The 576,716-nt window shown below is 40.4% G+C and overlaps 7 protein-coding genes and 1 long non-coding RNA gene across 30 annotated transcripts; 3 read left to right on the top strand and 5 right to left on the bottom strand.

The window, feature by feature from the left end:
- Nucleotides 1-38,711: 38,711 nt before the first annotated feature.
- Nucleotides 38,712-62,651, bottom strand: USP38 (ubiquitin specific peptidase 38). The gene is made up of 10 exons (XM_071452490.1): nt 61,734-62,651; nt 60,341-60,476; nt 55,945-56,074; nt 55,591-55,692; nt 52,742-52,900; nt 52,171-52,364; nt 51,528-51,621; nt 50,574-50,680; nt 48,171-49,509; nt 38,712-45,403 (listed from the first exon to the last, which is right to left on the bottom strand). The coding sequence occupies exons 1-10, from the start codon at nt 62,416-62,418 to the stop codon at nt 45,242-45,244; spliced, it is 3,108 nt and encodes a 1,035-aa protein (XP_071308591.1). The 5' UTR covers nt 62,419-62,651; the 3' UTR covers nt 38,712-45,241.
- Nucleotides 62,652-62,689: 38 nt separating this feature from the next.
- Nucleotides 62,690-69,262, top strand: LOC139602562 (uncharacterized). 2 transcript variants are annotated; one of them, XR_011683299.1, is made up of 2 exons: nt 62,690-62,802; nt 64,412-69,262. It is a non-coding gene; the product is annotated as an uncharacterized lncRNA (long non-coding RNA). The 2 variants fall into 2 exon arrangements; XR_011683301.1 differs by lacking the exon at nt 62,690-62,802 and adding an exon at nt 62,838-63,031.
- Nucleotides 69,263-128,686: 59,424 nt separating this feature from the next.
- Nucleotides 128,687-418,090, top strand: INPP4B (inositol polyphosphate-4-phosphatase type II B). Of its 6 annotated transcripts, XM_071452335.1 has the most exons (25): nt 128,687-129,078; nt 228,674-228,766; nt 229,477-229,686; nt 231,320-231,364; nt 252,897-253,015; nt 254,883-254,999; nt 298,801-298,851; nt 302,153-302,232; nt 311,096-311,207; nt 313,221-313,293; nt 319,106-319,253; nt 329,731-329,861; nt 332,786-332,890; nt 337,187-337,295; nt 346,048-346,225; nt 351,439-351,651; nt 357,192-357,336; nt 367,754-367,926; nt 369,462-369,585; nt 370,471-370,588; nt 376,921-377,061; nt 378,477-378,574; nt 382,269-382,381; nt 385,115-385,269; nt 411,392-412,754. In XM_071452335.1, the coding sequence occupies exons 3-25, from the start codon at nt 229,596-229,598 to the stop codon at nt 411,564-411,566; spliced, it is 2,814 nt and encodes a 937-aa protein (XP_071308436.1). In that variant the 5' UTR covers nt 128,687-129,078; nt 228,674-228,766; nt 229,477-229,595; the 3' UTR covers nt 411,567-412,754. The 6 variants fall into 6 exon arrangements, with proteins under 6 accessions (XP_071308436.1, XP_071308439.1, XP_071308438.1 ...); XM_071452338.1 differs by lacking the exons at nt 228,674-228,766; nt 411,392-412,754 and adding an exon at nt 412,792-418,090; XM_071452337.1 differs by lacking the exon at nt 228,674-228,766 and having other exon boundaries at nt 357,192-357,333.
- A 6,351-nt stretch (nt 418,091-424,441) lies between these two features.
- On the top strand, nt 424,442-433,097 carry LOC139602463 (uncharacterized). The gene is made up of 7 exons (XM_071452331.1): nt 424,442-424,454; nt 424,489-424,656; nt 427,870-427,994; nt 430,076-430,351; nt 430,704-430,858; nt 431,963-432,088; nt 432,426-433,097. The coding sequence occupies exons 1-7, from the start codon at nt 424,442-424,444 to the stop codon at nt 432,676-432,678; spliced, it is 1,116 nt and encodes a 371-aa protein (XP_071308432.1). The 3' UTR covers nt 432,679-433,097.
- An 11,635-nt stretch (nt 433,098-444,732) lies between these two features.
- On the bottom strand, nt 444,733-450,496 carry LOC139602584 (GTPase-activating Rap/Ran-GAP domain-like protein 3). 8 transcript variants are annotated; one of them, XR_011683316.1, is made up of 6 exons: nt 450,480-450,496; nt 449,068-449,132; nt 448,385-448,448; nt 447,606-447,681; nt 446,722-446,843; nt 445,685-446,313 (listed from the first exon to the last, which is right to left on the bottom strand). XR_011683316.1 is itself a non-coding variant. In XM_071452527.1 (4 exons), the coding sequence occupies exons 1-4, from the start codon at nt 449,710-449,712 to the stop codon at nt 445,581-445,583; spliced, it is 255 nt and encodes an 84-aa protein (XP_071308628.1). In that variant the 5' UTR covers nt 449,713-450,087; the 3' UTR covers nt 444,733-445,580. The 8 variants fall into 8 exon arrangements, 4 of the variants coding, with proteins under 4 accessions (XP_071308628.1, XP_071308627.1, XP_071308624.1 ...); XR_011683315.1 differs by lacking the exon at nt 450,480-450,496 and adding an exon at nt 449,655-450,087; XR_011683313.1 differs by lacking the exon at nt 450,480-450,496 and having other exon boundaries at nt 449,068-449,645.
- A 10,106-nt stretch (nt 450,497-460,602) lies between these two features.
- LOC139602583 (GTPase-activating Rap/Ran-GAP domain-like protein 3) lies at nt 460,603-466,009 on the bottom strand. Of its 7 annotated transcripts, XM_071452520.1 has the most exons (7): nt 465,515-466,009; nt 464,926-464,989; nt 464,243-464,306; nt 463,921-463,947; nt 463,467-463,542; nt 462,583-463,371; nt 461,558-462,185 (listed from the first exon to the last, which is right to left on the bottom strand). In XM_071452520.1, exons 1-6 carry the CDS (start codon nt 465,570-465,572, stop codon nt 463,139-463,141), a joined length of 522 nt encoding a protein of 173 aa, XP_071308621.1. In that variant the 5' UTR covers nt 465,573-466,009; the 3' UTR covers nt 461,558-462,185; nt 462,583-463,138. The 7 variants fall into 7 exon arrangements, with proteins under 7 accessions (XP_071308620.1, XP_071308621.1, XP_071308622.1 ...); XM_071452521.1 differs by lacking the exon at nt 463,921-463,947; XM_071452519.1 differs by lacking the exons at nt 461,558-462,185; nt 464,926-464,989; nt 465,515-466,009 and adding an exon at nt 460,603-461,464 and having other exon boundaries at nt 464,243-464,919.
- Nucleotides 466,010-485,661: 19,652 nt separating this feature from the next.
- IL15 (interleukin 15) lies at nt 485,662-512,533 on the bottom strand. Of its 2 annotated transcripts, XM_071452392.1 has the most exons (7): nt 512,351-512,520; nt 503,554-503,683; nt 488,061-488,161; nt 487,553-487,634; nt 487,358-487,399; nt 486,389-486,532; nt 485,662-485,865 (listed from the first exon to the last, which is right to left on the bottom strand). In XM_071452392.1, the coding sequence occupies exons 2-7, from the start codon at nt 503,614-503,616 to the stop codon at nt 485,713-485,715; spliced, it is 585 nt and encodes a 194-aa protein (XP_071308493.1). In that variant the 5' UTR covers nt 503,617-503,683; nt 512,351-512,520; the 3' UTR covers nt 485,662-485,712. The 2 variants fall into 2 exon arrangements, with proteins under 2 accessions (XP_071308493.1, XP_071308494.1); XM_071452393.1 differs by lacking the exon at nt 487,358-487,399 and having other exon boundaries at nt 512,351-512,533.
- A 43,431-nt stretch (nt 512,534-555,964) lies between these two features.
- On the bottom strand, nt 555,965-567,836 carry ZNF330 (zinc finger protein 330). Of its 3 annotated transcripts, none has more exons than XM_071452366.1 (10): nt 567,675-567,836; nt 565,036-565,165; nt 564,756-564,775; nt 564,560-564,630; nt 562,985-563,064; nt 561,532-561,658; nt 560,689-560,793; nt 558,221-558,267; nt 557,015-557,132; nt 555,965-556,676 (listed from the first exon to the last, which is right to left on the bottom strand). In XM_071452366.1, exons 2-10 carry the CDS (start codon nt 565,153-565,155, stop codon nt 556,399-556,401), a joined length of 966 nt encoding a protein of 321 aa, XP_071308467.1. In that variant the 5' UTR covers nt 565,156-565,165; nt 567,675-567,836; the 3' UTR covers nt 555,965-556,398. The 3 variants fall into 3 exon arrangements, with proteins under 3 accessions (XP_071308467.1, XP_071308466.1, XP_071308468.1); XM_071452365.1 differs by lacking the exon at nt 567,675-567,836 and adding an exon at nt 567,438-567,659; XM_071452367.1 differs by lacking the exon at nt 567,675-567,836 and adding an exon at nt 567,142-567,407.
- Nucleotides 567,837-576,716: the final 8,880 nt, after the last annotated feature.

The following is a 576,716-nucleotide window of genomic DNA, read 5'->3' as shown; positions in this document are numbered from 1 at the left end:
CAACTCCAGTATTGATAAGTGAAGAGTCAACATGAACATTTCATAGCAAAATTGCCACAATTAGTAAAAAAAAAAGAATGAAACTGCTCACAGGAAACTTCTGATTTAGTGTAAGAGCTACATTTGACCCCCAAATAAATGTTTTCTACTTATTGATTCATTGATTCATCTACCTCTACTAAAGACTATTACATTATATTTTAAAGGATTTTAGCATCACCATTTTGTTTAGAATATAAATCTCGTAAGCTATCCATATTTGCTGCAGACTTTCACAGACAGCTCTTTGTGGGTTTTGAGATATAAGGCAAAGGATTTGGTATGTTAGGGATGAAATATTTATTCTTATGGACTTTTAAAGCATAGCTGTAGCTTGAATCAGTTGCTATGAGCTGGAACCAGTTCCAGAACAGTGGAACTGGTTCTTGCAGGCAGACAGGAACAGGCATTCCTGCCACCCAGTGTCTTATTACACAGGTGCTGTAGGGAAAAGGCACTCGGTTCTGAGGTTCATCCTAGGGCTCTTGGTATAGGCCTCAGGGATCATTAAGGTTTTTTCATTGCATTCACTGAATGTCTCACAAAATGTTCCTCTGGTGTGTTTTGGTTGTTTTTTGTTTGTTTGTTTGGGTTTTGTTTTTGGGTTTTTTTTTGTTGTTGTTGTTGTTTTCCCTGAGGAAAAAAACCATTTAGAGTTAGCATGTGAAAAAAGCAATTAAAATAACAATTTTGCTAAGTAGTGATAAACACTGCTTTTTAAGGGTAGCACCTACTAGAATTCTCTATAAATGTTATTGTAAGTTTTCTTAATGCTCCTTCTTCCTGGTGTTTTTAGATTGCTTAAATTTTCCTCTGGGTATTCCTGTTCCTCTAGAAGCTGGATGTGTTGCCAGTGTCTTTCTAAATCAGTGGTGCAAACAAAATCCTCACGCAAAACAGAGAGAAAGGTGCAACCAGAAGGTGAGTTGTGGTTAATTCACCTCCCCAGGAAATGGGAAAACTCATTTATACTTTATTGCTTCTTAATATTTCTAATCTGTTAATTGCCTAATTTCTATCTTAATATTTCCAAGGTGTGATTTTTCTACATAGAGGCAGCAGAAGGCTTTTCAGTGATGTAGACTAACTCACAGACTAACTGCCTTCCCACATCTAAGGACAAGAATGACTTAAGACAGTTTTTATCCTCAGGAGCAGCATCCTCCAGTTCCGCAGGAGATGCAGACTGCGTGCCCAGAATGCAGAAGACTCAGTGGAAATTTCAGGAATCAGGGAAACAGCTTGGGGGAGAGCGAAAGAACCTTGGGACAGAAACAGTCTTCAAGAGACTAAACATTTTTCTTTTTTTTTTTCTTTCCTTCATTTTTGCTGGTGAGTGCACAACTTTTGTTCCACCAAGACTCTAGGAAAGGAGCAGCTTTGGTGTGCCTTTCCTAGCTCCTGTAGCATCCTCCCGTGTGCTGTGGGGTGGAGGTGCCTTGTCACACACAATGGTGCCATTTCTCTCTTCCTGGCCCAGGTCTTGGTGCATTTACAGCTGTAAAAAAGGAGGTGCTTAATTCCATTTGAGAAGTGCCCAACACACCTAAAGGAGCAAAGGCAGATAGAGTAATGGTGATAATAAGCTAAAGTCTAATTTGTTTCACACATGTGCAGCCTTGATAAAGACCTATTTATGACGTGAGAAAAGGTTAAAAGTGACTTGAAATCACTTAGTGTGAGAAGGTGAAAATTATTATAACCTCACTTGCATCTTATGATATTGATTACCTTTATGTGTGTCCATGATTATACATCTCCATCTCCATGGAGGAATCAGGCTCTTTACTGCCAAACACTGAAATCTGCACCACCACGTTTTGTTCAACAATGGTTTTGTTTGCAAGGATATGTTCTGTTCTGCATAAACAACTAAATTCTTCCATACTCTGGTCCATTATAGCACATACTTCCCTTTGAAAATGATCAGCATCTACGCTAAAAATTTCTGGCTGAAAATTGAAGATCATACAAACTCTTTGCAGTTCATATTTTCTTATGAATGTATAATTAGAGGTTCCCATAAAACAGGTTTATGAAATGTGAACTGTTCCTGATTAGTAATGTCAAAGTTGTTCCAATGGCTTATTTTCATTAGTTGCAACATCCTGTAATCTTAATAAGAACAGTGCCTTAAATATCTAATAAAAATAGAGCATGAAACCATGAAAGAAAATTATTTAAGAGTCTGCTGATATTAATGGTTGGCAGTGATTTTGTTTTAACTTTATTCTGTAACAACCTAGATGCAGCATTCCCAAAGCCACGTTGCATGCAAGTAAGGAACATGGGGTTTTTTGAGGGCAGGTGGATGCTGTAATTAGTCAAGCAAAGAGAAAGACAAGGCAAAAATCAGAAATAAGGATGGGAGAAAGTAAATAGAGCTTTAAGCTGAAGTGGAGAGCAGTACTTGTATTGTGCATGAGATTTTTTTGTCTTAGGTCATAAGTTTTTTGAGGTGGGGAATATCTTTCTGCCCTGCATTTGCATAAGCAACCAGAAGAGATACACTTGCAAATACACATATTTATTCTACTTAACACACTGAAAAGCCCAAATGCAAGAGGACTGTAAATGTAAACCACTAAAGGGTTCATGCACAACTATGAATCTGCTCTTACATGACCATATGTCTGTACTGCTGTTTCCACACAGCCCCTGCCAGAATAGCAGCATATAAGAAGAAATGCCCTGGTTGTTGCAGCTAGTGCGAACTGAAGTTATTTTGCATTATACTAAACCTAGGGGGAAAAGCACGTGGCATGTTTCTCAAAGCTGCGTGAAGAGAAAGTGTAAATTGAAATAAGAGACCATATCATGGTGGAAAGTTTGGTCTTTTGGTCTAAATAAGCTGTAACTCACCTTCTAACAATTGCAATTTGCTAAGCTTCTCAAAGAGAAAACAGCAAAATGAGAAAGAAAGATGGCTGTGTTTGCTGTTTCCTGGTTGAAGTGCCTAGACAGCACCAAAAAAGGTGAAGTGAAATTGCTTGGGATAGATGGATCACACATTAAAAATACTTCAGAATGTGGTTGAAATGCCTTGGATCACCGTCTTCCAGTTAGATACCCAGCTATTGTTTGGTGTACCTGAGTCTATTTGCAGACACAAACACAGGCTTGTACCATGTTGTGAGCAAACTTTTTTGCAATTTGTGACCTTCAGCTCCAAAAATGTGACTTGGTAAGGTAAGAAGCTCCTCCAGCTTGCCTGTAGAGAGGGAACCAATAAACACCACGTAGTTTGGGATAGACACTTCCTGCAGAGTGCAGGGCTCTGCATCCATGTGACATAATTACAGTGCAACTTCTCACACCATCACTGAGCAAGGCAGACCTCCCACATCAGGAAAGCCCATATGTCATGGGAATCAGCAACACAACTTTGGAAAATCAACATGGCGCATGTAGAACATCAGCAGCTTTGTAAGAGATCTACTAGAGCGAGCATCACTTTGATTTATGAATCATTGCAGTTGTGTTGTGGTGTGATGTAACAGCCTGTCCATCCTGGTTCTTTGGTTCTTTCCCCAGGTGTGCCAATCACCTCTCCCTTCCCCTCCCCTTGCCCCCTTGCTGAGTGCTAGCCATGAATCTTGGCATTCCAGAAAGGGCACAGTGTGATTGGCAGGGTTCAAAAGATGCCTCTCAGCTCTGGGGACACTGGGCCATCCAGGTGTCATTTGTCCCCTGAGATTTCCCCCCCTTACCTGGCTGGTGGGACCCCTACCCCTTCCCTCCCCCTCTCCCTGGGGTTAAAATATGCAGCAACCACGATCTTTTAACCCCAGGTTTTCCCTGTTCTGTTGGAACTGGTGCTGGACTCAGAGGCCTGTGCGCCAGGAATAAAGCTCTGGATCCAAACCCTCCAGCAGAACCCGACTCCTTTTCCTTTACCTCACCTTAAAGCCCCTCCACCAGAGGTAAACCTGAGCTCCTGCAAGCCTGGACTTGAACCAAGTGCCCAGCTGCAGCATCCAGCCGGCCAAAGGTGTCTCTGAGGTGAAACCACCACACATCCAGCTTAGCCAAAGGTGTCTGTGAGGGGAAACCACCATACATCCAGCTTAGCCAAAGGTGTCTCTGAGGTGAAACCATCACACATCCAGCTTAGGCCAAAGGTGTCTCTGAGGGGAAACCACCACACATCCAGCTTAGCCAAAGGTGTCTCTGAGGGGAAACCACCACACATCCAGCTTAGCCAAAGGTGTCTCTGAGGGGAAACCATCACACATCCAGCTTAGGCCAAAGGTGTCTCTGAGGGGAAACCACCACACATCCAGCTTAGCCAAAGGTGTCTGTGAGGTGAAACCACCACACATCCAGCTTAGGCCAAAGGTGTCTCTGAGGGGAAACCACCACACATCCAGCTTAGCCAAAGGTGTCTCTGAGGGGAAACCACCACACATCCAGCTTAGGCCAAAGGTGTCACTGAGGTGAAACCATCACACATCCAGCTTAGCCAAAGGTGTCTGTGGGGTGAAACCACCACAGCTGCCGCCCTGGTCAAGCAGCAAGGGCCAGATGAGCCCAGGCACATTCCATCCGGCAATATTGGGATTTAATTCCAATAAAATTGCATGGAACACCACTAAGGTACATGTGTGAGTATGTCTATAACTATATTCCTGTAATCTTCTGAAGCATTACAGAAGGAACTTTGCCCTGTGTAATCTCCTGGGCCTAAATGCCTTTTCAGTATCCACAGGTATAATGAGCTTAGAAGACTGAAATAATCAATACTATTTATTTATGGCATTTTCCTATGCTGAAACAATTAATGAAGGTTTGCAAAACCTTTGTGGTTGTATTGTTATGGACATGGAGACCTGCTAGTGCTGATGCAGGTATGTATCCATGTAATGATACATAATCCACATTTCCTTGGTGGTAGGGAATATCCTGTGGAATAATCAAAATTGTAACTGTACATGGTGCCAAAATGAGACCCAAACAATTATGTGCTATTGCAGCACATCAGTACCAAGAGTAGTAGATTTATGTGATGTTGTACATTGCTTTTTACCATCTATGAATCTTTCCACACAAGGTAAGGCAGTGGTAACTATGTAGCCTTTTTCCTCATTCAGGGCCAAGAGAAATTGTGCTGCCTTTGCATCCAGATTTTCAGGACTCCACCTTCTGTCCCACTGAATTCCCTGTACCCCGAGGTCTGCTGTGGCATATAGGGGAATTGATGTAAGAAGATGTAAGATGATATAAGAAGACAGAGAGGTGGCTTCTGAAGAGGCTGTCAGAGCTGGAGGAGCTCCAGCACAGCTTTGTGCAACAGCTTTCCCTAGAAGGTGAAAAGTAGGTCCCAGGAGGGATTGACCCAACCCAAAGAGAACAGGAAGCAAAGGCAGACGAACCCAAAGAGAACAGGAAGCAAAGGCAGACAATCCCTCACAGACAATCCCTCACAGGACCTTTGAACCCCAGTGAGGCCCTGTCACAGTGGTACCATGTGTGTTAACAATGCCATAATAGCTTTTGATTTAATATCAACTCAGAGACTGGCACAGGTTGCCCAGGGAAGTTGTGGGTGCCCCCTCTCTGGAAGTATTCAAGGCCTGTCGAATGGGGCTCTGAGCAGCCTGGTCAAGTGGAAGGTCTGATGGGGGGATTAGAACCAGGTGACCTTTAAGGTTCCTTCCCATTCAAATGATTCTGTGACTTTACCATTCTCTCCATACAAGAATTACCACTGTATCAGACACAGTTTCACCCACAGAAGGCTTAAAAATTAATACTCCTATTACCACCATTTATATGGTACGGCTTTGGAGCGCACACTGGCAGTGCATTCACACACACTGCAAACACCTGGAGGGTTTTACAAGTGAAGGCTCAAATCTGGGGAAAATGCCAGAGGAAGAACATCTTTTTGAAGAAGGAGACAGCTCCAGGAAGCAGCAGATCTCTCCTCTGAGCTTTGAAGTGGGTAAAACATGCCAGAAACCTGTGAATATCCAGGGGCCAAGATTGCACCTGACTTGAACAGGGATAAAGCACTAAGTGCTGTACCCACAAAATGGATGCATTGCTCCCTGCTAGGATGGATTTGCTCTTTATTTTCTCATTCAAGTTATTGCAGCTTGAATGGCTGCTAGTAAAGTCCAGGGTAAAGAAGCCAAAAAAGCTTTTGCATAATATCCATAGATGTTTAATTCAGCCATGCAGTGAGATGTTCTCTCCGACACAAACTCCCCCCAGGGTCCTGCTCTCTCCCCCAGGGGCCTCCCGGCTGACCTTGGTCTCCAGGCAGTATCAGGGTGAGGCCCAACCAGGGAAAAGGGAGGGAGAGCCTCAGGAGCACCTGTGTTCAGGCATAGGAACAGGGGAAGGAGCCAGTGGGGTGTAACTTAGGAGGTGCCCCTCTAGGGCCTCCACACAAGTCATCTGTTCTTTTAGGTGAAAGAAGTCAGCACTGGGCTTTTTGGAATTGACTCATAATAGCAAAAATCTGACATAATACGGATTTTCCAATGATAATCACATCAATAATGAATAAGCACTTCTATACCATTTTGGAGAAGTGCCGTCATTAGGAAGTCAGTTTGCTTCAGAAGAAAGACTATTCACTGGGAAAGGAAATGTCAAAGGCAATTAGTTTGCCTAAAGGATCATGACAGTTTCTTTTGACAAGCACTATAGCAATTTCTGGCGTGGTCCTTGAACAGAGTGAAAACTGTCCTGGAATGTCACTGAATGTTTGGAGTATAATTTTCTATCCTGAGTTTTCATTTTAGACCACTGTTGGAATTGAAAAAATAGTGCTGTCTTGTTTCTTCCTTAAATGTACTAGCCAGGATCTCAGAGCTTCCCAGTGCCTTTCTTCTCCTATTACCACCTGGAGAAAACTTTGGAGGAGTTTATTTACTGTGAGGGAGAGACTAATTTTCAGGCCCTTTTGACGTGGAAATTTCTGCTTAGTACAGCCATGCAAAGTAATTAGCAAATATTTCTGATGGAAGAGCATTTCAGACTATCTCACACTATATGCAGGAGAGACTTCATTAGCAGCAGCACATTTAGGACACACATTAACTATGTGTATTTAAAACACACAACTGAAGAAGCAGGGACACCTTTTAAAGCCCTACCTGACATTTCTCTGTGAGGAGCCCCCTCCTCTCGCTTTAAAAATTGCACAAGACTTTTATCAGCTTTTTAGGTAAATTCTTCTAATGTAAATTCACTGAAACACAATGAATCATGTTCCCTTTTTACCTGAGGAACAGAAGCAGATCAATCTATCATCTACATCCAAGTGAATCTATCATCTGCATCCAAGGCTGCATTTATGGTGAGCAGTGTTGGGCCTGCCTGGACATCCCTGCACTTCTGGATGTCCCCAAGAAGAAAAAAGGGCACAGGAGAGCACAGAGAAATGGGCCCTTGAGACTTCTGTGCACAAGACCAAGTGACGGCAGTGACAAGCAATGAAGCAACGTTGTTGCAAAGGAAATCTCAGCAGAAAATACTGTAATAATAAAAATAATAATAGGTTTCTACAGTCAAACAACTTAAGATTCTGCAGTGACCACAAAAACTGTGTCTGCTGCAGTTTTCTTCTCCCAATGTTTTTTCTGCTTGTCCCATCAGCTGTTGATAGATGAATGCTTTGCTGCAAGAAGCCGAGGGAGGAAGGGAACCTTCAGTGACCTGTGCATTAGGTGAGAGCCAGAGCAGTCATGTGCAACAGTGCATCTCAGCAGACATCTTCTTTGGGGCATGATAAACTTTTTGAATCCTATTTCTTGACTAGAAGTGGGAAGAGGCAGGACAGATTCTGCTGTAGGAAGATTTGCAAAGCAACCAACTACTTTGTCATTTGCTTCCCACCCTCTTCCTTCTGCTCAGCATCCCCAGTCCCTGTGAAAGTGTACCTAACCACAACAGTAATGACAAAACCAACAATAAATAGAAACTCCTTCACACACAACCCTGTGAAATTATATAAAGCAAGCCAAAGCTGTAGAGGACAGAAAAGAACAAGGCAAGAATAAAAAGCAGATGGGAATGCAGTTAATGGATTCATATGTTTCTGATATGGAAAGGCAGCCTTGCTAAATTTTTGATCAGACATATCTGCACTTTCAATAGAAGCCAGATTTAAGCTGTGAACTGTGAGGCAATCTGTCATATAAAAAACCATATTTGGCTCAGGTGGTTCCCAAAAGTTATTTACCTTGAACGATCAGTGCTGATCACTGATCACTCTCTGCAGTTGCTTCTGCACCTCTAATATGATTGCCTGAAGGAAACATTTGTAACAACATATCTGAGTTTTAATCTCCATTAAGGAAACAATAAATCATCTCATAGGTTTCTGAATTCATGTGCATAGGAAAGGAATGGCTTTTCTGGGACAGGATGATTTTCTATTTCTTTCCCTACATATGCAAGTCTATCCAGTTCCAGTAATGAGTGTGGAGCTGAAAAACAGTGCTCATTGCCTAATCTTATACTTACTTCTATGTTCTTCCAGAGACATGTCAGCATGAGGAATTTGATTGCCCCAACTTCCACTCTTCTCCAAAAACATCTGATATTTTTGGTTGTGGACAACAGTTTAGAAAGATGACTCCTTGTGGGAGGATAGAAAGTAAAAGAATAGAGATAGTGCAAAAGGCAGCCTCACCCCTGAGGAGTTGCAGCTATACTAATTACCAAAGATAGGAACAGGCTTGCCCTTGATAGGCCACAGCTGTGTCCAATAAGGATGAGTGCTATGAAAGAGTGGGGTAGATGCTTGAGAAGAGCTGGAGTTGGTTGGCTGTGCAGGGCTGCCTGTGAGACGTCACTGAGAAGGTACTGAAGATCTGCAATAAGATGACAACAACTCCCAAGCTCCATATGGATATATAATTTATTATTCAATCGGCCTTTCAGAATACTTTAAGTTAGCAAAGTTATTTTCTCACACACTTCTTTGCCTCCTCTTTCATAATTAGGATGGGAAGGAGAAAAGGGAGGAAGGCACAGTCTGACATTTCATTTCACTTCTGTGTGAGCCATGCAAATGGAAAGGCTGGTAATGGAGACTCCTTCCTAATTGCCTTCACAAGTATAAGGGCCAGGTTTGGCACCCAGGCAGAATCAATCATGGTAACGATTTACTGAAAAATACAATGAAATGAGATCCTTAGATCTGATAGGCCCTGATGCCTGCAATTAATTAAAATATATTTTAGTTTGTAAAATAGCTGGCACTAGATTTCTCTGCCTCCTAAAAAAAAACCCAAAAAAAACCCCAAAACTAGGAGGCAGCTCCCCATCACCCAGAGCAAAAGATGCTTTTTATCTTTAGACCTCGGTTCCAGGCACCAGCACATTCCAATTTCTACTGGCTTTTTGGCCCGTGGTATATGGACTCTGTACTGCTTTGAGTTAATCTACTGATTGATTTAAAACCCTGTTTTTAAATCTGGGAGCAAAATGGACAAAGGGAAATCCAAGAAGAAATTGAGCAAAACATGACATGGAGGTGAAATCTTGTTTTCCATATATAGGGCCAAATGTGAAGTCAGTGGAGAAGATTTGAACATCCAGAGGTGGAGCTGAAGGCAGGATTTGGCCCTTGAAGCTGTGGATTACTAGGTTTGGAAGAGAATTCTGGTCACTCCATTGCAGCTTGGCTCTGACAAAATATGACTTCTGGACCTCATCCCAACAAGACAGGCACTGTTTCAAACAATAATTGTTCTGTTTGCATAGCTTAGGATTTCAGTCAGTTATAAATACATCTTTTAAATTAAATTTCCCTTGGAAAACAATGATTAAAGAAATGAATTATTTGTTAAACTTGGGGTATTCTTGGTGAGATCTATAACTTAGGGTGGTGTCTATTGGGCCCAAACCACTGCTTAGTTTTTGCCATGACCGCAACAATAGAATGCTCAATCTCAAGCAGAGAATGAGTTGGCCTCACGGTTTCCTTTGCCTTTCCTGTAACAAGGCCAAAAATTCACAGGCAGCAATGGCACAAAGTCTGTTGTTTTTCTCTCTCTCCCTGCTCAGTGAGGACACAGAAACCATGGCTTTCAAAACACTTCACCAGTGGACCACACACAGCCTGAGGTTAAAGCTATTATTGCTGCTTTGTCAGGCCTTGCTTGTCCGCTCTGCCAAATGAATTGCTTGTTCCTTTATTAAATAGGATTCTTTTCCAGTAGCTATCTCCCTTAACCTCAAAATTATCTCCTTCCCTAGTGAAGAAAGATCAGCTGTGTACTCTTGTCCCTTGGCGAAATGGCAGAGACAACATTTCACCAATGGATGTTATAGAATGTTCCCTGAACCTCTTAGAGAAAAGGCAAACAACAAAAAAAGGCAAAATCTCATATTTTTCCTCCCTTTGGGGCCGGAGAGTAAGTGTATGGTACTCAGGTTTCCCCCAACCTCTTTAACTGACCCTTCAGAAAGTAAAGCCTGGCTTTTTTCTTACAAAATATTAACTTTTCTCTTAGATTTATACCTATCTATGAGACATAAGAAATGTCTAGAAAGCCTTTCTGCTTTCTGTGATTTTCCAAGGGATGAGCAAGATGATTTTCTAAAAGAAAATCAGAGTGCAGAGTGCCTGTCACTTAATGTATCTTTGGTCGTTGTCAGCATCTCAAAGACTTCAGAAGATTCCCTAAAATATCTACAGGACTATCATTATCTTCCCTTGTTCAGTTTCCAGTTCACTGCTCCCATGTTCATACTGCCTCTCCTCATTTTCCTAGGACTGTGAGAAGAAGCCCCAGAGTCCAACTTTAACTTTTTATTCCCTTGTCCAAATTTAGGGCAGATTTGAGAGAAAACCTCCAAAGGGGTTCCTCTAGAAAGCAGATTCAAGCAGCCCCTCCCCCAGTTGATTAGGGAAAAGATTTCCTTGGAGAAAAGTGGAAAAAAACCCTGTTTATCTAACAGGCAAAGCAGCACTCACTGGCACAAAAAAATGAGCAATATGAAACAATAAAACTTGTTGCCACTCTGAAGAGATGAGGAGCTCAGGAGGTGCCCTTGGTGGGCTGTAGCTCAGCTCACTCACTCTGTTATCAGTTTGTTATCAGTCCCTCAGGGCTGGAAATGCTGTGATGGCCACAGGTGCAGCTGCCCGTGCTCTGCTGGGTGTTCAGTCCAGAGCAGGGTTAAACAGGTCCAAGGAAAAGGAAAACTGCAGTCCAGGGAACCTCTCTGTCTCAGCTAGCTAAAAATTAACTAAAAGCAAAGGAGAGATCCGTCCTGCTGTCTGTCCATCCACAGACAGCACAGCCCAGTAGAGGGACTGTGGAAGAGCGAGTGCAGCTTCTGAAAACAAACTGCGCACTTCTCCTCTCCCACGCTTCCTTCTCAGAACCAGTCTTGAAGGTGCAAAACTTATTTTTGGGCTAAACAGACAAATGGGGATACAATTCAGCATCATAAAGTCACACCAGGACAGTACAGTAAATTTTCTTCTGGTGCAGCCTTTTTTATTTTACCCTTCCCTTTGACTTCCTCTTTTCTGTCACCAGTTTTGTTTTCCTAACTGTTTATCAAGGCCTCACTTGGTAGCTTGGCACAGAAGGTCTGTGTTAAAAAATGTACAACCATGGTCTAATCAGGTTTAGATGTGATTTCTTCCTTTTGTTGACTGGCAGGTGACAGTTAAATCTTTCAGGCTCTCTCAAGGAGGTGGCAAATATTTTGATATTTTTCATCTGGGATTTTCCTTATATGAAAAAGATAATACCCTAAAGGGTTTGCCATCTGAAAGCATGGCACATACCCAAGCAAGGTTATTTTTGCTGTGTTTTTCCCCCCAGAAAGCACAACCAACATGGCAAAACTGGTTGGAAATGCTCAGATCACAGCCAAACTAAGTGGATTAATCTGTTTATTCTGGTTAATGATGCTGTAGTCTGAAGCCTGCTCTGTTCTGGGAAGAGGGGAAGCAAGGGCAGGTCTGGAGTCAATCTGCTGACTCCATAGCAAGGGCCACACCCCACTCCACCCTCTTCTTGCTCCTGTACCACCTCCTGCACTGTCTGTTCCTTGCAGAGCATGAGCATTCCATGGCCATGCTGGTTTGGGGGGCACTGGGGAGGCTCAACACCTTGCTACAAGGGATGGAGATGGACAGTTCAGCACCTCTGCCCTTGCCTCAGAGCAAACACTCCCAGAATGAGCCACAAGGGAATGGCAAGGGAGGTTCATATCTCTGCTCCTGCACTGGAGAAAGCAGACATGCAGGGCCCACAGAGACACAGGAATCTTCCTTGGCATGCCTTAAACTGGGGTCACTCAGCACCTCCTGCTAGAAACCCATGAAAATAGCCAGAGGAAGATTTTTGTTGCTTCTGAGTAACAGTCAGCATTTCAAACATATATGATTCAAATGATACAATATTTCAGATAAGGTCTGTATTTAAATAGCAAACCTCAGCATAAAAATGTGCATGCAAAAAAAGCTGTTTAAAACTGACATCTGCGTTTTGCATGGGCGTGTGGCTACACACTATTTTTAAGTCAGTTTTCCAGAGAAAAAATTGAACAGGAAAATGTGCGTTTATTTAAGTTTCCCAAGTGGTCAAATCAACTGGCTGTCATGCTGAGGGGATGACACTTCCTCAAGCAGCATCCAGCAGAAGAGGACCTAAAGAAATTGTCCCTTGTCTCCCATGCAGGAGCATGCACTGCTGAAGCAAAGCACTCTTAACACACTGAGATCTACAAAGTTGGGTTTTTTCCCCCCACTGGGACAAAACAAACCGAAGCAGACTCCTAAGAACAAAATAATCCATGGGTGATGGGACTTTCCCCTGAAAGACAAATGCATGACAAATGGTACTGGGGAAGGCACACAGCCAGGCTGGAGGCTGTGCTATGACTGTGCTGAACCAAACATGTGGGGAAGGAAATTTTTGGGGACATCTGCACCAAAATATGGACTCTTCTGAACTTCTGCAAGCAAATAATTAATGCCATAGTATTTGATATGAAGTTTCTATGTGAGGGAAGCTTACATTTATAGGTGTTCTATGGATAGATGTACAGATGTAGAACAGAAGACTTGCATGGAATAGTGGGATTTTCTTCTTCTCAATTAGTTGATATGCAGAGGACCACTACAAGAACAACAGAGCAGAGAGCTTGTTTTTGTCACACTCACCTGAAAACGAACCCAGTTAGTGTTAAAATCCTATTGGAGAGTTGGAAATGCTGCAGAGAAGTCACTTTGATGGCCTCAGCAGAAACCTTCATGATATAGGAAGGCAGAAGAAAAAGTTTGGATGTGGAGGGCAGACAGCTGTTCCTTGAAGGAGGAAGGAAGTTGTGAGGGCATTGGGCCTGCTGTTCCCTGATGGAAACTGCACACTGGATCACAGGGACAGCTTGTGGTTGCTCAGTTCCCAACAGGAGCACCTCTCAAGCCAGCCTCCAGAGCCTCCAAACAGGCTCTTCTCCTCTGAGAAGCGAGCCTGGAAAAGCACCAGGCAGAGAGAACATAGCAGAAAGTTTGCTGTGAACTGTAAATAAAAAATTGCTCCTGGTCCTGTGCAGCTGTGTAGGTGTCTGGGGACTGGCAAACCTGTTGGATGAGAGAAGATGCTCTCCCTGAGGAGATATGAGCAGAGGAGTTGTAGAAATTGCATGAATTCTTTGATACTGCGTGCAAATTTCTGTACCCAGGATGAAGCGGAGTGAAGAACAGAACCCAAACTACCATCCCTGAGTATAAGCAAATTACTGCTCTAGAACAGCAAATGTATCACCACAAGGGGTAGGGAGCACCACTGAGGGGTCTGAAGCAAGGGGTGTTCAGCATTGCCCTCAGAAAACACAATGCCCAAGAGTCTCCCTGAGCTCATCCCTTCTCTGCTATCAGTAGCTGACAAGGGGACCAGTTATGACAATAAAACACCATGCTCCTTGATTTTCACTGGAAAACACAACAGACACTTGAGTCAATAAAATCAGATAGCAAGGAGCCATGTCTGAACCCAGTAAAACCAAAATTCAAATGAGTTATTCTAAACAGAGGTAGAAGGCAAGCAAAAAATCACTGTCAATAGCAGATTCAGCTGCTTTGGAATCATATATGGCCAGCCAAGGATGATGTTCCAAAGAAACTGCAGAAAAACAACATGTTCAGCTAGTTCCCCTTACAAAAATTAAAGTTAAAATAAAAACATGACATCTCAAAATCCCTGACAAAAGGCTTGCTTTTTCCACAGAGCCTGATGAATGTGAATTACAAGAAGCTATTGCCTTTTCTTCAAAGGAAGAAAATTGGATAACCTAAAATGTGGTGCAGACAAACACCCTTGTGTGCCTTCTGGTTAGTAAAATAAAGATCACTAATGTTAGCAACAGTGCTAGAAAAAAGTAGACCATTTCAAACCTGAGCAGCCACGGACAGATACTTGGGTTGTTTTAGATGTGGCAATAACTACATAACTCTAAGAAATTTGTCATAGCAAGGTGGGAGGGGGCAACTGGAGGAGAAGTGAAAGCAGTTTGTTTGATAATGCTTATAACCAGAAATCTTTGTGCAGCTGACATAGCAGAGTACTTCAGAAGGGCATAAGGGAAATCTGAGGGACCTGAAGGGAAAAACAAACACTTATGGAAAATATATCTGAATGTGAATGTAGAGAATATGAACTACCAGTTATTACAAAGGAAGCTACTATGTGATTGATGTCTTAAGTTTCAGCTTTCCTATTTGGCAGGTTTTGTACTGCATTAGTATCTAACTCTGAACTTCATATAAAGTGTTAGCAAGTTCTTTTCACAGTTAAGTTAGACAAAACAATCCTTTTCCAGCCAAGAAGGGACAGAGAACCCAGGGCCCCCAAAAAATATAAACAACAATGAATTGAGGAGAGCAATCTGGGAGGATGGGACTTCATAACCTGAAGCTGTAATTGGACAATTAACCCCAATATTTAAATGGACCAAAACAGAAAAGTGTGAAAACTCTTAAAGATGGACCTGTTGCCCATCTTGGATGTAGCCTAGGCCAGGCTCTTGCACTGCCCAAGGTGTATCCTTTGAAGGCCTTTTAATGAATACCTACTTTATTCCTTTAACACTGTCTAGCATCTGTTCTAGGTAGCCTCTCAAGGCATCATTTCCACAATATTTCATCTCCAGACTCATCTCAGTTTGACATCTAAGCAAGGGACCCACCATAAAGAGAAGAAGAGAAGCAATGGAGTATGTGCTGTCAAATTCACATGCAGTAGCCTAAATTAATTTTTATTACTTTAGAAATGTTTTGATTCCCCCCCTCCCCTTGCTCAGTAGCCACTTAATCTAATAAAGTTTGCTTGATAATATGTTTCCTTCCATTTACACGCGTGGTCATGTAGGAGAGTCATTCTGTAGGCACCTGTGGGGAATCTCAAAATGTACAGATCTGTGTAAGCAAACTGAGCCTGTGTGTCTATATTCTGAATGGATATAAGCTCTTGGCAACCATTCAGCAAAGGTAAGTGTTCTGGATGTAAACATTGATGAGGCCAGCATTTTTTAATGTCTCACTTCTTAAGAGATCTTTTGCAAAGGACAAAATACTTCTCTTACAAGCAGTGGAATGCAGCCTAAAATGTAGCATTGTGATAAGCATCTATCTAGTCTGGGAAAACAGGTTATGTTTTTAGACTTATTAGCAAAAATTGTATTAAGACGTTTTTAAATACTGTTTAGGCTCCTGCATGAATAATGACAGGAACAAATTTAAAATATTAGTCTTATGAATAGCTAACATATGTTCTAAAAGCTTGACTGTAAGGGGAGCTGAATCTTCCTTTAAAACCGATTATAAAAATATGGAGTTTTTAATATGAAAGACAAAACAGATAAGCCAGGATACAATGAAGGAATACTTAGAAAAATTCCAAGTTCGTGTTTCTCCCTCCTCCCTTCCTTTGGTTGATGGTGGTCTGCAATCCTCTGAGCCCATATCTCCTGCTGATGCAAATGCAGTGGGGACTGACTCCTCCCATCCTGTCACAGAATCGACCTCAAACGGCTTCTTCCAGTTTGCCCCTTGTAGTGGCTTTGTCACTGTGGAAAGATGAGCTTACTGGAAGGCAAAATCCCAAAATAAATAAAAACTAATGCTTGTGATTAAGAAACCCTGGCATAGCATTTACATTGCAGAAGTAAATGAAACACATCTGCAAAGCGCCTCTGTTTTTCCAGGAAGAGACACTGGAATGTGAATGTGGACTAGGCTGGGCCCTTATAAACATGAAGAATGTAGGTCAGGTGCATTGCAAATCTGTTATCACATCTTTTTCCAGAAACAAGATGAGAACATTTAAATAATAGAAGCCAAACAAATCCTTTTGGTGAATGACTGAGGTTATACTGTGGCTGAATTTTGACTCCAAGATCAAGGCCATCTTTACAATAATTGATCTTTTACTTATGTAGTGAGATGTTGATCAGCATTTCATATCTGATGTCTTTATCAGCACTTGCTTATTTCCATAAATCCTCTCCCTTCTGCACTGCACCTGAAGAAACTACTTTCTAAAATAATCTGCTATTTTCTCTGAGTGTCACATAGGTTGAAAGTAGAGATGTGGAGGATGATGCTGTGACAGTGTCTAGGAACAAAAGCTTTTAGGTAGCAACTTGTAATGGTATTTCCATGGTTCATTGCCTTTTTTTTTTTATGAGTTTGTGGTTCCTTGAACAGGACCCTCCTTGCTGTCTGAAGCCAGGCCCACTCCCAGCACATTACAATTCTTTGCTACCCAGAGCACAGGTAATTTTCTTCCTAGCACTGATCTCTGAAGATGTTAGGCAGATGAGAAAGGACCTTTCAGGGATCTTTTGATAATTATATCATAGCTGTATAATTATAGCTTGCTTCTTGCCCTCCAGTGGGTATGCCTAGGAGTGGGGAAATTAGACTACAAACTGTTGTTGTTCTATTGCTAGAGGTCCCATAATGCTGTTATCAGATTTCCAAAGTCCATACCTCCTTGGTGTGTTCTGATGGCTGCAGATCTTCACAGCACAGACTCCAGCTCCTGCATGTTGCTCTCTGTCAGTTCAGAGCACATTCAAGGCTCCCCCTGACAGGCCAACCCACCCCCTTTTATCCCAATCATCTTCATTGGTCACAGCTGCAGCCCAATGAAGGACATGGCAGCTGCAGCCCATCAAGGACAACCAGGACCTCTGGGGCAAAGCCTCTGTACAGATATTCAGGTACAATACATGCATTTTTCCATGACTCAAAGGCCACCTCTACTATAACAAACCTGTGAGACAGAGACACATTTTACTGATTCTTCCATTCACGGCACTGCTGCTCAGGTCTCTCATACCAACACTGTCAATGTTTTCAGCATTACCTCTCTCAGAGCAGAAGCCCTAAGAATGAGGGCTTCTAAGAGAGGTGTGAGTGACAACAGCCCCTGAGAGATGTCAGTTCTTCAGAACAGATTTTTGAGGCCTAAATCACCAAAAGTCAGGATGTTTTTGCAGATTGAAGGAACAGGTTTCTTCTCAAACATCAACCAGTTACACCCAAGTGTTCTGAGCCAAGAGGTTATGTACCCCCAAATTTCTGCAGGCTCCAGAGCAGCAGGAATTAAAGTTTTGCAAGCCTAATTCCTCATGTTCCCTATTAAAAGCTTGACTTTCGTGTTGTGCAGAAATGTATAAAGAGGTGTAATTTGAGTTTAGTGAAAATTTTGTCTGCTGATAGCTTTAATCCAGTATTTTTTCTTTTCCGACCAGTGGTAAACATTGGATGTAATTACAGCAGCAGAGTGGATATTAGTCTTGTCTGCAAAGTCTTAAAGTACTGAAAAATATACCTGAGATATTAGGAAGTAAAAGAGGGTGTAGTCTATTTTAAAAGGCAGTTATCCAGTTCCAGGTGGTTGGAGGGCAAGATCAGAGTGTTCATTCATGATGTGGGTGGTCTGGACTGAGAGCTGAACTCGGTGCAAGGGAGTGGACTGCACAGTGGGAGAAAGAGAGAAAGAAAGCTTGAATTTATTGCCTTTATTACTTTATTACTTTAAGTAGAAGTTATTAAAGGAATATGTGCAAAGGGAAAGTTGCTGGTGGAGCAGGCAATGCATAGTTTAAAATTACTAAAGACATTTAAGACAACGTTGGGAGAAAAAAAACACATAGGAGAAAAATTTCCAAATTAGAAGTAGCTGTGGGGTAAGCACTCAGCTCTGAAACAATTCTGAATTTTAGAAAATCTGGATCCAAATCTATTGGGCTGTGGCAAGCCATATTTCTTGTTTAATATATTTATTTTACATGCTCAGGGGCCTTCCTGTTTTTGTTTAGTTTATAGAGCACTAAGGATTATTTAGGAGGAGCAGGGCAGGCATCTTCCTCTGGTGATGGCATAACAGGACCCTCACCATAAAAGGGGTGTTGGGAGTGCTACAGTGGTGTAATTTAGCAAAATGAACTTTATGGCTAATAAGTATGTGTTCCAATTCAATGCTCATAGGCAAAATATTCCATAACCATATTACTGCTTTTACAAGCAAAGTTTTTCAATCACATTTTAATCTGGGAGGCACTTTTCTGTCTGTGGCATTCACATTTTCTGAAAAATGCCTTTGCCCAGGATTTTTCTCCTGGGAAGCTGAGAAGCCTCAAAGAAAAAGGAAAACAATTCTTATCTCATTTGCTTCTCCTGTGTTGTGCTTATGTGGAATGTGTTTGGAGATTGTTCACCCACAGGTGATTGTTCCATTGGATTCTGCTGTGAGCTGTTTTCACTCATTGGCCAATCAGGGCCAAGCTGTGTCGGGACTCTGGAGAGAGTCACAAGTTTTCATTATTATCTTTTTAGCATTCTGTAAGTATCCTTCCTGTATTCTTTAGTGTAGTTTAGTATTCTTTAATATAATATAGTATCATAAACTAATAAATTAGCCTTCTGATAACATGGAGTCAGATTCATCATTCCTCCCTTCATCGGGGCCCCCCGCCAATACAATATCTGTCAAAGAGAAGAAATGCTTTTTTTGCTTTGATTTAAAAAGTAATAATAGTTGTATTTTTGCTCTCCATGGAACATTTATACCTGAGTTTGTGATGCACCAGAGATGGAAGCAGGTGCATGACTTGTGCAGTACTGCTGGGAAACTGGACCAAAGCCCCTGTGAAGATCACTGAAAAAAGACCTAATTTTAGTGACACCAATCATTCATGACAGAACAGAGTTGGAGCCATTACACTTTAAAGGTCAGTGAAGATAGAAATAGAGAAAATGAAGAACAAAATATTCTAGAGCAGCTCGATTAGAGCAAGTGAATAAGACAACAACATTTTACATGTAATGTATGCTTTCAAAGTCGGCTATAATTAGTCTAAAAGGTTTCATCTACTGAAAGCAAGTTTAAGGTGGGAATTTTGTTTAGAAAAATAGAAAGCAATGTTACCTAAATTTCTGGGGGGAAAAGCATGTTCAAGTATGTTATATCTAGTATTCCCAAATTTTTAATGAAAACTATTTCCAGCCAAAATTATAGATGGACCAGGGATCACGTGGAGTCTCCATCCTTGAAGATATCAGCTCCACTCATCCCCTTACTCACCTCTCCCCAGGTGGGACAGGATGGAATGGGAAGGGCAAAAGTTGGAAAACCTGTGTTTTTTGATAAAGACAAATTAACAGGGAAAACAAAAGCTGTGTGAGTTCATAGAGCAAAAATATGGAACTCAAATTTACCACTTCCTGTGGACAAGCAGGTGTGCAGCTACCACAGGGGCTCCATCAGGGGCAGTTGTTACTCGGGAAGGCCAACACCTCATCCCCAAAGTTCTGCCTTGCTCCTCCTTCCCCCTAGGTGTTATTGTTGGGCACACCATGTGTCCCAGCTGAGTCCCCTCCCAGCTCCCAGTCGCCTGCAGTCACTGGTGGGGCAGCATGAAAAACAGAAACCCTCCACACTGTGCAAGCTCTGCTCAGTGATAGCTGAAACATGGGGCTATTATCAACACTGTTTAGGCCACAAATCCAAAAGACAGTTCTAGCAAGCTGCCACAAAGAAGATTAACTCCATCCCAGCCAATTCAGTATATTGGTTCTTTTTATGACCATAGTGCTTATCTTCCTCAACTATCTCCTAATGTTATTTTACATTCAGTCAGCAAAATCAGTATTTTATAGTTATTCTAGCATTTTAATTTTGCTTAAACAACAATTCCAATGAGCTAGTTGTGCGATTTTTTTTTTTTAGTGATTTCTTTCAGTGAATTGGATATATCCAGCAACTCTGCAGTTGTAAAAGTCTCTGCCAAAAGAAGCCCTGTAGCCGACTGGTGTCACACATCACAGCTCCAGCAAGGGGAGCTCTCGGCTACTGGCTCGTTGCCATTCTCCATTGCATCCCTATAAATCAGCAGTCAGTTGTGTCCCATTCAAAAGGTCTAAGTGGGAACTGAAACTGGGTTTAGGGTGGTTCCTTCCAATCTGACCCATCCCGTGAGTCTGTTACTTGTTGTGCTAGCTAGAAGTAGCATTGCTTTAAAAAAAAAAAAAAAAGAAAAAAGGAAAGAAAATGAGAAGGCACTTCAGTGAAAACAGAGAAAAGGTAATTGGGACAGATAAGGGAAAACCAAACATTAACACAAGAGAATATTTAGCTATGGTTTGTAGCAGTGGAAGGCTGTTGGGTGGCAGAAAGCAACTGGAACACCTCAGAGAGAAAACCCTAGTGATTGCAGCTTTCTCCTTTGGTTTATTGCCTGATATATAATGTCCTGAATACATTAGATATTGCAGGCTCATTCATCAAAAATGCGCTTTAATGGAGCCAAGGGTCAAGGGCAAAATGAATGCTGAAGAGAAGGGATGGCCTAAGAGTGGAAGGGGGGAGATGGTTATTTCTATTTCAGCTTAGGTTAAAAGGTTAAAAGGTTGCTATGTGTCTGTGTATGCACAGCTTTGCACAGCACAGGATTTCTGGGTTTGTGAACATAGGGTTATTATAAAGCTTCATGAAAAAATTCTAGATATGCTAGGTAAACACTAAAAAATGGTTTTAAACTAACAAAACAAAAGGAAAAAATGATGCTAAAAGGCACAATTTATCCCTCTTGAGAGAAGGTTGTAATACTTTGCCACAGAAAGAGGGAACTTAAGCATACAATAGGAGGTTTATCCCAAGCTATTTAATTTTATGCTGTCAATTTAATTGAGATTTTTAATGTACAATGTTTCTGACAATCTTGAGAAGATTGCATGTAGAATGGTTAGCAAGAGACTTTTTGCATTTGGGACTTCATGAGATGTCAGAGAAATAAATGTGACGAAGCCACCAGAGATCACTGGGGTCTCCAGCTGAGTCACTAAAAGAACTGTGAGCAAATACTATGGGAACCACTAAGTCCCCTTAGAGGCTGTGTGCACATTGCTAACTTGCTTTGCATGAAAAAGGAGCTCAAATAAAAAATTCCATATTTATGAAATTTGAATTCACTTCAGAATATTTTAATAACAATAATAGCTTGATTAAGATCTAAGTGAAAATATGAAGCTCTAAAATGAGCTACTTTAATAGTACATAATTTTCCTTTTGAAGCTGTGCCTGGAAAGGAGTTAATCCTCATGGACTAAAGAACACAACATGCATGGGAAAGGTCTTTTGAATGCTTATTCATTTCTGCAATGTTAATGACACACAAGCAATTGTGCAGGGCCCACCCAGAGAATGAAGACAACAAATATCAAACTCTCTCAAACCCCATTATTGCCAAAACTTAGATTGCCTGTACAACTGCTGTTCAGCCCTCTTCCATGCAGGCTTTGGGGTAAATTTATTCGTTTTGTGGATATAAATTATTCTTTTACAGCTGAGTCTGCCACTTGGTCCAGAATTGCCTGTTCAGGGAGCTCAATAGCTGTAAGATATTTAGCCTTCCCAATTTTGCCAGTGACTTACTTATTACCCAGCACCTGAAGCCTCCACAGAACCTCTGATTCCTTCATATGAAGGAAAGCTGCAGGTAGGGCAATAATCATGCCCCTGAAGAAGGTACCATAATGTGCACAACACAAGAGGACTTATTAGGGATGCTCACAACAACCTCAAGAGTGTTTTAGCATTTCAGCACTTCCTAAATATATTTCATCTAATGCTCTAGTTTTTGCATGTTATTTCCTGGGTTTTTTTTTGGTCTGAAGACCCAGTCACAAGCCAGCATAAAGAACAGGGCTGAATTCTGACATGCACTGCTCACATAGAAATGAACCAGTATATTAATAAGAGAAGATTTACAATGGGGGTTATCATTTCCACATACATCCTGTGTCAAAGTGAGGAAGTAGAAATTGCCAAGCATCATCAGCCCAAATTTCTCCCCCCACATCCCTTGAGAAGAGGTGTGTTCACATAGGTCTGAGCTGACTAAATGCTGTTCTTTAGGTCTGGTCGGGTATCACAGCTTCCCACAAGACCTAAGCTGAACCAAAATTTCACAGCCACTGAAAAAGAGAATTTGCTCTCTCCTCCATCCCCACCCCTTCTCCCCCATCTTCCAGCTTGCACAATGCAGTTTGTATTTCTATACATCTTTGGACCTCAGGCAATGACTTGTGCAAGGCATCTCATCACTGGTGTCACAAAATCTCATATTTACAGGGATTTATTCCTTGGCCACCTCAGAAGGAAATGATCTAATTACAGACTAATACAGTAGGATCATTATTAGGTTAGCTGCCTAAGCCTTCTTGTTAAAAACTCCACTTTGTATTGTCTGTAATTTGTTGGTTTTGACTCTGTGAGCAGATTTCCTTCATCTCATTATGCTTCTTCAGTTGTTTTTTTTTTTTTCCTTAAATAAAATTTTCTGCCAAAACCCATGCCAATTTCCAAGAATACAGCTGAAAAGAGAGATGCTATTTTCCTGACACTAAATCTTCCACAGGAAAATAGTGGCCAACACATAGCTCTGAGCAGAGAACAGCGATTTGGGGTGAATGGGGGATTAAGGGACTGCTGTTTGAAAATCAAAAGCAAAAAAGGGATGCAAAACAGTCTGGAAAAACAGTCATTTGCACATGTTCAGTAGAGACTGTCCAGAACTTTGGAACATCACTCTTCAGAGATGCTGCCTGCAATGAGCACTCTGGACTTCACAAGGTTTTCTGTGGCAGGAAGGTTTCCAACCCAAAACCATGAATCATTGTTCCTCCAGACTGGGTTGTATGTGTATGCAGCTGATTTAAAGTCTCAAGCCTGCTGATAAATCCTCTTGCTGTCAGTACAATTACACAGTTGAATTTTACTTGTTTGAACTTTTCACAAGCTTAAGAAATTTGGCATAAAAACTCTCATTTGAAAAAACCTCAACAGTATAAAACCTATGCAAAGTGAGTATTATTATCCCATTATACAGATTTGCATTGGAGATATGTGAAGTTTAAAGCCAAATGCATCTCCTGGTTTTTGGGCATCCAGCCAAGAAGCAAGATTTAATTTTTCACTTGATTTTTTAGTTTTTCTGAGCATGTGGCTTGACACAGCTGTAGCTGTGTGTTCTCTGACTCCTGCAAACCTGTGTCAGGTCTCAGAGTCGGGTATTCAAAGAATGGGGAATGTACAAGGTAAAGACTGCCTGTGAAAATCAGGGTGAAACAAAAGTGATGAGCCACAGCCCCTGTGTGAGCTTGCATTACATGGAGGACTGCAGCTAGGATGGGAAAGGGACTTCCTGACCAAGGACTGACTGTAATGTGCTTTTAGCACAGTATTTCTATCAAGTTACCCACCGAGATTAAATGAGGCAAATAGGCATACTCATTTCCCAAAAAGGCTTTGATCAGACCTATTTCAATACCAGTTTGGTCTGAGATTTTTCTCTTGTTTGTTTGGATGAAAAAAATATTATGAAATTATTTGTATGTCTTATCTTGAAAAAGTATAAGCACTGCACAGTATATAGGGCAGATATTTGTATAGCAAAGATGCTATATAGATACAATGACAATCATGATTTCATTAGATCAAAGCTTTCATTGGGATGTATTATGGAGCAATTAATACCTTTTATTTTGCAAGTTAGCTACAGAGATCATTATTATACTGGGAACTTGGGCACTGGAAAAAGTTGATGACAACTACACGTAATATTAATCACACAGTATTAAAAAACAAGCAGAGGAAATAAAACAATATTTTCTTTAAAACTGTTGAGGCGTTATGACGAACACACAGAACCACTTGTAATTAAGATAAACACAACATCCTCTGAGTACTGCTGTGCTTACAGCTCTTGCAAATAACACATATGATTTGTGCTTTTATCAAGTGTGCTTAGACCTATCTCTCCTAATGAGGGATTCTATGTGTAGTAGCTGGGAGCAAAACAAGACTAAGTTAAATACACTCTGGCTGTCCTAACTCAGAATTTCCTTGTATTTATGGATTTATATTAAATCCCTAAGATTATTTTAAAAATTTTTTAGTGTTATTTTATCATTACTCTTATTATAATCCAAAAAATCAACTGCAAATGATTGCTTTGAGGATTGGCAAACACATTAGTGCAGCTTGAAACAATTTATTGAAAACATGTTGCTTACTTAGAGAACATGCTGTCTTTAAATGTTGTTGGTAAGAAATGTTCATTGCTTGGATTTCCATTCTTTTTATGGACTCTGAAGACAGGAGAAATACATTTTAAAGTGCATTTAAAGGCTGCATATGTTTTTAGGATAATTTTATTTTAATCTCAAGAGATCTTCCTTGTCCATAAGGCTCCACAGTGCACAGCACACAAGCCAAGGTAACACGCCTTTGCAAAACATTTGATGTCTTCTCCAAAGGAGAAACACGTAACCAATCCTGTTGTAAACTGGTGAACTGTGGTTTAATAATGAGAAGATTCTAGTTTCAGATCAACAGAACAATCAATTTTAGCCAAATTATTTCTGTGAACGTACTACATACAAGAAACATTGGTTTATGGTAATGCATTTCCTTATTTTTCACCTTTATCACCCTGATATCTCTGAATCCCTACAATACTTCAATGATTTGTACATTTACATAACTCCCTAAGATGGAGTCTCTTGTAACATGAAAAATCTTTGCTATTTTATAGCTGGTGAAAAGGAGGTGCAGCCTGAGTTACTCAGAGCATACCAAGTACAACAGAACCATGAACCCCCCAAATGGTGAGTCCCAGCGAAATTTCCTCTTTACTGTGTGACATGGAAGCTCCAGGGGCTGGATCTGCTCGCTGGCCATTGCAAGCAGGAGAGCTCCCTGCTCTCCATGCTGGATACTCTGCTCCCTGCTGGGTGTCCTGCCAGCACGACCCGGGGGGACAGTCTGGGACTATCCCTGATTAACAGCTAAGGAAGCAAAACAAAACACAACACTCTGTTCATTCCGGATTTTTTGAAAAATAAACCTTCGCCTTCCAGAAAAACAGCTTATTTCAATGTCATTTTAATTGAGGTCTAATCCTCACTAGTCTATGTTGCCTTATATGAAGGTTTTGAGACAGTTCTGTGATTTTCTTCTGCAGCTGCAAATCCTGATACATCTGCCATCTATGCAAGCAGCAAACACATCTCTTCCTTCTTTCCTGGCCTTCCACAACATCATCTGCATTTCCCTAGAACACAAAAGCCCAGAGTCTTTCACTATGAATGGTTTTTTATCCTTTCCTTAACTTGGGAAGGGGAAGAAAGGTAGGATAGAAAATTCTGTAGTTTTCAGTATGTGCAAAAATTGGAAGCTTTTAACTGAAGTTCAGCCCCCAGAGCATCTTCTAGAAGGATGGAAGAAATTTATTAACTTGCATTGGGAAAATTTTGCTACAGCACTTTCAAGCCAAATTAAAAAAAAAAAAAAAAAAGAAAAAAAAGAAAAGTAATATAAAATTCTGTATATTCATCTACCTGGTTAGATGTGAAATTCTGCCTGTATATCTGTCTGCCCTCAAATGTCATAGAGGAACAAATACAAATCCTTTCTCCTGACTGAAGAAAAGAGGGAGCAGGCTCACTCAGAACCTCAGCTAGAATCCCACATTTCTAGCTTGCTTTCCCATTTGGTCCCTTGTTTTAAATTAACAAAGGCAGAATCCAAAACTCCAGCAGTCCAAGTTGACTCTCCTATATTAATACAAATTTTTTAATATCCAGTTTAAATTAGGAGGCTAACATAGGTGCTTAGGCATTTAGAACATCTTCCTTTTAAAATTAAATATAGCTGCCTTGTAAAAAATTGAACTTTGGAAACTCAATAGATAGAAAGAATCCCCCAACCACAAGTATGCATAACTTACAATCACAGCCAGACTTCAAAGCTCCTGCCTTTACACCCACACCAGGGTCTTTTTTTATTGCAATTCTTTTCCAAATAATTAATTTCTTGCTAAGTGGTAAATAAGCAATTTACACTTTCCCCCTTTATCCTTTATGGGGTAGCTGATGTAATGTTGAGAGCACACCTACCAACTTAAGCATCAGCAATACAGTTCTGGCCAGGCCCCTCCATCCCAGTTTCCCAGGAATGAGAGTAATGACTTCTTTCCTGTGTCATTGTAACATTTGCCATGTTCTACTTAAGATCTGATTCAGCATCTCCTGCCAAGAATCTATTTCTTGCTCAGATTGATCACAGAGAGTTTAGCCATGTTTTTGTCACTGCTGTGCCTCCAGAAAGCTGGGATTTTGACAAGAAACTGGCAAAAACTCTGCAGCACGACTTGCATTTCTGTGCCACTGGTGGGTCCCCAGTAGGACCCGAGAACCTGGATGTTTGCCTGAGTGCTTGAAAATGAAAGTCAGAATTTTTGAGTTTTATCTGTACTCTGCTAGAGTCTCCTTGCTTCCATCCTAAGCAGCATGCCTCTCTCCAGAGGTCCTGCCAGGGGAGGGGACCCTGCTGTCCCCAGGTGCTGAAGCCACGCCAAGTTAAACGTTGTGAGTGCACAGATCAGCCTGCAGATGGATCCAGGTAAGAGATTCCTCAAAGACAACACCAGCTTTGTGGTGGGAGGGGGCTCCTTGTCTTTTATCCTCAGTCCATGCAGGTCCTTGTGGGTTTGGGTTCCAGCTAGCTGGATTGGAGCCACACAAAGCCCAGAGAACCACAGATTATTGCATATCAGTCCAACCATGAGTAAGCAATCTGAGTGTTTCCATTAGCTAGGTCGGGGTCAGGCAGGCAGAACCAAGTGTTCAAGGAAAGGAAGCACCTTAAATAGACTGACATGCCCCAGTATTTTTGCTGAATGGTGCCTGAAAGACACCATTCTCACTAGCAGCTCTGGCTTGGCTTTGGTTACCATATAAAAAATCTCCCAGAGCTCAGGAGGGTTTCAGGAACTCACATGCTATATAAACTCGCACTCTTCTTCCCTGAAGCCACATCTCCAGGCACTAAAGATGAGCAGCCCAAAAATAATATTTTGGAAAGAGCACTCCAGTCCACCCTTCATGTGAACAGCTTTCTCACTGGCTTGCCTTGAGGTATTAAAAGTTATGATATGAAAGCCCTCCAGGCAATCTTTCCTTCCTAGTATTGTTAGCTTGTACTTTTACTAATTCTGGTCTGCTGTGAGGGCCTTCATCACTTTGCAGACAGTTCTGGTTTCAATTAGTGCATTTAGACCTCTTATGCTCGGGCTACAGCTTTTTCTAAATCTGCAGTTTTCTTCTTAAACCCATTCAGAACTGGCCATTCTATTTCCTCTACTCACTTTTCTCCCCCAAAAATGTAACTGCTTGGCAAAAAAGTATTTCCCTTCCCTGTGTCGATAATTTCTAACTGGGTGCTTCCTCTTTTGTTTGTTGTTTCCACAAGGCACAGTCCAGAGAAGAAATTCTGTTTTCTGGTCACAAAAAAAAAAAAAAAAAAAAATCAACAATACCCAATGCAAAGCCACTGTTCATCCCCCTCTCCTCAGGATCTGCAAGCCACCAGACCATGAGGCCCTTTCCCATGGCCCTGTGTGTAAGCATGGAATGTGCCTCCTTGGGCTCCTACTCCAGAGGCAAATCCTGCACTAGGTGTGTGGACATGCCTGGAGCAGGAATTGCACATCCATGTGGGAAAGCTGAGGCTGAGAGCACTAGTGGGGCCGTGTGGTACTTTTTGAAAAGGAGGAGAAAAAAAGCACAGACCTGATGATGGGTTAGCAAAGAAAGCCCTGAGAAACACATTAAACATCAGACCTGGCTGGGTAGGTGAAAATACAGGTGAAAAATGAAGGCTGCAGCTTCAGGCAGGTGACCTGGAACAGGAACGTGGAGGAAGGCGTGTGACAGCAGCTGAACTAAAATAATCCCCAGCTCACAGCTACCTGGTAAAAAGAAAACTGCTGGGACACCAAATGCAAAGTGAGGTAACAGAGTCACATTAGACAGACAAGTTTTCACCTTTAAGCTGCAGAATTCCCTTACTCTGGAACTAGTGAGAAAAACCTTGATCCACCACCATTTTGAACAATAGTACTCAAGTGCCCCAGGATGCCAGGCTTTCCCAGAGCGCCTGAGACTACCCAAAAAATGGCCTTTTAATGCTTTATGGGCACCACAAACCCATGGTTTCAAACTAATACTATTGTATTTATGAATCTGGTATATCCTTAATCTTAAAAAAAAAAATACCCCCACCCCAAAATACTGTAAGAGGAAGAGGGAAAAAGAGCTTTATTACATGTGAATGCAGATCAAAACAATTTCCTGTGCCTATAGGTGTTTGAGAAAAAAATACAACAAAACATAACTTTCCATGAGATGTTGTTAATGAATTATTTATGGGCCATTTGCATAGAAGTACTAAGTCTCATCTTGATAAATAGGCTCAAATTCCACTAGTGCTATTAATACTGTAAATCAAGAGCAGGTGAGCTCCATTCTTAATGTTATTATTATGGCTTCTGTTTGCTAATACAAGTTTTGACATCTTCTTCACACCTTAGTATGAGACAAAGATACATGTATCTCCTCAGTTAATTAATTAGCAGGATTTTGTATCCCACCACTCTCTTCCTCGCACTCCTTCAGCTTGCTAAAGGGGACATCTGTAACATATCAAGGGTGAGGATACAGCACTAGGATAAAACTGAGTCAAATGAACAAACAGCTCTTCTAGAAAGGGAAGACTTCCTTCTCCCCTTCTTCAATATCCTCTTCTCAGCCTTTCCCTTTGCTCTCCAGGTCACCCAGGGTGCTGACACCAGCACTTGTCCAAGTGGAAAGTAAGTTGATGCAATTTACTATCCCAGCAGAACTCAAGAAACCCCAACAAAAAATAACAACAGGAAAACCCAACACCCCACTGTTTTGAGAACAAGCCAGAATATTTGTGGGAACATTCAGCAAAACAGAAAGAAGTTTAAGTGCTTTAAATTTATTTAAATGCAGTTGCAAATGCCAAAGCCAGCTCAAGGTGAGAGGAGGGGAGAGGATAGTATCTCTTCCTTCTGGTAGCTGCCAGTTGCTAATTTGGCTCATCCACTTATGAAGCTTTATCTTAAGACTCCAGGACACATTAGTGGGCTTAAGAATCATTAAACTACCAGTTAGTCTAATTTTAACTCGAGTTGGTGTGGGAATTGGCCCAGCTGTGACTTGGAGTCAGCCAGATTTCATGCTGAAAGACCCAGACATCAATTTCAAGCCCTGGGAATCATTTGTTTAACTCAAGGTGAGCCTCAGAGTTCCCCCATAAGCCTTTAGTGTTATTATGTTAAATTGTCCAAGTTCTGCTTGGACATATAATTTCTCCTATATGGTTTATTGCCTTTTTTGCCATTGTGTTTTTAAAACACAGGCCCAAGTCCCATAACTGATTTGGGGTGTTCTGGTGGCGGTTCCCCCAAAGGTGGAGAGAGAGAAAAATGGATGGTCAGATGGCCAAAGGAGAAAGAAGCATATATGGACGCTTTGATTCTCACTGATCATGACAAAAAATTTTCAAAGAATGAATTAAAATCAATTGTGAGGTGGATCATGAAAAATTTTCCAGACTCTTCTGCTGACGAAATCCATACAAACAGAAAGGGGGAGTAGAGACCTTGGCCACCATGGAAAGACTAAGCAACACACTGTATGTTTTTAATTTTTTAAATAATTAATTTATGGAGCCCAACCCTCCTGTCATTCAACATTTTTGAAACACTTCACAGACTCAATTTAAAGAAAGGCCACCAGCATTGGTAAAAGACCCTGAAATGAGCCAGATCCTGGGGCCATTTCCATTAATGACCTGGGGGAGGGGATACACTTGTGTCTCCACAGGTAGAGAACCTTGGTGGTTCACAAACACAATTCATAGCTAGAGAAACAGAGCAAAAAGACCTATGCACTACTTCGAATCTAATTGCAAAGATATTGTTATGTATTGGAGTAGAAACAAGAGAATTGCAGCCTCCATCTTGCTTCCTTCGGTGGCTGCAGGTAAAACTTGAGGACAATCAGACCATCTTGGGTGCTACCTCGCTCCCATTGAGTGGTCTGCTCTCAGCCATAGAGACCATCAGACACACCACCTTGCAGAACAGGGCAGCGATGGACTTGCTGCTTTTGGCACATGGGCACGGCTGTGAGGAGCTTGAAGGAACGTGTTGGACGAACCACTCTAGCCCCAGTGAGTCTACAAGAGCATTCAAGTGCTAAAGGAAGGGTTTAAGAAGCTTCAAAAGGAAAACAAAGACTGATTTAATCAACTCTTCCAATCCTGGGGACCAAAGGGTTGGATGATGTCTCTAGCCAAAACAGGACTGTTGATTCTTTGGGTTGCTGTTGTTGTATTACTGGTTGTTCCATGTTTGTTTGGATGTTTTTATAGAGTTTTGCAGAGTTCTCTCTGCTCTATCTTTATTGTAAAACAAAATGGAGGAGATGTGGGAATTGGCCCAGCTGTGACTTCAAGTCAGTCAGATTTCACCCTGAAAGATCCAGGCATCAATTTGAAGCCCGGGGAATTCTTTGTTTAACTTAGGGTGAGCCTGAGAGCTCCCCCAAAAGCCTTTACTGTTATTAAGTTGTCCAAGTTCTGCTCCCCTATTGGTTACTTGTTTCCCCTATATGGTTATAGTTCTGGCACATTCTACCCCCAAGTATATATATTGTTGCTTCCCCTTTGTTTCGGGTCTTCGGATCCTGCCCCTGGTATTGTTCTTGACTTCTCCATGTTTGTTGTTTTTTACCCCTTTATTTAAGTTCCTCTCAGGCAGCTCCATTGAGCCCCTCCTTTTCATTTTTGCTGTCCTCGTCCTGAAGTCAGGGAACCAGAGAGATTTGTCACAGCCACCCTCACTGTGACAACTTGGTCTAATTAGTTCTTACACACAAGTAACAGTAATTCTCCATACCTTCACTGTGCTGGTTAATACCCAGCAGCAGAAAGGGCTGGTCATTGTATTACATCTAGCATTTATTATGCATCTTACAAATAGTAAACTTCTACTTGTAATATAAAACATGCTTAAGATGACACAAAAATTAATTTTTTTTCATATTGTATTGATGAACTTACACCTCCTGAAACACAAGCAGGTTCTGGTTGGTGTGAGAACTTACACTTACTTACTACTCCTTACAGATTAATTTTAAGGATGTGTGACACAGAAAGAGAAAGAGAGAACAGAAAAAGCATGAGAAGAAATAGTTTCTACAGATTCTTAGAGATCATTTCAAAGAGAAGGGGAACTGAAGAACATATTGAAAGATACACCAGAATTTAGAAATCTTAATATAAGTACTGGCACGCCAATCTGAGGGCCTTTTGCTGTTTACAAAAAAAAACCCACAGTAGCTTCAAACAAAAAAAAAAAAATTAAAAATTTCTACAAGGCTGTGCACTAATTTTGCCAGCAGCACCATTTTATACATACAAAACTAAGACCTAAAAGCTACACATAAAGGTGTATTGGCCAGACACTGCCACACATGTGGTCCCTGCTCTGCAGAGTTTACCAAGTGCTCACAAGGCACACGCCCAAAACCAAATGGCTTTATGGAAACTGCATATTTCAGCCACAAAATTTAAAGTGCTTATTAAACTAAACATTCAGCAGCTTCCTATCTCTGCATTAATCAAGTATTAAATAGACTCAGGAATGAGATGATGTGGTACAAAGCTTTATTCCCACGTGTTGAATGTTGCCTGAAAAGTCACAAATGGTTGAGGCATGACCAAGATTTGCAGGTGTTTAAAGGCTTAAAGTTAATGTTACAGAGCAGGCAAGTTATCTCAAGCACACTCCTCTTATTCAGCAAGAAACTGAGTTCAGCTTTTGTCCTGTTATTATATCAGGAGCTCCCAGCTAAACAGCAATAGTATTTAACCAGTTTTTGTCTTTGTTGGGAAGACATGAGGAGAAAAGAGTATTATCTTATTCTGACTGATTTGTTTCCTTACTATTACTGCTCATAAAAAATGTTTTGTGACACAAAACAATATGCAGCTTTGTCTTGTAACAACATACATTATATATATATATATACATATTTATATATATATATATGTATGAGAGAGTTGGACATGCTAGTAATTACCTCTGGCAGCCTTCCTCCGTCATTTACTGCTCCTCCCCAAAACAGATTCATAAGAGGCAAGATCTTTCTTATTTTATATCTGAACATGGGATAAAATGCTCATCAACTGCTTTAAGTAAAGAAAGATCAAATCCTTAGATTACTTTATCATATAGGCTACACATTCTTCAATGGCTGTAGAAATCACTTAATGCTTCTTTACTCAAGTATAAAGAGCAATAATCTCTCACTCTTGCAAAGATTCCTGTTATTATTGAATGGAAGCTATCAGTAAAAACAATGCAATGGGAAAATACCAGGCTCAGTAGGAGCTGGCAAGCACCAGACATAACTGTGGGAGTGAGTCCCACAGTGGGCTCTGGCTAAGATATGCCAGCTATGCATTCTTATTTTATCTTCTTTGTAAACTGGGGTTCTGACAAACACCTTTCCACCATTATTGAAATAATGAAACCCAGTGTCATTTTGCAGCTGCAAACCAAAATTACTGGCAAGGGAGGTTTTTCTTACTGTTAATCAAAGCTAACCAGTAATTGTTGGTTTTATTTTGTACCTTTAGACCAATATTTCTCCTGGAAAATGTGAACTCAAATGCTTTGTATGTATAAAAAGGTACTGTCCCTCATCCCAGATACTTAGGTGGTGGTTCCATGCCTGGGAGAGATGATGATGTGGAGAAGGAAGAGATCCCATCAGCAGCTGATGAGGAAGCTCAGCAGAGCCCGCTGCCCCCAGTCCTTGAGTCTTGCCTCTGCTCACACCCTGCCCAGCTCTGGCCCTGCAGCAGCATTGGCTTGGGCACCTTTCTCATCACAGCAGCAGGAGTAATACATCACAAAACAGTCAGGGCTCCAAGAGACCCCTGGAGGTCACCTACTCCAACCCCTTATTCAGTTGATTGCTGCATTGCAAAAATCCAGCATGATGTTTCTGACCTGCCAGAAACTCTAATTTCTCCAAGCACCTCACGTGAACAAAATCACACCTGTGACCAAGCTGGCCTCACTTTTTCACTTGCTTTAGGAGAGATGGATTGAAATGAACAAGTTTAGCTCCTTAACATCTGCTCAGCAAATGCTCACATAAATCAAGATGCAGAATATAGAGTATTTGCCACACCCTGAATAGCAGTAGTCATGCAAGATGAAGAGCAGAGTGAAATCCTGGACTTGCTGAAGTCCATGGCAAGACTCCCATTTAATTTCAGGCAGGCCAGGGTTTTAATGCAGATTGTTACCATATGGTAGATTTTAAGACCAACTGACAAATGCAATTAAAGCTGAAAAGAATTTACTGTTATAATAGCTACATGAATTAACTGCATTCATATTACCAAAACCCAATACACAAAATACATGTATCTGCCAGCAACACCTATGACTACCCTCTTAAAAGTATCCATTTCACTTAGAAGAACTGAAATTCCTCTAATCCAGAAACATCCTCCCCCAATGAAGCAGATTTTCTATATCAGCTTGACTTTTAAGCACAGAAAGATGCCATTATTAATGTTAACATAATTTATTTAAATATACTATCTTATTCATGACTCAGACCTTTTCCCCTTTTTTTCCCATTAATTCTAATAGAAAAGATTCTGTTCCAATAGCAAGGATAAAAACTGGGAGTTGTTCTTGAGGTAATACAGTGGTCTCCTAAATTCAAACCAAACATCAGCTAATGCAAAAGGCCTAAAGGTAATACTACAAGTTCATGCTCAGCATCATAGTGTGGCTGTTGGATTTTTTTCCTTAACTCCTTACAAATAATTTAATAAAGGCATTGCCTCCAGACAGATATTCTTAAATTCATGCAAGACTGAGATGAATTACTATAACTCATGCTTCTCTCAGTATGATTGTTTCAGATTGCTTGTGTACTCAGGAAGATTAATATACACTAGACACATTATTAAAATTCTTTTGTTATCCTGAGGGAGAATTGAAACACCTTTTGCTCCCATAGGCAGCATCTTCATGCTGCAGATGTAAGGTTAACAGTTCTGTGAGCTACTAAGAATGAACAGAGTTGGGCAAAATGTTTTTCACCATGCTGCCCAGCAGTCCAGGACATAAATTTGAGATATGTTTGTTTATTTTGAAACATATTAGTGGGTCTGTTTTTATTTTCTTCTTGGCTCCATCTAATTTTGTCACAAAGTGTTTAAAGGGACTTTCAAGCTGCTGGTCACAAACTCCATTTAACATCTCAAGGTCTTCCTTTCTAATGCAGGAGAGTCACCCATGGTGACTCTACAATTCCAGCTTCAGTAAATTATCTCATGTCCAGCTTGGCTCTGAAGCAAAGGCAGACCCTAAAAGATGATTAATAAGAATGCTTTTTTAGCCACTGCTGACAAGATTCTGGCTACATAAGAAGAGGCAGGAACCACCTTGATAATACCATACCATAGAGATATTTAAGACACTTGTAGCATCAGCACTCAGTGATTTGTGCTGACAGTCCTGGCACCAGCTTCTCCAAGAGGGATGTTGATCAACCTGCACATTAAAGGCCTTCTCTCAACTCTGTAGTGCAAAGGAGACACCACAGTACTGCTGTGCCTCCCAGCTGTGGGTTCATGTTAGTTTAGCATTTCCTGCAGCCTCCTGCTTTACATGCTTTCCCCCAAAACTATTTATAGCAGAGTTTCAGCCACACAGTGACTTAGAAATAACTCTACATTCCAAAGCCCAGCCCAATTCTCTATAGCACAAAACTTTAAGAAAACCCCCAATAATTTGATGGGACTGTCAACTAATGGATAGCAGCGTCATTAGTGCTCTCTACTGGATAAACATATAATTACTCAAAAAAAAAAAAAAATTGGACATCAGGAACCTCAGTAACTAAGCAGAGTAAAACTACTTGCATTTAAATGATAATGCTTGGAATATATTTATAAAATCTTATTCCACTCAAAGGAAGTTAAAACCTGACATAAGGATACAAGAAAGGACGTACAGAAGTCCTTGAAAACAAGACACAGCTGAAGTTGCAACTCTGATCTCTGGAGCAGGGCAATTAAAAAAAAAAAAAACAGGCAAGACAGAACAAGAATACTTGAGTCAGGGCAGTTTTAATCAAAAATATTTCTTACTGTTTTTCTCATTCTATATCCATATGCACAGATTAATTTATAGCTAACAACTGTGAAATTCAATTTCAGAAATTCCTCTGCCCTCAAAAGCAGTAATGTCTCTGGAAGTCACAACAATTTGCTTCATCACTGTTCCTACCCTGCTAACACAGGGCAAGCTTCTACTTGGCAATCAGACTAAGTGGTTCACTGACTTAGTGAACTTAGTTCACTGACTCCCACATGAACAAAGCCAAGTTAAGGTTTCTGTTACACCTCACCATCACCACCAGTGTCCATGGCTCCATCTGAATGGAGCCTGCTGTAATTTACCATTCCCTCCAGCCAACACAGAACCACCAAGCCCCGCCACCAGCAGAATGGCTGTGCTGCCCTGGAGTTCAACATTATTCAGAGCCAAACACAAAATAACTAAATTGGCACTGAATCGTTAATAGTTTGAGCACCTGCAACCACAAACTGTTGCATAAAAATCAGCAGTGACTGCCCTTTGTGAGAACTTCTTAATATTGCAATTCCCTACAAGTACCTGAAGCAAACCTATCCCTACACTACCCCCTTCTACCAGTGGCCATACAGATTTCTTAGCAGTTCTTACAAGTGTGGAAGACACAGAAAACATTTTACTGTAATTGCTACTTGCCTGAATTTTTCAATGCAGAACTGAGACTTTACAAAAAGTCCCTTCTTTAAGTTTCCTAATGGCATTTTTCGCTACCCTATGTTTGATACATAATTTGGGAATGATGTTTATCACAGTAGCATTTAGAAGCTAACCAAGAAAGAAACAGTGTTAGGTGCAGCCCTGTACTTACCTGAATGCAGTGTAGAAGATACATCTGTGTCCTGGAGAGGTCATCAGTCAGCAAGGGACACGAACGAGGTGCAGGAGGGAGAGTGGGTGTGAAAAGGAAAAACACCACAACACTGCTGAAGCCATAGTAGGAAATATTCTGTAAGCATGATTTCCACCAAATTTGTTTAGGGGAGAGGAAGATAAAACAAAGCTCCCAAGAGGATAGGGCAAAATAGGTTAAAACCACTACTAAACACAGAACTGCTGAAAAAACTCACCAAATTACAATTTTCTCTTATTTGTGACACCAGTTTCTTTCAACCAGGCATATTTTTGGTTGCATCACTTCAGTTTTTCATGAGGCACTTAAAGTAGGAGGGCATTAAAGAGAATAGTCTTGCTGGGACCTAGTGGTTGAAGGATAATATGCATCCTAAAAAAGAATTTGGGGTTAAGGAGGTTTCAGGGACAAGACCATCTCCAACCTAAAATAATACATTTATCACACCAAATTAGTTTAGTTGTCATTACACACATCCACACCTCTTTATGTAAGAAATTGTGCATGATCCCTTAAAAAACTGGGGAGAATATGTAAGGCAGAAAACAGTTAAAAAAAATTAAACAGCTATTTCCAAAGGAGATTAAGTTAAAAAGACAAATCCCAAAATATTTAGTTTTGTGTAAAAAAAATTGCTTAAATAAAATGTAGAGAGATAGGCTGGGCATTATTATAGTTCAAATAATAAAAAGACAAATAGGTCAGAATTACCTTGACCAAGTGATTGCTATACTTTGTCCCACATCTTTTCCTTATGTATATGTGACACGCGAAGATGGTATGGTTTTGCTTAAACAAAGCAAACTGCTTTTGGTCCCCAAAAGAGTAGGAAATCCACAGCTTTGCATACCCACACACTCTGAAGCTCTTGCTTACATTTCTTTCCAGCTTCTCCTTCTTAAAAATCCTCTGCTTCTTTTCCTTTCATCAAATCCTCTCTGAAGCTGAGCATTCATGCCCATTCTCAGAACATGAGCTGGGGAATGTGAAGTTCATCCTGGTTTTTCCCACTCTGCAAATCCTTAGCACCAAAGAGGACCAAACGAGCTAGAGATGAGCTGACTCGAGCCCAACAGCAGCCTTGTCAAATAAGCAGTTCAAACCTTGCACTTGAAATGCCTCCCGCCCTGTGGCTCATTCTGTGCAATCACAGCTGCAGAAACATGGACCACAATGCACGAACTCCACACTGGAGTTGCTCCCAAGAAAATGAGATGCTGCAGAAATACTCTGCTTCTTGATACCCCCAATGAATGGAAATGGTCTTTATCTATGACAACACTTAAGCCTGTCATCTCCGAACAGAGGGTGCAGTCTAGTGGTCTAATTGCATTTTTGTCTTTCTTCCTTCCACTGTAACACACTCTGGGAGCAGCACTACTCTTGGAGGCTGCTATGCAAGATCACACTGACACTGCCTGGGATCCTGCTCCAGGAACTCATCCTTCTCCTGCAGAAACATCTGTAACTGCTTTAAAAAAAAAAGCACTCCTTACATGCTTCTTTCACATCAAATGCCCAAATGCAAAACACTGCAGACCAATCCAAATGATGACATCATCCACCTAGTTGCTTGTTTATACTGCAGCAGATTTCCTACCCCAAGGAATTGTGCATAGCTGCTGTTTTCATGGTCTCAGGCAGCAGGAAACACCTCTTGTAGACCTGGGATGTTTAAAGCACAGCACACAAAGAGTAGCTGCTACTGGAGCCAATGCACTCACTTAGGGAAAAAAATTAAAAATATTACATTAAAGCTTGATCTGTCTATTCCCTTGGCAGTCAGCAGATTCAAGTTACTTAATCAAAGGAAAATTGAAACAGTTCAGGTCAAGAATAATTCTTCAATTAGCCTGAATAGGACTTGGATGAAGGGGAAGTTCCCACGATTTTCTCCTCACAGGCAGTACCAAACTTAATCTGGAGACCACATAAAGGCAGCTGTTTCTAATGCCAGAGGGAGCTGTGGGCAGCCAACTCAAGGAGACAACTTCAAACTACATATTCTAAGGGCAACCCAAACCTTGCCCTTCCCTTTCACACAGTTCAGCACCCAGCAGTACTTCACAGATTATTAACTGGCCTGTTAATTGTTGGAGTTTCTTAGGTATTCCTGTAGTCAAGAAAAACAACCAAACCCAAAAGCTTCCTTTCAACTTTTAGTCTGGGGAAGCTTGAGGAAAAATATAGAAGAGTTGAAAACACCTTTTGAGAATCATGTCTTTATTTACAGGAGGCCTGAATGTTTCTGTGCCGTAACTTCCAAGTTCAGTGACAAAGGCTGCATTTTAACCAACTGTGATGTCCTTAATTATTTCAACAAATTGAAGTAATTTCCTCTTCTTTGAAGATTGAAGTATCACCAATTGGGAAGACAATTCAGATGAAACACTCAGATGAAATCACTGCATTGTAAACACACAGCAAATCCAGCTACTTCATTCTCCAGACACAGCTGGACCACCAAGAGTTCTCAGATGACTTATTCTCCATGCTTTTGTGTGAGATCCTTCAAGCTGAGATTTACAGGTAAAATATTAAAAAGTAAAAAACCCCAAATCACCACTGTTATATTTTACTAGAACATCTATCTTGCCTCTCCAGTCAAACACATGAAAACTTACATACTTTGAGACACTTTTTGAGATGTATATTTTGACTTCCTTATGCAGCCCAACACATGTACAAGTCATTTCTGCCCATCAATTTTAAAAAACTGATATGAAATACTATTAAAAATTTATGCCAGTTTACAAGATTCAAGCACAGGCATACTGCAAATATGGTTTCAACTGTAGTTCAGTAAAATAAACACCAGGAAAGATACAGCAAGAAAATTAATTACTTTCTTCTGGGAGGCTGAGCACTAAATATGGCAATTCTTTAGTGAACATTTGAGAAAGGGCAAGTCAGTTGAAAAATGGTAGTGATCTTTAAAGCCAAGTACTAACACATCCCTGTGTTTGACAAGGGATATGCCCTCCTCTCCAAACTGGAAAGGCTTTGCATTTCTGCAAACCACTTAAGGCTGACACCTCCTGTTTTGTCATTTAATGCACACTCTAGGAAAACAAACAGCAAAACAGTACACAGGCCTTGGACCAAATTTTGGAAGAACTCTGAATAAACAGAGATCCAAAACAGAGTCATGCAGTGTGGGAGTTTGCAGGCAGCCCCAGTCAGAAACATGGACCCAGTTTCTCATCTCCCCGGAAGAGATGAGAATCTGGGTCCATGTTTCTGAAGGCTGATTTATTATTTTATGATATATATTATATTAAAAGAAAACTATATACTAAAACTATACTGAAAGAATAGAAGAAAGGATTTCATCCCAAGGCTAGCAAAGAAAGGAAAAAGAATGGAATGATAACAAAAGCTCGTGACTCTCAGAGAGCCAGCTGACTGTGATTGGCCATTCATTAGAAACAACCACATGAGATCAATCAAAGATGCACCTATTACATTCCACAGCAGCAGATCATCATTGTTTACATTTTATTCCTGAGGCCTCTCAGCTTCTCAGGAGAAAAAAATCCTAAGGAAAGGAATTTTTTCATAAAACTTGTCTGTGACAATGCAGCACAAAGTTAAGGACAATGTTCTATATTCACAGAGTAAAAGAAACTGTGATTATAAACTGGTCAGTTTTGATGCATGTTCCCATCAAGTTAAAACTCTTTCCAAGACTACCTTAAAGTGGTCTCCAAAGTGAGGTGCATGCAACCCAAGACAATTCATTTGGGTGCAAGAAGTAAGTATATTTTGCAAAATTAACAAATGAAATTTTAAATAATTTAAAAATAGTCTTTATTTCACTTTTCTCTCATAGTTTTTCAATTTCTACTCCTGTGTATGTACATAATAAATTAGTATAGTAGTACATATATTATTTATAAATTAAAAAATATACATAGTGGGTGCACACTTAAGAGTTTTTAGTGATGTGGATGTGCAATCAGAAAGCTTGGAGACCACTGGCCTTGAGGATGCTGTATGATTCTACAGCTGCTTGCACAGTCACATATCCTGTTGCTGAATTCATTTTTTTAATGTCAACCTGAAATATGCTCCTCAGCAGCATATTTTGCATATGCCTACTGAGATATTTCTTCTTCAAAATATAAATGGATATTATGATACAGTAGAAACTTCTGAGGGATCAGGCTCAGATAACACAAGACATAATTGACAAAGTAGCCTTTGGTGGAATAAAGTTACAGCAGTGAAATTAAAACATGTGCAACTTTTAAATTAGAATAGAGCCATGCTGTCCTATCAGCATTTGTCCCATTTCAGTTCAGTACCAGCTCTTTTCCTTCACCACCTGCTGTCCCTCTTTCCTGTGTTGTCTCTTTTGACATGTCTATTTAAGCACTTTTACACCTGATTCCTAAAAATACTGCCTGCACCGGAAAAAATAACAGGAGAACAAGAAATGTGTATGCTGAATCCACATTCCTATCTAGAATCTTGCACATTAAGAAGATATTCCATTTTAAATAAGGAGGGTGCATATTGTATTAAAAAACATCAATCCTTGTTTCAGTCTGGGTAGTTTTGGTTGTTGTGCCTTTGATTTGGATGCTTCAATACAAGCAAAAGCAGATCCTCAGTGAATTGTGTGTGTGCACTGTAACACAAAAGCCTGGGTGCTGAGGCAGTGCTACACTACAACCCACAGGCAGAGCTTGTGCCAGGCACAACCCAGCCAGCACCACCCAATTCGCGGTTCTCTGTCACATGTGCCCCCACACCACTGGGATTTAACAACATACTACCCATAGCTCTCAATTCAGATTTAGGTAGACCTATGATGACTGGCTGCACAGAACATTAAAGCCTTCAAGATTGTCTATTCCAATCTCATTTACACCATAGATCATTGGCTCACCATTTGAAAGTGTCCAATAATTTCCTTTTAATTGCAGCCTACTGAAGATACCAAGTGCTACCACTCATTACATTGCAGGTTGTTGCCCAGGGAAATCACCCTTGTGTTAGAAACTGAGCACATTTCTTTAGATCACAACTCCTCCAAGCTTCCACTTGCCATGACTTAGTAATTTTTATGCTTCATTCCCCTATATCAGAGACCAACACCACCCCAAATTCAGCAGTTAACTTTTTTCATGTCACCTTTTAATATTCTATTTATTTACCCTCAAATACTTAGGCCTTAAAAACAAAACTGGTTATGAGGCAAGACAGGAAACACAACAAAAGAGCAAAACTCTAGGAAGGGACTGGAAGGGACCTCTGGTTTATCAGGTCTAGTTGCCCTACTATTCAGACACCACTTTGCATTTAATTTCTTTGATACACATAGTTTGCTCTTCCTTCAAAGCAAGGCTCTTCCCAGAAGGCTGTTCCAGAATTAGGAACTTGGTTTCTAATCTAAATTTTATTTACAGAAAGTTTATACCCACTTGATTTTGTTTGAACACTCTCATCTCCCAGAGCTTTTGCCCTTTGCCTGTCACTTGTACAAAAAAGCGTTCTGACTCAATGAACAAACTTATTGCTACAGATTAAAAAAAAGAAATTAAGGCTTACCCAAATTAAACTTCCAGAGCATAGAGAAGATAAAATATTGAACTTTCCAAAGAAAGGAACACAGAAAAGAAATAAAAAAAAGAAAAAATCTTGCCAGAAAGTACGATTGGTTCAGTTATTCAAAGAAGCTTCTCATCCTGGATAAATGGGCTCATAGACAATGCAATCACTTGTTACAGGGGAGACTGCTCACAGTAATCCACTGTGATGCTCCACATTAAAAACTGTAAAAAATTACCAGCACAAAAGAAAGTTAATACAACTCCAGTGACCATTAAAACAAAGACCAAATCACAGTCTGTCCTGGTAGAAGCAAATATGATTTTAAGACATAGCACCTTGGAGTGGTACAACTGTGTCTCTTTCAGGAAAGTAAACAACAAAAACCCTCAAGCTTCTGAAACAGTCTTATGCATTTTGTATCTTTCTATTGATTCAACTAAATAAACTTATTAAGAATGGAGCCAAAAGGTAAATAAATAAACCATCCAGCATTCATTCACAAGCAACAGAAATCAAACTACCATATCTACATTTTTCTCTCATGTCCAGAAGACAGCGGCATGCAACACCATAACTGTAAACAATAATAAAGGTGCACATTTCAAAGCATGAAATAATTCTTCACTTCCACTAGGTTTACTGAAACCTTCCAAGCTGGATATCTATGACTCACCAGCCTAGGACAGCTGTCATGTCAGCAAGCAGACTTACAAAAGGTATCCTGAATTTTAAAACCTACTTTTAAAACCCCTAGCAAATGCATTGACACAAGTCAACAGGGTGAAAGAAGTTATTTTCAATTTCAGACATCCATCATTTTGCACCTAAGCAGATCCAACCTGATTTGCATTATTCTCATTTAAATTTTCTATATTTAACCCCTAATTCAGAATAGGCAAAAAGGGTGTAGAAAGCCTTCTAAGAACTCATGAAATAGAGTTCAACAGGTGTACAAAAGACATACTGCATATTATTTTTAGGTAGGCTGCATAATTTGTATTTTTACTGTGAGAACATAAAAACAAAACTGACCTTTACAATATTATGATTTCATATAGAGTAAAACCACTCGCCCCTGCTTCTACTTACTAGTAGTTTAAAATGAGCAGTAAATAGATACAGAGACTAAATATTCCCAAGGTAATGCAATGAGTAGACAGCTTTTGAATGTGTCCTCAGTCTGGGAGAAAAGCCAAATTAACCTGTCTCATAAAACATTTTCAAACCAAAGCAAACTGGCAGAGAAGCCTAAAAGGAAACACAAAACCCTTTTAGACCAAGTTATAGAATTTCAAAGCAAAGTGAACTTTCAAAAACAACCTCATCCAAGTGCAATGAAATGAGAATGTTCCTCATGCTGGTCTCAAAACATTCCATGTTTCTGTGGCTGAACCCCTGGTTCAGAGACCTACCACTGAGATAGCAATGAAAAGAGTAGGCCAAAGCCAAGGTATCACAAACTGGTACAAGAAAGCTTGGAAAGTATTAAAAATAAAAATAAAATATCAAAGTCAGCTGCTCTAGCTTTCTTGAGTATAACATCTAAACCTATAGTAAATCACATCGTTTTAGTGATAATATAAAAATAACTTGCAAGCTAAATTACCTTTCAGACTAAACTTCATATATTTAATATCATATGAACAAGACTTAATTCTCTCAACATATCTTATGCTTTTTTTAAAGCATTTTTAAGAAATTTCCTTATTTCTATACAGTTATGCTAAAACCCGCCAGGTCTGCATGCTTTTTAAGGACACACTTTGTCACCTAATAGAATATAAAAACACAGCAAAAACAGTGTAGAATTTTGTAAAAATACTCTAAATAATTTACACTTCACTCTAAGATTACTCAAGAATTAATCACTGGGTTCAACAGTCTAAGTCCTTTACTTCTGTTATCCTCATTGCACATCAAAATCAAAGTTGCCATTTCTGTCAAGATTCAAAGGAGTGGATCCTCAGCCTCTGCTTGCCTAATGAGCAATCAAACAGTGCTCCTTAGGCAGAATAATTGTGGGCTTCTGCAGAGTAAAAAAAAAAAAAAAACACCCTGAACTCACCACAAAGTCCTCACTACCAGCAAAAGCCAAAGGCAAAGCTTCAAAAGACTTTTATAAGCAAAGATCCTCAGCAAAGACCAATAAAGGCAGATTTTCTGTGATTTCATGAACATAGCTCCATCTTTATGACCAGTTTTTTCTCAGCAGTACAGGCCATCAAAGTTATAGATCACGAGGTGTGTATATTTTGAAATCAAAATAAAGGGCAATACTTAGTGCATTTCAAACTAACAGATTTTAACTTCTGGAAACCTAAAAGCTTTCTATAAATGTCTTGATTTCTAATGCTGACAAAAAAAAAAGAAAGACTAAGACATTTTCTCATCTTCTGCAGCCTCAGAGAGTTTAAGTTACAGTACTGCAAGGCACATACAGAATCTCTTCCTTTCCAATACTCAGCAGATAGATCCCCTGAAATAATTTTAAAATCCTTAAAACAATTTAGAAATGCCACTGAGTTAACAATTGCTATTTAAAAACAGTGCTCCTACACAACATGCATTTTTTTTGGATAACAAGTTAGCAAATATGTATTTTTTTTTTCTTTTCATTTACACTGGAAATGGACTGAATAATTTTTAACCTGGAAAGTACTGTATCATGTCACATTTAAGTTATTGCCTTCATTACAAATTGCATCATCTCTGAAAACCCACACAGGTATTGTATTTGAAAATAAGCAGTGGGTGAGAGAGTACAGATGCAGTTTAGCCCATCTGAAAATGGCTTTCCACATAAAGCAATAGTATCAGCGTAAAAAATGAACTTTCTTCATTCAGTGGATGAGGACAAGAGAAACTGACATAAGTACATTTTTGTTCAGTTTAATGCAACATCATTAGCATTTACTTAAACAAAAAAATCTTCATTTTCTGGTTTTTGGGCAAGCATATCTTAATATGAAAGCAACTGAACTTTTAAGAGGTAGGTTTCTTTCCATTATGCGCTTATTTATTTCAAATAAAACATAACCAAAAACCCACTAGTATTTGCTTTTGGACAAGGACCAAGTCTCAAAGCCTTGATACAACTTTGCCAGAGTTGGGTATTTTATTTGTCCTCAGCAGTGCTAGGCTGCTTTGGAACCAGTGTACTCCAGGTTGTCTTCACAGTCAAAAGACCAATCTGCCAACAGTGCTGAACCCACCCCCTCCTCCTCCACCTGTGGGCCCACAGCTTCCCGGGGGATCGTTGTCATCAAATCCATTGGGTCGGAAAGAGCAAGAGGCCGAGGCAGCTTGAAGTGCTTGTGTTCGAGCACTAAGCTCTTGCTCCTGAAATGAAAGAACAAAGACAATTAAAGAAAACCCCAACCTACAATATCACACCCTTTCAAAATGGCTTTTAAAGCAGCATCACTGATTTCTAGGGAACAGCTAAGCTGAACTTTCAAGTTGATCATCCACAGCCAACCTAAGATGCACAACTTCACTGATTGTCAGCATGCATAAGCGAAACAAAATTAAATCCATCTGAGTTCATGCTAAAATGGTATTATAGCAACATGGGATGTCACTAAAAATGAGACTGCTGGTGAGAAGTTAACAAAACAGGTTTTGATATATATTTCACATAAATTTTCATCCTAGCAATTTTCATATGCTCTTCTTCTTGGTTGCAAAGTCAAAAGATAAAACCTTTATATCAATGTTCGTTACTTTAAAGACACTCCCTCATTCCACTCCATCAACTGCATAGAATATCAATGTACTCAGATAAAAGGCCAAAGGATGGACAAGCTATCTAGTTTCTATTCACTGCAGCCTTTCAGCTTTCAATTATGGTTATGATAACTGTAATAATGTAGCAAGCCTCTGCAAGTCTCAAGCACTTGATAAAAAGCAGAGTCAATTGCTGGAAAATGTACCTGCACAAGTGGAAGGAGCACAAAAGCTCTGCTGCCTGCCAGCTGCTTTTTCAGCTGAATGCTCCTGAGGCTTCTTAAGACATCTAAGAAGGGGATGAGCCACATGCTTTTCCTTCATTAGACGTATTATGCACTATTTTGTCTCTGGCCAACTAGTTCAATCAACCCTGCAGCAATTCTCTATCTTTAGTACACCTTCCTCAACTTGGCCAAGAGCTGCAAAAATTGAGGGAGAGAAGGCAGATGTTGGCTCTTGAAGGCTAAAGACAGTGGACCTGGCGGCAACAACCTGAAAGTATTCCAGCGCTAAGGCTCAGACTGATTGCTGCTTTCACATGACACTCCATCACCACACACCTCCCTAAAGGCAATGAGAGCCAACTTTAGAACAGGCTTCCAGTAACTACAGGGGTCACCCTTCAATTCTCCCTGACTGTATTATACTACCATGAAACCACTAAACTCAAGTCTTCTCCAAATACTTTCACAGGTGCTAAAAGCAGACTTGGTGAATTTGAATTATTTTGCCCTTGTCAAAAACACAGCCTAAGTTTGAAACTATTGTACACTACTAAGGACTGAAATGGATCCTCATTTTAAAAATTAAGATATTTGGAGGACACTGTCTACACAGATGTGCTAGCCACACTCCTGAAGACAGTATTATGCTATCGCCAGCAATATGTGGAGTCCTAAGTGTCTGGCCAACTCTATGATACACCAAAAACTATGTATGCTTACTAGGAATAACAAGGAAATACTAAAAACTTGTAGTACCAGAAATCAACCACAGATTTTGATTAAAATAGCAGACCTTGCCTAAATAGCCTGTTTAGCTAAAAAAACTACACTACCAACCTGTTTACCTTAGACCACTGGCGTTTTTACAAGCAATAGCCTTATTTCTAAAAACATTTAATATTTTCAGGTTGTTCTCTTTATCCCCACAAGTACTACATTAGGTAAGTGAAACTTGATAGTCAATACAGTTCTCTGGGCTCAGAATATGCAGAGCATCCCACCTTGCTTTCCATTTATTTGCAGTAAGGGTTTTAAAATTGATTTTAAATAGAGTGGGAGCAACCCATACTGCAGGTTTAGTTATTTATACTGAAAACAAGTTCATTTACCATGTGGTAAACAGATAGCCAATAGCAAAACAAAAGCAGTAAGATACAGAATTTTTTGCACATATCTTCTGAAAATTAAAGGCTTTCTCAGGACAGAAGAATATATTCTTAACTTAGCTGGAAAAATTAATTTAGAACTCTGAACCAACAGTGAAATACAGCATCTTAAAATTAGAATAATCTAATTCAGTGAATCACAGTATTAGTAATAATTTCAGAAAAACAATAACCAAGCACTTGTAATGAGCCTCAATTAAAATGAGAAAAGGTCAGGCGCTCAAAAACTCTGAGATAAATAAAACACTACAAAAAAGTTAAATTTACCTAGTTCATCTCATTTGAGTTAGTCTAGAGCCCTTACAAAAACAGCTTAACCCATCAAAGAGCACACAGTAAAACATACTTTTACTCCTAGAACATAAAAAAAAGGGCAGCAATGCTCTAAGAAAGAGGTATTGAAGTGTGGAGAGCACTGTTTTCTTTTAACAGCAAACAAAAAGGCTGCCACAGCTAGGAGAAGTTCCCAGAACACAGGGAGAGTGCTGCTGGAAGCACTGGTCCCACAGAGTATGGCATAGGCAGCAAAGGGAAAATGGAACCCAGTCACCTACAACTGGTCATCATTTCAGTTGTTCCAGCATCTGAGTAAGCACAGTTTTAGAAGTCAAACTTCACTACTAATGAAAATGCACTAGTAAGAACACCACTTAGAAGTGTTTAAGTAAAGTTAAGCCACTCTTGTAATTCCATCAAGGCAATGAAAGTTTGAACTGCTTGAGGCCTCTCCCATATGGAATGGCAAGTGGTTCAATGACCTATACAGGCACCTCCACTCAAACTTTAAACTGAAATGAGTTTATGCCATTTTGCTTGACATTTCCCATCTAACAGTGACAACCTTACTACAAAACCTGGCCAGCAACACCAAGATGAAGCCCGACTACTGATTTATGGCAGAATACTTAAAAGCTGCTGTGTTCTTTCCTGTAGACTGCCTCTTGTCAGGCTTAAGGAGACACGCTTTACACAAAATTTCCATCTTACCTGCAAGTACAGTTTGTTATCTTTTGTAATAGCATCCATGAGGTCTTTTTGTAGAGGAGGGTCTCCATTTACCCACAGGCCATTTGCTGGATTGGTGTTTAAGCCACAGGTGCTGTTCTGCTTTTTGTAAAACAGAACATAAGCAGTGTCCTTTGGAAATCTACTGGTGATTTTCTGGACTGACTGAAATGAGGTAAATGTCACTCTGCTGTCATTGAACAGAAACCATTCTCTTGGCATCTCAGTGTCCAGCTCATTCTCTACAACAGTACAAGGACTCTCCTCTGTAAACAGCTTATCCTGAGGAGAAACTAAAGAGAGAGCTGTAGACTGGTGGCAGAGCCCTGAAGGTCCTGATCCAGTAACATTTCTAGCATATGAATAGTAATGTCCACTTTCAGAGGATACCCCAGAATGCACCACCACAGAGCTCAACACATAGGGCACCAGTTGTGGGCAGGTCACTTCATCAGCACCAGAGGGCTTCAGTTTTTTAGCAAGGTTTTCTCCAGTGTCAGAAATCTCCACACCAACAGACCAGCCTCCTGAAACAACAGCTAAAGGGGATGTTGCTCTTTTCACTGGCAGTTCCAATACAAGCGGTAGAGAAACATTGTCCAAGATTTTGCGCCTTATGTGACATTTTGGATCATAGGAAAATCTCAAAAGAGTGAGAATGAGGTATTCAGGTTCCTCAATGATTTGCATAGTTTTTTCAGCATTCTGTAAAGAGGCACACTTTTCACAATAATATTTGTTGTCTCCACTAAGGATTTCAGGTGCCAGAAAATAATTGAGTAAGTCTGTAACTGACAGGGTATTTTTACCTACTAGACTCTGAGACATATCCCCATTATTTTCAACTTTGAGTTCAGAAATTGTGGTGTTCTCAGAGCTTGGCTCACTAGAAAAATCTATGGTTCCTTCATTCATTACTGTGTCACATCCACGATTTACTTCCAAATTACTGAGAGGTGTTTCTGCATCAGGACTGGTAGCTGAAGTATTACTTTGCACCATGTAGTCATCTTTCACTTCAGAATGTTCTATGCATTTTGGGTCAGCATTCTCTAGGGAAGTTGGGGGACAGAAAGCCAAAGAGAGATCTGTGAAAGCTTCTTCCTTTTGAGACATACTTTTGCAGTTCAAACAGCATATGTTAGTCTTCAATTTTCCTCCAAACATCTTCTCTATCAGAGTTCTTTCTTCACTTCCCATACAAGGTGCTTCAGTAAATGTTTTATGGGCAGTTTCTTGTGCCTGGGACTTGTCAGTCAGAATACTTTCAGAACTCTTCACTGAAGACAACGCTTTCAAAGTTCTCTCTTCTTCATGCAACCTGAAAACAAAGAAAAATAAATCCAAGTAACCATGCTATATTCCAAATACTGCCACACTATTTCAGATTTTTTTCCAGCTAAAAACCACAGATGGTTAAGTTGCTAAAGTATCTTACACTAAAAAATGTGGGTTTTTTTTTTATATAAGGAAGCTGAAGCATAGAGTTCCAAACCAGAGTACGAGTGGCACAAATACATTTATTGTGGGTCTCATTATACATAACAGAACACAATGGATATATTTAAGAATTGGCAAATATTAAAGAAACCTAACAATGTTTTTATTATTTACCATTACATTGTGTTAATAAATCAGCTCCCAAGTTGACTGGGCCTGTATGTCAGACTTGGTAAGAGGAAAACTAACTATGGCTTTATGGCCAGACTATTTCCAAAGAAAATGTCAGAATTCTGCAGCCAATAAAGTTCTGCAGCAAGAAAATCCAAACCAAAAGAGAAACCCAAAACACGGAGGAAAAAAAATTTTCACTATTGAGATCAATTTCTCCAAGAGCAGAATGTGTCTAAAAGTAATATTGCTTAAGCCCCCTTTAGCAAGCCAAAAATAAAGAGTGTTATTAATAAACGTAGGTATTACTGATTTATCTCTGCCACAGCTAATTTGCTTGCTTAATTAACTGGTTATAAAGACATGTACATCTCTTTGTGACTTGCATGCCTTCTATGAAACACAGCTGTCTCCACCAACATGAAATTCCAGAAGCACAACTAAACTGCTTCCACCAACTACTATTCATTTAGCAACAGGACCACGACTTGAACGTAACACCCATGTTTAGATTTATAAAAGTGGCACTTGGTTACCACCATAACATGTTCTCAATTATCTGGATTCAATATGGCATCCAGATTTCACTACAGACTAAACCCATGAAGAAAAGTAGTTTGTAGACTATACAGAAAACCAGAGAAAGACAGGAATGAGGTTGGAAATTGCTGATCCCTACTCATGCATTGGAACTGTTACACAACTGCTCCCAAGAGCTCAACACTACGTGGTAAGGCTATAGGTTCATTCCCATCAATGGCGCCATAACCGTACCTGTCTAGCAGGAACCTGAGATATTCTGAACAATCCTGCTGGGATCTAGGAGTGAACCATGGTGGTCTGGAAGCTTCAAAGAAAATTCTAGGAGCATATGCCTCCCTCTGTTCAAGTGAGAGAACAGAAAAGGTTACATAGTTGTAATATAATCAACTTAAAAAGTTGATTATATTATTTTAATATTAACAGCTGACCTATGGACTACATTATCACCGAGTAGCTGAATGAAACACAAGGTACACAAACATTTCAACAACTTAATCATACCAAGGGAGAGCCATGAATTTTGTAGCAATCACCTCTAGTACAAAGATACAAGTAGTTTATCCTGACAGCAAATATTAATGTGTAGTGAGTACAAGCCAGGTATTATAGCAGCTACCATTCTTGCTGGTGAATTAAAAAACCTGTTTGCTTTCTTCAGAACACCAGTACTTCTTCATAAGGACCCATTTATTTTGAAGCTGATCCAGCCTCATCCTCTCCAGAAGTGAATTGCTATTATTCAAGGAGAACAGAAGTGTCTTGTGCCTTTCCAGCACTAGCAAAGTGTTTTGAACAGCTAATAATGATCACATTAGAATTTGAACTAGAATAAAATTTAATGTAAAAATCAATGAACAAGGTCACAGTTTACCCTAGAAAGATAAATAAAATCAGCTTGTATATCAACTGAGGTCTTATTGGGATTTTTTCATTCTTGCTCCTCAAAGAAAACCTATCACTACCTATTAATAGAAATAACAAAACACCAACATATTCCACCTAGAGAAATGGGTATTTCCTAAGTCCATCCACACCATCTGAGCATTTGAAGGCAGACTGATTCCCATACAAAAATATAATATTTATACTTGAAATACTCAAGAGGATTCCCATGGTATCATGTTTGTTTCTCAATTTTGGTACATAGATCTAAGCTTAAAAAAAACAGATGAAAAACTGACATACCTGGGTATGGGCCAAAAATGCAAAAAGATGCTGTAGTTTTCTCATTAGGGAATTACAGCCATTTAGATTCAGAGATAAAACATGTCTTCTGAAACTGAAATGGAAGAGAGAGACAAATGAAAGAGTTTCCTAGCTAGACTTCTAACAATTCAGTTATCATTCCAGCTCAGATAATTCCTTCAAATTGAAAGAAAGCAAAACACCTAACACTTCCTTCAATACTGGAATTCTGCTCTAGTGCAGATATAAAATTACTGTATGGTAAGAATTAACACTGCAAAATACCCATGTCTTTAAACATTTTAATGTATAGGAATGGGATACAGACAGACTTTTTTTAATACCCTTCCAGATTATAACAAAAGTATCACCAAATTTTTTTACAATACAGCAGTGAGCAAGGACAGTGAGGGAAAAAGGACTTCTCTTTTGACACTGGGTGGAAGGATCAGGATTTTTAGTGGCTAAAATTGCAGTTTCCAGAGCTGAACTTGAACAAAGCAACCAGTAACTGAGTGCAAAACAACCCACTCAGCTCTAGCAAGGTGAGAGACCCCAGGACATGTTACTATTCTGTGAAAATCAAGAATGCAGTAACTGCAAGAATTATGTGCAATGAAAAAAGCTGTTAAGAAGCACTTACTCCGTAGCCATAAAAAGTGCTTGAATAACACTGTTCATGTAGCAAGTATTTCCTAGATTTATTAGGCCTGTCTTCCCAGTTTCAGATTTTCCAGAAAGTCTAGATAAACAAGATGGCAAAGAACTGGATTGAGAAGTCCAGGCACTCTGACTGAGGATCAACTTAATCTTCTCTTCAGTGGGTTTGGGCATGTCCTACAAGAGAAACATTTAACACTCAGCTTAACATTTAACACCTGGCTTAATAGGTTTATTTATTTGTTTCTGCTACAGGTCTTGCCATGCAGCAGTATTTTATCTCCCCCTGCTCCCCAGTTCTCCTCCAAGGTCTGGCTGCTGCCCCTGATAGCCTAGGAGATACAGACTGCCTGCCCTTGTTCTCTTCCCTCCCCCCAGCCTTCTTCTTCAAAGCTTTATGCTTATTTTATATTTCAAACACAAGATTGACATGAGATTATGTGGTTAGCTCTTTTCTCCATGTGGAAGCGCTAAAGAATTTGGATCTGTGGAACTAAAGCCTCACATCTGGGAAAACAAAATAACATTCCATGTTCTTAACATTCCTAATGTACCTTAATAGCTTCCAGAATGGGTTCATAGAGCTCTGGAAAACCTGAATAATGATACATCATACAGTGTATCAACTCTGTCAACTGCATCAAAAAGGCTGTACTGGAAGGCAAGCCATCTCTTTTGAAGGAGTGAACCAAACTGACCACATGTGGGACAATCTAAAAAATGGGAAAACAAAGAAACAAGCAAAAAGGTGTTAACTGCATTTTCTTATTGCTTTTTTTTTCTTCTACAAAACACTTAATTGAACTTCATTGGTTTATACATGCCAAATGACAGGAGATCTTTTGTTATTAAATAAGAAGTGGTTAAGAAACAATGACTTGAAAAACATACATTACTCTTCATACATAACAATTCTCAAGCAGCACAATAAATTATTCAACGCTCTCTTTAGCTCACGTCGGAGGTTTTAAAAGGAACTTCATGAACTTAAAAATGTGCATGCTAAGGTTTTAAACAGTCAAGTGTCCAAAAGTACTCATCTTATTAAGGATATTAACTGCAAACATTTTGCTTTTGTGCCACCACTAACAGTCTAGTATCTTGTTCTGATTTCACAGATATGGTTTTTAAAACAAAGCTCTAAATTTTCCTTCAACAGAATCTAATGCTTGAACTCACGAGCCAATGAATACATTCCTGCTATTCCTACAAGAAGGGAACTGGCCCATAGCTCCACCTAGTGAGGCAGCTCAGCTCCATAAACCACAACCATGTCATTTACTAGGAGCTGAAAGTTGACCACAGCTAAAGTAATCTATTTGAGACTTAGTTCAGAGATTCAGGACTGGCCAGATTAGAATCAAAAATGTTTACTTCTTCTCCTTCCTCCTCTTCAGCACAGCTCTACTTTTAAATGTGTGAGACATTAGCCTTAAGATATCAAGTAGAACCTTCAAAGCAGACACCTTTGTGAGTTCCCAAGCAATTAAGATTGATTAACTTTGAAAGAAGTTGATGGAATAATTTCTCATCATGAATTACTACCAAACAATTTGTAAGCTAAAGGCATAAAACACAGAAGGGGAATCATAAGAATACAGGAATCTGAGGAAGGCATACCAATTACAAGAACTGATATAGCTCAAAACAACAAAGTAAAAAAGTCTGGGAGCAAAATAGAGATTTGTCACTTTTTCAAATATTGGCTATTCTCTGGGTATAAAAAATATTTTTACATCTCTGATAAATAAACCCTGCTCTTTAGGTAAGCAAGATATTCACTGTTTAAAAATAAAAAGACAAAGATGAAGAGTTCACTGTACCACAAGTCAATACTGAAAGGTATTGCAATGAAAAAAGTTCACCTTCCACTTTATAAATGTGGTACACAGCAATGAGAAAGAACTCCTGAGCTCCAAGATGGAGCTTGGTATCAAGTAGATCTGAGTTAGGATAATTCTGAACAGACAAAGCACATGGGAAGAAGAGAAAAAGGATAGGCTCTCAGTTCTGCCAAAGAGAGTAGAATTCTGCAGGCTGGATAATACTGAAAGTCACACTTTGAATACACAGAATTGTCTCTTCTGGCTCGAGGTTGCATTACACTTCTATATATCAGTAGATTTTTGATGATCATAAGTTCTACATCATACATTTTAAGTACAAGACTGCTTCTGGTACAAAAATACCAAAATAATTTATGCTAATGATGCTCAAGTGTAAGGAGATGGAATGTAATCACAGATGCATTTCCAAGGAAATTAATTTCTATTTATCAAATGTGCATTTGACACTTTCATAATCAGGCCATTTGTTATTAAAAAAGTAAACAAGTACTTAAAGTGAAGGAAGATATTATATTACAGATTATTAAATGGTAGTAGCACAAATAAATCATAGTGAAGAAAATTGTTTAAAATGGTCATGAAATCTTGAAGGGAGATATTTATGCAAGACAGCATGCAGCCTCCAATAGAAATTTTCTTTGGTAAAGCAAATTCCTCTTTCTACAATAGGCTATCTGATATATTACATTTTTTCTAATGTTTTGTCTCTCTCAGGAAAAAAGAAAAGCAAGACAGAAAAATATATGAAACATTTATGTTTTGAACATATTCAAAGCTTTTAACTGTAACTCAAATTTCTATCCTAAGACAAGATCAGGACACTGGAGGAACTTCAGAGATCTCTGGGTAAAAGCCAACGTAACGGGCATAAATTACTCTGACATTAAACAGAGGGCTTTATACCCCTTCAGAGCCCTGGAAACAGTAAAGAGACAATGTGCCAGGCTGTTACTATTAAATCTCAGATGCTCTCCTAAACTTTAAGCTTAATGCCAAGCGTGGGAACACGTTGCTGTATTAACACAGTCACTCTCAGACCCTCCCATCTATGGCCTTAACTGATGGAATGCATTTTGAAAAGGGGTCATGAAAAATGGTTTAATTTGATGATGAACATTGACACAGACAGCACAGCCTTCTCCAAGTTAAGTACTTCTTGGTCTCATTCAGGGTGACCAGGTGACACAGAGCAGATGATCTCTGTTACCTGCTTTCCCAAAACAGCTGGCTTCAAAAACCTGCTTGCCCTCCAACTTGATCAGCAAATTTCACACACATGGAAATGGATTTGCAGAAGCATGCAGTCAAAATGTGATGCCCAGACACTCCTGCCAGAAATAGGTACATACAAGGAAGGACAATGCTTGTTTCCAGTTACAGATGAAGTGGCTGAATCTGGAATTGAAAACCCTTCCTATAACCACAGGAACCTGATTCTACAACCTTCCAACAGACAAAATCCAAGCACATCAATTCTGTTGCTCTTTACACCCATTTCAGAAACTACACAGTAGTGGCATTTCAAAGCACTCAAAAACAATTATTTAGTAACTCACCAAATGAAAAGCTTCTGGAGAATGCTGGAAACTAAGTAACATGTGGGAAAGGACAGCAAGGGCACCAGGCCTCACTAGAGGAAACCAAAGTCGATTAAAGACCTAAAAAAACCCACATTTATTTCAGTGAATCTGTAAAGTAAAAGTTCAGTTAACACAAAAAAAATCTTCAAACACACAGCCATTTGAAACAGACAAAATCATTACATGGAAGTGACAGCTATAAATGCATATACATCATATTAGCAGAATAAGAAGACCCTGTATGTTACAATAAAAAGGATGCTACACAATTGCATAGCTGGTAGCAATTCCTTTCCCTCTCCCTTTTTTGAATGCTTTTTTCTAACATACCAATTCGATCTTAAGCAGGGTGACGTCAATGAGGATGGTAAATTTCTGGACTGCAGCCAATCCTTTCAGCAGTGCAATCACCCACGTTTCCACGTGCTGAGCCAGAGGCCAGGACAGCCAATCAATCATTCTGCAAGACAATAGGAGAACAAAAAAGATAAAAAAACCTATATGCCACTAACTTGAACCTCAACAAAAAAGATGCTTGCAACATGCTTACACAATAAGACTCACAATAAGTAATGCAGCAATGTTGGGCAAGTGGTTAATTAATTTTCATTATATCTCAAGTAATTTAACTCTGAAATGAATAATGATTTATTTAATACATTTAAAGTAAATATGCATCGCCAAAAATACCTTAGCATAAAAAAGCCAATATTTTGTATTGCTTCTTGTTGGTCTAGAAAATGCACTCTGATGTCATAGACATTGAGCTAACATATGGCAAAAACTTACTGCTGAAAAAGTGCCTGTAGCTGATAACCTCCCCTCTAACACCTTTTACTCCAAAGCAGACCAAAAGTGACTACTAAGGAAGGCTCTTCAACTTACAGCTACACTCCCAAGAGCCAATCCAAACACTCTAAATTAATAGTAAAATCTAGTCATTTTAAATACATGGAGCAGTCTGAGGTCTGCATACATCTCAAAAGGGATCATTTCACTTGAACTAAGAAAAAAGGCAAGCGACCTCCTGTCCCTACAAAATACAGTGAAATATCAGGAACAGAAAACAGAGGTATTTTAAATTAATAGTTAGTTTATCCTGATCCTTAAGGCAGACAAGCAGATGAGCTGAAACAATTCTAAGACACAGACAATATTTTAAGCGAGTGCCAGCTAAAACATGACATCTAGGCTTTGTTCTTCTGAGACTTTACTTGGTAATATTTTGAATTTTCTTTAATTGTCCATAAGATTACTTTCTCCAAACAAGATGAGGCAGCACTAATTTGGCAGCACTAGGTGGAAGAAAAAACTTCCTACCACAAGAGCGGACAGATATTGAGACAAGTTATTATGTATATATCTTAGAATCTGCACTTACAAAGTTCATAGGCTTCTCTAAAATAACGGATCTTTAGAACTGCCTTTACAACACAGAAGTACAAATCTTACCAAGTTTCATCCATATTACTATAAAAAAAATTGGGAAAAAAACCATGGCAACATCATAATCAGTGCTCTGAATTTACACAAAGCTCTTATTTCCTCAAGATATTGAATTCAAACATGTTTATCCTGAGCAACCTTTCCATATATCCTCTGAAATAGAGAACCAAAAACACAGGCCCCAACTGTTTTTGTCTGTGAAGAAATAACCTTAAGCTAAAAAAAAGACCCCACAACTCACAAACCAATCATGTTCAAATCTTCCCCTTGATTTGTAGGCTTGGTATTTTCCAGCAGTCAGAAACATCTGCACACCTAACTTAAACCTAATGGCAATATATTGCTTTCTTAACTGTTTAGACAAGCATTCTGTAGAGTCCTACATTAGAACCACTACTCTAAAACACCTGACTGTTAACCTGAGAGTTGATGATTTTGAGAGCAGAAACAAAAGCCAGAAGAGACAGAAGTGAACCCACAGACCTGCTTGAGACTGTCCCAAAAAGCATCACATTTTACATCTGGTAAGTGAAGATCAAGTATTGTGGTTGCATTCACTTGGCTTACTGCTCTGTTGCAATCAATGAGTGCACATTTTTAGGCAGATACTAGCATGGGCCATGATGATCATGAATATGAACAGAGGATTGCTTTTTTGGGTTTGACTAGATTAAGAAAACCTTAAAAGCCTCAGGAGGACCTTCTTCTTCATACCACCCTAAAATCATTAGGTTTTTTACCCACATATGTGGCTAGTAAGGACAGTATTTTTGTCATCTTTGAAAAGAAAATTATTTGTGCAATCTCAGACAGTAACTTCTTCCACAAAATATCTTCTTCACCACATCAAAGAATCTGGCAGCTCAGGCATGAGTCCCTCAGATTAGGGGGAAAAAACTCAAAACAGCAACAGAAGATCCTCTGACTACCTGTCACCCCCAATAACTTACAAGGCTTTTACAGAATTTGACATTTTTTTCCAATAGGACAGAGCACCTGGTTATATCTGGAGCTTTTCTCAGCAAAATTTTGTTTCTCTTAACAAAGATACTTTGGTTGAAGTGCAAAGAAGCATTATACTAGTCAGGATCCTGAGTACAGCCAGTTCATTTCCTCACAGAGTTCTGAAGTAGAATCTTAAAGTACCCATATATCCTCAGTGAGATGGAACCATTTTCTGCTTTTCCTCATTGATGCTTCAGGTAAGGTTTCATGAGACAGCTCAAGCCAAATTCTAACATGATCTTGTGTCTAATGTACCACCCACTCTGAACAAACTCAACTTATGAGTCTGTTAAATATAAACTTCTGCTCTTCTGTGCTCAACTCAGAAAGACTCTGCAGTGCCACAGATGCTATGCTTAGGAAGTGAGCAACAAGGTCTCTAATATACAGTCAGCAAAGCTCTGCTAACTCTCGTCAGACCTTGTTGTGCCTGGAGTTCTGCACCTCCTGGGAATGCTGCAAGCCTGATGACAGCATAGTCATTTGGTGCTCAGACATTCCAGCTGCATTAACCTCTGAACAATTGCTTCACCAGGCCAGAAGAGAGTAATAACAGCAAAGACTTGCCAGAGGTGGAAAAAGAAACTGGATGCAGTGTTGGCATGAGGCTTCATGGAACCAACAAGGTTCCATGGAACAAAACTAGAGGCTCTCAGGAGAGAGCATTACCTCAAAGAATGAGCAAAGCAAGTAAGATTACCCTTCCCTTTCCAAAACAAGAGGGAAAACCTCACCCATTACCTGGTTGGTACCAAAAAAAAAAAAAAAAGCACTTATTTGATAATAACACCTCCTAGTGTAACCAAAGCTCAGTACTGCATTGCTTCCCTAAGCAGAGGCACACAGTGAAGGTGTTCTCAAGCTACAGCTATATGATTACACTGTCTTGAGGCAGCAATGCAACATAAATGTTAAATCTACACTAACTTGAAAATTAATCACCAGCACATTACTGTCAAATTATCAGCATGACCAAATCCTGAATTTCCCAGGTCTGACCTTTAGATTGGGAACACAGCTTGGTTGAAATCTCTTCAGTCAAGGAGATTCTAATTAAGTGCCTAAACAATATGTCCTACCCCAAATTGTATTACTAATGCTGCTTCTTTTCATTATGTTTTCAACTGAAATACAGCTCCTCAACTTACTGTCAACACAAGGAATGTTTTCAGTGTGAGAAAGCCCAACAAGATATTCAAGTGCTACACTACATGAATGCTTAAGTACTAGAGTACACTCAAATGGATGTACTTAATAATCTTGCAGACACTGAACTCTTATTTTAAGGCTTCTTAAAAATTATTTTTTAAGCAATACAGATTTCTAATAGTCCCCTGTTTAACTGCATTACCCATTTTCCTACCCTTCAGTACTCAGTAACAGCTTCTTCAATTGGATTTAAAAAAAAACCACCAACTTCAAGGTCTTCATCCTTCTACCACTGTCATTTTTCTGCATCACTAATGTTCACATATCTGAAGATACTAGCGACAATTGCAATCTGAATCCCAGTCTGTTTACATTGCTACTCACCTACACCACATTTACTCAAGGTTAGATCAGTGACAAACATAATATGCAATTGCTTTTACATAATTTCTATTTCTCTATCATTCAGAGAACGCCCAAAAAACCTATGAGGGTTTGAGTGAAAAGGGTAATAGAAGCTGTTCTCTGTGAATCCTTCCAAAAAAAACCCATTAAGACATCTAAGCAGAAAAAATCCCTCATAGCTAAGCAGTAAAACTCATTTTGAACTGGCTCCTTTCTTCTGAGCAGGAGATGATGGTTAATACCATCACATGAGTATGCTGTCCTGCTTCTTGGAAAAGCAGAAAGGTTCATCTTCTGAAAACAAGGCCTTGTTTCTCAGCTTGACTGTAAATCCTACAGAGTTTCCTACTTACACCATCTTCCATGAAGCAGAAGGCCTCACTTAAGACGTCATCTAAGAAGAACACAGGTGTTTCAGTTTCTATTTAACCCTCTTCATCCACCCCATCAGGGCTGGAGAATAAAGCCACAAAAGCAATGAAGGCAGCAACCTTAAACTGAAACCATGCCAGTAACAGCCACAGCATCATATATATTTGATATATACATACATATATAAATATTTTAACATGCCAAAAAGCATGACTTGGAATACCATTTTAAAAGTTCCTCTTCTTCACACTTTTGTTTTGTTGCTTTTTTTAATAAAACTTCAGTAACAGCTCCGAGAAAAGCAAGTTAAAGAAGAGACTCTTCTCTCCCTTCACAGTTAATACATTACCTGCACAGAGCTTGAGTCATACTGGTATCTTTCACGTTAGGATCTGTAGTAAGGCTCCTGATGAGTACTGTAATCATCTGCAATGGTATGTGCTGCACAAGACTTGCTAGTGCAACAGAAGGCTCAAATGAAGTATCTGTAACAATTGAATATGACAATGTAAGGAACTAAAAAGAAAACCCCACAGAAAAAGAGATAGGTTCTTGCTCTACCATGCAACCTGACCATAGTTTCAAGTGACAAGAAATCTATCCTATAGCTGGCATTCTATTATCACAAACCAAACCAAAATTAGAATATATTAATGAATTAATTGAGAGCAGTCAATTACAAATGCCATTAGTTCATTTCATTCCCATGCAATAAAGTGACAATCTGCCAACTGCTTCCTCCTTCACCCTAACTGGAATTGAGAAGAAGGTTTTGTATTTTTCTAAAAAAAAGCACCATAAGTTGTGTATTATACTTCATATTAAGCCTAGGAATTTAGTAGTAGTATTCTCCACATCCTATCTCAACAACTCTCTGCTAACCATTCCACTTATGGCAAGATGCAATGTCAAGTTTCCCAGGTGCCTCAACAGCAAAGGCACTTGGCAATGGGAATTATTATAGTACTTCACAGATTTCAGAAGTCAGAAGGGACCTATTTACAGTCACATTTCCATTACTGAGGCACTGGATGCTTCCTAAAGTTTTATACATATTTATAAATCCCATTTATTAAACAGTTCCAGGGAACAAGAAGAAAAAGTAGCTCTTCATCAAGTCACACAACTGTGTTGGGAGGCACCTCTGGAGACCATGGAGCCCCACCCCTGTGCCAAGGCAGGGTCACCTGGAGCAGGTAACACAGGGACACACACAACAACGCACACGACCTCCATGGGCAGCCTGTTCCTGTGCTCCACCACCCTCAATCTAAACAAGTTCTTCCCAGTGTTCAGGTGAAATTTGTGTTTTAGTTTTTGGCCTTTGCTCCTTGTTATGTTGCTGGGCACCACAAAGAGTCTGACACCAACTTCTTGGCAAGAGCCTTTGAGATTTTTATATGTGTTTTACTATTGATAGTTTTACATCTTCCTTAATAGGGCACCCAAAACCTCGTTTTGGTACACGATTTAAAGCACTGTATCAGGAGTTTTTACAAACACAATCCTGCCCCGCAGCAAAATAAATTAAAAAAAAAAAACAGTATTCTCTAGCTTTTGGGGGGTGGGCAGGAAATAAAAAGGCTTTGCTTTCTCGACAGTCAAAAAGTTGCATTTGAGTATGCGGGTGAGAAAGCAGTGGTTACCAGGTGATGCCTGCAGAGCGCCCACTGCATGCGCTACGGCTTTTCCTCTTCTCTGAATAACCTACGCCCCCGTTACTCCGCGCCGCTCCCGCTCACCCGCGGCGGAGATGACAGCGAAGAGCTCCTGAAGGGAGGGCAGCAGCGTGTCGGGCTCGGCCTTCCAGACGCTCCTGAGCAGCGCGCTGACCTGGGTCACCTGTGACACGTACAGGCGCAGCTCGGCCTCGCGGGTGCCCTGGCTCTGGAAGTGGGCGATGCTGCGCACCAGCTGCTGGCAGAAGGCGAGTGAGAGCTTCCTGCCGCGGGGCAGGCACTGCGGGAAGTCGCCCAGCAGCTGGCAGAGGCGGGCGCAGAGCGGCGGCGCCGGCCGCTCGCACACCAGGCGCAGCGCCTCCACCTGCAGCAGCTCGAAGAGCTCCAGCACCGAGGGGCAGCTCATGATGAGGCGCAGCCCCGCCTGGATGTAGTCGAGGATGGCGGGGTCGCGGTTGCTCAGCTCGCCGTAGCCGCGCTGCAGGAGGCCGAGGACAAGCCCGCGGTTGAAGAAAGCCTCAAACTCGGCGCGGTGGAAGCGGCCGTAGGCGTCCAGCACCTGCCGCCCCACCTGCCGCTGGAAGGGGTCGGGACCCTGCAGCACCAGCCGGGTGCCGAGCGCAAACATGGCGCGGCACTGCGCCTGGCTCAGCGGCGTCTCCGCCGACTCCACCACGCGCCGCACGATCACCCGCTTCAGCGGCAGCGGGTGCGAAGAGCTCACCAGCCCCTCCAGGATCTTGTCCATGGCTCCGGGCGCATCGGCCGAGCGGCGGCGGCGGCGGGCCAGACCAGGCCTCAGCGGGGGCCGCCGCCGCCGCCGCCGCCTCCCCGCGGCCCTCTCGCCGCCCTGCCGCGCAATGCCGCCGCTCCCCCCGCGGCCCTCGCAGTTCCGGCCCGCCCCTCGCCCGGGCGGCGGCGGCGGCGGCCCCGGCCCCGCTCACCGGCGACCCCGACGGAACTCCCGACCTGACCCGGAAGCGGAGCCCCGCGAGCGGGAAGCTAGTCTGAACGGGGGTGGGGGGAAGACGGCGCAGGCGCCCGCTCTTCCGCGGCACGCTCCGCCCCCCGCGCTGTTGGCAGCCAATGGCGAGCGAGCGCGGGGCGGGGGCGGATCCGGCCGTGAGGGGATGTTAAGGAGCGCCGCGGCGGGAAAGGCTTATGAGGGCCGTATGGGGAGGGGGCTGGACTGCCGGGAGAGGCTCCGAGAGCCCGGAGAATTTAGAGCTGCCGCGGGTTGTTCCCTTCTCGCCTGCTTCCCGGTGTACACAAGGTCTTGTTGGCCTGCTCTGTGTTCTCCCACCGAGACACTCAGGCGCATCAGGCGATGGTCGCCCTCCTTCGACCTGCGTGTGTAGTCCGTAAGCTTCTCCTGGCATGTATATTTATTGCTTCAGTTATCGATCATCCTTGCTTAAGTTATTGCTCGTTTTTAGATGCTAGTTACGAGTGTGTTGATGACCAGCAGCACTTTTTCAGAGAAGCTTTTGCTCTTTAGCGGCGCTCTAGCAGAATAGGAGTTAATGCCGACACACAACATGCTTGTTATGAGGGTGTCCCCACCTTTATTTAAGCCTGGTAATATTTCATTTCTGACGCGGTTTAGTTCCGGTTTCCAACAATCTAATCTTGTTAACGTACTTTTCGTTTTTATACCACTTTTTGAGAATAAGTGAGTAAGAGTTCTGCAAATTACAAAGACTGAATGTTATCATACACTCATGGAACCAGGGAATAGTTCGGCTTGGAAGGGATCTTAAAGGTCATCTAGTTCCAGTTCCTCCTACCGTGGGCAGGCATGGCACTCAGTGCATCGCCTTTCTCAGAGCTCCATCCACCTTGTTCATGTAAGCTCTTTGAGAACTAGCTAACAAGAAAGGTCACAGATTGAATTAAAACCCTCATTGCCAGTAAACAAAGTGGAGACCAAACTCCACTCAAATAAAATCCTTTAGGCTAGCTCGCTGGTGACATAAGCTGGGCAACGCCTTCTTGGTTTGCTGTTGCTCAGTAAATCTTCATGCTATGTGGTTTAGCAATACCTGCAATTCAACATCAGGAGAGTATGGGAAATGAGCCTAATTAATCCCTGCTAGTGTTTGAAGTGGAACAGGTGCAGAATCTGAGCTGGAGCTTAAGCTGATAACAGATACCATTTATTTTAGAGTAAGAAACAAGACTCACAAACTCTCCAGGGAGAGCTGTGAGATACTACAGCTGTCGAACAGCAAAACACAAAACCAAGAAGTTCAGAGATGACCTGAACATTGAGCCCTCTGTTGATAGATTATTTCAGTTGCTCAGTTAAACAGCTTAGATGACTTGAATTTTGCTCCTCTGTCCTTCACTTTTCTGTTTGCTCCTCACAGATATAAAGTCTGCTTCTAGAAACCACTGTGCAATTTACTAAGTTATTACAGTCCAGTAGAAAGTGCGTTGATCAAGGGCTTTTTTACAAGAAGTTTTCAAAGGCCAGATGCTGTTACTACCAACATCTTAACTACCTAAATTGTGTTTGTACAGTGTTCTCTATGGGAATGATATCTAAATTAACTAATTTTTTTCAGAAGGACTTTGTTGTAAACATACATTAAAAAAATTAACCTTAAAGAAGGTGCTGGATTGTGTGGCTTGTACACCTGTGGAACTTAATGCTTTGCCTTCTGCGATCTTGACTAGGAGTATTTTAATTTTCTTATGTTTACTAGTATGAACTTTTTTTTTTGTTTGTTTTTTCCTAGCCTTGTTTATGGTGAGTTCTGAAGCCAGAAGAGGAGAGGAGTTCCCTCAGGATCCAAAACAGAACTCTGAAAGAAAGAAGCACTGAAATCAACTTGCCACTGACACATGCATGTAAAGGAGGGATAAAGTGAGACCTTATCTGGGCAGAGAGTCACGGAGAATGGAAGGAGGAACAAAGTTTGGAAGTATGTGGAGCTGAAAAGGTGCTCAGGTATAGTGATGTGAAAGAGAGTAAATGAGAAGAAAGGGAGAAAGACAGGTCATGTGGCAGGCTTGTGGAACATATTATGGAGTAGGAAAAACAGAGGGAGGGATAATGAGTGAAGCAGTTGCTGCAAATAGAGAAGAAAATGTGGAAGAGCTAGAACAGTAATTGGAAAAGCTGGAGACTTATGGATGATTTTCAGGAGCATGGAGATATGGGCAATGCTGAAAGCATGAGCAGCTGCAGGTTAGCAGGATCAGAGGTTCCTGTGAGCCAGGAAATCAGAGGTCTCAGCAGGTTTGTAGTGCTTTGCCCTTTGTTTACATAGCAGTGTGCATGGGAGGGGAGGCAGTACCCACTGCTTGGGATAGGGGAACAGTTTTCCTGACAGCCTTGGAACTGTTCTATCCAAGCAGCCCAGTCACAGAAGTCACTGTGTAGATGAAGCAGGTTCTTCCCCAAAGCCCCAGCAAGGTCTGAAAATCTATAGCCCCCATAAACATTAAAATGGATAACTGGAGATGAGTAGTTGCAAAGAGGCCAAGGTAATTCTAACAGAGAAGCTTGAAAATAGTCATCTTGTTTGCAGACAGATGACGAAGTAGGCACAGTCCTTATTTAATGATTGTATTTCAAGTATTAGAGCCAGCAATGAAAAACAAGTGGTGAAGTGTAAGGATGTTTGGTTGAGTCACTGAATTGCCTGTGACCTCAGTGCTAAGGCTGACCTGAACTGTGGGGATGATCCTAATTACAGCCTTACTATTAGATATGCGATTACCAATCTATAATTATGAGCTAAATTGTAGAACACTGACTGTTCCTCTGTTTACAGTGAAATCTGACTCCTGTATATAGGAGCATTACTAAATGTGACAAAATTAAAAATAATTTCATCCTTTACTGAACAGAATATATCTTTAAATACTTACTCTGAAAAAATAAGTAAACACCCAGTCATGTTTCATGAAAAGTAATGAATATTATTAAATACTAATTATTCTTACTGTGAAAAATCACAAATAGCAGAAGGTTAACCATGGTGGTATCTCTGTGATAACTCAATGTCACAGACATCTTTTATGAGAAATCCTTTCCTTAGGGTTTTTCCTCCTGAGAAGCTGAGAGGCCTCAGGAACAAAATGTAAACAATGATTATCTGCTGCTGTGGAATGCAACAGGGATTGGTCTCATGTGATTGTTTCTAATTCATGGCCAATCACATCCAGCTGGCTCAGACTCACTGTCTGAGACACAAGCCTTTGTGAAATGATTCTTTCTTTTTCTATTCTTAGCCAGCCTTCTGATGAAATCCTTTCTTCTATTCTTTTAGTGTACTTTTGATGTAGTATATATCATAAAATAATAAATCAAGCCTTCTGAAACATGGAGTCAGATCCTCGTCTCTTCCCTCATCCTCAAACCCCTGTGGACCCGGTCACACCTCAGCAATCTGAAAGACAGGAATGCAAAAAGGAAACTTTTTACTAATAATCCTGGATTAAAGCTATCCTGTCAGCCTTATGCATGAGATAAGTTCTTTCTAGCAGAATATTTCATAGCTAAGGGGGCCATCCTAAAGGCTCATGAGGCCCTGGATGCAGCATCTGCCCATGCCTTATGCCACCAGAGTGAAGCAGTCTGACATGCTGGGCGTCCTGCTGCAGTGCAGAGCTATCAGCTCCTTATGTCCAGTGAGGTCAGTCCTGGGGAGAGGTGGGATCCCGCACATCTGTAGCAGGTTCAGGGCCCCTGACAGAGGCATCATGGGGCTTGGCTGTGTGCTTGCATGACCCCTAAATGTAGACAGGCAACAGGAGACCGGGGGGGGGGGAGAGGAGGAGGAGCAGGCTTCTCTTCTCAGTCACAGCTTGCTCTTTGAAGTGTCATGGTGACATGAACTGCACCATGAATCAGGAGCTCCTGAGCACTCTTTGTGGTCTCCATATCTACTTCAGTGGTGTCTGCAAGCAGCTGAATTAACTGCAGGGTTGATACCTGCCAGGTACAAAGAGGGGTAGCTAGGTGCTTGTGAGCACTGCAAGGTTCAATTAATAATGTTTGCTAACTATTAATTAAGTGTTTTAAGTTCAGAAGTGTTGATTAGCAATGCCTGAACATTGAATCACTGTGTTCTAGTTGTGCACTGTTGCGTGTCCCAAAGGTTCATTAAACTGATAAACAACAGGGCCAGAGGTTTATTTATCCAAAAATCAAGACAGTACAGCATGTGGCCCCAGTGTCTTACTGAAACCTGTTAGCATGATGCAATTATTTATTTTTTGAGGAGAGAATCTTTGATTTGACAGAGCTGTTTTGCCTCCTGCAGATACAATCTGTCATGATTCAGTTTTGCATATAATAACTATATTTGCCATGTCGAGGAGCAACATCTGACTGAATGTGGCTTTATTTCTATTTTTATTTCTGTATTATTTTTTCTCAGTTGTAAAAGAGAAATACTCCAGGGCTTGCATTTGGTGTTCTAGACCTGTGCAGTGATTGCTTTGAAAGCATCCATAGCTTCAGACAAGCAACTGACTATTAACAGCTGAGATTGAAGGCTGCAGTCCAGCAATGGTGGGAGACCTAGGTAGCTCCTTAACATTTATGTGGCAGTCCTCTGCCACAGTGTTAGGCTGAGGCATGAAGCAAGTTTAAGCAGACTCAGGCTTTAAACATACACAGAGTGGATTGTGGGGCCAGAAAGGGGGTGTTTCAAAAGGCAAGCAAAAAAAAAACTGTGTCTCAATTCAGGCATCTTTGCCAGATAGATCCACCTTCTTCACTAAGTATTCTTCTTCACTTAGTACTTCACTAAGAACTCAGTAAGGAGTTCACTCACTGGTCCACTGTGGTGTGTTTTGTATTTCTTCCTTTTACTCAAAAGGAAGACTGGCAAATCTTTACACAACATCTTTCTCTCAAATCTCCCTTACAGGAATAAACAATACTGCTTGTTAGCAAATCTACTTTTCTCTCTGATGTCTATCTCAATGCACACCCTAAAGAAAGTGAATGTACTAGCCATGGTGAAACAATGGTGGTTAGATTGATATTTGGGCAGTTGGAAACCCAGCTGTGCATTAGACTCTCCTGGTTATTCTTCACTTTGTGAGATTCAGAATTACATCAGTGAAGTCTCACAGTGGTCAGGAAGGTTTAAGGTCCCTAGACATTGTCAACTATACCCCAGGGACAATCTACATGCCAGCTTTGTGTTTCAGCAGTATGAAGTGCATAACTCTTCCAAGACCTGACCACATAAGAAGTGAACTTGTGGTGGCTCCATCTCTCCTTTCTCTTGCATTGCAGAAAATGTTCACGATGAACGTCCCAGATTTTAAATTGACATAAACTCCTTTATGTTTGGGATGTGTGAACCTAGATGTTTAAATATACAGAATCAGACTAAGTTGTGCCAAAACCCCTTGAATTTGTGAAATGTTTTGTGTATTTTACTTGTGCAAATGCTTACTTTGCATGCATAAATTTGCAATACAAATGAGACTGGAGTGTGTTGGTATGAAAATTTGGCATTATGTAGGAATTTATGTGCAATGATACATACTGTTTTCAGGGCAAAATTTGTAATGGTGATCGTCTCTTTCAAGTACAGACTGCTCTTAAACCCAGAAGAGTGAGCCTCTATGAAGAGCTTAATTTGATAAATGATACATTTGGTAAAATTCAGATATCTGCTGAGGAAATGGCCTGTTTATAGAAATAGAGTTATACATCAACCCAGCTATCTGACAGAAAATAATAAAAGTTGATTGCCTGCGAGGTCATCTGTGACTCAGAAATTAGACAGAATGTGGACTGTGGAAATCAGCTGTGAGGCTGTGGCAGAGAACAATGCATACTTGAATGAATCCTCCCCAAAAGATGTGTCAAATATCTCACCTTTCTCAAGAAAGAAGAGATTCAGTAGGTGAAGAAAATAGGAAGCATTCTACTTCCTTGCATAGCATGCACAACTGACTTAACAGGTTCTTTATGATGTGATAGTTCTAAAATGTTTGTGAAATGTTCGGTAGTTGCACAGGCATCCAAATAGATACATATTGTAATTTGTAAAAATGTGGCAGCATGCTTCACAGTAGCAGGAAAAGTAGCAGGTTTAGCTTAAGTTGGACTGCTGGTTCTTTTATCAGTTTTTAATGAGACACTTGGCAGAACCAATACTGAAATCCTTTTAGCTGTTGGCTGACACACACAATGTCTACTACTTAATGAAGGAGTAAATTGTATCATAAATCTCCTATTTTTATTGCTGTTTCTTTGTATGAGGAGTGGAAATTGCCTTTCAAACTTAGAGATTTCTGCCGTCTTCTTCTTCGTATATTATCAATGTGTATTGTAAAGGATACCATAAAAGGATGTAGTTTGTCCAAGGCCAAATATCCAAGATGCTTTCACATCTTCTGGTTATATATGTTATATTTTTATTTTATAAGAAGTTTAAATATAAACTATAATATTTTAATTTTTTTTATATTTTATGGATGAAATTTCATGGAATAATTGAGGACTAAATGCATATTATCATTAAAAACAAGTCCAAAAATAGATTGGGAATTCAGAAAAAAAAGAAAAAAGTAGGAAGTAAAGTTCCACGGAATAAAAAGTTTTATTCCTGAGAGATTTGCCCATGGCTTGATTTGCATCTATTTTAAAAGATTCACCTTACTGGAGTCCATAGATTTTCCAGTATTACCATATCTATGCATCCTGTGATGATCTCTGTGTACCTTTGCTAGTTATTACTTTACATTTATAGCACTTCTCTCACTAATCCAGCATTTTTGCATGTATAGAACCCTTTGCCCTGAGCTAATGAAACAAAATGTTTCAGTACATGCCTGATAATGCAGCACAAAAGAAATCTCATTCTTTTCAGTGGGACTTCTGTAAGGCTAACTGGTCATCATTGCCTGCCCCTTTGCTGTCCTACTGATGTGTGCAGACTCCTCCAAAGTGGAGTAATCTACATAAAGTCTATATTTTCTCTTACTACCATAGTGCTGTTACAACCACTGGTCAGACTTCATTCATTTCACTGGCTGTACAACTTAATTTGTTCTGATAATTTTGCCAAAGATTAAGCATTGGCTATCCCAGCTTCTGGGAATTTTGTTCCAGGTAATAACCATGATTTTCCTTTCCACTTAAGCCATCAATAGATTTGTTGGTTGTACATCAGTCACAAATATCTCTTGGCATCTTTTTTTTTTTTTTTTTTTTAATACTGCTTGGTTATGCTCATGATATTCTGACTTATTCAGGAAACACTTTGTGTTAAAAATGTCAGACAGAGATCCCTTTTATCCTCAGTCATCCTTGTGACTGCATCTGACCAACACTGAGTGACAGAGACTCCCAGTTTAGTCCCAGCCTGAGCAGGTGTGTCTGGACCCTGCCACAAATAATAAGTAATGCAATAATAAGTAAAGCAATTGATGGAGGCACAGCTGAATTGCTGCTGCTTCTGGCACTGGAATTCAGCTGCCATCAGTTCAAGTATCTCTGCAGTATCCTTTGTTGGGAGGTAGGTAGGTCCTTCACTGCCCAGAGAGTCTTTCATCAGGCAACTCATTGGCTTTCAGAGTCCACCATCAGGGTCAAAGCACTACACCTCTGAAATCTGTGCCTCTTGACAAATCCAAGTGAAATCAGTATTTTTATCCTAATGCTTATGATGAGGAAGAGGAGGTCAGACACAGGGATGTGACAACATATGTATTCTTTCCTTGTAAATCTAAGAAAAAGAGTCTGGCTTCCAGCTTGAGGAATCCCAAAGCATTAGAGAGATCCTATGCTGAATAAATTCACCTAGCAAGTGAACAGCTCTGGAATGAGCAATACAGCAGATCTAGACAATAATGAGGGAAAGACAATAAAGAGTATTTTCAGCAAATGTGCAAGCATGTTTAATGAAACAGAAGTCAGATGTAGATCCACTAGCAAATATCCTCCAAGACTAGGGCAGCATTAGTGCATTGTGTTGGCTTTGTACAGGCATCCTGAAAGATTTCACACTTAAGTGAGCAGATCACAAGGAGTAATTTAGCCCTAAGACACGGGGTAGTCACACTGGTAATTAGAATGTACAATTAGTTTCTATCTTCTGCCAGAAATGTCAATGCAGTTTAGTGAATTTTTTGAAGAGTTTGCACAGCTGCAGTTTGATTTACCTAGTAGATTGTGGATTTTTTTTGATTTTTAAATTCAGCTCCAAAATTCAAGTCCCCTGAAGACTTCTTAGTAACAAAGCCATGTATCTTAATTCAAAATATTTTGATTTGGAATCTGTGATAATCTTCAAAAGTCAGCCAGCCTGTCTGTATTTTGATACCTTGTGTGTGGTATTGGATGCACTGAGATGCATAACAACAAAAGGAATAGTAACCATCATTTGGGTTGAATAGCTGAATTCTTTGTTAAAATTTGGATCACTAAGAAAGTTTTGTAGGCCTCAAGCCTACTTAAGATCCATGAAAATAACTTATGGGGTACAGAAAAGCAGTGCAGGGTCAAAAGTATACTTTGAAATGGGAAATTTTGTAAATACATTTTTTTTTATTTTGATTTCATTTTCAATTTCACTTTTTAAATGGAGCTTGTGATGGTTCAATAGTGGTGGTATTTTGTCACCATCTGAATCCAGGATCTGATGTGTTCTTCTCTTACAGTAGCTGCTCAGGGGAGCTTAGGTTAATGTGTGAAATAATTGGTTCTCTGAACAGTTGGGCACAGTCTCAAAGAGTTCCAGTTTCAGTATCAGATTTCTTTTAACCAGAGAGAAGTATAGTCTTTTTCTGATGCTCTGTACGCATTGAAATTGGTTGGACAGAAAATGCTTTGAGCAGTGCAGTGTAGAAGCAAAGGTTCAGTGTTATAAATAACATGTGATTATACACATATACTAAACTTATAGAGCTTCTTTATGCTGAATCAGGTGTCAGGGTATACTATGGACTTTTCTGTCCTGATTTTAGTGATCAATGATCTCATTCTTCTGGGAGATGACCTATTTAAAGTAAATTTCATGCAAAACATAAATACATATAGTCAAATAATTATTTTCTTTTATTGAAGACAAAATTCTCTACTACATATTATCTACAATACTAAAAAATGAAAACTTATTACTTGTGGCCAAAACAGTTAAAAAAAAAATGAGGCAGATCCAGCCCCATCTTTTTAAAAATTACCTGGTCTATGCTGACAGCTTGATATAACTTAGCCAAATTAAAAGAAGACAGACACTTTTTTCTCATGTAGTTGTTACATATGTTTGAGTATCTTCATTTTCCTAGAAAGATTTAAAGCAATGTGGAGATCACAGAAAGTTTATAGTGCCATAAATGACTGTAGGAAAATGTGGATAACAGAGAGGAAAATAATTTTTATTTAAGTGGCTATAAATTGCTCTTGGTTCGTTATTGTTCATTTAGCTTAATGTAAATCAGAGGCCTAACGTATGCATGGAATGTTCTTTCTAAAAAAGCATTACCATTCTAGCTTTTCAAGAAAGATCTGCCTTAAGCTGATCCTCTGGGGAGGGCTCAGAGATACTTGTTACTGTTTTTTTCCAGTCCTTCCTGAGCTGCAAGTGCCCTTTGCTGGGTCATGTCCAACCCCTCACCCACTGGCACCCTCAAGTCCTTCTGGGCAGGGCTGTTCTCGATCTGTTCATTCCCCAGTCTGGACTGATACTGGGGATTGCACCACGCCCCATATAAAACCTTGCACTTGGTCTTGTTGCACTTGTTGAGATTCCCATGAGCCACTGCTTCAGCTTGTCCGGGTCCCTCTGGATTCATCCCATCCTTCAGGCATGCCAGCAGCAGCACTCAGCTTGGTGTCATCTGCAGGTGTGCTGGGGATGCCCTCGATCCCTCTGTCCGTGTCATTAATGAAGACTTAAATGCCACTGGTGCACTACAAACCCCTGAGGGACAGAGCTTGTCACTGATACCTTCTGGGACTCTGGGGCCTTGACCACGACCCTCTGGATGCGACCGTCCGACCAATTCCTGATCCACCTAACAGTCCACCCATTCAATCCAGCTTTCTCCAGTTTGGAGAAGAGGATGTTGAGGGGGACCCTGTCATAGGCTTTACAGAAGTCCAGACAAATGACATCTTCCTTTGTCCACTGTAACCCTCCATTTGTCCACTGACGTAGTCACCCCATCATAGAAGGCCTCTGGGCTGGTCAGGTAGGACTTGCCCATGGTGAAGCCGTGGTGGCTGTCCTGAATCACCTCCCTGTCCTCCCTGTGCTTTAGTAGAACATCTGGGAGGGTCTGCTCTGTGATCTTCCCAGGCACAGAGGGGAGGCTAACAGGCCCATAGTTCTGTATCCTTTCTTCCCTATTAAAAGATGGGTGCAATATTTCCCTTTTGCAGTCACTTGTGATTGCCATGACTTTCCAAATATGATGGAGAGTGGCTTGGCAACTACATCCACCAATTCCTTTAGGACTGGGATGTCTCTCATCAGGTCCCTTAGACTTATGTGCATTCAGGTTCCTGGGGTGGTCATGAACTTTATTTACAGTGGGAGAGATTTTGCTCTCTCATCCCCATCCTTCTATCCATCCATTTGAGAGGTGTGGGGAAAAGCCTTGTAGAGAGAGAGACACAGCTCCATTTTTTAGTTTGTTAGAGTGAGGTGCTTTATAACTCACAGTTTGTGAGACTGTAATATAGATAAAAACTAATAAACATCTGAGTCCAAACACGAAATGCTGTCTCGTGAATTTAATTCCAACCCTGGCAAAAACAAGTTAAAACTCGACAGTTTGCTTTGTGTGATCATTCCTTGTTTTTACTGAATAATCACAGTCACCTTCATGCTCCATCTATTTGTTATCTCTCCTCTCTTGGCCCATATTTACATCAGCAATGCTCAGGAACTGGACTGCTCTTCCCATTTTGTGATTTTCCAGCATGTGCTAGGGCATAGCTTGCTTCACAGTGAACATTTCCAGCAATCCCAAAGCAATAATACCAACTTTACATGCCAGGGAAAGAGCAAGTGAGTATTGCATGAACAGAGATGCCTCTGCCCAACTCTAAGTAGGGAACCCCATCTACTGTTTGCCACTGCAGTACTGAGGAGAGCTTCAAAATGAAGTGGAAATTACCAAAATCTTATTCATAATTTTGCCTTCGTATGCATGCTTATATCCTGACAGGACATGCCATGAAAAGATGTTTCATTACAGAGGAATAGTGTAGAATTGGAAATATAAATAGGGACTGTATAATACAAATACAGATGCTTAAATAAAAGCATTTGGGAATCATCTGGAAAGAATGAAATGAAACTGATTTTTACTTCATTTGGATAGTTTAAATAGAAAAAAGACCATTATAGTGCCAGTGACACACTTGCTAGCACAATAGAAATAATCAGGATTCCAGTTTAATGAGATATTGTAGAAGGTGAGAATATTTTGAAGTGCTAATGAAAAAGAAAGAAGTGTTATAAGTGTTAGAAAATGGTAATTGGTAGATAGTAGCACTTTTAAAGAATAATGACAGTTTCATATGAAAAAGCATTGTAAGAATGTTGATTAGCTTAACTGGAACAGGAAAGATTTACAGAAAGAAGGGGATCCAAGAGAAGAGCAGCTTTACTTCTGTCCTTGCAAAGCACTGAGTAGTGTTAATTAAACCTGAGACAGGACAAAGCTTAGGGCATGCACAATAGCACAAGTATCCTCTGAATGGCATTGACCAACAGAGGTGAGTGTAATAATGCAAAACTTGGGAGAGTTACTGATTGCAGAGCTTATTGCCTTGTACCTGAGAGTTTCCATGGGTAAAGCATTCCTATTCCAACTTCTGGTTTGCATTGCCCTCCCTGTGTTCCTGGTTACCTGTGGCAGGAGCTCACTGCCCACAGGCCATGGACATTCTGGTCTCATTTGTGTAACCAGCAGCTAAGTATTGAAGCCCTCAGTACCTTAGCTTTTTACATGGAATTGAGAATTAGGGATTATGATGCTTCTGGCATGGCTTTGTGCATGCTGGTTTTAGATGCAAAACAGGGAAACAGCAAGTAATAACCTGAGCTTCTATCTGGTTTTATTTATTTAGGTCTGCCTTTTTCACACTACTCACTGACACAACAAATGCAATGAAAACTTTGATTTTTATTTTATGTTACTGATGGTACTGCAAATGGTTTAAAAATATGGTTTTAAAAATACATTTAACATAAAATGGAGGGTTTTTTAATTCAGAGCTGTCTGATGCCGTTGTCAAATATCTTATCTTACTTGATGTTAACATAATTCATTTCTTACAACTGAAGTAAATTACCATCTAATCATTATTCTCTGGTTTGTCAGCCGAAGTTAGACCACATTTAATGGTAATGCTATGTACAATCTGATATGCTGGGAATATATAACATGTTTCTGAAGGGCATGATGATAATCAGATTTGTCTAGACATGTAAAACACATTTGTGATGCTGTGAACTCCTCCAATTAATTTCCTGAGTTTCTGAGACTCATAATAATTTAACTCAGATGTAGTGTGGGAATTAGAAATTGTAGCAGCCACAAAGTTTTTAGTGGAAAAGCCACAGATTTCTTAAAATATCAAGGCCATGTCCCCATGTGTTCTAAGTACTATTGCTGTGTTATTTCCAGTATTTAATGTATTCACTAAGATTTTTACTTGATGCAGGTACTTGCCTGTCTGAAAAAGGGTAAATTTAGACACTGGGCAGTGTAGTGTATCCCCTGGTTAGTTAATGGCATGCTGTCTTCTGCTGCAGCCATGCAGCTGTGAGCTTTTCCAGTTCATCCTGCTTCTCTCATGCTTATCCAGCACATGCTGCTTGCAGCAATCCCTCTCCAGAGTGGCTGGGGAGTAGTGGAACAGGTCAGGGTATCCATGATTTTCCATTGCAGCTCTGCTTGGTAGGGATATAACCTTCTCCAAAACAGTACCAGTAAGCTGGTTGCACGTTTTAAAGTTGCAGAATGAGAGGTGCAACAATTCCAGTTTTAAGCAGGTCAGTGGTACGGTTGCCACTGGCCAGCTCAAGTGCTGCATGTTGCCAGCACTTCAAAGCCTTGGAACACCCACTGCTTCTCATATTTCTCTTTCAGTTCCCCTTGCTTTCCCCCAAAGTCTGGTGTACAGCCAGCATGCCTCTGCTGATTCATGTGTTCATTTAAAGCACTGATGACATATCATTTGTCAAGCTGAGTCTTTTCCCATCTCAGTCTGCTTTTGGCGTGGGTATTCTCCATACTTCATTCCCCCATGTGGAAAGAAAGGTTTGTCTTCCTCTCTTTGTTTTCCATCCCTGCAGACTGCCCACAGACACTGTAACACAATGTGAGCTGGCACAGGAGACCTGGCTGTGGGGGGGCTGAGGGCAGTCTGTCTCTCTGTCTACCTGTCTGTATCCATCAGGTGATTTTTCTTCCCTGTCAGGCTGCACCACAGGAGCAGTGGATGACTGAGGAGGATGGGCTGTTCCAGGGAAAGGACAGCCCCTGCCCCAGCAATGCCTCCCACAGCTGTACCAGGCCCTGGGACAAACCCCTCTGGCTTCCCCTCACTGCCCCCAGCTCCCATTCCTAAGGCAGCTGACAACTCTTGCTGGACTCAAAAAGACTTGCCCAGAGAATAAAGGCTTGAAAATCACAGTGACATATAAAAAACAAATATCCATCACTGAAAGGTAGACTCATGTCCTTTTTTTTTTCTCCCAGAGAAACCTTATAACAACCTGTTTATTCAGCTTGATTGCATTAATGTAACTGTTCTTTGCTGCTAATAATAATTACAGGGAAACATTACACAAAGAAAATAAAATTTGTCTTCCTTTAAAAGGTGTGTCTTGAAAAGTTTTGATGTGTGAAATCCACTTCTAGCTGGAAGCTATCTGAATTTCCCAAGTAAAATATTACCAATGGGGGTATGTGTTTCAGAATCAGGAACAAAATGTGTGACCTAGAAGCCATAGGGGAGACCAGGAATTAACTGGAGAAAGCTCCAAAAGGACCTGCTGGGGGGAACCACAGGAAGGATTTCCAGGAGGCTCATCTGCTTGGCAGTGTTGTCACCTAGACAGCTCTGTAGGGCTCTCAATGCCAGCCAGAGTGCATGAACAGCAAAGACAAGAGTGCAAGAGTAAACTATACAAAGAGGGCAGTTAATTCCCTGTACAAAGGTGTAGGAGAAAGAAGGAGAAAATCTTTTAGGGAAAACTGGGATGATTATTTTTTGAAGAACAGGTGAAAATACTAAAGAATGATGCAAAACAGAATTTGAGGCTTTGACAGTCTGGGCTTGAGCACTTGGTAGAGTGCATTGTGGGAGCAAATGAGTCTCCACTCTGTGGACATTCTCCAAGTGTCTGTAAGAGAAGGAGCGTTCCCTCTGCCTCTGGGTTTATCAGCATAGGTTCTGGCTGTACCTCTGGAAGCTTTTGGAAGAACTGACATTGCCAAAGCCAAGGCACACAACTTCCCCTTGCACCCTGTGTCCACAAATAGGCTGTCAGTGTTGCTGCACCTGAGGAAAAACAGCCTGACTATAAACTTGCATTTGCCAGCTGTCTTCTTGTAGCAGTACCTTGGTTTGTTCATCTACTTGGCTTCTTTTGTGTGGGTTGCTGCTAACTCTCCTCTGATGCATGTTTCAGCACAGAAGCTTTGAACACAGGTGTTTTCATTGTGAGCTAACATCTCCCAGCTTGAATGCATGGTGCCAAAATAGCAGTTCCCCACAGCAAACACCACACATGAGCCTTATTCTAAGAGTGGAGCTTAGAGGGGAGTGCAAACAGTTTTTCCTTGGTTAACAGGAAAACTGTGAGGTAGCTCCCCAGAGAAGCTGAATCTTTCTCTCTTTGAGGGATGCCAAATTGTCTTTGAGGGATGCCCAAGTGTCTGGGGAATACTGGTGAGCCTTAGCATCATCATCACATTCATTAGAAGTTGTTCTTCCTCTCTTGAAGTTAATCAGAAATGTGGGATTTAGCAGAGGACTGAAAAAGTTTTTTCTTTCCATAGAAGGTCCTGAGCTATGATATTCTTCATACTTGCTGGAAGTGACCACCTCTGAAGTATTAAAAAAAATTAGGTTCCTTTTCCTTCAGTTATATTGTTCTAATGTCTTATTCCAGTATCCATCCTGGAATATGTTAGTAATTACTAATAGTATAATACAATTAGAAGATCTCTTGAGTAGGTGCATGAATAAAGCCATCAAATAAGACAAAGTGCTAATAAAATCTAACACTGGGGAAATAAAATCTAGCTGGGGGAATATTACTATAATAACACTTAATGAAGAAAGAGTCATACATAACAAAAATACAGTAGTACAATGAAAACAATACAACTATAGTTAAGGGTTATTAATTAAAGTACTTTGCATTAATGTAATTTAACTATAGTCCTATTGCACTAGGGGTCAAACTCATCCCTGGTGTTACTTGGAGGGAGTGTATTCAAGAGATGGATTTTTGCCTTTGGTTCAGGCTACTTAGAATTGTGTGTCATGCTGCTTCTGAAGAAGTTCTGAACACCTTCTTCTGGCATTTGTGTAAACCTGAGCTACAGTTTTTCAGGTTTCTTAGCATTGTGTCCCTGCACGCCCCTGCTCCTTGTGCTCTGTCCTTGAATGCCTTCTAGTGATACCAGCACTCTCCTGAGCCAGAAATGTTTGCTTAAACCCAGGCAGCAGAGCTGTCCTGTGACTTGGGGAATACTTGCATCGGTAGGTAGATCTGTACAGGACAGCAGGAGCTCCCTTGGATGCTCTGTGTTTCACCCCCATTGGCGCAGGCATTGTGTTGGTACAGGGCAGGGCAGCGCGTTTGGAGAGAGCTTGGCAGCTGGCCCTGACACGCTGGCACAGAGCAGAGTGGGTGATCCTGGCCGGACGGGCCTTGGCCATCAGCAGAGCAGAGCCCTGCATTAGGGAGGCTCTAGCATAAAACTGTTTGCTGAGTGTTCTTGTGACAACGCTGAGGAGTGTATGATCAGAAATCACGAAACCCTTCTTTTTCTAAATGCTGCCTTTGTCACATACTAATCAGCTTGCTGACTATTTCATAACGATGAAACTGAGCGCTTTCAGTGCTGCCCCGGGATGTATCGCCTACAGTCAGAGGTCTGTATATGCAGATTACTTTTTCATTAGGTGTGTTTTCTGCCTTCTCACCAAAGTAAACAAACCATCACTTGCAGTAGCTGAATTCATTTTGTGTTTTTTTGGGTTATTTGGTAATTTATCCTGTATGACTGCTGGTGTTTCAGTGGAATAGCTGTCTGAGTTCATTAGTCAAACCATGAGAGGGCTTCCTGAAGCTATCTCTCCATGCTTGTAAACGTCTTGCTAGTATTAAAACTTTATTTCAATCAGTTTTGTTATAAGCAAAAAAACTGCCAATTTTTTTTTTTTTTTTTTTTTTTTTTGTGAAAAAAGAGTTGCAAAACCAGTTAAACCAGTTGCTGCTAAAGCGGAGTTCTAGCTGTTTGTTATTGTAATCACAGGTGGTTTGAGCTAATTGCTCCTTTTGTATCAGGATAGCCCTGCCCGGGGCTAAGATGGCCCTTCTCTCCAAACAGTGAGAGGAGGGGACATGTGGCGGGGGAATCAGAAGATGCAAAACAGCCTCGAGACCAGCATCCCATGGGAAGAAACCCTATCAAACTTACCGATAAGACACCCCCCAAAACAACGAGCCAATACAGAATTAAGAAATTAGAGTGATGTCTGGGCGTGAGGAACAGAGTGCTGAGCCTGCAGAGACGCTGAGAACCTTTGTTGCCCCTCACCCTGAGCTGAGACCTCATCTGGAACCAAGGCCACGAGCCTGGAGCCGATGGAAATCAGCAGCCAGGCCCACTATTTTAGTGCGGATGGAATTTCACAGCTCTGCTCCCTAGTGGGCAAAACTGCACGTTTATTTTCCTCTTCCTCTGGGTCACCCTGGGAGCAGCCACGGCGCACCGCGGACCCCCCGAGCTTCCCAACCTCGAACTGATCACTTTTCATAAAGGCACCACTAGGAGAAATGTCTCCTGCTCTGTTTATTCCAAGTTTTACTAGTCCTTCCACAATTTGCAGTTCTGTTAGGCCACACTGCAGTCTTCTTTTTGTGTACATCTCATGCTCCACAGAAATTGTCTTATGCTGTTGAGGCTGGATATTGTTTTTATTGTTTTAGGAGCTCTCAAAAACCATGGTGCCCCACAAAGCAGGCACTGGAACGAATACAGTAGTGCATCCTGCAAGCTCTCCTGTTTTAATTCTGATCAACACAGCAGAACATGGACAAAAATAGTATTTCATTTGCCTCCTTTTTTGCATTTATGTATTGGACAGATGGATGTTTCCATGATTCTTTCACTGTAACTACAAAATCCTTTTTCTGTTCACTTTGCTGGGTGATTGCTCCATTTAGCACATTCCTGACCTTGATTCTTCACTTCCAGGCTAATTATTTCACAAGGTGCAATGACTAATCTAAACTGCTATGTCAAGCTGTCAATACCTGTAATCCGTTTTTCACTTACAGCTACACCCAACCAAACATTCAGTAGAAAAAAAATAATGTGAAGGACATCTCTGATTCAGCTGTCAATCATAGTGCTGTGTAAACCAGGTGGCAAACATCAATGAAGTAGCAATCACATTTCTACGAGTTTGTCCTTAACTTTTTCAGTTATCTCAGTACTTCTTTGCCACAGTAAGATCTGAGAAGACCTACACTCTACCCACTTATAACTATAATCTCAGTTATACGAAATACTGCTTCAGCAACGTTTTCTTTCAAAAACAGCCATCCCCTTTTTCTGCCATCCCATATTCTCCCTTGGGCTATTGTTGTAGTGTGTTTTTTATTTGGCATGTGTTTGTTTGATTTGTGGTTTTGTAGTCCCTCGGTGTTTTTCTCCCCCTGTTTTTAGAGTGACACAGACCTGCTTTTGTTATTCAGGTGAGCCAGGTGTCAGTTTATTTGTTTGTTACTCAGCTACTTCCCTGCCAAGTTTCCAACCCCTTCCCCCCATCCAGTTGTTAACCCCTCCTATCCCAAGTTGTTCCCCTCCCTTGAAATCCTTCACTGGTTTACACACTGTATTCCCTGCCTTGTGTTCCACCCCCAGCTCTCCCGATTAGCCAGAGATTGTATCCTTCCCTGAGACCTCCCCACCGTTTATAAGCTGTCATTCGCCCCCAGTTCACGGCCTGGGACCCTGAACTTGGGGAGTTTTACCATCCAATAAAGTTACCCCAGTGCCACTCCAGGACGCTGCTGCTGCTGCCTTTTGTTTCTGCACCAAACCTCCAGTGGTAGCTGGGAGTCAGCAGAGCTGGAGAAAGCGGGGTCCTGTCACGCCCCCCTTTATCATCCAGCCGGGACTCAGTTTATGAGCTTTACACAGAAGACAATTTGGCATCCCTCAAACAGTGTTTTTTCTCCTTTTTCTCTGAGAGAAGCATTAATTTATTTCAGGAACTTTGCAGGGACTTCATACTGACTAAGATACCTTTATCTTGCCTTTGCTAAAAAAACCAGGCTAAATGATGTAGATCTCAGTATTGGCAATGAGAACTTGTTTCTCTGCCAACCAGGTATGTATCTTGCAGTAGGCTGATCAAAGATTCCAACATGCCATCACCAAGTCCATGTCAGCAAAGCCTCAGCTGACTTACAGCCCTAAATTAGTGTGTGTACTTGAAAAATGCATTCTGGAAGAAAGTCTGAACGCAAACAGCAAGGATTATTGCAACACCATGGTTGTCTAAAGCAACACAAGTGGTCATGTTGTACCCAGATTTTGCCTCCATCACTGTTGAGAAGAACTGAAAGGGGAGTGGACTTAGAGAAGGCACCACTTACAGCAAAGAAAATAGCTGATAAACTCTAAGAAAACATTTAGGTTGGACAATCATTCTATCAGGCTGCCCAGGAAGGTTGTGCAATCTCTATCCTTCGAGATATTCAGCATTGCACTGGCCTCAGAAATCTCTTCTAGTTTGGAAGCTGGATCCGACTTAGAATTGGAGATACTTAGTGCAATGGACCAAATGACCTCCAGAGGTCCCTTGTAACCCACGTCTCTCTGATGCTGTGGTTATAAAAGAGCTGATAAGTTGGAGTGAGAAAGTATAAATGGGGAGGATGAAGGGGAAAAGACAATGCTAGTTTTGCCCTCTACTGTAAACAGTTTCCTTAGGTTCTTATTCTGTCTTGAGCTGTTACAGAATACTTAAGAAAATGCTGCTGTGTCCAAATGACTCAGATTCACAACGCTTACAGCAGTGCAATGGCAGCACCAAAGGAGGGTTTTTAAAAGCATTTATTCTTAGCATGTGTTTTCTTGAACCTTGTTCAGTTTAACACGGTTCAGAGCTAGATATATAGGAATACAATCTTGAAATGTAGCAGGAACACACATAAGAACAGACCATTTAAAATCTGTCTTCCAAACAGAGTTATCTGTAAAACAAGAGCAAAGGTGCTAATAACAATACCTGCTTTTGGCATGGTTGAATATTTTCTGTGGAAGAAAAACTACATGGAGTTTTTTAGTAACTTCAATAGTCAACTTCACCCTGGTGACTTATATCTGTTCCTATTGATTTTTCCATCCATTCATCAATCATTTGTTTTGTAACTGAATCTGCTAATTGTTTCTGGCTTAAAACTCTAAATTTTGGGATGCAATAATGCTAAAAATGGAAAACTACAGTTCAGAGCAGAAGAGAAAGTAAGGAAGTACTGTGGTGATTACGCTGGTTTCTCTTGTTTTATTATCTTGTTTGCTTATGAGTCTTTGAAAACAGTGCTTAAAATCCTTGGGCAAGGATGGTAGGATGGTGGTCAGTGAAGTAAAAATAGCACTGAAACATGCACACATTTAGCAGTGACACTGGTGATTCATGATTTATCTGATTCTTCCACTTCAAAAAATATTTTCTTGCATCTCTGCATGGCATCAACTTACATCTTCTCTCCAGGATCTGCTGCATTAAAAAAATCAGTAGAGCATAAAGTTTTTCCATTTTCAAAATAATAGCAACCCGGTATTTTCTGGATTTCATATTTTTAAGGACTCTGAATGAGATCTCTGCTTATATTGTACATTTTTACCTTTTCATTTTTCTTCCTAAAATATGCTGATCTAGGAGAGACTATGTGAAAAGACCTGTAAGCAGTAAAAATTGAAATGATTTATGCTCCAATCAGTATTTTTCCTTAAAAAGGCTGTGCAAACACAGCAGCACATTCCACCCTTTCACATTCAGGGCAGACAAAGAAAATATTGCCATTCAGTGATCATTGTAAGGGAAGCTCACTCAAGTGACATTTCAGTATAAGTTTATGATTTATTAAAACATTTGAAACGTTCTGCTAAATCACTTGCCTCTTGCCTTTCCCTTGTGCCTTCCCTACCTTATTCATGTATAGTTCCTTCCTTCCTTACAGGAGAAGTCTTTGTGCCATACAAACTGTGACAGCATTGCCATCCATAGGGTTATTACTTCCTTGATCCTGACTGAGGGATGATGACATTGAAAGCAATGGGAAATGACTATGAGAAACAATTTTAGAATCCATCTACTTAATTGAACACAGCCAAATGACAGTTACCAAAATGAACCTCCAGTGAAGTATTCCCAGCAGATATTTACGTGCATGGTTCTGTGTCTGTGTTTATGGTTTGGTCATTAACCAGTAGCTGGTGCCATCGCTGTAGAGGCAGTGGAACTGGGCCTCAGGGTGGTGTCCCAGGTCTGTTAGCCGCAGAAGAGCTCCTGAAAGGAAGGTGTACACTCATCCAGACCCCTGGGCTTGCGTCCTTTCTGTTGGATATAAAGCATATTTCAGGGCAGTCCCCCAGAAGGGCTGGGCTGGCCTGTGCATGCACACAAGGAAAAACTAAGAGTGTCAATGCAAAACATTTATTTCTGTGACTTGGAACAGAAACTGAGCTTTAACTTAATTTGCGTAAGGAAGGGTATCGGTGCCTGTTGTGGTTTGGGGCAAATTTGGGAGAAAACCTCCAAAAGGGGGCCCCTCCAAAAAGCAAACCCACACAGCCCCTCTCCCCAGCTGGTTTGGGAAGGATTCCTCAAAGAAAAGTGGAAATAACCTTTCATTTAACAGCACCCCCCAGCACACAGAATGAACAATACCAGATTGTTGTCATACATAGCACAAGAGCTCTACTACCATTACATTGCAAGAGTTGACATTACCTGAGTTCCATGCCTCCTTGATGTTCCTGGTAGGCAGCTCCTCTAGCGCTGACTCTTCCTTGACCTCACAGCAGCAAACTGACCCCAGATCCCCTCAAGCAACCAATCCACTCTTTTATAGCACTCTTCTTATTATTGGCTACAGCTGTGGCCTGTTAACATCAGGCCTGCTCCTAATCTCTAATAATTAACCCAGCTGCAACTCTTTAGGGGGTGAGATTACTTTCTATACTACCTTTATATATTTATATATTTATAAATATATTTATATTTACTTATATTCTATCCCCCTACACAGGATGACACCACTCTTTCGCCATTCTGAAAAAGATGACAACTTCAGAACGTCTCTCTTGGCTGTGGTTGCTCTGTTCTCAGTCCCTCCTGTGCTGGGGCAGTTGCTGCAGACATGAGTTGCAAACTCTCAGTGTTTCCCAGGTCCTAGTCCAGAGCAGGTTCAAGTTACTCCAACAAAGGGAAAGAAGTAACAGTCCAGGGAATATTTGGACTGCTTAGCTAAACTAACTAATGAGCAGAAGCAAAAAAGCAAGAGCAAAGCAGGAGCAAGCAAGAGCAAAGGGAAAAGCCAAGCAAAAAGCAAAAGCAGCACCATGTACTGCCCTGTCTGTGTGTCCCGCCAGCCGTGGGGCAGCGGCTGATAGCAAAACCCAAACAAAACATTTGGCTCTTCAGAGCCAGTGTGGAAGGCACAGAACATGATATCCAGCTTAAACAGAGCACAGGAATGGGGATACAAGCATCATAAGGTCACCCTAGGACAGTGCCCATCTCGTGATGACTCAAAAGCGAGTCAAGAGCTGTCCTGATTATTAGGCTTTCCAAGTTGTATGGCTGGCTCATCCTAAGACCAGATATTGAGATTTGTGGTCAAAACTTAACCCAGAGTGCATCAAAACCAGTGAGAGTTCTGCTGAGTATAGGTGGACTCAGACTTTACAGGTCATGGTGAATATTTTGTCTCACCTGACTAACCAACTGACAGGAGAATAAGGGGATTTGTGTCTAGGAGCAGGGAGATTGGCCATAGCTCTGTAACTTTTGTTTTTCTTCAGTGTGTAATTAAGGGAATTTTGGAGGCTAAGAAGCATTAAATGAAGAGGTCCTGTGGCCACTGTCCCTCCAGAGTTCCCTCTTGGTAGAGAGGGCTCCTTTCTCCCTCGCTGCTGTAGACTGTTTTAGGAAGGCCCTGCAGTCCTGTATTGTAATTGTTCTCTTATTAAGGGAAGTTCCTACATACTTTTTTTTAGAAGCTACTAAAATGCATGCACATTTAGCCCTGGAGCCCTGGTTCTCCTCTTTGCACAGATGGGAGCGGCTGTGTTTGATTAACAGCCATGACTGACAGCCAGAAAAATAGCACCAAAAATCAGCGGTAAGCAAGGAAACTTTGATGCTGTGTGGAGAAGTAGCCTTCACACCTCGTTAACAAAGTCTCAGCGTCACATATCTCTGCTTGATAACAAAGGACAGTCAAAGAGATAAGGTCTCCGAGTGACACCCTGCACCACTGGGCCCCTGCACTGCCACTGCCGTGGACTGGGCATGCAGGGATCTTGGCACCCTGCAGGCACCGTCCTTCACTGTTTCATTTAACAACGTGTCTGACTGCTGTCCTTGCATTCCTGAGCATGGGCTCTTACCTGTCACACTCTAGGGTCTGACAGGAAGAAAATTTGCTTTTATCCCTCAAATGTGACTCTGATCACGTTTCAAGAGCGGATTTGTTGCCGAAGTAGTGACTATTTTTGTAATCACATTTTCAGAGAACCAAGCCAGAAATTATTTAACATTGGCTAAGTAGACACATTTTCATAGTGGGAAAGAGTCATGTTTCTACAGTTCTTTGTGATAGCAAAGCAAAGATACTGGTTTTGTATGTCTAATATAAAAAATGAATTTCCTTGAGCATACCCCCACAAGTGAGTGCTGTACAAACAAAAGGGAGTGTATGCATTCTTATAATACATGAGTCAGTTTGCCTTGTGTCTTCTGTTAGAAGTAAATCAAATCCAGTGCTGCTCATGCCATTACATTTTGAAATGTACAAACAATCATATTATTTTGAACCTCAGCAGAGGAAAGTGCACTTGCTTCTCCCAGTTCTGTCAACTTTCCATACAAGATGTTTTGGCCTTCAGACCCCATATACTGGTCAAGGTGCATAAGGATTAACCTAACTAAAGGTTCATAGTCCTGTCCAGAGGATTCACCTGTAATTCAATTGGCAGGAGAAAAGGGGAGGTAAAAAATGACACATCTGTTATATATCTTTTTGAGACAATGAGGTTCATATTGAAATCAACTGGCTCTGCACATGTTTCAGAGACTCTTGTGGATAATTGCCATGTTGAAATAATCTCGAAGGTCTCTTTTATGTGACAGAGTAGCTGGGTGTTGGTAAATTTAACTTTTGGGGTGTCATTTGAAATGGTTCCTATTAACCTAGGCCCTAAAGGTGATGCTTTAAGATAGTGAGGTTCCCAAGTAAAAGATACAAGACAGAAGTAGAAAGTTTACAAAATTTTTTTTAATACAGCTAGTTTTTTCTTTAATGAACAGTAACTAAAGCCCTATTATTTAGCATATCCATATTCATGTATGTAATTAGAAGTGGAAAATACCTTGCTGACAGGAACCTTTCCTTTAACAGGAAAATCCTCACCCTGTGTCAGAAACCTCAAGGACTGACCCAGCAGCAAGGTTTTGGGTGAGACAGGGACTACTTTTTCTTCTGTAAATGCAGATATAAACATATAGCAGTTAAGTCCCTATCCTGCAGCAGTTTGATATTACCACACAGTGTTGATCAAGTGCTTAGTGGCAAATAACATCCATATAGAAAATACAATCTGTCATGTATTTCATTTTGCCACTGCAATTACTTTTGTGTGATGCAGTTTGGACTTTTGTATACAAAGGATCATTTTTATGATCTCTTGAGGTTTCAAAAATTTTGTTGCAACTCATTTTTTCCTTATAATTCACGATCAAATGCTGTATTAGTATTATATAAGCATTTTAAATGATAGTAATTTGGATGATTTTATTACAAACATCTTATGTAGTTTCCCTTGTTCTTTCTATTTGTGTCTGCTGAAAGACCGTAGTAGAAGAGTGATTTACTAAACCCATTTGAGAATTAAACAATACTTATTAGCCAATGTACTGTGAAACAGCCAATGTTGCTGTTGCACAGTAAAGTGTGAAGTACAAAAATCAGTGTAAGGAAATATTTTGAAATGCCCTTAAATCACATGGAACCTAGCTGTTCTAAGCATAATAGGTGATAGAACAGATGGGTGAAACAAAGTGAGTTTATCTGCCAGTAGCTGCAAGTCAATTAACCAAGAAAACGTGTTTACCATATTTCTATTTCTGCCAGAAATGAAAATCCCAGAAGGAAAAAAACCCACCATATCCAACAGGAAAATGCTTGCTTTTGTAGGCCTTTCCCCCCCATTTCATAAATCCTCTTCAATGGTGTGTGTAGGTGTTTTTAAACACTGTGAAGGAGCACCTCCTAGAAGAGCTTCTGGGAGCTGGGAGTTGGCTCCAGTGCACACAAAAATGTTCTCGGTGCTGTCAGTTTAACTGCAGTGCTTCATGCTTTCAGAGAGCAATATTCAAATCACTTGTCAGGATAAACTTTGTATTATGCATTAGCTGTTACAAAAGCTGGTGCTGGAGCAAGAATGCACAAATGCCCCTTTCTCCCTTTCCTGACCTCAAAAGAGTGAAGAACAATATTTGTGTTTTGCTCCACAGATTTCCAGGGATGAGAGACTGCAACAAAACCTCACTCTTTCTTCTTGTCCTTCTTATGTTTTTGAGTGTAGTGAACAGTGACTCTAAAATTCAAGTTTTATGAGTCAGTTTGTAAACCTTCAAGTATCACTCCATCAAATTTATTTTTGGACTCTGCCAATAATTCTTAGTCCCCTCATGACCCATTCAGTCCAGCTTATCTGCAGTTGCCTACAGTCAAATTTTCCTGCCTCCAATTCAGACAGCTAAACCCCTACTGAGTACTTCTCTGCCAAGCATCCTTTGCAAAGCCAGCTGCTGCTGCTGGGCCCACCTTTATGTGGTGCCTGGCACACACAGTACAGATCTGTGCCTACAGCCCCATCTTTTTGAGTGGTACAGCCAGATAAATTGGTCAATATTCACTTAGAAGTGTTACAGGATAAATATTATCCTTGTGGATGCAAAGGATGTCTGAGGACACAACTCAAGGGTGTCTCTAGAGTACAGTGACCTTCTGAGGACGTGGCAGGGTAGCTTCAGAGGGTATGAGCTGTCCTTTTCATCATAACTGGCTCCCTTTACTATGCTAAAGGAAGCTTGGGAACAGGCATATGTAATGGCCAGAGATGGAATTCTGCAGGAAGAAACATTTCACATATTCTATGCCCAGAATGAAATAATTTTTGCTCTGGAAACACTTTGAGTACAACGGAGACATTCTGGAAGAGACTTGCAGGCTATTGAGACAGAATTGGTGGACTGAGGGCTGGTAATGGAAGAAATAGCTGGAATAGTATGAAACCCCAACGTGCAGTAACAGGATGTATTTTCCAGTGTAAAACTTTTATGACTGCTGCTTTTTGGAGTAGGATTGAACCCCAGCTGAATTGCAATTGGCAGTTTGTTATAGCAGCTCGTCTTGAATTTCTCATGAGCTGAGACAGTTGTTTTGGTTGGGGGTAAACAGTCCCCCAAAGGGAAGAAGGGTACTAACTAAATCAGAAAGAACTGCCTCTTGTACTTATTTAACTGGAATCTTATTCTAATATCATTCAGTCCTTCTGACGTCCATCTTTTTTCTCCAGATAATTTTAAAGAAGTATGCATACTCAAAGCTAATAAAAAAATTATTTGTTTAGGCAGTTTTTGTAAAGAGAAAAAAATTCTGTCTGGTAGTTCTTTTCCCATCCCCATTTTATCTTCTACTTTGAAGAAACTTTCTTTTAAAGTGAGGAAAATTATTTTGGAAAACACTTAAATGTCTTGTTGAACAGCTGCAGAATGCAGTGCCTTGGGTTTTGCTCCTATTTAAAAAGTCTTTGCATAAATTAACAGAATGGAAACATTTATAATTTATTGACATGTTTTGACTGTGGACTTGTGTTACAAAAATTTTGATTAATTGAAAAAAATCACAATATACCTTTTTCTTCCAGCTTGGAGTTAAATCACCGCATTTTCCAGTCACCACTATTTCAGAAAGAAGAAATATGGAAATGCGTAGGCATAACAGCTACTGAAATTCTCTGGGATGCCTCTTTAAATTTATTTCCTTTCTTACAGTTTTGATCAGTTGTCATTACATTTGATTTTGCTGTGCTTTGGGACAAATGATGTACTTGATCAGGATAGCCCACTATTTTACAGCACCACTAGCAGGAAAATGTTGATTATCACAAACTTAAACCAAAGCCCACAACATTAAATGATAATAATCCCTGGTTTTTTGTCTGTCTGCTGCTCTGTGCACTCCCACCAGCCTGACTCTGGGGGGGAAAATTTTAATAGATTTGCCAGTATTCTGAATTCAGACTGAGTTGGCTGCAGTCCCAATGGTGAATTTGCTACCAGGAGCTTTCTGGGGGGCCTCTGCACTCTCTTGTGCTTGGCATTGCACAAGCACCCAGTAAGAGTTTGTGTCTGACCCAAAAAACTACCTCAAAGCTTGTGCAGGCAAACACATGAAGCAGAAACTGGAGCTGAGACTAATAAATCTAGTGTGCTGACTCCAAACATCAATTAGCTGATCTTAAAATGAAAAACAAGTTTTAATCCCTGCTTGGTCCAGGCATAGTTTCATTTGGTATGAAGAGGTGACAGGCTGTATCATTCATTTTCCACACTTTGTGCTCTGGGAAGAGGCTTGTTATAACGAGTCCTTACCTTTTTTGGATTTTGCACAGTCCCAATCACCTTGTTTCTGGGAATACAAGCGAAGCTGTCCAGTTCAAAGGGTGCTTGATGTTATTTCTTGATTGTAGTCACTTGTCACCTTTGCCAATAACAGCAGTAAGCACCCCAGTTTGTGTACTGGTGCAGATCATGCACCACTGAAGGACAAGCCTCAGCCTATCTGAGCAGCACAGTCCCAGTGAAGCTAGGGGGCTGCCACAGCTCCTCCTCAAGGAGCTGGATGGTTTCAGTCAAAGTGAAAAATGTACAGCAGTAAACATAGAGGAACACAAATCTTGAAGTGGTATATTAATTTAATACATAGGCATAAAATTATTCTAGAAGCAGCTGAATTGGCCTCTCAGTCTGTGCAGGAGCCCATGCTGGCTTGTGAGTCCTGATTTCAGTGCTGTCCAAATCACTTTTAGAAGACCTTTTTTCTGCAGAACTGGGGAATAATGGGTACTGTGCAATTTGATGTAATGTGTTGGGTTGTGAAGGGCAGAAAAATATTAACCACAGTTGGCAGAACAGCTGGGACTTGAACAATTAGCCTCTAGACACGTAGATAAAGCTCTCTTCCTCAAAGCCCTAAGACATTTTGAATGAGATTAGTTCCTCATTCTCATTTTGCTTTGCAAAAATTGTGTGAAAGTTGCAAGATTATACATAGCTACAAAACAGCCTATAGCAGTGACCAGAATTATGTTACCTGTGATTAATAAAAAATGACAACACTGTATGTATGTGGCCTATTTTAGCAGGAGGAATCCAGAAGTTACAAGCACAGGGGCTGCTCTCTGTGGTGAAAGAGCCATCACTTGAGCTAGTGCAAGAACAGGCCTTTTGCAGAACTTTGCAAGCTGCAAGTGTGGCACAATTAATCTCTAATACTGTAGCCACTCCATATTGGACACACTGTCAGATCCAGCAGTTCCACTTCATCACATCACTCCAAAATAAAGGGCAGTAGATGGTTGAAGACTTTGGGACAGATGCTTTCTCTTCCTTTGGTTACTGTCTGACCTACAGGGCCAGAGGATCCCTCTGCAAAAGCAATTTGGGGGCCATGAGCCCAAGCTCTGTGGCCTGCAGGTGCTTTCCCATCAGCACCTGCATGCTGAGAGAGTTCCAGGGACTGTAAAGGCTAAAAGTAAAGCCCTAGTGCATGGCTCTGCAGGGCTTCTAAGATTCTTGGTCTGCAGGTGGCCTATGAGATGATCTTCTGGAAGCTGTAGTAGTTGATAATTTACCCTCAGTTATTCTAGCTTTAATTTCTAGCCTCCAAAATGGCCTACACTCTGTAGTGTAAAAATAAAAGCAACCATTGGCCATACAAATTCCTGGGATTTGTTTTGTTTGGTTTTGTTAGATTTGTCTTTGGTTTTGGTTTTGGGTTTTTTTTTTGGGGGGTTAGCAGGTTGGTTTTGTTTGTTTGGTTGGTAGGTGGTTGTTGTTTCTAAGTTTGGGTTCGGTGGTTTTTTTTGGTTTTTTTCCCTTTCTGTGTCATTTTCAGCAAATAAAACAATTTCTACATTTCCATTAGTTGGTTTCTTTTGAAATCAGGCACCTTCAGCAAGTTGATGCACCTTTCTCATAGCACCGAGGAAGCGATTCATTACTGATTGAGAGAGACTCTGTGCAATCAGTATCTGTTATGATTTCATGCTGCTGTGCTGTTTTACTTGCCTTTTCTCTAAATAAGAAAAATTCCTGAGAAGTGGGGGTGGTGTCAGTTTTGTGATCAGATGCAGCCTGCAGCAATATAAACATGAAAATGGTAAGGAAGACCTTATATTTACTCTCTGAAGCTTTTTGTTCAGTGTAAGATAAAGATCACTTGAGAGAAACATGTCAAGAATTCTAGTGAAGCTGGCTGACATCTAACTTAACCAGAGAACCAGGAGGTTTGAAAAGGATTTGAAACAGCAAAGGGAAAAACGAAATATTCTAAAAATATTTTTTAGAAGTCTACAAGTTTGCTTTTTGAATGTAAGGACACTCAGTCTGGGTCATGTTTCTGAACTGCAGAAAGCTTCAGGTGTAAAATGATTTATGCTCTTGCTGTTTAGAGATGCAGCACAATGAACCCACTGCTTTCCTTTCCCTTGTGTTTTCCAGCCATGGTAAACTTGATAAAGTGGGATGGCACTTAGCAGATATTTATATGCTGAATTTCAAAAACAAACATACAGCTATAAAGAGCAAGCCTCAACAGGTACAAATAACAATACCAATTTATGAATCACTTCCTGAAGCCTCTGCTTCCTTTGGCAGGTCTCATTCCTGCTGAAATTGGAAGAGATGGAATGTAAGTTATTATAGAGGCTGCAGTAATCAGGATGTGTGAATTTAAAATGAGCCTTTTAAATATTGTTGGGAGTGTGTAAAACGTGCTTCCTTCTCCATCCTTTCTCTGATGCAGAATGACATTGATTTTCTTCTTTGATGGTCAAGGTTTTAGAGTTTGTGCCCTAACAGATCCACTAGGTATAAAGGCAGGGGAAGCTCTGATTTTTAAACTACTGGGCTCTTATCTGGTAGGTGTATCAAAAGTCCTCTGGTTCTGGAGAGCTAAATGGGTGAGGATTTGAGATGCAGCACCATTGTCAAGATACAGCACCATTTTCATCTGGTTGGCAGGGAATCTGGTGAAAAGTTGCCCTTGGCCACCTGCTTAAATCAAATGAACAGGGTAAGGGTCTCTTTCCTGTTCTGATAATATCACAAAGAGCACCTCCATGATGGTTGGCAGTAGTTGCTCTTTCTCCCTGAGCATAGGTGTACATTAATGTGACAGAGCAGGATGCCCTTTGGAGGAGCACTGGCCTGTCTGGGGCATTGGCTGAATTGTTACTTGCATTTACTGATCTTTTAAATACAGAAGTCAGCATAACCCACCTCTCCAGCTCCTTTAAAGGCCTTCCATGAACAAAGTGGATGAAGTACACGTAAGAATTTTACTTGGCACTCTCAGAGGACACCTGTGACTTATGACCCTGGATAATGAAGTTCAGAAACAATATTTACAAGCAGGTCGAGATACAGCTCAGATCAGTTTGGGACAGGCTAGCATTGCCCACCTCACAGCAGTTCATGCACTTATAATCTGACAAATGAATGATCAGTGAGTGAGTTAAATTCAAATATGCTTTTTAATCCTGCTGGAAAAACAGAGGCTTATGTTAGCCAATCATTTCCTCATGCAATGGGTACTCTGCACCCTGGCTATTGGGATGTGTCTTCCTTCCCCTAACAGCAAATTAAAATATTTCAAGTTTTAGTAATTTCTGATTGAAGAGCCAAAGCCACTGAGCTTTCCCAGCTAGCTTCCAGATCAACCTTGTCCCTCTTCCTTCCACTGGCATGTGCCCCCACCCCCAGCAAATTGGCCCTCCCCTGTCACCACAGTGCAACAAGTCTGAGAAGAGAGAATGAAACAGTCAGAAGTTACATGCAGGCACTGGGGGGCCAGAGTAAAAAAAAAATTGGGCCCAAAGAAAATTGGGGCCAGAGTACCTAAATGTGTCAGCAGGCACAGTGTTCATTTTCATGCTTTTTTCCATTTCAGATTGATAAACATTGTTCTCAGTCATTCACCAAAGTTAATAAAAGATGCTGGTAGCAGGCCTGGAGACTGAATTCCTTTATTCAGAGAAGATACTTCACAGAGGCAGTGAAAACATGCATGTCCCCTAGACAATTCTTTCCAAGTGCCTTTATGTTCAGTCACCATCTCTGAGATGTTAAGGGTCAGTTCAGTCCCAATGTTTATGGAATCCTTGCCCTTTCAACTTAAACAGCCTACAGGGAAGGCAACTAATTCTGGCTCGTTGGAATGTAAACAGTAAGGACTGCTTTTTGAGCACCAAACCTTCTAAGTATAATTTATAATAAGGTTTTTAATTTTATTTAAAACCTTCTCTACTACAGTAACTTCCATACTCTGCTGAAGTACAGATTGTCTTGACCAAATACTCTGATCTTTCACAGAAGTGTTTTGTATTAATAATAGCTCCTTAAGTGAGCCACAGGACTGCCTTCCTTGTAGAGAAGCAAGAAATGGGGAGCTTTTGCTTATTTCTCACCTTGCACCCATCATCCTCAGGCTCAGAATGAAGGAGAGTGGAGATCCATTCCTCCAATGCACTGACTCACTCCCCTCTTCTCACTTGGCACATAAGTCAGTAGCATTCACTTCCTCTGTGAAGCATAAAAATCCCTGGATTTTTATAGCTTGCAGGCAAAAATATTTCTCCTCCTGCAACTGGTCGTGTACCTAGAACATAATCACATTGTTAGCAGTTAATTTTAGGAAGGAGAATAAATAATGGGCTGTCAAGATTATCTGTATATTTAGCATCTTTGTATAGTCCAATTTTGTTGTCAAATCTTCATTATTTGCTAGTGGTAGATAAATGCTTCTTTCTGCCCTGTTAAGTAGCAAGACTTTTGTTTGAACAGCTGATTATTCTTAACAAAGTCACTGTAGGAAAAAAAAATCACTCAGAATTTAAGTAGGGCCAACCTGTTTCTGGTGAGATTTTACTTTCTGTGGTGGGCTTGTGTGTTTTATACAGTTAACCTGGGTCCAAGCAGCCACTAAGAAAAGGGATCTTCTCTTCTTTTATTATTTACTGAAATAACCTTGTGCAGAGAAGATTGTAAGGGGAGATGTGTGCCAAGTAGCGGCCTCCTATTCCATAAATGGTAGGATTTTAGGGAATGTGAAGAATAAATACAAACACAGAATGCTGAGGGTTTATATTAGCTGAAGTCTTTTGAGAGAGCTTAGGTAAATGGAGACTGTTTTGTTCACTGTAGTCTCTGTGGAGAAGAGAGATCTTGGTCACCATTGCCCAACTCTTGTTATTGACAGTGCAAACAGGGTATTAAAGGACACCATTAGTTTTTCATAGGTTTCTGTATTTGCTCAGCACCTGGGTACCATTAGTGCAAATGGATGTACTTATTTTCTGAAAGTACTATGAGCTGTGGCATTTTGTCTGCTTCCTCTTTGGTGTTGCTTTTCTTTTACTTTCAGAGCCACAGCTCAGGACAGATTTGATTTAATGCTAAGCCTTTAGCCAAGTTAACCAAAAGAAACCTCCCCACAGTGCATATGAGACAGAAGCCACCTTTCCACTGAGGGACATCAATGACTTGAGAAAAACCAGCAAAGCCAAGAGAGCACTGAGGCAGCGCTTAGGGGCTCACGGTAACCAACATCTGACACCACATGGGAACTTGTGCTGGTACTGGCCTAAACGTGCATGGCAACACCCACAACAAAGCTTCCTTATTCTTTGTGAAGAACTCTTCTAGGGCTCAAAGAAATCATCCCTCGTGCCACTCTGAACACCACACAGGACACCTGAAGCCTCAGACTGTCCCATTTCAGTGCTCTCTGCTGCTCACAGACTTTCTTTTGTGTTTCTTCCTCTGGCCACCAGACAGGGATCCCAACCAACTGCTCTCCCTGAAGTCCCTCCAGCATTCCTGCAACACTTGACTTGATGACCAGGCTTAGCACCTACCAGAAAAGGGATGTAAGGTAGTCTGCTCCCCACCTAGAGCTGTCCTTAAACATCCCATGCTCAGCCTGTTAATCCAGATAAACTTTTTTTTTTTTAAATTTATATTGTAGTGTCACATAGACTAACAATAATAATAAAAAAAACCCCAAACCAAACAAAAACCAGAAAAAAAAAATAATAAAATAAAAAAAGCTTTCTCTTGCTGCTTTGTGGTTCCTGATCAAGGAGTTGAAACCTTGTCTTTTGTTTCCAGTATTCTCTAAGCAAAGGACTAAGTCTGACTGACATTGAAATAAAGAAGAGTCTGCTTTCCAAGACTAAAATAATTTATCATCCTCTGCCTTTGTCAGTAAGTTCTAAGCTTTTAGCTGCTCTTGTAATGGTTGCTGTAATTGGTTTGTTGTTTTCAGGCAGAGATGTAACTGTCAGGCTTGTTAAGGGGTTCTGGTACTATATCCATTTTTTACCTATATTCCTGCTATCTCCTATTTCTTTTCCAAGATCTCTAATTGCCATTCCCAGCTTGTGCTGTCATTAGTTCCCTGTGCCTTTTACCTGGTGCTGCTGTGAATTCACCACAGTGGTGATTTAGGAGCTCTCCTACCTACCTAAAGTTTTGTGGATTAAATTCAATACATGTCCCCATCTGCAAGGCTTGGGAACTGCCATGCTCTCAGTTGCAAGAGAGAGAAGCAGGTTTTGACAAGCATCCAAAATACAAATGTCCCAGAAACTGATGGAAGAGACAACAGTTAGACTCTCAAATAATAGGAAAATAAAATTTTTGGTTCCAGACAAAAGACTTGATAAGACAAGAGCTCAATGAGTTTTGACCTCTGACTTGTCAGAGCTCAAAATGCCCTCAACAGAAGGGCATTTTTCCACTGATAGGGAGAAAAGAGAGATAGCAGAATAAAGAAAGAAGAAAGGATTAAAAGGTAAAAATTAAATGGAGAAAATGATCGTGTTTTCCTTTTGAACCTTCCGCCGAATCCTTTGATCTGTTTTTGGAGCTGTGCTCTTTCTGCTGAGGAAGATGAAGCAATGTCTCTTTCAAACCTTCACAGAGGCATCTGTTGTTTTGTTTGTTTATACCAGACAGTCCAATCCTTTATCTCCTTCTGCTCCATCAATATACCAGGCCAGGGGGAAGGGGGAAAGACCAGGAGTTGGTAATGCTAATACAGCTTGATTAGTGTGGGGAAATCAAGCTTAAACTGTATTTTTGAGAGCTGACCTAGCTATGGCCATGAAATCTTTTTCCTGCTCTACAGCATCACGCTAAAAAATATCATCAATTGCTTAGATTTTATGTGGTAGCTGTTAAACAATTTCATGAGATTTTTCAAGGACCAAATTTTGTGCAGAAGTAGTCCCACTGAGCTGGATTTCAGTTCAGAAATACAGGGGTAAATGCAGATTAGCTCCTTCAAAGGCACTGGAGTAAGTCCAGATTTGCTGTGGTGGTGGTTTATTATGACTATTTCCTTGGGAAAAAAAAAAAAAAAGACAAAAAAGACAAGCAGGCACTTGCTTGAACCCTGTTGAGATTGTCTGAAAGAAATTGTATTCAGGTTATCAGACATGGCCATTTGGGAGGGAGAAAAAACTGACTGTGAAGGTTTTGAACCAACAGTCCCTAGAGAAGTAAAATTTCCAGAGATGCCAACAGGGAGTTTGCTGAGGAGTGAAGGATCTCAGTACTGCACGTAGATCTCTCAGAACACCAGCAGAGTAATTGCACAGGGAAACAGGGTGGCTGCTGTGAGCAAATTCACAGGTTGCTTAGGAGAAACAGTACCTTTAATAGGTAGGAAAGGCTGACTTTAAAGCACAGGCTTTGACTCTGCATTTCAAGCTAGCTTATAGCCCAGCCTAGCATTTAGATCACAACACACCAGCCTGAGAAACTACTGTCTGGGAAGAGAGCCAGGAGCTAAGAAAATTAGCAAAGGGAGAAAAGGCTTGCTGTAAATGCTGAGCTTCAGCGAAGGTATGCTCCAGCCTGACATTTCTCCAGTTTTCTTGGGACTGATATTCATATCCTTAAAGCAGTCTGCTTTTATGTGAGCAACAGTCACTTTTTGATGAAAAATGAAAGGTTGTGCACCCCTGATTCTTTTTGCTTTAGTTCCCCCTGTGCTCACTTCTCTCCCCATCCCGGTAACAGTTTTACAGAAGTAGAAGAGTGCTGAATTCAAGTTAAGAGTGACAACTCCTTCCTTCTATTTTGTCACAGACTGCAGGTATACAAATGAAATGTACAGTGGGTGGTCTGCAGTACTGTTTATTACTAAACTGTTCTCTAACTGGAGATAATAATGTACAATTAGCGTAGTAATAAGCAGGATTGTAGTCCACTAAAATAGTAAAATTTAAAAATTCAAGAGATTTTAGCTCTGCACTTTATTCGTCTGCCAAGATGAATAGTTATATGAGTTTTTAAAATAACAACACATGCTATTACAAGAGTAGAGCTTGGACAGGAAAAATTCCCTTCAACTATATTGCACAAAAATGACTCAGAAAGGTGCAGTGTCCTCTAAAGATGCAATGATGTATTTCACAGAGCTTATGCATGTGCCTTCAGAAGAATTCCACTTTGGTTAACAAACATATTTTTAGGATGGAGTTACAGGATAAGGCATTGGGTGCTAGGTAATAACATTTGCATTGTTTAGTATCCTGTAATAAAACAGGGGAAATAAACTGGAAAAACGTGGCTGATCTAATTTGAATTTACTGCCCAAAGACACTCATAGGACTTCCCTGTAATGGAAATCAAATAATGCTATATATCAAGGATTCTAGAAGGTGGATAAAAGGAGCCTAGGTTACATACAGTCTTTTGTGGAGAGTATGAACTCCAAGTTGTATTTTAAGGAGAAACACCTGAAATATTATTTTGGTCAAATTAATTGAGAGTCTCCCCAAAGCAGTGTAGCATTAAATTTGTTTTTGCCTTGTGAAATTGTGGGGTTTGTGTATTAAGTTTGAGCACATCCCAAAGGTTTGATCAATAAAGTAGTTCTAGAGTATTAAGAAATTCAGAATTTTTTTCAGCTAAAGGAAGGAGAATGCAAAAAGCCTGAAACTGCAGAATGTAAAAGGAAAGAGAGAACACTTGCAAACTTATCAGAACCAACAAATTACCACTAAAAGATTGTGCTGGCATGACCAGTAATGAGTCAAGCTTTTTGAATTAAATATAGTAAAACCTATTCCCATTCCCGTATGGGTTGCAAGAAATTGAACACAGTAGAAGCTTAAACACAGCTGAATGTTGTCTTTTCTTAAATGATCAAATTCTTGGTGGTAAAGAAGCCTCACACAAAGTGATTTTATACTCCTATTTTCTATAAAATATGTGATTGTTTTTATCATTTTACTGTATTTTATTGCTATCGTACGGTTCTTGTAATGATTTTTCAGCCTTATTTTTACCAGTAGAGTAGTGAAAAATAAGAACAGATTTATATGGTTCTTTAAATGACTTATATTTGAATATATATGTACACACACATATATATATATATGTATATGTATGAAATATATAGTTTCCCACTCAAAATCCTAATTAATTTATTACCTCAGATAGGAGACAGGTGAAACTATAAATAGAACCCCTGTTTGAATGGCTTTACCACTTTTTAAAAAGCCCTGAACACAAAAATGAACAATCAAGGACATTAACAGAAACAGCTTTGTACAATGAAAAAAAATCAAGATAATGATAACAAAATACTGTTATTTCAAAGCTATAACTATAATAATTACTATAATATTTATTTTTTATGTAATTGCTGAAACAAATAACCCAGCAAAGATGAATCTAGAAGACGAGGCATTAGTATTTTTTCTGACTGGCCATATTTCTTTCTGCCCACAGGATGCAGGACTGGTTTCAGGTGTAAACCAGAAAAAGTTCTAATCATATTTGATGCCAGTGAGGCTTTCCAGGTGAGCAGCACAGCAGCATCCTGTTTTCCCAGCCTCAGGTACAGATGTTGTGCCATAGGTAAGCTACAGGACCTACTGCAAGCTTCCTGTGGTGAGACCCTTCTCCAGAAAAGTTGCTCCATTTTTCAGTGCCTGTTCTTTGCAGGAGCCCAAAGGGGATGGAGTAGGCCAGAGCCTGCACTGTGTTTTTAGACACTTAAATAACAAAGTGATACATAAAGTTGCTGCTATGATTTACAGCAGGGATGCCAGACTTAATTGTACAGATATTTTGAGCCCTGTGATAGATTACAATTAAAACCTAGTTCTTTTCCATATGCACAGCTTCAGAGGTCAGAGGGAATGACTGGGCTTTCCCCAGAAATGGTGCACAGTTAGGGAGGACCTAACTGTGGACCTTCCCTGGGCCTCTCTGCTGCTGGGGGTGGGTTTGGACTTCCTGCTCTCAGCACACACTTGTGAGCAGCTGCCTGGTTTTGCAAGCACTGCTAGAAATAAAGCTCTGCACAGCCCTACATCTAAGGTTTTCTACTGAGCAGTCCTTGTATGCAGCAACCCAATGGGAACAAAAATCAAGGCTGGGACGTGTAGGCTGCCTAGGTATATCCACACTGGTGTCATTGTCATGGACACAGCTGAGGAAAAGAAGCCTCTGTACTCAGTTTCTCCTCCTTCCCTTGCAGTTTCTGTGGCCAGAGGCCTTTGAGCTATCCTTGATGAAAACAATTTCAGGTTGTAGAACAGTGACTGGAAGAAGGAAGCACTGTGAACGGGATGTTCCATTACATTGTACAACAAGTTTGTTATAGAATTCCAAAGTTTCTTGCTAAGCAGAATCCTGGTTTTCTGTGTAAGAATGAGAGCAGAGAGGAGCCTGTAGCACACCACTGTGAGGGAGGGAGCTTGGATTTTTCACTACTTTTTGCCAGTGTGCCATGCCTATTGGACATGCTATCAGTCACATTTGACTTGAAAATCTTCCTCAGATAAATCTATCTTTCCTACAAAGGAAGGAGTTTGATGCCTTCAGACATTCAGGTTTTTAGTCTGTCACGGAAGACATTTAAGAATTCACAGCTTCAAATAATAGCCTGAGAGTCTACAGTGAGAGTCTGGTAGATATGATGATGTCTGCTTCTTGCCTTCAACCACTTTTTTTACATTGAAATGGAAACAGGATTACTATTGTACGGTCTTGCAATTTAATATTTTTCATTATGCTGTGCATTTTCCAGTCCCTGTAATAGTCAGAGCCCAGAAAATTAGCTGTTTCATGCTCAGGTAATCACTTTTGCAGTAGAAGTGGGTGTAAATAAAGAATTGTTTCTGAATCAAACACAATTTTACTCTCTTATTCTTGCATACTGGTCAAATTTCATTGCATTTACACTTAGTTGCTGATAATTATTGTCAGAACGGGCAGAACAAACCCTGTGGCTCCTGACACGTTCGAAAGCAGCATTCAGCACTGCTGTGCTGAGCTGGCTGGAGGAACCTTTGCTCTCTTACAGCAACTGAACTCCAGTGAGAGGAGAGCTACTCACCATAGAAAAGTGTAGAACATCTCCTACAAGGAGGTCATCATTATTTGTTTGTCTTTTGCACCTCAAGAGCTCAGGTCTGAAAGTATTCGCTTTTACTTTTCTTTATGAAATGAACCCAGTGGAAAAAAAGCACCTGCTTGTTTGCAAGCATGCCAGCTGTGCAGGTATCTGGTACTAACACACATGTCAGAACTTGTTAAACCATTTGGCTGCCTAATAGATAAAGGAAATCCCCTAAGGACAACATCTTAGTTTTTTCCTGTGATTTGAATTACCATTGATCTCAGTTCTATCGTCTTTTCCTTCTTTGCAGAGCAGAAACTCATGTTTAATTCTCACTTAATTTGATGGGCTTTTGGTCTGTTTAATTAATTAGAACAAAAAATAAAGAACTCCTAAAATCTATAAACTATTTTGAAAACAATTCCTTAGAATTGTTCTGTAGATATCAGAATAGACCAACTAGTATGATACTTTGAGCTTTTAGATACCAGTGGGTTTTCTTAGAGAAAGTAAGGGTTGGTGCATCAGAAGTAAAATGGTGCAAAGAAGCAGTGCTGTTCTTCCATAGCCTTGGTACAACTATTGCATTAGCAAACTTTCCAATTAACCTGTGATCCACAGCTTGACGATGCAGTGATCACTCAAAAGTGTTGCAGTTGTCCCGGAGGAATCTAAAGTGTCTAAAGTGCTGGATGTATTTCTCACAGAGTCTGCTTTCCAGTGTGCCAGATACCATTCCAAGTTCATTCTCCATCTGCATCAAAGGCTGCTTAAACCAAAATGCAAACTTAGGCTGAGTGGGCTCTACAAAACCTGACAAGAAGCAGAGCCAGCCTCCACAACGCAGGGTGCAAATGCACACAATTGCAGCTGCTTTTGTCTAGCAGTAGCTCAGGCAGAAATCAATATATAAGGCAGGCAGAAGGTAACTGTCAGACAATGAATAATTTTGGTCACCTGCCTGTACCCCAACCCAAAATCATTCACACATTTGGCTGCCAATCTTGCATCTGTTTTGAAAAGATTTGGATGCACCATTAAGCAATTCTCATATGTGAGCTACCAGCATAAATCAGCTTATGCTTGAAAGTAGGCTGCTGGGCTTCTCTTCAGTGTTTCTGTACTCCAGAGACTGCAGCAAACATGTGTAAAGCCCCATATTTGTACCTTAAATTCTAGTTTGCTCTGAAAGGAAGCTCAGTCTGAATGATGTACACTACAAGGAAATAGGATGTTACAGTTCCAGTGAAACAGATGAAACGCTTCTACACCAGATAGTCTTTGATATTGAATAACAGATATAATAGGTAGCAATATATGACTCATATAAAGAAATAAGCAGAGTTTTTTTCTTAAAGTCTTTACTGGTGTAACAGTACATAAGACTTGAGGTGTTCTCTTCTTGTTACATTTTTGTTTTATACTTACCTCCTGTGTAAACCATACAAGTAAAGACAGAAAAATTTGAATATTCAGGAGAGACTTGAAGTTTTTTTTGGCGATGAAGCAGTTTCTATCAGCCATTACTGAAACCTCCTGTTTCTCTCACCAGTCCTTGAATCATTTGGTCTGCCCAGGAAAATTCTCCCTGTATTTAAAATCTAACATTGCAGATGTTTCTGCAGGTCACACAGATAAGAGCAACCCTACCTAGAAATACATTTTGTATTATGTTTTTTAGTACAGATGAGATCATATCAGTTTCTTCAAAAGAAATTCAAATAGTATTTGTCTCAGACCACTAAGTTACATATTCAGTAACACAAATAATTTTGAAACAATATTGTATTGCTCAAGCCCATATGTTATTATCTACCCATATGCAGTGTTTCTGGATCTAAGAACCTAGAAACTGCAGAAAATAGTATGCTCCATTATCCATTATGCCATTCCATGGAAATAATAAGAATTGTATTGGAGATTAATTTGGAGCTAGTTTGGCTATCAGGTGTTTCTGCAGCAAAAGGTGACCTATCTGGATATTTTTAAACTATTGAAGTTACTACAGAGCATCTAGTAAAGATTCCTTTTTTACTATTATTAATATTATTATTATTTTCAAAATATTCAACATGCTGCTCTTTTTTCATTAACACACACAAGACTCAGGGAAGTAATGTCCACTGTGGATCTGCATTGAGAGAATTTTAAACCTTAAAGACAGAGCTTTTAAGAGATTGAGTGTTTCTATGACAATAAAGACATGAACTTTGAAGATTTAAAGCTAAAATAGCAAGATGATGATGAAACCATAATTGTCACCAAAAGGAAGAGCAAATTCAAAGCACTTTTTGCTTTCTTGAAATTTGGCATCTTTTTGTCAATGAAGCTACCAGAGGAAACTAAACAAGTATCTTGGGATGCACTGAGCAGTTTCAAGTCCATCAAGTTTCTCAAGAGAAAATGACTTCCTTACTCTGCTGGAGAGTTTACAAGCAGGTGAGAGGTAAATCCCTTTGAGCTGAACACCCAATCTCATAAGATGCTACAGAAAACAGAGAGACTTTGGTTAAGGAGTGAAAAAATTAATATTGCCTTTTCTGTTTTGAATTTGGTGACATTGTAGAAATGGCTTTAAACTAAAAGTTGTGGACACACATGGACATCATAGGGGCATGGACAAGGTACTGAGACCATGGCAGTTCTGATCAGTCTCTGTTCCACTAATTCTCGCTTAATGCTGTGCTGTTTAGTATTAAAGATGTGGAGGGAAGAGATGAAGTAGGACCCAGGGTAAGACAACATCTATAAGCACTGAAACTAATGCTGGTTGTCAATAAAAACTGGTTGATTTCAGCATAGGTTTTAGAAGGTGTAAATTTAATAGGATGTTTTCCAAATTGTCATGTAATTTCAAAGTGTCTCTGTGTATCTGTCCCCCTCTTCTTCATATAAATTCTGCAATGCCTAGTTATGTATGAGCATGGTTTCACTCACTGTAGGGCTTCCTTTCTTCTTGACTGTCTCTATTACCAGAACTTGTAGAAATCAAACAATTTGGGAGATTCTTTATTCCTATTAGATTAAATGTGACCAGAATTTGAAACCAGTATTGAAGAAATGGGATGGAAATAAACAGAGAAGTACATAGACAGAGCTGCAACTTGAAGGCCAGTTCCACATAAGCCAAATATAAATAAAAGATAAGTTTCTGTCTGTGGATTGGGTACAGGGGAAGGTACCAGGAAGCAAGGAAGATCAATGGGTGTACTTCGTGTACTGTGGTGTACAGAATTATATCCAAGACCTGCTGCATGTGGCAGGATGTTCTGACACAAACCTCAGCTTTATCAGGACTGCAAGAAGTTATGCACACTGAGAAATCCCTGTGGCTCAGGTGCACCTGCCTTAGGGACATAGCTAAAATATAACAGTTACAATAGTTCTTCCCTTTGCCTCAGGTACTTAAATTTCATTTCCCAAACCCCTGGATGCAGCAAGGAATTTAGATTTAGATGGTGTCAGATCCCAGCAAAGAGAAATCAGGAACTGGTTCAGACTCCTTCCTATTTTGAAGCAAAAAAATTATGGTCCAGAGCATTCAGAGGTTTGGGCTTCATTCAACTCCCTTATCAGAAACTCCTTAACTGTTTCTGCCATCTCTGAATGGGGAATAAAATGATCCTATTATTTGCTATTTCTAGGTCAATATCTGATTCTCTGATGGGAAAAACTGAAATCCATGGACACTTTATGCTAGCAGAGAGTTTTAATTTTTCTCCTTCAGCTACAAGGAAAAAGATAGGAAACCCCATAGGGGAAAAAAAGAAAAGTGAAGCTGGGCATGTGATTGGCAGAAAGGCTACTGGAGAGCCTGAGAAGTCACTGATTCCAGATGCCTTGCTCAGCTCTCTCTGTGTGCCAGCAGAAAGTGTAGGAGTACTTCAGACTAATCTGGACTACTGTGGGTTTTTTTTTTTCCCTTTGAAGTGTGTGGTTTCTCCCAGTCTGTTGTGCCAGCTGCCACAAGGGCTCTAGCTGGAGGAGAATGCCTCTGACACCACCCTGCCTTCAGCAGCAAACCCCTGCCTCTGTCCCTGTCCCTGCCCGTGGCAGCCACTCCCGGCAGCATCACAGTGCAAGGGCTGGCAGAGCCAGGAGAAACCCCCATGACAGCCCCTCTCAAGCATGAACTGCCTTAACTTCTACTCTTGCAAGTCAGCATGACGCCCATAATTTATTCATCCCAAGATGTATTCATCCATCCATTATTTATTTGCATTTGTTTTACTACTATCATTACAATTTCATAAACTGAAGAGTAGGGAAGGAGATGGGAAGTTAAAGGCAGAGGTAGCTGCTGGACAAAGACCCTGGGCTTGCTTCTCCTTGGCTTCTGACTGCCTTCAGGGTTTGTGTGAAGACATGGCACAGAGTAAGCAAAATTTCTCCTCTTTCTGTTCTCTTCAGCAGTTTGGTGGAAATCCTTTCTGCCACCTAAATTCCTCTCTGCAGTCATTTATATTCTGTTGATGTGATGAGGACACTGGAATGTAGCAACATGGTAGTCAATGCTGCCATGTATGAAAGCCAAGAGAAAGGCAGGGATAGATGGGGAAGGGATGCTGGTGCTGCAGGTGACCATCTTCCCTCCTTGGTGCATTCTGAGGGAGTAGGTTTCTGTTTATCTGAGTAGGAGCAATGAACTGGCTTAACAATAAAGATATTTAGGTTTACTATTTCTGCTTTCCAAGGGAAGTGGGAGATTGTGTTGAAAGGAGTGGGTGGAAAATCCTGTGTAAAACATTCCCTCCCTGGCACCCTTCTTCCACAGGCTTGGCTACCTGGGCTGGGGACGGATGGCTGGGAATTACTGGATTCCTGTGCTTTGGCCATGGCAGCTGCTGGCCCTGTGTGCTCATCACGAGACAGCTGCAAGGAAAGGAGGGCTGGCTTAAGCCACCTCCATGATCATTGTCTGGAGAGAGAAGTTCAAACACCAGCTACATTTAGGAACATGAATGAAGGCCACTTTCTTTCCCTTTAGGGAACTCGAGCCCTTCTGTAGCACAGGGCTTTTTGCAACGCATTATTGACTTTATAAAATACCATAAGTCTTCTTCTGACTAATACCCTCTAAACCTCCTTCTTTCAAAAAATATGCAGCAATCATATGGCAAATCAATGTCCAAAACCACTTCAGCAATACTACTTTTATCTGGAGGGACCATTTTGTAGGAAAAGGACATTTCTTAAAAAAAAAAAAGATATACAAAACTTCCCAAGGAATCATTTTAAGCCTTTTCAATCAGCCAGATATTCACTTCATGCTACAAAATCACAGATTTCTTATTCAATTTATAGTAGAACAAAAAATCAAAAAATAAAGTTAAAAAATTGGTGTTTCACTTCTATATAGGAGAAAAAAATAAATTGTCATAAAATTAGATGGTGGCATATAAACCTTTTATGTAAATCAGGATGAGAGGGTAAGTAAAAAAGTCCTTAGCATGAAAAGTAGACTGTTTCAGATTATATATATTCTGGATTTTTAAAAGGACAACTTATCTGTAGCTTTGAGTAAAACAACTGCAGATGTTGAAAAACACGAATCCAACAAAATCAAATCCAGGTCTTAGAGATGAAAATTTAATCAGGGAAAAAAAGCACTAAATAATACATGTCAATGTCATAGATATTTGAACATTTGTTGCGCAATATATGGTACATAGAGTTGTTTCTTACAACAGAAGGTTGTTTATTCTGAGGGGTTTTCTGCACATAAGCACAGATGAGAAGAACAGCTGTGAGGTGGAGGAGCAAGAGTTGGCATCCCCTGTTCTCTCCTCAATAACTGTAGGAAGTGTGCTTTGCTGATTGTCCTTGCTAGGCATGAATGAACACACAGGCTCCAGCTCCAGCAGATCTGGGGCATCATCTGTGTATTTAGATGTGTAACCAAGGAAGAAAATGAAATTTTACACACTATTCTCTTTCTTGGGTATCCTCACTGTATTATTTTTATAAGATGTTAAGGCTTCCCTGGTTAGCTCTGATTGCAATAATAACCTTATTTCCCCATTACTGTCAAACAAAAGTACTAATGTTATCTCTTAAACTGGGGTGAAAGCTATGGCCAGGGATGCACCATTAGAGATCAGAACTGTTAAGTGGCAACAGTTTCCTTATTCTGGACTTGAAGGATGCAGAGCAAATGTACCCAACTGCCATTTGGTTTGGAAATATTATCCCAAAATAATGCTCACTCTCTGGGTAGTATGCACATATTGGAACTTTATGGTATTTGTAAAGTACTTGCACCACATAATTCTGCACTAGAACAGTGTAAATTTGAGTCAGTTTCATGTGCATCATAACACAGAATGTAGAGGAACTTAAAATATTTATAGTATTGTGCTGTATGATATCTTAATGCCATCCCTGCATTTACATTTCATTTAATGTTATCCTGCCCTTAGGGAAATCTCTTTTGCCCAAGAATACACACTCTCTATAACAAATAGGATCAAAAAATCTCAAAAAAGAATTGAACAGCAGTAATATTTATAGAAGGAGAAATATGTGAATTCACCATTATCAAGAATATTGACCTAGAGAAGCATTTTTGCACTTGATTAAAACCATTATTAAGCACTTGGACTGTATATGGTAGCAAAGCTTTAAATGAAAAATGAGCAGAACATATATTGTATAGTGTGCTCCATTGTTAAAACTTCCTATACATTGAAAGTGTCTGATGTGTCCATAACAATATCTCAAGGCATCTGATCCCCTGTGGTTTAGATTCCTGTCAGAAGGTCTCTGACCATCTCCTGTGTTGGAAGACTCAAATAGTTAAGGGAACCTGGAGAATTTATAATTCTTCAGAATTCAGCTCAGAAGGTGAACACCATTTTCCAGTGATCTAGGAAAATAAACCAGAAGAAACTCTAGGGAAATAAGTTTCTGACAGACCAGAAGTGAAAAATGATGAGGCCTTTGTCTGAAATTGAAGTTGGACAGAAACTCCAAGCCACATGACTCGAAAGCAGATCAGAGGTGGGTGAAGAGCCCTTTGATCAAGGCACTGACCCGAGAGCAGGCCCATGTCCCTGGCTTTGCTCTGCTGCAGACCTCTCCATTTCCATCTGCTGCCTGTGGTTTTTTTCTGTGGACAGAGACTCAGAGCATCTAAACTGCTGGGGTGGGGGCTGGCTCTGTCTTCTGCAGGCAAGTGCCTCTTTTACATCCTTTGAAAGAAATTGGAGCCGTATCACCTCCAAGTATTTCACAGTATGTTGGTTTCTGGAAAACTGGGAGCTTTTTGGCATTTTTTTCCTGGACTTGTAATTAAAACAAATGTAAAAAAGCTACAGTTTTCCTCTCCAACATACATCCTACTTATCAACAAGCCTTGCTACGTAGTGTCCACCACGATCACCATTTTAATAGAAATGCCTTCAAAGCATTAATTCCACTGTTATTAATTCAAAAAGCCTCTCAGAAGTTCAGTATTCATGAAAGAAAAATCTTCTTTGGCTCACTAATGTATAAAAGTAATCCTTCTAATACAGCAGCACTGTATCAACAGGAACCAAATGCTACAGATATAATTACTGGGCATCACTGGCTCAGGAGTCATAAAAACCTTGACTCTGAATAAAAAAGCCAAACTTCTATTAATAAATTATAACAACTACTTCTTGTAGCAAACAAACCCCATCTCTTCTTATAATAAAGAAATGCATATTTATGAAAAGATTAAATAATCTGATTATGTAAGAGCATATTTGTGGCCTAAAAATGTCCAGCCATGCTGCTATCACTAATCTTTACACTGAATTATAATCAGGGTATGGTAACAGGAAAAGAAGAGTGCTGTCCCTCAATGAAATTTGAGAGACAGGGCTTGCTGACTTCCCTCTAGGCAAAGTAAATTTCAGAAATTTTATGCCCAGCTCCACCACTGTCTGTCTGAGACAAAGATGTGTTTTCAAAAGTGCTCATCAGCTGGCTGTATTCAGTAGACACAGCAGACTCAGTTCTTTCAGTGGGAACTGAGCTGAGACACTGACAAGAGCTTTTTGAAGTCCTTCCCTCCTCTGCTGTCCTAGGGAAAATCTCTGCTTTCCATGGCAGAGTGAAAAAAAAAAAAAAGACTCCTATAGAAAGGAAATCTCTAGACTGTTTCTTTGTGCTGTTTTTTTTTTGGTTGTTGTTTTTCAAATTATAACATGGTGGGAAAGAGTTTACATCATTAACCTAAAAAGCAAATGACTGAGGTTGTCTTTTCACTCAAAAGCAGTAGTGAAGGCTTCCCATCACACTGGGCATCCTTGTTCAGGTGCCTGGTTCCATAACTGTTCTTGAAATCCTCTGAGAAAGGATTCTTTCTAGCCTCCAAGGAACATGACAGGATAGATAAAGGACATTTGATCTTACTTCCTTTTTCTAAATGCATTCCTGAACTTTCACAAAGCCTACTATTGATTAATCAGGAGGTAGCGAGAAAATTGTGGGAATAGCTTGCTTTGAGGTGGTGCATGAAGCAATAGCTTTCCATGTCTGCACATTATTACTCATTCATGAGTAGAAGGGCATGAGCAGATTCTCTGTAAGTCCTTGGATTTTGTCATAGTATTCAAAGGAGTACCATTTACCTATTTCTGAGAGAAAGCTGTTTTCTTAATTATGTAGGTATCTGTCACTGAGAAATTAATAAAGGAAAGAAATCTACCTAGCAAAGAATGTAGTCATTTCCAGCTTGTTTGGTCTGGGAGTTTACAAACACTGGGTCTGTGCAGGCACAGGTTGTAATACAGGCACCCTTGAATCAGAGGACTGTAGACAGCAGAACAGAATGTCAGGCTGTGTTGGGGTGTTTCCATGAACAGGACAGAACTGCTGGGATACATTCCTTGAGCTTTTTTGCAGTATCAGCCTCATTGCATGGTTGGGACAATTGAAAGATGACAACGGCTCACGTACAGCCAGCAGCAGCCAAAGGTCTCTTTGTGACAGAGCATTTAAAAAACTTTCTAGCCAAGAGAATATTGCTAAAGCTTACAGAGAATTGTTCTAAGCAATCACTAAAACTACACGTACACCTGCTTCACACAAGGCTTGCTTGCATTAACAACACACAATACTATTATTAACAACACACAGTACTTCATTATTAAGCTTAAGACCTTCTACTCTCTTGCTAAGCATATTTTTCTGTAGTCTTAAGGTCTATCTTAGCCAAGCCTAAAACTCAAGCTATTGTTTCCTGTCCTTGCTTGCTGTACTATTGTAACTTTTTCTACTTTCAGACTTTGCACTTGCAGCTAGTTCTGAGTTTCGGGTTCTTTCTGTTTCTAAGGCCTGCTTTTACAGCTTTCTGGAAATCATCTTACCTTTACCATTTCCCCCTCTCAGTACAACTGAAAGGAACTTTCTTAACTTTTTCATTTATTAACTACTTTGTGTTACATAGCTGTACTATATTATGGGGTGGTTTTTGCTTGTTTGAGGAACTATCTTGTTTATTTTAAATGTTGTCATTTTACACTACAGCAATTTTTAATGTTGTAAAATATTTAGTCTGTTCAAAGGATATAAGTTAAATGTGATAGTAGTTACTGTTTACTATTCTAAGAAGTCTCATCTGTTCTAAGGTCTTAATTTAAAGCTTTTATCTATATCTCTACTTGCATCTACTATCTCTGTAAAATCTTGAGAACTTTCTGTGATTCTATTTTCTACATCTTTCTCTTGTATGATAAAAACTTCTTTGACAGTTTTGTATATCGTGTGTCGCATGTACTGAAGTATATAATGCACTATTACTAGTACTACTACTAAAACTACTAACACCTTCAACTAAGGTGTAAAGTTCTATCTTTTGAAAAAATCACCTAACTATGATCTACCATCTTTTTTGATTTGAGCTGTTAGATCTTTTAGTTTTTGCATGCTTTTGTGGATGGATTTAGAATGGTTAGAGAGATTCATATAACACAATCTTTCAAATTCTTCATAACTGTGTCTATGTGCCAGTAAAAGAAAATCAATTCAGTGAAAGAAAATCAAATAAAAGAAAATCAATTCCAGAAAGCTTTTACAGCTTTCTAGAAATCATCTTACCTTTTACTATTTCCCACATCAGGCTTGTAGCACACGCTGGTTTAAGTGGTGGAGCAGAGGGGAATGGAGCAAGCATAGAAGTGGTGGGATTGGATTCAGATGAACGAGGCCATGTATCAGGACTAGAGGAGATAAAACATCAGGAGTCGGTAAATTCAGCACATCTTAAACTGATGCTGTTTTCCATTCAGATTGAATGAATCCACTAGTGGCTGTACAAACCAATACAAATTATAATCTGGGGAAAAACATATAAAGAGCACTCAGCTTCTGTGATAATGAGGCAAGACTTCATTTACTCCTTCTTATGCCAGCTCAAGTGGCTGAGACTACCTTTCCTTCAATGGTGCTGAACTCAGTTCAATGTCATCAATAGATAGCTGTTACAACAGGATATTCAAAGGGTCCTAATCCTGTAGGCACATCTGAATAACCTACCATCACAGTAGAGGAGACTTACAAAACAAATAGGTAATAAAAGAGTAATAATTCAATCACAGCCATTCCATTGTATTTGTAATGGAAAAAGTTAAAACCTCCAGATTAGATTTGAGGAATTAGTGACCAGTAAGAAGGTATAAGAGAAAGGTTGGAGAAATATAGTACCCTGTTGAGGAGAGAAATCCCTCTTGTAAGGAGAAACCACGTCTCACAAGAGTTGTCTAAATATTGTTTAAAGTGATTGAGTCAATGTAGTCCTCCTGGATTTCCAGAGGATTTTGTGTTATGTATAAAGTTTCTTAATGAAACCTTGCAACAACGGCATGAGGAGAAAGATCTTTGCATGGATGAAAAAATGTTAAATGATTGTTATCAGAAGATACAAGAATCTGCAGGGAGGCTGTTGAGGGGATGGACCAGGCTCTTCTCAGTGGTGCCCAGCAATAGCACAAGAGGCAATGGGCAGAAAATGATGAACAGGAAGTTCCACCTGAACAAGAGGAAGAACTTTACTGTGCAGTGACCGAGCACTGGAACAGGCTGCCCAAAGAAGGTGTGGAGTCTCCCTCACTGGAGATATTCCAGAACTGTCTGGATGCAATCCCTTGCCATGTGCTCTGGGATGATGCTGCCTGAGCAAGAAGTTTGGATCAGATGACCCACTGTGGTCCCTTCCTGACCCATTCTGTGACTCTGTGATGGGACTGAATGAATAATATGAAAAAGAGATAGTGAAGAGTTCTGCAGGATCAGTGCTAGGATCTATGCTGTGCACTCTATCCATAAAAAATCTAGGAAAGCTGATGAGCAGTGACATGAAAAACTTTGCAAATAACACTAACTGATGTGAGACAGTAAGAAAGAAATATTGATCTAAGATCCCATAAGCTTGATAATAACTCAACAGCAACTGAAATTCAATGTAACTCAAATGCAAAAGGAAAAAATTGTTGCCTAAGTGTACACAAACTCTTTGTTTACTAGTGGTATTACAGAATAAGATTCCAATTTTGTAATATAGACAGTTTTCTGAAAGTTTCTTGTCAGTGCCCAAATGCAGTCAAAAAAAGTAAATTTAGAAATTGAATCTTAAACCGAGGCTCTTTCCCATTCAGACACTAGTAGCTGTGCAAAACATTAGAAATGGTGAGGAAAAGAACAGAGAACACAAGAGAGAACAACTTCCCACCTCTGAATACTGCATGCTATTCTGGTCTTTCCATTTTAAAGGATCTAGAAGAACTAGAAGGGTTCAGAAAATGGCAACAGGCTTGTCAAAATTATTGGACAACTTCACTTGAAGGCAGGATTAAACAGACAGGAATCCTTCAGACTGACAAAAGAAAAGCCTGAGGGATGTAGACCAGCAAGTGACATGACAGAATGCATAATGATAGATTGTTCACAGCTTCATCCACTACAAGAACAAATATACATGAAACAGAGATAACAGAATCTAAATTCAAAATTAAGGGTATGGTAACAGACCTGAGGAGCTCCCTTGTACATGCTGACTGTTTACAGGCCTTTGCATGAAGATTGCATGAATTTATATAAGGAAAATATGTGAAGGAATACTCAGTGCCCAGAAACCAACTCTGTTTCAGGAATTCCCTGAGCTGGCAAAGGTTGAATGGCAGGAGAGTCTCAGAGGAGAACCATGTTTTTCAGGCATCTGCATTTCACCATTGGTGGAAACAGAATTCTAGGTTATCTTTTTTATACTCCAGTGTGGTTTGCTTATGTTCTTTTGTAACATTCTTTCAGTACTTAAAGGGGCTTATAAAAGAGTGGGAGGATGACTTTTACACAGGCAGATAGTGAGAGGACACAGCAGGAACTAAATGATCATTAAGGTCCCTTCCAACCCAAACCATTCTAAGATTCTATGAGGGTCCATAACAGGGCAAAGCAATTTCTAGCTGCAGGCCATGCTATGTTTGCAGGTTCTCTGGCTTATAGTTCAAGGAATGCTATAGAGACTAGGCTGTAATTATTAAATTTTCCTATGTTCTTGGCAACAGGACCAAATATACCAAGTTATATATTTGTAGCAATACTGTGCATGCAACAAAATTTTAACTGTGAACATTTCAGTCTGGATTGTTGGTTACTCTGAACATACACCACTGGCAGTAAAACAGGGAACAAAAGTTCCCCTTTTACATTCTTTTCAGGTGCTTCTACGCTGCCAGAGCAATGTGAAATGGTCTTAAATTGGTCAACAGCAAGAGCTGTTCCAGCTTAAATCTGCCCTTGTTTGAGAGAGGCAGTCCCTGCCTATTCAATTTCTGACAGGAAAGAAGTATGAGGGAGATGGTAGGAAAGTAAACCAGTCACTGATGTGGTCCATAAATGTGTGCTGCAGAGCTGCTTTTTTGAGTTCAGGTGACAAAGAAGAACAAGTTGAAACAAATGAAAATGTTCTTTAGATTTGAGCTGTTTCAACAATAATTTGTTGTCCATCAGACTCACGAGGCTTAACTAATGCTTTGTGAACTATATCAACTATGATATCCTTTTTCTTCAAATATCTTTTCCAGCTCATTAGCCTGTAACTAAAATGTCTCTTGGGTAAGCCACAAATTCTAGAAACCCTAATAAACTGACTAACCTATAGCCTGTTCCCATCTCCACACTGCTTTGCCTTTTGTAATTCAGCAGGGTTATTTCTGTCAATATATTTTTTCCTATAAAAAGCGTTGATTATTTTCCACTAGCTCTGTACTTTACCTCACCCTTCCTGATGCAAACCTTAAAATTAATGGGATATTACATGTATCAGCTGAATTTTAAATTTAAAGCCAAGCCTCTTTTTAATGACTCCACCAGGCCAGTGTCATAGATGTAACTGGTAGAGTTGCTTTTTACAGATTTGTGGCTGGTTTTAACTTTTAGATATGTTTTGTTAAAAGATAACCATTAGCTGAGAAATATAAAATATATTTTTTTACCATGATATAGGTGTGCAGTACCATTTTTTGTGGGCTTGTGGGAAAGCAAATAACCAGAACTCACCTCTCATTACAGTAGACTGTCAACATAAAAATCAAGCCTTGCTTAGCTGCCTTTCATTGTGGCTTGGTGTACAACAACCTGCAAAGCTTTTGTCCTGCAAGGGCTAAGGGAGAAGTAATTCTAATATATATAAGGCACAGATGCTTTCATTACCATTATCAAGCATGCTAGATGCTTTCATTACCATTATCAAGCATGCTAGATTATTCATGAAAGTCCCACTTAGAGAGATAAGCAGGCATTTGCCACTTATTCCTTAGTGCAATTTAACTCAAAATGCCTCAACACTTTTCATGTTAACTTTGTGGAAGGTGTTTTGATCTTAATTGGGTTTTTTTCTTAACACATTACTAAAACTCCGTATCCATTTGCACCTCCCCATCCAGCGCTGGGTTGCAGAGCCATCCAACAGGGACCAAAATACAGACCTTTGGTATGGGAAGTCTTGCTAGGATTAGGTAAATGAGGGGTCTGGCTTTAGGTGGAAAAGTACAGAAATTATGGAGAAAAATTGTTTCCCTAGTTTTTTTATGCTAAAGAGGCAAAAATGTATGCACATTTGGCTACCTCTCCCAGTTATGAGTGAGGTTTATATTCATAGATGACATCACTGGCATCTCAGATTTTAAAAAAGCACTAAACTTTACACTGTTAAACTGAAAGTAATCAGCTTAGCACCTTCAACGGGTGTGTTCTTCAAGATGGTTGGCTGTGGGGTTTTTCCAGCTCTCTATTTCTAAAGAAATAAAATAAAACTTCCTAGAATTTGCTGTAACAAAAAATTTATTCCCACCTTATTTCTATGTGATTTTTTATGTGTATTGTGCATTACAATTCTCTATGAAACTATATAGTATGTACAAAAATAACATCCATTTTAAAAATAGTTTATTATTTCATGGCCATTCTCCATAAAATGATTTATTTTTTACAAACTTCCTCTCACCTCGCCTGTTTTTGGGTGTTCTGCCTGCTTCCATATCTCTTTACTATTCTAATAAATGATAGTCATATCAAAAAGCCAGATAAACCAATTAAATCATTGATTTAGAGAAGAAAAAATGATGGTGCTGTAGCAACACACCTCAAGGAGAGGCAGTGAAGGTCTGATTAGGTTGTTGCAAAGGGGAGAGCAGCTTCTTGGAGCTGGAGCTTCATCTATTAAGTAGAATGATCTCTGTGGAACAGCCTGATTTTCTTCAGTTCCCCTTCTTCCTTGTCTTGGCTCCTGTGATGAAACTGTTATTGTGACTGTAGCAGACATTTATGCTGTTTATGCTGTCCCCTAAATGTGAGCCATGATTTGTGTGCTTGCAACACCACAATATTGCAGAGCTGCTCATGGCAGCCACTGGCTGAGAAAGTGAATGCAAGGGAGGGACACCCTGCACTGCATTACAGCTCACACTGAAGCTCAACAAGTTGCTCTGTTCCTCCTTCATGGGGAACCAAATCAGTTGCTTTCTCTCTCAGCTTGCACCTCTCTGAGCTTGGATTTTGTTTGAAAGTCCAAGGAGGAGAAAACAAGGATTGTTGAAGTGGCATATGTAATTATTTCATTTCATTTTGAAATGAGAAATGCTGTCTGCTTGAATGTGAAACAATAAATACACTCAGGCTGAACATTATGATAAATTTTATTGCACAGTGATGCAGGGAAACCGAGGCAGATTTCTTGCTATTTCAAGTTTTTGAAAGGAATTATAGATATTTCCTATATCTGTTTTGCCATCATTTTGTATGGGCCAAAATTGGGTCCTTATCAGTGGTAGCGTTTCTGCTCAGCTGTGGGTATTTTGAATCCCTGGCAATACTTCTGAACATCTAAGAATAGAATTAAAATATGCATTTCAGCCCAGTCACTAGGTGCAGAAGAAAATTGGGTGGGGTTTTTTTTCCCTTCTGTACACCATCTTAATTTTAAAAAATAAAATTAAAATTGTCTTTCCTTACAAGCTCATCTTGCTTTAACACTGCACGTCAGAGATTTCAAGCCACTGTTTGTCTGGGAATGGTTTGTTTTTCTTTTGTCCTTAGCAGTTTTGCACGATCAGTAAATAAAGGAACTTCATGAATGTTCTTGTTTTATTGAAATGGACACCTAGAGATTGCATTATCTGTATAAAGTGCACCACAGAATGCAAGAAATATTTTTCCTATGCATACTGCCTGATCTCACAGACAGGAAAAGGGCTTAAACAAAATGTCAGCTGAGAAATATGCTCACTTCTGTGTAGCCAATGAGCAACTACATGCTGAATTTTAAAGAAGCATTTTGACATATTCCCTGACATTTTAACCTTTTTATTATGGCACTGTCACCTTTTTTAAAAGCACTGTAGTGGCAATACAGATTTATCCAAGCAGCATTTCCAAACAGCAGGCTGGTTTACTACTCTTCTCCACACTGTGTCTTGTAGAAATCCTAAAGTAAGGGGAATAAAGGCCTCAGTGCTGAGGAGAGTAGATTACATCTGTGCTGAAATGAATAAACTCTGTATCTAAATCAACTCTCCCCCATTTTGACAGTTTATGATAGCTTTTTGTGTTCTTTTTTTCCAACAACCATATTTACAGAAATTGTACTCTGAGATTTAAAGCATCCTGTTACATTTTATAGAAAGCATAACAGCACAGTAACTATCAGCCTGGAGTCTGAGGGAGCAATTCCTTGATATGACAATGGCTGTTGCTTTAATCTTCCATGTCCTTTGTTTATAACAAGTTGTGTCACAAGGAAAGCATCATGCACGACAATGCATCTGCCCAGAAAGCAAAGCTGCTACCTGCTGAGGTAATAAATGTCAATGCTAAATGAAGGACTGCAGCACCTTGAAGATCACTGGGTCACGTGCTTCTCAGTCCTTGCTCAGATTTTGTCTAGATTATCCCTGCAGTCATATCACTTTGCCAAATTTTTTAATGATTATCTTATTGTCAGCCACACAAATATACATTGAACTGTACAAGAAGAGTGAATGGCAAAAAGCCCTGATGTACTTCTACCTTCCTTCATGAAATCTGTAGTTTTGTACTTCAGCACTCCTTAGTTTCTAAGATTTAATCTGAAAATGAGCAAGAAAAGAAATCCATTTCCACAGGTAGAATCAGGAGAGATGACACTCAGCAGTTTCCTCAGAAAGTAAAGCTCCAGTGAAAGCACTTGAGAGACTCAAGCTCTTGGAGACTCATTACTAGTAGCAATACCCCAGGCTTTTCCCTTGTGTGCTGTCATCCTACTCTCACCTTGAACTCTGAAATGCTTCTTCATTGCCCATATTTTAACTCTTGCCCTTAAGGAGAGGAAAACTAATGGCTAGCATAGAAGCAGTGTTGTATAGTAGAGGAATTGTATTTGAATATCTGTGTACAGGCTTTGCCCCAGAGGTCCCGGTTGTCCTTGATGGGCTGCAGCTGTGATGCCCTTAATTGGGCTGCAGCTGTGACCAATGAAGATAACTGGGATAAAAGGGGGCGGGTTGGCCCGGCAGGGAGAGCCTTGGAGGTGCCCTCACCTGGCAGGGAGCAGCATGCAGCAGAAGGAGTCAATGAAGATCTCTGCCCATGAGAATACACAGAGGTATGCACATTACAAAGAGGTTTGAACGTTAGAAATCTGATAGCAACAATATGAGACTCTAGAGAAATAATAGAACAACAACAGTGTTGTGGTATGAATATTATCCAGTTTAGATGTTTCTTCTCTAGCCAGTTTCATGTGAAGGTTCATTTTGTTCTTCCAGCCACAAGAGATGTTTGTTCCACCTGTCCTTTGCAGGGCTCATGCTGCATGTCCACTGAGCATGGTGGAGGTGAAACAGCTCTATCTCAAGGACTCTGTTTAATCTACAGCTAAAATTTCTAATCTCCAATAAGTGCTCAGAAAAACCTTCCCCTCTGGGAGGGTTATTTCCACATAAAGGAGACCTTGCCTCCAAAAATGTAGTTTACAAATCCAGAATTTCGTAGTTCCTACATAGTTTTTCCTTTGCTGTTGTTTCTTCTCAGGTTTCTTTTCCTTTCTTCATTTTACGTACTTTGCAAGAAACCTCCTCAGGCAGATCACTGTCAGAATACAAAAGGTAGTTAGAATAAAACATATGTATATCCTGGAATCAGACTTTAGGGAAATCCTAAAGAAAATCAGTATTTGCCCTAATTTACCTTGCAGTAGAAATGTAATATTTGAATTATGCCCCAGATTCCCTTGGCAAAGGCTGCTGGACAATAACTCTGTGGAAGTCAGCGTTTGTTTCCTGTCATGAAAGGAAGACTTTCAAGACAGGAAACAAATGGTTTTAGTCTCATCATTTTTTTTTCCCCACCAAATGGTTTGAGGTTGACTTGGAGGGTTCAAGTCTCTCCACAAAGCATTTTGTGGAGCCATGTACAGCACAGGGAGGGGACAGGTAGCCACAGCACATGTGGTCACGCTGGCCTGAGGGTCAAGGAACGACGGAGCACAGCCACAGCATTTGCCTCTACCTTGCTGTCCACCCCCATACTTCCTTCTCAGCTCACCTCTCACTCACTTTCCAGCCCACACCACAGACTTTGGCTCTTTGGTTTGTGTTTCCTGAGGTTCTGTGGGGTAATTTTAAAAGAAATGTGCAAGGTCAGTTCCATCCTGGTTGGATGGAAGGCTGCTACAGGTGCATCTCTTGCAGGGTGGGCAAATCCTCTTCTTAGTGAGATGCTGCAGCTTCAGAACACTTTAGCTGGATCCAACAGAAATTCTCTGGGTTTGTCACGGGGGGAAAAATAAACAGACTAACACAATGGATCAAATGCAGCTAACTTAATACTTCTGCAAGAAGCTGTACTTTTAATTTTTTTTCCTGCTTGACTTACAAGTAATATATGTGTAAACCACTTGAGCCCACATTGTCCCTAAAAATAAAAGGGAGGAAGTGGTTAAAGAGTTATTAGCACCATCCACCTTTGCTAAAATGTTTTTATTACCCTGAGGTTAAGATCTTAGCAACTAATGCTGGCTAACTAGCAAAAGAGATCCTCCCCCATGCCAGAAAAGCCCCCAAACTCATGAATGCAAATGTTGTGTTGTAATGGGTTTATACTTGACCCAGGGAAATTGCCTTTTATTAACTAGACTCAACAAAACTAGTGCTAGTCACATAGGTCAATTTACCCTGGAATAGCTGCAGTAGTATTTATTCTGAAGACACTTATCTGTAGCCAGGGAGCCAAGCAAATTAACATGCTCTGGAGTGATGTACCTACCTTTTTTTTTTTTTTGAGGAGGATGAAGAAAAAATGTTTCTTTCTAACCAGATGTGCTCTATCAATTATAGCTATCTTCTCTGTGTGATTCTGCTGCAGGACACAGAATCCTAGATTTTTGTGGTAGTAGCAAATTATTAGAATGTTGGCAAACAAATACATAAAGCATAGAGCTAAATATTCTTACTGTCAAGCTGCAGAAAGAGGTCCTAAAGCTACATGAGAATAACTACATTAAATTCAGTGGAATATTTGCATATATTAAGATGACCTAGATAAAAGTGAGGAAGGAGCAGGGAATAGCTCTGGAAACCAACCTTCTGCTAACCAGAGCAACTGACAGATATTAATTCCCTGATAAAAATGGGCTTGACTTCTCATATGACCTTAAACATGACTTAAATTATCTTAAATGTGTTCCTCTTAAAATGAATAATAACATTTTACTCTGGTCTAGAGTCTGTTGGTTGAGGATTTGAACTTAACCACACAATTAAAGGCCCGACTGTCCTAGACATGGAGAGACAGGCAGTAGCCTGATGGAGACTCAAAGGAAATATGGTTCCTTCCTAAACCTTTATGGGCCAGCAATGTCACATGATTCTACATTCTCCCAGGATCTTTGAGGTAATCAATTGTGCAATGGTACACAAAGGAGAGTTTCCCTTGACACTTACCCAGACTTAATTAATTTTCCTTGATCAAAATAAGGCACATAGGACAAAAATCTTTTTTTATACACCGAAAGGCACACAAATGTTGAAAGGCTAATTATAGCCAGGACCCAAATTTAACTTACCTTGTGATGTCAGTGAAGGGTATTATAGCTATTTTACAAGTCGTTCTGATTCATGTAAGTTAAACTCTCAAGATTAAGTAAAAGATCAGTGACAAAGATGAAACTAACCCCACTGTCCTCACCATCAATCACCACATAGGCATTATTTCCATTTGTTTCTTTTGCTTTACGGTGAATGGCAGAAAATATTTTTAAACACAGTGGATAAAGCAGACCTCAGCCAGCAGAACAGAGAGCCCACTTTAGGAGTGAACATCCTTAGCCTTAGGTGGTTGATTCATGTTACACAGAAATTTTTACAGGACAGACAGGGTCAAAATCCAAAATATATTAAAGATCAGGAGATCAGAAGTGAGCAACATAATCAGCTAGGCATGTACTAAGCTCCCCAAAATTTTCTTTGTATCACTCTTTTAAATTGCAGTACAGGGAAAAAGATACACCATTAAGTGGTGATGATTTCAGATTAAGCATTTACCCTAAGACAGGCTGCAATATCATACACAGACCAGAGATTGCTATTTTTGAATGGCATCAAATTGTGAATTGAAGCACAGTGGGTAGGAAAATACTGCCAAAGGATTTGAAAATGATTGCTCATCTGTGTAGTAAAATATATCCTCTTTAAAGTCCTGCTGTGGCCAGTATAAAATGATCAGGGATGAGAGTCTGCATGTGGTCTGCCAATGTGTAGGAAACAGAAGGAGAATCATTGTCCAAGGTAGGGCTGTACATTACAGTTACATTAATAAGGCAATACCAAATGGTGGTAGAAAGTTATCCTACTAGCTAAACTTTTCTGAAATCAAGGTGGCTGTGATTTAAAGTTTTGTCTGATTAGAACAGGGGCTAGCAATTTTCAAACAAGGCGTGTCAGAACCGTAGTTTTCTTTTTCAAATTAGAAGACAAGTGTGACAGCAGAAACCTGGTAGAAGCTCAGCAAGAGCCAAGAGGGGTTTTTCCCTTGGAGAGGTTAGATGCTGCTAATTAGCTGAGTGCTGGTATCTTACCTCTGTGGCAGGCAGGCAGAGCTCTCTGCTTCTGCTGCTCCTGGTACCACAGGGAGCAGTGAGCCAGCCCCTTGCTGTCCCTTGGGGTGCAGCATCCTGCAGTACCTGCAACATCCCTCTATGCAGCATCCTGCAATACCTGCAACATCCCTCTACCTGCTACTCAAATGTGCTTGCTTGCTGACTTGAGTATTGCCTCATGAGTCCTTGGTTTCTACAGCCAATGTTTGACATGGTTCATCTGCTTGTGTTGTGCCATCCTCTTGATGTATGGATGACATAGAGTGAGAGGAAAAACACCTGCTAGAAGCTGTATGTTCGTTTCTCTGAGGGAGTTCCCCAGTGGTTGCTCTACATGGGCGTGAGAGGTTTGGAGAGTCATGGCACAGGGCACCAGGTTTGCCCCCAGCTTTAAGGTTTTTGTTAGCACCCATGTCAGGAATCCACCTAGGAACTGTGAAACTTAATATTCCAGGATATTTTTACATGAACTATGCCCTGAAAAATTTGTCAGGATCCAAGTTGAAGGCAAAAAATGCTGCTCTGCAGAGTAATAGACTTGCTGAGGAACAAGTGTTCCCTCAGTTGTCAACTGCACCTCTCCTATACCTGGACCCTGTTCAGGGCAAGAGGGAATAGCCTGTAAACAGAAAAGAATGTAACTTCCAAAGGTTATTTTTGTATTTATATGGAAGAGAATATCTGTTAAAGCTTCAGCTTAAATTATGTTCTTTAGTTTTCAAGTGTTTACTTTTCGTCAGACAAGTTTGGGATCTTCTTGGACTCCTCCTGCTGTGAATTCACAGGGTATACATAAAAGGGTACTTATGCAGCTGTAAAGGCAGATATATATTAAATAGGAATGGAGTTCTCATAATGATTTCATCAAGCTACCAATGAAAAGGTATCCTATCATCTTGCTACTTCAACCTGGCAGGCATTTGTGCAATTTCAGGTTTTTAGATGTTGCTTGTCTTCAACCAGGTGCCACAATTGAAGCCAAAATCTGTTTCAGAGGAGAGTGTGAATTACTGTGTGAACTACTTCAACAAAAGCACTGGACAGCTCTAAGGGCTTGATATTCTATTGCATCAAATCTTTTAATTTTCTCCATGTGAATTAAGAAAAAAAAAAGCTGTCACGGTTTGAGAGAAATTTGTTTCAATATAACATGATCTAAATAATTACACCAGTGGAGAGCAATGCAAATGTGAACTTGGCTACTTTCTGAAAAATTGTCCCTTTGAAAAACGACAGAATTGGGAACAGCTGGCCATTGGCAGGGACACCTGTTTTTGTAGGCTCTGCTGTCCCAGAGGGCTGCTTTGTCTCTGAATGCTGAGGCAAAGGGAATGTGGGATTAAGTTTAGCACAAGGCCAGATTTTCTTGAATTTTTGGCAGTATTATAAAGGGACAAGATCAATAATACTGTTTTTTTTTGTAGGTAGGTAATAGTTACAGTTCTAACTTCTGAGAATGACAGTAGAAGTCTGAACTATAATTTAAGGGGGTGGTTGTAGGGGAATAAAAAGTGCCATGAAATTGCATTCAAAGCTATAGGAATGGGGTGGGATTTGGGGATTTGAGGGCAGGAGTTTTTTTTTTTAAAGGAATGTTCTTGACAGGTGTTTTTGTTTTATTAGATTTTTGGGGGGGAGTTTTGGGTTTTGGGCTTTTTTGGTTATTTGTTTGTTTTGTTTTGGGTTTGTTTGGTTTGGTTTTTTTGTGGTTTTTTTTTTTTGTTTTTTTTTTGTTTGTTTTTTTGGTTTTGGGTTTTGGTTTTTTTGTTTTTTTTTTTTTGGTGGTTTTTTTTTTTCTGTGGTGGAGAGCAACAAAATACTTTAAAACAGGTCTGTTCTGGCAATGTACAACCCTTCCTTGAAATTGAGCCTACATAGAAAATGTGAAAAAAGTGCTGGGGAAATCTTGTCAGCAAGAAGGGAACCATGTATAGCATCCACTTCAGCCTGTCTGATGACTTTATTATTTTGGACAGTAAACTATCAGCTGGCTTGCCCTTTTGCCTTTTGTCCCAAACAAGTATTGCCCAAAGATATTGAAGTGTTTTTGCCTTGTGAGATAAAATCAAACAGTGTGATTTTTTGGCAGAGGTTAAGTGTCCAACATCAAGTAACAGGGCATTGGGGCTGAAAAATGGTGTCCAGTACTGGCAGACCTAATAAAAACTACGGCTTCTGCCCTAAGCATAGGTCAGTAAAAGACCCCTGAGGTCTACAGAGTTTGTACTAGTGGAACTGGTCCAATAATTTAACCATTTTTCTTGACTCTCTTAAATCTTGCATGCTATCTAGTCATTTATACTAGTGCAAAGGGAGCAGAAAATGAAATTAAAACTCCACCTCAGGGTTGGTTGGTTGGTTTTTATTTTTGTTTTGGAAGGGTTTTTTTTAAGCAGCAGCCCCACAGTATTTATTACAAGATCTGCGCGTGTCTGTCTTGCCTGGCAAATCTGATCCAGATCTGGCCTAGGCACACAGCTGCACTATTGTCCAAGTGGCCAGAGAACACGACCCAGTGGTTATACAAGCTCTAAGAGATGATGTCGCGTGTGGAGGCTACTGCAATAAAGTCTCTCCATTTAATGGTTCAAACAATAGAGAAGGCTTATGCTGTTTAGCATTTTGTGTCATATGAATGTGACATTTCCAAGTTCATATTAGTGATATAATCGTATTTTCTGTCCTTAGGAACTTTGCTTCTTGTCCCTTAGTTTTACGCAAAACTTTGCATGGCAACGAATGTTGAAACTGAGAGAAAATGCTATTGAAGAAAAGAACAATAATAGTGCAATAGAGCTTTGGGATTTGTGTGACTGCCTTTTTCCTGGCAGTGGGGCAAGAAGTGAAGTTATTGTTTAGATGGATGATAAATAGTTGCATGTTTTATCCAATGCACAGAAAAACATTAGGGTTACTGTGTTTCAATCGTTCCCTACTTGTACAACCAACATGGTAAATATTGCCAAAAGGTAAAGGAAGCAAATTCATCTACCTTTCTGCAGGAGGTACAATCTAGGCAGCATAAGACATCATTTTGGTTTGGGATTTTTTAGTATTTGCCCTACACCAACTCTTTTATTTAGTGCCCAGTGTGATACTCTCTCTGCAGTGCTTTCTCCAGCAGTTCTGTATTGGCTTTCCTCCAGGTATTTTGATGAAAAGTATGTGATAATTTCAGACAACTGAGTAAGTGTTTTCCTTTGACAGTGCTTTCTTCTGTATTTGGTAGTAAGGTGTTTTTCTCAGTTTCATTTTCACCTCGGTGTTACTAGTTACACAGCTCTTCCTCTGGTGGGTGTTGATCTTCCAAGTGGTTTGATGTTGACGCTGGCCTGCAGAGGCCTCAGTGGAGCCACTGGTACAGAATCACCTGCAAAGCTGAGGCTTTGATTTGTTCAGTAAGTCATGGTTTGCATTTCCCCTGCAGAACCTAGGTCGTCTTCTTGCTTCTTCTGCAGTGATTCTGTAGCTGCATTGCAGTACGTATGTTTGGTATAAATTGCAGTATTTAGGTTATCAAGGTAGCTTTTTGGCACATGTCCACCCTCAGCATAAGTAAGGTGTGAGGCACAGAGAGCTAAACTGAAGTTTACGGTCACCAATTCTGTTGAGAGCCTGACAGTGCAAGCATTTCAGTTTTGTGCAGTAATCTAGAGTGACACTGTTTTGCAGGAAGCCCTACCAGTCAACTTCAGTTCTGCTAGGATGTGGTTTTCGCTGATTTTCATTTAGTGCTTTAGGTTTATTTTCAGTATCAGAAGCATCCTTTGGTTTCAGGCAGGGTTGTTGGTTCCAGCAAGAGATGATGTTAAGGGGTGGAAGTGATCCTGCACTGATGGAAGAAAGGTTTATGCTTTCATTAGGATTTAATTTTTGATTCCCTAGTTTTTTGCAGTTAAAAAGCTGGTGAAAATTCAACAATATTTGCTGTACTGTGGGTAGTATGAAAAAGCAATGCAATTATCCCATGCAGTTATTCATATCAACTGTCCAGAGAGTGAGCAGCCTTCCATTTCTACCCTAACTCTGCCTTCAAAGATATTTCATTGCTTGGGAATACAGTATGCTTTAGATCCTCTTCAGTCCCTCTGATTCTGAGCCTAAATTTAACTTCTCTGCCTGACACAGCCCTGCTTCCTAACAAGGTTAGCATGACAGCCCCAATTGCATTTGGTGTACATTCAGTCCTTTCCCTTGGTAAACTGTTAGACTGAATGCCAATTGAAGATAACACAAAGAGAGCTTCTTGAAAACAAACCCTTTCTATCCATCAAAATGTACTCTGCCCAAAGACCTACAACAATAAATATTTGCATTTCTTCTTACTGAGACTTTTGCCTTTCCTTGAAGATTTAGTAAATTCCTCTCAACCTTGTTATTTCCCCCTGTGCACTGAGAGAGGTTGATTGCTAGTTAGAGCTTCTCCAGTAGAGAAGTTCTACTCTACCTGCTGATAGGCCTGCTTCTTTTCTTCACCCTGAAGTTCTTCAGTGATTTATTCTTGTCTTTGATCCCAGGCCTTGGCCTGGGTATAGCAAACCTTGCTAGCCAGATTACATCTGGTTAGATTGGATCTGCATAGCAGAGCAGGGATGTTCTCCGATAGCTCCACTCACTGTCCCCTCAGGAAGTCTTAAGTCTGTCATGATTTAATTTCTTCTTTTCTTCTCCTTACCCTTTTCCACTAAGTTAGAGACTCCTGATAACAATTTCATATTTATAAGGTGCAATATAGGATGTCACATGTAGGAGTAGGGGAGATAGAAGACAGGGCGACTTCAGAGCATTAAGCACATTGATTTGGAAAATATTGGGAACAGTGGAAAGATATCAATAATATCTGCCATAATATGGAGGTGGTTCATATTAATTTTTCTCTGCCTACTACAGATATCTGTTAAAAGCTGGGCTTCAGATGTTACTTTCCACTTACCAGAATGAGCTGATTTATGCAGTCAAGTACTTTCTTAGATTGGTGTCCTGTTTTCTAATGGCTGAGGTCTGTGTTGCTTTTTTGAGAATACTTTTATAGCTTGTCTGCAGCTTTTTGATACATTTATTATGAAGCACAGGTAGAGGTAGGCTAAAATTTTCAAGCCTGAGTGGATGCAGTTAGACACCCTAAATCCATATCTAGGCACTTTAGGAAATGTGATTTTCAGAGGTAGGGAGCATAGCAACACATTGAAAATAATTTTGAGGGTAGTATTTTTGAGCATTAGATACCATTTTTAATGTTTAAGTGTATTTTCAAGCTCTGAAAGTTTTGACTATATGACAAAAGAGAGCTTTAGACTATATATCCATTATAAAACATTTTGGAGCTGGATGAAACTCTGATTATCTAATGTATTTTTTTTCCATTCTGACTTGGGGCAGATTTCTGAACACCCGTTTTCCAGTAACATCTTGAGTCTTAACATAAGACTAATCTCAAAATTAGCCTTTTTCTTTCCTGTGGTCTGCAGTATGACTGGTTATACAACAAAGTCTTGCCCCAAGAAAAAGTGTTATTCAAGACAATATTTTTTGATAACTGCTCTTTTGACAACTGTTCAGTGCTATACAAAATCAAGTTTATTACTGAAAGAAGAAAGCAGGGGCTGTCATTGCATTTCCCGCCAAATCTAACAGAACACCTCTTTTACAGACTCAATACTCCATTCTGAACTTACATAGGAGTTGGGCATTGCTTTCATTTGAAAAGCAACCACAGACTAAACTCCCATAGTATTTGGCTCTTAAGGGAGCACAGAGAAAGGAACAACCTATGCAATTGAATTGCACATAGCCAAGTTGTTCAAGTTCCCTGTTCACCCTCTGGATTGTCATTGGTGGCAGCCTGAGTCTACTGCTTCCAATTTCTATGACAGCAGGATCTTTCCTGCCATGTGTTACACTATGGAACATTAAAAGTTTAACAAGGAAGATTGTGATGAAGCTGCTGTTGTGAGAAGCCTAATATTGTTCATGAGAGATGTTTGAAGACTAATCTCTGAATTGAAAAGGTAGTTTAGCTTCATTACAAGGATTTGTTCAATATGATCCTTATTCTGCAAACATTTATGCATGAGTATGCATTATGTGAGTGGGTAGTTCCATCAAGTTAGATTTTTTTCTGTATTACTTTGTTTAGGTGTTTGGATAAGGTCAAGTATCTCTTGTGCCTTCTCAGGATTTTCCTTTTAATTTTGTGTAGCTTATAATGCTGTTTGTTTAGTTCCCATCTCTGTGTCTCTGCCCCCAGCTTTATATCTCTGTATCTCTGTAATGACTTCAAGCTCTTGAAGCTGAATCAGTCTTGCTTTGCATGGGTCACTGTAAGGCTTTGTGCTGGTACTTTGTAGATGACTGCAGTTATTACAATACAGGAAACAGTAAATCTAACCCTGAAACAAATGATAGGGAGTAGGCTAATGTAGCTATCTAATCTGTATAACTTCAGTTGCTTGGAGAATGATGGTGTAGGAGTGAGTTATGCTGCTCAAATCCCAGACGGTGTCCTGCAATAATGCAGAAGTAGTCTCAAAAGGATTGATTGACGCTTCAAATACCAGAATGTATCTAACTACAAAAGAAGTAGAAAAAAAATGGATTAAAAAAAGATTATTACCAAGTGAGAAAAGTTACAAGTTATTTGTCTTAATTCCTCTGTTGCCATATAGACAAACGGAGTTTTCAGATGCCGTGAATCCAAGGCCGGGTGTGTGGATGCCACTAGTGTTTTCTGGAGCGGCAGCACCGGCCGGAGGCGAGGTGTAGCGCTCCCACCTTCCTCCCTGACACAACCAGGCATCCCTTATCGCCCACCCCGCGAAGTTTTGAAGCTGGGAGGCAGATCGCCCGGCGGCTCCGAGAAACCGCTTGCTTTCCTTCTAGGGAGATGGGGTTTCCAGCTCCGGGACAGGGAAGGGAGCGGCGTTTCCCACCACTCCTGCTGCCTTCCCCTGAGCCGCAGTGCCCCGGGAGGTGCCGATGCGGAGCTCCCCATCCCGGGTCGAGCTGGCGCCGGCCTCCTCGGGAGCGCCCCTCGCCCGCTCCGCCCGTCCCCTCGGGCCGGGCGAGCTCCCGCCGCCGCCTCCCAGCCCCCGGCCATCGGCAGAGGCGGCCGCGGCGGCCGGGCTCCCTCTGGGCGGCAGGAGGTGAATGGCAAGCGCCGGCGTCTCCCTCCCACACCCCAGCGTCGCTCTCGCCTCCTCCAGCAGCAGCAGCAGCACAGCAGCAGCAGCGGGTCACCTCTGCGCGGCTGAGCCGAGCCGCGCCGCGCTGCCTGCTGGCCGCAGGGCTCCCGGAGCGGAGGCTGGCGGCTCGCCTCGCTACCTGCGGGGCCGCCGCCGGCTTGCGGTGAGGAGGGCACTCCCGAAGGTGGCGCTGGGGGCCGGAGCGCCCGTGCCCGGAGGCAGCCGCACCTCTCCCTCACGGCGGGGAGCAGGGCGGAGAGCGGAGCGGCGGGCGGGCTCGGCTCCGGCTGCCCAGGCGCGCAGCTCCTCATTTCCTCTCGCCGTCCGCCGCGCTGTTGGAGGCTCCGGACTATAAATAGCCGCTCGCCCGCCACCCAGTGCCTCCCGCACCCACAGAGGCAAAGTGCCGCGCTGGCCGCCCCGCTGCCGGACAGGTACCGCCGCTTGCGAGGGGCGCGGGGGCTCTTGCTGCTAGCCGGGGTTGTGTTTCCTTGTTTTCCCCTCGGGCACCGGCGCGTCAGGAGCGATTAGAAGCCGAGAATCGGATCCGGCAAAGTCCCTCCCTTTTATTCCCTTACCAAGTTTCTTAAGGTCACAGCCCACCGGGCGCGCAGCCGTGGCGGCGGAAGGAGGCGCGTTTGCCGGGAGCCGCTGCGTGAGGGCTGATCCGGGCTGGAGTGCGCCCAGGGCGGCTGCCGCTCTCCTGCCCCCTCAGGGCCGGCGCTGAGGGAAGGGAAGGTGGCCCCAGCTGCCCCAGAGAGCCCTGCCCGGCCCACCCCACTCCCCCGTCCTCCGGGCATCACCGGGAGCGAGGAGAGACCCGAACCGCCAGGGCAGCCTCTAGCTAGGACGTGCCGGGGATCTCCCCTCGTTTGTCCCGACGGCGGCGGCGGCGTTGCCCGCTGGGAGCTTGGATGGCGCCTTGGCCGCGGCGCCGGCCCCCCCGTGCAGCTGCGATCTGATGGGGCCCTTCTGAGGCGGTGTCGGGGCTCGGGAGGATCTCGTCTGCAAAGGTTTTGTGTCGCGTTCGAAAGTTGGGGATATGCGGGTGAGGGTAGCGGCTTCTGTGGGTGACGCTAAGGGTTAATTTGATGGAGTGATTGGGCTGTAGGATCCCCATTTGCAAGGAGCAGCGTCTGCCGAGATGTAATGGAAACCACAAGAAAGGTATCACAGAGAATGAAATTGAGCAGAGTTGTAACTTGAAATTGTATCAGCCAGAAAAGGTGGGGGTGGGGGATGATGTTCAATTTCTGATCTACAGTCGAGTAGAGCTCTGTTTTCTTTTTCTGAAATGACACAGAGAATTTGAAGCGTGGATGGCAGAGCTTGGGAGTCCCATCTTGGTCCCCAAAACTAACCCGGAACCTTATCCAAAATAGAAATAATAGGATCAAGTCTTTGTGGAGCTGTGTTTTCATCTGATGCCTAATTATGTTTTCATTTATCTTCTTTGCCAGAAGAAATTTACTTGTTTATTTACTCATTAATGATGTGTTAAATAGGTAGACTAAAATCAGGCCGTACGTATGCCATTTAAATCTGACTTTCAATCTCAAAGATGAGAATATTTTTAGTTTTTATTGGCTTACCGGCACTCTCTGTATGTAAATGATGCCTACATAGCAAGAATAATGGGGAGAATGTCTCTTTCTTGTTCTGTATCAGAGAAAAAGTATGTAAATAATTAGTTACTAATGAAACTTCTCTTTGGATAAGTATTTGCAAATGCGATAGCAGTCTTTAAAAAGGCAGTTTTCTAGTCACTTGCTTATTTTCAATATTGTTTTTATTTTACTTGATTACATTTGAGCTGGCTTTAAAGCCCTGCAGTATCTCAGATTTTTTGTTCTATGAACCTGTATATTGAACGGGGTTTATGTAAGTAACTGTATCTATCCGTGCAGGACTGAATGCTGTTTACTTCACACAAATTGATAATTCCACCAAAATTAGGATACAAGTCACAAGGTTAATATGAGCAGTAATTAGTCCTGTGAGATTTTTACAGCCCTGATGGCATTAGTGGCAGCATGTGGCAGTGTTACTACTTCAGAGCCCTATTTTTGCCTTTTTTTTCCCCCCTTCTGCTTTCTGACAGTTTCTACAGCACTCAAGATAAGATTAAATCTTTCCTGAAAATACATCTTTTCTTTTACTGGCTTTCTTGGACTAACTGAAGCTTCAAGTTCCTGTTCACCACTGGCTCCCCAAACCTTGTGAGTGCAGCTGATCCTTCTTTTGCTTGGATTTCTCTTTCTCTGCAGAGACTTATCCCTGAGGCTGCCTTAGTTTTTTTTGATCAAAGAATTCTGTCTTCCTCAGCCTAAGGTATATCTGTTTGAGCAGGTGTATCCAAATGCCTCTTACATATCCTCCTTTATCATCTATAGTCTCCTTATCTTCTGATCTGACTGAAAGATTTCACATTAGGTGAAGGTTTTGTGAACCAAAAATGCAAGATTAATACTCTGCTTAGTGCCTGGAAGTCTACTGTACTGTAAGAAGGAAAAAAACCCAACCCAACACCCCCAAAAAGCCACAGGAGTGGAAGACCTGCCTGGAGCATTGAAGTCAGCCTGCAGAGGCCAGTACTGCTGGCTGCCTGTCATGAGTGGAGGCTGTGAGAGAGCCTGCAGGTCAAGTAATGGTTTGAATAGGCCTAAATTCTCTGTGCATTTTGGAGGCCAAGTAGTGGGATTGATAGGTATGCTGAATTATTAAGCTTGCTATGAATATATATTTTAGTATATGACTTCTGCAGAGAAATATGGAAGCAATACTTTTTGAATTTATGTAACAGGTTTACATGAGGAGGTAAGATCATTTACTGAGAGAAATCAGAAGGAGGACAGTTACTCCCAACACTGAAGTTTCTTCAAAACTTGTGATGAGGCTGCATGCTCAAACACTTGGAGAAATGGCTTAAACACTGTGTAGCTAACACAGTTAGCTGCATGTCTCTCCCTAACTTATATTTTCATAACTCTTCCTGTATGTCAAATGCTCTGACTGATGGGAAATTTTTAGGAAGGGCCAGTTTTGCTTGGCTTATTAAATACCTTGTATTACACTAATATTTTACTGTTATTATTGATGAATGGTGAATGTTATTTTTTGCACTTTTGAGAAAATATTCTTTCTTTGAAGTAATCTGGGCTGATATAATCCAAATTCTGTGAAATACCTTCCTCTGGATTTTTTAATTTACTTGTAAATCTCACTTTGATTGTCAAAACATGAGCTGGATGGAAGGCTGAAATGTTATTTGGGATGAGTTAGCAGTCCTGGCCTCGTCAGGCCTTGGATTTTATCTACTACTTACCCTGGGTTTAGGGGCCCTCCCCAAGCTTGCTGATTTCACCTGCAAACCTGGCAGTCTCACTACAAATTTGTCCTGAGTTCTCCATCTCTTTATCCAGCAGCAGTCACAGCTGATTTCACTCTGTTAAGTTGTTGTGGTTGTTTTTTTTTTTTTTTTAAGGGAATGCCTAATTCTTGCTTAGCTCCTCAGGCTCTCCTGTCTTGGATAGCTGATGTGTTGCAGAAAACCTGAGGCAAACTGTGAAAGGCGAGCTGGATTGCACAAGGTTTTAGTGTGGTGCTGGACTTCAGCTCCCAGATGTCCTCACAGTGATACAGGGTTTTCATTAAAAAGACTTGCTTGTCTTCATGCGAAATCCATGTTGACAATTCTAAAGAGGGCTCGAGGTTTGTGGATTTCAGTTTCCTGCTGTTTGGAGAGCTGTGCTTTTACTGCTTGCCAGGAGAGGAAAAATAAGTATGAGCTACTGATGTAGAATTCTCTAGTCCATTTTCTCCATCATCTACAAAGGGAGATCCAGTTGATTTGGCCAGGTCAGTAGCAGGTCTTTTTGGGGAAGAATTTTCCCCATTTTTTTGTCATCACAAATTAACTATGTATGGACTGAATCTCCAAGAGCCAATCAGATTTAAGCAATCCATTCTACTCTGAAAATTGCTGTTAGGAGACAGGATACCTTGTCTGTCTTCCAAGTCTTGTGTACCTTTTTGGCAAGGTATACTGAAATAACATAGTGAAAAGTGAAGTGAACATCTTATGCTGTACATGCTATGATTATTCATTTGTCTTGAGAGGGAGTGAATAGAACAAACTGTATCTGCTTATTCTGGAGGGTTTTCAAATTTACAATGATAAAAGTTTGCTTAGCTGTTTCAGTAATGGGTTTTGAATTGTTTGATGTCAGTATAGTTGGTGTGACCTTTAAGAAATGTAGAATTATTTCTGCTTCTCAAGTGTTATAGATCCAAGGTCTAAAGAACTTGCCACCATTCAGAATCCCAAGAGGCTGGGCTGGAGTGTCCTTTTTACACTTGTTCCAGCTCTGTCTCTGCACAGGAGGCTTAAAATTTGATTTGGATGTTAACACCCTTTTTGTCTCAGTCTGGCAAACTAAGTGTCTTCCTATTTGTCAGGAAATTTGCCCCACAGGTTCCTTTAGATGGTTTTTCATGTTGAACCAGGCTCTATTTAATAAAAATACGTAAGAAAACTCAAGCTGAAGGTGCTTACTTGACATAGTACCATGTCAAAATGTTAAGTGTGATGCTGTTTATCAAGGTCACTTTGGCAGGCTGAGTTTGTGCTCTGTTACTGGGTGCCATGGCATTAAAAATCAAATCTATCAAGGCTTTTTTGATGGATGTCTTGTTTTGTTTTCTGTTTTGTATTCTGTTTCTATGAAATTTCACCCAGTGAAAATTTATCCTGAGTATGGCAGTAAAGTCAGTCTGGGGGGGAACTTTCTCCTAAACTTAACATAGATAAATAACTAAACCACTTTCCTTTGTATCCATTTCTTTCATTTTGTTATCTGTACTCCTGCCAATTGGAGTTTCTTGCTGCAGAACCACTGTTTTGGCAAATACAGTGAAATCTCTTAGCATGAAGCACTATGAAGACCCTGTTTTTTAATGTGACTGTAAGAGTTGGATATGTAAAGGGCAATTAAGAGGAAGAAAGTCTTAGGGGGAATAAGCTTTTATTGTGTTTTGACAGCTGTTCATGTTCCAGCAAGTTTGTGTATTGTTTGTTGAGTTACCAAGTGTGATCGTAGTGTCTTACAGCAATGCTAGTGAGATGTACTAAACCTAGGGTGCATATTTCTGTTATGAACATGGCTCAGAAACATGCAGATGAGTGTAAAATCTAGGTGTGAAATGTGGCTTGTGCATTTGTGCAGATGGAGTGCTAAGCGGAATGCATCAGCTCTGGTGTTGTACAGTGTTTCTGTAGCAGCAGTAACAGGTTATGTGGTTATGTTTGCTCTGTGTTTGTGTAAGTGGCTAAAGAAAAGAGCTGTCAGTAAAATGAGTTTTCGAAGATGAAATAACTTTGTCTCCTGTAGAAATGTTATTTTGGAATAATATCTTTAGTGGGTTATTCCATGTTCTGTAAATGAGAACAGAGTTTGGTACACAGAGCAGGAGATACTGCATTTGATGTTCACAATAGCCTTAGTCTGCTATTTTTATAGTTTAAAAAATATAGCATAAATATAAAACATATTTTTAAAATATCTTTTCAAATGTTTTAAAATATAGTATTTTCAATTGATGATAATTGATTTTTCAAATTAATAATCGATAAGTTGTAGTGTCAGAAGTGCCTTTTTGCTTTAGCCAAGTAAGAGTGTGGGGTGCATATTATTTTTCCCCCTTCAAAAGGCAGCTATGGAGCTCTGCTTGTATCTGAAATTTCTGTATTACTGCCTGTCCTGACACAGGACGTGGTGGCTTTTGTAGGATGGCCGTGGGATGTAACCTCTCTGGGTTAGTTGGAAATGAGAATTCTGCAATGTTGCCTCTGTGTGGGAAGTGGATGGTAAAGCCAGATCCTCTGCTTTACCAAAGTCTGCTTTACCAAAGTCCTGCACAGCAGCTCTTTCCACAGGAGTGCTGTGACAAGGATCATCAGATGGTCATGCAGACACTGAACCTTGCAATAAAGACAGAGGATGTAAATGAGGAAGAAACACCTGGTGAAAAAACCAAGTAAACATTCAAGTTCATGTTCTGACCTGTAATTGAGAAATATTGTTCCATTTGTTCTGTAGTTTCGGTACAAGCACAGATGCTAACTTGCATTAATTTTCACTCAGTGAATCTACATTCAACATTTTCCCAAATGATTCCTATTTGATAATTGTTGCAATAATTAGGAATGACATGCTTTTAACTCTAGGAATTTTTGTTTTGCTTTCCTGCTGTCAATGTCAGATTACTTTAAGTTCAGCTGCCTAGCATTGATGTTTTCTACTAGGAACTGAGAATTTCCAGCTAAGACAAACAAAAGTGATGACTGCTGTTTTTATGGAAGTTTTTTTTCGTTCTGGATACCACAGGTGGCAATAGTTGGAAGCTTGGAATGTATCAGTACAGCCTACACTAGGTGGCAGTGTAAAATATGAAGAAGCATAAAAACATTTGGAATTCTTGATGAAGCCAGTAGAAGCTGCCACATTTACAGCTCATTTTGTAGATAAGACTATTTTTACTGCATAGTCTCCTCTTAGATATGTGATCACTTACTTTTCATGGTCCTAATTTTTCTTGACTTTACCTTGTTTGAGTCAGGGAATATGTTTGGACACCTACTCACTGTAAGGTAGCTGGTATACTGAAAATTCAGTCTACCCTTTTCTTGTGGTTAGCTGGCTTGTGTTTGTAGTTAGTTATTGGTTAGGAAAACCATACACAGTTGAAAATGTTAGGTGAGATGTATATTTTTAGCTGTAGGACAGAAGCTGTCATCTGATGAAACAAGGATGGGTGAGACTTCCTTTAAACCTTTTATAGCTGTATTATAGCCATTTATAATTTATCTAGGATGATCTGGTATGCATATATTATTTTTCTAACAAAAATATTGGAATTGTACATAATCTGATGTCAAATTGCATGTACTGTGAGAGTTTACTGTCTTTCACTTAGAGAATGTGTGTATGTGTGAACTGATATATATGTATATATGTATGCATAAATATAACATATATACGTAAAATAACATTTACAGAAACCTTTAAATCAGTTTCTGTGCCATCAAGATGTGATAGCCTAGAGATTGATCCCTCTTGCTTTTTATGTTTTAGTGAGGAAATCTGAGGACTCAGCCTTTAAAGGTTATGTGCAGAGTTCCTGACCTGCTTTGTTATGTGAAATGAGAAAGCAGTTTGATGTAACACCATGAAAGCTTTTTATTTTTATAAATTGGATTTTTCTCTCTGAGCAAAATAGAAAGCCTGGTCACAATAGCTTCTTTGGAGCTGTATACTGCAAAAAGCCAAGCTGTCCACATGCTGAGGTTATTAAATGAATTTAGACTGTCAAAATATGCCTGGGAATATATTTAGTACCTTGCACCAAAATTGATCAGTAATTAATCTGATGGTAAATGAAGAAGACTGTACTTATATAAGGTTAAATTCAGGATATGCTGAATATGTTTGAAGAATGAACATTTTATAAAATCGCAACTTTTGATAATGACTTCTTTGAAGCAGCAGACACAAAAATACTATGAAGCAGTGGGAGTATTTAGTGAGGAAACACTTTCCCCTCCTTGCTTTTTGTTCATAGTATTAAGCTTTTCACAGAAGAAAACGTTCAGTACTATTGATATCTGTCATATCAATATTTTGAAAATCATGTGAAAGGTTTACTAGCAGAAAATGTAGATAGTAAACCTGTGCTTCAGACTCACTGAATGTATGTAAGGATCCTGGAGGGGCACCATAAGTAGTGACCCTCTATGTTTGGCCTTAACTTTTATCATTCATAGTTTCAGCAAAGGAAACCTGGCGTAAATTCTCCTTGGCAGCTCTGAGTCTTGGTTGTTGCTTGAACTGCAACTGTAAATTGAGATGTGGTGTCTCAGCTTGGATTGTTTTGGTTCAGCATTCCTGGCTGTTTGTGTTTGTTTTGACTGGTCTCGATTGAATGGCAAACTGTGGTCATCTTGCACAAAAGTAAAAGCATGCTAGGCTCCAGTTTATCAAAAAAGGATTGTGGATGGCAATATTAATGTTAATAGGAGTTGTCCTACAATTTGTAGTTCAAGCTTGATCTAAAGATTTGTGGGAACCTGACAGAGCAGATCTCTGACTAAAGCAGGTTGTGGAAAGTCACTGACTGAGTCACAGGGTGAAAGAAATAGAGACACTGAAGCAACACTAAGTGGTAGCTTATTTTTAGACCTGTATAAAAATACAGGTCTGCTATGCACCTTTCCTATGAAGACAGAAATAAACTGTCTGATCTGTCCAAGATGTCACTGCCAACCGTGATTATAAGGAAAACTAAATCCTTTGGTCCAGTTTGGGCTGTGCTTTATAACCCATGGGTGAAAGCTGAAGGGATTACTGGTGCTGATCTGGGAAGCCAAGTGGTGAACCCTAGTCTAAGCCAAGCAAACCGTCTCCAGAGGTTCTGGGAACAAGTAAATTCTTACCTGAGCAGTGGGGAAAAAAAGGAAGTCAACCCATCTGAAATTTTCCACTTGTTTTGTTAACTAGAACCCAACCTTGGAGTCTTCTTCCAGGTGGTAGCACTTATTGGCTACTATATTTAAATGAATCTAATATTTCACTAAAAAACATGCTACAATTGTTTCCATGTTACTCTGAGAAGATACATTTATAGCAATCATTTTAAACAGATAATTGAGCACTTGGTCTACTTGTTGAACAGCATGTTAACGAGGTGTCCTGGAGTTATCTATGAATATTTATTAAGATTTATATCAAGAGTAAAATATAGAAAAACTGTACTCTTTTTCAAAACAAAAATGATGATTGCTCATTTTCAGTGCTCTGAAATTACCTTAACAATCAATTTTGGTATGTTAAAATAATTGCGTGCTTTTGAATTTTACCTGAAGCAGAGATCTGATGTTTATGGCTTCTCTTTGTTTTCGGGGGCTTTTTTTTATCACCCTTTTAGAAAAAGAAGAGCTACCTTTATCCTCATCCACTGTTCCAGATGGGGGGTACGGGGGAGGGCCAAAACACTTAAAACATAAACATAAAATATTTTGCCTATTTTAAATAAAATACTGATGAAGATCTAGCCCATCTCTGTGGGAATTTTTCTTGGCAGATGCTTCATAAGTTCGGAAAAACATCAGCTTTGAGAATCTATTTTTGTGTTCTGGAAGAGCAATGTGTCTCACTCAAGTTTGAAGGTTAAGGTAGAAATACTTTCTTGGAAATTGAACTATAAAGTGCAAAAAGATCTATTTTTAAGCAATTTTAAAAGACAATACCAGGCTGTCAGTTTTGACCCTAGTTTTTAATTTCTGTGTTTGGAAGAGTGCTGCAGCTTTACACCCAGATGATTTGTTAGTTCTGCTGTAGTAAATAATTCAAAAGAGCCTTTGTTGTGTAGTCAGCAATGCCACACATCTCTCACCTCCCATAAGTGATGGGAGCAGATTCTGACCCAATTTGCAGTGCTGTTGGTTTGCTGCAGCTCAAGGAAGCACTTTAGAAGATCTTGGCTTTTGGGGTTTTTTTCCCTAAAAATAAATACAATTTTGACTTAACAATGAAATTTTAAAACTTAGCAATAATTTAACCTCTCATATGTTGACTCTGAAAATGCATGGAAGGTAAGAGAAACCCAAGTATGCTGCTATGTTGGTAGGAAGTGTAGGATTCATCTTGGGAACACTTATTGGGCTAGAGTGTCAGACTGGAATTTGGAATCCTTTAACAGGCAAGGTGAGATCTGCCTCTGTTGAATGGCAGTGGGGAACTGGAGGAGAGCTGCTGTCTGCAGAGCAGGGCCCCTCTGGGAGGCCATGAAAACATCAGGGCTAAGAGACATTTGCCCACCAGCTGGGAAAAGGAGTGTGCCATAAGCAGTCTCAGGGCTGCAGCTTTCCTGCATCTTTAACAATGAACATAAGTCTTGGTGTGCTTGCCTACTTTACATCTTAGCTGAAAGTTGGTTTTGTTCCTGTTTGTGTTTAGAGAATGTCTCTGTCTATGAGGATATAAGCTGGCTGCCTCTTTTGAATACAGTAAATTCTATTCTTACATACTGTTGAGCAGTCTGGGTTTTGTTTTTTTTTATGAAAGGTGCATATAGTTGTTTTTTTGGAACTTAATGAGAAGTGTTAGTATCAAAAACTTGTCAAGTCTCTGTCATAGTACAGCCAACTTGCCGGGTTCTCCTTTTTCTTCATGGATGGCTACCTTCTAGCCTGTTCTATTTCTGTCAAATAGTGTTGCTCCCATTCTAGCCCAGTGAAGGCTATTCATAGCTTTCAGACCTAGTTCTCATCACAGCCAGACCACTGAAAGAATCAGACAGCGCTGAGGTGGGAGGTGCATGCAACTTGCCACGCTCTTCTCAGTGCCATTTTCTGCATCTGACAGGTGATGCAACCGAGCAAATAAACACAATTCAGATCCTGTAATGTCTGTGGGCAGCAGGTGTTTGTACAGGTCATGGACTGCAGTGGCTCAGGTACCTGAATAAATAAACAAAATTCATACTGTCTTGAAAATAGGAACTGCCTTAATCCATCAGCTTAAAAGTCATCATATGTGAAGGAAGAGGCAGTAACTAAGTTCATAAGATGGGACTGAGAGAGACAGATGATTCTTCTTGTCTGCTGTGCCACATTGAAAAAAAAAAGAAGAAAAAAAAGCTTAAAAGAATTACCAGGCAATGAGGAGATAATTATACCATCAAGCACAGGGAATTTCACAGCCATTGTGGGTAAACAACTCTGGCTGCTCCATCCAAGGGACCAACTTAATTAAAAACAATGACCAAAAAAAAGGACAAACCTAAAATTGTAATTTAGTTAACCCCTTTACCAAAGAAAAATATTGAAAGCCCGTTAGTTTTTTTACAGATACTAACATTTTCTTTATAAATTCAACATTTTAGCAACTTTCTAAACTTTATCTGGCTTTGCTTTAAAAATGTACAAACAGCATGAGTTCCAAAACGTGTGGGTTTAAAATATATTTTATGCCAATTTTCTGATCCTGTTTTTTCATCATGAAATATTTAATTTTTCACTTCTAAGTAAGGGGAAAGCTGAGGTCTATAGCAGGAATTATGGTTTTTTTTTTTACATTTATTGGAATATCCTTAGGGCAGAGAGAAGGGTGCAGAGGAAGCCATGCCCTGGCTGCATCCAGAGCCCTGTGGGCAGCAGGTCAAGGCAAGGGGTTCTGCCCATCTGCTCTGGGGAGACTCTGCCCACAGTGCTGCATTGGCTCTGGGGTCTCGGGAAAAGAAGGGTGTGGACCTGTTGGAACAGGTTCTGAGGAGGCCACCAAGATGATCAGAGGGCTGGAGCACGTCTCCTATGAAGACAGACTGAGAAAGGTGGGGTTGTTTAGCCTTGAGAAGAGAAGGCTTCCAAGGAGACCTCTAGAGCAGCCTAAAGGTGCTGCAAGAGAGCTGGAGTGGGACCCTTGGGGCATGGAGTGGTGGGACAAGGGGTAATTAATTAAGACTGAAAGTGGGCAAGTGTAGATTGGTTAATAGGAAAAAAATCGTTACTGTGAGGGTGGTGAGATGCTGGAATAGGTTGCTCAGAACATCTGTGGATGCCTCATCCCTGGAAGTTTTCAAGGCCAGATTGCATGGGACTTGGAGCCACCAGGTCTAAAGCAAGGTCTGCCCATGGCAGGCAGGTTGGAAAGAGGTGGCCTTTGAGGTCACTTCTACCCCAAACCTCACTGTGCTTCTGTGACCATCATGTGCAATGAAGCCGAGTCTGTTTGATCAGGCTGTGCAGCCTCTGGTAGTGTGGGGCTGTCCTGGCCTGTGAGCCTTGCCTCGTCTGTAGCTCTGAACCATTGTGGCTACAGCATTACCAGTTTAACATCTCCTTACATAGGAAGCATAGGGAGGTAGAAACCTTTGGGCTGGATTGCCCAGGGAAGCACTTAATGGCTCAAGTAAAGATGGGTGTTTGGGTGGGCTTGAGACTCTGTGGGACCTTTAGCTGCCAAATCTAAAACTTTAAAGTCAACATCAACCTAAAAACTCAGAATGAATCTATATAATACCTTCAACCTTCGGTTTTCAAGAACATTTTTATTTCTACTTGGTATGCTAAGTTGTTACAGAATGTGGTGTGGGAATGCAACCAGCTGGGATGAATAGTGGTTTAGGCTTAGTGATAGATACTGGAGGCATCAACCTGAGCCCATGGGAAGTGGGATACTGAAAGGGAGATGGCTGGTAAGGTCGTGGTGAGAAGAGTGTGGCCATGGGAGTTAATGGTATGTTAATGGGATTGCTCTATAATAGGTCATGTTTCTGGTTCTTGTTCTCTGTTGGTGACCTGTCACATGTAAGGTCATGTTCAATAGACACATATAAAATTGTGCCAAAAGGGCAGCAAGGGGGAAAACGTGTGGAAATCAAAAGGGAGAAATAAGGATTCTTATAGAAGTTTCTGCGGCTGTGCTTATAAAGAATGAACACTTTTCCTGTTGTGTCCAGTTGAGCTACCTTGTGCCTCCCTGACACATTTGGAAATGTCAAAGAGGGAAATATTTTTGAGTCAGAGTATGTGTATCCCTTCTAGCTCAGTGGGACAGTGATTCCTGGTAATAGAAACCGAATTTAACTTCAAAGTCATATCATTATAGGGCATAATTCTCTAACAGATTTTGCAAGTAATTTTCCAACCTTACTTTTAGTTGTGGATTTAATATTTAACATGCAAGGATTCTTAATATTAGGAGTAACATTAAGGAATATTAATATTTAATTTGATGTCACAAGAAATAGCTTACAGTCATTTTTGCAGATGAAATAGGTAAGATATCTCTCATCATTTCTTTCAAGTTTTGGTGCTTCTTAATCACTCTGCTTAAAGGATAAGGCATAAAATCTTCCTTTGTATGCGACTACCAGAAGTTAGATCACATTGGAACTGAATAAACACTGAGTTGGAAGGAATTTAGATTAACATTCGTATTTGTAGATCTTGAAATTACCTTAATCTGGAAAAACAGAGCTTGAAAGTTGTCATCTGTGTCAGCGCTACGTTAAGCTCTGCACGGGCACAGTTCTTACTTCGGTGCTGCTCTGAGCTGGAACTTGGTGTTTTGCGGCTCTATTTTTCCTTCATTGAAGTAGGATGTAGTGGAAGAGCTGTCCCCTTGGATGTGTGCTTTGAATTCACTCTGCAGGGAGTTCACTGGTCAGAGTTGGTGACTTCCCTGGAACAGAAGGTTCAGATCAGACCAAGAAATTAACCTCAGTTAAGATTAATGCTGAAAAGTATTAAATCTGCATTATTATTAAAACCAGAACATAATGCTGATTTTATTAAAAGTCTTGCTTTGAGTTATGGTTTGAATTTGAATTCTTCCTTTAAAAATTTTTGGCAGGATTTCTTCTGGTTCCCCTGTGCATCTGTCCCTGAGTGCAGAGGCACTTTTGTGTGCTGGTAGCTCCTCACCAGCCCAGTTTGCTATTCTTCAGCTTAGTTGTACTACCCTATCATTAACAATTACTTAATGACCTGGTTAGGACTATGTATTGCCATATACTGAAATATTTCTTCCTCTTCTTTTTTGTAGTGGTACTTTTCTGCTTTAATCTAAAATGCAGTGTTATTCTTCATACTGAGTGTAGCAGGAGCTTTAATTACTTTCTTTACAACTAAAAATATGGCGTTTCTGGCTGAAATAAGGTTGTTAGTGTTTGGGTTTCTTTGGGTTTGGTTTTTTGTTTGTTTGGTTTTTTAATAGTGGGATAGATTAAACGGTGTAAGAGTATTTTAGGTCATGTCTGCCTCAAACATTCTAAGGTGCTGAGAAACTGGGAAGGATTTGGGACAGAATGGTTTTGCTAGAGAATGCTAATGTTTGAAATGCTGGTAATGAATTTTGTGGGAAGAAGACTAGGTAGTTCCTGTAATGACAGCAAGGTATAACTGAAGTGGGAGGTAGGTATGAGGGATTAGGATGGGAATATTTCCTAAGGATTAGAAGGGTTGTCACTGGAGGTGAAGTGACAGTCTCTTGTTCATTTTGCTGTCTGCATGGATTTCTTCCTCAGTTTTTGAGGCTTTTCTGTTAACAAGTTCTATGCAATTTATTTTAGGTAGCCTACAAGTTAGTTGCATGGCTATCAAAAATCTTGTGCAAGTCATAGTAGAAAAAAAATAAATCCAGTCTCTCCTTTCCATGTGTCTGTAATTTTTCAGTCTAACACAGGAATAAATAATCTTAATTAAGAAGTGAGACAGAAAAAGACAGGCAGAAGAGCATGCATAGCCTGCAAGGTGGTATTGAGTTCCACCACATGAAAGGGAAGAATGATGAGTATTCTGTAATCAGCTGGTACAGGACAAGTGTTTATTCTACTGGATGACTTGTCATCCAATGAAGTTTGCTGAATGCTCTCACTGAAACACCTAATTTAGTATCAACAACAGAAGTCACCTTGCTCCCAGCGTGCTGAGCAGTGCTGAGCTGGAATCTGTGTCCATCTGCCAGCAGTCACTGCTGGGCTGGTGTTCTTCACCCCTGGAAGCACAACTCAGCCAGCCCAGCCAAGGAAGGGGCCAGAATTGGTACTATGGGATTGAGTCCTCTGATGACATAAAAAAAGGCAAATTAGACATTTCTAGCCAATCATCTAGGGGTCAGAACTTAGTGTTGTGTTTCCTTAATCACTTTTATTTTGCTTTCTTCTTCAGTTTAAAATGGAAATTTAAAGACAAATATATGAATTGTTTTCTCAGCGTCCATGTGATAAATGTGTTAAAATGGCAGAGACTGCAGCTGTCAGTGGGAGCTGTATGCATTTAATAACTGTGAAATTTGACCTCAAGCTAGGCCTCCTTGTATTTCCTTTCCTATGGATAAGGGATTTGATGGAAGTATTTTGGTATGGTAGCATTTCGAAGTTTTGACATATATTTAAGTAATGCTTGAATCTGTACTTAGCCTTTCACTTAACCTGAAGACTTATGAATGAAAGCAAAACAAATGAACAAAAGCATTTCCTAAAATCATCTTGAGGGATGCCTGCCATGTGAGGAGCTGTAGGTACCCAGAAGCCTTTTCTATCTTGGCACAGTGATGAGCTCCAAGAGAACTCTTGGACTGCTTGTGTTGTGTGTTTTTGATCTCCTTACTGCTGAGAATAAATAATGGACTACCCAATTCACTCCTCAGATTTTGCTCCAGCAGTGGACAAAATACTTAACTCACCATTGTAGCTTTAAATATCTTTTTCAAATGTATGTGAAATTGTCACTCAGCTCAACATTAATACTCTATTCAGAATGTTAATTCAGCTAGAAAATATTCTCAGAATTAAACATCCACTTTTTCTTCAGGATGATATTTTAAAATTAAATTTGGCTGGTTCCTCACAGTGTTTTTTTGTGTCCTCTATCTATAATACATTGATATGAGATTTTTTCTTTTTCTGAAGGAAATTTCATGAAGTTGATCAGTTGTTGCTTTCTGCACCTTCATCCATTCAGTTCAGCTTGATTTTTGTTGGTAGCAGCAGTGGAGTGTAAGGAGCAGGAAAATGAATTACTGCTGCTGACTGTCTCTTTACCAGAGGAGTGTTAGTTACCTACTCCATTCTTCATATCATTCCAGTCAGGACAACCTGTACAGAAATGGCTTTCTTCATCAAAGTGAGAGAACATACCACTTAGAGTACCATTTTCATCCTGGGAGTGGAGAATTACTTTCCTTCTGGGAGGCATGGGTACTCAGACACACTAATGTCTGTGCAACTGTAAAACCACCACAGAGCTCCTTAGGAAAATGAACAAGCTGTCAGGCCTCTAATCTGTATCCAAGAGTCTGAGTCTTCCAAGGCTCAACATCCAGCACCATAATTTTGTCCCTCTGAGATGAAAATCTTGTGAGTAAGGAGAGCTCCCTGTTTCACAATTCATTCAGTAAATCATTGCCCTTTCTGATATGTCTGAAATGTTTACTCTGCACATACACCATGCATTGGCTGATTCAACGCCAAGGCTCAGATAGGATTTGGGTGTTTTCTTTCTTTTCCTAGTTAACCAGAATGTTTGTGGCAGAGAATTAGAGTGTAAGAGAAGCAAAAGTGAAGCTGTGCAGTCTTTGATGGAGTGAGCAGTCATTGAAAGGAAAGCATTTGCAGGGTCCCAGCACTAACATCCATCTCTCTGTGATTTCCAGGCCTGTTTTATTTACCAAGGTTTGTAGGAATACAGAGCCTCCTTGAAAAAAGCTCTCTGAGGAATGATTTATTTTTTTGCCAACAGGATGACACCAGTCTATAGTAAGCTGTGTCTAGTCTGTAGTCAGACTCAGTGGGGCAGATTAGGTGTTGTCATCAAGTAAACATGGCTGGAGAAAATAACAACACAGGTACTGAAGCAGCTGGACTTAGGTAATCAGTACTCCAGGAGGCTGGAGAAATTTGGTTTTGAATGCTTTGCTTAAGTTTTAGCTTAAGAAAGAAGACCCTGCCACTCTCTAGACATAGCACCAAGTCCCTTCAGATTGTAGGGAATTGTTTATTTGCATACATTCATCTACTTATGTGGGTTTTGTATTTGTTTAATGATGGTGATCAGCTATGCTATTGCAAGAATTAATCCCATCAGGAGCAGTCTTTCAAGTATGGAAAACCATAACCTTCAGGGATGTTATGATTCATCTGTGTTTAAAAGGAACATACTGACATTAAATACGAGTTACATTACTGAGCTTGTCCCCTGGCTTGGTACAGCAGAATGGAAAGCAAGAGTAGAAGGCAGATGACAAGCTTTGCTGTGTGTTGCTGAAGTTGCTGGGGAAGTTACTCTTGCTGACTAGGTTTTGTGGTGTTAGTGCTGGGCAGCAGAAACCAATGAATATTCTGGCTGTTAGTGGTCCCAGCCAGGTGTTCTGCTTTGTGTGGATACCGGTGCTCATTTGTGTTGAACAGCAGATGTTGAGACTTAGCATATTGTTTTCTTTGTCCTCTTGCCGTGGGGCTGGTGCCTTCCCCAAGGAAGGAGGAGTGGCAACCAGAAGTACAGCAGTTTTAGAATGCTAAATTCAATGCTATCTGTTGGAGAGGGAGAGAGTAAGATTTGCAGAAAATTGAAAATTTCAGCGAAGAGGGGGAAAAAAATCAGAAGCAATGAACATGAGTTTTTTGAAGACAATGATCTGATACACTAAGCCTCAGGGTGAGGTAGTTGGGTTGTAATTGTTTTTCCTTTCGAAGTAATTCTTGACTGTGAAAAATGCTAATCACTTGTTTTTAAAATTTTAAAAGTTTAAAAGTAATTAAATGGTTATAAAAATAGTAATACAATTAGAGTAATAATAATTTGGACAGTTTCAATTGGGACAATATGAGACAATAAAGAGAAAGAGTTATGGACGTCCAAGTACCTTTTTCTGGGCAGCACAAGCCGGAAAAAGGACCCACATTAACAGAGGATTAACCCTTAAAAACAACAGCCTGTTGCGTATTCCTAGATCCCACACATGATGCATAAATTGCATTCCAACAAAGGATTGTCTGGTCATCATCATCCTCTTCTTCCTAATCCTAATGGTGTCTTGGATCCTAAGCAAGGCAGGAAGAAGTCGGTTTCTTCTAATAAGAGAAGAATAAATTCTTTTTCTCTGAAAGATTAAGGTGTCCTGTGGCTGCAATCTGGTGCGAGTACATCATTCCTTTCTTAAAAAAAAATATCCCACTTGCTTAGTTCCTCTTTTAACTACACAAGTTACCTTTCAATTACAAAACCACATCTGTCATACTATTAAGATGTTAACACAGCATTACTAATCAATACAACAAAGTTCATACAGTAAATATCTGCGTAGAGCCTCTTTTCACATTGACAATTATGTGTTACATATGTATGTATTGTTGTTGTTTCTGTGCTTAGCCTGGTCCTGGCTCACAAAGGTATCTGAAAGCTGTTTGACCTTATGGAATAAGCACTGTAATGTGGGCTTTATTTTGCATGTAGCAGCCCAAAGAGAATTATGACAAACAGATGTGGTCTCCTATAACATGGAAAAACTGCTCTTAGGCTGAAGCTAGGTCTAAAGAGACTGTTAATAGTGTTAATATTAGTTCTTCATGGAAACAAAACCTTTGGAAATAACTGTAGGTTTCTATTGCAGTGTTATGTCAGATTTATTTGTTAGCTGTTTTGGTAACACAGTGCTTGGTAGCTTAGAGTTTCTCCCATGATGTCTTCTTTTTCTTTTTTCTTTGCGTAAAACATAGAGCCCAACAAGAGTGAATCCCACAATAGTCAGGTTTTGGTCCTAACTGCATCTACAGAGATTTGCTGTGGAAGAAACTTAAGCTATCTGTGTCTTCTTGATGAGTTTCATAAGTTAGAAACTATGGATTTGTATTTTAGTAAATAAAAATTATGTTATTTCTGTTCTTTTTATTTCTCTTAGCAGCTTTTTGGTTTGGTGTCCATGTGAGAGCACTGCATTAATCTTTTCTTATCTGTTATTTTGCAACTAGCTTGCCTTTTTCTTTTCCTCCTCAATAGCAGAACTTGATGCCTCAGTATTTCCTGTCCTCTGAGTCTATACCATTCTCTTATCCTCTAGAGGCTGCTGTAGAAATTGCTGTAGTACATAAAAACATTGCTAATGTGATTAATAAATTTAAGAGTTGTACCAAATTTCCTTATTTGTTTCCATTTAAGAACGCACATCTAGACTCCCTATTTTCTCTATTTTGCCCAAGGGCCTTTTGCAGTTGAATAGGCTGTTCAGTGTTTTTTAAAATTTGTAAAAGTCATCATAAGCAAGTTGTACATTGTTACACGATGGTTCCTGTTGTGTCTGAAAAAATACAGATGCAGTGAGGCATACTGAGAGTTACCTGCTGTCTGATCCCAGGCTAAAACCAGAATTATGTTCTCAGTCATTTACCTAATGTTACCTTGAAGTTCTATCAGTGAGTTGGTCTCTTTATGCCAGATGGATTCATTTAAGATATATAACATGCGTTTATATATCCCACTTATCTTTTAAATAATCAATATTACTTCAGGTTTTCAGTAAGCATTTTCCCCTTTAATTGCATCAACTCATGCATGCAGCTTCTTTACAGGCTAGCACTTAGCTTGTACCTGCATAATGTCTATGTTGAACTTCCATCTTTTTATCATTTTTATGAAATACAAGTTGCCAGGTTTGTTGTCTTCAAAGTAATCTCAAAGTTGCAGCTAGGTTAAAAAAAGATACTTGAATATTAAATAAAAGGAATAAATAATAAAGGAAAGATAGTCAAAGATAGGCCAGAAGGTTGCTGACCTATGCATTATAAATATAGCCAGTATGTGGAATATCAAGCTGGATTAAAAATGACAAGAAGTAAGGTTGATAATACAGAGGGATGTGTGTGTGTGTTCAGGTGGATGTGCTAAGTTTGAGCTCTGACATTTGCTGAAAAATAATCTGGAAACTAATTGTACATTACTAGTAGGATTGTTATTTTGGCTTTTAATGAATGCAGTGTGTATCAAACCCGCTCTTCTTGTTTTACTGGATGTGTCTGAATATGTGTTATAGGCAAGTTACTAGTGGCTTACACTGTGCCTGAAATTAAATAGCAGCTGCTACGAAAGGGAGGTTGAGTAGGCAAGAAACAGGGTTAGGTTAATGCTTGCAAGGGGGCCAGACTTCCTTGGCAGAGTCACTTGCTGGCTATAAAATGGCCACAGAGATGATGGCTTTGTGAGAAGTGTTGTGCCCCTTGAGGAGATGTGCTAGAAGCCGTGTTCCCTCTTGTTTGTAGCAGTTACTGCATTTCTGTACTGCTCGTGGGAGAGATGGGGACAGTTGCATTTCAAACATGAGCATGTCTGGCCTTTGTGGTTCTCTACTGTAAAATTAGTCAAGTTCTGTTCTGTGAATCAATGGATAGCTCTTAGATGCTATGATATAGATGGAGATAATCAACACTGGCATTTTTTAGTATTTTAAAAGATAGACTTGTAACTTTGGGGTTAGAGTCTTCAGCTTCTGTGGTTTGGTCTGAGCTGAGAGAACAGGTTCAGTATTTGCAGTAGCTCAGTTTAAAGTTTTTTAGAAGAGAAAGGTATCTGTGTATATTAAGCTTTCTGGTGAAAATATGAAGCTTAGTCTTGTGTAAAGTAATTGTCTGCTAAAGTAATTGTGTCCATAGACTCTGGGTTCTGTAGAAAAAGACATTTGCTTTTGAATTCATGTAGCATTTTGATAGTGTTCTTGTTTGCATCTTCTCTGTAGAGAAGGTCTAGTGCTGATAAAAGACATGTTATGGTTGTATGCAACTGCTACTTTACTTGCCCTCCCCCCTTTTTTGAGTATGATATATTAGTAGAAAGAAGCAGAGTATAGCAGCTACTGCTCCATCTCTTTTCCATTATGAATAGGATAAGGTGCTCAATGGAAAAGAGAAAGATGCTGTGTTTCTTTAGGAGTCACACAATGTTACTACAAGCTATGTTAGGAAGACTGAGAGAGCATGTAAAATGAGTAAAAATATTTGTAGCTACTTAAGTATGTGTGAATAACAGTAGTGCTTAACAGTGAAAACAGGAAGACCAAATATCTTCAGAAAATACGTGTAAAAAGATTTGTTGTTCTTATAGAAGGAAAGACATAATTTCATACTTGTGCCAAATAGAATTAGTGTTCCATCATAACTTTCTCAACTCTAAGTCTAGCCTCTTGTAAATAGTTTAATCACAAGGGAATTTAAGTGTTACCTGAACTATTCAGAAACCTTTCTTAAGGATCCAGAACAGATTTGCTATATTAACCTTTTCTGTTCTATCACATGAGAAACTGAAACTTTGTGTCTTGGCTGCTTGTACTCTGAATGTGGTTTTTTTTCATTTCACCTTCTCTTTGAGAAAGCAGAGCTTGTTTCTCTGTCAGTATCTCCTAGTGACAGAGATAGTGCTACCTATTGTTTCTTATTCTAAATTACTTCTGACTTCATTTTACAATTGAAGAGGATGGAAATACCGATTTGTAGCTACTGCTTTCACGTTTTGTTGTTATTTTCTTTACTGTTGCTTAAGACAAGTGACAAGCCACCATTTGAGATTCAGGGCTTTCTTACTATGGTAGTACCCTTGAGTTCTGTCAGCTGAGACTTCACTGCTTTGCTGTGAGAACAAGTGTCACATCCTATTCTGTGGCTTTGAATGTTTACTGCCTTAAATTTCTAGTTGGATACTTGGATTTTTGGTATCTAGAGGAGTATGACTGCTGACTTTTAAAAAGAGAATATTCAGAAATCACCCCAATATTTTCCTGTGAGATTCTCCACCCCTCTTACTCATGGTTAGAAAATGAGTCACTAGAAGCTTCATGTAACCCATGCTGGTGACAGTCATACCCCATTTTACTTTGGGAGTGGGGGAAGGTGAAAGAAATGTTAAGTTGCAATGAACCTCATTTCCAAGACTGCTGGCCTCTTTTGTTTATTTTATTGTTTTGTCATGGAGAGACCAAAAGCTTACAGGCTTGAGGTGGCATAAGACTTTGGCATAGTGGTATGTATGTAGATGAAGGTGTGTAGATGTAGAGGTAGGCATGTGCAAAATTCCAAGTCTACAGACGAACTGGACAAAATGGTAACTCTGCTGGTAAATCAACATAATCTGTCTATTCAATAAGCCTGAGGTGAGAAAGGAAAATGCTGAAGAGAAATCTGGCTAATGGAGGGTAAGATGTTTGTGACTCTGCAGACAGCACAGATATTGAAGGTTTCTTTTGGAAGAGTGCAGTGGGCTTGGAAAAGCTGCATGGCACATGTGCAGGCTTACTTGGCATTGAACAGAGCTCTCCTAGGCCTTGGGGATAGCAGAGATGTAATGGGATAGCAGAGATGTATCACTTGAGACACTTCCCTACAGAGAGGATTTGGAAATTTTGACCATTTAAAATGCATTTATTGGAAGATGAGTCTTTGAAAAGATGAGATCAAACTGCATTCTCTGGAGAAATAGCTTGCTGGCATTGAGAATTTTTGCTGTTTCTGAAGAAGAACTTGAAATTGAGGACTGTGATAGATTTGCATAGTGCCTATTTTTTTTTTCTTTAGAGTGTGCATGAAAAGAGATAGAAACCCAAGGATACCATAGCAGATAAAGTGATGTAACTGTACAGAACAACAGACAGTTATTAGAATAAAAGTAAAGTGCAGTAAATATTTCTGAGAATAGCAGTCAGGTATGTAACTACCAGTTATGACTATACCAGCTTTCAGTGCAGTTAAGGTTGTGTATTAGCTGAAGTGCAAGCAAAGCTGAAACAGTTTTGTGCAAATACCAAGAGCTTGGGGTGTAAAAAGGAATAATTTGAATTGCAAAATACTAGACTGAATATTGAAGGCATAAGGTAATAGCATAGCAGGCATAGCAGAACATGAATATTGAAGGATACAACCGAAACCTAGAAATAGATGTTATTGAGTGGCATTATAGTGCATGATGTTACTAGAGTGTTGCTGTAAGAACTTAGAAGAAATGCTAGTGAAGCAAAAACCACTTGGACTGATGTCAGTTCAGTGAAAGGCGCTGTCTTCTGGGGCAGTGGTGGAGTTCTGCAGTGCTGAATCTGGAAATAGGTAATTGTAATGGAGTAAAGATCAAAATTACTGGGCACACCACAAGAGAAACCATCTTTGTGAATATCCACTGGAAAACAAGTGCTGCTGGTAATGGTAGGTTGGGCTGTGATAGTGTGGTTTAAACGCGTGACAGTTTTTGAAATTTGAAAACAAATCATGGGACCAAAACCAGGTGAGACTGGTTTTGAGTAATGTAGTTTCAACTCAGACTTGTATATCTTGAGGATTTATATGGGTTTGGTCTTATATGTTTTCCTGAGAGATGGGTTCAGGGAAGGATTATGAGAACTGGAAAGCATTTCCTGCAGAGGATGAATTAAGGAATGAAAACAACCCCAAACCTTGGCTTCCTTTATCACTTCCAGTAATGGAAAAAAAAGGATATACATGTAAGATAAAGGTCAGTGTTAGTATAATAATGTGGATAATTTGGACATTAAGACATTTACTTTGAAAATGAAAGAAGTTTCTTGATGTTAAACCAGTCAGCTTTTGGAACAACATTGCTCTGGGAATATAGAGACAAAGATATCTAGATACTTTTAGGCTTGAGCTAAATAATATGTTGTGGAAAGTATTCGATTTTGATGTTGCATGTTGTCTTAGGTCTTATAACTCAGAGGGCTCTTTGTGTTTTTTAGTGTGGTTGGACTAATCCTGTCCCCAGCATTTGATTTCTGGGTTCAATTTGCTTGGAGTCAATTTGTCTCTTTCTTTGCTGAGATAGTTCAGGCTTTACAAGGAGTAACTTTGTGTTAACAGTTTCTTCTGAGAATTATCTCCAATTAAATTGAAATGTTAGGTTTAGGGCATCACACAAAAAAAAAGTTGCCCTAAACCTTTCATTTCCACGTCAAGAGAAAGTAGTGAATGTGAAGTTTAAAGGACTTCATGTCTTTAAAACTGACACTGCTGTAGCTGACTGGTTTTGACCCTTGGTAATTTTTTTGTGCTTGAAAGGTAATCATAGGAACAGTCTTTCATTCCCACACATTTCAAAAGCAGCAGCACATAAAAACAAGATGACAATTCCCCTGCTTCACCTGCTACCCTTTTAGACTTCACACCTCTTCCATGCACGTGCACAAAGAATCTGACGTGAGTGGTCTTGACACTTCTGCTAATGGCAAGGGAGTTGTCTAGGCATCTCCATACATAGTGATTCTTAAATGAAGCTTAGACTCCTTTTCTAGAGCAAAATAAAGGTTGAATCTTCTTATTTTGGTAGAGAAGGGGAAATCAGATGATACATCCATAGACTAATATAGTAAAGCTGGATTTGAGGAAGAAAATAAACAAAAAGCAGCTAAACAAAGAAGATGGGTGTGTCTGTGTTACTGCTGGGAGATGGGGAAAAATATTTTAAAACAAAAGATAAATGTTGGGCAGAAGTTGCAACTTTGGCCATATTTACTGCGAGTGATTAAAGAAAGTGCCAACATAGTAGCATTTCAAGCAAAATGCCAGTCTTCCTTCGGTTTATTTATTTATTTGAAAATTTTATTTTAACAGTTTATTTAAAATATTGTTTTATAAGTGCTGGGAAAGGAAGGAGACAGGTAAGTTTAAGAAATAGCACAAAGCCAAGTTTCTTTGGTTGTATCTTCCAACTAACATATTCCTAATTGCCCAACTGCCTTAAGGCAATCAAGAAATCAGTTTTTGAATAATTTATGAAGGTTTTTTGTCACCCTTGTAAGGTGCTATTATGCCATAGTGAATTCAGGAGGGGGTGGGTAGCCACAACAGCCTGCAGTTGATTAAATGAGTGGAATGCTTTTATAAAATACTGTTTGTGGGCACATGTGTGTTCTTGCAGTCTGAAAATTTAAAGATGTTCTCAGAAGAATGCAAAAGCTACTTACCAGGAGAATTTAAGTTTCCTAAACTCGTTTGTATAAACTCCTGCACAAGTTGCTGTTCTGCGTTGAAGTAAGATGACTAACATTGTTTAGGCTAACATCTGGAAATTCAAGAACAGGAGGGGAAAATTGTCCTGAAGCCAATTGTATTCTATTTGGGATAAGACTTTTAAGGTTGCTATACCTCAGTTGCAAAATGTGTGCCCCTCTCCCAGCTGCACAAGAGCTGCTGGTCCCCAGAGCCAGCCACCTTAGCCTGGCTTGTTTGGAGAGCAGGAAGAAGCTGTGCAGCAATCTTAAAAACTGACTCCCTTCTGACCTGGACCCTGAAGTTTGAGTGTGCTGCCTTTTTACCTCTTTTTTTCCCTTCTAGGCCTACTAGCACTCTCACAGGGGGCTCTTTCCACAATCCCTCTCATATGCTTTCCATGTTCCCAGCAACTCTAATGACTCTTCCCAGGCCATGCTCAGGCACTATTTGTTATAGATGTCTCTCACCTTTAAACTGTGTTGTTATATTTGGTCCTTTCCTTTCTGTCCCCAGACTTTCCTTCTTTTTGTGGTGTCCTGTTTCAATTAACTCCCTGGTGGCTCTTTGCACAAAGTCTGCAGTCTTAAAGTTAACTTTGAGAAGTATGTCCCAGAACTGCATTTCTTTAAAAAATGCTTTCTTGAGAAGCACTTTCATTTCGTAAGTTAGGTAATATTCCTGATGATTCAATACGAAAGAAAGCATTCATTCTGAAAGATTTAGATCTTCAGAGATTCACATCTTTTAATGTATGCAAATGTAGTTAAGATCACAATAACTGCATGTCTGCAGCAGTGCAATGGCATTGTAATGGAATGATGGTATTATTCAAGTTTATTTTTGTGCTGAATTAATTGTACTTCATATAGTCGTTCTGTCTGAACGAGGTATGTTCTTCTTCAATATCTGGCTCTATGTCATTAGTGACGTTGATAATTATTCTAATGAGGACTGGGATGGAGTTTAGTCCAGCCACTATTTTTACTGGGAGGGCATCCTCCTCTGACTGTATTTACTGTGTGAAGCGCCTCTCCATGGGCTGTGAGATCTTACTACTCTATTTTTGCCCACTGCAAACACATCAGAGACTTCGTGATGCCCAGGCTGGTGGGAGAAGCTTGCTCCAAGCTCTGGCCAGGCTGTAGGTGCTCTGCTTTAAGACTGTGGTGGGATGACAGGAAAGCAAAGAACACAAGTAAGACCAAGGAACAGCCTGTTTGTAACCAGCACTGCAGAGTTTTGCGAGCTGAAGTTTTGAGAGATATTCATCTTTTTAGCCTTCTTAGAGTCAGATCTTTTGGTGCATGGGGTTTGTTGGTCCCCTTCTAAGCTCTGATTCTCTGCTTCAGGCTGGTTTCCCTGTTCATTCTTGCCCAGAGGGTCTTTTAGAAGCTGAGAATCCTTCAAAGCACCTAGGTCTGATTAGAATGTAGGTGATAATCCCTCAGCTAGATGTTGAACACTGGTCTAGGCCAGGCAATCAGATACAATTTTACTACGGATGAAAAAGAGGTTGTTGCCAACCATTCACATCCCGAGGCAAGCTCAGTTTCTCTGTCAGGGGATTTGGCTTGCACTACTGTGCACCTTCAGTTTTCATCACAGAAACATTCAGTCCTGGACTGCCTGTAGTAAAAATCATAGTTATGTTTCACATTTTGATATAAAGCCATTCATTTAATTCAGACATACCTGTTTTGCAATAATTCTATCATACCACTGCAGTCATGGCCTTTTTACCCAAATAAGTCTGTACCTGAGGAGGATGAATATCTTATGAAACCAGCTCTTGAATTTTGTTTGTAGTAAATAACTGTGATAGCCTTATATTTATTAAGTTGTTGTTGTGCGCTTTTTTTCTTTGCATGGCAGTTTAATCTGCAAAACATGTACTTTTAGCAGGTTTTATGTAGCTGGGCTATTTATCACTTTTAACTTTTTAGACTACTCAGGTTTAAAAAAAAAATTTATAAAAACATTTGCCCATGACCCTTTTAATTGAAGAGGGCAGGGTGCAATACAGAGTAGATAACTGTATGCCGAAATCCAGCTAAGTATTTGGCTCTATTGCCTAATTAATAACTTAATAAGACATAACTTATTTTTCAGGATTAGTTGTACTTCATCACTGTTTTTACGTAGTGAAAAGCTGCATATTAGTCAAAACAGGTAGTGTAGTAATGGATATACCTGAACAGGAAATTTAGGTTTATTGAGTGAAGTGTTACCCTTCCCAAGGTGCCTGTCTGCATGGAAAGGTGTTAGTAGGTTTTGACTCCCAACAGACAGTGTCTCTGTTCCTTACAGGTTGTGTTAGCAAGGAATTCTGCAGCCACAGAACCAGCAGACACACAGGTCGCTCTGGAATGAGCCATGGAAAAGAGCCTCAGTATGTGCACATATGCAGTTTGAGCTGTCATAATCTTAATTGAAACAGGTACTTGGGGGAGAGTTTGATCATCTTCTGAATCATCCTTTGACTAGGGGTTCAAGTTGGGGTTCAAAAGTATCACCTCTTAGTTTCTTCTGAAGTGTTTTTAGCTTTGGATGAATTTAGAGACATAGCATTAAAAAGGTTGTGAGGTTTATTACTCCGATTAGTACATCTTATTTATCCTTTAAAATACACAAGTTCTCTTCTTATCTTCTAATTGAGGATCTATTGTTCAATTTAAAGCAAATGGTCAATGAATGACCTGTAATTGCTGCCGCATAAAGCAGAAACATTCTCAGTAGTCTTCATGATTAATGAGATTTGTTGCTCTTTTTCCTGTATCTATTTTGCATCTCTTCCTGAATATTCCCTTCCCCCTTTGTAACTGAGACTTCTGTTGCACGTAGAATTGAATCATTATTATTGAGACACAGGCAAAATGATTTTTTGTTCTTTCTTAGATTAAAAGTACCAAGTCACTGTTCCCTAGGTTTATTTGTTCAATAAATAGGTTCTTAACAGTGATACTCTCTTTTTAACTTGAAATGGAGACAACCAGATAGTTGTCAGTGTTCAGCAGCAGTATATTTATCCACATCATATAATTATTTCCTCCCCCCCCGAGTATTTTAATTCAACCCCAGTTGAGATTTAATTATTCATATTAAATGTCATAAACAAATACTAACTCCCTTACTTTTCCATGCTTTCCTACTGTCAGTTTAGAGGTAAATAAAGGAAACCCAGTCATCTCCTTCCCATGGGAGGTGGAGGAACAGGAGACCTCATGGTGTCATGGTTTAACTACAGGCAGCCGCCAAGCCTCAGGCAGCAACTCTCTCCCTCCCCACCATCAGGATCAGCAAGAGAATCAGGAAGGTAAAAGCCTGGATACTTGTGGGTTGAGATAAAGACAGTTTAACAGGGAAAGCAGAAGCCACACACACAGGCAAAGCAAAAGGAGGAATGAATTCCCTGCTTTCCCATGGGCAGGCAGCTGTTGAGCCATCTCCAGGAGAGCAGGGCCCCATCACACGTGAAGACAAACACCATCACTCCGAATGTGCCCACTTAGCCTCTTCTCCTCACTTTATATACTGAGCATGATGCCACATGGTCTGGAGAATCCCTTTGGATCTCCAGTTGGGATCACCTGTCTGGGCTGTGCTTCCTCCCACCCTCCCAGGCACCGTCAGCTTCCTCACCTGCTCAGCAATAACAAAAACATCTCTGTGTTATCAACCCTGTGTTCAGCACAAATCCAAAATACAGCCCCATACCAGCCACTCTGAATAAAATCAACTCTAGCCTAGCACACATGGTTTCCCCCTAAATATGGAATAGTAAAATCAAAGCCTCTGATGGGTCTTTACAAGGGAGTTAGTTTCTGTGATAGTTCTGAAGGTAAAACACTCCTGTTATTTCCGTGAAGGTTGTATGGAGAAAGGACAACAAAAGCAGAATTAGTGCTGTTAAAGACAGTTGGAGGAGTTCCTCCTTCTTGTTATTACCAAAAGAAAAATGATGGTGAATTCCAGAACTGTCTGGAACTTAGCAAAGGGATTTTGTTCCAAGCACTTCATCTCTATAATCTCAAAAGATGATATTAAGTTGTATTTTGTTATGTGGGTGACTTGATTCAGTCACCTTTTAACTATAACGTTTTGGAGCTCAAATGAACCCCAAATCTCTCAAATAGGCTGTTATAACTTTTCAATATGTATAGTTTGGATGTTCCTCAGATATAAGTTTAGGAAAAGGGGGAAGTAGAGAGAAACTGTTTTCTCAGCCAAGTGGTGTATATATATGTGTGTGTGTGTGCTAAGTCTGATGATATTTTTTCCTTCTAGGATATGATGCAAACCACAATGATTGAGAAATTCAAAGGTGTTGGGGGCTGCAAACTTAAGATAAAATCCTGTATCTTAGAGAGTAAAAGCTGTAGTCTTAATACAGTAATTTGTCTGTTATAGTAGAAGTGTCCACTGAAACTGATGCTACAGCAATTTTGTGTTTTAAGTTTGCTTCTAGCTTTTGCATGGTTATAGATATTGGAGGAGAGAGGAAATAAATCTTGTAGAGGCAAAAGTTCCAGTTATTGCACTCAGATACTGTGTCTTGCAGAATGGAGGAATAAACTGCAATATTTTTTGAAACTGGTTCCTGTGTCCTACCTTCGTTCCTTTCTTTAAGGAACTGGTGTTCCCAGCAAACTACCTCCCTAGCCTGGCTTTACTACTGACTTGTGTATAGGAGCTCCATGTGAATTGAGCTGTGCCACTCAGTTACTTGGGGTTTTTGTTTTGTTTTGTTTTGTTTGAAATGACAGCTTACAGGTTCATGTGTTTTCATTCCTGGAGATTAGAGAAAGCAATCTGCTGTGTAAATAAATTTCTAAGTAAGTAGTGACTGATGCTAATGTCTAGCTGAGCTCCACTTGCTCAGAATCCATGGGGTCACAGTCGTGGCTGAATTTGTCCTCACAGTTGTTTGTGTGTAGCAGGTGTCTTGAAACACTAGCTGGTGCAGTCACTTCTGAATGTGATCTGGGAATGAATACTGGGAAACTACATGAATCATTTTGGAGTTTTCTTGACTGGGAAATCTCTCAGCTGAAGGGAAGACAAAACTGTTCTGCTTGGTTGCTATTTTTTTCAGCTGAAGGGAACACCTTCAAGGCAAGCCACCATTTAATTTTTCATTATCTGTCTCTAAATAGAATAGCTCACCTCTAAGTGCCTTTATTCTCAGGAGATACTTTACTTTTAAGGTCTTGTTTGGTACAAGGCTTTAAAAAGGGACCTGCAAATAGCAGTGATAGTGGATGAGGGTGTTGGTTAGTTTATGGGGAGCTCCATTACGCCGTTTTTACATCATGCATCCTTTGGAAGAAGTCTGGTTCTGGTTACAGATTGCTGTGTCAGCTGGAGCTCCTATGGTGTTTTTCAGGGTGAGGAAAGGGTGACTGAACTGAAAACTTACAGAGGATCAAGTTATTACAAAATGGTGTGTGTGATTCAGCATAAAATCAAACTGAAATAACACTGGTACTGTGGTGAAAATGGATGACTACTTAATGTTTCTGTTACCTTTCTTCTCTACAAACAAACAAATCAAAATTGTTTTCAATGCTCACTAAAGGGTATCCTAGGAAATGACTTATATAAATATAATAAGGACATGACTTATTAACTTGTTGAATATTGCAGGCCTGTAATTTTTTGATTTTAATTGTTTTTGAAAGGCGCAATGGTTGGTAAGTTGTAGGAAAAACATTTGAAGTAGTTAAAGATGATAATCTGTTCAAATAGATTGCTATGGTACTTTCAGCCTACCAAAGTCTAAGTGAAAACTACAAACATGATTTGATCAGCCTGAGCTTTGATTTTGCTGGAAGATAATAAGAGAGCCAGGAGACAAAAGGAGGAGACTGAGCAGCTAGAAAGAAAGTGAATTTTTCCCTGAATACAGTAAGTTAGCTTGACTGTGTTCAGCCAGCTGATAAGCATCTTGATATACAAAGGCATGAATAAGTTTGTAATGCCAATAGGCAAATTCTGTAGATAGCCTGGTACTTAGTGATACTTGGTATATAGGTCTTGCCTGTCTTTCTTCAGTGAGGAAAAAAGCAAAACCCTAACCTAAAGAGAAGATGATCTTGTAAGATAAATTTTTCTACTGCTTTCTACTGTTTTCCCCTTTTATGTTAAGGTTGCCTTTGCAGATCTCTGAAACCTTCTTTGGAAGGCAGTCCCTGAAAGTATATCAGCCAGGAGTTTTCTTCCCTGCTGATCAGCTGTTAATGATTTTCAAGGTAAAACTTAAATATAGATTTAAATACAGAATTTTGAAATTTTTACTTAGAAATATCCATATATCTGTCTATTTGAAACTCCTGCCATGCATTAATTCTTTTTGCTGGCTCTGCCTTGTACTCTTATTTCCTCAGTCCAAGGCAGAAAACCTAGTGTTTTGTTTGAATGTGCAGGGATCAGGAATAGAATGGAGACTTTTAATGAGGAAGCATCATGTGTTATTTATATTTTATGACCTAATAAAGAGACAGTATGAGAAATTAGCAGTATCTCTTTGCCTGAAAAGAATATAATTTGTGAAGACAAAATTATGGACTAATTTTGCAGCATTCCTTTTGAAGGCTGATTCATGTGCTGCGTGTTGCAAAGATTAGAGAAGTTCTTAATGCAAAATGATGTGAACTAAAAATATTGTTCCTTATCAAAGGAGGAGAATGGGAGTTTTGAATGTATTTGGTAGAGTCTCTGAGGACTTGAAGATGTGAGTGCTGGTATTTTTCTTTTTGAAACAGCTAAACTAGTGAAATTGGGCAGTCAATTTTATTGACTTTACATCAGAGGTTTAGGAGATGGCAATATTTAAAAGCTTGTATTTTAACACTTTACCGGAATATCCAGAATTATATGCAGTACTAATTAAAGCTGCAAGGTGTTGTGCAATGGTTTGATGTTGATCTGGGCTTATGATGTGTAAGAAAATTTGGAACCTAAGAGACTGTGCTGCAAGTGTTGTTTCAGGCAGTGGTGCATGCAGCCACGAAGGTGCTGACTCCATTTTGTACTTGCAGCAGTGACCTTCTGCACTCTCTGCTTTGGACAGGAACAGTGTGGTGGTTGTAATAATGAAAAACTAATAAAATATGCTTTAGTAGCTGTTCTGAGCGGTTTAAGAGTTGCAAGTTTTTCAATGGGCAGCTATTAATCATGCTAGCCTTTAAGTCCTGAAGTCAATTTTGCGCAGGTTTTAGATGCTAAAACTTGCTTGTAATTAAAATTTCCTCAAACATGCTACTGGGTTTTATGACTTACAGTATTTATATATGGGCTAAGAGGTGGGTTTGCATCTCTTCAAATGATCTAAAATGTGCTTTTTGTTGTTGTGCTAATCAGAGATGTGCCACTTCAAGGCTGGGGCTTACAGTTACTATAGGTTGCAGCTCTTTTTCTGTGTCACATATATCAAATAATTCTGTTTTTACCCTGTCCATAGAAAGTGATCATGAAAACTGTGATTTCAAATGCAGGGGGACAGGGAATGTCCAGCCGAGAACTTGATAAATTTTGTGGTCTATGAGCTGTCAAAATGGTCATCTCTTCTAAGATTATTGCCTCCAAGGACATAGACAACTCCACCTCTTTGTCTCCTTGCCACTCACAAAGTAATTGACTGGTCCAGTTTGTTTATAAATGATGGTTGTGGTGATGGTGTGTGGAACAATGTTGAGAAGGACTTTGGATTCAGCATGCCTCTGTCTCTTACCATGAGCATTAAATAATGCCTGTCTCTTGAACCGCTGGTGTTAAAAAACTGAAGATAATAGCTTTTCTATCTGAGTTCATGCTAGGAAAGAAATTATCTAGGACCAACTTTTGAAGGCACTATATGACTAAGTAGTTTCCCTGACTGACAGACAGAAGGGGAGTGGATTATTGAGCTAGAAAGTCTTTCTGGTCCTTCAGGGAGACCCAGTCCTGCTGCTGAAGACAGACATGTCCTTTGGGGTGGTTTACCTTTAATTTTATTCTTGTGATCACTGGTTGTGGTAGCCTTTGGATGGTCACTGAGTCTCTAAGTTAAACCAAAGTTTGGATCCTGGCATCTTTTACATGTCTTAAGTCTGAATAATATTCAGACACTGTCAGGTTAGTTTAGCTTCTCTGGCCAACTTCCAGGGAACAGGCACCTTGATTATTCCTGCTGTGGAACCACTGGCCCTGCTGCCTTGCATTTCCAGGTACTGGGTGATATGTACCAAAGGGTTTTACTGCTGTGTCCTGCTCTGACTGTCCCCCATGATTTACATGTTATGGCTCCTGTGCAGAGCCAGTGGTGCACAGATGTGACAAAAGGAATTCTAGGCTGTCACTTCTTTACTGATAGGTGAATGCAAGATATATACCATCTCCCCTGGAGGGGAAAATAACAAAATCGATATGCACATCTCCTCCTGGAACTTCTTTATTACTTCGAATAGCCTTTCCAGAAGCCTGGTGTCTTCTGTTTACCTGGCATTGTTTTTCCTTTGCTAGAAACCAAATGCTTTCCTAATAGCAGTTTACAACTTGTCTCATCTCCTGACCTTCTGTGTTTTGCAGTTCTATGTGGAGTACAGATGTCTGTGCATTACAATAATTACTGCAATTAAGCATAATTATTTTAGCCAGTAACCGTTAATTGCTTTGATAACTTAGGTTTTATTCCATTATTGGCAGTTTTCAAGGCTTTTCCATCTGGGAACAGACTCGTAGGTTCTGATTTTCTTTATGCTATTCAAAGAGATTGAAACAATCAAAAATAACTGTAAGTAGATGTAGACACAATTTAGGATAGATTTATAACATGTTGATAAAAAGGACTGGAACTAATTGGTTCACAAACCAGTAGGGAGGTTGGTTGCTGTTGGATTTCTGGAACATTGTTCTCTAAGACCAGAAGGGTACCAATGAGCGGTGTGAAAGGTGGGCAAGAGATCTGTCCAAGAGGGAACCAGCCAAACCAAAACAGTGCGCAGTTGGTGACCACAGAAATTGTTTAGCTGGCCAAACTTTGATGTTTTTCTTGAGAAATAGGCCTATTGCCAAGACTTTATTCTCTGTTTTTAAAAATACAGTCTGTGGCTATAAAACAAAATGAAGACTTAATTCTGTTCAGCATATGGAGACTCTTTGGAATTGGCAGTGCATACATTCCTCAGTTCCTTTTGCAAGGGTCTCTTGTGGCTGGGCTTTGTGTGTCATGTGGCCCAAGCAGTGTCGTTGGATAGATTTGGTCTTCAATGCTGAATATGCTCACAGTGTAGGATTACAGTGTAAAATAAATAGCATATTTGTGAGTGCTGTGTGAGTAATCTTCCCACAGCTGTAGTCTGTCAATTTACACAACATTGGCAGCCAGCTGCACCTGCCTGGTGGTGCACCTCTAGTAGTTCGTTTTGGGCACAGCAGCATCCTTGTGCAGGGAAATTGTAGGTCAGGTTTTGAGGTGATCGTGGAGTTGTAAGGTTATTTCAAGAAGATTATGAAGGTGGGATAAAAAGCATAGCTGTTGATGCTCAAGGGAAAGCAAGAAAGAAGGTGGATATGTGGGAATGAATGGAAAAATTGGAGCTGTGTACCTTCTATTGCTTAGATACCTGTTGGGACTGCTTGCACATGTTCTCTTCCTTGATGCCAAGGTATTTGACACTGGTTGCTTTTAGCTCTGTGCCAGTTCTGCAGAACCTCCCTAGAAAAGAAATCACTTGGAGATTTGCCTTCAGAACATGGTATTTTTGACTTGGCTATTTTTCACATGTAGAAAGTAACAGTTAAGTTTGGTTTGCTTTCACTGACATAGAGCTATTGGAATTGGCTGTGGTATGGCTGTTTTAAATTACAGGACACAGCAGTGACCATTGCTTGAGGGATAATTTCAAAAAGAAAATGAATGTAAAAGAAGGCATGTAAGGGCTCACAGAAAGATCCAGTGCAGAGGATGTATCTTCTCCTTCAGCTCAACAGTTGAGAGGAACTGTTGAGGAATTGTTGAGAGTTACAGTTCTCCATCAGAAAAAGACGTCAGTGTTCCTCTCTGAAGAATAAAAGCTCCTGATTTACAGACTGAAACTGGCTTCTGAAGCCCATCTACTGAGGATTAGGCAGCTTTTTTTTTTTTCCTTAGACTGCATAGGAGTATTAAAATCCATCTGACAGGCTTTACTTGCTTGATTGTATAAGGGTCATACCAAGAATTCTTTTTTTGAGAAAGGCCTTTACGTGAGTGTTAAAAGCATAGAATATTGTGGAGATTAAAAAGAAGATCTCTAGAACTACTTTTCTGGCCTTGTTTTTATACGTCTTTGCAGCAGTATGAAATGGTGCTGTGTTAACTGCAATTTGGACAAAAATATTTGTTTCCAAATATCCAGTGTTCAAGATTCCTAGGGAACTTAATGTTAAAATAGTTTCCAATAAACAGGGGAGAGGTTTTGAGAAAGAAACAGAACTGTCACAGACATCTTTTTATGAAAATCTTTTCTTAGGGTTTTTTTCCCTTCTGAGAAGCTGAGAGACCTCAGAAACAAAATGTAAACAATGATTGTCTGCTGTTGTGGAATGCAACAGGTGGATCTGGGATTGGTCTCATGTGGATGTGGGGATTTAGTGACCAGTCACGGCAGAGCTGGCTCTCGGGCCCTGTCCGAGACAGCTGCTTTTGTTATCCTTCTTTTCTATTCTATTCTTAGCTAGCCTTCTGAGGAAACCTTTCCTTCTATTTCTTTTTAGTGTAGTTACAATGTAATATATATCATAAAATAACAAATCAAGCCTTCTGAGCATGGAGTCAACGTTCTCGCCTTTTGCCTCATCCAAGAGCCCCTGTGAACACGCTCACAATGTCTTATATGTGCCAAGTATAATTTTTTCATTAAATTCAGTGTATGTATTTCCAAATAATAAAAGCTGCTGGGTTGTTTTTGGTTTGTTTTTTTCAGGAGTGGAGGAAGAAACACACAACTCATTTCCTGAAACCACAGAGGAAAATGTTCCAAAAGAACTGAAAACTGTTAGAACTGTGGACTTTTATAGTTAATGCTTGGTCTTTTCTTAGAGCTATTGTTCCTGTGAAGGAGATAGAAATAAAAGGAGAATAAAATCTACTCTCTTCCCCTTGCTTCTTAAATGCATCTTGGAGCTTTCTAGTTATTATATGTCGATAGCCAAGGTATATTTTTATTGGTATTAATTAACTGTGGAAATGCTGCATAAAAAGTACAGCTTCTGCATGAGATGCTAGAGCTACTGAAAAGAAACTAAATATTTAATTCTCAAGAAATGTTAGGGGTTACCTAAGTGACTTTGGGTTTTTTCTCCTGTTACTTGCACTGCTCACATGTTATGAAAAGAAAGTAGTGTTTGGAGTCCATCCAATAGATTGGAAACCACAATAAGCAATGGCATTTTCCATCTTTTTGAGTTTTTTGTTTTAACATTTTAGGTGACCTCCATATCTGTCTAGATTTTTCTCAGCTTCAACAGATGAAGTAGCACCATCATTGTCCCCCTCCAACTCTTAGTCATCTTCATCCTCTTCCCTGGCAGCCCTGTGAGATTCAAAGGCCAAGATCTGGCATTGCTGGCCACGTGCCCATCAGGTTGTTTTGACAAGGAAGGAAAACTGAACATTTGCAGGGATAAGGGAGGTTTGTGGTCAGGGATAAAAAGTGAGTAGGTATAAATGACTTGCACTGAAAACTACTGGTTGCTGTGCATGCTTTGAGCAGTTGTTGGCTTGGTTCCACTCATCACACACGCCTCACTTTTTTTGTTTTCTTCATTACTACTGCTTGACTGGAACTAAATACCTTTCTAATTAATGAAACTTCAAACTAGTTTGCTCGAGTTTCCTTTGCATATACCTGAGAAAGAGTACAAAGTCCTTAACGTGATTTTTTTTTTCCCCCTGTAAACAAAGACTGGTTTTTCTCTGCCAGTAACTAGTCACTGGTTGCCGTGTTCTAAAAATTAGATATCCAGTTCCTCAGAATTTACCCCTCCCATCTCTAAAGACTGTGTTCTTTTATCAGTATAGATTTTCCATTACTCACTTGACACCTCCTTTGCAAGTTTCTTCAGGCTTTTATGACCATATTTTAAATGTCTTTCAATTTCCAGTAAGCTTGAATAAATGTCTATTCCCTCAGTGGCTGTTAGAAAATAGCTCATGTTTAGTGGTAAAATCAGTCCTAATGCAGTAATTTTGGCAACAGCAAATGTTTTATCTGCACTTGTCCCAGCTGATCTTCATTGTGATTGTGTTTACTTTTATTCTGTTGGAAAAAGCCCCTAACAAGCTCAAACCCAGTACAGACTCAGTTATAAGGGGCAGAGCAAGTTCTGTGCCTCATCTTCAGAATATCTTATACATGTCCTGGTAAGACCACAACATGCATTTTCTAATGATAATTAGCCACAATTTCCTGTGAAGTGTGCAGCAACCTTGCTGGGCAGGAGGCTTTAGGAAGCATCCTACTTGTGCTCTGCCTTGAGGTTCCTCACCAGGTTTACTTACCCTGTGTACTTATTGCAGGCATCATATCAAGTCCTGCCTGATGCTTTGAGGAGGTTTTTGAATTTTCTGTTACTGATGGTTGAGTGCTCTTACTGCTAATACTGTTGAAAACCTTATATTTACCTGGAGACATACCAAACATGTCTGCTGCCCAGTATTGTGAGCTTATCTGTGCCATGGTCAGCAGTGGATTCTAGGAAAGTGTTTAAGGAGTTATGCATGATATTCTTATTACTGAGTGAATCCTTCTGGCTCCCAGCAATCATATTATGACCCTTTGAGGAGAAGGGCCCTTTCTGTCAGGGCCTGTTAGTCACTGTGTGTCCTGTTCACTGATCGGCTTGTCATTGTTAGTCTGACTAATCACTGGAGCTGCTTATTTGTCACAAGTACAAGGTAATGACTTTCCCAATCTTAGAGAAAAATATCTTTTATCTGAAAAAGCTGCAGTGTGCATGTGATTCCTTCTGGTGCCCACAGGCTTCTGGGGGATGGAGTTTAGTCTCTAGCAGCATCCTGTACTTGTACTCTAAAGCTACATACTTGGATCTGCTAACTTTAAGTTTTCAGTTGGTTGCTGTGTGTCAATTCATGTTACATTATTTGCTGTGTTGTCCTTGCACTAGTAGGTCTGAAAAGATGCAGGAAGTTCTAAGAACCACCCCCTCCCAGGTTATTACTGAACACAGTCACTCCAAGACCCAGTGCCTGTAAGTGTAAACCTCCCAGTTGTGGGGGAAAAGGTACTCTGCTCTTTCAGATGTTGCCTAATGAAGCCTCTGATTTGGCCTTATTATCATGCAGAGCAGTATAGAGACGGGTGCCTGAAGGCTAAGCTAGCTCAGGCCGGTAGCCACAGGCCCAACCCTGTGATTGGGCAAACTTGGTGATTATCAGCTCTTATAGTGATGGCAAGCTCTTAGGATTTCAGCTCTTGCTTGCTAGCTAAGTTTGCCCCATGCAGCAGATGGCAGAGAGAGGAGAAGGAGAGGCGCTGGCTGGTTCCACAGAGGTGGCTTTATTGGGGAGGTCTGTGAAGGGTCCCAGGGACAGCTCTTCTTCTGTCAGATGGGGTACAGTGTGCCCTTTTTATAGGGTTGGAGAGAATCCAAACTTAACCAATGGTAAAGATTCAGGGGAATCCAGATTTGCCCAATAGTAAGGTATAGTAGGGGAAATGTATTTAAATATCTGTTTTGAGGCTTTGCCCCAGAGCTCCCGGTTGCCCTTGATGGGCCGCAGCTGTGACCAGTGAAGATAGCTGGGATAAAAGGGGGTGGGTTGGCCAGGCAGGGAGAGCCTTGAAGGAGCCCTGCCCTGAGAGAGAACAGCATGCTGCAGAAGGAGTCAGTGAAGATGGGCAGCCATGAGAATACACCAAAGAGGTATGGACTTTAGAAATCTGAGAATATCATTATAGGACTCTAGAGAAATAATAGAATAGCAACAGTAAGGGTTAAAGTAACACTGCCTTATAGGGTTACAGAGATGGGCTATGGGGCGGGGGGTCAGGGAGACAGGAACTTATTTGCTGCCTCAGCATTCCTGTTTTTCAGATTCTCTGAGGTGCCCTTACTAAGTCCATGGGGTTTACTACAGTTGCCTATTGAAGCATCTTAATTGAAATGATCAAGAGAAAAAGAGGATGTTTCTATCCCTTAGCGAAAATCTTAACTTTTTAAAATCATGATTCATTAGTGTATTTATTCACTGAAACAAGACATCCTTCTGCTCAATATAATGATTTTAGTGGTGGCTAGCTTAGGAAAATGCAAGCATTTCTCAGATGCAGCTGTAGAATAGCAGGACCTTAAGGTACAGCTGTGCCTCCAGCTCTCTAGCAATTCCAGTCTGGCTGCTGTCTGGAGGCACAGGATTTCATGTGCCCCCTCAAAAATGTGGAAGAATGCATCTTGCTTAAAAAGACTCATGCCTCTGTTAAGAAGTGATCTCTAAAGAGATCACATTTGTCTCTGAGATTTATATCTGTGTATGTTTATAATAGATTTATCTATCTATATGTATCTACTCATGCATCTAAAAGCATGTTTTTAAAAAGAAAAATAATGAAATATTAAAAATAATCTGTTCATGGAAGAATAACTTTTCAAAGTTTTTTGACTGTGAAGTTGTGAAACATTCCCCATTCTCAAAAGTTTGTGTACATACCTGCATGTGTCTACAAACAAAAATCTGTTATTCCCACTGGTTAAGCACTTTTTAAAAGTGTAGCAAAAGAGTAAAGCAAAGTGGCTGTAAATATGTAGGCCTCATTTTACTCATTTTTTGATCTTCTGAAAATTGTAGATTCATATTAGCATGTTCTAATATAAGTGCAGTAGTGCATGTTTTTCTGTTTTAACATGGGTTAGTTTTGACCTCTTGAAATGATGGGAGCAAAAGGTGTTCCATGCTAAAATGCCTGTTTCTGCTCCCATGTGAGGAGGAGGGAGAAAAGCTGAGAAAACAGTGTTGACTGTGTGCTGCAGTCACCAATTCTCCCGGCTGCAGAGCAGAGGAAACCTTCTGGGAAGTTATTTGACATCTGACAAAGGCAGCCAGTGAGTTAGGATGTCTTGTTTTGGTTGATAATGATTTTCTTTTCTAACCTTATAAGTAATTCACCTTTTTGAGAAAGGTTTAGTGTGTGAAGACAAAAGGTTGATTTTATAAATCTCTTACCTGTTCGCATGCAGAACCAAGGGGTGAGGTGGTGCTGACTGAAAGGAAATCTGCTTTCTCTAATGAAAAATAAGATAATTCATTTTCCTACTGCTTTTCTGGATGTGCTAGTCTAATGTGAGAACTTGAGTAATCCTTTTTAATGATAGGTATTTTGTCTTTGTGCTTTTGGGGACAAAAATATAAATCACTATTATTAGAAGAGTAGAAATGAAAAAAATCCATCGTTGGCTGTCTGTAATGCTGGCTCTTCTTCATGATATCAACATCCTCTAGCTGACTCATAAATAGTCTATACACAGGGTCTGCTTAGAACATACACAGGTCTAAATCCAGAATTACTCCATCAACCCATGGAATAATGAAAACAGAATCTCGCAGCTAAATGAGGCATTGTGGGAATGCTCAAGATGCAATTGCAGACCCTGACTACAGTTTTTTCATTTCATTTGGTAACTAAATCTGTTATAAAGAATGCTGTTTTCTCTTCCTTTGTTGTAAAAGGCAATTACATGCCTAATATGAAGGACTTGTTCAAATGGGCTCTGACCTTGACATGCATTGGAAAGCCTTGCACAAGCTGCTGAGTGCCCTCATCTGTCATTGGCTTTATTAGGAGTTGAGGCCACTCATCTTCTGCAGTGAACAAGCACTAAGTGTGGAATTGCCCTTTTCCTTACCCTTTCTGTCTGGTACTATGGACATGCTTCCATAATTGCCTGAAAATAGCACTGGACTGGAAAGAATTGAGGATAGCATACAGCTTGAGATGCTCACCTGTTAACACTAAGTGCTTTGTAATTGGCTCCCAGGATTTTTTTGTACTGTATGGACCAGCAGTTGGATGGAAATGATGGCACTGCTGGGCAGACTGTGTGTTTTTTGTTGGAAGGATTTTTCGATATGATAGAGTGGCTTATGTTAATACAGCAATGAATTTGCATATAAGGTACATTTTTAAAGCAGTGTTCACTTTCAAAGCACTGTTCAGGAGCCTGAGAGATTTCTGTGTGTTTGCAAACAGAAGGAGACAGTAGGATGTAAGGGGTTCTGGGGCTGGAGTTTGATCCAGCTGCATTCCCCTGGGTGGTCTGACAACTTTAATGTGGGTGAGTTTTGTAGAAATCAACTGCTAGGTCCACTTAGGCTTTTGAAATTCAAAGCTGCTTCTTGAGGAACTTGGAGAGTGAGACACAAATTAATGGCTAGTTGCTGAAATGGTTTAGGCTTGCAGGAAATAAGTGTGAATTCCTCTTGAAACCAGTTAAACAGGTGGATGATTTTCACTCTACATCCAGGTCAGTGCTAGAAAACTGTATCTTATTCTGATTTGTTTAAACGAGTTTCCAAAATTTGCACAAGTCAAGGAAGGAACCAGGAGATTTGACAAAAAGTGATTTTATTAGGTACTTTCTCTAATTAGGGAGATGACAATAAGAGAGCAACTGGGGAAAGGAAGCCAGACAAATGAATCTGATCACTGACCCAACTGTGGTGAGATATAGCACATGCTTAGTTCTAAAATATCACAAGGTGCCAGACTCAGTACAGAGACCAGTGAGTGATTAAAGGGCAGTGTCTTAGGATGGATCAAACTAAATGATGTAGCACTTCCTAGTCAGCTTATATCCCAGGAATTTGTACAACAGTCACTTTGAGAGGCTTCATCTGTTGGGTGCTATAAAGGATAGCTTCATTGACAAAGACAAATCTCTCTTGAATCTCATAACCATGTTTCAAAAGATGTAATTTATAGACATACTATATAAAACCAAAGCATTTTGTGTGCTGTGAGGACAGAAGGGAGTGTATCCTGTATTTATTTTTCCTTCTTATATCATCCCTGAAATGAATAGGTTTCTCATCTGAAGCAGATTGTTGACATATGAAATCACAGTTTAAATTTTGAGAGCTAGTTTGCCAGTATAAAAAAAAAAAGTCTTATGATGAAATGTATTAAGCATCTTAATAAGCATGGTTGCCAGTTTTCTGCTCTTTGCTTGAATTAGCAAAGGTTTCAATAGGCTGCTCATGTGGTGTGTGAGAGATATGTCCCAAACAGCACTAATGAAGACATGTTCCTATTTTTGTTGTTGGAGTCTGACTTGGCTTGTGACTTGGCATGGGAGAAAAGTAACTTTGATGTTTTGGAAGATCATCTGAATGCTGAACAATTAACTCTGGAAGTCACTTCCATGAAGTAAAGACGGATTTGTTAGTGTTTGTTCACTGCTCTCAGGGGCATGTGCATGTCTGTATATACAAATCTTTATAGTTTAGTGGCAGACACTCATTTTAGTTCAGATGTTCATAAATTATACTACCTATAAAAGAAGAATCTTCCCTATGAAATTGCAAAGAATGCCTCCCAACCTATTTGTGCTCTAAATCTTAAGTAATTTAGGAATAAATTTTCAGCGTAGGGAGAAAATATGGTTCATTCTTCCACTTTTTCAAATTCAGATGCAGGATAATAAACCATTAGGCATCTTAAGGGCATTTATTTTCTTTGGTCTAGCAGTGTAGTTAGTTTTTCTGAACTGAGACGCAACCTGGCGTTTGCTGGTGTTAGTGAAAGAGTGAAAGTCTTTTCCTTGGTAGACTTTGGTGTGGTTTTGTGCAGTGTGGGTAGGTAGCTTGTTCTTTTGTTGTCCCCCTGCCCCCTGTTTTTTGCCCTACCATATTGCATTGGTTATAGATAGCCAAGTTGTAGCAGTCATGTGTTAGGAAGACGTCTTTAGGAAAGGTATTAGGAATGTGTTTTGCTCTTTGTTATAGCAAGATGTATTTAGCAAAGGGAGGTGTGAGAAACAAGCACTAAAGTCAGGGGAGAGGGTGTGCTCCAGGTGGAGGAGACTGTGCAGGGCATGCTGATATCCTCTGGTGTGAAGCTCGTGGCCAATCCATGGTGGAGCTGGTTCCTTTGAAAGGAGCTGTAGCCCATGGGTAGGATCCACCCTGGAGCAGGTCTTTGATATCTGTGCCCTGTAGGAGGGGCTCCATGCTGGAGCAGGGGCAGAAGCATGAGGAGGAAGGAGTGGCAGAGAGGAACTGTTACAGGCTGCTTATAACCCCATTTTCTACCTCCCTTGTCCCGCTTGAGAGGTGTGGACAAGGAGGTTAAGTAGTTGAGAATGAAGGAGTGTGAAACTGTACCTTGAGAAGAAGGAGATTGGAGGAAGCTCTTGTAGTTCTTGTCTTTGTTTCTTGTTGTCCGGCTCTATTTGCATTGGTGTAGACTTAAGTTCATTATCTCTGAGTTGAACCTGTTTTGCCTGTGATGGTTATTGGCAAGTAACATCCCTGTCTTCATCCTAACTCATTAACGTGTAAATTTTATTTATTTTCTCGCCCAGTCCTGCTAAGAGGAGGCCTGACCAGCCATAGATATGATCCCCTGTGGGAAGCATATTTTGCTAATAGTTCCATGTTTGAAGTCCTCAGACCTTGAGCTTGTGTGTGTGGGCCTTGTGTCCACTTTCCAGAAAGTGGCAGATGTGCCTTTGCATCCTGTGAACACACTGAGTGTAAGAGGTTGCTTTTGAAGGCAGAGTTGGGAAAGGGGCTCCATAAAGCTGCAGTCAGCAGTGTGGCTGGGCTGGGGAGCCTAGTGCATGACAGGGCTTCTAGAGAAAAACTTGGCATTGTGCTAATCCCGGTCCAAAATATTTCTTGTGGAATTTGGCGACTTTGTGACTCACCTAAAGTATCTGTAGAGTGGGTTATATACTTAGTTTCTACCCAATTTGAGCCTGGGAGGTACTTTCTTCCAGAAGATGAGTGGGGTTCTGGGAGAATGGTTACTCAGCATCAGTGATGAATGTGTATAAGAAGTATTAGAAATTTATGTACCTTTCTTCATTAGCATAGGAGGGGACTTTTGAATAGAAATTTTGGATCTCTTTGAGGATTGCAGTATTGTGTACTGATTTTTTTTTAATTGCAGATCACAATTTGTAGCAATGGTTTTCTTGAGGAAAACACCCCAACAAAAAACCAACAAAAAGCAAGAGAACAGAGTCTATTTTTATCATGCTGTTAAATGCTTTTTTTCTGTTCATAGGTTCTTCAGAATAATTTTGTGTTTTTCTTTTCACTAAAGGAATAAACATATAGCTTTGGCTTTTTTCAGTTTCTTAATGCTTATGCCAGTTCAGGGCTGGATTTCATCCTAAACTGTTGTTTGCTATATATATGTGTGAATTTGGATTAATTGCTAGTAATGTAAAGAAAGAAGGTACCAACCCACCTATGGTTCATTTCCCCATATCCTAATATTCCCCGATAGTAGTGTTGATACTTAAGCAGATTTGTAAATTACTTTGCAATCAAGTCATAAAAAAGATACACTAAGAAGCACAATTATGTTTTTGCATCCCAGTAGTAGTTCCAGTATATTCTGTTGAGCTAACATGTTGACATTGCTGCTTATTTTTGAATATGTGTAGGAATTTATTTAAAAATGGATTATTGATCAATGGTCTGTAGTGAATTCTCTAGGAGAATCATTAGTGTCTGTTGTGTAAATCTTGTGTAGCTTGTGGTGTAATGATCCTGTAGAGGTAACTGTTCTGGTCTGTTAGGTCAGTTCGTCCATGCAACACCTCAATAAACTCATTCTGCTTTTGTGTAGGAAAAGTTGCCTTTTAAGGTTGTTGTGATGAACTGATTTTTAAAAATGATTACATAGGAAAAAAACGAGTTTACACATGACAGCATTGAAAATTAAAGTAAAAGCTGCTATGAATGCTGAAAGTTTGTTGCATTAGAAGTCATATTTCATAAAATTATTAATATGTCCTTTTTTCCCCCTGTAATCTAAACAATGTTGTGGTAGCAAACTTGTATGGCACATTCATACTGTGGAAAATCCATATGCTTGTTTCATTCCCCGCCCTAGACCTCAAGGGATTTATATTGGCCAGAGCGAATCCATGGACTCAACTGCACAGATGTAAATTAGAATGCTGTAATAGACCTAATTCCTGAGAGAATTATGTAAAAGGTGGTGAATATTTTGAGACTCCTCTTGTAATGAATTAGATTTTGTTAAACCAAGTGCATTGTTGGTCTTGAGATTTTGTAGACGAGTTTAAAGAGCAAATCTGAATTGTTATGCTGTCAATAGAAACAAACTTTCCTGTAATGTATGTGGAAGCTTAACATAAATTAAGTTGTTGCAGCATTTATTGCAGTGTAATGTGTTACTAATAGTTGGAAAAAACAGCCTGAAAGTAGGATTTCAGATTGACTTATAAATCAATAATCAGAGAACACCATGGAAGGTAGAAATAATAGAATAATGACGTACTCCTGAATTTTGTGTATGAATTTAATTGTAATGCATCTGTGAAAATATTTGAGTTTTCATGGCGTAGTTGTATGTGAGTTTTGCCATATAAATGTGTGAATGTATCATAGAATCTTATCTGCATCAGGCAGGCATACACAATGTATTTTCACCATTTCATTGCTGTAGAGTTTTAGTATTTTTCTCTCCAGTTTCATATAAAAATATTCTTACAGAATGAGATTGCTTTATATGTGTTTAAGCTGCAGAGTCTTGTCTGATCTGTTAGAATATGAAGTTTCTGTGTGTGTGTGGTTCAGCATTCTGTAAGTCAGTGATCTCTCCAGGGCATCTTGAAATAAAAGTGTCTCTTCTAGCTAAGTATGTACTTATTGTAAACCATTTTTCAGCAGTCATTTTAATTTTCTAGAGCATGCTCTGTGTCAGTTTAAAGATGGAGCAACTGACTAAGTGCTGCTGCACAATGTAGCATAGCTTCAGGATTGAATGTCACTGCTCCAAGTGGGTTTTCTCTGGCTATAAACTACATGTATGATATTAGTGATGAACACATTCTGCAAGCTGAGGACCAGGTAAGTGAATCTATGGCCATTAAATATCAGTCAGTGTGTAGTGAAGAGCTCAATTTGGTTGTGTTGAGAGAAGAGATGTTGCCATGTAGGCTTTGAATCTGCATTTGTGTTGAATTATTTTCCCGTTGCTGCAGTCTTGCATTCAGGTCACTGAGACAATCTTACACATTTAAAGTCCCTTCCTTACCTTTGGTCTTTGTTTAAAGAACCAGTTTTGCTCCCCCTTATGTTATGCTGTGAAGGCATTTTGGAATTTGTGGTTGTTTTTGTTTGCTAATTTGAGATTTTTTAATTAATGCACTAATTAATGTGTTGTGTTTAGTGCTGGCTAAATGCTGGTGCACTTAGTAGAATGTACTTAATAATTTTCTGCTGTGAGATAGGATTAGGAGAAAGGCCAAGTGTCCTCAAAGTGGGCTCAACGTGTGTGTGTGTATATACATACATATATATATACATACATATATATATATTTAGTCCCTCATGGGATGTTCTAGATGTTCTAAACTTGAGAAGGGTCTAAGGAAAACTTTATTAATAGAAATTAAAAGAATGATAAGAATTGGAATAAAATTTTCATAGTACTTCTCTTTTTCCCCTATAGCTTTTTTTTTATTATTAACAATGTCTAGAAATAATTTAGTTAGTTGATTACTTTTAGAATAGTCTTTTTTTAGTTTACTTAGGGAGAGGAGTCTCTCTTGTCAATTTAGGGAGACTTCTCTGTAAGAAAACAGTTTTTTTGTAGCTTTTAATTTTTATGAATAGCAGCTGCCCAGAAATCTTGCAATTGTGAAGCTTCTCTTATTTTTTACAGCTTTTTTAAATAGCTGTGTTTATGGGCTGTGTTTATGGGGTATTATTTTAAGGATAAGCTGTTTAAAAGTAAAGGTTTTTTTTATTTATCTCTGAGATCATTATCTCTGGAAAAAGAGGTTTTTTTCTTTCCTTAGGGTAAAGGGTCTTGATCACTCTCTCTCTGTGTTCAAACTTCTAATGGGATCACAGATACTTTAATATCTTTTTGCTTTAGCATAGATACTTTGGTTCATATTTATAATTTGAATGCTTCATCTTTCATAAAAGTACAAGTCTGATGTATTAATTATGTATTTTTTATAGCTTTCTAAGAGGATTCTGGCTTAGAATTGAGGCATCTCTTTAAATCTTTCTTATTTGGGACTTTTTCTTCACTGACTTTAGTGTTTTCATGTTGTTCTTCTACATGTTCTTGCTCTGTCCTTTTCTCTCACCTAAGAAAAGATTGAAGTTTTGTGTTGAGTCTTATTTGTCTACTAAAAGAGTTAATATCTTGCCCAGGGCTTACAGATAGCCACGTGCCCCGGGCTGGGCTCAGCAGTTTGGAGCCAAAGCTGTGGCTGGGCCTGCCCAATGCCAGTGGGGTTCAGCTCTGTGGCAGAGCCTGCCTGGTCAGGCCAGCCTTGGTGCTTGTTCTTAGGCCAGAACACAAAAGGAAATGCCCAGAATTTTTCATTTTCAACGTGTGTGTTCACGGGAGGTTGTTTAGCTTTCCACTAGTTTAATGAAGTATCAATATTTAAAACGACTCGCTGATTAATTTTATTAGGCACAGAAAAAGCTCTTAACAGCTCCTCTTAAAAAAATGCTGTAAACTCTAGCCCTAGAATGCTGCTGAGCATCATACATATATATAATGCCAGTGCAAAGCCCTGTGTCAGCAGAAGCCCACCTCTCCTTGGGGTAGCAAGGGCACACTGGGATTTGGTTCCCAGGGGTCTGTGCAGGATCAGAAAGGTCTGGATGCTGACTGTTGCTGCAGTCTGCTTTCCAACAGTACTTGAAAATGCAATTTATAACCATTGAGGAGTAAGAATCATCAGTTGCTTCTGTCTTTACTATGAACTATATGACTTTACATCTCTTATTTCCCTTCTTGACAGGATCCAGGCAAGCCCTACTGCCCTTTTGCCATTTGATTACCTCCATTTTCTTGCTGCTGCTTCTTCCCTGCTCCAGATAGGACTGACTTTTTCTGCACACAGTTAAAGCCTGTTCTTCCCTTCCACTGCTGTTGGAGTCAGACATTTCTTGTAATGTGTTCTCAGATAATCTGTTCTATCTCCTGGTTTTCCTCTGTGTCTGCTTTCACCTCTTGCTTAATTTGTTCCATGCCTTCCTTTCCTTTAGTTTTTTCATGGTGTAAGCAGGCTCTACCCCTTCCTCTTTTGTGTCTGTTTGTCCTTGACCTGCCTGCTTCCTCAGCTGTGCCCACTACTTGGTTTGATATCTGAAGTATTGCTCTGTTTACAGCGTCCTCCAGTTGCATTTCCATCCCAGAATCCTCCCTGGGCCTGTTGCTGTTCCTTGCACTCTACAGAACAGGCTTTTATTAATCACTGAATAAACTCTTCTAAATGAGGGCTAAGAAGCATCTCTTGCTCATGTGACTGACTGGGGGAGAAAGGAGCCTCGGTCAGAGGGTGAGCTGGTGTTGGAAGCAACAGACATTTTCATCTTCTTCCATTGATTTTATTCTTTTGAGGGATTAATGCGGTGCTGTACCTACAGTCAAAGCATATATGAGAAAAATGTGACTTTAAACTGGATATTCTTCAGTGCTAAGTTGCATCTAGACTTGCCTCAGTACCTGTTTCTCCAAAGTGCACTTTCATCTTGCCTTTCAAAGACCTCTTCCTGTGCATTTAGCCATGAATTCAATTTCAGTGAGCATCAAACAGCTGCTTAATCTTTTATGTCAAATTCTTTCTCCCATTGCTTTTGATGGCTGAAGCAAACATCAGTTCTCTTCCTGTAGCTCATATAATTTTTAGCATTGCTTTCAACAGGGATGTGTTTATAAGTATTTGTGTTCTGGCTATCTTTGTGTTTTACAGATTCTTTTTAAGATAGACAACTCTTTCCCACCCTGTATCACCCGGAAGTTTGGACTGGAATAATCTAATTTTGCATTTTCATTTACTGAAATATCCTTCTCCTATTCTTGGTAAAGAAGGCATTTGGTTATATCCATTAGACCTCTTGCAAAACCAATTTTCTTCAGTTTTTATCTTTTTTTTGACCATCATGCTTTCCTTTGCATCAGATTGTTGTGTCCTTCCTTTTGTAAACTCTTTGTTTTTACTGTGAAGATTTTTCCCAGTCTCCAGTACCCTTCTTGTTCTTTCCTGAATTTTTCTTTAAAATTCTCATTCTGAGTTGTGTCCAGCATACAACAAATATGTTCATAGATCTGTCAAACCAGCAAGGAAGTATCAAAAGAAAACACTTAATAAGAAATGTAATCTCATTATCATACCCAAAGTTCTGCCTTTACAAATAATCTTTACTGTACTGCCTGCCAGAAATTCACAACGATAGTATTTTTTAATTTAATATTCATTGGTTTTTGTGTAGTTTGATGCAGGCTTGCCTGTCTGTGGTGTGTAAACTCTCCAGCTTTCTTGTTTTTCGTCTGTGTTCTGTACCAGTGGCTAATATCATAGGGTCCTGTGATCCCTGACCTGCATTTGTAACCCCTCGGGTGATAAATGTCAACTTGTAAACTGAGCAAATCCCTGAATTAGTGTTATCTAATAGAATTAGCTCTGTTTAAATTATAAAAGCTTGTTGAAGCAATTGCTGTATTATAATTGTGTAATAGATAGAATTGTATGTGTTACAGTTACATAATTGATGGTAATCAATTATTAGTCTCCTTTGCACTAGATAATTGTCTAGATAACTGTATTTAACAAAACTTTATTGAGCATCCCCATGTGGCTCTGTCTCAGTTGAGTGGCTCTTAGTGGATTTTGTGCTGCTCTGTGGTGTTTCTCAGAGTGTGGGGTCTGTCAGATGTTTTTGTTGAACAGCTTCTCACATGACTGCAGAGAGTCCTGGGAATGAGTGTGCATTCTTTATTTGAGAGAAATGTACAGCATCAGAACTTGATTAGCTTTCCATACTGTGCTGGTTTGGAGGACTTGGGTGGCAGTTCCTGAAATGCAAGCTGTGGTTTTTAGAGAGGACTCTAAGAGCTATCTGGTTTGGGTTAGAGAAGACCTCACAGCTATATTGGAGGCAGGAGAGGCTTTGAAATGCTGTGCACAAGTCCTGTAGTGGAACAGTCTATGGCTGAGTAGATGGCAAGTGCAACACCTGGTATTTATCTTAGTCAATATTAGCTTTTAACACATGAAAGAAACCTAGGGATAGAGGAAGGCTGAGAATACCAGTGTATGTACATGCTGCATTAAGAGATGGCTGCTGCTGCAGCCCATGAAGCTGCACTGAAGGGAATAATGGAAATGTTGTGCTTTGTGTTTTGAAGCTGGTGTTGACTGTAGCTCAAAAAGCTTCTCGGTCTCTGCAACTTTGTTGCTTCACAATACGTGCCAGTGAAGGACCTCTTAGGAAAACAAAACTGTGTCAAACCCAGCACAGAACTGGTCCTTTTGATTATGTTAATCTGAACTGCAATATTACTCGAAGAGAATATGCTGTCAAAGAGGTAGAGATTGATCTTGGCATTTCTTTATGGCTGAGTAATTAGTAATCAAAGAAAGTAGCCCCCACACTTTATTAAGAAAATTAAGCACCTCAAAAACTTATGGCTTGCATCAGGTTTCTTCTGTTTCAGGCAGTAAAGTAGTTTGTTAAGATACTGTTGCTAAACTCTTCCTTCACTGAGAGTGATCTTTGCCTGGTATGAAGTATTATTCATGTTTCATTATTCTGTTGTATGGAGAGTGTGGTCTGGCTGCCAGTCCGTGCATGCTGGGCTTTTCTATTGCACCAGTTTGTCTCACTTTAGACTCTAACCTCGGTTTAAGTTGCTTTAAATTTTGTTTATAAGGGAAGCTGTCAGTAGATGGCAGCAGCAATCTCCTCACCTAATAGTTTTAGGTTACCAGCCAAATGAACATCTTACATTAATGTTAACTAAGCTTAAGGAAAAACGCTCTACTCAAGTAATTCAGTGCGGGCAAAACTTGGTTTAGGCCAAGAATAAAAGTAGGATTTTGAAGCCAGGGGCTGCTGATTAACTTTGGTTTAGGCTTCCGTGAGCCGGCTGATGAGCGAGGCAGGGAAGCCGAAGGAGTCTTAAGTCCAGCTAGAGACATCTTGCAGCTGCCAAGTGATTGATGGCATCAGCCCGAGGAACTTGTGGGTGGAGCCCTTCAAGATCTGCGGGCTGGGCTGCTTTCCCCACCATGTACTCGTTATTGTAGGCTGTGTTTAGCACGAGTGGGAGAGGGGCTGAGCACATACATACACGTGCATTTCAGGGTGCTGCTCTTTAAATTGCATCAGTGATCCTCACTAGCTCCAGTGCTTGCACTGCAGTGGCTGCCAGGTCTGAGAGCAGGCTGGTCTCAAGGGCCACGGGGTCCAGCCTGCCATACCTCTGCCCCTTCAGGAGCTGAAGCATCAAGGGTTGTTTTGTTCTGTCCATATCCTTTCCTGAGAGGGGTTGACACAGCATGTGCTTTATGGCTGCTGGAAGGGGCCTCAGGGAGAGATTGTTTTACTCCTCTCAAGGGCCCAGCTGTATCACAGAAGCCATGGTCTGGGTGCTGTAGGGATGAAGGATCACCTCCTTGAGTTGTCTCGGCCCCAGCATGGGGATATTATCAAACAGAGGAGCTCAGCAGTGAAGAGCAGCCATGCTTCAGGCATCTGGCTGTGCCAAGAAGAAAAAGGCCAGGTTTTTTACCCATCTCTCGCTCTGAGATGAGATTTTCATTTTTCCCAAAGAAGCTGAATACCTCTGATTTATAAGAAAGGCTGTAGTGCTATCCTACCCTCACATTTGGGAAAAATGGTGCCCTCTCATTCAGTGTCTCCACTGAACACTATTTACTGTTCCCATTCTTTTTCTGACCAGCCCTGAGAGCTGAGCTGAGTTTTCCACAGTGCCACCTGAACTTATTTGTGAGTGGTGAGAGCTAATTTGAAGTGCAGTGTTATAAAAGTGGCTGTGCTTTGACAGATGCGTACAGTTTGCACTTACCAGCACTGAATTTCATTTAATATTTGAACTGGGTGGGGATATTGAGAGCTTTTAGCTCTGCCTTCACTTATCAGCTTGTGTCATGCTTTGATGCTGGCACCATACACATTGTTGTACCTGGGCATCTATTAATAGAAGATATTTGCCTTTTATGCCTTTGCAGTGCAGTTGTTGCAAGCAATTGGCCAAGGACTTTGTAAACATTTTTTTAAAAGGATGTTAATTAATGCTACAACAGTCCTTCTGATTACTCTGTGATGTGACTTCTAAAAAACCTCTTAACTCTTTACCTTTCTATTGTTTTATTTTTATTAATTTATCTTATTTAACTCTGTATTATAATTTCCACCCATTAGTACACCACAGTGGAGTTCCTCATTAGAAAGCTTTGAAATCTGCAATTATGTGCCTGCTTGTGGAAGTTTAGTAGTACTAGCCACAGGCAAGGATTGGCAAGGATTTGGCTAATATCCTATTAGCCAAAGTAGCTTTTTAGGGTAAGTTAAATACTCTTTTTGACATGGAATTTGTTATTTAGATTAATCAAAAACTGGCATACTTAGAGCCTTTTTCTAGCTATCTAATGGAAGTTCAGCAGGAGTGAAAGATGTGGGAAACCATGTGTAGCTGAAATCTAAATGTTCTATTTTCCTTTGTAGCAAGAAGGAGACAATGGCAGATTTTATACATCAGAACAACTGCTTGGTTTGGGAGAGTTTGGTTATGTGCTCTTGTGGGTGTTTTTGTTTTTTCTATTTTCTTGGCCTTTTTTTTTTAATTTAGTGTTAATATTTTAGTGGGGTTTTTTTGGTACTGTTTTCATTTTGTGTGGATTTTGGTTGCTGTCTTTGTGTGTGTGCTGGTTTGTTGTGGTTTTGGGTTTTTTTAATCGCATGCATCTGGCTTTTTGGCTTACTTGAGTTCTCAGACTTTGGCTCCCCTCACTGTTGGAAATGGCTGCCTGTTATTGAATGTATCTGTAGACTTTTGCCATTGACCTTTTCTTAAGGGCAATATTTATAAGAGTAGAACAAAAGTGGAACACAAAAGCTCCTGAAACAAAAAAGGATATCTATATACTGTTTCAGAAGGGTATAAAAGCCTTCCTAATATAAAAACATTCTCAAGTATTCCCATGAGGGAAGATATGCCTGAGCATTAGCCCTGATGTCTCCTTTTTTTCTCACAGCCTTACACTTGAGTGCTAATGGATCAGCTCTTTAGAGAATTGCAATTAATTCTATTTCTGTTAAGTGCATTGCAGATACCAGTGCAGTATGGCATGTGAGTGACAAGCTCTATATCCTACCCACCACAGGTGGTTTGGTTTCATTGGAGCAGAGATCATGGGATGCAGCAGTACTGCTGTTTTGGAGGAGTCATTTGGATGATGTAGGCTTATTGATGTGCTACACAGCTGAAGTAGAAGGAGAAAATAATAAATTAACATTTAAATAGCTAGGAACACACCACCATTTCAAAATTAGTTGGTGGAACTGCTTTTAGCTGACACAGCCTTTGATTTTTATGGATATGTCCTAGATACATAGAAAGCTTAAATAAACAATTAAACTGTAATGGGACATTTTGATGATTAATGTCAGTGTAGCCTAAGATAATAATGGGATTCAGTGAGATCAGCCTGTTTGGCACTTTAGAGAAATAGAGTGTATCGTCAGTTTTTACTGAGGAGGTTTTCTGTGTTTGAGGAGGAGTTTCTGATTAATTGTCTCGTGACTAATCAGTTGTCGCAGACATCTTTTCATTAAAAATCCTTTCCTTAGGATTTTTCCCTTCTGAGAAGCTGAGAGGCCTCAGGAACAAAATGTAATGAATGGTTATCTGCTGCTGTGGAATGCAACAGGTGCATCTGGGATTGGTCTCGTGTGGATGTTGGGAATTAATGGCCAATCACGGCAGAGCTGGCTCTCTCTCTCTGTCTGAGCCACAGACCTTTGTTGATTCTTTCTTTTCCATTCTTAGCCAGCCTTCTGATGAGAACTTGTTCTTCTGTTCTTTAGTATAGTTTTAATGTAATATATATCATAAAATAATAAATCAAGCCTTCTGAAACATGGAGTCGGATCCTTGTCTCTTCCCTCATCCTAAGACCCTGAGACCACCGTCACAATCAGTGTTACTTGGTCTGGGTTTGAACTAAGCTTTGGTAGCTTCAGCTTTGCTGAACATGGTTGTAATACCATGTGTCATCATCTTGAGTAAAGCCAACTTATAAACTGATGAATTCTTTGGGATACATGCAGCAACAAGGAAATGTAATTTTTTTTTTTAAGAAATGAAAATGGTTGAAGAGATAATAAGATGGGAAGAAGCAGTAGGGTGGTATAGGTTTTTTTGGATGCATCCTTCCTCTTTTTATATGTATTGACACTACTTTCCTTTGATTTAGGAAGCTTTATATAGATTTTAAGGAGTTAGTACTGATGAGACTTAGGTGTTTAGCCTATTTAAAAAGATGTGAATTGAAGGCAAAAGCATGTTTTCATATACATTACCATTAAAATCTTTAAATAATTCTTTTAAATGCTCAGTAATCTATATTGGAGACAATTGCATCTGGGAAGTGGTAGGATAAGAGAAAAGGCCTCAAGTTGTGCCAGGGAAGGTTTAGGTGGGATATTGGGGAAAACTTATTCATTTCAAGGGTTGCAGCATTGGAACAGGCTGCTCAGGGAAGTAGTGGAGCCACCATTCCTGGAGGCATTTAGAAGATGTGTCAATGTGGTGCTTAGGGACAGGTTTTAGTGGTGTGCTCAGTGGAGACTCTCACCACATTCCAGTATGTGGCTGCAGAGAAGGAGGAGACCCCTATTTTTCCAAGGAGCCGCATGGAAAAAAAGAAAACTAATGGGTAAGAGTTACTCCTGGGGAGTTTGCTACTAGGCTCAAGAGAAGAATTTTTCACAATGAGATCAATTAGTTGGAATAATCTCCTCAAGGAAGTGGTGGATTCTCCCAGTTTGGATGCTTTTAAAATTCAGCTGGACAGGTTGCTGAGCTGTCTTGCCTAGATGGTGCTTTTGCCGAGAAAGCTTGGACCTAATGGTCCTTGGAGTCCTTTGCAACCTGGAATTCTGTGGTTCTAACAAAGGCACTGTGAATTCCAAATTTCTGTTCCTTGCCTGTCACAGAAGACTCAGTGCTCTACCCTGTCTACTGTGACATAAGTTAGAGTGTGTTTGTTGAAGACAGACAGAAAAGCTTTGTATTTCACCTGAAACCATTTCCTTGTTCTGATGATACAGCTAGCTACCAACCTGCTTGCTTGCTTTAGGCTGTTACATGCATTGATCTAATGCTAAACTGCTGCGAGATTCCATATAATAACTCTAAAAGATGAGCAGATGGCCTGTTCTGTTCCACTAGTGTGTTGTGTTTTTCTCTGTATTGGTGGGTTTAATCTGACTCCATTTTCATTACAAGGGGTCACATGCTGGTGGGAATCCACTTTGAAGTAGATTCATATCTGAAATGTTCTGGATGTCTCTGTTGGGAAGACCACTTATTTTTACTGTGTGAAGCAGTAGGTCATGTTCGCTTGTACCTGCCCCTTTGTGCCCCTGATAAAATTGCAAACAAAAGGGGAGGATGGACTTTCATACCTTATTCGTTATTCTGCCCTGTGTTATTCAGTGATACATTATTTTCAGTGTTCCACCAGGTTGAACGAACCCTTAAAGTGACATGAGACCAGGATCAACAGTATCATTGACAGGAATGTGTTGTCTTTTAAATTTTATTTTATTCATGGAGGGTCTGATTTTTGAATCTGTCCTCCCCCATTCCCCAGTTTCATAGTTGACACAAATATTTTTTTCTATCATCTGTGAACTGCTTATGCTTTTAGCCTCTATGTCACTGTCTTCACGTTTCAGAATTTCATTCAGACTTAATTCTGTTTGTGGGGAAATGTTTCCAGTTTGTTTCTGCTTGGTGGTGGAAATAAGTTGGATAAATTTGACCTACTCATGATTTTGTCCTCTTCCAAAATTTGCAGGGAACTGGAAATATTCTTCCAAGATATCTCTTTAGCTGCCACATGAATAACAAGGAATCCAACAAGCAATCCAAGTCTTATTTGCATACGTGCAAGCTAATTTGAATGTTTTCAGCTCCATTCTACAGTATTTTAAATGTGATTTTTGGTGAATGAAGGAATCTTCTTCTAAATGTTTTTCAAAAGAGGTTTTTAATACATTATTTAAGTTATATAAAGTAGGTAAATTAGGAATGAGGAAAAACTACCATTACTTTGTTACTTGATTTCTTAATTGCATACTCAGTTATTTCTTAATTATATGTCCTATTCTCCACCTTCCTTTTAGAAGATGGTAACTTTTGAGTGTAAAGCTCAAAATTTAAAAGTGTCTTTAGAAGGATCATCTCAATGCTCAGCTGTATTCTTAAGCCAAGTATTTGTGGTTGCACATTTTAAAACATTGTTCCCTGCTCACTGTGTAGGGAAGCATAACCTGGGAGCGTGGCCTTGCTCCTATGAAGGAAGCAGCATGATTTGTACATAAACATTACAGGCTGAAAACCCTAATCAACAGGTGTGCCTATGCATGCTAGAAATTCTGGTTAAGGAGATGGGAACTGTGCTTCCATGATCTTCATCTCCCTCAGGTTGTCATGAATGAGGATTTTCTGGGTGACCCTGCTCTAACAGATTTATTGCCTCATGTGCCTCTGCTTTCTGGAAAAGATCACCAAAGACAAGGAAGTTTTTCCCTGAATTCTGCATTCCAGCACATTAATGTTGCTATTCCTATGTCTGTCCTTGTAGTCAGAAAGGAGTTCTCATCTCTGAAACAAGATGATAGTTGTTGTTGTTTTTGGTTTTTTTCCCCTGGTTTCCTGGTGCTAAACGTACCTAAATTGTGACTGCTGTCTTCTAGGGCAGTCCTGGAGATCTACACTGAAACCTCACATCAAGGTCAGAATACCTTTTTACTGGAATGGTGGAATCTTGCTGATGTCAGCTTAGGGTCTCTAAATTAGACTTTCTATGCCTCTTTCCATATGTATGGCAAAGTTAAAATGTCACTGTCCACCTTTCAGGTATATTAAGACTTGTCCTATTTGAAGTTGGGAGCCTAACCTTGTTAAAGTCAGAATTGACTTTTAGAATTGTGTGGCTAAAAGAAAAAAGGCCTAGTGTTGAGTCTTGTTTGTGGTTTTTGTTTATTGCTTTAAGTTTTCCCCAAGGGGAATTTCTACATTTTTTAGAACAAGCAGTGAAATATGGAACTGTGTGAAATATCTCCTTAACAAAGTATTGCTCTTAAATGTTGCTGACTCTTTCTCTTCTTTCCAGTCTTGCAGGAGTTCCAAAGCTTTAAATACTCAAATGTTCTACTTGTACAGGAATATATATTTTCTGATCCAAAGTGGATAGAAAACTGTTGAAGGAAGTCAGCTCTTGCCTATTAAGTAATATTTTCATGGCCTGTAAAATGGGAAAATGGAATATGTGAAACTGAAGTGTTCATTTTGATGTATTACTGGCTGTTACTCCTTTCAGAATAATAAAAGGCAAACTTAAGTGTGAATTGGAGAAGAATGTCAAGGGAAAAAATGTTACTTTTTGGCAATGGTTTAAAATAAATTGAACTTTAGAGACGTTCAGAGTCAGGTGTTTCCATTTTGATTCACCCCTTGCATTAATATATCCCTATTATTTTTTGTAGTAAATGACCTTTTCCATTTCAAATTAAAAAGACAAATTATGGGCCAAGATTTTCTTTCTTTCTTCTTCCACTCTGAAACAGAAACATCTTCAAGTTCAGTAAGTAATGAAATATTTACAAATGAGGCAAGGAGTAGAGATGTAGAGGGAGATGTTCCATAAAACTGGAGTAAACGCAGTACTTCCCATTAAATAGTAACAAAACAAAAAACATTGATAGAGTTGGCTTTTTCTTTGAAGATCGGGTATATGCATGCCTAGGTAGTGTTTGTGGTGTGGTTTGGGTTCTTCTGGGTGTGTTTGTTGATTTGCTTTTTGTCTTGGGTGCCTCTTTTTGCCTGTTTGTTGGCATGTGAGATCTGAATTCAGTGGATAGAGCTGCCCTTGGGCCGGGCCACCTTTCTGGAGCCACGGGGACCTTGGTTTCCAACTAGGGCCTGCCAGGCCATCCTAATGAGGTGTTTGACGTTCTCCAGACCAGCAGGTTGTCAGAGAGCCTCAATTCTGATCAGCTCTGTTGATGCATAGCACAGCTGTGCTTCTAGAAGGAGATGAAGGGGAGCTGCTTCTTAACAATTCCCAGGCTCTCAAACATAGCAGTACATGAAGGGAGCAGCATGACGGCCACTTCGCTGTTCATTTGTGTGCATCGGTTCAAACACTGATTAGAAATTGGAAGGAAGGTTCTCTCAACTACTCTTACAACAGTTCTACATAATTTGCCATCATGGTGACAACTTCTGCCTCTGGTTCCTCTATTAATTAAAGATAGAAAATGGTCTCAGTGAGAAGTCTCTAAGTGGGACATGACTTGTCAAGCACTATGTAGGATAGCTCAGTAAGGTCCCTTAAATTTCTTCAGATTCTCAGTGAAGACAATGACACATCGTTTGAGTTCCATAATCAATTTGAGATTTTATTAAGCTGTTGGTCTGGATGCCTCTAAAAGCTGGCTCAGAACAATATTTAGAAACTTCTCATTAGAGGTGAAACCTTGATGTTCTGAGACCTGGTGAAGTAAGATTTGAAAGTCCATAGGTAAAAGAAAATTTTCTGTATTATCTCAACATTGCTTAATTCAAAAAAATTTTCTTTTTTGAAGATTAAATATGTTTTTGGAATTCCATAATGCTGACTGTTTGGTAGGCAAAGGGATCCATTATATTCAAGTTAATATAAAGTAAGCATAGTTAGAGTTTTCTAAGTTTAGTTCAGTTTAACTTCCTATTAAGCAAATGTTTGTATTTGAGCACAGCTCTCAAAGGCATAATTTAGGCAACTTAATCTTGCAATCAGTGTCAATATACCTTTTTTTCTTTGAAAATTGTAAGAGGAATGGTGAATGCTGATGAAATTCTTTCAAATTATAGAGTTTAATAAGAACCAAGTTCAGCAAATGTAGCCCATTGACTTTACTATGATCTCTATTTGGATTAGTACATGGTGCCAAAAATAACATCCATTCCATTCCTTGATACCCATTACTGTATCCCACAGCTATCTTGTCATTTTTGTCCTTATTGGTGACATTAGATGGTGTGATTGAGATGTATATTAAATTGCAGCTTTGCTTGCATTTTTATTTAAGATGAAAGTTCTATAGTACAATTCACTCTGCTTTATTAGTTAAATTTTATGCCAAAGAATTTCTTTTTATTTAACAGCTTCATGTCAGCAATGCATCAGCTTTCGCTTTGTGTGCAATTCCTATTTCTCTACCAGTAATGTAGGTTAGAATAACTGAGAGGTATGTAAGTTATAAGGTGCCCCAAACTATTCCCAGATGCTCTTCTCTTTGACTTCTTTGAGAGTGCTGTGAACTCAAGGTTTTTAAGGTTATGCCCTTAGTATAGGACATATTTGAGATGAGAACTCAAATTTAAAGTCAACATTGCTCTGTGTTGCGTTGACTCCGTAGATGAGTGCGATGTGCACACACTGCATACAAACTAATTATATTAAGTATTCTCTTAATTGGAAAAAATGTCAAAATAGCACAAAACATGTTAAAATTAGAGAGCTAAGTGAATGAAAGATAGCTCTTCACATAATTAAACACTAGTTTTCAGATGTCATAAAACGGATAAAATGAAAGAATTGAGGTTATTTTTTCAAGGATAAGACTGAATATTCAAGCAGTGGAAGATGGAAAATAAATTGTGTTAAATATCTTTATGGAGATGGAAAATATATACGCAGAGATGAAATCAGTGTGTTTTATTATATCAAGTGTATTGAGGATAAATGAGAGAGATGATTAATCAAAATAAGCCAAGAAGAACATGAGTGTTGAAGTTGTTTAGAAGACAGGGTTTTGTGTTGAGCTAGGAATCTTGTATCTTTGCCTGCATAGGTTAGGAACTTGTTGGTGGACTATTTCTAGCTTTTCAGGATAGGTTTTTAGGCTTATTAGGGGTAAGTTTACTTGTGTTCTTTGTGGTTTTTTTGGTTGTGGGTTTGGGTTTGGCTTTTCTGTTTGGTTTTGGTTTTTTGTTTGTTTGGTGGGGGTTTAGGTTTTTTTGAGGGAAAAGCATATTTTAAAGCATTGAAATCCTAATTTTTGATCTCACTAGCTTGAAAAAAGCTTTTCAAGCTTTTCTTTCATTGCAATCTACCGATGGCAAGGTCGAGTAATATCCTTCAGGAAAAGAAACAAGTGTGAAATACAACTGAGCTACCTTAAAAGTGCGTAATTATGATGGTTACAACAATACTAATGAAAGCATTATTTCAGATACTTGCTCCTGCAGGGAGAGAGGTTGTGGATTAATTAAGGATTACTGCAGCACTGGAATGTGATACACTGTTCTTTACTGAATCTTGTTTTATCCCCTAGAGACCTCAGGAAGGCAGCAATTGGAGCCATTTCAGGTCCTGGAGTCTCTTTGTTCTTGCTTATTTATATTAGACTCACTTGTGCTGTGTGTACTTCTGCTTTGCTGGTGCAACTGACTGAGAGCTGAACAACACGACAGGTTTGTTATTCAGGAGCTGAGGGCTAATGCTCTTCCATGCTTTTCATAGGACACTACAAAGGCGTTAACTGGCACAGCTCCAGCACTTGATGGAGGTGCTTCTTCAGCAGCAGAGATGGCCAAATATGTGCTGAATTTACTGCTAAATCGTGCTCTAACAGCATGCCTGACTACGGGATACTTGGAAAATATTTTGTTTTGTTGGTAGGAACGTGAATGGAGTAGTGCTGGTTAATGTAAAACATAGGACAAGAGGATCAGTCAGGGTCATGGAAAAAAGGTGCCTAGAGACAAGAGCAGCTTGAAAAGGTGGTGAATATGAAAGAAAATATCTAAATCCTTTTTATGGATTCTTTGCTTGCTGAAGGTGGAATTGGAATAGACGTGCAATTATGTCTCAAAGGGTGATTTTTCAAATTGTACATCGTGTGCTGTACCTTCCATGGCTCTTTTCCCTCACTGGTAGCAGAGCACCTTCTGTCTCTTCCAACAGCATTGCCTGCCAGCATACTGACTTCTCTCAGGAAAAGTGAGTGACTGTTTCTACTTAAGCAACTGCAGAAACTGCAGCTGGTTTGGGTCTGATTTGGTGTAAGAATCATATGCTCTGCATCAGTTGGATTATGCTGTCCCAAATCTGGTATTCAGAGCTTTAGAGCAGTGAGTGTTGTAATTATTTCTTCATTGTAGCTTTCATTTAGGCTGGTCTTAAAAAAATTTTTGGTATTATGGCAGGTACTGTATATTGTTGTGTCTCAATCTCTTCCTGATTTCTCTAAGTGAGAGCTGGAAATGCAATTTGCCCTGTGTGGAGTTGCTTCGATTAAATGAGCAAGAGATGCTTATAAAGTATCACCATTCCAGACCCCTGTGTCCAAGGTGCCTGAGGAGCTCTGAAGGGAGTGTGTTTTCTGTTTGGAAAGCACTTGGCAGTCTAGGCAGCATTGGACTGATGATCCTTTATTTCAGATGCCAGGGTGGAGTGTTTCCTCCAAACAGAACGCTCCAAACTGGATTTTTGTTCTCTGGTGCATAAATTATTTAACCCTTTTCTTGGCCTTCATTCATGTCAAATTGTTGCAGGGATAATATGTTTCAGCTTTTCTTTTAGTCTAGTTGTGTCATCTTGGTTTTAAAGTAGTATGGTTTAGTCAGGTCTGTTTGTTTCTTTCAGTTTCCTTCTTTTAACCTCTGTTAGTTTTCTTTTCCCTGATTCTCGAGGGAGACGTAGTTCTTTCTTCCAGTTATGTATGAAACCCCCAGTTCTTCATCTGTCTCCTACTTTTATTTTTCCCTTTAGCTTTTTGTCTTTGTGTTTTGTTCAGTTTTTCCATTTTCATCCAACACCCTTCGTGCATTAGCAGTAATAATGTCTCATTTTATAGTGGTGTTTTTTCTTGTCTTCCATGTGATCCATGTTTTAGAGGCTACATAATTTCAGTGTTACCAGGCATATCAATATTATATGTTGCATTTTCAAGAAGCCATTAAACCTGACATATTTTGTGACTCCTACTCTTGTATGCTATAATTAACTCTAAGTATCAATCAAGACAGAAAGACTAGTAACTAATATAATGAACTAATTCCATGCCACATTATTAAAGTAAGTTATTATTTACTTTATGTGGGAAATATTTTATGTATGTTAGAAAGGATGTTGTAAGGATGGAAAACATTAAAATGGTTCAGTTAACAGACTGTGATTGCTTTTTCTATCCACTGAAGAGCCTGGTTGTTCAAGAGATTGAATGACTTCAACACCCACTCATTGTTCACCATACAATAAGAAATTCTGTGCTTCCTAAATCAAAGTTTAACCATCTGTTCCTAATTCAACACCCATTTAACTTTTTGAGCCTGGTTATTTTCCAGTAAACCAGCAAAATCAGTACCTTATCTTACTATGTCAGCCAATTTTCATCTTTAGATAGAGCATTTCTTAATACTTCAAACTGAGGGTTTATTTGGCTTACAGCTGCAAAACTACAGTAGTTTTTCTTGCTGCTTATGGAATGAAAATTGGTTGTATATAATTGTGTGCTTCATAGTGACATTGCTGCTAGAATTTTTACAGCTTATGTTGAGTTATTGACAGGGAGCTCTTGAGTTTCCTTCAGTTTAAATACAGGGCATGGCATGGGATTAAATCTTCACTTTTTACTAATAACTGTAAAGCTGATAGACCTCATACTTAGTGGAGTCCTAAATTTAATTTTCAATAAAGAAAAGCTGTTCAAAAATTTAAAGCTATTGCTATTTCAAAACAAATTTACAGCATTGTGTTAAAATTCTGCTTATATTTGCCACAAAATTCAAGGAGCTGGAGTTTCCTGCAGTATAAATGCAATTGTGTTCTGCTTGTATTGTGTTGTCCTCATTTGTTTTACTTCCATAGAGGCTGGGTGAGACTCACAGAAGAATGCTATAATTTTACTTTGTTCATGACCAGAAGGCAAGTCCTGCACAGAAAGTGTGGGGTTTTTCCAGTTCTCCTTTCTTTCCCCTGCTCCCTGTGGTTCCCAAACCCAAAAATTTAAAGATAGATATAGAATTAGGCTTATCTATCTTATTCTGGTAGTTCCACAATTTAAAGTTTTATGAATGTTATCCAGAAAAGGTCTCTGCACTGAGATCAATCCTAACAGGCTGTGCAGGAGGAAGATTGCTTGGCTTTTACTCTCTGGGAGAAAGGCAAAACTTTGCATTGAAGTCATCTGTGGGGTTGGATCATGTCTCCTGAGGTTTCCCTGTGGTGGGGCTGGGCAGATGGGAGGCCTCTGATGCACCAACCCTCCTGCACATCTTTAGAGGACCCGTCCTTGCTCTGCATCCTAGTGCTGTTTGCCTCAAGAAGCCATAGAATAGCAGTCTCTTGGTTATATGAAGGTTGACCTGTTTTTCTAAGATGATGCAGAGACAAATTTGTCCTCCTCTGCCTCTACTGAAGCAAGGTTTTTCTTGCTTTGGTCAGTTCTCTTTGGAAAAACCACACAGGAAATAAATTTTTGTTTTCAGCTAACCATTAGAAATACCATGATAGAAATGTGTGAACACCAGTCAAAATAATGAATTGGTTACAAAACCTTTTCAACTGCTCACAAAAATGTGGATCAGAGTCATAAATTGATCTAATTTGGGAAATACCAGGTAGCATGTAGCCATGGATAGGCCAGGAAGGTAACAGGCTGCAGCCTTCATAGATGGTTTTGTTTTTTAAAAGCCCCTTTCTATATTTTGTCTGAACCATCTAGGACAGAAACATTAGTTGTTGGTAATACAGAAAATTTGGCAGCTGCTCTCAGGAATAATTTTGTAGATGGTGGTCTCTTCAACTGTACTTATTTTTGATTCTGCTATCTATTTTGATGTATTTTGATTAGGGAATATTCTGTGGAAGGCCAAATTCATACTCTAACCTTGCCATGAATAAGTAGATATTATATGTAACTTGGTTACTCCTAAATAAACCACTGTTTAATTATTAGTATGTAGCTTATGATGTGAAAAAACACAAGAAAAAGCCAATAAATAAAATGTGCTGTTGTTTGTGGACTTGGACAAAAAAAGTCTTTCCATGAAGAAAAGATTTGGAATGAAAAACTGCATCTACCTAAAGTATTCCACATAGAGAAATAATAGTGAAGGATTAAAGCAAAAGGTCAGTTCCTGGATTGCTAGCAGTATTTTGTTCAGCTGGAGGATTGAACAGCAGGCTTGGCACACCTACATTGATAGTGACAGGTGGTGTTTTTCTTGAAGGTCAGCAGCTACACCAGGTGAAAAATTCCATTGTCAGGCAGGAGACACTTTGACTGGTGATAATAGCATCAAAAAATTGATTTATTTTGCTAAGGATTCTAAAAAAATAATTGTAGTATCTTGTGCTTTATTAGTTTTGGTTTTCGTTTTATTATTTAGTAGGCTTAGCAGTAACAGGATGATGCCTCCATCTTGCTTGTCCTCTGTACAAAGTTTAACCAGGGCAGGTGCCAGATTGTGCATCTGGGATGGGGCAGCCCTGGCTGCAGGGGCAGAGTGGGGAATGAGAGGCTGGAGAGCAGCGCTGTGCCAAGGGCCCTGGGGGTGCTGCTCCATGCAAAGCTGGGTGTGAGTCAGCAGTGCCCTGGCAGCCAGGAGGGCAGCTGTGTCCTGGGGGCATCGGGCACAGCACGGCCAGCTGGGCAAGGGAGGGGATTGTCCCGCTCTGCTCCGCGCCGGGGCGGCCTCACCCCGAGGGCTGGGGGCACTGTGGGGTGCCACGATGGAAACAAGGCATGGAGCCATTGGAGAGTGTCCAAAGGAGGCCACGAGGATGGGGAAGGGCCTGGAGGGGAAGTTGTGTGAGGGGTGCCTGAGGTCACTTGGCCTGTTCAGCCCGGAGAGGAGGAGACTGAGGGGAGACCTCATGGCAAACTGCAATTCCATGCTTCCCTTGTGAGGGAGGTGGAGGGGCAGGCACTGAAATCCTCTCTGTGGTGACCAGTGACAGGACCAGAGGAAATGGCTTGAAGTTGTGTCAGCAGGAGTTTAGGTTGGCTATCCAGAAAAGGTTCTTCACTCAACAGGCTCCCCAGAGAGGGTGAGATTAATTTGTTTCCTTTCTGCAATGTTTGAGCTGATAGTCTCAAAATTTGGTATAAAAGTGTTTTGCTCAGGACGGAGGTGGGACTGAGTAGCTTTCATATTCTTGTCTGTAGTGTCCTTAGTATAAGGACAAAGTTTGAGCAAGTCAAACTAACCTTACAATTTTCACAGTTTCTGTTCTGCTGTGTTGTAATTTCTAATTTGTGGCCCCAAAAAGCTGCTCTAGATTCCCTGGTCTTTAGACTGTAACATTGTTCCTATCTGCTCCATTGCACAAAGCATTGTTTCATCAGCAAAAAAGCAGCATGTAGTGAGTGAAAACATAGAACATCTCTATATAGATATCATGTTTTATGCCTTCATATCCTACTACTTAATAGAAATAAAGGAATATGAGTTTAATCTTCACAGGAACTGGATTTGCAAAGTGGAAAAAATTGATGTTAAACATTCTAAAAACCTGAACAAAGTGATTTGGAAATTCTGCTCTGAACTCAGTCTTTTTTTTTTTGAGAAGTCTTTGTTTTAAATTGAAATACTGATTTGGATATATACTTCAGTGGGTGAGGTTTGTTCTGCTGGCAAGTACCCCAGCAAATTTGCACTCTAAGCACATGCTGATGGCATTAGAGAGAGAATCATTATCTTTGCTCTAAGGGATTTGAGATGATTTGCCCTAGATCAGCTAGTCCATGAGGTTCTGTAAGCATGCAGCACACTGCTTTCCCTTTATGTGGTAAATGGTTGCCTGCAAAAATAAATGTGGCATCTCAGTTTGTTGCCTTTTCATTCAGATATTTTAATTTATGCTTATACATGTGCAAGAACAACTGTGTGTAGCTGAAAGGACAGAAGGTGAGGGCAGCAGTGATAAATACTTGAGAAGGCATCGCAAACAGCGTGTTAAAACTGCCAGAATTACTGCTGCAGGAAAAAAATGTATGGTGCATATTGCACAGCAGTGTAGGGGGATAGAATGCAAGAAAATAAAGGTGGTATAGAAAGTAACCTTTGCCCTTCAGGAGTTGCAGCTGAGCCAATTATTAGAGAGTAGGAGCAGGCCTGACTTTACCAGGCCACAGCTGTAGCCAATAATAAGCAGAGTGCTATAAAAGAGTGGATTGGTTGGTTGAGGGGAACTGGAGTCACTTGGCTGCTGTGAGAATGAGGAAGAGTCAGTGCTAGAGGGGATGCCCATGAGAAACATCAAGGAGGCACGAAGCTCTAGCAATAAGGAGACAGCAGTATGGAACCTTGGCAATATAATGGCAGCACAGCAGTAAGTTTCTGTTCCTCTCTTCAGCATGTGAGGAAATGCCACAGTTCCCCATTTCTGAGATCCAGATAGCACGTATCTCATCCTATGCTGCTAGTCTTTATTTTTTGAAACACATCCTAAAAAAGCTAAATTGACTATTTTGCTTTCCTCTATGTTCATAAACAGCTTAAAATAATCTATTTAAGGTCAAGGCTGTTAGCATGTGCTGCAAATTATGAGTGCTTCTGTAGTCCAGTGTGAATTTTTCAGTTTTTGTTTGTGTGTCCCTCAAGGTACTGTGCAGGTATACTACAGTCATTGTAGTTCTTAGGGCATCATGGAGTAAGGGATTCTGTGTTCTGTTCTTCATCTAAAATGCTGATGGAAAATGCTGCTTAGAGTCAGTTTTCTGAAAGGTCTGTTCTTTGTTAATTGACTGAGAGCAGATTTGAGGTACATTTTTTTAACCCTCTGTAAATTGTTATTCAAGTGTTTTCAGATTGCCTTATTTCTTAAAGCACCTTCATGATGTACTGGCAAAGTTAATTTCTTTAACATGAATAGTTATCCTGCCTCTTTCTCCTAAGAACTGGCAATTAAATGAGATTCTCGTATTTGACCTGCTATATTTACCATGTCTAACATTAATGTTTTCCTGTATAAACTATCTGAAATATTTATCTATGCAAAATATCTAAATGCTTTTGGTCATGTTGAATACCAAAGGTGTAGGCTTCTTCATTGCTTGAAATAATGTCTAGTCCTTATTGTGCTTTGCTTTTTGATAGAGAATTTGGGTTTTAGCTGTAGATCAGCAGGTGGTATTTCCCCTGCACAAAGGGAAAATCCTTCTGGATAAAAAGTAATTCACTTGTCTGAATCTCTCATTTGTATCAGCCTCTTCTTCCTCAGGTAAATGAGCTGATACACTGCGGGGCAAGGGAGTGTTTTGTGTCAAGGGTGGGGCTTTGTGTGGGGGTGTCCCTCACCAATCTGTGTTCCATGTAGCTCTGTTCAGCTTTCCTCGGAGTTGAGTAGCTCAGATCAAGAAGGTGATGCTAGAGTGGGTGAACAGGGGAGAAGAACATGTCCTGAGTGAAAAATCATCCTGTTTTTGAGGGCTATGGGAAGGATTGAGATCTGGTTTCCCGCTTTCAGGTTCTGTGTGTGTGTGTGTGTCTTCTGTGTGCTGTTCACTTGACTGTAAAGCAAAAAATTATTAGCCACAAATTTTATAGTAGCTATGCTGTTTTTGAAGCCTGGTATATTTTACCTTCAGAGCTGTGGAAGTTTTTTGTTGGGGTTTTCCCCCCCTTTTTTTTTTTCCTCCTGGAGTCAATCTCTTGTAGAATTAAAATGAGATTCTAAAAATTATCAGGTAGAAATGGCAGCAGTCACCCAGCCGAACATTAGGTATCCCAAACTCTTCTTGGGGCAATTATTCTTTCAACATTTAGACAACAGCAGAAAATTAGAAGGGGGATGGTTTGCTTTGTGTTGTTACACTCATGCTCTCACTGTGCAAGCAGACCTGTTTTCTTCAGGGTACCTTAAAAGGATGTTCACTAATTACGTTTGTGGCCTTTGCATGTGATGAATGGATGGATAAGTTTAAAAAAGAAATAGAGAGCAGTCTGAGTAGTTACAGATGTAGCTAGGATACAAAAAGATAATTTTTCTTTGTAAAGAGATAATAGAAATATTATAGTAGGCTTTAGGAATCAGCTCTTCACATGACTGGCTGTCTGAATTCATAGGAATACTGCTATGCTGGTAGACCTACACTGTAGTGAAGAGACATGGTTTCTAATGGCCTTGACAATGGCTGGGAAATGGACGTATACAGATGAAATAATGCCATGGCACATAGCACTGAATTGCTGATCCCAGAGCCATTTCTTTCAGGTTTGGTAATAAACCAGCAAAACCTGGTGCAGTGGAAAGACTTGTGCTCAAATAGATGCCCCAGTGTAATTGCAGTCCAGCTTTCCTTCCTCCAGCCTGCCCCTGAGCTGTGCCCCTTGTCTTCCTTGTGTAGATAAATTAAGGCTAATAATTCTCAATGAAATGAAAATGTGCAGTAGGCCTAATAAGCAATATATGCTATAATTAAGAATACTTTTACTGTTATGTACTTGATATTTTTAGGTCCCCAAAAGCACCTAAATATCCCTTTCTTCTATTCCTCTAATTAAGCCTCAGCTGAAGTGAGAGAGTAAATAATTTGAGTAGAATGCAAACTGTGTTCTAACAAAATAGTGATTTTCAGACTTGTCCAACAGTGGTATGAACTCTGTTCCAAGTTGAGGCCAAGGGACAAATACAGGGTTTTCCACTTTGCTTTAAGATGGTGCAGATAATTGTAATAAAAGTGCAACCTCTGCAGGCTGGTTTTAGTGCCTTTATTGTAAAATCATTACCAAATTCTTATGTTACTTTTTTATTAACTCTGATCATTTAGGATAAGGTTGGTCTTGGAACTGGCAAATGGAAACCATGATCTATTTATTTAACCAGAACAATTAATTTAAAATTCAGGCTTTTTGATCCAAGAGCACCTATTTGAAGAAAAGGGTAATATTCTTTGTTCAACCCTGGAAGAGTTGGCATCTCATGAGAAAAATCTGTCTCTAGAAGAGGGAAGGGTGCACATGAAGAACCTGCTTCAGGCTGGTAGACTTTTTTCTTTTGTACGGAAAGGAAACTTTAAAAGTAGTTCTGCTGCATTCAACAGCACCAAGCCTTAAGGGGAATCCAAGTGAAACAAATGAGCTTGTGCTCATTTTTTGTAACTTCTGTGGATGTGAAAGTACTTTTTCACTGTATGCAGTCCCAAAATTGTATGCTCTGTCTTGTCCTTGCTGGTCTTTCAAAATGGTGAGCTGTTAAATTAAGTAACATCTCCACAACTACCTGAAAGGAGGGTGTCGTTCTCTTCTCCCTCACAACAAGGGTGAGGACAAGAAGAAACAGTCTCAAGTTGTGCGTGGGTGGTTGAGATGAGCTGTTGGTAAAAATTTACTCACCAAAAATGGTGGAGTCACCATCCCTGGAGGGATTTAAAAGATGCGTAGATGTGGCACCCAGGGGCATGGTTTGAGGGTTGGACTTTGTGGTCTTCAAGGTCTTTTCCAACCTAAATGATTCTGTAGCTCTTATTCGGTTTAGTTTTTCTGACCTGGATCAGAACAGTATCTGCGTCTGTCTTGCCAAGTGTTATAAATTACACAGAGGTTTCTTTCAGAAGTGATGAATTTCTCAGTGTTAGTTTATGTATGTACTTGGATTTTAAAGAAAGAATTGCCTTGTGTTTCTTTCCACACCTGTTAGTGGAGAGTTCAAAAGCACAAAATAGTTTTCAAATGGGGTTTTTTACTGAAACTTCATCTGTTTTCAAACTGTTGGTTGAACGTATACATGGTTGTCTAATGCATCTGCTCTATTGGTTTTAGGAATTTGGATGTGACTGCCTGTCCCTGATGCCAGACACTGATGCTTGCTATTTCAGCTTTTCTGTAATGCAGCTTTCTGCAACATTTGAAAAACAGGAAATGAAATAACAGAAATGAAAATTAGAATTGCTGTACAGAAGAGAGGAAAACATAAAGTGCTTGATAATGTCGATTTTGCTTATTAAAGAATTTGTTTTAAAAACCCCCAAAGGTCTTAAACACATACCAGATGACTAAGACTGTAATTAAAGTAAGTTTTTTGAGTCTATAGAGCTACATTTATGTTATGATTGTGTTACTCCCCAGGTCAAAGCTACAAAACAGACAACTAGAAAGAAGACTTCAGCTGTCTGAGAGCTTTAAAAGACAGACAGGTAGTCACTGATGTTGTGAAATTTCATTCCTTAAACACAGTTGGAGTATAGTACTCTAAGTGAAGCAAGAAATTTAAATTATTTTATTGTGGTGTAATGCCAAATTTCTTGTAGCTGCTTTTTTCTTTGTACTACAAATGGTTATAAGGATATTACTGGCTGTTTTTCAGGGTTTTAGCTGCAGTACATCTGCTATTTCAGGTCCTTTTGTTCTCCTTTGAAGACTGAAACCTTCAGACAGGAAAGTGTTAAAAACTTGTTCTAAGTTTTTTTGCAGGCAAAGCTCACTGTTGTCTCTGTGTCTGTCTGCTTCATTTTGAGCAAATCCCCAAGTCTCAGCCTGTTGGGATTCACAAGGAGGCTGAAATGTACATGTTGAGAAAACTCCAGAACTGAACATGGTGGGGCAGAAAAAGCTTGACTTGTGCAATAAATATGCAAAATTTGAATCATGGGACACACCAGACATGTTCTTGAATCCTTGCCCTGCCAGCTGTGCAGGCATAACTAGTACAATAATTTTATTTGACTTTTCAGAGATGGTGAGCTAATAAGAAGCGAAACTCGGGGAGAAATTGTGGCCATTGGTTGAGATGAGATCTTCTTGCGCTGTCCTCTGTCACCAGGCAGTTCTTAAGGTCAGACTTCACGTGAGGTAATCAAGTGTGAGATGAAATCATTAGAAGCAGTCACAGAGGAGGTGAGATAAATGTTCCTTCCCTCTCTGTGACACCAAGTTCACTGTGAAATGGTTCATGAGGACCCTGCTGATTTGAGAGAGCCGATGCTGGCCAGTAACCTTTTCATTTGGCAATGACTCCAGTGTTCTGCTTGTCTGCCTTCAGCTTTCATAGAGGCAGGGCCTGAGAGATGTTTCTGAGTGTCAGTAAGTGGCACGGTGGCCTTTGAAGTGCATAAGGGACAGCACCATTGCATGCTTTGGAAAGCTGTTTTTCTGATGCTCTAGATTCATTGCGTTTGGATTGCAGATTGCTCTGCTTTGTTGGCAACATCCCACATTGAAGTAGTATGTCCTTTGAGCTGCATCCACGTTAAAATCTTGGGATGTAAAGAAAAAGCATGTTTTGTAGTATTTATTTGCTTAGGTACTAGAATTGCAATGCTTACCTTGCAGGAGTTTTCAGTTTTGCTAGTAACTTGTCTTTGGGTTATGGAGTTTTATGTTGACCATAACATAAGTAGTTAAGGTAAAATGGCCATGGAATTTGCAATGATGTGAATTACAAAGTCCTGTGATGAGATGATTAAAGTGGTTGTTGCCTGCATATGGAAGTGTAGGCCAGCTGTTTAGTAACCGAGTTGACCTGTTCTTGTTACATACATGAAGGAATGAGAGAGGCTCTTTACAATAGAGAGAAGTTATTCAGAAAGACAAAACCATTAGATCAGAGCTGTATTAAATGCTGAAGGTACATTGATGGAGTGGTAGGGTATTATGCAAAACTCTGGGAATAGGTTCCCAGCTTCAAATGCTGTTTACCCAGATGCCATGCAAGTACTGTAAGGAATTGTATTTTACACTTGCTTGCTGCTCTGTTTTGGCTGTGGGAATTAAAACAGGGCCCCTATGTGCCATTCAGAGCTGGACATGGGAAAAGTGGCTCACTGGAGGCTGCAAACTGCGTGCAGAGATGGGGTTGCTCAAATTCACTCATTGAAGCTTAGATCTTGGAATGGGAACTTTTTATTAAGGCCAGCCAGTAAGGCATCCTTTTGGATTTGACTACTATTTTTAATGAGGCTTGGGGGTTCCAGATCCATTTAAGACTTCCTGTATACCACTCCTAATGAAAGACTGTGTGGAAATCTGATTTTGAAACCTTATGGTAGTGACTTTTTCAACTTTTTTTAAAAAAACCCCAAACCTGAGGAAGACTTCTAACAGCACAAGTAAAAAGCCTTCTCTGAAGCAAGTTCATTTATTAGGAAATTTTTTTCTATTTTTATCATGGTACTGCTTAGCACTGCACTCTATTGTCAGGTTTCTGAAGTGTTCTTTTTAAATTGAAGTTATAGCCAAGGGGAGTCTAAATTATGTGAATATTGTCAAAACCACTGTTCAAACCCTAGAGGAATTACTGCTTGCTTCCTGTTGATAAATATAATTTAAAATCCATGGCCTTGGAAAGAACAGAGGGACAGCCTGCATAAGCACCTTTTTAAAAATTTTTTTTCTTTTAGAAAGACTTAACTCATACAGAGACAGAAATGGTGTTAGACCAAGTTTCAATTCAGTTTTCTTTTTTGACGGTTTTATGTCCTATTTTAACCTATTTTTGATGCTTAAGAGATGCTCTTATTTTTCTGCTTAGGAAAACTCTTTTTCATCTTAGAGATGAATACTATTTTATTGGACTGCATGAGGAAAATGAAGGTATTTTATATTTAATAGTTTTCTATAGAGATCTAATTGGATAATGGTTTTGTCTTCATGGGTATAAACTGGGCATCACAGCTCTCTCCTGGAAAAGACAGGTGAGGGGGTACATGGACCTGCTTTACCCAGGCTGCTCATAACCACAGAGGGACAGAAACCAGAAACTGTTGTGGAAAATGCCAAGCAACAAGGCGGACTTCATTTGATTCTGAGGTTACCAAGTTTTTTGGGTTAAATTTGGCTGATTTTCTGCCCCCCATGCAATGGAGTCATCTTGTCAAATTACGTAGGGAGCTTGGTAGCCACAGTGTCACACCAGGCTAGTGGCAGAATTAGGCAAAGTTTCCAGTGTTGGACTATTTAGGAATTTTATACATGTTGTCCAGGATTTCTGTAGCTGACTGTGCAGAAATTGACAATTTTTAGTAACAAAACACCATTACAACAGATTGAGTCTTTTTTTTTTTTTTCCTTTTTTTGTTTGATTTTGAGATGAGCAGCAAGATGGTTTCACTGCTCCCCTACTTCATGTGGGCACCCTTGTTGTGATTCAGGCGCAAGCCCTGGAACAGTATTTTAACTCTGTGCCTGTGTCTCAGTTGTTTTCCTGTTCAATTTGAAAGTGAATTAATTGGTAGCCTATATTAATACTTGTTTGCATAAGGAATGCATGATTTTGATATGCTTCTACATGGATTTGCTAGCTGTCTGTTGGATTAAATCTTTAATATGTTAATTTCTGGCTGCAGTTGAGTATTGTCCCAGATCAGTGCAGCTTCTCTGAGTTGTAGGTCTATCTAGAGATTATCCCTTTGTTAAAATTATTGATAGTATTTTAATGTCTGTTCTGTTCTTTGTGATATTCTTCTGCAAGAAGAGATTTGGCTGTGCATCACAGAAAACTCTTTGTATCAAGTTATGTAAAACTAGCTGAAGAGTTATTCTGTAGCTGTACCCAGCCTAAAAAGTGATACTAGGGAATTCAGTATTTTCAGCTCAAGAAGTATCTGGAAGTAGTTTACAACAATGAGTGAATAGCCTTTCACACCAGTTTTTGCAGATGGAAGATCTACACTGGACTTGAAATTGGGATGCCCAAGCCATGTGAACAGCATTTTTCCTGGTAAAGCTGCTGGCCAAAGACAAAACCCAAAACCCACACCGTTAAAATGGCATTATGGTATAACTGAATTTATTATTGGTAAGATATGAGGCTAACTAATTTGTGTTCTAGATACGTGGATAGACTTATCAATTGCTTTTTATTATGATTAAAACTTCAATTACTTGAGTTCTGACTACTTCTTGTTGGTAATGTCTCTCAAGTCCTGCCTTGGAAACTGGAGTCTTCTAACACTCCAATAAAAAAAGCTGAAACAAATTGGCTATACCTCTCCAAAAGATTATTAGGCAGAGCAGACCTTAGGATTGAATGTCTATAGGTATATGTTCACAGTCAGTTGGTTTTAGCATTAACTGCTATTAAGTTTGAATTGCAGGACTTGAGCATATTTGTCCTTTTTTGTTTTATCTCCCAAATATCGAATTCATTTGCAAATGTTATGCTTCCTGGAAGATAGAATCCATATTGGCTGGCTTCACATGTTTTGCTCAGGATTACTGGATATACTTTAGAGAAGCCTCTTACTTTTGAGCTCAGTACAGTATCAGCTATCTTCTTGAATTGTTAAAGTGGGACACAGGGAAACATTAGATGCTTATTTATAAAAATAGGCCATAGTTTTCAGGCCCATTTTCAGGGCTGTTTTTTTAGTAGCATCATCACCATGTGCTACATGTTGGCTGAGGTCACACTGCAACTGGGAGAAGATTTTCTCTTTTTATTAAACTTTTAAGTGTTTTTTTTATTGTTCACATAAATATTGGTTTCAATTCTTTTGAAAGACTGAGTTCAAATACAGCAAAGAAAAGCAGCAGTATTTTTTTCTTTTTTTCCTGTTTGCTTACCCGAAGTTAAGGTGAACTGTCATGTACCTACTTCTTCAGCACTGGAAGCATCATCAGTTTTGTGTGGTTCCCTGCTTGAGGAGGGTGGGAATATTTACAGTGGTGCTGAACTAAATTTATGAACTAATGCGACACTTGCAGGTCTTGCAGTTTTGCCTTCCTATGCGCGTGTCGTGGGGTACTATTGTCAAATATTCTGTAATTTGGAGTGCCCTCTTTATAGGTGTGCTCCATTCATTTTTGAGACTTGCAATGTTTGCAAAAATATAATCAAATTGTCATGCTAAACCTCAATAGATTATGTAAAGTTCACAGTGCCTTGTAGAGGCATGAGAGACTTCCCCCAGTTATGTGAAAACAGCCCAGTTTGTGAGGAGATTGGGCCTTGTTGCTTTGGGCTGAAAAGGAGGTATATCAGTTATCAATTGAAATGAAGTTTATTATTTTGAAAGCATCAGCTGGATTTTTAAAATTATTCTTGTTTTTGAATTCTCAAAAGAGGTGCTGTTTTCCCAAATTCTGCTTTCTGCTGTGAACTTGAGTTGTATATCAACTTTTTTCTCTTCTTTTGAGGAGAAAATTACTATTATCAAAATAGTAATCAAAAAGAAGAATGGAATGCCTCACCTCAATTTCTCAAACAACAGCTCCTGCTCCATGGTTTTCCAATTCTAAAGTGTTTCAAAAACTTCCTCTAGATTTTAAATCTTTTATTGGTCTAAATCTCTCTAGAAGGAGAGCTTCTCTTTAGGCTACTGTGATATATCACTTGGATCCCTCTGCAGCAGTGGCAGCGATTCTGCTTTGAGGTTTTGAGAAAGCTGAAGGACTCCTTTTCATTCCTTTCATCCTTAGATAACAGTGGAAGTGTTTTATCTTGTAGATAAAGTTCTCTCAGGTGGAGGGGGGAAGACAGCTGTTAGTCTAGATGGAAGAAGTAATTAGATTTTAAGGATACTAAAGGAAGGCAGATCTGTGACCTCTCTGAGCTAATTGTATGGAAGAGTGGTAGTAGAGCAAGTGGGCATTACTGGAACCTGACAGTCTCTGGGTTGATGGCTTCATGGGAGCTGACTCTTGGCAGACACAAGCTGCTTGCTGAGCTTGCAGCTGGCTGGTATTATATGTTTGCAGCAGTATAGTAGTGCATTTGCTAGGTGTGACATAGCACGTATAAAGGGACCTTGTTGAAAATATCTGGAGCCCTTTCTCTCTTTTCAGGCAGAGCTGGGTTCTGCCATCCTTGCAGCTGAACTTCTGTGTGTGTTTCACATCCAGTGATGAGTTGTTTGAATGAGGTGTGACACATCTTTTCCCCAGTTGTCACTAGCCATTTGCCTGACTTGAACTGGGGTCATTATATTGCCTGGAGTGATTGCTTTCTCAAGGACTGAAGCTGTCAAAGAACAAAGCCCTTTGGTGCTATGAAAATTAGCCAGCATCTCAAACTGCTCAAGTGGAGCCTTGTTGCTGAAGTAGTTTGCTAACAGCATTTACTTGACTCCTTCCAAGTGGTAAAGGTTGTTAGTAAAATCAACAACTGTCCTCATGCAATAACAGGATAACCAGAATTATTTTTCTACTGGCTTGCTGCAATTCTACTCTTTTAAGCTGTCTCTTCAATTTTGGACATCATCAGTAGCATAGGCTCAAATCCTGGAGGTTACAGTTACCTTTCGGGCTTGGTTTGGAGTGCTGTCTATTGATTGCACCATTCAAAGTGTTCTGGATTTTCTTTTTTCATTTGAAGGTGCTGATTTTATTCTATCACCTAAAGATTCAGTGAAATAAAATGTTACGTGTTTTTCTCTAAGAATGACAGAACTCAGGTTTCTATATTGTGGGGGATTGCTAAACATGAGCACAAAGTTAGTCTTGAAGGATCTGGAGAGCTGTCATTGCAAATACTGCATGGAAAAGGATTTTTAGTTTATTATAAAACCTAAGCCTTTGACCATTGTGGGTGGTGTTTGAATGTTCTATCTGGGATTTAGGTCCACTATCAAGAACCATCTCTATCTTTAATCAGACACGTCTTTCTTGCTTCCAGTCTCAACCATGCTGCACTGCAGCTTAGTGTTGCCCTGTAATTGTCAAGTTTAGTGCTGGCATGTGTTTTCTTGAAGTTAATGGTTGTTTCTTGCAAATGTTTTGGGAGTTGAGAATGTTAATATGGTGCTTATTTCCTGATGAAAAACATGTCAAGCCAAAAGCAGATTGCAAGCTCACATCACCTTGCACCCAAATGAAGCTCTGTATGTGTTCAGCTAGCAGTGAGGCAGATGTTGCTTGGATTTACAACTTCTCACAGCCATCTGGATTAAGTAGTAGATTTCTGCAAGGTCCAATGTCACTGAAACAGCTGCAACTGCACTGTATATTCAAAATATGCTGGCATGTGTGGTGAAATTAGAGATGGTGCTTATTCCAGCCAGGAGTAAAAGGAATTGGGCAAGGGTTTGTGTCTATTCATGGGCTTTTGTTTTGTTTACTTTGTGTTAATTGGTTTTTTTTTAAGTTCTGGTTGCCCAGAAAAGTTCGCTCAAACTACATCAAGGTCATCAGTTAATTGATGATCTTTTAATAGAATATTTGGATATTTACTGAACTTGAAATACATAAATTTAAAGCCTATCATATCCAAGTTGAAAGGACTTATTTAAATGGAATGCCAAATTGAAATTTTATTGGGAGAGAAGCCAGGAAATCAAGAATTATACTTCTGATATGGACTAAATTGAAAATCCTGCTTGCTTTGTGTCTGTACAGTGCTTTTGATTAAGGAATCAATTTCTTGTTTATTCGTGTTTTTTTCTGAAAAATTCATGGTCTTGAAGTTATGCTTTTACTTTAAAAAAAAGACATTTCTAAGAGATGTGAGAACCAATAACATATAAACAGGGAGTATAAATAACATTTTTTCTAACCTGATACTGAGCTTGAAATAATACTGATTCGAGTTATCAGTTTGTTTTAACTAGTGGTTTAAATCTGTGGGTGAAGCAGTGCAGTGAGCAGATTGACATTTTGTTGCTGTTAAAGGAAAATAAGTCCACCTGCTCCTTGAATTCACCCTTGGTCACAATGGTGTGGTTCTGTGTGTTTCTCCTGATGGTTTTTTGAATTGATTTGTCCACTAAGTTACCAGAAAACTCGTTGTATTACTGGGTTAGTTATCTTCAGGCTAATACTTGATACAGCTTATGGAGAGTCTCATGAGTGAATACCAGAATGAAGTGTGCAGCAGTGCAAGTGGCAATACAGGGGGAGAACAAAAACCCTAGATATTGTGATATATCTACATATGGATGGCAATTAGACTGGCACAGCTACCTTTATTCCTTCACCCTGAATTTATGGGATTTTGTGGCAGGCTGCTCCAGAATTCCTCACTCCCAATAAATCTCTGCCATGGCTAGTTTAACAGCCTTGTAAGTCATTTTAAGGCCTCTTTTAGATGTTTAATAGTGAGCACTTTGAGGAAATGAAATCATAAAAGGGTAGAATGGTGTGGGTTGGAAAGGACCTTAAAGATCATTGCATTTCAGTCCCTCTGCCCTGGGTGGAGACAACTTCCCCTACAAGGTTGCTCAAAGCCCCATCTAGCCTGGCCTTGGAAAATTAAAATGTGAACACAGATCAAGGAAAAGATAATAGAGTGCATACTAGAGTAACTAAACTAGCTTGTAGCAGTTTTAAACACAATTTAACTGTGGTTTTTTGAATTTGTATGTGTTGCATGTTATAGTGCTTTTTTAGGTTGGGTGTCATTTTGGAGTTTGAAGCTGTGATGTTTGGCACTCTTACAGGTATAAGCTGGAGTTTTGGCATTAGAAGAGGTATGTAGCAGTTGCTTTGGTGTTGTGGTAAAATAAGTACTAACAGAAAAGCAAAAATAACTTGGTAGAAAATGTAACAGCTTAGGTAATGAAGGCCCTACAGGTTTTTGTCACTTATTTTCAAAGTGTTGCCCATTAATCATGGAAAAACAATCTGTAGTAAGTATTGCAATATTGCCAAGTATGTTCCTACAGAACTTGATGTGCTGTAGTTGGATTTCTCTTTTTGGCATCTTACCTGTTTTAATAGAGTAATTTTTCTCCAACTGTAATATACTAGACACAATCTCTCTGCTCTCTGCACCCAGTTTGTTTTAATTGAGAGGGTTCTTCTGGAGCTAAAAACAGTTTTCTCATTTCATCATATATGATCCATCATATATGATAGAAACCATGGCTAATAATAATGATGATGATAAAATTCCCTGTGCAGGAGTTTTCATGAGGAATAATGCAGTTGAACTTCTTAGCTGCAGCCCAAATGGTGGACTTTGAAATGGTTTTTTCAATCCAAGATCATCCCATCTTCTGCAAATGGGAAGGCTGAGAGCAAGGGATGGAGGACGCTCTCTTGGCTCAGGCATCATTGCTGATCTGCACACTTCAGGGGTCAGAACCTCAGACTGTTCTGTTCTGGATTCAGAGGCCAAAATCAGCCTGAGTGAGCAGTGGGTCTGGTTTGTGCATTTGTGGAGGTGCTGTCCAGCTGGCAGTCCATTTAGGCTGGGCTGGGAAGTGCCCACGTTTGACCCCCATGTCCTTGAGGGCTGCTGCTCTTGAGTGTGTGTTAAACTGTTTGTGCACGAAGGAAGCATCTTTGACAGATTGGCTTTCCAGCTTTTGGCTCCTGTTGCAGCCCAACACAGGAGCAGGAATGGGAATAAGAGACTTATCCTAGAGTTGTCTGTCACCGTGTGGTACTGAAATGTAGCCTGATTTCTCACTAATCTGAAAATGAGAGTGAGCTTATTTGTTGACCTTATATGTGATAACTTACGTTTTTTATGCAAAATAGGGTGTTTGGGGATTTGTATTTAATGAGGCCAGAACTGGGTCAAAATTAACACCTAGAATGGAGGGAGCCTAAGGGCTTAACAGGAGTTTGCATCTGGCAGTGCAGAAGCAGGGTGATCTCAATATGACAGCACTTTCTTCTGCTTGCCAAGTCATATCAGGTTATTTAACCCATTGTGGAAATGCCAAGTGGCACCTTTTACTTATCTTGTCACATTTTGCATAATAAAGGCTTTGATAACTGCTTAACGGCAGAAAATTCTGTCTTTGATCTAGGACTCATGTTTTTATTCCTAGCAACATTTTATTGGTGAATGAAGATGTTAACACATAACTCTTGCTGTTTTCTTACTCCCTTCTTGTGCTATTGTTTAACCCATAATAAATAATCTTTCAGAACAGCACTGTCTTTGCAAACTAGCAAAACTGTTTAATGTATTACAGCCATGACACTGATGACAATTTTGGTAACTCAGCTCTTGAGTTTTAGGCACAGTTTGTTTCAGTTTATGTACTGTAGAAAGGTGCTTTCACAATGCAATTACTCTAAAACACACCACTTTTTCCTGGCAAAATGAATGTTGTGATTATATCTATGTATCAACTCACAGCCATTATGTGAAAGTGAGGGGCTCATATAGTCAGTAGGGCTTCATTTCAGGCTAAAATTCTGTTACACCCAAAGAATTAGTCATGAATGACCTCTTGAAGTTTAAGTAGCGCTTGGCACTGCTCTCAGGAAGGTTTAGCAGCAATGGCATTTGTGCAGAGCCTGGAGCAGCTGAAAGGAGCTCAGTACAGCTGCCTGCAGTTGCTTGGGCACGGCAGCCTGTCTTCAGGCTGTGCAAAGCCCTGTCTCTGTGCCTAAAATCTGGGAGACTTCAACTAGGCTGTTTAAATCCTGTGTTCTTTGTGCTGGGATGCTGCCATGGGAAACCAGGGAGCTCCTTCTGTTAGATCCAGCTCTCTGTAAAGCTACTGTGCTGCTCTGGAGCTTTATGTGAAAGAAAACCCCGAGTCAGGAAATTTCTCAAGGCACTCACCTCAAGCTGTGTTTTTTGCCCTTGTCTGCCAGTAAGGGTGCAGCTCCATGTAGTACTTGCTGCTTGTACGAAATCCTGCCATTTGTTGCCTTGTTAGTTGTGCTGCTGGTTGTAGGGCTACCTTATACTTAGAGGAGAGGCACACAGTGCTGGAGGGATGTTGTTCCTTCTTACATAGAATGATTTCACCAGCTGAAGGTCTGGAGTATGTGCACACTTTAGGACACGTCCATAATGTGCATTTCCAGCTTTCACTGTCTTATGTTTGCAGAAGATATGTTTTCATTTTAATTGTGGGTAGGTGTATGTTTTAATAAGCTTGTCATAGGAATCATATTTCACAACATCTACTGTGCTTTGAATTAAGATTAGCTTTTCAAGTAATTTCCACGTCTTCAGAAATGGCAGGATGGTAAGATTTATGTTCTCCATTAAACACTTCACATCAAGGCTGAATGGGGCAAGTAGCTATGTAATTATTATCTGTGGTTAATAAAGAGAGCCCAAATTAAATATTCTGTGAATGAATGTGCAGGATTTATGGATGTTTTCCCAGCTTGCTGCGTTTGGCATTTGTCAAATGCAAGTGGCATTGATGCTAAGACAGGCTGTTGCAGTTGCTGGGGAATATGTGACCCGTGAGAGATGCTGCTGCTCTCTGGGGCTCCAAGTGAGCTGTGCTGGATGGCAGCCCAGGGAGAGGAGGATGCCACAGCCACTCTGCTGCTGATAAGCACTGGGGAGAGCTGTCATAGGAACAGGCTTATTCTCTGCTCTTGCACTTCCTTTCCTTGTGGCCCTCATGGCCTTCTTAGGAACTGAAATTGTCATAAGAGTGGCAAATGTCTGGGAGACGTCCTGGTCCCTCTCCTGTGCTTTATATGCTCCTGGATCCTGGATATGTGGAAGTGGAAACCCTTCCATATTTCGGTTTACCACAGTGGAAAAACTGTTTTAATGATAATGTCAATACAATTTCAGTATATTCACTGATTAGTCTATTATGATTTTCAGAAAATCAAAATAGGAAATTAAATAGACCAAGACACATCAACCTTGAATCTAGCCTCTCTATCTTCACCTAGCTTGGCATTGCATTAACAGTACTTGATGTCTGCAATTTGGGTTGGTAGAAATGCTTCAAACTTAGCAATTGTCAAAAATTTTTAGGCTTTTCTATTAACTTTGAGTTCAAGTGTGAGATTGTGTAATCATCTTTTTAAGAACATATGGCTGGAGCATCTTATGGTACAAAAACTCTATTAACATCATTGGCGTTCTAGACTCAGGTTCACCTTTGCCATTGTTTCTTTTGGAGTTCAGCTGCTATAAGGTCTAAAGACATGATGGATTGTGGTGCCTGAGGACCAACTATGTGAAACACTTTTTTGGGGTGCTATATTAAAAAAAAAAAACTAGTTTACTAAAAAAAAACAAAAGCTAAAAAAATGCCTAAAAAATAATGAGGTAGAATCAAAATACTGTATAAAGTTCAATTTCAGATAATAAATATTCAAAAGCTGTTACAAGAAGCTTGAAATTGACACAAGAAATGTAATAATTTGGGATTAAATTACCTGGGATAGTTTTTATGGCACAACCCTGAAGTAGTGGAAAAAGATATTTTAAAAGGTTTGTATGGAAGAAAATTATTATTTTGGGTTTCCAAGTAAAAGCAACACATTCTGCTTCATTAATATGGCTACTGAAATGTTTATTTACATTTTACCCAGCTAAAAAATGAATTTAAGAAATGTCTTAATGGGAAAAATTCTGGTCTTCTGTTCAAGGCTTTTCTGCTGTGTTCTTCTACAGTGCCTGTGTTCTGAAATCAAGAGCTGTGATGAAATGAGCACATTGACCTAGGCATAAAAACACGGTTTTTTCTCCTAAAAGCAATTTTCCTGTTTAAGTGCTCATTAAAAAAAAAACAAAAAAAACCCAGAGGGGGTAAGGGGCCCTTTATGGCATGTGTGTTTCTTATGGACACATATGTTTCCAGTGGTGTCCTTTTTCAGAGCTGGGATACCAACACTATTCCTAGTGATGAAAGAGTCAGCCTTGAAAATTTAGATTGTGTGTGTGTAACCTTGTGGATATGATATTGCTGCTTAACATTGCTAGCCAGTTTCTTGGATTAATTTCTGGCTGCATGAAAGGGAGTGCTCAGTGTCATTGCATTTATTCACAGCAAAAGAGTTTAAATGGTACCTGTAGTTCTCAGCTTTAATGTATTGATGTGGATAAGATGTTCTGGAAAGCTGATTGTCTTACTTAAGGGCTTCCTTGTGTGAGAAACTTACCTGGAGAGAAGTTCTGTGGTTAAGAATTAACAAAGATGGATTGTGCATATCCCCCACAATTGTGAGAATGATTAGTTGGAACAAGCGTAATTTAATTTTCTCTTCCTCAGAAATTATTGCGTTTGTATTGGGCCCTTAGAGAGAAATTACAGCTACCAGCTGAAGAAAACTTCAAGTCCTAATTTTGGTTTCACTTCTTTGGTTTATTGATATTAGAAAAATGAAACAAGCCCTCCAGAAGTGCCTCATTCTCTCTGGAAATGACACTTGGAGTCAGATCTTTTAGGGATCTTCTGTACATTGAAATACTTGCCCAGTTTTATCCTTACTGCTTCTATGGCCATTCCTTCCCCTCCTCCTGGTCTCTTCATTAACATCTCTGCTCAGGATCCCTGTCCACAGGTCTTGTGTGTTTAGACAGTCTTCCTGTGCCCATGGCCAGAATGATGCTGAGCTGGTTTTGTGCAAGAAGATGAGGCTGGTGTTGCTGTCAAGCCTTTCTTTTGCTTGGTACAGGCCACGAGTACCAGCCTCCTGCAGAAGAAAGATAATTAGAGATGAGAGCATCTGAATAGAATTATAGATAGCTTGTTTTTTATTTTTATAAGTTTTTATGTGACCCAGTGCTGGTCTCAACCCTGCTAGCTCCAGAGCACTGGGCCAAGGAGTGGCTGAATCCCAGAATTTAATATTCAGGGTTCAGCTTAGCTGGGGGAGAAAGCTCTGCAGCACAGGTTTGTAATACAGCATGGGCCGAGGTAAGAACGAGGTCTTCTGTGTGGGTTCCAGAGTTCAGCTCTCAGGAGGGTCCAGGAACAGAAGACAGAAGTTCAGGATGTTCAAGGGTTTTTTAAACAGGGGAGGGTACAAAAACTTTAGCCAGTAGGGGGAAAACTGGGGAGGAGCATAGGGTGGGATTCACAATTTACAAACCAATGGGGAGCACAAGGGGAGGGAGCAGATCCTACAAACTAATGGGGCTTCGGAGGATACAAAAAGGACAGGGAAGTCTCTGGAAAAAGTGTTAGTTATGGGGAGGGATTGTCAGCTGCGGGGAGGAGGAATATCCAACATTCTGGACAAGGAGGCTGGTTCAGGGTAAGATGGAGACGGGGGGTGGGAGGATACAACTTAAGGATAAACCAACTGTATGGGGGAAACAGATCAAGCCATCTGGAATAATAATAGATAATAAAGCACACTGCAACGTTTACCAAATGTCAAATACAGTTATCTGATTTTGTTTTAGCTTGAAGTCCACAGCAACGTGATAAAGACAAGAATCAACTTAGTGGAAGCTGTTGCTTTCTATGGAGTTTTTTGAGTTGACAAAATTTGTTTTTTGACTGACAAAATCAACATTGCACAGCTTTGTCCTCTGTTTTCCCTCAAACTGTTTTCCCAGAAAGATGAAGGCAGTAGAGGGTCTAGGACTTGTGCTCTGTGAAGACTTAGGGATACAGGGCTCCAAGCCTAATGCAGTCAGTGAGTAGAGAGAGCTGGTACCTGCAAGCTTCCATAAAACAGGAATTTGAAGAAGTCTTCAGGGCTACCAGAAAAAGGGAGAAAATAGGCCTTTTCCCTTAAAATTCTAGGGGAGAAGGAAGTGGTGTTTATTCCCACTCTGAGTAGAAATCCGGGACCAGTTGGGAATGGTATTCCTTTGGTCCCCTGACAGCACAGACACGAGCTCATTCATCTCCGGGTCCTGGCTGGTGGAGATTTAGTGGTGTTTGACCAAGAGAACTGCAAATGCAGCTCTAGCCACGTTACTGTGTCATCCATATAATTGTACCAGGTTGTGTCTGTAAGCTCCCAATGTCCTAAAGTGTAGCTGGGGTAGATGTGACAAAAGAAAATGGTTTCATTTTTCATGTGTATCGCTTGGAAATGTTCAGCTGGTGGGTTCTCCTCACACCTTACCAGATGTGATTACACATTACAGCATCTCAGTATGGTAAACATGCCCTTCCATAACACTGACAAGTCACTGTTAGCTCACTTGTAAATTATTAGTAATATGATGGATGTAGTGGGTATGGAAGTCAGTGTTGTAAGTATCCAACTGAGTATAAATATTGTACTAATTCTTTAATGTGTTATTTTATTATACCCTAGATAGTTGGTTGCCCTTTATGCTGTGCCATTTTGGTCAGTTTCCTGGGGAATATGTAATACTTCATTCAATGTTTAGGGCACAGAACTCAGAGTGAGATGGTGTATGAAGCAATAAATGCCTTTTTGAGGGTGGCTAAATGTCAGAGCAGTGATGAGGCTGCTAAATGAGAGAACTGTTAGTTGAAGAGCTTTTTTTTTGGGAAGCATTTTTCTGGTTTGCTCTAGATGGAAAATAAACTGGTAAATGGAAGCAGGAGAAGACAGTGTTCTATTTATTTTTTTTTTAGATTGAGAACATAAACTTTGCTGCTCACTAAGTGTCTCTGTGTGCCAACTGCTCATAAAAGTCTGTCTGGAAGGGTTTGGCAGCGTAGCACAGGAGGACTCATTAAAACCACAAAGGAGCAAATGTGTAACACCGTGTCAGCATCGCACATGTATCTATTTGCAGGGGGATGCGTGCCTGTGTGTTTGTAGCACTTTGTGGACATGTATCCTTGTGTTCACACACAATTGAAAGCCACTACATAGATGGGAGCAGATTTTGAAACAAGATTACTGTGGTTTTTTGATGTCTATAAAGAAAAAAGGAGTTCTATGTGGCTTTTTTGGGGAGTTGGTATTTGGTTTAGAGAGGGTGTGCTATGGCTGAAGTTCTCCTTAGTCATTTATAATGTAGTCTGGAAAGTTTTTGATTTACTGTTTGCCAACAGTGCTAAAACTATGACTTCTAGGGCTTAGTTTTTTTCTTCTCCTTTTTTTTAGATCTATAATTACAGCTTCAAGTTGGCATATGAAGCCCCTATGAAGGTAATGGTTGGCTCTGTAAAGGGTTTCTAAGCAGTTATGTTGCAATAAACATTGACATTTCCAGAACACTGTACAGCTTCATCATCTTTAATCCAGTGCCTTCAGCTGCACTCTTCTTTTAATAATAGTCATGAATGTGTTTTAATTTTATGCTGAAAAATCTTTGGGGAAACTTAATTGCTGTTATCTCTACTTCAGCATTTGACTTAGTTGTTTCAGAAACTGTAAGCTGCCTTTTTATGACTGAAGAAGAAGGAAAATGTACAAGGGCTAGATGATGGCTATTTAACCTTAATTTGCTCACAGTCATGCATTAAAATCACTTTGTTGCCAGTGAGATTTTAGAGTATTTTATCAAAAAACCTCTTAAGTGCAGTATGAACCAACAACCTCACAAACCCCAAAACTGAATGCTCAAATGCTGACATTTTTGAAATTGTTGCTTTGTTTCTTTTTCTCGGGAAACAAATGTGTTTGTGATTTGTCACAGTCCACATTCATGGTGAGATAAGTTTAACCTAATTTTGCATAGTCTGCAATAAACCTTCACTCAGTGTTTGCTTACATGTGGTTTTGTCAGCAGACTGTAACTTCTCACTTGGGTTCTTCACACACATGGGCTCTTGAGGCTGTGTATCAGAACATGGTACGTGATCTTTTCCTTGAGGATGAGCTTTGGTCTGATAGAACCGCTCTCTCCAGATATGGTTGCACAAAATTATTTAAAACACTTGTGTCACAGGCTTAAAACACTTCTAAAAAAATTAGGATAGTGTTCTTGCAACAGTTCAATTTGTTTTTTTTAGCCAAATTCATATTCTCTGAGGTGAAAATGATAGGACTTTATGCAATTTTGCAAGGACTCTGAAGTGATCCCTATTGGCCTTTTGCTTGCCCTAAACCTATCTGTGTGGGGTGCTTTCTGCATATTTCCAAGTGTTTTCAAATAATTCTTACTGGGGATTTTATTTTGTTTTCTTTTGTTGTTGCTGTGGGAGTACAGCAAACTAGACCAATGTCTTTTGTAGGAAGTTACTTAAATAAAGGCCAAGGTAATTTTAGGAAAAAATTGAGCAAGTTATAAAAAAGTAGAAGAATTGAGTGCATTCACAAATGCATTATGCTGAAGGAATTGATAAAAATTCATTAAACACAATTGCCCATTTGTTCAGCCAAGTCCCTGAACAGGCCTAGCAGAAGCTTGGAGGCATGATTATGAGTTTGCCCTGTTCTCAAAGAATTCCCTGCTTATTTTCCTTTGCTTGCTGTCATAAATTCACACAGTGCTGTGTGGATCTTTGCATAGATGCAACAATAATTGTGTAGTTTATTTATTTAGGCGTTTGAAAATTTTAATGTTTTGGCCTCTGTTGTATTGTAAATGTGGTTCTGTCCAAGTAGTCTGGTTAGGAAATTGAGAGTTTGAATTTTTGTAAGACACTGACATGACTGGAGGGATAAGCAATACTGTTTCTCTGGAAGATAGCAAAGATTTCAAAAAATTTTTATTCATGCCTGCTTTCTTTATTGTGTAGCATTTTTTAAATAATAGAATATTGGAATGAATTTTGAAGCAAATTGAGGCATCTATCTTGGTGATGGTCAAGTCTGATATTCATTTCATACACAGTAGCCAAAGGTGGCCTGTGAAATAGCCTTAGTATTCAATGAAGGATATGTATTTTAAGCCATATTTTAGAGCTTTTCACTCACCACTAATTTAACAATAAATTTTAAGCTTGCTGTTTATAGCCACCATGTGCTACTTTAGACTTCAGTATCAGTCACCATATTTGAGACAAGTGAAATAGATCAAAATAAAATTTAGATGTAAATGGAGAAATATTTAGGGCCTGTTGATGCTATGATCAACAGTTTCTGGGTTCATTGCATTTCAATAATTGGACTTTATAGAGACTCTGTTCACTTTGCTTTGAATGTAGAGTGTGGTACTTAAATATTTGAGAATCCAAAAGACTGGTAGTTTCTGCAGCTGGACAGGTTTGTTCTTCATGCTCATGGCTTCAAATAGAGATTGCGTACCTGGGGTTTTCTGTTTGGGACTTAATTTTGTGGTTTCCTTTTTAAATATACTTTGATTTTTGTAAAATGTAGAAAGAAAAGATTTACACAGAGAAGGTGTGTGATAGGTCTAAGTATAGATAAAAGTTTCCTTTAATGTACTTACTCATCGTTATTTTAAAAACTATTTCTGTTAAATAGATTAGAAACCCCAGTGCTACTCTTTGCCAGGTACCTGTAAAAACTTTTTTTGAACTGCATATTTAATTGCTAAATGTAGTTTGAATTTAAACTTGCAGTGGTGTCCCCACTCAAACAAGTAGGTGCCTTCCTTGCTTACTCATATTCACCTATAGATCTTTCTTTCCTAACTGCTAAAAATGCCCTTCCTAACATGTTTTTCGGTGGGCTCATTACTCCTTTTTTCTTTTTGTCTGTGTTACTCTGAACAGTGATAATGGCCATGTATCCGATGGAAGAAAACAAAAAGGATCAGGAGCTGGAGGCTTTGGGGTTTATTGGACCAGGTGACACAGCTGAGACAGGAGGCATTGTTGATCACAAATGCCTTGGTTAAGGAAATCAAAGCATCAGTCTTCAAAATGAAATAGAAGGTGCAGACTGTTTCTAAGTGTTAAATAGCCATCAGTTTTGCCATCTCAGAAACAGAAGGTAACTCCTGTGAGGGGAAGCAGGAGAAAAGTAGAGACAGTGTCTTGTTGGGGGAGTGAAGAGATGGGAAAGCATTTGCCTCCTAAGGGTCAGAGAATTTATAGCTGGTGGAATTGTGAGGAGTTGACTGTGGAGGGAAGAGGTCCTATGGGGCCCGTAATTTTTATTTTAAGGCCCATTGGATGTATTTGTTATCTAGCAGAGTTATGAATTTTTGCCTTTATGTCAGTTTAGTTCCTTGTAAAACTGCATCCTCCATTCCAAGCTCGGATTTGAGAAATGCTGTGTAGGTTTCCCTTGGTGATGGTTGAGAGCTCAGAGATGAAACAACTCTTTTATGAGAAGTGTCCTATCTGGCTGGCTTTGTCCCGTATCAATTGTCTGCATGAATGTGCTTATTTCTTAAATATTTGTTCATGCTTAGTTACAGTTGTTACAAATAGTCCAAAACAGGAATATATGATGTTTTAGTAAAGCAAAGCAGCAATTTTTCTGAGTTGAAGCACTTGTTTTTCTGGGATCTCTATACAAATTTGTCTCTTAAGAATAAATTGGGGCAAGCTTATTATTTGTGAGATTTCACCATATCCTTTGATATTACCTTAATCCTAAACATTAGTCTTGCTGCTTACAACATTTTTCTCTGGATTCCCAAGTGCCAATGTCCTGCAACCATGTGAATGCTTTAATTTGTGAGAGAGTTCCTGAGAAGTCATCCTGAACACCAGAAAGCCAGTTAGATGTATGAAATAATGCTGCTAATCAGTAGTGAAGGGAGATGTTTTTCTTTTTTACACTAGAATTGATGAAGCTTAATTAAATCTCTCTCATTTCAACTAGTGTGATGTAAGCTTTCTAAATTGAGAGCTTATAACCTAGATGGTTTTCTCTGATTGCCCACACATGAATTCATCACTCTGCCTTTTATGCCCAGTGACTTAATGGCTGCAAGGGATCATGAGAAGAAATTTCTCTGGGAGATACAATCATCTTTATTTCTATGGCTGTGGTCTGAGGTTATTTGCTTTATAGTAGCAATATATAGCAATAAGTAGAATGCAGTTTGGTCCTGTTTTTCTCTGCTCTTGAAATATTTTTAGAATGACATGTTTTGCTTCAGTTTGTGTTGTCACTTATGATGTTCATACTTTAAATGTATTAGACTAATTGCACATGCAGTTTGTGCATCATTTGAATCAATGATCTCTGTGATTCCTGAAAACATCTTTCACTTCCAGAAGCTCACGGGAAATAGCTCTAGAAGCAACTATTTTAGTTCACTTTATAGACTTGGATTCTTCATTTGCTTTTCAATATAGTGTTTCTCACCTGATGCAAATAACGCTGATCACTGCATTGCTAGACTTCCACTTAAATAAGTAACTACTTGAATATAGTATCAAGTCTAGGAACTATGACAGCCTGGTGCTGTCACATCTAAAGAAGGTAGGCAGTGAGGTGAGAAATTCTGTTACTTGCTAAATAGTGAAGATGGGGTGCTAAGTATGAGCGGTCATAAAATGCCCTTACAAGTCTAAACCTTTCGCAATTAAGTGGCAGATAAAAGTCAACATCTGTAAATATGAAGCTACACTTGTGAAAAAAGATTATAAAAGTTTCCCATCAGAATAATGGGCTTTGCATCAATTCCTGCCTTTCTGCCTCAAATTGAGATTTGTAGAGTAATATTTCTCTTAAAAGATGGATGATCAGTTGTGGTCAAAAAATAAATTCAGTATTAGGAGATGTTGGGAAAGGAGAGAACAAAGCAGAGATCTCTGTCTGTGAAGATCCACCTGCAGTTATTTTCCCCTCATTTTACAGGACATAAAGGTGCTGGGAAAGTTTCAGAAAAAGGGCTGTTAGAGTCATCACAACAGGAGTGAGAAGATAAAACTTTTCAGCCTGGGTGATGACCCAGGTGGTCTCTGATAGTAATCTAAAACAAACATGAAGGAGGACATAGGGGTTCATGGTTTATTGTTTCTTCCATTGTCATGTTAAATGAAGCTGGGGGAACTGGATTGCAAACGAACCAAAGGTGTTTTTTTCATGGAATGGATAGTTGAAATACTAGAATTGCTTGCCATGATGTCCTGTAGATGCTAAAAGCAGACACGTGTTGGAAAAAGTATGAGGCGCTCTCAAGGACCATTATTGGGAGTAAGTGAATGGAAAAGACATCTGAGGAAAAAATCCCAATGTGAAAAGCAAGAGGACTGCATCTGGTTGCCCTGCTTTTCCTCCTCCTCAGATACTCCATTAAGTCACCTGCAGGCAGAATAAGGGGTCTTTGGTCTGATACAGCAGTTTTCTTGGAAACATTGTGTGTCAGTTTTATGTTGAGTGTGCCCGTGCTCAGACATGGCAGATTTCCCAGGATTACTGCAATCTGTCTGTGGGCAAAGCTGTAGTCAGGGCTGTTTTATGTAACTGCCAAAAGTATAGCACAAAGTGGGAGAACTTTTGCTAAAAAAAGTTAATTATCAAGGTTATGTGTTGTGATACATCACTGGAGTCTTGCACCAGAATCTAACTTTGAAAAATTTAAAATAGGAACTATCTAAAATGCATATAACTGGCTGTCTTGGCTTGATAGACCTATCAGTGGGTTCCCTGCCCTGCCTCCAGGAGCAAATCTCATGTTGTAAAATCGATTCACAATGACACTTCTTCCCCCCTACAATGGTACATCAAATCAGATCTATAGGAATGCAAAAATAGGTCAAACGTGATGTTCTCTTTGACAGGTTCAAAAGTTTCTCAGTGGTTTAATTTTCTAGATTTGGTGACTCTTCTTTAGCAGTTTCACTGAGATATTTACTTCAGATTTAGAAGTAATTTAATTGTCTCCTCAAATCACTGTTTTAAAACAATTTCCTGATCTGGGATGGTGGTGGGATGCCTGGTGAGTTTGTCAGCGTTTAGAGAAAAATGTAAGAGTTGGTCTAGTTGCTGTTTGGCATTTGGATTGACTCAGTGAGTTTTTATAACAATTACTGAAGAAGACCAATGGCAGGAGCAAAACCCCCTAATCTATTACTCCTTAACACAATGGTACAGATCTGATGTTGATCATATTTTCCATGTGTAAAGACCAGATCATTACAATGTGCCCTTTTAATAAATGAGAACCTACGAGAATAAGATAATAGCTAGTCCAGATGAGCTGATGTTATACATCTAAAATAAGGGAAATTTTGGATCTCTTCAGGTGTTGAAAAACCAAGCTCATTGTTTATCAGATAGGCATAATGGTTTCCTTGATTACAATTTCAATACTTAATTTGTAAGTAAATTTCTTGTTAGCTTTTTGTGTAACAGGCCACAGCACACCTCATCTGAAGGATGAAAAGTGTGCCATAATGGTAATTCTGGAGATTTTTTTTTTATTTAGGTTTGTGTCAGGATGTGGGGAAATATTTTGCAGCAACAGGTGCTGTATTTTTGGGCTGCCTTATGCTCTTTCATTCCTTTTTCTTTTTTCCCTTGTTGTTTTATCTTATGTACAGAAGAAGTAAATACACATGGTGTATTTACTGTGTCAGTGGTCTGGGCTGTGGATCTTGGAAGAGCATTCACATTCATTTGAAGCTGCAGCATTGCTTCATTCCAGCTTCCACTGGTGCAGAGAGCAGAGTAACTTGTCTCTAAAGGGGCTCTTGAGCTGCAGCATCTGGGGGCTTAAAATGCAGAGAGCTTGAAATCATCTTCTTCTCTCTTGTGTTTGCAATTACTGTTGTATGTCAGCTGCATTGTGAGACAGACTGCACTGAGACATCTTCTTGAGAATAGTTTGAGAGCTATTTTTGCTGCCTGCTTGCCAGTTTATTTGCATTACACACTTGTCATTCATGTACAAATCAAAACACCAAGTCTTTCAGTCTTGGAAACTATAGAAAACTAGATGGAAGCTTTAATTCGTCATGCTTTGTCTTTCCAAACACCTGGCTCACCTGAGAACTGTCTAACAGGGAGCTGCTTTTCTTTGCCTACTGACAGATATATCCACTTAGCACAGTTACATGTTTTGGAGGGAGTGTTAAGTCTGGGGGCTTCTCATCTTTCTGTCCTGGTCAGATCTCCACTGAAAAATTGCCAGCCCAGTCTGAATAATTTTTTCAAAGAAATCAGTTTACAAGTAGTTTCTAGATAAGGCAGTTTTTTTCTTAGTGTACTACACCTTGTCTCTTGAATTCTGGTGTATTTCAATACAACATTCTGTGCTTTTTTCATACTCTGCTGTTTAATTTTAACCTTTTGTTTCCTTTGGGTGTTGATTTGTGTTTAATAACTGGGTTTGGAGTATTCATTTAGTAAGTGGTACAAGGTTAGAGAGAATAAATATAGAGTTTTCAAGGAAATCCTTTTTAGATTTTCTGAAGTGTTATGTGTTCTGTTTCTAGTCAGCCTTTCAGTCTTCTTTTATTTAATTGTCACAGTTTTGGTCATAAAAGACCGTGTATCACTATGTAAGTAAAAGGTCCTTTTGTGAGAAAAGCAGGATCAAGACATTCCCTTGAAAATTAACTTGAAATCCTTGGCAGAAAGTTGGAGTCTTGTCCTGGTGGGCCAAATAAAGCAGCATAGATACAGAGAAAGGGGTAGACAAGAAAACTTGTGCATATTAGGCAGGTGTTATAAATAGCAACTGTTCTATGAAGTCATTCAGTAAGTGGCAGATATGTTAAATTGAGGCTCAGGCTTTTCTTTAAAATTACTGCACAACATGAAAAATATTTCATCTTTAGGGTCACTTGGAATCAAGTACTACCTGAGGAAGGAGTGCTAAAACAAGCATTTGCTTTAATCCCTGCAGAATGTCACTGAAGTTGAGAATGAGCTCTTGTGTCCTTCATGTTGGGAACCTGGTATGAAGGGTGTGTATGGGTGCATAGTCTAAGGGTTATTTGTTACCAGATGTTCAGGATAAAAAATGGATAATAAGAGTTTTAAGGGAAAAAATATTAATCCCAAGGGAGTGATTGATAGCTTCACTCTTCTGAAATATGAGTCACAGTTATTAGATAGAAGAGTTTGCATCTTGTCTGCAAAGCACTCACAAAAAAATTATAGTGGTAATTTATATCCTATTGCATTCAGCAATAGGTCCATATCATTTAATGTCATGTGAATTTCATAGTTAGAGACCATATTCAAAATTTCAAGTGCTGATAAAGAAATCCCTTTCAAATAAAAATGGAGGAGAAATGCCTTCTGTTAAATTATGTGCTGTTTTGTTCACTTGAAAATATCCTAGTCTTTGAATAGAACCTGACATTTGATTCAGCCTTGTTAGAAAATATCAAAGTTTGAATGAGCTGGGCTTGCCTAACTTGCCTAGGAATGAGGTGTCATCTAAGCTTTTGAACACTGGAAGTATGACAAAAAACCTCTGAAGTTACTTTTTCGGGTTTCCTGCAGGGTCTTTTCTTACAGTTTACTCATTTTGTAACTCATTGATCTGAGGTAGGATGGCACAGATCAGTAATTAAAGAATGCCTTTATCCATCTGCCTAGTGACTTGTATGCTTTGTTGTCTTTGTATCTCCATGTTACTTCAGGTGTAAACAGCCAAACAGAAGGACTTCCCAGTCAGGTTCCAAATCCTAATGTTTTGCCATCTTGGTTTCACAGAGTTCTGATGCCTCTCAAGTGGTAATCCTGGAGTGCTTCTGGGTAGTGGAATTCAGGAGTAAAACAGATGTTTCAATAGTTCTCAGTAATTAAGACATATGTCAACATGTCCAGTGTGACGCTTTTATTTCTGCAACAAAAATGAAAATAAAAAACCCCAGTCACCCAGGCATTGGAATTTTGCTAGAAATTTAACTAGAATATATCCTGCTGTCTGTTGGATGCATACACTTAAATACTGGTGGGCTCTGAATTCATGCCTACTAAGAAAATCCTAAAATCAAGTGCAAGCCACGCCATCGTGTTTCTCTGACAATAAATAGAAGTTTGAGGTTCTGTTTTGTCAGATGTCTTGTCTCAAGATGGGATTTATGTTGATGCATAGTCGATGCATCTTATTCTTCAATAACTAATCATTGCTAAACTCCCTATTAAATGACAAGTTTTCTGGTTTTCTTACCTCTTACCAATTCTTGATTCATAAAATTGTTGAAAACAGCAGAAAACATGGCTATCTCATATAAATCAGAATCCTTATTTAGAGGAAAGATTTAATTTGGATAAAGTGCTGACAGTTTTCTCTGCAGGAGCCACTGAATTAGCCATTGTTTTACAATTAGCCATTGTATTACAATTTTTTTATGACATGAGTTCTTTCTGATACCTCTGCAGAGTTTTGAAGTCCTTAGAACAGTTTGCCTTTTTCTGTTAGCTGTGATGGTCTAAGACCAGAGGTAAAAAGGTTAGGCTGCATTTGTGGGCTTGATGGATGCATTTTAATTCAGTAGAAGCTCCTATCATCTTTTTATTTGCCAAAATCTCCATCTCACTTCTAAGAAAGTGTTGCATTAATTATGTTGACTTTTGTCCTCACCTGCTGAAGTGATTCATAGTGGTTGATCATGTTTGAGAAGGCAGTTGACTTAAATTACATTCATTGTGGATTTTATCCTTGTCGGGGTAGTGTTCTGGGGAGTAGCTCAAATCCTTTATCTTTTGTAGGGAACAAAGTCATATATTTTGTACCTGGTGTTGAGGCACTGCATCAAAAAGTGTTTCTTTCTGGGTTTGGAAGTATTGCTCTCCTTGACTATGAGAGCTCAATGTTTCCCATTGACGCTCAAATTGAGGCTTTGTAATTGTGCCCTCAATGAGTCCAGTTCATTCATAGAATTCCCAGCTTTGAGTATGAATACAGTTGTGTCAGTTCCCTTCTGGCACTTGTGTTAGAATGCCTGGACACAATGCTGCTGAACTGAATCCAGAATAAGGCTGTAATTGCTGACAGGACTCAATTAGGTCTGAAGCCTGCAAACAGTCCAGTTTCTATGGCAGTGACACTGGAAGGTTGTAAGCCCAAAATCTGGGGACACAGATAACAAAGGATACTGAGTAAGCACTTCAGGCTGCCTGTGGAGAAAAAAGAGCCTGTGAATATGTGTGGAGGAAGAAATAAGCTTGTACTTTCCAAAACCAAGTTTTGAAGGTTGATGGTGTTTCAGTAGGAGCCACGTGTAAGGGTGGCATTCTGTGCATCCTCTAAAAACGTATTAAAGGAGAACACAGGAGACAGTGTAGGAAACTCCAGGTAAAACGAGCCAGCAAATGCTGATGAATTCCTGGGGCATGACCAAACAAGATAGAGGAGAAGACAAGACAGGTAGAGGAGAAATGTATTTCAGACTTGGCAGTTTTCCTGTGCTGGAGAGCAAGGATGACAACCTGGCTGATGATTTGTTGGATGGAAATAGAAAGCCGGACTATTATGAGGTATTAGAACAAAACTGAAGACAAATGAAGATGATACACGGTGTGCAGAATGAGGATAAAATACTAAAAGAAGTGAAATAATAGTCCATGTACTGTGGGGTAGAATGAAATTCAGAAGACAAAATGGGGGAGAAAAGCAAAACTCAGGAACTAGGAAGAGAGGCCTTTTATCAGTAGGGGCTTTGACCATGAAAAGCTAGTTGGGTTGTCACAAGATTAGATCCATTGGCTGTTGGGAGCCAAAAAAAGCTCTAGAATGTCTATCTGTGACTTTAAAGGATTCAGATGAAATGCAGGATAGGAGGGCATACCTGCTCACAATGTCAAATTTCTTGTGGAACTGATGGAGGACAGTTGTGCCGCAGCACAGCAGAAGCTCCAAGGAAGAGGCTGTGAGGTTTAACACAGGCTGTGGTAAAAGGACGTTTTCTTCATATTGCAAGCTTCAATTTGAAACCATGAGGGGGGACTGGGGAGAGCCTTTGTCCAGTTGTCTCCATGTGTCTCTGACTAGTGGCTTGAATCCTAGGAGTCGTAAAAGTGAGAAATGGAGACTGACTGGGATATTGAGGAAGAGAACATAATGAAGGGCAGTGGAGTAAGCATGGAGGGAAAAATAAGGACATGTTTCTGCAACCTCTAGGGATTCTGTGGAGCTGCTGATTACCTCAGGGCACTGTGGGCAGTCAAACTGGAGGGCTGTACAGAAGAAGTCAGACAAAGTAGATAATCCTGTCAGGGCTTCAAGTCGAGTGCTCGTGAAGCAGCCTAACTCAGAAGGTTTCCAAGCGGGCCATGGAAGCAAAGAGAAGGATTTGTTAGGTGAGCTTTGACTCTGCATGTGGCTGATGGCTTTATGTGCCCTTCTTCTGGGAGCTGGTCACCATTAGCAAGACAGGGTGGTCTTTGGGTCACTGTGGTGGTTCCCTGAAATAGGGCAGTGGGAGCTCTGTGGCTCGATGTTCACACTGACCCTGGGAACAGTCTGAAGTTGACCACTGTGTTGCGCAGTGCATGTAAAACCCTGCTTCCTTTCCTCCTCATGATGGTGTACAATGCAAAATTGGCAATGTCCCCAAGGAAAAAAACACAGGCACAGTGAAATGAAACCAGATGTGAGAGATGGCATGCAGTCACTGCCTTCTCTTGATCTGTAAATCTCTGGTGTCATTCAGGGAGAGAGATTCCTTACAGACTGCATTGCTTCATTGTGTGTGGTCCCTTAGTGAGAGCTAGGGAGGTAAGAGTGGAACATCCAGGTAGGGCTGCTGAGGAGGGTGGGAGGGAGCAAAGGAAGAAAACAGAGATCTTCTTAAAAGGTCAGTCATCTAAATCATATTAGATTAATTTCATAAATCAGGACAAGAATAAAAAAGGGGCCTGGATGTAGGAATCCCCCTAAGACAGCAAGCATTCCCTTTTGCCATTTGTAGTATGCAAGCCACTTGAACTTGGAGGCTTTTGTTTCAATTGTGGTGGCTTGGAAAAGCAGGTCAGTGTCACTCCCTGTTTTAGAGATGCAGTAAGTGAGGCATATGCCAAGGTTTCTGTTGCAGATCTAGGCAGAGAGAGAAAATCTCTGAATCCTGCTTTTTTTAAGGCAGACTGATGGTCCAGCCAGAGATATGAACTGCTTCCATTCAGCAGAAGCAGTCCACTGCTTTGCAAAGGTCCCCCCTTGCAACTTTCAGTGAATGCTGCAGTGTATTTGTTCAGGGATCTTGAGATATCAGTGTGGTATTCAAATATTTGTGTGGTTTGCATTGCTTCTGGTATAGGTGTGGTACTTAATGAAAGGGTATAAGCAGTGTGGCAGATGTGGAAGGTGACAGGTACGAGAAGAAACTCTGTTCTACTGCAGCAGTCAACCTGGGGCATCGTGCTATATTAATTTCAAATACACTCTTAGTGAGGCTCTGTAGGGACTTAAATGGAGCTTATAATAGTAACTTATCTAAGTTTATTCCGGCATTGCAAAGTTTAAGAAACATCACTTAAGATAAAAATTTTAATTAAATTCTTTATCTTTGTTTGAAAATGTAACTTCCAAAGAAAGATTAACATACCATCATGAGCAACCATGGGATGATTTCATCACTACTAATTTGAACATGAAATGCATCAGCATATAGAATTCTGACAGCTTTGTGAATTAAAAGCCTCTGATGTCTGTATTAGAAATATCCTGCGGATATAATTTATGTATCAAAGCTTTGATTCTACTTTTGTTACAGCATATGGTGGTTAGCTGTGATGGTGCTTTATATTTTACAGTGTCAGTGACTCACTGATATTCTTAACCCTTTTCCTCTGCTGAGTTAGCAGCTGAGCTGAGAATTGCTTTTTTGCTGCTGTGTGTGAAAAGAGACAGACAACCTTTAACCTTTTTGAACTCTCTTACTTGCATGTTAGCATGGGAGGACAAATAGTGATCCTTTAAAAAAGTCAAGGCTGTCATTGTGGATATTGACCCTGGGCTTTGTACATTACATGGTGGGGCTTTCAGCAGCCTGGTCTAGCAGAAGGTATTCCTGTCCAGGGGCAGAGGGCTTGAACCAGGTCATCTTTAAGGTTCCTTCCAACACAAACCATGCTGTCATTATGTGCACTGGAAGAGAATGGAAAATAGGTAACTTAGGTATACCCACTGATACCTTCATTCTTACTGCAGAATGAAACTTTTTACATGTGCAGTGATGAGTATTTTCCAGGCATTCTCATATGCTTTTCAGATGTTAGCTTAGCTGTCAGAGTACTCCAAGGGACTAAATATAGCAGACTATAGTTTCTAAAGTGATAGTTGAGAATGAATTTCCACATCTCAAAACTAGCAATAGATCAGAATTATGCCCACTCCTACTGCGTTTCACTCTGCATTTCTGGTTCCATGCATATTAATGATGATTTAGTATGCCTTTTGAGCTTGGCAGTCTGATTTTTGCAGCTAGGAGGTAAATATAAATAACATGATTGCATGAATTGAAAAACATAGATTTCCTCCTAAAGCAGATGTTTTTTATCAAGCTAGTGGTAGGATATTTCAAGGCAAGATTACTGTTCCTATTTCCATTTAAAGATAAATGGCTGAAAGAAAAGAACACCTTAGTATATTTGTATTTTGGCTGTTAAGTGTTGACTTGTTTCTCTGACTGCTTTTCTTTCACCTAAGGTAGTTTGGATATCCAAACTGCTTTTATTAAAATTGTCTGTGCTTTTGTGCTTTTAAAGGTTGAATGGTATAAGCAGATGTTAACTTTGTGGTTTGTTTTTTGTGTGTGTGCATTTTGGTGGCTTTTTTTTGTGTGTGTGGGTGGTTTCTTTTTTTACGGTTGTTGTTCAGTTTTTAAAGTTTTGTTTGGTTGGTTTTTGTTTGATTTTTTTTTAATTAAAGTTAACTAATTAACTTGGATCTTGATGCTGGTTTATTACGTACCTTTCCTTTCAGTTTTTCACTAGTAGCTCCAAAATACCATGAAATATGACCGACTTCAGACTCATTGATGTCAATGACAGGAGGAAGTAGAGCACTCTGCTGGTGTAGATCTTAGCAGAGCAACAGACAAGTTAGCAGCTCTTCTAAGTACTGGTCTTTCTGAAGGTTACTTCATCCAAGTATGGCTCACATGGAGTACCAGATCCCAGGAGAGCTTAGAGCTAAGTCTTCTGTCTCTTCAGTCATCTTGGACAAACAGCAGAGCTCAGCTTGATGAGCTTTGGTCGCTCAAGAAAAGATCTTATCTGAAAACAGGATCTAATGAACATCTAAACCTCTCTAAGATTTTGAGTATCCTTCTCTCAAGAATTGAATATGTGTTTTTTCTGGCTGAGTCAGGGTTAAAGGCAAGCATTCAAATGCTTATTAGCTCTTCATCTGCCCCTGAAGCAGATGTTTCCACTTTGTCTTTCCAGTCTTTCCTCATGAAATCTATGGTCCAGCTGGTACATGAAATGTTACCCAGCATTTTTAGCAGCATCTGCAGCCACACAGTTGGGTTTCCTTAGATCTAGCCCAGACAAAAAACTTGTCTGACCTCCACAGGGATTTGTAGACAGTTTTTAGAGCCTTCCAGACGTGAGGTTTCATCTTTTATCTCCTCCATAACTATAAAAGCAGAGGTTATTGTAACTGGCAGATGCTCGGTTTATGAAGTGCAAACAGGTTTAGAATAACGTGTGCAAGTGCCCAAGGTTAGATACTCAAGGTAGTAAAATAAACTTAAGTTCATATTGTATGGAAAATAACTTTTCTATGTTGTTTGGATTTTCAAACTAAGTATGAAAACCTTTCAGTGTTCTGTTTTGTCCAGTGATATGATATATGGCTGATTTAGCTCAGAATGATTTTCAGGCCCAATGAAATACTTCAGTCCTTGTTAATCCAATAGCACAGGTGTTTTATAGAGTTTTATGTTTCTAAATTAGTTAGTAACTTGTTTAAAAAAAATTGATTTTCTTTCTCTCCCAGTTTGCTCTTCTCGGTGTGTGCTGCCCTAAATGCCACATTGAATTTGTGACTCTGTGAAGCTGTCTATTCTACAGAATTTTAATTGTCTACAAGGTGATTTTTCTTCCTGTTCTAACTTTAATCAAATGACCAGCCCTTGCTACTTACCTGGATTCCTTGGGAGCTTCAGCTTCCTCCCCGCCCCCTTCTTCTTCTGTTCTCAGAAGATTTGATCATTAAACAATTAGACTCCAGGCAGAACAGCAAATGAAACATGGATAATGATGAGGTCTGAAGCTCCCACATATGACTTGTTGAGTCTTCACAGAGGAGTTATGTCATGCTAAATTATCTGCATGTGTTTCTGATTGTATTCTGGCAAGGATGAATGAGAGGCTGAGCATAATGGAGATCTTTAATAGAAGAGATGATGGACACGTTAATTCTGGTGAATCCCACTCTCTGACAGAACTGCTCTGCTGCCCTTGCTGAATCAAGTTCTTTGTCAAATTAGCAGCTCAGAGAGCTGCCTGGTAGGCTGCAGAATCTGTGCTGGAAAAGGATTTCCCATTTTAGTTTGATTCTGCCACCTAATTTAGCCATCTGTTAACTAATCTTGGAACTACTCTGTGGATATGCTGAGCACTGCACCAATTCTGAAGGAGCTGGGATTTGACTCCAGAGGTAGATGGGGCTGCATGGTTCTGTGACCATGAACATAAGTGTGTATGTAGTGGTTTTGATTGTTTGTGAAATCAGTGTTTCCATCATCCCCCTTTGCAATCACAGTCCCTAAGAGCTGCTTTCGTGCTTTCTGAGTGCAGAACCGGATCTTTGCCTCGAAGCTGCATCCAAGCCAGACTGTGAATCTCGTGCTGTGGCACTGGGAGAGGTGAGCTCGGAAGATTTGCGGAATAAAATTCAGCAGCTCCGGAGGCTGATCATGGAAATCAAAGAGGAGAGATCATCAGATGAAGCACGACAGCTTTTCCCTTCTTCCCAGTTAGACAGTCTAAGAGAGCCCCAGTTGACGAGTAAGTGCTTGTACTCATTTTATGGAATGGTACAGTGAAAGTGGCCCAGTCTCTGTGGCAGTTCAGATAGTGTCACAAGCAGGGTACGAAATGCTGTTCAACTTCTTGCCTGTCCAAGTGCAGTTTAGAGGAAATAAACTGATGAAAATGGTCCTTAAATTTTTTCCCTGATATGCTTTGGTTTATGCACATAATCTTCAGGGGAACAAATGTGTGATTTCTGTGTTTCTGAGTTTTTCTCTCTAACCTATTTTCTTCTAATAAGAATTAAAGCAATTTTTTCCTCTTTTATTTCCTATATGGATTACTGTTTAAAATATAGTCTGATAATGTTGATGAAAGGATAAATCTTTAGTGATACTTAAACTACTATCACAGGTTTGTTCTATGTAGAAGCAGTCGGGGGATTTAAATGCAAGTACCTGTACGTTGAGTTGTATTTGGTGGTGCACTGGAGTCAGAAGACTGTATTTCAGTTCACTTCATGCTGTAGCCAGCATTCATGAGGGTGTTTCAGGCCAATATGCTACTGGCAGAGTTCAACTCAGAAATTTATTAAATCTCCATTAAAAAAAAAACCAAACAAAAAACAAAAAACCGCCATTTTCTTTTCTTTTTGACCTATCTAAGCTCTGCAGCTGTAATTTTCCTCACACAGATGTGAATGAATAGCTACACTAATGAGAACAGTGTGAATCTAGACTTGGCAGCGTATTGTTTTTATGGAGCAGACACAGCTATAAGTTTGGGGTGATTTTTTTTTGTTTGTAGGTTTTTAAATTTGTTTTTTTAACAAAAATCTCACTCCACTTCATATACTAACTGTAATCCTTCCTATCTGACCCATTTCTTCAATACTGAGTGATAATTAATAATGCTTACTAGAGAACACAAAATGTCAAAGAGAGTTTAACTTGTACAAGTTCATTGGAACTGTAGTTGTGATCCAATTAGTTGGTGCATCAGGTGAACACCTAAGTGTTATTCACCTATCCCTCCTTGCTTCCTACTTTTCTCTTGTTGCATCTCTGTGATTCACTCCTTTATTTTAGCATAAGAAAATATTGCCCTTTGCAGTAGAACATGATTCCACAATGGATTAAACTGTTCCTGTTCCAGTTTTGTAAGAAGAGGAATGAATGTGTTTAATCTCCCACAAAAAGAAGTTGGGCTCATTGCTATACAATTTGTTTGTGGATCAATTATGTGTTTATATTTTACTCTATTAACCTGATCTACCTACTTTCACTAAACATGGAGTTTGTTTTTAATGTGATGACATACCTACACTAAAAATTACTTATGAGACTTAATATTTTCTCAACACATATATAGTCAGTTGCTGTGACTGGAAATCTTACAAGTAACACAGCCATGAAAACCTGGGGTTTTTTTCCTAGTTTCCTTTCCCAGTAACAGAAAGTTTCTATTAAGAAGGAAGTCCTCTTCAAAAGTAGCCTTTTTTCAGGCAAGTGTTTCATCCAAGTTTGCTTTGACCATGAGTCTCTAACATAAAATGTTACTTCAGTGGCAATGGCAGTAGTTATAGGCATGTGAGAGTTTTACTATGTATTAATTTGATTTCCATGTCTTGCTTTTTTATCTCTAATATTTTTTTTTTTGGCCTTTTAAGGTATTCAGAGAATTGCAAATGAGCCAAAGCTGGAGTTCAGTCTTGGTAAGATACAATTTTGAATTTTTGAAATGATAATGGCCTGTGTGTGGAGACTTTTTATATATATAGTGCTATACAGTGTAGCATGTGAGCTTTTTAAAAAAAATGAAGGCCTAGATGGGAGAAGTGCCTGTGTGTGCCTTTTGAAACACTGATTTTAGTTTCTTAATTGGTTGGAATGGCTAAAGGTTTATTGAATTCTTGAGTGCTATGCTGCTCTACCGGGGTGAAAATCTGCCCAACAGCTTTGTGAATGTAGTTTTTGAAATACTACTTATTTGGAAAAAGACATTTAATTTGAATTTTTGAAACAATATTCAGATAAAAGGACTGTTGCTTTACAACGAACTTTAATCTAAATGTGATGTTATTTGGTAGTGTGGAGGCCATGTAAATGTTTACCTAACTTTGCCATTTTATACTTAGTAGCACTTAGTGTATTTAATAATTGGTATATGAAAATTATATATTGTTATAGTATATAGCAGAATTGTTTTGGGAGGGATTCTATCAGCTCAAGCTTCCCTTCCATTTAGAAGTAGAGAATAATTCAGATTGCTCAGTAAGTCAAGCAATCTAATTGAATAATGGTATATTTGTAATACAAGACCAAGGAGCACAATATGTCAGCTCAAACTGTGCAAAGCAAGCTACTTTTCACCATTCTTTCAGTGCAAAAGCTTTGAAGCCTTTGAAATAGTAAGTGAAATAATTACTTGCTGTAAAAGCACTAAACACAATAATTCTGTGTGGGAAATAAGAACGTTGATGGGTGGCTCCACTCTCCTCAGGGTCTTTGCCAACTGGAATGATCCTGTGATTACTCCCTGTGTATGGTAAAAGAATACAGTCACAAATAGTTACTTTTCAAATATTTGATTCTACGTGCTGTCTGCCTTCTGAACTAAAACTTGTCAAATTGGTTACGATGTTTGCATCCATGTCACCTGTGAATATCTATCTGATGTTGTGTAGCAGTGCACTAAGAAACTTTTACTCAGTGTTATTGAGCATCTGTTAAAATTCACTCTGGTATAAAAACTTTTATAACATCTGTTGCAAAAAAAGTTTCAGTGTAAGAGGGAGAGGGAAATACAGATAACTGTGAGCAGAATATTATATAAATATCAACTGGACTGCTCTGTTTGGAGAATTTAAATAGTCTACAAACAAATGTCCTTCAGAAATTCCAAACACAGCAAACAGGATGGCATGAGTGATGTGGCTCCTGTGGTTCTGTTTTTGCTCCTTGCCTTGTGGGGGCTTCTTTCCTGGCCTTGTCCTTGGAACTGGGTCGCACTCGGCTTGTGTGCTGCTGCAGCTACACTGATTGAAAAGCTGACGCCTTAAAACTGTGCCCTTTGAGACAAACACAGCTCTATTTGATACAGCTATTTTTAGAATACCTCACCTTTTATCTGTATATTTTTTTATCTGTATGTCTTCTAAAAATTAGGCAGTTATGGCATTGCAAGTTTTTGTTGAGTAGGTTATGGGGTTTTTTCTGTATAGACCATTTCTGCAGAAATTGTTAAATGTTGGCATGGAACAAAGGCCTCATTCTCTGTTGGCAGGAAATCACCATGTTATATAATCGTTAAGGGCAGATTTAACTTTTCTGTGCATTTCTATTTACCTTTTGTAGGTGATGTGGCTGTAGTATTTGGGCAGAGCCAGTAATTGCAGCATTCCAGCAATAACAAACTCTCACAATGACTCAGGTGTAGGGTCTGAGAGGGAGGAAGGTGCTACAGGCACTGACTGCAAATAAGATGAGCAGTGCTTTAGGAAAAGTTGCTTTCAGTGATAAATGTGCCCCAGCAGGCAGAAGTGTAAAAACACAGTAAAGCCATTTTCAGACTTGTTTGGGCTTGTGCTGGATGGATCTCTGTTCACTCAGTGTCAGTATTTGTGTTTCGCGTTGGGCTGTTTCTAGTTGGCATTTATGTTCTGTGGTTTGTTCTGCAGCAATATTGAGTCATGATTTTATACACTGGATCCTGCTGCAGCTCAGGTAACAATTAGGAGTAGCAGCATAAACCTCTTGGTTTTGGCTGATAGTCCTGTCCAGAGTCCTAAGTCAGGAATATCTGGCAACACAGGCAATTGTATAAAGGTGATTCTTAGTGTCTTGAACCTTAAATAGTACTAAATACTGAAGCATAACACATTTGCATTAGGGGAATCCACCTTTAGTGACTGAACAGTCAATGAAATTCTTAGCAGTTATCCTTCTTACTGGAACATCTAACAGTAAGGTTTATAAAGCCAGTCTCTAGCCCTGAAAGAATGGCTTATGCCTGTAATTTTGTTCATATATATTATGTAATCAATATTATTATATTAGTTAAGTAGCATACTTACACATATATTGTCAAATAGACATTTGCTTCTATCATTTGATAGACAAATGTGTTTAAATTGATTAAAAAAATTGTAACATCTCATAATTGTAGTTTAAGTCTCTTGTCACTTGTTGGTCAATAAATAACATTGAGAAGTGGAACTCCAGTAACTAAAACAAAATACAGCTTTTAAATAATACTTGAGTGCTGCCAAATACATGAGTTTTATTTGGGGACATGGTAACTAAGTGCTGCTGGTCAGCGTTTGAAGTTCTGATAACTAACTTTTGAAATCATGATATTAAAATTCTTCCTGGAGTTTTGTGTTTTGTTGTGGTAGTTACCTTGCAACATCCTCTGTCCATAATACTCTGAAAAGCATTCCCTTCATAAAATGTCTAAGTATTGCCTTGTCTTATTTTGTTTTAAAGTGCAATAAAGTGGTATCTTTTTTCTTTTTCCCTGAGGTTAAAGCAAAGAATAAAGCTCACCTGAATTACAGCTTTACACTGCAGTTCATTCAGCATTTTCAGGAGCGTGCCTGTCTTGTAACACTACTTTGGAGTCAGAGCATCCTTTAGACAAAGATGTTTGCGTTTTATATTCCTGGGGACTCTTTGGAAATGTGGATGATTTCTGAGCCTTGGAGCTGCTGCTGAGTTTAACTTTGCAAACTCTCTCTCTTGTTGTTTGGCATTTTGAGTGCCTGTGTTCTGCATGCAGCTCCATGAAGCATTAGGAGGGGGGATATGACAGCCCATGCAGGGTGATGAGTAGAGAGGAGGAGCAGGGCAAAAGGAATGAACCCGGATACTGGGCCTGAATAATAACAAACCAGTCAAACTGATAAAAAAATCTTTCCCATGACTTTGAAGTGTGCAGTTTTAGATCTTATATAGATATGTTTATTTTGAAGCTGCTCTTCTTGCTTGCTTCTCCAAAATATCCCAGCCCTTGAGTCCCAGATCTAAATAAATATGTTGTGGATTCCTGATTTCAAAGCAGCCGTGCTACATCAATGTGAAGTATGTGAGCCCAGCTGATGTACAAGGTTATAGTTATGTGAGATAAATTATGTTGTGTGTTTTGAACACTATTGTGAAGTTTTCCAGAACTTGGGCTTTTAAGGGTATTTGGTAGCGAACTGGCAAAGCAGCACAAGAAAATTGCAGCAGTCAGAAAAATGAGGGAACGGGGTAGAATGCATAGTTAGTGATCAAGGTGCTCAAATGCAAAGTAGGTAGTGAACATGGTGTTAATAGGGAGCAATAAATCAGAGGAAAAGAGGAAATAAGTTTGGTAGTTACTCACTCAATAACCAACACAATTTTAGTGGTTTTGCATTTGTCTAATTGCTTAGATTTGTGAACAGAGTACAAGGGATATGATGGCTGTAGTATGGTAATAGTAACCAAAATAGCTGTACAGAAAAAATGTCTCTGCACATATTGTAGCATATTCAGGTGGTGATTTTTATGGCAGCACCTGTCTGACATTTCCAAACATGCTCTTTTTTTTTTTTGCAAATATATTAGATCCATGAGTTTTGATGGACTGTTCTATTGTTGAATAACCTCTAGGCACTTTTCAAAGTGTAGAGTAATGTAAATCTTATGACTATGTTTTTACAAAATCTCATTAAATAGTGCACAAATCACAGATAACTTGAGCAAGTACTCAAAAGAATTAAAATTAAAAAATTCTAGGTGATATGTTTATTCTTTTCACCAAATTGATACAAAAGCAGTCTACCTGTAAATGCTGAAATTTTTATTCTCCACGATCTTACTTTTTTCCCCAAGTGATATTGTGATGCCATCCCTTTGGAAAAAGTCTTGAAGCAGATTTAACTCTGCCTACTGAAAATAAATGGTACATTGATGCTGCTCAAAGAGCATGACTAAATGATTTTTCCAATTCTGAAACGTAATCTGGAGCTTTTTCAGCAGCAGCTGTTCCTGGAAGAATGATAAGCAGAAAGAGTGGTTTTATCCTTACCACAAACTTGAAGCCAGTCTTGATCCTAGTAGAATTTGCCCATTTGGTTATCCTTCTGCTTCATCAAGTTATGAGTTGGTGAATAAATGATGCTTTGTTGTGTTAGCCAAATAAAATTGTAAAAAAAGTCATCTACTCCCTCTGAATCAAACTCAGTGTCACATATTGCTCAGGGATATTTCTCCCTCCAAAAAAGTTGTCTTTGCCATGTTAGAAACAATAGCAGCAAAAATATAAAAATTAAGGCTGGGTTTGTGAGTTTTAAATTTTATTTGTTCATTTTGCTCTTTTTGTTGTAACAGTTTTCTGAATTTTACTTGAGTTTGTTCTGGTCCCACACAAATTCCATCTTCCACCAAACCAGCTAGTCAGGTTTGTTTTTTTCCCCCTCTTGGTTTTACTGATGTATCTTAGATACTGTTACATCACAATAACAAATAGTAAATAAAAAGACAATTTAAATTGATCAGAAAAGATTCAGGATGCAGAAAAGCTACCACATGATTGGAAGGAATGCTCTTGTTTTCCTCTGGGAGCTGCTTGTTTGACTTCTGTCTGCTTTGAGACTTTTGCACTGCAGCGTAAGATGCCTTAAACGCAGTTTATTCTTAGTAACTCAGTGTTGCTAGGATGAGTCCCTTTTTGACTGAAGGAATCCTCCCCAAGAGACAGCAATTCAAGCCCAGTCGGAGACTGTGTAAGACTTGTGATGTTTTTGCAGTAGCTCCTGCAGGAATTTCTCATTTCCTCCACTTGTGAGCCAGCTTGCAGTTGGTTTCAGTGCAGATAAAGCAGTGAGTGAAAGAGTTTTCCAAAAGGCTCTAAGGTAGTGAATGCCTCTCATCTTAGACATCGTGCTGTCACCTCTCTGGGCAGTGTTTGGTGATGGATAATGCATATCCAGCAAATGGGTGGGTGATGTTGAGTTAGTGACCCCTGAGGAGAGTCAGCTTTTCTTGCTGTACTCTCCTGCATTCTCTTGCACTCACAGCCAGCTTTCTTTGTTACATGCAGACATTGTGTGAGCATTGCTGGAAAGCGATTTGAGAACGGGTTTGCCAAGATCCCACGTAATTTTTTTTATCCACCTCTCCTCCCAAAGTCCTTTGCTCACTTTAAAGAAGGCTTGTAGTGTTCTGTGATAGCTTTTGCCACACTGAGTGTGACTGTTTGGGGTTTTTAAATAGGCAGTTTTCTGAACCACTGCTCCTTCATCATTGTGTACCTCTTTAAAGCATCACTCCTGAGTTTTGCATGTTGTGTACTCTGTCAGAAAAACAAGGCCAAAACTGTTTATATACTACCATTAAGACTTGGTAATGTTGGAAAAGCAAATCCAGGAAATGGAGTTTGTGGGGTGGGACGTGGGTGTTGCATGGACGCATATCTCCAAAAAGCTCAAAATGAGAATCATTTCAAAAACTCATATACTTGTTTGTTGGTTGCCAGCTTAAGTGGGTTTGAGTCATAGAGAATTAGGCTGGATTTTTAAATTTGTACCTGTAGGCACTGTAATTGTAGAAATCTATCCTTCAGCTCCTTGTAGGGCAGGGGTTGTCACCATTTGCACTGCAGCTAGAGAAGCAGGATGCTGTCACAGTCCTTAAATATTAATCTGTACTAACTGTAGGGCTTACTATGCAAGGACTCAAAAATTCCAAACATGAAAGTTGGGAAAATATGTGAACAGTTAGTGTTCTCTGTGCTTTTTGCATATTAAGAGAAACTGAAAATTCTGTATATAATAATATGTACTTTACAGTTACATAGAGTTCTTAATGAAATTATCTGTATAGGGAGTTATATGTGCATATATATAGCTATTCTATGTAGTCCATCAATATGAATTATTTTTGTTGCTGAAAACCCATTACATCTTGTGTAGTATTACTCATTTTTATCTACTTTGTTTCTGTGTCAGTGAGAAGCAATTCCTAATAGAAGTAGTTGCAGAAATATTTCCAGCTTGTCAGCATCCATTGATACTTAATGGTTTTCATTAACCAGCTTTGACTTGAGTAAATTCAATTTCTGTGTAGGTGTTAGAGATGAAAATCCTGCATTACAACGTGCTGTGTAGCAGTTAGTCCTCCCGGTGGGCTTGTTAAATGCAGGGATGTTTATATGCTCTGAAGTGTGGGCCAGAGCAGAGGATGAACCAGCATGAGGGAGCAAATCATTACTGTCTGAGTATATTCCAGTGTGATGGGTTTACAGGAATCCGCTGATGTGCTGAGGCAAGTAGTAAGAAACATGAGGATGTTTGGAGTATCACTATTAAACCCGGGTGCAAACTGAGTTTCAGGCAGTTTTCTTCCATTCTGCTCCATGAAATTGGAGTATTTTCTGTTTCCAGAAGCTTTTGTGAAAAAAAACATTGCATTTGAACTACTGGGAGAAAGTGGTTGATGACCTTGTAAATATTAATATGTATAAATAAGGGCCGTGACTAAGGGAAACTTTTAAATCTAATAGCCTAAAGATCCTCACAATGACTGTCACATGTTTTGATATAAACACTTATCTAGAGAGAAATTTTGAATAGCTGTGGCTAATCTGTTTAGAGAGGAGTTTGTATATGCCTGAATTTTAAAAGCTGTTTAACAGTTGAAAGGGTTTTTTGGAATTTAGCCATTCTGAGAGACAGGGGTTTATCATCTTAGCTCTTGAGTGATGCAGCAGATAATAGGATTAAATTCTGTCAGAAATGTACAAATGCTGAAATCTTGTCAGTTATAAAACTGCTGCATTTATACGTCCATAAAAAAAAGAAGGATAAGACTAGGCAGGACATTTATTTTTCAAACCTTAAATAAATAAAATTGGTAGAGTTCTTAGTAAAATCAGGAATTTTTCTTGATATTGAAAATGCTGATTTTGTGTCTATGGCATGTTTTTCTTACAGACTTTGCAATTGCTGTCTCATGCTTGCAAAATTCCTTTTCTCCAAAATTTCAGAGGCAAGGCAGAAAATAGTTATGTTTTCTGTGAAGAGTGGTTCCAGTTCAGTATCCCAGTGAGGCAGAGTGCTAGAAACAGATTAATGACAAGAGCTCAGTCCTAGCATGGGTTCATCTACCTCATTCCATGCTGCTTTGCCTGAACTATTTCTAGTTTCTGATGTAAAACATTCATAGCTATCAGTAATATAATGGTAATTTGTAAGGCTGATTGAAAGTTATATATGGAAAAGGGCTCCAAAATTACTAAAGAATTTATAGATATAGGTAGAGATTTAATGCCATTCTCTCTGAATTGAGATTTCGTAAATTTTTTCTCACTTAGGTATTAAAAAAACACCAAAAAAGAACTAGTGGACACCTTAATTTGTCCTTTAGTATTTTCACGAGCATCGTGCTTGACTTCTGAATTATTAGGTGTTCTGGAGAATGTGACATTAATTTCTCAGTTACTCTGATGAAATGGAAAACTTGTATTTTTAAATACAAGGGTATTTTTAAACTAGTTCATAGGAAAGTAGGATTAAAGATCATTGCATTAGAGAGAAGTTATTTTTGGCACCTGCTGCTGCTGTTTTTTCATCAGTATTTTTCTCTTCCTGCTTTTGCCCAAAAAGATATCTCCTACTGTGCATACTTTCTCCTATTTGCCTTGCCAGTCTATTGCTCTTTCCAGTTCAGTATTTGAACCTGATTTTCTCAAATAAGGCTCTTCAGATTCCCTAGGATGGCTCCCACGTGGCTGTGGCAGATCTCAGCAGGAGTTTTCACTTGCAGTTTGTGCGTACACAAAGGTGTGTGCATCCTTCACCCCTTCAGGCTTTAGGATCGTGGAGTGCCTGAGGAGGGTGAGTGGGAGAAGGGGTGGCAGTGCAGTGGCTGAGCTGTCAGGGGGAGAACCATGGCCTCCCTGGCAGTTTTCTGCCATGGAAGGAGATGTTCTTGCCAGCATCTTCCCAGTGAGAGTGGCCCTGAGCGCGCTGTGCCGCTGTATCAGAGCACATCCACGGGGACAGCCCCGGAGTGACTGGGTGGCTTTGTGCTTACCTGGTACATGGTAAATCTGTGACTGAGGTCTCTGTGGGTCCAGGAAACTTGTCTGAATGAAGAGGATAGAAAAGGATTTAGATCCTTATTGAGAATATTGTATTGATCCTTATTGATATTGATAGTGATCCTTATTGGTATTTGTACTCAGAGAGACAAATAAGGATGAGTTGTTCCTTTGTTAGAGATCTCCAAGACTTCCTTACCCACAACTGTGATTTGGATGGCAGTCCTGGTCCTGCTGCCTTCTTCCAGCCTTTCTCTGCCTCCCAGGAAGCTGACATTTTAACTCTTCAGAATGCAAGAGATTTTTTATTTCCTAACTCCTTAACTGTGCTGTTGTCAGGGAAGCTTAAAAGGTGTGCAGTGTTTGCACAACGTTTTTAGTAATAGACCTTGGTCTTCTCCGCAGCTTCATGAATTTTTTAAAACTACGCTGTTTCTTCTAGAAGCAGTGCTTTTTTTCATCAAAATGCAAAGTGTGGTAGCATTAAAGTTTTAAATTTTATATCTACTTAAAAAAGAAATTGTGTGTACCACTAAGTTGGCTAAGTAAGCCATTTTTAGTATCCCTGGTTGTGTGCTTCAGTGTCTGACATCTTCCTTTTCTCTGCTGCTGCCTAATTGGGCCTCGCAGTCCTGGGATTTTTTTTTTCTAGGCATGAATGAAAAATAAATTTTATTTGGAATTACTGGACAGGGATAGTTAGGTTTTTTTGTTTTTTTTTTTTTACTGTGAGGGTGGTCAGCCACTGGCGCAGTGCTTGGAGGAGCTTCTGAAGTCTTTGTCCTTGGATGTTGTAACACCCAAGTGGATGCAGCCTGCTGTGGTTGACCCTGCTTGGACAGGGGGGTTGGACTTGTTAGACTTGAGGCTGATTCCAAAATCTCTGTGCCTGGAATTTGTCGTGTAACTTTGCAGAAAGAGTTTGGAGGCTTCTTACAGATGGTAGTGTTTGGTTTGATGTGAACTCCTCCAACATTCTGTGCTGTGTATGGACAGTAAGGTATCTGTTGATCCTTACTGTTGTTGATAGCTAGCTTGTGATCTAAAAAAATCTTCAAGTTCTCTAAATAATCACTTATAGTTATGTTGAAATCAGACTATTTAAATTGGTTGCTCTCTATGTGGACTCAAGCTGTTCTAGGGAACTTTAACCCTTGCATCATAATTAAACCATCATGTGGGGCACACTGAAGACACCATGAAGGATCTAAGAGCAGCCTGAATAGCCTCTTTTTTTGGGCAGAAAGAGTCAGGACTGGATAGAGTCAGCAATTGTTAAAATAGTTTTGTAGATGCTCTTGGCCTGGATAATATGTTGCTGATGCTCATTTTTATGAATTTTTGTATATGTGCAAAATCTTTTGGTTTTTTTGGTGTGTGTTCTTTCAAGGAACAGTTATTCATGGAATGTTTGCAAGATGAAAGCTTGAAGTAAAAAATGTATAGGGAATGTCTATTTGCAGAAGTGGTGTTGGACAGGAATAAAATTGAAATCGAGTTTTACCCTGAGTTTAAACTCTTAGCCTTTTCTCTGCAAAGGAAAGAATTTGGGTCCAAGACAGAATAAAACTGATGATGACTATTAAGTGATTAGTGCCCTTTTTCCAATGGGGTGGACCTCAGTTCTGGAGTGATTATGGGACAGCAACCTGAGTTCAGTGGTACTGGAATGTGAAAATATACATGTAAAATACCAAATTACGATTGTCTTTTGTGCCCTCTATGCCTGCTGACATGAAAATCGCCCTTATTTTGCAGTCAAGGTGAGACAGCTTTGAGTGGATACAAGCAGACGCTCAAGTCCTCCTCTCTCTTGTGTATTTGTTGGCAGCTTTTGGTGGTTTGCAGCTGTTAGGTTAGAGGTGGGCAGAATGCTGAAACCCGCGGATCCCCTCGGTGTGTGACCCCTTTGTGGTCCAGTGCTCTGCTGAATGGAGAAAGGCGCTGGCCCCATTTCTCCTTCCGCCTCCCCGCTGGGTGTGCTGTGAAGGAAATCAGAGGTGATGTTTCTGCACAATGTGGACGAGCAGCTGTGCCCTGTCAGGAGAGAGCTGTGTGCTGTTCAGATCCCGCCAGGATCTGGACGGGATCTGAACAGGCCCAGAGCTGGGCTTGGAGCTGCTCACCTTGTCAGGGCTGAACCAGCCGGGATGTGCCTGGAGCCAGCCTGCAGGTGTGTAGGGACCTCTTAGAGCTCCAAGCTTACATACCCAGGGACTTGAAATACCTCCCAAGCCAAGGAGCAGGTGTATGGAGTCTGAGTGTTCTGTTTAAAACCCACTCATGGGTATCTCTGGCTTGTTCAGAGTTTACTTTCAACTTTTTTTACTGTTGCTTTTTGCAGTTGGTCTCTTCTAACCTTTAGCCCCGACTGTAGAGAAAAACTGCCCAGGGAATTCCTTCCATCTCATTCCTTGTGTATCTGTCTCTGTGAAGGTAAAGTCACCTCATAATTCCAAATGGTTTGGTAGAGATTATTTGGAAGACAAAAAAGCAAGCAAATTATTTAGAGGTTATAGTAGTCACAGAGTTGGTGCTTCTTGTGCAGAATGGTAATGGCTAAACAGAAATGGAACAACTCTGTTGTTAGGCCAATAATATATTAACTGAAAACATTTTTAATAACTCAAGACATGATAGCTCTTGACTTTTTTGACTCTTTGCTGCATTAGCTGAACCTTTGTGTTTCAAGTGGCAGTTGTTAAATACATCTCTGAATGTGCCTGTAGAAACAATTGTGGTAATACTTTGATGTTGTAAAACATTTCCCAGTGGACTTGTTTTTAATCCTCATATGTGGAAAGAGAAGTTACGTAAATAGAAAAACATTGAATTAATAGAAGACTAAAGTCATCCTCTCCTTTTGAACACATTAGTTATAAATGTACTAATTTTTGGAAATTTTGAAATGCATGGTCTTTGGTGAGATTTGACTCAAGTATCAGGTTCTTCTGCAGGCCCTGAGCAAACTGAAATTCTCCTAAATGCAGCAGCACCAAATCCCACACAACAGGCGATGCAGCGTGACCTGAGGTGCTTTGCTGAAAACAAACAAAATGCTTAAGAATGCTTTTCTTCATTGTTTTTACCCTTACCTGCTGTGGCAAATAATTTTTCTAGTCCAGTTATGGACACTTTAATTATTATTATCAGCCATATTTTTAGAGTGGTTTTTGCCTATTATGTGAAATATAAAACTGCTATGTTATAAAGAAGCATTTTAAAAATTTACTTCAGTCTTGTTCCAATGTTCAAAACAAGCTAAAACTTCAATCTAGAATTGTCTTGCTTTTAAGATTGATTTCTGAGAGACTGAAGGCGTGTCAAGTTCCATTATGATGAGTTAAGAAGAATTTGGTCTTAGCATTTCTTAAAGATGAGAATTCTTCATACCTGAGAAGCTGAGGATTGTTTGTAGGATTGTGAATTATCTGCATTAAAAACTGAAGTGGACTAGCACTTTTTTCAGCTTTGAGATTAAGAGCTGCAATACCTAGGTAATTCAAGATTCAGATCTCTAATCTACCAAGGGCTATCTCTGAAGAGACAAATCAAAGTTTTTGGGTTTTTTTTTGGTTGTTGTTTTTGTTGTTGTTAGTTTTGGGTGATTGCTGTTGTTTTTATCATTGTTTTGTGTCCTCTTAATCCTAAACTATTATTTCTTTGTACAAATGAGTGAAAATAATTTTCTCTCTGAAGAAGTCAGCTGTGTCTTTACATGTGTCAACGTGTCAAAATCAAGGCAGTTTCAAACATATTGTTGCATGTAAATAGCCATTGTTCACCCTTGAAGAAACTTCTGCTGGAAATTGGAGTGTATTTATAGTATAAGGATTAAATTTTCTGTTTTGGGTCTTACTCCTTTGTAAAAATCATTAATGTCTCCCCTTTAAAGTCTTCAAAATACAAATGGCAGAGTTGAAAATTTAGAGTAATAGTTATGAGCCAGTGTCTTGGGGGGGAAGTGATGTTGGTTTTGCTATTGAAGAAACTTTATATACAAATGTATTTGCTGCTTTAAAAATGTTACTTTGAAATAACATCTAGGCAATGACAACAGCTACAGTCACTATGGTGTTTTTCACCCTGTACTTTTTAGAAGAGTGTTTGTACCACCAGAGTTTTCATGGCTGAGGTACATTTTTTGGAGAAGTTCAGGAGTAAAGGGTATTCCTTCAAAATACACAAGTAAACAAATGCAGGATGTTCATGGGAGATGGACTCCTTGAAGCTCGTCCTCTGACATGATCCTTGACCTCTGAGGTCTTATTATTTCTGGACTCTCTAATTTATGGGAAAAAAACCCATATTACATTTTCTAAAATTCCTTGTGAAGGAGTTCTACTTTGTTATCTTGTGCAGGATTAAAGCAATCTAAATTATTGGTCAGAATGACTGCTTCAGAATCCTCTGAGGAGTTAATCACTGTCTTTTATTTGGACTTATAATTTAGGTATTAATCCAGAATTGCCATCTTTTCAAGCAAGTCTTCCTTATGTTAGAACATCTCCTTTTAACTACGGCTTGAATGCGGTTTATTTAACATTTATCAAGCTTTTTCCTACCAGCAAATTTCATCATTTACTGGACTAAAAGTGATTGTTCCGGATTGCAGAAATCTATTTTCTCCTTTGATTAAAAGCGTGTCTTACTCTTCTTTGCCTTGTCTTTGAAGTACGTTTTAGTCTTCTTTCCTTTGAGGTGCGTGGGTTTTGTTTTGCTAAAAGGTCACCTCTGGCATATTGGAGAGATTAGTCAGTGGTTTGCATTGTGTTTTCTGTAGAAGACCATCTTTTTAGGCTATCTCGCTGGTCATTTTCAACATCAGACACCATGCAGTGAGAACCAACTGTGAATCAGCCTGACATTTGGCAATCCAGCAGAGTGGGGGTTAAAATGGAAAAATAAAAAAATTACCATCATACAGGTAAATAATACACTACCTACATTTTTTAAAGGCCACGTTTTACTTCTTTTGAGCACTACACATGGAGAATACTACAGGGCTCAAACATTCCTGCTGCCTTCCCTTAGGATATGTTAAGGAGGTGGTTTTGGTGGGGGTTTTTAGTTATTTTATTTTTGGGGGTTTTGGTTGAATCTTATGAAGTTGGAACAACGTAGTGTTCTTGTCCCCGTACATGGCACAATGAAAGGAAGGAACACAGCTCTTGTCACACAGATGAATTCTAAGGCTGTTCAGTAAGACAGTAGACCTATAGTTTGCTTTTATTATTGTGTGTCTTTTATTTTGTGAGTTACTGTTGTTAATATAGCTCCCTACTGCTTCTTGTCCTGGCCTCTTCATTTGATTACCTTTAATAGGTAGCATTTTTACTTCAAGAAGGAATTAATAGTTTTATTCACCAGCAGAGACTCCTGGGTATCAGGGCTGTGGCCACACATCAATTTGCTGACAATTACTTACAGAGCTGTCTCCAGAGAATTTAGCACAAAGTGCTTAATGCAGCATCTAAACCTGCTACATTTCTCAGGTGTGCTTGTGTCAGTGTTAACATCAGCTGGTTTGGGTGGCTTCTCCAGGTTACAGGTGGATCACTTCCCCCTGGGAGCTGGACTCCAGTTCTCCTGTGGCTGGGCTTCTACCCAGAAGCCAGAGTAGCTCCCTCACAGCTGCTCAGAGCAGCTGGTGTGCAGCAGAGTAGCAACCTGAAAGATTTCAGCTTGTTTAGAGCTCTTCTCTGAACCTTCTTGTCTGCTCTAGCTGCTAGACTGTGTTGCTTGGCTGCCTTCCTTTGTTTTGTGAGGGGAGCTGCTTTCCTCATCAAGCATGAAAGTGTCTTGAGAAGATGCATATGGTGGCGTGGATTTGGAGTCAGGCTAAGGAACAGCTGGATTTTCTTTACGTATTAGAAAAGAATTCTGTCTCTACAGTCAGTCAGTACGGCACGCTGAGGATCAAACCCATGTAATGCTACACTTGACAACTGGTGTAGCAGTGAAAAAATGCTCCTGTCAAAGGAAGCAATGTGTGTACAGTTGTAATAAAAACAGATGTGGCAGACTGAAAACTTTGAGACTTGGCACTTTGGTGTCTTTTCATTTTCTTGTGGTATTCCTGATGTATTTTTTTACATTTATTTTATTTCCAAAGAGATGTAGAATGTTAGGAAACAGAAGAATATATTTTTAAAATAAAATCTGAAATAAATTGTTATACCTTCTTACTGATTTTTGTTGAGATGCCAGCTGCTCTCATCATCTTATTTCAGATGAAGTGATTACCAGTATAAGCTTATGGTATAAACAAGGTAATAGTTCACAGAAAAATGGAATTCTGCTTACCATTTGCAGATCTTCTGATTCTTCATTTGGTACTTTAACTTGTAACCACTCTGTTTTTTGGATAGCTAGAAATCTGTGAGAGAAATTACAGCAAGGTTACTTTGTCATTAGATACTTGATATGACAATATTAGGAGAAGGTGAAGGAGAAAATGGTATTTAGCTCTGTTTCCATGAAGGTTCAAACCCTTTTGTGGTGTTCTGAAATACCAACAACACCAAAATAAATAGGAGCCTTGGAATAGCAGTATCAACATTGATTTTGATATGCATGTATTTTGGAGTAGTAATGTATAGCAAGTTTTTGTAAGGCTTCAAGCCCCTTCTTTCTTAATTTCTCTCACTAGAAAACTGAAGATAAGAGCCTAAATATTGTTAGGAGGTGGTGCCTCGAGTAGAATAGTTTTGAACAGAAGGAAAGAGGGTAATTGATAATCAAAAGCAAACAGCAAGAGATCTGCCTTGCTGTCACAAGTCTACTGCATCTCTGAGAAAGTTTGCTGTGCTCTTAGAGTCACAGCGTGCTCAGTAAGGAAATTCAGGTTTTTTTGGGAAAAAATAGATTTTTGTAATTACTTGAAAGCGATCAAGAGACATATGTATTCTCAGACACATTTTCAAAAATTACAGAAGTTTAAAAATCTTGATCAAAACCAGTTTGTTTCATTACTTGAGGAGCTTTTCTAAGCCAAGCTCTAAGTTCTCTTCATGTTGCTGTTGTGTAGCTGAAGCCTAGAGCACGAAGATGATGGAATGCAGTTCTCCACAAGTGTAAATAAAGCTGGAGGAAGATTGTGGATGTGGTGGAACAGATCGTCTGCAGCAGCTCAATGCACAGCAAATGTGAATAGCACTGGATGGGTGCTTAACACGTGTAACCACGCCTTTGATCCTGCCGTGCAGATGTGATGCCTGTGAGCTGTGTTCATCCAGTCAGCCTGTTTGCCGAGCCTCTTGCATCTATCATACTTAAACCCCTAAGTGTCTGGGGCTGTCCAGGCTAAGTAGCAAGGCTGTAAGAGGAAATAGGCCTGTTCTAGCATGTCAGAAGCATCGAAACCCCGTTGCTGGCAATGGGCGATGAAAAGTTGCAAATTAAGCCTTTGCATTGCTAAGGAAACTTGTGTGTCTGACTATCCAAGCCCCACTGTGGCAGTCAGACTCCACCACCTGAGCTGGGATCAAACCTCCTTTGCAGCTGCACTCCCCACTCTCACCCAGGCCCTAGTCTGGAATAGATCACCTTTGATTTGCACGGTGGTAATTCTAACCAGATTAAGCACTTCAGCTGCAAATAAGATGATGAGTGCAGCTGGCATCTCAACTCATGGGCATGATCGCTTATCAGCGTACAGCATTTCTCCCCAGCAGCATTCATGTGTATCCTACTTCAATGACTCATAAATAATCATGTTCTTTTAGCTGCAAATTAAGTGGCTAATGACTGAGGTTTTTCTGGGCAGCATACTGATGGATTATTTATGGTTAGTACTGTTAATATTGTTTTGTGTTTGTGGGGGTTTATTCCCCCAAAACCTGTACTTGCAGAGATGTCTTAGAGATTTTTATTTTTTTATTTATTATTAGTTGGGTAAGACTTCCCTGTCATCTTTCTCCTTGGATTGTTGGTAGAAATTTTCTTCCTGCTGATTATTACAGACATCCCTGAAGGATACTAATTGTTTTATGTATGTACGTTTCCTTGAAAATATAACTAGGTTACTTTGGCAACCAGCTGTATGTTCTAGAGAACAGATATATTGTTTTTATAGAAGCCTCTCACCCCCAGAGACAGGAACAGTGATCTTGAATGTCTCCATGGGTAGAAATCAATGGATCTTTACTTATTTGTATATATGCTCCAATGTAGTTTTCTGTTGCACTGAGTTTCTTTTCATTCTAGAGTTCACCTGAGTCTGAGCATCTGTTTTGGTCACTCCAATTAAAAAGTGTCCCTCCTAATGCATACCTGTTGCATGGCTGTGTAACTGTGCTCTCATTTTGTGATAACATGGACATTATAATTTTTGTGGCCACATCCATTTAGTCTTGCATGGTGAAATTATTCTGGGAGTCCACATTGCAAACTGTGGGAGCAACTTCTCTGTTCTTTCTGTCCCCATCAGCAAACTGAAGCGTTCCTGCTGGTGCAGGAATGGGACAACCAGTTAGTGGTATTGATGATAACCCAGTTACTGAGGTTTATTATGGAGCACTAGCAGGAGTGCTCTTTGACACCATTCTGTGCTAATGCCCATTCTCAAATGTTCATTTCATTTGCTTTCAGGCGTGGTTTGCCAAACAGAGAACACATTGCTGTTCACTTCTCAGCCCTCTTGCGGTTGCATTTGCACTCTTAATTCAGAAGTATGGCCAAAGCTTTCCTGTGTGTTCCAAGATTTGATTATTCCGAAGCTTTTGCATGTGCCTGACTGAAGGTGTTCCTTTCTAGCAGCAGCAGAAACAGTGGTGATGTGCACTTCCTTCTCTTAGACCTTCCGACCATCCTCAATGCTCCCTCAGGGTGGAAGAAAGTAAACTCTGTGCTGTTCTGTGTTCTGCTGGTAGCACAGGTCCAAGTCTGGCATTCCCTGCTTTAACAGGGCCTTTTGCCCACCAAGGAATAGCTACACCTTACTTATTAGTTTATCAAGACAGACTGTGCATTATTATTTATAAACTAAGTTGCTTTGGGATAATAATGCTTCTGCATTGTCAATGAAGGAGTAAAAATTTGAACATTACTGTCACATATATATGTTTATGTGAGACACAGGCTTTTCCCATGCCCCTTGCCATCAGCTGCTACTAATTTTCTGTTGTTTTGACAGTGTACAAAATAGCATACCCTGGAGACAACAGGGCTATGTTGTTAATTCCTGTTCCTAGCCAGCCCCCTGGAATCTGTTTTGGTTTGGAATATGGGAAGAAATGAAGTTGTGAGGAAACGGTGTTTGTCACTGGTTAAAGAAAGAGCTACCTTGCACACTATCATATGGGCTAATACCTAGACTGTGTGAATCCAGAGTATGAGAAGACATTGACCAATGCACTGTATTTTTCCTCACTAGCAAAAATAAACTATTCAGTTTCAATGCCATTTCCCAATTTTTGATATCCTTCTTGCCTCATTTCCCAAACAACTCTGAGCTGGGAATGTCTTTCATTCCCACTGCCCGTGTTGTTTGTTCTAGCTACTGGATCTTTTCCATTTCTGGGTGATGCTGCATCTCTCTGTTTCTCTGCCAGACTAATTTTTTTTTGCTCCAGTGGGCTTTGTGCTTGGAGCAGAGAGTGCAAAATGCCTGGTCAGAAGTGTTACAGTTTCAGGGAAGGTAGATGATGAATTTCCAGGCTATTTCTATTTTGGGCTTTGTTTGTTTCCTTTCTTCTTACTGTTATATAGTAATAGGGTTTTTTAGTTTTTCTCTCTGTACTCTCTTCCAATATAGAAGTTACATTTTTAAAAAATCCTCCAAGGTCCCATGAGGAAACAGTAGCCAGTCTTTCACTTCTTTATGTAGGCACACACACAGAAGGGCAGAGAGCACAGCCATCATGTCAGTGCAGCACAGAAAACAGTGAAATATCAGTTAGAAGATTTGTTTCTTCCTGCTATCTGAACTTTTTTCTCTGTTGATATTAAAGCATAAATTATTCTTAATGCAGTTCTTCCTTAAACATTCATTGTACGCTGATAGGCTCAGCAGAGGTTTGGTCACCGGGGAATGGATGACTCAGGCTTTTACACACTGAGTCAACAGTCACAATGAGTAGATTCATATACTTTTGGCATGTAAGTACAAGCTGGTGCTTCATTTCACTGTGTTTTGTTGGTGAATTTTTCCAGAATTAATTCAGACATGGTGAGGTGTTGAGAAATAACGTAACCTGTGCTCTGCTTGGGCGTAGGGTATGGTGGAAAGTGTGTGGATGTTGTTACCTGCTCTGACGCTGTTACGTTTGCAGTTAAGGAAACAGCCTCAGAATGCCTTTCCTGCTTGTGCTTCCATCAGTTTCTGTTTGAGTGGCATGCTAATAATACCTAACAAACTTGTTTAAATATATAGCATACTTTCCTAGCTGTGTAATGTTCCACTTTGTCCACTTTGTTGCTTTGAAGACCTAAGGTTTTTGGAAGTGCTGATAGTAAAATTGTTCAAAGGGCAGTAATGCAGCATGGGGCTGTGGAGCTCGCCAGGCTGTGAACAGGATATAACAAGCTTTTATTCTTTGGCATCAGCTTAAAAGTAGTCCTTTTGTTTTGTTCAACTTTTAATTTGGGCTGTTTTGAAGGGAAGTGATGTACTGTGGCTCAAACTGGCAACCTGTGTGTTCTTTACTGGGATAACTTTATTGAATATCCTCTCTGACTGAAAGAAGAGTTGTGAACAGCAGTAGTCCAGTGTCACAGTAGAGATAAATAACACTGTCATCAAAGTAGATGCAGGTTTCATTTAATTTCATTTATCCCTTTGCACCAGTGTTTCCCAAAGAGTTCTGATGCTTTATGCTGATCCTCCCTACTGGAGATATGCAGATGAGTTACTTTTCTGTCAGCTCTGTCCAATGAAATTCAAGATCATGCTGCTAAGCCACCTTTTTACAGGAAAAATAATCTAATGACTGGATTGCAGTACTTGTCACAGAAATAAATTGCCTCCTATGTTCAGATAGCAGCAAGGTAGTGACCACTTAGTGCAAATCTTCTTCCTATTGTTAATGGTTTCTCAGTAGGATAAAAGCCTGTGCTCTTGGCAGCTAAAAGGTTTAGTCACATCTAGATAACGTATTTGAGACAAGACACAACTAGATCAAACTATTATTTGTGGGGGTTTTGCCTCGATTCATCATGCTGTAGTACTTTTTCCAAGAGTTCAGCTTCAGAGCTCTGACCAAGAGTCACTGATAAGGGTTTTTGGGGGTCTGATTTTGTTTCTCCTAAGTGTCTGTGTGTCTTTGTTTTTCTCACTTTTTGTTGCATTCTAATGAACTGTGAGCTGGCTAGCCTTCCTGTGTGGTAGGTGTAAAAAATTTGGCTGTCTCCCTGTTCCAGCTTCTGGTAGTGAACATGAGCTCTCTTGCCATTCCTCTGAAACTGTGCTATGTTCCAAAAAGATGATTATAGAGTGCAGTATTTAAGGGTTGAAGGATGGCATGAGATCAGATGCTGTGGGGGGAACTGGCTATATTTGGAAATCTCAGTGATCTGCTACTACTTATGTGATCAGCTGTAGAGAGGACAGAGTCAAAGAGTGTCAAAAGGTGTCTGCTGAACCTTTTGTGCTTTGACAACTGCTTTTCCCCAAGTCTACTGTAATTTTAATTTAAGATGATGTCAAGTAGTGCTAGTATTCAGTCATTTTAATAAGCCAGTGAGTCTTAGCAGCACGGACTTGCTGGCAACTCACTGTTTGAGCCTGGTGCTGTTACATCAGCTCTTTTGTAAAGACTTCATCATGCACAAACTTTTATGCTTATCCCACTTTTTCTGCCAAATTGCAACAGTGGTCAGTTTGAAACTATATACCAGGAGATTTCATTGGCAATTTGGGCTAAAGCAAAAACTTGAATCTCTGAAGGTTAGATTTAATTGTCTCCCTGTCTCTTTTAACTGTAATAAAAGAGTGGTAAAAAAGCTTCAGCTAGCTCTCCTTTTATTTACTCCAGCAGCAGGTTCAAGCCCAAAGGAAAAAAAAAAGGTATAAAACAAGCTGAGTTGGCCTTTTGTATGTATCAGAGCTTTTCTAGCATTGGTTTCTCCTCAGACCAAGCTTGCTTGCTGTGAGGATAATCTGACTCACCTTTCGAAAAGTTAAAGGTCAGCTGCACTTGAGGAAGCCCCTGGTAGGCAATGTAGGCTCATAGAAAATACCCTCAGCTCTTGCTTGACAATCACCCTCTCTGAAGCCATAGTCTTGTCTTTGCTTGCCTCAGGCTTCTGAGATCCCAGGGTAGTTTACTGCCCTGCAGAAAGCACTGGGTAGATCTCACCACAGTGTTCACTGCTGTGTATTTCGTGGGGAAGAAGAGAAGGTGGGTTGTTTTTGCTTTTGAGCCCATGCGTGGCTCATTAATCTGTGTCCCTTCTGTGGAGCGGCTGATGATGCATTTATTTGTTTCTTCCTTCCTTCTTTTTCTTCAGTGCTTTCACCCTTTCATTTTGAAGGCATAAGGTGTGTTAGTGTAAAGAATGATCCCATGGTAAGGGACTCTGATTCCAGGATAAAAGTGAATTACTAAAACAGAACAGAATTTCTCTCTTAGGTAGAATGAGTTTTTAGAATGATGCTACATAGGCAGAATGCAATTCTCATTTATATACCAGCCACTGACAAAGGAATTGATTATGTTGCTGCCTGCTTTTAGGTATGTAGATTTATACCTGACAACTAGCTCTAAGTTCACAAGTAGTAACAAATCATATAAACCAGCTTAACCACTGATAGCAATTAGCTGTTTTAGAATGTGTTTGAAAAGGTTGTGTAACTGGGGAAATTGTCAGACAAGAGAAGATCCAATAAGGCTGCTAGAAGAGATTTTGTGGGCAAATTAAATGGGTACTTATATAAAATTACTTACTATTGCAGCGTGTGCGCATGCACGCTTGTGGGCTGGGGCTGATGAGCCTCTGGCAGGGAGCTTTGCAGAAGCTGCAAATATTTCTAGTGGAAACGAAATCTCAGCTCAGTTCTGTGGCATGTGACTTCCTATTTCTGTAGGTTACTTCCACGGGACTTCCTCTGTTAAACTGACTTGTCTCTGGAGATTTGATCTGGAGCTGGAGCGTGGTCTGCTTTGTCCTGTGCCTGTGACAGCATTTTCCCGGAGTTTGCTTTTGAGTCTTTTATTTTTATTTTGCACTGTCTCCAGCATGCAAGGATCTAGTGGCTGCTGCCCGTGATCGGAAGCTGAACACGTTTATCCAGGTCTCAGTGGTGCATCCAGCCGAGCACATTTCGACGCGGTATTCAAGCACTGAAATCGTGGAGGTGAGAGTCTTTCTTATTCAATGAACATGCTGATTATTGGATTGCTCATTTCTTCCTTAGAAAGTGAATTAGGACTGAAACAAGTTAGTGCATAGTCTTAGGTAAGACAAGCACACTCTGGCAGTTAGTAAAGCATACTGAAGTGTGCTGTAGTTCTTGGCATTTCACCAGGATAAACAGAAATTAACTTGGCTTCTCATGAAAGCTCTGTTGTTCCAAGTAGAGGCATGGAGAATATTCCTATTCTCCAGACACAGGTTTAGAAAGAAACAGGGAATAGTTGCTCTCATGAAGGGACAAGGCAATGCAAAGTAAAACTTAAGAGTGTAGTGAGTTTGGAAAGTATTTTTAAATGCAGAAAAGCATAGGTGTATTATGTGGTCTGTTATCCTATTTGTTTTTTGTTCTATTTTTTCCATTAAAGAGCCGATGCTTTTGCAATTTGAAAACTATTACCCTAAATCTATAATTTGGGAAAGACATGTGTCTATGTAATGTCTGTGACTTTACATAAAAGAATTAGTAATTTGCATCATAAATTACAACAAAAGTTGTGTGAGGCTGCTTTGCTAGTCCTCACCTTGCCCTGTAAGCATTGGTGTCAGAAAGAGCAAAAATGAAGGGTGAGCAATGTAGATGTAACTTGCTTAACTTACTGGGGAGATTCATTAAGAGCAGCAAAGTCTCATTGTAAACACTCACATGATTTCACCAGAGGCTTGTTTTAACTGTTAAATACAATGAGAATATTTCATGAGGTCTTTGTGTGATGACTTTCACCCAACTACTAATTAAATTATTATGGTTTCAGCCCTCAACCATCCTGAAACTGCTTCATTCAAATATCTTGTATCTGATCAGGATGTCTCATGGCAGACTGTCTGGAATGATGTTGTGCAAAAGATGAATAGATAACTATGTATTTTTTTAAATAGAAGTTGATGCATTTCCTAATACAATGTCCTAAACTTCAATAAATTCCTGAATTTGTTTTATCAAGGTTCTTGGTTTTGTAGTCAAGCTTTGGTGGAGGGGAAGGCAGGGTCTCAGAAAGTTAATCCATAACATAAATTACCTTTGTCGTGCACAATCCTTTTTTTTCTTTTATTACTTAATGGAAAATTTAAGGATACACTCCTGGTAATCTTTGGAAATTAGGTGTAATTAAGCATTAAGAAATTATAAACAACATTTTGTATTATTCATTTAATTGTACATCTTCAGCTATGATGTAGTTACTTCTCTGTACAGCTTTTAAGTGTAATCATAATGTTTCAAAGCACAGGAATTTTATTTTATAGCAGTACTGCCTAAAGAGGAGTATTTCAATCCCCTCTCCACAAAATCAGTATCCTTAATGTAATACTGACAGTCTCTGTAGCATTTCTATACACTTAGTATTGCGGCTTAATGAAGATGGCTCTTTTTTGTATGTGTGTGCATGTTAAATCCTTAGTTCATTTAAATAAAGATGAAATTTTGGTACTTTCAAAAAGTGCTGTGGGAGTAAGAAAGGGTTTTTGGTTATTATAGGTTGTATTCCCGAACCTGGTACTGGCTGAGCTGTTTAAAAATGTGATATCAGGCTCTGCCTCTGAAGCACTTCATATCCTTTCCAGTTAAAAAAAACTTTCCAGGAAGTTGTAGTTTTGTTTGGGTTTTGCTTGTTTTTCTTTTTTAGTTGTCCTGATAAAGTTTCAAGGCTGTAAGGCTGTTTGTTTTTTCTCATTGATTGGGTAATAAAACTGAGCTGTTCCCATCTCTCTGCTGTAGACAGCTGACACCTTTTGGGTTTCTGTACCTCCACAGTGACATCCTTCACATTGCTCAGCTGTTACCTTACTGAGTGTTTACTCATGTTGCACAGGGTACAAAAGATCCACTGTTTCTGACTGGTGTGACCTTCCCACCGGAATACCCCATCTATGAGGAAACTAAAATAAAACTTACAGTCTATGATGTCAAAGATAAATCCCAAGACACGGTAAGTGCTTTGCTTCAGTCCTTGCACAGATCTTACTGAGGAATGAGTTTCTTGCTGTGTTGTTCTTTGGCTCTCGTTAGCAAATTGGGGAAATGGTTTGATGTAAAATTGGTTTTGTTGTTCTCTTGTGCCTGAAATCTACTTTTTCTGTTATTGATATATTAGAGACTAGGGAAAGGGAACCATGCACTTAAGATGGGCATTTTGCTATTGGCTTTTTAACTGGTTACATGAGTCAGCACAGCTATTCCTGGCAAATAAAAGATTGCTCTGGTGTGCTTTTTGAGGGCAGAGAACACATGGAGTAGACTCTGATAGCACCGCTGTGAATAATCTTTCAGAAATATCTTTCTGATAATATTTTACTTACGTGCATAAACCAGAATGACAGTAGAGCCTGTAACTTGGGAGAGAGCTACTCATATTTAATCTCTTGGGCGGTGATAACTGCAGCTTTCTGTTGCTGCTTTTGTTGTTGATTTGTAGCAGTCCAAACTCTACAGTGTCACAGCTGAAGGTGAATCATGTGGGGTTCCAGTGTTGTACGTTCTTGAATACAGAGTCAGCTTTTTATTCTTGGGCATTACTCACTTGAGCTGATATATGGAGGTCAGTGGGACAATCTGAGTGATTTAACTGCCCCATAAAGAGCTTGAGTACTATTTTATGTGTTCCAGATAATCTAAGACAGCCTTAGACAAAGGCTAAGCCTTTGGACAGAGCTAGATGTCATAACAGGACCTATGGGAGATGTGTGTTTTTCTCCTGCAGCAGCTGGAGTCCAGCTGATAGTTTGCTCTTAGACATCAAGAATGGCTGCATTGACACCTGTATTTAATTAACTGGATTGCTCTGTAGCTGGCACCCAGCATGATTAAAGCAAGTGCAAGCTTATGTCCTGACTGCATATATGTTCATTATCTGTAAGAAGGAAATCAAAGGCATAATTTGAATCTTGAGACGGTCTTTGAACTGCTTACAAAAGTGAAGTTCTATGTTTTGGGGACTTGTAATTTTTTCAGGTAGAAAATTATTGATCTATTTGTTTAAATTTTCAACCTTTGTGAGCCAACAGGTTGGTTCTGTCCCCTCACTGTGCTCTTTCATGGGAATGTGTGGAGTGTTTTAAGCATCAAATCTGAATTTCTTCTCTGTTTAAGAAGGGAAGGGACATGTGTGTGCATTTTAGAATGTATATCTCTTAAATTTGGTAGTGGATTCGACTACAGGGACTTAAAATGGGATCTGCTGTTTATTCAATGGAGATGTCACCTGTGCACAGGTAACAGGCATTGAGTTAATGGAGTTGGACTTTGTCCTTTGCTTTCAGTTTCATTTTGACTGACAGATGCTGGAAAATAATATCCTATCTGTAAGTGATACAAGTGAACTGGGTTGGTAGTACTTTTCCCTGTATTACTGCTTTTCTAGCTCCAGGCTCCTCTACTGCCACTTATGAAAGAGAAGATCTACCCTAGAGAACTAATATAACTTGATAAGCTTTTTGCAAACCTGTAAGAACTTTCTGTAACTGTTCCTTACAATTGTAGTTCAGGACTAGAGTCTCTCCCAGGGAATCCCACTGATGTAGCTTGTAAACCATGAGAAAATACCTTTCTCTTTTGTCATAGCATTTATATTGTTCTTATGTGAAACATTCTAGATCTGCACTGTAGTATCTTTTTGTGGGGGAAAGTATTAATCTCACCTCTGATTTACATATATTTAGCATTTTTTACTACTCAACCATTTTAAGCTGGATGTAGGCAAGATAAAATTAAATAAGATGTAAGATTTAAATCAAGATGAGCTGCAGCATATGTGAATGACCCCAGGCTACCCTAGTTGCAACTTCATCTGTGGCAATATTTCGACTTCTGTTTACGTCCTAAAATCTCAGTCATGATATAACTTGACTTCACCTGTAATTAATTAGAAACCATCATGCTTTCTATTAGTTTGGGTTTGTTTTGTTGTTTTTTTTTTCCAAGTCTGGATGTTTATGTAGGCTCATAAAAGTCAGGTTAAAATGAGCTATAATTTGATATCATTACCGGCATAGCTGCAACAGCACAGATCTCCATGCTTGGAGATCAAACCCAACAAATTGGATGTGTCCCTTTGGCAGTGAAACTGCTCCGAGTGCTGTGGTGTCACAGCTCTGATTCTCCAGTCTACAGCAGAGCTGGCTTTCTTGTTCCTCCAAAACTGCTGCCACATATTACAGCTGCCAAATGTAGCCCCACCATTCCTCCAAACTGACAGGTAATCCAGTTTTGGGTGGAGGAGAGTCCAGGCCTGCTAGGCATGCACTGCTCTTCTAGGCTGTGCTCCAGAGCAAATGTCAGCTCAAATAATTGGGCATTTGTAGCAGAAATAAACCTTGGATTTGACTCTGAGCTGTTTTGCAGAAACTGTGTTACAGTAATAATTCCCACAGCATTAGGGCTGTACTGCTGCTTGCCTCAGTTAATAAGCTCAAAGTAGTTAATATCCCTTGTCACAAATATATGCTTTAACTTTTCTTATTTATTTTGATGCAACTGTAAGAAGTGAATTCTGTGCATTAATTAAACTCAGCAGCATTTTACTACCACAAATAGAAGACTGTAGAGAAGGTGGGCAAAGGGCAGTGAGTACATCACTGGGTAAAGCGTTTTCTTGGGTTTTGTTAAACCTCACTCTGACTATACAAGAGATTTTGGTCTCATTTTCAAATCCACTGGAATTTTACTGTAATACAAAATTAACTAAATACTTGTTGAGTTGTGCACACAAGTGATAATATTGAAGTGAAATAAGATTCTCCTCATTGAGAAACAACCAGAATTTGTGGCCTGCTCTTTAAAAAAAAATCTTGAAAATTACCTTTTAATGCTAGTATTCCTGTACCAAAAAGCTTTTAGTTACTTCACTCTGGACTGTCACTTAACTTACATTGTGTAAGAGTTATGGTTTAATTATATTGAAATACTGTGCAGCTGGGATCACATTCACTCTGCTTGACACACTCAATGTTCTGACTGCACTTTGCACTTTTTATGCTTCTCTGTTTGATGTTGATCATAATTATGTCTTGGCTGTGTCGGATTTTCTGTTATTGCGGCTTTTTAGTTTAATGAAATGGGGGTTTTTGTTTGTTTTGACTAGTCTAAGTGATTAGTTACTGTAAGTTTTCATGTAAATAAAACTTTTAAGAAAGAGTATGGTATTCCCAGTTCACTTAGATATACTTAAAACAAAGTAGTTGAAATGCTTATGAAATACACTTTAAATATATCCAGCGAAGCCACGCATACAGATCGGTGGGTAATGCCATATTATGAGAAATAGTGACATCTGTTTCTACATCACAGATGTAGATTTTTCTTCTCATTTTGCCATGAGTAAATTTATGTTTTGCTGGCTTGAGCTACACTGTCTTGAGGATTTTATAAAGTTGGGTTTTGTTGCAATGCTGGGGCTGTACCTGTTCTCTGTCGTTGTCAAAGAAGATCAGAATTATAGGCTTATAAATTGTTGAAAAATTACCTCTGTCCCACTTTTGCACAAGCATGCTGTTCTTAGCTTTTTTATAGGCGTGCAGGTTAGCCCAGTTTGGTCTAGCAAGTTTTAGAGCTGAAGCCGGGTTCATTCTCTGGGACAATACTGCACAGCACAAGTCAGGTACCACTGCTTCATGACAGAGGCACAGAGAATGCAAAGCTGATGATTTTGTGCTACACTGAGAGAAGCCTACTGCCCAATCTGGGAGGCAGCAGTCGTTGTTCTTTGCTTGGAATATGCGTATCCTGCAGCAAGAATTAACCTCATACCCAGTGAGCTGGGCCACTTCTTTTTCATCCACACATGGGCAAGTGCTGGGAACAGAGGCAGAAGCAACTTTCTGTACCTGCTGGGAACTTTCTGTATCTGATCTTTGCATCATCCCTTCAAAGATCATCTCCTTTGGATGGATATTGCTATTGGAATTCATGTGCGATACTGAAAGTTACACACGCCAACTCCAATGTTATCTCCTGAGAGCAAGGAGAAACTGGAGGTATAAAATGCTGTTAAAATATTACATTTGACAGTCTGGTCTTCCTTTTTTTACTTCCCAAATTTCATCTTAATCACTCAGAATAAAATTAGATTAATTTGATAATTTTAGAAGTAGTGGGGCTAGAAGTTCTGTTTTTGATACGGGAACATATGTTGTAAAGTGGCAATTTAAGTTTACTTAGGCTTTAAATAACATGTCTTTTAACCCTTGGGGTTTAAATCTTCTATTAAACCTGTTCACTAGGAATGAAATTTTGCAAAAGGTTTTGCTTTGTGTGTTTCTTGATTTTGCAAGCGTCCCTGTTAAAATTGAATCCTGCTGGGGTGAGTTAGAAAATGAAGACTGTCCATCACGACAGAGGCATTTTGAGTTAAGCTGTGAAGCCAGATCTGAAGTGACAGCGTTCCATGTTCCCTTGTGGGCATTGATCCCTGTTACACCACCACCACCATGCAGTTTGGTCTTGGGTGCCTTTGCCTTCTCTGCTGAAGAGACACTGGGCTGGAGCATTAGGAGTGGTAAATGTGAAATCTTGTACCTTGCCTTCCTGTTCTCTGCCTGCACCGGAGTGCACACAGTCCCTCATTCCTGTGAACGCTACAAATACTGAAACACTTTCTCTTCAAAAACTGAAGCAAAGTGTTATACTTTGTTTAAAGAAAAAAAAAACACTTAAGTCTTCCCTTTATCAGTTGTGTTCCCTGCTGTATCTGCAGGATTTGCAGAGAAATATTGCCTTAAACTAGAAAGTCCTATTATCTCATTCTCCATAATAGAGCAGTACTGTAGACTGCTACAGTCCTACCCACAGAAATACTTGCACTAAAGAAGCTTTAGATGTTCATGTTTCTCTGCAAAATCATCTATTTTTTTCTTAAATATGTATTTGATGATAGATTTAGTTTTCCTTTTGCATCAGGCTAGATATTCTTACTAAATATCATTATTAGGAGGAGGAGAGGAATGTTTTTTGTTTCTTCGAGGCACCTGCATGTTGAATCCACCTAAGGTATTATTGTCAGTCATTTCTGTATTTTTTAAAAGTCTTGGATGCAAAAAGGGAAAGTCAAACTACTGACGTTTCTTTGGGTTTATATTTATATAAATTCTTTCTTTGAAGTGGCTGAGGTACAAATAGGTTTCATATATCTTAGTCTGTTTGTAAGAGAATTGAGGATAAGTGTCAAGACTGGTAAAGTTACAGTTATAGGCTTAAAGTCCATTTGTAGCCTTACTGCTCTTTTGCATCTCACCTTTGAAAATTTAGTGGGAGGACTTGGTTTTGCACAAATCTTTCTCCCTTTGAAACTATCTACTACTTTTTCCCCTACCCTTTTATTACTTTTTTTCTTTTCTTATTGAGGAAAACTCCTCCCTATTGCTGTATCTTCAGGGAAAATTGTAACCTGCTGTTAGTTAATTTTCTATTTTCTTTTCTTTTTCCACCTACTCTGCCAATCAGATGCTATTGCTGCCTCACATCAGGCAAAGGTTTGTTCTAAGAGCTGACATTTGGGGAAAGATTTGTAGAAGTACCTAGCAATGAGACTAATGGTACTCTCTAAGAGTTTAAAGGGTTGCCTTGAAAATTGCTTAGAAAGAAAGGAACAAATTAGTAAAGGATAACATTTTCCTGTAAATTTTATTTTAATCAGCTAGGGATTTCAGTAACATAGGCATGATAGTTGCAGTCTCTGTAGCACTACCTAAAACCCTTGCAAATATGTCATTCCTGTGTATCCTTCATTGCTCTGCTCCGCACTAGACCAGCACAGAGCACATCAGAACAGTCAAACAGATCCAAGGTGGCTTTTGCACTGCCCTGTCGTTTCTTAGGATGACTTGGAGTGTTCAAGGGGCAAGTGCCTTGCATGGAAGGCTGGGATATTTTCCTCTGGAATATGCATGCTGCGGCGAATAGAGGGAACAGACCATGGCACAGTGTTCCTGTAGTCAGTGTGGAGCAGCCTGGCTGTCAAGACATGCCCTCAAGTTGTAGAACGTGCTTCTGTCCTTTCAGAGAGTTGACCCACTTTCCCTCTGAGTGCCTTTGATGCTGACACCCCCTGGACAAGGCACTGGAGGAGCTGCTCATCCCTCAGGAGGGATGGCTGGTGCTGCCAGCAGGCTGAATACTGAAGCCCTCAAAGGGAGCCCAGGCACTGCGGGGGTGAAGGATTTCCTTCAGCTAAATGCAGCAGCATGGAAACGTTAGAGTCACTTCAAGGATAAGATTTGTTTGTTCTCATTGGTAATTTTTTATTTATTGTCAGTTTTTTATTTATTGATCAGTTCTTCCAGCTCAGATGCGTGGGCACCCAGACAACAGCTGGCCTCGCTATTAAAGTCTGGAGCAAAGAAGGCATTTTAAGTACCTCAGCCTTTCCCTCATCTTCTGTCTCTGTGTGTCTCTGCATCCATTAAAGATGAGGTTCTCCTTAGCCCTCCTTTTGTAGCTAACGTATTTTTAGAAACATTTGTTACTGTCTTTTATGGCAGGCGCCAAATGAAATTTCAGATAGCCTTTGGTCTTTCTAATTTTCTCCCTGTATAAGCTAATGGAATCCTTGTAGTCCTCCTGCATTGCTTTCCCTTTCTTCCAAGGGCCACAAACTCTCTTTTTCTCCTTGAGTTCCAGCCAAAGCTCTTTGCTCATGCAGCTTAGTCTTCTTCCCCACCAGGCCTCCTTTGGCATGGGAGGAGGCTGCTCCTGTGTCTTTAAGATTTTGTGAGGAGTGTCCCTCCTTCCTGGACCTCTTTGCTTCTCAGGACTGCTACCCAAGGGACTCTGGTAACTGCATTGCTAAATGGGCCAAACCTTGCCCTCTGAAAGTCCATACTGGCTGTTCTGCTGACTCCCTTTCCTTTTCTGAGACTTGAAAACATTATTTTGTGATCACCATGCACAAGGCAGGCCCCAACCAAAACATCGCCCACCGGTTCTCCTCTGTTCACAAAAAACAGGTCCGGTGAGGTGCCCCCCCGGTTGGGTCACTCACCAGCTGCGTCAGGAATGCCTCTTTCCCACATTCCAGGAATCTCCTGGTCCCTTTCCTCTCTGCTGGGGATGAATTTCTTGTGGATTTCTTGCTGGGGTGAATTTCTTGCGGATATCTGATAAGTTGAAGTCCCACCATGAGAACGAGGACCACTGATGGAATGACTTCTCCCAACGTTTCTCCACCTCTTCATCCCGGTTGGGTGGTCTCTCTGTCTTGTTGCCCTTCCCCCTGATCCTTTCCTGTCAACACTTGAGCCTATAGTAACCATCAGTAAGCTCTAGACAATCAGAGCCCTTCCTAATACACAGGGCCACCCCCCCACCTGTCTCCTTCCTTGCTTACTCCTTCTGAAGGGTTTGTAGACATGGGTAGGTATTGCACCCTTTGTAGAGATTGATGTAAAACAGAGCAAAGTATCCCATCAGGATAGAAAATATGAAAAGAAAGGTGTATGGAGCAGTGCTAAGTCTGCTCTTGCTTTTGTGCTATGAAAGCAGGTACTCAGAGGTTGGAAACAGATTTTTTCTTTTGAGGTTTTGGAGTGTGTGTTCTGTGAAATTGAAAAGAGCAAATTCAATCTGTTGGAACAGATTTTTCTTCCTCTACCATGTGCCTCACAAAAGTGTCTTTTACAGTTACAGCCATGCTTGTACCAGTAAATGTTTGCATTTGAAACTTTGTACTTAATAACAAAAGCTGAGCAAATAATTCTATTTAAAAATAACATTTGAAACATATGCACTGGATGTAATATGAGACTTTATCTTCTTGAGCAAATTTTTGCTAGAAGAGCATAGTAAATTGTTCTCAAAGCAAACTAGTTAAATGTTTTGTATTATGCTGTATTTTAAATATTTGATGAATAAACATGAAAGGCTTGTGTAATCATTTAGGATTTCCAATGCTGTTAGAAGTGCACGTATCATTGGATTTTACAGTAATCAAAGCCTCTTTATGTAATCATTATGCAGTATTTTACAGAACTAAATTCCCATGTGGCTGAAATTCTCCATGCTTGGCTTTCTTCATGCCAAAAATTAGGATTTTGTTTTGATCTGTTCTTTGTTATGTCCTGTTCATCACAGATTGTGTGATCACAAAGAGAGGGCAAAAATCCCTGCCTTCTAGCATACATTTTTTTTTTTTAAACAATATGTTTGCAGCTTGCATGGTGATCACCAGAAAGCTAAGAGAACAAATGAAAAATGCAGTGTTGTAGCGTGGTCAAAATTTAGTGCATGTGGTCCTCTCAAAATCTCAGCAGCATAAATGTGAATGAGCACCATTAACAGCAACAATTGTGGACCCAGGGTTTCAGTGTACAAAGCAGTTACTGTGTTCAGCAGAGCATCAGCTGCTTTGTAGTGTTCTGGCAATTTGTGGTATCTGAGATGTCCTTTCACTAAGGACTGAACTGACTTCCCTCACCTTGAATTTATTACTTTTAGGTGAGATCTTAGATTATAACCAAGGATTCACTGGCACAGGGACATTACTTATGTTTCTATTTATTCCTTTTTTTGGTGTCTGGTTTTTTTTCACCATTCTTCAGGGATGAGAATTGAGTGCATTTTGTTCTCCCTCCCCACCTCACCCTCCACCACCCTCCTGAGTTCTTCTCATTGCAACCATGGTATTTTTAAAGCAAGAATAGTTGAATACTTTTATAGGACCATGCAGCTGTTGATCTTTATTCTTGCAGTCTTATCATCCTTAAATCCTTTGCTGTATATACAGTCTCACTTGTGTCAAATGCAAAAGCTGGAAGTCACAACCATCCAAACCACTTTAATAAGATTTCATTTTTCTTTTTTTTTTTTTGTCCTGTTTTAGTTCAGAGTAGGGAACAGTATGAGTTTCTGTGTTACTGGGTTTTTGTGCCCCAGCTTTCCCTGCAGGTTTCAGCATATTTCAGTAAGGCACAGCATTTAAGGCATAACCAGTGTAATGGCTCATAGACCTCTCAAGGTAAATCAGAGCAGAAAACAAAGATGACAATTAGAAAATATTGTTCTGTCATCTTTGACTGTAAAACACCTGAGCCACCTTCTAGTGAATTTCAGAGGTCTCTCCCTGGAGAGGAAATAGAGAAATGTATTTCGTCTGCAAGTTGCTAACCAGACATGTTGTCATACACATCAGGAATAGTAAATAAGTAGAACATTTGTACCATTTCTAGCATATGTATTCTTGTGAGATAAAATGAAGGTTTTGAGTGTGTGTATGTTATATGTTAGTCTGACTTGATATCTGGCTTGACAGCCCTTTCTGGTGGAATCTGAATTCTTTTTACTTCGTGTGTCTCACTGTTACATATGGTTGTCTACATTGCTCAGGTTTTTGATTCTAAGGAAAGACCGTGGGCATTTGTTACTGTATTTTTAGTGAAAGAAAGAAAATTACTAGATCTCTGTGGAGTAGAAGTCTGGGTCTTTTAACAAAAAAAAAATTGTGCAGGTGTAACTGTCTTAGAACTTTGTCTCTACTCTTTCCATCAAAATCTGGCAGCAGCAGTTGGAGCAGCATTGTATCACAGCACTTCAGGGTTTTTTTCCCCCTACTTTACAGCAGCTTTACTGGGTGTATTAGAAGTGCATTCAGAGTTACCAGCTATTTCCTTCCATTGCAACAGCATCTGCACTGTGAGTAGTTGTATGTAGGTATGTTTTGTCTTAAAATGCAGATCCATAGGTTTGTGTTGGAAAACATCATTTCTCAGTTGAGAACCCTTCAGAGAGGTTTGTTTGCTTGTGAACAGAAAATCTGTGTCATGAGGGACAAATGTGATTTTTTTTCCGGCAGAAGGCAGGGGTTAGTATGTTTTTGAGATCCTTGGAAGGCTTGGATTTTGACACACAGCTGCCTCAGCCAAATGGAACACTGAGGTCTTTGATTTGTTATAGCTGTGGATCCTCATTGCCTCTGTTCCTGTGGAATAACTTGGCAGTTTTTCAGAAAGAAGTAATTGCTGGGCTCTTGCTAAAGAAATTATCTCTGAACGTGGAAGCTCTGGCCGGTTACTGCCCAATTATTGCTACCCTGGTTTGAAATAACATCATCCCTGTGAGACAAGGAAGTTTCTGAATAATTAGCTGGGTCCAAATGGCTTTCAGGCTTGGGTATGACAGAAAATTGTCCTTGCAGTCTAAATTCAAGTACAGGCACATATACCCAATTTCATTGAGTGGCTTCCTGAGAGACTTTTTTCTGTGTACACAAAATGCTCTGTAAGAGTCATGTCCCAAGTTTCATTGCCCATTAAAACGACCTTGGCATTATCAGCTTGCAGTCCTCTCCTGGTGAATAACTCTGTCTGGATTTAGAATTAGCCCTGTACAGAGTATTTGATAGTAGGGCAGGGGTGTATTCCTTTTTTGTCCTACTTTCTAATGTTCCTTTGCAGTAGCTCAGTGGCCCCTGGAAAAGGCTCCTGTAGGAGGGACCACAGGGCCTAAAGTTTTCATGTCTGTTCTCAGGCAGGTGAAAGCTCATAATGAGCAGTGTATTCAGCATGAAGACAAAAAGCCTGTTGACTCCAGTTGCATTAAACTCCACAGGAACAGGATACTGGCATTCTTAACATCTGAAATATTGTTCCTCAAAATCCATGAACTTTCTATTGAAGGAGTTGAAGAGACAGAAACAAGAAGTGAAGGGGTGTTATGCAGACAAGGCATTATTTGCCCTGGGTTTGGTTTGTTTCCCCCCTTTTCCTGCCAGTTCATTTTTTTTTTTCCAGATTTGCAGTTTGGTTTCCCTGCTAGGTGTGCAGCCTGTTCTGTATGCTCAGCATAGACCATGCTGTTTATTTGATGTTTCTGAAACTCTTCGATGAAGCTGCTTTTAGAATTACCTGACTTTTTTTTTCACTTTTATTTTAAGACAAATTGGATGTAATCATTGACTACAGGTGACTATAGGTCCTTTACATAGGAAAAGGCTGCAAATTCAGGTTATTTAGGCAGAGTAATTAATTCCTCCTATGATCTGAACACCTATCTCAAGTAACATAAAATATGCTGGATTGTCAATCTCCTCTTTAAGAGAAATTTTCAAGAAATTTGTATTTACTATATTTGCATCTGTGATATAATCACAGTGACTCTTGTGAGACTGCATGGCTTGGACATTTCTTTTGATTATTATTATTCATAATTATTAATGTCTTTTAATTTTTAAAAATTGAATGGGCAATAAATTCTTTGCTTCCTTATTGAGGGGCTGTCATCCATAACAGTTTATTGAGATGCTGTAAGTTAACCTGCACAGCATCATGCTTCACAGTCAATTGAAATGGAAGTGACTGGTCTTGACTTTGGGAATTCAGTACTGTAGACCCTGTCTGTTTAAGACCAGGTTTTTTGTATCCTGGTTGCTGGATACTTTCCATAACTGAGATTGCACTGTCTGAAACCAGATACAGTAAGTATTTTTATATAATGATGGCAACTTGTTTAATATAGGAATGCGAAAAAATTTTAGATTTTCAACAAGGTGCATAGCTTTATTACAGATAAAAAGTTTTATTCTATAGTCTATTTTCTTTATTCTGTAAAGAAAAGGAAACATGTTTTTGCAGGTGGTTGTAACATTTGTTATGACTTCTAAATTAGAGATAATAAAAGTAAGTGCATGTGGTTTGGGAATGTGCAAATGTTTTCCTTTACCTTTTTCCCCACCAAGTGATGAGAGGACAAGGATTTAACCTGGAATTCAGCAAAATTTGTGTTGAAAATGAGCTTCTTAAGGCAACCTCTGGACTGGGGAGAAAATATGCTTTGCTATAACATCCTATAGTCCTTCTCTGCCAATACCCAGACCTGGAAACCTGGGAGGAGAAATGTGCTGAGTGTGTGGCCAACATCCCAACACAAAGTGCAGAGTGGAAGGTAGATGCTAGGAAAAATCTTAAGGGCCTAGATATGATCTAGAGGCCAATCTAATAGTCCCTAGCAAAGTAGAGCCATCATTGCTCTCTTACATGTCTCACCACGCTAAAATACATTTTTGGCTCTTCTGTTCCTTGGCTGCTGAAATTTGATTTTTGTCACATGATGACTGGGGGATGGGGAGCAGCTGGCCAAGTGGAATAATTAGTAGGGATGTGATAGGAAGAAAGTCCTAGAGAAATTCATATTCAGAGAGAAAGAGGTTGAATTAGAAGATTTGGTCAAACTTTATGTTGAGTTAAATAGCCTACACCATCCTGTCTCAGGTGTGCATTCAATTGGAGCTGGGTTTCTTTGCCTACAAATAGAGCTGGATCTCTGAAATGGGCTTCAGGTCCCAATTCCTCTGATATTTGCCCTTGGAAAGAGTGATGATACAGGTAAGGCATTGGAAGGAGTTACTGGAGAGATAACCATCAACATTGTGGAGCCTTAGGATCACACATCTTTGCCTTTTGTGTTTGTAGTGAAAAATACAGAATTAGCTAAAACATGAATATTGCAAAGACTCAGGTGTTATGTAAGGTAAGTCATCTCAAAGCTCAGGTAAAATTAACAAACCCACAGGTTCCACTGCAGTTGTATACCTGTGTGTGATTGTAGTGTGCACCTGCTGACTCTTGTGTTCTGGGCCTAAGGCACGGGAGGTTAAGTGAAGCTGTTATTTTCATTTCCTTCCACAGTTGTCAATATTGTAACACTGGGTATAACCAATTCTTTGTGATGTTGAGGTTAGGGAAAAAAATTCAGTTTCAAACTCTATAAGCTTGGAACTTAGAGCATTAGTAACTAAAACAACTGCAAGTCAAGTGTGTGTTTCATTATCCTTGAAAATGCAAACAATGTACGCTGATATTACTAGCAAGTGCAATAGGATGAGTTTTGCAAGTATTTTTCTTAATATCTTCAAAACATGTTCAGAGAATATCAAATTGTCTAGTGTGCTTCCCTAGACCAAAATAGTAATTCAAGTACTTCATTTCATTTTATTTGTGGTTGCTCATTATTGCGATGTATTCATGTCTTGTTCAGGATTAGCCCTGCAAAACATGAGAAAAAGCCTTCAATACTTTATCAAATAATTTAATTTTTCAATGAAATATTTAAGTTGGCTTTTCCAAAGAAGGAAACATTGTCATTACCATTAAACTAATGTAATAATATTGCATTATTATTAGCAGTTATTTTAAGCAGATAATCACTTTGTCTTAAATTAGCCTCTCCTGTTACTGTAAGGCCATTCACTTCTAATAACACCTCACCTTCCTGAACAACACAGTGGTTAATGGGGACATTTGGTTTGGCTCATATTTCTAAAATGCTTTCATTTCTTGTCTTCCATGAAATTTAAACTGTTTTAAAAGGCGATATTAGACAAAATACCCTTTAAATGCTTGAAATAAAATTCCAAGAATGTTCACCTGGTGTGTTTGATTTCCCTTGAATTAGGTTTTGTTTGGTTTGCTTGGGAGATCCTTTTAGGGGGAAAAGTTTCTAGTAAGATCCTTGGCCTGATAGTGCTTTAAACTTCTTAGGTCTAGCTGGCTGGATGAGTCAAAATTTCCACGTGGCATAACTGCTGGAGCTTGAGCTGGCACGGAATTTCCGGGCAGGGTGCTGCTTGCAGCCTGGAGTATGGGTTAGTATCTCAGCCACAATAGCATTTGCAGGAGGCAGGGCTGGAATTCTAAAAGGTGCATGTATTTACATGAAGGTTTCTACATTCATTTCTGGAAGGCAGCTTAAGTTGTTTCTTTTAATCTCTTACTCCTTCTTCTGGTTTTCAGATCAGTGAGGAGATAACGTATAGGTGGATTATTTTCTAAGCTAGGTGTAAAGATTGGAGTTTGTACCCAAGAGCAGTGTGTGCTGTTTAGTGCTCTTTTTTCTGTGTGCAGTTTCTAGAGTCAATATTAACAAAGTCCTGTGAAAGATGAAAACAGTCTATGCTAAAACAGTGAATAGCACTGAAGGTCTGCTACATATTAATAGAGCAGTTCCTATTCATGCAGGAGGAATTTGCACACCTGTATTTAGAGTCATGCAGTCTCAGAAAAGGTGCTACCTTTTGAGGTATAGTTTCTTCAAGATGTTTAAAGGAAAAGGCTGGAATGTAGGCTACAGTATCAGGTATCTTTATTTACTTTTGTTTGTTTGTTGGTGTTTTTCTCTTTCTAAATCCATCTAGTCCTTGTTACTGCTGATCAAGTTCGCTGTCTCTCCTTAACCTTTCAATTTTTAGGGAAGGGAGTTGAGGTAGTGCTTGTATTGTTACATTGGGTTAGCTTCAGATTCAGAGCTGGAAGTGTACGAGTTCTGTTAATAAAGCCTTTTCTCTAGTGTCTGTCTGGAAGTGGAAGTGATGTGTGACTGCAGTATTTCCCTGGTGGTATCACTTCAAACACAGAGCTGTTTGCAACAGTTACTGAGTGCTCCCACTTCTTTCTTCTGAGGGTTCTGTCAAAGTGTTACTGTTCACAATATTTTGATACTTAATAGTAAGTCACAGAAATTTATTTCCTGAAAAAATAGTTGTGCAGATAAGGGTAGTGACTGCCCTGATAATCTGAAAAAAATCTGCATATGTAACCCCTATTTTTAAAATAAAAACCAGTATTATGCCAGGGGAATAAAGCCTCTCATCCTGTGGGATATAATTTCTATATGGAAAGAGAGAGAGACTTAAAATTAAATTAAATGTACTCATTACAGGGGTTAGTACACACTGCTGGAAGATAAGAGCTGAAGTCATACCTTACTGCAGGTACTGTTTAGACAGGTGGGTTTGAGTGAAGAACAGGGCTGGAGCACAAGAATCCAGGCCTCCATTTCAGGACTAAACCCTCTCCACAAACAAGGACGTGTTGAAGTAAAATGCTGCAAGAATAAGCCATGACATTGTGTTTAACTGAATCCTCCTAGCAGTCTTATAGATAATAATAATTGCAGAAGATGTGTGGCTGAAAATGATGTTTGCAGTGTGTTGTACAAGTTGCATTTCCTTCCCAGGTGCTGTTAGTATTTTTACAATGTTTGAATTGAACCTTGGACGTAATTTAACTCTGAAAATTTCTTGCTAATGAAAATTTTCTTTGTAGTAAATGTACATGAAAATTTACCTACTTTCATCTCCAGAACTTATATTTGAATCCAGTCTTTTCAGATATAATGGGATTCTTAATCAGTCTGTCCTTATTTGGAACCGAAAGGAAATTTGTTGAAAAAAGCCAAGAGAAAAAGGAAGAGTAGATTCCTCGCTGATCTTCATGGAAATTGTCAAATTTGCTAGGAACTTTTGATGTTGTTCATAGTGCTTGCTGTTGTAGTTCCCTTCTTTTAGTTTCAGAAGGTTGGCAGAGTCAGGTCAAGAGTGAATCAAACCTGTTCTGCCAAGGCCACCCCAGCACCCTCTGGTGTTTGAGCTGATTGATAAAGGAGCTGAAAACTTCACTGAAGGATTTTACCCAGCTTTAATTGCTCTGCTGACAAACTTAGAGATTTCTGACAAGTGCCTTAAAAAATAACAGTTTCTTTTCAATGGCTTTATGATTTGTGACATCCTCTGTTTCATGGTCCTGCCTCGTTTGCCTTTTAAAGCACAATACATCATACCCTTGAACAAAAGAGAACTTTCTGGCATAAATTTCACTGAATATTTTTCATTCAGTTGGCTGCTGCGAAGGCAGTTGATTCTTATATAATTTTCATTCACCTTTAGAATTAGATTTATGTGATTTATGATAGGCTCTGTTGCATGCCACTATTTGTTACTTTTTTGCCTTTTAGCACAGATTTACCACAGCAGGGCAAAGAAAAAAGGCAGTTTACCTTTGTCCTGCCTGACAAAGTTACTCCCTTAACACACAGAGTTTGCATGTAACCTACTTAGACTGTAGATGTTACTATTTATGTGCTGATGTAGCCTTTGGGGAAATCATAGCTTATACACTGGGCTGGAAAAAACCTGAAAGGTCTGGAGTGGTACTGGATTGTCTAAGGTGCTTTTTAAGAATGAAACATGAGTTTTTAAATATTTTTCTTTTTTTTTCTTCATGTTAGAACTTCTGCTGTAGCTGAAGAGTATGTTAAGTCTTATGGGTAGATTTTATAAAGGTATTCTGATGGGAGATATTTATACACCTGAAGATGTCAGTGGGGCTGCTCAATGGATTTGAATCAAATTTGACATCCAATTTCCCATTTTCTAGATATTTGAGGTACTTTTTTTTTTTAGCCCCATTTATGTCCTCAGGCACTTTTAAAAGTGCTTGAAGAAATCTGTCAGCACCTTTTTCAGACTTCATGTACATTTGAAAAGTGTGACCCTAATTTCTCCAGAGTGGCGCCCACCGGAGCATCTCTGTTAGAATACGGAGTTCAGCCTACTTACACAAAGCAATGTGCTCCACAAACTGTAGAGAGGAAGACCAAGGACCTTTCCAACAATTAATTAATCAGGGGTGTGGATGAAACACGTTCCTGGCCTTCAGGTCACTCTTCAGAGCTGGTCCTAACAGTTATATTGAGTGGGAAAATGGAGAGCTCTCTCCTGCAATCAGATAGGGGGTGGAGGGAAAAGCCTTGCACACTTTGTCAGGGATTCTTTGGGCACGCTGGGGAAGAGATGTGTCTGTGTCCAGTCCTTGTCTTGGTGATTGTTATGCTCAACTGAGTTTAAGAGATTCAGTTATATGGTTGAAATGCTCTAAAAAAAGGGAGGGAAGGAACCCAGGTTTTAATGCAGTTGCAGCAGGTATCTGTAGAATGAGACAAATGTTCTGGGGAGTGAAAATCAAGTAGGAGCAGTAGTGCCTTTGGAATCTAGAACCTGGAAACCCATGTCTGGCAGGTTTATAGACAATCAGCAACATGGCATCGAGATAAATTTTTTTCAGAAGAAAAGATGTCATAACTGTAATGAGGTGGTAATTCAGCAGAACAGCTTCCACTGAAACAGTTTGGACTGAATTCCAAAATAATACTTATGCAATTTCCCTTACATTTCTTTTGGGAAACTGAGGAAGCCTAGTCTCAGTTGTAAAATTTTGTTTTACCTTTCTTTGTACTTGAACACACAGATGGTTACTATAACAAAATTTTGTCTTATATATAACAAAATGGGATTTTAATAAAGAGAGGGGGTCAAAAAACAAATACATTTTGCTTCAGTCTCCATCCTTTTTCACAAAAAACTTAGCAGTAAAGCTCTTAAACTGAAATATGAATGTGTGTTCATTACTCCTGTTCTTACAGTCACAGGAAGGTCTATGAAGGCTGGGATGCCCTTTGCTTCTAAATCTTTGTTATAAAGGACCACTGGAAAGCAAAGTAAGTGTTTAATACAGCAACAAGAATGCATTTAGGAAATTTCAGCTCTGTCAGCAAGTCCTTTCTAAAATTCCTATTCTCTTGTGGGATTTTTTGTCAAAGAAATTGGCTTCAGGCTAAATATATAACGATTTAAGGCTGAAGTGTATGAAGATTTTGATACAGGCACCTCTTCTTCTGACAGTGTGAATATATGTAATGCCTATTATTTTTAAAAGTAATTTTAAAAGTAATTGGTTTTAGGTGCTTGAGTGTGATGGTTTGGTTTGGAAGAGGTTCTTTGGCTGGGTTAGTTTTGTGGGGGGTTTTGTTATTGGTTTGAGGGTTATTTGGGCTTTTTTATTGTTCATTATAAGTAATTAGTGAGAATAGGGTAAGGAGGAATGAGGAAGGTTGTGTTGGGGGCTACAATACTGATCCTGTGCTTATATGGATGTATGTAATTAGCACAACAATACTGTAACTATTTTAAGCAAGGCAATGTTCATACTCTTTTATGCACCTCAGGAGAAAACAGGAATTTTGGGTTCTTTGAACCTGTGCCACTAAATACAGGCCATGTGGTTAAAAACTATGCCAGCTTCATAGCTGAGTATGTCTGTTGTGGTCCAGAATAGCAGTCATAGTCCCCAGGGCAATGCAAGCATAGTAGCAGTCATGGAGTGCCCAAAAGAATTCAGGAGGAATACAGCCCAAAGGGAATTTGCAGTTTTTCAATTACATTCAAAGATATGTTCATTTAGAAGATAGGATTCACTTAAGTTGAAAATTAATCTTTTTCTGAAAGAAAAATAATGATGCTGAGTCACAAGGGGATCTATTGTTTAAATTATTTTGGTATTATTCAGTCTTTAAACAGTGACTTTTATCTATTTTATCAGTGTGTGCTAAGAATGTCTTTTTTGTACACATGGAGCAGAGCAATCCCAAGCAAAGTATGGGCTGGGTGGTGAATGGATTGAGAACAACCCTGCCCTGAAGGGCTTGGGGGTGCTGGTGGAGGAGAGGCTGGTCATGACCCAGGCACGGCACTCTGAGCCCAGAGAGCCAAACGTGTCCTGGGCTGCATGCAGGGCAGCAGGGCAGGAGGGGATTGTGCCCACCTGCAGCGCTGCATCCAGCTCTGGGCTCCCAGCACCTGTTGGAGTGATTCCAGAGGAGGTCATGGAGATGATCAGAGGGCTGGAACACCTCTCCTATGGAGACAAGCTGAGAGAGCTGGGGCTGGGCAGATGTGGCTCTGGGGTAACCTTATAGCAGCTTCCAGGGGTACCTGCAAGAGACCTGGAGAGAGACTTTGTACAAGGTCAGGGAATGATGGGACAAGGAGGAATGGTTTCACACTGAAAGAGAGCAGCTTTAGATTAGATATTAGGAATGAATTCTTCCTTCTGAAGGTGGTGACACACTGACATAGGTTGCCTAGAGTAGTTGTGGATGCCCCATCTCTGGAAGTGTTCAAGGCCAGGTTGGATGGGGTTTGTGCCACCTGGACTTGTGGAAAGTGTCCCCGCCCGTGGCAGGGAGGGTTTGAATGTGATATTTTTCAGGTGCCTTTCAGCTCAAACCACTCTATGTTTCTAAGAAATATAAGTGAGAACATTAAATTGGAAGGCCTGCTGTCCTCCTCCAATTTCCAACAGCCCTAGTTTTAAAGTCTGAGAAACACTGATTTAAATAGCTCCCTTTCCTTTGATGCTAACATGCCATCACATTTATTTAAATAGTCATACTTCCTTTTAGCTGTTGTGTTCTGATGCTAAATAAATTTCCACTATTCCAATTTTCTTACCTAAATTTCATCCTCCATTCTTACCAGCGTCCTTAGTCCTGTTTCTTGCATGTGAATGGCAAGTGTTCACAGTATTGGTGATAAATAGGAAATAGATGTCCTGTTGTATCTGAAAAGAATAATTGTATTTTTTTTTCAAAGTTGTTGATTTCTGATACTAAGCCTGCTTACTCCCGATATGCTTAATTCTTTCTGCCACTGTGTTTTCTGAACTAACATGCTTCCAGTACATAGAGGAAGTGCTGGTTGTTATTATTGAATGCATTGCCTTGTACTTAATATGTTTATATTTCTGTTATTCATATCTTCCATGGGTAATTCCTTCTGTAGCCTATTGTGGTTTTATTTGTTACAGATTCTACCTTTTATATTTCATTATAAAGCTTCTGCAACTTTTACTGTAGCATTCAGTGAAAACCTGAGATAAAATTATCCCTGCCACTGAATCTCAAGGAAATCTCCTTACTGTTTCAGCTCTACATTTCCTGATTAGCCAGTCTGTTAATCTCTCTAATTCCTTTCCAACTCAGTAATACTTTTTGAAAAGGCGCTATATCAAATGCTTTGTTGAAGTTCAGAAGGTAAAAACTACTGCATTTCCCTTGTCCAAACAAGCAGTTATCTTATTGAAGGAAAATAAATGAGTCTGCTTGATGTCCTCTTAATGAACACATGTATTTTTATAATAAGAATATATACTGTACGTATGTATATATATTGTGAAAACCATCAGAAATAGTCACCCAGTCAGTGAATGCAGAATCATGACTAAAACTTCAATTCCTGGCAATATCTAGAATAATTTGCAGTTTATGGTAAGATACCAGCTAGATCATGCACTGTTCCTGTAATGCTACTGAATGCTGTACTGTTAAACTATAAAGGGCATGAAGTACTCTAAACTGCTGGGGCTTGAGAAGAAGGAAGATCCAGAAGTGCATTAACAAACATCTGAATTGTAATTGGTGGAGTTCTGGAGTGGTGGGTGTTTTTTTGTTTTAATTTCTTTAGCATATTTGAGGGGCTTGATATCTGTGAGATCTTTCTGAAGGTTTGTTTTTAGTCTTAAGAGTCTAATATGCAGGGTTAATTCTGGAGTTTTTATTTTATATTAAATGATTTATATTCCTAAATACTTTCCATATCACTCACTATTTTGGTTTTTGTTTTACCCTGGGCTAGTACCCACCATAGTTTATTTGCAAAGTGTTTCTGACTGCAACTTTAAATCTATTTGGATCTCAGCCTCTTGGTGTCTTCCAGACAGCAGCAGGTGAGTTGAACAAAACCAAAACATGCTGCTACATGTCACAGTGGATCTGTCTTAACTTTTTCCCCTTCTCAGTTTTAGATTATTTATTCAGCTCTAGTGTTAACATTGAGCTAGAATAACATGTCAGAAATAATGCAGATTTCTTTGCAACACAGGGTTGCCTTGTTGAAAGTCAAATGATAAGTCTCCTTCAGTCAGTCTTAAGTTATTGTCCTGAAATAATAGAACTATTAGGATTACATTTGGTTCATGTACGTTTGAAATACTTCCAGCATGAGCATTTTAAACTTTCATGGCAATAAATTTTTTAATAAGCTCAGAAAGTACCTCAGTATCTGCAGAAAAATGCATTCTTATAGGGTCTTAATTAATTGCATAATTTTCTTGCCTTTAGCAAGTAGCTGTTCTTCTATGGAGAACGTAAGCTTTGGGTAAGTTTTATTCTGGTGTGAAGCATTTTTCATTTGCCATTTTGGAGTTTGCAAAAGGTAGATTCTGCTCATGTATTTAAAGGCAAGAATGGGTCAATTTTATTCAGACGTAATAACTCGGCTGCTTAGAAAATGGACTCCTAAATTTTCAACACAAGCCAAGAGAATACATCTTTCCCTTTGCCTTCTTAGTGATAGAGAAGCAGCACTGAAGTAACAAAACTCTTTGAGATGGGTTTGAAAACACAGATCAGCAATTGTCTGAGGAGATAAATCACTTCAGCTGGGTGGTGGATGGGAAGTCCCTGAATAGCCTGGCTTTTAATGGAGCTCTGCACAGCTGGACTGTGTGGCTGGCATACATGGCTTTTTGGGATGGTTTCAATTAGGTCTTGGACTTTGAAGAGGTATTAACATCGTGCAGTGGTTAGAACAGATAAATGGACTGGGGGGATAGCCCCAGCTGTGAAGGGAGAAAGGAAGCTGAGTAATCCTGTGTTATGTGGAATGGGAGACAAATCATTGTGTTCTTAATTTTTGCCCCAGGCTTACTATGTTATCACAGGCAAGTCACAAATATTTACTTCTATTCTGCAGAGGATATTTTCTTTTGCAAAATTACCCTCAGTGCTCGAGTTTAAATAGATTTGGATACATTGCTAGGAGCAGTGAGCCAGGTAACTAGCAAGCACCACTATAGTGGCTGGGTAAAGAGAAGCTTCTGCCTCAATAAAGTGGTGAAAATACCTAAGTCTTTTACAGAGAAATGCCTGCACTGTTATCGAGTGTCAAGGTTTGACGCTGGCACAATGCCAGTGCCCCCATGAAAATATATGCTCCCTGGTGTCTGCTGTGAGATGTGACCAGGAATAGAGCAAAGCAGGCCCCAACTTAGGAATAAAGAAAAACTTTATTAACCTACAACTGTATATAAGAAAGAAACACACGCAGAACTCAGGATGAAAACCTTCCAACAACATTTCCTCCTCCCCCCACCAAATTTCCAATACATCACTCCTCAGATCACCAGCTCTCAGTCCATCACCAGCCTTCAGATAATCAATTCTCAGTTCATCAGGAGGAGAGGAGTCCCTTTTGTGCCATAGGCTTCCCCTGTAAACATAGTTGAGACCTCTTGTGTTTCCTGTCACACGTGGCACTGCCTGGAGATCATTTGCCATGGTGACATCTTCCTTCCATGCCCAGTGCTCTCACCACTGCACATGGACCAGAGCTGCTTCTAGGGTTGTCCTTTTAAGGATGCTTTGCCCAGTTCCAAAAAGGCACAGTCTCACTTTTGGGACACCTGTCCCTCCCAAATTCACCCCCTGGGGCCGAGGGGTCTCAAGAACAGAGATCTTCTCCTCCACTGAAGGTCGAGGGCACCAACTACCCTGTCATCCGTTGTCTCTGTTCATGCAATCCTTCACATAACATCACTGCACTCCCTTGGCTCCGAGCCATTGCCTCCCCCTAAATGCAGTCTCTGTGTCACAGGAAAAATGGTTCTGTCCATGGCTGTACAAGAGAAGTCCAGCCAAAGGCCACTTCATCACCTCCTCCCACCTAAGAATCTTCTCAACTTCTCTCACTGCCCATTTCCTCTTATCTTGTCTCTGCCTCTCTTCTCATTCAGCTCCAGGAGGATCAGCATTGGGAAGGTTTCCATCATCCCAGAAGAGGGTTAAAAATCTCAGGCTCTGCATGTCCAGAACTCCCACGCTGGCCCTGTTGGGCACCTTATGCCTTTGGGTGCTCCTCCACCCTTCCATCCTGCAGGGGCCTTCACCTCCCCTCTCTGTCCCAGGCCCGGCCTACCTCACCTGGCCTCATGGCTGCCCCTCCCTCACCCAGCCCGCAGCCGGGCAGGGCAGCTCTGAGCTCTTTCACAGACAGAACCCAAGAGAGCTTCCCCTGGGAGTTCCCTGCTTTTAACCCCCTGAGCTGGGCAGGGCAGTTCTGAGCTCTTTCACAGAGGGAACCCAAGAGAGCTTCCCCTGGGAGTTCCCTGCTTTTAACCCCAGTGTTCTCAGAGGCGTATCCATGTCCTCAGCGGCCACACCAGGTGCCAATATTCAGATCTGAGCACTCATTGGTTTGACCATAACATCCCAAAGAAACTTACTTCCTTTTCAAACCAGGACATAGAGTTTACTTTCTCATTTAACAGATGTTAATGTAAAAAATGCCAGGCTCCTTCCATCCCTGTACCCTTTATTTACTAGCAACATTTGGATGTAAGGAAGTTTTCTTTTCTAGTAAAATTCTGCCACTTTTCTTGTCACTAGTTTTAAATAGAGAAATGCTGAGAAGCTTAGAACTGCTTGGAGTCTTTAATACACTACTGTATGTCTGGTTTGGATGTCCCCACCTGCTGTTGCATAGTGTTTGGGATGTTCCAAAAGCTTCAGTTCTTTGCTTTTGGTTAAAGGCTACCCCATATTTTAGACATTACTGATAGCTACTCTGATGTTAGACATCTGCATTCTAACAAAGTAGAAAAGTTGAGTTTCTTGCTTGGCATGCCAGAGGGCTACCTGTGGCTTTAGAATTTATTTTCCATCCTGGTGCAACAACTTATTTGCGTTTGATCAGACGTAATTTTTTCACCTCTTCCCCAAACCAGCATGCATTCCACTGCCAAAGGCACTTTCTGACTCCAGTGAGGAGTTCTGAAGCAGCATTATTCATGCCCCTTGTGAAAGTATCACTCATGGAGAGGAATGGTTTTAGTTTTCTGCAGGTAAATTCCTCATAAGTAATTGGTTTTATCTCTGGAGGTCTTGGGCTGTGGGAGAAGGCAAAGTTACTTATTTTAGCCTTAACTCTTTTGAGTGGTGAATTCTGACCAGAATGGAGGAAGAGTGCCATTATTTAAAACAGTTTCTGAACAGCTAGACCAAATAAAAAAACTTTAATGTATTTATTTTTTCCTTCTTTTTCTTTCTCAAAGGTATATAAGTACACAGGTACCTAGAAAGGTAATAGAAACAGATTTTTTTCTTTTAATGCTTTTGTAGCTAGAGTTCATCTGTCTACCTGAAATGAATAGGGATACAAAGCTTTTCCATTGCTTCTTGGTTTATTAACCCTTATTTGTGGGGGCAGATACACTGGAGTGAGAGTTGCATGCAATATTACTGTGTGTGATGGTCAGGAATGTGATTTGAGCTGGCATTTCATTTAGTTACCCAACTGAGCTGCCTTTAATTTAAATGTTACTGTGTGTAACCTTTGCTGAAGTATTTTGTGTTGTCCTACTTGGCTGCCAGTCAGCCTCTGGGGGCTTCACCCTGACTATTTACTGCAGCTTGTTTTCACTTATTTTGAGTATGGTGGTGTTGCTTATTTTAAGATGCAAACAAGTGGAGAGGTTTTTTGTGGGTGTTTTTTTTGTTTTTTTTTTTTTTTTAATTTGAAATGTGGGTGTCAGGCTTTCCTGATCTATTGTACAGGAATTACTGAAATTTGCAGGAGCATGAAGCCATTTATGAATAATTTTCTTTCATACATGGAGAGAACAGATCTTATTCTCACTAAATAAAGAGCAGGAAAATCAGGAGTAGATAACAGAACAGTTACTTAGTGCAGTCTGATGTGTGTCTGTCTCCTCCTGGAAAGTGGTGTATATTAAAGTACAGAAAATATTTGTACAAGAAAAAATTTCTGTGAAATCCCATTATAAATGCTAGTATATATAATGCCCAGGAATATACTTGCCAATGTGTTATGGTGAGTATTAAAAGAAAGTTAAAAGACATATATGCAAACTCTGATAATTTTGAATTTGAAACGTTGCAGATGGAGTTGGTTAGGGCCTTAATATAAAAAGGCTGTGAATGTGGGAGCTTAGAAAAGCAGAGATGACTTTCCTTTGTGATGTGAACTTAGTGACCAATGAGCTGGGTGCTCTAAGTCAAGCACAGAGCCTAGTTTGATTTCTGGTCAGTAAAAAAAGAAAAAGAGACATACAGAGAAGAGCAAAGCCCTTTTCTGGGTTCAGTGTGACCATGCCGACTCCTAGTGTCTCGAACAAGTGAATGTGCTGTACTGGCCCGGTGCCACAGGGCAGCCTTTATCTGTGCCCTGCAGGCATGAGGAATTATTTTGCCAGATGATTCATGGGTTGCCAACAGTGCAGGATTTATAAAGAATGTATTGGAACTGTTTATTATCAGCACAGGATGTGGGAAATTTAGGGGAGAAAAAAAGGGAGAGGAAAAAATACTGCTGTTAATACAATTGAACTGCATAACTGGAAGTGGCTTTTGTTGTTGCTTTTCTGCATGAAGGCAGTGCTGGAAGCAAACTGAGTATCTGCTCAGGAAGTTGGGTTTTCTTAAATGATGTTCACTAGGCACTGGTGCTTATCTTTACTGAGAAATATGCAAGACAAAATGGAAGCCAGCCTACAGATTTTCTTTCTTGGGAAGCGTAGTTTGCTGAGATGACACTGTGCTTATGTCTTTGGGGAAATGGAAAAAGAAGAGTAGCTCTGCCCTTGAGAGATCTTTAACATCCACAACACAGTAGATGAACAAAAAGGTTAAAACCATGAATAATTCTTTGTCATTTTCAAGATCACCTTTTAGCAGGGAAAAAAAAAATCTTCCAGACTTGGATTTGTGGGGTTTTGGTTTTGGGTTTTTTTTTTGTTGAATTTTTTTTTTTTTTTTTGGTTTGTTGTTGTTGTTGTTTTGGGGTTTGTTGGTTGGTTGGTTGGTTTTTTTGGTTTATTTTTTTTGGAGGGGGGTGTATGTATTTTTGGGGTTTTTTTTTATTTGATTTTAAAATTTTTTTTGTTTTTTTTTTTGTTCTGTAGTTCATTTTTTTTATTGTGGATGGTAGCTATAGTACTGGCAGGAGCTCTCTTGTGTGTAGGCAAGTGAAGTGCATGCTTGTAAAACGATCTTCAATCTACATGGCAAACCAGAAGAATTAACAGGAGGTTTTTGGCCGTAAGACTAATAATGCTTATCATGATGCTGACATTTCCAGCTGCTGCTTCTTAATGTTGTCTTTGGAAGAACCAAGTTTCTGTGAATATATGTTATGGATAACTGGTATGGTATTTTTAAGTAGAAACTGAAGTTAGAAGTAAAATAGGTTCTGTGATTTGGAAAAACTTGGAAGAGACATGTACCAAAAAGTAGTCCTTCAGCAGCAGTGTGCCTTTTCCCAAGGCTTCTACCAGCTGTGTTCACAAATAAAACTTAAAAAGAGGGAATGGTAATTTTTTGAAATGAAGGCATTTATTTGCGTGAGTTTCCTTTTTATGTCTATAAAATAAAAAAGAGTAATTAACTTTTGTTTCATACACCAGTGGTAAAACTTCATAATGACTTATAGGAAAAGGAAACTTCTGCAGCAAACTTTATTATTAAGTTCTTTGTAGTGAAGAATGGAAAAGACTAGAGTTTGGCCCACCAGCAAAGAAAAATTTCTGATCATGAGAGTCCAGAAGTCCTGGAAAAATGCTTATGACATGTGATCCATGTCATCCATGTGATCCAATACCAGCTTCCCTCAGCAGGGCCTTGTAGATCACTGTGTTCAGCTCATTGCTAGGCAGGAAAAATAATCCTCTCTTCCAGGAGAAAAATATCTCAGGAGAAAATACACCTCGGTTGGCACATGACTTTTGAGGAAAAGAAGGGTCTGGATGCTGAGTGTTGTGGAGTCTGACTTCTCTCTGACAGAGGCTGGAAATGCCCTTCTCTTGGTCTTCTTGTGAGTCATGCTGAGGGATTAAGGGAAGTGCTGCTTCAGGAATGACGTGTTTCACTGTGGCAGCATGGGAAGGAATTGCCATGTGCTAAGGACAAAGATGCTAGGTAGAACAATAAATTAACAGTTGAATTTAATTGTGGTAGGGGAAACAAAAATTACCATGACAGAAATGAAAGGACATGTGGAGCAGAGAATTGATGTCTGGGCTCCAGCATCTTAGGTCCTCCATTCTGCAGGACAAAGGTCTTTAGTTTTACATAGACATGGATGGCTTTTATGAGATGAATATTGATCAGAAAGCAACTTCCATAAATGTCTAGCTTTTGAGCTTGCTATGTCACACAGTTGACCTTCCTGCAGAGGTCTGGAAGTCTGTCACTCTTGTGTTTGCAAAACATTCTTCATGGGTTTCATTCAAGGGCTCTTGGTTTATTCTTGCATACACAAGGGAGAAGGGAAGTATTGTTAACTCAGAACAACCTTGAGAATTCCTGGGGTTTTTGGGGACCTTCACATGCCCTGAAACTGTCCCTCTCGAGGTATTTGCAATTGTGGATTGCTCAGAGGTTTTTGGAGAAGTTATGGTGGTGGAGAGTGGTACATAAATCACTGCCTTTCTGTGCCATGAGATTTGTGTAGAAGGAGGAGAATTTTAAGCTGCAGTCTTTAAATCAAAGTGTGTCATGCCCACTTTGTTAATCCTAACATTATCTTGAGCTGAAGCCTCACATGAAATTTAGATCAGTGCTGGGCCTTCCTTTTAAAGGAATGCTCAGCTATTATTTTTAAATGTGTACTTTCAAGTCCAAGCATGTTTTAGTTTTTGCAGGGAGTGATTACTGGAGATTGTTAATGTGGGTTTTATTCCACTCTGATCTTTTCAAAACCAAAAGATACAGACTTCAATAAAGAGCATTTTATTAATGGCTCTCTGATGGGGTATATGCTGACAACTTTGGAGTTGAGGTTCTTGCAGTAATATTAAATTAGATATTATTTCAAGATCTTTAGTGCTTAAAGTTGAGCAGAGTGACTTAATGAAATCACAGACTGCAAGAGAAAGAAATTATTCTCCTTTAGGCCATGTCGATTGAAGGTGTATAAATAAACAATTGGTATACTTTGGTTTAACTGCTCATTTTCATTCTTGTACATCTGAATAAAGATGGTTTTTAATGGTGCTAATATTTATGTGCAAATAGAGGAAAATGTAGCAAATTTTAGGAGATGTATATGAGAATACTTATTTTGATTTTGCTGGTGTTTGGTTCTTTTTCAAGTTAAACTATTACCCTCTTAGATTTTAAAATTTTTTTTTCGATTTGCTAGTCCAAATGTTGAAAAGCATTTTGACCCTTTTTATTTTTTCTTTTGTGAAATGAGCTAGAAATGACAAAATTAATTTTGGCCAGCTTTATGGAAGTTTTAAAGATGGAGAAAGGACTCAGGATTAATTTCAAAATAATTCTGATGATACTGGTACTGTACAAAATAATCACAAAGTTGGGGAATATATGTGAAAATGGGATTTTTCTGTCTTCAGAAAGATGTGATAAACTTTTATATAGGGTGTTTCAAATGATGTGAGTGAAACAGACACTGTCTGTCTCCCTTTAAGGTTACACTCTCTACCCATCTCCAGTGTTCTTTGACCTCATTACATCCTCATATTTTGTTTGTCATTTTCAGTGTGGCTCTTACTGTTGTAGATGAGGACTTGGACTCTTTATCTGTGGTCTAAGAAATAAAAAGTCATGAATCTGTGTGGAGGGGGTGTTTGTGGGTGGTTTTGGGTTGTGTTTTTGGGGTTGTATTTTTGGGGTTTGATTCTGAATCAACTTGTACAATTCAGCTGCTGTGGATATGGCTTTTTTAACACTGGAAATTGAATGGGTTTTATTAGAAAACTGGGCACATGACCCTTGGCATTCATGTTAAATTAGTTAATATCTTGAAATGTTTCCTAGAATTAATTAGATAAAAATTAATGCATTTTTATTTAATGGAGTTTTGTCTTGCTTTTGATTGTTGTCAGAAGGACCCATCTGTGAGATGGTTGAGTTTGGAGGACTCCTTTTGGAGGGCTTTTCCAACAGTGATGATTCTATGATTCCACTGTAGTAGTCATATTGGATGCAATGTGGGCCTGCAATAATTCACAGTAAATTTATGGCGTGAGTTGTACCATGTTCTATGAATACAACATTATTTCACATAGAAGCTCTTCTTTGCTGCATATATCTTTTTCCCTTTTAGTTGAGTTGTGGAAGGGGAAGCCTTTAAACATTAATTTTCTAGAACTACCATTATCCTGCCAGCACATGGGATGCTGTGCTATTGAGGGTACTATATCACCACCTGTCCTCAAGCTGAAGAGATTACCATATTTTCACATCTCAAGTTACTATTCATATCATTCATCATGTGTTAAAATGCTTTTCTTTTACAAATAATGATTCCCTTTGTCAGGGAGGGAGGTTCTACTGACTGTGGAAGGAGTGAAGCTGCTCTGTACTTGGCTGAATTATGATACCTATAACTTAGGACATATGGCCTTATGATACATAAGGCTACCAACACATTTTTGGAAGCATAGACTATGTGGTTTATTAAGGGGATAGAATCTCTCACTGTTTTTCAGAAGTCCCTCCTCAAGATGTTGCATTATCTGTAGTGACCCATTTGAAGTTACGTAAATTTAGATTCATCTATGGCAAAATGTGTCTGCTCCTTTCACTTTATTTAGACAGAAATCAACTCTGTCATCTAATTTCGATTACTTAAAATCCTTGCTGTGGAAATGTGCATGTGCTTTTTTCATCCCCTACTCTTGTTGTAGGCTCATTTTTTAGTGAATTTCTAATATCAGTTTTGATTTTGGAGAGAACTGTTAATGATTTAAAATGCAGCTTCCTTCCAGAAGCTAATTTATCTAGACCTGAACTCAAATAAAAAAGAATGTAATGCACTTCTCTAAACCAGGTGTACTCTTAGTGAGTGGGCTGGTTTTAGGTAAGGCTGTTTACCAACAGAGTGTTTTTTAAAAGTGCAGTTTGTTCAGAGGCATTGAAACACTGGCCTATTTCAAAATGTCCTGCTCCCATTCCTGGTGTCAATTTGCACATATCCTGAGAAGCAATGCTGACTTGAAATCTCTGCATCCCACCCTGTTTTGTGTAACTTGCTGAGGAAATAAAGGGTGAGTCAGCAAGCACTGTCATCTCAGCAGGGCACTGCTGGGAGCAACAAACGGTGCAAGAGTGAAAAAACATCCTGAGCATCATAAGAGAAAAGAAACAAGTAAAATACGAAGGAGGCAGTGCTGTTAGTGGAGTTTGTGCCATAACTTCTCTGTCAGCTGGTGGTGGCTCCTTCATTCAATAAGCTGTAGTGGCTGGTGTTTGGATATCTCGCAGAAAATGTTTCTGGTGGGATACAATGGAGATGGCTTGGCTTTAAGCCACTGAGAAAGTGTCTGTTTTCTTACAGTGCTTATGGCAGTTTGGGGGTGAGCTAAGGATCCACAGGAGCAGGTAGCCTTTTGTTAGATGAGCTGGTATGATGGAGAAAAGACAGAAATTTTCAGAAGCACAAGCTTTCTTTAGTTCCTGAAGGAACCATGGGCCAAGAAAAAAGTGTCTGTTTCCATCTCACATCAGCTTGTCTAATAACAGATGCTATCTTTCCCAGAAAACAATATCATGCTGAATTTCCAAATAAGAAGATGCAATATGAAGGGAAAAAAGAATCTGTAAGTAATTTCTAGAAATACAAGTGTGGCGGTCAAATTTCAGACCTAAGCAGCTTTGCCAACAATCTTGTTCCTAATAGATCCTTCTATTTGCAGGTAAAGCATCACTGAAACAGTTCCCCAAAAAAGGCCACTTTTCAGGTTTTGAAAAAACTCTATTTTATTTTTTTCTAAGTAGTGAAAATACTGAAATATATTTGGCCCTCTGAGCCTTAGAATCGTTCTGCATCCTCAGAACATTAATTCTGAAAGAAGCAAAATGATTGCTTAAAAACATATGCCTAATGTCTTTATTCAGACCTTATGCTTCATAAGAGTCAGAATTTAATTACTTAGCTCAGGCAGCCGTGACTGTGAACTTTGCTGAGCCTGCTTATCAGTCTGAAAGTAGGGTGCTCATAACTTACCTGGTTTTAACTAACATCTCTGCAAGAGCCTGATCATGCTTGTAGAAAAGGATTACCACGTCTTGCAGATTGCAGTTATGCTTTAAAAAAAGTAAAATTGACACTGTAGAGGAGGGAAAGGGTTTATCTTGATGTGGCACTTAAGCACAGTGACACATACTCTGGTGAGGAAAACTGAGAGCAAACTCATGGGTGTTTATTGGGGAAGTAATCATGAATACAGTATCACTGATAGAAAAATGAAGTGCTCTTCACGTAAACCTGTGTCTGTTACAGGAGAGAGAAGGTACTGTGTGAAATCTGCTTTTTACCTTCTCTTGTAGGTACAAAGTTTCTTTTAGGAAAAGAAAAATAGTCCCACAGAGATACTCATTTCCAGTGATACCTCCTTCTTCCTTTAAAGCAGAAACTAATTTAGATTGTGGGAGAGAGACACATTTGTCTCAAAACTTCTTCTAAAGCCAGCAGTGAATTTATTTGATAAATAAATAAATGAAACTCCTTTCAGTTTCTCATCTCAGAAGACAGGGAGCAAAGGGCAGAGCACTAGCAAAAACTATTTGAAGATAGCTGATCAGGGGGTTATGGGTTTTAGTCTTTGTGTACTTAAGAATTTAATTCTTGCTATGCAGGTTTCACTCTTTTAATCCAAGAAAAAATGCTTTCTCAAATAAAAAAAAAAAATTGTACCTTTTTTTTTTTTAGATAGCTTTAGAAATGTTTATATTTGGATAGTTGAGTGTGTTTATATTTGGATAGTTGGCAACATTTATTTTCCCAGGATCTTCTGGAGGTTCTTTTGGGAAAATTCCTTGCTCCCCTCAAGCGTGGATTGTTAGAAATGCGGATGAAGCATGTGGGAGCCCTGGACACAACAGTAATTCTCATGAGAGTACTGCACTTCCACAGGCTGGAAGGGACATTAACTATGGAAGTGCAGCTATGATCTTGCTAAAACAGACTTTTATCAATAAATAGATCCTGTCTGTGAAGGCAAAGAAACCAGAGCTTGTAGGAAGCCCCGAATATTTACGTACTCCCTCTCATGTGTCTAAAATATACTTATGCCTTCTACCACAGTAAATCTGATGAGCAATTTTACCCCTAATTCTGTAAAAGAGAAGTGAAATCCTATCTATTAGGTAATACTACCACCAGACCTCAGCCTCACCTGTTTTTTAAACATTATCACAAACTGTCAGAAGAACAAAAGAAAAATCCTTATTGGCATATATAATTTCCTTTGCTTTTGTGGACATTTGCGTGAGAGCCCTTCAGCTTCTATGTGGTAGAGAAAAATTTGGTGTGTGCGGAAATTTCCCTTAGTTCTCCTAAAAAAAATAGTTTGCCAGCTGATACTACACTCCTTACCCATGGAGCTGCTTCAGGGCAGTCAGGAACAATGCAAACAGGATGACATGGAGTAGTCTCTCAGTACCTGTCTCTGTGCTTTTCTAATAACATGAAGTTTTTCGGATGAACAAATACTTAATACGTCAGAAACAAATAGTGTGAAGGAAAACACAGGTAAATTAGTTGTTCAAAGTGTAACTGAGCCGTGGATCTAATGCAGCAGAGAGAGGGAAACAGAGCTGATTCCCAGAGGAATCCAGAGAACTCTGTTCCATACACACAGGTTAGGCCTCTTCTGGAAAGCTGGCAGTAATTAGATCATTTGTGTTTAACAAAGATGAATGGGACTGGAGCAGATGATGTGATCTGGGGAATGGAGAGCTTATTGTATGACAGTGTACTGGAAAAGCTTGGCTTATTATCCTAACAAAATCAAGTACAAGAGGGCATAGGATTCCTTTCTTATTAATTCATCAGGAGACCAGTATGAGGAACAGAAAAGAATGACTTACCTAAAAGACCATGTTGGCAGAAGAGCAAAGGAGTATAAGCTCACCATGAATAATGATGGGCTGTAGATTAGAAAACGACTCTGAACTATTATTGCAATCATTTTTTTGAATGACCTTCCAGTCAGAAGAGAGGGAGAGGAAGTTAAAATCATTTCAATGTGTAGTTAAAAAATGGGTGGGGAGATTTATTATGTGGTGTCTGTGACAGTAAAATACTAAAACAAATTATCAATGATCTGAAAATGATCATTGGATGATGAATCTGATTGTGTGTTGCTAATAGTTGTTTTTTTTTTACTGAAAATACCAGCCTCTTGGTTGCTTTTCATACTGCTGTGATGGATTTTGAGGGGAGTGGGTTTAGTCAGAAAATGTATGCTCCAGTCATATTCTTTCATATGCAGCTCTACCTGCTTCTCTGGATGTCTCACAGATGCCCAGGTTACTGATGGATGCTCTGCTTGCAGACCTAGCACCACTGTAGGGAATCAATGTGAGTCCCATCCCTTTAGGTCTGCACAAAAGTTCGTCCTGGTGATGCTCCTGCTGCAGCTGCCTGTAGCAGTAGCTGCAAGGAAAATCCACTGCTGGAATTCCCTGTGGGAGACTCCCAGTGGGAAATTGGAAGGTCAAGACTGACTGGCTGAGCTTAATTGCTCGAAAATGTTCACTTTAGAATCTAAAAATTTATGTTAAAAAGTTTCCATAGAACAGGGAGTGGGGGATAAAATCTTTAATGTTTTTTGGGGGTGATCTTGAAACCACTGTTTGCTTCTATGAGAGCTGATATATGGTTAGTTTGGTACCTCACATAAAAATAACTCTTTCAAAATATTGAACTGAAGGCCCCCAGCTGGAAATGCACTAAGGTCTTGGCACAGGGATATTACCAGCTTCCCAAGGGAACTTTGGAGGTTCATGGACTGGGGATGTGACTGCTCCAACAAGTTAAATTCTGAGTTCTTCATTTCAGCTTCTGCCATGAGTCAGAAGACAGGGATATTTTGTGTAGAATCTTGAAAGGTCTGGACTTGTTTAAGGCAGCAACTTGAATTTTTTTCTGTGTTTAATATGTGAATAACCTTTTGTCACTTGAGTAGATGTTGCAATCTGTTAAGGAACTGGGAGTGTTGGAAATACCTCTACAAAATGAATAAAATCAATCTTGTTTCTTGTAACTGGTTTGTCAGTGGAAATGGCATCATGTTTAATTTATAGTAAGATTTCTTAATGCAACTTTTATAGCAATAGATGCAAATTATGAAAGGTAGACTTTAGCATATTCAAAAAAGACTGTTTATTCAGTAAATCAAAAGATGGGATTTCAGTTTATTTTGTCAGATATTCACAAAGTTTAAAATTTGCTGAAATTTTGAGGCAGAAGATCATGTTCTGGAAATTTTATTATGCCATTGAGCTCGTCTGGTCAATCCAGTAATACTTGCTTTAGTTCATGTTGTCTGCCATACACTGAAGGAAGATGGAGTTGACTTAGGTGTTCATCAGACAGCTGTAGGAGCTTTTTACCAGCTTTGGCTTGCATCCTCTCAAGTTTCCCCTGAAGTAATTGGAGTACAAGTTCTTTTCTTGGCTTTTTTAGCATTGTTTTTTTGGACAGGTTCTCTGGTGTTCATATGGGAATGAGATTTATTTTTTATTTCTCTTCCTACCCAGCTGCCTCAGGCCCTGTGAACAGTGCTGAAATCTTGCATTCTAGGAAGGCATTTTCCCCTGAAATTCCCACTTGAACACTCAGGTTAGAGTCTGCTGCTTCAGGCGAGCAAGGTGCTCAGACAGACAGACTGAGAGACTGCCAGATAGCCATGTTCTGCTGAAGCAACGTGCACAGCTGGGTGTGTGGGGAGTAGGGTGGAAAAGCACGATAAACCCCCCCTATGGCATATATTCCTATTTTCTTCATCATTCTAGAGCGAGTGTTTTTTGGGATATAATTTGTCAGAACATCTGGATTTCTTTGGCTGCCATTAACTGCTGCCTTCTTTGGATTGTGGAGTCTGTCTCAGGGATTTTTGAATAGTGGCATTGCAGTAACTAGCCTGAGGTATTTGCATCTGGGAACACAAGTCCCCATTGGCTGGTGCATGTAAATGAAGAGCCAAAAGAGCTGAGGAATGCTCCATCTGTAGCTTGCTGACAGAAGCCAGAATTTGCCTTTTGTGAATTTTATTTCACAGTGGAAGAAAGCTGGGAAGAGGAGGCATCACAAGCACTTGGAAGGGTATTTTTACTCTTGAAATTTTGCAGATGGTTCCCAGTATAAAACAGACTTCAAAGGCATCATTCCTGGAAATTATTATGGGGAAGAGGCAAGGCTAACTGGCTGTCTGTGCCAGTCAGCACTCATCCCTGTGGGGGCCTGGGGTGGGTGAGTGTCCCTGTCACAGTTACACACTTTGCAGCTGTGTTGGAGCCCCTGCAATGCCTGAGGGTGTTCCTCCATGGGTGCAAAGTGTGCACTGGAGGCACAGTGCAGAGTTCATATTGTACTGGGAGCTGTTCAGGAGGGGAGTGATGATGAGCTGCTCATGCAACACAAGAAGGTTTAGCTGGGTGCAGCAGTGCACAGCTTTTTCCCCTCCCCAAAAAGCAATGTTCTGCAGCAACTGCTACTGGCAGAGTACACGTACCCCAAATTTCAATAAAGAGAAAATTAATTGCGAGTAACAGAACATCTATTTTTCATGATGCTGAGACTCAAATGTTAATTATCTCTAATTTATAGAGGCCATTTCTCTTTGTCACTTGTAATCTGTTGCATAACCTTATATGACAGAGCTTTCTCTGCTGTTTCATGAAGAAGAAATGCTGTTTCAAATTGGTTAAAAAAATTGAATCTAGTCTCATGCTGTGTGCTATGTTAAGAAGGTAAATAAACTCTTCCTTCCTTCCATTTTTTCATTGCATACCCTAAAAACATATTAAAATTATTTAGATTTATGTGGCTAGATTTGACAGCTTTTTCTTGCTTCCAATAACTACATGAGATAAATCAATCTGAGGACTTTGCCTTCATGGGTTATTTATTTACTCTATGAAAGTAAATAACTGTGGAATAGAATAGACCTGAATACGGGGAGGTGGTTACAAGTGTGTTCCAAAGAGGTGTTTCTCAGCCCTGTGATTTTTTGCAATGTACTGAGGAACAAGCTGTGTTTGTCATCTTAATGCTTTGTGGGGGAAAAGGCTGATAACAGGAGCTGCCTTTTTTTCCCTCTTTGCGCATCTTAGTTGTGTTTGGTGATCTGCAGATGGAGTGCCAGCAGCTGAAGCTCTGATCCATACCGAGCTGGGCCCTGTTGTCTCCACTGTGTAAACTGTGCTTGGAATCTGAGCTACACTGGGTGCTTGTATGGATAGGGCTGGTGTCGTTTTGCATCGAGGCACAGAGCAAAGTGGTGCAGCTCTACCATGGCTGGCCATTACACTGAGTTAATAAGCTTTGCTGGATCAGATCTGACTCTGTGCTGCATGCCCCAAAGCACTCATAATGTATGGATCTTTTCTGTCACTTGAAGTTCCAGCTTCCATGTGGATGCTGCAGAGTTGGTATGTTTTTTGTGGTGTGCTCAGTACAGAGAGAGTTCCTAAGTAATCTGTTCTCTTTGAACTGTGAGGTTTTCTAAGGCAATTCTGATCAAATGCTCAAGCTGTAAAAATAGACAAACAAAACTGTATTTCTAATCACACACTCAAAATTTTGTGGTTTTCTGCTCATTATTCATACATCAAGTTATGTACCTACATAAGCTGTTAAATTCTGTTAACCTCAGTCTTTGCTTGGGGGATCTTGTGATTCTTCTCTTGTGCCACGTGTTCTCTAGAAAGCACACAAAGATGCAGCCTACACAGAGAAAGACACTGAGCTGTAGAGATATCTGAAAGAAAAGCAATTTATGAAGATTCCTAGAGACTGAGAAGTATGTGTTTTCTGTTATCCTCACATTACATCTTGAGGAGTGTGCCTAGAGGTAGCACACACTGTCAGTGCTGCCCAATGAATGGCCTTGACTCCACGCTCTGCAAAACAGTCACATTCAAACCCTGCCTATGGAAAGGATGCACATAGTCCTGTCCTGTTTGACCTTTTCGGAGAAGTAAACAGATGAAACTGTCAGTTGCTATACAGCAAGTAATAGGGGCATACATATTTTCCCTACTATCTAGTAGGGAAATATATATAGTAGTAGGAAATATATATATATATATATATATATATATATACACACACACACACTCAGACACATATATAGATAAATATTTTGTAAGTTTAAACTAGTTAATATATAATAAAAATCATACAGTTATTATAAAATGTTGCAGTAATTTGATATAGCTTCTATTCCCTTTATTAGTTTTCATCTTTAATTAAGTTTTAACATTTACTAGTTTCTCTGCCTATCAGGTTTTCCATTGGAACTGTAAAATCCCGCAATACCATGTGCATGTCCATTTGGAAAAGGTTTTCTCTTTTGTTTTGTATGGAGTGTTGGAAATAATTGTGCACTGAAGGCTGGGAAATTGCTGTATTGGTATTGTCCTCCATTAAATAAGCCCTTATCTGACAAAGTATTGATGGAAGTGTTTTACTTTGCTGACTACAATATGTTGATTGAAATGATGCCTCTGGTTTTAGCTTTTTTATTTTTCAGATTCTGTACTGATTTAGTGTGTATTTCTGAGCTTCATATTAGGGGATAGAAAGCTCTTTTCACAGAGTGGGTAGACAAAACAATTCCTTCTCTAGTTGGGAACCATGGACAACCGATCCAAATTTCAGGCCCAAGAGCACAAACAATGGTGAAATGAAGAGAGAAAACCAAGAAAGATGGGACTTCATAACCTAAAGCTGTAATTGGACAATTAACTCCAATATGCCAATGGACCAGAACTTACAAAAGTGAGAGACCCCATGACCAGCTGTCCATTTTGTGACCATTTTGAGTTCACTGGGGGTGTAACCCTGGCTGCGCTCTTGTGCTGCCCAAGGTGGATCTATTGAGGCCTTTTCATAAATAACTAATTTATTCTTTAACTCTGTCTAGCATCTGTTCTCGGTCAGCCTCCACAAGGCATCAGTTCTGGTGACAGCAAAGGGACAGAAGGCATCTGGAAAATCCCCTGGACCAGAGCTAGAGGAAAATCCAGCTCCTGCCCCACCACTCTTGCATCAGAACTATTTAGCAAATTGTTAATCTATATGATGAAAATAAAGAGCTGGTAAATGTAAAATATCTTTCAAAAAATAATTTGCTGCATGTACTGGAATGGGTTCTGTCCTTTAAAAGCTGATTGATGTTGTTGCAGAACCCCATAAAAATTTTGGCGTTTTAGGCTCACTCAGCACAAATACATGAAGCTGCAATTTCTTTGACTGAGAAATTCCAAGAAATCCTAACTCCTGGACTCTAATGGGTGGTGGTGCTGGCTGGCTGGCTGGCAGGCAGTGGTGGTGAGGATGGGGCTGACTGCCTGTAACAGCTGCCTGTGAAGCTGTATGGCTGTGTTAGCAGAGTTGAGTGTTCTTTTCCCTGTGGGAGCAGAATGGTGCAGATGGTCACCCACCATCCCAGAGCACCTCCAGGTTAATGCATGTGGATGTTGTGTTCCCCTATGACTTCAGTTTTACTGAAGTTGGGAATGCTTTCCTGGAAGGTGCTTTATTGAAGGAGTGCAAGTAAATTTTTCAGTGACTGCTTTCAGTAGTCTCTTTTAGCTTGCCTTGCCTAACCTTGCCTGATGGGTGTACTTAGATATTGTGAGATGCCAGGATTGTACAGCAATGATGGCAGAAGAGTGCATTTGAGCAGCCAACAGCAGTGAGTACTGGAAGTCACTGGAAGCCCCTGTTGATTTGATGGAATAAATCCACAGTAACCAAGAGAAGGATCTAGCATTATTTGTTTATGAAATTTGAGTGCATTCTGAACATGGCCTTTGATTGTCAACTGAAATTCAAAGGCCTTAATTAAAGGCAGGCACAAAAGATTCGGTAATGATAGTGAATAAATCTTCAGTACTTTGATACTGTGTGAAAATGTGGCTCAGAGTGCTGCAAATGACTGGAAGAAATGTTCCTTTTAACCACACAAAACTGTCTTCTACTAAAGGAGAGTTCATTAAAGCTGAATTTAGCGTCTATGCCTAGAGAAATTTGATCGTGTGTCTGTGACAAATGCATTCCTCATTGCATATTGTGCTGATATTGTTCTGTATGAGATTTAAAGGAAAGTAAGCCTATCATGAGTGCCCACTGTTGTTCTTCCTGGTTCAGCAAGCTGTGGTCTGTAGCAGTGAGGTGAGGTGGTCAGTGCCACTACCTGCCCTGCAAGCATCCTCTCATGGTTTAAGGCTGGCACAATGCCAGTGCCCCCATGAAAATACGTTCTCCCTGGTTTCTGCTGTGAGATGTGACCAGGAATAAGTAAAGCAGGCCCCCATTAGAAATAAAGAAAAGAAAACTTTGTTAAGTGAACTACAACTCTAAGTAAAAAGAAACACACAGGGAAAATGAAAACCTTCTGAAAACATTTCCTCCTCCCCCCACCAAATTTCCAATACATCCATCCCCCAAATCACCAGCTCTCGGTCCATCACTACCCTTTAGATAATCAATTCTCAGATCATCAGGAGGAGAGGAGTCCTTCTTGTGCCATAGGCTTCCCCTGGAAACACAGTTGATACGTCTTGTGTTTCCTGTCCGGAGAACATTTGCCATCGTGACCTCTTCCTTCCATGCCCAGTGCTCTCACCACTGCACATGGACCAGAGCTGCTTCTAGGGTTCCCCTTTTAAGGATGCTTTGTCCTGTTCCAAAAAGAGCACAGTCTCACCTTTGGGACACCTGTCCCCCGCAAATTTCACCCCCTGGGGCCGAGGGGTACCAACACTAAACCCTCTTGGCTCTGAGCCATTGCCTCCCCCTGGATGCAGTCTCTGTGTCACAAGGAAGATGGTTCTGTCCATGGCTATGCAAGAAAAGTCCAGCTAAAGCTACTCCATCATCTCTTCCCACCTAAGATTCTTTTTACTCTTCTGCATCTTTCACTTGCACGAACCTTCATCATACTTGCCCATTTCTTCCTCTACTTTATCTCTATCTCTCGTCTAGGAAGGTTAATGTTCTGCAAAGTTTTCATTGACAAAAAAAGAGTTAAAAGCTCCCACAAGCAGCCGGACACACCTTCTTGCTGCACCCTCCCTTCTTCTCCTTCTCAGCCGTGCTGCTGGCACATGTTATCAAGTTTCAAGGTAGCACAGGCACAGGCTGTACTCTATCTCTCTCTCTCTCTCTCGGGGTGGCTGCCTGATGCCTCCTGGTGCTTCTCCCCCCCTTCCATTCTCAGGGCCTCTTCACCTCCCCTCTCTGTTCAAGGCCCGGCCTACTTCACCCGGCCTGCCCCTCCCTCGCCCAGCCGCAGCAGCTGGGCCCTGGGCCGGGGCAGGGATCCAAACTCTTTCCCTGACGGAACCCAAGGGGGCTTCCCACAGGAGTGCTCTGCTTTTTAACCCCTATCTTCTCAGAGGCGTATCCATGTCCTCAGTGGCCACACCAGGTGCCAATATTCAAATCTGAGCACATATTGGCCTGACCACTTCATGTCCCAGAGATTTACTTCCCCTCAAACCACGACAGACCTCAGAGGGAGAACGTTTGGGCAGGCACATGACCTTCACACCCTCAAGCACACCACAGCTAGCAGGCAGGCGAGACATGGGAGCATCTCCTGTATGGGGTTCCAGTGAGGGTTTATTAGGGTCCGGCACTGAAGGGGTCCAGGGACAGAAGTCAGCGGACATTGAAGGGTCCAGGGTACAAATATGCAAAGGAGAGGGAGAAGCAAAGCATCAGGGCCCATCAGCTGAGGGCATAGGTGCACTACGAACACCAGGAGCCAAAAGGCAGTGCCAGGGTGGACAGGCAGGGTTACATTAACCAATGGGGAAACACTGGGGAGTAGGGAATATTCTAGAACAAGACCACATAGGGGTAAAAGGGGTAGGGACAGGCAATGGGGAATACACAACTGGGGTAAGCGGGCATAGTGCTGCAGAGCACTTGGGCAGAAGCCTTCTGTTTCCCCCTCACCTATGGGGGATGCCTGCAGCCTGTGGTGCATGCCTCCAGGCATTGGCACTGCCCTTTCCCCAGCAGGTTCACAGGCCTCCACAGTGGTGTAAAAAGGTAACTGTATTATTCTACAAACAAAATCACAGGAGTGGATAAATGTCAAAAAGTTTGTTGCATTTAGTCTAGATCACAAGGTGTCTTTCCTGTGTGCCCTTGTGATTTCTTCTTGTCTGGGGAGGTAAAGCAGTAGTGTGTGCTATTCCTGGGAAGTATGGTCTTACCCCGGTTGTAAATGAACTCCCCACTCAGAGGTTTGCATTCTGCACAGGAAAACCTAGAGCAAATAATGAGAAAACTGAAACTCTTACAGAGTAGTGGACGTTTGGGAATAAAATCTGACTTTCTGTTTGCATTTATATTTTATAGTTGTTCTAGATGGTGCCGGGGGGGAAAAGTTGATTTATGACACGATTTTAAGAAGTGTGGCAGTTTGTTTAATCAAGAAGTGCACTGGGAGGATATTTGACCTTTCAAATCCTCTGTATTTATCTCCATTTTTTCTCTTCTATTTTGTGGACTGGGACTAGAACTGACTTGTTTCTTATGTTTTATAAGTTTTTATGAGCTGACTTTATGTTTATAATGAGACCTATGTGAACATGCCATAATGATCCCCCAGTAATGGCAGCATTCAGAGAGTTTGTTCAGGAACTCAACCAACAGACAACCTGATAGTGTTCAGACTGTACCACCCATGTATGCATTTACATACACATATGGGGCTTCTCTTTTAATAAATGTCAAATAGTAAAACTGTTTCTAAAATTACGTATATTTGCACACACGTGGATCAAGACATTAGATTTAATTTTAAACAAAATATATTTTGGGAAGAAGAGAGGTACAGTCTGATGTCAGTCCCACAAAAAACAGAGTTACATTTGACTTTCCAGCTTCTCGTTATAAAGCAGTTAAAACCAAATGAAAACAAACAAACATAGCTGAACCAAAAAGTACTGCAAAATGCAACAGAAATTTTTTCTCTATTTTAAATCCATTTGAAATTCAGGAATATGCTTTTATTATATGGAAGACTCTAGGTTAAGCAGGTGTTGCCATTCCTTTCTACGCCTGTGTTGGGTCAGAAAAGCTGAAATATGTTGTCCTGAACTGACATTTTATCCAGCAAAAGAAGGAATTAATATTCTTTGATTCTAAATTAATGTTGAATTTCCTTGATTTCAGTGTATGTAAAAGAAACTTTAGCTTTCTCTTGCTGTGAAATACATCTTAGTATCATATAAAAACATATACACTTTTAAAAATATTTGCTGAACTGATGTTGGGTTACGAATACATAAGTAAATTATGAAAAAGAATGTTAATTCTTATGTTATTAGTTTATTTCACTTGAATAAATAGCCATAATAATAATTAGAAAATATAAATACCTCACTTGTTGGGCCAGATGACACTTCTGTGAGGCTGGCACATAGAACAGCTTTTTAGCACCTTAAAATCACACAGCATTTTTGGTTTGGTGTTGATACTCCATCTTTCTTTTAAGAAACAGATTGCTCTAAGTTATTTCCTCAGCTTCAAAAGGGAAAGATGAGTATCACCAACAAGAAAATGTCAGTGATTTCTTTTTCATTCAGGGCTTAAAGCATTTAAAGGTTAATTTCAGATAAAAAAATATCATTATTGAACATTTCATACTAGTTTTCTGTAGATTGCCAAATGCTTTGGAGTTGCTAATGTATTAGTGTGGAAAATCTAAATGTAAAATTGCATCCATACGAGGGCTCCCACAGATTTCTAAAGTATGCTGTCCCTTACTAAATTAATTATAGCATTTTTTACTATCTCCAGGCTTTTGTGGAGAAAGCGATGTTCTCACTGTAGGAAATCAAGGGATAAGAGCTGACTGAGAAAAGCTGTGGTTCTGCTTTGTCAAGTCTTTGTGGTAGCCTTTATATTGGTGCTTTATAACAACATGTGTTCAGAATAACTGAGAGACAATTAAATTATCTTTGCGTTAAAGGAGTGTTTCTTTTTGTGCACTAAGTTGCAGCTAGAATAGAAGAATTGAGGGTCACTTTTGAGGGCATGGAAAAAAATGAGTCTTTTGTAGAGAGATTTACAAAATGAGTTTGAGTTATATTTGGAAATCAAGCTAAAATTTGCTCTTGGGGAATGACTATCTGTTATTTAGGCTAGGTAATCAAATAGGTGTGCATGCTCAGTGTATTCTCCCTTGTGCATTGCTTTTAACAGCAAATCATTCCAAAGGGCTGGTTTTGGCCCAGGCAGGCCATCAGGGATGTCACAGAGGTTTTCTTATACATTTTCTATCTAATTTTTGCTGTTAAATCCGTTGTCTGTTCTCAACCACCACTCAACAATAAAATTATAGAGACACTGAAGACACACCCAAATACCAACCTGTACTATGGTTTGGGAAATACAGAAAAGGAAGTCGGATTATCCCATGCTTGCTCTTGTGAAATGAAGGCAGTTGAGTACAGGGGTAGCTCCACCTTGCTGAAAATACAGGGACAACAGGAGGTCCCGTGTGGGGGAGAATATAGAGGCTTTCCTTCTCTGAATGCCTACAAACATCTCTCACCTCAGAGATGCTTAGCAAGTGTCTGAAGGAAGCAGGGTCGTACACTGAGGCTGTGGATCAGGATTTCTGCTGCAGATCAGCTGGCAAAGGCAAGTACTTACTTGGGAAAATAATTCTCGATGTACTGTGCTCTTTTCACTTGAGGCTGAAAGTTTTGTTTCCAGATAACACCTCTAGATGAAGTATTCTGTCACTCAAGTTGGAGCAAAAAAATCTCCTTTTAGAAAAAGAACTACTGAACACAGCTTTTCTCCCTTTAGAGACTCAGGAGAGATCAGAATGATAAAAGGATAGTGGTAAGAGAATTTCTTTATGGGAACCAGCAAATATCATGCTTAAATTACTAGTTGTTATAAATTATTTATATGTATATAGCTCCATTTAAATTTATCTCCAAAATGTCAAAAATATGAGGAAGGAAAGGCCATGAGCACTTCTTTCATTCTAATTTGGAAAGCAGCAACAAAAAATATAATGATTTTATCTTTTTTTTCCCCTCCCTTCTCTCAGGTCCGCACCAGTGTCCTACCTGATCACAAGGAACCAAGAGCAGATGTTGGGGTAAGCAATTATTTTCAGTAATTGATTTTTTTTTTTTCCATCTCATTGGCAGGCACAAACACTCAGTGATGAACAGGAGCTGAAAAGCTTTTTATTAGCAAAAGTTTTTGGTTAAATGAATAAAATAATCGCGACAGGAGTGGTGGTCTCATGGATTGATGTAATCCCATTCACATATTTTTGAAAATCTTTTTCAACTGAAGCTATCCTGAGGCAAGCACAACCACGTAGAGTCCTTGCTAATATCATACAGGCAGTCTGGATGAGATTGAGAGTCTGGAAGGGCATTGGCCTCAAGAAGCCTAGGCTGTCCCCTTCTGCTCTTAGTGTGCAGGGTGTCAAACATTCTGCACCAGGAGTTGCCTTTGGTTTGTGTTGTCAGAAGTTAAACTGGCAACATACAGAGGACTCATTTTTATGTGTAGATCTACAGGGCATTTAACAAAGGTGTTGGGAAGTAATTTTCTGAGAGGGCTAAAACCTTGCAGATAATATGGACTCCTGGCAGGGGTGGGAAAGGTTGGTTCTGGTAGAGCTGAATAAAAGAACCAAGACCACCTGGTGCAGGTGTCAGATCTGTCTGCAAAAATGTAAAATACCTGGAGGTTTAAATTTTTTAGCCTAAGGTGTTGACTTTTCTGCCTTACTAGGGCTTCCTTGGCATAGTATTCAAGACTTCAGTTAGTGTTTGAAAAACCTGTAGCTTGGCAGCAAGTTCAATCTTAGTGAAATAATCAATGTGATTTAGCTTTTCATATAGCTATTATAGAGACTTTTCTCTTTGGCTAGTTGAGATTATTCATCAAACTACTCAAGGCAGGTATCTTAAGATTTATTGTTGTGTCTAGAACACTAGCAAAATTCCAGAGGAACATTACTCTGCAATTAGCATTACAGCACTAATTTTGTTTAAAGCCTACTTTTGAAGCCTTTCCAAGTGATGTGGGCAAAGTTAAATTGGTTTGTAGACTGCTAGTTCAGGCCCCAGAGTGGACTATTGGTATCTAAATCAGTATAGAAAAAGTATTCTCCAGTTTGATATTAGACCCCTTGAACATTAGCATAACTCTCTTAATTTGGGTCATGGGATCATTTAAAATTTTCTTTGATTTTGCACATAGCTCTGTGTTGTCAAGCAAAGAATTTATTTTTTTCTAAATAAGCATAAAAATATGAAACAGAGAACTAAGCAGAACATTTTAAGCCAATAAATTCATTCACCTTTAATTTCATGACACAGGAGAAGTAGATCTGACACTCAGACATGTTTAGTGGGTACAATGACCAAAGCTCTTTGACTTTGTGAGAGAGCAGTGTAGTTGTCTCTTGGCCCTGGTCGCTTGAGGATTCTGACTTAGGATTCTTAAATATATTTATGGTTCTATTTTGCTGCAGAAAGAAGCCCCAGGTGACCAAACCTTATATCAGTTTCATTCCAAACACCCCTCTTCCCCTTTCCAAACGGTCAGGTTTCAAATACAATCACCCAAATGTCATGAAATGCCAGAATAAAGGCTGCTGTAGAGACACAGTGCTGTGGAATGCATTCTTAGAGTATGAAGAAGGATATGCTCTTGGAGGAAGATAAATAAAATGTGTGACCACAGAGTTGTAGTGCAGAAACACCCTCATGTTGGCTCATCTAAAGGAAGACAGAACCATTTGTGTGTTCACCCCAGCAAGGCCGTGCATCACCATGTGTTGCACCTGGATGTCTTTTTTGTAGAAGTGCCTTTCATTTTGGCATTGAAAGCTAACTGTGATCTTTGCTTGTGTGGCTGTATTATTTTTCTTCCTTTCTTCCTGTTCATCACTTCCCAAATCCAATGTTTTTCCAGCCTTCCCTAGACTCTCAATTTGTGTCTTTTTTCCTTTGCTGCTTACGTGCTGCTTAGGAAATGTAAGCCTGTGCCATTGGTGGGAACAAGCCATACCTCATGACTCAGTTTACTGAACTGCAGACCTGCACTTGGCAGTTTACTAACTGCACTGTTGGTGCTTGCTTAATTTCAGAATTGGTTTTTGAGCTGTACGTTGTATATGGAAGAAAACTTATCTTAGTGTAGAGCTTTATTGTTTGCCTTCACACACTCAGCATCCTGCTGGCTTTCCTGAAAGAAAGCAGGCTGAAGGGGTTTTTTTAACCAGAGGAAGTTACTCTTCCCAGCAGTGACAAATTCTTTTCTGTTTTCCTTGAAGAGAACATTGCTCTCTGTAGGCAGCCTCTGTTGACTCAGAGCAACTCGATTCTTCTTTCATTTGTATATCCCAGAATGTATATAATTTAGCCTGGAATTCTAATTTGCCATCCCAACAGTAAACTTAGTGTTATGTAATAAAAACCAAACTTTGTGCCCTTCTTATTGTTTTATTGCTAAAAATTAAACATAATGTTGTGATCTTCTTACAATTTACTTAGAGCAAGTGATATTGTGTTGTATATTTGAAAGATAAATTGATAGAAGATGGCTGTTAGTTTCTTGCCCGTTGTTCCCAAGGCAAGAATACTACTGCTGGCCAAGTTGACAAAATGGGATTTCAGCAGGATATGAGCAGAGGTTAAAAAATAGCCAAAGTGCAAAAGAAGATTTAACCCTTTTTTCCTCTTTGTATTTTTTTTATGTGTGAAGAGTGATTTTTGTAGAAGAAAAAGACACAGTAGTGTAGCCTAATTTAACTTTAGGCATTCTAGTTGCATTACCACATTTCTCTGCAATTTTAGTGCAGTGAATAGGTTCACCTTACAATGGAAATAGAGGAAAACACTACTTGAAACATTGCCAAGAACTAGAGAAATAAAACATTTCTATTAATAAACTTGTGCTGAAATCAATTTAAGAATGCCTTCCTAGCATATACATTCATATTTTGAATACATGGATAGTAGTGCCAATGGCTTGAGGAAAAACCATAACAAGAACAACTTTGGTAAAACACTGAAAACTTAGCACTTCTTGTAATCCAGAAATTAGAAAAATAGGAAGAAATAGATGCAAAATGCAAATATTTGTACTGAATGAAAATCTTCCTGTGGCTGTACATCTTACAACCTGTTATTTTGTCAGGTTGTTAGACTGTTCTTAATGGAAAAAAGAAAGGTTCCTGCCCATAAAACCAAAGTTTTTAACAGTTTACTGATAATCATGCTGCACAAAAAAAAATTCTAGAGGATTAGTATCAAACTCTTGTATAGAAATGCAATATTTTTCTTGGTACCAAAGAAAGATTTTCAAGTGTGAGACCAAAAGCAGTAACAAAACCGAATGAATATGTTATCTTTTCTTTCTGCTTTGATTTCTAGCGAAGCTTCCTGGGCTGTGCAACTTTTAGAGTAGGTGATCTGGTAAAGTCAAAGGAGCAACAGTTGACCCTTACCCTCAGGTAAGTGTTTCCCTGTGTTGTAAATCGTGGTTTTTCTAATTACCAACCTTTGGCATTTCTCATCCAAAGAATGGCATCAAAGATATAGGGAAGGGTCTGCAGCACTAGTCAGATGAGGAACAGCTGAGGGAGCTGGCAGTGTTTATCCTGGAGAAAAGGAGGCTCAGTGGAGACCCTGTCACCCTCTACAATTAACTGAAAGGAGATGTTGTGAAGTGTGGGTTGGTCTCTTCTCCCAAGAGGTAGCAAGTAAGAGGACAAGTGAAAGTGGCCCCAGGTTGAGGCACCAGGTGAGGTTTAGATTGGATATCATGAAAAAAATTCTTCACATGAGGGGCTATCAAGCACTGGAACAGGCTGCCCAGGGAAGAGGGTGGTCACCATCCCTGGAGCTATTTATAAGACTTGTAGATGTGGCCCTGAGGAACGTGGTTAAATGGTGGACTTGGCAGTGCTGGATTTCTGGTTGGACTCAATGCTCTTAAAGGTCTTTTCCAGCCTATACAGTTCTATGATTGCTGTTTGACTGTGTTTTAAACTCCGTGTTCCATCACGTATATTAGATGACAACTTGAAGTGCTTCTAATTCTGCCATGTACAAATGCAAAATTAAACACCAAAATGAAAGATCAACCCTATAACCTGGAGCTTCCCAGGTGCCAGATTAGAAAAGGTCATTTTATACTATGATAACATATGGAAGAATTGCAGAGAACTTGGCATAGGGAATATTCATTCAGAGTTTCCTTTAGAAAGGAGCATAAGATTCTCAGTTTTGTTTGGTGTATGTGGTTTGAAGAATTAGCAATGTACAGGTTTTTTTAGGCATGTTTAAAGAAGGTGGTCCTAATTATTGAAGGTGTCTCCCCTGTGAAAATGCTTGTGGTCTCCTAAACTTATTGTTATATACAGCCATACTGAAATTGTAGGGGGGTGTGACATAGAACTCTAATCAGTGACAGAGTACAGAGCTGCAGAAGGGTCAGAGACAATGTTCAAAACCTAGGGCTGGGCTGAGCAGATACAGAGAAAAAAAAAATCATTTATCACCCCTGATACTCTCTTGCATGGCTTAAGAAAAATGAAGATACTAATCAAAACCTTTGAAGGTGAGGGGCAACCTTTTAGACAGTGATTTTCAGAATAAATTCATTGGACTTTATATAGTGCAGGGCTTTTGTTGAGCTGATTTTTGCAAGTACAGTGGAGGCTTATTTGGGATTACTGGCAAGGTACAGTTAAACTTCACAGAGCTACTGCTCAAACTCCACGTGTTTGCAAAGGCAGCATTTTGGGAGGAAAGAAGCTGTGACTGGGAGAACTGAGACACCAGGATATGTTATGCCTGTGCTGTGAGAAAGCTGTGTTACATTTGTTACCCTGAGCACAGGAAGACAGCCTTAATCTGGTTTCAGGAACAAAGTGTGACCCCTTCAGAGATTTTTAGGAATGGAACCTTCTTGAAGTATTTTGGCACCTGCTTTCCTCTTTCAACAAGATCAGTTGTATATGAGTGTGTAGTTTGCAGGGCAAACTTAACAAAATACTTTGATTTTAATTTCTCCCAAACAGAAAATGCCACGCCTGACAAGAAGATAACTTTGTCTAACAAAAAAATTCAATTATATAAAATGTGAACTGACTGTTCCCTATGGGAATCGATGGCTAGGTAAATGAATTCCAGCTTAGTGATTGTAACAATCTATTCTTACAGGAATTCAAGTTGTCTTTGGCTCTTTGGGATAAATTTTGTTTCCCTAACTGACATATTGAAAATTTGATCTGAAAGATTGTCTCCAACAGGTGGCACAGTAATTGACAGAATGGAAAGCTTCAGTTTCAGAGTAAATATTTTGTATCTCAGCCATCCAATTTATAATGAAAAAGTTAAGATGGAAAACTTGTAAGAAATAGACGAAAAATTTGGTTTTAATTAATATTTTTAGTCTTGGTTGTCCTCTTTGTTCAGCTAACACTAAAAGACAAATATACCAATTAAATTAATTTGCAGACACATTAAATGGTAGGGTTTAGTCAGTTGGATATTTTTTCAAGAAAAACATCCTAACCTTTCAAAAGTGGGATTGTTTTCTGATTATGACTGTTGAGCAGCAGAAAGTCAGTAGAAATTATCCACATTTCTTTGATGGCAATTTAACCAGAGCAGTCTACTAATTTAAGCTTGCTTTCCTCTAATCACCCTGCAGTGTTAGTTCCTCTCAGGAGAATAGAGGATATATCAAGGGACTTGTCAGAGCATGAAATTCTATTTAATTCTTGTTGATATTCTTTGGATAGGAGTTTATCAGGGCATGCCTGTGATTGAGATACTCCATTGTTAGATTTAAAGTGGAGATTTAAGGGCCCGGAAATAGCTCTGTGGTGTGCCCTGTAAAGATGGGTGTAATTATAGAATCTGCTTAATTTTTAACTGAGTTTTCTTTTTGTTTTCCTTTTTTTTTAGTTATGTTTTTCCATTGTCTTTCTGAGGTACAATGTAACAATATAAAAGTGTTGTCAAATGAACATTCTTGTATTTTTCTGTTGTTTTGTGGCGAGCTGGCATGTGTCTACAAGTTCTGACTGTTGACACACTGTGCTCTACTTTTCTGTTTTCCTGCCATTGTGCCCTCATAGTGATTAGGGACACAAGTTACAAAACCTCTGCAAAAGATGTTTTTATTTTGATTGTCCTTTCTTCTCCATTGTCCATTCTTCTCCGTTGTTCTTTCTCCTCCAAAGGTGTCCTAAACTGGTGGCTGAATGTTTCTGGTAGATCTGTGCACCTGTAGCTAATCATCAAAACACAGAAAGGTTGATTTGTAGAATTACTTCAGCGTACACAACAGATGTTGGCAGAGGAATTTAGTTACTAGAGATTTGGGATTGCAGTTTCCAATATGGAATTTATAAGAAGAGAGATGTTTTCTATAGACTTGCGTGTTTCATTTTGCAGTGATAATGCAATGTCACTTGCTTCCAGCTTTCTCATACAGTTGTGATGATGAATGGCAAAAAATGGGCTGCTGTATGCAACAAAAGCGTTTTTCAGTAGGAGAACATTTCTCAATATTGACTATATGATATAGTGTGTCTGATGAAAAAAATAAAATCATGCATTTTTTTTTTCCTTTCTAAATAAGGTATAGGTAGACTGGCTGCTAATTTAGCAATAAAAGCAGATTTTTTTTTTTAGAAGATTTAATTTTTAAGTTTAGAGGATCTTTTACCATGCCTTTCTGTTAAGAACAGCATAATATGCTGGGGTTTTGGTTTGTTTTGTTTTTTCTTAGTTGAGCTCTATGGCTTTTTGCCAAGAGCTAGCAATCAGCGCTTCCATTAGCCCCTTTCCCTGTGGTGGTAGTTTGCCTGTTACCAGGAAGGGCCTCTTTAGCTTCGGCAATTTTGATATGATTTTCACTTAGTTACAGGTAAGAAGCAGCAAAGGAAAAAGACAACAGTGCTGTCTTGTGTTCTCTGCAAAAATAAGGTGCATCTGTCTGACATGCTTCTCTTAAGGCACTGACGAAGGTGTGAGCAGGGTACGTCACTGTGAAACCGGGGTGGTGTCAGCACCGCTCTGATCCTTTGGCCTCTGTGACAAGGAGCTCCATAGCAGTGGAACCAAACAAAGATGGACTAAGAGGGAGGGCATGAATTACACAGATCTCTTGGTTTTACAAGACAGGTGTCTGCTAGGGAAGGCAGAAAAGCCTCCCTTGGAATGGAGAATATAAACCCCCTCCCTCCGAACTATTAGAATTTTGAAATTAAGGGGCTCTCGGGCAAAGATATGGGAATAGGAATAACAGTTCTCTACTAGTGTGCGTAATAAAGCAAACAAACAGCAACAACCTCGGCATCAGCAATAACAGAGCCAGGAACCCGATGCCGGCCTCCGGCTGCGGCGCGCTCCGCTCCGGGGCAGTTCCGGGCACGGCCGGCAGGGGCGCTGGCGGCTCCCGCTGCGCAGGGCGGGCGCGGGGATCCCCGCGGGGCCGCAGGGGGCGCTGTGGCGCAGCCTCAGGGAGGACGCGGCCATGGCGGCTGGGCCCAGACGGGAGGGGATGGAAGAGCGGCTTTGCTCCACCCTAGAACCCGATCTAGGGCAGCCGATCTAGCAGGGCTCTCAGAAGCAGCAGGCTGTAACACAGGATGAGCAGAAATCCCGGGCCAGTGGGTGAGAATGTCTCAAAACTCTACGGCAATAACTGGAACCTGCGGGGTGTCCTGGCAGGGCAGGGGGATGAGGGGCCCAGTAACAGAAATGTTCCTGCTGGGTTGTGGTGGTGGCAGTGAACTCCTTCCCCAAGTCACAGGTCAGACCGTCCTCCCACAAAGCCCAGCAGTGAGAGAGAGGCTGCCCCCAACTCCATCTCTTTTTAAGTGCCCCCAATTCCATTTATTTTTATCTGCCCCCATTGTCGCAGTATCTCTGCCCCTCCCCGAACTCCCGAAAACTAAAAGAGTTGCCCCTCCCTGCCCATCTCAACCACTTAGCTCTGTGTTTCTTAGCATTCAATGGAAGAAATTCTACAGTAATAAGGAAAGAACAGAGAAAACCCAACTCCCAACAACAGATTGTCCGGGAGGTTGTGTCTCTGTATGTCCGTCAGTCGTGTACTATACAGACTTCTTTAATCATGTCTCAGTACTTCAGCTCTTGGACAGTATCTCTTTGTCTAGCTATCTAATTTTAGTTGTCATCTTTTCATTAACCTTGGACAGGACTAAACTTTCTTTAAAGAAAGGAGATAAACCTAGCTATTTTTGACAAAAAAGTCCTCCTAATTTCCCACCCTCCTAACAGCTTGTAGTTCAGTGGGTCATAAAACATGTAACTGCACTTTGGTAGTAGTAATATTCTCAAAGTTTAACTAACTAGAGAGAATTGGAAAGCTGCACAGTAATTTCTGCAGTCATTTATGTACTTAGTATAACTTCCCTAGCAAATAATGACTACAAAATGTTATATATTTAGCTGCCTTTCCCTAGTAAAATTCAATAGTTATTTGTCTACAACTAGTTGTACTTGGTCTCCCTCCGGAAATTGTTTCTTGGCTGCTTCATGTTGTATCATCCACCTCAGGAAGCTGGTGAACAACAGCTTGACTTTATAAGTCAGGTGAATCTCCAATACCATTGAGGTGAAATGTGTTCTGACATGAAACTTAATCAACTATACATTGAAATAATGAGAACAGAAGGAACTGAGCATTGCAAAATTTTGGTTTTTTTATCTTAGAATGCAACAGAATTTTATTTACAGTGGACTTGTTTAAAACCAGTATTGATTACTGTAATAGGCTTCACTGTGAATTCACAGATAAACATTTTTCTGTAAGTACAGTACTTTTGTGCTTGGATATATCAAAATATATTATACCAGCAGAGAAATTAATTTTATGACAATCTATAGGTTAGCCTTTGCTAATTGCATTTATTGTGTATTATATACTGGAGAAAGGGGCTGCCTGCCAGACTCAGTCATGCAGTTTGCTTTTCAGGCAGTCATTTTGTATTTATAATTAACATTGCCATGCAGATGTGAAGTCTGCTTCCTTTTTTTCTTTGTGTTATGGAATATTTTTCTTTTTTTTGGATGAAAGGTGTATGGCCGTAGGAACCAATTAGCAGGCCTAAATTTGCATATTCAGCATGTAGTAATGAGACTTGATGAGGTCACTATTGGAGGCACAGGACTGCTGTTCTCAGTCCATCTTGTTCACTTACTTTACCATCACTAGCTTGTTACCTTTTTCTCTCTGGATGCCTTGGTCAACATTTTATGGCCAGAAGTAGTAAAGTGGGCACAAATTCCTGCTGCTCATGGTGTTACTGGCTATCTCCTTCCCTCACATTTGAGGGAACTAATACTGACCTGGGGATCCTTCAGGACTTGGGATAGTAGAGAAATCTATTTCAAATGCAGGTGCTCTGCTGACAGGTATCAGATGATTGCTGATCCTTGTGCCAGGGTGCTAAAAAATAGCAGCAAATTTCCAGCTCCATGAGCCAGGTGGATTTTGTCCCATGTATGGGCTTCTTACGTTGATACTGATTTTATTCTCTTGGCAACATCCCCCATCCCAACTCACCCTAAGTAGGTTGTCAAGGTGCAGTCTTTGTTTTGTGGGGATATAGTGTCTCCTCACTCATGACTGAAAGCAGTTTGATGCAGGGTCATCTTCACTGCACCATGTGAGTGCAGAGTGTCCTTCTCAGCTTTATTAAACTACAGCAAATAAGCTGATCTCATTCTAATGCATTATGAATGTCCTAAAACAAATTAATTCTTTATCTGATGCTGTGTTAAATGGTGTGTATATGTGAGATTTTTTACATCTCTGCAGGCAAAGGACATGAAGTGTGTACATAACGTGTGTGTGTGTGCACTCAGTACTGTTAGTGCAAAGTAAAATTATACAGGGTTTTATCCTACTAAAGTATGATCACTAAGCTTTTCTTATTTTTCCCACTGCATCACTTCTGTTTCCTTTTTTTAATTTTCTTTCAAATGAAATTTTAATCTCATGATATTGCTGGAAAGTTTGAAATGCATGTTTTCAAGTAGCTGAAGACTGTCAAGCACTGGTGGTGTTTTAAAATCACATTCTGACACTGCTCACAGCAGTTTTGCCCTGGGCATTTATAGAGCTCTTTGTTGATTTGTATGCCTGTAGCATTCAGAAGAAACTTTGGTTTTGGGATTTGTTGGTTTTGTTGTTGTTGGCTTTTTTGTTAAATTGTGTCTTCATATATCTGTGTGGGGAGATGAGAACTGGAGAAGGAAGTGCAGCTACAATGCAAACAGTCCCACTGTTTAGTTTTATTGTGTTGCATTACCTTCTCTAACAGGTAACACATGTAACAGATTGTAATATTAAATATGTATTAGACCAGAACAGGAGTGAATCTGAGAAGAAAATAATAATAAAAAAAAATATAAAAGTGAAATTAGATCAATCACTGTTTTTAAACCCATACAAAATACATATTGCTCCTCATGCAGGCAAACAGTGCAATGCCCACTGTCATACTGAGGCCAAGCTTTTAATAATAGCACCAAGGGAAATATTGAGGATTCTAAAGAACAAGAGACAAGGATGAGAAAGTGTAGTTAGCATTTCCATTTTACTGGAGCAACAGGCCTTACTGGCTTGGATCAGTTTATTCGCTTGACACTTTGATCAGAACACCTTAAGCTGCTGAAAAATTTTCAGTCTTAAACCCACACACTTTGGCTTTTAAAGATACGTGATTTGCTGACATCTGCTGTGTTCCCTTTCTGCTTGGGAATGCTGTAGTGCTTTTGTTGACAGAGCCCAGTTTGGGTGCTGGTTTGACACAAGAAGGAGAAGAGAAGTCAAACCACCAGGCTGTAGCAACTCAGGGGAAAGTCCTTCATTCAGAAGGCCCTTTCAAAATTATTACATATTTCTGCTCATAAGCACAATTTGGACACTGAACCCTTACTACTTTTCTTCTGGGTACTTTTTAAATTAATATAGGCTTCTTCAATTGCAAAACTATCTGGAACTGGTTCATTTTTAATAGTCTCTTTATTGTCAGTAATTAATTTGGCTTAGAGCAGATTAAGTTTTTCACATGTAAAATATGAAGAGTTATGTTTATTTTGCAAGGTTTTACAGAAGACCAGATTTGTATAGTTGCAGGATGAGTGTATTCTACTGAGGGCATAGTAAAGCCTAATGGTTTTCAAGGAAAATAATTATTTAATGTGAAAGCTTGGGGGTAACTATTTTTTGAGATTCTACTATAGGAGTTGAACTTGTTTACTGTAATGGGTCCCTTTCAACTCAGCATATTCAATAATTCTGTGGTTTTATGATTTTATGACATTGAACTTTTCTATGTATTCTTTTTTCCTGATTCATCACTCTTCATTTCCACTGCTCAGAAAATACACAGTATTGCCTCACACATATTTGTTTTGATTCTCCTTCCTCACTGTGTTTTTGTAATTGTGCTGAACTTAGTCTCATCATTTCCTTTTTGCCTATTTTTGCTTGGTGCCATTTGCTACCCTTTCCTCATTATTATGAAACTATCAGTTACTCTTCTTTCCTTCCTCTCCAAAAAAAAATCTAGCTGTTCAGAATAAGCCAGGGGAGATCAACTTGGTGCTGTGCTGCCAGTGCAAGCTGAAAAAGCATTTGGTATCTTTCAGGAGTTTAAACCCTTGTTTCTTCCAAAAGGTAGTCAACGATGCTCTTCTCTTGGTGATGCACATCTGAATTGTTATTTGGTTTTGATTAATTGAAAGTAAACTATTTATGGGGATGATAATAAAGGAATTCACCTGTAACTATACTATCATTCCCATATAGTTCAAGAAATGGGATGGATTCTGAATAATTTCTCTGTGGAGGGATTACAAAGGGAAACGTGATACTCAGATCAGTTTCCCTGTTTTGGTTTTGCAGGGATTTTATTAATACACCATGTCCTTTCTTTGCAGATTGTTAGGAAACAAAGCCATGTACTCTGCATTGGGATTGCAGGCCCTAAGTGGAAGATTGGTGCAGTGTCACAGCCCTTTATCCAATGGTCCACAAAGAGGATAAGGTCTAGAATGAAAACTTGGCAGTGTTCATGGATTCATGCACCATTTATAGCACTTACCTGTCCTCAGTTTTGTGATGAAAACTTTGATTGCCCTGAAGAAGTTGCCTCATTGTTATTAACATTTGGTTTGTGATGGTAAATAACCAGCTCAGTAACGGTGACTGCACTTTACAGAATGGAGAGGGCACTAAATATTTACTGATGTTATTCTAATTGAAAGAATTTGATGCTGCAAGTGACCCAGTGTCATGGGTTGGTTTTTTTTTTTTTCCAGAACATCTGATGGTGGAAAGACAGTTGGTACCATTGAAGTCAATCTTATGAAGATGGGAGAGCTAGATGAGGGGGAAACAGACCACATCACAGCAGATACTCAGGATCAAAAGGTAGAAACTCAGTTTATTGCACAAACTTAATTAGAATGATCTGTTGTACCAGATGTCTGAAATACCAATTACCAAATTGGGTTATGAACTTAAAACAAAATTTCTGGACAAAGTACTGTGTAAACTTATCTCCCTCAACCAAAAAAAAACCAAACTCATGAAAATGATGTACAGAGTAATATTCTAACCTGAGTTTCCTAGGCCCTTTCCTTCTTGAAGAAAAAAATAGCTTATTTTTATCTCAACTGAATATATTTGATCACTTCTGATAAAAACTGTCCAGAGAGATGCCATAAATACAGCTTCTTTTTCCCTTGGATAGCTGCTCTGGTTTCTGCCCTTGAAGTCCTGTTTATGTTGATTTTTATGTGCAATCTGTGCCCCAAATAGAGAAAAGCTGGGAAGAATGATAGGCAAACCAAAGAGGAGGTAAATTTCCTTGCAAAGGGGCAGGTTCATCATCTGCATTCAATGGGAGCACTTTTTGCAGCCCTAATACAACAGTTTACTGCTTAACACTATGGTGTGTTCTGTTCTTCCTAAGTAAAAGGAAATATTGCTACAGGGAATGCAGAATTTTTTTTTTTTGGAACTTACATATAAGACTATTTTTTGAGCAGAGGACATTATTTTCAATATCTTTTCTGCATAGCAAAATCAATCTGCTTTTCTGTCAAATTCTAAGGTTAAATTTCACACTTTTTTTTCACTGCATTGAACTTCAGTGCCTTTTTACAACAGTAGATGAGTGTGACCAGTTCCAAAAAGCCAACAAATGCTGTGAAATCTTCCTGATTTCACAAAGCTGTGCTGTAAAACTTGCACAATATGGGCAACATGAGCTGTTTTTTCAGCCTTCTCTTTTATTTTGCTTTTCTTCCACTGCAAAATGTGGAATGAGACTCCTTGCAGTTATTGGAGATGTAGTTAATGAGCTCTGTTGGGCCTGGGGGACACAGAAGGCTTTAATAGCATCTTCCTAGGGGTTTCTAATACTTGTAAAGAGAGACCAGACTCATGACCAATGTATTTTCTGTGGTCTTTAAAGGAGTCCTTGGTTTGTACAAATCAGTTGCAACACAGTCTTGGTTTATATGTTGATAGTGAGGATGCAATTGTGAGAACGATGAGTCATTGAATTAATAAAAAATAAATAAGTTTTGAACTGGGTTTGCTCAGTTTTAGATGAACTACATGGAGGAATTGCTCACACAAGAGGAAGGTGATGGTTAAATTCATTTTCAGATATCACCTGGTAGAGAATACATCATGTGCTGCTCTCTGCCTCATGTTCTCCACTGAGCTTCTAGGAGCTGGGGAAGCCCTAGGAACAGAGCTCCCTATGATCTTTAGAGACTCCCATTTGTTTTCTGGATGGGGGTAGGAGCAGCATTACAAATATTATGTGCAGGGGTACACTGCTTGATTTTTCCATGAACTTTTTGTACTTTTATGCACTAATCTTATCAAAGTAATATTCCAATTCACTTATATGACAAATTACTTGAATCACAAAATCTGAGCACATTTTAAGGACTTTTTTGTGCTTCCTGCTTTTCCCTTGTTTAAAAATTAATGAAGTCTTTTCTTGCACTGTGCATGTGAATACCGCTTTGTCTAAAGAAGCCTCTTTGAAAGCACAGAACTTGTCAAAAATGGTTTTAAACTAAAGTGCCTTATTTTTATAATAAAGTAAATAAATAAATAATAATATTTTTATTGTTAAACTAAACTATTACTATCTTTCAACATTTCTGCCATAATACTGGTAGGAAACATTTCTGTTTTCTTATGGAACATCTGATCATATTTTTTCATTTTGTTGGCTGTAATTCTGATTGCGTTACAGTATCTTGGAACAGAAATATAAAGATAAAAATGTAAATTATAAGTAAGACTTTAGAAGTTTATATTATTATCACTCATGGTTTTCAGCCTACCTTTTATAACCTGCCATGGATTTATCTCAGGCCCCCTGAATGTGTCACATTTGTGGTTGTATTTCTTTTGCAGTGTGCACTGGTTCGTGAGTGTACAGCCACTGAAGGCATAAGTGGGAAAGACAACCTGCCTTCCCTAAATGCAGGTAAGAATTCCAATATCTGTACGAGACAGCTCTGGCAACTCTACGTCTGGTCCTGAAGAAATCACACAGATTTGTGGCAGAGCTCATAAATGTCTCTTGAAATGCTGCATAGATGTTTAAGTTCAATATTTTAGTGTTTTATACACGTTTGGCGTTATCATTGCACTGAGAGATTTGAATAAATGGGTGTCAATTACGCTCTCTGAAGCAGTGCTGAAATCTCCATCTCCTGCATCTTTACTGTTCAGTGATTTTCAGTGACTGAAAATCAGACTGTCAGTGACTTCCATGGGCATGGAATTAACACCATGAGCTTCTGTCATGTCATTGCACGGCATTCTGTAAAATAATTATGCATTATTTGCAAGTGAATACCCAGGACAATCAATCTCTCTCATAACAGATGAAGTGGCAGTTTCAGATTGATCTGGAAACTATCTGTCCTAGAATGAAGGGAGCTGTTGGCAAGGCATTCTCAATTCTAGGTCAACTTGGGCTTGAGTGCATGGTGTTAAACTAGATCTGTTTTTCTTTCATTATGCTGAGAAATGTTACATGCTGATATGCTGCACCATAAAACTTTTATTAGCCCGAGTTTATGAATCTCTATTACCCTGCAATAACAATGTCACAAATAAGTTATATGGGTCATCTAAAACCACAGCACTGTCAAGAATTCTGTGTTTGCTACATACAGTTGAGGAGGAATGTTACCAAACTTTTACAACTTTTAAAAATCTTTCCTGAAACTTTTCATCTGACTTCTCTGATATGGCAGACTTTCTGAATCAGCTTTGCAGTCTGAAGGAAGCACTAAAAACTGCCAAAAATTAAGTTCTTCCATATATGTGTGAATATTGTATTTTTTTTCTGTGAGCTGTTGAGATTAGATCAGAATCAGAAAAAGTATGTTCTAGAGCAATACCATCTATTTTCATCAATTCAAAGTGAGAAAGATGTTAATTGAGAATTTCTGAATGTGCTGGAACTACCTCTGGCTCCAGAAATTCCTGAACTGGAAATAGCTGGGGGCACAGAGGGTATCTTGTGTCTCCAGGGATATATTTATGGCTTTCCTTGGACACAAGGTACAGGGGCCAGTGGAAGGATTTGATCTAACCCAGTGTAGTTCTTTGATTCTGATTCTGTATGTCATCCAGATGAGTGAGACTTGAAGAAATGACATTTCTGTCAGAGAACAATACCGATTCACAACTGATTTTTTTTTATTTGTTGCCTCTGTTGTATAGGTTTGATTGGGGCTTTTTGTTGACTTCTTTTGTGTAGAAAAATGCTGTAGGTTGTGAATGTGTTTTGTTGGAACTTCCAAGGTAGATGTCAGTTTTGGGAATATTGAAGTCTCAATCAATTTCTCAAGAATATTTCCATGTGATTCTCTGGTGTATCTAGACAGCATTTTCACATTTTTTACTGTCATATACAAACACAATATAAAACCAAAGCCCACCCAACACTACCAGGGTTCATAAAGTCAAACATGTCATGAAGAGCTTTTTTTTTTTTTTTTTTTGTAATTTTTTGGGTTGTCAGGCTTTTTTTAAAGAATTGAGGGGAAAGAGGTGCATATGCAAGAAATGACAGCATGCAGGATATTGGAAAGAGTTTGCACTCACAGGAAGTTTTTTTCGGATAAATATTTAGTCTTCAGTCTGTTTCCTGTATTTGTGACTTTCTCTGCTCATGCAGCATCACCTCCACTTTCCTGCTGACACCAGGCACTGATTCCAGGTTTTGTCAGTCCTACCCTTTTTATTGAATTCCTCATTTATTTTCTTAGAAAAATTTTAGCTCTCCTTTTATACTGTCAGCCTCTTTCCCCAACCCATCAGCCTTCTTGCCCAGCATACCTCCATGACTGGGCTTCCTGTGGATTAAGGCTCTCTGTGTTGCCTGGATACAGACTGGATTTCTCCTATGGATACCTGTGCAGAAGTGTCAGGAAACCTGATAACATCAACAGTGCCTGCACTGCTTTCCCTGCTGTGTTCATACAGAACTACCCCCAGAACAGTATGTTTTCCATGTACATTCATATTTAGTACATGTGTATGCTGTTGTAAAGCTTTCTGGTACTTTCTGTTTCTTTTTGTTTATCAGGCCTTCAAAATAATGAAACTGAAAAAAAAAAAGCCTCTGTGAATCCTTAAACTTGTAGGTACAGAAGCATGCTGGCATTCTTCTGAAATTTAAATCTTAGGATAGGGAACTCTCAGCCCTCCAGTGAGTTATGAGATGCTTATTGAGTGAGTGGGAATAAGCAATGTATTTCAGAGCCTTATCACTATTCCATCTATACCTCCAGAGATTGAATTTACATCTCAAAATTCAATTATTTATTTATAATGCTGGAGAGTTTGCCAGTTGTTTACATGTAAACTAATTGCATTCTAAATTAAAAGAAATATAATGAAAGTAATTGAAATTAAGCAAAATTAAGAAAGCTGTAATTATTATTCCTGAGGTAGTACACATCATATTCCTATGCTACAAAGAAAGATATAAATAGGAACACAGTTAGCAAATTAATATATGACAGTGATGTGCTTTGATCTATGTTCAATAGGGAATGAAAATAAAACCAGAGTATTCAATCTTTTATTATTTTTTATTGTACTTTCAGGGGCAGCAATGTGAAGGATATTGCATGGAATAAAAAGTACAGAGGTCTTCATATTAAAAAATGAGAATGTCCAAAAATATGGATGGGTAAATATATGGCATTGACTTTTAGGCTTGATGCTGTAGAGAGAAGCTTTTAAAACAGAGTTTTCCCTTTTTTAACCACTGCAGTTCACGGGGATTTTGGGTTTTCTTTAATGCCTCTCATGATCACTGTCTAAATACAGGAAGGATTATCTTTATGAAACTTCCACTCATTTTAATCCCTACTTTTTATAAAAACCAGTTCTAGTCTTGCCCTTCTTATTGTACATGCCCTCTAGAATTTGGTTCTAGACAACTTGTTATAGTTAGAAATTAATTGTTGCAATTGGAGGGGAAGATACTTCTGAGATTTTCATGGAGTTGTGTGCCTTCAGTAGTTCTGTTTATAAGGAAAACATCAAGTACTACGCAGCTTTTATTGGCGATCTTAAGCTTTAGCAGTACTGCATATTGGGATTATTTGGGAAGAATTCCCAGGCTTTTTTTGACTTTGTAAATGCAATTTTCTTAAACCCACGGAGATATGATTTGACCATTTAAAAAAACTTACAACACAGTTGCACTTATCCCCATCTGAAAATTCAGACCTGAATCAAAGACCTGAAAATTAAGCTAGTACCTGGAGAGGAGTTTAATAATTCTGGCAACAATAAAAGTCACAACTTTGAATCCATATTTTTAGTGTTCTTTGTCTGCAGTTGTGATGGGTTTTCTGGGGCAGTTGTGATGGGTTTTCTTGGGATTTGTTTTTTCTTTGTGATGGTGGTAACAGTGGGGAGATGGGAGGAAAGAGATTTTTTTTCAGGTACATATTTGCATTAGGTTCTCACAGATTAATGTGTATTTTTCAGTGTAGTAGATTCTGAGTGTGAATTTAAGGGCTGCTTTTGGAAAAAATAAACTTGATAAACTCCTTGGGAAGTAGATAGAAAAAGGTAAAATAAAGAATCTCTTGTGTCTGGGGCGTCATCCTTTAAAATGTCCAGGTAATACACTGATCAGGGGGCACAACAGAAAAAAGCAATACCAACTCAAAATTATCATCTGGTTTGGCAGTTTTCTGTTTAAGGCCAGACCTGAATTAGCCCTTGGTTTCCTGAGGTCTCCCTGACATTTGAAAATTTGCATTCCCTGCCTTGTTAATGGCAGATGATTGGTGCCATACATCAGCTTTGTGAATTGTCAGAAACTGTTAATATTATTGATGAGACTGGTTTCATTGATGAAAAGAATCTCAGCAGAAGAGAAGGATGGCAGGAAACACGCATTGCCACATTTAACCAAATGATGTAATAAAGCCTGAACACTTGGTGAAAGTTGGTCATAGGCACAGGACTTGGAGATGGTTTTTTTTTTCTCTAATTAAATCTGTGTGGTGAGAATCCCAAACTCTAAAAGTGTGTGGAAAAAAATGTTTCAACATTGAGATTTTTTGGGTATTAGTAGTAAAGAAAAATTGGTCTTTTTAGTATGTCAGAGAAATTAAGCATCTCTTTCGCTTATTTCACAATACTGAGTGAAAATTTAGTTTTTGAAAGTAAAATCACTAAGAACTAAAGGCAAAATTACTCTAAAAAGGCTTATAAAATGACTATAAAATGGCAAGAAATGCTTATAATGTACTGTAATTAAGAAATAGTTGGCTTCTGATTGTAAAGGCGTAAATTATAACATCTGTATAATAACCCTTCACAAGAGATGGAAAATAGAATAAAAGTTTTTTAAAACTGAGTTGCTCCATCTCTGGATCAGAAAAGGGCATAATCCAACAATAGTTTTTCATCAAAGACTACTGATGAAATACATCTCAGTAGAGTGATGGGAATGTAGAGCAGTACAACCACTTAAACATTGCTCCTTTCGTCGAGTTGCAAGCAATGGGTTTATTAGCAGTATATTTAAATCTCTGGTCTTCTTTTAGGCCTTTCCTAAATGATTTTTTGTTAAAAATCCTGATTGCTTAGATAGACCAGACAGTTTGGGTACCTTTTATTTTTAATTCTCTATAAATCAGACTACGTAAACCTTAATGGTGTCGGGGAGTTTTGAATTGAAATGTCTGTTAGTAGCTGTCACTTGACAGCAGCAGTTTCCCTGCAGCACACATGGGGAATGTATTCCTCTGAGTTACAGACCACTCAGTGGCTGAGCAATGGGAGCCTGCTGGAAGGCAGCTTTTTCCAGAAGGCTTGGCAGAAACCTAGCAGTGGATTTGGATGGCTCTCCAAACTCATTCCAAGTCAAGATATTGTGGACATGTGTGTTAAATGCTTATCAAACTAGTGAAACAGAACTTTTTCTTCCTCAGCTTTTCCCCTTTTTGATCTTTCTGGAAAATAAGAGCAGGGTAAAAAAAGAAAATAGAAAGATAGGAAGGAGAGAGTAGATGATATGGCATCGTTTTAAGATCTGAACAGTAATGTAGCCAACACATGAAAACTGTAAAATAAAAAATGTGGTGGGTTTTAAACATAATCTTCCAAAATACAAAGAAATGTGATTTTCTTATGTCACATTGCAATAGTGATCTGAAAACAGTGTATGTAACATATTGACAGGGCTGTTATATCTATTTCTCTGTAGTGGCAGTGTCTTGACCACATCAATGATCAAGGTAACTCTAATATGGTCAAAGGTCAAGTTTCCTTTAATGTAGAAGCACACCTTCAATTTGTATTAATGACTTGTGTGTGCATGTCAAGGGGAAGATGCAGCTGAACTCTGAGTTCTGTGCAATTTATTGGAATTGTGAGTGGTGCTGGCAAGCTATGGTGGTGACTGTATTGAGTTCACTGTTCATTTGTGCTCTCTGTTTTCCCTAACTTCAGCTTAAATGTAAGAAAAGAGAGTCTGATTTACATTCTCACTACTTTGAAGACCTAAATTCAAAAGTTACCTACTCTGCTGGTAAAATGTGATTTATTGATGTACTAGTAATACTTTGCTCTCCACATGCTGGTATAAAAACGAAATAAAAATTAATTGCTTTTAATAGAATTCTGATGGTTCTAAAGTTAATTTTGTAAGCTAGGGGGAAAATAATATAATAATTTTGCGGGTGATTGTCATAAATTTTTGGAGTAATATAACCCCATTAAAGCAATGATATTGTTTTTGCTCTTTGCAGTGTTGAGAAACCCCGTTTGTAAGTTATATAGATTCCCTACTTCTGACAACAAGTGGATGCGGATCCGGGAGCAGATGGCTGAGACTACCCTCTCTTTCCATGTTCCTAAAGAACTAATAAATCTGCACATAAAGGAGGATATGAGAAGGTAAGGAAGAAGCAGCAATATCAATTATATTTTTCTGACTTGGAATCATGCAAACGAGGAGCTAGAATATATTTATTTGTAGTATGAAATGGGCACTTCACAGCTGCTAAGAATTTACAGCTGGAACTGAACAGAATTGATTGCTCAATAGGACTCCAGTGACCTCATAAGTTCTGAGCAATGAACTGTGCTAAAGTGCAGTCATGACTTTAAATCTGTTACCATCACCATTTGATTAACAATATAAATATTCTGGAGCATTAACATTTTATAAAGGATCAGAAAATGACAGGGGGCTGAGCAACATTGTGCTGTGTTTGGCTATGTGTCTGGCTGGAGTTAATGACATAGACAAACATTATGCAATGAAAAATGACAAGTTTATAGTGAATAAAGGAGCATTGAGGATAAAAATGGCATTCCTTTAGCTAATCTAAATTAGTTGCCATAAGAAAAGGATTCCAAAGTAATGTTTGTTTGAAACCCTATTGTTTGGCCTTGTAACCCAGAGAGATATCTGAGAATCATTACAATGTGTATGGCCTGAAGAAAAAGGAGAATAGAGAACACAGGTGTCCCAAAAGCCTTTCAGTGAACAGTTTCCCATTGCAGTGATTAAAATGGCAGCCTGTCCTTGAATCCTTGTAAGCTGTGCTGATAAAATTTGGGCAAACACCTTTATTTTAAGGAGTCCAGGGCTACCCTGAAGACAGTGCCTTCTTCTTCCAGTGATAATGGATGATGTAGAAGATATTGCCTCCTTCCTCAGGAAAGTTACTTAACACATAGATGGGCATCTGGTCTCATGTGTAAGAGTAATGCTGTGACCTAGTGTTGCATCCCAAAGCCATCCTGTGCACTTTAGGGCAATTCCTTCCTGTTGTGTCATATCCCAAAACAACCTGTTGTGGTTGTTTGTTCTGCAGTATGAAGCCTCTTTTCCTTTTTTTATTTACCCCATCTGTTGCCTCTGTGTGATGTTTATGTGCCTATAGAACAGCATGTGGGAGACTGGAATCTTGATTTTAATAAAATCAGTGGACTGATACATCCTTATGCATGGTGATGATGGGTTATAAAATTCCTATGAATTGTTATAATAGTTTATTTTATTAATTTTGTGCTGTGTTTAAGCATTTATGGCCTCATCTTGTTTGAGAATACTTATGTGCAAGGTTCTTGTAGTAAGCAATAAAAATAGATTATACTGAGTCTCACAGTTCATGCACTTCCCATATTTTCATTTGCCCCATGGGTAAATGCCTTTTAAATGTTAGAGGATTACTTCAACCACTTTTACTACTACTGCATTATTCTCTTCAAAGGCATAATGCAAGTAATAACCCTTGTTGTTGTATCATATTATAGCATTCACCTCCCTGGATAAACTCATAGTAAAAATTCACCATGGTGGGGTTTTCTCTTCACCAAAATAAAGATTTGAAAAAGAAACAGAAGTAAAAGTTGCACAAAGATTGAGATAAATGCCTCTGATTTTCCTGACTGCCAATGTGGTTGAGCTGTTCAAGGCTAATTGAAAGTGTGGGTGTGAAAGAAGGAGACAAAGTGATTGATAGAGTCTGAAGGAGGAGATAAGACTAACCAAAAGGAGCAACAATATCTAGAATACTAGCAGATGGTGGGAATAGGAGCATCTGTTTCATCTATCATCATATAAGAGTGTGGGTTGGAGCTCCAGCTTTGTCTGGGCTTTCTTTTTCAAAATAATTGTGAAGATGTGTGTTCTTGTGGAGTCCTTACACTTGTAATCTAGTAAAACATCTGAGGAGGATGCTACTATAATGGGTGTTGAGCTCGCACAAAACATTCACTGCACCATCTCCAGGCTATTCTCTTCTGAAGGATTCTTCCCTGTGTCTTTTTCCCTCTGTTAGTTTAAAAGGATAAATATTTTTGTCTCAGAAGCCACTTATCATACTCAGCCTGTTTCATTTTTTTTTTTATTATGGCTTCAATATAGTTAGGTCTGAAGCAATTACCTATAAAAATATGCAAGTAAGTGTTAATGCTATTCAGTATTCATTAAAAATTGTAGTTTAAATTCCCTTTTCTCACAATCTTAAGATTGATTATCTCTTGATAAAACTTCAGTATTCTTTGTCAAGCAACCCCTTTCATTTACTGACATGATGCTTTGAAATATGTAACCTCTAAGGGTATTTAACTTTGAATTTCAGCATGAAATAATGTTTTTAAAGAAATGCATGAAGTGAAGATTTTTATTCTTCAAGCCTCCCTGGAAGAAATTTTATTAGGAGCTATATGGTAATTTTTATTGTTCTAGTAAAGGTCATACAGTCTGCTTTGCTTGTTTTTATTACAAAATTATTTCTGTTTCCTCTTTGAGGTATTCCAATTAGTCCTTTCTTCTGTTTTTAATATTTCTTTCCACAAATCTGGTCCAGATATTTTACATGTGTCATGCAAGATTAGCCAAGTGGTTCTTCGAACCTCATGATTATAAAAAAGTCTTAGCTTACAATAATTTTTCAGAAAGTTGATTGCCCTATACAATTCAAGTTGTAGATGCAACCAGTGTAACTGGGTCAGCACAGCAAGAGATTTGGCTGAAAGGAAATTCCACCTATACTTGAATTTGGCCCATGGCATTTGTGATCACAACTCACAAGCAAATTTCAAATATAAATTACTGAACTTAAACCCCCTCTCCAGAGTAAAAAGCACACATAAAAAGCTTTCTCCTGCATCACAAATGACTGTCCTATCCGATCAACACTAGGCTTTTTTTTTTTTTTTGGTGCAAATCTATGCAGTCTGTATTTTATTTCTTTCACAGAATGACAGAATTTCTAGGTTGGAAGAGACCTTTAAGATAATGAAATACTTTGAAACAATGGCAACATTCAGACTGTGTGAAAAATACTTTTTTTTTTTTTTTTTTACTTCTTCTTACCACGCAACTTCCGTTGAGAAATGGCGCCCCAGTCATTGTTGGCATGTGTTGGGAGTAGGCTTTGATTTTTTTTTTGGACATTTGGATGTTGGTATTTACTTGACTTGTTTTTGAGCAGTGGCATTGTGAAAGCGTCGTATTGATAAGAGGTGGTAGCATTTAATGAAAGTGATTTTGGGTAAATTTACAATGACTTTTGAAAATATTTGAACCAACCACATTGAGAGAGGCACTGTTACCATGCTTATCCAGTGAAGGATTTTTCACAAGATTGTTTCTTGTAAGTACCTCATTTTCAACACTTAAAAAGTTCCCAAACCTGTCAGTAATATGTAGCTCAGATGCATATAAATGCAGTATTTACCTCATTGTGCATCAAAAAGGATATGAAACTTTTCTCTTCATATAATTACATTCAGGAATGTAATGATATGAACATAAGTGTAGCTTGACTTTTGTAAACAGTGTTTAGACGGTTGTCCTCATGAGTCAAGATCAGTTTTAAACCCCATTAATTTATAAACCAAAGGATAAAATATTGTAATGAATGAACATAATTTTCTCTCCTCTTGATTTCACTGTTCACAGCCAATCTCGGAAGATTTGGCCTCTGTGAAAGCCTAAGAGGGGCTATCATAGGTGACTTAAGTAAAATTTTCTGGATTTTACTTTGATTTTGGGTGTTCAAAGTCGTACTGCACTGGAGTGGAGTGACATCACTTGGTTTTTTTGGTGACAGTTACCTCTAAGGTAACGTTCCCTTGAATTCAGCAGCGCTGTGTGGCAGCAGCTCTGTGGCCACAGGGAGCAGCACATAACTTTCCCAGAAATCCTCCTGGGAAAAGCAGTGATAAGATCAGGGAAAAGAATGATAAGCAATTCTTATCTTCACCTGCTGCACCTGTTGTTGTGAACATGTGCAATGTGTTTCAGAGATTTGTTTACCCAACGGTGGTTTCTTAATTAGTCAATAGTGATGTGTTTTGGACTGGAGGATCAGTTAGGTCCACCTGTATTGTAACTATCCATAAAAGCAGTGGGTTTCTTAATAACTTCTTAATAAGTTATTAACTTCTTAATAAGTATAGTTTAATAAAGTGATTGATCAGCCTTCTGTGAATCATGGAGTCAGTGCTAATTATTACCCAGCTGGGAGCTTGTGACAACAGTGCTGAATCAATAAAATGCTAACTTACCTTCTATATTGGGATTGCCCTCTCAGAGAGGGCTTTTTTTGGCAAGATCCACACAGGTTTTAAGGCTCCAGAGAAATCATTCAGTACCAATTAGCAAGGGCTGCTAAGATTCCCAGGTGTTATATTTCTGCACAGCATGCCCTAAGGAAGTCCATATTGATCAAATTAGAGCCTCCCACAACATGGTGAAAGAATGCAAAATTGAAGTGAAAAATTTTGTCACTTCCTGTCACTTAAGGCATCAGGGTGACTAAAAAAGCTTTATACAGTTTTATGATGTTGCTTGTGTCATAGAGATCCTCACTCTGTATTTGGAATTACGAATTCTGATTAATAAATTGTGGCAAAAAAGAAAACAGAAACCCAGAAAACGTTTGAATGATTGAGTAATTGTTCAATTGATAATGTGATCAATCTTGCCACATCTATGACTCCAAGCTGAAAGAAGGAAATAAAGTTTTAAATGTAAACTGTGAAAATAGAATGGTTTTGCTCATATCATGCAACAGAAGCAATATTGTCTAAAGCTGATTGCTCTGTATTTTGGTGAAGCAATCAAAATAGAAAAATAACCAAAAAAAAACCACCCTAAAACAATTCTAGACCCTACTGCTAATTACTAAAATATAATTTAGGTTAAAAGTGTAAATTCCACAGATGTCATTCTAAGTATTGCTGAATTCAAGACTCTGCAATTGACTGATGCTGGAGAATGATCCTCTGCTATTAAATGCAAATCATACAATTAAGTCCAAATGATCATGCTCTTTGAAGATACTGAGGTTTTGAAAGATAAACCCTAGTAATAAAATATCCAAGGAAGGGAGAGAGTTCAGTAGGGAAAGAATTTCAAGCAGGAATGGAAGCAAAATGGTCTTAAAGTAGAAAGGGAGAAATGAGTTAAATTTAGGTTATATATTGTCTACACTTTTGTATAATAACATGTGTAGTGGATAGAAATTAAAAAGGAACTTAAAGTTTTCATCTCTTAGGAACCATATAAAATCTTATCATGGCTTTGCAAACCCCAGTCTGTTCTCCTCAAATGTATAGGAAAAGAGGCTTTAAAATATTTTTAAATGTATTTGTTGCCTTTTTTTGGGTGGGTAGTTTGCTCATGTGGTTCTGGTGGGATTTCTTTAGTCTCTTTTTTAAGCTTTGTTTTCTCTTTTTCTGTTGGTTTGTTTGTTTCTAAACAACTGTTCAGGGCATGCTAAGGTAAGCACAACTTACCCTGAAGTTTTTAGTTGCCTGTCAGGTCAGGCTTACCAAAACTTGGAATAATTTTGGGAAATTCTGTAAGGAGACAAAAATGGCAACTGTTTTCAAGAGAGTCTAAAATGAGATTATTAGTAGAGAAATAAAAACATGCCTTTTTTTTCTTTTTTTTTTCTTTTTTTTTCTTTTCTTTTTCTTTTTTTTCTTCTTTTTTTTTTTTTCCTTATTGACTCCTCCGTAATAATTATTTGCCTGGTTTAGAAACAATAGAGTGAAAAACCTATGAGTATTTTATTTCTGTAGGGCATGTCATATTGTTTGTCTGGAGTTTATTGCCTATATATCACAGAAGCATATCTTGTAGCAAAGAAAAATGAGAGTAATTTTATCTGATTCTGTTCTTTAAAAAAAAAAAAAGATGAAGTGGTTATCCATACATTTTAAAGTGAACTTTGTTAGGAAGAATAATTCCTGTGCTCCTTTCCTTAGAAGCTTCTAAGCTTCCTTTATGTATGAGTGATTGAGTCATATCCCAAAGCTTATGGTTTATATTTACTCCAAAGCTCATGTTTGATAAATATTCAGAAGTTTTATGCTGTTACAGTATTACAGAAGTTTTGCAAATATAATCTGCAGAAATGTCTCCTCTTGTTTTGAATCCTGCTAAGCTCTTTGCTTCTGATGTTTTGTGAAAGTAGATTTCAGAAGCTAATTTTGCTTAGTGGAGGCCAAAATCACTTCATTTTCTAGATTTTGAAGTTGTCATGTTTGCTTTACTAGGAAACACATCATTAGATTTTTGAAGCTGTAATGTATAAAAAATTGCTACTAGGTCTTCATACAACATTTTCAGTTTATGTGCTTTTATCATATATTCTCTTAATTATCTCCTCTCCTTTTAGTTACATTGATCTTTTCAACTTCATCTTTCAATTTGTCAGGATTTGTGTCAGTAATGATGCAAGTGGCTATTTTTGCTGTTTTCTTTTCTGAGACAGAGTAATCACAGCCAAGAAAGTTCTTTGAGGGATTGCCCTCTTTTCACTCCTCTTGCACATCTTAACATCCTGCTGATGTTTTGCATTATTTTATTCCGAGTTTCGGAGACAGGCAACTTTTGACACTCGGTGTTCATGCATCAACAGCCAACTTGATTGAGATTTCACTTCCTTATGTAGATAAGGAGCCCATGAGGTTAATCCTCATTGGCTGAGCCACTTACTTCCCAGATAACCAGCCAATAGCAGCCTGAGTCCCCAGCCGCCAGGGCCTGCTCTTACTGGTCCAATTCCATAAGTAAGGTAATTATATAATCAGTCATGTATTTCAGTTATAAAGTTGGAATTATTTATACTGTAGGCCACCACATACTTTGGTTTATTGTCACTGACCACAGGTTTTTACTGTGCAGTCTGCAATGGTGTCTGGACTGCCGGTGGTTCTGAACTTACAGAAACAAGTTCATTAGAAACATGAGTTCAATACTGGGACCTCCTTCAAATAATTTTGCAGCATGATTCATACCACTCACTCAAAGTACTCCTTACAGAAATCAGGGGGCTGTATTTTAGCACTGAATGTGCTTCCTTCAGACTTCTAAGCTGTTGTATCTAAAGCAATGAGCAAGTCTTTTTCTGTTACTGTTGTCATTTAAGTGCATGACACAAAGCAGGAGCTGTTTAAGTAGAAATTACCAACATGAGTCATACAGAAAATTCATTGCACCTCTTTCAGGTACTTTTAGTGGTTTACTATATTCCTGCATCTAAGGTGTTCTCAAAAATAAAATTGCGTGAGTTGGTAAATCAAAGATAGAGCCTTGGGCTCAGATTCTCAGTCATTTCTTGAAAATGGACTTCTCAGAACATAATCTACCAAAAGAAAGAATGCATGTGATAATCAAAATGTACCTAAAACAGACTTCAGAATTAGCTAATTAGCTAATATTTAAGGTTGGAGAAAGAGGAATGGGGCAGACTGCTTCCATCCACATTCTGGTTAGATGCAAACAGGTGAAGAATATGCCAAGGCCACCAAGGAATGTACCTGATTAGTGAAGGCAGGAAACAGTGGAAGCTCAGACATGTTCTTGGGTGGAGTTTGCGTTGGGCAGTGACAGAAAAGACTATCCAGGAGGTAGTTTGGGGAGCTGAACAGCAAGCCAAAGACAAACAGCTCTAGACAAAGCTTGGATTTTGTTCTGTAAGATGAGCTTAAGTTGATGCAGAGCCCAAGATCTGTCACAGTGGTGAGAGCAATTACCTGGAAAAGACTTTGAAAGAAGATTTGGAGTAGGGGGACGATAAAGAAATTTTAACAGCACAGAGTTTGTTGTAAGCTTCCTGTACAGTTGACAAACTATTCAAAGTTCCATGGATGCATTGAAAAGTTGGATCAGTAACTGATTTGCCCTCTGTAAAACCAATATCTATTATAAAGATTAATTTTTTTATAGCACAATTGTTGTTTGACACAATTACTGGTTGAAGTGTGTTTTTAAAGTTATTCAATGAAATAAGTTAACATAAAAGTATTAAAATATTATTAAAAATTTCAAAAATTGTCTTAGTGTGAACTATAAACTTTTTCAAAAATGAAAAATATTCTGGTTTTTCCACTCTGTTTACTTTTAGAAAAGGCCTTTCATGTAATAATAATAAAGCTTGGTACTGTGGAGTATTGCTGATGGAGTTTAGATATAGAAAAGACAACTCTTTTTTCATTCAGAACTCAGAATTGTATTGAGTCAATAACAGCAGTGATAAACTGTAAAAAAACCACAAGACATAAATCCAATTTAAATCCTCTCTCTTCTATAATTTCATTAGAAAAAGAAATAAAGATATAAAGTGAGGCTATGAGGCTATTTTCTAAGGAAGTGTCTGTCAAATAATCCTGTTTTCTAATGGTTTTTATTTTGCTGTATTTTAAAATGAAAATAAATTCAGAAATTAGTCTTTAAAAAAATTTCCATGCTGTGTATGCTCTAGATTGCTATAGCACTGTACTCTCACTTTAAGCATTGTTGATGGGTCTTTTTTGCCACATATTGAAGACTGAATTTTTACTTGTGATTTGTACATGTTTCTGAGAAGAAACAAATACCAACCTTGTCACCAGTAATGGGGACAGGATTTGATATTTCTTGATATTTCTTGAAATCCTATTAAAATTAATATTCCCATTGCTATTGGTGTCAGTGGAGTTAACTCATAGCCAGCTGGTTAAACAAGTTCTTGGGTTTGGTTGGGTGTTTTAGTCTCAGATAAAAGTTTTCTATTCCTGCTGTTGTTTAACTTCAGTTTGAGACCAACAGCTCCAGGCATGAGCTTAGATAGAGGCAGGGATATAGTTCTTGGATGGAATACTCTTATTCCTGTACAGAAGGAGTAGTCAAGTTTTGGAAGCCAGCCAGGTCCAAACATTGTTGCTAAAACTGTTAAATCAGACACCATAAATATTAAGGGCCAAAATATTATCACTGCACATAAACAGAATTGCATACCCTGACCAATTTTACACACTTTTCTGAGAAGGAAGCCCTAAGATTTTAATTGAAAGGAGACCTCATGTTATACTGCTAAAACCTGGCAAAGAAAATGGTCACTGAGAATGTTTGGTTTATCCTTTCATATCCCTTCATGGCAGATTGTTCTTATGCTGCATTACTAGTTTGTAATGTTGGAGGAAAGTTTAATTGGTTCAGCTTCAGGAGCAATTAAATGGCAAAAGGTAATAATATCATTAACACAAACTGTCAGCAAGTTCATGTGCTGTATCTTTGTTTCCATGTTGATATTTTCAAGAACACGTATAAATGAAATGCTTTAATTCCGCTTCCAGTGCAGTCTGTTTGGTTTTGATTGTCATCTACACCAGGAGCAGAGGTATGCCCATGGAGCTTATTCTGACTGCACTGTTCACACTAATGCAAAGCTAATAACCATGGGGAAAAGATCACCAGTGTGCTGCTGTTCTGTTTAAGAAGTAATTTTAAGATTTTTTGACTAATGGTCAGATGTGCTACTCACATAAGGGAGCTCTGTGTTCCTGTGCTGCCAAGCTTACTGGTCTTTTCCTCCCTCTTTCCACCTCTTCTCCCCCATTTTTGCTTTTTCTTACATAATTTTTCTGTATGCAAGAGCTGTCTTCTGGAAGACTTTGTGGAGACTTCCAAGAATTGCAGTGAAACACTCTTCTTGAGGCTCCAAAGAAAATAAAGAAAACTGGTTGTGTTGCAAACATTTTCTCCTGCAAAATTCCAGATGTTTGAAGACTGACTCAAGATCTTTTATTTTCCTTAAAAGCAAGTCCCACAAAATGGCTTTGGGAGAGATACAGGAGAAACTTCCTCTGCAAGAGGAAAAACCAAACAGAAAGCCCCAAGTACTAAGCTTGTTTGTGCAGGAAATTCAGATGATCTCTATTTCACTCAGGTCAGCTCTCAAGAGTATACAGGAAAACTGATAATTTACTAAAGGATTTCCTTTTGGATTTCCAGTGACATGTTTGGTTACCATAGCAGTGCTTTTTTGACCTGATGAACATTGTAAGGCTGGACATGACATTTTAGGGAGCTGGTGTTGGGGTTTTTTGTGTGTGTTTTGTTTTGAATCCTGAAGAAATGTGGTGAGAGCTGATGTGTTGGTTAAACTGAATTTGTAGGAACGCTGCTAGAAATATGTTTATGAAGTGCTTATGAAAGTATACCAAGAGTAGTGCATCAAAACAACTATACTGAATTTTTGCAGGTAAAAGAAACTTCATATTCTTTCCAATGGTGTTTAATATTTCTTCACAAAAAGTTACTTGCTCTGGGCACAGCTCTCTGGAGCCTGGAAGCCTTCTTTCCTTCATGAAAGAAATAGGATTTCATTTTGAAGGTTACTGCATTTATACCAGATGAGTTTTGAACACAAAAGTTACTGCATTATCTACTGACGTAATTTATTGCGCACTTGTAAAACAGAGATGAAAAGCAGATCTTACAAGCATTCTGAAAATGGATTTTATTTCAGTTAGGAAATCTTTCTGATGTTTTGTAGCAAACTTGATTTAGATTAATTTGGATGAATCTTAGTAGATTAATGAGTTAATTAGTGCCTTCTCTTTTTGCTTTTTGGTACAGGAATCAGGAGCTTAAAGACCTGGGAGAACTTGCTCCTCACTGGGACAACATGCGCAAAAGTGTAATTGCTCACTGTGATCAGATGTTGAGTATGTACCAGGACACTCTTGCAGAGCTTGGGAAGCATACAGGTAGGAAGCTGTGATTTTATCTGGAATATTTCAGAGCTTACTAGATTGTTAGCCTATAAAATACTGGCATATTTAGCGGGAATAAAATACATAAAAATCTTAGAATCAAAGGATGGTTTGGATTGGAAGGGACCTTAAAGATTATCAAGTTCTAACCCACCTGGACCAGGTTACTCAAGCTCCCATCCAGCCTGGCCTTGAAACTTGCAGCAATGGGGCATCCACAGCTACTCTGGGCAACCTGTTCCAGTGTCTCACCTCCCTCCACATTAAAGAATTTCTTCCTAATGGCTAATCCAAATCTCCCCACTGTAGGTTTGAATCCCCTTGTCCTGTCATCACATGATCTTGTAAATAGTCCCACTCCAGCTTTGTTGTAAGCTCCCTCCATGTACTGAAAGGTTGCAGTTACATCAGCCTGAAATCTCTTTTCCAAGTTGAACTATTCCAATAAGCATCTCTGTGACCTCCTCTGGACTCACTCCAACAGGTCCATGTCCCTCCTGTGCTGGGAGCCCAGAGCTGGATGCAGAGATGCTTGGTCACAGAAAAAGAGAAATCCCATTTAAGTGTATGAAAAAAACCAGTCTCTAACTGAAAGTAAGCTTTTTGAAAGCAGTTAGTCAACTGCTTAAATATTTGTTGGGGGAAAAAAAGCTCTTGTGTTGCACTAAGTGCTGTATAATTATTTCCATTTTGTTGGCAGAAGTGACATTTCTTGTATTTATGATGGTTTGCCATCATCAGAATATCCCAGTTCCAATTTTGGCATCTACTGTCTAACCCAGTATGACACTTCCTGTGATTCTGTTTTAAATAATATCTATATGTATTTTCAGTCTTTGGCTAATTAGTCTTGAAAGCACTCCATAAAGTGTCATAAACAAGCCAATAAATACAGATAATGACAGATCCAATGTAATAATTATAACATGCAGGAAAATATTGAAAGGACATTTTGAGATTTTAAAAAATAGACAATATAATCTATTAAACATAAACCCTGCAAGACCTGTATTGTGCAAAGTGACTTTCTAAAGGGTTTATAATGTTAAAGGACCCATCTTAATTGGGTCTTGAGAGAAATAATGTGGTCCTGGGAAACTGAGGTTATCCAGGAGGAGCGAATCAGCACATGTAAAAGAGAAAGGGACATTAATCAGAAAACAAAGCAACCTAATACAAGATTGTATTCTTTGAATAGAAAAGCAAGCCAGACATAGATTTGATTTAATACTGTACTTGAACAAATGGTTATGTTGGGAGCACATTGTAGCTACTTGAAATTCAAGTACTTATGAAGTAGAAATTGCTAAGATTAGGGACGTGAGCACAATTTTAATTCAGACTTTTCAGGTCTACATATTTCAAGGCATGCCAAAAACCATTTTGCTTTTCAGTTTAGCCAGTGCAGGTGTCTTTCTTCATCTTAGAATATTGCCTGAGTTTGTGTTGAATTGTTCAGAAGGGCAGATAGCACCTGCAAATAAAATTTCTCCAAAATATTCTCATGCTTCCCCAACACAATCTCCTGTTGGGCTTTTTGGGTGATACCCACTTCAACTCAACCAAACTACTTGGGAATTCAGTGGAGAAGGCTGTTAGGAGACCACTTAATTTCTTTTTGAAATTGAGAGATTGCTGTGGAATTATGAGGAAGCCACGTTAGTGTTAGACAGCAATTTTGGTTTACCAACATATTTATTGAAAATGGATGTTTAAGAAAGTTAAAACTCTTTCAGATTTGAGTTGTTTTGGCCAACACTTTTCTCCTCAGTAATGGGAGAATTTTAGAGAATGTAAAGCATTTTATTGTAAGGAAACATACCAGGAAGATATAAGGGTTAGGAAACAAAAACCCCAGTAATTTCAGGTAAATCTAAAGCACAGATTTGGTTCCTAAGCTTAGGGAGCAGCCTAAGCAAGCTTGGCTGGTCTGGAGCATCACTGGTGCCCTCTGGCAGAGTGGTTTCTATTGGGAGGCTCAGTGCTTAGTCCTATGGCTAAGTTTGAGCAGATAAACACTAGCAAGTCTTGACTGGGCAAGCAAAAAACAATTTAAAATATTTTCTTTATCTTTTTTATGTGTTTGCTTCAAAAAAAGGCTGAACCTTGGCAAAACTTAGTAAAAATTGTATCTGATTGAGAGGAATTTTAGTTCTAATAATTAATAGCTGGCAAAATGACAGGATGTTGAAGAAGTGCCTTAGGTAAACGTTGGGCTGCCTGAGTTAGAAGACAAAGCCACCTCTCTTTCCTAATCTACACCCTTTTATTTTATACAGATTCTGTATTAAATGTCTTCAGGTAAATGATATTTTCATACTGTCAGACTTTAATTATATTCCTTTACACTACCAAAAAACTACTCAAAATCTAATGATTTGGAAATATGCAGCCATATTAATTTTATTTTTTTTTGTTTTTCCAAGGCATCATACCTCCTGTGAACAAATACATAGCTTTCCTTAAGATAGTTGGTGTTCCTTTATTTGACCTTTCTAGGAAGAACACATAGCCTATTCAATATAATACTTTTCTTTGAAGAAAATAATCTTACTTGGAAAAATGCAGTGCCATCATAGCTCTGTAACCTTGCAGTTTTAGCACAGAATAAACACAATGCACATTAACTGCTACATTGTCTCCAGCAGACTACAGACTGATTTCAGACAGCAGGGAAAAGCATCTATCTCCTAGAAGAGAAAAGTTGGATTGCTCTGTGAATTAAATGCTGGTTTGTTGCTTCCAGTATGGAAACATGCTGAGACTCAGTTAGTGAACATTTCATCTTGTAATGTATAATTACCCATTGAAGGTAAATTAAAGACGACTCCTCACATGCAAGTATTGTCTCACTTGAAAAGGAATACAAAAACATCTGGGTGCTTAAGACAATGATTCTTTAAACTTTTGTTTTTCAGGTTCTTCCTTTAAATCAAGCTGTAGCAAAGGAGAAAAAACACTAGAATTCATCCCAATAAATCTTCATCTGCAAAGAATGCATGTGCATAGTCCTCGATTGAAAGGTAAAGAAATTCCCCAAGTATGACTAAGTATGCTTTGAAATACAGTTTCACTGAAATTTAGAAATCACATCCATTGTCAAAGCTCTACAAGGAATTTCCCTGCCTCATCTTCTGATGCCACAAGTTGTGGACATTTACTGCACATCTTGGGAAAACTAAGGGCTGGTTAACTAAATTTCTTCTAAGTTCCTTTCTAAAAATAGATTCCAGGGATGTGCTCATTTTGTTCCTATGACACTTCAAGCAAATAAGTAAATGCAGAATATGTGCTCACTGAAATGTATTGGTAACCTATGCATGGTTAAAAATACTCTGTTGTAGCAGTGCAGAACTGTCATGATTCGTGGTGACACGCTGCACAATGCTCAGTAAGAGTCATGTCCTTCTCAGCCACCCACTTAATTTTTCATTGTGATCCATAATGCTGTAAAAGCCAGAGTTAATGCTCTTTTTTTAAGGTGGTTTTTCTTCTCCCCCCCAACCCCATCCCTGCCAGTTTGCCACCAGAGATAGTGGTAGAGCACAATGCAGTCCTTTTCCTCCCAGAGATTGCTGGGATGAGCTCACCAGCCCAAGTGGTGGGAGTTAAATGGTTCCATAAAGAACAGTATTACTTCTAAACCTAATTTGTCCTATTTCTTAGGAAGTTGTAATGAGCCCAGCACTGCTTGGTTCTAAATCAGCTTATGCAGTGCTACTCTGTCATGCCCACCTACCCCATATAAGTATTTGCTCAGTGCTGAGTGAAAATACTGCAAACTTCCAACATCTCCTGGAAAGGGGGATCACTTTCTGTAACATGATCTGTGGTTCTTTTTAACACAGAGTTCTGTTGTTGCCACTTGCAAATGATTTTAGCAGCTTCCTTTACAGATCAGAGATTATACTGATACATATATATGACCAAATCATGGCACAGTGAATAATTTGCTGATAAATTGAGATCTGTTAAATTTGCTGTAACTACAAACACAGAAATTACATTCTGTTAAGATTGTAAAACAGTAAGTGCAAACAGTGGTAAAATTCCTGTTTTCTACTGTGTGAGTGTACATCGCCTTCTAAGTTGGGACACAGGGGCTTCCAATTATCTGTTAGATACTGGTTGGTTCAATATTTTGTTATTTCTTTTACTAAGAAACTGTGCCTCCAAATATTTTAGCAAGATGGGGATTTATAGTGACATAATGTGATAACACAGATTTTAATTTAATGTTTTCAGGTTAATTAATTAACTCAAAAGGATTTTTAGGTTTGTAATGGTGGCCAGAAGCTTAACATTGTCTTTTCAAAAAACCCTCTTTGTGAACAGGACACTGTATGTCTATTTGCTAAATAAAAAGATAAGAGGAATGAAATCTGTGACTTACTTAAGCACCCACAACTTTTACAGTACTGGAGTTTTGTTTTGCTTTTTTATGCATTTTCTCCCTTCTTCTCCAAAACCATTTTGCTTGGCGTACATGGTTAATCGATAATCAAAAAGGGTACAGGAAGAGATAAATGTTAGAATTGTTCTAGTTGTCTTCCAAATTTGGATCTTCAAATTATAAAACTCTGCCTCTATTACTTAACTAATGTTCCCTGGGTCTTGTACTAGATAGATACAGTCCAAACAGTTTCTGGCAATTACTAATCAATCTGTAATAGGCAGCACTTCGATATTAAGTTGGTCTTTCTCAGCTTATGCTTTGCTTGGCATATATCAAAGGACACCTGGAATATAACCAGGAGAATGACATTGGAAGGGGGAGAATAAAAATTCATGGAGGTGGCATTTAAATAAGCTAATGATCCACAGGGGTGTCATTAACCCTTACACTATCAGATACCTTAATTTTGGGAATGCAAGATGGGTTTTAATCCCATCTATTGTATATACACATTGATATGTGGGGTTTTTTTGTGTTTGACATGTATAATAATAGGTTTACTTTTCCTGAACTTTTGTTTGGGTTGTTATTGAGTACTGAAATGGAAGAGAAAGTGTGCCTAAGCTTTCAGTAGGAATAGCTTTGAGGAAAAATACTGTTCTCCTATGGGTCAATGGTATCTTTATCCATTTGATAAACCCCACGTTGTGCTCTGTTCATCATACTAGAGAGCTTAAATCTATATATTGACATAGCGTTGCTTTTGTTCCTGTTTACAATATGTGCTTGTTTTAAATAGATTTGGTGAACTGAAGTGATTTTGCTTTTGCATCTGGCCAGTGTAAGACACTGACTGCCTCCTGTGGAGGAAGGCAGGTTGACTCAAAATTGGGATTGAGCTGTTCTTGACAACTCCTGTGGTGCTCTGCTGCGTTTTAAGCTGTCTTCACTGCAGAGGGGTGTCAGCAGTAGCCTGCTCTTGCTTGATGGTTATGAGTTACTGGAGCACTCCTGCAGCAGTGCACTGATGCTGACACTGCATGTCCTTCACAAGGAGCTCCACTGATGTGTAAGTAGAGCACATCACAAGGCATTCCTCCCAAGCCATGCAGCACTCTGCTGCACTGTGCTCTGCAAAATGGGAGTGAGACTGCCCCGTGCCCATCACCAGGCGTGGGTGTTTGCTCCTCATCCTTTGCCATCCTTACTCTCCATGTAGGTGGTGTGAGGCAGGTACTCAGCTGTGCTGGGTGTGTTTCTGTCTCAGACAGCTGCTCCTCGACCATGCTGACCACAGGCTGAATAAAGGCTCCCTTCTGGATAAATCCCCCCGCCTCCCAAAGTAACTATACACAGGGTCAAAACATTTAGTCTTTTAAATGTTTTTCTGTTCTTTCATGAGATATCTCCAAACATTTTCAGAACCCTGATGAGTTTGTCTCTTATCTTGATTTCAAGCCACTGCTGTTTTAAGCAACAGAACTCCTTATTGTCAAGTATCAGTGGAGTCCTAATAGCTGAAGAATGTGTATTATGGATAATCTGTATAGAGACTGAAAAGAATGGGCTATTTAAGAATCTTGAAGCTCACCTTAGGCGAATGAAATTATGTCACTTCTCCTTTTAAGTGGATATTGAAGAGTCACCAACTCATTAGAGCTCAAATCAATTTGAGCAAATATGTTCTGAGGTTCAGCTCAGGAAGTAAAGCATAGTTCATTAACTGTGAATCATTTGTACAGTGCTCATGCTTCTGGGGATATTTATCATCAGAATGCAAGTTCTATTTTAGGAGAGGTCTAGATTTTAATTTACATGGGAAACTTCTTTGAGGAATAAAACAGTGCTCAAAAAACATCCTGTAATGTTTCCTTTAGAAATACATTTTAAGGATGAGGCATTCTGAACTGCATTTTTATACCTTCAGTAAGTTCAGGTACAAAACAGGTACTTAGTGTAAATGTAAATTTAAACTTAGAAAAAATAGTGTGGTGTGGGATGTAATTAAATCTTCATCTCTGCACTGACAATCAATCACAAGCTCTTTGAAAAATGATGTTTCACCTCCAGTTATGTAAGCATATATCCACACAAAGAATTCATCCCCTATGTCTTAAGGCATCAGGTATATACAGAAAGAGACAACAGGTTGTTTTCTCAGCAAGCATTTCATTAGTATGATTTATTTCCTATTCTGGTAGCTTCTCAGCTGAGAACAACTGACTTTCTCTGTGTTTATAAACATATATAAAAAGTGTTTGTCATAGAGCAGGGCTCACCAATTTAGCATTAAACACCATTATATCTGAAAGTACAGTAACATTACATCTAAACAAATTCAAACTAGAAAAGGAACGGGGATTTTTACTAGCCTAATTGACTTCTCTGGAATGCAGCGAATTCGTTGTCACTTGAAATCTTTTAATCAAGATTAGATGCCTAAACAAAGAGATGCCTTCACTCAACCAAGAGACAAGCTTGATGCAGGAATTATTAGCTGTAATTTTGTAGTCTCTGTTATTCAGTCAGACTATTCCATCATAATGGTCTCTTTTGACTCTAAAATGCTTGAATCTGTGCATCTCAACATGACTACAAGTTAAATAATGAAAGGGGCAATAAAAGGAAATACACAATGGGCCAATTTACTTGTCAGCTTTGTAAACTGCAGAGCTGGAATATTGTTCTACTCAGTGGCACATAATTTAGATATAGCCATAAATCAAATGAATGTTTTAAAGTGTGCAGGTGGCTGTATAGAAAGATTGATTAGCTCTTAGGCCTTCTTGGGACATGGATTATCAATTATTCCCTGGAAATTATATAGACTTATCCTTACTTTTTGTGGAATAGATGTCACAGTGTTGCCATGATTTAGGGATAGAAACATTGGAATGTCTGTGTTCCTCTATTCCCATTCCAGATGCTCTGTATGATGTTATCACTGTGGGAGCCCCAGCAGCACATTTCCAAGGATTTAAGAATGGTGGTCTCCGGAAACTGCTGAGTAAATTTGAGGCTGAAAGACGAAAGTAAGTATTCTTTCCAGTAGCTGGGAAAATACCATTAAAGTTGCATTAAAATGCCATAAGCTCACTGAATAACAAAACAGTTTATCCTGCTGAATGAATAGAAGATGAAAATCTAGTAGGATTAAACATTGCATTCATAAAATATTTCATTTTTTTCCCCTGCTTTGATGAAAATTGAAGCACACTCTACTTTTAGTGTTAAGACTAATTTGGCTAAACACAGGAAATTACCTCAAGCTGTGCTGGAGAATGTTCAGGTTGGGAGGATTTCTTCATGAAAAGGGTTTTTGTGCATTGGAACTTGCCAGAGAAGTGGTGGAGTCATCATCCCTGGAAGTGCTCAAGAAAAGACAGGACTTGGCACTCGGTGCTGTGGTTTAGTCGATATGGTGGTTGTTCTCTCAAAGGTTGGACTCGATGATCTTGGAGGTCTTTTGCAACCTTAATGATTCAAAATTATTATTTTTTTCCTTGTATTTTAGTAAGCTGGAGGTATATCAGTACTTAAAACCTGCTGTTCAGAATGAGGTATCTCTTTGGCAGTTCTTGTGCTAAGAGGAGTGTAGCAGTAGACAATTTTTAAATACAGAAACTGTGACTTAAGGTAGCAGCTTTATTTCTGACAGGCCTGGGTGTATGCTAAGATAACAGTATTTTTAGTACACTGTGAAAAAACAAACTACTCTTATTCTTCAGCAAGCCAAAATAAGACTAATCAAAACTAAAGGTTTCCGTTTATTGCGGAACTCAAATGCTTTGTTCACTGTTGAACATGCACAGAAGTGTTAGTTACATCTTTTCCTAAGAACTGGATGTATTTGTGTTTGTTGCTATGGCTGTTCAGGTTTCCAAGCAGGCACAGCTGTCGCTGGCAGCACCTGTAGTTGTGACAGCTCAGTGCTTCCATAAATGGTGCTAACTCTGTGGTGTTACAGTATTCCAAAGGGAAAGCAGGGAGGAAGTACTCTGATGTAAATTATCATGACAGTCCAGAGAAAATTAATTCCATTATAGTCAATGCTCAAAAAAGTTTCATGGATAAAATATCATAAAGAATAAAAGGAAAATTATTCAAATCTGCTGTTGACTTCTAGGTTGAATAGGAGTTGGTATTAATATTAACATCAAACAGAACCCAGCAGATCTAGTTGCTTTGAAAGCTGTATTATTGAGGGCGTTTTGCTTGCACTATGCAGTATAAAAAACCCGTTAAATCTTCAAAAATCTTTAATTTCCCTGACCACCTCTGATGCTGAAACCTGCCAACAAAACGTGTACATCATGTTGATCACGTAAGACGCATCAATAAGCTCTGTGTTAATATTCTGCTGTCAGCAAACTGGTATGGGCAGCCTTATCCCCATCATATGAAGGCCTACAAAGTACATGTTTTCTGCTGGAGAAAATGTCTGAAGACATTTCTTCAAGTATCTGCTCCTTTACGATCTGATTAATATAGTTGCAGTAGTGGTTTGTGGGTTTTTATCATAATAATTTATAACTGAAGCCGCAAGATAAATAATAAAATAGGCATAATCCTTTAAAGTCATAGGATATAAAGTACCATTACAGTTCTCACAGTGCTCAGCTTTCAGAAAATGAACCATTTCTTACTAGCTCAGTCCTGCAGCATATCCATGCTGGCAGAGTGCGGCTTCCCAAAATGGAGGATAGCTGTGAGACAAATTCTTCTCTGTGATTTCTCTTAGTTGGAGAAAAGAGAAAATGCTTTCTAGGGAAGAGAATGTCTTCCTGGAAGAGCACACATTGCAGTATCTCATAGGCATCACTAGACATTGCCCATGTTTCTTACTTGCTGGTAATAGGGGGGAGGAGATGATGGGTGAGAGCTTTGTACAGGTCCTGTCAAGGCATTTCAGGCCATGTCAAGAGCTTGCACATCACTTTACATTTGCTCTGCTGTTTAGATTTTCCTGCATTCCTCAGAAACACCTGTGTTTTGGCAGTTTTTAAGGATGGGGTACAAGAAGTTTACTCTGACAGTTTCCTTTGTGTTGCTGGGCTCTCAGGGAAAAGCAAAAGTCTGTCTTCAGGATGATATACCTAGGGTAGCTATGCTACTGTCCTGTCAGGCTCTTCCTAAAAAATGAGCCTTAGTCAGGCTAGGAAACTGAAGTTTGAGCACTGAAAACAGTGCACTGCAGTTTTCATCTAATCACTTGCCAATCACTGGGGAAATGGTCACTTGTGTTTGAGCTTCCACAAAGCAGAAAGTAGGAAGCCTCCAAAATTCATCTTTCCTGCTATCTTTGAGAGCAGCTCAGAGAAAACTCCCATGTTTTGGTTTTTCAACTTCAAGAACTTGTGTGACTTGAAAGACAGGAGTAAGCAAGCTCTCAACACAATCTCACTTAATGAATATTCAAGAGGGGGTCTGCTTTAAATAAATACATGAGAGGAGTATTCTCAATCTTATAATGGACAAATTTATTTCACTCTGGTGACAACAGTGTTACTTTGCATGCACCTGTTTATTTTCGCTGCATGAAGGTGTTTTGAGGACACGTTGTGTCCCCAGGGGCACCTTTTGCAATTTAAATTTCCTGTTTTGCGATGGGGCCAGACTTTGTGAAGATTTTGTTGAAGGAAGAAGTGACACCTTGCGATGTCAGTCAGAATGTAGAACGAACAGAAAAAGATGCAGATTCAGCAGCCATTTTTTCTGATGGCTATCTGAGCTGAAGACCTAGCACAAGATGTGGGAAGAGATTAGTTCTCAGCCAATCCTAGTAGCTGTCAAGTTGTGACAGAATTGCCTTGCATGTTTCTGACCTTCAGTCTGATTATCAGAGCAGTTTATCAAAATATTCAACAGTGTCAGCATATTGCAATGTATTTCTTGCTCAGTCTTAGACTTGTGGAATTAACAGACAAAGAGAAACAGTTATATGGTAGCATTTGCAGTTGCAAAACAAAAAGAAGACTGAGACATATGTTTTGTGAAAGTTTATCAAACAGAAGAATGTGGAAAATGTGTATCTGAAGATAGTTCTGGCATGTTTTCTATTGCACAGAATATGAATCTTTGTGCAGACACAAAGGGAAAGCCCTGTATAATAATATTTACAAAAATGCAGTATTTTTGTAATTCTTCTCTCATTTATTACCATCAGGAATGTCATGTCCAGTTTTTTTAAAAGGCACATTAAAAAAAAAAAAAAAGAGGGTCTGAAATAAGAGCAAGAAAGGCTTTTCTTTTAGGTGAAAAAGATAGTATTTTCTGGTATGTGATCTGAAGCCCATTCTGTTGCATTCTATTCTTCATCTGTACCAAAGAGACAAATCAAAGGCCCTTCCACTACAAACATCAGTCAGGTCCATGAGGCATGGCTCTAGTATGTCCATCCCTTTAGTAACAAGTAGTGAATTTCATAACACGAGTAAGAACAATTGATACTTTTTTAAATTTTTGTTTAGGCATGATAGCATTTACATTAAAATAAGTAGGATGAATAAAGTATGATAATTAATTGCAGAATATTAATTATTTGTGTATGATATACATTTATTTTAGAATATTTGTCATTATTCTGTATTGGTATGTTATTTTAATTCTTTCTTTTCCTATATCTGTATAAAAGAAAAAGGAACTTTTTTCCTTATTTAAAATCTAATTCAATCATCTCTGTTTTAACCAAAGCACATAGACTTATGATTGCAAATTTTTAATGCCCCCTACTCTAACCATCAAGAAAAAGAGGTGCATACAAGCTGCATTAGGTGCTGTGATTCACTGTGGATTTGTACATAATTTCTAGCGAGCTGTTTGGAAATGATCCTGCTTTAAGTTTGCAAAATGTTTAAACTGGAACATTACTGAAAAACATTTTCTGTTAGGTTTTTTTCCCCCAAAGCTATACTAATTTAATTAATTTAATTTTGGTTTGAACAGTCTAAAAGGACTATTTCTGTTTGAGGCCTAGATTTTTCGTAAAGATATGAGGTGTGCTCCTTCAGTAAGGTAGCTGTTTGGTGACCAGATATTTTATTAATGTTGCAATATTCTGTGTTCCTAATGCCTGAATTTTGTAGCCTTCAACCCATTTCCATTCTCTGAGGAATCAGAAATGGTACCATTTCACAGAAAGTCCCAGAGATACTGAAATAATAAAGATCTATGTTTGACCTAATTGTAATCTTTCGTCTCAAAGTAAACACCTGCCATGCCTAACAATTTTCATGTTATTCTTTGCTCACTTTACCCTAGTTTTTGCATGTATGCCTGTGTGTGAGGAAAAGAGATTGGACTTCATTGAGGTAGGAATGAAGAAAAATAGAGAAGCAGCAGGAAGTGTGCATACAGCCTTAGCTATTTGCCTCAACATAAGGATTTGTGGACATCTGGTCATCATAGATAGAACTAACGGCATCATTCTATTTTCCTCATATTCAACATTAGAATTTCCAAGGTGGCAAGGGAATAGTAAGGAAATAAAAAAAACCCAAAGAAATTCAAACTTCTAGTTTCTTTCAAGCCTGTTTGCATAACCTCAGCTCTGATCATCTGGTTTAGTTTTATTTCCTGAGATCATTAATTATGCAGAGTTTTCTATGCAGCAATTTATTTTTGATCATAAGTTCCCTCTTTAGGCAGAATACATATGATCCATAAGTAAGCCACTGAATTGGTATCTTCAATAAGGTACATAAAATTCAAGTTATCTAGATGTACTTGCTGTCGGTGCTTTAACTATATTCTTGATGCTAATGTCTGTGGGTTTGGCTGTGAAAAATGGGAGGTCAAATGTTCATTGTTGGAAAACTAAGCCAGTCCCAGATGGTGACAGTGTAACTCAGTGACACAAATTACACAGTTAACAGCGGGAGTGGAGTAACTCAGAGCTTCATTATAAGTTAGACATTTACCATATTGCAGTATTTATTCTCAGGCAAAAACTCTGTTGCTCTAGAATTAAAATGTAGCCAATTTAATTTTAATTTAAATTTCTTAGTTTGAAAGACAGGTACCTGCCAAGGAAGGCAGGAACCTCCCTTGGGATGGAAAATATAACCCCCTACCCTCCAAATTATTATAACTTCAAAATTACAGGGCTTTTAGGCAAAGACATGGAAAAATGAATAACACTTCTTTACTAGAATATACACACATAAATATACACACACACACATACATCACAAGGCAAACCCGCAGCCCCATCCTCATCCTCAGCAGCACAAAGGCCCCGCAGCCTCTCTGGGCCCTCGGGCCCTTTCCCCTCCGGTGCAGTTCCGGGCACGGCCAGCAGGGGCGCTGGTGGCTCCCAGCCGGGCAGGGCGGCTGCGATGGTTCCCCCGCGCCTGCAGGGGGCGCTGTGGCGCCGGCTCGGCCGCCTCTCCACACGGCCATGGCGGCTCGGGCCAGGGCGGCAGGGAGGGAGGAGAGAAGGAAGGGGCTTTGCTTTGCAAAGCCACGGGAAAGAGCCGCTCTCAGTGCCCCTCCGGGTCAAGTTAAAATGTAGCAAAAAGTCCTGAATGCCTCTCTGTCTTGGATAGCTGACCAGCAAAGGCTGGTCCCGAGGCTGGGTGACTGCACAGAGGGAACAGCCCAGTGGCTGAGGGCTCCCGGCTCCTGGTACGGCACGCCGTGGCTCTGGGTTCCCAAGCAAGCAGAGGAGCATTGAAGCAATCTGGCAAGCCTCAATCACTGTGCCAAAGGAAAAAGAAAAGAAACAGTCAAAAACCAGAGGGCAACAAGATGTCCAGTCAGAGGCAAGATGCAGCCTGGCAGCTGTGTCAATCCCACCACCAGAAGGAAGAGCAGCCCCTGGCCCTCAAGCCCCACAGGATCCCAGGCTGTCCCTCACCCATCACGATACTCCCAGAGCCAGTGGAGGCAGTCACTATTCCAGACACAAAGCAAAAGGAAAATCAAAAATGGATATGGGATATAAACCATCCCCAAGACATAAAATTACACAAGAATGTCCTTAAAGCAAGTTTAGAACTGAAATGACTGCTGACAGTCGTGTGTTCATCGTTAATGATGGTGCCAATATATGGAAATGATCAAGTGTGGTTTTATATGCTTAGTGAAAGCTTTGAAACTTTACCCAGAAGGCATTATTATACAGTTTTCAAAAGGTACGTGAGTCATAATTTACATATCAGAGGTGTGTTTTCATTATGCTGCTGGTATTCTGCACTGAACCTGCCCATGTGGCTTTACCCTAATGCTAAAGTTTCATCTAGTCTGTGCCTTAGGACACCTGTGAAAAGTTTCTCTGTAAGAGGCAACTGCCTCTTCTACCTAACAGTACTTACATACCACAGCTGTATGCAGTAAGTTTTAAAAGTAGTTGCAGAGGAGGCAATGTCACTTACTTGTGAGAAGCAATATCTTTTCATGAAGGGTAAGGCCACAGAAAACCTCAGCTAGTCATAGAGGTTCACAGTGTGAAGACAATAGAAACTTCAAACGTGTTGTTTCTGAAAAATAATTACACATTCTTCTAGGGGGATGGAGGACATTGCCCTCAAATTATGAGAGAAACTAAATATTTGAAGTTGTGTCATGCTTTCTAGGCTTCTGGAAATGTTTGAATTATCTAAATAATTACCAGTCTGGTAATTCTTCCTTCTGAAGAGTCATTCTCTCTTCATTAATTCCTTTACTTAAAAGCTATGATTTACTTAATTGCAATGAGAACTGCCCACACCTTTGGTGTTACTGCCTTCTTTCTTAAAGTGGTGCTTGTAGCTTTTCTGCTGCAATATTCAGTGAAGCTTAGAGCTGTGGGAGATCAGTGAAAACTATCTAGGATTTAAAGACTGAGGGAAATTCCAGAAAGGACTTTGTGCACAGTGAGCTCGATAACAGCATTAGCCAGATCCAGCCTGCAAAAAAGACTGTTTGATGAAGGGAGGGAAAAGCCTGATGGGGAATTAGAGAAGTTTCAAGACTTTTAAGACCATGTCTTCACTGCAATTAACATAGACTAATATTACTCTTTGTCCCTGCCCTATCTCCTGAGCCTGCTGCTGGAGTGTTCCAGGGAATGTAGTACTCGGTCTGACTCTGGAAGTCCATCTCACTAACAGGGTATCCTCCTCGAAGGTAGAACTGGGGCAGTTTCTTTATTACTCAGAGGGATAGAGGTTGGTTTGTTTTTCCTAATTCATTAGGAGAGACAGTTTATATTATTCATTTTGCTGAAATACTCAGAATTATGACTTGTACTAGAGTAGCACATGTAAGTTGGAGATGCGTTGTAATTTAGATGTCGCTGGTAGCATGGCTGAGCTTTGCTCAGTTAGATGACATTAATCCTGATTGCCTCTACAAAGAATTGTATCTAGGAATGAAGACATGGGTGAAAGACAGAAAAATAGAATGGATATTGGGGAATAGAAAATTAGAATTGGGTATTGAGACTATACCTCAGCAAAATATGTAAGCAAGAGCCTTAATTTTAAAACTGCTTGAAGCTATCCTTATTTGCCAGAATCATAGAAGATGCTGAATTGGAAGGGACTGATCAAGATTTAGTTTCTGATTTGTAGAAAACTAAAGAGAAGGAACTGGAAGTCACTCAATAAAAGACGCAGAGGGGAAGTGGGGGTAGTGAAGAGATCTGGATAAAGACTGAAATGAAACGGGATGCATAAAGTTCAGAGGATTGAACAAGTGTCAGTATTTGGTCTTGGTATGCAAAATGAAGAAAGAAATCAGTGGTGAAAGGGCTGAAGGGACTGAAATACTTAAAACAAAAAGGAGAGAAGGGAGATACAAACAGTACCAGCTGGGAGTAGTATGTACATTCCTCTGGCATTGGTGATGTGCCAGGAGGTGCTTGGTTTCTTTTTTTCCTGTTTTAATCTGAAGCTGCAAAAGATGTTGGTTAGTTTCTCTGAAAGACTAAAACAGGGTTTTATAAAAGGAAGAGTTACGTACAAGAGGTTCAGGTGAGGGGCTGTGTGCTCCAGGCAAGAGCCAGTGGGTGTGTGCATGCTGTCTGAAATGGTGTTTGAGAACAATGGTATAAGAGGATATTGCATAATTTGTAGGGAGGAAAAGAAGAAAGAGGGATAGGAGAAGTCCTGCAAAATAATTGCAGTAGTTTGAACCGTTGAAAGTAGGAAGTTTGCGGTGTGCATTTGTGTGGTTTTGGAGTAATTCACTTCCACACCCCATTGTTGTGTCTCTTCTTGCAAATCAGACACCTGTTTTTTATTGGAGATAACTCTGCTTATCATCACTTCCTGGACATCACTGAGGCTAATCAAAACACAGTGTGGGCCACTGATCAATTAAACATTAATGGCCCACTTTGCAAGACTTAGTGAGGTAGTTAATACTCTTTTGGGGAGTTCAGTTGGAAGAATAAGGAGCCTTATGCTCTTTGATATTATTACCTGACTTTGTCAAATATTTTCTATCTCTAGAATTACAGTGTTGAAAAGAAACACATAAAAATATGGGGGGCTTTATGTTCAAATCAGCCATTCAAAGGAATTTTGTACTGTATGACTTTGAGCATGTGGTGGTGGGCTGTTTTATGCTGTTTATGCTTTTCCTGCTCAAGGAAAGGTTTGTTTTTACCCTTAAAGGCAGGAGCATTTCAGTGGTGTCTATGAAGTTCAGCAGGCAGCTGGCTTTTTTTTTTTTTTTTTTTTTTTTTTTTTTTTTTTTTTTTTTTTTTTTGCAAAAGTAGTGGTAAGATTTTTAGCACCATAAGCATTGCTGTTAATGGCAGAAATGAATTTGACATTCTGTGACTCTCTGTTATCACAGTACTGGATACCAGTGTATTTACTATTCACCTGAAAACACAGCCAAGGCAAAAGAAGTTCTCAGCAACATCAGTCATCTGCAGCCTCTCATATCAAGCCATGCAGACCTGCTGCTCAGTTCTGCAAGCCAGCGTTCTCCAGACAGCTTGAAGAATTCTTTAAAGATGCTTTCAGAAAAAGTAAGATTCAAATCCTCACTGCAATGGAAAATGGAATAACCAGATCTCTCTAACTGCTGGGGAGGAAGGGGGGGTTTCTGCATCATTTGACTTTCACAGCATCAGGAAATGTTAAATAAACTCAGCTAAAATAAGCATCAAAATGTTATTAGAAAAATAATGTTATTTAGCATTTCTGTAGGCCTTCCATATAGAAAATTATGAAACCTATAAAGATTGCCTTTATTTAAAAGTGTAATTAATTTAATTTCATGTATCTTCTTTATCCTCTAGTGGCCACATACTGGAGTTTATGAAAATATCAAAAATTATAAATAATTTAATTCTCTTTCTATTATATTTCAAGCTGCTGCTTATGGGAGGTAGTTCAAGCCAGGTTGGTGTATAAGGTTTAGAATAACAGCATGATCAGAGATGGTGATGCAGCCTGGAGGGAGAAGCTGGGAAATTTGCTCTAGGAGATGTCAAATTTTATTTCTCTTTCTCCTATTACATCTGTCTGTAGCTGTAGACTCTTCCTCATTTTGGTTCCCTTAGTTCTAAATGAGAGAAGATAATGTTCCCCGCTGGTCTCACAGACTGATCATGGAGATTAGCTGAAGCCTGTAGTACTTCTCAGCATATGTTATCCTATAAAAATATGAACCCTTCTAGCTGTGACCTGAGAGGTTGTGAAGAGTTTCCCATTTCTCCATGGGCCAGTCCTTCAGGAAGGTGATCCCAGTATGGCTTAATAACACGACCAATAACCATTTCAGTATATCTTCAGCTATTGGGCAGTGACAGCCCTTGTGGTCTGTTGAGCACCATTACCCCAGCAGTGCCTTGTTCAGTGGGACAGTTTCAAATATGAATATTGATCTTGGCCACTTGCTGTGAAGGCATTCCAGAAGAGCCATGGGGGAGAGAAACATGGCTCTCAGTTGCAGATGTGTGGATCCACACTAACTCTGAGAAGGCTGGAGTCACCGTGAATGTCAGGGATAATGGAAGAAAGCAGGATTCGGCCTGGAAATGAAACAGGGGGATTTAAGGAGGGGGGTTGTAGCAATTATAGTGTACCTCTGCATGGAGGAGGGAATTTTTAGCTGTGCATAGAACGAGTGAAGCTGCTCTGTTAGAGGTTAGTTCAAAGAAATCTGTATGCACAGGTAAAGCAAATCAAAGAAGTGTTTGTTCTGAAGATTCAAAGGGTGGTTGCTAAGGAATGTGCGTTTCCTCTGGCCATTTGCCTCTGGACAGGAGGAGGAGATGATTTCAGAGGGGCTGCAGGCAGCCATGGTACTAAAGCACTGCTTGAACCATGGTCTCCTGGAGACTTTGGCTATAAAAAAGGGACAAAAAAGACAATTCATTCAGTTTGCAAAAGTCATAGGTATTTTACATTTATAGCTGGTGACTTAGTTGAGTGTGTTCATATCAACTTTTCAGGACCAGGATTAAAATGCTGTAAAGTACATGAGCTCAGGTTCCCAGAAGAAGGAGTCTCACCCCATGTGCTCCATGGATGTCTGTCTAGCCTCCACCTTTTGCTTGGCAGAGATAAATCAGTTGTCTGAACAGCTGCAGCAGGAGTGGTTCAATGCCTGCTTCCCTGACTATTACCAAATGGACTCTTAGGAAAAGATGGAGAATAGAGAAATAGGGTGCATTGCTGAGGAAGCAAGTGTGGTGGGAGAGCTGCTTGTAAAGAGGGGAAGAGAGATGGGGAAGAAAGACCAAGAAACAACTCCAAGAAAGGGAAATAAAATTTCAAAGCCCTAAACTCAGTGAACCTGCACAATACTGAAATTAGATCACTCATAGTTAATTCAAAGCCTTATATTGCTGTCTTAAAATATTCTGTCTGTATAGTCTGGTACAGTACTGGAGAACCAAGACTACCAGAGTGTTCCTGCTTATGTTTAAGGCAGAGTAGCACATGCTCTGCTGAGTATAATTACATGATATCTACTTGTACTCCTGAGGCATATGTAGTGCTTCTGCTATGCCATCTTTCCTGCACTTTTTATATGTAAAAAATAAATGCTCTTATGTTTTAACTGGATAGAAATTTAGAAGCTAAACATCTGTTTGAAGTCATAAAAATGATTTGCCTGGTGATTAAATTCTGCAAGTTTATTAAAAAAACATATCACTTGATATATATAAGAATTCTTTCTATAATTATTAGGTAGCAGTGAGTAAATCAGAATTATCAATAATGTGAATTACATTTAAGTGTTCATGTTGGAAATGGAAGGACTGGCTGCATGGATTGAAAGTGGAAAATTATATCAAATAATTCCACTACTGCTTCTTAAATGGAGCTGATTTTCTCATATTAAGCATCTCCATATGTAATTTACAGTTTACTGCAGTGTTTTTCTGAGACTAACCTTTTATCATTGCTTTTTGTTAATTGATTAAGCAAGCCTTTAGCTATCAACAAGTGTATCAGCATTTGCAGGTTGCAGAAGGCTTGATAAATTAATTTTCCAGCTATGCCTATCTTTGTTTGCAGAAATACTCTTTAGTAGAGTATCTAAAAGAATTTGCAGAGTTTTTATTTCTTTGTATAGACTGATTTTGTGATTTCAGTGCAATTTCATAAATAGTGATGTTCTGCAAATTTAGCTGTACTGAGCTGTTAGAAAGTGAAGTTAAAACATAGACTGCTGTTAAACCACTGGGATCTCTGAATGGAATTTAATTACAGAATTATTTTAGTTTCTGCATGAAAAAATGGAGTCTCACTTCTGTACTGATTTTCTTTTAAAGACTAAATTTCCCTTTAAAATATTTCTATTCAATTATATTACATAAACTTTGCAGTCATAGTGGGCATTATTTACATCAAGCTGTCCAATTGTCATAATTTTTTGAAATGTAAAGTTTTTTTGAGTGCTATTCTGAACCAGAGACCTGAAATGATCTCAAACAGACATTGTGGGGAAGATAGATATGAAAGCTCAGCAAAACCATGATATTGCTGTTTTTAAGGATAGACAAGTAATGGAGTTTGAACTCTCTTGAAATGGAACTGTAAAAGAGTCTTGAAGAGGAGCTTTGCTGTTACCACAGAACCCCTCAAATCTCATTGTGCCATGGTAAGGCAAAGAATGGTGGGGTTTGATAGCACTATTCCCCAAAGACTAAGTCATTCTCCAGGCATGCACCATCTGGAAGTTGGAAGTGTAGAAAACTGAAATTGTCCTGCAGAGCAATTCAGGACTACAAGGAGACAGTCCTGAGGGGCTGCATATAAGGCTGCCTTTCCCTCATTTCACCAAGTTGGTAATGAGGAGAAGGAGTGGGTCTGGTAATATCGCCAGGGAGATGAGTAGTGTTGCCAAGTCTGAAGAATCCCAAGTCAGGTCTGATTTTGGTTTTAAAAAATTAATAATTTTTCTTAGATGTGCCTGCAGTTCTTATTTTTAGAACTGTAGAGATTTATTTGCAGTAAAATTTTTAGCCCATCCATGTGAAATGATTCAGAAAATATTTTTTTGTAAACATGATGAAAATGGGAAAAAGCAGAAACTTCTTATTCGAGTACCTAACCCAGCAGCTGGAGCCTTAAGAAAACCATTACTTTTTTAGAGCCTTTCTGTCTTAAATATCTGTGAACTTTTGAGAGGGTATTGAGACAGGAAGGCAAGAAAAAGAAGTTGAGTAGGAGTAGATACAAAAGATGAACAGGTAGTATGAAGAAGGGATAGGATAAGAATAGCAGTGCAGAAACTTGCAGAAAAGACTTCCAGGAATCTTCTCAGGAGTTCCAGGGAGATGCTGACACTTGACACTTGTTTGATTTGGAGTTTTTTTGGCTACTTTTTCCTCCAGTTTTTGCATAAGCAGCACATAAGGGCTGAACAGAGCTTGCCTGGGCAACCTTTATTTCTAGCATTTCCTGCTGATTGGGGCTGGATCCTCTGACTCTTATCTACATACCTTTCCACATCCCTCTTTAATTAAGATTGTGTGCACGAAGGCACTTCAGCACCTGAATCTGCCTGCACATGGCAATCCACTATGTTCTGGGATAATAACAAGGGACCTAAATCCCACTGACCTGGCATAAATAAATTCAGGTAATTGTGCTGTGAAAGAAATTTCCATCTTCTCCTGTGAAGCAGGACTTGTGTCTGTGGAGGGGAGCTCTGGCTGGGATGTGTGGGATGTTCTGTGGCAGCAGGGTGTGCCCTCTCTCCCTGCTCTGACAGATGAACCCTGTTCAATGTTGTTGTTGAAGTAGCCAAAACCAGGACTGTTCCAAGCTGTCCCTGTGGCTTTGTTAGTTGTTACACCCTGTAGTGAAAGGAAGCATCCTTGCACCTCATCTACTCCTGTTCCACAGGTTCTGGCAGCTGATGGAGGGAAGAAGCCAAGTCTCCTACGGGAGATAGGGCGCCGTGTTTGGGACAAAGGAGATGGGCATGTTTGACACCCTGGTGGCAACAGCAAGTGCTGTTGCAGTGGTGACAGTCTGGACATGGTGAAGCCAATATGCACAAAGCATTTTCCTTTTCTTGTTGAGGTGGAAGGGAGATGAATAATGCAGGGAGGCTGAAGGATTTAAAAAATATGATAAAATTCCAGCTGTAACAGTGAACATGGAAAAATGATACAGAGATTGAATAGCATCTTCAGAAGACCCGAGAAGACTACTTCAGAGTTTCCTTTCTTTAAAATATACATAAAATCAAGCTTGAAGTCAGGTGTCACCTACCATGATATCTGGGTTGACACCTACTGGTAATAAAATTTATCTCTGGAAACACTGCTTACACTGCTTTTGCAGATACTGCTATTTCAGCATTGTAGAGTGGTGGGTTTTATTTAGGGAGATTATTAAACTGGTTAATTGTGTTTTATCTTACACTTATTCAGAAATTATCGTGCTGTGGTTGGTTACTCTTGGAAGTGGTTCTTATTGAGGCTCGCCTCTGAGGTGAAATTTGGAATTGAAATAAAATGTGAAAAGATTATGATCTCTATGACAGATAATGTACTCCTGTGTTAATCCTTAGAACACTGGGATTGTAGAATGTGATGGTATCTCTAAAACCCTTGAAATTTTCCTCATTATTTGTTGGCCTACTTTGTTTTCTGCCTCCCAAGCAGGCCTGAAACAAATACCTGCTCTGCCTAAGGATAATTCAGTGTGTAACCTTTGCTGCACTAGCGCATTCTTTGGCCTAACCTTTTCATTTGTTTGTTTTTTTTCCTAGACGGAGTTATTTGTGCACACATTCAAGGACCAGCTGGTCAGAAGTGCCCTTTTAGCACTGTACACAGCCCGGCCTGGCTGTGTCCTCAAGAAACCAGCTGTGCCTAGGAACAGTGCAGAAGAAGGGGCTGATGCACAGCACCAGGATCATCCTTCTCAGATTAAAAGGCAGGACTCTATACCCCATCATTCTGAATATGATGAGGAAGAGTGGGTAAGTAGACAGAAACCCCTGGGCACTGAAACCCTACAAATCAGCATAAACAAGCTCAAGCCCTAAGTGTCTTTGTCACATGGCATTGCAGGGGGGAAAGGGGTGCAAAACTGTAAAATTGTGCTTTTCAGATGCATTGCAGATTTTGAAGCTAAATATGAAGCATTTGCCTAAATACAGTGTGCTGCTCTTAGACTGCCTAGTTGTGCATACAAGAGCGAAGATGTTGAGTATATTCTTGGCCAGACAGAAAAATAGTCTTTGTTCTTACTTGGGTTGGTTTTGCTAGTTGGGCAGATTTAAGGACTGGAACAGTATATGCTGTTCAGAGGGAAATGTTCTTTTCTTCCCCAGCCCCTGCAACACCCCTCTCCAGCCCTCAGGCTGTCATCATTTTAAATACACATGAATTAACCCTCAGCAAAACAGAGCCCTTTGCCCTTAGACTCTGTTCTTAGAAAGTGTCTGAGGTTGTGTAAAAGAATTAAATATAATGTTTGGATTTTAACATTCTTAGCATATCTTTCAAAGATATGTATTATTTATATGGCTGAAATTCTATAAATCAATTATTTTGGTGGATATCTTCTTAACAGATCTGTTACTTTATTTCATACGTACTCAAGCTATTTTTATTCAGTCCAGGCTCATACTTTGAGTTCATCACTGTATTTTCATAAACGTAAAGGATGCCAGCATATTCATCTCTATTGTAAATGATTAATAACTTGTGTGAGCTATGGTATTCCACCTGAACTGTAATTTTTTTCCACACCAAAAAGAAAGGAAGAAGAATATATTTCTTCTAGAAGAAAGGCAATTGTTTCCAGCCCCATGCATTAAGTAGTCGTGAGATTTAAACAATAAATAATTCATTATTTCATTTGTCCTCCAGTTTTAGAGCCTTTAATTCACTTTTTCTTCTTTTCTCAACAACCTGAGGGGCTGGAATGGTGGCTCTTTCCTTGAACTAAAGCCAAAATGTTTGTTTTTAGCTGTTGAAACATTCAGAAATATAAATAACACAATAGTTTTTGTAAAAGAGAGAAATTTTGCACTGGAAATGTGGCACTTTGTGAAAGCTGTATTTTAATTTAGTACTGCAATTTAGCATCTCTGAAGAGAAGATAGCTTTGCTGTAATTTATAACTAATAAAAAAAGCTGCCAGGTGCTTGATCCTCACCTATTAAACTGCATAAGTGGGTCATTTTAAGCAGTATTCATTTTTTTCTGCTGAATTAGTAAAATTATCTTGATTCAAATTAAGTGTATCTTTCACTGTTTTCTGAATTGAGCTGAGTCAGAGTCATCATCAAATTTGAGACAGTATAAATTTTGGAGAAATTTAGTGATTTTTTCTGAATTTAAATGATTAAACTTTGCAGTTATTTCTGTCAGTAGAGGTGATAAATAATGTGGGTTTTAATAATCAAATTGCGATTAGCATGATGGAAAGAAAAGAATAAATGCATGTAAAATTTGAAAGAACACTTAATCTACTATGAAACTCAACTGTAAAGGAAAAAACTTTAATATGTGTTGCTTTGTATGCACCATGCTCTATCCTCCTTTGCTGTTGTAGGTTTTTTCCTCACTATTATCAAGTACTAGTGTTACATTTTGCAGTTAGAACTTTAGTTTTGCCTGAAATCTAAATCCTTAAACGACTCTTTAAGCTGATGCTGCTCCATCCACTTCACATGACTGTGTTGCCTTATGACCATCAGAGAAGAGTCACTGGCAGCAGCATGGATTGAGGTATTCATACTGGTGCACAGGGAGCACGAAAGCATCAGTGCCAAAGGAAGAATATTTAACTTGAGAGTTTTACATTGCCTCTGGAAAGATATTCTCTTCTCTTCTCACCAGCTGCTTCTGCTCTCCTAGAACCTCCCTGCAGGAGGGCACATAGCAAGGTTTTGTGTATGGCATGAGAAAAGGTGGGCACATTGCCACTTGGAGCTGACTCTGCTCTACACTTGTGACTGGTTCATGGGCTGGAGCTACAAAGAGCAGAGAAAATAGCATTTCCAGTAAGCTCTGTACAAATGCTGATGTGGTGATCAGACACGGGGCTGAAGGCCTAATGTGTGTGTGACCCATTCCATGTGCCACAGCCCAAGGGGGTGTTAATCATGCACATTACTTAAGATATTTCCTTTAGCTCTGAACAGAGCTCAAAAAGTAAAGCACACAACTCAAGTGGTGTATATGGAGGGACAAGAAATGACTGAGGAGCTCTGTGGTGAATTCAGAAAGGCTGAGAATCCTTTAAAAACACAGACAGCCTCTGGGACTCCACTGCCTGGCAGTGTTTAGAAGGAAGACATCCAGTTAGGTGCACTGACAGAAAAGAGTATCCATTCCTGCTCTCTGAAATGAGGAAAGTGTCCTACTTTTTAATGATACTTTCTGATCAGATAGAAATTAATTACAATTTTTTCAGTTGAATGAATGAAAGAGTATTATTTTGCAGGTTCATTTTTACTTGTCCTAGGAGAAGTGCCCAGCTTTCACTGATGCCAAGGCCTGCCTTTCCAAGGAGACCTTTCAGTGTGCACATCTGCTTGCCAGTGCCACAGCGTAGGTGACAGTACAAGTGTGACTATGGTCATTTTTAACTAGCAACACCTCACTGCATGAGCCAGGGCTCCATAACATTCCAGATGACTTCTGAAGTTTGGGAGCAGTATAAGATGCAAATGTGGCACTGCCTTGTCTCAATGGGGTCAAGTCCTGGTACAGATTTCCACCTTCCCTGTCATTGCTTTGACTTAACAAATGAGAGATCTCATTTCTCTCATTCTTTCATACCACAAGCTTACCATCCACATTGCTCCAGCAGCTAGTGGGAAACTTGTGATCAGGGGAAAAGTATCCTGCTTAGAAAACTAGGGTGTTAATATTTCAGTCTATCAAGAAGAATTTCTCCTGATCCATCACTCGACACAGAGGGTTTATAAGAATGCTTACTTAAGAGGCTGCTAGACTGCATTTTCTCCTTTAACCTGGCACAGGCCATAAAGTGAACACTTGTGAGATTGTTCTTGGGCATATTGAAAATAGACTGCTTAAGAAGATGAAAGGTCAGTGCTAGGCTACAGGAAAATATTCTGGAAATAGTAAAGGATGACAATAAGAAGTGGATTAATTTCTTCTCATGCAGAATCATAGAAGCCACTTGATTTTCAGTGATCAGAAACTGCAGTTTTACTTGAAAATTGTTCCTGCCAAACTGCAGAATTTCAACAGCATTCTTAGATAAATGTGACTGCCTTTGGTGCAGAGAGGATAACATCTCAATGAATGATAAATAGATACCTCTACATTTTCTGTCTGCCCACAATCCCAGGAACCTCCTATGTGGAGAAAAAGAGCTGTGAAACAGGCCCTTGCTCCCTCTCAGTTGCTTGTATATAAAAAAGCCAGATACATGATAATAAGAGTGAGCTTTCTGTCAACAGATGTTTATGAATTTCACTTCTAAACCCTCAGGGAATGTTTGTGGGAATATTGTATAGAAATCATCTCAATGCTGGGTTAATAGTTGATTTGAAAAAAGTGCTCTTTCCAATGTGAAACAAGGGCTTATATTTGTGTTGCTTGTGCAATAACTCCAGATGCTCATTAAGAGCTTAATGCTTTTTTTGTGCGGGGATTAAGTTCCCCCAGCAGACAAAAGAAAAGGGAAATTAGATTGCTCCAACTTCTCTGAGCAACCTCAGTTGCATATTCCTCAGCAACTTCAGTGACTGGAAGCTCTGAAGCTCCCTTATACTCTCTGGAGGATTCTTCATAGAATCCTTCTCCCCAGAATTAGCCTTGTGGGTGGTAAAAATCAGTAGTTTCACACATATCCTAAATGTTTTTTCAGGATTGCTTGAAGTGCATATAGGAGGAAACTTCTGAAGGAATCTATACCTGCCCTCAGTCTTTTGACTTCTAATTGTATCTAATTGTATGTGAATATCAAATACTCATGTGTCTAATGTTTTGTTTCATGTACAGGTGCAGATATTTCCACACGTTGCATTGTACATGCAGCACTTTAAACAGTTGTGGAATAAATGCAGTTCTGCTTGGGTGTGACCAACTTTTTGCCTCTTGTAAATCAACAGTGTATTTTTCATAGTATGGTTAAAGCCGGTTTATCTAGGGAGGAAATGAAACTATTGTTTCCATGTTCACCTCTAAACTGCATGCTCACTTGTCCTTAAGGCTGCCCACAAGAATGCTCCAGGAATCAGGTTTGGAGAGCTAGAGGAGAGGAACTCAGTTGTACAAGCTGGGAAAGTCCATGCTTCTGTTTGTGGGCCCATGGGATGTCTCTTAGGATGCTGTTTGTCACAGGTTGTGTCCTCATCCCTCTAGTCAGGCTGAAGTGTGGCATATAGTTGAAAAGCAACATTAGATTTAAATGTTTGCATTAGTAGTAGCTCTAGATTTGGCTCCACTCAAAATCCAAGGGTTGCCATTTATTTGGAACTATGCTATTTCTCTGAGTTCTCAGTTTTCTTTAACCTTCTCTCTTGCTATTTTTGCAACTTCATTTTTGTGCCTGAAGACCTGACAAATACATAATGCTTCTGGCTCTGTAAAATACAAAACAAAGCAGTGATGTTGAATTCCCATTTTTAACCCTCAAGCAAACTCTGGTTGCTCTGCAATATTTTCAGAATGACTCAGCATTGAAACATGTACTTGGAGAGGGGAGGGTGGTTTCTGTGGGTTTGTTATGGTTTGGTTTTAGTCTGATTGCATGTCTTCTGTACAGCCTCATTACTTGTATGGCTTGGTTTTTTCCTTCTTATTCAGTGCTGCAAAAGTAGGTTAAAAAAAAGCAAAAGCTTTGATTTCTGCAGCATCCAGCACCTGAAGGACTCTCCCTATATCTCTGATCCATAGCAACTCTTTCTTATGCTCCACATTATTTCTTTTCTTCTCTGCTTGTACAGAATTTTTCCTACCACTCTGTTACTTCCCTAATTCTCCTATTATAAACTCAGTTAAGTGTGATGGTTGCAGTTTATGTGAGAGGTGAGGAACAAAACTGAAATGGTGTTAGCTAATAAATATGCCATGACAGCAAGTTTCTCATTCTAGTCCTTGAATTTAACATTTACTTCAGCAGAGTAACTGATGTGATAAAATACAGGATATGTTAAATTATCAAAAAGAGTTTATTAAATACTGTGACAAAAGTGGCCCACACAAGGTTTCATTTGTCAAGCTTTGAGTGTGTCCATACTCTTAAGGTATCATTTAAATAGACAAGCTGCTCAGTTCCTTGCTATTAGACCTGAAATTTTGTCTGCATTATGTCGAGTTTGGAGCACTTGTTCTACAGTGTCTAAAACCATAAAAGTTTGGGTTCATTTACACTGCAAGAAAATCTCCATGAAAAAGGCTCAGGTTGGTAATAGGCTGAAGGATGAGAGGAACAGTCATATGCTAACATCATTAATCACTTACTATTGTCCTTTTTTTTTTTTTTTTTTTTTTCTTCAATAACATACAGTGATAATTCTGGTCTTTTCAGGACAGGGTGTGGGCCAACGTGGCAAAGAGTTTGAACTGCCTTATTGCCATGGTGGACAGACTGCTTGAAAAAGACAACATCAGCAACACTGAAGAGGGTGAAAATGAGCCTTCAGCAGAAGATTGCAAGGTGTTGCATACAGGTGGTAAGCAACCCCCCCTAATTTTTTATTTCTTAATCATTGACAAGAGTAAATAAGAATTGGCACAGCTCCAGAAAAGTCATCTAGAGAAGACTCCGTAGTATCTTTGATGAGAGTGCTAATAGCAAGGTTTACACATTTGTGGGAGGTTATTTATCAAAGTACAGCTTTAATGTGTGCTCAGACTGCTTGCCATGCTCACTTGTTTGTGCTAGAGTGTAAACCTTTTGAAACCATAGTGTTTTCTTTTTGTAGGCTGATGTAATTTAATTTACTTTAGATTTTACTTGCGTGTAGTATTTTGAGGAAAAAAAAAATGGGACTGTGTCTTACCCCATAGAAAACTTGTAAGGAAAGGTGAACATTCTGTATCAGTGTCATTCCCCTGCAAATGCTTCCACTTTTCTGAGGTGATAAACTGATTTTTATTTTCTGATTTGATAAAATTCATGTTTACCTGGATATACCTGTCAGCCTGTGTCAAAAGTTCAAGTGGAGTAATTCAGAGGGATGATGTAAAGAAAATTTTGTCCACAGTGGGTCCTTGTCACCTTCTCATCTTCTCCTTCTCATCTTCTGATCTTCTGCTATGATTCATGTTTGCATTCTTGATGCATAGATTATATCTGCTTAATAAGTCTAATGAGACTTTCTAGTCTGGAAGTGTGTTGCAATAAATGAAACAGATCCTTAGTGGTAGTGGTGGTAGTCCTATTGCAAGGACATCAGAGCCAACCTTTGTGCCCCTCTTCAGCTAAATAAAACAACTCCCCATACAAAACAACAAACCAACACAACTACTTTATTTTATGGAGTTTTGTATAGTTTCAACTTTCTTTTTTTTCATTGTGCATTTAATGCTGTATCTTCCCTTACATGTTCTCCACAGAATTTAATTACATCATTTTATATAAAGAGTTTTAAAGTTATCAGTACTCATTTGTAATTTCTTTCTTACATAACAAGAATTAAAATTACTTTTTAAGTTTTATGTCATTTGTTTAGTACTGGTGAGATCTGTGAATTCTGGTTGTAGTATTGATTTCTAATGCAACTGTAACATCTGCATTTTACCAGTGGGAGAGGTTTATGCTGGAGTCCTGGCATCCTTGTTTTCAGTGCAAGATGTGTTGGACTTGATTTTGTATGATTAGTTCAGAGAGCAACTTATTCCTTATCTGTGTGATTCTCTAAGTTTCTGTCTACCAGGCATGTAATGTTAGAGAGGAAGGTGGTATAATATCTGCTCTCTAGTGAAGGTGAAAAATACCAACACAGCTTTCCACACCTTTCCTGCCTTCCTCAGAGAAGGTACAAATACTTAACAGCTAGGTAAGTGTAGTTTCCAAGTGTAGAACTTGGAAGAATCCTTAGATGGTGAACCCAAGCATATTCATTGGGATTAAGAAAGAAAAACTGAATATTGTTCTTGTTCCTAACTCCCTTCTCTTCCCCCTGGGGCTAACAAGCTTTCCTTGTTGCAAGCCCAGTATCTCTTGTAGAAATGTCCATTGACATACATGTTGTGGGTTTTGTCTGTATTTCATAGTTGTGGAACAAAAGTTCTCATTTCCAGACCTCCTTCCTCTATCTGGAAAAAAAAGGTATGAATTAGGATAATTATTTTGGAATGCTTTCTGACATGCCTAGTTCATGCCAGCATGAACTTTTACATAATTTCCTTCACTCTCTTCAGCCCCCTGAGTATCTCCTCTGCCATATGCTATGTTATGGATTTAACCAGCACAGGCAAATGAAATATTGGTTACAGCTTTTAGGTCACAAGCCAAAAAAAAAAAAAAAGAAAAACAGGAACAGGAAAGTTGCATCATTTAAAGTACTGTAATAAGCAGCCATCAAGTAGAATGAAAGGTAGCTCTTGCTTAGCAGTAATGATAATAGTAATGGTTAGAAAATTATAGATGAGTTTCATCCAGCTGAGAAGTTGTCTTCTGGAGCTGGTGGGCCAAGGACACAAAAAATATCCAACTGCTATGATGCTGGAATAAATTCTTCCCTTTTTCTTCATTTCAGAGCCATCCCTATTTCTCTTGAATAAGTACAGGTGTCCTTCAGTGAGAGCAGTGCTTTTGTTGGGCTGTCCTGAAAGTTCTGTATCACTCCCTCACATGAGAACTGCAGAGGTTTGTGGAGCAAACTGCTGTGTTTTCATGCTCTTTTTGAGTAAGAACATCATTTTAGGACTGCCTTGGACAGTTTATAGGACTTTCAAGGTCATATAGAGATGGAGATGTTTTAAAATTGCTTTCTTTTATAGGACTAACTTGAAAGATGGAGCTTTCCGAAGAGCTATCCAGGTGTGTGCCAAAGTTGGTTCCCTAATGAGTTTCAAAACTTTGGGGCCAGAATTTTTCATGCTTGACTTCTCTATGAGAGTGCTAAGCATGGGTTGACACTCTCATAGGGAGTGGGTTTAGATGTTTGTTTTTCTCTGCATCTCCCTCTCTGAAATTTAACATGAAACCCTAAGGGTGCACTGTGAAGCAGCTACACAGAGGTTGAGATTTCGAGTTTAGTTACAAATTTGGCTTTAATTCTGCTTCATTTTAAACTTGAAGATTGATTGTGAGCTCACAGCATTTTCCTAGATACCAAACCACACTGTGTATGCCCATAGATACATTTCTAAAATAACAGACTTTTGTGCTACTTAAAATTCACAAACATTGCATAAATGAAAAGCTTGCCACATCTTGCTTATATATTATACATAATTTGAGCATATTTGAGTATGATGTATTTCATTAATACTGCAAATATATGGGCACAGATTGATCTTTGAGTCTGAGACTGCTTTAGTTAATCCTCAGAGAAATTGGGCTGCTTTTGTAAGAAAAAAGAACACAGAGTTTTGAACAAAATAATAACAAATATGCCTTGAAGTATGGGATGAAATTTTTGCTTTTTTAGTGAACCTGACTGGGGTTTTGTAGCACATAGCAATGAAAAACCTTCCAAAGAATGCACATCTGTTCATTTTAGATGATAGAAAATGTTATGACAATAATTTGATGCAATAGCATCTTCATATAAATTCGGATGTTGTTGTAACATATATTCAGAGTTTCCTAAAGTAGGTTTATATTTGCAGTCTCAGTGACTATGGCATTGCGTGATCTTACTCTTTTTTTTTTTTCAAACATGTTTATATTTGTTGTTTGGAATCTTTGTAATTGGAAATATTGGAGCACTTTTTTTTCCTGTACTCTGCCTTTCAATGTGAATTATACCTTCCTTAGCCTTAACTTTTCATGCAGTCTGACCTTTGAGTGTATTCTAAAGACTGAATTTGAGTTACAGTTACCAAGGTAACACGCTATGGTTTCATCAGTTGCAGGATTATGAATCCTCTGCAGGATAAATCAGGAGGAGTAGAAGGATTTTTAAGGAGAGGGGTTTTTTTTGTTGTTTTTCTAACTCTAGTCTGCTTTGCCTTAGAGAAATATGTGACAACATTAAATTCTTTTTACTTTTGCCTTTTCATTTTCCATGAGAGCTGGAATGTGAAAGCCTGTCCTGCAGCATTAGTGGTGCCAGTGAAACACAGCAGTTTGCTCTTGTGCTTACACAGCCCCTGACAGATGTCTGTGCTTGGCTGCTGAAAAGTGGCTGTTGTTTCTATCTGCTTCTTGTACCATCCCATCAGAGCTCCCACCCAGCCATTCCTTCCCTGGCTCTGAATAGGTGAGAACTCCCTAATTTGATACACACAGGATCCACCAATGATCACAAACAATTTGAGTTGCCAGTGTGATGGCACCTGGATTTTGCCTTGAAGTGAATTATGGAATCATAACTTCTGGGAACTGGCCTTTGATAACCTTCAGCACAGGTTTGCAAAGAGCACCTGGGGAACGTTGCTACATTTCCTAGCTGGAATTAGAGGAAACCTCTGCTCATACTCACATTGCTACAGACATATGTGCATTAATTTTTCTTGTATTATCTCATACCTGTTTGGGCCTGTATAAGTTTAGATTCAAAATTTCTGACTTTCATTGCCCTGGGGATGGGCACTGCATCCTTTCATTGCATCCCTTCCAATGCAGTGCTGGTAGAAGTGGGAAATAAAGCCATGTTCTAGTTTTATTTGCATCTTCAGAAAAGCTTTTATTATAAAGTATTGTTTAGTCATGAAGATGAAAAATTTTTCTGTGGTCTGTGTCCTTGAGTAGCAGACATAATTTATTTAGAGCAGTCACATGTGAAAAGCTTTCTCTTCCCTTCCTCTTCCTCACATTTTCCCTTCCTTTTCTTTTAAGCTTGTCTTTACATGAGTTTTCCTTACGCCTTTTTTTTTCCCCTCTTTCCCTCTCACTTCTGTGTCATCCTTTTCTTTTTGATAGGATCCTTATCTGGGCTGAATGTAGCCCAGCAATACAAGACAATCCCCTTCATCAGTACTTTCTCTAAGTACTTTGGCTAAAAACAGAAGCTGAAAAATATGTAAGGGAAAGACTATTTAACTGAATCAACAAACTGAAACGAGATATAGGAATATTTAGTTGCATAGCATTCACAGAACCTTCCTGTGTTTAAAGTGTGTTAGATTTTCTTAGCTTTGTCTTTTATTACCTTTGTCTTCTCTTTCTGTTTTCACTGTGACTAAGGATGCTGAGATACTCACATGTGTATTATTGGATGGTTTGGGGTTTAACTATTTATCCATGTGACAGTGTAGAAAATCTTGGATGATTGCAATGGAATAATAAATCCCAAGAATTCAAAATTTCTGGACACCCAAACTGTGGAAAGTAAACTGCTACTTTAAAGTGCAGGAATACCAGGAAAGCTTATTCAGGTTTTTATTGTTCCTGCGAGAACTGCTGCAGCATTATGAGTACAAAGCCTCCTCCTTTTTCAAAGAGCTTCGCCCTCAGCTGGAGTTCAACTGAGCTCCAAGAGCTGTGTGGCAAAATAAAGAAATAAGGCACTGACCTTTTTATGGTGCAAAGTTGAATATGTGCAATCTTCTGTCTTTTTAAACCTCCTTTTAAAAAAACCATTATTTAAAAGATTGTTCCTTTCCTAAGTAAGTAAAATCAAATTCTGGGTTAATTATTTCATGCTGATTTTAAGGATTTACTGCTGCTCTGTGTTGATTGGTTGGTTTGGTTTTTGCCTGCCTTTTTCATTAAAACAGAGTTTGTCTAATGTTCACTTCGTGATATCAAGACAACTCATTTATGTTCTTTTACCTCTATTACTTCGATTCTGTCATGGATTATTTTTATCATCAGATAGTGAGTGATTATTTTAAGTGAAAGGTTACCTTGTGGGTATCTGCTGTTACATTTATATGTCACATTTATATTTATATATCTTACATTTATATGTCTGTAGTGCCCTCCTTTGCTTTAAGAGCTCAACATTATGCATTCTTCTGCTTTTTATTTAAGGTTTGGTTTTTTAACTTCATATCATTTAAGTTTTGAAGTGACTTAAAGCCATTTATGGATTTTAGGTGGCACAAAGAGCAGTGACAAAATTGGCTTTTTTAATCTGTTGCGAGGGCTAAAGGAGATAGGAGTACTATGCTGAAGCATCATTTTTGGTTACCAGCATATTTTAATAAGCATTTCAGTGGGCCTGACTTTGAAAAGACCAGAAGCTTGCTTTTCTGCCAAACTTTATCAAATTTAACATGTGGTTTGACGTATTGCAACTTGGATATGAGCATGCAGAGCTGACTGGCTGGGTGCTAAGCAGGTCATTTGCCTGTACAGTCCTGTTGATTACAGGAACATGGGACTGAAGGGCATTTTCCAGTAACCAAAGGGCAAATCCTGTCACAGACTGAGCTGCCACCACCCTCTTGGCAATGGACATGGAATATTTACTCAGTGTAGTCAGTTCTTGCTTTGTGGAACATGTACTTTTGTTTTAATCTCATTCTCACTGCATAGCGGTGGTACTGTCCTTTTAGTTTCATCCTTTCATTCTTTAATATGTTTGGTTTTTATGCCTTGTTTTAGTTTCCAGTGGCTGACTAGCTCTATTTTTGTACTGAGTTTCTTTGCTTTATCAGGAGACTCTGACAGTTCTTCTGGATGCTAAGTGTTCCAAACTGACAGGCTGCCCATGTCATTTTAGCAACCTGACAGTCATCCTGGAGTCTCCTTGTTGCTTCTGTTCTTGCTCCTAATCTCTTTTTTTCACATGGTCACTCATTCACTTAATTCTTCACCCTTTTTCAAACAATTTTCCACTGTGATTTTGATTTAAAAGAAAGTTGAGATTTGAAGACTCAGTGTGTGAGTCCATGCATGTGTTGAAAGCAATAATTTGTATTATTCCTTCCCTGAAGTGATTCTACAAAGGTATTCTGAAAGATATCATATTCTAAAATGTATACAAACTGATTCTACAGAGTCACTCTAAGAGAACTCTACTTTAGACATGTCAGCTCCCTTTACAAATAATGTCTATTTATGAATTGCATTAGTATTATATATTTATGCCTTGCATACATGACAATCTCTTATTCCATAATCTAGTGAATTTACTTGTACGCTTCAAAATATAATTTTTGTTTGTTTGTTTGTTTGTTTCATAAACTTCAGTTTCACAGTCCTTCTTAGTTTCAAGGAACAACTTACAAGCTGCAGCACTTAGATATAAGTAGGTGTTCCTGCTGGATTTTTGGACTATTGTTCATTGTTAATGAATGATCCTCATTCATATTCCTGCTGGAGTATTTGCAGCAGGACATCCTGCTTAACAAGTGACACAGTGAAATTTAACAGAGCAAAAATTAGGCACCTTTTTTTTTTCTTCCTAGAGTTGGCATTTCTAAGATCTCAGTCTCTGATAGGCCTCTTGTTTTGATTTAGATAAAGTATAAGCATGAGGATATACTTGTCCATTCATGAGCATTCTTTTTTCTCAAGAAACAGTGCAATCCCTGTCAGATTTGCCATCTAGCTCCACCTTCTGGGGACTGGGCATCCTTATTAACTGAGATTGAGAAGTTTCAGTGTGAGCAAGGAGCAGAAGATTGTTTTGGAAAACTTAATCACACAAAGGTTGTCCTCTTTACTAGTGACATGTGCAACTCTATATTCTCTAATAATTCATATCTTCTCAGTTACTAGGGCAAGGCTTTCTGCAAACTTAGAATTTTTATTGTTTACCAAAAAACCAAATACATATGTAAGTAAGGCTCTGTATTCGTTGGGACATTAAGTACTCAGTAGGATTTATTTTTAATAAATTTAGTATGAATGTTCTTTACTAAAAAAATTACCTTGAGAATTAAAAATCCTTTGCTTTCCTTTTAAATGCAACTATTACAGACAAAAACTGCTTGTGTTAGTAAATTAATAGTATAAGTATTAGTATAGTATAGTATAAGTATTAGTATTCCAAACATGTAGTCTCCCCTCAAAAAAATGTTGTGAGAAAATTATCTTGAAGCTACCACAAGGTATGTGCATATTTGGAAATCATAATAGAAGGTGGTTATCAGTTGTTTACTGCCAACCTAGAAGGCTACATGAAGAAGAGTCCACTTAGATTTGTTCTGGGTCCAGTATTATTTAATATTTTTATTACTGACTTGCCTTATGAAATATGGATGATGCATATAAAATTTGCAGATGCTTAAACCTGGGAGAGGCTTTAAGCACTGTTGGAGCAGGATTAGAATGGATCCCGATGAAGCACTGAAATACTAGGATGCAGTTCACCCTGCATTCAAGGACAAATACAAAGTTACATTCCTGAAGAAACAGAAATCCACAGTGCAGGTGGACTGGTTAACTGGCAGCTCAGTAAAAACAGGACTAAGTATTCTGTGATTTGTGGCCAGTATGTGACCCCCTCTATCCATAAATTTAAAGAATGCTCTGGGTTGGAAGGGATCTTAAAGGGCATCTCATTCCAGCCCATCTGCAGCGGTTGGGCAGGGACACCTTCCACTAGACCTGGCTGCTCAAAGTCCCAGCCAGCCTGGCCTTGAACACTTGCAGGGATGGGGCATCCACAGCTGCTCTGGGCAGCCTGTGCCAGCCCCTCATCACCCTCTCTGGGAAGGATTTTGTCCTAATATCCAGTCTAATCCCACACTCTCTCAGTTTGAATCCATTCCCCCTTCTCCTGTTTGTACACATGCTCTTCTTTTATGAAGAAGGCTGTCAGAAATGCTCTTTAGCCCTATCCACATAACCTGAAATTGTAACAGCAGGTTCAAGAAGTGTAGTTAGTTCTTGAAATTCTGCTTTTTCTGCCCTGGCTATCAGAGTACGTGCCACATCCTTGGCTGTGTCTGTATCCAGCTCTCCTTTCCCATGGAAAAGGAGCAGATGTCTGTTTGCTGTACCTTCAAGTCTACTTTGAAATGGCCAAGTATAATCTTTTTCATTATTAGCTCAAGTAAGAAGCAGCCCACAAACTGTAGTCTTACCACATACAGCCCTGCTTATTGCTTCGTTGAGCATTACATATTTTGAGCTTGCTTTGCTGCTGTTGCTTTTATTGGCATATGTATATTGCTTAAATTAATGAAGGATTGTAATTAGACTTGAGAGTTGAGATTGCCTGATCTGTCTGCACTGACTTCCAGTACGTTTCACTTATTTGTCTACCTTATTTCTAAACTCGTCTGTGTTTTGCAGCAGCCTCTGGTTGTTCTTTTGCTTTTATTCCCTGGAATGAACACCACAGTTAGTTCTTGTTATTTTCTCCCCATGAAGAGGTGAAATCAAGTTGCTGCTCAGTCTTTTTCATCAGCTTAAGGAGATTAAACTCTAAATCTTGGTAGCTCTGAACTGCAAGCTCTCCATTTTTCCAGCAGGCTCTCTAAAACATGCACACCAGACTTTGGCACGCAGTGTGTCATCACTGTTAATCAATGACATGTATAAAATCACCTGGAGCTCGTACCTGGGGGTGGCTTATGATCTGTTTTGTCAGGCTGACACTCACTTCAGAACTGCTTTTTTCCAGGGAATGCTTGCTCAGTCTGTATTACTCATGGTTAAATATGTATGACTGTGTTAAAACTCGTGTTGTCTGACCACAAAGATAATAAAGAGCTCGTCTTGTTCTCTGTGTCTGCTCTGTCCTTATTCCCCTTTCCTGCTCCTTACTTTCTCCCAGCTTTCAAAGTTCTCTCCAGTCTTCTTGGCTACAGTTTTATTAATTGATGTGTTTTTCTGGAGCTCAGCCAAATTGACTGGCAACAGGCAACTGTCTTCCTGCCTAAAGAACTTCCTCAGTACTAATGAGTTTTTACTGGCCTGACTCAGAATGTTACCTGAAACAACATGCAGCTGTCTTGCACCTAATTACAACAGATTTTAATTATCATTGATTCTTAATTACACTAATCTACAGAAAATATGAGCCAATTATAGACTGTTGCATTGTCAGTTGCATTCCCAACTTTTATATTGATTCTTCCAGAGTGTTGATTTCCCTCATTTCAAACCATACAATGAAACTGAGATGTAGATTCTGAAGGAGGGGGATTTATTTGTTTTTTTTTTTTTTTTTATTATTTGCTCAACTTAGGGGTAGGCAAAGCCATATGCAACTACAAGGCAGGTCTGATTTTATTAAATCCTATAAAATTCAGGAGTAGCTGGGATTATTGAGCAAGTTTGTGTAAGGTGTTCCAATTCTCCTCCATTCCTACTTATCACTGTTTCATTTGTAATGTATTAAGGAATCACATTTTTCAAGCATTTTACAAGGGGTTTTTTAATATGCCTAGCATGTGTTTTTACAGAGAAAAACATGTTTCAAAATAGTCTACATCTCTCTGATAGAAATAGCTAAAATGAGTTCAAAATCTCTAAATATTTAAAAAGAACAACATAGAGAGAAGCTAAAAAAAAGGAATATGATCTGAAGCTTATTGTATTTCCAGCCTGTAGATTAAGTAAGTGAGACCTTTCCAGATACCTATTTGTTATTGTGTTTTGCTCTCCAGCACCCACTTTTTCTTAAATATTTGGCTATTCTTTCTGGTTTTGCATTTTTGATGCTATTCCATTTCTTACATAGGCAGTTTTAAGTCCTGAAAGGAGACTCCATCACCACTGTATTAATCTTTGTGTGCTAAATGATGTTTCATGTGTTTCCCTGTATACTCTGTTTGTGACACTTAAACACAAGTTCTGCAGAGATGCTGGGACTGTTAGAAAAGGCCATTGTTTCAGAGTGCAGTTGGCTTCAGGCCAGGGATTTAACCCCATTCCCAGTGGTAAGATGAAATCCTACTTACAAGTATGTTCTCCAGTGGCATTTGTGGTCCCACAGTGGTCTGGGGAGAGCTGCAAGGGTTCTTTTAAAGGGAAGGGTGATCTATGCAGCTGCTGCTGCCATCCTTCCTAGTGGAAAAGGGTTTTTCACTGCACGTTTTCCACTTTGGAACAGATGACCTGTTGTGTTCTAGGTGACTGGTATGAACAGCTGTACCCGCTGGTGATTACCCTGAAGGACTGCATGGGAGAGGTGGTGACCAGGGCCAAGCAGTCCATGGCCTTTGTCCTGCTCCAGGAACTTGCCTGTGGCTTGCCCCAGTGTTTGATGCTGACCCTAAGAAGAGACATCGTCTTTAGCCAAGCAGTAGGTTGTCTTGTGTCACTTACTTCCTTCTCTTGCTGTAATGACAAGCATACTGTTCATGCCAGTGTTTGTGATTTTCTTTCTCGTTGGTTTTTTTTTTCCCCTTGCAATTTGATACAACTTTTTTATTTATTTTCCATGATATTCACCTAAATAATTTATAATGTGGTAAGAAACTAAATAGTAGATAGAAATCCATGATGGTACTTCTATCACCGAGTCAGAGAAGCAGGTCTGCAATGGACTGGAAAAGTTGCCTAATCCTGCCTTTCCACGAAGAAATATCCAGAAATCTATTTTTAGACTTGCTAGAGTATATAGTTCTCAAGTCTAGCTTTGAATGTATCCTGCTGATATTCATAATCACAGAATAGGTAGGGTTAAGGGACCTCTGGTGATCACCCACTCCAACCCCTCCTTCCAAGGCAGGGTCACCTAGAGCCAGTGACACAGGGACACACCCAGGTGGGGCTGGAATGTATTCAGAGAGGGGGACTCCAGATTCTTCTTGGGCAGCCTGTTCCAGTGCTCTGCCACCCTCAGTGTAAAGAAGTTCTTCCTCATGTTGAGGTGGAATGTCTTATGTTTTAGTTTATGGCCTCATCCTGTTGCTGGGGGCCATGGAAAAGAACCTGGCACTTCGTCCTAGCACTCACCTTTGAGGTATTTATGTGCATTAATGAGATCCCCTTCAGTCTTCTCCAGACTGAACAGGCCCAGCTCCTGCAGTCTCTCCTCATAAGAGAGATGCTCCAGACCCAAATCATCTTTGTGTTCCTTCTCTGGACTCTCTCCAGTAGCTCCTTGTCTTTCTTGTCCTAATGAGCCCAGAATTGAACACAGCACTCTAGATGTGGCCTCACGGGGTACTGGCTAGGCAGCATCCAAGCTAGGGAGATTTTTTTTCTCCTGGTCACCTTGGAAATAGAGAGGAGATTATTTCTTTTCAGTTTGTAGCAGTATTTTAAGTGTTTAAATACTATTAGCATGTCTTTCCTTAGAACTGTCTTCCCTTGGCAAATAACTGAAGCTCTTTATATCTTCTCCTGTATATCATGTTTTTTCCAGATAGATCTTTTTCTAAATATTTCACTTAATTTCTCTCTTAAGTTGTATGTTGCAACTGCCGAGGAGATTCAGTTCCATTAGATGTTGAACCACTTTCAAATCCATCATAATTCACATGTTAAATTCACATAATTCACATCATAATTTACAGTCTTACATGTTTGAAGCCTGACAAGTGAGGTTCTGGTCTTATTTATGTCAGTGTAAATAGCACACAATGATACAAAACAAATTAGGCTTATCTAATATAAATTAACAGAATATTTCACTACTTTATACACCCCAAAAAAACCCATCAAAATACATTATTATGAAATCATGTATATAGTCACTAAACAGAAATACCTATGCTGATTTCTCAAATATGTAGGTGTTACCTCTGTTGTGTATAATGATAGCAAGCCTCATTTGAACTATTTGTCTTGTAACAGTACTCTTAGTTGCATGTGTTTTAATTATCTTTACAGCTCGCTGGATTGGTCTGTGGTTTTGTAATCAAATTGCACACAGGTTTACATGATCAAGGATTTTTACAACAGCTTCATACTGTTGGATTGCTCGTGCAGTATGAAGGACTCCTTAGTACATATAGTAAGTATTGTTCTTGGACAAAGTTCCTTGTGTACCCTGCCCAGAAGTTACCCAGGAAGCTCTTATTTTAACCTCTGCTCTGTTTCCACTAATTTGGCTTGTTGAATCAAATAGCACAGCTGAAGTTATTGATACTGTGTTGTTAATTTTGCAGCAAAAATTATTAATCTGTTTCATTCTGAGTGCCTCAGAGAACACGGCCTGCTAATTGTTCCATGCAGACCTGACCCAAAATACCAGGATTATAAAATTAATCCAAACAGAAGATTTAAACACTTACTGCTTTTATCAGCCTCGGCCCTGATCACCAGTGCTGATAATGTGAAGATAGCCTGAAAACAGTTTCATAGTTTGTTACAGATGCCATTAATTGATATGTATTAAAAGGGAAATTTGGAGGGAGAAATTGCCTTATGTTTCAAACTTTGAACTAGATCTACTGGAATCATTCCCTGAATCAGAGATTTTGACTAAAGTAGAGGAATTTAGCATTTGTGCAGCTTTTTAATGCATTTGCTCATTTGGAGATAGCTGTCTTCTCCATTTTGCATGATGCTTGTTTTCATTCTCAAAACCTTTCTCCTCCACCAGCAGGAAAGCCTTTTAAAAACTTTCAGAATAGACAAAAATGGCTTTTCTGAGGTTATTTTATGCCTATATAGAGCAGGCTGATTTTCAGAATTGCTTAATACTCATGATTACCATTTAGGCCACAGAATTGTCAGCAGTTCAAGAAATTAGTCTGGTTTTATGTAGGTTACTGTAATGTGGATTTAGAACTGTGGTTTCTAGATGCACAGACTGGAAAATATATTGCTTTACTCTAACCTATACAGTGACCCATCTGCCAACTCTGTTAATAGTCTCTTTAATCTTTCCATGTAGGTGAAGAAGCAGGGATGCTAGAAGACATGGCTGTGGGCATTTCAGATTTGCAGAAAGTAATGTTTAAAGTAATTGAAGCCAAGTCAGAAGATTTTTTGCCTATTATAACTGGAAGGCGGTAAGAACTTTGTTTCTTGGACCCCAGGAAATTAAGCTATAGTTTTAATCTGTAGCCCATGAAACCCATCTAATGGTGTTCTTGTTGCTGAATTCTATTTTATTGAAAGTGCATTGTTTTACTTTTTAGAAGGTGAGGTAGTAGGGATTCTAAAAGCCAGTAAGCTCTGGGTTACTCTCCTGATAAAAAGCTACAAGTTCCAGTTACTAATACAAATTAATCTGAACAATGTCTGTGTTGTGCACAGCTGCTGGTGCATTATTCACACATGGATACTGAATCCTGTACAGGTGACAAGGCCATTATTTATGAATGTGGTCTCTAACTGAGAAACTTTGGTTTTGAATGTCCTGAATTTGTATTTCAGCATGAGAAATGAAATTGCAATTCCAAGAGTTAGGCCTTGATTGTTTTTAAGACGGAAACCAAGAAACTCAGATGCCACTTAGTATTAAAAATTTAGTAGTCACTTTTAAAAATGGAAGCCTTTTTTAGCTGCTGAAAATCACACAGGACATACACAGTCTCAGAAATCCTTGCACAAAATCACTTATTGTTTATAAATCTCACATAAGTACTGCTGAATATCAGGACATAAACTGCAGAACTCCATTGATTTTGGCTATTTGAGGGTTAACAAGATTGGAATGGATTTTTCATCTTTATTATTATTCTAGTCTGAAGCTCCAAATACTTTTATTTTGCAAAAATCACTTCCTTAATAGTATCATTGCTCTTAAGATGACTGTAAATTAAATTCAGCTAAAAGGAGCAACTTTTAGAAAATATATGTTTCCTCTCAAGGAGGCTTTCACCACTGATTTACTTAATTATTCTGGATGATTCACTCTCATCATATGGGCTTTCTGAGAAGGGATTGAAATAAATAACAGGAAGGCTGGAGTATGATAGGCAATACATTGGGAATAATTAAGAATAATTATTCTGTGTGGATAAAACAGAGGAAATACATCCTTTGTAAATCACAGCAGTCAAAAATCCTGAAAAATCCAACATCTACATTTGCTGGCTTGCTGCCATTACTATGGCACCTGAGCTGTCACAGCAGGAGGTCCTGGATTTGAAGGAGACTGGAGCTTTCAGCTGTCTCAGGCATTCTGGATTGATGGAGCAGTCAGTGTTTAGGAAGAAGGGCCACAGCCCGTGATGGCTGTACTGTACTTGCTGGCAGATATTCAGTGGATGGGATTGGTATCAGAAGAAAATAAAATCTATAAGGTTTATGTGGTGGAGTCCCATTCCTCTTAGAGCTGTGAGGAGACTGCTCCTATCAAACAGCATTGGGAGTCAACCATAAAAAGAAAAGATGAAAAGGTGAAAATCTAGTTATTTTCTAATATTTTTTTTAGAAACCCCCCATTTTTATTTTGATTGTTATATGGCATGGCTCAATAAATGAGAGTAAAAGACTGTAGAAATGCAAGACAGAAAATCAAACTAGAAATTCTTATATTGAAGAGTCAGCATATTCACTTGTCATTGTTTTTTCTAGGAAAGTGCTTAAACCTGATATTCTGTGTGCACAAACAAATCAATCCAAAGTGTGTGGCACTGTCTAGCAGTGCACTGATTTTCTGGTGTGGGTAGTAGACACCAGCCACCCAGGGGAGGTGAAATTCTGTTCAGGAACTCACATTCTTTTATTAGAGGCCAAAATATGCACTTTTTGAACATTCTTTACAGAATCATAGAATATTTTGAGTTAGAAGGGACCCATATGCATAATCAAGTCCAACTCCTGGCCTTGCACAGGGCTTCCTGAGAATCACACCCTGTGCCTGAGAGTTCAGATGCTTCTTGACCTCTGTCAGGCTTGGTGCTGTGGCACTTCCCGGGGGAGCCAGTTCAACCTGCTCAACCATTCTCTGACTGAAGAAAATTTTCCTGACATTCAACCTAAACCTCCCCTGACACAGCTCCAGGCTGTTTCCTTCTGGAGCTGAGTCCTGTCACTGCTCACTTGAGAGAAGAGATCAGTGCCTGCCCTGCTGCTTCCCCTCCTGATGAAGTTTACACCGCAGTGAGGTCTCCCCTCAGTCTCCTCCTCTCCGGGCTGAACAGACCAAGTGACCTCAGGCACCCCTCACACAACTTCCCCTCCAGGCCCTTCCCCACCCTCGTGGCCTCCTTTGGACACTCTCCAATGGCTCCATGCCTTGTTTCCATCGTGGCACCCCACAGTGCCCCCAGCCCTCGGGGTGAGGCCGCCCCGGTGCGGAGCAGAGCGGGACAATCCCCTCCCTTGCCCAGCTGGCCGTGCTGTGCCCGATGCCCCCAGGACACAGCTGCCCTCCTGGCTGCCAGGGCACTGCTGACTCACACCCAGCTTTGCATGGAGCAGCACCCCCAGGGCCCTTGGCACAGCGCTGCTCTCCAGCCTCTCATTCCCCCCTCTGTCCCTACAGCCAGGGCTGCCCCATCCCAGATGCACAATCTGGCCCTTCACCTGCTGAGCTGTCCACAACTGATGATTGCCCATCTCTCTAATTTGTTGAGGTCTCTGGAGGGCTTCTGTGACCTCAAGGGAGTTGACATCTCCTCCCAGTTTACTATCATCAGCAAACTTACTTAGCATTCCTTTGAGTCCTGCATCCATGTCATTGACAAAGATGTTGAAGAGCAGCACAGGGCCAAGGAGGGAGCCAGCAGAACCCCACTAGTGACTGGACACCATTGCTGTGTCACCCCATTCCCTGTAATCCTTTGTTCCTGACCCGTAAGCCAGCTGCTCACCTATCACATAACACTCTTATCCAGCTGTTTGCTGGACATTTTGTCCACTAGCATGCTGTGACAAGCTGTTTCAAAAGCTTTGCTGCAGTCCAGAAGTGTTGTCTGTTGGCTTTCCTGGATCAGCTAGGTGGGTTCATGTATTAGAATGCAGCTCAGAGAGCAGTATCCTGAGCTGCATCACAGTGTGACTAGCAGGTCAAGGGAGATGGCTTTCCCTCTCTCTTCTACTGTCATGAGGCTCCACCTGCAGTACTGCATGCTGCTCTGCGACCCCACACAAGAAGGATGTGGACCAATTAAAGGTCTTAATGAAGATGGGCTTAATAAAGATGATCAGAGGGCTGGAGCATTTCTCATGGAGACAGGCTGAGAGACTTGGGACTGTTCAACTTGGAGAAGACAACACTGTGGGGAGACCTTACAGCATTTTCCAGTACCAAATGGGGTTACAAGAGAGCTGGAGAGGGACTTTTTACAAGGACAAGGGGGAATGGATTCAAACTAAAAGAGGGGAAGTTCAGATCAGATGTTAGGAGGAAATTCTTTGCTCTGAGGGTGGTGAGGGACTGAAACAGATTGCACTATGAAGTTGTTGATGCCTCATCCCTGGAAGTGTTCATGACCTGGTTGAATGGGGCTCTGAGCAACGTGGTCTAGTGAAAGGTATCCCTGCCCATGGCAGAGGAGTTGCATTTAGATGATCTTTAAGGTCCCTTCCAACCCAAAGCATTCTATGATTGTGCACATGAACTTTGAGGTATCACAGTCTCTTATACCATGTTATCAACAAAGCCCAAGACTGGACTAGCACTTAAAGCCACACTGAAGTGATCTAAAACATTGCATTCATCTGAAAGAAGAGCTGGGTAAAGAACCTCCAAGCTGAGTTGCTGTGACTGACCATGTGTGCATTTTTTTTTCTTTTACAAAGCAACATCCATGTAAATTACTTGTTTTGAGTTTACTGCAATGAGTTCAAGGTATGCAATTTCAGCCAACTCAAAGCAGCTGCATGATCCATGACCCCCAGCCATGTGGAGGGTACCTTTTAGAAGCATTCTACCAGTATTACAAGTGTTTGTCTATCTTCATATGTGATGATAACAAATATTAGAGAATAAATAATGCAAAGAAAGTTATAGAGGGATATTTTTAAGCAGTCCTGTTTAGGCAAATCTTATACATTTAAATATTTAAGACCTAAATTTATACAGTTTCTTCTTAAATAGATGAAGATATATTATTTAGTGTCTTAAAACACAGGCTTACTTTCTCCACTCTGTTTTTCTGAAAGGTCATGAAATGTTAAAAATTAGGTACTGATTTTTCCATCTTGTTGGAAAATGTTGTACCCACCTAATCCATCTCCTGCCTGATAGCTCTGCACTGAATCTAGCCATGAAAGAGAGAAAGCATATGACAATAAAATTTACTGGGTTTTTTTTTTCTTTAAGTAGAATCACAGACCTGTAAGATCTTTGGCAAACTTATGTCAAGCAAGTCCTCCAGATTTCCTCCAGTCTTCCAGTACTTTGACTTGTTGCTTTTTTTGCCTCCACTTGACTTCAGTACTACTCCAGGACTTTCTAGACAGCTCTTTCATAGCTTTCTGGTCTTTTCTTTCCACAACCAGAAACGCATTGTTTTCATTGTGCACTTGGTAACAGACTTTTTAAAGTTACCAAGGATTATCTCTGAGACTTCAAAAAGTGTTTTGAAAAATAAAAAGGACAAGGGGAGAAGTCTCAAAATTGTTCTGACACTAATTTATCATGCCTAAAGACCATTATTTCTCAGTGTTCTTTCACATGCAGAGATTTGTAGCGATTTTGGGAGTAGTTAAATGTAACAATGCAGTGATTTGGTGGCAGTTTGGTTCTGTAGCACATGCTCTTTGAATTAGACTAAACCAAACTTTCTTCTCAAGCTCATCAAAGCATTCCATCACAGGAATGTTCTGGTAGTACTTGACAGCAGCCAGGAGGGCTCTCAGGCAGGCTAAGAATTAATACTGCTATGCAGAGGTCATGGGAACCACATTCTTTACTATCCTTTTTGCTAACTCTCTATTTCTTTCACATGTGGATTAATTGAACAAAACACAAACTTACCTGGGAAGCAGAACTATTTCAGTTTTCATCCCTCCTCCCTGAGACATGTATTCTCCATTCAGGGCTGATATTCCCTCTCAATGGGGAATGTCTGGCATTTGCTCAAAGATTGCATGCCAGTTTAGCCTGTACTAAGGCAGATGTTGCTGCCCTTGCTGAATGCAATTACATTGCAGTCACAGGTCTGCACTGCATCCATTTTACTTCTTTCTCAGATATATGAGCAGAATAAAGTTTAAACATCATCACTGGCTCTTCCAAGTGGAATCTGTTTTTCCAAACACTTGAGCTGGTGCCAATCATCCCTCAAGCTTGCTGAAGGTGTCAGAGCTACTGCAGAAACTGACATTTTTCTTCAAGGTGTTTTGTCTTTTTCTCACCCAAATTCTCCAGAGGGCATTTTTATTCTTTAGCAAGTATGTGAATGGAGAGTTGGAGGGACTTCATGATTATTTACTTCATGATTATCCATCTTAAATTTACATACAAAACTCGAGTGACTTCCTTGGCCTGACTTCTGTAGGCAGGATAGATCTTCATCCGTCCTGTTGCTGTAACACTCCTTGTTGCTGGTGTCATATTTCAAATGTTCTCTGCAGGAGTGAAAATTTCGGCCTCCATCATCAGTCAGCCCTCTCTGATTAAAATACCAGATCCTGGAAACAAATGGGTTTTCTTCTAGTCTGTTCTTTTTTTGTTAATTTCAATTGGTTGCTCTAACAATGAAAAGAAAGCTAATAAAAGCTAAGATAACATTATCCCATTGTTTCTGTTGTGGCTTCAGGCACCAGTTCTCAAAGGCAGGTGGAATCCAACCTGGGGCTTCCATGTGATCAGAATTTGACTTGGCAGCCAAAGTAGTACATTTTTCATGACATCAGACTGAAGAAAAATATAAGCCCAGAACTGCTATACATCATATCCCTTCTCCTAAAACAGGATTCACGCTTGTGTGATGAGCATTCAGTCATTATCTTCACAGAGACCATTTTGTTGTTGGTGATGCTTTCTACCCCCAGGGAGAAAATCCAACCATTGAAGAAAATGCGAGTTTTACTTTGGGTTTTTATGAAACATTTTTGCTCATATTACTTTTAGAATGGATACCAGATCAAGTTGTGACTTTGGAAGTAAGTTGTTTTTGTAACTCAGCAAGATGCATTGTAAGAATTGAGGTATTCTTATTGATATTTTGGTAGCAGAGGACTTTTTTGCTGCTTTCATCCTTAGTCCTATTTTCACTTCAGTAAAGAAGTTAGTTTATAGTTATATACTGTTATACCTGCCTTCCTTCATATAGCTTGGTTATGCTCTTAAAACAAGCAAGTTGAATCATCCCTTTTTATGGTTCAATTAAGGGAAAAAGGGAAGGATTTTTAAGTCTACACATTCTCTATAATTTAGGAAGATAATTTGAAGAAGACCAATCATGAACCCCATCCTTATTCTTGTTTTCATTTTTCCTAGTGAACATTATATTATAGAGGTCCAGCTTCCAGCAAAGATGTTTGAGCTGCTGCCACAAGAGATTAAAGAAGGAAAGCTGCTTCGCATGTATCCAGTGCTCTTTAATGTTGGAATCAATGAACAGCAAACACTGGCAGAGAGGTAAGAAAAGGCCACGTTTCATTTTCTGTCCGAGTACTCCATGCTGGTACAGGCTATCTCTCAGGATTAGAAACAAATCTTCTTTGTTATTTGCTCTTGGACAATCTCACATTGACTCAGTGTGTATTTTCAAAGGTGTTAAAGGAAATAAACACAAGCTATGAAGCAATGTAGAACAATGAAAAAGTCCAGATGAAGATAAGGCCATAAGCAGTGGTCATTTTACATTGTGTGCAAAGAAAGCCATAAGAGAAGACATAATAGCCACATATTTATAAATATGGGTATGTACTAATATCTACCAAGAAAATAAGTTCAATGCAGAAGCAGCTTTTCTGCATGCAGTTAAAATCTGCTTTTGTCTTAATTCAAAGTACTGCTTAACTCCTAAAGTTGTACATTTGTTTTTGAGACCGAAAACACCACACATGATTTATGGCTAAAAATATGGAGGGGTGTGTGGGATAAAGAACCTGAGACTATAAAAACATTTTTGTGGCACATTTCTAGGAAACGTTACTCTATTAGAAAAAAACATCTTTTTATTTGTTTTTTGATAAAATACACTTGAGAATATTTCTGGTTTAAAAGAAATGTTCTCATGTGACAGTGCAGCAATGGCTACTGAGGAAGTAGTCACATCTTTTCCCTGTGGCCTATTGAAATATTTGCTTCCCTTGTACACAATTTAGCAGCATATTTGGTATCTTCTGATCTGTGTCCCCTTCTCTCTGAGTTTCTCACTTAGCTGCCCATGCCTCTCTTCCTGTACTCCTCCATTCCCATTTCAAATCTATTCTAAGGATGAATTTCAAACACTCGGCCCTAACTATCATGGGGACATTCTTGTCTTTACAATCCTATCTCCTGTAGTACTGTGAGATTTAGTTTCTTGGCATGTGAAATGTGGCTGTTGTAGAAATCTTGATCTCAAAGAGAAAGATATTTGTTTTTATAGCTATAGTTAGTTTGTAGATAAGCTTCTATTCCATCTTGTGTCACTTCCATATTGGCCAGCTCTTACAGAAATTAATATGCTTAAGCAATAGCAGCACTAAGAGATGGAGGAGTGGGTGTTCTCTGCCTGTGGGACTGTTTGGAATTCCCCCAAGTGCCTTTCCATAGTCAAGATTTGTGAGGGGAAAAAAATAAGTGCCTTATTGCATGTTTGTAAATAGATTGCTTTGTTGATAAACTTTTGGAAGAAGTATGCATCAGTGATGATCTCGTTGCCAAAAATTAATTCCAAAGCATACAAGAACTTAACTACTGCATGTTTGACAAAATCTAATGCATTTAGCACCAAAGTTATTTCCTTATGCAAAGAAATAATTATGAAGGATAATTTATCTTTTTTTTCTTTTGTTTGTGGGTTTTGGGTTTTTTTCATAATTCAATATTGTGTATTTTCATAGGTTTGGAGATACCACTTTGCAGGAAAACATTAACCAGGAAAACTTAGAACTTCTCAAAGAATATTACAAGTTATTTACAGAAAAAATGCCTCCTGATTGTGAGTACAAAATAATGCAATGTCCAGATGGCTTTGAAAAGCTTTCAATGGGTAAAAGGTTATAAGACAGTAATATTAGCAGAGTTCTATAACTTGTTCCATAAATTTAAACATTTTGTGTCTGTACATGACCCTGCTGATCTCAGGAGTGATTTCAGGCCCTGTGCCACAGCAGAAACTACAGAGAAAATGAAACAGAGGAATAATGAACTGAACAGCTATTTTAAGTTATTAAAATAATAAGTTTCTTAATGTTTCATGTAGAGGACAGTCTGTACCTACTGTATTTTTACATAAATACTTGGTGGGAAATTTCATCAGCTTCAGTCATACCCTCTGTTCTTATTCTGAAAATGTGTTGAGGTTTGGTGAACCATTGAGAAATCTGCAGATCCAAATACAAGCAATGAGCCACATCATCATTATGATCATTATATGAATAACAAGGTTTCATTAGAATAGGCCCTGTGTTCCACTCCTGTAGAAATTGTGTATTATAAACATAAACATTACTATGCTGTTACTCTTATTGCCAAGAGCAAGGACTGAAAAAAAACTTCCGCATCAATCAAATCCTGTTAGTTTTAATGCCCAAACCATAGTCCCAAATGTTGGAGATTTAACAGCCTGATTTTTAAATGCTATGTAAAGCTTTGATACACATGCGTATGAATACATGTGTATCTCTTATATCAGGATGATTTTAACTTGTTAATAATTTTGACAGAAACAAAAGCTCTTCCTGAATGGTAGGCAGGATGCCCATCCATCCACCCACAGACCTGGTATTTATTTCCAGGATGTCTATAGAGAAACTCATACAATAACTTGGGTGATTAATTTAGGGGAATTTTGCTAAGAAAACATCCTCAAAAAACTAGCCTCATCCAGGTTAGGACTAAGGTAGATCTGCTACCTCATAAATGGATTTTATTTTATAAAAGCAAAAATTTGCATGCAGACAGTATTGGCTACTTTTCATTAACAGAATTTAAACTAGTACTGCCTTCCTGAAGGATTATTAGTGAGCCACACAGTTCCTGGACTTCTTTCAGACTGTGAAGGCTTTTGAGAACTAGTTGTGTCTAGTTCATCATGTATTTTCTGGTTATTATAACTTTCTTGCTTTTTTCTCTGAGAAGAAAGAACTGAGTCTCTTCTTTATACAATTTTTTATGGAACACAGAGCACCTTTTGGTTCCACTGCCCTTCCCAGTAGCTCCCTGCCAGTATACAGAGTCACTCTTTTGCCTTGGAGAAATGTGCCTTTTAAACCAGCCCCCTGGGAAAAAAGTGAAGCTCTCAAACTTGTTCATTTGTGGGAGGACTTTAATGCCACTCATGTTCCCCCACCTCTGGAGGACAAACCTCCATACATGGCTGGAAGCAACGCTGGTGCTGGGGCCAAGTGAGAGGCATTCAATATTGATGGCTTTTTGATGGTTTTGTCCCACCTATCCAGATGATTTCCTATAATGCCAAATCTGTGCTACAAAACAAATGCAGGACTGTGTTCCCAAGGCTGTCAGTTCCAAACAGTGCTCAAAAAGCCCAACAGAATTTGAGGACTCGCAGCCCTATTTGCCAGGCTGTTGCACCCACCCTTGGCAGCCTCCCTGGCCTGCTGCTTCATTCATATATTCCCTTTCAAAGAATTCAATTTTCCACTCCCTGAAAGGTATTGCCACCTTTGCTGTTAGTTTTCCTCATGTCTGTATTTCTCCTTGCCAATAATAGTCTTGCTTGTAACTAAGCATCCACTGACTTTGTCTTCTTTAAGATGAAGATACACTTCGTCATTTACCCATTTCTTAGCCTCTTAAATTCTTTTAGCAGAAACTGAAAATAAGAGCATGTTTCCAGCAAGATTCCTACCAAAAATGCTGACCAAATATAGCTCTGATTGAAGCACCAAAATGGTACTGCTTTTATAGAAATGCTAAGAGAGTAAGGGTCCAGAAATGTAAGATAGTTGTTTAGTAGTACATAATTAACTGAAAACAACAAGGCTGTTTGGTATTTCCAGGCTCCTCCCCCTTATAATCTATAAACCCAATTTGGTGGTTTAGTACTGTGGGGGACCCAAGGAGTTGAAGCAATTGATCATTTCCAGTCAAGGTGCAACTCATTTGGCAGTACTGTAAATTAGGAGACTCTTGCTGTACTGTGGTGAAGTCATCCCTCTGAGATGTTGCATTTTCTGCTGTGAACCAAAGGAAAGCTGCCTGGAAGCAATAAAATGTTTAGTGATACATTTGCATAATCCCCAAGCATCTTTGTAATTTTGTGCTCTCTGTTTTAAAGAAACAGATGCACCCATAAGTGTAATAGTCTAGCAGAGCGTGATGTGTTTTTATGTGCTCTACATTATCTAATGTACAATCAGAACTTGTAATACAGAGTTAAAACAATCCAAATTAAAATGATTGCAAAACAGATTCTGGATGTACATTTTCCTCCCTTTTTTTATTGTTTGTTTGTGAGGTTTTTTTAGACAGCACAGTATGAGTGAAGCAACTTAGTTCTTTTTGAATATATTTAAAGTACTTCTTACTATGAATCATGGATAAGGAAAACTACAGAATTTATTAGATGTAAAAGGTAAAAGCCTGTTGATAAGAGGGCTCATTCCAGCTTGGATCACGTTAGGAGAATAGATATTGACCTTCATTAATACTTCCCTCATTTTTATCCTTTCAATTGAGTATAAGTCTTTGGGCTTGGATTTGGGGCTTGGGTTGTGGGGTTTTTTCCCCTCACTGGATGGATAATTTACTTTCTCTGCTTGAAAAAACTGTATCCATTGATCAATTTAGTTTCACTTTGTTTCACTTGATTCTGACCCCTTTATTTGGTGAGAACTGTGATTAAAATTCTTTTTACTTTGCCACCACGAGAAGAAATAATTTCAAAAAACAGATTCCGCTTGATTTTATTGATTTTCAGAACTAGCGAAGATAAATGCAACATTAGAAAAATCCCTCCTCTATATACATATGAAACAGAGGGGGAAATGAAATTGCCTACTCTTGAATTTTTGCTAGAGATGTAGGATAAATTAAACTTAGGCTTAAATGCCATAACCAGAACAAGCAGGTAAATTTTTGGATTTTAAGCAAACTTGAAATTATTTTCTACTTCAAAATAAAGCCCCACTTAATTTCAGGAGAAATATACTTTGTTACTTTTTAGAGGGGATACAAAGTGCTGTTTAACACTTATGTTACGTTATATAAAAATCTGAGGCACATTTTAAAACAATAATTAGATGTTTCAATTTGAAAACAAAACCAAAATTTTTGACTTTAAAATAAAAAAAAAAATCATCCCATTAAAGCAGGTTGTAATACACTCAGGGTTTTTTTTTATTTTTCTGATTTCTTTTGAATGTCTGTAATAGCTGATGAACAGAACTACAGCAGAGATTTGATTTTGTTTTTCACCATCCATTTATAAGATAAAGGTTGAAGATACTTTAAATTTCCACATGAAGATCTTAGGGAGGACAAAGCAATACTCAGAAAGACATAAGCTTTGCTTATTCCTTAAATATTTAGCTGGTAATTTCCATCCTGTGTTCCCAAACAAGGCTGTTAAATAATAGACCTGTTCGTTACCATGAGCATTCTTTAGTCGGGACAATCATATCACCAACCTTATCAAAATGAGCAACTTTATTATCCTTTTTTCCCAGGTTTACCACATTTTCAAGAACAAAATGATTTAAAGGGATTGCTAGAAAGTCTTCATCAAAATATCCAGGCCAAAAAGAGAAAGAATGTAGAAATCATGTGGCTGGCTGCAACGGTAAGCTCTCTTGTTTCAAAGAAATTGATGAACTAATCATAAACTCATTTTCATAAGCTTGCTGACATTGTAAGTGCAATGGATTTTAAGGATATGACTGGAAAACTCCCTGGTTAAAGGAGGCAGATGTGCTGTAATAGTTTTTAATGTACTCATTCTCATAATCACTCATTCCACTCATAAATTTATCTCTATTTCCTCCACCTAAATTGCAGACAATTTCTTTTTCTCACTTTTTAAACTGGTAGAACCTGCTAGAATTTGAGCGATTTGTTTCATATCCATTCTTTGATAATATAAAATTACTCAAAATATTTTTTAGTGTCCTTGAGGTATGATGTGGGACATGATGGAATTGAATTAATTTCACAAGTAACTATCACAAAAGACATGCAAAGGATGGACAATCAGACACAGGGAGAACACAAAGAAAATTGTTTATCTAACAGTGATTAATACTTACTTTACTTTTTCCCCATAATTCCTTTCTGTTTCCCAGTTCTGTGGGGTTTGCACATACATACTAAAAAAAAAAAAAGGCCAGGAAAACAACTCTTAGATGTTTATAAAGAGCTCAAGCTTTTCAGGAATGTGAAATTCAGCCACGTAGTGGTCTTGGTATCTCTGCCCCCTTATACCAGCAGAGTGTTTTTGGTATCTACTGAAAGTGAAGCAAGGCTTTGTGTTTTGGGAGACTTTCAAATGTATATACCCTTCAAGGCAAATAAATATTTGATACAAAATTATTTATAACATTCTCCATGATGTTTTATTAACACCAGGGAAAAGAAAATATTAACTGTATCTTTGTATTAATAACAGTGCTGTAACTTTCATATTACTAATAACATTTTGCCATGTTGTTAATAAATATTATCACATGCTATTGCAGTATAATTCCTTTGTAAGGAAAAATATAAGTTTTTCTTGCAGTACCTGTCTTGCAATTACTATGAAACACTGCTTTTAGAAAAGTAAAAGATACAGTATAAAATTGTTTTCAAAAGAATGTGTTAAAACTTTGGGTATAGGAAGTTGTATTTTATCATCTATTCAGGGTTCCCTGAAAATAATTTCATGGGTGAAAAGCGTTCTTTGGACATACAAAGTGTTTCAGGTTTTTCATTCACTGAATTCTATTTCTCTTTAGGTTCCCTTACTTTAACTTTCTGAAATGTGTATTTCTGGTTCCAGTGATCTACACACTTTTATTCTATATTCCATTTATTTATTGAAAAAGATGTAAGAATAAAACTTTGTCAGTGCAGTAGCTGTGCAATATCACTTTTTTATTGCAGTAGAGGTACAAGATTCCTGCATGTAATCACTGATATAATTGGACTGTAAGAATAAATTTAGTACAAGTTGTGTATTTCCTCTCCTCCTATGTCTCCCTGCATCAGAGCCCATCACTCATCCAGAATAATTACCTGGGATTTTTTTACTTTATTTTATAAATGATTTTTTAATATTTTATATTTTTTTTAGGACTCATTCACATTGAATAGCCCCCATGAATCGTGGACTTCCAAAGATACTAGTGCAAAGAGAATTAATCTCTTCAATGAAACAGTTAACTTCTTTCACATAATTATTTAAGAAAATTATCATATAGTACTTGTTTTAAATCCCAGTGCAACTGTTCAAATTTTTAAACAGATTTAACTTTTAAATTTTTAAATTATATGATGGCAGAAACACTCATAGGTTCTCCTTCACTATCCTGTACCTCTTTGGATTCTAAGATTCCCTTAATTGATTCCCTAAATTAAACTTTTGAGATTGCCCTCACCATGGTATCACAAAGAACTTAAAGGGTCTAAGTATTTCTGATTTTAATAGAATTTAGTATTACTTATTGATTTTTAATAGAATTCTGAGAATGCAATTGGCAGATGAAGAAACACTTATTTGCTGAGCTGACACTGATCATATTCCAGTTCATCCTGTGAGCTCTCCCATGACAGCCGATGTGGGAATTTCCTTTTTGTGATTACTGCTGTAGTTTATTGCCTTGCCCTATTCTCACAAACATTTTGAGGTTTCATACTGTTACGCCTATGATTCTCCAGGGATAGGTGTAACCAAAGTATTACCTTTTCTCAGGACAAGTTATATCTGGGGAAAGGTGGACCCACATTTGGGCACAGAAGCTCTCCTCCAATTTTTCTTTTTCTAGTAAAATATTGTTTGAAACCATAGTATAAACTAATGGAATGGTAAAACCACAGATTGATTCCTAAGGGCAGAAATCATCCTCCAAAATGTTGTGTTTCCTTTATGTGTTGTAACTTTTTCAAAGTATAAGTGAAAGGAAAGACAATCCATGGCAGTCATTTGTGTTAAACTGTATTAATTATGAGCCATACATTGAACAGTTTACCTGTTGAAAATAAAAACTATGTAAGTTAGATTTATCTGTCTCCATACCTTCACAAGTAGTCTGCTACATTCATGTTTGTGAGTTAAGACTTATCATAGCTTTATTCATTAGGTATTCAGACAATTTAGCTTTCATTGAACAGGGTAGTTGCTAGATTGAGTTTTTTTATAGTTACAAAAGTCCCATGTCAAATTCAGGAACTCAGTGTACTGGTACTAACACTAATAGGTGCTTTCCTCTTGAGAGATGCTGTAGCTGTCAGGATGCCCTCTCTGGGCTTGCAGAGCTGTAGGGGCTGCACAGCCTGCCTGGTCAGGAGGGCTAACCTGTGGGGCCTGCCCGCGTTTCAGATTTGCCGGAAGCTGAATGGAGTGCGCTTCACCTGCTGCAAGAGTGCCAAAGACAGGACATCCATGTCAGTGACGCTGGAGCAGTGCTCCATCCTGAGGGACGAGCACCAGCTGCACAAAGACTTCTTCATTCGGGCGCTGGATTGCATGAGGAGGTAGGTGGGGCTCCCTGCATTGGAGCTAGGCCAGGACTGCCAGCACAAAGGCTCTAAGGCTGGTTCTAAATGCCCAGCAGAGCCCGAGCCTGCCTGAGCCGCAGCCTAAATGCTGCTGAGTCACCTCAGTGCAGGCTCTTTGCAGCCATGTGTTTTATCTGTCATTAACAGTTTGGGAAATAGATAGATAGATAGATAGATAGATAGATAGATAGATAGATAGATAGATAGATATGTGAAATCTTGCAAGAGTCAGCTCACCGACTGTAGAATCTGAGCAGTAGTCTGAACAGCAGTTGCTTTTAAAAAAAGCTATATTTCAGTTTTGAGGGTATTTTAAAAAGCATTTGCACAGCCATTAAATTATTTGTTCGACATCTACACAAATACTGAGAAAGCAAAAGAAACATTTGTTACAGACAGCAATTCTTACTAGTCTATGTTATTGAAAAGAAACATCCAAGTAGGTTTGGACTGGTGGTGTTTACCACTAATATCTGATAAAATCTTTACTGTGCTTTAGAAGAAGTTAATTAAAACATTTTTGATTCTAAATTGCAACTATGCAGAAATTGAGGCTGATGTCATCAGGAGTATGTAATTAAAAGATGTAAAGATTTTTCATTACCTGAGTCTTTGATGAATAAAAAACCTTCTCAAGCAAACAAGTGTCAATCATAAAATTAATCCAGATGCTAGGTTATCTAAAGAAACTTTCCTCATTGGTTTTAATGAGCTTATTCATATAGTTTTAATCATATAATAACAGTTCTAATCATATTGTCAGTAGGAGTTTTAAAATGTGTATCCCTGACACTAGAATAACACATAACAAAGGTCACTGCAAAACCAATAGAAAATATTTTGGTCATCCTGCAAAGAAGTAACTGAATCATATCTTGGACTTTTGTCCACAGACACAAATGGTTTGTATGATGGATTTATAAAGATCCTAAAAGTAAACAATCATGTTTATGGCCTGTAATGGGTAATTCTGGACCTTCATATTTATTATTGCCAGAATAGGTGCTTAATGTGTAGATTAATACTGTAGGTTTACCCACATAAACCCTTTGTCCTTTGGCAGAGATAGCTGTTCTAAAGAAAAAAGGTAATTTTATAAAGAGTAAATGAGCTGAGATGGCTTAGTTGTAGGTTTAGTTCACAAGGTGCTACTGATGCAGTGAGATGTGGTGTGTTGAACTGAGCTGTATTGTTTTGGATGTATTGTACCTTGCATAAATCCCCCAGTCTCTGTAGTGATTCAGTGAGTGAATGAGTTTTGTGCAGTCTTTCATAACTACATATTTTATCATTAATGAATTCTGAGTTTTCTGTGTTAAATTTTGTTTGTTGGCATTTCAAATGCTTTTTTTTTTTTTTGGTATGTCTCCAATAAATACAAATTATGTAAGCTACAGTAAGTTACCAGACCCAGGAAAACTAATTAATTACCTAAAATCACCATAATGTTAGAATAGCTTTGAGTAGAGTAGTAGGTTGGAAAATTTTCACAGACATAAATATAATTTTAAAAAACCTGGACTTGTTAGTAAAAAAAATCTAGTAGGTTTTTGTAGATCAAAATATAAATGATTCTGAGTGGGTTTATGTCATGTGACCGATTTGAAAGTTGAGAAGATTAACACATTAGTTATATTTGCAGGCAACAGTAATTTGAAGTCACAGAAGAATGTTGTAAAGGCAAAAAATCAGAATAATACTTAAAAATTAAACAAGCAAATGGGTATGAGGTTGAAGCACCATTACAAAAATGTAAAATCTATCAGTTATGCTGTAGTTTCAAACAGACAAAAGCTTTATCCTGCTTTACCCTGTATATGAATTTCAGTATTGAGCTAAAGTAGGTGAAAAATTAGTTACCTAGGAAACAATGACTTTGACTTGGGTGATAGGATTGTCTGAGGATTGAAGCAAAGGCTTTGCAATAGTGGCAGTAGCACACAAAATAATAAAGGATAATAAAGAAATAAATCTTCTAACTATGCTGGTTGCTATCAGCATAACACTGTTCACATAACTAGAGGTTTAAAAATAAAATTTAAAAAAAACCCAGCCAAAGTCCTCTTTTTCCCTTCCCAAATACTCTTTTTCCCTCATGAGTTGGTCAGTGAAAGCCCAAAAATTCCGAACAGAAGAGTAAAAATGTCAAATGGGAGCGTTGCCCTTTGCCCCACAGCGCTCCCATTCAGAGTTGGCCTGGCAGTTGAAGATGTGTCCCTAGATGGTGGTGGGTGGGTTGGATCTTTTGCTGCTGTTTTCCAAAGCAGGGTTATGCAGATACACATTGATACAGCAGGGATGCTGCTCACTGCCCTGGGCTGGAGTGCCTCTGGAGCAGTGTTAGGAGGGACACAGCGCTGCTGGCTGGGCGGCCTGGCAGGGATCCTCCCGCTGGGCACCTCTCCTGTCCACAGATGGAGAAAGGAGCATCACGTACAAAGGCCTTCTGAGACAGCAGATTGGGAAGGAAAGAGCAGATAGGCAAAGGAGAGGAGAACAGCTCTTGATTTCCACAGGTGTTTTAGCTAAATGTCCTGTATTTCACTTGAGGGAAGTTTGGCAGCTGTGTTTTTGAGGTTTGTGTGAATGAGGTCAACAGACTTGTTTGGTAGCCGTTGTTGCACTTGTCCTTTTGTAGTTGCTTTTTTATTTGATTACTTGTGCATATCTGAAAGATAATGCTGTGCATTTCTAAAATTTTCATTAGGTACTTTTAGAAGCTTTTAGCATGATTTTCACATCTAAGAAGAGAACCTATTTTCTTTCAAGGGCAGACAGAAAAAACTATTTGCCATTTAATTTGCAATTTCAGCAGTTTTTTCCCCAATGAATTTTCTCTAGATCACTTTGTTAAACTTTGTCAATCAAATCCCTTTGTGCTGATTGCCACAAATTGCTTTTAAGCCTTTCAAAAGAACAAGTAGACATGAAAAATTCAATTTTACCATTTAGAATCCTAACAGTTTGGATTGACCTTTGAAAGGCTTCTTTTAAGAGTTAACAGTAGGAGGTAGAGACTACTGTGAAACTAAGTGAGCTGTGGAAGTAAATGGTGATTCAAAAGCAGACTTTATTGGAAATGCCATAATTTTGAGATATGAAAATTATAAAGGTGCCTGTGTAGCTATTAGACTTTTTCTTTGTCTGCCAGCGGTGACACAGCTTTTGCTGTTGGAAAAGGGAAGCATGTGTTTACAGGTTCATGCTTTCTTGCCACCAGAACCTTGGAGATGCTGGACTCCTGTGTGCTGCTGCTTTTCAGCTTCTTCAGGGTCCCCAGGATTTTGAGCAATCCAGAAGTGATTCCCAAAGTTTCAGCATATTTGCTTTGGTGTACATTGCATAATTCTGTTTTGGAAAATGCTGCCTGTAGCTGTTTTTTTAAAGACTTAGTTTGTAAGTGGAATTGTTGTCTTTTAGTGATAAACTATACAATGTTTTTTGCTTCTTTATAAAAAAAGGCTGTACAAGAATCCTTTTATTAGTTCTTTCTTTCACTTATGAAAAATGTGGTAAAAGAAGCAATGATGGGAATGCACACTTTATCATTTACAATATGTAATAGATGGCTTTGTCCTCAGTCATAAGTCTGGCCATTATGATGCTGCAGTTGATGTGTACCTGAAGCAGCCATTCTATAAATAATTCCACATATTATAATTTCCTTGATATAGGTTTGTGACTGCCATTGATCTTAGTGACATGCATAGTTCAGAATGAGAAAAATCAATATATCATCCCCTCTGTATCAAGTGCTCGTAATTCACATCATATTAAAATCCTGTTTATAATGTCTCTGCCACTTCCAAGTCTCTTTTTGCAGGCATCAATATTCTTATTTTTCCCTTCACCCATACCTGAATGTTTCCTATCATTCAGTGTTAAGTCTATTCCAAGAGACAGAGAGGCACAAAACTGATTTACCTGAGTTCATTGCAGTATCTCTCACATGATTCTATTTTTTTGGTCTTTAGAGCTGGCTACTGTTAAGGGAGAATGTACCCTGGTGGGCAATGCATAATGAAGTAGCTCTGTAAAAAAATAGATTTTTTTCCCCCTTTTTAAAATTTATTTCTTTTCTGAATCTATTTAGCTTTGTTGTTTCAGTGACAGGATCCCTTTTGGAGGCCATGGGTAGTGAATAACCTCAGAATCTCCTGTCATTGAGCATGTTTCCAATAAAGCCTCAAAGCAGTAACAAACAAAGGACATGACAAATCCACTGTTTATGGTGAATCCTCCATGCTGTCAGCCTTATCATCATTCTGAAATGGTTAAGGATATTTCAGGGTGTTTTAGATAAATTGCCTATCAAAAATCTCACTGAAGCACAAGTTCAAAGAATGAACGATCTGGACAACAAGAATTGAGCTTTTGATGAGCCAATTATAAAGAAAATATCTCCTTTTTTAAGGAGCTGTTTGAGGACAGCTTTGCTTAAAAATGAGTGAGTTGAGGAGGAGGAATAGCTGTAGCAGCTCTTTAATCAGGGACTTTGAGGTGTTCTGGGTGTTGAGGTGGACCTTGGCCAGGGAAGAGCCTGTACCAAACACCAGAGCTGTAATTGCCACATGGACTGGGAAGGAGGAGCAAAGGGCCAGGATTAGAGGCAGGGATGATCCATGTGCAAATCTCTCTGTGCCTTTCAGCCATCTCCCAGCTTTCACCCTGCCCCTGTGAGCTTGTGGCAGGAGATGCAGCACATGGGAGTCACACAGAAGAGGAGGCACAAGTTCTCCTCCAACTTTTTCCCGGCCCATCTGACCTCCTCCACCTTTTCTTTTTTCATTTAAAAGTATAAGCACGGTGCAAACAAAATTTTAAAAAGGCAAGCCTGTCTTCCAGTATAGATTTTTACATCATTCTATGGCTCTTTAGAAACTTAACATCTCTATTTTGAGGTGGAAGCTGTAGATGATTTGCATCACCTGATGTACTGATAGGAGCCTGGGCATTAAGTAACAGTAAGGTCCAGTTTTGGTGCATTGAACTGCCATCCATTTTGTTTTCTAAAACTTAATTGCTGGTTTGAGGTTTTTTAATAGCCACAGTGTGCAGAGGAAAAGAAAACAAAATGAGGAGAGATGGCCACAGGATGTAATGAGAGTCAATGCCATTGGACACCTTGCTGGAGCCTTTTAGAATTAAAGTCTGCTTCTGTCTATCCTTCTGGAAGGAAGAGGAGGCTTATAGACAATCATTGTGGGCAAAATATCAAACAGTAGTTGAAAAGGCTTTTATATTAGAAAATCTAGGCTTTTCTAATAGAACTTCTGAATTTCACAGAATTGAACTTGATAATGTATCTTTAAAGCAAGTCTCACATTTTAAAGACTTAAACCAAGGAAAAAAATAAAAGAAAGGTAACCCATGCACACTTTATTTGCACTCTGGAAAGTCCTGAGGTTCAGACTTCTACATAGACAAACTAGGCAGCATAATTGGCAGTTGCTCTTTAATATATCCTCACATGATATGAACCAGTTTTGTCTGCTTCACTGGGGTCAGATGTTTGAGTTCATGTTTTGCAAGTGAACATTCTCTAGCTGACTGCAGAAGTTTCATTCTCCTGGACCTCATTTCTCCAAATTCTTCCCAAGTGCTGTTTTCAGACTTCTTTCTGATCAACACCCCAGTAGTCAGAGTCCTGAAAACTCTCTCATATGATTTTTTTCATCTTCCTCTTTTTTACTACACTTTTGCTTGAATATTTCCTTCCTTTCTCCTCTGCATGTATGGCTACTTCTTTTTTCTCCTGTTCAGAGTTTAGGCTCTGGCCTCAGTGACAGCACAGAGAGAACAGCAGAGCCAGTCCCCTGCCTCGTGGTTTTGGCTTCATCCTCTGCAAGGGAAAAGAATAGCAAGGAAAAGCCTTATCTAGCTCCTTATCCTGGCATCTGTTGAATCCTCAAAGTAGGTACCTGCTGAATTTTAACAAGGCTTTGTTAGGAAGAGATTTGAAAGTCTTGCAGGAGCATGCTCTTTTGATAGTTGCATCTCTCACATCTTTGTTATCTTGGTGCAGGATATCAAATCCTGTTCTTCAGCATGGGGATACTAGGAATACTCTCAAAAAATAGGGGGGGAAAAAATGTATTTTTTTCTTCTCTAAATGATATTGTAAGTTTGAATTTTCCCATTCAAAATGGACTAACAATTTTGAGTAGACTCTAAATGGAAAGCATTGTGTAGCCTAAATTATAATTACTTTTCCCCTGGAACCTGTAATAATATTCTTGGACCAATCACTTGGGAGGAAAGGGTGTTCAAGGGAAAACACTGAAAACCTTTCCCGCTCTTTGCAAAGAATATTTAGGGAAGTGACTCAGTCTACATAGATGTAGCAGGCAGTAAACAAGAATTCTGAAATAAGGCTTAGTTTTTCTATCAGTGTGTGAGGGGAAGGTAGAGCCAACAGAAATCTGTTTTGTCTCTACATTTTGACACCAGTGTTTGAGGAGTCAGTCCTTGAAATGCACCTGCTCCTTCTTCAGTGACTACTTAGGGAAGGTGAGCTCTTCAAGGGGACTCATAACGTGACAGTAAATTTTATATAATAGGAAAAGATATTAATATCTCAATTGCACTATACAGTATTTTATCATATATTAAAAGAAGTTCCTTTTCAGTTGAAAAAGAAAATTTTAGGCAACATTTAGGTTTCAGCTTTGTGACAAGAAACACCCCTTGACTCCCTGTGATCTTTTTGCTGAAGGGCCCCTTTTCACTTTGGCTTCAGGTTGTGTGTGCCAGAGTTCTCCAAAGAAGAACTCAATTAATGGAATTCCAATCAAAAACTTGCCCTACTCTGAGTTGTTCTGCTCTGATTTGAACTTTTTATTTCTCACTGAGATATTGATGAGGAAAACAATCTGTTAAGTAGCCCAAAGTTGTATTTGTCATATCTTGATCCAAATGAGAGTACAGAGAACTGAGCTTTGTCTTTGCTCTCTGTGAATATTTTAATTATTCAGAATAGGCAGTGAGAAATGCATGAAATTAATTACCATGTGCACTCTGTGGTCACTTAGTTTTTAAAATCAGCCCAATGAAAAAACCTTATCTGCTAAATTTGCTTTCCCATTTAGTGCCACAGTCTGTGTTTGGATGTTTAATTGCACAGAAGTTAATTAAACACTGCATTTGATTAATTACAGAAAAAAAAAAAAAAGGAAAAGGAAAAAGCTTCCTATAAACCTTTTCTAATAGAAAGCATTTCTGTCACGTTTGCCATACATATATTGCAAGTTCTGGATTTCATACATATATTTCATACATATATTGCATAGTTCTGGATTTCACCTGTCGTGATTAGACAAATCTAGCATCCAAGTAGTTAGATTATTGTAAAATATTGTTTAGTGTTCGCCTTTGAGATTCTTCTAGGTGCTTATGGAAAACTTCATTAATTTTCTCATTCATTTAGTGCTTTATTGCTTATTTAGAGCTTCCATGAAAGACTAGGTCTTAGCAGAAATCAACAACCAGATGTATTATAATCACCAGACTGAGTAATACCAGGTTTCTTCCTGTTATATTTCACTTTAATTAAGATTTCCTGGAAGAGTGTGTGGGAAAAGTCCTGTATGCATGTTCATTATCTGTTGAAAATCCAAGTCCTGCAGCTGAGTTACCATGGCTTTGGCCATGTTCAGCTAAATCTCAGGAAGAACAACACTGCCAAGTCTAAAATTTAGATAAGAAAGAAGCAGGAAATGAGAGTAAGAGGGCAGTAGTAGCATACAATAGCTAGTTAAAGCTATCAGACATGAAATTTCTTCAAGAAGTTACTGGCCTCTAAAACAGTGTTCTTCTCAGAGTAATATAACTTGGACAGGGAGGGCTCATAACTTCCTGTCTGCAGTCCCAGCAACCCACAGACTGTCCTAAGGTTGGAGGGGGCACACAAAGGAGAAGCAACCAGCTGCTCTTCCAAGAAAGGTGATTTTGTAATAGAAGATTCTGCATTCCTTCAGGAGAAAGATGATGGAGTGTCAGGCTATAGCTCTGGCTGGCTTGTAAAGGAAGCAGATAACAGACATTTCTCGGTTTATCTTTCCTCTCATTTTAGACTCCCTTGATCCCTTCATAAACTTAGTTTCTTATTGTAGGAATGCTCTCTGGCTCAGATAATCATCTTTTCTTGTCCAGAAGCCTGGTTTCAGTTTTTCTTCATAAATCCCATCCCTTGGGATGCTGTGCTGGCTCAGGGCCAGCCACCATCTCTAGGGACTAGCCTAGTGCTTATTATGTACCTGACATGAGAGAATTCAGCATTCAATCTCCACGTTATCTTTTTCCATTTATTATTATGATGCATTCATAAGGTGACCTGGCACATTCTGTTACACAATTGTGCTTTCAAATAGTTAGGGTCCTATTCAACTTCAGACACTGGATCTGAAATTTTCTACCTCAGGTTCTTTAGGGAAAGAATCTAAAATCATGTTGGATACCAAAATAAAAAGGAGAGATGTAATTGTCTGTCATCATCACCCCCCATATTTTATAACCATAATTTGAGGAACTGTCTTCAATGTGTGGGGGTTTTCTCCCTTCAGTCTGCTGCCTTTTTCTTTTTCCAATGAGCATTTCCCTATTTCTTACTCTCTTGCAGTAACATCTTAGTGTGTGGTATTTTTATAGAAACTCTTCTGACAGTGGCTTTTCTCAGCTTAGCTGAGGGAGTTTGTTTTAGTAGTAGTTTCTACTTTTTGCTTTCTGTGGCAGCTCTGGTTTGGTGACTGACATTTCCTAAGTGTGTCCTTATCATTACAGCAGCCACTGGTGACCTTTCACTGGAATACCTGGCAGCAACAAGTTGTTTCTCAGTGTTAACCTGCAATACAAGTCCTGGTCGCTGTTTGCAGTGGAGTGACCAGAGGAGTTTCCATTTGGATTATTATGGACCTATTATGTATTTCCTACTTTCATGATGTTATCTGCAGTCAGCTGGAACTAAACCCAGTAATGGAGCCAGCAGTATTATATTGCTATCCTGTTCTCTGGGTCATCCAGAGATAAAGCTGGGAGATAATTTTGGGAACTTGCATTCTTAATAGTGGAAGTCTCTACTGTAATTTGTATGCAAAGGAAGCACGTGTTTATAAGGAAGTTAATGCAAAGGAAATGTTGGAGTCCTGCCAAAGTGCCCAGCCAACTCCACAGCTGACTCCTAATGACAGAACAGTTAAAGTAGTTTCTGCAGCCCTGGGACTCAGTGTGCTGCAGTTGTACTGTGGTTCTAAACAAGCCCCTAATGCCAAAATCACTGGGCACTGCTTTGGCTGTGCTTCTGCAGTGCTGTTCCCGTGCCCTGGTCTAGGCTTACTTCCCTGCCAGCTTGTCTCCTCTCCCCAGCCTGGATGTTGGCATGTGTGTACTGTCTTGCAGCAGTGGGAAAAGCACTTGGCTTTTCTGCTCTGTTGGAGATGCTCCTAATGCCCCAGGAAGATGCCAGAGCACGTTTCTTCCTCTGCAGAGTCTTGTGATTGTGGCAAGGCTTAGCCAAGATTTGAAGTCTGAGATCAGAGCGTGGGAAGGTAATCACTCTTCCCTCTCTCTTCTCTTAAGGGATGACATACTTTGGTATCTATTTTGTTAGGTTGCCTCTTACTGAGGGAGACAATGCCTCTGTGTGTGGTACTCAGGAACTTCACTTATTGTTCTGTGAAATTATTGTGTAGTACATATATAAGAAATCTTCCTTTTCTGCCCCTCTCCTTCATCATATGGGTTCCTCATGTATCATCAGCTTTAATTTCCTGCTACAGCCTCCCCTTGACTGCATGTTTCCTTACACTTGTGAGAACACTGTAATGTTTGAGCCTTCTTATCCCACATTTCAGTTTAGCTGAACTCAGTCCCTGTGCCCAAAGAGGAAATGTACAGATTCCTGTTCCTTCCCCTCACACTAAGAGCTAGCATGTACCCTTTTGCTTCTGGAGAAAGACAGGCTAAAAAGGCATCATATTATCTGCAATAGATCAGTGAGATACACCTGGCTTTAAAAAATTATTTATTTACTCTTCAGCCCCACTCCAGTCTGCATTTTTCAGATTTGAGGAACTTGTTTAGATTACTAAAACATTGAAAAGACTAAAGTGTAATCTGATCACACAGTCATGTATTTTATAAAACCCTGTTCTGGATCATCTGGTTAATAGTTTGTGTCCTGGGTGAACTGACAATCTGATGAAAATATATAATTCCTGTCAAAATAGTGTTGGGTTTTATATTTGTTTTGTAAGAATCATTCCAAAGTTGGTGGTTTTTAATTTAAAGTCCTTTATAATTCTTTCATAACTGTTGACAGCAGAGCATCTACAGAATACAAAGTAATCAGCTCAGAAAGGTTTGCAACTTCCAGCAAACTGCCTGGTGTGTGCTAAATAAAGTATGTGAGGGTCCAGAGTAGTTTGTTGTGGAGTGTTTTTCATATGTTTTTGGTTTTGTTTCTTTAGGGTTTTAGCTCATGTAGTTTAACCAAGACTGGCATGGTCTCTGTTCTAAGTTTATTTCTTCTAAATGGCTGTTACATTGAAAGCCTCAGGAAAGCAAATAAAAATGGCTAAACTGGCACTGTGGCAGAGGCATTATTGGCTGGTTTTGAAGTGATCAAAGTAGCATCAGGCAGAGGCAAGCAGCTACAACAATATCTCATTCTCAAAGATCCAATAAATGATTCTGAAAATCCACAAGAGACTGCTTTGATAATATTGGCTATAACTGGTTTGAATATTTATTCCACTTGCACTTTGTAAAGTCAAATGTTTTTTTTACTTAAAAAGCTTATAATTGACAACCAAAGGGCAAGAGAAACACATGCGCTTGGATCTCTTTCAGTTTTAAAGTGGGAGAAAACCAGTATAGAGGTGCCAAGTCCCTTATGACATCATAGTCCTTCCTTTGTTTGAAATTTAATTTGAATCTACTTTTTCCTTAAAAGGGCCTCTTCTCATAGACTGTTTTGCTTCAAATAAGAGTCCTGTTGCTGTACTTAAATGCACGCTAGCAAAGCTTGTAAATAATGTTCATTACCTTACTGACATTCACTATTCTGCATAGTACTAATTCTGTTTCACACTCCTTTGTGCTACTTGGGTTCATGCTGACATAGCAAATGCAGCAATGCTGGCTGCACAATTCAAGGCTCTCTGCCTTCTGGACATTGCTGAACTGGTGTGTAAGCTTCTGAGTGTTGATGGATAGTCTTCCCTCAACATCATCCTGAATAAAGTCCTCTCTTGCTTTCCTGCTGTGTGGTTGCCTCAGGGAGAAAGCTGCTCTCTATGTCACCTTTCTCTGTAAAAATTTGCTATCACAATGATATTATCAGCAAATTTGTAGATAATCACTTTAAAGTTAGTTTGACATTCATTTGCCGTGTGAAGACGCTTTTTGAATTTATTTTTGAAGTAAGCTGGCACATATCAGACCACTATGATGCTGTTTATTTTCTCTCCTGTGCCATGCAAGCAGCCCAAGATGTGCTGCCAGGCAGAGGCATTTTGCTTTTGCTTCTGTAGGATTGTTTTTCCCCTGTTAAATTGCATTGCTGCATTCTGTAAATGCTGTCATGCTCTTTTAGCAGCTCACATCCTTCTGTTCTTTCTTGGAGGGAAAAGTGCAATACTTCGTAGAATCCTGGAATGGCTTGAGTTAGAAAGGACCTTAACAATCACTTCATTCCAACCTCCTGCCACGGGCAGGGCCATCTTCCACTAGACCAGGTTGCTCCAAGCCCCATCCAACCTGGCCTTGAACACTTGCAGGGATGAGGCATCCACAATTCCATTAAACCCTTAGTGGGAATACAGCCTTATGCTTCATGCTGTCTTTGCTCTGCAGAAGAATTAGAATACTGTGTTGTGACTGTGGTTATTGTCTATCTGACTGTAATTTGCATCATTTCAATCTAGTAGAGCAAAAGTCAATAAAATATTTTTCTGGCTAATGGGGATTGAAATCACCTTTTGGTGATGCTTTACAAGGCAACATTGCATACATCAAAGCTTTGCTTCCTAAGTGTGTTGGTCTGTATTATAGTGCACATAATATGCACACACACACATAATTATGTACAAATGCAGAAGTGTAGGAATTAGTCACATTGCTGATTAATTAGATGACTTAATGAAGCGAATTATTTAAAATGGCTTACAAACTTTGCAAATCTTTTTCCAAGACAGGAAAATGGTTTTAGAGTACTTTGTTTCTGCATCACTGTGGTTTCTGATTGGCAATTAAAAGGTAATTAAAACACTTGAGATTTTCATGTCCTGTGTTGCCCTGTAGGTTTATTATCTTCATGTGATGATCTTTGTTTGTAAATGAAAATTTTGGTGGGATAGAAGCTCTAGGAAAATGTGGTCATTTCATACAATGTGATCAAGTTCTTGTTCTTGGTTTTCAGAGAATCTTGAGTGCAGTAACATTTTTCAAATCAGACACATTTTCTCACTTTTACACCAAGGGTATTCACTGGCAAGACAATGCTGGGTACCATAGTGTAGAAAAGTATTTGTAGGCTTAGCAGACTTTTTAAAAATCTTTTTGTGACAGATGTATCTCAAATTTTATGTTTTCTATCCTAAAGGCAATCATTCTTCCTGCTGTCACAAAGCATCCTCTTTGGTGCAGCACAATAGGGATAACAAAAGTCATTTCAGTCTTAACTTAATTCCAATCTAAAAAACTTGCAATGAGGTGGTAATGACCTTGAACTCAGTACAGATTACCTCCTGCATGCTTACACAGATGTTCAAACACAAGACAGATATTTTTGAGACATTGTTCTATTCTGAGAGTGTTTTTCTCTTGAGCAGATTAAACCCTGAAATTTTCTGCTTTGCTTGCTGTTGCAGCTAATACCGTAACACCGTTACGGTAATACCGTTGCAGCTAATACCGTTCACCTCCTAGGTTTGAATTAGGTCTACATAAATTCATACCCAAAAGAAGAATAAATGATCATTATGATTATCAGGATGAGATCATTCTAGCAAATAATAGGTTGGTAAGATAAAGAGACTGATCCTCTGATCAGACCAATCAAAGCCATTTGGAAAGCAAAACTCACACATGTTTCATAGTCCCAGCTGTGCAGTCCAGTGAGTACTGTGTTGATAACAGTGACCATCTTCCTCAAGTGCTTTGAATTTTGACGTGTTTTTCTTTTCCAAAACACTGGCTTGTGCCCCATACACATACTACACTCACGGACAAAAAGCTAAATAATAATAATTTTTATTTTATGTGAACTAAAACTGTAATAGCTCTAGCAAAGTCAAAAGAATGACACCAGCAAGGAATTTGCTGTCAGAGGTCTGTGGTGAGCCTTGTTCCATGCCCTGCTCTAAGCAGCTTCAGCAGCTATATGCCAGGTAGGGAAGGGAATGCAGATCTTTATGATGCTGTCATCAGTCCTTTCTGGCCAGTCTGCTCTCCACTAGCAGTCCACACCAACAGTTAAATTAAAAAGCAGCTTCTCCCCATGCATTCAGCTTTTCAGGCACAGATGAGATACCCATCCTTCCCAGATGTGGCTCTCTGTGGTGAGGACTTCACTGATCTCTATGCTGATGTGTAACCCGATGGAATAACGGGTCCACACTGGGCTAGGAAAAGTCTAAAAACCTTCCTGCAGACAGGACCAACACCTGGTATTACTGTGGGCTGCTTTATGCAAATACTACAGCTTCATTATTATTGCACCACAAAATGCATTAGGCATCCAATTTCCTTTGTAAATGAAGCAATATATTACTTCAATAGCTACTTTTGAAGCTTTCTGCAACTTAAACCACAGATGTTAAAACTATTGGAATTAAATGAACCCCCTCTGAATTGTAATCCTTGAATAGACTAGAAGGGGTTTTTTAATTATAAGGTTTATTAAATTAAAAATATACTACAATGGAGTGGAAAAAGTCAAATGATCTTATATGGCAAAAATAAAAACTTGAAGCTCGCTATCCATACTCCATTGGTTATGGAATGCCAAAAGAGAAATAAAATACATTTAATCTTGTTGCAAAGCCTAATGTTGTGTTCCACATCATAATGTAGCCCAAAACTGACAATTCCTGGCTCATAAATATCTTAGTTTTTCTTTTATTCACACTATAGATAAAAATCAAGTCTGTCCTTCAAAAATACTCTGTTGCCAAGTGAGCTTGAAAGTTTATGTTGTTATCCATCATGTTTGACTATGTTTATGGTGCTGGAGATAAAATCTATGCTTGTGAGCTTCATTTTTTAGGGGATACAGTGGCAGTGCAAGTATGGGCTGGAGATTATAAAGCTCTTTGAAGATGAGAGGGAAAAAACATTGGGCAATTGGCATTGGAGAAGTTATTTCCAAAGACCACTGAATTCAGTGCAACACTTACAATCAAGCTGTTTCTGTCATAAAACTTTAGATACCTACTGTATGAATGTCCAGTTAAGGACTCAAGTTCCCAATACTCCTGGGGAGGATAGTTAGTAGCCTGATTTAGGGGCCCTGAATCATCCTGAGGATGTTCTGTAGAAGTAGAGGAAGCCTGGGCTGTTAAATTTGGCACCCAAAGACTTGCCACTCATGGTTAGGGAAGGTTGCCTTTTAAAGGAGTTGGATCAGATCTCAGAAGTGTATTCTGTAGTTATCATGCTAAATACCTGAAGGTAAAATAAAGGGATGAGGGCAGAACTTAGGATGAGGAAAATTTTGCTTAAATATTTTTAAAAGCACATCGGAACCTGACGTGCTTTTAAAAATATGCTTGTCACTAGACACTAATTTATTTATTATCATGAGGTCAAGGAAGCCAGAAGTTATTAGAAAGAAGAAATGTGTAAGAAACTAAACGTGTACTGTTAAGTTACTCTTTAAACTTTAGCTGCTCCAACATATAGGCTGCTTCCTTTGCTTGTTTGCTCAATTCATATGATAACTACTGCATGCTTTGAAATAAGGGTAAAAGTCCACTTTGGTTACTTTCCTTGTTTACATAGAGAGCAGTAGCCATCAAGAGATGTAGTTACAGTGCCCTTATCCTAAATTGTTGTTTATTTTCATAGAAAAACTTTATTTGATAACTCTTCCAGACAAAGTTACTTTAGCTTGCATGATTTGAGCAACATTACAAATTCTGCAAATATTTAGCCATTTTGAGTAGGTACATGTGCAGAAGTTATACTTCTATACTGAAGAACACTTGTTCAGTATTTCATTACATGTTGCTCTAGTTTTTCTACCATTTGATGTGTTTATTTTTGAAAAAGAACTTATAATCAGTGTTCCTTAGTAAAAATACGCAGCTAATAATTTGAATGAATGGGAGGGAGAGGAAGCTTTCTAAATAAATTATGTCCTGTTTATGGAAGCAAGTGTTTGGTAGAGAGCTCTTTCCTTGCCCTCAGGTTGTCTGTTGCTTCTTCAGTTGTTAAATTACTCTGTACTCAAGAGAACATTATTGGTCAAATCTAAACCCATTATTTTTCCACTGAAATTTCCATTATCTGTGAGCAATTCCATCTTGGAGAAAATTATAATATATTTCATATTCTGTAGTGTTCTGCATGTGTTTCATTACTGTGCACCACACATCAGAAAATGTCATTTATTATTTCATACATCAAAATACTCTGTCTGCATTTATGAGCATTCTTGTCTGACAAGTGCTGGCCTGTACTCACATGTCTTTAGCTTTATTTGAATCTCATATCTCCCATCATTAACAATTCATGCAAGCAGGAAAACCAAAGGAAATAGTTCAAGGAATTCAGAGTGCTTGCTTTAACCAACTCTTATGTTCTAAGAGAGTAGGAAGGATATTGTGAACCACGTGGTACATAAGCAGTGCACAAGCCAACCCTGTCCCCTGTGTACATTAATGAGATAACAAGAGATGCCTGTAGCTCAGCAAAGATATTTTTTTTTAAATTGCTTTTGCTCTTTAATCGCAGCTTTTGTGTTTTATAGATTTTATTTAAGCTGTCAGTAGCTGTACATTGATACTGTATTTAACAAACACAGAATTAAATACAAATAAAAAGAGACAAGTGGACTAATTTCCATATGTATACCAGGCTCTGACAAGATGATGTGAACTGATAATAAGTTTTTAATAAAGGGTAATTGAGAATAAAGCTATAAGAATAGTTGAGATCTTTAAAAAGAAAAACGAAATTGTTTAGTTACCAGAAGCCTGTAAGTGCTGTCCAACAGACACAGAAGCTCAGGATTATCCAAAAAACAGGGACAGAATCAGCCTGTTGAGAGGTTTTTAGAGAGTGGCTGCACTTTTTCATAGTCCACTGGCCATGAGCAAGTGCTAGAGAGGACTGTGAGTGCTGACATCCCTCACTCACCTGGAAAGGCAGTTTTATTCCTAATGAGGATAATGTGGAGTGAATTGCAATATAATTGAAGGGCATTAGCATTTATTAGAAATTTAAAAGAAAGCCGAATTCCTTAAGGCCTGACATTAGGGACATTTGGAGAGGATGAAATGTTTCTCATTAACAAGCTATGTGCTTTTTGGCTGCACTGGAGGTTTTTCTGTATGAACACCTGGCCTCTGGCTCGTATATATTCGATCCAAACACCTGAAGCATATGAATAAGTGTTCCTGGTTTTCCTAGGGATTAAAGAAAGCATGGCCAGAAACATGAGCAATACCAGGATGTAATGTGTCTCAGACACATTACATATATGAATGTAATACAAATGTAATATGAATGTAATCTTATATACATATAAGAATATAGTTGAGAACTTTATTCTTATAAAGAGAGTGTAAAATCGGAGGCACTGGCATTGTCCCCAGCACAACCTCAATCTGTGTGTTGAGGTTGTGCTGTAACTACAATATTTTGTAGTTATTTCAAAATACAGGGTTTTTCTGGAAAATTGGAGCAGTGTTTATCTAAAGGCAGAGCACCGTGAGATGATGAAACTCTGAAATGTTTCTTAAACTGTTTTCTTTCCAGTGTACATAATAAGCAGTGCATATAATAGCAGAAAAATGCACTGTAGACAAAGATCACTCTGCACCATCCCAGTGAGAGATTTGTACCCACTTGCTACCTTCTGTGTCCCATCCTGGGGAAGGAAGGAATTGCTCCAACATTGCTATTGACATGCTGCTTCTTCAGAAGAAAATAATAATGGATGAATGTTTCCCCCCAAATCTTGGATGTTTCCAATTTTTTTTTATGTTTTGGATTTCTCATAGAAAAACACCCTCTTTTCCCAATTACAAGCATTTAAGAATAGCATCCATTCCACTTACTTGTGATTGCAATTGCCACCAAATGTGGAAAGCCCCATTGCTGTTCTGCTTGGCAGTTGCATATGTGGCTTGTTGAACATGTGCTTGGGAGCATTCAGACTTAAAATATCTCAAGTCCAGAGACTCCAAAGGTTCAGGAATTGGCAGATTCTCTAGAAGGTCCCAAGGCATTGTAAACTCTGGTGATAATGTTTCCATACTACTGGTCATGTGCTTGAGAGAACACAGCCTGCAACACAGGAAAGACTGACTTTATAAAACAATTAATATGTATCTGATAGTTCAGTCCAGGTCAGGAAGTAAATTGCCATTTTTTTCATCTGTCAGAGACTTAGCTCATGGTTAAGTGATGCTGACAGTGTAGTGAACTCCTCTTCTGCTCAGGGAGTCCTGAGCACAGTTCATAGAGCTTATCCTGAGAACTGCATCTTTGATCTTTGGCAAACTGACAATTACTGTTACTGCACTGAGCAAAACCATGTCCTTCAGCTCTTTGTAACAGTAAGAAAAATGTAGTGTTATTACAGAGAGGAAGATATTTGCACCTGTGTTATAAATTATTTACCCCTTCTGCCAGCAAAGATTTAGGAATGCAGAAGGTAAAAATATGGCTTATTGAATTTTTAGTCTTTAGTGATCTCAAATCTTCCAAAAGTCTTTTTATTTTCTTGATACTGAGGGCAAAACAGTATGAGCTTTCATCTCTTTATTCTCCCTGTCAGTGCAGTGGTATTTTTGCTTAAAAAGTGAATCTGTGCTAATATTGTCTTTGTGAGATACAATGAACTTCTTAACAAATCTGCAGTAGCATTCAAATAAATATTTCCTTAAAAATGCATCTTAACAACCAAAGAGAAAATGCTTGTATTCAATATATTGTTTAAAAGATTTCAGTTTCAGTTCCCCTCCTTGGTACTTGGGTGAAGCAGAGACTCCAAAATTTCAGCCATCTTCTAAAAAGATACTGAAACAAAACAAGTAAGATGAAAGAATTACATTCACTCCTAATTTCTCATAGAAAGGTTTATTTCTCTAAGTCTCTGCATTGTACCTATTAACAGAGAAGAGGACAAATGCATTCAAGGCATTTAAATTAGAATTTTATCCAGCCTTGTCATTTGCCCTGAAGGAAGTACATGGAAAAAATAGTGTGTTTCTGATTCAAATAGAATTTTCTTTGCATTTTCCAAAGTCCTCTAAAAATCTGCCTGCTAAAGAGAAGAGAAGATGGTTTATTGGTAGTAATCTTGGGATACAGTTTTCAGGTTGCTGCAGTCTGCATCCCAGCCTATGCATTTTTTGGATAGGTTGTTTTGGGTAGCAAAAACAGGGCTGCATTTTTTTTTTCCTGGGAGCAGCTAAAATCAGATTTAGATGCATTTTTCTTTGTGACTGGGGAATCTATATGTGCACAACTTCACCTTGTATAAATATACCCACATACTGGGTGTGCTGCTGAAAGAACAGCTGGGATCAGAACAGATAAGGTTTCAAACTGGTTTTGTGTTTTTTAAAAAACATATCAGTGTGTTAGGTGAAAGTTTTTAATGAACTGGCATTATTTAGCTGAATTATTTAGAGACTAGCAGCTGCCTGTAGTTTATGACTCACACTTTGGTTAATCCCATGGAGAGACTGTGTGAGTTGGTGTCATTAATGACAAGCAGTTGCATTCCTCCTTTCATAGATCTCAAACTGAAGTTGCAAGCAAAACAACCCAGCAAGTCACAACATTCAAATTTAGAATTCCCACCCTCCTCCCTTAAAATACCCAAATTAGGGATGCAACATAGATTAAATGATGTTCTGTTTACACCAGCAGTTCTCTGACCTTAATTCTGTCGTCGTACCCATAGATTTGAACACCTAGAAATGAATAACAGATTTTAAGCTTCATCTTTCACACATGTCTGTTAACTAGTGTAGGAAGCCCTTTCTGCCTCTTAAATCAGCTTTGCTACTTGTCCTCAGCATGGGGAAAAAGACTAAAAAAATTTCTGCCAAAAGAAAAGGGATGACTCACGAAGATTTATTTTCATGGCCAACAGAAAGTATTTAAACCTGACTAGACATATGAAAGAATTTATCATGGATTTATGTTTCACTGTGCTATGTGAGCTAAATGTATAAATACATCTTCAGTAAAACTTTCTTGCTGTGACAGAAACAGTCTGGAAACAAGTGTGACTCACTAACCAATTATGCCAGTGCCATAACCTTATGGAAGGGAAATGTTGTAGGTATTCAGAGCTTAAGTGAAGGTAAAACCTGTGGGGTTTTGCTTGGCTGTTTTCCTGCACAAAGATAAAGACCACATTTGCTTTAGTGTTGGTTGTACATTAGACTGAATTTGTAACCTTGTAAGAGAAGTTTGTCAGGAAAGATTTTGCAACTTTGACCAGAGAAATTCCCATATACATGTAATCCTAATACTTTATAGAAGAGTATCTAGGAAGAGTATTAGAACCATATTTTTTGATAGACAGGGAAACCTTTGTGAAGTTGTTGTGTAATACTGCAGAGGACTATTGGTAAAAAGCAAAATGCAATAGCAAATCCTTTCCTTGGAGTATAGTAGAGGTGGAAATCATGTTTCAAAAACTGCTCTGCTGTCTTGACAGGTAAAGAAGAATCTCTTCTGCAAACCCATCACTTTTCAGTTCTGAAGCTAATCTCTCACACAGTCACCACAATGACTTTGCAGGGCTTGAAGCTTCTGGCCACACTTGTAAATTGAAAACCTCTGGGGATAGATTCTAGAACATGATCTCAGTCATTTTATACAGTGAAATTATTAAATGTTTTTGGATGCAGTTTTGGCAGATTAAGTGTACTCTCAAGTGATTCCAGGGCAGTTTGGGAGTTGGCATGACCAAGGTCCTGTTCCCATGGGGCAGGATCTGTTGTCCATTTGGCAGACACAGGCACAGAAAGTCAACCTGGCTTTGCTGTTCAGATGCTGAGGGTGAATTTAACCTGCTAATGTAGGTGTCTTAAATGCACCAGTGACAAAAATTGTGATTCTAACTGGAATTTTTTCTTTATGTTTCTTATATTTTCACTATAATAATTTTGTCGATGTTATTTTTTACCACATAGATACTCTTTAACACTGAGGGAAAAACATTGTTGAAGGCATTCTGGGGAAATATTAATTCTTCTGCAATCAGCAGAGATTTCTGCAGTGCTAAGATTAACACTGGTAGAGATGTATATTACCCAGTAGTCTGTTTTATGCATATTAGATATAAAGCTTGAAACTGCCCTTTTCCCATCTATTCTTCAGAGTTAATTGTATGTTAAAAAGTAAACATAGACAAATAGTAGGGGTGTTGCTCTGAGTGAACCAACAATTTGGGAGATGTTTCCATAGCCCAAAGCTGGAGTGAGTTGTGCTGTTTTGTTGCCTGCAGTGCAGGGTGTGTGCCTCTTTCACTTGCCCTGGGAAATCCAAACACAGCTAAGCTGATAAAATAGGTCATAAATTTGCACATTTATAATTATTTTGACTTCAAGGAGAACACAGCAGAGCAAAAGAGCAACTGTGTAAATTGAATTTTGACTTCAGCATTGCTTCCAAAGGATCCCTGTCTGTCCATGTGAGCACATTAGACAACAGGGTTTTCCTGGATATGGTTGTAAGACCAAGTGTCTCCTTGCCTGTTATTAAATACTGCTGCAAGAGGGTTTCTTTATTAATCTGTTGCTCTGTACTGAACTGTTACAGCCTGTTCATAATAGTGCTTAAAATCTGTGCCCTGTCCACCTCTGAGCTTCCAGTAGCTTGCTGTCTCTGACCACCTCCTCAAAATTGAATTTTTAGCTCTCTACAGATTGAAACTCCAGAATAGTTTTGAGCTCAAACCCCACAGTTACTTCACCATAGCTGTTTTTCAAGATCTAGGTGCCTTAGCATCATGACTGCACCATGAATCTGCTGCTTGGTCCAACTCAGTGGTCAAGCCTCATGTTATATGATATACTTTCCTTTTTATTTCCTAAATAATGCATTAGAAAAGTCATGTGTTATAACCAGGCAAGGAGAGAAGAAAGGAGTAGGGAAATAGAGGATGCCAGCACAAGCAACAAGAGCAGGGAAAAACTTGCAGTACAAAAGGTAAAGCAGGAGGAGGGAGTTTAGTGTGACAATTTGATAAAACAGATTTGATAAACAGTCTGGGTTTTTTGTGTATGTTTAAATAGCAGCTGTCTAAATCACTGACTGAATTCCTCAGTATTCTTAGATCTAAGACTGCTCATCAGTTTCAGCAATTCTAGTTGTTTTGAGCTGAGATTATAGGATCATGTAAGCAGCAAAAATTGATTTCTAGCATCTTCTGTTTTATTTAGTGCCATGTAGATTTGAGGGAAAAATTGTAAGTTATTAAATGTGTATCAGAAAAAGAATAATTTTAAAGATCATTGATACAAAAGATGTCTCTGCTGGTTCCCTTCCCTTATCTCCCATTTTGAAACAATGCAGAACCATTTTTTTGTTTTTAAAAATTGTTGGAGGTTTATTGTATCAACTTTATCTTTCAAAATAAAATTTTGTTTCCCAGTATTCCTTTATATGTTTTATCTGAGTTCTGCTCTGATACTGAAATCATTCAGGACTAGGCTGATACCTGTTTATTTCCTTCTGCATAATGTTTTATTCTTCTAGATGTGATAGGGCAGCAGCTTCGTAATGGCTAGGAGATGTTCACAAGGATCCCACATTTTCTCTTTGAAAAAGTTAAGGCTGCCTTCTTGAACTGTAGTGCTGTACATTGATACAGTTGATTATTCTCTGAAGTGTTTCAGTCAATCCCAGTAACATGTATCATGTAGAAATTAGGATGCTTTCATTCCAAAAACTTCTTAAGAGAAGCTGCTTCTTGAAAGCTGCTTATGAATTTGACTGTCTTGAAATAAAAAGAATAGGTATGTTATCAAAATTATATAAGACTGAGAACTGTTAGCAATCCTTTCTATTTGAAGAAATGTCTCTACTATTATCTGATGGGACTCTCGAGAAACAACTTACTTTTGCTATTTTTCTCTGTCAGCACTGGACCAGAAAAACCTTGCTTGAATCTGTCTACAAAAAAAGGAAAATTCCCATTAAGTACAAGTGCAGTAGGACATGAATTCAAACTGTAGTCACCACCAGCACATGGGACACCTGTTAATAGAAAGCTGCCTATTTATTCCACCTGAAGAAATTGTGTAGAACAGTTCAGCATTTCCAGTGTTGCTAATAACTGTAGCTGGAAAAGTTCTAAAAAAGAAGCATACATCCCAAAATGGGAAAATCATCTCCTCCAAAAACCTTGCTCAGGAACATCAGTGTGACTGATAATCAAAAGCCAAAATGTGCCCTCATGTGTGTGCTTGACTCTATAAGGACTTGAGAGGCTTTTTCCTCATACCATTTTCATCATCTCTGCTTCACTGCTTTGAGGCTCAAATAATTTATCATCTGAATTTGAAAACAACAGAAAATACCTGCTGTTTTGCCTTTGTCTCATTTGATAAGCATGTAGCAGCTCCTAATAGGAGCTTAGGATGATAAAACATCAAATGAGAAAGAAGGCAGGCTGAGATGGTTATATTGTCATTAACTTACAGAACCCTTGGCTGCTACAATGTGTTTGTGCTGTGCTGTAGGTCTCAAATGAACAATTTGAGAGTAAATGAATAAAAATTGTATGATAGGTGTGTGGGGTGTTCATGACTCCAGATGTTACAAACTTAGAAGCTTTCACTACTTCTGCTAAAATTATTTGTGAAATAGAAACTTGCTGGTTATTTTGCGAGTCTTCTGCCTTCCTTTTGCTGTTAAAGTACAATTTGTGATGGAGATAATGAAACTGAAACTATGGCTGTATCTTCACACCTTAGCATGTAGCACTCAGCACTGTGTTCTGGTTGTGCTGTCAGTCAGAAGCCACATGAATCCAGCTGATAGGGCACCAGTGGGATTTCTGCTGTTTGTAGTAAAACTTCTCCAGGGTTGGATGAGCCAGGGGAAGCAATATTATGATGCTGACAGCTGGGTGTAGGTCTTTGCTTTGTTTAATAGTCACTGCAGAGGACACTTTAGGGTGTGTTGGAAGGCACTGTCACTGCACTGCATTGAAAAATATTGGCAGACCCTAGCGAGGCATCTGACCCTGATCAAATATTCCTCTTAAATTAAAAGCCTATGTAGCTGTTCTGCTCAGCTTGTTCTTAGGAAGCTAATAATGGAGTTGGGTCCTCTTGCTCTATTTTGAGGACATCTTATTGAATCATGCATTGAATGATGTGACTAATTTGTGGAACAGAAATGCCTGTGCATCAGCTGTTCACAGTCATTTTCCTGGGGGAAGATAGAACGTTTTATGTTAAAAGACACCGATCATTCTTTTCAGCATATCAAAGAACAAATGTCCTGTAGGCTTTTCTCTTGAAAACAAAAAGAGAACAAATGGCTTTTATCTGCATTTTCATCATTACACCTGCATAAATCTCACTGATGCTAATGTGACTTGTAGCAATGTAGATAAAAGCCAGTCACACTGTTGAGATGTGGAGTCCAGCATAGCAAGACACACCACAGAAGCAGGAAGGGTTCATCCCTGTAGGAACAACCTGCAAGTGTGTGACTCAGCCTGCTTGGAATAAACCATTGGTGTGCAAAGCCAAGGCTCTCCAGATTTATGTAAACAAGCAATCTGATTCATGCAGTGGCTGTGCAAACTTACTGAATGCTCAGCTTTACTGCTGCCCAGATGGATTTCTCCAGGAAAAAAAAGTTTGGTCTCTGCATCTACTCAGCCATGTGAGCACATATGATGTCTGTGATGGAAGAGATGCAGGGCAAACAAAAATCACCTGGACTCTGTGACTGGGAAGGAAGAGATGGGACTATGAGGGTTGAGCTGGAGTTCTCATGAATTGTGGGCATAATGGGAGTAAGCTGAAACCTGCAGGCTCACCTTGAAGAGTTGGAAGGGAGTGAGGGGGACAGTGTCAGAGGGGCAAACCTGTGGGATTCTGTAGAGATTTAAAAAAAAAAAAAAGGAAAACCAGCAAGCAGCAGGTTCTTAAAAGTATATAGAAATACATAATGGAGGACAACATGAACTGGGAGCAATAAAGTTACTCCTCACAGCTGATCACAAATAGTAATGTCACTGTGAGCAGAAGAGGAAGGAAGTTCTGTGGGTGGGCCCTAGGACAGAGGCATAACTGGAGCAGTCTGATAGAGAAACACAGAATTACTTATTTCAGTGTTGACAAGGCCAATAAATCATGCAATTAGCTTAATTTCTTGATAGTTTCTGAGATAATATCTACAGTAAAGTCTGAGTTCTGCCCAAGTTCTGTCCATGGACACTTGAGATCTGTAGAACAAAAGCAGCAGACACCCTGCCACCAGCAATTACTTTGACCTAGATGAAAATAGCAGGGATTTTATTTTTTATCTTTTATTTTGCTATTTAAAATAGTATGTATTGATCCCTTTATTAGTGTAACATACAGATTGAATGTTCAAAGCAAAGAATAAGACTAAGAACTTATTATGGAAGGCTTGTTCAAAAGAGAAATTGGGCAAGGAAAGGTTTTGATCAACCCCCCTTGCCTAGGGTTCCACCAGCAAATGCAGTTCTTGCACCTCTCTTGCTATCCAAGCTTAAGAAATGTAGCATTGCCCTTTAACACACAAGTCAGGAAGGCAGGCTTTCTGTAAGGTGATGTGGCTGCTGCTGTTTTCAGAGTATCCTTTTCATCTTACCTGGAGCTTTGGGACAGTAAAGATAATGTCTGCCAGCATTTTCTTTCTTAAAAGAAAGAGCATATTTGTGACATGTGCTTCTGAAAGGGCACTGCATTGTCATCTGATATATTTGGATATTCTCAAGTCCACATTAAAAAATGGCAATGGTATCTTTTCATCACAGGATATTCATAGTAAATAGAAAAAAAAAACATCTTGCCAGTCCTTGCTGCCCAAAGGAAGTCTATAAACAGGACTCCTGAGTGTATGCAAGTAAGCTTCAGAGAATTTGAAGAAGTGTGGTTGCAGTGTGAGTAATTCTACTTACAGAGAATCTGTCAAGAATACAAAAGGAAAGCCTGGCAGTGGAAGTATCCCTGTTGCTCTGGTAGGACAATGACCACACAATTCAGTGTGATTCAGTAGAACTTCCTTGTAAGTAGATTAGCTCCTCCCTGTGTTGACTGATAAAGATAGCAGGTGATTTACTTACAGGAATGTAAGTGCAAGCCTTTAAATAAAAAGAACTGCTTTGACTTTGAGTCACCAGCCACCATTTTTGAAGTCAATTTACCATCATTTAATACTATTTTAGAATAGCTGTTAGTGTGTGGCCTTTTCATTTCTGCCAATAAACTTCATAATAGATACTGAAGCAGGACTGAAAAGCCTGTGAACACCATGGAGACATTATTTGTTCAGTGTTGCATTATGACGTACTCATGATCTTTTTTTCTTTGCTTCCTTAACTTTTTTTTTTAAACCTCCTTATTTCATTTCTGTTCAGTGTGTGTGTTGATTTTAGTGATAGTGTAGTTCATTGTGGAAGTGATGTAATGTTCACCTGTGAATACTACTCCAAGGCACCTAGTAGCATTAATATGTTAGTAGCCACCCAGTCATCATGCTTCCCATGTCAGCTGTAGAACACAAAAGTTATACTGGAAGTACTTAGGTAAATCTATTTCATCAAAATGGCTCTGTGCTTTCACTTTGTCAGAATACCTGCGTGTTGGCTTTCTTTGCTGCCTAAATGCTGTTCTATCTGTTCCTAACTTGCCCTGTTTAACAGCAGACAAACCCAGGGAGCACTGAATGAATCGGATGATCCCGAAACAGGCTGTCTAACTGATAACAAGCCAACTTCTCGACACTTCTATCCTGTCGCCTTGCTGCTTGTCAGCTCCCACTTGCTGGTTGTGTGGCTTATTTTAAGTCTTGCTTTGCTATTAGCCAAATATCAATAAACTTTACTTGTGTTCCTTTCTTTTCTACAAACAGCAACAAACTAACTCTAGAAAAAAAGAATCATGTTGTAATATTTCTACAGTCTCAGACCGCAAGGATTCATCTTTAAGATTCCAATGTCTGAAATGTACTGTGTTTTCATTCTTTTTTTCTGAACTCCGAGAAGTATACTATGCATTGAGTGAATTGATTTGCTCTTTCTGTTCATGGTAAAGCTTTCCCACTGTAATTAGCGCAAAGAAAGTCCACTTACAATGCTGTCACTGTATAGAAGTTGTGGAATCCTGAATGCTTGAACCCCTCTTTCCAGAGTAATTAGTCTGACAAAAAAAAAAAATAAAAATTTGCACAACACAAACTAACCCCTAGACAAATATGGCAGGGCAATGGTTTGTGAGACTTATCTTTCGTTGTGTTTCTTCATTGTAACTAGCTGATGGCATTGTTTTCGTTTAATAAATTATTATTACTTTGCTACAACTAACCCTTTTCTGTAGAGTAAATAGAATATTCTAAGTTCTGTTTTGTAACGAAATTAGCCTGTTTGTAATTGTTGCTTTAGTTGCTTTTGCTTTCAATACACTTTTATATTCTTTTTAACAAAGTCCTGTTTATGTCTTGATGCACCACTTTGGCACTTGTGACTTTTGTACTGTATGTGAACGAACATCCTTCCTTTATAAAGCAGAGAGGTGGATTGGGCTGTTTGAAAAGCCATTCTCTCTTTTTTTCATTGCAAAGCTGAACATACAGAAAATGAAGCAGAGATGAAACTTCCCTTCACGAATCTCTAGGGCCAGACTTAATAAAATTCCTTATTCCTAGAATGCGCATTTTAGGGCAATGTATACTCACACGTATATAGCAAATCAATTGAAAAAAAAAAAGGTATTAAAAGGTTTAAAAGGCAAATATATTTCTGGAATTAGAACAAAATGTATCATTAAAGTATTTTTTTTTTTTTTACTGAACTTTAAACCGCAAGGGCAGATATATTAGGGGGGATGGAAAATCTCATCACCTATTTCTGAGGGCAATAACTGTACTGGGCCTGGCCTTGGATTTAATTCTGTAAGATGTATCATCACTCATGGAAAACAAAAATGTAGAGTTGAATCCTTGTTATTTTTACTTCAACTGTTGCTGAAACTCTGCAATGAACAAATAAAGCATATTTATTTATTCTATGTTTCATGAAGTTGTACTTTTTCCCCCTTTCACTAGAGAAGGATGCCGCATAGAGAATGTTCTGAAGAATGTCAAATGCAGAAAGTATGCATTCAACATGATACAGCTGATGGCTTTCCCAAAGTACTACAGACCTCCAGAGGGGACATATGGAAAAGCTGACACCTAAGCTTAACAAAAGTGTAATCAGGAGCATATATCATGCTAATTAGTGAATATAACAACTGCTGTTTATGACGTATGAATTGGGAATGTATAACCACTGGAGGTGGTATTTTTATCAGGTTTTATCGTTTTACACTGAAATTAATCTGATTAGTCATTATGAAATAAATACCATGAAAAAGCAATGGACTGGATATTCTGAAAATTAAATATATTCAACTTATCTTTGTGAAATTGAAGCTTAGTATGACTCATAAGCCAGTTGGAATTAGTTTCTGGGGTCATTTGATTGAAGATTTAAAAGGGAAATGGCATTTGCTGTAGGAACAGAGATTAGTAATCTGGAAGGTGGCATTCTGACTCCAAACCAAACCCTGAGATTTGATTTAAGGGGTCTCTTACTGCTGGAAAAGGTGTTTTCTGTAACCAGCAGAGCACTGAGGTCTTTATCACTAATGATTAAACCCTACACAGAAATGTTTATGAAAGATGCTAATGTTAATACCTGGGCTAAATATAATTTTGGTAATTACAATTAGCTTCTTTACATAAGCATGCTAACTTCATAATACGTTTTTAGTAATTGCAGACTGTAATTTCAGTAATTCCATTTTGATTCCCTGTGGTTCATTTAGATGTATCACTCTTGGTTTTCTGTACCCCAGCCAAATACCACTTATTTCACTTTCACATAAATCACACTGAAATCAGGGCGATTAATTCCAAGTAATGTGACCTGAATTTGACCTCCTATTTAGTGTAAACCCTTAAAAGCAAATTTTCTTTAGTGCTAGGGAAAATAAGTTGTATATAGAGGAGTTAATGTATCTTTAGACTCTGAAAACTTGTATGTTATTAGAAAGCCTAAAATAAATGTTATGAGTAAACTGCTGTACTAGGACTAGTTAGCCACTGCAGCTGATTTATATCAAATTTGTAATATTGCAGGTAGACACTCTAGGATGAAGAGCAATCAGCTTTAAAAATGAATGTTAATGCTCTGCCAGCTTGTGTTAATCCTGAAATTTGTCTTGCAAAGAACATTTGTGTTTTCTAATTGTGTCTATTTACTACCTTCTTCTGCCTCCCAGAGAGGAATACAATTTAAAATTCCCAAGTATTCACTGGTTACTGACCTTTATGTAATGCCTTCTTTTTATATCTAGAGCAGAAGTATGAGAAATGTAGCCTAATGAAACTACCCTGGGAATTTGAGCATCTGTAGGAAATTGTAATTGCCATGGATAAAGAAGGAAATGTTTGCTTACTCCTATGGAAGTCAAAGAAATGTCTACACACCATGACTTTTAATTTGTTCTTTTTAATCCATTAATACTCATTACTGGGTATAAATCTGTAACTATACCAGAATTTAAGAGCCTGATTCTGCAAATTCTATTTGGGTGATCATGGAACTGATCTATCATTTGGCTAAAATTAAATCCATCTTGTATATTTGCAAGATCAGGCTTTGGAGTTTGTAGGAAAACATCAGAAAGAGATCCTTGTTCTAATACTCATTGACTTTAGTGGAGCCAGAAATTCACCTATACAATATATTAACTAATTGGCACTTTTTTTTCCAAGAAAAGTAGATAATGTAAGTAGTGTTTTGGTGCATTAGTTTTTTATTTCTATTGTATAATATGCTGTCATTAAATTGCTTCCTTTTTCTTGGAATGTATTACTTCAGTATATGTCAGAAGAGTTGACAATGCATCACAGATAAGCTCAGACTGATGAGAACATAATGCCTTGATTTCTTCTTGTCATGTACCAGTAGAAGTGGACAATACTCATTGGGTGGCTGGATATGTGCATAAATTAGTGTTTGTCTATTAATATAATGTAGCTGATATGTGTGAAACTTTTTTGTGAATTTATGGAACATAATCCTTCCTAGAAAAGTAATTTTTCTTTTGTCAGGCTGCTGCACTAACCCTCACTATATACATGTGTATTATTAGCTTAAAAAACCCCTACATATGCAGTTTAGAGATAGTGATAAATTCCTTATGGGTCTCTGAAATAACCCCCAGGTATGCAGTAGAGAATGCCAACCATTGCACAGTAATTCTGAAACTATCTGTAAAAATCTCAGTGGAGATGGTGTTCTTTGCTGGGTGCTGTAGGTACCTAGACTTCTTTATCTGAGTCCCATTGGCATTCTGTCCAATTAAAAATATGAAATTATTCTAGATTTTCTTGTCAGGAAAATAGTCTTTCAAGATTTTGCCTCAGCATTTTAATCCTGCCTGGGCTCTAAATTGCTGTTGTCACTACCATGTTATTTTTGTGTTGAAATTGGTTTTCATGCTGAAGCCATGGATTTGATGAGGAGAAAGAAAAAATGGCACTGGATTACTATCCTTTTTGTTTTAACAACCAGTCACAGTATGTTCTTGTGAAATTGAATAAATCTCTTATCTGCTAAAGATAATGAATTAGACAAAACCACAGATACATCAGTCAGCTGCAGTGAAGGCTTGTGCTTGGGCCATTAGGGAAGAGTTGGCTGAGTTCTGTGCTAAATAGAAATTTTTCTCACTAATGTTTGGATTGGAACATCTTGTTGTAGGTCAGGAGAGCTTTGTAAATAAAACCTGCTGAAGTGCTCCAGGTCTCCTGGAAAAACCTCGTTGCTTCAGTAGCCAAACAGGCCCAAATGTTTTGTTGTTTGGTCAGTGCCTGCTGGGAGCTACTGTGGTCCCTGTGGGCAAAGGCTGTGCCATCAGCTGGCCACGGAATCAAAATTTTGGGGTTTTCTGGTTTGCCTTTTATGAAGAAACAAAGAGGGGTTTGCTGCAGGTTGATGGTTGTGTTACATGGAGTACATTTTACTCTTTGTAGGAGCTGCTTCCAGCCCTGTGGGTTGTTTGAATGGCTAACAGAGGAGTTAAATCATCCCTGGGGTCTTGCACATTATCTTCTAGCTCACTGTGGATTTCAGACGAGTAAAACTACACAACTTAATTTTTCTAAGCAAACTACATTGTTTGTCTTGCAGAGGGATAAGGTAAGCATAGTGATTTTGGTGGTGGCTTCACAAAAACTGTTCCATAACTGCTCTCTTAAAACTTTTTTAAGGTATAAAATAATCTGCTTTTAGAGGAGGGCAGTTCTCAAGGGCTAGAAGATGAAAATTCAAAAATACATCTGGCATCTAAAGCCAAATCTTGTCTTACAGATAATATTATTTGTAGAAATCAAATCAGGATCTGTCTTGAGGAATCCTGAAATAAGGGCTTTTAGCTTTCACTATTTGTACAATGCATCACACACTTTCATGGGGGTTTTGTACCACAGAGTAGTGACTAAATAGAGAGCTAGTCTCAAATAACTAAAAACATAAGGAAAGGAATGTTAAAGTATTTTTTTCCCCAGAAATGATTGCAGTATTGTTATAATATGTGTCTGTGAGTGACATTTTATTATCTATTGTTTATAATACATGTTTATGACTGACATTAAGCAGGCAGGTCTTTTTTTCTGAAGTCTTTTAAGGAATTTAAAATACATTCTGATTAATGTTTATACTTTGGCTTTTATGCAGCAATTAGAAAGCAAAAAAAATTAATTATGTTATCTGATTTTTGTCTATGTGAAGCTATGTATTTTGATGGAATCCTAGCAATGTCTGTGTTATAAAGAAAAAATAATTTAGGAGGACAGCTGAAACAAAATATTAACTGGGAAGTAGCCTTAATGAAGCCCGTTGCAATGTTAATTTTTTGCTGTCTGAATTTTGCCATTACATAAGTGAAATGAGGAAATTAACAAACAATTTTGTGTCTAAATCAATCTCTCCTGATGAAAATTCACTTAGTTGCAGTGGAATAACTTGTAATGATATTCTAAATCTTCACTAGTAATTTTGGTATAAAGAAGTGCAACACTTCATTCTGAAGCCTACTCTATAATATGCCTATTAAAAGTTTCAGGAAAAAATTATTTTTATTTCTAGATTAAACACAAGTTCCAAGAAATCCTTTGGTCTATTTTAAAAAAAGCATAAAATGCACTGAACGTCAACCAGTGTAATAAAGAAAGGAATTGCATTGAAAACTATGCAAAATTACTTGTGTGAATTAATGTGTGTAATCACTTAACAGTCTTATAGTACATTGTGTCAGTTGGTTATGTTGTAAACTTGAAACCATTGATATCTATATTTATGCTCTTTTTTATTATAAAGAAGTGCACTGTATAGGTAGTGCCATGAGACATAAGTGTGCATCTTGCTTTTCACTTCTTTGCAGCTTAAAAGCAGATGTTTACAATGGAAATGCTTTAAAGTAATTTGCTGTTCTTGAAAACACAAACTTACCTTGTATATTGCATGTTTACAAAAAAAAATCATACAAATGCTTTTTTAGAGAGAAAAAGAAATTACAGACTTCAGTCCTTAAAACACTGAGTTTTTTTCCCTTAGCCATGCAACACCTCAACTGTTGTGTTGCCAAGCATTTGGCTTGCACTCTGCAGGACTCAAACATTTATTTTCTCTTTCTTTCATAGCATCTGCTGAATAAGTAATATAACAGCCATGACTATCAGCATGATACTCCTGATCCAAGTTAAAAACTTACATTTGCTCAGATATGAGCAAATACTGTAGGATAAATCAATTATAAGACACTTGTCAACCTGTGTCTCCCTATTCCAAAGAGCTGAAACATAAGGCACAGGATTTGTGTGCTGACTGGGAAAAAAAGTTACAGTTGGAGTCCATGATAAAAGAGGGCCCTGGACATGCCAGGTTCAGAGTAGTGAGATTTGAACTATGCTGCAGTGGTGTTTGATTACTCTTTCCATGCATGCAAAATGCTTTTCAAGTTTTCAGCACTTCTGTTTATGAATGGTCTGACTTTAAAGCTTCTAAAATCCCAAATTACTTTGGTACTTGTTTTCCTTTTGTGTAGCTGTTCCTTGTGATGTTCCTGTCTTACATTCTGGAGCACACAGGGCTGTGTATAAATAACATTACCAGGACTTCAGTCCGCAGCATGTGTTTGTCCAGAGGAACAAAGCACAACTATAGGAATTCAATGCTTTTTATATTTCAGGGTTTATCATTTTTGTTTCATTGCTGTCTGTAAGCCATGTCCATTGTACACTATGTGTATATTTTTATTTAAATAAATTTAATGTTTATTTTTTATGTTTCTGACTTTTTTGTTGGTTATTCATTTTTCATTGTCATTGCCCAGTGGTGTTGGCCAGAGGGAGGATTGTCCATGCTGCTGAGAGTGTGTTCCCTCCTAAAGGAGTTGGTGGAAGCTCACTCACAGGTCTCATCACCTCTAGGAGCAAGGATTTAAGAAAAGTTCTGAAACAACATTTAAAAGCCTGGAATGGGCAAAAATTAATAGCTCATATTCTTCTTAGTCTTACCATAACTTTCATCTCAGAACCAGGTGGGTCATGCATTTTCTAGTTCAAAGCAAACAAAGCATTCACATGCCCATAAGGAAATCCCTTTCACATAACTGTTGATCTTTAATTTAGGTGGGATCAACACTTCTCGTAATGAAGACTTTTAAAAAGGTGATGTGTCATGCTTTGTCTGGTGTTACATCTTCACCATCTCAGTGAATTATTTCCTTGGGAAATAATTATGGGTTGCTTCTGTGGCTGTTTTCTTGAGTTTCTGTTGGAATCTGGATTTATTATATGATCTCTCACCACAATGAAAGGTAAGTTCCCCGTGGTTGGCTGAAATGTAGCAAACAGATCTTCTTTTTGGGTATATGATAAAATGTGGCTCATCTGTACTATCAGTACTATGAGTAGAAGGTGGTTGCATAATTTACTATCTCTGTTTATATGTTATGTTAGCATTTTTAGTTTTACTAAAATATATTTAGTGAGATTTTAATTACTTGATGGGTTCTTGATAACCTTTAGAAAACACTGGGCATTAGTGCTTCTTTGGACATAAGTTAAAAAGCTGTTAGCATTCAGCTAACAGGAGCCTAGGAGTTTTGTCTCTTATAATACCTTACAGTGAGCAGAGCAACCTACTAATAAAAGTGAAAGTATTTTAAAATTACTTTGTCTCACTTTGCATGTTTTTGGATTTTATTTTCCTCGTAAACTGGGAGCCACTTTCTTCTCACAACAATGTAAGAGAGCAAAGGAGAAGGAACCTACAGCTGAAGTGAGATGATAGAATAATATGATAGTAAAAATATGTTTTCAGCAATTCCCTTTCCAATGTTACTTCAGAGCATGCTTGAGTACATGACATAATATTTCTGAACCACACTCTGCAGGGTTCTGCACTGGGCTGACCATTGCTGCCAGGAAGAGAATGTGTTCACAAATGCTGCTTCTGCTAGGCAAGAGCTTTCCTGTGATGAGTGACAAATCTTGTACAAATCACAGCCTTCCATAGGTATGTGACAGATGCTCTTTATGTAATTAAGGACAAGAAGGTTCTAGATGCAAACTAGACTGTGTGCTGTTTGCTATGCCTAAGTAAATAGACTCTCTGCATTTCTGTGTAGGCTGTCTGTGCCCAGTCCTAACCCAGTACATAAATGAGAAGTACACTTGCTCTGCTGCAGGGAAAATCCTTGACATTATTAGAGGATTAAATGTAAACTGCTTCTAAATAACCTGGGATAAGAAGCTGAATTGAAAGATTTCTTCTATGTGTTTGTTTACATGTATATACATACATGTTATATTTACATTTTAATATTTTTATATGTTGTAGGATAGGAAAGGGCAGTGCCATATGATCAGTTGAAAAATGGAACTTGTGATATTTCTAGCAATCAAATACAGTTTTGCTATTGGAAGTGTGGCACCAAAGATAGGCTCACATGAACAAACTTGGCTTGTAGCATGTGGTGACTCTAATGGTAAGTTGCTTCTGGGGAAAAAACAGAGAGAGAAATGGGAAAGGGGAGGTGTTTTTGAGACTGGAGTCTGCTATTCCTGTCAGGAGTTTGAAGATCCCAAGCCCTGGCTGGCTGTTTCCTCTCCGAACTCTGTTGTCACTCACTGAAGTGGGGCTTGGTCAGGGCAGTTCTCCCTGCTGCCAGGTTATGAGCTTGGGGTGTGTGTGTCATGAAAACAAAATGTATGTGTCATGTAGTCTCTGATGAAAACAAAAGGCTTCAGTTGGGGCACACAAAGAGGAGCAAGGAAGGGGCTGATTCTGTAATTCTGTCCCAGCAGAAATCACTTTCCTAAGTGTCTGCTCCAGTAGTACCAGACCGCAGGTGCAAAGCTGGGAGAATGACAGCAGAAGAACAAGGAAAGAATACTGCTGTCTTTCCCCAGCAAAGTCTACATGTTATATCCATTTTTCATGGAACAATAATTTTAATTGCTGCAGTTTACAGGACTGCTGACTTGAACAACTGTCATAGATAACCAGAGCAGAATTCACCCCTTGGGTGATAGTATTCCTCAGTAGTTTCCTTTTAGAGGCAGAAAGGTTTAAGGTCTGGTCCTAAAGTCATTCTTCACAGGCAAAGAACCAGAAATGGGGCACTTCAGGTGAGAAACTCCAAGAAGCAGGTTTTGTGAGAGGTTTCAGAATCATCAGCATTCCTGAACTTTGGTTCAGAGCTGCAAAAAACATTTTGTTTGTACAAGGCCCCACATAGGAAGAACTTATTCATGGTCATGGCAAGGAAGTTCATGGCAGTTTCCTGTAAATTATTATAATAAGTAGCTGATGCTAATGAGCTGCCAGAGACCCTTTTGGATTGATTTCCTTCAGCCCCAGCAGCTGTTCCTACGGTTTAAGGGCACTTGTTTGGTTCATTCCTAGGTAAAAACGTTATAACAGTGGTTTCAAAACGACTACGCATCTCTAGTCAGAGTTTCCTGCATTCCTGTATACAATAGAATGGATAGATTATTTCCAAATTATTCTTTCCAAATGGTTTTAGAGATAAATTCCAATTCTTTGCCCATACCTATAAAAACGAAAAACTTGACCGGTTTTGGTGTTCTACACCCACCCCTCCGTGTGAATTTTCTGGCAGCTTTTGGTCCCTCTGGGGCAGGGTAACCCAGCATGACCCCCCCTCATTCCCCACTCACCTGCTCCTCCATCACAGCCTGGTGTGACCGTGTTCACAGGAGTCTGAGGATGAGGGAAGAGACGAGGAGTTGACTCCATGTTTCAGAAGGCTTGATTTATTATTTTCTTACATATTTTACATTAAAACTATACTAAAAGAATAGAAGAAGGGATTTCATCAGAAGGCTGGCTAAGAATAGAATAGGAAAGAATGATAACAAAGGTTTGTGGCTCAGCTCTCTGTCTGAGCCAGCTGGGCTGTGATTGGCCATTAATAAGAAACAACCACATGAGACCAATCCCAGATGCACCTGTTGCATTCCACAGCAGCAGATAATCATTGTTTACATTTTGTTCCTGAGGCCTCTCAGGAGAAAAAATGCTAAGGAGAGGATTTGTCAGAAAATGTCATGGCTACAGCCTGGCTCTCCCTCCTAGGGACATTGCGGTGCCCCAAATGCCATCAGAGCCCCCAAGTCTCCAGCCCCTCTCGCTCAGCCTTACTTCCTCAGCCCCAAAGAAGGCACAGAAGGAATCAAACTGCCCTGGACAGCAGAGTGGTGCTTTATTCAAGCCCTTTCCACAAGTACATCTCTCCCAAAAGGGACTCTGCTGCAAGAATGGGGGGCAGCCCCCAGAAGTTCCTCCCCAGCCCCGCAGTCACAGGAGAGAGGCAGAAAGAGGGAGGGGCAGCAGAGAGGACACAGGAGGAAAAGTAAGAACGGGGTGCAGAATGAAGTTGAAAAAACAACCAAAACCAAAAACAACAACAAAACCTGGGATGGGCAGCATAACAGAGAGGGATGAAAAAAGAACGGGGACAGGGAACAGCACACAAGGATCCAGTAGAGAAACAATGGCACACAGGAGCACCAGAGAGCCACCAAGAATATAAAAGGAATACAAGGAAGGCATAAACAAACAAAAAAACCAAACAAACAAACAAAAAAAAACCAAAACCAAAAAAAACCACCAAAAAACCCACAAAACCCCAAAAAAAACCCCAAAACAAGAACACCCCACCCCCCCCCCCAAAAAAAAACAAACAAAAAAACCCCCCCAAAATCAAAAAACAACCAACCAAAGAAAAACAAAATAAACCAGACTGGGATGGGCAGCATTACCGAGAGGGATTAAAAAAGAACAGGGACAGGGAATGGTTCACAAGCACCCAGTGAGAAAGAATGGCATGGAAATCACCACACAGAATAAAAGAGGAACAGGAGCGGGCCATGGAGAAGGACAGAGGAAAAGGCAGAGCGCCAAACACACAGGGTGCTCAGAATTCATGTGATGAGAGGCTCAGACGTGTTTTGCACAGCACAATGAACGGTCTGATTTTCAGAAGACAATTGAGAACAGACAGCAAAACTGCCTCAAGGCTACAGAGGTTTCCTAAGAATTCTCCTGGAACAGGTAAAGAAGAGAAACCACACAGACTATCAATGCAAGACTCGAAAACCAGCAAGATATTAACTCTTGTGTATTAAATGTTAAAAATCACATGCATAATTATAGAATATTTTAGTTCAAAAAATATTTCAAAAACCAACCCTGACAGTTTACCTGCAACTGCTATAAAATATCTATTTTATATATATATGAACATGATGATTTTCTGTAATCAAAACCATGAGACAAGGATGCAACCACGCAGGTACTGCAGAGTGAACTGATGCCCTGCATCAGACAGTCTTGTCAAACTCCTGCTGGCAGAACTGAGCTCACCCCAGCCCACAGACGCACTCGTCCACACACGGATTCACACGCAAGTGACAGCTGGGGAAACAAGGAGTGGCAGAAAATCAGATTTTGCACACTACAGCCAAGACCTGTGAAAGGCCGCAGTGGAAAATGCTGCAAAGGAGCCCCTGGTACAAGAAATGCAGGCTCATAGGCTGTCTCCTCCAGGCATGCTGCTGGAATATTCTGCAGAGCTGGCCACATGCACAGTGCCCCCGAGCCCTGTAAGCAACATCAGAAACGTCAGCACGTGTTTCACCGGGCACTTAAACCTTAAGACACGTTTTAGCTCCTAAGGAAGGCAGCCAACAAAGATGTTTGTAACATTTACCAAGGAACAGATAGAAAAATGACAGGTTGCTCAGATCTAGGACCTTTTCCATTTTCATTCCACGTCCCAGCCCCACCATCCCCTTACCAGCCCCACAGTGATTTCAGCTCCCCCCAACAGGTGCCATCACAGGCCCAGGCAATATTCTACCATCGACGGGGTTTTCAGGCACAAGGTTGCAACAGAGAAAAGAAGACGGAGACAGAGAGAGAGAGAGGGAGGCAGAGAGACAAGAAGACAGAGAAAAGGAGACAGAGACAGAAAAGGAGACAGAGAAGAAAAGGAGGGTGGGAAAACTGAAGAAGGACAGGAGTTAGAGGGAAAAGAAAGTGGTTAGGATTAGACCTCAAGTGAAAACTTAGGGGTAGAGTGAAAAAGGGAAAGACTGAGAGCAAAAAAGACAATCCAAGGAAAAGGAGAACACGGAGAAAAAGAAACAAGAAGAATGAGGGTGAAAGTAATAAAGAAAAAGACATAAGGACTGAACTCCAGAGGTAGGAACCAGTTCTTTGTTATTTCATGGTCTGAAACTTTTTCCTTGGAGCGTGTTTGGGGAAGGATGGGAGATAGACCTTTTTACCTTTCTGCTTTTGTCTCTTTCTGTGGTGCATCATATCCATCCCTTCCATAGCTGAACCAGTGGGTCTGGACTTTCTGACAGGAATTCAACAGAAAGCTTTTTCAATCTTTTGTCCCCCTAGAAGCAGCCCAAGGTTTTGGGGCAATCTGTCTCAAAACAATTCTGTCAAATTTCCTTTTGGTTCTTGGTGCTGCTCAGGCCCATCAGACTGACACAAAACCCCCTCAGTCATGTCCCCAGCCCCGGTGGAACGGCTGAGCTCTCTGAACTCCAGCCTTGCACTGTCCCACCGTAATTACATTGCAATTGTAGATAGAATTGTGGCAGGTTCTGGGCCACTGGCTCTGAATCCTCCTGAATCCTCAGGGCTGACCACGGCATTTGTCTGTACTTTCCTGTCCCTGGGGCTGATCACTCCGTGCTTCCCAAGGGACGGAGCGCTCGCTCTGCACGGCTCCTTGGAGCTGAGGGTGCCTGCCCACACTGAGAGATGGCTGAGTGAGCGACGCCGTAATGTTCAGGTGGGTTCGGCTGATCTCGCGTTGGTTCGGCTTATCTAGTTCGGTTGGGCTTATCTAGTTCGGTCGGGCTTATCTAGTTCGGTTGGGCTGAACGCGGTTCCGTCGCGTTCCGTTCAGTTCACCTCAGCTAAGCTCGGATGGATTCGGCAAATCGCGGCCAGAGTCGGCCGTTCGGGTAGGCTCGGCTGTTGTCGGCCACACTCGGCTGTTGTCGGCCACACTCGGCTGTTGTCGGCTCCACTCGGCCACACTCGGCTCCACTCGGCCACACTCGGCCCTACCTGACTCTGCTCCGCGCTGCAATGGCGGCCGCTGGCAGGGCCCTGCTCCCCGGCCTGAGCCCCGGGAGGGGACAGAGCGCTGGGACAGCCGCCTCAGCCCGGCTCACCCTGTCCCTGCCTGGCCCCGCGTCCCCCGGAGCGCGCCCTGCAGCGCAGAACGCGGCCTTTGGGCCAGGAGCGGGGACAATGCCCTCGGCTCGGCAGCAGCGCCGGGAGGCAGCGGGCGGTGCCCTCAGGTGAGCGGCCGGAGGGGAGGGAGCTGGGCCGGGGGCACCGGGGCCGGGGGCACCCACAGGGGGCCGGGGCTGCTTTGGGCGCTGCTGCGTGGGACCCGCTGCGGGTGGCACGGCTCTGTCCCGGGCCTTGCGGCTCTCTGGGTTCGTGTGCCGTGGAATAAAGCTGAGGCTCGTCCCAGCTGCGGGAACAGCGTTTTATTGGGTGAGAAACAGAGTTCACTCTCTAGAATTTTTACACGTTTGTTAAGGGATAAAAGGCAGCGCTGGAGTGCTTGGCTGTTTGCCAGGAGCACCCGGTTCTCTTAAACCGTGTTCTCTAGATTCTGTTCCATTGCAGTGGTGTGTGCATATTCATTAGAGTTTATACATATTCAAAGAGTCCTTTTCAGTTTAGATGTTTTTTTGCTTGGTTTGAACCTTCGTGCCATCTTGTGGATTAAACCAATATACTTTCTTTCTTCCTGTGGTGCCATCCTGTTTTATTTTCACTCCCTCATTATTTGATAACGAGGGTCAGTAAATTTTTCCTTTGTTTTTCAGTGCTCTGGTTTCTGTTTCTGTTATCTTGTGTTTCAGATAAGATTGTCCCCAGCTGTGGGAAATCACCTCATTATCTGACACCATTTTCTGAGTTCCTTACATGTAACAGCATTTGAACATTTCACAGTCTCTATGATGCTGCAGTCTAAACTAGTGTCTGTTTCAGTGCTGTTTATGAAAGCTGTGCAGTGCATACACGAACTGACAGATTATCCTTGATCCAGAGCAGTAGTTACAGACTGTCCCCTCTCGGGAGTTTTGTGCTCAATAACACCGTGCCAGAGCTCAGACATAAATGGCAAGGGCAAGAACTGCATTTGTTCTGTTCCATTCTGGGCTGGGCTGAGCTCTGTTTGCCGGGAAGCAGCGGGATGGGTGTCCCTGTGCCCACCCCCCTGGGTCCCAGAGAGAAGCTGCTCCTGTGGCTGCAGCTGAGGGGCACTGGGAAACCTGAACGGTCCTGATGGAAACCGATGCCAAACCAGGTTGGGTTGGGTTTGGGACTTGCCATTTTCCCCTGATCCGTGGGTTTTGCCTTAGGAAACAGGAACTGGGCACCAGGACATTTTGTTAGCCTAGAAGGGACGAGTTGGTTTGTATTTATTTCCTGAGGCACCTGGATCGATTTGGGTCTCAGCTGGCACCCGAGAGCCTCCTCTGTGTCCTGGGCGGGGTGGTGGCTACCAAAGGGGTAAAAGGTGGAGCAGGAGGGTGGGTGGAGAGGAGAGCAGTGGCTCTGTGGGGATTTGCATCTGGAAAGGGCCCTCAGTTTCCTGGCGGGAGTCCTGGAATCAGAGCTGAGAGTCGCTGAGCAGTGAGGATCGTGCAGCTGCAGCGCCGAGAGTGCAGAGGCTGCAGTGGGCGTTGTCTGCTCGCTCTCCTGATGTCCCATCTCTAATGCTGGGCTGGCACCCAGGCACCTCCCAGGGCTGCACAGCCTCAGGGCAGGGGTGGTTTGTAAATGTTTTAAATGCTGCAGCAGCTCCCTCAGGCTGGATGAGTGTGAGGATATCCAGCTCTGCCTTCGGGCTTGGAGCACGGCAAGGGTGCAGGGCTCACGGTCAGTCTTGTTTAAACACTTGTAATAGCAAAACATTTTAAAGCAGAGACTGTGAGGCAATAACAAAGGCGAGTGTGTGGCAAGGATAGGTCCGAGGTGTCTTTATTAAAGATCCACACTGCTGGATGTTGTGTCAGAGCCCTCTGGGGACAGAAGGTGTCCCCAGAGCTTCATGAAGCCCTTGTTTCCTGCTGGCAGGGCAGGGGGTGAGCCCAGCCTCGGGGGCTGTGTGGCTCCTCCTGCCTGGAGCAGGGACAGCCCGTGGGGCTGAGCCCCAGAGGTTCAGTTGCTGGAGCAGGTGGGGATCTCTTTGTGCCTGGGAATTGTCGCTGCTGCGTTCCTGTCCCAGCTGCAGGGTTCCCTCAGAGCCCGTGCCCTGCAGCAGCACTGGGAGCTCCTGGGCTGGGCAGGGAGCAGCTCTGGCCTGGGGCTCTCAGTCCCATCAGTGCCCATGGAAAGCCAGCTGGGTTTGTTCTGCTGCCATCGGCCTCTCTGCTGTGCCAGCCTCGGTGCCAGGGCACAGAGCTGTGGGAAGGCTCCATCCCATCTGTGCCAAGCGCTGCCAGCGCTTCCAGCAGCGCTGCTGGGGCACCAAGGGCTGCCTTTGGAGCCTGGCTGGCACAGAGGGTGACACACTCTGCCCTGCAGCACCCAGCTGCATCCCACAGCTGCACAGTTCAGCCAGCAGGGAGCAGAGTCAGCTCTGGGCCCAAACCAGGTTTTGTCGCCCAGAGAGCCCCTGAGCTTCCTGAGGCAGCACACAGATGTGCCCTGGCCTTTGGGGCTCATGGTGAGGGCTGCCAGGGCATTGTGATAAGGCTGAGCTGGAGCTTTCTTAGAAAAGCCATCAGCTGTAAGGAGAATCTCTGGCAAACAGGTGGCTGGGGCACTGGCTGGGAGCAGGTCCTGGGCTTTTCTCTTCTTTGCTTTAACCTGTTCTTAAGAGGAGCCCAAAACTGCAAAATGGAAAGGAAGGGGGCTGTGGGGGTGAAAGTTGCTTTTCATTTTTTGAAGTGTTGCTGTGGATTTTGGTGTGTCAAATGGCACTACCAAAACAGCACTGGAATAACCAAACTTCAGGACTCTGCACTTAATTCCTTGAATGTGTTTGTGTGGGTGCAGGAAATGCCAAATCCCAAAGCAATTCCGTGTCTGTAACTTCAAGTGCAACATCTTTAAAAGCAAGTGCTCAGTGTGGGCTTTCCATGTGGGTGCAAATGGCCCAAGGCCTTTCTTGTGTCCCAAAAGCAAAAACCCTTTCCCTGGGAGGTTTTGGAGGGGATTCTCTTTGGGATTTCTTGTGGTGCAGCATCCCGGGTGTCCCTTCCTTTGTGCCAAGTCCAATGGGAAAGGATGGAATGGCTGCCACGTGGGCTCTGGGATAAAAATGGTTCTGTTCAAATGAGGCAGAGAATGCAAGATGAAAAATGGGCATCCTTTCATTGTCTGAAATAGTCAGGAATAAAAGTGCTGGCAAAGGACACGTTTGTGTTTGAATTGGTGTCACCTCTCATGGGTAAAACCCCGCAGTGAGCCAGCAGAGCAGAGCTATGAGAGCTGGGATCCTTGGACTTCCACAGTGGACTTAATTTTCTTTTTCTCCTCTCTTTCAGGGCAGGAAAAATCATCCAACTCCTCCCATGTTTGCCCAAAGCTTTGGTGTTGGAGCAGCCAAAGGCAAGAGGCTTCAGCAGCAGGGCTCTGCGCTGGAGGGCTCTGGTCCTGCCCACGCTGTGGGGTGAGTCAGAGGGACACAGGGCTCCCCTTTTCCTCTCTGCTGGCATGAGCTGCCATGGCAATGCCATTGCTGCCAGCCCAGCCCCAGCTGTGCCTGCTGGAGAAGGGCAGAGGTGCAGAGGCAGTGCCAGAGTTCCCTGGGGCTGCTGGAGCTGTGGTGCTGGCTGTGCCCTGAGGGCAGCTTGGGCATTGTCTGTGCAGCCCGGCTGCTCTGGGCCTTCCTTGGGGAGCTCTCAGTGCATGCCCAGCTCTGCCAGGGCTGGCAGCCGCTGCAGGGCTGGGTGACAGCCTCTGCTGGGGCTGGGGGCAGGCACGGCCCTGGCACAGGGGCAGGGGCAGGGCTGGCAGCATTTGGGAGCCGTGGGAGCAGAGTGAGGGGTGGTGCTGGGCACAGGGGTCAGCCTGTGCTGGTGTCAGCACAGCCCTGCAGGGCCCTGGCATCTGGGAGCAGCTCCAGCTCTCCTGGGGCCCAGGGATGGGCTCTGAGGGACTGGCTTTGCCTGTGCCTTTCCAGGGCAGCAGGAACAAGGGCAATGTGGTGCCAGAGCTGGGGCCCAGCAGGCTGTATTTCCCTCTGGGAAGGCAGAACAGACTCTGGGCTGAGCTGAGTTTCCTGCAAGGGCTCAGAATCCAGGGAAAAGGGAGTTCAGGAATTGCATCTGCTGCTGGGAACATTGCCTTAGGCTTGCTCAGTTTGTGTCTGTGAGCAGTGGGCTCTGGGCTGGAGAGGAGCTGTTGGCAGCAAAAGATGGAGTCCATGCTCTGCAGGGATGTGCAGGGAAGGACTGAGTGGGAGGGAAGGGCAGTATTTAGAAATGAGATCAGCATTTCTCCCAGAATTGGGCTGCAGCAGTGATGGGGGTGGTTGGCTTTGCTCTGGGCCTTGTTATTCCTTGTGCAATTTGCAAATTCTGCTGCATGATTTACTGTCCAGTATCTTTCTAACAAAAACTGACAGAAATTGAGGTTTAGGAGTAGAGCTGAGGTCCATTCACTGCACAGTCTTGCCAAGGCTGGAGGACTGGGATGATGGCTGCTCTCAGCAAAGGTCACTTCTCAATGCTGTGTCAGATTTGCCTCAGTGCTGGGCAGCAAAGGTGAGGGTTTGGATCAGGAATTGTGCAAACAAGGCCTGGGTGTGGTTGATTTGTTTTGTTTTTCAGTGAGCCAGGGCTGGCACAGGGAATGGTGCAGGTGCTGCTCTGGCACCAGAGCTGCTGCCCTTTGGAGCCATGTTCAAGGTGTGACCATAGAACACTTTGGGGGCTGTTTTCAGCACTCTGGGTTTCAGAACTGCTGTCCCCAGCCCGTTGCCAGCCCTGGGACATCTGCTCTGCTTCCAGGCTGTCCTTGCTGGAGCAGCCTGGTCCCTGCTGTGCCCAAGCCCTGAGACACAGAGGGAGCCCTGTGCCCAGGGGCCTTTGGCACCTTGTCAGGAACGTGGCAGCAGCCCCGGGAGCAGGCTGGAGGTGAGAACTGGGTGTTGGGAACTGAGGAGAGCCCATCTGGGCTGGGGGGAAGGGGCAGGAGTTTCCATGCCCCTGGAGCTTTCCTGCTGGCATGGGGCAGCACAGGGAGCAGCATTCATTGTGCCCCTCCCACGGGCAGTGCTGGCCTGGGTGTCTGTGCTGTGCCACCAGAGCGTGGCACTTGGCTGCTGTCACTGCCACTGCCAGCCCAGCTGGGGGCTGTGCCCTCCTGCCAGCCCCAGCCAGGAGCTCCAGGGGTGCCTCTGGGCCCTGCTGGGAGCGTTTGCTGGGAATGTGCCCCATCCCTGGGAGCGTCCCTTTGTCCCTGGGCTGCCAGCCAGAGCTTTGGGCTGCTCAGGCTCAGGCTGGGATTGCCAAAGGCACTGAGAGGGAGCAGCACAGGGAGGGTGCTCAGAGAGGGGCTGGCAGAGCCCAGCTGGCAGGCTGGGCTGGCTGCTGCAGGTGGGGCTGTGTGCACTGCAGGCAGGGAATGTCCCCTTCCCTCAGCAGCCCTGCAGATCCCAAGGGCTCCCAGAGCAGGATTTTATTCCTTACCTCCCTTTGTGGAGATTGATTCTCCACATTGCCATGAGCAATTCTTGGATTTCTCTAGGAGCAAACCTCCCAGCAGAGCCAGATTGCAGCGGAGGCCAGAGCTGTGTTTGGAGCAGGGAGTGCTGAGAGCTGCGTCTGCCTGTGCTGCCCCAGCCTGAGCACAGGCACAGGGAACAGCCTGGGCAAAGGGATTGGGGCAGTGGCTGATGCCCAGGGAGAAGAACACAAACCCACAGCCCTTCAGCCTGACAGTCCCCTCCACCCAGAGCTCAGCACACATCCTCACAGGGAAGCCCAGCAGCTGAAGGGAAAAAAAAAACCACAGAAGAAAAAGGTGAGTTATTTTGCTGTAAAGTTATTTCAAGTTGTTATTAAAGCCCAACCAACATTTGCTCTTGATTTTGGTTGGGTGAATAACGAGCAGTGGGCACAGGTGATGCCATTCATGTGGCTGAAAACCTGGTGTGATCTAGAGGGGATCCAAGAACTGTTTGTGTAGGGCAATGGAATGTGAGGGGATGTCAGGGGCAGTGAGGTGGCATTTTGGAGGGAATTGCTGAGGTCATTGAAGGGAGACCAGCACACAATTTCCCTGGGAAATCCCAGGCCCCTCGGGCCCACAGCCAGGACTCTCCAGGGCTGAGGGGGCAGCACTGGAGACTCCCTGTGGCCTCCTTCCTTGGCAGCAGCCAGCAGGGAAGGGAGAAGAGGATCCCTGTGGGATGAGACTGCAGAGAGCGAGCAGAGGAGCAGCCTCGGGCTGGAGAAAGGCCAAGGGACCAACACGGTGGCACCAGGGCACCTGTGAGGAACAGAATGGACACTTGGAGGCCACATGGAGGTGAGGAGTGCATGGTTTGGGCAAAATGTCAGTGAATCTCCAGAGAGATAAGGAGGGGATATTTAGGAGGGAAACACTGAGGTGATGAGTTCACCCAGCCTGGCACAAGGTGTGTTTGCACAGGCTGGGGCCAGAGGTGGGGGTCAACCCAAAGCCAGCCCTGCTCAGTCTCTAAATCCCAGGGTAAGATGTACAGGCTGCCCACTGAGGGATTAAAAATACATAAAAATGAAACCAAGAGCATTAATGAGATTCCTGGGAATCCCATTAACTTGTTGGCAGAGCTCCTGACACAGTTTGGAGCTTTGATGACAAGAATGCATTTCTTTATTTGGATTATTCACTGTGTGGGATAGGGGGGTTGTTTGGATTTTAAAGCCCTCATGGTGGCCCTGACACTGCTCAGGAGCTGGTAGGAAAAGCAGAGTCAGAGCTCCTGGCAGGCACAGGGTCTTTTCCCCCATAGTGGATTGTGGAGCAATTATCTGGGACCTGGATTGTTCCTCTGGGTGATGCCACTTGCTGTGGTTTGTATCATTCCATCCATTTAATTCCCAAAACTTCTCAGCCCAGGGGTTGGAGCTGACAGGGCAGGACAAAGATTGTTCTCTGTGTGGTGCCCAGATTTGGGGTTCCCTGTCAGCTGTGCCAGTTCTGATGAATTCTACCCATAGCCCCAAATTCCCTGCTCCATTCCCACTGCAATAACCTCCCAGTGCCCCATGGAGTGTGGGCATTCCCATGCAGAGTTGCTGCCTTGGACAGCAGCTGTGTCAGGAGCCAGCAGAGCTTCCAAGGAAGCTCAGCAGCACAGGGCCAAGGCCAGGGTTCTATTCCATAGAAGTGGCTGTTGAGAGCCCTCAGCCCAATGGTGTCCCTGGGCTCACTGGCCAGAGCTGCCTGGAATGGAGCCCATTTCACCCCCCTGAGCTCCAGGATGGAGAAGATCCAGTGGATGGTTTAGAGCAGGAGAAGGCAGTGGCCAGATGTGCTCCCAGCCCGAGCTGAGGCAGCCCCTGTGCCCAGGGGGGGACATCTCTCCCTGCAGAAGCTCAGCTCCTTTCAGAGCCTCAGCAGGGGCCTCTACAAATTCTTTTCTCTCAGGAAAGGGATGCACAGCTTTGTCTTCAGCACACCTCCAGTGGCACCTACCTGGGAAAGCTTTCCATCACTTCTGCACTTCCAGCTGGATCCCTGGAAAACTCTAAACTCCATCCCACTGATTTTCAGGTACCTCTGAGGGCTGCTGCCTGGGATTGAACACCTGTGGGGGAAGATAGCCTTGGCTTTGATGCTGCTGATGGCCAATGGCCTCAGGCTGGGGAGGAGGGAAGGGATTTGGGGTGGCTGGGCCACAGCTGGCAGCTGTGTGGGAGCTCTGAGCCAGGAGTTGCTGCTGAGTCCCTCTGCAAAGGGCCCGTGCCTCCATTCCCAGCAATGCCAGCTGCTCCTTGGGGTCCTGCTGGGCTGCTGGTGGTCTCTGTCCGGGCTGAAGCATTTCCAGGGGCCTGGGCAGAGCAGCCCCTGGCCCAGGAGCCACGGTGCAGGCACAGCTCCTCCCCTGCAGATGCCAAAGACACGAGGTGCTGCTGCCTTTCAGGAGCTCCTGGCCTCCTCCTGCCCTGCGCTCCCAGCCAGCTGGGACACAGCCAGGGAACACCAAGGAGCATGGCTGGCAGCCAGCAGGAGACACCGAGGCCCCTGGGCCAGAAAAACAGCCCTGGCCTCAGCAGCCAGCATGGTTTGGAGCTGGCAACACTCACCTGCAGGCAACGCCCCCCGGCACTCTCCAGAAGAGCTTTGGCCACAGAGCAAGGTAACCCTCAGGGCTTGTCTTGTTGGCTTCTTCCTGGGGAAACAAAGGGACATTGTGGGAGCACATTTACAGCTGCTGGGGAAATCCTGGCAAGGGCAGAACAATCAGGGCTATGGGGAAGAGTTTGGTGCTGCCATGTTGAGTGCCAGCCAGTTCTGCCCCACAGCCATTGCAGGGGCTGCTGTGCAAAGCTGCAGTAGCAGAAGGGAGGGAGCTGCATTTGTAGAGGAGTTCCCTTAGTGGTAGCAGTCATTGCCATCCCACACAGGGCCTTTGGAACAGCCCTGGGATTGGCCCAGGTGTTTGGAGCAGGGTGCTGAGAAGGCCAAAATTCTGGGTTTGATGCACAGCTGGGCCGGTCACTTCTCAGCATTTGACTTGATGATTCTCACGGTTCTGGAAATAAAGAACAAATCGTTTGCACTGGTTTTTTAACCCATGGAGTTTTTCTTAGCATTTCCCTGGGGTTCCAGTCCCACCTCAGGCACAATGGGCGCGGGAGCAGCAACGCCTCGGCCCCAGCGGCCGTCCCAGAGCGGCTGCTCGTGGCTGGGAAGCTGCAGCCCCCAGCAGGGGCTGCGGGCACGGAGCAGGGGCTGCGGGCGCTGGGGCTCGTAGGGGAGCGCGGCGCTCGTGGCGTTACCGGGCCGGGGGGGCTGCGGGGCGGCGCCGTGTCCGCCAGGGGGCGCCCCGCGGGGCGGGCGGCAGCGCTGAGCGAGCGGCGATGCCCATGGGGTCCCGGGGTCGGTACGGGCGGTCTCGGTGTCCTTCCCGCTGCCAGCCGCAATCCAGAGGCTGCTCCGGGGAAGCATCGTTCTCCTGGCGAGCCTGGCAGCGGCACGGCACCGGCTCCCTACCGCCGCAGCCGGAGCGTGCCTGGAGCCCCGGCGAGACCCAGCCCCGCACTGGCCGCAGCCGGAGCACCTGTCCTGGAGCAGCTTTTCCCGACCACAGCGATGGTGGTCCCGATCCCAGCCCCAATCCTACCTCGATCCTCCGGTCCCGGTACCCATACCCTACCCACCGAGGAAAAAGCGGCTTGGTCTAGCTTCCACAAGAAACACTGGCAGGACCAGGATGCGAATCTCCAGGCCTAGATCCCAATCCTGGTCCCACCCGAGTGCCTTGGATCCCACGCAGCACCAGCAGCAGTCCCCGATCCGGATCTCTACACAGCGCTCCGACCGACGCTCCCGCCGCATCCCAAGATGAGCATCCCCCGCAGAAAACGGGACAGGCGCCGATCCGCCGGGATTTATGGGCGGGGAGGGAGGCGGGGTCCCGGGGGCGGGGCCGGCACAGGTGCGAGGGGCGGGGCCTGCACAGGTGCGAGGGACCCCAGTGCGGCTGCGCGGGGCGGGGCCCTGGGGGATTTAAGGCGCGGGGAGGTCACAGCGGAGCCGTTTGCTCCTCGGCGTTGGGTGAGGGAAGTTGCTGCCGGCCGGGGCCGTATATGTCTTTTTCTTTGCGTTTCTTTTCTCTTGCGTTTCTGTTGTGTTGTGTTTCTGTGTACTTCTCCTTTCTACCCTCCCTTCCACCCCTCCCCCACCCCCTACACCCTCCCCCCCCCCAAACCCCCCCCCCTCCCTCTCCCCCCTAGCCCTCCCCTCCCTCCCCCCCTGCGGCCGCCCCTCTCTCGTTCTCTACCCTACCTACCCTACCCTGCTTTTCCATCGTCTGCTTTCCCTCCCCAGCCGGACTCCCCCCTGACCCCGCTCCCAGCTCCCCCTTCCCCCCCACCAGTCCCTCCCCACCCGCCCTCAATCCTGCTCCTTTCTCCAGCCTGCCTTCCCCCCAGCCCCGTCCTCTGCTGTCCTGCACACCCCGATTTCTCCCCACCTTCTCCTCCGTTCCCCTGTTCTCGTTCTCCATTCCCTGCTCTCCTCCTTTCCTCGCAGCCGCGGGGCTCGGGGTGCCGGGCAAGAATAAAGCCCTGAGGGCCGGAGCCCGGCGCCCCCGGCCTCGCTGGGGTCCCCACACGGGGCCGGAGCCGCTCTGCGGGTCCCCCCATTGCAGTCGAACACACCGCCCGACACCGCCGGGGCTCCGGCTTTCCCAACATCACACTGGGGGGGTCCTGGGGTGGGGGGCCCGAGTTACAGGGGCCCCCTCATTAGGAGGGGGTCCCAGGGGGTAGGGGGGTTTAGGAGGGGCCCCCTCATTAGGAGGGGGTCCCGGGGGGAGGGGGGTTAGCAGGGGCCCCCTCCGGAGGAGGGGGTCCCTGGGGGGGGTCGGGGAGGGCCCCCTCCGGAGGAGGGGGTCCAGGGGAGGGGGCGGGGCCTGGGGGGTAATCCCCCCTCCAGGCTCCGCCCCCTTCCCCGGACCCCCTCCTCCGGACGGGGTCCCACCCCGGCCCCCTCCAGGGACCCCCTCCTCCGGACCGGGGCCCGGGGGGAGGGTGGGGCGGGCGGGGACAGGACGGCAGGGGACGGTCGTGTGTCTGGCAATTTTTTTTTTTTGTGTGTTCACGCTGCAGAGTGACGTGCCCCCCTTTGCTTCCCCCCCACCCCACCCGCCCTCCCCCCCTCCCGGGCCCCGGTCCGGAGGAGGGGGTCCCTGGAGGGGGCCGGGGTGGGACCCCGTCCGGAGGAGGGGGTCCGGGGAAGGGGGCGGAGCCTGGGGGGGAATTACCCCCCCAGGCCCCGCCCCCTCCCCTGGACCCCCTCCTCCGGAGGGGGCCCTCCCCGACCCCCCCCAGGGACCCCCTCCTCCGGAGGGGGCCCCTCCTAACCCCCCTCCCCCTGGGACCCCCTCCTAAGGAGGGGGCCCCTCCTAACCCCCCCTCCCCCCTGGGACCCCCTCCTAATGAGGGGGCCCCTGTAACTCGGGCCCCCCACCCCAGGACCCCCCCAGTGTGATGTTGGGAAAGCCGGAGCCCCGGCGGTGTCGGGCGGTGTGTTCGACTGCAATGGGGGGACCCGCAGAGCGGCTCCGGCCCCGTGTGGGGACCCCAGCGAGGCCGGGGGCGCCGGGCTCCGGCCCTCAGGGCTTTATTCTTGCCCGGCACCCCGAGCCCCGCGGCTGCGAGGAAAGGAGGAGAGGGGAGGACGGGGAGACAGGAGAGATGGGGGTGGTGAGGACGGGGAGGGAGAGGGGTCGGAGTGAGAAGGAAAGCGGGACAGGAAGGGAAAGGCCGAGGGGGACAAGAGAGACGGTGGAAAGAGGAGGAATAGAAGGGAGTAGCGGAAAGGGACACGACAGGAACGAGTGGGGGGAGTCGGGTTTGGGAGGAGAGGAAAGGAGCGTTTTAGGGCGAGAGGAAAGGGGGAGAAAGAAAGGGAATACGCGGGGAAGGAAGGAGGGCTAGAGAGAGGGACAGAAGGGAAGGCCGAAGCCTCCACGCCTTACCTGCGGAGCCCGCACACGGAGCTCCCGTCCGCACCGTGCTCTGAGTGAGCAAATGGCGGCCGACGTGATTTCCGGGGTTTAAAACACCTCGGCCCCGCCCCGCGCAGCCGCTCTGGAGCCCCGCACACCTGAGCCGCGCCCGCCGTGCACACCTGAGCCGGCCCCGCCCCTGGTCCCGCCCTTTGTGCCGCCTGGCCCCGCCCCCGTTCTCTCAGGCCCCGTCCCTTGTGCCGCTCGGCTCCGCCCCTGTCCCCGCCCCCTGTTTTCAGGCTCCGCCCCCCGCACCGCTGTCCCCCGCCAGGCGGGGGCGCCGCGCTCGCACCGCGCTCCGTGTCCGCCAGAGGGCGCCCTGCGGGGTCCCGGCCCCATACGGCGGCTCCGCACCGGGGAACGGCCGCGATCCCGCACCCGGCAGCGCCCCGTGCCCGCGGCCATCCTGGGCCCCAGACCGGTCCCGGGCCCGGTGCCGCTTCCATCCGCCCGACGGGGGAGAGGTGGCACCGCCCGGCACACCCCAGCGGCGCTCTGCCCCCCACCCCCGGCCACGGTGGCGGTGGCACCGTCGCATCGCCCCGTGCCCGCGCTCCGTGGCCCCGCCCCTCACACCTGTGCCGGCCCCGCCCCCCTGTCCCCCCCCCGTCCCGGGGCCATCGCTCGGGAGCCTCGCTCGGCGCTGTGCGAGCCCCGCCCGACGGCTGCTCCCGCCGGGGACCGCTCGGAGCCCGGGGCGCTGCGGCGGGGCCGTGACCGCGGCCCGGGCTGCGGGGGCCGAGCGCTGCCTGGCTCTGCCGGGGGTCCCGGCCGGTGCCGCCTCTCCCCCGTCGCCATCGGGACTGGGATCGCTATGGGGCGGGAGGGGCCTGGCTCTCCTGAGCCCGCAGAGCCCCGTCCCGGTGTCACCTTCCGTGTCCCGGCGCCGCGGGCGGGAGTGGCGGGCAGGGAGCGGCAACCGTCGGCCGCGCCTTCCCGTCCCGCTCCGTCGGGCCCGGGCTCGCCGAGCACCGGCCGGGCCCCGCCCAGGCCCGGGGACACCGCGGCTCCCGCCCCGCCTCCTGCCCCCGGCACCTCCCCGCCCGCCCGGCAACGGCCCCGGCGCCTCCGGCACCCGAGACCGCGGCGGGGGCTGGGCCCGAGCCCCCGAACGCCGGCCCCACGGGCTCCGCAACGCCGCGCTCCCGGCTCCTCACCCCCCGCCCATCGGCACCGGGGAGAGGCCCCACGAGTGTCCCGGCTCCGGGAAGAGCCTCGGCCGGAGCTCGGCCTCCGCTGCCGAGCGCCACGAGGGAGCGCCTGAGCGCTTCTCTCAGCCCCGAAGCCGCCCCCGTCAGGCCGGGGCCGGGCCCGGACAGCGCCGGGCCGGGGCTCTGCCTTCCGAGCACTCGCACGCAGCATTTGGGCTCTGGCCCCGGACCCCAAAATGCAGGACTCGGCCTCTGCTCGAGGCCTGGGCGAGCCTCGTTCTGCACCCCCGAAACACAGGGCTCAAGTCCCGGCTTCACAGCCCTCGGCCTGGCCAGCTGCGACTGGGTCCAAGTGCCAGCAGTGGAGGACTTTGTCCCTGAGCCCTCCTCACCTTCACCACCACAAAAAAACAACAACAACAAAAAAAGCAAAAAAACAAACAAAACAAAAAACCAAAAAATAAAAACAAACAAACGAACAAAAAAAAAACCAACCCACTGGACTTAGACTCCGATTCTGAGACCAGAAAAATGCCCAGTTTATTAGTCTCAGTTCACAGGGTCGTGGAATTGACTGCGGACATCCCCACAGATGGTCACAGGGAATGGACCTCTCACACATTTGATTCTCTAGTGAGAACTGCTCCAGGCTAGCAGAAAACCCACCCGTGGCATTAGAAGGTAGGAAGCCTGCCCTGAAAGGATGCCATCAAATGCAGCCTGTCTGCAATACCGCGTTATCCCAGCACTGCGATATCCCATTATCCCCAGCCGGGTTTGTTGCGCCGCCTCCGGCTCACGGAGCGATGCCGCTCGTGGCTCCGGGCGCTGCCGCGGCGCGGGGAACAGCCCCGGATCCGCTCGGCCCGGGGGAAGCGAAGGGGTGCCCGGTGCCCGGGCCGGAGCGGGCAGCAGCGGGTGACGATCCGGGCGCTCCTGCCCGGCTCCTGAGCTCAGGCTGAGGCAGCTCCCAGCTGCCGCCGCCGGGAAGGAGCAGCTCGCCAAGGATGGCCGCGCTCCCGGGCCATGGCAGCTGCCCCGCCTCGCTCAGGGACAGCGGCAGCTTGGGCAGAGGAAGCGGAGCCCCAGCGGCCGGGGCTCGGCAGCAGCCGGCACCGAGCCCCTTGCACTGAGCGGGAGCAGAGGGACGGGCCCGAGCCCGGGACTCGCATCCCGCCCGGGGACTCGGGGACGCGGGCTCTGCTCGGGCTCCGCCAGGAGGAGGAGGCGCATGGCAGTGCCCGGGAGGAGCCGGCACTGCCGGCCGACAGGGCTGCTCCTGAGGGGAGAACTCGCTCTGTGCTCCTTGCGCGGGATCAAGGCATGGCCAGAAGCTTTCATATTCATTTGACAGACTCTCGCACACCGACCGCTACCAACGTGCACTGTGCAAAGCAGCCACCATGGCTGCAGGCTCCAAAACAAAGAGAAACAGCGCTGTTCTCCTTTCCTTCTTTACGCAATCACACCTAGCTAAGATTCATAACACCTGATGCCATTTTCTGTTTAAAACTCTGGCCAATACCATGCCACTGACTAGGTCTCAAAAGCGGAAAGATGACAGCCATCAATTAAACCTGATGCCAGATCTTTGCCTATTTAGCTTTCCATGACAGAAATCCCTGGATGGATCCACGTGCTCCTCTGCTCCTATGAGCTGAAGTTTTGTCTCACTCTAATCTCATTAGGATGCCCTAAATCCAACCTGTTCTGCTTCTCAGAGCAAAGCCTGCTGCCATCTCTGCTCGTGACCTTTGCGTGGCACACATTGTTAGCACACTGCTAATGGCAAAACAAATTGCCTCTCCTTCTTTCTGCAGTGAACAGTTCAGCTTCTGGGGAGCTGCAGCTGTGACACTCAGGAGCAGCTCTCAACATGATCTCAACGTGGAGCTGCTCTTTTCCAAGTCTGCCCCTGTAGAAAATCCACGTTGTTGGAAAATGTCACCAAAGCGGGAATTGCTGCTGAAGCTCTCTTAGCGCACAAGGGAAGAGCCATTCCTGGGGCTAAAAGTGCCTCATTCCCACTTTTCACTGCTCTTGGATCAACCTATGTGTTCATTTCCATCTTCCTGAGAAGCCTTGATCTTTTGTAGTGGAATCAAAGCAAAGCAGATCTGAGCAAAACCCCACCTGTTGCTATGATCCTTCCCACTGCTTTTATTTCTGTTGTTCCAGCTGGATTTATTTCATTATGAAAAGGCAAATTCAAGAGTCTTTTTATCTCCACGGTTTACGTTGTCTTTTGCTGGCTTGGACTTTTGCTTTCTGCCCTTTGCCGGCCTGGGCACGTTCACCTTTCAGGATTCCCATCCTCTGCCCTGCCCGGGCTGCCTCTGGCTCAGCTCCCTTGGCAGCCGCTGCTTTCCCCGGAGCTCTCGGCCTTTAGCTCGCGTCCCTTTCCATGGGCCACGCCTCCCAGCTGCTCCAGCCCGGGCATTCCCGCCTGGGAACGAGCAGGGATTCCCTGCCCTGGCCCAGGGAAGCCTCCAGCCCTGCAGGCATTGCCGAGGCTCAGGGGCCGCTCCAAACCCTTGGTGTCCCAGAGCTCCCGGATCAGTGCCAGGGCAGAGCTGGGAGCCTGTCCTAAGGAGCGGGACTGACGCACGCGGTGCCTGCAAAGTCCCCCATGGATATTGGATCCAGCTGGCAGGAGCAGGTGCGGCCAAGGCAGCCCATTCCATTTCCTGCCCACCCAGAGATCTCCAACACTTCAGCCTGCTAAGGCTGGCACACAAATCCCTGCCCTGGGGCACGGCAGCGACTGCAGCGCACCCAGGAGAAGGCAAACGCAACGATCGGGGCTCAGTTCTGAGGCTGGGATCGAGATTCATTCTCAGCCATTTCAAACAAGGATTGCACCCCACTGCTCAGTTCTTTCTGCAGCTGGGACTCCAGGAAGAGGAGAAAGGAGGCAGTTTACTGGAGCCCCTTTCCTGCCAACCACTGAGGGTCATTCAGGTGCTGAGAGAAAGCACAGCCAGGGAGAGCTGCCCCTGCTCTGCTGGGATTGCACCCTGCACTCACGGGGGACAGGTGGCTCTGTGAAATCGGTCTCAGCATTTTTGTGCCTCATAGCTCCCACTGAAATGATTTTGAGCAGAACTGAGGCTGCTGAGCGTCACTGAGCAGCACAGGAGACATTCAGCAATGCCCATGAGCTGGCAGAGATGATTGCTGGCGATGATGGCCTGAGCCCTGGGCTGAGAGTTCCAGTGGCAGCAGCAGTGACAGCCACCCCGGCATTGCCCAGAAACAGGAGAAACCGGCCCTGCCCTGTGTGGGGAGAATGTCTGCTGTGCATCTCCCAGTTACAGCCCCAGCGCTCCCTGGGCTCCTGCAGACATTAATTCCTTCTGCCTTCCTCACAAGGCATCTCCACTCGTTCCATCGTCTGCCTGCTGGGCACTGCTCCCCTCCTTATTGCACAGGGGAGAGCGAGGAACTCTGCAATTGCCCCGCACTGAGCTCCTCTCACATCATCTCCCACTCCTTTCATGGCCTCACCAGCCAGGAGAAACATTCAAGGGGGAACAAAGTGTGCTGTGCTCTAGGCAAGGCCAGAAAGGGGCCCAAAGAGACAGATTTTGGATTAACTCTGGCTGGAGAAAACCAAAGGCAATCAGGATTGCCTCAAAAAGAAAACAAGAAAGGAGGGGATTGTTAAAGCCATTTATAGAGTCACATTAAGGTCTGTTCCTCAAGGTTTTGGCTTTTGGCACTTCTGTAAGCAACACGACAGACAGTGGGCAACTGTGACAGACTGCACAGAGAAGGTTTTTTTTTTTTTAAATAAATAATATAAATAATATTAAAATAGATATATCATTTTTATATTATATATTTCTTATATTTATTTATAATAAATATTTATAGATATTGGTATCTAAAATATATATTTGTATTTCTATTTTTTATATTATTTTAATTATTTATAGAAAAACCCAGCCTATAACCAAATCAAAGCAAAAACTCCCCGATTTATTTTAACTATATTTAAATATTTTTATATTTACAATCTATATTTATATATCTTTGGATATATATATAAAATAGACTATCATTTATATATATTATGGTATGTTACAATAATATACTATATATTATAGTTTTATATATTTATCTATCTGTTTTCTATATTTATGTTTACCACTATCATTTTATATTTATTTTTATATTTGTATTTATTTCTACTTTAATCTATATATTAGACCGTACCAATTCATTAACCCAACACATCAGAACCACACAAATACCGCACCTTCGGCAGCACCGGTACGCAGCCCACGCTCATCCCATCGCAGCGTATCCAAACCAAACCTATTTCTAGGACTAACAGAACAAAGACCCCACGACATTTAACCCTAAGGAAAACTCAAACCAACCTAACTGTAAAGAAACTTTAAACCCCACTATAACTAGCCCAAAAGCTCCGTACATTCTCATCATAAACTTCCTCCTAAAGCAATGGCTCAGAAACCCAAAAAACTCAGATACACATGGAAAATGACAGAACTGCTAGTAAAAACAAACACCAATTAAAAAAATCAAACCAACTCACTAAACTCAAACCCCTACAACTGACCCTAAACATTACTAAAAAAAGCCCCCAAAGCTCCACCTTTATTGGTTATTATTTGTGAGTTAGCATAATCTATAAAAATTATTTTTAAAAATTAAAAAATAAATAAAAGCATGAAAATAAAAACTCTAAACTATTAAAATACTAAAAAATATCACTACCCAAATTTAAAAACATATTGCCTATAAAAACCCACCATATAAATGCCCCTGTCTCAAAAAATAAAACTAAAAAAAAAATCAAACCAGAAAGAAATCGGAACTTAGGAACGCTAAAACCAGAACGTTCAAGAAGTTCCACCATATCCCTGATCATACACCAACTACAAACAACATGAAACACAAACAATTCTTAAAAACCGCCTTAAAACAACTACAATTAAAAACCCTTTCAACAATTAAAAACTGCATCTAACAAAAGCCATCTCATAAATTAACACCCAAAACTCCAGCAGCCCAGCTGGCCCTACCAAATCTCTGTGTTTATACATAGAGTAAACAAAACCAAAATCCCAGGAATACCTGTCAGAAGTGTAGGAAAGAAACCTCTTGAAATTAAGCCTACCTCAAATACAAACCAACCCGTCCAGAAAGTGAGCGTCACTCAAAAAACTATTTACACAGAGTTAATAAGATCAAGAATTAAAACAACACACCATATATCACCAATGAAAATCACAGTGAAGGAAAAAAAAAAAAACCACTTTTTTTTTTCTTTTTTATTTTTTAAACTCACTTCTTTTATTAGCTAGAACAAAAGATTTTGCCAGGACTGCAACTTCCTCTCCTTCTGAAATGTCCCTTCTCCTTCCCAAATTCCTTACAACTTCTGAGTTTAAATCCAAGCAAAAAGCAAAATTCGTGCACTTGTGAGTCCGGTGCTCCTGTCAGATTCTCCGTCTCCCTCCACATCTTCTTACACTTTCAGTCTGAACGCTGTCCTGCCCTGCTACGTTTGACAGAAGAATTGGCACATGTTAAGAGAGCATTTCCCTCCCTCCCTCCCTCCCTCCCTCCCTCCCTCCCTCCCCAGAGCTGGTTTCCTTAGCGCATTTCAATCGATCCCAAGCCCGCAATGATGCGCGCTCACCTCAAGGCTCACAGCAAGCACGCAGCAGCTCAGGCTGACTTGGCTCCAGGGCTCCGTGCCTTGGACAGCTGAGAAAACTTCCCATGAACCTCTGTTCCAAGACACTGGAATGCAATTTCCCTGTGCATTTGGTGGCAGCTTTGGGTCCCTCTGGGGGACGGCACCCAGCGTGACCCCCGCCCCTCGCCCGCCCCCCAGCTGCTCCTGCACCGCCGTGGGGCTCCCTCTCCTGGGCACCTTGGGGTGCCCCCAACGGCATCAGAGCCCCGAGCCTTCACCCCCCCTTTTCCTGACCCCCAAAGAAGGCTCAGAACGAGTCCGACTGCCCTGGACAGCAGCGCAGCGCTTCCCCCAAGCCCTTCCCACACGTGCATGGCCCCAGCAAGGGATTCTGCTGCAACAAGAAAGGGGGGGCAGCCCCCAGAAGGGTTGAGGTTCCTGCCCAGCCTCGCTGTCCCGGGCCAGGGGCAGCGAGAGAGGGAGCGGCACAGACGGCGGGGACGGCCCGGCACGGAGCGGGGGCCGCTCTCAGCGCGATGCCGGCAAAGCCGCAGCTCCGGCGCTGTCGGCCGCGCTGCTTGAGCGGCACGGGGGGATCCGCCGAGAGCCTCCGGCCCCGCGCGGGGACTCCCGCAAGGGCCCAGGGGCGCCGGGCTCCGGCCCTCGGGGCTTTATTCTCCGGCAGCCCGAGCCCCGCGGCTGCGGGGCAAAGAAGGAAAGGGGGCACGGGAAGAGAGGAGCGAGAGCAGGGCACGACAAAGGGCGGCGAGGGAGCTCGGGCTGTGCAGGAAAGCGGCACGGGAAGGGAAAGCCCGGGACGAGGGTACAGGGAGGTTGGGCAGAGGAAGGAGAGAGGGGGAACAGAAGGGAGTAGCGGGCTAGGGACAGGACAGGAAGGAGCCGGGTTTGCGGGGGGAGAGGGAATGGGGGAAAGGGAGCGAGAGAAGGCGAATACGGGGAGAAGGAAGGAGGGCTAGAGAGAGGGACAAGCGGGGAAGCCTCCCAGAGCCCCGGCCGCACCCCGAGCCCGGCCCGGCGCCTCGCCCTGCCCGGGATGCTGCGGCGCTCGGCGGAGCTCGGCTCGCTCCGGAGACGCTCGGCTCGAGTCGGCTCTTGTCGGCTAAACTCGCCTACTGTCGCCTCAACTCGGCTCTTGTCGCCTGCATTCGCCTCTTCGGCCGAGCTCGCCTCGCTTCGGCCCAACTCCCAGCCGCTCTGTGCCTTCGGCGCGCCTCGGCTCCGCTCGCCTCGGCTCGGCTCCCTGAGGGCGGGCAAGCGCCGCCGCCTCCCGTTCAGCTCGCCCGGCTCGGGGCTCTCCCGCTGCCGCGTCCCGCGGGCGGCCCGGCCACGGCGCGGACACGACCGGGAGCGCGGGCTCGGGCAGGAGCTCAGTAGGCTGGGAGCGCACTGGCGCTAAGCAGCGCGCACGAGAGCAGCAGGCTCGCTTCGCCTGAGCTCGGCTCGCTTCGCTTCAGGCAGCCTCGGAAGCCTCGCCTCGGTTCGCTCGAGGCCGTCAGGGTCGGCCGCTCTCGCCTTGCTTCGGCCGAGCTCGTGCGATTCCCCCGAAGGCGGCGGCGTTCGGTTGTGTTTTTAGAAGTATCCTCCTCTATCGATGGTATCTCTCTACAGTTAGATTTATATTTCTAGAATACTCCTATTAATCCAAATAAAAACCCCATCTCTAACCAAATAAATGCAATAAAAGCCTTCTTTTAAACGATATGGAAATATTTTTATACGTTGTCTAATTATATTCACATTTATATTTATAGTTTCTTTTGATGCAATATATTAAGCATTATATATAATAATATAAGCATTATATATAATATCTATAAAATCCTAGACATGTATTTAAATTATTATTTATATTATGTATTGTATCTACTGCTGCAACAGATTTTTTCTTCTAGTTTTAAACTTTATCTGTATGTATTTATGATATCTTTCTAGACTTAGATTTCTACCTTCATATTCTTTGTATTTATCATTTTTATCATCAAAACCCTGCCTATTGACAAATAAAAAAACCCCACTTGATTTAACTATTTAAAAATATTTTTATATTTATAATTTTCATATTTCTATTTCTAATCTGCTCTCTAGTACGTGATAACATATCTGCTCCTGCACCGCAGTGGGGCTCCCTCTCCTGGGCACCTTGGGGTGCCCCCAGTGGCATCAGAGCCCCGAGTCTGCACCCCCCCTTTTCCTCTAGTTAGAAACTACACTGGAACTTTTTTCTGGAAACAAAGACATGACCTAAATCCTCTCCCCATGTCCCAGACAGAGAGATGTTCAGTTCTTAGTTGACTGGGCAGCAGTTTCTTCAATAGAATGATAAACAATATGGAAACGTTTTAGCTACAAGCAAATAGGCAAATCTGAACAAGGTCCTGGTGGCCAGCCACTGCAGTTCTTTTGAAGCAATTTTTTAAACAATCAAATGCTGATACCACAAAAATAAAGCAAAAAGCTGACTACTGGCTAAGAAAAAATTAACTTTTGACGACAACAACAACATGCCAAGGACACAGGCTTTTTTCCAATGTCATACCTTATTACTACCTCTCTTGGGAATTCTCATCGTGGATCCCAAAAGGAATAAATCCCTCAGAGTGTCCTAAAGCACAAAGTAGCACGCTGGAGCTCCTCACACTCCCAGGAGGGCAGCACAGCGTGCACCGAGTCTGCAACAAATTCTGCTCAGTGAGGGTCTGCAAACAAAGTTTCCAGTGATGAACTGAACTCATTTTCAAGGGACGCTTTCTAAGCACAGAAGCACAACAAAGAACAGGCAGAAACAATCCTTACAAACACCTGCGAGTTTTATTTAGCATGGATGCGACTGATTGCCACCCTATGGCTTCTCCCTTGGGTTTGTCTGTAGGTTCAGGAGGATGATGATGCACACTCTGCCTTCCCTGAACCCCCACAGCAGCCGAGCGCTGCCCAGCGCGTTCAGACCATCGGGAACTGGGTCACGCACACCCGGATGGGCCGGAGCTGCTCTGCTGGAGATTGGGGAGACGAGAGCAGAGAGGCGCTGGCCCAGGCGTCGTCCCAGTTCTATTGCTGTGTGCCGAGAAGGAGTTTGCTCCCAACAGCTGCAGCCACCCTCAGCTCGCTCCCGTGGTGAGTATCAATGGCACACAGAGGCAGCCTGAGGAAATAATGGGCTGGGCTCTAAGGGGCTGGGACAGGCTCTGATTTTTTGTTTTGTATTTGCACGATGATCGGCACAACAGGGCTCTGATGGATGACTCGGCAGCACGCAATTAAAAACTCCTCCGTAGGATTACATGGACTGGTAGGAAAAGACAAAAGCCCATCACCCTTCTGAAATCTCCTTTGAATCCCAAGCACGTGGATTGTCACTGTACTGCAGCTTCCAGGTTTTCAAAGCAGCTTACTTCTGAAGGCCAGGAAACATTTATTCCTACAGAAACAATGGGCAGCACCCAGGCTAATCTAAGCACTCCTGTTGGATAGGGGATCTGCCAGTGTGCCAGTCCAGCTTAAAGCGGGCTTTATTTCAGTCTAACATCCCCACAAAATTCTTCCCCTATCTCCCAACCCTGAAATCTTATTTTTCCCTAAAGCTTCTCATCATTAGCAAATTCAAAGTAACATGTTCTTTTTTACAACATTCAAAAATGTCATGCTGGACAGAACTAGAGAGTAATTATCAAATATAAGCTTAGCAAAGTCTGAATTGACTTGTCCAGACAGAAAACCTACAAGTGAACACCTACACCTGCCTCAAGAGACCTAACGAGCCCCTGGCAGCCACCGGCATCAAAGCGCAGTGGATGTTTCTAATCCAGGCTAAGGAGAACAATATCACCTTTTGTTCTCTCCAGTTTGTTTCCTCTGCAGTCACATTTGCTCCTTATGATTTTTACAGTCTCTGTATCTTCTCGGGCAGCGCTGAGTCTGACGACCGGGATACGAGAGTCCTTCCCTGCCCTACGGAGAGAACCAGGAAAAAAAGTTCAAAAAAGAACAGGGCAGTTTGAAGTTAATACCTCCGACGAGAAGCAGCACCCGACAAACAGAGCAACGGTGAACAAAGCGTGACACCTCCCTGGGGACAGAAGACTGACAAACTCTCCGGGATTTACAATTCCAGTAACCAAGCCCTTCAGCACAGCAGCCAAGTGTCCCATTAGGTGCTGCTGCACCAAGGAATGATCCCAGAGGTTCCAAAGAGTGAAATGCACGTTATTGTCCAAAGACGTAAAATCTTGCAAAATACCAAAACTACAATAGATCTAAACTACAGGGCAAGAGTACAAGTGTTAGCTTGAGGAGCTGGAACCATCCAGGTGAGCAACTGCTAACTGGATCCTCAACAGAGTTTGAGGAACCCTTCAGGATACAGAAGGGTTTTCCCCAGCAATGTCACAGGCCGGGTTTTGATAGAAGTGCACTTGCCAGATGCTCAGAAACGTCACCCATCCTCCTCCGGGTGTCCTGAGAGAGCTGGAATGGCTCTCACGTGGTTTGAGCTGGTTCTGTAAGGGCTCAGGGTGAATTTCACCAGATGCAACCAAACTGGGCAACACCCAGTGGGACAGAAGGAACCCAAAGCTTGTTTTACCCAAAGCTTGGGTAAGCAGAGCTCCAGCAAATACTGAGGAAATGGACAGAACGGGGTAACAAATAATAAACATACCTTTTTTTTTATGTAGGTGAACAAAACAATTAAGGAGAAGGTGGAAAACTCACCAGGACTGAACATTTCATCATCTGTAAGCTGACCATCCACAGCACAGAAGACTCCAAATTTAAAATTCACCGATCCCTGGGACATAAAACCAACTATCATATGGTAAACAGTCAAACAGAAGACATGAAAATTTGTTTCCTCTAAGGACTTTCACGTATGTGCCTATCTTTGTATACATGCTACGCATTAGAACATACATCTCATACCAGCTCCTAATACATAATGATTTACCTTTAAACTTTGATAGTATAGCATAAAATTACTACCTTAAATTGGTGATCTATTATTATTAAGTTGGAGCTTTAAGATATTTTTGCTGTCAGGTTCAAAAAAACAGGACTTCTTTTTACTGTAACAAGCAATTGATTTAGAAGTCATCAAAAGCCCATCAAAATACAAAGCTGTATTCACCGGACGGGTCTGTGAGCAAGAAGTAGTCAGGCTTGTACTCACCTCTTGCCCTTCAAGAACCGATAAATCCTGTCAACAAAAACAGCATCTTTAGCCCCCTCCTCTTAAAGATTCTACAAGGATGATGGTTTTATTTGTGTTTAGAAGTTTGGATTTGAAATAGCCAGTTCAATGGATAAAAACAGTTCAAGCAGTATCACAACATTATTATTATTATTATTATTATTATTATTATTATTATTATTATTATTATTATTATTATTATCTGCTACTGGAAGAGACAAACCAGTAGTATCTATACTTAATTACTTCTATTTCCAGGAAATCATAAAGAAAAAGAACCAAACAAAGAAAAGTCCCTTCCTACCTTTTGTATCTCAGGATGAAAAATGTCTCTTGGGCTCTTCTCCAGTTTCTCCAGACTCCTGGCACTGAAATGCAAATGAACGAGTGCTTTATAGGAGGGCAAGTGCACATTCCAACCCCGAACCCCCAACCGATGGCAGTTACAGCGCTTACAAAATGAATCCTTCCCAGAGCCTCTGGGAAATGGAACGGTTTGTGCAACTGCCATTTCTTCCCCAAAATACTGACTCCCAACACTTCCTAAACTGAGTTTGCATTTTAAAAACAGAAATTAGGGAGACTCAGGGTGGAGATCAGGTTGAAATGGATTTCCTTCTAAAGCACAGGGCTCTGTTCCATCACCCTTCACTTGGGCTCCACACAGAATCACGGGGAGCATTTTAGGAGGGCTCAAGAACCAATTCTATTTCTCTCTTTTTCTAGTTCTCTCTCTTCCTAAATAATTCAAGGCAAGTCAAATGAGAAATGACAAGTTCAGCATCAAATTCACACTTTTTCCCTTTGACTGCTCAAGAACAGGCTTTAAAACCACTTCTTGCTGCCTTCAACGATTAAGACTTGTAAAACCATTTTTACAAGTTTGATAGGGTTATCATAAAAAGCACAGAATGCAAGCGCTGAATTACAGGAAAAGGTACACAGGCAAATATCTCAGCTGATGGTGGCTTATTTGTCAATCCATACCTTAATGGAGATTGCACTGAGAATGTTTCAGTGGGACTCTAAGGGAGACAGATTTTCTGAGTAATCTGTAAACAAGAAAAGCTGGGATATATTACAGGACATACCCACTTGTTCTGCATATTCAAATAGGATTATCAATAAAAACATTTCAGTTAAAAAAGAAGGAAGAAAACCAAGGGAATTTTACTCAGCTATATTTACTGCCGATTTAGAGAAAAAAAAAGTCAGGGGTGCTGCAAAGAAAAAAAAAGTGAACCATAAATGCCTACAGTAGAACTTTAAAACAATTGCTTGGATAAAAGCAGCTCATGGAACATGAAGTAGAAAAAAAGCGAAACCAGTATCAGACCTGCCTATTTTCCTACCATTGCACAAGAAAATCCGACAAGCGGTAGAAAGTCACTGCCTAAAACCGATCCTAGGATGTAACCAAGAACAATTGAGGCATTTGCTAATCTAAACGGAAACCTTTTCCGGACCCTAGTGTCAAATCACACGTTTTGTCTCTCAGCAGCTCGAGGCTGGAGAGCATTTCCCCTGGGGGTCGGGAGGGCAGGGGCACAAGGGGCTGAGTTTGCGGATCGCACCTGTGCCATCAGAAGGATCCTGCCCGGCGCTCCTTGCGCTCGCCATTCTCCGGGCCATCGCTGCTGTGTTTTACTGCTCAGCGATGCCGCTCCATCTGTTTGCGTGGAAGGAAGAGCCACGAGCACTGAGGCACTCAGCAGCCGTGTCATGCCAGCGATGTCGAGCGCTCTCTGCTCGCAAGGCTGAGCACGCTGCACATCTGCGGTCCCGCCAGGGGATCAAGCGGCTCCTTCGCTCCCGGGCGCGGAAGCACCTTAGGCAGCACCGCCCCTCCCGAATGTCCTTTCTTTTCCACTCCAACTCTTTTTTCTTTTTTTCTGAAAAACTCTGTTTTTCACCCCCTTTTCCACTCTCACTCTTCCTTTTTCACTCTCACCCTTTTCCTTTTTCACTTTTCTTTCTTCCTTTCTTTTCCTTCTTTTTTTTTTTCTTCCTTTCTTCCTTTCCCCTTTCCTTTCCCTGTATTTCTAATCGTGGTTTTGCATTTTAGCTTTAGAATAAAAAAAGGAGTAGAAAAGTTCAGGCTACCTGGGAGTAAAAAAAACCCCAAAACTATAATGACTTTAGGAAAACTATTTCCTCCCTGGGAGCCTGAAATTTTCTACAGCTGCACGTGACATAGAGCTTTTATTTCTTCTTATAAATAGTCTATACTTTATACAGCGCCCCCTGCCGTCTGCACCGGCGCACTGCAGGCAGAGTGCCGCCTTATGACGTCACCTCGTTCACCCGGCGCCCCGCCCCGACCACGCCCCCAGCGCCCCACGAAAGACCCCAAGGCGTAGCCGTTTTGCCAGCCGCCTGATCAAAATGCCGATACCCACCTCGAGCCCTAGAAACAATTTCCTTCGACGCCCAACCCTGCAGGCGAATCGGAATGCCATCATCGCAATTCAAACGCCACAGAAAATCTCTTCGGGGCCGCGCCGACATCGGTGTTCCGTGCAGGCAGTCCGGATAGATCGCTGGGGGTCCTCCGGTTTCCCGCCCTTTTGGCCGCCATTTTGAGACGGTCAAACAAACTCTTCCACGCGCCACGCCCAAGAGGGCTGCCTGGCGGCGGCGGGCTGCAGTACCGCGCTCTGCCCACAGGGTGGCAGCACTGCCGCCCACCCCAGCCGGGGGCGCCGCGCGCCTCGGGGCTGCGGGCGGCCAAGGCGGCAAAAAAGAACAGGGGCGATCCCCCCAAAAAACTGCTCTGAAATAAATGCCCAAAACAACCAGGAAGAAGAAAAAAAACCTCCTGCCTCTAACCTAATAGGATAAAAAAAAAAAAAAAACAAACCCAAACCCAAGAATTTCTTTTAAAAATATTTAAATATTTAAAAAATATTTTTTCATATTAATATTCACCTTCCTATTTAAAATGTGTATTGATCTATATTTATACATTTCTATGTATAAATAAACTTATATTCCATATTACATCTCTCCCTAGTACTTAAATCTATTTCTATATTTTTATACATATTTTTACATAGTAAGTATATATTTGTTAGGATTTTTGCTTCTGTAACGCTTACATTATTTAAAATAATTCCCCTGCCTCTACCCGAATAAAAGCCAAAAAGAACCCCTTTAATTTCGACTGTATTTAAATTTGTAAAAAATTTTTTTTTCATATGTATATCCACATTCATACTTCAAATGTATATTGATGTATAATGTTTATTTTTACTTTTATAATTTCCGATTTATTTATAAATTTATATTCTATTTTACATCTGTTCCTATTTCTTCTATTTATTTATATCTTTTTATTCATGTCTTTCTATATTTAATATATATTTCTGTGTTAGGATTTTTACTTCTGTAACGCTTACATTATTTAAAATAAAACCCCTGCCTCTACCCAAATTCAAGCCAAAAAGAACCCCTTTCTTTTCAACTGTATTTCAATTTTTTTTTAAATTGTATTTTTCAGGCTCATATCCACATTTACATTTAAAATGTATATCAATGTATACTGTTATTTGTATTCTATATTACATCTCTTCCTATTATTTATATTTACTTAGATTTTATATTTATATATATATTTATATCTTGATTATCTATCTCAACATTTAGAAACACGTAACAGTAATATCTATATTCATATTATTTAAAATAAAAACTCTGCCTCTAACCCAATAAAAACCAAAAAAAAACCCCAACCCTGTCTTTTAGACAATATTGAAACAGATTTTACCCCTATGTTTTCGTATTTATATTCACATTTATTTTTATAATGTATATTAATGTGTACTGCTTACTGATACATTTATCTTTATAAATGTCAATTTATAAAAAAATTTATATTTTATATTACATCTATTCTGAGGACTCATTTCTATACTTTTATACGTATTTTGATTCATTGATTATCTATTTCTGTGTTAAGATTTTCACTTCTCGAACACTTGTATTATTTAAAATAAAACTCCTGCCTCTACTAGAATAAAAGCCAAAAAATTCGCTTTCTTTCCAACGATATTTACATATTCTTATATTTCTATTCCCATTTATCATTTATATTGCCACATAAGGTCATTTCTATTCTATACTACAACTCTTCATATTACTGACATAGATTTAGATTTAAATTTATATCCATAGTTTCATCATTTCTCTTTCTATACTTATGATAGATTTCAATCTTAAGATACACATTTCTATAATACTTGTATTATTTCAAATAAAACCCCTGCCTCTAACCAAACAAAAACCAAAGACACCCCTTGATTTAAACAATATTTAAAATTCTAAAAATAATTTTATTTTTCATAATTATATTCACATTTACATTTATAATTTTCATTTATTATATTTGTAGATATATATTAGAGAGACTACCTTGGAATATATTAATAGATATATTATTTTACATCCTATATATTCTTTTACTTCTATTTCTTTATATTAAATATTTATATATCTATATTTAATATTCAGTATATGTATTATATATTTGTATATCTGGATTTTTAGTTTTATATTATTTCTATTTATAAAAAAACCCAAGCCTATAACCTAATAAAAAACAAAAAATCCCCAATTTATTTTAACTCTATCAAAATATTTTTATATTTACAACTTATATTTATGTATCTTTGTATTTATATATAATAGACTATCATTTCTATGTATTATCATCTGTTACAATAATATACTATATATTATAGTTTTATATATTTATCTATTTGTTTTCTATATTAATGTTTACCACTATCATTTTATATTTATTTTTATATTTTATTTATTTCTACTTTAATCTATATATTAGACCGTATCAATTCATTAACCCAACACATCAGAACCACACAAATACCGCGCCTTCGGCAGCACCGGTACGCAGCCCACGCTCATCCATCGCAGCGTATCCAAACAAAACCTATTTCTAGGACTAACAGAACAAAGACCCCACGACATTTAACCCTAAGAAAAACTCAAATCAACCGAACTGTAAAGAAACTTTAAATCCCACTATAACTAGCCCAAAAGCTCCGTACATTCTCATCATAAACTTCCTCCTAAACCAATGGCTCAAAACCCCAAAAAACTCAGATACACATGGAAAATGACAGAACTGCTAGTAAAAACAAACACCCATGAAAAATTAAATCCAACCAACTCACTAAACTCAAAACCCTACAACTGACCCTAAACATTACTAAAAAAAGCCCCCAAAACTCTACCTTTAGGGTAACTCACAAATAATAACCAATAATCTATAAAAATTATTTTAAAATATTAAAAAAGCATGAAAATAAAAAATTTAAACTATTAAAATACTAAAAAATATCACTACCCAAATTGAAAGACATATTGCCTATAAAAACCCACCGTATACAAATGCCCCTGTCCCCAAAAAGAAAACCAGAAACAAAACAGCAAAGCAGAAAGAAATCGGAACTTAGGAACGCTAAAACCAGAACGTTCAAGAAGTTCCACCATATCCCTGATCATACACCAACTACAAACAACATGAAACAATACAAACAATTCTTAAAGACCGCCTTAAAACAACTACAATTAAAAACCCTTTCAACAATTCAAAACTGCATTGAACAAAAGCCATCTCATAAATTAACACCCAAAACTCCAGCAGCCCAGCTGGCCCTACCAAATCTCTCTGTTGATACATGCAGCAAACAAAACCAAAATCCCAGGAATACCTACCAGAAGTCTAGGAAAGAAACCTCTTGAAATTAATCCTACCTCAAATACAAACCAACCCGTGCAGAAAGTGAGCTTCACTCAAAAAACTATTTACACAGAGTTAATAAGACCAAGAAATAAAACAACACACCATATATCACCAATGAATACAACAGCGAGGGGAAAAAACCCACGTTTTTTTCTTTTTTTTATTTCAACTAACTTCCTTTATTAGCTAGAACAAAAGATTTTGCCAGGGCTGTAAGAACAACAATTTCTTTTTCTTCTTCTCCTTCTGAAATGTCCCTTCTCCTTCCCAAATTCCTTACAACTTCTGAGTTTAAATCCAAGCAAAAAGCAAAATTCGTGCACTTGTGAGTCCGGTGCTCCTGTCAGAGTCTCTGTCTCACTCCACATCGTCTCACACTTTCAGTCTGAACGCTGTCCTGCCCTGATGAGTTTGACAGAAGCATTGGCACATGTTAAGAGAGGATTTACCGAGCCCGCCCCGCCCGCCGCTCGCTCCCGCCCCTCGCCCTTGCCTCGCTCGGCAGCCGCGTCCTTGCCCCGCCCCCGGCAGCCAGCGGCGAGGGGCAGGGCGCTGGCTCGGGGGGCTGCAGTACCGCGCTCTGGCCACAGGGCGGCAGACTCCCGGGTCCGCGATTTTCCCGCGCTTTTGGCCGCCATCTTGAGAAGGTCAAACAAACTCCGTGACATCGGCGACGCGCCGCTCTCAAGATGGCGGCCAAGAGAGGACCCCCCCCCCCCCCTCGGTCGAGAGAGGTGCTTACGCAGACGCCGGTCAGAAACCCGCCGAAATAGGCCCGCTCTCGGCGCCACTGAGCCCACAGCCCGTGTCGGGTACGCCTGACACGCCACAGAAAATCCCGCCGGGACCGCGCCGGCGTCGGTGTTCCGTGCAGGCATTCCGCAAAGACAGACCGGGGTCCTCCGGTTTCCCGCCCTTTTGGCCGCCATTTTGAGACGGTCAAACAAACTCCGCCACGCGCCACGCCCAAGAGGGCTGCCTGGCGGCGGCGGCCTGCAGTACCGCGCTCTGCCCACAAGGCGGCAGCACTGCCGCCCACCCCAGCCGGGGGCGCCGCGCGCCTTGGGGCTGCGGGCGGCCAAGGCGGCAAAAAAGAACAGGGGCGATCCCCCCCAAAAACTCCTCTAAAAATAAATGCCAAAAACCTGCCTCTTACCCAACAAGAACCAAACAAGCCCCCTTTCTTTCAAGCCTTCTGTAAATAAATTTTATATTTCTAGTTTTCCTAGTTCTATTCACACGCATATTTATACCGGACATTGATGTGTTACGTCACTTATACAATGTATTACGTCTATTCCTATTATCTGCATTTACTCATATTTTGTGGTTTTATCAACATCATTATATATTGATTTTATATTTCTATACTTAGATTTAGATTTCTCTCATACTTTTATTATTCAAAAAAAAAAAATCCTGTCTCTAACCAAACAAATACCAAAAAACCCTTCTTTTAAATTATATTGGAATATTTTTATATTTATAGCTTGCATAATTATATTCCCATTTATATTCACAGTTTATACTGATGCATTATATTAATAATTACATATCAGATATATATTATTCACATAATATAGATAAATTATTATTTTTATTGTGTACCATATCTACTGCTACAACTTATTTTTTCTAATCTTTTCAATTTTTCTATAAATCTTTATGTATTCATGAGATATTTTTACACTTCGATTTCTACCTTCATATTATTTGTAGTTTTTATAATAAAACCCCTGCTTTTGCCAAATAATAAACAAAACCATCCTTTCTTTTAAACTACTTGAAAAAATATTGTTATATTTTTATTTATCATATCTATAATTTTTTATATATTATATCATAGTGATGTACTATATTTATAGCTATTTTACAGCTATTTCCTATAATATAATATAATAAAATATATAAAGTATTACTTGTATTATGTGTTGTATGGATTTATGTCACTTTATATTTACAAGTCTTTAATAATTTTATATCTATATCTGCATAGATTCGCAATACATTTCTATATCTAAAATTTCGTTTGAGTTGTGTTTATATTCATAATCTCTATTTATATATCCACAAACATACACAATACTCTACTAAAAAATACAATATCTTATTGGAATATATCATGACTTATGTTACCTGTTAAATTTTAAATAGAGATCGAATCGATCAAAATAAAAGTTTATTCCCATTCCTACACACCTACTTGTTTTGCTTAAATATAGCTATCTTTAGAATTTCACGTTTAAAATCCAATTCCTAAATGCAATGACAAAACAAACAGCATCGAATTCCCACCAATGTCTTCCAAAACCATCAAGATACCTCCACCAGCCAAACGACTGCCAGCGAAAAAAACACACAACACTCTTTTCACTAACAGTTCTCATCACATCAGAAAAATGGAACCAAACGAAAAGAAAACCCTTGAGAAACACACGCAGCAAATCACAAAAACCTCTAAAAAACCCAAACCAACTCACTCAACTCCCAACAGTGCCACTGACCCTGAACGTTATTTAAAAAATAACCAAAATTCTACATCTACACTAACTCAAAGAATAAACAATACTCTGCCAAAAGAACTTTAGAAAGCGAACTAATTAACGAAACAGAAAAAAAAATCTCAACCACTAAAAAATAAGAAAATATCTACCCAAATTTAAAAAACTACTTAAAAAGACCCACCATATAAATACCCACGTTCCCAAAAATAAAACTGATCAACAACCACCAAATATGTCAAAGGACAACAAAAAATGAAAAAAAAAAAAGAAAAGAAAGAAAGAAAATACATTTGTAAAAAAAGTCCCCCAAACCAAATCAACTTTAATTTACAATAAAAAAATTATTCCCAACTGAAGAATAAACGCATTCGATCAAAATAAAAATACCACCCAGAAATAAACACAAAGCCTAAAGAGAAACGTAACCATTCACAAGATCTCCCAAATGATCCGTAACAATAAAACGTACACTACAATCAAGCAAACCAAAGAAATAAAAGCCCTGGAAGACGAGAAACACAAACGCAATTAGAGAGATTTTAAAAACCCCGCTGCTATTAACGACACGACGCCACCTCGAACCCACCGAAACAAACGCTACACGCCCACGCTAATAAAAGCCACGGCGACAGAATTAAAATCCGAGACGCTGCTTCCCGCAACGACCCGTAGAAACCATTGCACGCCTTTAAAAACAGAACAGCCCGGCAGAAAAAATATCCGAGTACAGAACTCGATTCAAACCAAACCTTTATCGTCACCACCTGACGCCGCGGGCGGCGCTCACCTCGCTTCAACAAGGGCAAAGAAATGGGTTCTCCCCTTCAAGTTCATCCCCTAGGAGAGCAGAAAAGAAGGGGCTTTCCTCCAATGAAATCCTTCAAGCCATGTGCAAAGGGGGATTTTGACCTCCATTCAAACCCTTGCAAAGGAGGGACACCAGCGCTGTCCCCTCCATTTAAACCTTAGGATGATGAAAATGGGCTGGCTGCCTTCAAATCAAAGCCATCCGATGACAACAATACTTTGCCCATTCCCGTTCAAATGGAACGCAGGGATTCCCTGTCACCCCTGGGATACCCCTAACAGCCGGGAAAAGGCAGCTTTTCCTTCAATCAACACCCTTCGAACCGCAGGTGAAGGCGGATCCCTCTCAGTTCAAACACAGACAATATTAGGAGAGTAGCTGCTTGCCTCTCCTTCATTTCTTTTGTCTTCACAAGCTCCCTTTTTGTTCCTGGGGAAGCGGGGAGGGGGGACTGCCAAGATCCAATTGAAAAGGGAAAGGACCAAAGTCCCCGCTCCAAATCCACACGCGCTCACCCGTTCGGCTGCTGCTTCCCGGCACAAAGATTCGTCCCTCGGCACCTCCTTGAAGCGATGCTCCGCGGATCCAAGCGCGTATCCAGGTGTTCGCCCAGACGCTGCCAGCAGCTCTCGCAGTCCTTCCATGAGACAGCCCCGGGAGCCCCCCATGAACCCCTCTACTCAGCAGCTCCATGCAAAAGGCAGCTGGGGCAAAGCCTCCCCCTAAAACAGCCTCGCCCCCCCGGCAGGAGCCGGCCCCTCATCATCCTCACAGCTCACACCTGGCGCTGCTCCGAGCCCCCCATCATCCTCACAGCTCACACCTGGCGCTGCTCCGAGCCCCCCATCATCCTCACAGCTCACACCTGGCGCTGATGCCACTCTCCAACAGCGCCTCTCCCCGTCCAGCACACAGCCCGCTTCTCACAGACACAGAGCCAACAGAAATCTGCTCCGGGTGCTGGCTGTTCTTAGTCCGTCTGCTTCCACAATTCAGACACGGACGTGCGCTGATGGCATTGAGGGAAAGCTTTCCAGGGCACAAAACTGTCATTCTGGTAGCACGCTTTGAGACGCCTTCAGAAAAAGCAGAATCAGCGCCACCTCCTAAGAGCCCTGCTGAGGAACCCCGCCCTCCTTGGGACACCCAATGCAGCAGAGCTCGAAAAACGAGGGCAAAAGTCAAGCTTGGAGTGGGAAAAGACAATATAAATACAGCAGCCGTTCAAAAAAGCCTTCACACAGCAATAGTGGGACCCGGTCACATTTCTTCTTTCCTTGCTCTCTGGAATGACATCAATACGAAGTAAAAAACCCACACGAAACACAAGGCAGAGCTGGGATTTGACACGTCTTCCTTTTGGCTCTCGGGATGACAAGCGCCTCTTCCGGGACTGCGACACGCTTTGGGCGCTGGCAGAGAACGGAGGCAAAAGGTGCCAGAGAGCCCTTTCTATGGCCTTCAGCCCCTGCAGCTGTTCTGAGGGTTCCAGGGCACAGCTCGGTCCGTTCCTAGATCAAAACCTCACGGCAATATCTTCAGAACTACAACCCATCTCCAGTCGGAGCTTCCTACATTCCTGTAAACAAATGAGTGCATAGCGAGGGTTTCTCCCCAGCTGAGTTTAGAGACCAATTCCTATTCTTTAGCAATACTTAGAAAACCGAATGCCTTGCCAGGTTTTAGCATCCTACACCCACTCACCCCTCCCTGTGCATTTGGTGGCAGCTTTGGGTCCCTCTGGGGGACGGCACCCAGCGTGACCCCCGCCCCTCGCCCGCCCCCCATCGGCTCCTGCACCGCCGTGGGGCTCCCTCTCCTGGGCACCTTGGGGTGCCCCCAACGGCATCAGAGCCCCGAGCCTTCACCCCCCCTTTTCCTGACCCCCAAAGAAGGCTCAGAACGAGTCCGCCTGCCCTGGACAGCAGCGCAGCGCTTCCCCCAAGCCCTTCCCACACGTGCATGGCCCCAGCAAGGGATTCTGCTGCAACAGGAAAGGGGGGGCAGCCCCCAGAAGGGTTGAGGTTCCTGCCCAGCCTCGCTGTCACGGGCCAGGGGCAGCGAGAGAGGGAGCGGCACAGACGGCGGGGACGGCCCGGCACGGAGCGGGGGCCGCTCTCAGCGCGATGCCGGCAAAGCCGCAGCTCCGGCGCTGTCGGCCGCGCTGCTTGAGCGGCACGGGGGGATCCGCCGAGAGCCTCCGGCCCCGCGCGGGGACTCCCGCAAGGGCCCAGGGGCGCCGGGCTCCGGCCCTCGGGGCTTTATTCTCCGGCAGCCCGAGCCCCGCGGCTGCGGGGCAAAGAAGGAAAGGGGGCACGGGAAGAGAGGAGCGAGAGTAGGGCATGACAAAGGGCGGCGAGGGAGCTCGGGCTGTGCAGGAAAGCGCGACGGGAAGGGAAAGCCCGGGACGGGGGTACAGGGAGGGTGGACAGAGGAAGGAGAGAGGGGGAACAGAAGGGAGTAGCGGGCTAGGGACAGGACAGGAAGGAGCCGGCTTTGCGGGGGGAGAGGGAATGGGGGAAAGGGAGCGAGAGAAGGCGAATACGGGAGAAGGAAGGAGGGCTAGAGAGAGGGACAGGCGGGGAAGCCTCCCAGAGCCCCGGCCGCACCCCGAGCCCGGCCCGGCGCCTCGCCCTGCCCGGGATGCTGCGGCGCTCGGCGGAGCTCGGCTCGCTCCGGAGACGCTCGGCTCCAGTCGGCTCTTGTCGGCTAAACTCGGCTACTGTCGCCTCAACTCGGCTCTTGGCGCCTGCATTCGCCTCTTCGGCCGAGCTCGCCTCGCTTCGGCCCAACTCCCAGCCGCTCTGTGCCTTCGGCGCGCCTCGGCTCCGCTCGCCTCGCCTCGGCTCCCCGACGGCGGGCGGGCAAGCGCCGCCGCCTCCCGTTCAGCTCGCCCGGCTCGGGGCTCTCCCGCTGCCGCGTCCCGCGGGCGGCCCGGCCACGGCGCGGACACGACCGGGAGCGCGGGCTCGGGCAGGAGCTCATTAGGCTGGGAGCGCACTGGCGCTAAGCAGCGCGCACGAGAGCAGCAGGCTCGCTTCGCCTGAGCTCGGCTCGCTTCGCTTCAGGCAGCCTCGGAAGCCTCGCCTCGGTTCGCTCGAGGCCGTCAGGGTCGGCCGCTCTCGCCTTGCTTCGGCCGAGCTCGTGCGATTCCCCCGAAGGCGGCGGCGTTCGGTTGTGGTTTTAGAAATATCCTCCTCTATCGATGGTATCTCTCTACAGTTAGATTTATATTTCTAGAATACTCCTATTAATCCAAATAAAAACCCCATCTCTAACCAAATAAATACAATAAAAGCCTTCTTTTAAACGATATGGAAATATTTTTATACGTTGTCTAATTATATTCACATTTATATTTATAGTTTCTTTTGATGCAATATATTAAGCATTATATATAATAATATAAGCATTATATATAATATCTATAAAATCCTAGACATGTATTTAAATTATTATTTATATTATGTATTGTATCTACTGCTGCAACAGATTTTTTCTTCTAGTTTTAAACTTTATCTGTATGTATTTATGATATCTTTCTAGACTTAGATTTCTACCTTCATATTCTTTGTATTTATCATTTTTATCATCAAAACCCTGCCTATTGACAAATAAAAAAACCCCACTTGATTTAACTATTTAAAAATATTTTTATATTTATAATTTTCATATTTCTGTTTATAATTTGCTCTCTAGTACGTGATAACATAGCTGCTCCTGCACCGCAGTGGGGCTCCCTCTCCTGGGCACCTCGGGGTGCCCCCAACGGCATCAGAGCCCCGAGTCTGCACCCCCCCCTTTTCCTCTAGTTAGAAACTACACTGGAACTTTTTTCTGGAAACAAAGACATGACCTAAATCCTCTCCCCATCTCCCAGACAGAGAGATGTTCAGTTCTTAGTTGACTGGGCAGCAGTTTCTTCAATAGAATGATAAACAATATGGAAATGTTTTAGCTACAAGCAAATAGGCAAATCTGAACAAGGTCCTGGTGGCCAGCCACTGCAGTTCTTTTGAAGCAATTTTTTAAACAATCAAATGCTGATACCACAAAAATAAAGCAAAAAGCTGACTACTGGCTAAGAAAAAATTAACTTTTGACAACAACAACATGCCAATGACACAGGCTTTTTCCCAGTGTCATACCTTATTACTACCTCTCTTGGGAATTCTCATCGTGGATCCCAAAAGGAATAAATCCCTCAGAGTGTCCTAAAGCACAAAGTAGCACGCTGGAGCTCCTCACACTCCCAGGAGGGCAGCACAGCGTGCACCGAGTCTGCAACAAATTCTGCTCAGCGAGGGTCTGCAAACAAAGTTTCCAGTGATGAACTGAACTCATTTTCAAGGGACGCTTTCTAAGCACAGAAGCACAACAAAGAACAAGCAGAAACAATCCTTACAAACACCTGCGAGTTTTATTTAGCATGGATGCGACTGATTGCCACCCTATGGCTTCTCCCTTGGGTTTGTCTGTAGGTTCAGGAGGATGATGATGCACACTCTGCCTTCCCTGAACCCCCACAGCAGCCGAGCGCTGCCCAGCGCGTTCAGACCATCGGGAACTGGGTCACGCACACCCGGATGGGCCGGAGCTGCTCTGCTGGAGATTGGGGAGACGAGAGCAGAGAGGCGCTGGCCCAGGCGTGGTCCCAGTTCTATTGCTGTGTGCCGAGAAGGAGTTTGCTCCCAACAGCTGCAGCCACCCTCAGCTCGCTCCCGTGGTGAGTATCAATGGCACACAGAGGCAGCCTGAGGAAATAATGGGCTGGGCTCTAAGGGCTGGGACAGGCTCTGAATTTTTGTTTTGTATTTGCACGATGATCGGTACAACAGGGCTCTGATGGATGACTCGGCAGCACGCAATTAAAAACTCCTCCGTAGGATTACATGGACTGGTAGGAAAAGACAAAAGCCCATCACCCTTCTGAAATCTCCTTTGAATCCCAAGCACGTGGATTGTCACTGTACTGCAGCTTCCAGGTTTTCAAAGCAGCTTACTTCTGAAGGCCAGGAAACATTTATTCCTACAGAAACAATGGGCAGCACCCAGGCTAATCTAAGCACTCCTGTTGGATAGGGGATCTGCCAGTGTGCCAGGCCAGCCTAAGGTGTGCTTTATTTCAGTCTAACACCCCCACAAAATTCTTCTCATATCTCCCAACGCTGAAACCTAAAGCTTCTCATCATTAGCAAATTCAAAGTAACATGTTCTTTTTTACAACATTCAAAAATGTCATGCTGGACAGAACTAGAGAGTAATTTTCAAATATACGCTCAGCAAAGTCTGAATTGACTTGTCCAGAGAGAAAACCTACAAGTGAACACCTACACCTGCCTAAAAAGACCTAACGAGCCCCTGGCAGCCACCGGCATCAAAGCGCAGTGGATGTTTCTAATCCAGGCTAAGGAGAACAATATCACCTTTTGTTCTCTCCAGTTTGTTTCCTCTGCAGTCACATTTGCTCCTTATGATTTTTACAGTCTCTGTATCTTCTCGGGCAGCGCTGAGTCTGACGACCGGGATACGAGAGTCCTTCCCTGCCCTACGGAGAGAACCAGGAAAAAAAGTTCAAAAAAGAACAGGGCAGTTTGAAGTTAATACCTCCGACGAGAAGCAGCACCCGACAAACAGAGCAACGGTGAACAAAGCGTGACACCTCCCTGGGGACAGAAGACTGACAAACTCTCCGGGATTTACAATTCCAGTAACCAAGCCCTTCAGCACAGCAGCCAAGTGTCCCATTAGGTGGTGCTGCACCAAGGAATGATCCCAGAGGTTCCAAAGAGTGAAATGCACTTATTGTCCAAAGACGTAAAATCTTGCAAAATACCAAAACTACAATAGATCTAAACTACAGGGCAAGAGTACAAGTGTTAACTTGAGGAGCTGGAACCATCCAGGTGAGCAACTGCTAACTGGATCCTCATCAGAGTTTGAGGAACTCTTCAGGATACAGAAGGGTTTTCCCCAGCAATGTCACAGGCCGAGTTTTGATAGAAGTGCACTTGCCAGATGCTCAGAAATGTCACCCATCCTCCTCCGGGTGTCCTGAGAGAGCTGCGAATGGCTCTCACGTGGTTTGAGCTGGTTCTGTAAGGGCTCAGGGTGAATTTCACCAGATGCAACGAAACTGGGCAACTCCCAGTGGGACAGAAGGAACCCAAAGCTTGTTTTACCCAAAGCTTGGGTAAGCAGAGCTCCAGCAAATACTGAGGAAACGATCAGAACAGGGTAACAAATAATAAACATACCTTTTTTTTTATGTAGGTGAACAAAACACTTAAGGAGAAGGTGAAAAACTCACCATGACTGAACATTTCATCATCTGTAAGCTGACCATCCATAGCACAGAGGACTCCAAATTTAAAATTCACCGATCCCTGGGACATAAAACCAACTATCATATGGTAAACAGTCAAACAGAAGACATGAAAATTTGTTTCCTCTAAGGACTTTCACGTATGTGTGTATCTTTGTATACATCCTATGCATTAGAACATACATCTCATACCACCTCCTAATACATAATCATTTACCTTTAAACTTTGATAGTATAGCAAGAAATTATTTCCTTAAATTGGTGATCTATTATTATTAAGTTGGTGCTTTAAGCTATTTTTGCTGTCATGTTCAAAAAAACATTACTTATTTTTACTGTAACAAGCAATTGATTTCCAAGTCACCATAAGCCCATCAAAATACAAAGCTGTATTCACTGGACGGGTCTGTGAGCTAGAAGTAGTCAGGCTTGTACTCACCTCTTGCTCTTCCAGAACCAATAAATCCTGTCAACAAAAACAGCATCTTTAGCCCCTTCCTCTTAAAGATTCTACAAGGATGATGGTTTTATTTGTGTTTAGAAGTTTGGATTTGAAATGGCCAGGTCAATGGATAAAGACAGTTCAAGCAGTATCACATTATTATTATTATTATTATTATTATTATTATTATTATTATTATTATTATTATTATTATTATCTGCTACTGGAAGAGACAAACCAGTAGTATCTATACTTAATTACTTCTATTTCCAGGAAATCATAAAGAAAAAGAACCAAACAAAGAAAAGTCACTTCCTACCTTTTGTATCTCAGGATGAAAAATGTCTCTTGGGCTCTTCTCCAGTTTCTCCAGACTCCTGGCACTGAAATGCAAATGAACGAGTGCTTTATAGGAGGGCAAGTGCACATTCCAACCCCGAACCCCCAACCGATGGCAGTTACAGCGCTTACAAAATGAATCCTTCCCAGAGCCTCTGGGAAATGGAACGGTTTGTGCAACTGCCATTTCTTCCCCAAAATACTGACTCCCAACACTTCCTAAACTGAGTTTGCATTTTAAAAACAGAAATTAGGGAGACTCTGGGTGGAGATCAGGTTGAAATGGATTTCCTTCTAAAGCACAGGGCTCTGTTCCATCACCCTTCACTTGGGCTCCACACAGAATCACGGGGAGCATTTTAGGAGGGCTCAAGAACCAATTCTATTTCTCTCTTTTTCTAGTTCTCTCTCTTCCTAAATAATTCAAGGCAAGTCAAATGAAGAAGGACAAGTTCAGCATCAAATCCACACTTTTTCCCTTTGTCTGGTCAAGAACAGGCTTTAAAACCACTTCTTGCTGCCTTCAACGATTAAGACTTGCAAAACCATTTTTACAAGTTTGATAGGTTTATCATAAAAAGCACAGAACACAAGCGCTGAATTACAGGAAAAGGTACACAGGCAAATATCTCAGCTGATGGTGGCTTATTTGTCAATCCATACCTTAATGGAGATTGCACTGAGAATGTTTTGTGGGACTCTAAGGGAGACAGATTTTCTGAGTACCCTGTAAACAAGAAAAGCTGGGATATAGTACAGGACATACCCACTTGTTCTGCATATTCAAATAGGATTATCAATAAAAACATTTAAGAAGGAAGAAAACCAAGGGAATTTTACTCAGCTATATTTACTGCCGATTTAGAGGGAAAAAAAAAAAAAGTCACGGGTGCTGCAAAGAAAAAAAAAAAAGAAGTGAACTAGAAACGCCTACAGTAGAACTTTAAAACAATTGCTGGGATAAAAGCAGCTCATGGAACGTGAAGTAGAAAAAAAGCGAAACCAGTATCAGACCTGCCTGTTTTCTTACCATTGCACAAGAAAATCCGACAAGCGGTAGAAAGTCACTGCCTAAAACCGATCCTAGGATGTAACCGAGAACAATTGAAGCATTTGCTAATCTAAACGGAAACCTTTTCCGGACCCTAGTGTCAAATCACACGTTTTGTCTCTCAGCAGCCCGAGGCTGGAGAGCATTTCCCCTGGGGGTCGGGAGGGCAGGGGCACAAGGGGCTGAGTTTGCCGATCGCACCTGTGCCATCAGAAGGATCCTGCCCGGCGCTCCTTGCGCTCGCCATTCTCCGGGCCATCGCTGTGTTTTACTGCTCAGCGATGCCGCTCCATCTGTTTGCGTGGAAGGAAGAGCCACGAGCACTGAGGCACTCAGCAGCCGTGTCATGCCAGCGATGTCGAGCGCTCTCTGCTCGCAAGGCTGAGCCCGCCGCGGAGCCGCCTCCGCAGCCGCTCGTCCGCCCCCGCCCGCAGCAGCGGCAGCGGCCCGAGGGAGACGCTGCAGCTCGGCGGCTCCCGCGCCTCCGCCAGCCCGAGGGCAGCCGCCGCACAGTGACCGCGGCAGCGCCCGGCGCCGCTCGCCCGGGGCGGCTCCTGCAGCTCCCGGCCCGCGGCAGCAAAGCACCGCCTGGCGCTCCGCCATCGGCGGGCGGCAGCGCGCCCCGCCCGAGCTCAGCCCCCGCCACCGGGACCGCTGAGCGAGGCCGAGGCACCGGGTGGACGCCCCTTCCGCGCCGCTCGGCTCCGTGCGGGCGGCCGGACGAAGGCTTCGCCCCTCCAGCGTCGCTGCCGCGGCTCCGTCCCGCGCGGGAGAGGCGCCGGGAGCTCCCCGCGCCCAGCCCGCTCCCCCGGCGCGCGGCCGCCTCGGGCCGCCAGCCACTCCTACGGCGCGTCGGCCGTTGCGTCAGACGCCGCGCTTTACGGCCGCAGGGCCTGCCGGGAGTTGGAGTCTCAGGCTGACAGCCACCGCTCCGTTCTCCGCCACCGGGAGCTGCGCTCCCGCCAGGGGATCAAACGGCTCCTTCGCTCCCGGGCGCGGAAGCACCTTAGGCAGCACCACCCCTCCCGAATGTCCTTCCTTTTCCACTCCAACTCTTTTTTCTTTTTTTCACTCTGTTTTTCACCCCCTTTTACACTCTCACTCCTCCTTTTTCACTCATCCCTTTCCTTTTTCACTTTTCTTTCTTCCTTTCTCTTCCTTCTCTTTCTTTCTTTCTTTCTTTCTTTCTTTCTTTCTTTCTTTCTTTCTTTCTTTCTTTCTTTCTTTCTTTCCTTCTTTCTTTCCTTCTTTCTTTCCTTCTTTCTTTCCTTCTTTCCTTCTTTCTTTTTCTTCTTTCCTTTCCTTTCCCTATATTTTTAATCTTGGCTTTCCATTCTAGCTTTCGAATAAAAAAGCAGCAGTAGAAACGTTCAGGCTACCTGGGAGTGCAAAAAACCCCAAAACCGTAATGATTTTAGGAAAACTATTTCCTCCATGGGAGCCTGAAATTTTCTACAGCTGCAGGTGACGTAGAGCTTTTATTTCTTCTTCTGTATAGTTTATACTTTATACTCTATTTATACCGCGCCCCCTGCCGTCTGCTTTGGGGCACTGCAGGCACAGCGCCCCCTGCCGTCTCTATCGGCGAACTGCAGGCACAGCGCCACCTGCCGTCTGCACCGGCGCACTACAGGCACAGCGCCCCCTGCCGTCTGCATCGGCACACTGCAGGCACAGCGCCCCCTGCCGTCTTCATCGGCGCACTGCAGGCAGAGTGCCGCCTAATGACGTCAGCCCGTCGACGCGGCGCCCCGCCCCGGCCACGCCCACTCGGGCGGCCGTCGCCATCTTGTGCGGCATTCCACGACGGCCACGGCGCTGCCATGTTGTACGGCACCCCGTGTCGGCCAGGGCGCCGCCAGCCTGTATGGCACAATTTTATGGCAGTCGCGCTTTACGGCAGTTTTACGGCATTTGCGATTTACGGCACCTTTTGCGACAGTCGCGCTTTATGACCCGTTTTGCGGCAGTCGCGCTTTACGGCGCCTTTTACGGCAGTCACGCTTTACGACCCGTTTTGCGGCAGTCGCATTTTACGGCCCCTTTTGCGACAGTCACGCTTTACGGCAGCTTTTGCGACACTCGCGCTTTACGACAGCTTTTGCGACATTCGCGCTTTACGACAGTCGCGCTTTACGGCAGCTTTTGCGACATTCGCGCTTTACGACAGTCGCGCTTTACGGCAGCTTTTGCGACAGTCGCGCTTTACGACCCCTTTTACGACAGTCAGGGTTTACGGCCCTTTTGCGACAGTCGCGCTTTACGGCAACTTTTGCGACAGTCACGCTTTACGGCACCTTTTACGGCAGTCGCGCTTTGCGGCACTTTTTTCACAGTCGCGCTTTACGGCACCTTTTACGACAGTCGCGCTTTAGGGCACCTTTTACGACAGTCGCGCTTTACGGCACTTTACAGCATTGTAATTTTTCTATTTTTAATAAAAGGACATGAAAAACAAAAACTGCTAAATAATTAAAATAAAAAATATAAATAAAGAAAAAATTAAAATAAAAATAAAAACTTAAAAATTTAAAAGATATAAATAAATAAATAAAAATTAAAATAAAAATAAAAATTTGTAAAAAAAATTTAAAAAATAATAAATAAATAAAAATTACAATAAAAATAACAACCGTTAAAAAATGAAAATAAAACTATAAATAAATTAAAAAATTAAAATAAAAAAGAACCGTAAAAAATTAAAATAAAATTATAAATAAATAAAAATAAAAATAAAAATAGAAACCATAAAAAATTAAAATAAAAATATTAAAAATATTAAAATAAAAATAAAAACTGTAAAAAATTAAAATAAAATAATAAATAAATAAAAGTTACAATAAAAATAAAAACTGTTCAAAAATTAAAATAAAAATTAAAATAAAAATAAATAAATAAAAATTAAAATAAAATAAAAACAGTAAAAAAAAATTAAAAATATGAATAAATAATTAAAAATAAAATCAAAATAAAAACCGTTAGAAAAATTAAAATAAAAATATAAATAAATTAAAATTAAAATTAAAATAAAAACCTTTAAAAAATTAAAATAAAAATATAAAAAATAAATAAAAATTAAAATTAAAAACCTTTAAAAATTAAAATAGAAAATATAAATAAATAAATAAAAATCATAATAAAAAATAAATTAAAAAAAATTTTAAAAATTAAAAATAAAATTAAAGCTTTTTATATTAATTTGGTACTGCCCAAAGCAGCTCAAGACGGTGATTGTGGTGGTGTTTGGGGGTCCCCAGGACGAGGGAAGAGACGAGAATCTTGACTCCACCTCTCAGAAGGCTGAAATATTATTTTATGATCTCATATTAAAAGAAAATGAGATATTAGAACTATACTAAAAGAGCAAGGAGACATCAGAAAGCTGGAAAGGAATGAATAATAAAAACCTGGGACTGCTCACAGCCCCGACGCAGCTGGACCATGATTGGTCATTAAGTAGAAACACTGCACAGGAGACCAATCCAAGATGCCCCTGTTGCTAAACCATCTCCAGCCCACACTCCACAGCCAGCAGATTGTTACTGGTTCCATTGCTGTTCTGAGGCTTCTCAGGAGAAAAATCCCAGCAAAAGGATTTTCATCAAACACGTCAGTGCCAGGTGATGGCACAGGCAGCATGGGCCGGCCGAGGTCACTGTGTCATCCCTGCCAGCCCAGGTGTCACAGCAAGGAGCAGAGAGTTCACCCTGTGCTCACCCAGCCCTGCCAAGGGACCGGCTGCCAAAACAGAGCCGTGCCATGCATGCCAGTGTCTGCATGGCAGAGAGAGGACATGAAAAGCCACTGAGGAAGCTGCCACCTCCTCCCTGAGCTCTGCCCTGCAGGCCGGGCCATGGGCAGCCACTTTGGGAAGGCTGCATTTGCTGCCCATCAGCTGCTCTGTGTCTGACAGGAATTGAAATAGCCCAGGTTTGGGTTGGTGCTGAGCAGAGGGCAGGGAGGAGAAAGGGAGAAGGCTGTGCTGCAGGCCAGGTGGATCCAGGCAGAGCCAATTTGGGCAGCAGCCTTGTCTAACAGCATTTCATTTTCCACTTCTACTACATTACATTTCATTTTGCACTTCTGCTAGAACTGCATGTCAACAGCTTTCAAATATCCTCCTCAGTCCCAGCAGCCTGCTTGAAAGTGCTGTGTCTTTATCAGGCCATTGATGGTCCTTCTGAAATGTGAGTCTCACTGGCTGCATCCAAACCTTGTGCTTGAAGAGCATTCCTAAAAATTAAAGCAGATTGGGCCTTTGGGGAAGAAGGGGCTGCAAAGCATCTCCTAAAGCATTTTCTACTCCAATTTCATTGTGAGGAAACACACCTGAAGGATGATGCAGGGATTAGGATTGAGACAAAGATGAGTTTGGTAGGTCAATTTTACTTTGAGAGCTTGAGAAGCACAGGAAGCCCAGGTGATGATCCCAGAGGGTTGAACACAGAGGTTTCACCCTCCCGGATATACAAGGGCCTTACCTTAAAACCACTGCTCTCAGCACGGAGCTGTCTCAACACTGCATTCATGTTTTCTCCTCTTTGTGCATGTGTAGAATTGAAATCCCTCCTGGGGAAGAAGCTTATTCCAAGTAAATTCCTAAACAATCAGCTGAAAAAAACCCTGAAATGTTCTTTCATAGCCTTGTATATTTTTAAAGCCTTTGACATTTGAAACACTGTTCCCCTGCAGGGCCTTCTCCTAAATCCCAGCTTCTCAGAAGGCCCAAGGGGACAGGGTTGGCCAAGGGTGGAGCTGTTCTGGGTTTGTTGATGCTGCCTTGTAATGAACAGTGTGTTCAGAGCTGCTCTGCTGGTTCTGCCCATCACTTTGACAGGGTAGGAGTGTGCTGGGATATGATAAATCACTAAATTGTCACTTTAAATGCTGCTTGCAATGAAAATATTGTGTATAAACCCTCCTAAATGGTGTTAAATTTGTCTGCTATATTTCTTCCCTCCCACCCCACCACTGCTGCTCTAAGAATGATCCCTTAGTAGCTCAGTCTTTCTTTGTGTTTTGTTTGACATTTATGCCCACTTTCCCCAAAGCTCTGGGGGTTCTTTTTAAAATATGATATTGATTTTTTTCTTGGTTTAAAAAAACCCCTGAAATACACACACACACACACACACACACACACACACACTAAAGAAGCAGGTCTCCATGGCTCAGCCATGAGTGGTAAAGGAAGAGCAACAGGAAGGGTGGTTTGTGGTGCTGGAGAAAGTCTCTGCCAGGCTTAAAGGAGCATCCCATTTCCACAGATGGCTTTTTTTTTTTTTTTTAATGAGTTATGGTGCTGGCAAGATCTGGAAAGAGTGCAAGCCCCTCATTCCAGTTTGGATGTCTTGTTTTAAGAAATGTGTTCTTTCAGTTCTTGGAGAGCATAGTTTTGGATTCATCCTCACATCCTCCAGTCTTGGTGGCTCTGTTGGTTTTTTATTTCCCTTTCTCTGCCCTTTTCCCGGCCCTCACTCCCCTGATGGCTGCAGGGGATGTGATTCAGGCACTCATCACTGCTCTGCAGCTGCTTTACAGAGCTAAAACTGACTGGGTCTTTCACCCTCCTCTCATAGCAGTGGTGCAGAGTGAGACACGTGGCAGGGCAGGGCTTTTAGCTGTTGTTTTATCTTCTGGTTTGATGTTTAACACATGAGGCAGAACCCCAAGCCCCTGCTCACCATGTCAGGCTAGGCTGCAGGGGAGCACATTGACAGCAACACAGTGGCTGCACCACAACCACCATCAATCAATCCGATAGAAAAAGGGTTTAAGGCCTCTAACAGCACCATGGTGACTGAGCTGAGCCCAACCTGGGTCTAGCTTAATCCCTGATCTGTGTAAACCCCTCTTCTGTGCTTTCCTGAGGCTGGGACAGCTGGAGAGGTTGCTCTCCATGAGCACAGGATGGCAGCTGAGGGCTGAAACTCCCTGAGCTGCCTCCCCAGTAGGGGATGGGCTTGCGAGGGATTTAAAAGAAAAAACATTACCATGTCTTTGTCAGTCTGCCATGCTCGCTTAAGCTGGCTGCTGGTGATTTGTAGTATTTTATAAAATAAAAACCAAATGCTTTCCCTTTATAAGGAAATATGCTATGAAGAGGGCTTCAAAGGAAAGATGATTAGTTACTATCCAACTGTTGCTAAATTCATTGCTTGATGGTCTATATACTGCATCTTTTAATGTTACTGATACAGACCATTCCCAAGCTGTTTGATAATTATTTATCAGCCATCTGCATCAGCATCATCTGCATGACCAGTGATGGCCAAAAAGCAGGAAGGAGAGAAAGGGCTTAAGCTGTAGGCAGGAAAGGGAAGGCAGAAACCAAGCAGCAAACAATTGGCACCTGGGCTCCATTGAAGACTAAAAGTGGGAAAAAATGGCTTAATTGAAAAATCTGCCTATTGTGTGTGCAGTCTTCCAAGGGGAAACAAACAAACCCATTCAAAGGAAGGGAAAAAAAGGCAAAGAATTAAAAAATCCTTGTGCTGTTATGCAGAATTGGGGGGTTTAACTCTTCCCAATCTCTTCCCAGTTTCAGGCAGAAATATTTCTATAACCAAACCATCTCCCTTTTTAAAGCATTTAGCTGGATTGAGTAATTTCTTAAGTCCTCCATCATCAGGACCAGTTTGGGTTTGGCAGCTCAAACACCTTGGCAAGGCCAGGACAACTTCAGTGGTTCTCCCTGTCCTGAAAGAGAGGAGAAAAGGGAAGTTAAGTTCACTGCAGAATCAAAGCCTCCTGCATTTCATCTTTTGGCTTAGATTGCTCACCATGGAGTATGAGCCATAAAAAAAGGGGAGGTGGCACCAAATTGAATTAAAAAGTGCCCTTTCCCAGTGCTTTTATTCCAGACATTCAAAGGAAGCTCATTTTTCTTCTAGCATTCTTTCCCTCATTTTAGCAGAACCATTCTCATCCCAGACCCCACTCAGCAGTTGTTCAATCTTTTGGCACTGGATCTGGACAAAGGAAGGGACACATCTGGGTCACAGGAAAGCACAGAGGGAAACCCTCCAAAACTGGCCAGAGAAAAATGAAATGCAGGAAGACTTACCTGCAGCTGGATGCTCTTTGCACTGGGCTTCCTTTAAAGGAATGGATTTGCTGCTAAACACATCTCAGGCTCAGATGTGACCAGGGAGAAGGTGGGATGGAGATGAGGAGTCAGACAGGGAATAACCAGGGAGATGCAGGGCCCAGGAACATGAAGGATGGAGAAGAGAAGGAACAGGGATTGTTCTCCTTGTTTAGATCCATCAGTGCTGGGAGCTTGGGAAGCACATGAGGGTACCAGAGGGATGCTGGGCAGGAGCAGGAGAACTCCAGGATAAGGGCAAGCTGCTCCCACTCCAGGGCTGGGCCAGGGAATGAGGGGAATTATTTCTCTCCCCTTTCCAGTGGGATGCAGGTGCCACCCCCTGCAGAGGCAGGAAAACTGCCTTGCAATCAAGTACAAAACCTGCCTGGCAAGCCCAGGATGCCAGCAGCCGTTTCTCCTGGATTTCCTCTCCGCAATCTTTGGTACTGGCAGAAGCCACTCCCGGCCGAGCCGCCATCTTTGTTGTGGTACCCTTAAGCATCCCCCGCTCCTCACACAGGCGTTTCTCTTGCTGGCTGCCTCAACCCGGTCCCGACGCTCTCAGCGCCATTTTCTGCTGCTTTTCCCGGCGGGAGAAAACGGTTGGCGGGGTCAGCGGCACCGGAGCCCCGCGAACCGCGGTAGGGAGCGGCGGCGACGCCTCTGCCGGAGTCCTGCCGCGGCCGCCATCTTGAGTGCGGCTGGAGCCCGACCCGGCTCATGCAGGATCCTGGTACGCGGGCGCTTCCCCGTCTTGAAACGGGAGCTCTGTCCCCTGCGCGCCTCCGCCGCCCGCCGAAACCGGCCCCGCCGCTGTCGTTCTTCCCAGCCACCGCCCCGCACGGCGGCCCCTCAAGCCCGGTCACGCTCCTTTGCACTCCTCACTGTGCTTCACCGCTCCCCTCTGTGCACAGCACCGCTCTGTGCCCACAAGGTGGCAGCACCGCCCCCCTGCCCGGGCCGGGCTGGACGCGCCTTGGGGCAGGCAGGGAACGGAGACCGAAGCCTTGTGCACAGAAGGAAATATATGCCATCAACACAGTCTCTTTAGAAGGACTTTTTTAGTGGAGTAAAATATTCAAAAGCATCTGAATGGGATCTGGTTTTCTTAGTATGATCTAATACCCAACTTTCTTGGGCACTTAGCATTTAAAAAACATCACATAAATAGGAGCTTAAGTCTGGTTTCCTACTTAAATCTAGGTAGATTCTCAATACTCTCTATTTGAATTTAACTTCTCTCTGGTATGAAATATTACAGTCGGCTTTTCCTATTTTTCAAACAAGACCAAAGTACCATGAAATAGTGGACAAGGTTGTGTCAAAGAATGTATATAAATGGAGTCATCTGACTTGATTCTGCTTGGAGATGGAAACTCAAAGTCTTAGTGACAGAAATGAGACTGATGTTACTGTGGTTAACATCCAGACTGGTTTCCAGCAGCCAAATTCAGCTGCCTGCTCTGTAATATGGCAGCTCTCAGCCAGGCTCAACTGGAACTCAGTGATGCTAAAAGAACTTATCAATAAATCCCAGGCTTCTTACCCCTCATCAACATGAATTATGTTCTAGTGTTAGGGATTAATGGGCAAACACAACTGTGCCCCATCACCCCATCACTGCATCATTTAGGTGGAATTACAGGCATGTTGGGAAAATAGAAGTGCATGTTAAAGGTGGTCTGTGCATTGAATTCCAGAAGTGGCATTGTAAGGTAGCTTCCACAAAATGTATTGGACATTGTGAGAAACGACACTCACTTTTAAAATTTCAAAGGTTTTTTGAACCTTAACAAAAAGTACAACAAAGGGCTGAATAAGGAAAAATTACAGTGCTGGGAGTCTCTGTGACCAGCAGCCACCGGCTCATCTACAAAATGGGTGCTTTGCCTTTTATACCCTGAGCACCTCCAAAACTTTTGTCAGAAAATTCCTTCTCTGCAGTCCATTGGTGGAGATCACTTTTTTACATCGTGGTTGGAGGCCAGGTGTTGCCATGTCATGCCTCTTAGTAACAAGTCCCCAAGTGACTACCGAGGCTATTACAAGGGGGAGGGGAAAGAGGACTATGGGGGGACATATTCTCATAACATACACATAATATCTATCTCTTAATTGTGAGAGCCAGCTATCACATTATTCGTCTATAACAGACATGTTGCTGCAGCCTTTGTTTTGTTCATTCTCCATGCACAGAATAGCCTGAGTCTGCACAGCCAAAAATTCATGGGACCTGTGCAGACATCTGTGAAAGCATTAATTTCAGTTTAGCAATGCAGAAGTGTTTTCTGAAGCTGCAATGTGTCCTGAGTAGCCACTTTTAACTGTTTTTCTCATAGCTTTGAAAAATATTTTCTGCTTTTCTCATAAGAATTCTCTGTTCTGCTTATCTCTACAAACAAAGCAATGCTCATTTAATTCAATTATGGATCAATATGTGGTGTTGTACTGTTGGGGGTTGGGTTTTTTCTGTTTTTCCTTGTTATGTGTGGATTTTTTTCCCAGTGAGAGGCTAAGAAGTGCTGATGGCTGGGTGCCTGAGATGGAGGGGAGGGGGAACTCCTTTGGTTTTGGGGAGTTCTCTCTCGGGGAGGGGGGCACTTAAAAAGAGATGGAGTTGGGGGCAGCCTCTCTCTCACTGCTGGGCTTTGTGGGAGGACGGTCTGACCTGTGACTTGGGGAAGGAGTTCACTGCCACCACCATAACCCAGCAGGAACATTTCTGTTACTGGGCCCCACATCCACCTGCCCTGCCAGGAAACGCCGCAGGTTCCAGTTATTGCCGTAGAGTTTTGAGACATTCTCACCCACTGTCCCGGGATTTCTGCTCATCCTGTGTTACAGCCTGCTGCTTCTGAGAGCCCTGCTAGATCGGCTGCCCTAGATCGGGTTCTGTGGAGCAAAGCCGCTCTTCCATCCCCTCCCGTCTGGGCCCAGCCGCCATGGCCGCGTCCTCCCTGAGGCTGCGCCACAGCGCCCCCTGCGGCCCCGCGGGGATCCCCGGCCCGCCCTGCGCAGCGGGAGCCGCCAGCGCCCCTGCCGGCCGTGCCCGGAACTGCCCCGGAGCGGAGCGCGCCGCAGCCGGAGGCCGGCACCGGGTTCCTGGCTCTGTTATTGCTGATGCCGAGGTTGTTGCTGTTTGTTTGCTTTATTACGCACACTAGTAGAGAACTGTTATTCCTATTCCCATATCTTTGCCCGAGAGCCCCTTAATTTCAAAATTCTAATAGTTCGGAGGGAGGGGGTTTACATTCTCCATTCCAAGGGAGGCTTTTCTGCCTTCCCTAGCAGACACCTGTCTTGTAAAACCAAGACATGTATTTAACAGACAGTAGGGTGTAAATGCTTGTTTAGTTATCAAGTATGAGTAATGAAGACTTTTCTCTTAGCCATGGAGGAGAGAAAAATTTAGAAGCAGTCACCTGAGAGAAAATTCAACAATTAGATTCACAAAGCAGTGAAAACGGGGAAATGCATCGTGATTGTAGGCAGATCTGTTTGCTGGGGAAAACCATTGGCAAAAATTTGTTTGCAGCCCTTTGAAGGGTGTTTGTAGTGACACATATAGGATAATTAAGCAGATAATTGACATGTAGTGTAGTTGGATATTGATTGTTCCGCCTTAGAGGAAGCTGTTATTAAGGTAGTGATTTCTCTGCCTCCTGTTTCATGGACACGGCATTAACAGTTATGATCATTATATTCTTCACCCTCACTGGCTTCAGTTTTTCTGTCACCTGGTGCTATGGAAATTATATCTGCATATGAGACAATTAATTTTGTCTAGAACTTGTACTTTTTCCTTTTTCTTTCCATTCTTGCAGTCTAGCAGGTAATTTCACACCAAGAACCTATTACGTTACCTTTCCTGGCATTTCTCCTCTCCTTAAAACATTCATGAAGATTGTGTAACTCTTTCTGAGGTCCTCATAAGAGTTGAAGAAAGCTTGTCTGGCAAGGAAATACATTAAGAAATATATGTGAATGTGGTGTGTTTAAAATCTACCAGGATCTTTAGTGTAATGAAGTTGTGTACTGCTGTTTCAAAAAAGAATAACTGCCGCCAGTTCTCTGTCACAGCCTTCTCAAATTTTTAAACAGAAGTGGGCATAAGTAATACTTATAGAGCAGCAGTGAACCCTACAGGGCTGTTCCTCTCTTACCTGAGATTTCTTTCTATTAGGGAAAAAAAAGAAGATCATGTAAATTTAAAGTTATTTCTCTCCTTTGTATATTCCAGTGTCTTTCCAAATGTTTCAAGCAAGAACAAAGTCTAGAGTCTTGTAAAGTCTGAATTTAGAATCCTTAACTCCAGTAGATTCAGGATCTGGCTTCACACAATTCTCTTGTATCACAAGGTGTGGAAAGAACCCTCTTGATTTCTAAACTCCTTCTCAGAGAGGAGCCTACTTGCAGTTGGAGCCAATCTTGGCCCCAGACTTTGTCAATCATTTATGTCCAAAGGATTATACAGATGTAATTGAGATGTCATCCAACTTTGTCCAGCAGGATTAAGGGTGGCAAACCAAATTTATATAAAAATAAATGATTTATTATGATAATTAATAATTATCTAGACAATCTTAATCAGAATTATTTACCACACGGTATAGGTAGCTATGACTAGAAGTATAGTACACTATTTTTGAAGCAATATTGAAGCAATCATATTAAAGCTAGCAAACCAGTTTTTAAGAACAGATTGATGTTACTCACCCATGACAATCTCTTTCACTCAGCCTCAAGGAGTAACTTTGAGGGGTGTCCCCACTCAAGGGAGCAATCTCCACTTATACTCTGAGAAGGGGGTTGTTAGGAAACCTTTCTGTCAAATGGTAGGACTGGGTTTTTATAGCGATACATATACATGATATATCCCTCTTACATATTTTTAAGTGTGTACACGTATATATACAAGATATATAGATATAGATAGATATAGGTATAGGTATATAATGGCAATATAAAGTGATTTTCTGTCAATCATATATGTCTGGGCCAGCAGTACCAGCCTAGCATCTTATTCTGCACACCCTCCTCCACCCAGCACAGTTAGCTTTGCAGATAGGGGAGTGTTCAAGTGATTTTGCCCCCACTCTAGGAAGAGTTTTCCTGCTACACAGGTGCAGCTGGTGTAATGGATATCCATTTCTTGTCCCTGGTTTTCACTGCCTGTTGGTTCTCTGCCTTTTCCTTGACTGCTTCCTTTTCAGAGGAGGGCAGTGCTGCTTGTATGTCTGCCTTCTCCACTCCAGCAGTGGCTCTGTAAGGGGAATTCTGATGGGTTGTGCTGAATCTTTGCTATTCTGCCATCTGAAAGCACACCCCACTCTTTCCCCCAAGTGCTGCAGCAGAGCTGAGGTACCAGGTGGGGCTGTGTGTTGCACAGAGGGAGTTGAGTGGAAGAAAAATTTTTTCCTATGAGGATTCTCATTTGACCTCATGACATTGTCTCCAGCACATGATTCAGGAGGACAACTCCAACCATTTCATTAAGATCAAACCATTTGGGAAAGAGACAGTAATGGGAGGAGTTAAAAATAAATTTCCTTTTGCTTTTCCCAACCAGCTATCTGAAATCACACTGAACCCTTTTCTAGTGTCTTAATAATAGCAAAATCCTTGGTGATACTTTGAGAGGTAACACCATTTATGGAATATTCAAATGAAAGTGCTCAGCACAGCACTGCAAGTGAGCATTCAAGTATAACAAAATGTGTTCAAGCTTCCAAAAGATGAAGGAGGAGAACATATTCCTATGTAATTCTCCCCTGGTTTTCTCCTACTCATAATCACATCTCAGCTAGTGCACCATAGCCAAGCTGAGTGAAACTCTTCCATCTTTCAGTTCCAAATGATTTCATATCAAAAGGTAAATAAGAATCTGTTTACAGTAAAGCAGGGCAAAAAACTCACTTCTCACATATTTATAATTCTGTCACCTGAAAAAATGGCAACATTTGCTTCCTTATAGATTTTGCAGGTAGGGTGGCTACACAATGTAGGCTCCTGCAGCTTCCCTGTCTTTTAGAAGTGCACACGATGTGAAGGAAAATAAGATATTTCACTCTGATTTTAGGGACATTCACTTCCTTCAAAACAAAGCTGCTTTTACTGATCTGACTACCTCAGTGGCATATTTCTTCATCTGATATAAAATCAAGAGAGGAGCGAGGAGGGAAATCAGAATGTCTTCAACAAGAGATGTCTGTTAATACTGAAATATGCTGACAGTGAGATTTCAGAGCAGTTTCAGCCTGGCTCACTTGCTTGTAAGCAGGAAGCCAGCAGGCTCCTCGACTCCACATCTTAGGGCTGTTCTCCCCTCTCCTCGCCATGTTCCAATGATGATGAGACACTGTGCGAGAAAGCACGTTCCAAGGTCACCGTACGAAATAAAAAAAATAAAACTCTTGTTTTGGCATTAAAGTGATGAGTTCTGTTCAACTCAAAATTCAGCACTGAATGCTGAGTTGCTGTAATCTGAAACAAAGCTGATTTGGAATGTCAGGTGCTTTCTGATGAGGAAAGATTTTATCTGATGCCGTGATCTGATCTGTTTTCCAAATATGTTAAAGCTCAAATGCAGGAAGTTTGACTCTTCCTCAAAACAGGTGCTGGAAAAGCACATATTGTTTTTCTTAAAGTTAATAAGCAAACCTTAGGTTGCTGATGATAAATACATAAAGTACATGATTAAGGTGCTTGTATTTAGATTATTTTGTTTTATACATGCCTTTTTTATTATTATTTTATTTCAGAAAGATTCAACTTGTGGCTATGCAGGGTATTTTGCACCTCTGGTTTTGTTTAAAAATACCTTCTTTCCCTTGGAATCAAATAAATTTTATATTTCCTTATCCTAAGTTCAGCACTGAAAGATTTCAAACTGCTGTCATTTGGAACTGATTGCTAATAAATCTTTATTGAAAACTATAACAGTGAGATAATTAAAGTTTACTCTTCTCTTATACTTGTGATAGTACTTGGAATTAGTTTTATACTTTCCAGCAGTTTTCTTTTAAGTGAAGAGTGCAACTTTAAAGAAGCATATTTTTCACTGTTGGGTTGTTTTTTTTTTTTTTCATTCTGGGGTATGTTATGTTTCTCAGCAGGTTTTACAGGAAAAGTAGTGGCTGAAATATCACTGGAATTACTGCTTAATTATCTCAGCTTTATGAATAAGCCACCATAGACTTCTTAGCTTTGTTGGAAGAGAAGCCTCATCATCTGTATTTCATAGTTCACTGGAAAAACTAAGATTGGCACAGAGTTTACAAGTGCCCGCTTCTTACTCTGGGACTGGATTCAGCTCCTGCAGTTCTCATGTACGTTGAAAGTCCTTTCACATTATGATGGCAGAAATCCAGCAAGAATTGATCTTGTCCAGTTCTGTGTGTGAATGTGTGAATGCCATTTTGGTGTTGCATTGAGTTCCTTGGACTGAAGGTGACTGAGGGGTCCCTGTGCAGTAGAAATGTTTGTCCTCCCATCTTCAGCCTCTTTGTCCTGCAAAGCAGATATTCCAATATCCTGCTTGGTGCTGCCTTGGAGGCCACCAGTGTGGAAGCACAACCATTTGTTTGTCAAAAGTCTTTTGAAGGAAGCATTCTTGAAAATAATTTCCTCATACACATTGAGCTTTCTTGCATCTAAATTATTATTTTGTGCCACTGAAGGGAGATGGAGGAGGAATATAAAGTACAATAAAATTGCTGCCTCTGTGAGGCAGGTTAGGACGTGGCTGTGCTTGAATTCTTGATGAATTCTTGATGAATGAGGTCATTTATGGGCTTCCCCCCACAGAAGGGATCTGCTTAACATTTTCTCCTGACACATGGTTCCCATATGAAGAGATTGTATACCACATTATGGAATGCAGAATTTTGTGATCTCTTCAAAGAATATTCCAGGAAAGGTGAGGGAGAATCCGATACTTCTGAAGATGTATTTAAAGCCTCTGCCAAGAAGATCATCTTAAGAATTAAGAGATTTTCTTAGTCATTTTGCTTTCAGTGCTGCTGACATTTCTAAATAAGAGGCTGACAATAAACTAATTCAGAATGAGTTCATGCCTTCAGGCTTTTATCATACGATAGACACAGAAGTTTCCATAGGAAAAAAAAAGCCAGTGCAGAGGATAGGGTGTGGAAGGCTTTGCTTGAGTCAACATTTCTCATGTCAGCAGTGTTTTAGATTTCCTGTTGGAAAGAATCTTTCAACTTGAACAGATACCAGATGCTTTTTTTCTTTATCTTTTTCTTAATCCCAAGTTGCCAACGGCCGTTGTAGAAATAAAAAATTCTGTCTGGTTCTGCAGATGCATGCCTGACTTTTAATTAACCCAGAGAACACATATAGATCAAATTTGCTGTATCCAGTCATCTGTACTTGAATTAGGGTGAGGGATGTCTTCAGTGCTGTAATGTATTAAAGTTTATTTTTAATTAACCTGCTTTGCACTTATAAGTGAAAGCTAATTAGTATAGCTCATTCATTGTTTATACCTAGGACCACTGGGAATGGTTGATTTCTCTACCTACGTGGTTCTGAGCCGTAAATATACATACACTACCTGCAACTTTCAGGTTTTTCATTGAACTGATACCAGTATTTGTAGGAGTTCATATTATATACTAACAAAGTTTTCTTAGGGCAGGATCCTGGAAAAGATTTCTGAATCTTTGTCCACGTCAGCTCTAGCTCTTGCTAGTATGTAAATCACGGATCTGAGTTTTGCAGATAGAACCAATTTTTATTCTTCTTAAGCAGCTGTGAACTATCCTTAAATAACTTCTCATTTTGATGAGAGAGCATACTGAATCATAGAAAACCAGGGGCTTACAGAGCTCATCTCCCTCCTTTCAGTCCTGAGTGATATTTAACTTGCTGGCACACCATGGCGATTTCATACAGAAGGGAAAAGTGCATCCTTCCTCTGCCCCCCAGAAAATCCAGTCAGATTTTCCCTGTGACTTTCAATGTTTCATCTTGGAAAGATTTTCCTAATATCTGCCTGAATTCTCCTGGAATGCTGTGGACAGTGAATCTCTCAGGAAACAAATGAGCTACAGCAGAATGGCCTGGGAAAGATGTTTGAAGGGAAAATGTATCACTGGAGGTCATATTCCATCTTACTACACAGATGCCCAAAGCTAAAAATATATATTGCAAACTCTGGTTTTCTGGAGGATAAATGGAGAAAGACTGGGACAGGATGTATTCTGAGCTTACTGGTTCCCTAAAAGGAGTAAACAATAGCAACAAAAATACCCCTGGTACTCTGTAGCTGCTGTCAGCTGGAGCTGGTGAAAAGGTATTTGATAATGGTGCACACTGCTAAATGTTTATTTCCTGACAGCTTTTCTGAATAAACAATTTAAGTTGGATTTCTCTGCACCAACTAAATTGTTTTAATTGTGATCTCCAGCTGCATTCTTTATGTGCTTTTTTATTACTCCTCAGTGCATAAGCCCTATAATCAGCAAATGGCAATGTTTCCTTGTAGAATGCAAATGCAACTTCTTCTGTGGATGCACCTGATTTCCCCTCCCTGCTGGTCTACACTGAGGGAGGTCAGTGCATAAACCTAGCATGGCACAAAGCAATCAAGACATTTTTAGCACCTATGCATGCCAGAGGAAAAAAAAAATCAGTTTCCAGGACAGGACAAAACAGCAAAATAGGAACCTACAAGCTTGTCACAGCAGTGAGTTGTTGGTGGAACAAAACTTCCTTCACCAGTTATGTTGTTAATGTGAGTGCAAGCTTAAACATGCTCACAGATAGAACCAGTTTCCTGATGTTGCTCAAAGTGTGATACATTCTTTGCCTCAGGTGTCACATTCACTTTCAAACAAACCCTCCTAAGCATTTATTCCTGCACAGGTTGTATTGCTGAACATGATTCAAAAAGCACATGGTGTGCTTTAACTAACACAGACAGCCTTTTTAAAGGCTGTGATGGATCCTCATTATTGCATAGACATTCTTTTCACTGGTAACAGCAGAACAGAGCTGTTCTATTTATTGGGCATGTGTACATCCTTATTTTCTAAAGCAAAATATATAACTCTGTATTTTACCACATTCTTGGGTCTCACTGCATGAATCCCTCCACCAGCAAGGAACTCAGCTTGCAGTCTCCTCTCTTTGTAGCCTTCTATTCCAGCTACCAAAGCTGGACAATCCCTGAGACTAAAGGGGAAGACACATTTAATTGGTTGTGATAATTCTTAGAAAACTAGATTCAACTAGGACAGTAAATCCATGTAGTTGAATTGCTGTACTTACTATAAGTGTCAAGAAGATCAAGTGACTGCAATTAGGAAAATATATAGAAATTTGAAATGACTCAGCCAAGAAATAACAGCATTAAAAAGACCCATGTTGGCACTCAGGGGACTTGACAAGCTCTGATGGTTCAGCCAACACTGAGATTTAAAAAAAGATACCTCTTAACTGTTAAGTGCTGCAGAGAAGTTGACAAAATTACAGTATAATAAAACATTGTATTTGACGTCAAAGTGAAGTTTTATACAGACAGTGCACTGATGATATTATCTTCTGGAGTGGAAGGTGATGCATAAAATAAAACAGGCATGAGAAGGCTCTAGGCAGTGCAGGCGAGAATTCTTCAAAAGATGGCAAGCACCAAGCAGAACTTTTTAAAATCAAATGTGGGCATTTATCATTCTAAAATCCAAAGTGGGCAAAAAAGATTAAGGTTTGAAATCATGGGATAGGAAAAGCTACAGAGAGTTTAAGAACAGAGCTAGAAATAAAAAGGGCAGGCTAGTCCCAGAGTGATGACAGAGATGAGGGCAGGATGCTCTAGGAAGCATCCCTGTGCCCTGCAGCCCATCAGCCTCCTGACAAGGCACTGCAGGGATTTGACTCACCTGCCTCAGAACTCTGTTTGCTGGGGGGAAGTGGAAAGAACACAACTTTCACATTCTCTTAAGTATAAGGCTTCTGAAATGTTAAGTTCATACAAGAGTTATTCAATTCTTTTTACACCACAGCACATTATTTAATTGTATGCTGTCAAACTGAGATGTGACAAAATATATGCAACAAATACTTAGGTGTACACCTGAATTTGCCTCAATTACATCTGGCAAAGGACAGAATGAGCAATGTATTTTTGGCAGAAAAACATGGAAAGTGGTTTAAACAAAAGGACTGCTTTACAGCTCAGACACTTAGACTATTCAGTGTTGCTCTGGCTGAGAAGAAAGCATTTCTCCACGTGTAGCCTCCAAATCGAACTGACAAGGATTCATTGGAGAAAATACAGTATTAATCTTTTCCTTAATATCTGCCAACAGCAGTTAGAAAATATTAGCTAGTAAATGCCACACAAATAACTCAACCCTGTATAGAAGAAATAGCTTCTTCACCTTGGGGCTGTTTACTTCAATAGAAGCCACTGTTCTGCCTGCAGGATTAACAAATCAGACCAGATTTGTCCATGTTTTAGTCATATTGAAACTTTTCCCCTGGAATACCTATGAATTTCTTAACTTTAAAAAACAAAAAACAAAACAAAACAAAAAAAAAGAGCCAAAAAAGCACACACAACCAAAAACCACAAACAAGCCAACCAAATAACAAGCTGGTCTTAATTTAGTCCATCCTTTATACCAGCCAGATAATTTATTTTAACCATTGGATTCAGGATGTAGTAAAGCTTTCAGATGGCTGCTTAGGAAAAAGTAAACCCTAACAGAAATGTTGGAGATCCAGATTAGCAAATGGCCTCTTTTAATGCCAGAATATGCACCTGGGCCAGGTGGAAGTAAAATGAAATAAAAGGGATATGGCCAGTGTCCAACAGGAAGTGGCTAACAGAGTGACAAGCTGAGTGGTCACAGATTTAGCCATATTCTTTGGAAAGACAAATTCACAATATTTATCATACTTGCCACGGGTAAATGAGTTAATGAAAAACAGTATTAAATCAGGAAATTGACTTTCAAAATAGTCAAGATAAAGAAAATTGTGAGCAAAGCAGTTCTCTGGTTCCCCCATCATCAGTATACTGCTCCCCTCTCAAAGCCAGAAATAAGCAAAGCCCCTTTATCTCTTTGACTAAAGACCAAAGTTGTAACTAGGTGTTACCTTTCCTGTGCACATGACATCAGGTAAGGAAAAAGCATATTCAGTGCACACCACTGAATTAAGGAAAAATTGAAAATTTAGGACCATTTTATTTCATGCAAACTAAGTAATAAACACTTCTGGTTTTGATGTTTTATGGTGGCAAATAATTTATTTCTTTTTTGTGATATTTCTACCAGTGATTAATGCTGATATCAATGTGCTTATGAATTTACTGTTTGTCTACAAGTCCCTTGGCAGATGACATCCCACATGCTCACATTTATGCCCCTCCTCTTGCAGTTTACTGGAAATTCATCTCCTCAGAGTGCTCAAGACTGACTGTTGGGAGCATCCCAACAATGAAAGAGAAGCAGGCAGTGTGTTTGTTGCCATAATGAGATTGAAACTTCCTTCCCAGTAAGTGGACAGCTGAATGACTCAGCCATTTGTCAGCTGAAGACAGAGAAATGGAGGTGCCTGGAGAAAAGAACTGCTTATTATGGATGGCAGCTGCTATGACAGGAATATGAATCATGAGGAAAGCAGTTAGTTTACAAAGAGCCCAAAGGAGACTGGACAACATTGCAGAAATACCAGAGGACTCTAAAAATGCATTGAGTCTAAGAAATATAGTTATGATTCCCAGTAAATGGTCAAAAAAGATTCGTGTCTTCAAAGTTCTTCCCCAAAAGGAGACTCAAGTTATAAACCCTACTTCACAGGCAAGATTTCTACCTAATTCATAGAATTTATTTTTTTTTTAGAGTGCAAGAGACTTGGTCACTTACTTTATTCAGAGAATTAAATTAACACTGCTTTGGCTGACATCTCAATTGAAATCTTTGGTAATCAATAAAGGAGTTGTAGTCATTACAGTAATGAATAAAGTCATGTTAGAGGTAACAAATGAAGGAACAGCACATGTTGTTGTTGGCTATGAGAACCAAGCACCAGCTTTACCTTCTGTGAGAAAACTGGAGTTAATTTTTAAAGCCCTTATGCTACCATTGTACAAAAGGGGGAAAAGGCAAAGAAGAGTCTTCAAATAAATATTCTAATTTTTGACTTTGAGTTCTTGGACAGAAGAAGTAATTGAGCTTACCTGAAAACCACAATAGAAACAGATATATTAAGAGATAGCCAACAGGATTATAATTTTTTTTCTGGTTTATTTTTGGTGATAATCTAATTTCTCTGAGGGCGTTCATGTAAGAATCTTGTGTCCCACCTTATGTCTTTTTGACCAGTGTTTGCAATCCCTTTGTATAACCTTTTCAAAATTTTGTACAAATTCTGTAAAATTTTTTTCTTCATATTCTTCACATTCTTTGCATTTCTCTGATTTTGTGGAAGCCAACTGAAAAAAAAAAAGAAAGCAATAGTAAAGCAGGATACCAATCCGTTCATTCTGATAGAGAATTAGGTTTTTTGCCCTGTTTAGGGGAATAATTCCACTGAAGGTAATAGGTATGGAAAATATAAGTGGAGCCTTCCATGGTCTGTGCATTTCTTGGCTTTTTGAACAGGATTGTCTGGGAGAGGTAGATCACTTCAGTGAAAAATGCAAATGATTGTCCCTCTGAAAATTAGGATACTTTTCTGCCTGTGTCTAACATATCTGACTGCAGGTACTGAAGTGCAAACTGTCCTTTATACACACACATTCAACACCCTACCACATGTAAGCATGTACAAAAGTATTTGCTTTGATAGGAATCCTGAAAGTCTTTTTCTACAAACAACTGATTTTTCATTATTATGAGTACAGGTCATAATCTCATTACTTTTCATCTCACAGTTTCTGTAACAAAAGAAGAATTTCTGCTATCCAATAAACATTTGGATTTGCCTTTTTTCCACACACCATTGGTGTTGCTTACCTTATTTTTTTTGAAGCTGTCATTTCCATTTTTCCATATGTTCCACACATCCTGTGTTTTACTACAATTTTTGATACGGCATTCTTGAAATATCACTTCTGTCTCTAAGAAAAAGCACCTCATTACAAGTTCTTGGCATTCTTCCTGAAAAAAAAATGCAGTTGCAATAGTTTACGATTAAAAAAGAATAAGCAAATGGAGGTCATAATTTATTATATAATTTAAACCACAAGTATGATATAAGTGAGACGTAATCTAAGATAAAATCAGCCACAAAGAGACTGGTTTTTACATCCTGGGCATCTTTTCTTACTATTCAAATACATTTGAATATTTGCAGAGATGGGCTGTGAGAGCTAAGAACAAAAAGATCAAGCAGTTTGCTGAGATGGGGTGAAACATATTGTCTTAGTGAAGAACATAGGAAAATAATTAATTAGGATAGGAACCTGGCATATAACTAAACATAGTGGAATTAATTTAATATTATGCTTAGTAGTTTTAACACTTTAACTCAGAGACCTGAATTCAGAATGGGCAAGAGAGTAGAGGAAGTAGGTAATGCTCCCTTAAATAAAAAATGAATCCCACAATTATTTTAGCACTGTTTGCCTTGATAAAATGACTTTGAATCACACCATCACAGAATAGTTTGGGTTGGAAGGGACCTTAAAGATCCTGTACTTCCAACCTCTCTGCTATGCACAGGGACTCCTTTCTGTAGGCCAGGATGATCAAAGCCCCACCCATGATCCCTTTCAAGTCATTGATTTTAGTTGCAGATGACTAAATAAGGATAATTCATACCTGCTTGCATAATTTATTATAAGCACATTGATTAGAAGTACTATTTATTCCAAGGAAAATTATTTGATTTTAGAACAAGTCTACTTTAGGGGATAATTTCTAATAAGGCCATGAAGCCACCATAGTAAACATTAGTTATGGTTATATGTGAAGTTTACTTACATCCTCATCTGCGTTTGCAGTGTATAAACTGACATCAATATCCTACAAGGAAATAAGAGTTGTAATTATAAACATTGGCTAACAAACACCATCCCTCTCCCTCTCACTAGCACTTCTTAGATGAGTGCACTGCTAAATATTTTATTAAGTCTTCTTCTATGATTATAGGAAATGCTGACTGTTTCATGAACTTACTTTGGACGTCTTGATCGTTTGCAAATCTTGCAGAACTTCTTCCCACTTGCAACGACCTGCTTCTGTCTTTGGTACATAAGCACTGGAACAGAAGAAACTCAGTGACCACTAGGCTAAACAGGAGGGATCTACAACATTCACGATGAAAAAAAAGAAGACTCAGCATTTTAAGATATTAGAGATACAGTGTTTACATGTAAATACATATGGCAAATGTTTGGGGCAAGCAAGCGTATATGAAAAATTATAAAATCACACAGATACATAAGTACAGTTTCTCATGTCACACACAGTATAAACAATGTGGGTTTTTTAGAAGGCCAGATTTATAGAACATAATGCAAGAAAAAGGTTCAATTACCTGATGTAAAATACCTAAAATTCTTTTAAAGTGTTAAAATAAAATTCCAAATCCACTCTCTGAAGTGACTGGAGACAAGTAACAGCTGTGATAGTAAAAATAAATAATTTGTGGTTACTGTCTGATTTGCATTAGGTTTGTATTTACCATAGGAAGAAGATGATTAGTCCCATTTCATTCTTTAAAAGGCAAAAGCAGTGGCTGTTCAGAAGCAGATACTGCAGACAAATACTTTTCAGGTGTGTTTTCTGGAAGACACAACCAAAGTGATACCTTGTCACCATTTGATTCCACAGAATTTTGCTTTATTACTGACTTAATTAACCAATTTTCCAAGACTTCCAATAAAGACAAAACCCTGTTGTGTGTAGCTGGAAAGACCAACTGATTTGTAGCTTGGAGAAATACATAATCACTTTACCAGACAGCTGGTAGAAAACCAGATGCTGAAGGCACACTGTGAAAACCTGAACTCATCCTGGGCTCCCTATTTATTTATCAATTCATACTGTAGGCTGCAATTAAACACAGAGTCAATATTAAAGAACTTTTGTTTTCCACCTCTCCCCTGGCTACCATTTCTTACCCAAATTCAATTAATTCCCTACAACCTTAACTCCAATACTGTGGCTGCATATATGTGAGGCTCTACATTGAATGCATCAAATACTACAGTTATGTGTACACATGTTAAATAAAATATTTAGATATAGTACGTACTTACATTTCTTTACACAGTTTATAGGTGTCTAATAGTGGGCAGTGATGCATTTAAGAATTTCCTCAGTGGAGTTTAGCAACTGGAAATAAGGAGAAGCTGTGAAAAGCTGTGCATTGTCCATCAACAAACATTTCTCTGTGCACAGCCCAGTAACCTTTGTTCCAAAGTCACAAACCCTTCAATTTAGCTGATAAAGTTCCCTCACAGACTTAGGTTAATTATCTGCTGCAGTGCAGTGGTTTTGACCCAAGTTTTAATTCCTTATCCAACATGCAATACTCTATAACTACTCAAATGACGTTCCTTTACCTGCAAACTCCTAAGTAAATATTTTTAAATGGACCAGAAAACATAATAAAAGGAGAGCTGTGCAGGAGTAAAAACATCCAAATGGGAGGTCAGTGCATGCACTATCAGGATTGCAGCTCACTCACTGAAAGCTACTTTAATAAAGCAGAGCCAGGAGAGTAATGATCATGCGACTTCCCCAAAGTATTTCTAACAAATATTTGCTACTCTCTTAAATAGAAAACGCTTCAAATACATTGCAATTATTTTGTTCCCAATTCCCAAAGATAGAGCTGAAATAACATAGTTACCTAATCCTACATAAATGTCCACATTCAATAATGGGATGCAGTTTCAGTCCCTTTAATCCCCTTTGCTTGTCCAAAACCTGTTCAATAAAAGCCATGTCAATGAATGATACTGGACAATCTAGATTGCAGTAAGGACAGAGCAGGTAACATCTCCTACATCTTCTGAGCAACTTCCATGTGGAGGATGCCGTGTCATGGTCAGCAAAGTAGGTCTACAAGCAAGGCTAAACCTGTCCCTACTTACACAACAAATGGAAATTGAAAATATGAGTACTAAAGCAAAATATTAAGTACTTACACACATATATTTTTCAAATGTACGGGATAAAAAAAGGAAAATAATTATTAACTGTATGGACATGGTCAAAAGAGCTAAATCACTTTGCTATAGCATGATAGAAAAGCTTTATCCTTTTCACAGTTAGCATTGATTTGAAATTGCTATGTTATTTCTTCTGGGTTTGGATTTTGTTCATTTGCTTTCGTTAAATCTGCATACTACCTTCTTTCATTTGATATGCTAATCCTTAGAAAATACCCTACTTTGGTTGGGTTTGGGGTATTTTTTACTATTATTATTTAAGTGAAGTCAGAAGTAGCCTTATGGGGAAACTCCAAGTGTATTTAAAGAAATTTTAAACCTGATTGGTGGATACAGCTGAAGAAAACATGTTTTAACTCCAAGTTTTAAGAAAATAATTTAAAGTATACTAGAAATATTTTACAATAGCTGAACATTTTTATCATTCTACAAGCTGGTTTTTATGAAATGAGATGAGGTGTCAACAAATTACAAAAGACTTATGATGGGTCCATAAGCACAAACCAGCTTTTTAATTTATAATTAGTGTTACGGGGCCTTAAAATTTGATTTGAGAGGGAGGCCCAGTCCAAAGGAATTGTCAAATTTATGCTGCAGCACAAAGTTTCATGATGAAGAAATAATATATTATGATATCTAGTGAATAACGGACCAGGGTTATCATTAGTTTGTCATTTGTTTCCTATTTTAAATAATTGTTTACTCTAATGACACTTCTTAATGATTGAATGTCTGCATCTTTGTTTTTCCTAAATATTGTAGGTAACCTTTATTATGATAAATTATAATTGTTAGAGTAAAAGAAATGCTTAGATTTTAGAAGTAATAGAAATCTTGTACTGATGATAAATATGTGAAAAATGTACTACATGCATATTATAAAGTTTGTTCATAAAGAGGTTTCAATGTCAGCTACATCCCCCAGCACACTCTTTTGCAGACCCAATGCAGGCCCATTTTCTACTTGAATTTCTTAATTCTTTCACCCAAACTATTATTCAACAACAGAAGCATTGCAAGCTGGCTTAGAAGCTTTTACAAATAATTCTCCTACCTTGAACACATAATGTTATAATATAAAAATTTTCTTTGGATAACGTCTGGGTTTGATTTCTTACTCTGTGTAATCATTAACTAATTACTCTCTGTGTTTGTTATATCTCTGGTAGCTTGTAGCTTGTGTCCTGATTACTTGCTACTCTAAAGATTAAAGCCTTTGGAAGTGAATATATGCTCTTCCAAAAATACCATATACCTGAACTTTTTTATTAATATTTTCTTATAAATGTCTCCTTGAATCCTTGAGATAAGATATTCATAAACAAGAAAATTTCTTTCCAGGCTATGCCATTTGGTTCTATTGGCAAAGGCCTTCTCTTTTTTCTCCTTATTTTGAACTGTATTTTTATTCTTTATTTATATCTTTATTCCTCATCTGCTTCCTTGTTCTTGAAAACAAATGACCGGAAGCATACACTGCACTCAGATCTTATGAGGGATTTAGAAACTGGTGATACTGTTTTCAGTTTCTGTGGGAAAAAGGGAACTACTGCCAGTGTTTCCTTCAGAACTGGTGGCTCAGACCTCAATATGTTTCCCTGCCAGAACTTGATGTGCACTTCTTTCAAAATCTTGAAATGTCCTGAGAGTCTTTCACCATTTGCAAAAACTCTCACCCTATAAAAAACCCTACAGCCCTGAAGTCTAACCTTCTTAATTGTTGATTATTCTCGAATTTTCTTTAACTTCTTGACTTCTAGCATAGTTTTTTCCTTGATCAGCCCCCTTTCCTTGTTCCCATGAGCAAATCAGCCTTCTCAAACACCTCTCTCTCATAACAATCTATTTTTCCCATTTCTCATTTCATTCTGTAGTACAATAGACTTCTTGCACATTACTCATTATTATTATTTTAGTCGGTCTCTTCTTCTCCCCTGTTCTAAAAATATGTGTCCTCAGCATTTTCTCTCTGGCTTCCTGTGCAGCAAAGTACTTTAAATCTTCTTTTCTCTGTTACTGCTGCAAATTTCCCTCTAAAATCTTACCATCACCTCCAGCTCCTTCCAGTCCTTTGGCATTTTATTAAGAAACGTCTCATGCATAAAGCAGGGGTCTTTTTAGACCTGTATTCAAGTGCTGTTTGCATCATGTAGAGCTGAGTTTTACACCCACTCATCTGCATTGTTGCATCAATTCTTCTTCTGTGTTTCTTTTGCCACAGTAATTAGAGCCTCCTTCAGTGAAGTCTGCCTCCTCCCCCAACAAAATCTCACCCGGTGGCTCTTGCTCTGCTGTCCTCGGCTTGTTGGCTCCACTAATGAATTATTCTGTCCTCTTGCTCTAGTGCAATTATCTTCAAGGGGACAAAGTACCAAGTAACTGCAGAGCTAGAGCGATGCATCTATTTGAGGTTTTGTATTGTGCATAACACTGGAGCTCCTTCTCTCTGCTCAGAAGCATACAGAATGTCAGAGTCCATAAGACTGAGAAGAAAATGAGCTTTTTTCTCTAGTCCTGTACCAAAAGAACATTCTTTGCTGATTTTTTTCCCCAGGGGCGGAGCCATGGAGAGTAATGGAGAGTAAAGGTTTCATAAACTAGTGGAAGTGACTTCAAGAGGAATGGAACCCATAAATAAAGCAGTACTTCTGAGCTAGATAGAGGTTTCCATATTGAGCCCTTAAATAAGTAATTTTGAAATCAAATTTTCATGGATTATGAGTAAGTTTTAGAGAAAAGACATATTCTAACTGCCTTGTCATGGAGTAAATGCTGAAAGTCAAAGAAGAAGATTCACTGAAGAATCTCTCTGCTTTCATCTCTAAGTTAGTTTAGGCTTCTTAGAGGAAACAATCAAAGGGAAACAAAGAAAAAAAGCCCTGAATTTGAATTAGCGTCAGAATGTAATTATTCAAATTTATAAAAACAGAGAACCACATTAATGTTCTCTGAGACAATAAGAAACTCTGTTGCAGATGCTACCTATACGTACAGCCCTCAAAACCACTGCCAAAACCCCCTTATTTTACATCTCTGATAACTTCTGAATACCATTTGATGCTGCAACTATTAAAGAGTTGCTTCCACACTACCGTGGTGCCTGAATCTGTTGTAGTTCCTCTTCTCCCTATCACTCTTGGCACTGATAAGGAAATCTGCCCTCAAGCTCTGCCCGGTGTTATCAGCAGCTCTCCTCCTCAAGGTTTCAATGTAAAGAATGAGCTTTTCATGCTTCTGTCTGGCTTTCACTTACTGAACCAGAAAGGAAGCCAATGGAATTACTAGGTCATAAACTGAATCACATGGCTGAATGATGGTCTGGCTGAGAGCCAAACCATGCCTTGCTTTGTTAAATGTTTAAGCTTTTATGACATGAAGTGCTTCCTTAAAAGTTTTGAATTTAGCTAGAGTTAGGCTGGCTAAAGCACTTTTTCTCAGCAATAAAACTGGGTATTCTTTAAATATGATTCCTGTTTGGTTACTTTCCTTTCACCTCTCTCCCACCAAGAACTTCTGTTGTATAGTGGTGACATTCTTGTGGAGTACTATCCTACATGGCTTATTCTGCTTGTATCAGGGAAATGTTAGCCTTCAAAAGAGTTTTCTCAGTAATCATCATGGCAGGAGACTCAGTTTATATAACATTTTGAATTTATATGTTCTTTGTTTGCTCAAGTAGTTGTTGATTTGCTTTGGCAGTCCTTTCTCCTGTATGTTCCTGGTAATTGGCATTTATGCTAGAGAGTAAAGTTTGTAATGCCTGTTGGAAAACTTTACTGAAAGGTCACAGAGTCATTGCTATTCCACTCAATACATTAAACATCAGAAGATAAAATGTAAGAAGTTAAATATTTTCTTTTGACCTTTACTTTCTTTTGCCAAGTGTGCTTGAGGCCCAGAGCTCCGACTATTGCCATGTGAAGATGTGCCCTGTACTTGGCTATAGACCTTATATTTGCCAGGTGGCAAAATCTAGTCAGGAAAGAAAGCTAATTTATGCTTCCTTCTCTTTTCATCCTTCCATGCAATGTCAGTTTTTTCAAGGTATCAATCACTCCTCAAATTGTGAAAGATCAACTTAATGTTTTCTTGATGCAAGGATATATAATATTAATGCTAGGTTAGCTTGCCAGACACAATTGACCCAGAGACCCCCTGAATTTTGCTAGTGACAAAAATAATTTAGCTCAAATACACAGCAAAGAAAAAGTAGAGCAAAAAACTCATTTGTAAGGCACAGATGGTTAGATGTGACCATTTATCCCCAAATGACACCCTTCAGGATGCAATATGTAATAATTAGTTAAAAGGCCTTTCAGAATAAGTTCTCACAGATAAATAAACAGTGAGAATAAAAAGATATTAAAAATGTAAAGGGCATTAATAAAACACATAAAATAGAGCCAAAACTCAAGTTTGTTTAACAAAATGTGTCCTGATCTATACATTTGCTGTTAGGCACTCCTTGTAAATATTATTTGTGATATTTTTATCATAGCAACAAATCCCCAACAGGGAATGAGAACACAATTATGGATTAAATTTCTGTGCCTTTAGGGTAGGATATTAACAGCTAGAACAGTATTAAACATGGAAACTTGAACAGCAAAAAAAAAGATAAATGATGTCATATTGATGCATAAAATTGAAACCTCTGAGGCCATAAAAATAGTTGTTACAAGAACAGCTGCTGGACAAATAATATCTCAGCCTTGGCAAAATACTCAGCTTAAAGACTGTAAGACCATACACTGGTAGAGATCTGTAACACACTTGTACTAGATAAAAGACTAAAAATAGCAAACGCAGTTCTCAAAATTGTGAAGTTACGCAAGTTTCAGAGCTTTTTAAAAAGAATTATAATCTCTGGCCCTCTCTTACAGTGATATTTTTACTGGAATTTGCTGGATCCTGAATTAGAGGCATGATGCAGTTTGAAACATTCTACTTTTTATTCTGCTCCTGATGTTTTTTAAAGAGCAGAAATAAATCCTAATATGTGACAATTGTGATAGCTTTCCTGAAACCAATGAAATTTTTAATTTCCAGAGTTGTTGAGAATTTGACAAAAAAATTAACCAGGAAAAAATAGGTTCATTGAACAATTGAGGAAGCAGCACACAGACCACTGTAAACTGATGAATAGGCAGAGAAAACTAGAATCAGGATCCTAAGAAAGATGAGCCAAGTAGCTCTACCACAAATTTATTTCATATAGGATAGGCATGGAAAAGGAAAAAAATTTTTGAAAATAAAGTGTTCCTGTTTTACATTCTTTACAAATCACTTATAAATAATAATGCAAGAGGACTTACAGGAACAGGACAATCATTCTTAGTCTTTTATCTTTCAATACAGAAGTGATTATTGGAAAAGCACTAGTGTGTGTGTGTGACAGAAAACTCCCCCTTTCACGTGCATTTGGAATGTATTTTTGTGGCATGTAGCCATTATGAGCTTGCACACTGAACCACTTTTTACTACATGTAGCAGGGGCTGAGTGCAATACAGCAGTAGTGTATGTGCAACATCCACATTGTGGTAAAGCATACTGGGGGGATTAGTTAAAGAGCAGATTTCCCCATAATATTTTCTTTCAAGCACGTTTCTTCATCATTTTTGAATGGTACAGCTAGAAATCAATCTTATTTCATTCCAAACAAGGGCTGATGCAGGGTTTTATCTGGCAGACACTTATGATCTCTATATAAAAATAGAAAAGTGACCAGGGATATTAATAACTGTATGTGAGACTGTGTGCCTGAACACAACTCAGTTTTCTGAAGGCAGTACAACCCTGCTGTGGTAGGGTTGCTTTCTGTGGCTTTGCTTTGCTTTCCAAACAGCTTACTGCTTCCCTGCCACCACAGCAAGGTACCTATTTCTCCTGAGTGGAAGCACAACATGGCAAACTATTTACTTTGCTGTCTTGCAAACAGTGAACAAATTTGGGTTTTGGCAGATACCTACCCAAACACCATACAAGGTCCCCCTGGTTGATAAATTTAAAAGTTAGCAAAAAATTTATGGCCATTCACATACAACCAGGCACCTTCTGGTCTAAAAAGCATCGTAGGCTGTTGTTGTCCTATTATTTCTCTAGAGTCTCATATTGCTGTTGTTATCAGACTTCTAAAGTCCATACCACTTGGGTGTGTTCTTACAGCTGCCAATCTTCACTGACTCCTTCTGCTGCAGGCTATGCCCCAAGAGTTCAAGGCACCTCCAAAGCTCTCCCAGACTGCCTAACCGGCCCCCTTTTATCCCAGTTATCTTCACTGGTCATAGCTGCAGCCCAATTAAGGGCAGCCAGGACCTCTGGGGCAAAGCCTCTATACAGATATTCAAATACATTTCCTCTACTATAGTAGGCATTATTATGCACATAGAGACACATGCCAGTGTGCAACTGAAGGCAGTGGGGAAAATTCATGGGAATTACCACAGATGAGTCCCAAGCTGCCACCTGGCTACTGAAACATCAGTGACTATATGCTGGAATATGTTTAGACTCAGCTTTATACCCAAGTTTTATGACTGCATTCTCTATGACACGCTGCTCATAATAAAGCTCTGGGCGTCTCAGTTTGGGACCCCAAAGAACCAAGGAGCCAGCTGACTCTGTACATGTCAGCATTAATCTTTGGGGTTTTTACAAAACTTCAGTGATAGCATTGGTTGCCTATTTCCAGAAGAGGAACAAAATCAGAACAAAATGGTAGTGTTACATCTGTCTCAGGTCAGAGTGAACATATCAGCACATTTTAGCTACTTTGATAGATTATACCAACTCTCAAACAACAACCAGAGCTGTTGCCAATACAAACAATGCAAAAAAAATTATTAGAAGGCTCAAGACAGCACAAGCTTTCTCCAATGTTCCTTATGCCCTCTCCATAGGACACTCAAACTGGCTAATGAGCATAGCAGAGTATGGCTGAGATGTGCATGCTGAAGAATTTTACACTTTTCTTCCCTAAAACCAGGAACTTCCACATTTCCAAGCTTCTAAGCTCACTCATTTTTGCTCCTACTCTCCAGCAATTGAATTTCTGAACTATTGTACTAGACTGCTCCTCCTGAGAACACACACCTTGAAGTCTCCTAAGCTTTTGCAAGAACAGTTTCAGCAGCATTTCAGACCCAGGAAACAAAATGGTCTTCCTAATTAATTTTTTGATTTTTCCATTATGCATTCATGTCACTACTGTCTGCTGTCTCAGAAAGTTTTTCTTGCAATCGATTCGCCTACATTTAATGCTACTATTTGTTTTACACTTGGAATTATGTTCCATATAATGGTAATATTACCCATAAGGTACGTTCTACAGGAGACAAGCATAGGCTAATGAAGCTAAGGAACATAATTCCTCATAATTCAGATCAAGTTTTCTAAAAGTCACAATGTCACAATGAATAAATACTTGAATAAACATGCATATTATTTTCACACATTGCAATGGAGGAAATGCTGGCGTCTACCCTTTTCCTGAAAATACGTATTTTATTTTTTTGTGGGTTTGACCTCTTTATTTTTCTTTCAATTCACCAGGCACTGTGAGAACATTTTCATCATTTCAAAACTGAGCAATCTAGCTGAGAGAAAACAAAGCTGCACCGCACCAATCCAAGTTTGTGGTCAGCTGAAGGGATGATAAACACCAGTTTATTCTATTTGTTTCAGTGAGAGTGGAAGCATTTATACTACTCAAATGCTTTGCATATTTTTTGGAAAGGCGCTTCCCTGACCTTCAGAAAATTGGAGGGATGGTGAGCAAAAAGAATAACTGTTACTTTGAGAATGCTACATTTTTTTTCTTCTAAATGAGAAATAGTTTAGCTAGTCACATTTAACTCACACAAGACAAGACTCAAATATTTGATTATTTCCAGTCCCATTTCTTTGACATCCAGACTGACAAAAATAGCAAGTAAATTACAAAACAAACCAAAAAGTTGTTGTTTACAATTTGATAGGATAAAACATTTGTAACAGCTAAGAATCTGAGTGTATAAGTGAAAAAATTGCTTAAATATGGCATTTTGGTTTCTTTCTGGTTAGAAATGCCAAGCAGGATGTTGAAATAAGTATTTTTCCATTTGCAAAAGTTTTAATTGGTTATATGAATTAGAGAAAATGGTCCTTTAGAAAATAATTAAAGTATAAACAGAAATAAAAATTAGTTTTCATTACTTAAATGAGGGCTATTTTGTTTTCTGATATTTAAGTCCAGACAAAACAGGTGTCATAGGCTGCTTTGAAATAAATCATTCTGTCCCAGGTTTTGGATGCTCCATGCTTTTGATATGGTTTGAGCACTGAACTCTTAGGAAAGGTACTGGCAAAACCCCTCAGGTCCTAAAGAGGGCAGAGAATGGCTTGTAGCCCTTATGGAACCACATTGCTGTTTAAAAGTCACTTTTACTAAGTGTAATATAGAGCTTGAGTTCACTCTCAACACTGTATCTTGCTCATAGTTTCAGTCAAATTAGTTTATTTTTAAAAATTGTCACAAGTGCAGAGTATATAAATTTGCACTATTTCAAGTTGTTCATCTTTAGCTGGAGAAAAACTACTAGAAAATTACTTGGTCCTCACTGTGCCCTGTGTATCCTGAAATTGCACACAGTTTAAAATGAGACTTGAAATATTCATGTTTCATTTAAATTATGCAAAATAATCTACAGCAACCATAAAATCTTACGAATCTGAGAGATATTTTCAGTTACATGAGGGCAGGAGATGAGTGGGGGCTTCATCAAAAAAAAAAAAAAAAAAAAAAGGGAAAAAGACAGGAAAAAGAGGGAATTGTTTCAAAAGTAGAACATGAGAAAAGTTCAACTGAAATGCCATAAAGGAAAGCTCCACTTTGTGCTCTGATCAGCTAGAGACAATGCAAATGGTAACAGCAGGTACCTACAGCAGAGCATTTCAGCCTGGGTTTATGCCCACGCTCCTGAATGCCAACAGAGATGTTCAGCAAAACAACCATCCTGCTCCAAACAAAGAAGTGACATTAGTTCCTCCTCTGTGCTTACACAGTGGAATTGCTCTTGAGAGATTGGCTACTAAATCAAGCACTTGGCACATAGGACTTCAGTGCTACATAGTGCTTCTAAAGAGGATTCTTCAACATTCTGGAGGAGCTCTTTGTCTCACAACACATCTGCATATCACAGCTTAGTCTCTTGTAGTAACAGCATTTGGACTCTTCTCAAAATGGAAAAGGATACAAAAAAGAAGAAGAAGGACCTTCCAGGACATCTAAATATTGCCTTTTGCCATCATGTTCATAAGAGCTTCTGGAGGGGGAAGTGCTGGGCAGAATGGCTAAGTAAATTATACCACTGAATTTGGATTATGTCTGACCTTGGTTGAAGCAGTTGTTTTCTGCAGACTAAAGAAAAATTTAGTCCTAAATTATTTGGCACTTTGAGAATTGTTTTCTTAAAGATGGTAGCAAAAATGGTCAGTATTAGGATAAAATGTCCTCATATATCACCATCAACTCTACTTAGCAACAACTAAAACCTGAGTGTTATTAACATTATTCTCATCTCAGTTCCAAAACACAGCACTGTACCAGGTACTTGGAGGAAAATTAACTCTATTCCAGTCACAAGTGCATGAAGACAGAAACTTACATCTAAAATGCCACAGCATACCTCTCAAGCTAAATGGGCAATTTTACCTGCAAATCAGCAGCAGATAGAGTGAGAAATCCTGCAGCTGATTCATATGATTCCAGACCTTAATGTTGATATATTATTTTATCATCTCCCCTTTGCATTAGTATCATGATGCAAAATGAAATTCACATCATTTACTACAAAAAACTTGAAAACCAGGCCTCTTCAGTAGCCCAGAGAGTTGTATCTTTGAAAGACTGAATCCACCAAAATATGCTTGAAAAGTCTAAGATAATGTAAATTATGGCACAACCGTTCATTCTGAATAGCAGCAAGGGAACAGGAAAATGGGGTTGGTCTCCAACTGTGTGGAACAAGATAATGAGGTGAGAAACATCTCTTTTGTATGAAACAAAAGGAGCATAATGTAGGCAAAAAGCCATAGCCCATTAAATAATACTGTGTTTGTCTGGAATTGTAATAAAACCAAATTAAAAAGGAAAAGCATGCAGTTATCTGCTTTGTTTCTGTGGGGAATGGGAAGTCACAGGAGCAGTCTCTCTACTTGTATGCAGCTACAGATTTTTGGGAAACACAAACAACAGGTTCAATGAGTAAAAATTGCAGAGCAATTGGGGAGAGAGAAGAGAAGAGCACAAATTATGCAAATCAAGGCTCTCTGCTGAAAAGTTTGCTTGAATGTGAGACAAGGAGATGTGAAAAAAAGCATACTTAGGATTCAAGAGAGAGAGAGAAAATACCCACACAAGAATTCAGCCAAGACATAAAGGTTAACAACTCCATTTTGCAAAGAGTATTGGGAGACAGAAATAATCTGGTGCATTGTGTCACGGTGCAGGAGAAATAGCTACATTTATAGCAGCCTTTTCTTTGGAAGTTTAGTTGGAAGCTGTCTGAGAGTGTAGAAAAGAGAATTGCATGACAAATATGTATTTTAAGATAAACTCTACTTTTTTTATAACTACCAGAATTCATTGGAGTGACTGTTATTTCTGCACCTGTTTTTCTTAAATCTATACATATAAATGCCACTGTGAGGTCTTTTCCTCCCTCCACTGCTGAAAAACCTCCTCAGGATATCTGTTAGAAAATACTGGGGGATTGTGATTGTAGTAAGTCCAACAAAATCCAACATTCCCTATAAAAGGACTTAATTAATCATCCATCTTAGAATGAAGTAAAACTTCTAGATTGTATTTAGAGGAGGAGATTTTCTTAATTAAAAAAAAAAATTGCTAGTACACTGCACTACACTTGAAGATGCTTTCATTTGAAAGTAAGTTGCCATGGTGACATTTTTCTCTCTTTCCTCTAGGAAAAAAAAAAAAGAAAGAAAGAAAAAAAAGCACTTTCAATAAACTTTCCCCAGTATAACTTCATTCAGGAAAGTATTATTTCTTGGCTTGGATAACTACCACTGAATGCTGTGAAAGAACAGTGATTCAAAATCTGTGCTGGACACCCGTATGATATCACTCCCCTACCATGCCTGTGATTCAGTCAGCAGACAAAATATGTAGGCAGGAGGATCTCAAGAGACTGTAGAATGACCCATGGAAGAGACTTTGTTTGTTATCCTCACTGGGGAGCTAGGGAATAGAAAATATTGCATCCATTTCTCCTTGGCAACAATCATGAAAATTGTGGTTTTTCTAAGTTATGGAATGGTTGTTTCATGGTCTTCCTCTTGTTCCCGCCACCATCTGGAAAACTTGGAGACAGGACACATCTTCATTCAGCTTTGCAAAAAAGGCCTGATTCCAGCTTTGGCTGGGGATGTCAGAGGACTGAAGTCAATGGAGCACAGACAGGAGAAAAATCCTGCTTGCACTAGTGGCTCTTAGTGAAGAAATACACCAGATGCAACATACATCACCCCACGTTTTTTAAATTTGTTCTCATTGCTATGTTAGTTTAGTGGTTTATACTAAAGAAACATGTCAGGGGAAACTTTCATTCAGCAATCTCCTTAACAATGACCCTCCAGAAGCACTGAAGGCACCACAGCTCACGGACTTGCACCAAACAGGAGCTTCTTCAGTGCCTTGGCTAAGGGCTTGTTTGTGAGCCTATAGATTAACATCTCCTTTGCTCCCCTGTCAAGTTCCCAAGGATCAGCTACCTTCTGACTTTTTGTTTATGGCCTCTTTTCTTCAGGTGTATGAAGACAGCTCATAACAGAGTGGCCAACAGACAGATTCTGTTACTCAGCCATTCTGGTAATGGAAGGCTGATTTGATTCTGGGAAACTGACTGTGAACCTGGGTTCCTAAATCTCTGCTAATATTGTAACTACCTGTCTGTTCTGCAGAGAGTGACACTTCTTTGAGCTGAAAACTGGAAACTGTTCTCAAACTTCTGATATCAGAATGTACTTAAGTTAGCTTTTGTGCAGTAGCTTTAAAGACTATTTTATATAAATAATCTCCATTGAAAACAAGAGAAAAGATAGCTCATCTAGAAAAGCACCATATAGTTCAAGTCCTTAATGATGATTAAAGATTTAAAGGAAAAAAAATCTGTACAAATCAATCACACAGTGCACAACGATATACTTATTCTTAGTGGTTAAATTCCTCAGCTTTTTTCCTAACAGTAGATTACTCTACTATGATTTATATTTTCAACTAATCTGCACTTTTAATTCTTCTAAGGGACACAACATAGATGTTACACATGTATGCTACATCTGGCTGTATGTTACACCTGCTGTTAGAAACTAAGCCTTATTGAGAAGGATGTTGTCTTTTTGTTTGTACCTTCATAGCTACATCATTCAGTGTGTATAAATATAAGAAACAGCATAAAATTGTTAATTTAAGAGATGATAAGTTAATAGCAAAAATACCAAACTTACGTATACCTTTAAAAGGGGTAGTGGTATAGTTGTATTTCAAAATATTCACTCGCTTTGGAAGCAAACAGAATTGCTTCCAGAACACATGAGACTTGTTTTAATTTATCATGAAGGATGAAAGCATTTAATTAGGTGAGTCATAACAGAGGCAACGTTAGTGTGACCACGGGGCAAAACAAACTTGCTTTCTGATAGTCACACAATCCTGCATCTGCAGCTTGCTGCAAGAGTAATGGCTTTTTATATTTTTTTAAGAGCTGTTGAGAAAACCCTGTAGTCAAAACACCACTGGCTGAATGTGCATTTGAAATTCTCAGTGAAAATAAAGACTTATTTCCTTGTTATGCATTTGATTTTTTTCACAGCCTTAGAAGAGTAAATAACCCTAGGTTATTTACATGTACTACAGGCAATCATTGTGGAAGAACTGGCATGCTCAAGACAGTGCCTCAGGACCTGCTTCCAACTTTCCATAGCTTTTATTGGTGATGCTTGAGTTCCAAATTTTTCTCCAAAATCAGGAGGTCTATATTTTCTTGCTTTTAATAAAAGCTTAGACTGATGCAATCATTCTGGCACTTTGCATGAAGTCATACGAAGCTATTGGATAATCGGTAATTCACTCAAATTTGAGATGATTAATTGGTTCTGTGACTTCTGTAGAAAAACGACTGGAAAGCCAGCAGAAAAGATGAGAAAGACTGAGCATAGGACTAATTAACATAAGAATCATCAACCAAAAGAAGAATTAATATGAATAAGAGAACAATGTGACTTGTAGCCAATGAACACTAATGCCTCTCCTTGCTAAAATTTTATAAATAGTGAAGAGTTTCAATAGTCATTGTGCTGGCTTTGTGGAGGCACCATCCAGCCTCCATTTCTGGACAGAAGTGTCAATAAGTCTAATACCTCAGCTCTGTGTGTGGATCTGCCTCTTGCACAACCTGTTTTGGGACAACACCAAATGCTAATGACTTTGGGATTATAAAAAGCTGACCTGGCCACACTGCCTACTGGAAATGCAACTGCTACCAAATCATCTAGGAGATAATATGTGGGGAGCTCTGAAGAGTGCTACAGAGGCTGGACACTTTCAAGGATTTCTCCCCACAGTAAAGAGTGTAGTAAATACTCTCAAGGATCAGGGGTTTTGGCCTCACATGTTGTGAAATATCAGCCAGACACAGGGATTAGGACCGAGCAGAAAAGTTGGCCAGAACTTGCTGTGTCACAAATCAACTGAAAAATATGAAAAAACCCCAGACCTATTTATGGTGTGATAGTTAATTCTGGTACAACTGAACAACAAGGAGTGGAAAAAAACAACGTAAAAATTATAGAGTGTAGGGATTTAATCTAAAATACCAGAGATGTTTACAAGCCTTAAATTTTCTTTATTACCTACTTTTCATGTTGGGTTGCAAAATAACATTAAAAGCTTTGCTGAAATTTTAGAAAAAATGTCATGTTGTTTAAGTCATCCTTACCTGACTCTGCAGCCTGCTCAGTGCTCCAGCAGAGTTTTGTGTTGGCCGTGCTGTCCCCAGCATCCTGCCTGCTGGACCAATACTCAGAGGAGAAGCACAGCATCTGTGTCAGAAAACTACATTTTGGGGCCTACATGGGGGGGGGAAAAAAATGTAAGTATAAAGCCACAATGGATTTCTGAGTGGCTTTCAGCCTATCCATTAAGATAATTCAAAGCAGGAAGCCTCTTAAATTTGGCGAGTAACTTCTGCAAGTCCCCTGTATATATTCTAAATTAATGGAAAACACAAGACAGAGATTTTGAAAAGGTTATTTTTCTTTAGATAGTAGAATCCCATCCTTGAATTCTGTAGGATAAAGGGGGATCCCCTGGAAAACGTGTATTGTCAGGAACGGATAATTTCTGTGATTTCTCATGACAATCATGGTGACTATCTAACAAGCTCATTGCCCTTTTTATTACCTTTCTACAGATGACACAATAAAATGCAATTGGAAGGTTTCCCTTTTCTTTTATAAATTTTTTTCCCTAGATTTGTATTCAAATCTTGCAAGTTTTACGGTTGGAAGAACAAGCTGATTTTTGTTCAAGCAATAGATTTTGCACTCATAGCAAGGCCTTGAAGAGATACAGCAGAAAATGAAAGCATGTTGACAGAACAGCTTATTTGGACATTAATATTAGTATTTTTATAAAAGTAGTCCCAACATAATCTGCAAGAAAATAAATGTGTGAAGAAGGCTCCCTACAGAACTTGAAGAAGCTCCATCCTCAGAGGTACTGAAAAATCAACCAAAGCTGGAGCAACCTGCTGTGATGTCAAAGTCAGCCCAGCTTTAGGTGGGAGGCTTGAAGAAGGGTTCTGTAGGTGCCTCTTCCAAATATGAACTATACAATGAAATTAGGCCTTGAATCAAAAGAAATGTGGTGGAGCATGGAAATACGAAAACACACACAGATGTGTGACTGCATAAGCGTTGTCTTCTCAGAAAATTTAGCACAGAGAATTTCAGAGATACAGACTGAGAACACAGTCTTGTTTCTGTAATGTGTAAAGGCACCATTGCCAGTTTTGCAGCCGTTCAGCAGCTGGGTCTCAAACAATAAGACTCAGTTTCAGTTACCTGTATTTTGATCAAAGTGAACTTATTGGAGCTGGAATTTTCTACAATGAATTATTTACTCAGGGTAGTGATTTTCTTTAAAGTCCCCTTAAGAGTAATTCACTCATTTCCAAAAACAAATTAGCAGAAAACATGCACTTCTTTAGTATAAATTAAATGTTTATAAGTATTTAATTAAAGCTGTGCGTTGTGGTAGCTTTTACAAGTTGGGCAGCCTAGAAAACCTGCATAAGCTTGGCCAAGTCCTGAGTGGCTTATTTTATTTGCATAATTGCAGAAGATATTTTTTGGCATTGTGTAGGTGGTGTCCAGCAGTCCCTTTTTTGACATCCTCCATCTCAGAGCTTCCAAGGCAGGCAGAACATTTTGTGGGTATGTACACAGGCGTTCTACAGGAACAGCATTGTGAAGGCTTAGGGGCAGAAAACAGTGATGCTGCTGGTGCACAGAAGTGGAATTTGAGTTGTATGACCGGATGGAGAACACAGCAAGGAATCAATAGATGGTGGAAGTGAAAGGAAGGAGAAAGTTTGAGGGTAGCAGAAGTAGAAGGATTTATGATCACTAAAGCATATTCTACTCAACTTGAAACTCAATCCCATGCTCACTGCCTTTCCATGAATTCATAATTATGAAAAGGCATTAAATCTTTAATCAGAGTATGATGTAATGATTTCCTTTTTCTTATACAGCATTTGTGAACCAAAGGGATTGTTTTCACAAAGGGGACCAAGCTCCTGGAAAAAACCAAACGAAACCAAACCAAACCCCTGTATAAATGGCTTTGTTTGACCAAAAAGGTGTGGAGAAAAGGAGACACAAGATCACAGAAAGAAAAGCTGGGTTCAATGACAAAGGCAGCTGGATGCAGCCCTGAGCCTTCTCCTTGCCTTCATCTAAGCATCTTTCTGTGATTTGGTCACACTCCTTAACACAGATTTTTCACAAGCAGCCATAATTTTCTGAGCGCTGTCTCACAAGAAATCCTCCCTTTTAGCTACTTTGCATATCTGCCCCTAGGATGGGATGATTCATGCTCCCCAAGCAAATATTTCTGGTTGCTATAGTCAGCTAGCTCAGATGCTAGCTCAGGTTTCTGCAGGGTAGATGTTACAGTGTGAAGAAAAAATGTGTCCCTGCAGAGCTTAGTTCAAAAGGGCTGCAATTCCTCACAGCTGCCCCTCACAGAACACATTGGGGGCTAAAGTGAACACAGACAATCCTAGACACTGCTAAGCAATCACTTAAAAATAAAAAATTATCTCCAGGTATCACATGCTGGGCCCAAAATATTTAGGCCCTTCCAATATTTTTGCATTTGGAGAGTGAAATTCCTCTTTTCTTATCCTTTCCTATTCTTTTGAGAAAAATTAACTAATCCGTGATGAAGACGAAAACGGGTAATATACTGGTAAGTGATATATATATATATATATATACTCTAGACAGCGTAAAATCACATTTCTTGTGCCCTTGTGCCCATGTAAGTAATTAACTAAGGCTGTAGACTTTTCTTATTCAATAAAAATTATTGAAAATTAAATAAAATGAGTGAAAGAAAGCTGTAAGCAGTGAGGCCGCACATGTGAACCCCAGTCTGATGGCTTTGGCCATCACCAGCACCTAGTGTTGGTCACTGCAGGACAGGTTTACCCTTGGAATCCCCAGGCTGAGAAGAAGCACCAGTGCAAGCCCAGGTGAGCTCTCACCCTCCTGTCACCCCCTCTGCTGCCCAGCCTCTCCACTGCACTGAGCCCAACTAATCCTAGTGTCAGCATTAATCAAACCTCAGGAATGTGAAGCAACAATTGACCTATTTACCCTTACAAGAACCAGCACAAAGTAAACCTCTGGGAGCCACACCATTGCCTAAGTACACTATCAGGGAAAGATACTGTACTAATTTCTTTTCTGGCAAAGGTTACAGTACTTGAGCCTTTGAGAGCCACTGTGACTCATGTTCCTGTTTTTATAAGCACACTACACATCCTCATTCTAGCTGATATGCCTCTTCTGTCTGTATTATTTTCATGGCATTCAGCCTGAGGCAAGTTGGCTGTATGGCTGATGCTAACAGATACAATTCATTATTTTTGAGCACTAAGTGCTCAAAAGCTATCCACATGAGTGTGCTCATGTTGATAGCTTTTCCTCTTACAAGCTCACTGAAAGCTTCCAGTTGCAGCTTTCAGAAGTCAGGCACATAGATTCCCATAGAGAATTCCTTAGCTCTGGAACGGCAGGTAAGGGCTTCTTCCCTTACAAGAAAACAGCAGTTTTGTCACTGGCCAGGAAATATGCAGGCCCCACTGGTACAAGTGCCATAATTCTTAATTACCCAAAGCAGCATCAAAAGACGCTGCAGAGTTCATGCCCAACTTTCTGTCATGTTGCTTATTAACCAAAAAAGAACCAATGCTAATAGTATGCTAACAACATATTAACAGCTAAAATTAGTTTTAAGATATGTGAAGTAAACCTCATCACTGTTGTTATTCTTTTACCGAAAATGGGTTTTCTACCAGATATGTTTATCACGAGATTTTTAGCTCAACAACTGCACTGTCCAATTTGTATCTTCACAAACACAGTCCATGGCAGACGGTGACACAACACAGTCAATAAGATCAGGTTCTTCCTCCAGCAGAGACAATAAACTATCCCACACTGTCCTTATGTACAGCTTAAACTCTAGGGAAGAAAATTACCAACACTTGACATTCAGTGCCTTCTGGAAGACACTGCAGCCAGGGAAAGGTGCAGTGGGAATAATTTCTGGCTAGCAGTTTAGAATATGGTGGTCCATCTACTCAAAAATAAATTGCAGACAGTAAATATTCTTCTCTTTTATTTTGACTTACAAAATGACATCCTAATATATTTGATAAATTTCAGCATGAGTGGGCTGGATTAGCAACTTCAGTATAAGACTTTTTTAACTACCACAGAGTGCAACCCTTTTAGTCTACATATATTTTTATACAACAGTCTTTTAAAAGCAGTTCCTCGGTGGGCAAAAAAATTCCATCCACCATTTTTTTGTGAAGAATATTTAAGCATTGACATTAGAGTTAATTGGTAAACTGTTAAATTGTTCAGTTGTGATGTATAGCAGCTGTATCAACAATGTCTGAATGATCACCCCATGCTGCCACTAAGGACTTAGTTCATCTGTTATAGCATGAAATACTGTATGATAATTTGTAATGATGCAAGTATCTGGTAACTTGCTTATAATAACTTATCAGCAGGGACAACAGCTTAATTATATAATACATCTCCTGATGGCTTCCAAATATTTCTGCTATTCCTCATTAACTTCTAAGGGAAATAATAAGTAAATAAATAGGAATCAGCTTTCTTATTTTATAGTAGTACATTGGTTTACAAATGGAAGACAGAAAGCTTTTATTAGCTGCCAAGGTGACCATATTCTTTGTGCTCTCAGCATGATATAAAAATTTAGCCCTAGCCAACCATAAATCCTGATGGATGATAGAGAATAGGCGCCAGGTTAGTTAAAGGATGTGGAGGAAATCCTAGACCAGACTTTTCAGAGTTGTGCAGACTATTATCTCAAAGGTGACACTCAGCCCTGGTCAAGTGGGATCTCTGTTTACACTGATCAAGTACAGGCAGCTTGGATGAAATGCCCTTCTCTCCTGGTCCTACCTTCAGGTTCATTCTGAGCACAGGATCACAGGATCCATCTTGGGAACAGCAGTGTTCCAGCAAGAGCAGAGGAACCTCCAGTGTGCAGGGACCTTCTCTGTTTGGCACAGAGGCAGTGAGAAGGTAAATCGGTGTGGGATCAGTGATATGAAACCAGAAGTCCTTTCCTCTGTGTAGGTATCAGGGGCCTCCAACCTGGGTCTGTCCCATTAAACCTTGGCTCAACAAGGAGTTCTGAGCATGCATTCCCATAAGGAACCATTAATAGTGCTTTCCACTAGAGTTTGCTCTTTGCAGAAACAAACTCTATCACCTTGTTTGTTAACATGTCAGTATTCCTTCTTGGAATGAATTTCTGTCCTATCAAAACCTGTAAAATGGGAATCAGACAGCTCAGCTGAGTGAGAAAATGTCTTTAAATTTGGGAACTGCTATAGAAAATGAGATTTTGCTTCATAAACATTTCTCTGAGAAATCAGTAGCTGATAATAAGTAACTGAGAGTAGGGATTTCCTCCCTCCATTTTGAAGTGATTACTTTTAAAATACTTTTGAAAATTAGAAAAAATTTAGCATGCATGGAGAGCAAATGGACATGTTTGGGACGTTCTTGTTTTGCCTAGCACTATAATTTGGTGTAGAGAATTGGGAATGTATTATAATAATGAGAATTGTAGTTAAAATAACCTTTAAAATCACTCTTTCATTATGAGTGTTTAAGTGCCCAGAAAAGCCTCAAAAAAAAAAAAAAAAAAAAAAAAAAAAAAAAAAAAAAAAAGAGGAATGCATGAGTATTCGCTCTCCTGGGTTTTAGCTCCTAGATGGTGCAGTGTTGAAATAGAGAGTGTAGCAACAAGACTGAGTCATGGAAAAAAGCAAAAGAAGCAGGAGGAATAAAATCTGTACTTTTGCGCAGACTAACAAGCTTGTTCCAGAAACTGTGCATGGGCTGCTGCGCTTCCCTGATCCCTGCAAGCAGCAGCAGGGACCCCCACTGCGGGTCACAAACCCCACTGTTTGGATAGGATGGAATGTCTCACAGCCAGCTGCTCCACACTGCCTTTCTCCCTGCTGCGCTAGCAGGAGATGAACCCTGAGCACAGAAAGGGAAACGTTGTTCTGGCAGAACCCTGAACCTGACACCAGGAGATTTGTGTCAAATATATCACTGCCATGGCGTGAAGGATGCTGGAAGCTGAGGATTAACTTTTCACTCATGAGAAAAAAAATCTAGCATTATATTATCCATACTTCCCAACTGTTCTCCATCAGCCTGTACCTCTGTCCCCTGTGATCCTTCTCTATTTTCAGTGAACTCCTAGGCAGCCTCAGAATGGATCTTGTAGGATCATATTTACAGGAAAATGGACATGTACTAAATGGACCAGCCTAAACTTCTGGAACTAAAGAACAAGGTCACCTTTGTGGATAAAAAAGCTGATGTTGCAAGAAGAAAGAAGAAGCAGAAAAGTTGACAGACAAAGGGGTGTCAACCCGAGTAAAATGACGCTTACAGCATCTACCAACTAGAATAAGAAAGAGATGCTTGCTTGCTTTGTGGACAAAGTAGAGCTACCAATCAAGAGATGCATGGACAAAGCAGAGCTACCAATTAAAGAATGTGTGACTGGGGAGACCAAGATAAGAAGTAAAGATAAACAATGTTTAGAAGGACAATAAACAACTTTTGCTTGATTCACATTGAATCCCACAGGGTCCTTTGGTCTCCTCAGGATCTGACCATAATCTTATTTTTCCCAGAGAATTCACACATTCATAATGACAGCAAGACATAATGCATCCATAATGACATCATAGAATTGTTTAGGTTGGAAAAGACCTTTAAGATCATTGAGTCCAGACAGTAACCTGAGCACCACACCTAAGTGTCCTTTAAAGATCTTCTGTATTGGCAACTCTACCACTTCTCTGGACAGCCTGTTCCAGTGCTTGAGCACTCTAGGTGAAGAAACTTTTTCTATTACTCAATCTGAACCTTCCCTAGCACAACCTGGGGCTGTTTTGTCTTGTCTTATCACTTGTTACTTGGGGAAAAAAGATCAATCTCCACCTTGCTACAACCCCATTTCAGGGACTTGTAGAGAGTGATAGGGTCATGCCCAGGCCTCTATTTCTCCAAACTAAATACCCCCAGCTCCCTCAGCTGCTCTTTATAGGAGCAGCTCCAGACTCTTTCCCAGCTCCACTGCCCTTCTCTGGACACCCTCCAGCACCTCAGTGTCTTTCTTGCAGTGAGGGGCCCAGAACTGAACACAGCACTTGAGGTGTGGCCTCACCAGTGCTGAGTACAGGGGGACAATCCCTGCCCTGCTCCTGCTGGCCACACTATGGCTGATCCAGGCCAGGATGCCACTGGCCTTCTTGGCCACCTGGGCACAGCTGGCTCATGCTCAGCTGCTCTCAACCAGCACCCCTAGGTCCTTTTCCACCAGGCAGCTTTCCAGCCCCTCTGCCCCAGGTCTGCAGCATTGCATGGGGTTGAACTTTGGCACTTGGCCTTGTTGAAACTCAAACAGTTGTCCTCGGTCCCTCGATCCAGCCTGTCCAGATCACTGCAGAGCCTTCCTACCCTCCTGGAGATCAGCACTCCCACCCAACTTGTCATCTGCAAACTGACTGAGGCTGTACTTGACGCCTTTATCCAGATCATGGATAAAGATACTGAACAGGGCTGGCCCCAGCACTGAGCCCTGGACAACACCATTGGTGACTGGCTGCCTTCTGTGTTTCATGCAGGGCCTGTCTGGGGATGCAATTCCAGCAGTTTGTCTCTCACACATCCCTGGATATCCCCATTCCCAGAGCCTGGCCCTGTACCAGGGGCTGCCCTCTGGTGCTGGTGCAGAGCAGGGCACAGATATAAAGGCATACTCTAAGCTTCGAACAGCCCAGTAGACTCCCAAATTTAACACCTCTATTGAGCTATAAATATTGTTTGTTTAGACTATGTTAATCTATAATTATCTTTTTCCAAGACAAAATAACTAAGTGGTATGTTTCCATTTAACTGGTACATGCCAAATTAATCTGTAACTGTAAATAGAACTAAACATCCTGAGAGACAAAGGAGAGACAAAGGAAGCACTTCACTATGTACTATGTACTGTGTACTATGTACTATGTACTATGTACTATGTACTATGTACTATGTACTATGTACTACTTGGAAAATATAGCCAAACATGCTGTGATAATTATCATCAGGAGTTTTTTCCACAGTATAAGACTCTCTTAAAAGTAAGTTGCCTAAAAATATCTTCTCTACGCAGAAGGAATTGCAAGATAGTGATTGTGCACAGGAAGGAGAATTTCCTATTTGACTTATACAGATATAATTTTGCAGGTTGTGACAATACAATCTGTGAAAAGTTTCTGTTCCCCACATCTTTCCTTCTTTTCCAACCTATATGAATCTATGAGTCTATGACTAGGTAGAAAGTGTTATTTTTAACAAGACTCACCAGTGCATATGTTTACTCTTGTTTGCTACTGAGTAGAATCTCCATAGAACACTTCTATCATCTACAGAAACCCTGTCACTGTTTTCAGCAAGATTCCACTGTCTGCAAATTTTCTGTTCTCTGCCTGCATTTAATGCTCTTTCAACCGTATACACTAAGAAGTAAATAACTTTTCCCCCAGATTTTTGCCTCTGTCCTTGCTATATTAACCAGGCTCAGAGCAGTAGCTTTGTTTTCTCCTCATTTTTGCTGAGTGAATTTGTTAGCAAACAATGACAAATTTTCATGAGCTAGCACCAGTTTTCTCTAATTGCTGATTTCTCTAACACAGCAGAAATAGAGAAACAGGTGCCAAGTGCAAGGTTAAATACAGTACTTAAACTATGTATTTAATAAGAAATCCTATTAGACAGTTTTAAAAAGCATTTAATAATTTGAAGCTAAGCTCTAAGTTCCCTCATCTTTCTAATGAAGGAAAAAAGTAAACAAGAGGATGTCAAAAGTTGTGAAATACTCACAAGTCTCGGAGTGCTGAGCAGCAAGTCGACACAACACAGAAGTTAGGATAAGGTTTGCACAAGTGACACCAGCAAATGCTCCACCCCCTCCTCCATTCTGTTTTACTTTCAGTTGTTACATAAATAAATTTGTACCTAATAAGGTGGAAGTTACTCTCAGGACAAAGAGCAGACTGTAGGGATTTCCTGCTGCTGTTTCCTAGCAACTTTCAAACTTGGAGGAAAAAACCCTAAACAAAACAAGGCAAAAAGAACTGTGGGGAAATACACATGCCCACAATTTAGAAGGCAGTGCCAAACACGAAAGGCAGCTGCCTGATTGCTATCTGAAGCATGGACCTTCCTGGACATTCTGGTTTAGCATTCCCTAAAGGGGAACTCTTCCAGCTTGTGCCCTTTTCGCTGCACCTTGTAGTGCAACCCCGAGTGCAACTTCCTGACCAGGGCTGGCCAGAGCTGCCTGCCTCGGTAGCAGGCACTGTGGCTTTGTGCTGTGACTCCTCCTCTTTCCAGCCAGAGCAGTGGGTTTTTTACTGGTGCAGCTGCCTTAGGTGGGAAAATGCAGCGGCCTTTCAGGACAGCACCAAGAAGCCATGGAAGAAGATGATGAGGACAGAGAAGAGCTTCTTCAAAAGGCTTCTCCATCTGGCTCTCTGTGGAACAACAGGGTAGGGAGGTGGCATAGGCCAGCAGAAGAGTATCCTTGTAATGGAGCCGAAAAGATTAATTTACAAATTGCATTGAAATCCAAAGTTGTGGATTTCTAGCTGTAAAGAAAAGTGGAGGTTTAGTGTCTATAATAATCACTGAGAATGGCAGCTGTACACCTAAAGTCCTGCCTAGACACCTCATCATAAAAAAGCTTTTGTTCTTTGAGATAAACTTGAATGTCTTGAAGATGAGGCTTAGCAGCTCCCCAGGAGTACTGTCAGGTTTCCAGCAACCATCACTTACCTATGTAAGGTTCATGCATTTGAGAGGCAACAGTGAAAACAGTTCTTGATCTCTGTGCAATCTTTTTTATCTCCTCGGCTGTGCTGTTCTGGGTGCTGGATGTTATTCTGTGCATGTCACACTGAGAGGTGGTAAAAATATTCTGCAGCTAAATTACAGGGTTTTAGAAATTACTCTGACTCCTTACTGAAGAAGAGATGAGTTTCTGGAGCTGGGCATTTCCTTCTTGTTTCTCAGTGAAATAATGTTGTTTTCAGGAACACTACTTATAAAACAATACCAGTTAGTTCACTGTGCTGGCACATTCTATTACAGAAAGATTCCTAAAAATCTGTTTATGAACATAAACAAGACTTCTGTGTCTTCAACAGCTGGGACTGAATGTTTGCAGAGAGTAGTTACAGGTGGCTACATTAAAAATGCTTTATGTGGCACAGCTTTCTGCCATTTCTTAGCACCCTGGTGTCCTGAGGTCCAACATTTGGGTCCAGCATCCATTCTGCAGAGAAGGCACTGGAATGAAATGCTGCCACATTAATCACCTCCTGCATGGGTTCAGACTTGCCGTCACTGCTACTGCAAAGAACAAAAATAAAAATAAAAAAAAAGAAAAAGCAGAACTCACAATTCCGTGCTTGTCAGGGACTCTTGGCTCTCTCACACAATACCTTATGTGTGCCTCCAGAAAGGCAGCTACCTGTGCTCCTGGTACTTTGCCTCAATGCAGGCTGTGAATATCAGCTTTTAAGCAGACAGACAGACATGAGAGATGAAATCTGCTTCACCTGGCAGCTGTTAGAAACCGGGAAGGATTTGAAAGCGAAAATAAAAATACAGACTTTCCACGGCTAATGACAGATTATGAAAAGTACCAACATTGCAGGAAAAACATCAGCTTGGATAAATATTTAAACCAAAGGAACATATCCGTTTATCAACTGTCTTGTGATAAGAGCACTTATATTCAAACAACTGTGGTCATAAATACCTGATTCTTCAGCTCACTCCACCTTAAAGAGTGAGAGTAAATAATATCAAGTATATGTGTAATTACATGTATGTATTTGGACTTGGATCCCAAGGTGTCTCATATTTTCCACTGTTTAAATCTGAAAGAAAATTGAGTGTTTTCCATTTTTTTCTTTTTGATGTGATAATTTTGCTATGCTAAATTTGACAGAATTTTCTAAACTAGGAGAAATTTATAAGCAAACGGACAAAAACAAGCACACAAAGACTGAGGTATTAACTAATTCTGTGAGAATAGGGAAAGAACAATTTCCTTTTCCCAACAATTTCCTTTGAACACAGCAAAATGGAATCATTGCATATAAAGAGTTTTTTTTAATGATCTCTCTGGATTTGTTCTTTTTTTAAGCACTGTTTTGCTGGCCTTTCTGAAGTTTAGAATATATTTCTAGCTTAATATAAAAACTATTCCTAAAAATGACATTATTTGTATAAAAAGGTAATGCAGATGTCACTATACATTATATTACAGTAGGGTGGCAATACCTCCAGCAGTCCCTCAAAATTTAACTCTCATTCTTTTTCTTAATTACACAAAAATGTGCTCCCTAATTACACAGGAGACATTTTATAACCATCTGCTTGCTACTAGCCATACCAAGGTGTTTATTTATAGCAGAAATTATTCTCAGACTATTAAAAGCAAAATAACTTATAATTATTTCTAATATATGCATCTACAGAAACCCTGCAGATCTGTCTTCTAGATAAGGTAGGAAGGTGCATTTCTGGAAATTATTGTGTTCACACACAACTGAATTTGGTATCTGTTCTGCACCAGTGCTGTAACCACACATACCAATATTCAGGACTGAAATAGTTCTATGGAGCAGTTACTCCTGTCATAGAACATGTAATGTACTAAACATGGTACTAGGTGGGAATGTGTATCCTCTGAAAATCTAGGCAACTTCTGCTTCATGGCTCCTCCAGGGCTATAATCTGTCTCTCCTTTTTTCATACTAAATTTTGTAATGTTTCCTAAATTATAGACTCTTCAGACTGCTTATTAAAAACTGGCATTGCAAAACCAGTGTTTAATTTCTAGGCACATCTGGAGAGACATTGTTATTACGCCTTTCAGAAGCATGCACAGTATTTCTGGTGTGTTATAATTTATTGCCACTAAGAATGAGCTATTCCTATTTAAAGAAACAGTGTTTCCGGGCAAAACCAGGTCAGTTGCTAAGTCAGCAAAAGCAAAGCAAAGGGAAAGGCATTTAATGCATAAAATGTGTAAAATGTTTCTGAATCTGTGAAAAAAAGCTAACACAGAGAAATGTGCAGCTCTTTGTTGGAGTTATGTTAGGAGCATATAATCTTAAGTTCCACGTGGGCAAGTTCTACTCTATTTAAACAAAATATTTGCAGTATTTCAGCCAACATTTTTCCTAAGAAAGTTGCTCTTCAAATTGCATTATAGGAAGATTCTACATATAAATTAATTATAAAACAAATTGATTAAAGTTCACTATAAATAAAAACAAGCTGGCTAACATCCCAAAAGGAATCCCTTCACTATAGAGGTTCTCTCAAATTATACTTGTGTTATTTCTCTCTGTTAATCAGACTTGAGTGGAGCAGCCAGACCACAAAGCTCTTGCAGTTCACACTCTCTGATGCAGGGAACTACATGCCAAATCCACAAAATCGTTGATGACTCCAATCCTTGCACTCCAAGGTAGCTCCTACAGGAACAGAACTCAAGTGCTTGTATGAAATGAGGCGCTGTGCTACTTGACCCGAGATGACTGGACACCTTCTGCACTGGCTGGCTGGAGCCCACAGCAGTGCCTTGGGGAAGCAGGCACATTTCCCTGGTAGGTTGCTCATGCTGAACAGAGCAATGCCTAAATTAGCTGAGTGGCAGGGCTGGCAAGAGCCTTTGAGGGTTTAAATGCCCTTGGCTGCACTGGTACTGCCTCCAACCAGGACCTGTAGCTCATAATCCTCCCCTGAAAGCAGCACCTTTATGCAGTATAAAGCACAACATCCAAAACATGTGTCAGTCATTTTTTTTTTTCTAGACAAGCATTTTCTAAGTGTTTCTCAACTGAAATTCCAGAACAGCAAGTTGAAGGGTCAAAATTTTACATTATAATAATCAAACTGAGTCTCTTGGGAGACGGGGGGGGTGGATTCCTTTCCTCTTAGCTAACAAATGTTCCCAAAATCTCTCAGTCTCAATCCATGTAGACACCCTTTCTGAGGTTAGCAGTCTGCTTTGTGGCTCACTTCACCATTTGTAGTTGAAGCTTTAAGGAACACAGGAAAATTTGATCCTAACTTGTATGAGGATGCAAAGAAGTCCTACGAGAAAGAACAACATGAGAGAGGTTAATAAACTGGAGAGATGAAAGAGGAATGCAACTGAGTAATGATGTGCATTCCATCAAGATAGTTTCCTTTATTTTCTTCTTTAATATTGAAGTAAAATAACTGTGACATTTGTATCAAATTTCTTGTCTTATGCTTTATGCTGTCATACAAATATCTCTTTAAGGATCAGAGCTTTTGTGACAGAAGTATAAAACCCTTCTTGAAAACTAATTTCTGTATAAACAGAGAAAGCAAGATATTTAGCTACCACGTACACAGAATGTATTCTAAATCTAAAAATTTAAGAGACACTGCACAACACAGTGCATTTAGCCAAAAGAAAGGAAAGGGATTTATCCAACTAGTTTAAATTAGGAGTCATACCAAATTCCAAGTTGTCTTTAGTTTTGTCACACTGCTTTCAGACGTCTAGGGTATATAAAGAGAATATATGAAAATATATTATGACACTTGTGGAATACTGAACTCCCACCACACCCCACAATATCACTCCTTTACATTAAAAAAAAATCAATGTGCTTTCTGTAGGTAATCTTAATATATGGCACACTATGTACAGAAAGAGTGAATGCTCTGGGAGCTGGCAAAATTTTGACTAGTTGATGAAAAGGTGGTGGTTTGAAATTTACCAAATAATTGGTCATTTTTCACCTCAGACCTGGGCTTTGCAGTAGTTCATTGTCCTCAGACCAGTTCCCCATCTGTTACTTTTCACCTCTCCCCAGAGCACCTGTTATTCAGAGCAGCAGCTTCCTCTGAATGCTGTGCCTTTGCTTTCACTGGGGCCACAAGGGACACAGAAATGTTCAACATGCATAGGAATGGAGATGCCCCATTTTTAACCCCCCCTAACCCCCCCTGCTCACTCTGATCTCTCCCATCCTCTGCCTCATGACTGCCTGGCCTAGGTGACTAAAATTCTTTGTAGGAAATCATGCAGTAGCAAGGAGCTGGAGAACTGTACAGCACATTTCCAGTCCTCTCTGTCTCCCTGATGATTTATCTGTGTGTACTTCATGTGCTCCAAAAACAGCCAAGTGTTTATGGTCAGGATTTCCATTGAGCTCCACCTGTCCAGTGAGCAGCTTCTGTGAACTGTCTCTATGAATGTCCAGCACGGGGCTGGCTTGCAGGTGCAAACAGCGTTTCCTAATGCTGATAAACCTAAGTATCTCTGATACATGACTTGATGTTCTTGTTGCTCTTCAGTGGGCTTTGAAATCTGCTCCAGATTGTTCCAAATAGAGAAAAATCAAAGGTAAACTTCTGGGCTGTATCCTAGCCAGAGTGTAATGAAGCAGCAGCCCTTTAAATTGCTGCTGCAACATTGGCCAAACTAGGCAAACACAGTAAGCCAAAACTTTTTGCCGCTATGATCAAAGTTCATGTGTATTAAAATAATAGATGAAAGATGCTCAACACATTATTATATTCTCTGCAGAGTTGAAAATGTAATGGTCTGTAAAATTGCATGTTTACTTGTTTCATTTCTGGGTGACTGTATGAAATCAATTCTACCCTACTCTCATACACCTATCAATAGAAGCTTAGACCTAAGAATCAGATAAACACAGTCTTCTGGCATTCCAGAGGAGCAAGAGATCCATCTTGTCTTTGGCAAGGGGGAAGAACTAAGCCTTTGCACTGAATGTATGAAAAAGTGAACTGAAACTGATGATGGTGTGAGTTCTTATTCTCCTAAACTACAAGGGCTTGGCAGCCTTTTTCACTGCCAGTCATCTCAGTTAACAAATCTTTATTCAGCAACTTAAAATCAAATCCTCTGTGCTCTGGCTGAAGTAGGAAGTTTAGCTTAAAATGAGTTTGGGCTAATCTTTACATTTCTCAGGAGCAAGGTGAATATATGAAACTAGTGAACTTCTCAAGGCTTCTTTAGAAATATAAATGGCCACTGTGTGATTCCTGAGGGACAGGTAGCATAACTTGAGGGTTTAGAAGTACTAGACATATTAATATATTTTATCTGATAATTTAAAAATAACTACTTCCCCACTTAAGAAAGAGAAAAGCTGTTTTTATGGCCATCATTGTGATTTTGTGTTGTTTATACGTTCTAGTGTTTATATGGAATTTTCAGTTCCAGTTGTACATATAATACAATTTGGGAGTTACCTTTGTTCAAATAGATCAAAAACTGAGTTGTAAAGGATTTTTGACAATGTCTAGTCCATTCTTCTGCCCTAAAGTGTGAGCACATATGCCTAAACCATACCTAGCAGATATTTTATTAGTGTTCTCTTCAAAATGTCCAGTGTACTGAAAAACCTTACAGGAAGTTGGCCTAGGACATGCAAGGAAGGTGCACAGCAAAGGGAGGATCCTGTGGCAAATGCATGAAAAAGTTTTTCAGTGTTATTTTGTGGTCTGCTTTTCCCTTCCAGAACATTTCATTCCTTCTGTTTAATACTGCCTCAGGTTTAGTGAGCAGAGTTTTCATTTGATAGCTGCATCAAAAGTGAAACTGCTTGAGCAATCCTGACTGACCTACCCATTTTCCTTTCTTTCAATTACACAAGTTCCTCTCTGTGCAGCACTCCTGAGTCCACCTCACAGGTGCACAGATTGTGCCCCCTCATGCTGACTGATTTCTTGCTTGCTTATATTAATTTTACAGGACAGGATGTCAAAAATCTTACTGAAGTCAGGATGATGTGACAGCTACTGCTTCTCCTGTATAATTTAGACTTTTTATCTTGTCACAAAAGGAATAATTTGTCAGAATTTGTCCATAATGAAATGTATGGGCTTATTCTTCCTCCAATTTTCATTTTGTCCAAGTGCTTCTCCTAGGAGGTTTTCAGGCATGGGAGATTACCTATCCGGACTGATGCACTCACTCTTTTTGCCCCCGTATCTCGAGGGCAGGCATTCTGAGCCTGTTTTTATCAGCTTGGACCCCAACACATCAGTCAGATCTTCAGGAAAGGAGGGCAATAGGAAGCCCCCACTGAGTCAAACCAAAGGCCTGTTTTCCCAGGATGCAGCCTGCCTGCCATCCACTCTCCAGAAGCAAATGAGGAGTGTGAATGCAAAGCCAGGGCACAGGGACCCTTCCCCAGTGATCCCCTTGTGTCCTCTGGAGGTGCCTCAGAGCTTGTCTCTCTCAGGCAGCAAAAAGCTCTGCAAGCTGTCATAGTCACTCACATCAGGTTTTAAACAGGAGTCCCCCTTTGTTCACAGTGCTATTTGCTCACTATTTGTCTTCTATGCTTCTCCTGCTAAAGAGAATTTACTTCTTATTTTTGGTGACATGACCTGTTCCCTGTATAAATAAAGTTAAACATTTTAATCCTATCACTGAATATCCAAGTGATTTTCAGCTGTCTTGATAACTGAGATTTAGATTGTTTTTAAAACAGTCGTGAATCTAAAATTTTGGTTAATGCCTCTCTTTGTATCTCATGATAAATGCAGTACGTCCCTTGTACAATACTTCCAGAGGCAGGGAAAGTACAACTCTTTCATCATACAAATTTTGGCCCTAACTGAGTGCGCATGTGGTTCCTGATTTCTACGCTAGGTGTATCTGTGCTGCATTTTCAGAACCAATTAAACCTTTCTATGTAAATATTTGGACATTTGAGGCATTGGAATTTGAACATGGTGTAGGACATTGCATAACAGACTGGCTAATCTAATCCTAGAAACCACTACAAGTAATCACCTACATTTCATTCACCCTCATGTCTTCAGTCACTTGTTCCTGTGGTCTATTGTGACTAGTGTGTAGATTATACAGCTAGAAGTATTTTAAACAGGGGCAAGTTAAAAACTGTTGTCTGACACTGAAATGTATACTTCACTTATGTATTCCCCAAAGAGAGGGTTTGAAAAAAACAGGAGGACAGCAGGTCCAGTGGAGCAATTTCACTGGTTAGCTCACTTACCAGCTGCATCGGGAAGTTCCCTTCCACACACCTCAGGCGTCTCCTAAATTGTTTTCTCTGTTATATTTCTAGCAGATGTCTGGCAAGCTGAAGTCCCCCATGAGTGGGACTGTTCCCAGCTGCTTGTAGAATATCCCGTGTGCCTCTTCACCCAGGCTGAATGGTGTATAACAGACTCCCACCATGACATCTGTCTTCCTGGCCTTTCCCCTGATCCTAACCCCTAAACACTCAACACCATCGTCACCATCATTGAACTCTAGACAGCCAAATCCCAGCAACTTTTTGTAGGGAGGATCCCTAATTCCTATTCTCAGGAGTTTCCATGGTTTCTATCTCATCAATAATCCCTGTGGCTTTGCTGTCATGTGGATCTTCATCCTCTGCCCCTGCTGAGACAGCAGACTGAAGGACCTCACTAGCACATTGTCCCTCAAACACTGGTGGGCTGACCCCACGCTTATCTTATTTTTTTATTTACTTCTCTTACATTATTAACTACTGCGGCTTCAGTGGATTATTTCTTAATTAGGCTTTCAAAAAATTCCATAGGTTTATTCTTGTAGCATCTGACCTCTTTTATGTGAGTTAGAGCTTTATAATTATCTCTTAATGTGCTTTTCAAACTGTGACCTGGGTGTTTACAGTAGAATGGATCTCACAAAACATTTGAGAAGAGGCAAAAAAAATTATTTTATTTTGCCACAACCTTTCACTATTACCGTGTTTCCCAGAAAATTGCTGATCTTTAGGGATAAAGGCAGATTTGAACCCCATGTCAAGTAAGGACAAATCAGCTGGTATAAATTGGTGTAGCCTGTTATTTGCTGCTCCATGATAATTACTTACCATTAAGGAGAATTTAGAAATTGTCACTTTTAGGAAAGCCACTTTTCTTCCTGAAACAAAATATTATATTACTTATTTCTCTGTTTTTATAATGTTTCATATTGTTACAACAAATAAACAAAAGGATTCTTCCTAGCATCCATGGATTAGATGTTTATAGGGAAGGGTAAGTTTTCTAAGGTAATTTTTCATTTGGAAAGAGTTCACTTCTGTATTGCTGTCATGTAGAAAGATGAAGGTACTTTTAAAGTGTGAATGTCAAGATTAAAGATCATAACTCAGTGGGTGAAAATATTAACACAGGCTTCTTGAGGAGGATTTATGGAAGATCTTCACATCTAGGAATCACAAGGACAGGAGAAAGTGCTGCCTTTAAAAGAACAGACAATGCCATTAGGTAGATTAACAAGGGCAGTTAGCAGATATGCACATGATATCTTAAAGCTTTGAAAACATTTGTGTTCCAAGAGTCACAACCAACTTAATTGGTTTTATAGAGCCGTTGATTCTGTTCTGTGAGAAATATGAAGGATGAAATAATAGAACATTCTAGTAAAACATAGGAGCATTATTGCAAAAAGGAAGAGAGATCTAAAGGACATGTTGAAAAGAAGTAGGAAAATAATATTTCCAAGTTGAAAAAAGGGTAAATGTTGAGAAGAGCTTGGTGATTTAATGTTTTGGGATAATTCACTAAATTCTGTAAGTTTTTAGACAAGTTCCAGTTCAGTAAAAGTATCTTAACTATTCTTAGGCCAGTGAAGACATAAAATGGATTTTCAGATAGGATGCTGGTTAGGATTTTTAGCTATTTAGATAGCTGTTTATTTTTCTCATTTTTTTATGTTTTCTCCCACCACCTTAGAAGATAACTAGATGGAGCAACTTGTTTCTTAACCTTTTGAATGAAAAATTAGTTTGTAATGGCCATGGAAAATCTCCATCATAAATCAATTATTCTGTGGTTTGTGAGCAAATCTCACCTTTGTCAAGATTAAGAGACAAGACTTTGTCAAGTCTTTTATGCACTTGAAGTTAGGACTGCAAATTCAGGTGTTAGCTGTGTTTTACATGTAAGTGAAAATTACTATATAAAAGCTAGGAATTACTATTTATTTACTGTATGATATTCATAGTGAGCAGTATGTGAAATTATGTGGTAATGTCTCCTCTTTACATAAGCTGACCTTTATAAGCTTCCCCTTCTCGACTAAATAAATCTTAAAATTCAGTTTTCCTTTGCACACCTGTAAATGAAACCATTGTCAGATAGGGAATATTAATGTATACTAAACCAAAAAAGTACATAGTTGAAGAATTCACTGCTTGCTCACTTACATCCATACCCTGAGGATTTTTTCCTGCAGTAAATGGAGATTTACCCTACAGAATTTAAGGCATTCCCCCATCCTCTAAAAGCCAAAGGTTTGTGTGGAGAACTTTTCATTCTATAACTTATGGGATATTGTTCAATGTGGAGACAGATAGGCAGGCAAGGCCTCTCCCTTGGAGAGGTGTCCCTTGAATGGGCTATGATAAGAGCTTCCCAAACCTCCTGGATTGAGAAACGCTCCGTGGTCATGGTGAGTTCCCAGAATGCTTTCGGGTCCCATGTAGATTCCCTGAAACTGATTGGCTTTTCCCCCTTTGTACCACCTCTGCTTTTCCCCACACAAACCCCAGTTCCTGCCCTGCTCAGTAGGGTGCTGTTGTCCCTGGCCTCCTTGGCAGCGTGCTGGAGTGACGGAGCTCTGTGGAACAGCCCCACGGCGCTCCTGCCTCTCTGTCTCTGTGCTGGGCCCAGTACAGCTGGCAAGGCAGAGCTGAGATCCCTGCTCAGAGCTGAGCTGCCTGCCCCTTGCTGGCGTTACCAGCGGCTGAAGGGCTGCCTGAGACCCCTAGGGAGTTGTCTCTTGCAGCAGCACCTCTCTCTGGGAAGGTTGGGCCTCCAGGTCGAGCCATCAGACCCCCCGCCGGCTGTCCACAACAGCTCAGCAGCTGAAGTGTTTTGAACAATAAGGATGAGAATTGTGAACTCTACTTTTTTATTACTGATTTTTCAAGCCAGTCAACAGTGTGAAGAAAGTATAAACATTCACTGTTGTACTGGTGAGTCCAGCAAACAGAACTCATTGCTGTGTCTGTCCATCTGCTGACTCATGCCGGGGAAACGTTTCTGGCTGTGGAGCACTGACATAGTCTGTTCTCCATCTCCATCTCCCCTTGACCCTTCCCACCATGCTTAAAAGCCAGGGGCTTTACACAGTCAAGAGGTGTGGCAACAGAAGTTGCATAGGGCAGTTATCACCCAGTGACCCTTTGGAAGAGCTCAATCTCTTGACATAATGCTGTGTTCATTCCCAAGACAAACACTGCCATCAGTAGTGGGGCACACTGTGATTTGAAAACCAGCCTGTGCCTGTGGATATGTGATAATATGCTTATAACCCCATTCAGCCAGAAATTTGCTTTGCCTGTCAGAAAGCCAGCTGGACTTCAGCAGCTGCGGCAGATAAAAGCAGTGTGTGAACGTATTTTCTGGGCTATGCAGAAGGCACCCTCTCACAGACAATGAAAACAATCAGCAGCTTAACAAAAACATTGATTGTTTTTGTTTGGATTGATTACTTCAAATAAAACCGTATCTTGTTTCTATCAATAGCATGATTGTGCCGTTGCTTTACTCAGGGGTTAAGATAGGAAGTGTTTTTTAATAGTCTGATGAAACAAGTAGTGTTTTTTTTCCCTGCTGGTTTGGAGGAGCCTCAAGACTCAATAACAAAACATAGCTCTTTCAGTTAGGAGCTCTGCTTTTGCTGCCAGTTTCATGAAGATTCTCCAAGGCCATATTTCACGCTAGCATGGATGTAGTTTTTTTATAATATTTCCATCAACAACAAAAAAGTGTGTTATGTAAGTGTGAACATATCATAACAACTTTCGTGTTAATCCATGTAAGAGCTTCTCCTCACAGAACAATTTAGAAGAACTTGGGCAGAGCAAAGAGAGTGATATAGGAACAGTATAGTATATAGGAATAAGTATAAAGGAACAGTTTTAACATTTGTATTGTGTTGCCTTCATTTGGGAATAAAGCAGCTTTAGCTGATGTCATTTCAACACCAACCTAAAAATAAAGGTATACCTTTCTCTTCCAAAGGATTACAGGTAAAAAATGTCTAGGCCAGCCAAAGATTTTAATCTTTTGATACTATGTCATTTGGGTAACTGCTGAAATAATCCACCTCTTATCTTACAAGATGCAGTCCCTTTGCAGGGTTCAATATGATCCATTTCACTGATGTTTTAAAAGTTTCATTCTGTCCAAATAACTGAGTATGGCTTGGAGCTTACTGGCTCTGCCAAGTACTGTGAAGCAAGGATTACATAAAGAGTTGTTTTTAAAGGAGGTTAATTATTTCAATCTTGGCAAAAGAGTAGTTGATGAAAAATTTTCTTTGGTTCCCAATGGTTACTGTGAAGAAAAGAATCTTGGCTTCTAAGGCATTTTAATTTTTTAGTCAAGGGATATAAGATCAACCTTCCGTTTATTTAGATCATCTCTTCCTACAAAATATCATTGTGCTTGTTCTTATGTTGTCTCCTCCAGATGTTTTTAGTTATCCACAAAATAGTTTTGAGATTTGTTCAATGCACTTCATTTTGTTTGCATGCCCCAATTAAGGCTGAAATATGTGTTTATCAAGATATTCTTATGTAGAGGCAAAGGAAATTGTGTAACGTTTCATGTGTGTATTCAATAGTTTCTTGTTTATGATACTGTTTTGTATTCTAGCTAAGGAACCTGATTCTTCAGATTTGAGTGCTCAAAATTCTTTTCCATGACAAAATTTGAACCTTCCTGACCTGTAAAAATGCTTATTAGAAGTTATAAGCAGAAGTTTGCAAGCAAATCAGTCTGGTACAATTGCAGTAACATGCTTCTCCTCACTTTCTCCCTTCCGTTTTTTACTCTCACGTTTTTTCTTGTAGAATATTTTCTCATCTCGTAGTTGCTAGTTAAGTAAATTCTTTCTGTAAAATTCTGCTTTTAAGTTTTTATTCATCACTTCACTTTTTTCTTTTTAGATTTCTTAAAAACTCCTGCAATTTTGGCATATGCGCCACTATAACCCGAATTCAGGAATTTTGGTTGTCCTGTGGCTTGCTCTTGTATTCTTTTCAGGCCCTTATGTTTGCCCTTTTGCAGCCTCTGGGAAAATAACATTCACTTATTTAACATGCTAGGCCATTTAAGATTATATTTGTCTGTCAGATAGCTCTTTTTGCTCTGTCCTTCATATAAACAAATTTCACAGAAGACAAACCCATCCTGCTATGAACGTCTGGTAAAATGCATATATGAATAACAATGTTGCAGAAACTAACCAGAGGCAAAGATCTGTCCCAAGTCTGCTTAATTACTCTCTTACCAATGCTCTTTGCATTATTGAAAAGCCTATAAAATCAAAACACTGCCTTCTAGAGCCTGAGCTCCTGACTAAAAGTAATAATAGCACCTGTAAAGAATTAGGCTCAGGACAAGCAAGTTTATGCCTAAGCCCAAACTTGCAAATGTGGTTCTAATGGGCAAAGAAATTGTGACACATTCTTCAGCAACAGAATGAAACCTAAACCATTCCCAGTGAGAAGAGCTAGGTATATCTAATACTTCTTCAACTATAACATCTTGTGATAGTATCTCAAGCCAGGAGGAAAACCAGGATCCTCATAACACTGCGAACACAGCCAAGATCTTTGGACAAGAAATCTTAAACCACCATCAGGCTCTTCTGTCATTTGTTCACTTGGGCACCTTTTATGTTGTTTATTGTAGTGCTCTCCTCACCAAGAGCCCTCATCATTCCTGCTCTGTCCTTGAGGTTTCACTGCAAGCACTGAAATGGTGACAAACTGACACAGCAAGAACAGTCTCCTAGATCTGAGCCAGCACTGCTCCATCTGCTGTGGGGCAGCGGTTCATGGAAAAGGAGCCAGCCCAAATGCTCCTGTTAAAAGTGAAAATAATTTCATTTATGCATAAAACCACATTAGCCTTACTTAGCAGAAGCCTTGTTCCTCAGCGTGTGGGAAATGTGTATTTGTTCAGCAGGGAATCCCAGCAATGGTTTGTTTTCAGCCTCAGGTGATAGGCTGCATGTAACACCATCGGCCTTCTCCCAACTTTGATCATTGCCTTATCAAACAATGCTACTTCCACGAGCTCTATGCACAGTTTTAGTACGGCAGAATTTTTCAAAACACACATTTTATAGCTAATCTGTGATAATTATAACTTAATTTGGAGAAGAGGAGGGTGAGAGGGCAAAAGGTTTAATTGCTGCTACATGGCTGGAGCTCTGTACCATCACCTGGTGAAGTGCTGTATAATTTGCAGACTTTTACCTTGTAATATGTCTAACGTGTGATATTTCTAAATAATTTTCCATGAATGTTTGCAAATTTCATTGTTAATAACAGTCTTAATCTGGTATTCATTAGCCTGTTAATTAAACTGTCATTTAGAAATCCTTGCTTTCAATTAGCTTTAATGACAACATCAGAATACTTTTTCTGTGCTGCCATTTTTGTGCTACACTTTCCCATTTAAACTGACTGCTGTTCTATCTTAATTAAATTTAATAACAGTAGTGGTAGTTTATTGGGGACTTTTTAACCTCATTTAATGTCAGACCATTTATACTAGTTTGAAGCAGGCACTGAAAAAGTTTGCATTAATCCAATTACTTTTAAGAGAAGCAAACTTCACTTTTCAGAAGATTTTAATTAAGGCAAAATCCCTATGAAAGGTCAAACTCCCTGCCTGTGCAAATATGAGGAAACATTAGGGAGTTTTCTAGGTACAATGAAGATACATTAAAAAATCAACAATATCAAGAAACACTACAGCACTAATAGAAAGAAGGGAGCCATAATTTTTTGTTTGTTTTAATAGAGGAGAAAAGGGTGAAAAAGCTGCCAGTGTCATTAGTGACTCAGTATTGCCATTCAGACCAAACTTTAGGAAGGGAATGGTTGCAGCATTTTTTATCTTGGGAAAGGTCAACAGGGCCTGAATAATATGTTTAGCATTATGCAGCACCCTTGAAGTTGCACCATGAGACTAAAAGCATGGTTCTCATTAAAAATAATTATCTTTTTAGCCTATGCAAATTTAAAGCCCTTTGGAGAATCTTTCCAGGGGATTAGAGAAAATCATAGAAAAGTGGATTGAAAGAGATGCTAGAGGTCACCTAGTCCATCCTCCTCCTCAAGCAGTCTGTCTAAACCAATACCATTCCTGAATAAATTTTGCTGGACCTTACAGTCCTATTGTAATAAGAATTTGTGTGCTTATTACACACCACAAAAGTGTCACAGGCAGCTTCTGCTCAGCTTTACTCATCTAAAGCTTACTCTTAGGACCATAAGCCACCATTAGATCCGGACAAGAGTTTCATAGAATCATGGAATCATTTAGGTTGGAAAAGATTGTTAAAGCATCGAGTTCAACCATTAATCTAACACTGCCAAATCCATCGCTAAACCAGGTCCCCAAGTGCCACATCAATACATCTTTTAAACACCTACAGGGATAGTGATTTAACCACTTCCCTGGGCAGCCTGCTCCTTCCCTGTTGCAATGCTTGACCACCTTTTAAGTGAAAAAATTTTCCTACCATCCAGTCTAAATCTTCCCTGGTGCAACTTGAGGCTGTTTCTACTTCTTTTGCTTATTAGCTGGGAGAAGAGTCCAAGCCACAACCTCCTTTCAGGGAGTTGTAGAGAGTGATAAGGTCTCCCCTCAGCCTCCTTTTCTCCAGACTGAACAAGCCCAGCTCCCTCAGATGCTCCTCCTCAGACTTGTGCTTCAGGCACTTTTTGGAAAAAAAAGTTCTGTTTCTCTAAATATACACAACAACAATTCTTGCTTTTGTAATGTAAGATGCCAAAAATCCTCTGTCTTACAAGTCATGTGTCTGGCAGCTTCTCAGCTTCACACAATTAATTCGTTTCCTTTTTGGTTGAGAGCGATGAGCTTAGACCTGTGTTTGTAGCTTGTGTATATCAGCTGTGATGGGCTAAGTTTGCATCTTCTTCTGTTACAGAAAGGACTTTGCTAGTTGCACTCACAGAACTGGAAAGTGTCCTTTGTGCTACTCTGGTTTCACTTAAGGTATGATTTTCTTCAAGAACATGAAGCCTTTCCACCAGCTGAGTGGGGGGAACAAGAAGTTTTCATCATGCAGGCCCGAATGTGGGATGTATCCTTTCTCCTCACCTGAAATTTCTCCCATCTGGCTTTTCCTCAGTAACTTCCTGAAAGTCACAGGAAAATAGGTTACTGCTTTTGTTTTTGTATAAAATCGAAGCTACAGGAATAACTTGGCTGTGCAAATATAGACTTTTGGACTGTATTCAGGAAATCTTAGGAGAGGCTTCCTTACTCTGAAGTAGCAGAGCCTTGACAGGGCCATGGTCTTTCCTGGGTCAAGTTGCAGCACCAGATGAAGAAGGGGAAGGATGTAGGACAGTACCAGGCTACACAGGAGTGAAAAGACATGAAAATACTTCATTCTGTGTGCTCTGCTAGTAGTTTCAGAGGATATCTCAATGCACACTCTTCCATCTGTGTTGTCACCAGAAGTTCACCTAATGCTGATAGACAACGATCCCATATAATTTTTTAAGTAGGACTTATATGACATATAACAACCATGATAATTTGGATGACCACCAGAAGAAACTATTTTTGACTATTGAGGTAACAGGAATAATTTGAAATGTTGATACCTGAAAGTAAAATGGAATGGGTAGATAATGAGAATGTCGTAATAATAATAATAATAATAATAATCTCATAAGTTTTATACCTTTAGTCCTAGTATGAAATCATTATGCCCTCCTTTTTATCTGCCTGAAAATAGGGCTGAAAAGGGCTGAAGGAGGAGGGCAGTGGTGCTCTGGCTGCTGTGCACAGGGGGTGCCCATTGCCTTGGGCAGGGAAGGCTGGGGCGTGTGGCACCAGCGCGGCTCCTGCACTCTGGGGGCTGACTCACACACCAGACACCACTGTTCTGTAGCTCTCCCTGGGCTCACTGTATCTGCCTGGGAAGCTGGCACAGCTGCATCACTCCTGTGCACTTCTGAAGGCAGGCTGAAGTATCATTGCTCCATAGTCTTTTCCACGGGGGTGTGTCCTCATAAATTCTGTCTGTTAAAACCCAAGGTGAGCATTCATCTGTGTCCTTATCCCTGTGCAGTGGGATCCCTGCACTACGTAGGAATCTGGCAGGGTGAAAATTATGAGTCAGAGCTAGCCCTAAGCCAGCTGTCCAGGACTGACAATGTGAATATCCTTTCTGTGCTTGCCTGTGCAGCTGCAGCAGGACAAAAGCATTAAAAGCCAGAAACATTACTCCCCTACACTTCCAGCCCTGTCCTTAAACAGGCTTAGCTCCTACTTATTCTGTTTTCTTTAGTTCTGTAGCAATTTCCATTTCAATTTACATTTTACTTCACAGACTCTTGGGTCACTAGTTTTTCATTCAGTATTTATTTAAAATATTAATTGTAATTCTATGTTTTCTTCACAGAAAAATTCATCTTGCTACAGAACCTTTTCCCAGTAGATCTTTCGCGTTACAACACTCAGTGTTTTTTCTTAACTTACAGTAATTAAGAAAATCTGTTTCTCCAGTAGACCCTGTGAGTAGTCATAGCAAAATTTAGCTTGGAAAAGACCTTTGGGATCACTAATTGCCAAAGGGAGCAAATTTAGGGAAAATTTCCCTAGCAAAGGCTCATGAGGAGCAACTTTGTGAACACAGCAGTTTCTCAGTGTAGTTGTAGGTGTTGTTGGTATCTTGCATAGCTGAGTGCCTTCAGTGGCTGATGGGATTGCAGAAACCTTTCCTGGGATCAGGAGAGAAGACTGCTTTTAGGCACATTGAAGTGAAAATTAGCTGTGAAAGTTAAAGGCAGATGGAAACTAAGATGAGGTTTAAATAATTCTCAGTGCAACTCAGAAGCAAATAAAAAGGACATTTCAGGATTACAAATGAGAGGAAGGAATAAAGGTGAATTGGATATTGAAAAAAAACAGGCAGGGAAGAAAAACCCACAGTGTGCAGCTGATCTTCTTTTACTGCTGTCTGCCTTTTGGCCTTTTGAAGAATAAAACAATACACAGGGGTACAGTGCACAGGTGTGTTATATCCTCCTGCACTGAAACACTGTAGCCCCAATGGTAGCTGTGTTTTTAATGTCTCCCTGTCTCCAGCTCATCTGGTTAAAAAAAAATTTTAAAAAAAGAAGAGGGAAAAGAGAGGCAAGAACTCTAACTGTAAGAAAGAAATGCAAAGGAATGTTAGTTGGTGCAGTCTTTAAAGGAAACAGATAAAAGTGGGATTCATTGTCACTCTTGCTGAAGTCCTCAGTTGGCATCACGCAGCAGAGGGAATTCTGGAGGTCTATTCCAGGTGACTTGAAAAGATGACAAAAGGTGGTCTTGACGTCAGTGACTCCTGAAGTCTGTCCCATGTACGGTGCCTTATTTTATGTGGAGCCCTTAAGCAGCCCAGCTAAAGGCTGCTCTAGTTGGACACAGAGGAATAAATGCACCTGCTCAGTGGAGCCCAACACACAAAGCCTGCCTGGGAGCCAAGGGGTACACCCAAGCACTGCTCCTCAACCTGCCCTGGGAAACATAGCTGGTTCTGAAAAGCAAAAACCTGCAGCCCAGGTTCAGCCATGTCCTGCCAGGTGCACAGTGTTTATGGGCATAAAGAGAAGACTCCACTTTTCCCTAAGAAATTACATGAAATATCCTTTGGTAAAGTCTTTTGAAAAATTACGTGCAGTATTTCCTTGGTCTTTTGACAGCAAGAGAAACAAGGGATCCACAAGTTCTAACTAAGCACCAAAGGTTAAACTGATTGGAAAAAGAGGATGGAGGAGATTTTCTTAACAAAATCTTTTTCCAAATACAGTGTGTTTTTGGTATTTGCACAATTCCAGGAAGTAACATAATAGTGTTTTGATTAGTTTTTAGATCACTGAAAGCACCTGATTTGTGTGAAATGGCAGCTACTGGGTAGATGTTGGTAAAGAGGGAAACTCCGTAGCAGCTTAATATAGATATTACCAAATTCACTGCTACAGAGGTATGCTTGAATCCTTATTTTCTAAGCATGTCACATCATAAGGTCCTTGTGCTTCCTCTCTATCTACACATTTAGCCTTGCAAATTTTCCTTATCAGCTTTCTCATAGTTGCTTTCTCTGTGACTATTTTCTATTAAAACTTTACTTGTATTATTTACAGGCACGTCTGTGTTATTCCCAAGGAGTTTTTCATGTTGACTTCTTTATTTGTAGTAGTTTATATTTTTCTTTCATGGCTGGCTATAGGTTTTCCTGAAATGACATTCCAATTTTAACATTGCCATATAATGTCAGTGTTAAAATGTTTCTAAGAAAGAAATACACAGTGATAATTTAAGCCTCAGAAAATGAAGAGGAGGCTGTTGTAAAGGAAGAGCCTCCTCTGAGGTCAGGCAGGATTCAACACAGCAAGAGCTTGCTTCTGCCACCTTCAGTCATCTTGAGCAGCCTGTGATTTCTGAGGGGCCACACTCTTTCAGAGCACTTGGGCTCCTTGCCCAGTGAAAATCTCTCCAGTGAAGACAAGGGGAGATGAATCTAAGAGTTTCTTGCCAAGAAGCTGTCTGAAAAGATTAATTACTCTGTGAAAGAGTCAAGTAATGAGAAATGACATTGCTTTTGTCATAGGCCATTGGGTCCCTGGGTGGCTGTCCCATTTTCCAGGGCTAATCTCTAAAGTAAATAGTTTTCTTTTGTTGGCTGTCAGTGGTGTGTCACTGTGCAGTGACCTGCATGTGGAAGTGCCCTGGACCCCTGTCACGTCTGTATGGGGTGCATCTCCTGCTCCCAATGCCCCTGCCATCAGTTCCTTTCAGCTGAAAGGAAGGAGATGGAGCAATTTGTCACCGCTTGTTGAGAAGTGGCCTTTGCTGCTTGATGTCCAAGTCCTTTCTTGCTGGCCTTTCCTCTCTTGCTTTTGAACCTCTTTTTCATTTCTGAATTGATGTTTTGCTGCATCCCTCCTCCTGCCTTTTTCTGCTATTTTCTGTTCTCTGCTTAACTCCTTCCTTCTTTACAGGTTATGGCTTTACATGTTTGTTCATGCACACACACACAGAATTTAATAAACAGACAAATCTACTTCCAACAGACACCTACAGATCTACTTTTTTCTCTATGATTTCACAGTGTTGTATGGTCTATGGTTGGTCCCTGACTAATTAAAATTATCATGACACCAAAGCAGCATGCACACGGTCATCCAATTATTTTTTATTTAGTTGCATGTATTTGTTATTTCCTTTCTAAACCATATGAGAGCACCTTCTGAGGGACTGTTTCTTTGAAAACTGTTGAAGTCAGGGGACAATGGATAAGTAGTGGTTTGCTGTGCAGCTGCACTGAGTCTTCCACAAATAATAGTGAGAATACTTAAATTAAAAATCTTCACTTTCATTAGGAAATTTGCCTTGGTCACATGAGAACTATCACCTGGTAACAAATTCTATATTTATATCTATATATACCTAGTGGCAGCCTATGCACCCCAAAAGATTGAAAACACCACAAAGGAAGAAGGTGAAACTACCCAGAAATCTAGTCCCCTGTATCCCACAAAAGTAATTTCTTTGTTCCTGCTGTCACACTCTGGAGCACAGCTGTCTTCTTTGGTGACAAGACTGAGGACTGCAATTTGGCTTTGGGAAGAAAACCGGGTGCACACACCTGTATTCTGTGTACAACCACACAACTATTGATTTTCCACGAGGCTGACCTGTGATGATTCTTCATGAATAAAAAGATGCACTGAAGGGATTCTCACTGTGATGAACCCTGCAGTGCTGCAGCTGATGACTGAGGACAGAAGGGAACAAAACCTTAGACATAGCAGCCTAATGAAGTGGATTGTAATGCAGCACTGTCGCTTTTTGTCCCTGAACCTTTCAAGTACTCTATTTTTTTCTCATAGAATGAGCCAAAGGATATCAAAAAGTGACTGCATGCAGAAGGCATCACAGGGTTCCCACCTCCCCCAGGCAGCAAAACTGGCCAGGAAGCATACCACTTTATCACAACTGAAGGGGAAAACCAGGGATGTTTTCAAAACTAAATACAGGCCCAGCAGTCTCTGGGACACGTGAGGAAGCTGGATTTCAGCCATCTATGTCCCAGGCTTTACATAAGCTGAGATCTTGAGCACACACCTCTAAAAGGCCTGAACTGCTTATCTGGCGATTGAGTGTCTGAACTGTAGGAATCAAAGCCCTGCCCTCACCTCACAGATCTCATAACTTCATTAGGGGATAAGAAAATGAGCAGATGTAAAACCAAAGGCAGCATCCAGCTGAGCTTGAGAGTTTGGAACAAGTATAAAGGGTCACTGTCAGCTGTTAGGTTTATCAGAAGGCATCAGTAAGTCTTAAGCAAAAATTTGAAGTGACTGTAGATTCACTTTACAGGAAGCTTCTCATTTCCAAAAGGAACGCGATAGAAGAGGAAGAAGTGGTAGTGCAGTATTGGAGAGCACGAGCAGCTGGAGAGTCACCTCTCATCTTCTCAATCAACTGCAAGCAAGCACTGTGTGTGTGCTTTGATGGAAGGGGTAATAACATGGAAAAGATTTGATCCAGTAGAGGTAGATGAGGGATGCAGAGTATGAAAATACTATAGAGGTGATAAATCAGCAAGATACATTTTTCTGCAGTGTGTTAAACAGTTTTCTAGGGAAAGAAAGTAGATGCATTGAAATCAGGAAGAGGAAGCTTCAGATGTAGAGGTGAGACAATGAAAATCTGAACCAGAGCTTTACCAAAGGAAAAGGGGCTGGATTTTTAAGGCAGTTTGCAGGTAGAATGAACATGATTTGTGTTGAACAGGTTGCCTCTTCTCTTGCCAGCTGTGTGCATTAAAGAGAAGAATGATTTTGCCATTCACAGGTTACTCTTCTTACAAAATTACTGAAAATTTCCATGCCTGTTTTTATTTAGAAACAGTTGCAATTAAGGAAAACCAATTATTTCAGTTCCCTCTGTTTTAGTTCCTCTTATTGCTGAAATTACTTCCTCTGCTAGGATCTGCAAGCTTTTGCAACTTCTGTTTCACTCTTTATTCCCAATGTAACCATTATGTCAGCATAAAAATCCTCCCAGTTTGCACAGTGCTTTTATATACTTCTGAAATCCTGTGAGAAGATTTTTGTTCAGGAACCTAAAACTTTAAGGCTATCCAGACTGTGTTTCTGAATTTTTATCTTCTTTTTTTTTTGTGTCACTACTAAAAGAAAAAGGTCACACAACTCTAGGGCATTCTTTAATTAACCCTCATCTAAATCCCACTCATGTTCACAGAAATACTTCCTTTCATATCAGTGAACCTGATCTGAGTAAAGTTAAAGCCTTGATAATATCAATCTTCCTTCAGGAATATTAAGGGTTGTTGCAATACGAGCAAAGAACAATACTCAGCAAGTCTCCTGGTGATGCAAAACTGGGGGGAGTCACTGATACACCTGAAAGCTCTGCTGCCATTCCATGGGACTTTGATGGGCTGCAGAGTTGGAGAGAAATTTAATGAGGTTTAACAAAGGCAAATGCAGGGTTCTGCATGTGGGAAGGAATAACCCCAAATCCCAGCACAGTTGGAGGGGTGGCCTTCTGGAGAGCAGCTCTGCAGAGAAGCACCTGGGAGCCTTGGTGGGTGGCGAGTTAACCATGAGCTGGCAATGTGTCCTTGTGGCCAAGAGGGCCAGTGGAACCCTGTGGTGCATTGGGAAGAGTGTGGCCAGGAGGCTGAGGGAGGTGATCCTGCCCCTCTCTTCAGCCCTGGTGAGACTCCACCTGCAGTGCTGGGCTCAGTTCTGGGCTCTTTAGGACAAGAAAGACAAGGAGCTACTGAAGAAGGTCCAGTGAAGGAACACAAAGATGGTGAGGGGCCTGGAGCATCTCTCTTATTAGGAGGGACTGTGGGAGCTGGGCCTGGTTAGTCTGGAGAAGACTGAGAGGGGATCTCATTACTGCACCTAAATACCTCAAAACTGGTGCCAAGAGGAGTGTGAGACTTTTCATTGGTCCCCAGCGACAGGGCAAGGAACAAAGGCCATAAAATAAAACACAAGGAGTTCCACCTCAACAGGAAGTAAAATTTCTTCACACTGAGGGTGTCAGAGTACTGTAACAGGCTGCCCAGGGAGGTTCAGGAGTCTCCTCTGGGGACATTCCATCCCTACCTGGGGGTGTTTCTGCGTCACCTCCTGTAGGTGCCTTTGCCTTGGCAGGGGGGTTGGACGGGATGATCTCCAGGGTCCGTTCCAACCCTACCTATTCTGTGATTCCCTGTGGCAATGTACTGCACACAAGTAGTGTTTCCTGTACAGCAGACATCACTGAGGATTTTCCATGTACAGTTTTCCAATCTCTGTTTAGCATAAACTGTAGATGTGTTAGATTCATGTTTGTGGTGTGTGACCTATGATGAAAGAAACCCCTCTGGTTTGAAAGGACAGGGGAGGTGGTAGCACAAAGGGAGATGATTAGCCAGAGGAATTGTAAGCACTTGGGGTCAGTTGTCTCTTTTGGGGAGCCACTGGCCAAGAGTAGTCTACACTCAAGTTGTTCTAGGGAAGAAAGCTAAGATTATTCATCAATAATAACGTGGAGTTCCGGCAGCACAGGTTTTTGTTCAATACTGTCCACAGGGAGAAATAGCACAAAATTTCTCCTGTGTCTGAAGAAAGATGAAGCTCAGCTGGTGCACAGATAGCATTCCTCTCTTCTTCCTGCCTACCTACTTCCATGAAACCTGCAGAAAGATAACATACAAGAGACCTTGTGTTTCAATGGCCAGAGGTTCAGAATAATGAAGACAGGAACTGAGAAATACCAGAGCCATGATCTCCTACCAGATCTTCTAGGCTAAAAATGGGCTGCTTTATTTCCAGTTAAGGAAAAACAAAACTGGGATGGTACCCTTGCAAGTGGTGTGCAAAGTGTAAAACGGGCCACAGAGCAAAAGTAAGGCTGCCTTACTAGGCTGCAGACAGTAATACATAATTCTGCTAATAGAGGACAATGTAGAAAAGCAAAGATGTGTAGAAAGCCTGCTCTTCCTTAAGTGTGAATTCAAGACATTTTTACTTTGCTTCTTCGTGTTAAGACAGATACATGTTTCTGGAATTACAGTGCTTCATATAAAATCTGAAAGTACCTATAGCCAAGACTGTGATGAGGATACCCCAAAATAACCATCCTCAGGAAAACCTACTTCAGTCTATAGTAAGTCACTCCCCTCCCTCCTGAGCTTTCTTGGAAGAAATATCTAGAAGTAAAATGGAATCTTGCTGACTGCACTTTTCCCCCAGCTTCTCAGAAATAGTTCCACTAGAAGGCAATGATTGCAGCAATTTAAAACCTATATTTAGAGGATGCTGAAGGATTTGTTTGTTCTCCATGAGAATGTGCTTCAGGTTTCACATGCAGAAATGGAAGAAAAAAGGTCACTCTGGCTCATAGTCTGCTAATTGAGCAAATGCTGTGGAGACAGGCAAGTCTTTTGTGTTTTCTGGCTGTTTAACTGCCAAAAGAATAATCAGTCAAGTAACTAATATTAGAATCTTTTTATCTTTCTTAGATTTGGGTTTGGGAGAGACTACATAGGAAACAAGTGAGCATAACCCTTCCTTGAGTGTGTGACAGCCATTGATGTACATGATCTGTGCCATGGGTGGGAGAAAATTCCCTGTTTGTCATCACCACAGCGGCGCTTCTGTGGATAGAGCAGCTGCATCTCTTGCCCCCCTACAGCACTGGCACTTTGTGCAACAAGAGCAGCCAGCAGCACTGCAACATAAATGTGTCCAAAATCATACTTCAATTGAATTATCTATAAAACTGTATTCTATAAAAGAGGAGGAAGAAAATGCCATTACTTTCCTTAAATAGATTGAATTTCAGTAATAATCCTGAAAATTCCTTTACCTTTGATTTAACAAATGCAGGAAGGGCCTGGGTAGTCACTAAATCAGCTGTGCACTGGTAGAAGGAACTTGGTACAGCAGCAGAGATTCAGTGCTCTAATTAAAAAGTCTCAGGCTATTGGAATTTTCCATTATGAGAACAGAATGTTTGTCTGCCTCACAATTATGATGCTATCTTGACTTGTCTCATACATCACAGATATGTAGAAAATAATTTTGGGGTAATTGAGAATGTGTTCTTTACAGCACTCTCTTTTAGGAAGGTTGGAAAAAATGTGCTGTCCATTTAAGGGCCCTAAAATTTGTTTCCAGTGTTCCTATATTGCATTCTGATACCAGACCTTTTTTTTTTTTTTTTTTTATTTTCCCATGAGGAAAAAGAAAAAGGGAAGAAAAAAAACCTCTGGATTTCTCATCTTAGTGGTGCAATTGTGTAGGAGCTTTTAAAACTTTTCTTATGCTACAAATTCTTCCAGTTTTCTGGGTGTAGGGCATTGTAGCACTGCCTGTAATTCTTCTAAGCAACCTATTCCAGGTTAGTTTCCATTTCAAAAGCACCTGCTCCGTTTGAAAGCACAGTTTCTTTTGCTTCTTTCCAAATATTTCATGGAGGTCACATTTCTAAATTATGCAGGAAAGACTCCACAAAAAAAAATTCTATCAGCAATCAAAACTGTAGAAAAGGTTTTCTCTGTTGAGTGGTATCTGGTCCTGTTCCTATTTAATATAAAGGCAAGAAGGTAATGCAGTTCCAAGTATTTAGGAAGTCCAGTGGAGAACAGGAGAACTGAAGAATAGAGGCCACATTTGATGATTATGTTTTCAGTGCAATCACAGCACAGAACTGTCTTACTGCAGTAATTGGGGCAGGGTTATTGGCAATAACAAACAGCGTGCATGTTGAGACAAACTCCAAAAACAAACATTCCTGAAGCAGACACTGCTTTTTGTAAAGCTTATTTCACAGTTCATTTCAGCTGACATCACCTTTTTCAGATCTCCTGTGTGGCTGTCACAGAACGAAGTTGTATCTGAATGGCAGCTTTGGCCATGGTCCTGTGCTCTCAGGATGTGTGTACATCCAGTCCCACCCCAATACAGAGGATGTGGAGTTACAGTTTAGATTCTACAGGGTAGAATTTGTGGCAAGGTTATGATTTGAGAATAAATCTAATACTTTCAGTCTGAAATAACTTTATCTGCATTTGTAAATTCACAAGGAAATTATAACTCTCTTATTATCCCAGTCTTTGGGGAGCTAAACTTCATGCCAGATAGCTGGCAATATCCTGCATCTTGCAGAAAGATTATCTCCTTCAGCCCTCAAGGGATCTGTTTCTCCTTTGTCAGGCTTGCTCCTCCACTTTTTCCTACTCAGATTTCCTGTGTAAAGGCTGCTCCTGTTGCCTCTCATTCTGGATCTCACAGAACCAGCCCTGAAAATAAATAAATTAACTTGAACATATGGCTGCAATGCTTCCCAGATACCCTGCCTTCTGCCTACAGGAGCACAGGTCCTGCAGGACTTGCCTGGATGTCATGGTCAGGACTGCCACAACTGCACCACAGTCCCAGGATTTTTGGTGTCCCCAGAGGACATTTTACTATTCCCGCTGAATTCAGTGGAGCTGGGATTTGGCAACTGCTCGGTCCCCAGAACCTTGTGTCTGTAGATGTGGGTTCATTCATCATGGGTTCAGGCTGGACCATCTCTTCTGTCAGATGGCCAGGAGCACAGGCTACATTGATGGTGATCAAGGGTGTGAGAGGACGAGTCCTCACCACCTTCCTCTTACTTGTAGGGACCCAGCCCCAGTCCATCTCTGCTGTCTGCTGCTGAAGGCAGAGCCAATCCCTCCATCTTCCCAGTCCAACAGTCATTCCCTCAGGTCCCAAAGGTACTAACCCACTGTTTTATCTGAAAACTTCAAGTTGAAGATGTGGTATGAGAAAATAAGCATTCCTTTCCTTAGGGGTATATATTTCCCCCTGCACATCTCATCGCAGCCTGATCTGTTTAAACATCAAAAGTACTTGTGTAAATATATACAATGAGGCTAAGTGATTAGAATAATCTAATGCAAATTTCAAAGACTCTGAGGAGATCTGAGAAATCAACACTGCCATAAATTTCATTTCCACAGCATGATTGGAAATAATATTAGTAAAATACAGTTTGTACTTCAAAGAAAAGTGGTATTGAAATGCTAATAAGTGAGAGGATTGCTGGAAGGTGGGAAGGGGGACATGGCAGGTGCGGGGTAAGCTCTTTCTCTAGTTGTAGATGTATTTTCTTTGTTCAAAAATGCCTTAGAAATGTAATAACCTCTCTGTGAGCAATGAGGCATTATTTTCCATTAACTTTTGCCACATACTTTTTTCATGCATCCTCATTCGTCTCCTGAGCCTGACTTGAACTCCACAGGCTGGCACTGCCCAGGGCATGGCCCTGGCCTCTCTTGGCAGCACCAGTGACAGCCACCACAAGAGCTGAAAATAAGAGCTATATAAAGTGACCCCAGGGAAAGGAAGCCTTCTCAAAGGCAGCACCCAGCCTCAGCCATCCTCTGCCTAGAGTCAAGGATGCCTTCGTCTTGGACAAAAGGGAACCTAGCAGGAAAGAAAAACACTCTGCTGTCCTAGGGTGGTGTTATGATGCTTGTATCCCCATTCATGTGTTCTGTTTATGCTGGATATTATATTCTGTGCCTTTAAGACTGGCTCTGAAGAGTGAAAGTTTTGTTTGGGTTTTCTTATCAGCCTGGCGGGACACAGAGGCAGGGCAGTACATGGTGCTGCTTTTGCTTTTTTACTTTTGTTTTTCGCTTTGCTCTCTCTCGCTCTTGCTTCTGCTTTCCTTCTGCTTGCTTTTTCTTCTGCTCATTAGCTAGTTTAGCTAAACAGTCCAAATTTCTTCCTGGACTGTTTCTCCTTTCCCTTTTTTCAACCAACTCAAACCTGCTCTGGACTGGGACCTGCAAACCACAAGAGTTTGCACCTTGTGCCTGCAGCAGCTGCCCGAACACCAGAGGGACTGATAACAGAGCGACCACCCCCAAGAGAGACTTTCTGAAGTTGTCATCTTTTTCAGAGTGGTGTCACCCACTATTGTTCATTCTCTGTGCTGGGGGTGCTGTGCCTGTTAAATAAACAGGCTCTTTCCACTTCTCTCCGAGGAATTCTTCCCGAACCAGTTGTGGGGAGGGGCCGTGTGGGTTTGCTTTGTGGAGGGGCCCTCCTGTGGAGATTCTCTACCAAATTTGCCCTAAACCAGGACATCTGCCCAGATGATTCAGGCAAGAAAATGCAGCAGAGGTGTAGCCCCTGCAGGTGCCACCAGCCCGATATCTGCAGTTCTTGTTCCAAGTCTGAGCATATGCTCTGTCCCCATCAGGCCCCAAAATGGCACCGTGTCAGCCCCGGTGTAGGGGCATCGTGTCTCCTGTCTGATGGGGATGTGAGAGACTCTCGTCTAAACATCCACTTCAGACTGAAACTCAAACTCTGCGAAGGCTGCACAGCTTTGCCTGCCAGCAGCCAGTTCATAAAAAGCTCCTGGGCTCTGGAGCTGACAGAACAAGAGCAGCCTCCTTCCTGTGACAGGAAGTGGCCCATCTGGTCCCTGTCCTTTCCCTCTTCCCTCCTCGTTATCCACTAAGTCCTAGTGCAGCTCCACTGCACAAAGTGCTCATTTCCTCCATGACCATCACTTGCACTGGAAGTGCTGTGGGCAGCTCCTCAGGGATGGAGGAGCTGATGGAGAGGTGGCACATCAAGGCTAGGAATATGTCTTATTTTTTCAATTCTGAGGACAGGCATTTCCATGAGAAAAATAAAAAAGGTACATTTTTAGATCAGTAAGAGGTGAACAGTTCAGAAATAAAAGCTTTTCCTTCAGAAATGCAAATCATTTGGATTGCTATAACATCTCCAAGGCTCTAATGATCTAAAGCACTGTCTTTTTTCCTGTCTGAAAAGCAGCCAAAGCTTGACCTGTGAAGGACAATTTCATTTCAAGTGACCTAGGGAAGCAATAAAAATGAAAAGACAAAATGGAAAGAAATATTTATTCCTTCACTCGTGGCACTATTTTTATTTGCATCATAGAGATCATAGACCAGTTCTGTGTGATGTTTCCATTCCAAATTGCAATGGTCCACTCTAGCAAATGCGCTGTTTAAGGTCAATCATAAAACAGCTACAAGTACAATTTAAGCCTTTGCAATTACCGGCAAAACAAGAGAAAAGGTACTTTGTACTCTATCTGGAATTCTACTCACTCTGTACACAGTGATAATAAAATACAGCTGCAGCTTGACTCAGTGGTAATCAGAAGTCATTAACATTAGAAGCTGTTCAGGCTTGTATGACTTGTATTTTGTTGGCCTTAGCTCAGTGCCCATTAGACAGACACTACAGGCAGAGCCATTGTGCCATTGGCAAGGACCACTGTGACACATATTCTCACTCAAGTCCCTTTCTGGAAGTGGGACTGACCACTTCTGGACACTGTGGGGTCCCTTCTCCCCAGCACCACCCGTGCTTATCACCTCCGTGGCCCCTTAGGGCAGAATGTGCACGTGCAGGGTGTTTGGGTAAAATGTAAATAGGGGCCAACAGAGAAAGCCACAACTGATGTACGAGCAGCAAGAAAAACCTATCAGGCTGTCTGTCCTACGTGGAGAGAGGTGATACTTCTTCCCCTTCTGAGCAGTCACGAGTCCCACATGTGACTGCAGCCAAAGGCATTGCTGCAACAAGAGGTGCTGTGTGCCTGCAAGACATCTCCCTGAGTGTACGACACGCAGCACACACAACCAGGGCCTTGCTATCTAACACATCCCAGATCAATTAGAAGAAAAGATTGGTAAGCACGTGACTCTTCTCTGCCCTGCAACACTTCCCTAACCTGCCCGTGCTTTTTCTCCTGTGATAGTGCTTCATTCAGAGCATAATCCTGAGGCAGGACCTTCCTTACCACCCTTTCTGGTTTGTCCTGCTCTCTCTAAACCAGCACTGCATTTGGCATTGGAGAGACATCATTTTCCATCCCTATGTTGCAGGATCACCCTTTCTGAGGCACACAGAGCATGCTGTAGCCCAGCTTTCAAGCCTCACTGGATCCTTATGCTTCCAAAGATCAGGGTGATTTTCCCCTGGTATCTGCATGGCTATGACTTGTACCTATCTCATCCATACAACCATGGCCACATGCTCTTGGGTACCAGCAAGAGCAGGAAGGAAAAGATTCCAGTCTTCAGGGAACTGTGTCCATCATTATCCCAGCTTCCACCACAACAGGACAGGGCTGGGGAGTTTCCAGTTCTCCTGTTGGGACTCTCTACTCTTCTGTGACATGACATTTTCACTCAGATTTGTCATGCACCTCCCAGGCTGGAAATCATATTTTGAGCCATTAAATCTCCAGTCATATCTCCAGTAATATGTTTCATAGAAAAATGTCTGGAAGTAATATGTTTTCATAGAAAAATGTCTTTTTTTTGCTGTGAAAATGCAGTAATAAATTTGGGGGTTAAGGCTGTAAGGATCTAGAAATATGCATTCATTCATTGAGATGCTTTAAAAAGAGTACAAAGCTAAGCAAGTGAAAATAAAGTAGGTCTGATTTACACAGTAATACAGTAAAAAGGCTATGCAGGAAAAAAAGCAAACAATCGTTTTATGTATGTTTATGCACATTAACTTTCTAAGTGATTATACAGTCTCTAACATCTACATTTTCATGGGGTTTTGTAATGCTTCAAAGGAATATAGCTACAAACAGGCAAGTATAAGTTGAAGTTCCTTCATTTCAGTAACAGCAAATGCATATATTTTTCTTTCAGACAATGCCTCTTCTGTCAGTAGTACTTACATTTTTGTCTACTTTTCTGCTGATAAAATTCCACTGCTGTCAACTATAGCAAACATTCATGCTTGCTAAATTTGTGAACAAGAAGGCAATAAGGGCCACACTAAACAAACAAAAGTCAATCATCAAGGAATAAATGGGGTTTTAGCTTGCTCAAAGAAAAGGGAGGTGGAAGGGCCTTTCTATAACTTTTCCTTCATGCTCAAAGGTAATACATAGGTGGTGTAATTTAAATAAAAGCTTATTTTTTGCCTTCTTTTTTCCTTGTGTGCTCTCAGAAGAAATTATTTTGAAAAGGCTAAAGCCACTGACATTTTGGTGTTGTCAAAGAGTGAGAATGTAAGCTAGAAATTAGTGGGAGTGGATCCCTAAGTATACGATCTATTAAATTATGTTGCAACCCTGACAAATGAAGCATAGAGTATTTTCTTAAAATCAATATCCTACAGGGGTGAAAGCAATATTAGGACCTTTCAATGCAACAGCCATTAAGTACCTAGGTATAAATACAAAAAGGGACTGCCCTGAATAAGTACCAATGCAGCTGACACCAACCCAGGGCCTCCAATCCCAGCCTGGATGTCTCCAGGCTGGTGTTCCCAATGCTCTGCATCTGCCAGTGGCAGTTCACTGGAGGGTAGGAATGGGACCTCAGGATGTCCCATGCCTGGCCTGAGATGGATCTGAACTGATGTTTTCAGGGGTGGTCAGCTGCAGGAGATTTTCTTTTCAATAGGATGAAATAAAGACAATTGCTCTGCAGGGGAGTTCTTTACATTGTGTACCTGAACCTTAAATACAGAGAGAAGCCAGTCATTGAAAGAGTGCCAGCTTCAAAAAATTGTTGGCACTGACAGATGTGGCTGATCAATGGTGTTTTGTTGCTACAAGGGGAGCTTCAACTGAAGCTGCTTCCCCTTGGTCTGCTGCCAGGGACAGCAGCAGAGGTCTCTGAGGAGCTAAGGAAGAAAGGAAAAGGAGCCTGGAGGAATTCCTTTGTGACAGTGATGACAGACCAAGAGAAACCTCTCAGCCATATACATCTTTTATGGCCAAAAACTATGCAAACATTAAAAGAAGTCAGTATGCTGCTGAAAAGAAAGTGAACTCAATCATCAAATACTCTTTTCACCATATTCTGTCTTCAGGTTCTGTGAGTGGCAGGTGAAATGAAACACATCTGAAGACAGGTGCTTCTCCATCACTCCCTCTGTGTTTGGCACACTGGGATCTAAAAGCAGCAGCATTATGAAGTCACAATTGCCCAGCATAAGGGCTCTCTCTCCCCTCTGTCAGTTCAAGCAAAGACAGAATGACAGGGTCACAGAATGGGTCAGGAAGGCACCACAGTGGGTCATCTGGTCCAACCTCCTTGCTCAAGCAGGGTCATCTCGGAGAACATGGCACAGGATTGCGTCCAGACAGTTCTGGAATATCTCCAGTAAGGGAGACTCCACACCTTCTCTGGGCAGCCTGTTCCAGTGCTCAATCCTCAGTAAAGTGTTTCTAGTGTTCAGGTAGAACATCTTGTCCATCAGTTTTTCCCTGTTGCCTCTCATTACTAGGCACCATGGAGATAAGGCCTGAGCAGGGTTTCTTCCTTGCTGAGGGGCTTTGTCCAAGGCCAGGAAGCAGCTTATGCAGGTTAGTGTGCCTCAGCCTGGTGGCCCCCTCTAGCAGAGGTGGCCTTTGAGTCCTAGCAAAACAAGAAGTATTGTATTTGAATATCTGTCTAGAGGCTTTGCCCCGGGAGGTCCCGGTTGTCCTTGATGGGCTGCAGCTGTGATCCCCTTAATTGGGCTGCAGCTGTGACCAATGAAGATAACTGGGATAAAAGGGGGCGGGTTGGCCAGGTGAGGGGAGCCTTGGAGGAGCCCTGAGCTGTGAGGGGATCACTTGCAGAAGAAGCAGTCTGTGCTGTGAAGATCTGCGGCCATAAGAACACACCAAGGAGGTATGGACTTGAGAGATCTGATAACAACAGTGTAGGACTCTAGAAACAGAACAACAGCCCCCATGCTAGAGCTGCAGCAGCTCTGCTGCGTGCAATGCCTGTCCTTTGCAATGCTCTCCTGGAGCACAGGCATGTGGGACAGGGGCTGCCAGGGTGCAGCAAACACTCTTCCAGCCGTGGCTGCTCCAGGGGGGCCTTCAGCCTCTGCTGTAAATTGCTCAGGGAGACACAGCATCAGACTTGCCTCACCAGGCCTGGTGTTAGAGGTGATGTCTTCCCCCCTGCCCACAGCCTTGCTCTGGGGCAGCAGGCCCATCTCAGACACACCCAGATCAGCTTCAACCCACCTGGCTCAGGTGCTGCATCCTGCTGAGGCTGGGGCTCCCCCACTGCTTTGGGCTGACTTCTACTGTTGCAGTGTGTCGCCATTTCCTGTCTCACCTATGCCATCCCCCTCAAGGATGCCAACCTTTCCCCCTCCCCCTGTGCCCTCCTGCCTGGCACCTTCCAGCAAGGCGCCGTGTGATTGGCAGATCCCCCCCAGGCCTGGGCTCATTGGTTTGTCCCAGCGGTCACATCCCCTGAGCCTTCCCCTGCTCACACCTGGTTGGGCATCACCTGTCCGTCCCCTCCCCCTGTCCCCGGGGCAAAAAAAGGACACGAGACCATGGGGCCGGGGTCTCTGCCGTGTCTCTGCCGTGGGTCTGGCTCTGCTGTCTCTGTCTGTCTGGCTGGAGCTGTTGCCAGATTCAGAAATCTACCATGCTACAATAAACTCTGGATCTAAGCTACACGGCAGAACCCGCTCCTTTTCTCTTCACCGTTGCCTGAATCTTTTCCACCAAAGGTAAACTGAGTTCCTATTTGGCCTGGACTTGTTCTGAGCGCCCAGCTGCAGCACCTAGCCAGCCAAAGGCATCTCTGGGGTGAAAAACGCCACAGCTGCCGCCTTTGGTCCAGCAGCGAGGCCAGACGAAGCCAGGCAGGACACACCCCGAAACATTCGGGGCTTAATATTTAAGATTCTACCACTGTCACAGCGACATCAGGCTCCTCAGCTGAAGTTAAACATGTGAACCACACACTGACAGACTCCAGTTTGTACCTCCTGGGCAGGTAACAGGAGTTAAGCTGAAATTAGCAGGACTCTGGTGTGACTGACAATCATACACAAGAAGGAGAAGGGTCAGGGTCTCTGTAGTGTCACAGACTTAAACTAACGCTGTCTTTCCAGCTCTATTACACCCTTTTTGAAGCAATGATTTTTAATTTTTCTTCTGGAAATAAAACAGATGCTTTTAATAAAGAGGCAGAGCCCTTGGGTGCCGCATCTTTTTAACCAGATGACAGTGTCACCAGAAGCCGTCTCTCAGTGTGATAACTTTTGCCTTATCTCTAAAGTAACACATTTGCCTGATCAATCAAATATAAAAAATATCATTTAAAACAGCTGCACTTTGGGTTTCTGAAATTCATCACATCTTTAGGCTGTTACTCCTATCCCCTAAGCTGCAATATAATTTTAGTTAATAACCTTCTCCTTCACCTTACCTTCTCCACTTTACAGCAGGGTCCCATTTCATCCCTTGCCTTTAAAAGCAATTGATTTAATTTTTTTTTTTGAGGTGGGGGATGGGGGACAGGATGGCAGTGGGGAGAAGGGAAAGCTGAGTTTGTAGAGGAAACAGGATTGCTTTTCTGCCTAGTTTTTCTTTTTGCATACATGAATTTTAGGCAACAAGTAAACCTTGCCCATCTGTGACTGTGCAGAAGTAGGTTACACTGCCTAAAGCAATTGCAGTAACTCGTTTGGCATTTTTATAGGACTCTCTGCTTTATTGGTTTTGTGCTGATAACTTTACTTTCCAGGCATATAAAAGGTAGGTAGTTGAAATCACACAGGCAGTTTAATACCTGAGCTATCATATCATCAGCTGGATGGGTCTGAGACCAGGAAAATATACTGTGTGCATTCTTTCAGCTGGGCAGTGGTATAGGTTATGTATCACATAACTGAGTGTTCTCTGTGTAGAAAGGACAAGCGACAGAAGGACCTTTTCTCCTGACAGTGCAAGTTCTGAAGTATTTAGAAGCACTAATTTAAGACCATCTGGTCAGAAGCTACTCCTATACTAATAAAGGCACAATGGGATATAAATGTTTGGAGTAGTGGCATTATTAAAATCAGAAAATTTTACAAACTTTCTTGATCTTCCAAGTGTTATAGAACTTGGATTTATTCCTATGAAAAACAAGTGCTTTTGTGGCTTACAGGCACAGATGGAGAAACAGCTTTCGCCATTTTAGCCATGATTAAGCATTTCATGGTGGCTATCAAAATGCAAGAGTGAAGAAATAAGAATGATGACCACAGATACCTGATGCAACCAGACCTCAGGATCAATCTGAACTGACTGATAGCATGCAATGAATTCCAACACCTCAGAATATATTGCAGTGTACAGTAGACCTGGGAATTCCACCTCATGTGCTTCTACTTCACTACTTCATCTTCCACACCTCTAAAAGGTATTCCTTCAGTCAGTCAAGCATGATATTGGTTTCTTCTTCTCTGCAGAGTGTGACTGTAGCAGCAAACAGTTGATCCAGTGTGCCAAAAATTTCCTGAGGCCTCAGTATATGTGAAAGCTGAGTTTGGAAATACTGTTTTCAAATTGGACTCTTAGAAGCAAGGTGAAATGTTTGATTGTTCTTGTAGTAACAATTGGTCTCCAAGCAGCTAAACATGATGCCAGCTGTGCCCAGGTGGCCAAGAAGGCCAGTGGCATCCTGGCCTGGATCAGCAATAGTGTGGCCAGCAGGAGCAGGGCAGGGATTGTCCCTTTGCACTGGTGAGGCCACACCTCGAGTGCTGTGTTCAGTTCTGGGTCCCTCTCTGCAAGAAAGACACTGAGGTGCTGGAGGCTGTCCAGAGAAGGGCAGTGGAGCTGGGGAATGGTCTGAGAGAGCACAAGCCCTGTGAGAGGCAGCTGAGGGAGCTGGGGGTGTTTCTCTTGGAGAAAAGGGGGCTCAGAGGGGACTTTATCACTCTCTAAAAACTCCCTCACAGGAGCTTGTGGCCAGCTGGGGTCAGTCTCCTCTCCCAGGCAGCAAGCAAAAGGACCAGAGGAAATAGCCTCAAGCTGTGCCAGGAATGGTTCATCAGGAAGCCGTGCCAGGTTGGACATGGCGAAGAATTTCTTCACAGCAAATGTTGTCAAACATTGGGATGAGCTGCCCAGGGAGGTGGTGCAATCGCCACTCACACATGCCAACAGCTCACTCAGTGCCATGCTCTGGTTGACAAGGTCAGGAGTTGGGTTCCATGATCCCAGAGGTCTTTTCCAACCTAATTAATTCTGTGATTGCAAGTGGATACTTGTTATCTCAGCACATTTCTAACTTTCTTTCCCGAGATCAATTGTGCAACTCTTGTAATTTAAATTACAGGAAATTATTGTTTATTGATTTTGTGCACTTAACACAGGCAATTTGAGCTGAGTCTTCAGTGAGGGCTTTTTAAACTGCAGCCTCTAATGCTATATGTGTATTCATTAATTTTGAATCTCAAAAATTGGAGATTGCTGTTGTCTGCAGAAACCCCAAGCACACAAACAGCTTTTTGTGCTGGTGTTTCTGTTCAGCTTCAGAATGAAATGTTGTGTGCTATTAGCTTGGGTTTGCAGGGCTCTGAGCAGAGGGAGCACAAGCTCTGCAAGCAGCTGGAGCTTGTGCTCTTTGCCTTGGTCCTTGATTAGACTTGATTCTTTAGGCAGAAATAGCTCCCAGGAAACCAGCAAGTGGTGCTGGTTGAGATTCCTGAGACAAGAATTGCCTCCTGCTGTTCCCAGCTGCCAGCTCTGAGTAAATGGAAGTGAGTTGTACTTGGGCTCTCCATCACTTACCATACTGCAAAAGCAACTTCCAAGGCTTCATAGGTTTAATCTCAGACACCAAATGGTCAATAGTAGTGACAGGAGGAACATTAATACTGGGAGAAGGGCAACACAATGGTGCAGACCCTGCCACAGTTGCAAGCGTGTCTGAAAGGTCTGTCTTATATCCCACAGGCTCAGAACAAGTGGGAAGTGATCCAAGGACAGTCCACAGGCTGCATTCCACTGGCACCCAGCCCATCCTAACAGTCATGGCTTACTGGACTAGACATCAACCTCTGCAGTTCAGCTGAACCTAAAGGTGAGTGGGCAACAGCGGGGCTTTGGCAGGAGGGAAGAGCATGGAAATTATTCTGAGCAAAGGACCACAACCCATAGAGCACTGTTCAGCACCTGGGCAGATGAAGGACTACAAGTGACAAGTACAGGAAAAACAATCCTCAGGTTTATTAGTAATGTAGTTTGGCAATATTCCATATATTAGAACAAAGTACAATGCTAGACTTAGTCCAGTAAAGAACATGACAGATCTTTTGGCTTTTGTTCTCACCTTAGGGTATTTCACCCAAGAACCTGAGCTTAGTTGGGAACAAAACACCATGTCCTGCAACTTCATGGGTCACATCACTGCTTGGGCTGAGCTAATTCTCTGTCAGCTGCAGCAATGCCTGTCACCCCAGGGCACACTCTCCTGCTGGGCTGCAGCTTATGAGAGCAGCCATGGAGCAAGTGGGAAGACCTCTTTACTTTCTGTATAAAGCTGGAAGCAAGTTATTATCTGAGAACCAAACATCTCTAGAAGGACAAAGACCTTTCAGATATTTTTAAATGGTACTTTAGGGACTCTGGCTTATTTTCAATGGTAATCATCTGAGATAGCTGTAATATATTTTTTTAATATCCAAGAAAAGATTACAGCACATAAAAGACCATGAGGCCACATTTTCGTTTTCTAGAAGCTCAGATAGTCGTATTAATATATTATGAAGGCATTGTAGCAAGAGATTTTAAGATAAAACATTCAGGGTCAGCAGCAAATATATATCATCATCTCCAAATTCTTTTTAGTTATAATAAAATAGCATAGCATAGGACATCTGTCACATCTTAAATAGGATGAATGTTATTTATACTTTATGCTGCAACAATTCATCTTCTGAAGAAGAAGGAAGGTACAGCAGGATTCAGTATTGGATCATGTAGCATCTGCAAACGTGCAGATCAGCTGCAGCAGCTCATCCACCACGAGAGCACAGGGCTGCAGGAATTGCCATGTGTGGGGAATGCTGGAGGCCAGCTGAGGGGAGAAGCCATGCACACCTGCCCCACACAGAGTCAGATGGGCCCTGCTGAAGGGGTGCAGGTGGGAGAGAGGTCATAACAAGGGCAGCAGGCAGGCAATGAGCTGTGAGGTGTCAGGGAACTTTGGCTGGGCTGGAGTTGCTTTACCTGTGGGTGGGTGACAGCTTGGGTTTCTCTGCAAGGGAGATGTGATGGTTGGGTGCAAGTAGTGGCAAGCAGAGGAGGGGGAAAGCTTGTGGCAGTGAGTGGTTTCCTTTGGGAGTGAGTTTGGTACTTGCAGGAGTGGCTACACAGGGTGCAGCAGTTCTGACAGCCTAGGCAGTGGTGGGCATCCATACTCCAGCACCAGCAGGATGTTGGGCACAGCTCTACCCTTGGTTGCCTAAAACCTACTGACTTAAACCAAGGTCAGAAATGTTGCTTGCAGGAAAGGCTTCTTAAGCTGTTGATTTGCTGGTGACTTTGTCAACTGTTGAACAGAAGAGCAGTGTTTTTCTGAAGGTGCATCTATGCTTAGATGGAATATGCTACATTTTACGTTGGCCTTGTCTGCCCAGAAATGCTTTTGACAGTAGATCACAGCCATGTTCTTGTACAGTACTAGCAGGTAAATGTCAGGAGGGAATCTTTGAAATGCATGTAACATCAAGAAAGCATGGAGATTGTGGAAGGAATGCCATTTATTATCTAACTTCTGAATTATTTTAATGTTCCAAATCTGGCAGCAGTGGTTCTATGTGCAAAATGCCTGTTAAGGAATTGCACAGTGCTCCACAGGAACTGTGAATGGTTTGGCAAATAAAAGCCCCAAGGTTAAGCTCTTTGCATAATGCTTTCCTGGTCTGCACTGCCAGATGAAAGAGAGGGATGCTGAGAAAGCCAGCTGTGAGGATATGGTGCTACCCTCTGCATACCCTTCCTTCATAGCACTCAGTACAGCTTTGTTGTTCAGCTCTAGATAGGGAAACATCTTCGTTGAACTTCCTACATCATTTTCTTGCTTCAATCTGTGCTCAGTTGATTATTTTTTTAACAAGGTAAAAATGATAATAGTGACTTCTGTACGAGCTTGTGGACATATTCTGTTATTCCTGAGGAAGAAAGCAGAGTGCAGATACCTTCTCATGGGATGCAGCTTTGCAGTAGTTGGTTTTCCAGGCAGGATGCATTTGGGTTTCTGCAGGCTCCCAAAGTGGTCTAGTGAAAGGTCACGGTTCAGTTGTTAGCACCTTGAGCTGGCACACCCTGTGAACTGGTGTTGACATCCAGGGTCAAGTCTTGGCACACCTCTCCTGATGGTGGGGAAATCTCAGGGGGGCTCATCCTTGCCTCTGCCATCAAAATAAGGTGCTGGATTTAAATCAGACAGGAGGCAGCCCAAGGGTTTATGACCCTGACTGGCAGGGATTCACTTTGAAAATAATCAACCTCTTACTCTATGCCTAAAATAAAACAGTAGGAACAGAACCAGGCAATTATAGCAGTAAAATACTTGTATTATCAGTTAAGGAAATTGTGGGGGGATTGGCATTTTTACACTCCATAATTCTTTTTTTTAATTAGTGTTTTTGTAATGTGAAGATCCACAATAGATGTGATGTAACATCAAGTGAAAACATTACTTGGGTCCTGAGGCACTCAGTATTTCTCATTTCAGAAGGAAACCAAAGTGAATTTCAAATGACATTATAGCTGGGAAACACTTTGGGAGAATCACAGGCTGTAGAAGTGAGCTTTAAAATAATGCAACAAACAACTTAGCATACTTTAGTGTGAGAAAATAGTAGGAGTTGGGATAGCTACAGTAGGTTTTCTCATGCTTAGCAGTTATTTCTCAGCAAATGTGCTTATCTGTAGCAGCTTAATTTGGTGAGACACAGAAATGCAATTTTTTTTTTTCCCCCTTCCATATTGAAGTACAGGCTTCTCTACTTGAAGTACAGTGAACCTACTGCTTGTTTAGCAAAGGGAAACTAGTGGCTTTTCTATGGATTATTCTTCACATCTCTGACATAGTCTTGCTGATCTTTGTCTATCCTGCTTATGGAAGCTAAAAACTAGGCTTTGCTTCAAATTTCCCATGTGTAGTAGCCAATTACAGCACACATAATCTCAGTAAAGGAGTGTCATAAAATATGTTTAGTCTGGAGCTTCTTGGGGAGGAGATGAAGAGTCCAAGCTGCAGAGGGCTGCTGCCAACTGGACAGGCTGTGATTTTGTCAACTACTGTGTTTTCTGTTTATGTACCTAAAAAAAAGAGATGATAAAATTTGTCCATGTCCTAAGTGCTTTGAGCTTTTAGAAAATATTTATTAATTACATGAAGACTTTCAGGAGATGAGTAATTAAATTTTTGCATCTTGTAGTATTGGGTCTCTTCCTGCTTTAAGCAGCTTCATCTTTCAGTCTTGAGAGCAGTGAAAATTTTGAAATTGAGAACTAATATTTTCATGCTAATGGTTAACATATTAACCTCATGTTAAAAAGCAAAGCTTTTAATCCGTATGTTAACCATTCATCTTCCCCACTTGTGCTTATGCTCATGTTGTGTTCCATAACACCTCCTGACATTTAAGATGAACTGTAGATACTGAAGATTATTGAATTGTTTCCACTTGGATGAATAGGAACTTTGCCATTGGCTACTCTGGAAATAGAATCAGGACCTGGACAGATGCATGTAATGTCTTGCAAGACACACTAATACCTTTCTGCCTAAACAAAGAGGACTCTGAGCACATCTGAGTTTGGCTTTTAACTCTCTGTGACATGCCTGCTACGACTTTTTCAGCTGCTCAGTACATTATAATCTTCCCATTCATTTTCTGGAAAGAAAACGAGCAATACTGGATTGATCTAAAGACTCCCAGTCACAGGTGCTAAATTACACCTGAGTTTAAAGGAAAATACATTAAATCTACAGGAGCACCCAATGAATTCATAATGAGCTGGTGCTGTCACCATAGTAAACAAATGGAAGAGCTTCCAGAGGTGACCACAGCTTTTTTTTTTTTTTTTTCAGGTTCTATAGGCACAATAAATGCTGCTGTGATTTTAATTCAAGTCCTACTTAAGCTTTGTTTAAATGATCATCACAGAGCTTAAAAAACTTCAAGTGTAAGATTTTATCAAGGTCTTAGTTTCCTGGAGTACAACACATAACTCATGGGTATGAGTGTTTACATGTTAGAACTGTCCCACTCTCAAATCAGAGTGTCATTTAACCAGGGACAGTATTTTTAAAGGAAAGGTAAGCAATGAAGAAAAATTGAGCCAATATGATTTTGTACCTGACCTGCTTTTCAATGAAGTCAGAATACATGTTCTGTTCCATCCTGTTCCTTCCATTTACCTTAAGATAAGCGAAATTATGCACTTCCTCTGTAAGCAAGCTTATCCCAATCAGAGGAGCTGCTTTTAGCTGCACTGAATAAGCAGAGAAAACACAACACATCACATCCTATCTGGCCTGTGTTGCCACAGATTGACATGTTTGTCTGCTCCAGCCTGAATCCACCAGATTACTTTAAAGCAGCTTAAACTTGCCTGTGCTGACCCCTGGAAGGCCAGGCCCTGCAGGGCTAATTCCTGATCCCAATTTCCAGACAGGCTGAAACAGCACAGGCGTTTTCAATGGTCTGAACAGCAGCACAAAAGAAAAGCAAATAAATGTCCACTGAGAAGTGACCTTGCTAAATTACAGCAGGTACCTTGAGCATCTGCTGCAGGCACTGCTGTGCCTCTCACTTCCCATGTGCCATAGCAGCTCACATGAGCTCTGGAGTATTGATCTAGCAAGGATCAGTGCAAGGGCACTTCAATGAGAAAATTAATAATTCTTTATCCTGATTATGATCATTAATTCTGTTATGTCAGCAGCCTTTGGCACAGCCAGTGACAGCAGCAGATTTCAGAGGGGAAAAATCTAATTCAAGAGCCAAGAACCTTAAAGAGGGGTTTTGTGTGGCTAAGGAATATTAAGAAATGACATACAAGCAGCCATAATTTTACATACATGGGTAAGCACATGTATTTTCCTCAGTTCTGTATAGGACTTGCTACTGATGTAAAAGTGTTTTGTATTTGAAACACCAGCCAAGATTTAAAACCTGGCATTTACCTTGCTGGAATTGACCAGTCACAGATGGACTCAATGTGGAAGTTTTTGGACCACAAGAAGCTGAGCAGAAATTGGCAGAAATTTGCCAATTTCACAAATAATCAGTGTTGAACTGGCAGGTGTCCCACTTCCATCACTGTAAGTTTGGTTATGACAAAGACTAATCAAGACATCTCTCAGGTCCATCATTTAAGATAGGCCTTTGCACAAGATGTTGGATGTTTCAATGTTTGAAGGGGATTTGGCTTTGAGACAGTGCATTGACTTATTTCCTCTCCAGTTCTGAAGGCATGCACTCACCAGCTGTGCCCCTCTCTCCTACAGCGGTTCTCCCTCAGCTGCCATAACCAATTGTACTGTCTGGCAGTTTGCTTTGGCCCTGCATGGGCCCCAGCTCTTGTCTTTCATGCATGTGGTAGGAGATGCATTTAGGAAGCAAGTATCAAGACCAGGTTTTCCAATCCTGTTTTGCTACAAAGGGTTCATATGGCAATCTTAACATCATTAAAAATGAGTCTTAACAGGGTATGCTCTGCTAAAACATGACCTTTAGCTCTTAAGAAAGAGTAGAGAAACACCACAAAAGGAGGTAATGGTCTAATCAGTTCAGGTATTTGACAGATAACAAGAAGGGCTCTCTTGAATTAAGGCATGGCATTTAGAAAGCTGGAGCAACACTTCAGGTTGGCTGCCCTTGTATCATGATCTGTCTGCTGTAAAACATTCCCTTGCAGAGGGAAAATAAATGCCATCACTTAGATCTGTAGATGGGCAATTAACATGTTCACTTTCAAATCAGAACACTGCAAACACCTCTGCAGGTGTTGCTGTCTCAGCTCAGAGTGCCCAATCGTTTGCCTTGTACTGCCAGGCTTGCACAGAACAGTGTTGGGACCCAGCATTTTGAACCCCCCATGTTTTCTCACCTTCTCAAATCACATAGAGCATTGTTTCCTATCTAATTTATTTTTTATCATATGCAAGGTAAAGAGTTGAAGGCTAGATACAGAAGAAACCAGTCTTTTCATCTAATGGCAAACTGCCTTACAGATTTTTGTGGCAGAGAGAGGATACCAACATTTTACTTCCATAAAAGTTTTGATTATTTGAGGTGCTCTTATGCTGACTATATATAGCCCTACCAATTAATATCTAATAATAAAAATACTGAAAAAGTGATGTGCAAATATACAAAGAACTGCATTGATCTGCCTTACTGACATAAACAAGGAAGTAATTTCAGTGTCAATTTAGACTTTGTACACAACCTGCTTTCCACCTATTCAAGGGAGATCAATAATTATGACAGTTCATTAGATAATGCAGTTGACTTTTATTGTGCAGACCAAAAAAAATGCAACCCACCACTGCATAATGAATGAAATCAGTTAACAAAATTACTGTAAAAAATAACTTAGTTTCTGATGGGCAAATGGAAGCAACAGCTACAGCTTTCCCACATTCCCGTGTTGATAGGAGGAAATGGTATTGAACCATTACACTCAGTAACTCAAGGACAAAACCATTCTGTTGTTTGGGGGAATAAAAATATCTTGATTTTTCTCCCCCAATCCCAAACCTAACACCTGTTCATCCACAGGAAAAATGTCCTTTGGAGTTACTGCTGAAGTCCCACATTGTTTGCTCTCTGACTCTGATACATAAGTACCTGATAGAGCTATCCTACTAGCATGTACACAACTCAGTGAAGCATTGCTTGGCTCCTTCCAAAGCCAGCATACTAAGCTTAATCTTCTGATTCCTCATAATGTGCATACCCACTAGCATAGGTCCTTCCTAAATTCAAATTGCTGAATACATCCGTGGCCTCAGAATCTGAATCCTTCCCTCGCTCATCATTGTCATCTTCATCATCATCTTCTGCTTCATACTCATCATACTCATCCTCACGGTCACCTGCCTCCCCAGTCTTGCTGGAGGAAAGGTTTTTCCAGTAGGCATCATAACCAGAAGCTCCATCTGCATCTTCTCCTCCAGTCTGTCGGCCAAATTTCAATGAACGTGCTGCAGGCAAAGAAAAATCATCATGTTCCCACTAATCTAACATTTCATTTCTATCTTTTTTTCACTACTTGAAGAGTAGTTTAAATGGCAATGAGTTTTCATTTATCCACAATTAAAATCTCAAACTAGACAAAAGCTTTCATTTTCTTGGAATGAATTAATTGTTAGGAATAAGACTGCTCAATTCCAGAGCTCGGAAACACAAAGTTTTTCTCAAAACAAACGAAGCAAAACTGTGCAAAACAACTGAACGTAACCAGACGTTACTCAATGCTCCTAGGTAGAAATTAATCACTAATGGCACTTGTATGGCTTGTTAGCTAGAGAAACTGGCTTACTTGACATGCTCAGATCCTTTGTCTGCTGAGTTTCATGGCCACATTTAGGGCAAGGAGGCTTTTTCCCTTTTTCCTGCTTGAAGACCTTACTTCGCACGTGATCGTCACAAAAACAAGCCTGTGTGTTGAAGGGAGAGTACAAAGGCCAAATGTTTTAATCACAGGAGCACATTCTTCAACAACAAGCAAACAAAAATGTGTCTAACAGGATCAGGGTTTTCTGGCTGGGATTAAAATTTAATGAGGTCTCTCTTGCAGTGGAGATGGGGTCTGTGCACAGAGGAACCACTCTGTGTTCAGTGTGGTTCCAGGGTTTCTGGGGAAGAGGCTGAATAAAAGTGCCAATAAACATGCAGAGATAGGACATAATCCAGGGCTGGATTGCAGTGCTGCCCACAAGGAGCCTGGCAAACTTGGGTCTGTGTTGACAAGCTTAAATAAACATAATGGGATGTATGCCAGAACAAAACTATGCAGGAGCCTGAAGGAAAGAATTAGAGATGGGAAGTTCACAGGCTGAGCACCAGGGTGCAGTGAAAATACCTGGAAAAAGGAACTATTTGGAACAGGCCACCGTTGCCATGGGAGAGTGCAGGGAAAACATATGGAAGGTAAGAAGAGTAAGAGCAGGCAATGAACCAGCACCTGGAGAAATCTGGACAATGCTGATGATGCAGCAGGTGGAACTTTTTATACAAAATTACTTCTGAGTGTGTAAAAATGTAAGCTTGATGTCAACAAATCAGCCTGTTCATATGGAAAACTGGATTAGCTGTGGAGATTATTCCTTTGGATGCAGCGATTTCTAGTCAGATAATCACTTGACTGTTTAAAAGAACAACTTTCCTAATTGTTGCAGTTCCACACTGGATCAAAGCATTTTCCAAAGCCTTGGATTCTGTTCACAACCAAGGATTTATTTGGTTGTCTTGGTTGTTTTTTAAAGCCCCAACACGTTGCAGGCCCAACTTAAACAAAGAGAGCTGGACGAAGATCACCTCACTCTGTCTTGTGGCTAACAGGCAAGCACGGGTATAAGACCTTTTGTCCCCCAAAGATTTGACCCCAGGCTACAGGAACTAATAAAAAAGTATGAATTTCCTTTAAATCATGGAGAGGAAGATGTGGCAAGGCCTGATACCAGCCTTGGAGGCCATGGAGAAATAAGCCTAAAATCAGCTCCTCACAACTGTCTTTACTCTTTACCTTGCAACGCAGGCAGGAATGCTGCCCCAGCCTGTTACAGGAGACACCTGTTGGAGAAAAGCAGCATGACAAATTCAGTACAAGGAAACTGCAGGCCTGCCATGTTTTTAAAAGCTTGTAAAAGTATGCAATACCATAATTGAGGCATTTATTTTAAATTCCCTGACACAACTGTACTCTGGCAATGTGAATCAGTCATTTTACCCCACAGTACCATTTTACTAGATTTTCTTAACTCTAAACCTCACTTTGACACAAAAAATGAAATTTAAGAAGGGAGAAGCGTTTAACTATTTCTTGAGCTTCTAAACTTTTAAAACCTGAGGTTTCAGAACCAATTTAGTATTAAGGTCCCATCTTACTTTTCCTTTTCTCACAGCATTCAGATGAAGGAGTGCTAGAGATGTAAGAACACTTTAAGCTTGCCAACTTCCAAACCTAGGAAAGTTGTTACATTCTGTATTTTCTGTCACATCCTCTGGAAATGTACTTGACTGCACAAAACTTTCTAAGAGAATCTGTCTGTGTTAAAGAACTGGAGCTGGCACACAAGCTGTCAGGAGCAGAATCAGTCACCAAAATTTAACTTGTCTTGAACTTCAAATTGTTTTTATTATTCCACTAGAGGCAGTACAGTAAAGGCAAACACTCAGGAATTGGCAGCAACACGAAGTTTGGTGAATAGTTACTCCTCGAGAAGCAGTAACACGTACATTGCAGTTTCTGTGCAGGTACTCATTCCTTTCCTTCTTGTCTAACCCCTATGACAGCAGTTTTTCAATCTGAAGTAATAAATGAGTTCTCCACATGAGCAGGACAGACGTGGGATTTAGAGCTATGGCATGTTTAAAGATGGAACTGGAAATGCTGATGCTGAATATATATTCATTGTTTTTTGAGTACCTGCACTTCAAAAACCTCTCTCAAATAGTGATGGAAAGTAACAGCACCATTTTCACAGCTAAAATGGATTTATACTACAATTGCATGACCACATTTGAAGTTCATGTCTTCTGTAAAAATACAAGTTTTATAATCTTGCTACCTCATTGACAAAAATCTTGTCTCTACGAAGTCTGCTCTGTGCCACAAACCACAGTGAAAACCCTCAAAAAAAATTCTCTCTCTATTTAGGGTGTGATACCACATCTGTGAATTGAGAGCTTCCAACAATCACTGAAGAAAGATTCTTATGGAACAGCTGTTGCTGCCTCAATATTGCTATGCAGGAAGAAAATGTATTCTGGCAGAATACATCTAGGGAATTCTGGCAGAATACATCAAGAGATGTCTAAAGACACTGATTAAAATAGTGAAATCACAAATATTCTGGACCAGGAGAAATCAATTAGGACAAGAGATTAGTCAGTTCAAAGGAAAACAGCATTATGATAAAGAGCACCTGCAATTTCTACAATAAGATTTGAAAATGTTGCAATAGTCAAGATACATGCATACAAGTTTTGGGAAGGACAAACAAATGCTTGTCTTGCCATAAATCAAATCCTATTTAATGGTGGGTAGGCAAGAAATGCTGCTAGAAAAATTTAGTTATTTCAAAAATGCATAGTCTTGGCTTGTTTTGTTTTATTGTTGTTCTTTTTTTTTAACTTCCCTTGAAGATACCCTGTTTCAGCCAGAGATGAGTAATGGGTGAGCAATGTCAGGTATGGCCATCATGTCCTCTAACAAACAGCAGTTTTGTCCATACAATTAATCAAATTTCAAAAGGACATAAAGTGTTCAGCTACCTGTTCTTTACTCAGAAAGAGTGAACAAGTATCAGCATTTGATACACTACTGACATGTGTCCACAGCCCACTGGTAAGTGAGGAAATGAACACTGAAATCATGCTCTGGGACTATTTTTGTCACTTCCTTCCGTGCTCACCCTGTCTCACTGAGTCAGATGATGACTGCTGAGTCACAGCCTTCCTCAGGACTTGAGCAACTGCTAACCTTTCACAGCAAGCTGGGAAGGTTTAGCCAGGCTAAGATAGGTGGTGGCATTGTTTAGGGCAGCTGTCTTCCAGGAGGAACAGGTATCTAGAACTAGTTCATCACTGGGTCAGAAAAGTGGAAGACAGCTCCTTCTGCCTGCAGAGCTTGGTGCAGTGAAAAAGCAGCATCAGCACTTCCAGTTGTTTGGCTGCAGTCCTTCTACTGCCAACACTCCAGCTTTGGAGAATGCTGGCTCCTGCAAGGGCAGCTTCCCATGGGAGGCCTGTAAGAGCCTGGCAGGAAAACAACAGCCAGGTATGCTCTGGCATGGAGGAAAGGCCATGAAAGAGAAAAAAGTTCTAGTCTGGATAACTGGATACCAAAAGCCAGTAGATAGAAAACAGGCCCTTCCCTCCAGGGGTGGCAAAATCTACTTGGGAAAGGTGATGAAGAGTATTCTGGAGCACAGAGCAAACAAGTAGAGTCCTCTTTGCTGTGGTGAAAGGGATTATGAATAACTAACTTACATTTAAATGTCTCTGCTTCCAGAACTTGGCAGCTGGCTTGATGTTCAAACTGATCATCTTCACAGAGGAAATCATGGCAAAAAGAGCAGGCGAATATTCTGCCTCCTGAAAGATTTATCAAGGCAAAATAATCAACAAGGGACAGAGGCATCAAGTCCTGCTCTGCAAACAATTTCAGTGGTAGTTTTGACTGAAGACCAGTTCTCCCTTCTGTGACAAATGCTTCAAGGTCCTAAATTAGACACTGCTATCCATTTTTACACTGAAAAATACCTCCTATCCTACAATATAAGACAGTGTAACTATAAAGCAAGTATTACTTGTGGTACTTTTCTTCATTTTAATTTGACTGTAGCATTAACTATTTTTTAAAATCAGATCACACTCCCATCCAGTCTTCCTTGCTCAGCTCTGATACACACTTGAAATAAACACTTTGAAAGATTCAACAAAAGGAGATCAGTATGGTTTCCTAAGCAACTGGGAATCCAAACACCTGTGCTAGTGCAGAAGAATGGAGTAAGAATGGCAGAAAACTTTGTTGGCAATTTGATGCAGTGCTTAATTATGTGAATAAGTAAGCTGATAAAACCATTATAATTTAGATTACATAATCATCCCTGAAGTGAGCACTGTATGTTCTTGAGCGGGTAATTTACTTTCCCCACTGTAAAATTACTACTTTTAAAACGGGGAGAATCCTTGCTTTGAACAAACATACTGCAAGGACTAATTTAATGAAGACTAAAAAGGCTATGTAAAGAATATAGGTGCACTCACTTAAGCAATGCAAGGGAAGAAGTGTAATTTATATGTTCTTATTTTTAAATGTGAGCAACCTACCATGGTCCCAGACACTTCTTTCACACTCAACGCATTCTGCATCTGCCAGAGGGCACATACACGCGTGGGTGCTGAGACACTTCCTGCCGTGACACACCCAGGCTTCACAGAAATCACAGATTGCACCCTGCAATCACAGCAAGATAGCACCTCAGGACTTCTGCAACACCAACAGAGAGACTTATCCCATAATCCTCAAGGTATCCTAGTATCCATTCTCTCCACGGGCTCACTTGGGCTGAGTGAGAGTATTGAACCAAACCTGTCTTCCGAGTGTTCCAACCAAGCTGCTCCACAGTTCATGTTTGTTTGTTATTCATTTCTGCAGGATTACATATGATGCAAAATAATTTGGTTACCTATCTCAATCCTGGTTTTTACATTTCTTATCACACACTCCACACATGGAAAATTGTGTCCTCCAGTTGAAACCTGGGATCCATAAACGATAACAATGTTCTGGCAAAAATGAAATTTCAAAGACCTGAAAAATGCCTCTAGACTCTTAAAGCTGAAATCACTCACTTGCATTTTAAACTCTACTATATTAGAGCACAAGCTCTGTAGAGAGCAAAGAACAAATAAGTCATTAGAAGTAAGTTAGACTCTGTAACTTTTATTTTGATTAAATTCTAAGATCTCCGCTTCAGCTATCCTTAACTGTAGCATTTAAGAAGCCCTCTCAGCCCATAGGTAACTAATTACTGTGTGCATTACATGCACACAAAGCTAAGCTAAGAAAACAATGATGAATCCAGATTTAAGTGTTGATGTGTTCACTCCTTCATCAGTGACTGCATGGGACAAGCTCAGGAACACCAGCAGGTAAAGGCTGGCTGTGTTACTGAGAACAGCTGATGGCCACCTGCAGGCAGCAACAGGACAGAGGTTTAGATCATTTAATCCAGAGGCTGTCACAGTCACACCTTGCTTTCCAGAAACTAACTTGTCCTTCTAAGAACAAAACTTCAAAGGCCTGAAGGTATGATTATCTCTAATTAAGAGCCCAAAAGAGGGGTTTTGTTCATTAAAATTCCCCTCTAGTGGAACAGATTCCTCTCTGTGTTACTGAAAATCTCTGCAGTACTAAGACAACAGCAACAAAAGTCTGCAGGTTTCTGCAGAATAATCCTACATTTTAATGAAGGCTGGGAATTGTCTGTGGTGCATGTAAGGGTCCAGTGCTCTTCATGCATGTGCTTAGGGCCTGCCACCAACACAGATCCATTAGCATCCAGGACATGTGCTGGAGTTTGCAGGAGCTGAATCTAAAACTTAAAAATTTGGGAGTTTCAGTATAAGGGAAAAATCAGTTTGATACAGAAAAGCAAGGAAAAAACCAAATTTGGCACGGTACATGCTATCATCCCATAAATCTGTTTTATCATTTTTCCAGAAGATTTGCGCAGAATATTCTCATAGTGCAAAGAGGGTTGTAATTTTGTATACATACCACCATAGCTAGTCCAGTACTGTACACACCAGCATGTTTTATAACACAGTCAGAAGACTTCATCATGCATTTGGTTTTTCCTGTTTAAAATAAAAAGGCAAGCAACCATAAAAAAACTATGTAAAAATAAAATTAAATAAAACAAATAGAATGCATGTTTATGTAAGAACAGTACTTCAACTAAATGCCTGTGGTTAACCATAAATCTAGGTAAAAATAATGCAAACAAAGCTGTTTGCATTCTTGCTGCATTCTGCAATCCACCTTCACACCTCCATTAGGTTAAATTAATTGTTGTCTGTTTTCAGTCAAATCTCTTGCCCCCGTACTGAGATAATAAGACAATGTTTTGGTCTTGCTCTGTGTTTTGAAGCACTGGCAAAAATTTCAAATGTCAAAACAAAGACCAAAACTAAAGTCAAAGACCAGCAATGAAACCTTATGTTTAAAACCACTGCTACTTCTGACCCACCATAAAAGCAGCTGAGCTGAGCAGTGAGAGGTGCTGGGGGCATTACTGGGTGTGGAGCACTGGAACAGAGATACCTTGCTCCCATCCTCCTCTAACAAAGATGCTGCTGTTTTATAGTCCCCAATGCTTGATTAAGCATCATCAAACAGCTCTAATGGTCTTCATTTGGAAAACCATGGGTCTTAATATAGTATTATGGTTGTTGACAGTAATGTTTTTCCTCCAGATTAAGATAAATGCAACACACAGATATGAACCATAGGACAGAGAGCATGTTTTTAGTACTTCACTGCATGGTGACAGAAAAGAGACTCATGAAGGCTGACACACTGCCACTGCACATTTAACAGGAATGCTCCCAGAAATGCTCAGTGTCTGCAGGTTACAACAAAGGCACTGAAAACTGCACATCAACAGCTCTGAGAGTCAAACTCCAAAACAGCCAAATTGCTTAATTGAACATCTGCAATGATGTGTTGAAAGAGCAGAACATTCACCTCAGTATTAAATGAGTATCAACATCTCCTGCAAGCAAGCACCTGTTTAAAAACAAAGGGTGTTTTAGCCTGATTCAGAGCAGTTCTGTCACTAGGAGTCCTTCTCTTCTAATTTCAAAGCATCAGCCCTCAAGCCCACATAAATAACAAGAGCTGCATATGACATTACAACCCCATGCAAGGTGAATAATATATTGATGCTTTAATTGATATTGATCAGAAATTATATAATCCCTAAAAAAAGCAGTATTTATTGGTGCCTTGCTAGCAGTCAGAGCTTTTTTAGTTTTGCTGCTGTTATGAAACAATGCTCCACATGGTCAATCTATGGAAACAGTCAGATTTCTCAAACCTAAAAGGAAGTGAGACAATTGTTTCCAAAGAAGACAAGCCATGATCCAGGCTTGCAAACCTCTGAGGGTTAGAGGCATATATACTGATCAAAGAAGATCAATTCCCAAGGTGGATATTCACAGCAGATTAAAAAGAGCCTGCTCCACATCACAGAGGTACTTTAAGATAAAGCTACTGTAACACAGATACTGAGAGTTTAACATCACAAACAGGACTGAGGACAGCTTGTTTTCATTCATTACTTCTACTCACCACATTGTGCACAAATGGGCAATTTCTGAACAGAATTACAGAAGTAACAAAAAGCTCTATTCTTCTGTCGTCTAGGCACATGGAGGTGAAAAAACAAAAATAAAGTATTAAGCTTTAAAAGAAAGCATTAAGAATACCTCTAAAATGTCTGAAACAAATACTAAACTATTGGCTTTAGAAGGGTAAAAATTCTTACCTTTGGCACTTATCACATTCCTAAAAAGAAAAAATAAAGCACTGGTTAATTACTTTCATTCTAGGAAAAATATATAAAATTTACAGATCTCCACAGGGAGTTACAATTAGGATCCAAACCTTTTAATCAATATTCTGTCTGGTGCAAACGTAACCTTAAATAGGAAGGATAGCAGGAAGAATGACATTCTAGTGGCATTAAATGCATTCAAGGCGTTATCACTGGGTTTACATAACCAAAAATGAGGTATTTTAGTACAGAATACTTGAGGTCAATTTACCATTGAAGCATTACAAGGATGTTTGGCCAAGTCTATGTTGGCTCGTGAAGCCCTTATCTGCTTCTCACGTTCCCGACGGTTCTCAGCTTTCTTACGAGCACCGGTCTTTTTTTTAGGCATGTTTTACTCTCTGTGGGGGGAAAAAAACCAGGTATGGACTGAATGCATATAAAACTTTGTAAGTAAATACATGGACACACATGACACACCCAGCACTAAACCTGGATTTTACAGTTCCTGCATTAAATGTGCTTCATCTCCGTTCACTTCCTTGGCTGAAAGTTTCTTTTGAAATGCAGAATAAGGGGACAATCCATGAGGAAGAGCCATGTGATGAACCATAAAGCATCTTGTGATCTAGAAAACTTTGCTAGTCTGAACTTTGTGTTTAACTCTCTTTGAAGGGTTTTGCCTTAAAAAAAATGAAACCATGACTATCTGTAGGTTTACTGGTGATGGACCTCTGGTTTTGGTTTGCATTGCCTGTTTAATAAGCATCTGTAAGGACAGTTGCAGCATCAACAGGAAGTCAATTCTAGCAGCTTCAACTTGGAAGAAAAATTAGTATTTTCATTCAAAAGGTCTTATAAACCAAAGAATCCTAACTTTCCTGAATACAGAAATATATTGTCCTGGCCAGATACTAAAATTTGCTTTTGATAGCACACATAAATCAGTTTTCTTGCGCTGTTGCATTTTGCACTGTGTTTAAATTGTATTAGTGTCATATTTTGTAGTCAAAATTATATTGCTGTGCTGCCTGCTGGCAACTGTCATTATTCTAGAGCGTGACATTTCTGACACTGGGAGTCCAATATCAGACTAATTTTCACACCACTCAAATGCTGATTTAATGACAGAATCTAATGGGTAGTATTTATACCTTGACTTCTTCACATTCCCTCATAATGGAAAGCACCAAAATGACAAACTGTTTTCATGAAAAGCACTGCCCCAGCGCCTCCCGAGGACACAGGCTATGAGAAATTTTAGATGGCAGTTTTCAGAAAGTTGCACTGAACTAAGTAACAACAGAACTGCAATGTCAGGTCCCTTTAGCAAAGCTGTTGAGTGAATCAATTTCAAACACCATGCAATAATAACAACATCCTGTAGATCAATATTCTTATCACTCTTTCCCTCTGAGCTTTCATTTAGGTTGTTTATTGTCTTTGTCCTGGGATCAAATTTTTTAAGAAATTTACCGTATTTGTAATTTTTGTACTAGACATTTAACAATGTTATGATTCCAAAAATTATGGCAGCATAAACCCTGTCTACCTTCAATTTCTTTCAAAGCAGAATATCACCTTTTGAAACCACTTATTAGTATTCAAATGCCTCTGCAGAGTGTTCTACCTTCACTTTTGGCACACTGTTACCAAATGCTCTGGCAGGAAAGATCCAGTGGATCCTGTCTGCAGTCCACATCCCTGAGGGGTGTGTGGGAGAGAAAAGTGCATCTGAAGGACCTAAAATAAGAGGTGGTAGGTCCATGCCTGGTTCCCCCCTCAGCCCCAGAGGGTACAACTGTGCTGCCCTACAGAGCACTGGAGCTCCTGCATGGGGAGCATTCTACACAAAGGCTGTTTCACCATTTGAAGCTTCCTCCTCAGAAGTGAAATGCTGTGCCTGGGTCACAGCAGCAGCCGTGGGAGTGAGCATGGCTCTCCAGCTCAATGGCTGATGCTGTGGCACAAGGAGCAGAGCTCAGATATCGGGAGGCTATGCAGGAATGAGGTGAGTAGCTCAAAGGAAAACCCCTAAAATGTGTTATGTGAGTATTGGGTTGCCAGCACTGTGTTCCTCTCTGTAAATTTTCACCTCCTGTTTCTCTCCTGCTGCATTATTTGCTAAGGCAACCAGGGGCAAAGACTACGGATTTCCCACCACACCTCCAAAGAATGGTGGTCGTGCTGAGAAGTGCACAATTCCACTCTATACGTATTCAAAATGTGTTTCACCACTCATACAAAATTACAATTTAAAATAAAAATTTAAGAAACTGTATTAACAGCAGTTCATACTTAAAAGGATCATTAACTGAACGCCCTAAAAATGCAAAAATCATTTTCCAGGTACTGTGATGCCCATGACTTATTCCACCTTTTAAAAGCAAGGTGACTAAACACTGTGGGCCCGCACACCCGGGGGCTGCTGTGCTGTCAGCGCCCAGGTGGGCGGGGCTTTCCTCAGGTGCCCCTCTGCCCGCCTGCCTGCTCAGGACCGGCCCCTGGTCCCGCCGGGAGCCGGCCCAGATCCGCTCCGGGGCTGTGGGTGAAGCGCCGACAGCAGGGCTGCTCCTGCCGTGTGCACGCACACTGCCGGTGCTCAGCTTTTAGCGCTTTCCCTCCTCTTCGCTACTCGGCTGCCCCGAACCTGCCCCGAATCACGCTGCCAACCTCGATCGCCGCGCTCCGCGTTCCCCGGCACTCGACTATGGGGGAGCCGGACCCCGCTTTGCTTGCTCGGGCACGGAAGCCGTAAGGGCCCGGAACCGAGACCCTCAGCGCCTCTAGCCCGGCCCCTTTGAGGCACCATCGCCCTTCAGCGCGCCGGGCCCGGGCCTGCCCCCTCCGTTCCCATTCCCATTCCTGTTCCTATTCCCATTCCCATTGCCGCCTCCGCCCCGCTCCAACCTGGCTCAGGCGGCCGCGCGGAAGCCGGAAGCGGCGGTGCGCCGCGGTGCGCTGCCCGCCCGGCCCGCGCCGCCCGGCGGGAACGTTCTGAGCACCATTCCGCCCCTTTCCCCTCACGGAACGCGGCGCGGCCGCCAGGGAAGCGCTTTTCCATGTGCTGGCCTGGATGCTGCTGCTCAGGGTATGGCCCAGCCTCAAATCTTGTTTGTTTCGAGGCAATTGCACCTCTGCTCTCACTCGTCAAGAGACCGGATTTTGGGCATGGCAATATACAACGATTAGTTGTGGTTGTAAGGGGCATCTGAAAAGTTATCTCTGAAATCTTTCATCTGTGGCTTGAGCTGTTTTTAAAATGAAGTATTGATTAATCTGAATGGTAGGAATACACTGTACTGAGAAAGGAAAATTACACCCGTGCTATAAAAAAACTCTGCACAAAGCTCTGTCTCCACTGAAGGTACACAAGTCACTGTCATTGTTGGATATTGCCTTGAAAACCCTTTGTGAAAATCATCAGAAAGTGTATTGCATAGATATTTAATGGAAGATGAGTGCATAGATGGTATTCCAGTGTATTTCATGGTCTTTCACCAAGAAAGGGTTTGATATATAGTTCATAGAAATAAGATCTAGGGCATTGCTTCGTGTGCTTTGATCATCGATTCACTTGAGTGAGGTGGTTGTGTTGCTTCACATTGTACTTGGTCATGTAGTTCTTCCTGAAAATTGGCTTCTGGTTATGGAATGTGATTTTCACTTAATAAGAGACACAGGTTTTCATGGGCCGTCATTGCTTTTCCAGGAAGACACTCCCAACTTTTGTGAGGCTGCTGTTGATTCTCCCACAACAATTTGTTTGCTTGTCACACTTTTCCTTCAAGACGTGATCTTCACAGCAGGTTGGTGGGACACACAGAAAACAGCATTATTTTTAACAATATAAAGAATAGTGGTGGTCACTAAACTAGATGCTTCTTCTTCATGAGAAGTGTGTGGAAAGGTAATTTTTCATTATTGTTAGTCATGTTGTTTGACTAAAAACCTAAGTAGAAAATACCATCTTTTCTGAGATGTTAGAGGCGTTTTTGTGTAAGTCTCAATTTTCTTAATGAATGTCATTAATCACCAATATTCTTGTATTCTGCTGGTCATCATTGTAGCCTGTTTTAGGCATCCATGAATGCAAGAACACAATTAGGATAAATGTTATAGCACTGGAAAAGAATACAAACATGTGGCAGCAGCTCTCTGGCCACAGACAGCAAGGCACAACTTTCCCAGGCATAGTCCTGGGGAAGGCTGTGAGAAGTTCAGAGAAAAGAATGATGAAGAATTCTTATCTTCACTTCCTGCACCTGTTGTCATGAACATGTGGAATGTGTTATGGAGATTTGTTTACCAAAGGGTGATTTTTTTAATTGGCCAGTGGTGATGTGTTTGGATTCAAGGACCAATTGGGTCCAGCTGTACCATGACTGTCTGTAAGGGCGATGGGTTTCTTAATAAGTATAGAATAATCAAGTGATTGATCAGCCTTCTGAGAAGCATGGAGTCAGTGCTAATTATTATTATTATTATTAATAATAATAATTATTATAATTATTATTATCCCTTCGGGGATGCCTGGTTACAACACAAACAGAAAGTTTTAATCTGTTTTATAATCATTATCCTAGTGAGCTCATCTGCTCTCATGAATGAATGGAGCTGTTGAAAAAAGGACTATTATACATGCACAGATGTGACTGGGCATTTTTACATAAACTCATGAATGAAAAAGAAGAACTCTAGAAAAACCCCAAGGAGATATGTAGACGCTAATATTTTTATCTTAGTTTTATTTTACCTTGTGAAACATTACCTGCCTCAAATATGTTTCAGCAACCACCCTCTAGATGGCAGGAGTTTTTCACTTCTCTTGTGAACATAAAAACATTTTCAGAACCAATAGAGTGACTTAAGGCTGTAATACAAGTGAATAAAAAAAAATAGATGAGAATAGCCAATTTAGAGCTTACAGAACTTCCATTAGCAGTACTGGAGTAGTCTCTGGGGAGTTGTTGCAGACTTGTTTCAAGAAAAATGCAGAAAGTAATGAGAGTCAGCCTCATTTTTAGAGGTGTTTTCAGTTGCTTTGTGTGAGAAGCAGTGGAAGGACAGTGCGTGTGTCTCTGAATGGTAATCATTCCATATTTCCTGTCAGAGCATCAGAACTGTCACGTCTTCACTTAATGCCTCCTGGCTGGCTGGCCAAGGTAACAGATGAGGGCCACCCTACACTGCCTGGAAAAGGTATTTGTCTAGTCAAGAGCTTTGAAGACAGCGCATTGGTGACTGTCTTAACCCTAAGCTGAGCTACCTGCAGAGGTCACTAGAGGGAAAAGTGCAAGTCACTTCTGTAAGCTAAATGATGCAATGACAGCGGAGCCGCTGGTCTTCCCTCGCTAAAGGCATAACCCTGCAGCAGCATGCGCCGGTTTCCTCTTCTGTTCCACTCTGCCGTGTCGTCATGCATCTCATAAAGTTAGTTTTACCTATACAAAGGGCCAGAGGATGCTAATGAATCAGAATCTCTCAAAAATAAATGCATCTCCTGGATACGGAACTAAGAAATTTTGAGCAATATCTTTCCACCTCGCTCTCTTTTTTGTTCACCTTTCAGAGTCATGTGGCAAGTCAGAGGAGTGACACTCTGGATTACATGGTGATTGCTGGTCAGTTACATATTTTTAAGGCAGTAAATTCACATTTGAAATGGGAATAATGCAGCAAACAGTTGACTGAGGGCTTGCTTTTTCTAAGGTCACAGCTGAGTAGTGCCATTGCAGCACCGCATACCAGCTCACGTGGACACTAAACATCTTCAGGACTGTTCTGCTCACTTCTTCCTCTTCTCATCTCATAAAAATTCTTCCCTTACTGTGAAAGCACATTTCAGGAATGGACATTTACTGATTCCTTACATTACTCATGTAATAATAAAGGATTCATGCCTTCTCACTTTTACTACTGAAAATTATGGAGATCAGAAGGGAAAATCAGGAAATTAGATGTGTGCACAGCCTCTATCAGAATGGCCATATTCTGGGGCAGATAAGACCTTCATATGCAGTGACACCAGACTATGCTGGATGAAAATGAAATATTTCACTGCCTTTTGCTGTGATATCTCAGTCCCTTTAAAGATACAAGAAAGCACAGTACTCTCAACTTGAAATAAATACTGACCTAAGTTGTTGTCATTTACTTGTAATTTAATGGACTGAAATTTCTTTTTTCTCGGAGTAATATTTTCTGATCTATTTAAGCCCCTATTGCCTACCTGCCTATTAGCATAATTATCTTCATTATTGCAATGTCTGCTTGCAGCATTCAATATGCTTGTCTCCCTGGGGATTGCATTGTAGAATAGGTGCAGCATACACCTTTCCAAGTGACCTTTGAAATGGCATGCATCACATTTAATTTGTTTTTAAATCCTGACCTTGCAGCAACAGACCTTAAAAATCATGTCAATATTTGTTTGATGTAAGATAATTTTGTCTGAAGACATTGATACTTGCTGATTTAACTACATAAATAAATGGGAAACAAAGAAAATGACTTGAGGCAAAAATCTTTAGTGACATCTACTGGATTGGCATGTTCAAATAGAATATTTTAAAACAAGCATCCTAGAATTAGATGTAGAGATTTTTTGTGTGTATGTTTTCTTTTTCCCCTGCTATTATACCTGCTGCTTGCAGTCATTAATCTTAGCCCTGGAAAGTCATGCCCCAAGAAATTTCTAGATGGTTATTTTGTCTGGTCAATGTTTGTATCAAGAGGGAAAAGAAGAAAGATAAGAGATAAAACAAAAAGAGAAATTTTGCTGTTAAGTGATTAGAGTCTTGATTCAGGGAGCTCACTCAGTTGTCAACCTCTTTATTAAAATCTATTAATCTTTCCTATGATATTCAAGTTGCATTTTTCCCATTTCTTCCATGACTTCAACAAAATACTGAACAGCATTTTTACCATGGTATCCTACTGGGGCTTTTTATTTTGATTTTTGAGATGAAAGATATGCAGTGAAGCTAATATTGCAATTTATGTGCACAATTACTGTGCCATCATATGTTAATTACCATATATTAATTAAGATTGCTGAGGTGAGGGGATAGTGCAAGACTAATCAGTTACTCATTTTGTAACATAAGGGGGAAGCTATAACTTTTTGTTATGGAGAAATAAGTTGCTGTCTGCTGGCAAGTTATTAGTATTGTTTTTCCATTATGAGATTGCAGTATCATAAATTACCTTGTTTCTCTTCTCTCTGATCCCATCAAAAGGCTGGCACATAATGATATATTTGCTGCATAGGTGACACTAGGAGGCTTTGTTTGGGAAGAAGAGGAGGGAGATGTTTGATAAATGGCAGCACCTGTGTGACAGAAATGAAAAAGGTAAAAAGAAAAAAAATCAAGGTCAGACAGAGGATGACTGGTGACAAGAATTTCTCTCTCAGTGCTGGAGGCTTTTCAGGTGGATGTGGCAGAGGAGAATGAAAAATGTGAATGTTTTAATTGGTCACAGGATATGAGAGTAATTCACATAAGTGATGTGATCAGGTAAATCAATTGATGTGATCAGAGTAATTCACATAAGTGATGTGATCAGGAGATGCCAAGGTGATCAGGAAACTGAGAAGCCAGTCCCATCGGAGGAGGCCAAAAGAAGGTGCTGTATCTGGTACAATGAAAGGTGGGAATGGGAGGGTGGAGTTTCTATCCCCACTGTGTCTGTGCTGAGTTAGAGGGGTGAGCAAAATGCCTCTTCTGGCACAAGAGCAAACGGGTAAGAAACTTTACAGCCTGGGGCCACAGGGGAGAGAGAGAGAGAACAGTAGGAAAGTGTCAAGGTTCAGGGGATGTATTTTCGTGATGTATGAAGAGAGCTGACTCAGTTTAATCTAGAGAAGGGAAGGCTGAGAAGGTCTAGTTGCTGTCCTTGAGGACCTAAAGGAAATGTATATAGAAGACAGAGCTAGGCTCTTCTCAAGGGTACCCCGTGATGATGTGACAGGCAACAGTCACAAGCTGCAGCAAGAGGAATTACAGCTGGTATACAGAAAGAAATTCTTTGAAGCAAGAGTGGTTAAGGGATGGAAGATCTGTGATGGAGCCCCAAGCTCTGAGGTCAAGAATCTCTCTTGTATTTAGAATGGATATTATTCAAATAACACAATGAATTAGAGAGGAGGGACCTCTGGAGGTCGCCTATCCAAGACTCCTGATCAAAGCTTCTACATCAAGTAAGTCTGGTCAAGGCCTTGTCTAGCTGAAACTTTAAAGTCACCATGGATGGGGATTGCACAACTGCTCTGTCCTTTTCCCAGGATTGACAACCTTGCCTGCCAAGATCCTGAATAGGAGGATCCTACTGATTTCAAAAGCAGTTGGACTGTGTCCTAGATGAGGTAGAATATTTGTTTGCCATATTTTTCTGAAATATCTGTTCTAACAAATTCAACATTTCAGCTGTTCCTTGTTTTTCTTCTATTATTGAACTGTGTGACATGTTCCTCTTTGGCGTCACTTCTTATCTAGAGAGCTATTTTTCTCCTTTAATTATGGCTCTTCCTTGTTTAGTAGAATTCTTTTGTAGAAATCTTATGCAAATATGAAGTGAATGGTTTTCCTGTCTAATTACAGCTCCATTTAGATGACATTAATATCAGTGGCACTGAGCACTGGCTGAATTAAATAGTGAATTTATTCAGCTAATGAAAGCTGAAGGACAGATCATTTGTTTTATGACATACAACATGGGTGGCTTAGCTGTTGATTCAGAGGACTGAAAGAGAATTTTTGCATCAAGTGTTCACTTCCCTGACATTGTAAGGAGCTCTCTCTTATAATCTCTTTCACAAAATTAACAAGCTCCCATCTTACTTGCCCTCACCATGTTTTTGAAAAGCACTACGGATGAAGAAGAGTATTGCACCCACTGTAGCATAGCATCATACAGCAATCCATCATATATTGAATTTCACAGTGTAGGCCATGTAATACCTGTATTATAAATAAGATGTTTGAATGCAGGTAATCAAGTGTCAAATCAGATGCTTATGGCACTATGAAAAATTACACTTGGAACCATTTCTAGGCATGGGTATCAGTCCTCAGTATTCTGATTGATTTAGAAAACCCATTTGTTTATGTTCCACTACTGTTAGTTGGTATTCTGAAAATAGTTTCTATTCATTCTCATTTGTGTTTTATTAGATTTCATGTATAGTCCAAAATTGTAATAACAGTTCTATTGCTTCTCAAGTACCTGTACATTTAGACTTCTTGAAATGGCATTCTAAATAGTCATGTGCTCACTATGTGAATAGTCATGTTCACTAAACTCCTTATTTATATTTATTGTGGGGTAATGAATCTCTAGTCCTACTCTGAGCTAGAGCTCATCCACTGGTGATATATTGTGAAATACATTTCCATTTTTATAATAGGTGTTTGAAGCATAGTGCTGTTAAAAAGCTGAGCAAAAGCCTTTTTGATGGATTAGGAGGGGGAATGGAAGAGTTTGCTCCAATCATTTAATTGTATTCAAATATTATTTAAAACACTAACAAAAACTGCAACACTGTTGACAAGACACAAAGCAGGACAAAAGCAAGCAGTTTCTGAAAACAGCATTCTGGGCTGTGAGATGGTTTCTTTGCTCATTTTTACTAGGTTATATCTCTTTTTGACAAGACAGAGTTCTGCAATCTCTGCATTGAGTGTGGGTCTGATGGGTCCTGGAAGTATCAAGGTGTTTGAAGAGTTGTTTGTTTTCCTATGTTTCTTGTTGGTGTCATGTCTCTGAGCAGACTGTTGCCATCTGCAGCTAGGACGTGGCTATGTTATTTTATATGAAGTTAAATATTTGTCTGCAAGGGCTTTGAGGCTATGAATTTGCAATTTGCATTATGATGAGTGAAGTTAGAAAGGAATAACTTTTGGTCACTGCCTGCTTCTCTTGGTCTGACCCACTCTGAGCTTGAAGACCTTCCAGGCATCCTACAAAAGCTAGTTGTGTAACAGATTTGGGCTGGAAGATGGATGGGATGCCCCTGGCAGCCAGTATGTTTTCTGAGCATTTTCATTACCCAGCTGAAGTAAAATGTTGCTTGCATTTTTTTTGGTCTTTTTTTGCAAGTGGCTGCTTGTTGGAGTTTATTTGCATAGTGGTGTTTTTGTCACTGGTCAGTTAATTTTAAATCTAATTCATTTCAGAGAGCTCAGACCTTTTAAATGAGCTCACTGTTTTCCTAGTTTTCCTATGTTAAATCCAGCTAAAACAGCCTAGAGTGAACTGGAGCACTGGCCTAGAAAGGAAAAGCTTCATAGCCCATTACTGATCCCCTGAGCCATCTCATCCCCTTTACTGTCATGTAATGTTTGTCTAATGTAAAATTTCCATATAAGCCAAACAAAATAAAACCCAAAATGCAGAACAGCAGCTCTTTGCCGTTCAGATATTAAAATGCAAAGGCAGTGAAGATGAGATTTCCTTTCATAAATGCATTAGTGACCTTAGGGAGACCCTCACCAGGGAAATGCCACGGTGGTGAGAAAAGGCTCAGCTCAGAGGAGGAGGTGGATAAGCCCCTTTTGGCACCGTGGGCTGCAGTCACTGGGGAGTTTTGTTTTCAGCTTCAAGGGAGAGGAGGCTCCTGTGGGAGCCTGCAAGGATTGCTAAAATCAGTGCTCTGGGCCAGGCTGTCACTGTGCACATTGCCAAGTATATCTGGGCAGGAGTGTGTCACTGTGTGACTGACTGAGGATTGCTGTGCACAAGGAAGCACATCATTCCGTGAGTCACTGCAGATTTCCATGCATGAGTGACTGTTTCTCTGCTCAAGTATGAATAAATAGCATTCAGAGCCTTCAGGCATTCCAAAAAGGTTTAATCAAGGCTATCAAATAACTGGATTGTCAAAAAACATTCCTTGCTGAATTTATTCATGAGGTTTCAGGGGCTAAAGTAAATTCAGCATCCCAGCAGTTTCTCCTGGGTCATTTAAAGTTCCCAGAAAGATCAAAGGAAGGCTTCTAATTAAGATCTTTGAAAATCTGAAGCCCAAATGGGATCACTTGTGTGAAAGGTGGAAATGATGTGTTCAGAGGCACATCTCCCCTCTTGTGGGATGCTTTCCAGCTCAACAAGTGCCTCTGCAGTCACTGGTGGATCTGTCGAATTTTGCACAGCATTGGGTGTTGACTGCAGCATTCATCCACTGGTGAGTTGGGGATTGAAGGTACTTGGCAATGAGGAGAGGGCATGTAAAATGGGAAAGACAGCCTGAAAATACTTGCTGAAGGGAGAGAATTTCAGAGCTCCCTTGCTGAGCATAAGGTACAGTTTCCTGTTTTCACATGGACCTGCTGAGTCTGGCACTTAGAGCAAGACCCTGACCCTGTGTTCCACCACCCCCAATGTTACCTTGGCCTCACCCTACCTTTGCCCTGTGCTGGCACCCAGGGGAACATTTGTGTCACAGCCTCCCCCACCTGCAGGTCTGTCCTTTCCACTCAGTCTTTCAGATGCTGCCATGGCCCCACCAGCACTGTGAGGAACAAATGAAGGTGAATGAGGTGAGTGGGCCATTCTGTGGATGAATATAAAGACATTCCAGGAATGCTATGGAGTTACCAGAGCTTTTCTAAAAGGCTATTTTTTTCACCACAAAGTTGGTGAGTTGTGACCATGTTAACAGGGGGTTTTTGGATTGGGGAAGAGACGAGGATCTGACTCCATGATTCAGAAGGCTTGATTTATTATTTTATGATATATATTACATTAAAATTATACTAAAAGAATAGAAGAAAGGATTTCATCAGAAGGCTAGCTAAGAATAGAATAATAAAGAACAAAGGCTTGTGTCTCAGACTCTCTGTCTGAGCCAGCTGGATGTGATTGGCCATTAATTAGAAACAACCAACATGGGCCAATCCCAGATCCACCTGCTGCATTCCACAGCAGCAGATAATCAATGTTTACATTTTG

The sequence above is a fragment of the Agelaius tricolor genome, unplaced genomic scaffold (assembly GCF_023055355.1).
Source record: "Agelaius tricolor isolate 1412-34295 unplaced genomic scaffold, bAgeTri1.0.p SCAF_34, whole genome shotgun sequence".
Lineage (NCBI taxonomy): Eukaryota > Metazoa > Chordata > Aves > Passeriformes > Icteridae > Agelaius > Agelaius tricolor.
Note: the sequence above shows the minus strand (reverse complement) of the source record. Positions and strands in the feature narration are given on the sequence as shown.

Excerpts from the sequence above, each read along its gene's own strand:
- USP38 (XM_071452490.1), bottom strand. The coding sequence starts at position 62,418 with ATGGACAAGATCCTGGAGGGGCTGGTGAGCTCTTCGCACCCGCTGCCG. Across the intron at positions 52,365-52,741 it reads CCATTCTGGAAGCTATTAAG|GACATGCCCAAACCCACTGA; the intron begins GTACATTAGGAA and ends TTTCTCTTGTAG. Across the intron at positions 50,681-51,527 it reads CATTTTTGGCCCATACCCAG|AGGGAGGCATATGCTCCTAG; the intron begins GTATGTCAGTTT and ends TCACTTGAACAG.
- INPP4B (XM_071452334.1), top strand. The coding sequence starts at position 229,596 with ATGGAAATCAAAGAGGAGAGATCATCAGATGAAGCACGACAGCTTTTC. Across the intron at positions 351,652-357,191 it reads AATATGATGAGGAAGAGTGG|GACAGGGTGTGGGCCAACGT; the intron begins GTAAGTAGACAG and ends TGGTCTTTTCAG. Across the intron at positions 367,927-369,461 it reads ACATCGTCTTTAGCCAAGCA|CTCGCTGGATTGGTCTGTGG; the intron begins GTAGGTTGTCTT and ends TTATCTTTACAG.
- LOC139602463 (XM_071452331.1), top strand. Across the intron at positions 430,352-430,703 it reads AAAAACCACAGAAGAAAAAG|CAGCCAGCAGGGAAGGGAGA; the intron begins GTGAGTTATTTT and ends CTTCCTTGGCAG. Across the intron at positions 432,089-432,425 it reads TCCATCCCACTGATTTTCAG|ATGCCAAAGACACGAGGTGC; the intron begins GTACCTCTGAGG and ends CCTCCCCTGCAG.
- LOC139602584 (XM_071452523.1), bottom strand. The coding sequence starts at position 449,712 with ATGGCCCGGAGAATGGCGAGCGCAAGGAGCGCCGGGCAGGATCCTTCT. Across the intron at positions 446,844-448,384 it reads TTCATCCTGAGATACAAAAG|GGCAGGGAAGGACTCTCGTA; the intron begins GTAGGAAGGGAC and ends TTCTCTCCGTAG. Across the intron at positions 446,314-446,721 it reads CAAACTGGAGAGAACAAAAG|GAATAAATGTTTCCTGGCCT; the intron begins GTGATATTGTTC and ends TTGTTTCTGTAG.
- LOC139602583 (XM_071452519.1), bottom strand. The coding sequence starts at position 464,449 with ATGGCAGTTGCACAAACCGTTCCATTTCCCAGAGGCTCTGGGAAGGAT. Across the intron at positions 463,948-464,242 it reads TTCATCCTGAGATACAAAAG|GATTTATTGGTTCTGGAAGA; the intron begins GTAGGAAGTGAC and ends TTTTGTTGACAG. Across the intron at positions 463,372-463,466 it reads TGATGAAATGTTCAGTCATG|TATTTGCTGGAGCTCTGCTT; the intron begins GTGAGTTTTTCA and ends TCGTTTCCTCAG.
- IL15 (XM_071452392.1), bottom strand. The coding sequence starts at position 503,616 with ATGCTGGGGACAGCACGGCCAACACAAAACTCTGCTGGAGCACTGAGC. Across the intron at positions 487,635-488,060 it reads CTAATCATCTTCTTCCTATG|TGCTTATGTACCAAAGACAG; the intron begins GTAAATACAAAC and ends CTTCTGTTCCAG. Across the intron at positions 485,866-486,388 it reads ACAGCTTCAAAAAAAATAAG|TTGGCTTCCACAAAATCAGA; the intron begins GTAAGCAACACC and ends TTTTTTTTTCAG.
- ZNF330 (XM_071452366.1), bottom strand. The coding sequence starts at position 565,155 with ATGCCTAAAAAAAAGACCGGTGCTCGTAAGAAAGCTGAGAACCGTCGG. Across the intron at positions 561,659-562,984 it reads GTACTGGACTAGCTATGGTG|GGTGCAATCTGTGATTTCTG; the intron begins GTATGTATACAA and ends CTGTGATTGCAG. Across the intron at positions 557,133-558,220 it reads ATTCCTGCCTGCGTTGCAAG|GCTTGTTTTTGTGACGATCA; the intron begins GTAAAGAGTAAA and ends TTCAACACACAG.